The 545,155-nt window shown below is 43.4% G+C and overlaps 16 protein-coding genes across 24 annotated transcripts; 6 read left to right on the top strand and 10 right to left on the bottom strand.

The window, feature by feature from the left end:
- Positions 1–10,120: 10,120 nt before the first annotated feature.
- sema5ba (sema domain, seven thrombospondin repeats (type 1 and type 1-like), transmembrane domain (TM) and short cytoplasmic domain, (semaphorin) 5Ba) lies at positions 10,121–127,993 on the bottom strand. Of its 2 annotated transcripts, XM_071538838.1 has the most exons (24): positions 127,833–127,993; positions 103,508–103,586; positions 80,533–80,763; positions 69,719–69,818; positions 69,125–69,170; positions 51,755–51,817; positions 50,745–50,843; positions 50,243–50,456; positions 45,495–45,780; positions 38,509–38,644; positions 37,433–37,640; positions 36,650–36,857; positions 28,820–28,937; positions 27,876–28,060; positions 26,755–26,898; positions 24,801–24,948; positions 23,977–24,202; positions 22,848–23,060; positions 19,734–19,904; positions 18,008–18,082; positions 17,356–17,493; positions 16,334–16,378; positions 15,325–15,530; positions 10,121–13,198 (listed from the first exon to the last, which is right to left on the bottom strand). In XM_071538838.1, exons 3-24 carry the CDS (start codon positions 80,714–80,716, stop codon positions 13,022–13,024), a joined length of 3,390 nt encoding a protein of 1,129 aa, XP_071394939.1. In that variant the 5' UTR covers positions 80,717–80,763; positions 103,508–103,586; positions 127,833–127,993; the 3' UTR covers positions 10,121–13,021. The 2 variants fall into 2 exon arrangements, with proteins under 2 accessions (XP_071394939.1, XP_071394940.1); XM_071538839.1 differs by lacking the exon at positions 18,008–18,082.
- A 1,244-nt stretch (positions 127,994–129,237) lies between these two features.
- On the top strand, positions 129,238–177,621 carry pdia5 (protein disulfide isomerase family A, member 5). Its single transcript, XM_071538853.1, has 17 exons — positions 129,238–129,304; positions 143,872–143,998; positions 146,511–146,598; positions 150,636–150,719; positions 150,864–150,909; positions 152,064–152,156; positions 153,240–153,300; positions 153,970–154,037; positions 157,974–158,065; positions 160,191–160,262; positions 161,797–161,933; positions 166,234–166,304; positions 167,191–167,354; positions 168,002–168,132; positions 170,850–170,920; positions 176,717–176,851; positions 177,541–177,621. The coding sequence occupies exons 1-17, from the start codon at positions 129,239–129,241 to the stop codon at positions 177,619–177,621; spliced, it is 1,587 nt and encodes a 528-aa protein (XP_071394954.1). The 5' UTR covers position 129,238.
- A 7,001-nt stretch (positions 177,622–184,622) lies between these two features.
- Positions 184,623–192,024, top strand: sec22a (SEC22 homolog A, vesicle trafficking protein). Its single transcript, XM_071538851.1, has 7 exons — positions 184,623–184,723; positions 185,541–185,751; positions 187,811–187,974; positions 188,832–189,011; positions 190,140–190,258; positions 190,621–190,686; positions 191,055–192,024. Exons 2-7 carry the CDS (start codon positions 185,570–185,572, stop codon positions 191,253–191,255), a joined length of 912 nt encoding a protein of 303 aa, XP_071394952.1. The 5' UTR covers positions 184,623–184,723; positions 185,541–185,569; the 3' UTR covers positions 191,256–192,024.
- A 5,875-nt stretch (positions 192,025–197,899) lies between these two features.
- On the bottom strand, positions 197,900–270,318 carry adcy5 (adenylate cyclase 5). The gene is made up of 21 exons (XM_071538832.1): positions 269,389–270,318; positions 231,298–231,447; positions 230,207–230,328; positions 219,116–219,227; positions 217,636–217,763; positions 215,999–216,157; positions 215,683–215,824; positions 214,161–214,298; positions 210,397–210,419; positions 207,770–207,914; positions 206,728–206,825; positions 205,186–205,273; positions 203,349–203,465; positions 203,001–203,159; positions 201,679–201,854; positions 201,558–201,578; positions 201,091–201,223; positions 200,236–200,499; positions 199,725–199,929; positions 199,149–199,273; positions 197,900–198,028 (listed from the first exon to the last, which is right to left on the bottom strand). The coding sequence occupies exons 1-21, from the start codon at positions 270,316–270,318 to the stop codon at positions 197,900–197,902; spliced, it is 3,564 nt and encodes a 1,187-aa protein (XP_071394933.1).
- Positions 270,319–279,407: 9,089 nt separating this feature from the next.
- On the bottom strand, positions 279,408–280,403 carry LOC139660649 (kelch-like protein 10). Its single transcript, XM_071538844.1, has 2 exons — positions 280,258–280,403; positions 279,408–279,951 (listed from the first exon to the last, which is right to left on the bottom strand). The coding sequence occupies exons 1-2, from the start codon at positions 280,401–280,403 to the stop codon at positions 279,408–279,410; spliced, it is 690 nt and encodes a 229-aa protein (XP_071394945.1).
- A 3,612-nt stretch (positions 280,404–284,015) lies between these two features.
- On the bottom strand, positions 284,016–290,301 carry hacd2 (3-hydroxyacyl-CoA dehydratase 2). Its single transcript, XM_071538841.1, has 7 exons — positions 290,106–290,301; positions 288,759–288,876; positions 287,504–287,522; positions 286,796–286,884; positions 285,968–286,089; positions 284,965–285,143; positions 284,016–284,854 (listed from the first exon to the last, which is right to left on the bottom strand). The coding sequence occupies exons 1-7, from the start codon at positions 290,228–290,230 to the stop codon at positions 284,772–284,774; spliced, it is 735 nt and encodes a 244-aa protein (XP_071394942.1). The 5' UTR covers positions 290,231–290,301; the 3' UTR covers positions 284,016–284,771.
- Positions 290,302–291,651: 1,350 nt separating this feature from the next.
- Positions 291,652–309,360, top strand: stam2 (signal transducing adaptor molecule (SH3 domain and ITAM motif) 2). Of its 2 annotated transcripts, none has more exons than XM_071538836.1 (14): positions 291,652–291,793; positions 293,842–293,926; positions 294,562–294,637; positions 298,953–299,048; positions 299,391–299,537; positions 302,259–302,325; positions 302,611–302,806; positions 303,282–303,376; positions 303,569–303,651; positions 304,027–304,114; positions 304,242–304,296; positions 304,545–304,698; positions 306,593–306,739; positions 307,090–309,360. In XM_071538836.1, the coding sequence occupies exons 1-14, from the start codon at positions 291,754–291,756 to the stop codon at positions 307,258–307,260; spliced, it is 1,500 nt and encodes a 499-aa protein (XP_071394937.1). In that variant the 5' UTR covers positions 291,652–291,753; the 3' UTR covers positions 307,261–309,360. The 2 variants fall into 2 exon arrangements, with proteins under 2 accessions (XP_071394937.1, XP_071394936.1); XM_071538835.1 differs by having other exon boundaries at positions 306,593–306,753; positions 307,071–309,360.
- A 2,090-nt stretch (positions 309,361–311,450) lies between these two features.
- cacnb4a (calcium channel, voltage-dependent, beta 4a subunit) lies at positions 311,451–337,822 on the top strand. Of its 7 annotated transcripts, none has more exons than XM_071538857.1 (14): positions 311,451–311,513; positions 312,925–313,008; positions 329,595–329,714; positions 330,312–330,434; positions 331,126–331,253; positions 332,085–332,131; positions 332,319–332,338; positions 333,428–333,508; positions 335,609–335,667; positions 335,778–335,887; positions 336,043–336,194; positions 336,406–336,501; positions 336,707–336,883; positions 337,559–337,822. In XM_071538857.1, exons 1-14 carry the CDS (start codon positions 311,451–311,453, stop codon positions 337,820–337,822), a joined length of 1,524 nt encoding a protein of 507 aa, XP_071394958.1. The 7 variants fall into 7 exon arrangements, with proteins under 7 accessions (XP_071394958.1, XP_071394957.1, XP_071394956.1 ...); XM_071538856.1 differs by having other exon boundaries at positions 332,085–332,161; XM_071538855.1 differs by having other exon boundaries at positions 332,082–332,161.
- A 2,781-nt stretch (positions 337,823–340,603) lies between these two features.
- On the top strand, positions 340,604–349,440 carry arl5a (ADP-ribosylation factor-like 5A). The gene is made up of 6 exons (XM_071538843.1): positions 340,604–340,955; positions 344,527–344,587; positions 344,742–344,889; positions 345,128–345,211; positions 348,010–348,161; positions 348,801–349,440. Exons 1-6 carry the CDS (start codon positions 340,826–340,828, stop codon positions 348,847–348,849), a joined length of 624 nt encoding a protein of 207 aa, XP_071394944.1. The 5' UTR covers positions 340,604–340,825; the 3' UTR covers positions 348,850–349,440.
- A 4,600-nt stretch (positions 349,441–354,040) lies between these two features.
- neb (nebulin) lies at positions 354,041–415,958 on the top strand. The gene is made up of 138 exons (XM_071538831.1): positions 354,041–354,100; positions 357,319–357,363; positions 358,350–358,457; positions 358,695–358,802; positions 359,143–359,247; positions 359,361–359,465; positions 359,640–359,744; positions 360,469–360,573; positions 361,260–361,364; positions 361,468–361,575; positions 362,116–362,232; positions 362,911–363,012; positions 363,148–363,255; positions 363,361–363,465; positions 363,586–363,684; positions 364,400–364,504; positions 364,597–364,704; positions 364,836–364,949; positions 365,081–365,278; positions 365,490–365,597; positions 365,726–365,824; positions 365,970–366,074; positions 366,188–366,295; positions 366,477–366,788; positions 367,026–367,232; positions 367,355–367,459; positions 367,587–367,694; positions 367,781–368,092; positions 368,253–368,459; positions 368,609–368,713; positions 368,808–368,915; positions 369,037–369,348; positions 369,580–369,786; positions 369,900–370,004; positions 370,144–370,251; positions 370,367–370,678; positions 370,873–371,079; positions 371,182–371,286; positions 371,448–371,555; positions 371,671–371,982; positions 372,129–372,335; positions 372,429–372,533; positions 372,721–372,828; positions 372,926–373,237; positions 373,342–373,545; positions 373,641–373,745; positions 373,898–374,005; positions 374,334–374,645; positions 374,755–374,958; positions 375,283–375,387; positions 376,005–376,112; positions 376,197–376,508; positions 376,613–376,816; positions 376,977–377,081; positions 377,258–377,365; positions 377,654–377,965; positions 378,068–378,271; positions 378,447–378,551; positions 378,772–378,879; positions 379,083–379,394; positions 379,480–379,683; positions 379,806–379,910; positions 380,008–380,115; positions 380,211–380,522; positions 380,624–380,827; positions 381,081–381,185; positions 381,450–381,557; positions 381,711–382,022; positions 382,978–383,181; positions 383,340–383,444; positions 383,643–383,750; positions 383,851–384,162; positions 384,329–384,433; positions 384,658–384,756; positions 384,862–384,963; positions 385,114–385,221; positions 385,336–385,647; positions 385,767–385,871; positions 386,018–386,122; positions 386,284–386,388; positions 386,509–386,616; positions 386,804–386,914; positions 387,245–387,442; positions 387,649–387,753; positions 387,886–387,990; positions 388,106–388,210; positions 388,307–388,414; positions 388,548–388,661; positions 388,859–389,056; positions 389,213–389,317; positions 389,523–389,627; positions 389,746–389,853; positions 390,189–390,296; positions 390,416–390,523; positions 390,713–390,817; positions 390,947–391,051; positions 391,147–391,245; positions 391,374–391,478; positions 391,699–391,803; positions 391,927–392,031; positions 392,242–392,346; positions 392,835–392,939; positions 393,124–393,228; positions 393,338–393,442; positions 393,633–393,737; positions 394,810–394,914; positions 396,062–396,163; positions 396,300–396,407; positions 396,639–396,743; positions 396,931–397,035; positions 397,140–397,244; positions 397,467–397,571; positions 397,787–397,897; positions 398,014–398,124; positions 398,369–398,470; positions 399,120–399,224; positions 399,771–399,860; positions 401,070–401,183; positions 401,382–401,486; positions 402,171–402,275; positions 403,086–403,190; positions 404,027–404,137; positions 405,023–405,133; positions 406,966–407,079; positions 407,293–407,397; positions 407,599–407,703; positions 408,215–408,319; positions 408,932–409,024; positions 409,515–409,607; positions 409,949–410,041; positions 410,593–410,685; positions 411,455–411,547; positions 412,075–412,182; positions 412,872–413,058; positions 413,446–413,538; positions 414,017–414,157; positions 414,308–414,411; positions 415,004–415,958. Exons 1-138 carry the CDS (start codon positions 354,041–354,043, stop codon positions 415,175–415,177), a joined length of 18,987 nt encoding a protein of 6,328 aa, XP_071394932.1. The 3' UTR covers positions 415,178–415,958.
- A 907-nt stretch (positions 415,959–416,865) lies between these two features.
- rif1 (replication timing regulatory factor 1) lies at positions 416,866–439,389 on the bottom strand. The gene is made up of 35 exons (XM_071538850.1): positions 439,279–439,389; positions 437,921–438,057; positions 437,696–437,774; positions 437,469–437,565; positions 437,217–437,347; positions 435,790–435,884; positions 435,245–435,434; positions 434,950–435,042; positions 432,619–432,757; positions 432,343–432,494; positions 431,833–431,947; positions 431,512–431,688; positions 430,741–430,851; positions 430,242–430,304; positions 429,151–429,254; positions 428,467–428,553; positions 428,272–428,345; positions 427,861–428,041; positions 427,461–427,568; positions 427,144–427,293; positions 426,646–426,745; positions 426,095–426,390; positions 425,615–425,817; positions 425,291–425,384; positions 425,012–425,143; positions 424,239–424,381; positions 424,038–424,127; positions 423,871–423,925; positions 419,918–423,418; positions 419,662–419,793; positions 419,387–419,473; positions 419,118–419,233; positions 418,778–418,931; positions 418,527–418,653; positions 416,866–417,908 (listed from the first exon to the last, which is right to left on the bottom strand). Exons 2-35 carry the CDS (start codon positions 438,034–438,036, stop codon positions 417,634–417,636), a joined length of 7,767 nt encoding a protein of 2,588 aa, XP_071394951.1. The 5' UTR covers positions 438,037–438,057; positions 439,279–439,389; the 3' UTR covers positions 416,866–417,633.
- Positions 439,390–441,282: 1,893 nt separating this feature from the next.
- tnfaip6 (tumor necrosis factor, alpha-induced protein 6) lies at positions 441,283–447,569 on the bottom strand. The gene is made up of 6 exons (XM_071538854.1): positions 447,378–447,569; positions 445,396–445,533; positions 444,145–444,306; positions 442,113–442,341; positions 441,819–441,859; positions 441,283–441,517 (listed from the first exon to the last, which is right to left on the bottom strand). Exons 1-6 carry the CDS (start codon positions 447,475–447,477, stop codon positions 441,396–441,398), a joined length of 792 nt encoding a protein of 263 aa, XP_071394955.1. The 5' UTR covers positions 447,478–447,569; the 3' UTR covers positions 441,283–441,395.
- An 8,703-nt stretch (positions 447,570–456,272) lies between these two features.
- Positions 456,273–500,471, bottom strand: itgb5 (integrin, beta 5). The gene is made up of 16 exons (XM_071538830.1): positions 499,877–500,471; positions 499,200–499,285; positions 498,679–498,886; positions 498,320–498,569; positions 496,937–497,105; positions 494,693–494,854; positions 493,032–493,127; positions 492,847–492,936; positions 489,603–489,737; positions 483,873–484,047; positions 483,077–483,331; positions 462,814–463,036; positions 461,515–461,615; positions 459,461–459,580; positions 458,752–458,918; positions 456,273–458,182 (listed from the first exon to the last, which is right to left on the bottom strand). The coding sequence occupies exons 1-16, from the start codon at positions 499,938–499,940 to the stop codon at positions 458,087–458,089; spliced, it is 2,397 nt and encodes a 798-aa protein (XP_071394931.1). The 5' UTR covers positions 499,941–500,471; the 3' UTR covers positions 456,273–458,086.
- A 1,530-nt stretch (positions 500,472–502,001) lies between these two features.
- Positions 502,002–510,888, bottom strand: rbm44 (RNA binding motif protein 44). Its single transcript, XM_071538834.1, is given in 20 exon segments — positions 502,002–502,295; positions 502,837–503,062; positions 503,529–503,620; positions 503,860–503,933; positions 504,026–504,157; positions 504,280–504,370; positions 504,855–504,930; positions 505,077–505,111; positions 505,216–505,381; positions 506,115–506,282; positions 506,374–506,435; positions 506,511–507,108; positions 507,532–507,755; positions 507,870–508,087; positions 508,281–508,405; positions 508,554–508,634; positions 508,693–508,765; positions 509,422–509,528; positions 509,617–509,647; positions 510,816–510,888. Coding segments are annotated over 20 exon segments (2,946 nt in total).
- A 5,401-nt stretch (positions 510,889–516,289) lies between these two features.
- On the bottom strand, positions 516,290–530,248 carry etv5a (ETS variant transcription factor 5a). Its single transcript, XM_071538837.1, has 13 exons — positions 530,120–530,248; positions 528,047–528,188; positions 527,668–527,761; positions 527,338–527,385; positions 526,543–526,593; positions 524,343–524,466; positions 523,855–524,157; positions 522,533–522,849; positions 520,588–520,650; positions 520,069–520,137; positions 519,483–519,652; positions 519,186–519,287; positions 516,290–518,413 (listed from the first exon to the last, which is right to left on the bottom strand). Exons 2-13 carry the CDS (start codon positions 528,092–528,094, stop codon positions 518,183–518,185), a joined length of 1,620 nt encoding a protein of 539 aa, XP_071394938.1. The 5' UTR covers positions 528,095–528,188; positions 530,120–530,248; the 3' UTR covers positions 516,290–518,182.
- Positions 530,249–539,361: 9,113 nt separating this feature from the next.
- On the bottom strand, positions 539,362–541,618 carry LOC139660638 (diacylglycerol kinase gamma). Its single transcript, XM_071538833.1, has 3 exons — positions 541,522–541,618; positions 540,390–540,450; positions 539,362–539,481 (listed from the first exon to the last, which is right to left on the bottom strand). The coding sequence occupies exons 1-3, from the start codon at positions 541,590–541,592 to the stop codon at positions 539,383–539,385; spliced, it is 231 nt and encodes a 76-aa protein (XP_071394934.1). The 5' UTR covers positions 541,593–541,618; the 3' UTR covers positions 539,362–539,382.
- Positions 541,619–545,155: the final 3,537 nt, after the last annotated feature.

Below are 545,155 nucleotides of genomic sequence, written 5' to 3'. Positions count from 1 at the left end.
TGTGTGTCTGTGTGTGAGATTAAACAGATGCTGTGATTCATTTCACCTCTTCTCAACAAAAAAAAAAACACTCCCTATGATCCTTTGAACTTATGCCATTCAGGCTGGCAGGCACCCTGACCCGACCCGGGCCTTTTGTCAAGAGTGGGAGGAGTAGCTCATGATGTTAGAGGAAAACAGCTACTTGAAATGAGTCTGGCCCCTTGCACGATCAGACTGGATAGGTTTTAGGTTGGGTGTGCCTGGATCATTGCACGGCATATACAAATCAGGCCCGTGGGTCTGCTGGAATGTAAGATGACTCCACTGTTAGTTTATGGTGCTCTGTTGGGTTTCAGAGGAGCCGTCATACACATTCATCACAACTCCTGCAGAGAGAAAAGAGCGTCTTGTGTGTTGTGTGTGTATTGAGTCCAGATTTTCTTCACTTGTCAGTATACTGACATTGTTACATCTCCCTCCCATGTTTCCGGCCTCTGTCCACTGTGTTCCCTGTACACTGCAATGAAGAAATCTCACAAATTTAATATACAAAAAATACAGAACATAAAATATGCCAAGAATAGTCTGATAAGTCTGTATATAATTACTGCAAAGCATAAAGCTGCCAAGAGAGTAAACAGAGTATATTTGATGGTTAATTGATAAATTCATATTCATCATGGGTGTATTTGTTTGTTTGTTTGTTTGCAAAATCTCCTTCCAGTCGTGTTGGAAATGTCTTCCAAGAAGAGGTCCCAAGGAAAGGTTGTCAAGTTGCTGCAAGTAGGTAGTCAGCCAAGCACTGCGAGCTGTTTTTTTTTTTTTTAAATAATGGACTGGAAAGTGTTTTGTTTTTCAGTAAAACTTTTTAATGAATTTGGAACGGTTGCATTAACCCAACAAGTACTGCTGAGGTGATATTTTGTTTTTGTCCTCAGATTTAAATTCATATTTATGAACAAAATAGATTTCATAAATCAACATGGTGTTGTTCTGTTACAAAAAAACAAAAACCTATATGTTCCAGCTCTGATTTATTCTCATTTGCAACTGAACTGGATGCAACTGTGAGATGCAGAAACATAAACATACAAATCAAATAAAACTGCAGTTGTATACTTGAAGGATCAACCAATCAGATCTCCCAGTGGAGCAAAGCAAATCTGGGCTTGTTGAATTTGACCACCCCAGACATTAAATTCATGTTATGGTTTGTGTTTGAGTGTATGTGCCTGTGTGTGTGTATGTGTGTGTGTGTGTGTGTGCAGGAGGCACTGACCCATAGCACAGAGTCTGATTGAATCCTGTTTTTTCTGATGTGGAAATTGCTTTATGTGGAGAAAAAGGAGCTGTTTTATTCACAAAGCGAGAGGTTATTAAGGAAAAGCTCTTCTTACAGCGAGGCCTGTGTGTAAGCAAATTCTCCTTTTTCCACGACGAGCACGGGACAAAAGAGGGAGCAGTGTTTTTTTTGTCGGGGAAAGATAAGGTAATGATGCATGCATTTTCAACTGTTCGGAGATACACACACAACAGCAGCACCTGTTTAACAGCCTCTCGACAAGAGTTCAATTTCAGAAACAATTTCTTTCTCTGACTCATTGTCAATGCAAGACAATGCAAGACATGGCATCGTAGCTCTTCGGGTCTCGTGGGACCGGATGGAGCCAAACAAAATAAAACAATAGTTTTCATTCGCTGACAAGCAATTTGGGTGTTTTGGCTTTTGTTCTCTGGCGTGTCACTCGACCGATGCTGTTCCTGTCACAGGCTACGAGAGCAGCTGGCTGGCTGGTGAAAATTAGTCTCGTTGTCACCGTGTCTGACATTTTTATACCCCATCATTTGTTTTCTCATTTTAGATGCTGCTTCTTACATTTCCCTGTTGTGTTTCTGCTGAGATTTTGCTTGTTTTTCATCCTCCCGTGACTAAATCTCACTTGCGTCTCTTCCCTGGCATTGCAACTCAATGTCTCCTTGGGGCTCCCATAGCTATAGAAGTCCCTTAATTGACTTCTCTAGGATTATGAAAAATGAGCTGCGCTTTCAAATGGCTCATTTAGCAGAACTGCTATCACAGTGACTGTTACTTTATCTTCAACATATTAAAAGGCCTAGGTGCTCTTGATTAGGAGCGATGGGCTGCAAAGCCCAAGCTACCAGCATATGACAGCTGGCTGCTAATTCGCCGATCCATCACTGGCGACTTTGAGGTGTTTGGCCATTCCTGTGGGAACATACAACATATATTAAGCTCCACTAGCATTTATAATAAGATTTCACCATGAGACAAATTAAAAGGAGAGGTAAAGGAGACATGCACATGTATGCAGGCACACAGCAGGGTGATGTAGTGGTTAGAGGCCATCCTGTAACAGAAAGGTCACTGGTTTAATCCTTGTAACAGCCATGTGTCCCAACATGTTCACCAAGTCGCTCTGTATAAAACCATCAGCCAAGTGCATGCACGCAACTCACATACAAGCAAACAAAAGTTTGCATACAAACAGTCTTGCACACACACACCCACACACACTCTCTCTATTTCTCTCTCATACATCACATTGCAGAATTGAAGGGGCAGTAATGCTTAAGCAGTAAGGCTTGGTCTTGTCCTGTCAAGAACCAAAGCAACACATGACTGTATTCGGCCTAAAGAAGTGAAAGCAAAACATGCGAGTTCAAAGGTCAACAGAGAACATGTCACAAGGTCAACCTTCAGGTCGGAGTTGGCAGCGTGAAGCTGATAGACCATGATGCTGTCAATGATGAAGTACCTCTTTTTATTCTTTCCTCACCTAAAAGCAAGCTGCGTCAAAACTTGGCAGGATGTTCTGGGGAGAAAAAAGGGGCTACCTGCACAGCCAGGTTCTGCTTGGCTGAGGCTCTAATGCAGGAGGACATGGCCCCGACGGAAGCAGCATGTCCTCTGAGCAAGAGCAATTATGATAACCATGCAAGCGGAAAGGCTATAGCCAGGAGAACAGGGAGAGAGCCTTTGATCCGGCAGGCTGCCTATTTAAATCACAGCTCACCTTCGCTACTGACGCCATCCTCGGCTAATGTAGACGGGCTCTTAAAGGAGTCCGAGCGCCGGCTCTGCAGACTCCTGTGGACTCTGTGATGATGTGCGTCTGTTTTGCCCTGTAAAAACACCGCTTGTTTTCCCCTTCCTTCCTCCTCATCAAAGACGAATAAAGGTGCTTTTAAGGACAACTGATGGACCGGTGAGTGACGTTTCCTTTGACCGCCATTTAGACGGTATGCGTTGCCTGTGGGGACACATTGAATTGGGAGCATCATGAAGGCTCTGAGGGAACAGTAAGCTCAATTAACTTTCTATCAGAACAGGGTCCAAGTCTTTGTGGAGCTCTTTGAGCATTTGGACCAGTCTGTCCTGATAGCTCTAGACAAGCTAAATCAAACCCCCAAAAAGTTTTTGAAAGCACCGAAAAAAGGATCACACTCTGTTTGACCCAAGTCTCTGGATGCCAAGGTGGCGCACTGAGGGGAGGAATTAATGAACTGCGGTGGAGAAACTTTTCAGATGGTAGTTAAAAGCACTGACGCTCTATCCCCACGCTGGTTACAGGAAGTGTCATTCCCACAATTTATTTTACCACAGAGACTTCATAAAAGCTGTTTCCGAGTGATTCCACACATTCAATTAATTTAAAAATCTACCCGTAATCTCATACATTTTAAAAGTCTGGGAAAATGTGGACTTTTTCAGTTAATTAAAGTTTTGTTGCTGCAGTCAGCTTTATGGCATGTCGGATGTGCTGCTTGGCTTTTAGACCAGTTGAACATGTAGAACCAGCATTTATTATTCTTACATTATTATGATTATCCATCTCTATGCCAAAAACAAAATAGAATCCAAAAAATCACAATGACGGCGCACTCTCTGTGGTCCAATTCAGGAAAAAAAGACACATTAGTGAGTGAAACCTGTGAGTTTTTCCTGTGTGACCCCCATCGGGCAGAAAATTAGAGGTGCAACATGTCAGCGAGTGTCCAGGCCGGGTCGGCGGTTTCATTAACCCGCCCTGGTCCCCGCGGTGCAGCGGAGCAGCGCCCGCTGTTACCGGCGGCTGTCATGACAGCTGCCGCCGACCATCAGCGGCCTGCCGGTGACGTCAAAGAGCTGCGGTACAACGCCAAATAGCCGCCACACCCACCTGAGAGATGGCAGGGAGGTGTGGTGTGTGTGTGTGAAACAGAGAGAGAGAGTGGGAATGTGTGTGGCTGTGTGTGTGTGTGTGTGTGTGTGTGTGATGAATATTGAGGGAAAAAACTGGAGGATTGAGCTTCAGTTTAGAGCCAAGTGACCCACCCTAAAAACACTCCGCTGGGTCTTAAATCCTCTACCGGAGAGAGGAAAATGGCTGATGAAATGGCCTTTCTCCTGTATTGTTTGCTTTGGTGCCAACACTGGCTGAAATAGACTGTATTGCCTACTGTATATGGTTTCAAGCACAAATGCCTGTAAAGGAAAATATAAGGGTGATATATTTTGCTCATTCACAGTGTTTGAGTTTTCTGGGCTTTCAATCAGGTCATGCTTTTCACACACGCACGCACACACACACACACGCACACGCACACACACACACACAACAGGAGGTATACATCCATCCATTTCAATGGTGTTGTCCAGTGCTTCATTCTCCCTCAGTACACTCAGTTGACCAGGCCATTCAATCAGCTCAGTGGAGGTGCACTAAATCATGGTGGGGCTCGACTCGGCGCTCTTAGCACCTCTTAGCGGCTCCTGATCCCTTTAGCGAGGAGAGCAGAGGATAACAGAGAGGAATTGGAGAGATCTGGTAACAATGAACCCTCGCTGCCCGGGCCCCCACCGTGCGCGCCAGAGGCTTAGGGGGGGGGCTTACCTGGGATGGAAGAGGGGGAAAAACAGATGACTGCTTTTGCCAAATCTTCCTGTGAGCTCTCACCTCCGGATGCTAGCTAGGTTGTGGGAGGGCTACGCGGGAGGTAAAATCCCAAAAGGTTGTGGTTGTTTTCCGGATTGACTTATTTCACAACTGGGATGCAGAGCAAGACTGTAATAGACCCTTTTCACAAACATGGCTGGCTGACGTACTTCGGCTTCATCTTAGCAGGTTATAGATCGTTTCCCACCATTGGCAGCAATGTTTAAGCCAACTTTCTGTCGCCTCTGACTCTATCTGTGCTCACTTATTCTGTGTTTCAACATAGCGTATAACACAATACAGGTGTTGTCACTGACATATCCTTCTGTTTCTGTTGTCAGACGACTACACAACCATAAAAAAAAGTGATTTGACCGAGGATCACAAAATCCTAACAGCCCAGAAATTACGGTTAGCCTTGGTTAGCCAGTTAGCATTTTGTGACCGTTAGAGTCGTCTGACGGCAGAAACGGAAGATATGTTAATGACAGCACCTGTATTGTGTTATATGCTATGCTGAAACACAGAATAAGTGATTACAGACAGAGTTGGAGGTGACAGAAAGTTGGCTTCATTGTGAGAACCAATCTATACCCTGCTAAGACGGAGTGAAATTACGTCAGCCATGTTGGCGAAAAGTTTCTACTCTAAACTTATATCACTCATCATGTTCCTGCCTTTTTTATGGACATTTCTCCACCAAACAAAACACACAGCTTAACGAACACAAAGCAGGCCCAGTAACTCTGCAGCAGGTACAGACATACATTATGACTCATTTCGACTGATTACTATACAGCTATATGCTCTGAGAAGTAGCGGCAAAGCACGGCTAATTGGCTCTGGAAGCAATAATTCCCTCCAGCTGAAAGAAAATAGACGCTTTCCTTGGAGAGAGAGGTAGAAAAAGCACCACGCAATCAATTCATTACCTCTTCAGTCTATGCAGCGGTGTGTAGCATTAAGCTAACCTGTCGACTAGCAGCTAAGTGGGTGAGCGCTTCTGTTAAGGTCAACACACGCATTCGAGGACGTGCTGTCAGTCTGCGTAAGGCCAGGCCATAAAACATGTAAACATACTATTGTGAATAAAACTCAACTTTTGTCCTTCTACAGTATAGGTTCCTGCAAAATATGATGATTCAAATGTAGTAAGTTTTAAGGGCAGAGAAGGTACAAACTTTTCCAACCATGTTACACTTTTTATTTTAATTTTTTTTTAAAACAAATTGTCAGTTAACGGAAGACATTTGTTTCTATGCACGTGTATATGTGTGCATGCTTGTGTGTGTGGGTGTGTGTGCATGTGTGTGTGTGTGTGTTCCAATGACATTGCAAGAAAAGGCATCAAACAATCACAAGGACAGGGAAATTGCTTAAAATCCTGTCGGAGCGTGCACCGAATGCACGGCCTGAAACCGATTTTCCATTACTTTGTCACTTTCTGGTTTTTGAAACTTTAATACACCATGTCCCATTTTTGTTGTTTAAGCACTTTCAAATTTCCATGCTTCAGGTGGATATACAGTAAGGGGGCATTAAAAAGTCTGCTAAAACTGTATTGTAAAAACGAAGCCCTAGGCAGTATAAATGATTCACGCTGAACAACTTGTTACCACCTAGGATCTGCAGAGCTAATGCGACTGCTAATGGCTTCTCTAGGTAGTGTTGGGTGCATTAAGCCTCCCATAGCGAGAGGGGGGCTGGAAGGCTATATTCCAACACAAACCTGCCATGGCTTGAAAATAAATCAAGGTGTGTTTAGTGAAGAAAAGTCACTACAGTATGCTTTCGTAGAAAAATCCCAGATGGCCCAAAAGGAGTTTATGCCTTATGGGCATTTATGAGTCCGGGTACATAAACTTAACCTTGGCTGCGACAATGACAAGGCAGGGGAATATTCCTCATGCCATTTTACAATCCTTTATAGTTTATGACTGTTATTCCCCTCAATTTATGGCATAGAAAAGATAGTTTTTATTGTTTTGTTTTTTTAAGAAATTGCAATTTTCATGTATTGAGCGAATGTTTAAGTATGACTGACTACACCTTAAGATGCAGGGGAGCAGTGAGGCTGTTACCTCTCACTCTCAGAGGTACGCATGTCCCCCATCAACATTTCTGTACCATCAGCGTTTTTATTTACGACCCCGTCATCAATATCGCTCCCGCTCAGTGCGGCTGCCAGCCTTTACAACCTTCGTCAGCTGGTTAAGTAGATTAAATAAAACAGAAATGGCTCACTCAAGCTCTGCCTCGTGCAGCTACCATAAACCCAACTGTTCAGCAAACGAGCCTCTTGGAAAAAGTCCCCGTTTTGCAGCGGCTACTTTAACGGCCGAACTCGGAGGCTTGGCTCTGGAGTACGAGAGGGAGGCGCTGGAGGTGATTTAACATCGTTTGGCCTCCCCTCTCTGCTTTATTAGGAGGAGGGCTGTGAAGGAGAGGACCCTTCATCACTGCCTGCTGCATCTCTCACACTCATCCCTCTCTGTCAGCCTGGGTTAACTAGTGGCACCATTAACCCATCCTATCCTATTAGAAGGAGAACGCAAGGAGAGCCTCCCAACTTCTCCTTCAACTACATGACCTTTTGATCCCAAGGCTTCTACAGCTGAAGTTACTGCATGAAGTTACCTGCAGTAACTTCAGTGTGAGGCTGCTTGTTTTGCCGGGTATTGAATGAAATATCAACAGGGTGAGATTAAGGGGAGAGACCTGAAAAGACAGCTTGATGTTGTTATACAACAGATTGCACTTCGGTGGCTTCTTGACTCCTTTGATTAAATTTTCCAATACTGCCAATTCCCACTGAGTTCCTCCGAGGCAGGCTTTGCCATACCACACAGACACACACAGAGGAATTGGCTAGTGGATTAATGCTAAGCTGGTGAATCATATCAAACAATTACCCTGTTTTCCCACAGAAGAGGATTGAGGACTGTGATGACGGAGGCGACGAAGTCTCACCCCCCCCACCCCTCCATCCCCCCCGCACCAGACGATGACAGCAATTTCTGGCTGCGACTTCAGACACCGTGTGATCTGCCCGTCCTGTCCTGTCGTGCGAAAACACAGACACGTCTGTCTGCAGGCGGCCTCCCGGGACGCCACAGAGCACACATCAAAAACAAGCGACGACCGCCTCCTCTGTAAACACTACAACACAGAATAAACATCAGATGGTCACATTATACAACTGTGATCTATGCTGGGTGCTGGTGGTGTTTGAGGTTTCTCAGACCTATGCTGTGCTGTTGTGTTTGGCCACCAAAGACTGTCGATATACCAAGGATTTCATTTGAAAATGCACTATAGCCACTTTGGATTTTTTTAAAAATCTGACATCACTTTATATGATAAGAGGTGATTGGTTGCGTCCTCTAAAATGTTACCAATTTGTAAGCAAATGTGTTCAGGTAGCTAATAACATCTAAGATTAGCCATGATGAATTTTGCTTTCATGCTTGCGCTCCTTTTGTCAGAGTAGCTGCCACATTTTTCGCACGGTTGCTATCTCATTTCGGAACCAAACTCCTCATTAATATCAGTGATCATCACAAAGCGGAGCTAGTGTTTTCCTCCATTCCTCTCTGGGACTTATTCTCATTCTTCACTGTCACAAAGAGTGGTGGATTATAAAGCTGGTCGCGGAGAGGCTCACTGCCCTCGTGTCCTTTCCACTTCTTCATCACCGTCTCCTCCCTGACTCCTCGCATCTTATCGGAGCGGCTCCCGGGCCTTCTCCATCCCGTAGCCAGTGACCTCCCCCTGGCCGGGTGCCAGGGTGCCGATCACCGCATCTGTCTGTCAGCAGAATAGCCGGCTGATTAATGCTTTCACTGTGATCATTAATAAAGACCGCCTGGAGGCTGCTCACTCTAATTGAGAGGTACAGCCAGGGAAGCACTTGAACCAAATGAAAAGCAGGTTTAGGCCTATGTGACCACTTGGGTGTATGTTTAAAGGGGGGGGGGGGGGGGGGGGGTGCTTCTGACAGCCAATGATATAGTCCAAACAGTGCTCTCTATTGTTTATGCGATGGGGGAAAGACAGAGTGTATATAGACTGTATCAGATTTTATTTAGTCTCTTTTACAGTGCTGCATGACAGCAGCTGTTCTTGGGGGTCTGGTGTGTGCATGACTTCTGCATAGCGGTATCATCGCAGTACGATGATAAAGTGCCGGTGTCTGGGCCACTGGCACCACCGGTGATCCATGGGCACTCCGCTGGGCATAGCCTGACTACTTGGCCGGCTCATCCCATCTATCTCCCCTCTCCTCATATTGGCAGAGTGAGGGATTCTAGCGCTGCGCTCGTCTGTTCTTCAGACGACGGGGGGCGCGGATACACTTTTGTCGTACATGGGAGTTTGAAAGCATGGACATACAGTACAGGCATGTATGCTGACACACACACACAGCTGCTGTCCTCACCAGAGGAGGGCCTGCGATCATAGGGGAGGTAGAGAGATGCTTTGTCAGCTGTATTGTATCGAATCAGCTGAACACAGAAAGCTACAGACTGGAGACACGGAGCAAATGTCTACCATGCAGCACCTGCACTGGAAGAAGATAAATGGATAACCTAAAACAAAACCAGTCACCATCTAGAGGGTCTTTCCATTAACAATTAGTTTTCAGTTTGGAATGAAATTTAGTGTTACACACAGTCAAACTCAGTTCAGGATGATATTGGCCATTTATTAAAAACCAGATATCTACCATTCAGTGTCGTCCACCTCTGATATGATGGAGTTTCCTCCTTGACCACAGCTAGGAGAACATGATTTTATTATTGTTATTTTTATATCCGATATCTGACCAGAGAAATCATGCCAGTGTGGTGTGGGAGGATTTTACTTCACAGCTTCAGTCTGTAAAACCTGCAGTGAAACCTGCCTCACGTTGCCTTAAGGAGCTGCTAACCCGCCTACAAGAATTTCAATAGGGTTTTAGTGTCTCACAATGGTCTAAATGCTGTTTCTGAGGCTTTTCCACCCTGACAAGAATAACATTCTGGGGAGAAAACACTGAATCCTTGTAATTTTTGCCATGAGAATGGTCAGACTTAAAGATATTGTATACTGGCACAAAATATCAGTGACTCTGATCCAAAAATATCAGTATAAGTAAGCAAAAACCCATATCCCAACCCCAAAAGCCGTAAGTCAGACAATGCAAACTGCCAATACTGTTGTGTTGGCATCAAGGTTTATTATCCTTTATAATGTACAATATACAAAAATATAGAGTACCAAAAAATTCACAGTGTCTAAAAGGCAGTGATTACAGTCTACATGACAGGTCTAACAGTACACCTGGTAAGTTGCATAGAAGGGCACCGAGCCTCACATCGCAGGGGACAGAGCTCAAAACAGACCAATCGCAGAAGACTTGACTTGTTTGTGTCGTCCAATGAGACGCATCGAGACTTCTCCAGCCATGGCTAGACAGTTGGGGAAATCACAAAACGGTCTATATAATAGATTAGACATATATAACTTCATTAACTTGTGTAACTCCATTGCAGGTGATATTTTGAATGGTAGAGTATACAATAATGAATACTCTGTTTTATTATGAGTGCTAGGCTGTGTTATTTTCATTTCGAGGTACTGTGTTTGTGAATGGGAATTTGATATCGCACTGTGTTTTAATTGGACCTTATGTGTGTTTGATCAGCTGGGGAAGGTTACAAGCCACGGCCAGTTGGTCACATTGTGGAGCTCTGTCCCCAAACAAACCTCATGGTTGGTGTGTACTTAGCTGCTGCACTTTTTTAAACAACTATAAGGCTTTTAAAACAAACAGTGTTAGCTATACAATATACAGGTACATTTACATGATCCTAACCTCTTCAGGGTCATTAAATGGGCTGCAGAAGGCTGTCTCTCCTATATACAGATAGAGCTCTCGTCTCGTGCGTGTACAGTAGCCGAACTGAAAAGCATCGCTGGGTTAGCATTCATTGAACAGGCATAATAATAAAATATAGCTCAGCTGTGAAATGCCCTTTATAAACCAAGCTTTGACTATAAATAGTGTCTTTTCCCCCCCCCTGAGGGCCAGTGGCTCTCCTTAACTTACATTGATTAACATCTCATACACGAAACATAGAAAAACCAGTAGAATGCCAGGAGTGTCATTGACAGAATGTGGAAAAAATGCACATACCCCTTTACAGATCTCCTCATATATAGTAATATGTATGAAAGCATTTACATTGTACAAAATACAGAGTTACCCCCTTGCTCATTCAAGCGTACAGGCACACAGACAAAGAGATATACATGCGTGTGCAAGTGTACACCCCCCCCCCCCCCACACACACACACACAGTCACACACACACACACACACACACACACAGAGAGTCATGCGCACACGCATACACACGCACACACACATGCACACCATTCTTTTATCCTCACACAAGCATGCTTATAAGCAAGCATGATTTAGTATTGTTACGAGAGGGACCCAATGGATTTTTTGTTACAGTCAGATTTTGTAAAAACCGTATCAACAGTGAATATTTTGCCTCGATGTGTATATTTTTTTCCCTATTTGTTAACATTTCATGTATTGAAGATGCAATGGTTACCAAACTGCTTCAAATCAAGAAAAAAAGGAAAGAATGTGTCCATTCAGTGAAGTGAAAGATGAGAAACAAGAATTAATCAGCTATCCCTTATTTGTTTTAACAAAATATTTCCTCCTATGCTACTGCTCGTCTGAGCATAAAACAAATACTTCTTACCTTATATAAAAAAAACAAACATTAAAAAAAGAACAAGTGCCACTCTACTAGCTTATTCTACCTTGTATCATCATAGAAAACCCAATCCAGTTGTTCAGCACACTGGCCATATCTGATATGACCACCGAGCCATTTAGCACTCAGTAGAATCGATGCATCATTGGGAGAATCAAGGAAATTCCCTTCCAGAAGTCCTCATCATTCCCAAAAACAAATAAGAAAAAAAAAAAAATAGAAGAAATAGAAAGAAAAATCTCACCCCTGCCCTCTATTGCATACAGGCACCCAAGGCATTCCCAAAGCTTTATGTACAGTGCGCCGTCGATATAGACTTTCCCACAAACCCCCTTTGCTCTGCCTCCATCAGAGTTCACGAGTTAACGTCCTTGTCCGCAAAAGCGTCAAGGCGTGAGACTCCATTCATTAGCCGGTTTAGCGGATCATTCTTCTCTCCAACTCTGTGTCTGCGAGGAGTAATGATGTATACTGTGGTGTCACACAGCCGCCACCGCCCGGTGCCCCGAGTCCTGCGGCGACTGCTCCACAGAAACTTCACCGACTCTGAAGTTCTTATCTTCTCCGACTTGTGAAACACTAACAATGGAGGGCGAGCTTCCGCCCCGAACGACGGAGCTGATATTGATCTCTAATTTAATTCAGTATCGACTTCATTGAGTTTTCTCTTTTGTTGTTGTTCTCTCGCCGCGCTGAAGCAGGGACATAATGATATGCGCCGTTTGTTCTCGGTAACTGCTTTTGTTGTTGAGGGACTCGAAGTTCATTACAGGCTGATAATGTGGTTTAAGCATGGAGAGTCATAAAAATGTGACCCAGATCCAGGGAAAAGTGTTCTATTTTTTTTTTATGTTCTGTTCAAGTATGTCTCTGGAGTGCCGGATGTTTGATATTGACACCTATGCTGAGGTGTTTTGGTGGCAATACTCAGTCTTACACCGTAACTCATCATGCTGGAGTTTTCCACTGGATCCCCACACAAAGCACTGAGTTGAAACTGCTATATCCAGCAAAGACTCTTATAAAAACACACCGCCCGGCCGGTTGCATAAGTCCCTGACTCCACCGGGACGTGGAGTACATGGGCGTTGTCGTCCGCACCCACATCCCCTGCCGAGCGCTGATGGAAAGTTCCAGGTTTTACCCTTGAACACACAAACCCTACCATGCGGAAGAGACTATGGGAGCAGGGGGAGGGGCTGATGGCGAGTAGAGGAACCTGGCCAAGATCTGAGGAACGTTTCAGTTCGGTTCATGTCAGTTCGGTCGTGTCACCGTGGCGTCTGTGTGGGGCGGTGGGCGGAGGGCCGGCGGGGGGCGTGTCTCAGCTGTTGTTGCTGTGGTTATAGGTCCTGCAGGGGGAGGGGGAGGAGTTGGGCTGGTAGTCGTATTTGCCCAGCGCTGTGGGATAGTAGGTGGTGGTGTAGACGTTTGTCTGCTGCAGCGGAGTCGGGTAAAAGTTAGACCTCTCATCCGGTAGCAGGTTGTTCTTGTTCAGCGTCTGCAAAGACAGCAGAGAAAGGAGGACAGGAGGATTTTAGACACTTCCCACTGTTAGGCGTGTAGATTCAGTTATTCAATATTTTATGGCATATTACCAAACATTTTCAGAGAATCAGTGCACCGCTGCAAACAGCACACCTTTGCACACCATGTTCTACATTTTATGTAAGCGGTCACATAATGCTACAGTAATTCCTGCCCCCAAGTGTATGAAATACCTCCACTAGCCTTGAGGATACAGCTAGCGCATTGCAAGTGTATTTATAACCATGGCAGACCACTTTGACAAATTTAATTTAGTACATGTCAAGCATAATCAATACGCACATTTATGAGATGGCACAAATTTACTGCAGCTCCCTTTAATAACAACAAGGCTAAAAACACATTTTATTCTAATGCAATTGCTGAGTCTCTGGTAAAAGCCAAACATAAGGTGAAACACTTTCCAGGGGAAGCATTAGACTAATGTAATCCATCTGAACAGATCTGGGGCCCAAGGCAGGAAGGTAATCAGGTTAGAGTCAATGAAATACACAACGGTGGCCATCATAAATTGGCCTAGAGGAGAGGGAACTTGGTGAATAAACAGTGTTGTAATGACACAGAGTGACACCGGCAGCACTGTTGCAGATCCAGCAGAGTCTGGCCTCTCCTTCTGGTCATTAAAGCTAATGAGCTAGGGCTCTCAGCACCGCAATTGCTCTCATCACCGTGTCCAGACAGCACAACCACAACAATAACACATCAGTCAGCTTGCAGGAGGCTGACACTATCTAAAACCGAGTGGTAGGCCATTTTGGTTAGCACCGCAGGGTTTTTGGTAGGATCTCAGAAACTGTGGGGTGGCAAGGAAAGGCTAGGCTGCATGCCTTTTGGTACAGATTGATTGCTGGTAGGCAATTTCAATTAATATGTTGACATGAATGATGACTATTGATCAATAAGCACCACTGTAGCTTGTTCGATAGGCTGTGGAAAGAGGATGACTTTATTCTGTGTTCAGTCAACTACCAATTGAACTTTCCCATGCGTGCAACATACTGTATAACAATGGAAGTAAATGACTGCTGCTCAGAGTTGAGATGTTTGGCCACCAGACTTGTAGTGCTAATTTCAATTTAACTCAAAGTTGCTGTAATGATCCTCAGTTACAAATGTTTCAACCTCGTCAGTTTTTCTGTTTCTTCCATGCTTCAAACGGCACCAAATGGTAGAATGAAGTGCAATTGTGCACTCTGACTGATGGTTACAACCGGGTTCTTGTCTTAACATTGTAACCCTTTACAGTCCATGGTTGTAACGTTAGGTCTATCTTGTATGACTACCTCTAGATACACGTTCTCTCTCCCACACGACAAGACGACGGAGTGACAAGTTACTGTGCTCTCTGAGCTCTGTAATTGGGGGACTTTGATGCTGCAATTCTCTCTGGGATGAGTAGTGCTAGTTTTTTTTCGATGTAGCTGCTATTCATTTGAGCTCATGGTTAATCCTGTAGCGGTTCAGGTCATTCAACTTTTCGAACACTCAGAATGCCGTGTAACGTGACAATATGTATGTGAAAAAATGAATGGGGTTGTTCCTTCCGGGACCTGGAAATGGTCTCGCCCATGTTTTCACATCTCAACTCTATTGTCAATACCACAAAAAAAGTCATCTGTGGGCAACTTTTTCAAAAAAAGACAATGAGACGAAGGTGACCAAGGTCAACATCGGCTCCGTGTGTCAGGTAAGAGAAAGTGGATGGACTTCTGGCCACTAGTTTCTCCATCTGTTTGAGGTGTGAATGCACAGTTAGACCGATAGCAGAGGGAAGCCAAAGGCTGACTAGTGCTTTAGCAAACTAATGGAGCCCATTAATAAGGACTATGGGCAGGTAAAGAAGACTAAGGGCCTATAGGTTCCGCATAAGAACAAAGTGGAATAGAAATGAGCGGTAATTCATCTTCTGTGGTTAGCGTTCTATTGAGATAAATGCATGAATAAAGGTTTTAAATAAAACATGAATTGCATTCTTTGCCCTTGAATGCCCAACATTTATATCCCGTGTTTGTCTGTGTGAGTGTGTGTGTGTATTATAGTATGTAAATATAATAAAATAATAGAATGGCGATCCCACACCTTGAACTCCATGGGGGTGTACTTTTCGTTCTTTGGTGTGGTGTTGCCCTTGTAGTTGAGGTGGTTGGGAGTGGTGGGGTGAATGACGGCCGACTCCGGTGAGGGCTTGTGGAAGCGCTGGCAATACACATAGACCAGGAAGGACAGCAGCCCCGCCCCCAGGAAACAGGACACACCCGTGGCGATCAGGTGGATAGAGGTGAACGCTGGGAGATGAAGAAGATACATGGAGGGTTATTAAAGGCCCAGTATACACTGTATACACTGGATTTGTGTACATACTGATCTGTTGGATTGAAGACTTGTTATTCTGAGTTTTACATTGTGTATTGAGACTGGTTACATATGCAATTATTATAAAACAGACTGGAGTTAAACTTGTATATTTAGTTATGATGGGCTAAAAACGTCCATACAACTTATTTTCCATTGACAAGAATATACAGAAAGTCTTGCAGAAGCTATTACAGAATATAGGTGAATATACCCAAAATTTCAATTTTCTTTTTGTCCACAAAATCGTAATTGTGTGAACAACAAAATGTTATAACGTATAATTTTGATCCTTCCATCTCTTTGTCTTTTCAAAGAAAGTGGATATACACTTCTATTTTTGTACTTCCTCTTAGTAATTTTGAAGTGATGAAGAAGGCTGCAATTTTGATGTCAGTCAGCCATTGCTCGGCACATGAAGCACAAAGGCTATCATGAATGGGTCTCCATCTGCTATACTTCAATACTTGGACATAACCTTTGGCCTCTTCCAGGTGCATCAGTGATAGAGAAGTATACACCCACAGTGCACATCCTCGTGAATGGATGAATGCGAATTATGTAGCAGGGACAGAAACAAACACTCATATGAGAATGCACACATAACGCATGAAAACACATCTGCTGCACACACATTTGTGGAAACACAAACGGGAACAATACTGCACTTGACACACACACACACACACACACACACACAGACAGACAAAGCGTAGGCGGCCGTTAATCCACTTACCTCCACAGTGTTGGTCCTTATCAAAGCCAGATGCAGGGAGAATGACTGCAGAGAGGAGAGGAACACAGGGTCAGACACACGCATGCATGCGCACACACACGCGCACACACACACACACACTCACACACACACACACCGCCACACTCTAAGGGGTCTTATCCCCCCCTTGAGAAACAGCCTTCAGCACACAACAACAACCAGTGATTGTTAACATCAGGGGAGTTAACACATGCAGAGGTATAAACAAAAACACAGAATGGGAAATTGAAATGTGGTTTGAATGTTGTGCAACCTCTCCTGGGAGACTTTTGCATCAGTAGGTTCCAAACTTTTTTATTTGGCATCCGGAGGAAAGAAAATGCAGCGCTCAGTAAAAAAAACAGCTAAGACATCATAACCTCTGTACGGATATAGCTGCCGATAGACACATGATGCCAGGACAGCCATTTACAGCTAAAACACGTCCTGCCCTCCACAAATTCTAGGCGGAGAGAAGGGAGCAGGAAGGGGGCAATGGTTTAATTGCGGCTTCAACGCGTCCCATGATTCATTTTTTTTTGCTGGGGTTAATTTTTCCAGCTTCCTCGCAACCGCCTCCCCTCTGCGAGTGACCTTAACAGATCCATCCGTCGCCTCATCTAAATTTGCAATAAAATTAGATGTGATTTGGTGTTGTGACAACCCATTAATATTAATCGCCGTCGTCTGGACTCATTAGGTATTCTGAGCCTGGCGAGGCTGATGCCGGCAGGCCATGAAAGATCATTTCAGGAGAAACTTTTGAAAGATGTCATCAGCATAACAAGGTGCACACATGGGCCCGTCGCATGCGGGGACTTAATTATAGTTAACGAAATAGACGCGGACGGGGACACGCGCGCAACGGACGCTATGTGTGTGCTGTGTGTTTGTGTGTGAATGATAATGACCGTCAATGAAAATGATGACTGTGACGATGCTGTGATATTGAGTACACAGTTGAGGATGAGGGACGGTGTGTGTCCCGGGGCCGGCTGACTCACCGGGTATTTCGTTGCAGTCTCTGCGCTGAGTGCCGTTCCCCACACAGGGGGTGTTGCCTTGAGCCCCGCAGACCCGACTCCTCATCTGCAAGCCTGAATCATCGCAGGCCGACCACAGCGACCAGGCCATCCAGCCACCTAAACACACAGAGGAAGAAAAAAAGAGAGAGAGACACGTAGACACAGTCAGTACAAACCGAGACAACCATGAGTCCACCTCAACCCTCCGGGCCAGCCGCACCGCCGCGCGGCCCAAATACACCGAAAAGTGTTTGTGATGTAAACAGGATTGGGAGAGCAAACCGGCGGAGAGTTTGTTTAGCGCATAGCGGAGATGTTTGTCTCCTGAGCCAAGCTTTAGTGTTGTCTCCCCACAGCAGGCGTCTGAGCAGTAAACAAAAGGCTCCTACCCGAGAGCAAAAAGAAAATCTCAATTCTTTGCCCCCCCCCGCCTTGAATCGTACACTTGCTGCACTCTTTCACCCCCTATTTAAAAGTGCTGGAGTGGAGTGAGCACGGGCTAGTGCAATGAAAAGGCAGATGAAAAAGCAGGTTTGTTATTCAGGGTGCGCTCAAGTGTGCAATTTTGGCAGAGGAGGCTTGAGTAGAGGCAGAAGACAGGGTTTTTATGATGGGACCGCCTCTTTTTTACCTTTCCTATCAGTCTGGCATTCGCTGACAGGCTGCTCAGTCTCTGCCATCTGCTCTCCTCTTGCCACACGGCCATCTAAAACACACAACACACTCGGACCGTCTCCAATCCCTTCTGTGTTTAATAACCGTGCATTACCGCCGCCCGCTTTAATTGCTTCATTTATTTCCATTTATTGTTGTCACCCCGGCGACCTGCGTGATTGTACCATGAGTCAGATGGGATGGCGAGCCCCGCCGGGCCGAGCCTCCTCCTTAATATTCTGTCCTGACAGTCCTTCCTGCTGTCCTTCATTACTGGGGGACTCTTTAATCAAGCGACCTGTGACAAGGGGCATCAAATAGCTCCGTGACTGACAGCCAGCCTTTGCCTGATTATGCATCCACTGCACTGGGCAGCGGCGCAGGGAGGACCCCGATAGATGACCGATGTTGTGCCTGTCAATAAACGGAGGGATGGGGAGACGGACCGGGGCCGGCCAGGTCGTTAGCGCGGCAGACAGTCGATCCATGCGGGCCTAACGGGAAGCGTTAGCCCACGTCAAACAAGAAAACATTAACCTGATGAAGGAGGCTGATTAGCATCTGGGCAAAGGGAGAGAAAAGACAGAAAGCCATTTACCTTTCTTTGTCTGTAATTACCGGGGAGGCCGACTGTAAGCATTACTTTCATTGTGAATGACAGCTGGGCTAATTCAAAATGAAAAGCAGTTGAGGGAAAAGACAGTTAAGGGGAAACAACTATTTAATTCGGGCATCCATCGTCTGCACAACTCCAAAGCACACATGGCACACTAGTGCACGCACACACACACACACACACACACACACACACACACAGTCAGACCACACGCAGGAACACTTCCAAAGACGAATGTTTACCCAGTCCTTATTTGTGCTCCAACAAAAGGAATAAAGAAAAGATTAGAAATGGCATTATATGAAACAAAAGGAAAACAGCAGGCTCATATTAAACCCTGGCTCTAACCCTGAGTCGTGCCGAACCTTATTATCAGTTCCGATGCTGGAACTTTTCTTCCTGGATTAGCAGGCAGATCTCTCATAAATATTTCAGCATCCTTGTGGGAGCAGATTGGGAGCGGGGGGGGGAAACATGGAGGGCCTTGTTATACATCTCACATCTCATCATCAGACAGTATGGGACTATTGGGGATGCAAGGTAAAAGGTTTTTGAAAATTATTATATGAATAGGTCCAATTTTCTGTAGATACTTTGCAGGACGCAGGCAGGTTAAGACACACAGGGATACGTTTGCTTTACACTACCGATTTAATTTATGCACCCATTCTATATGAGAATCCATCATTTAAACCTTGAGATGCATTACGTATGATTTCAATATAATAAATACAACAACCAAGTGGATTTCTTTTTAAACCTTTCCAAAGAGGTTGCCATTGGCTCCCTCCCAGCTCTCACCCACAGTTCTGTTCAAAGCCCCAGCAGCACAGCAGGGAATGACATAGCAGGAGGACGGCTTGTTTTCTCAGTATGACACTATCCATTTATTTATCTATTTATATATCTAAGAACTGGTTTATTCATTAGAGGGAGATGAAAGAAGCAATTTAGCGGAGGGGACGACACGTGGGAGATGTGATTGCCTGCCTGTGGGCGTAATGAAAGGACCCCGAGCAGCAGTGTTGTGTTTATGTGTGTGTGTGTGTGTGTGTGTGTGTGTGTGTGTGTGTGTGAGTGGCCTTACCGTCGCAGGTGTGTGTGTTACACAGCGCCTCTTCGGTGTGCAGTCCTATGCAGATGTCCCCTCCGTTGGTGGGGACGGGGTTATTGCAGGAGCGCGTCCGCTGGTAGTGACCGCCGCCGCAACCCACTGAGCACTGGGACCAGGACGACCAGCAGGACCAGGCGCCGCTCACTGGGACACACACACACACACACACACATACACACACACACCACATGATCACCTATTTCTTTTACCACTCCCTAAGGCATTAGATATTACATATGTATTGGTTTTCTGTAGACCTGTTCCTGTGATAAAATGTACACATTTCTCACTTTTCTCTTTCTTTTCAAATACAAGTCACATACTTTTTCTTCATATTTAGTCTTTTATTGTATATTGCATATTGGTACCTATATCATACCTCATATCTCACATATTCATTTTAATGCATTTTCTTTGTCTCAATATGCTCTACTGTTATATTTGCACATTGCACACATGAAGGAATTCATATATTTTCCAATTTGTCATTCATATACAGTACTGTGCAAAAGTCTTAGGCACCCTAGATTGTTTATATAAATTTCTTAGAAGTCTTAGATGTTTATTTGTTTTCTGCATTAGTGTGTCAGTAGACTGCTGTTTATTGTAAATTTTTGATATTCAGAAACTTTTCATGTCATTAGTTTCGAAAGCATCTTCGCTTTATGGATTTCTTTGACAGACTTTTGCACAGTTCTGTATTTCTACTTAATACCTCCTAATAATTGTCGGCTGTGTTATGTTTGACACCCCCTCCTCCATTTTTGCTCTATTCTTGTTCATAACCTATTTTGTCTTTGCCATATCCTATCATTTGCCGTTGCGACAACCCAATTTCCCCAAGGGGACTATTAAAGTTCCATCTAATCTCATCTAAAGAGTGTGACTGTCTGATTGACCGGCTGGTTGACTGGCCGGTGTCCATCTGACTGACGGAGAGAGGGAGCGTTGCCAGGTAACGTCACACTGCTGCAGAAAAACTCCATTTGCTCAGTGGATTAGTGCGATGCTGAGAGTGAAGCAGGCTGTGACCACTTAACTCTGTCTAGCTCTCATAGCCAGCTGCCGCTCTGCCTGGCTGGCTGACTGACTCACTGACTGACTGACTGACTGTCCGTCTGCCTTCTTCACTGATTGAATGACTGATTGACTTACTGACTGTCTACCTGACTGATTGTCTGGCTTACCGACTGTCTGACCGACCGTCTGACCGTCTGACTTAATATCTGACTTCCTGACTTGCTCGATGATTGCCTGCCTGCCTGCCTGACTGACTTCTTACCTGACTGCCTGCCTCTCACACACACACACACACACACACCAACTCCCTTCCCGCACACCGACACACTATTCATTTCAATCACCTCAGCGATCTCTATTGCCTCCATCCTTCTCTCTAATCTCATCATCAATTACTATCTCACACTCATTCTCTCTATTGTCACTGGCCTTGTCCTTCCCACCTATCTACCTCAGACAGGCACAGTGAGACGAGCGGGACACGTGACACCCATGGCAAATGGCTCCCCGGCTCCCAGTGGGAGGCCCGGCCGGCTCGCCCGATCGTCCTCGGGTCGACACGTGTCAAGTTAACTCCGATTTTAGCTGAACCGCAAAGCTTTCATGTGGGTACCGATAGCTCGCATTTAAATACACTGGGGGAATCTGATCAGCTTTGCACCAAGCGATGATAAATCATTAATCTGTAAGGTACTAGTCATACATATTTATGTAGAAATTCAGGCCTCACTACTAATGTCAGCCGCTGAGTGGATGTGTGGGAGTGTGTGCATGCCTGCATACGTAAGTTCTTGTATGTGTGGATGTGCGTACCAGCTTGTGTGAATGTATGTATGCACCACTTGTGTGTACACTAGTGTGTGTGTGTGTGTGTGTGTGTGTGTGTGTGTGTGTGTGTGTGTGTGTGTGTGTGTGTGTGTGCATGTCCTGAGTCCAGCTTAATAAGCGTAGCCTGTTAGTGCAGCAGCCTGTGGTCAGTGTATTCTAGGTCAGCTGATTATTAGCTTGAAACGGCTAACTTAATCTGCCCAAGGACTCTCCCTCCACTGCTGTTGTTGCTGCTGCTGATAACCATTAGCTAATGAATCTAATGATCCACTCAGCGGTATTGAGAGAGAGAGAGAGAGAGAGAGAGAGAGAGAGAGAGAGAGAGAGAGAGAGGTATGTGTGTGGGTGTGCGTTTGTGTATTCTTTACAAGCTCATATACGGGGTTGGAAAGAGGCCAATAACGAAGTGTCTCTACCTGTATGTGGGTGTTCGTGTCATGCTGCATTCACGTCACATGGGAATAACCGTCTGAGCGACTTGACAGTTAAAAGCACCGGCTTGGAAGCGTTGATGTTTTCACACTCGTTTGAGGCTGTCAGCTGCCGTGATTGAAGTTTTCTGCAGACTTTTGTTGGTCGTGATCAGCTTCTTTCTCACACTCAGAGTGACAGAGTGTGAGGCATGCGCCGAGTGCTGCATTTGAGCTTATGTTTAGCAGCAAAACAAACACTTCAGTGTCAACCACAAACAAAACCAGCCAGCAAGTATTCTCTGTCGTGGCATTTTTAAAGTTGTGATCACAAAATGACTTAGGCCGCGTTCAACCCAGTTGAACTTTTTCTTGACGGACGGATTCGTCACCACAAATCAGAGGCGTTTTTTTTTTTAAATAGCATTGACGTTCCAAAACAGCCCAATGGACAGAAATCTATCTGTTTTTCTGTAATTCTGTCCGTTTTCTGACGGGATCAGTGTGGCCGCAGCCTTATGTGATGAATATTGATCATTTTGTGTCAGTTGTTTATTTTAATTTGAAATAAATATATCATTAGCTACACTTGACTACATGTATTTCTTTCTTGGTGATGTCAGAATTCAGGAAGACTCAGAAATCAGAATTCAAAGGAGTTCCCAAGTAGCACTTACCACCTCAAATCTGACGTAAATGGCATTTTTAAGTAGAAAACTCATATCTACCATCTTTCCCATTGGATGTGAATGCAGCATCAGTCGGTATTACGTGTTAAGTGTAGTCAGACAGTCAGGCAGACATGAATGTGTGTGTCCTCCTCCCTCACCGGGACAGGCCTGGACGTTGCAGTCCTGGTACTCGACGGGCGAGCCGCGGCAGGCGGTGGGGGTGCTCTTCCCCTCCGGGCCGGCGCAGGTTCGCCGACGGGTGCGGTAGCCCTTGGCGCAGCTCTGGGAGCAGCTGGACCAGGTCTCCCATGATGACCAGCCGGCGCCTGCCACCCTCACCACCGGCGTCTTCAGTAAGTCCTCAACAAGGGCTACAGACAGGAGGGTGGGGGGGAAAAGAAGAAAAATGTGTTTCGATACAATTTAGATAAAAAGCGACAGGAATACATTTGGTGATGTCAGATTGAAGGATTAAGGAATTGATAGAAGCTCAACAAGCATGCAGATTCACTGGCTGTATTTGTAAATCCACCCAATCCCTATGGTTTTGCCAGTGTGACCTGGTCTAAAGAGGCATATTTCTGTCTGTCCTTCTCCCAAAATCTCTCTCTCTGTCACACATTCACCCTGCAGTTCCCCCCTGTTGATGTTTCATCAGTTTGTCAGTCGATGTGGACCCCCAGCAGGCTGACAGGGGGAGACAGGCAATCAATTCAAAAGCTGGGGGGGGGGGGGCATGGAAAAGCCACTAGTGGAGAGCACTGGATCGTGACCCTGGATAGCCTCTCTCTGCCTCTGTCTCTGTCTCTATCTCTCTCTCTCTCTCTCTCTCTCTCTCTCTCACACATACACACACACACAGTGCCAGAGGGGAGTGCTGGACTGTGACCCTGTCACTAACAGCATGTAGGGGAGCTAACAGGTCTAGCAGGAGGGCGCTTTCAACATGTCACGGACCTGCTGGGAGAAATTGTAGCATGGTGCTTCCTTCTCACTATGTTTATACAGGTGTTTGTGTGTGTGTGTGTGTGTGTGTGTGTGTGTGTGTGTAAGTGCGCATGAATACAGATGAGATTTTAGTCCAGCTACCTTAATATTAATATATAACACCCACAATACAAAATCCATTCAGGGTTTGACAGTCAATTGTCTGCGCATTTATTTTCCATTCACTCTCAATAACAACTAACATTCAGCTATAGTAAATGTTGAATCAGTGTCTTCCCACGTTCAGAGATCCACAGAGAATCGGCCCATTGTATCTGTCAGCTCAGCCGGTCAACTCACTGTCGGTCTCGCAGACTGCTGTCCCATCGTTGGGGCAGAAGCGCGTCTCCACCTTCCTGCGTCCGATCTGCAGCTCGTGGGGATCGGCCAGGTGGGCGCGGCACATGTAGCGCATCCTCTGCTCCTGACGGGCGCCGCCCTGCGTCACGTTGACGGGCATCCAGGGGGTCCAAGGGGTGTTCCTCTTCACCTCTGGACACGCCTCCAGGTTACAGGCCTTGTACTCCTGCATGGGGAGATGGGAGGAGTGGAGGACTGCAGTGTGGGTATTTTCATTCAGATTCATGATTAAAACATGGGTTTTTTTGATCAGGGGTTTGCAAATGATTTCATGTCACAAAACAAAGGGAAATGTGACATTTTCCTTTGATGGGAGCAATTTCCCTGACATTTTAGCAGATTTTTTGGTAAACATCTGGCTTACAGTGGACATGCTGCCACTGGAACCACCCCAGATGAGCCATTCAGGCTCATGAGATAAAATAAAAAGCTGCTTATCTCTGGAGCCATCACCTGCTCACCTCAATATGGATGATGCTTTCAGTTTATTAGAGCTTCTCCGTTCAGCTCCACCACGCAGATGATCAACACCCGTAGATTAATAAGTACTGACAGAGCTACGGCAACAGTATGTCTCCCTTCACGGAGAGGGATGTAGCTTTAGAGGACATTAATTACAATTTGTCGTTAACCTAATTAAATGTCTCCTTTTAAGAGGGAATGGAGGCGTTTGGAGGGTCTACAAGCTCAGGGAAGTGATGAGACAAGACTCGACCATGCGTGGTGTGTGTGTGCGTGTGCGTGTGTGTGTGTGCATTTCCTACCAGTGCGCATCCTGGGCAGCTGTTGCCGTTCTCACAGGTACGGACCCTGGAGTGGACCCCTCCGCCGCACTCGGTGCTGCACTTGGTCCAGGAGCCCCATGGGGACCAGAAGATAGGCTGAGGGCAGGACACCCCTTCATTGCAGAACCTGTGGAGGGAGGCAGGGAGGGGGGGGGGGGGGGGGGGGTGTGTGTAAGAAGATTGATGATAACAAAAGAAAAACAACACATCATACTGCACAAGAGAGCTGAGCAGGACAGGATAAATGAAATCTCTACAGCATCATCTAGCATTGATGTGATGTCAGATATGAATGATTCTATTTAATGTCACATTTATCAAAAGCACCTTACAGAAACATGTTTTCATACAGTTTTAGCACCAGTGGGAGTCATTCTACCCAATGAGAGTTCATCATGTGGCTGGAAAGAGGCATTTGACTATCGCAGGCTTCAGAGTATCAAGGTTTGGATTTGTCAAGGTCAGTCGGGTTACTTTATTTATACATCTATTCACAATGGCGCCGCCAAGGGGTGGCCACAGCCACCCTGATACAATCGCGGCCCCCCCCACTGGCCGCATATGTATAATATGCTTCTGAGTATGCATAATATGATTCTATCTGATATTTTACATTAGGTACTATTCATTTAAATCAATAATGTATATTTTTCATAATAGTTAATGTGAAAGAAAATAACAAATGCATAGCCAGCCAGCCGCTTTTGACCGTCCGTCACTGCGTCACACTCCGACCCCCCCCCCCCCCCCTCCCCCGGCCTGCTGCTGCACAGTGCACTGCCAGATGACAGTCTGCCTCTTGGACAGCAGCAGCTGAGCTCAGCCCAGACCTGTCAACTCTCCCGTTTTTCCCAGGTTTCTCCTGTATTTTCACCCCATCTCCCGCCGTGCTCCCGTTTGGTAATTTTCCCCGTAAATCTCCTGTATTTTCCCTTTTTTTATTTTAACAGTTATACAGAGAGAGAGAGAGAGAGAGAGGTGGGTGAGCAAGAGAGAGTGGTGAGTGAGTGAGAGAGAGAGTGAGAGAGAGAGAGACAGGTGAGTGAGTGAGAGAGAGAGAGAGAGAGCGGTGAGTGAGCGAGAGAGAGAGCGGTGAGTGAGCGAGAGAGAGAGCGGTGAGTGAGCTATGCCTCCACCCCTCGCGAACGGAGCATCAGATGAGCCGATCAGCGCGATCAGACAGCAGTAAAACTTAACAAAATGGAAAGGAATCCTTCCAAAAAACGAAAAGGGACAAAAAATAACGGCCCGTGAAGCTCAGGCATCAAAATGTGCAAAAATTACTGACCTTTTCAGTAGTGCAAGCACCAACAACTTTTCCATCAAGAGGCTCAGTGCCTCTCTCTACATGTCCATCCCTTTACTCCACCTTTTAATTGTTTATAGTTTGTTATTAGACAATGTTATAGTTTATTAGAATTTATTGTTACCTGGTGTTGGTTAATTTAAATATTTATTGTTGAAAGTTACCAAATTAAAGTGCTAAAAATGGCAATGGCAATCCCTGACTGATTTAATCTGTATTGATATAGATTATATCACCTTTTCAAATATAGCCCTTTATCATGATGCACTAAATGCTCAATGAGGTGGTCTCCTCACAGTGGTGGTCTGCTGGCGACAAACCATATGTAGTACTAATTATTATACTAATACTAAAACTATGTACTGATGTGCATAGTATTAGTCTATGCACATCAGATAATTAGTAACATTAACTGTAAAATAAGAAACCAAAGTATATCAGTATGCGATTCTTTAACTCTCATATTGACATTGTTTTCAACTAGCCTATACACTACAACAGCATAATAGAACTCCTGAAATTCAGTTATGGCTTTTGGTTTTGGTGTGCCACCCCAAGATTTTCAGTGGCCCCATTTGGCCACCCCTATGAAAAATTTCTGGGGGTGCCACTGTCTGTTCATCCCACCTCTCATCTCTGCTTGGCCCCACACACACACGGCCGCCGTGTCGGGGCGAGGGGTTGTTGCAGGAACGCTGGCGCAGCTCGAAACCCGTCCCACAGGTCGTGCTGCACTGTCCCCACGACGACCACGGCGTCCAGCCTCCATTTCTACAGCAACAGGCGCACACAAATGTATCAGGAACCAAAACGTGCAGAATTGTTATGCAGAATTGTGCTCCGAGTATTACTCTTTCAAATATTATTCTCTCTAATGCAAAGGGACAAAAAGGAAACAGCTTATTTACTATCTCAAAATATCTGTAATCATTTATCTAATTTGATTCTGGAAACAGAAGTGCAAACACACACAGCGAGCTCAATTTGACTGGGAAACATTCTTTCAATTTGCTTAAGTGCTTTGTTCCTGGGTAGCACTCCTCATGATTTAATTGCCACTTCCTGCAAAAGCACAATTCAATTTCAACACCTAGGATTAAATCTGGCATCGCTATCCAGTGGAATAAAGGTGCCTAAGCTCTATGTACCCGCTCTGCTCTCAGTATCACTGATTGGCCAATTCCCCCGCAGACACAGGCAGTGAGAGGCTTCACAAGGAGAACCTGTGTGTCACCTACATTTTTTAATCAAATTCCTCCTGTTCATGATCCTTCTCTTGTCCTTTCAGTACGTAAATTGCACCCCGAGGTGAATGTTTCAAAGTCGATCAGGACATTGCTGCTACAATAGCAGCACTTTGGGAATAATATTTGGAGCTTGCCTGATCTGGAACCAGCTCATTTGCCATATGACAAGCTCAACATGCTCAATATTAGCTTTGTGGAACCGAGAAATTTACATAAATTCTGACATAAATTTACCATACAAATTATAAGTAGCATCAGCCTCATTTTAGTTACATGAAAATATATTTTAAACAAACATGCTTGTGTATCATTGGCATTGTCTGTAATAGTTGTTATTGTTATATATTGTTTGTCTTTATTCCTAATACTATATTACTAGTCCTGTGATTTGACAAGTGATCCAAGATAATTATTCTTTAAAGCTATAAAGTCTAGCTCATTCATTCACTATAATGTTTTATTTGATTGTTAAAGCACTATGTCAATTATTTTCTTCCCTACCTGGAGCAGTTGGAGACTTCGATGGTTGGACCCTCACAGTTCTTCCCTCCACAGCGGGGGGCGGGGCTGTCACATGACCTGGAGCGACATAAACAGGAACTGATGCCGTCGACGCCGTCGTCGTTGTTGCAGGGTTGCCATGGCGCCCAGGGTCCGAAGCCGCCGTTGGTGGTCTGGTTCCGCAGCTGGAAATCAATCACCCAATCACGACACGAGTGAGACCGGGGTGCCGGACACCAATCGAGTTATTCAGCCCCCTTCAGCCAGTGTGTTAGTATGCTCTGGACATTTGTGCATTTCAGAGCGCAGGATTTGCGTTGCTAGAAGGGACTTTTCCTTCTAAGAGGGGGAAGAGAATTTTCAGAGGATTATAGGGATGGAGATATACGCCACAGAGCCAGCAATTCACTTCAATTCAGTCCAATCCAGTCCAATTCAGCTCTTCACTTCTCTTCTCTTCTCTCATCTGTATCTTGTAAGATTGTCTGAATCCGTTACTACTTTCAAATCATGTCTCAAGACACATTTTATGGTTTGGCTTTTAACTGATTGTACTTCTGTCTTTCTGTCTGTTTCTATTTTCTCTGTAAAGCACTTTGTAAACTCTGTTTTTTGAAAAGTGCTATATAAATAAAATTATTATTATTATTATTATTATTATTATCTCATATCCTATCTTATCCCATCTTATCCTTTACTATCCTACCCTATCCTATCCTATCCTATCCTATCCTATCCTATACTATCCTACCCTAACCTATCCTACACACTGAGAGTCATTAGACAACAACCTTGTCATGGGAGAGATGACATCTGAAGAGAGCCTGAGGCTAAAGGGCCCCATGAGGAGAGGTGTCACAGTGTGTCTGCCATCCTTACTGTAGAAAACACAGGGGAGTCACAGCTGCAGGGGGTTTGTAATGAACATACATGCCGGCTCTTACCGGACACACGGTGATGTTCTGCCTCCACTGGCTCATGTTGGAGCTGTCCTCCAGCGTGGTGCAGCGGCGCTGCCTGAAGTCCCAGCCGCAGTAGGGGTCCCTCGCCTCCAAACACAGCCTACAGGGGGCAGGAGAGAGGGGGCAGGTGGGAAATTGAGATTGTTTGGTCAGTAAAGCGAGTAAAGTCCGGCGCTAAGAGCACACCGCATGATACCACACCATATCCAAACACACTCACTCACTCTCCTCTGACATATGTTCAATAAATAACGATTCTCAGTCTCTGAAAGTTCTGTTTCTCTCCCTCCCTCCCGCAGCCCCCGGACCAACAACTCCATACATGGTACAGCAACCAAACAGTGATTAAATATTTGTAAGCTCCCCCAGTAAAACAGAGGCTTAATGATGGCTAATTAAATCTAAAGCTGTTAATGATGAGGCTAAGCCGCCAGAGCTGATCTGGATGCCTCAGGAATGCAGGATAAAGACATCAACTGAATTACTCCTTTCTCTGAATGACTCCCCTTCACTTCTCCTTCTGTCTCCGCCTCCCTCCCTCCCTCCCTCCCTCCGTTCCCCTCCTTCATATCCCTCTTTTGTCCCTTCATCTATTCCTCCCCCCTCCACACCCTTTCCCCTCGTCTTCCCACCTACTCCTCTCCACTCCCTCATCGTGGCCTCCCTCCGTTCCCTTCCTCCTCTCTTTCCATTTAGCTGAAAGGAGAGAGAGAGAGCTGTTTTTTTTTTGTCTTTCTTTTTCCTGGCACAGACCTGCATGGTTTATTTGAGGAGCCCTGTAGTGTTTTAGCCAGGAGGTTGAGGAATCTCCTCGTGTTGATACAGCACTCTGTGCCAGGTCTGGGTCTCAGTGGTGAACCCGAGGTCTGCTCACATCTAATACAGACATTACTGCTTAGCCAGCACATCAGAGGTGACCCCCAGACAAAGGGAGAGAGAGGAGGGGAGGGGGGGGGCGGAGGGAGAGGCCATGTTCTCTGGTGATCTCTAGCACTGCTGGGAGAGGGGAACGCTTCCTAGAAACGCTGTGGAGCGTGACACACTCACAGCTACCCTTCTTGTGTGTCATTTTAATTAAGCGGCGGTGCTATTACAGCGATGCCGGACGCAATCCCCAATCCAGATGAAACAATAATCATAATGAGGCTGGTCACAACTTCACAGTCCAGTGAACCTAATAGCCCATTTGAAAGGGCGGAGGGAGGGGCAAGTTGCTATTTTGGCCCAAGGTCAGCCATATTGGATCTGCGATAACAGGACGCTTGCTGCGATGTGCGACTCATTCGCTCTTGGCTCAGAGACGCACGCACGCACAAACGCGCACACGCAGTATTGTTTACCGACACACTCACCATTGACACACACCATTACAGAAATCAGCTAAGCGGAACAATTAATAAGAGCATATTTCAAGGAGGGAAAATAAAATAAAATAAAAATAAATAAAGCTGTATGAAAGGGAGAGGTGGAGGCAATTTGAGGCCTAATTAGCACTGGGTAAAGTGTGCCAAGAGGCAGGCTGGGGGGCCTCTGACCTGAGGGAAAGATCCGTTTAGTCCTGGCTTTACCCTGTTTGCATTAATTATAGTTGGAGAAAAATGCTGGCTGATGAAGAGAGAAAGACCGGTGCTGGACCTAACCATCCATGCTCTAAGCTCTTAAGACCAGAAAAATGTACCGGCTTGAAGCAAATGCTGACAGATTGATTGCAGTGTGGGGCTTTACACAGTACAAACAATACACAGGGGATATATGAGATATTCGAGATATACACATATACACCTAGATACGCACATATGCATGCACAGGCACACACACCAAAAACACGCCTAAAACACAGTTCTGTCTGCTTCCATCCATCTCAGCAAATCCACACCTTCGAATCCAGTCTCGCTGTAGCAGAAGGTATTTTCTCCAGTCACTCCATGAGCAGAGGCCATTTAATAAGCGAGGATTTACTAGTGCGGGGAGAAAAGAGGGCGTGCCGAGGCGTTTAGCTACCACTCTGACCTTTCTGCAGTGGCATAAAACACCAGCCAAATCCCTGCGCCTTCCCGTTCTGACGGCTCACCGTTTTTTAAAGCAGGTCCGCTATAAAAGTCAATTAGAGAGGCTGTGTTGCAGAGAGCTGTGTGATGGGAATAGGAAAGCTACATTCTCTAATAGACGGTGCGGAGGGATGTCGGCCGAGTCTGCGGATACAGAGGAACGCTTGGCATCTAAACTGTATGAGAGCGTGAGCATCGGCGTGTGTGTCTGATAAAACCCTCTGAATGTGTACAATGTAAGGGTGTGTCTTGGTGCGTGAGAGAGAGAGAGGAGATAGTTTTGACAACTTGGCCGGGCAGTGGCTGATATTTAATTCAGCAGCCTGCGTGCCCGGTGGCACACTATATCAAAACAGAGAAGCCACCGAACATGGCCTGTTAAATTTTAAACAGAGCGAGCGGCAAAACCCACCAGCCCATAAAACAATATGTCTGGACGAGCGGCATCGGAAGATAAATCTGCCGGATCCTCTCTGTGGGGGAGTAATTGGCATTTTAAATGCATTGTGAATGCTGTAAAAACCACTGTCTGCTTTTATTACAGGCCCTTTAACAACGAGACATAAAAACAATAGTTCACCTCGCCTTTAACGGCACACCATCAGTGTATAATTGCAAATATGATCACCCGGAGTGATGAATTATGGATTGAAATCGTCAGTCGTCATTAGCTATATGGCTGACACCCGGAGAATACGTTAGCGGTGGCTGTCTGGAAGGCTTGACACAGTTAAACAGATGTCTGCATATGCCAGCCTCGCTCCGTCTCCCCACACGCTTTGTCACTTGTAGAGGCGTCCTCAGGAGACCACCGGTGACAGGCTCCCGCTTCTCATCCTCTCTCCAGGGGAGAGAGCCTTTCCCTGGGGCTTTTCTCCTGCTGCACTGGGCTGTGCTGGCCGTGTAGGAAGGCTGCTCATGATGAATCCGAGACATGGATAACTCCTGCTAGCACTCCACGCTAATACATCCAATTAGGCCCAGTTGGAGCCGAACTGATGACTGATGGTGCCGGGTCCAAAAAAACCTGAGAAGGCAGTCTGCCAAAATATGCTTCCTGCACTGCATGTATGATTCCAGCCACCAGTGTCTTATTGTAGGAGTACGGAGCTGCATCTTCACAAGGTAACAAAGGAGCGGGAGAGTTAGGGAAGGCAGAGATGGACTATAAGACAGAGAGGAAGTGAAGGAACCAGAAAACGAGACGGCAAGATGATAGATAGCAGATAGACGATGAGAAAGAGAGGCAGGGAGACATAGAACAGGAAAGAGAGATAGTGTAGAGATGGAGGGGAACAAATGGGGAGACAGATAGTGGAAGACAAGAAGACAAAAAGGAAGAGAGGCAGAGCGGAGTTGGGAACCACACAGTATGCCGTCACCTCAGGACTCATAGCCACTTGCTCTTTTTTTTTTTTTTTTCATACAACCTTCCTGAAAAGGGAGCAGAGCAGTTTGACTTTGTCAGCGTCTGGGGATTTGAAAGGTGGTGAGTTGGGTTAAAACATACTGCCTGCCCATATCAAGGCTGGGAGAGAGGGGGGGAGTGAGAGAGAGAGAGAGAGAGAGAGAGAGAGAGAGAGAGAGAGAGAGAGAGAGAGAGAGAGAGAGAGAGAGAGAGCAAAATGAGTACACTGTGCTTTGGCCAGAATAAAGCCCATAATAAAAGTAATAGCATTCTGTACTGGTAATAAATACCCCTACTCTGTGAACAACCGCTTCTCCTGCCTCTCTCTCTCTCTCTCTGTCTCTCTCCCTCTCTCTCTCTCTCTCTCAGTCCTTGGCTGGTGAAGTGTTCCTCTGATTGGTCATACAGGCTTAGCGGCAGTGTGCTCTAGAGGCCCGCTGACAGGCTGGCAGCCTCAGCAGACGGTAAATTGGGTTTGCCGGGGAAGGGCCTGTAAGCTCGCCTCACAGAGAGAGACAGGGAAATCCAGACAAGTTATCATACTGTATAGGGGTTCCTATAGGGACTGATGCTATAGTGAACGTTTTATTTATAACACATCGCATATATACTGGTGTCCACAAGCACGCACACACACACACACACACACACACAGACTGTAGAGAGATGTTAATGGTTAGTGGTTTTCCTAGACAGCCACTTAGTGGTTTCCTGATGTTGTTTTAAACTTTTAAACTCCTGCTCCAGGCAGGACTCTGCTGCCTCTGCCTCATGACCGCTGCCAGTTAATTGTTAATCACAGACACAGGCACGCACCACGCACACACACGCACACACACACACACACACACACACACACACACACACACCAGCCATTTCAGCTGAAGCCCTCAGGCCAAAATATAATTATCAGTAGCAGGACAATCTGCAGAAAACGTGATTTGTTCCATTTAATCATTTTCCTCAACAGTAGCTTCATCCTCATCCTATTTTCTTAATCTTTTCCTCCTGCATCTCCTTCTCGAAACTTCTTTGGTTCAGATTTTTCCACCTCATCCTCACCCTTCTCCTCCCCTTCCCCTTTCTTCTTCTCTTTCTCCTCATCCTCACCATCACCACAACCAGCCACCAGCCACCAAACAAGGACAGTGTTAAAAGAAACTTTGCGGCGATCACTTGAAGTTCCACGTCAAGCCACTCTTCCCTGCCTGACACCTTCCGTTTTGACAAATGAGTAAACCAATCCAGAGAAGTAGTGCACTTACTTTAGAAGTTGGCCCATGGTAGGGGGTAAGTACTGGATCCTATAGGGGCACGCTACTGTTCTGAGTGATTGCACGCTCTCCCTACAGTAGTTCCATCCTCCCCCTGGCAGCGCGGACTCCCTTCCCTCCGTAAAAAAAAAAAGCCCTGATGGATGTAACGCCGCAGCTAAGTTAGCACATTGCTGCAGCCAAAATAAATCACTTTACTTACAGTGAGAGAGAGAGGTGGGTGGAGGACGGCAATGCTGTTAGCCAGAGGTGCCAATTGGTGAGGTCAAATATAATTATCGCAAATAGAGGACAAACACACACAGGCACGCACACACTGACACGCAAGCTGCAGCATTTGTCTGCGAGCTATCACTAAAAGGCTACAAAGCACTGCCTGTTGAAAACGTTTAGCAATCTAACAAAAAAAAAAAAGCACTACAGCCAAATATGATGATGCAAATGATATTCCACTCTCGCATTTGCAAGGCTAGCCAATATGGATCAATAACAACAGAACATTGAACATTAAAAGCACTTTAACTTAATTGGGTTTTGGGACTGTACCTCTCAAGTACATACATGCCTACCAGCATATGCATGTTTTGTCTGCTGTGGGCCAAAGAGGAGCAATTCATCTCCATCTCTAAGCAATCACAAACATGCACACACACACACACACACACACACACCCTAACTTCAACCACTGACCCAAAATCAGCTTTTTACCAATTAGGGACACCGCTTTTGTCCCCAAATGCACAAGCCGTCCCCAATCAACTTCTTAAATCTGGTTTGTGTCCCTGAAAGTGACTTAAGTCATACCCACACACACACACACACACACACACACACACACACACACACACACACACACACACTGCATATATTCATATACAGTGCAGTTCTGCATTTCAAGCGCACCGTCTGTCCACTATTCTATTGCTAGCTGGATTTTCTTCCATGGAACAAAATGGATAAGTTATGACTACATAAATCATGCCTCAACTCCTCTCTGTCACTTCTCTCTGCCTGCCACACACACCTCCATTCTTCTCGTGAATGTACGCGAGTGGAAAAAGTTTGCGGTGAAAAGGAGCACGAGCGGCTGCAGATGAGCCGCTGTACCGTGAGCCATCGGAAAGAATGTTCATCTATTATCAGAGCGAGAATGGCTGTGTGAATGGGGAAGGCCACACACAACGCGGCGGAGATGAGGAGAATGGCTCGGTCAGACACCGGCACAATGAGAGGAGTGCATTCAGACACACAGCGGCACGCCAGGTGGATCTCCTTTACATGCTATGAGTGGCAGGCACACCAGAGAAAGGGAGAGATAGAGACAGAGAGAGAGAGAGAGAGAGAGAGAGAGAGAGAGAGAGAGAGAGAGAGAGAGCGAGAGAGAGAGAAACAAAAGTAGTTAAACCAATTCCAATGCTGGCTTCCGCTGCAGCCACCTCCTCCAACACAATGGCTGTCCTGCACAATACACTGGTGGTAAAGTACAATGTGTGTGTGTGTTTGTTCATTCCATTCCTTTGCTCATCTGCTTACGTCATCGCTGGGATCCGCCTGTCTTCCCCTGTTCTACCGCTTCATGCATTTTATACATTAACTTCCCTCTACTGCCTCCTTTACGCTTAATCCTCTGAATCAACGTCACCTATCTGCCCTTTCCAGCTGCCTCAGTCCCTGGAGTGGAGCTCAGATGCCACGTTGACAGACAGGTTGACATCTGTCGTATTTTGCAGCACGGCTTGCTTTTTTTTTTTTTCGGGCTGCGTGTCTGACAGACTGTAGAGCGAGCGAGCGAGCGAGCCAGAGAGGCGGGCAGATATCGCTGACTGGATTAAGGACGGTACTTCCCCCCGCCTCGTGCCCTTGGAGCCCACTCTTCTTATCGTTCCACCCCGCCGTGTCTTAAATAGGACAGACAGGCCTCCGCCGCTCGCCTGCGCTTTCCCTTTCTCTCTGCGTCTCCGTTCCTCTCGCCCTTTCTGCCTCGTCCCGTCCCTCGTTGTTTTCTCTGCCTCTCTCTCTCTCGCGCGCACATACACAAACACACGTCTCACCCACACCTTTTTATACGTACTGACTTCCCTACCTGAGCTGTCTGTTCTCTGTGTGTGCGTGTGTGTGTGTGTGTGTGTGTGCATGTGGCTGAGAACAGGAGTTAGGAGAAAAAGCAAGCTGACTCATCATGCAGTGTGCATATGAGAACTCTCCCAAGCACCAACCCACACACAAATCACACAAACAGAGTAGATTGCCCTTCGTACACACATGCGCACGTACAGACGCGCACACACACACACACATGCGGCTCGCAGAGTGAACAAAGCATCAAGCCATTTGTATGCTAAAATGCGGTTGACTTTGAAGGACTGTGGTGCCCAGCAGAGGCGGCTGATTGAGAGCACTGATGAGATGCAGAAGGTTGGACAAACAGCCAGTGAGCTTTTCTAGCCTCGCTCACCCTCCAGACGGCTATTTTCACATGAATAACACTGAAGCTGGAGATGGCAGAGCAAAAGGGCTCTCTCTACCTTCTCTCTCTCTCCCTTTGTAGCACTTTCTCTAATACACACACACACACACACACACACACACACAAACACGCCTGCAGAGAAACTTCTCTAGCACTGGACAAGATAGCCTCACACACATTTCTTGTTTATCCTCTGATTCAGTCACAAACAACAGCCAGTACAGTGCTTGTTCTGTATTATGCAGGGCTTCATTACAGAAAAAACAGCACAACAAATTAATTTCCTTCTAGCTAGCAGATACCGCCCTGGTCATTTGTCTGGTTCCATAAGGACTTTAATGATTGTAGGCGAGGTCTTCCAGACATATTAATCCTAGTCGAGGACAGATAATTACTTTCAATGGAGGACCGACCAGGTTCAAATGAATCTTCTGCCAAAAGACATAAAATTACCAATAAAATGTAGATAGTGTATACCGCATGGTTGACTCCAGAAAGTGAAGGCTGCTGTCCCGATGCGTGGCTCATCACTTTATTCGTATAGTTGGAGAACTTCATGAAGTCACGTATCAATCAGAGGAGATTTTCCAGCAGAGGGATATGCAGTATACTCACATCTCAGTTTTGTAGGTGGAGCATCTTTCCAGGGGGATCTTCAGGACTCGGTTGTTGAGCCCCACGAACAGCGACCTGTCGCTGTGCAGGATCTGCAGGCTCAGGATTGGTTCACGTACACTAGGTGGGAGGAGCTCCATCTCCTCCAGGTAGCAGCCCTGCAGGCTCTTATTGGTTGTAGCCAGCGCCTTCAGGATGGTGCCATATTCTGGACAAGAGAGCAAAAAAAAAAAAAAAGGATGAGAAAACATATCAAAGAGATTTGAGGTTTGTAAAGAGGTATGAAAAAGTGATTCATCACATCGTCACACAGACAGAAATAACTAAGTGTGATGCTCTGTAAACTGAGCTGCAGGTCTGCTCATTTTAAGCCAGTGAGCAACTGTTGTTCTGCTTGGTCTGTCTTTTTGAGTTCTATAAAGGGGAAATGAAACAAAAGGAGCATCCAGGATAAACAGCTTCTCACCCATACATTTCTACTTAATATGTTCTAGTGTGGAAATTGTTGGTTGACAGTGTTTATATAACCCCCATTTGCTTTGTTCTTATTTATGTTCTATTTTTCTTTGTTGTAACCTTTTACTATTTGGTGCTGTAACAGCCCAATTTCCATTGACGTTTCATCTTGCCGTACTGTAGGTTGGTCACTGAAGTATTGCTACAACAAGATAGTTTACAAAGTGTGGCACACCTTCAAAGGATCTCAGCAAATTCAGGACACAGAAAACAAACTAGGTTTGTGTCTTCAAGTCTCCAGTTTTTCTTCTCCCCTTTTCTACTGACCCGTGCCGATGTACATGACATGGTAGAGGGTGTCCATGCCCTGAACGATGTCCACCACCAGGTTGGAGAAGCGCACGTCGTCCTGCATGACCAGTGGGTCAACAGACACCGGCTGCACCACGTCGTTCATCAGGTAGAGGCGCTGGGCGTCCTGCAGGCTGCGCTCCGTCAAACCCTCATTGGGACCCTCGTCATCTATAGTGCCACACTGGAGGGAACAGAGGAGGGAGGGGAGAGGAGAGAAATGGTGAAAGTGTCAGTGGAAAATGTGAAAAGGAGGGAAGGAAGCAAGCAAGAAGGAAAGAAAGAAAGAAAGAAAGAAAGAGAAAGAAAAAAAGAAAAAGCCTATGAAAGAGCCTATGTGCCTTTGTGTGTGTGTGTGTGTGTGTGTGTATATGTGTGCGTGTGTGTGTGTGTGTGCCCGTTACCTGGGTGTGTATTTGGCAGGAACCAAACAATGAAAAGTACTTCACACACTTGGTCATTGTTGCACTGATTAAATCAATACACCATCTCTGGCTAGGTCATTTCAATTTTCATTCTATTCTCAATAATTGCAACTTTTTCAGGCCAACAAATCTATGAAGTGATTGCGAAGCGACCGCAGCGGTCAAGCTGCAACAATACGCTAGTTAAATGACACACTGTGGAAGAATAAATATGAAATGACAGCTCTTTGCAAAGCTCTGGTTGGGTTGCTGAGCTGAACTTTGGATTGTGGCCTCTTCATTCTTTCAGGGAGACTTCGAAATGAGAGATTGATTTGATGGTAACTTTGAGTCGTGTGTGGGGGTAGGAGTTGTAAATAGTTTTTAAGTTTTTAAGTTTTAAGCAAGGTGAAAAAAGTACACTTCTAAAGTCATTAGCTTATTATAATGTTTTATATTATACTTTTTGCTTGTGAAATAATGAATCGTTGCTTCCTCCAATCAATAATATGGCAAAAAGTAATTGTTTTTGTCACAGTTCACCATTCTGCGGGTGCGAGTCTAGGGGCTGAATGCTGTTAGACTAACCTGGATGGGGTTCAGTGGGTTTAAACTAATCTGGATGAGGCTGGCTAGGGTGAAACTGACCTGGAAGTTGTGGATGGGGTTGGGCGTGGGAAGCCAGGTGGAGCGAGGGTTCTCCTGGGAGCGGAAGGGCCCGTTGAAGGCCTGGGTGATGGCGCTCAGGTTGAAGGCACACACCGCGGACGCTGCTATACTGTTGCTTTAGAGAGAGATCGACAGGGCAGGAGAGAGAGAGACAGATAGGCAAGGGAGGGAGAGAGGGTAAAGAGGATGGTATTATTTCAACAATATTCATAACAGTTAAATGTGAAGCCGTATCAGAAATCAGCCGTGTCTGGCTGTGTAATAAAACAAATCCGTTGTGTTCCATCCTCTTTATGGGAATCCAATCATTTATACCTGCACTAAACAGCTGCTACATTGCAGGCTTGCTTTGGCTGGAGGCTAGGCTATACTATCAGCGCTGCACAGTGAATGGATGGTATTAAGCTGGGGATATGGGAGGCAGAATTGCACAGATTATGTGTGCAAACACCCAAACACACACACACACAGCTACCTCACAGGTGTCACATACGAGAGTAAACCCCAGCTAAACTGGCAGTGTGGGTAAAGTTATTATCGTGAGGCTATTCTGTGCTGCTCGGGCCTGTAATGTGCTGTAAGGTAATGAGTTTCTTAACTGCCTGCTAGGCCCCGGCTGCTTTTTGCCCTCCCGTACACCCGGCTCTGCACTCATCAGACTTTTACTGCACAATCAACTGTCTGCTGCCTCGGCATGGCTTCAGGACGCTGATAAACCAGCTAGAAGAGACTGACTGATAACACAATGGGCAGAGAGAGAGAGAGAAAGAGAGACAGAGAGAAACAGAGAGAAAGAAACAGCGAGAGACAGAGAAAGAGAGAGAGAGAAAGACAGACTATTGTGAGACATTTCAGGATCCTGGGGATGAAACCTGGAGAGTAAATCAGTGAAGGCTGGTGATTTAAAAGGTTGAGGTGGACAAGGCTCGGTAAAATGCTTGGTAAATAGAAGGATGAAGGGTTATGGCCTAAATGTATTGCTTTCTGTTAAGCCTACTGTACTCAAGACTAACCTACTTTTTTAAGGAAAAAACTGTGAAGGATGTTTCTAACACCTGCTCTAGATGTCTGTGATGAGCGCCTTTGTTGGTTTTTCCTTTGAACACTACCTTCCTGGAGATCCCGTTCAGTAATGCAAGAAAACTAATGTGCTCTGTCAGTTCTGCAGGGTGGCAGAGCACTGCGCAGCTCCAAGATGAGCTCCGGCTAAACAACGGGGGAAGCGGAACAGGTGGCTCATTGACTGACTAGCAGGCTGAGGAGGACAAGAGCCTCCAGACTTGAGCAAAAGGTTTTTTGTTTTTTTTCTTTTCAATGGTGGCAGCGAGAGCGACAGAGAGACAGAGACGGAGAGTGTGTGAGGCAGAGTGAGCGCTGTGGCGAGCCGGCGGTAACCGAACTCCAAATGGAAGGAAACCACAGGCAAATGAGCTGAAATAACCGAGCCGCAGCCACAACCACATTTTCACACACACACGTGCACACACACACAAACACATAGTTTGACATAATAGGGAGCTAAACTGGTGGTTACTGTTTGTGGTTATAGCTACAGCTACCATTGAAGCCAAACCTGGCCTCTGAAAGCCTGACACCGTCCAGATTATATCAGATCTACTTAGAGAGTTTACGCCAGCGAGTTGCCGCACATAATGCCAAGAGAACAGAGCGAAGGGGACGATTCAAAAGAATTAATTCTATCACACTAATAGATGCAACCCGTATGTTTGGAGCCTGTTTAAAAGCCGGGGAAAGTGATTGAAAAGCTGTTTGACATCTGGTATGCTGTTTGCTGCGGCTGCTCTGCCACTCTCTGCGGCCCAGCACCATGATGATCACTTTCATTATGAGTGAAAGGTTAGCCAGCTACTTCAAGTGATTCATCTCATCCCAACAGCCTATTCCTGTCATCCCCCTCTTGCCCTGGAATGCTTCTCAATTTCATGTTTCATTTTAGAGACTCCATTCCTGTCCCCTTTATCTCCATCTCTTAATCTCTCCCTCCCTCTCTCTTTTGCTGTAATATGAGCTAATTTCTTCACACCTTTTTATCAGGCCTTCATATCCCATAAGGCTTTCTCAGCGAGACACGTCTTTAGCGCTGCATGCGCTCAGCGGGTCCCTCCGGTCAGGCGACGGGGTCTTATAATCTTATCCAGCGTGTCGCTGTGTGTCTTTTATGTTAAGGATGAGTGATGAGAAGAGCGAGAGCAAGGGAATGAGGGTCGATAGAGAGAGAGAAAAGACAGCGGGACCTTGGGAGGAGGCTCGCTCTCCCTCTTTCCTGTCTTCCTCTTTTCTCCCTCTCTCTAATAGATACTCTCTCTTTTTCTATTGCTTTCTCTTGCGCCAGAGGCTATGTGCAGAGATCAGGGAATAGAGACGGGCCGCTAATCATCAGTCACACTGCCCTTCATGTTCTCCACACAGCCTGCCAATCAGCCTGCCAATCAGCCAGCCAATCAGCCAGCCAGCCAGTGCTGCAGATGACAGGGCAGTTTCCCCATAAGTGGGTCAGATGCCCGGCTCAGCTCAGGCCCAGGGAGTGGTATTGAGGCAGTGAACTCCTCACCCCTCCTGGGTGAGAGCCTGGTTGCATCACTCTGCAAGGCACAATCTGTACAGATCATTGCACCAGTGAGTGTATCTGATAAATGCAAGAGGATGTTATGTCTCTCACTAGATGTCCTATCTTGTAGGCTGGATGCTGATGCAGCTACTGGTGCATGTTTTCAAGCAGACAGGCACACATACACAGATGTATGCGCTCACAAAAGTATACATTTGCACTTACACACACACACATACATGGACACACGCACGCATGCACACACACACTCAGACAGACAAATGCACACACTCATATTCACTCACATCAGCACAGAGTGGGTGCAGTGGAGGCCACCTGAAACCCCACGTTTTTAGCTAATGCATCTAACCTCCTTTCATACGAAAAAAGAACAGCTAAAACTACATTAAGGCCAATGTTTCAACCTCAGTGAATACCTGCATCACAGCAGAAACAGAAAAGGGCCCACTCAGCAGAGCTGCATGGCTGCAGGGACCAGAAATTGAACCTAAGCTGCCAGGATTATCCATATTTTTATACTGCACAACAATACGCCAGCAAAAGCAACAGCTTTGGCCTGAAACAGTCACATTCTTGCCACAGCCAGAGTCAGCAATGCCTCCACAAAACAATAAAACAATACTGCCGGTTCAATAGGTTGCACAAAAAGCCAGGTGGTTTTCAGCTATTGTGAAGAAGTGCACAGTTCACTAATGGTTATGGCTATGTAAACCCTTTGAGGGACTGGATTTAATTGGACTCTAAGTATTGTCTGAGTCCACCGCAGATTCAAAGCTTGATTTTCACCATGTTGATTTTGTGCAAATAGGCTCTAAGTGAGTAAAATCAAAGACAATGACTTGTCCTGGTCAAGTGAAGCCAAACAAACTGCGAGTAGTGTGTTTAAAGCATAATGTGCTGTGTACAAACGTTTGGCATTTACTTCACTGTAGAGCTTTATGTACCTCCAGCTCTGCTCTCCAATACACACACACAGGGCCAACGTAATGTCCAACAGTAGAACCCAAAAAGCAACTGAACCAAGTTATTTAAATATTCACACTGCAAGGGGACCTGCCTATCCCATTTTCCCATTATCCATTGGAACTGTACTTACGAATAAGAAGTATCTACTGTAAAATCGACTATTATAACTGAAATGACATAACTGTTTAATCACAGCTATAAAGTCATGTGTAACTGCAGTGTGAGTGCTATTGTGTTGAAAGTTGTTTTAATCATTTTTTGAGCTCCACTGTTGGAGATTGTGTTTGCCCTCTGGGTGTGTATTGGACAGCAGTGCTCCCAGTATGTAAATCAGTACAGAGAAGTAAGTGACGACATTTTAATCACAATCAATCGTCATGATGGCATGGCAAGAAACTAGGAAAATAAGGCCCAAGTTTAAAATTTATCCTCTAATTTAAGTAATTTCTGTGAAATTGATAAAAAAAAACACTGGTACACTAGTAGCGTATTCTGTCACATTGTATTCAGAGCAGGCTCAGTCTACCACTGGGGGCCCGCAGTTCATTTCAAGGTGGATTTGATGTCAGAGAGTTGATATGATGTGAAGAGCAAGTTGTGTAAAATCTGAAATATTGTAGAAAGTTACGGGGCTCGCTTCACATGGCTGCCCGGCATATCATTTATCACCCATGTCAAATCTGATCCTACTTGGAGTCTATCACATATTTTCCATGAATATAAAGGGTTTCAGAATTCCTAGGTGTTTTGTGTGTGTCTTTGTTTGCTGTGCGTATGCCAAGCTGCACATAGTGTGTTTCCAGAGAGTTTGTGCATTCATGCGTGAACATGTGAACAAGTTTGAGGATAACGGCTGACAATAAGGCTCCTTATGCTGCCCTTCCCCTCCCAGATCTAACACCCTCCAAGAGCTGCTGAAGTGGAAGCGGGTTCAGTTTTGCGGTGAACTCGCCCAGAGATAGATGAGGCAAGCTCATCATTAGTGACTGATGGCAGGTTAGCCACCTCAGCGGGAGAATCTCTCCCGCTGTCGAGCCGCAGCGCTCTGAGCCCGTGACAGAAGGACCCTGCCAATAAGGGCCTGGACTTAATTAAAAGGCCTGGTCGTGCTCTGAGGTCTTAAGTGTCCCTACTCTGACGGAATGCTAAAGCTTGACATGACTGCTGGACAGGATGTGCTACCTGGGGCACGTCTCAATAAAATTACAGTAGAGTCACATCCTTCCTTCCCTCGTCTCTCGCTTCTCTCCTCAGTCGTCTGAAGACAGCAGGACGGGCGAAAGCGATACGCAGGATGCAAGCCTAGCCCTTAATGGAATATCGTACGACATAAAGGGAAGGGAACAGAGAGAGGAAGGCTCTCAACACTATTGAGACCTAGCCCAGATCGTGAACAGACAGAGGGGATAAATACTCAGTTCCAACTCTCTCCGTTCTGTTTTATGGCTCCAAACTCCTGGGAGCAGCTGTGAGCCTGTTCAATTTAGGCCAGACAGATGGAGACAGTGTTTGTGGTGATTGCATTACCATATCCAACCCCGATGGGGGGACGGGTTTGGAGGCGGGACTGGGGGTTTGGTTCAGAGAGGGGCAAGAAGGACGCATCCGAGGAATACAGACAAAAGCTTGGAGATCACTGACTTTTTCTCATTACCTCTTCCTCTAGCTCTCTCTCTCGCTCTCTCTCTCGCTCTGTCCCTGTCTCTATCTCCTGTTCGTTCTCTCTCTACCCCTGTGGCTCTTCCTTTCCTTTTCTCTCTCTCTCTACCATCCCCCCCCCCCCCCCCCTCTCTCACTCTCTCTCGCTAAAGATGGCTGCAGGCTGGTGGAAAGCAGCCATGTGGTGGCAACTGCTGGCAGCTTAACAGGTGAGAGAGCAGAAGGTGAAAGGCAGGATTCAACTTCTCCCTTGACAGAACACAGAATACATCTGAATACCAACGACCATGCTTGCCGACAGACACACACTCATACACACACACACACAAACACACACGCAAACACACAGTCAAATAGAGCATCACTCTGCCACACTAGCAGTGTTCATTGTGACAGCATCTATACAGGTTTTTACACTGACAATCTGCTTTAAATCAGAATTCATGTAGAGTCTTAATACCTGTGATCTTTGACAATCCAGACTTAATTCATAAGCTTGAACAGGTTACTCACTAAGACTGCTAAATAGCTAAACACAAGAGGTTAGGGCTGACAGCACCTGCTTTTGTAACACTGTAATTATGCAATCAAGAGACAGTGTCAGCGACTGTCAAAGGTTCAAGCCAAGGCTCTTTGGCTTTTAGTTTTTGGAGAGGATTGCTCATGTTCACAAATACTGACTGAACTGTCTAAGGTCATAGGAACAATTTGAAAACTAAACTTCTCCCTCTAAATGCTTCTCATGCTAATCTGAGCATACAGCATTCCCCCCCGGGCGCTAAACTCCAGCTCGCAATACCTCATCTCTCTCCTCTTCGGCTGTCTCGTTCTCCACTCTTTAACTTTCCCATTATATCCAGCGTACATTAGGGCGGTGCAATTACACTTTTACTGAACATAAAAAAAAACATAACAGGGTCCCCAAATGAGTCAGTCGTGTGTAGAGCCAGCCTGGCTCAGGCTGCCTGCATCCATGCTGATCATTAGTAGCAGCAGGGAGCACTAAACTCTGGAAAACTCTACTTCTGTCTCTTTGGCTCTCTGTCTCTTTCTCTCTCCACAGATAGGTAGGAAAGTGTTGGAGTAGCAAAACTTGTGTCACGATGATTTTTGAGGGCTAATGAAAAGAACTGCAAGTCGAGTTGAAGTGTTTTGGGTTGTGTGTGTGTGTGTGTGTGTGTGTGAGAGTGTGTCACTGTTTCCCCCCATAATTCATTCATGTCTGTGTTGAAAGGCATCTTCACTGCGGTTGCAGCTCTTTTTGTTGGTGTTGCTCATCCCACCTATTCAATAGTGGGGGCAATGTTGGGTGGTAACCCTTTAATTACTAATGCATTACAGTAATATTACTTTTTCCAGTAACAAATCACTATTTCAATTTCAGATAATATGAAAGTAATAAAATAAGCCAGTGCTTTTGTTATCACTCCCTCTAAATAGCAGACTGAAGATGAATTATCCCAAAACTATTTCCCACCCCCGTCACTGATTATTTTCCTTTCACACTGAGTTATTAGATGAAATGGCAGAAAAGTTTACTTTCTCTGTGTGGGAGTATTCCCTTTACTTCATTTAGCAAAAGGCTAAAAAAAAAGGCAAAAACATTGGACATGGATGCTGTATTGGGTTACCATGATCGTTGAGTTGAATGATTTTAATTTTTTTAAGGTAAGAGAAGATGCAATCACCAATTTGGGGAGTGTAAAGGAAAAATAATCTAACAAGTAGTATAATGAATTGCATCACTCACACATTAGTAGTGAATATGCCATAGATGAGGTCTTGCTCCGGCAGGTAGAAGGTGCTCTGCAGCTCGTTGTAGTAGAAGGGGATCTCCCCGGAGCGCGAGCAGTTGAGCCTCGCCTTCATGAACGTCGTCCAAGTGTCCTCCAGGAGGAATCGCCCGCCGATGTCGTTCTTGCAGACTCGCGCCACCCGGGAGTAGACCGTCTTGCCGCAGTCGTGCTCCACGGCGTTTTCCCTCAGGAAGAAGAAGGTAAACAAGCCGATGTCGTAGGCCGAGATGAAGTGGGGCTCTGCCGGGGAGAGGAGGACAGGATCATTGCACGGTCACTCTAGGGAAACAGGAATATTTGCTACATTTATCTTCTAGGTGCTGTGGCTTTGACTTTTGCACTCCGTACTATTGATTGCACTAAACAGTCGTTGCGCTCCTTGTTCTGCAAAAGAGCATTCAGCTTTGCCTGAATGTCAAATGTATAAATGAGAGGAGGAGGTAGAGTCGGAGCAGGAGAGGAGAAGATAAAAAATGGTTAGATCATAAATCCATCTGATGTTTTGATAGTAAATCCATGGAGCTATGTCTGTTTGACTGGAGTTCTGTGCCTTTTTTATTGCTATGTGTGACAGAGCACATGATTAATGGCCCTCCCTACCAGGCCGGTTATCAGGTAAAGCAGATTGAATAACAGTTTGAACGGGACGCCAATGTCACCCATTGTCAACACATGACTCATCATAGAATACTAATCTGTTGCTGTACGCGTGCAAGGGTACAGAACACATATTTCAAACACAGAACTTGTATATCCATGGTTATATCATGTTAGTCTGGCATCCAACACACATCAAGGCTGACTAAACATCTACTATATTGATCTACAACATATTTAGGAAGTTTCTTATGTGTGCAGGTTCATGTGAAAAATCTTTGTATCCATCCAGCAAGTAAACATATGTGACAATACAGATTACAGGGTGGCAGTATCATTAAGGCATCATTATGGCTACCTATACATATTTTCAAATAGCACAGTGGTTCTCATATCACTCCACACGCAACTTATCTTTACCAACATCAAGAGCTGAGTTTCAGTTTCAAATGAACATGATGCTGCTGTTTTGACACTGAGCTGACTGTGGCTTTATCAGAGTGAGGTTTTCTGCTGTTGTGTTTTCCACTTACAGGGAGGCATTACTCACATGTACAGAAACGATGAAACAGAGAAAATACACTACTGCGGCTGTCGCTTCTGTTTTCCACTGGGACCCATTTATCGTAAGTGATACCACACACACACATGCTGGAGACGCACACTCACACACTCGCACACCAAATGGAAGTGCAAACCTGAATTCGCACTAATGCGTGCACACCCGCACCCACACACATACACACAGATATTAACCTAAAAAAAAAAAATAATAATAGAAAAATAACAGGAACAGGCACTCACACACACACACACACACACACACACACACACACACACACAGTGGGGATGACCTATGAACAGCCGTGATATAAGGTGCCTCAGGGGCTAGTGGGGCCGTTTATAAAAGAATAAGATTTGGAGACGGGCCGCGCAGGGCTGGAAACGCTGTCCGCAGCTACAGCAGCCCCCTAATTCCATTTCACAGCTGTGATAAAAACTACCAGTGGTTGGACTGGCCACAGATGAAGGAACTTGTGGTGGAATAAAACCATTTCTACCCCCATAACAACAAAAACACAATCAGCCGAGCGACTGTTCCAGCCTTCTGAACCTATAACTGGCTGTCATATTATCTGGGATATTGCACACAGCTAGAGCGTTGGCTGGTAGAGGTGCAGCCAGTACAGATGTCGCCTCACCCTCATTTTTTTATCACCATTTATCCTGCATGAAACAACAGTGTTGCAGGGGAACAAGCGTGTAAAAAGTGGGACTTTATCATTTAATCCTGGATCTGCGTTTATAATCTAAGGCTTGATGAATAAGTGGCATTAAACAAAATAGAACCGCACATAAACTGAGCCGAACTGCACGGTGCAAACCCAGCGCATTCATAATTATTATTATGCATGACACCCAAAGCTATCATTTATTATTTAAATTCACCTGAGAAAAAAAATTACTTGTCAAACAAATCACTTGCTGACAAATGGTAGGTAATGCACTTTCTAATGCAGCCAGTTAATTGGTGCTAACAAGCATGCAGATGAGAGAGTGAGAGTGGTGTCATGGCCATTGGGTCATTGACAATTACTATAGCGGAGGCTGAAGAGACAGCCATCATAATGTATTAGTACTGGTTTCCCTATAGCTAAAGGGCATGTGAAGGAGCTAATGGTGTCTGTGTGTGTATGTGTATGTGTGTATGTGCGGATACATGCATATATATACAGTAGGTGCCTGAGCTACCATGTGGATGCAGGCAGGCGTCCTTGTGTGTGTGTGTGTGTGTGTGTGTGTGTGTGCATACCTGTGTTTGTGCATACGTGCGTGTCAACAAAGGGCGGGTCGAACTGACAGTTTCTGCATAATATTATTGAAGCTGCGTGGGTGCGAATGTGACAGTCTTTTTTTCCAGCACCCTGCTGACTGGTAAACAGATTGTTCAATCTAGCAGGCTGGCTGGGGGCTGGAGGGGTGACGCTGCTAACGACAAGAACGCGCCGAGCTCTGGATCAAACACTGTTATATAGAACTGGGACGGCTATTTGATGCACAGAGACTGAGACTGTGCAGGAATGAGTGCGTGTGCAAGTGGAGTGAAAAAGCACTCGCTGTGGCGATATTATTGTTACTCTGTATGCCGATGCACCCTTCTGAATTGAACTGAGAGAAGAGAGTCAGAGAGAGAGAATGACAGAAATATAAATATATTGTTACATATACTGTCATTTCTATAGGAGATAGAGAGAAGCGTGCAGAGATTGCTCTATATTATTCCACAGTCGATTTCATATCTTCCTCACTTCATTCAGATGCATGATGTGAAACAGTTGGTCAGCACTTGGCAGGCTGCCAATCCAATAAAGGAACAGATTGATTAGATCCAGGACCCCCCCCCCCTGTCTGTGGGTCCCCCTGAACTGGAGAGGCTTAGCGCTGGAAATGAGATTTTCATTCACACCCTGAATCCACTGGGAACAGTGCTCCATAACCCTGGCAGAATCAGCCATGAAGCAAAGTAGGTTTTGTCTGTGATGGCATGAGCCTGTGTGTGTGCGTGTGTGCGCGTGTGTGTGTGTGGAGGCAAGAGTGGAGTGCAACATGTGTGTTTGACTGTGTGTGTGTGTATGTGTGTGTGTGTGTGTGTGTGGACGCAAGAGTGGAGTGCAACATTTGTGTTTGACTGTGTGTGTGTGTGTGTGTGTGTCTGCAGCCAGCTGCGATTATGCTGATGAGCACACTATTGACTCTGCTACTCTTTCCCTCTCCTATCTCTCTCTCTTTCTGTGTGTGTGTGTGTGTGTCTCCCTCTCACACATACATACGCACACACACAGCTCAGCCACACTTGGAAGCACACGCTTGCATGAAATCTGCATGCAAGCACATACACACACACACACGCGCACACACTCACTCACAGACACAGGCAGGCTGGCCCTGCATGGTGTGAAGCATGCTGTGTGTTGTAATTTCACCCTCCCCCTGCCGTGAGGAATAATTACATCGCTCACTGACTCCTCAGTCTATCTACTCTGCCTCTCCCGCATCCTCATTCTCCTCCCTGCCCCTCACACTTCTCTCATCCCCCCCCCCCCCCCCCCACACACACACACACACACACACACACACACATATCCATTCCTACATTCCCTTCACCCAACTTTTCCACAAACTACTTCCAATCTTACTCTCCCTGCTTTGGGAAGCCCTGCATCCCTCTTCCTCCTCCTGGCCGGTGCCTTCATGAATCCATGAATCAAAGCATGTCTGCATATGAATTACAGTACATGACACCATTATCCTGTGAAACGTCCATCTGCATTTCTGCTGGAGTCAGGATGTTATGTGGATGGATTTCTGCTGTGGTGTGTTCAGAGCAAAGGCACAGCATCAGCAGCAGGGAGATTATTGACACCTTAAGGAACACTGACTGAGGCAGGATTGACAACGTTTCATCTCTGGCATTCCCTAAATCCCGCCAATCCCTAACCCATATAGCGGAGGTGTTCCGTACGCAACTTCAGGTCCAAACGGTCTTTGTAATCCTTTGAAAACACCCGTCTAGGATTGATCTGCTTTGGCTGTAACAAGAGAGCCAATTGTGTTGGACCCAAAAGTGCAGACTTGGCCCATCTGCTGTTCCAGCCAAGCCTAGGAAAATGTTTAGTCAGTCAAGTAATGGCAGGAATTTTCAGTGATTATTTGACACAAGTCCTTAGCTTACAATTTAGCCTCATGTGGATTACTCAGAAATCCAAAGAGAGTTCAGACGCGATCAGATTACTAATCCTATTAGATTTCTCACGCTTGATACGAGACGGTGAGCCTGTGAAACAGTCACTGCACAAAGCTGTAACTCAAACCAGTGTACTCAAGCTCATTTCATTAGTATCTCCTCCTTACCTCACAATTTTAATCTGAAGTATTCAAAAAATGTGCAGGAAAATGGAAGAACCGCAAAATGACATAAGCAAAACTAACGACAAGAAATCCACAGCCTGAGCCTGCAGAAATCTTAAAGGAATAGATTACTTTAACCATGAATAATGGACAGCGGAAAATACAACATAGTGTTATATGTATAGTGCCGCCGTACCATTGAGCCATTTGGAGTTGTACTGGGCGGTGCGAAGCGGCGGCATGCCCCCCAGGCTGCGGTAGATGACGGGGTCGCGGCCGGAGAAGTCGATGACAGTGGCGGCGTACAGCTCGCCGCTCTCCGTCACCACCGCCGTGGAGTTGTGGCGCGGATCGTACGGGCAGCGCGCCACGCCGTTCACCCGCTCCAGCACGCTGCTCATGTTGCCCACCTGGAATGGACGGATACACAGATGGAGAGACAAAGGGAGAGAGCTTTTACACAATTTTACAAAGTAATGCTCCCTCCCTCTCTCTCTCTCTCTCTGCTCAAAGAGAGAGGCGGCATTATCGTCTGTTTGATGTTACAAGAGCCCAGGCCTTATCTTAACACCCCCCTCATCCACACTCTGTTCTCCCTCAGATTCAAAGATAACAGAGTGCATGCACACACGTACACAAATGCAGAGCGCGCACACACACACACACACGCACAGATACAGACACACACTTCCCCTTACCTCGCGAGTGATACAGAGAGGCTGGAAAGCATTGGTTCCGCAGGTCATGACCTCCGTCTTGTTCACCAGTAGGACTCTGATGTAGTTCTGACATTCAACCTACAGGGAGCGGTAAAGGGGAGAGGGTTAGGGAGGAAAAAAACAGAGAAGCTTTCAAAATGTTGCAGTATAGCAAAGTCAGCAGAGCGGAGCTGAGGTGGCGGGCAGGTTTGGCTGCACACACTCAGATGCATTGCTGGGAAGAACAATGGCCAATGTCCTCTGGTATCAGGTTGGCACCGGGACTGAAAAAAAGGCAATTCAATGCCTCTACCTTTCGCTCTCATAAGGCCATTGTTCCATAATATGGATGTTGGTTTGCAGCTGAATGGAAATCTATTTGTGAAATTGGGCTGAAACTGTAAACTGTGCCTAAAAGCCCTCAATTATGTGTTTCAATGAATGGAGTCAAATCTGTTTCAACAATGGAATGAAATGGGTTTATTGGTAATGAAACATTGTTTTCCTTAAGTATTATTTTCTAGGGGATCGTGCTGCTTCGTATTATGTGAAAGAATTGAGGTCATTGCAGTCACGCAGGTTTGAGAGAGAAGTGATTGCCTGCTTTTTGTGTTTAGTTTTGCCTCCCTCTCTTTCTAGGCACAGTTGGAGATAAAGATGACACGGCAATCAATCCTCACAAAGAAATTGAAATAAAAAAAGCTGATCTCAAGGTAAGTTATCAACCTTTTTTCGAGGAGAAGTCATCTCGACTGTCTTACTATCCAGCCCTAGACTGCCTCATGTAAACGTACGTGTGTGTGTGGGAGTGTTTTCTTTTTTGCCGTGTTCCTTCATGGCGAGAAAAAACAACTCTTGATTGAAGGGTCTGAAATAGCTGTTATATACAGAGGCCCTCCCATGAGGCCCATAGGGACCCCGATAACCGCCAGCAGATAGCAAGATGGCCTCTCTGCAAGCCGGGCAGCATTGACATGAAGTGTTGTAATTGGGGGCGCGATCGAGGTTACCTCTGTTTTTCCTTTGCTCTGACAGGACCTCCTGGTTTCCTCGTCCGGTGCCCACTCCGTCGCCTAGGAAACAAAAACAAAAAAAAAAAAGCCCAAAGGATGACAAAAAGGCCCAAAAGCAGTCAGCTGAGTCCTTCAGACGCTACAAAACAGTTACGCAACACTTGACTGTTGCTAATATTGTAGGCACGCACAAAAAGATGCATGAAAAGACGTTAACCTCATTGCTGTTTGTTTATTGTGTAAACATGGCGACCGGCGCGCCGGCCAAGAGCTTTGTTGAGGGTGGCGGGCAAGGTACCCAACTAGGCAGTTGAAGAGCTGAGGACGGCATTAGCATGTAAATGGCTTTCTCTCCATCTTCTTCTTTCTTCCTCTCTCTCTCTATGTCTCTCTCTCTCTCTCTTTTTCTCCATTCCTTTCGTCAAAGCGAAAAGTTTGCAGCACTCGCCTCCGCTCCGCCGCCCCCTTTTCCTCCTACTGGCCAATTATATTCCTCTTGATCGTCGTGTCTTGGGCTTAATTATGGATGCAGGCAGCAGCACTGCGAGGCTGTGCTGCAAACACACTCATGCATATACATATGCACATACACACACACACACACACACAGACACACACACACAGATACACACACACACACACACACACACTCCTTGGCTACCAGAGCGGCACTGGCTCTTGTTTAGAGGCTAGAGAGATGTCCCTCTCTCTCTCATGGGCATCACTTTGTGTTTAAGTCTCCCTCTCTAAAAATAACCCGCCCCTGAGAGAGAGAGAGGGAGAGGGAGGCTGGAACTGACACACATTGGCATGGCTTGGCATGGCTTGGCCTGTCCGAGGGGCCAGAGACCCCCCCCCCCCCCCCGTTATGTGTCCTCCTCCTCATTCTCCCCGGTCTCCTCCTTGCCTCTGATCTCCCTGCCCAAGTGGGAAGGTTGCTCGCTCAAGTAAAAGTCTGCCATTATAACATCGCTCTGTCTGATCCTCTATCTTTCTGTCTCTCCCTCTCTCTCTCTTTTCTCCAGTCCACCACCCAGGGGGATTATTGTCATGCACAATATCACCAAGCAGACCCACAATGGGGAATTATCTAGAGACTATGAATGACTATGGGGCAGTGGGACAATGTCATAACCCCAGAGCCAGTGTAGCCGGCCAACTGAGGCCAACCAAGAGTCAACACTGAACTGGGTCAGTGTTCCTTGTAGGACCCAAGGGGCACGCGCATGGAAGAGTCAAACAAACAGTAAACTTCAGGGAAAAACAAAAGCTGATTCACTCCGTATCTCATTTTACACGTTTCCCCAAACCATAAACAGTCTCAGACAATTTCATTTGGCTGGGAGAATTATTGTGAGCGTGGCTTCGTATTTGTCCCCCAGTGATATCACTCAAGTGCTCCGGATCCTCGTTTTGCTTTAATTAAAGCTCAATGGAATGGGCTAAATGAAAAAAAAAAAAAAGCATAGCCCCAAGACTCAGTGAGGGATGCTGCTGGGAAAATATAGTTTTCGAGTTAATAAGATTTTTTAGATACTTGATGCGGTGAATGTGGCTCTTTAGGAATTTAAATGAGAATAAAATGTTATAACCACATTTAATGAGAACTTAAGAGAATTGCAAAAATCATTCTGGGGACAAAATGGAGTTTAAATACATTGAATGATCCTTTAAGCTCAAGGTTCTCTCATATTTCATGCTAATGTGTGACGTTTTAGGTCAAGGAGATGTATATCAACTGCTTGCAGGAGTGGAAGTTCACGGATTTGGATGATTACTCTCTGCATAAATTCTGGCTAATGAGGAAAAAAAACCATTGCGCAAACCCAGACTGAACAGTACTATCCATAGACTAATGAGCTAGTCACATTTCCATCACCAGCACTTTGTCCTGGGATTTCTCCTATTGTTTTTATTGTATGGTCGTGTTCATAGACTGATTTTCTTCATTTGCTGATTGGACTGTGTGATTGATCATTCTGCCAGATTCCCTTTTTGTGCTTCGTTATGCCAAAGACTTCAGGGGAAATAATTCTTCCACATTTTGGGTGTCATCCTTGATTATTTTTGATGCACTGATCCTTGTGTTTTTGAGACTGACAGTGAAAGGAAGGGAAGGGAAGGGAAAGGAAAGGAAAGGACAGGAAATGAAATGAAATGAAAAGAAAGCTAAGGAAAGGAGAGGAAAGGAAAGGACAGGTAACGAAATGAAACGAAACGAAACAAAACGAAAAGAAACGAACTGAACTGAACTGAACTGAACTGAACTAAAATGAACTAAACTAAACTAAACTAAACTAAACAAAGCATGAAAACTGAAGAACCCCCCCTCCCACACACATGCACACGCAAACGCACACACACACACACACACACACACACACACACACTCTGTAACCACATATGAGCACAGGCTAGGAAGGGAGATTGAGACAAATTCATTAGTGCAATAAAGCTATGTTTAGCTCCTGGAGCCAGTAGAGTAAGTGGGCCCTGGCCCACATTGATAGTTACAGCTTATCTCCCTGTCTCCCACAGCAGCTCCCTTCAATTAACCTGCTTCAGACTGCACTGGAGGGAGGGGGGGGGGGGCGCAGTTATATTAAGTAAACTGTGATTAAATTGAAACTCAAAACACTGAGCGTGAAAGTCGACGGAGAAATAAAAATAGGAAAAGCAGCCAGTCTGGTGTGTTGGAGCCGGTCCAGTCGTGCGGCTCACGCTGTCGCTTAACTCTGCCCCTGACAGTCAACAACAAGCTCAAATCCCCTTCCCATGGGCACAGTGAACAACATGGCACCTGCCATTCTGACTGCAACCCCGCCCCCTCCAGAGACGTCCATCACTCCGCCTGTTCAAAATGAAAACACTGCTCCTCCACAGCCCCCTGCCTGTCAGCCCCTGACAGCCTGGCTCTGGCAGTGATGGGATGACGTCATGCTAAACACACACACACACACGCGCGCACACACACGCGCACACACACACACACACACACATGCACACACACTGGGTGATGGATGCCTTTGCGATGAATCATGGCTTGGGTCATTACCATGTTTTCGGCAGGGCCCCGTCTCCAAGGATCCCATCGGCTTAACCTCCTGACCTTCACCAGAACACAGAACCCCCCAATCCCCCTGTCCTCCCTCCCTCTCCCTCTCTCTCTCTCTCTCTCCCTCCCTCTCTCACTCTCTCTCTTTCTCTGTGCCTATCTCTCCTCCTTCACACCACTTTGGAACAAAGCCATGCTCACACAGCGCCTGTGAGAATACCAATTCCGCCTCAACATCCTCTCCCTCAAAATACCCTCACACTATACCAAACCCTGAATGGCCTGCCTGCCATCAACAACATGAATAAAAGCAGTATAATGTGTGGGCAGCATGCAGGCCGTGTGTGTCAGAGCGGTAATGTTTGGGTGTTTATTTTCCCTCGACAAATGTCCTGATTACTAATAACGCAACATAACAAAGACAGCCAAGATGGAAAGAGAGAAATTAATGTTTTCTACCAAACTATGACACACATTCAGTGGATAAATAAAATACAAATTCTAAGGTTTCATGTGCACAAAACATACTTACACTGGCATGGCAGCTATATGGCAAAACAAACAAACAAAATGCTTAAAGTGTCATTTAAAACAAACCGTCCCTGATCCACAAAATGCCAGATAATGAAAGTAAAGTGTTGTCTACTTTTCTGTGACAGCAAGTTACAGCCCATATTTCATGCTGGAATATGGCCCAAGGCCCCCAGAACCTGTTTATTATTTGTGTCTGCCGCCTCAGATGCATTTCAGAGTTCATTTCCATCTATTAGCAAGGCCAACAACCATGTGCACTCCCTGCCATCAATCCCCCCTCCAAACTTAAGCCTGACACCCCATTCCTCCCAATTTTGCCACTTCTTAGACGCAATAAGAATATTGTGCCCCCGGCACCTTTCTTAAAGGAGGAGAGGAAAAAAATCATGAATTTTTCATAGCCAAATAAAATTGCAGAAAATACAATTAGCAGCAGGAAAGAGGATTCATCACTTTTACTGCAGAAAGATGGTGGTTGGGCTGGGAAATGAATTCTATTTTTACGAGAGAAAGAAAGAGGGAGAGATAGATAGCAGGAAATACTAATGAAGCGGAGGAAGGTTTTTGAGCAGTGGCGATAGGAAATGCGGCCGTTCCTTAAATGTGGCACTGTGTTGATAAGGCCGCCTCTCACTGACACATTGCTAACATCATTTGTGACAACTAATTATAACTGAATATTGTAAATAAATGTGTCAGGCAAGCAATGGCTATTTGAATAGGAGCAGCTTGAACAAGTGCCAGCTTTTGGCACTTGTTATGGTCAAGATAGATTTGTATACATACATCTTGGCACACAGCGCAACGGGTCTGGACACAAGAGGTGTGCATTCAAAGTAAGAAATGAAACCTGTCTGGATTAAAATACATTGAAACAGTCTACAGAAGTGCACATGTAAAGATGGTATTTAAAGTCTGAGATTCTGCCATAATCAATGCCTGGGTTTACATGGAGCCTAATATTTGATTAAAAATCTGAATAATAGCCCAATCAGAATAAAAATGCCTTATGTAATCACCTCAAATGGAATAGCCCATTCTAAATGAAATTTCACTGGGTATAAAAGGCTATAAACCTTATTCTGTTCCATAAGAGTGTATTAGTGGCTAATGGCTTTGTAAGCACTGACGCAAACTACTTTCTTTGGTTGGAATACTGGAGTTCATCCGGTTAGAGTAAATGGCATCAACAAGTTTCTGGGAAGCTCTAAAATGTTCTTCTCTGCAGCATGAAAATTCACACCTATGACTTTATTCAGCATTCACATAATCAGGTCATTAGGAATCGTGAATTGGAAGAAATTTATTGGGAGTGATAAAACATTCTGCATATAGCCAATGTCACAGAAACCACCTCGTCATTCTGCTATCCTTGAGTGGAGGCGTTCCTCTAAATGTCTCTCCAAACCGTGCTCTCATTGGGACAGGAGTGGGACAATTTGCATAATCTACCACCTCACTGAGAGAGAGAGAGAGAGATCATCTATCTCTGCTCTCTTCAAGGTCTCCTCACTTCAAAGCGCCCGCCGCCGCAGACCCTCCTTCTTCTTTCCATCCTTTCCCTTCCCTTCCCTTCCCGTCCCGTCGACTCTGCCTCGCTCTTGGAAATTAAACACGTGCGCTCATAAGGTTCATGTGCGCTCTCATATACACGCGCTTAGGGCTTCCACAGCCGCGCACGCAGCCACAGGTGGATGTGACAGGACTTTCAATAGCTGAGCCTCATTGTCTCTGGACACTGATCCATACACAAGAAGCCATGGACACACCCCCATCCTCTTCTCTCTCTCTCTCTCTCTCTCTCGCTCACTCTCTCTCTCTTGCTCTTTCACACACAGATGCACACACCCTCCATACACACATGCTTATGCACTGCACGCACACACACACACACACACACACACATTCCTGTCCACCGCCTGCTCCTCTCCTCATACCTTTCTCTGCCATGCACCACAATTTCTGAAAAATTGAACCAATGTAGCGTGAGGTCAGTAAACCTCCACCTCCTCTACATACTGTTGCGGGCGTGGAAAGAAGCAGCCTGAGTCTGTGTGTGTGTGTGTGTGTGTGTGTGTGTGTGTGCGCGCGCGCGCTTGCAATTCAGCACATAGCAGACCATCTTATAAGTGCACCAGCTGTTCCGACTAAATGTTGATGCTGTTGAGAAAGAGGCGGGGAGGAAAAACCCGACAGACAGAGGCAGAAAGAGAGATGAACAACAAACAACGGCGGCGAGATCCAGACAATCATCCATCCATGAACAATCCTCACCAACACTTCTGACAACTCAGCCTGCAACACCCTGCCTTGAAGCGTGAAAAGCTTTATTTAGCTGAACGGTTTCATCCTAAAACACTATATATCCATTGTAGTTTAAAATATGAAGTTCATTTCAACAAATACAGGCGATTGCATCCTTGGAAAAGTTGCAATTAAAAAAAAAAAAGAAGATAGCAATTAAAATCTTTGCCAAAAATTTAAGCAATATACCACAATGAATTTTACTTTCCTGCGGTAACTTTGTAAAAGTAGGTGTCACATTTTGAAGATGGTAAATTTAAGCGATAAACCATGACATGCCATGTCATGTGATTTAAGAATAACTAAGAGGTGCTGTAAGGTACAAGGTGACGGTTAAAAAAACAATGCAAATGTTCAATAAATCCTATCATAATAATGATTCCTTTCCCGATTTTCCCCTAGGGGATCAATAAAGTGCATCCTTATCCTTAAATAGTATTATAATATTATTCTTCTGCCATGGAAAATAGTTGTGGTGATTTTCAGTCAGCACATTACATAATATTTATGTTATGTGCGGTGACAGGAGTGCATTTATCTGGTTTATTTTATAACAAACACGATTCAGCCAATCAGAACTGGGGATTGGAACCTGTTTCATAAACTCGTCGTGGAATGAAATTCTTCAGTTGCATCTGTGGAGCGGTTGGGTATGTGGTAACAACCCGTATGTGGTAACCCACTCACCCTGCTGCTGCCTCCCACACATTGTGATTCTACATTAGAGAGCCTAGCAGGTGAAAACAGACAGTCTCTCCGTGATTAGCTCTAACACTGCGGATTATTACATCTTTTACTCACACATATATGCACACATGCACCCACGCACACACAGGCAAACAAGGACGCAGACATGGTATATAAGCACATTTACATACCCACGCATATACATGCCTACGCACACACACACACACACACACACACACACACACACCATTATGGATCATTATTCCCTCCTAGCCGGCCTGGCTACGCTGGAACACATTACAGGATGACAAGTAGCCCCTCTTGCTCTCAGCTCTGTAGCTCACAGATTATCCCTCCTTTCTGACAAAGACCACATCAATAATTAAATCTTGGCCAGATTGTAGCACGAAAATTAATGAACGGAGTGAATGAAATCAGGCATGACTCATCAAACTCGGCTCAAGAGAGCGGTGCTTGCTACCGCGAGCGAATCAAGGGTATGAATATCTAAGATCCATCCATGGCCTTTTCTTTCACTGTGATCCCTGCTTTCGCTGCTTCCTTCATGTACCCACACTGCCCTTCAGCATTGTGACGACTGTAGCTGTATGTGACAAGCATAGATGAGGAATCACATTAACCCTAACCCTAATCCTATGCGGAATGGCTTTGTAAATCTGAAAGCTAATAACACCTGCCTTATTATCCAAGATAAAAAGTCAATGCAAATGCCATCTTTGCATTTCAATGTCTCTCAGCAACTAAGAGTCCTCAACGGAGCTAAATGCCAATCCCCTCTTCCCCCGGGGAATTCTAAGCATCTCCGAAAAAACACCAACAATAACAGATGTATTTATTTTTCTTTCGGCGTATTGAGACATTCCCAACAATCTCTGTTGACGAGGGAGTTTGCACAAGGCGCTTCCTGTTTAAGGGAATGGACAGCCACAGGTCAGGAGGTTGTTGATCTTTTCACCCCCGAGGTCACCTCTGTTCTCCTGACCTTGGTCCATTCCAGGGAAACAATGCACCCTGGGACCAAACAACAGCAAACGGTCCGACAGGCTGTCCCCCCCCCAAAGACTGACAACAGATTAGCGTGGAAAGACTGGAACTGAAACCCTGCCTCAAGGATGTTTACACTCCATCTTTTCAGAATACCAGGAAAAGTAGGATAATCTGTGATGGAAGCACACAGTAGGTAACGCACACACAGTAACATATCACACCAATGGGGATGTTTTTCTTTCTGTTAATCAATTTAGAATTCATAATAATAGCGAAAACGTACTTGTGACACATTAAAATCAAACATTAAAATTAAGCAATTTTTGACATGGGGATAGCTGTGGGGAGCAGGAATCGTCCAACAACTGCCTTATCAACGTGGATTATTGTTTACTCTAAAAATACACTGTTGGTTTTGCATGCTGTATAGACTATATTGGATGTTCAAAAAACACAATATTGAAATTCATGGCATTGTTTTATCCGTGTAAACCCTGAAAATGCCCATCCTTGTTACGCCACTGCAATTCTTTTGCTATCCAACCAGCTAGCAAGGCTAGCGAACTAGCTAGCTAGTAATCGGATGCATGCCTTTTTGGCTAATGTTAACTAAGCTATTAACATGGATAAATTGGAGTATTTAGTTATTACCTCCACATGCTTACGCAGGTTTGATGCAGATACAATTTATGACTGGCCAGTTTCTGATGCAATGCTTATGGAGAGCCTACAAAATTTGTACTGTAGGCTACTCGATAACAGGTGCAATTTAAATGTAGTGAATTAGGCTACAAAACCCAAAACATACTTAAGTATAAGTTAAATTAGTGACTTCAAAAAAGAAAACAAGATTTTAGTGTAGAACCACATTGCAGTTTTGCTTGAGTGCCACTGTCAGCCTACATCCCAGCCTCCATCTGGTAAAGAGGTCTTTGGCTCTGAAGAGAGAGACCATCATGTCACACAGCAGGACGGCCACCTGGGGGCCGCTCATCATCAGCTGGCTTTGAACCAGAGAACACAACTCATCTCCAACAACCCCGAACATAAACACAGCGATAAGGACAGATCCTGGTCCCGAAGCACACAGGGGACCGCTCCTCTCTCAGAACTTCTGAAATGTTCTCAGCAAGAAAACTAAAAAAAAAAGTCCCTCACTTGGAAAATAAGGACGCAAGAAAATAAGAGAGGTGACCTCAAGAGCAAGTAAGTTTCGCTCTGGCAAAAAAAACACAAGGGCCCGCGCCGGGTCCCCCTCATATCAGGGATAATGGTTGTTGAAATTGGGCAGCTCTGCGAGGCAATAGAGGAAGACTGTATTTTCGGAAAGAAAGTGAAATCACAGAAAAACCATCAGCGTCCCTTTCCACAACCCCATTACCCCCCATGCATTTGCAAAAAGGGCAAACCAATCAGAGGGAAACGCTCGACTGTGCTCTTCCACATGGAACGCTGCAATTCAGCAGCAGCACACCTACGGGATCAAAGTACGGCTGTGTCTTTTGGAGCTTAAAGAGACAAAAGCAAAAGTCAAATGAAATACGTTTTTACTGGCCTGCACCCTTCTACATGTTTTTCCTCCTCTACCGCATCTTTATCTTATACTGTACTGCAGTGATGTGAGACCTTGGTTCTGGTGAAAGAGCAGCTTCGCCATGGCATGCACATCCATTATCGTCTGCAGTATTGAAGTGAGTACATACAGGAATGTTGGGAGTCTGCACATTGATGTAAATCTTGATTGCTCCATTCAGTGGAAAACTAGTGGAGCGACATAATGGATGGGCACAGAGACAAAGGGTCAACGGGGAAACGAACCCAACAGAAATGCAAAAACAGATCCAGATCAGGAGCAAATGTGATTTTCTCCTTGGTGGGGAGAAATGTCACACCAGAATTTTTCATCTAGGTCTTGTGATTTTACAGTAGATGCGATTAAGGGAATGGAAAGCATGCAATGGTTTGGGTGGAGATGGAGAGAGATAGAAAATACGAGGGATGGGGGATGGTAGAGTGGTGGGATAAGGCAGGTGGATGGATGGAGACAGATAGGTGGAGATCCAGACAGTAATATGATGTTTACATTCCAGCTCCATAGAGCTTATGGCTTATCTATGTTGGGATAATCAGCTGCTTTGGCGAAGGCAGACGTCTCTCCTCCCTTCCCCTCCTCCTCTCTCGGCTCTACCTCCCTCCACTTGCACATACTGCCAAGGGTGGAAGCAACAAATTACATTTATTGTTGCTACTGTGATTGAGGAGCACTTTTGTGTACTTTCTTAAGTCATTAATTTTACTTTTACTTGCGTATGATTTTACTGAGGTATTGTACTTTGCTACATTTTAAATTGCATCCATTTTGTAGGCTCTCCATGAGAATTGCATCAGAGACCGGCAAATCGTAAACTGCATCTGCATCAAAAGGTAATGTTTAGGTAAAGTTAACTAACAATAAGTTAACTCAAATGCTCAAATTTATCCATATAGTCGCTGTATTAACAGCCAAAACAGCCATCTATCCAGTATTACTGGTTTGTGTTTGTCTATTTGTTATCTAACTGGTTCGCTAACCTTGCTAGCTAGATGAATAGCTGGTAAAAGACAGTGTAGCAAGGTTATTGAATAAAAAGGATGGTATTTTCATAATTTCATCATTTTTCTTTAATCACAGATCACCAAGTTACTACAATTATATCATACAATGAATTTTTTTTTGATTGATGCTTTGCTTTGTTTATGTAGTTTATTTTGTTTAAGTTTTTTTTTTTTCAATTAAAATAACCTACTGTTCTTTTTTTAACTAACTTAGCAAGGTGCAGGATATTTTGGTATCCCCATCACACATCCTCCCCAGTTCCTGTTAAAATGCCCCCTACAGTACTGTACAGTTCACCTTCCTTCCTATCCTCACTCTTCCTCCTCTTCCTTTTCCCATCCCCTATCCTCCATCTCTGTAAGTGCTACTAGTTCAGTAACAAAGTCAGGTCAAAACATTGGTGACCCCGCGCCAACTGCCTGCCTGATGCCAGGAATTACATTCTTTACCATCTCCTGACAACAGGCTGAGGCTCATACTGAAGCCTTAGAAGCCTTGACCCTGCCAAATAACTGTGTCTGTGTCTGTGTCTGTGTGTGTGTGTGTGTGTAAGAGAGAGAGAGTGAGAGAGAGAGAGAGAGAGAGAGAGAGAGAGAGAGAGCGTGCATACATAGGTGCATGTGTGCGTGTGCGTGTGTGTGTGTGTGTGTATGTGCGTGCCCGTGTGTGGGTAGCTTGGAGCTACAGTGTGTGAAGATGCTAGACGTTTTTTGGCATGACTGACTGAAGAAAACTGTAGAGTGTCTGAAACAAACTGACAAGGTCAACACCGGCCACGCAATCCAGCCAAAGACAAAGACGTTCGGTGCAATTCTGCAGCTCCCTGGACTTGGACAAATCTGTTAGCGGGAGACAAATCAATAACCTATCTCCTGTTAGTACACTGCAACATGAGAAAGAATGAAAGAGCCATCTAAACAGAGCTCCCCTTGTGTTAGTTTCTATTACTGGGTAACTACAAAAGAAGGTGAGGAAAAACGGAAGAGGGGCGAAGGAAAGACGGATAGAAATTCGAGGCATACACTCCATTGAGCATTCATTCCAATCATGGACATGAAGTGAAGAAAAGTTTCCCATCAAAAGTTGCTGTTATGTTTTTTTTGTTTTTTTTTTTCTTGACAGCACATCTGGCAGATCTGCATCCCACTCCAAAGAAAAATAAACAGCGAGAGCAAAGAAACAGATGACAGAAACAGAATCCTCGCTTCGTCTCCTTTGCTCTGACTCGACTGTGCGTCTCTCTCTCTCTCTTTCTCTCTCTCTCTGTCCGTCTCTCTCTCTCTCTGTCTTTCAATCTTTGTCTCTCGTTTGAGATGTTTCTGTCCCTCCTCCTTCTTACCCGCTCTCCCTGCTCCTCTGTTTCATCTTTCTCCCCTTCCCCTTCTTCTTCTGGTGCTCCTCTTCTTCCCTCGATCACCCTCCGCCCCCCTTCCCCTTCTTCTTCTGGTGCTCCTCTTCTTCCCTCGATCACCCCCCCCCCCCCCCCCACACACACACACCACCCTCCGCCTGCTGTTTTGATTGTTGCGGAGAGCAGGCCGACCACATCAGAGAGAACGCTCTCTCAGTGGGGGCTGCTAGGACAGAGCATGTGGGCGGGATGCAATCAGAACCCCCCCCCCCCACCCGACACACACACACACACACACACACACACCACCATCACCACCACCACCGCATCCCACAGAAAGGGAGGGGGGAGAGCGAGAGAGAGAGCACAAGTGAGTGAGTGTGAGTGCAACTGAGAATTAAAAGTTTAAAAATGAAAGGAGGAGGAGGAGGGTGGAGGACAGAGACGCCGATTTCTAAGAATATGCAGCAGCATCAGATGTTCAGAACAGCAGCTCTGCCTGAGTAGGATGCAGCAATCCCACTGGGGGGTAGGTGGGTGGGAGGTGTGTGTGTGAGTGTTTGGGGGGGGGGGGGGGGTACCTTGTGTGTGCACGCATATATATCTTTGTTGGTGGCGACAAAAGACATCATTTATTCACACATCTGCCTCTTCCTCTCCACTTGCCAGGTTAGTGCGCGTGTATTTCTTGTGCGTGCATGTGTGCAGGATAGCCATTTTTCAACTTTACGAGATAATAGGAAAATATTCCTTTGGCCTCTGCAAAAACCCCCTGGGGAGTTTTGCCAAAAATCAGCCTCTCCTCAACAAAAGACAAGAGCGGAGAGCTGGTGTGTGTGTGTGTGTGTGTGTGTGAGGCATCCGTCTCTGGGGGCTTTGAAAGTTCCCCACGGACTCGTCCTGCGCAGGTATTTCACGCTGGGGAAACTATTTTGTTTGGCTCCACAGAGAGACGCTGAGGCTCGCCAGGGCCAGAGAGAACATGCTGAGCCGCAGCTGAAAAGCTCACCGCCTCCCTCTATACTTTCCCGGTGCTGTCCGTAAAAAGGCTGCTTTCTCCTATTTCGTTCTTCTTCTCTCATTCTCTTCTGGTTCTGCCTCTCGTCGCTTTCTCGCGCCTTTATCGTTATCATTCTGTCTCTCACTCTCCTCCTCTCCCTCTTTATCCCCGTCTCTCCCTCTCTGTCTCTGCCTCCTCTCCCTCCCTCTCTCTCTCTCTCTCTCTCCCCCCACCTCCGACGGCCTACGCATTTATTCTTCCACGCTTGCCTGCTCGCTAATGGCCATGGCAGGTGTTCTCCCAGGTGCCTGAACAGAAACCCGGGCCGAGTCTTTAAAAGCCCTGGCATCAGCACCTCGGCGGCCCTCCCTCCTGGCACGGCCCGCCTTCAAAACCCTCTCTGCCAAAAACAAAAAAAAAAAAGACTGAAAAACTGGCATATACACACCGGCCTTACCACACACACATACGCACACAGACTCCTTAGCGTGAGCAAAATAAGGCCGGCCCTTCATCTCTTCTGCTCGCACCCAGACAGCGGTTGTTTTGGCTCGGGGTGTGAGACAGCTTGGCCTGGGCCGGCTCTCTAATTTGGCTCTGTCATGGATAGCCCTTTGGATGACACACACAGACAAGTCACCACACACACACACACAAACACATACAGACTCTAATAGCTTCACACAGAAGAGGAAAGCAGAGACTAAAAGCGGGGGGGAGGGATGGTGACGGTGACAGCGGTATGTGGTTACAGGCGATGATAATGGCCTACTTGGAAAGCCCGGGCCGGCCAATCTAAAGAGATGAATGGGGAGAGCGGAGCAAAGCGGAGAATGCGGCATTGTGGCACAACTGCGAGCAGGCCACCCTCCCCGGTTTGCTTTTCAATCAATCAGCGAGTCATTTCTAAACAGCGTCGGGATGACTTTCACCCGCTCTCAATGGCTGACCTCTATTTCAATGCGAAGCCAGTCATCCTCGGAGTCCCACAGGGCCGGGTCCATTTCTGCAGGTCAGCTCGGTTCCCGTGCGCTGCGGCCGGAGAGCGAGTTTGTCTCGCTCGTCTCTGACGGTTTCAAAGTGTAGGAAGAGAGGTGCTTTGGATGTTTGAGTGACATATTGCTGGCTCAGGTATCTAAAATCAGCGCTCTGGAGAAATGCCTTTTTCTGATGTTAAGGCAGAAGGCTTGGATTGGCAAGTGGGAGATTTGGGTTTGTTTTCCATGTGGTTATACAACAAGGGGATGGAGGTATTTTGAGATGCCTCCCTCCTCCGTCTCTCTGGGCTGTTTTGGCACGCCGGCAAATAGGCACAGGGGCACAGACCCTCCTCCCTCCTCCTCCGACTCCCCATCTCTCTCTCTAACTGGGCAGTTCGTCTAATGTTCTCATTGATTTCGGCCCTGGCATCACTGGTGACACCTCCGCATTGGCCAGAATGAAGAAGGATCTGCCTCATTTATCCCTATAGCTCACAGTAAGCCAAGACTGTGTGTGTAGGTGTGTGTTAGCCAGGGAGAAAGAGACCGAAAGAAAGCAGAGACAAATTTAGAAGGAGTGTGTGTGTTTGTGTATGTTTGAGTGTTTATATGTGTGCACTTGTGTCAGCGTGTGTGTGTGTGTGTGTGTGTGTGTGTGTGTATGCATGTGTGCTTACTTGCATTGCTGTGTGGTATACAGATGTTAAAAGATGGCAGATGCTAATTTCAGGACAAAGAGAACAGCTTCGCGGAGCTGCGGAAAACAACACAACTGGGGTGGAAACAAATGACAAACCACATAAGTCGACTTCCCTATTCCAAAACAAGACAACCGGGACAAGCAGACAAAGGGAGCATTGATACTGGCACTGACACACGGGTGGCAGCTGTACACATTTTGCCATTCAGTTGTGACTGTCGTGAAAGGGGACTTTGTCAGACTAAGTTGAGTCTGGTGATGTGTTTTCATCCTGTGGGGAATGTTGTATAGAGCGATGCGGGTTGTTGTTGTTGTCGTCGTCCTTGAAATAACAGTGTAAGTGATGCTGCATAACTGATTAGACATTTGCCAAAACGTAGCAAAAAGTTAAACCCCTCAGACTGGTTTAATTTGCATCATGATTCAAGACTATTCCTAGTCACTTTGAAATGATGCAGGAAATTGGAATAAAATACACAAGCTTGTGATAAAAAGACCAAGGTTGGTGGCTTCAATCTCCGCAGTGCCTCTGAATATCTGAATAGAACAAGCAAATGAGTGTTTCTCTCCCCTCCTCAGTAAACACTGTTGATGTACCCTTGAGCAAAGTACTTAAACTCCCAATGGAGCTGATCAGCGGCTGTGTTTTTATTGGGGAGATGCCAGGGGTGAATGAGTGTATACAGCATGTTTTGTTACACTCCCTTCCCTTGCAGCTACTCCCCATGTGTTCTTGTTCAAATTTCCTGGTGTAATAGGAGTAGAAGTAAATTGCATCTATAATAGAATCAAAATAAGGTCAAATATCAAACTAACCAAACGTGCACCACAGCAATGGAAAACTTTTGCAAATTATGGCTGAAACAGAAAATCTCCTCCGATCCTTTTGAAGCACAGTAGAACTGTACTGGGTAGTCTTATATAAAAAGACTGCTTCCATTCCTCGGTGAGAGTGATGTACAGATTTAGATTAAAGAGTCCCATGGAGAGAGGGAGCTTGTCATTCCTGATGTGTGATGCAACCGTATGGCAACCCTCTGCCCCAGAGCTAGCACTCTCAGCTATACCGGCGCTACTGTACTGCACAGCTCACATCACCACAGGCCTCTCACCCACACACACATTCTGCCCAGAGGCAGAGGACACACACACACACACACACGTTTTATAAGCATGTGCACAGGTGCAGGCATTCAACCCAGTTGTACCAATCCGCTGTTATTTCTTTCCAGCAAAATGGAAAAATAATAAAAACATTTAGAATAAATAGAAGAAGAACTGGCAACTGAACTGAACAAACAAAGAAAAGAGCACCACCTACAGAAACTCAAACTTCATCAACAGAAGCTCCATGGAAAAAGACGTCACAGTACTGGACACACTGTTTGATTGACAGGTGATCTCTGGGAAGAGCAGTGCAGAAACACAACAGCAATGAGCGCTGAGCAACAAAGATGTCACCAAAATCAGACAAACAAGGAACTCAAGGATTACCATTTTAAACTGATGCAACTGCAAGTGCATTTGTTGTGTTGTGTGTCATGGAGACTAAACACACCCAAACTCAGTTTACCCACCACTTTTATTTGTGAAATGGAGTTTACCCACCTCATTAAGCTAATATAAATCATGATGTTATGTTTTCATAGTAAACAATAGTGTAAGTAGTATTGGACTCATATGACGTTTTTAAGAAAATACTATCCTGGTAAATAAAAGGTGGTAAACTATGACCTCAAGTATAAACAAAAAACTATTTTCAAAACAGTATAAATTTGTTTTCTTTAACTCTTAAAAGACCCTATCCTAATATAACATATAATTTTGATACTACTTAGTATGGTGTATAGTATGAATTTACATCACATTTATATCAGAAAGTTTTATGTCAGTCAAAGGTGGGTAAATTGAGTTTAGGTGACTTTACTCTCCTACATCCCTGGCTGTGACCCTCCAGAATGATAAGCACACACACACTGTATTACAAGCACTGGACCAGAATGACGATTGAGTCTCAGTCACCTGAAGGTTATGTGTGGAAGAAGGAGAGGAGAGAAAAAAACACTGTCTGCTCACTGTTTTGCTGCTGCCCAAAATATATTTTATTAACAAAATATAGTCTTTGTAGAGATGAAAAACAGGTTCGGTTGAACATTATATTGTGATCGGTTTATCAAAGAAAACATTTTTTGGCAGCAACACAAATGTGAACAGACATTCTTAAGTTTTTATGCGTGGAGGGAAAACAGCAGCAGAAACATCCGCCATTTTAAAAGTTAATCAAAGCCATAACACAGGGTCTGTCTTTGGAGGGGGTTGTTTTGGCCGCTGTAGCTCCCAGTCTGTGAGCTATCCATCAGATATCTGCTATGAACTGCTCCCAAAGAATCTAATCAGATGGTGTCTATGCCCACCGGAAGTCATCAAGCTGCTCTAAACCTTGTAAAGGATGACTGAGATCTGTATTTTGTGCTATTCTATACCAGGTTCAGAGATCCTGCCAGTAAACACACAGATGCTTGTACTTATCTATCATTCTGAGGACCTTCTATTTACTATATTCATTCCCTAACCCCTAACCCTAACCTTAACCTTTAACCTAATCATGATTCTAACCTTAACCCTAAACCTGAGTCTGAAGCCTAAACTCGCCCGGTCAAGAAGCAAGAACTGAACCAAAATGTCCTCACTTTGCAAAAAATGGCCTCACCCCGAAGGTCTAAAACTCAAACTGGTTCTCACAAGGATATAAGCACAACACACACACCTACATGCACATGCATATGCTTTTCCTCACTCATCAAAAAAAATAAAAATCACCCTGTCCCACACCCTCTCCACTCATTGAATCCCCTGTTAGGAGTGATCCAGCAACACGAGGAACATCAAAGGGAGAACCAGCAGAATAGGAGAGCAGCCCAACTGCCGAGTGGCGGCTGGGGAGGAGGAGGAGGAAGAGGAGGAGGAGGAGGAGGAGGAGGAGTAGGAGGAGGAGGAAGGCTAAGCTACTAAGAACCAGGGAGGACACAGCAGCACCAGCAGATGCAGGACCACACACATAAAAGCTGGGGGGAAAAGGCGGGGGAAAGTGAAAGGAAGGGTGGGAAAGAGAGAGAGGAGGAAAGACAGATATACAAGAGAGATATGCATACCTGTATCAGCGACATGTTACTGAGGTCCAGCCTGAAGAGGTAGTTTCTGCATGGAGGAGAGAGGAGGGGGAGTTATATCAGTCTGTGCACCATACGAAAAGAATAACAAAAAATATGCTTTTGATTAATAATGCAAATGAAGTATTACAAAAGAGACAGGGAAATTTTGGCCGCTGTCACCCAGAAGCAGCGCCAATGAAATGTTATATTGCGATTCGTAAAATATTGCTTCCTGTAGCTCTGAGTCATCACAGCGGCGCGTGTGCGTGCGTGTGCATATGTTTTTTTTTTTTACAGGGTCAAATCAGGCCGCAGCTGAACTCCTCCTTGGTTGATGAGAACATGCACACAATCACACACACACACACACACACACACACACACACACACTCTTGGGGCATTTTTCTTTCAAATTGATTCCTGCCAAATCGAAAAGCTTGGCTCAGTCCAACAAGGCCTCAGTAGAGTACTTAAAAAGTGATCATTACCTGAAAAACTGCATTGTATGAGTGACTCAGAGAGGGTGTCAGATTTCTCAGCATGGTGGGCTGTGGGTAAAGGGCAAAAAGGCTGAATGGATTTATGCTTTCTTACCTGGCGCCCACAATCAGCTCATTCCTAGTCAGGTCAAGGGTCAGCTGGGAGTAGTCTCTCACCCCGGGGTGGGAGAAGATGGAAATCCACGGACTGAGAGCTGAGAGAGTGAGAGAGAGAAAAAGAGAGCGAGAGGTTAGCGTTGAGCAATAACCTAACTATGTAAATCATGTCTTAAAACCGTAAATGAAAGGTACTGGCATCTACAGACAAAACAGCCATTTCATTGCGGTTATTTATGCTTCGAGTGTGGGTGTATGATGCTGCATGGGAAAGAGTCCAGCGCAGTGAGCGGTGCGGAGCATCCGGTGCTACTCTGCTGCGCTGCGCCACGCACCGCCATACACACCAGCGGGGGGTCTCCTGCAGAGAGGGACAAAGCCGTCCGGCCCGCATCAAGCCCAGTGATCCTAATGCAACCCGACGTCCAGTCAAACACAGCTCCCCGTGGCATACACGGCTCAAATCACAGCACTGTTTGACACCCGCTTTCACGAATCAAAAGAATTTCAAAGCAACGGAGCAGGGGGGCCGCCTGGCGGGGTTTTTAGCGTCACATTAAAAGCCACAGGAAAAGAGCATTTTCTCTTCGACCATTAAATGGATTTCGCCACACGGTTGAATCTACAGCAAAAGGGGATTTGCCATATTTTACCTTGTAGTACACAGTGTCACAGCAATTAGTAGGAATTCAGAAGCCTTTAACCAGTTTAAAAAGCTATGTTAAATAGGGGACATTTCCACAAGTGAAAGAAGCATGGCGCTGAATGATGATTTTAACACCTGCAGCCCTGGAAGCATATGCTTACAGCAGAAGTACTAAATGCCAACTTCATAAATATATTGAAACTGTTCACTTCTTAGTTCCAGTGAAATGTCCAAATTTCAAAAAAAGGTTATTATATGCAATTGTTTGCATATAATAACCTTGCTTGCAAGACAAGAACATGAACAAATATTCCAAAGTAGAAGCCAAGATGTATAACTTATGGTGATCATAGGCAAAACATTAGGACACACCACTGATAATCCTATTCATTAGGGAAGCAGTCATCAAACATTTAAAAGCTTAAACCTTAATCTTCTTTAAACATTAATGTAGGTGGAATAAGCTGGAGGCTGTGGCTCTGCATGTAAGTGTTGGACAAAGTCACTGAGTACAGTGAGACAGCTTTCCATCATGTGAAGGAACAGGCTTCAGGATGGATGGGTCCCATATGGGCCTGTCATCTGGAAACATAACTAGAGATATGAGTGATCAGAAGACAGAGCGGCTGCTGCTGCAAGACAGCATGGCACTCCTCATGAAAGATACAGATACAAGGATGCCATACCACACACACACACACGCACACACGCACACCCACACACCCACACACACAAACAAACTTAAAAACACAGAAACATACACATAATTAAATACTATTCACGTGTAATTAGTAATGACCAGGGATTCATTAAAATGGTTTTTTTTAGATAGTGTTTACTGAGCTGCCCTGAACCTTGAACTTAAAGCCAGATTTGGTTGTTTAACTTCTGACATATGTAATTTTTTTGGTCAAAATATACCATAAATTCAGTTTACACACACAGGATTAAAACCTGATAACCTTGGCAACTATTACAAATCACTGGACGTCCCAATGTAATGCTAATAAGGCAAAAGAAACTTCTCTCTCACACTCTCTAAATATTTATCTTACATACACACATACATTGCTTCCATTTCTCACATTTGAGCATGCATGTATGTGTTCAGCATCTTTGACATGCAGCGTGGGTGTAGAAACCATACAAGGCCGGTGCGAGGAGGCGAGGAGGACCATCTGCATGTCAGCCTCTGATTAATGGCTGCACAGGCCAAAGCCTGGAGGAGCAGAGGGGAGCAGGGAGGAATGAGGGTCATCTTTCTCACAATCTTATGTAAACACACCTTAAATTGCATGCATGAGTAAACTACATAAGCCTAACTCCCAAAATGGTACAAGAGGATCATTTAACATCCTCTCCATCTCTAAACATTGTCAAAGCAATTTGCAAGAGCCGTGACAGAGTGGAATAATTACATGAGCTTTGTGATGGGTCCTCCTCCAGTTCACGTGGTACATGTGTAAGTATACATGCTGCCTGGACTGGCTTATCATGTTACCATGTGAGGGTAGAGTAGAGGAGAGAGAAGCTAGAGGTGAAAAGAGAGGGAGGTGGAGAGATGATATGAGAGGAGCGAGGCTTTAGCCAGAACAGAGTTGGGTCTGTGGGTCATAAAAGTGTGGAAAACAACCCAACGCTAATTCCAATGTATTCCGTAGGAGTAAAATACAGCAGCTAACAAGCCAAACATACATAATATCCACTCTGGAAAACATCCAGAAATAGAAAATGATGTCATTTGACAAATGACAGACACTTTTAAAAAGTGACTTATTCTCCCCATTAAATAAGGCCATTAAAGAAGAGTATATGACATGAACCATAAAATAAGAATATGCGATGGAGAAATAGATAAGAAAATTGTTCCCACGGAAGCAGTATGCTCCTAACAGTAAAAACAGGAGCTGTTAGCATTCAGTTCAAACAGTTTAATGTGGAACATAAATCACTTGAAATTCAAACCAAGACCATTACACCCAAATAAACATTTCCCCACATCATGAATATCTCTTCACAGGCTTGTAAAAAAGACAGCACGGCTAAATTTGATTCAGTGGCATGCAGGAAAGCTTGTGAACCATGAGCTTGTTTACTCTCTTAGAAAGGCTTCCCTGACAGTGAGGGGTCTTTCATTGACTGACATTTATCCCCCTACTTACAAGTGGTTTTATATGCACAGCTCGCTCCTTCCCCTCATAACTGTCTGGCCGGGTGGCGGGGCGATGGAGGGACAATAAAGCAGGATGAATATGAAAGCCCTCCTCCCTCATGGTTGGCCCCTGGGCCCCGAGCCGGACTTGATGGACGATTATTACGTTCTTTTTTCCCTCTGCAATCGGCAGGCAGATGGATTAATGCATTAGCTAGCGGCTGCCAAAGGGCTGAGGAGAGGGATGAGGACAGTGGCGGAGACATTCGTCTCGGGGGGACATGAATCATAACCTTTCTATCTTTTCGATTCTAACAGTTTTTAAACAGGCGGCTTCTTCCCACACAACCAGCATGTGGGCAAAGTGAAGTAGCACCCCGACTGATCTGTGAGCCGCTATTAGCCGGGGTCTGGCTGAAGAGCATTCAAAGCTGGCAAATGGCAACAAATTATGGAGTTAGTAGACAGACAGCTGAGGGAATGAAAGCACAACAATGTGGATCCAAAACACCTACGTGTGCGCAAACACACACACACACACACACACACACACACAGAGCTCAAGCACAATCCAATCCAATCCGTTCATCGCTTAAAACCTGATGGAATGTGAGATTCCCTCAAGTTGGAGCACAGAGGAAAGGGCATCCGATAAAACCCAATCTTACCTCTATCTAATCCCTAAGAGTTTGGGCGGGTGGTCTGGGCCGCGAGCCCATCAAACTCCGCCTGTCTGAGAAGGGAGGATGGTGTCAGCCAGCGGGGGGCATGATGGAAATACCAATGAAAAGAGTCAAGCAGTGTCTAAGCCTTCACAATTAATGTCTTCCACCATGGCTGTGCATGTTCTCGTGACCCAAGAAAGCTTTCAGAAAGGCAGGGTGAGACGGGGGTTTCAGACATAAGTGAGAGAAAGAGAGAAAAGAGAGCGAGAGAGAACCAGACTACTGACTGTGCAATCATATAAAATGAGAGAATCAGCACCATTAAAGGCACCGATTGGGCGATTGGGGATTCAAATGACTCCAGTTTAATTAGACTGAGCGAGGGTCATCAAATGGCTCCTTTCAAATCCCTCTCTGGGCCCTGGCAGTAAATGCTGGCTGTTGACTTGATGAAATCTTCTAAGTGCATAGCAAACTACTGGCGGAGGACAAAGGGCAGATAACCTTGGAAGCCGGCGTCTATAATTTCAGTAAACGTTTTTTTTTTCTTTAATTAAAACCCTTGCTTTCGTTTTAATTCTGACAGCAAAAGTGTTCACTTAATTACATTCTGCTCAGTATAGAAAATTAAAACCAACACAGTTTTTTCTCATTAGCATTATAATTGAGCATCTTGTTGATTTCTCCCCTCAAGTGCTACATTGTTTAATGAGCTATGAATGACACATATTGTACTAAAGGTAGCTGTCTATCAGCATGGTCCCCAGGGTATACAGAGAGCAACACAACGTCTCGCGGATGGGAATTAGACTCGCTGAAAAGAGGTAAAATTGAAAATCGTTATCTTGAGGGCAAGGTGGTCGATCCAATATTGTTAACAAAATAGGTTACATGAGGACTCATTGCTATTCTATGAAGAAAAAGCCATCTGGCAGATGATTCAGTGAATAGAGGATCACTTCCTGTGTCAATTACCACACGAGATTGCATCCCAAATGGATTTGACTCAACTGACAGTAAGGAATATGAAAATAATCATTCTGGCCAAATAACAGCCCTGAAACCACATCATCCTGCAATATACAGATTTACATACAATATACAGCTAGGCATGTTGTGCTGAGGAAACTTAGGTAGCGCCATAATAGCCACATCTCCCCTCATTCCCTCAGTGGGAGCAACGGCATTATCTGGCCAAAATTCCTTGAAATATGTTTTGTTTGGTCTTCATATCTCTCTCTCCCCCTGCCCCCCCATCTCCACCCCCGCCTTGCCTACCCCCATCTCCCCACTATCTCTCCTATTCTAACTCGACTTTCGCTTTTCACTGCTCCCGAGTTGCAGAGGGCTATAGTTTGAAAAAGAGAGGCTCAGTGGAGCACAACTCTCCCTCTACCCCTCCGTCCTTTCATCCCTCCACCATCCCGCCCCCCTCCCCCAGTCCTCTTCCTCTTGACTGAACCCTGATAGCGGAGTCTGCGGGTTAGGGGCAGCGTTAGGGCCCGGAGAGAGCCAGGGGACTGAGCAGCCACAGGAGGAATGGCGCTGGGGGCCAGGAGGCTAATAGCCTCTCAGTCAGTGACCGGTAAGGATGTCCGTCTGCTTCTCACAAAACCAACGGAGAGGCAACATCCAGAAGAGCTATAGCGACAATTTGCCAGAGCGTGCTGAGCTCTACTTGGACTGGATCAAACCTGTGTTTCTTTGATAGTGATTGCGCCCGTGTATATCTGCGTGCATGCAAGTTAAGAACTCCAAAATTAGCACAACTATGATAGATTTTCACAGAAAGAGAGCGTGAAAGAGAGAGAGGAAAAAGTGCGGATGTAGGATACAAGGGGATACAGGAGAGAGCGTGGACACAACCAAGCAAAGAGAGCAATTTGCTTGCCGCCTTGCCGCTATTCAGTTAAAGTGGCAATAAAGCCCTAAACGTTTTCTATTCTCTGATCCTCTTCCCCCTCTCCTGGGCCCTGCATCTGATATCCTGACACACATCATCAGCGGGTGAGAGGTGTGCCCAGCGGCATGCTAAACTGAGTGATGGTTCACCATTCAGCCGGCTGACTGATGGCCGCAAACACACTGCAGCACTGATAGCGCGGCCCAATTAGGTTAACTGTAATCATGAATGGAGAAAGAAACAGAGAGAGAGAGAGAGGGGGAGAAAAAGAGAGAGCGAGAGAGCGAAAAACAGAAGCTAAAAATTTTCACGGCTCATACTTCTTCTTTCAACGGAACCGTTATCATCTGTCTTAGTGGAACATCGCTCTGCCGCTCCTCGAGAGCCCTTTGGACGGCGACGCGATGGCTAAGCGACAGCGCCATTACCCAGAAGATGAGAGAGATAGAGGAACCCGTTGCCCAGTGCACAATACATTTCTCGGCCTATTACAGAGCAAAGAGGAGAGAGTGAGAAAGGGAGTGACGGGAAAGGGGGGGGGGGGGTGAGAAGGAGAGGGGTATAAGAGGAGGAGCAAAGAGAAGAAAGAAAGAATGAGTGAGAGAGGAGGGGAAGATTAGATGGGTATAGAGAATTGCAGAGAGGCGGGGGGGGGAGCAGGGAAAAGGAGAGGGTGTAAATAGCAAATGGGAAAGAGAAGACTTGAGAGAAAACAAGCGAGTACACCGGTTGTCTCTGTGCTCTTTTGTCTCACTTCAGAGAGAGGCCCATTACAGTGATTTGAGCAGAGCACAAGACCCAGACCTTGAAGCCATCTAATCCAACAGGCAAGTTGCCCCCTGCTCACTGTGAAGGAGACAGTGAAACTTGAGTTAAAGTGTCTTATTGCCAACCATTGCCTTGGTACACTTACTCGGAAGGTGGCGTTTCCTTGTTTCCTTCCTTCGCTGATACAGATTCACAGATCAGACTGACCCTATCGATAAAAGACTCCATACGTTCTTATATAATCCGAAAACAGATCCCATATCTAGATTCAGAGCGTTCAAGCTGCTACTGTTGTTCCAAGCTGTTATCAGAACCGTAGCCTTGTGCTGCGAGCCAGTATCATCCGTCTAAATCATGACTTGGCGGCACTGAATGTACCTGTAGATGGAGGTTGCGTGCGTCCAAGGCCGTATTTCTCCTCTGATCTGCGGCATGCTTGACATAAAACTCTGGCACATCTTTTGGAACATCGCACACACACACACACACACACACACACAGCTATCTCCAAAGTGTGCTAGAGCAGATTGGAAGACTACTAAGTGTGATGCTGCAGAGGCCAGAGTGAGGGTGATGGAGAGGTTTGATACTCGACACCATAGAAGTTTATCTTGCTTGTCCCCCGCATCTTCGGGTGATACCTATCACTGTTGTCGACAACATCCACCCCGTGACACCTTAAGCGGTGTGTCACTGATCCATTTACAATGGTAGACATTATAGTAAGCACCCCCATGGCAAGGGAGGCCTTGCCATGCATCTATCCTGCATTAGTGCTTAACGATTTTCCAAACAAATTTTCTTAGGGGTGGATTAAAAGTGTAAACATCCAAAAATGGACATGGCCTATACATCTATACTTCATGGACTTAATGTAGATTTCAGTCAGACAACTCACGTACAGCTTATTGAGAATGAATGCAAATATAGATGTAGTGTTCATTTTGGCATCTAGACTCCTTTCACTCCCTGCGAGCGTACGCCTAAGCGAGACAAATGAGAGAGCAGGGAGTGAGCATGGCAAACCTAGAAATCAGAGCCTACAGGTGGATGCTGGGAGTGATGAAACGTTGGCATGGTGAGCGACAGCAATAACCGAGCAGCAGTGTAGCATCAGTCTGAGCAGTGTAGCAGCAGCAGCATGGCAATGCGAGAGAGAGTGAGCAGGTGTATTTGGAAGCTTAAATAGACCGCCTTATTGAGAGGGGGGCGCTTGATAAGAGTTGTGATGAGTAGTGTGTATCATGTGTCTAGCAGCGCGACTCGAGTTGTCTGCCTGAACTAGCTTTACAGGCTTCACTTCATATAGAGTACATCGCATACACATGGAAAAATAAGGTTGCTTCATGGTCTAGGGTTATGGTAGTTGTTCTATCGAGACATAATAACTGAAAGAACCATCAAAATTATTGAAATACAAAATAGAAATAAAACAAAATGGAAAATACCAAGAGTGGCACTTATTTAATCTATTCCATCCTATTTTCGGGTACTATATAGAACCCTTTTTGTTAGTGTAAAGACCCGGAAAAGAATCGGTAATAATCCACAATGCTACAGTATACCAAAAAATTATAGATGAGTTATCAATGGATCTGTCCCAAAATATTACAAATCCGGTCTGTTTAAATCATCACAATCCACAGAACCCGCCTGTCAAGGAGTCCTGGGGGCCAAACCGGAAAGGCTTAAAAGCCAGAGGATGGAGCAAGGGCCCCAAAGTCAGATAGCATGCTCCAGTGGAGGGACCGGCTCAGAGGCCCGGGACAGCCAGGAGGACCTCTGATCCCTTCACCCTGCTCACACACACACTGCCAGGATTAAAAGTCAGCCACTTACTCTCACACAAAAACACACTTAGACAGGCAGTCAAGCATACACATACATTTACTCGTGCCATACAGGCATACAGACATGCAAGCACGAACATGGGTACACACAAACACACACACAGACACATGCTCGCACATGCTCATAAATAAAACACATGCACGCACGCACACACATTCACTATCTGGTGAGCCGGCCCCCTGGCATCCTCCAGGTGACTGAGGTAGCGCTTCAACAAGCCGCTATAAAACGCTCATCAATCACGGAGGCTAATCTCAGGTTCTTGCTGACACTTTCATTGTGCTGGCCTTTCTATACGGCTGCCTCCACATAATGCCCGGCACTGCCTGCTTTGACAGGCCAGCGGCCCCGCGGCTCCCGGCCGTGAGAGCCATTCTCAAATGGCACGCCTTTGAAGTGAAGCACCGACAGAGGTCCGGCTAATCTGGACATCTGGAGGCCCGGGCTGAGAACGGTGGGTGAAAGGAGGCAAAGACCCAGCGTATAGGTGACCTCAGCCGGCTTTGTGGGCACAGAAAATAACCATTTCTCTGGTTTGTGTGCATGGAATGTCAAAATAAATGGGAAAGCCTCCAGTTTTCACAAGCAAAACTGCCACTGCAGAGTTAAAGCGCAATCAAAATGATGATGAAATGAATTATGGTGTTTGCACAACAGGTGTATGTCTTTGCAAGGTTAAAGTGGTGTTGAGCTTAGTAGTACCTTGGGTTGTGTACCTTCCTGGCCATCATATAACCCCAAAATTGACAATTCTCTGTATTTGTTACTCCAGGGCTCTCGTAGAGACGATTGGAGAATTGCATTATATGGTGAGACAGGTCTAAAAATCACACTTCAAGCACATAAACAAATACGAACAAAGCGAATATATATATAAAAAAACTAGTCATTCTGTAGAATTTATTTTAAGTGAATCACCTTCTTTATGTTATTAAACCAACAAGTGTAACACCGAAATCCATTCGCTTTTGGTTCAAACTGGAAAGTGTTATAAGCAGATAACAGATAACAGAGAATTGCCGATTTTGGGGTTATATCATGGCCAGGGAGCAACACAACCAAGGTACTACCAAAGTTCAGCATCACTTTAAAGCCATTATTGCAATTGTGTACAAAAATAGTTTCCATCAAAAGGATTCAATTGTGTCTTAAAGAGTGTAGCAGAAAACAAGACTAAATGGTACAGCGCTCTTTGTGTCCCTCTTCAGTTCCAATAGCCGGAGCCCAGACACACAACAATGGTGAATCACCCCCAGAGCACAGACGGATCCTTGGGAGGAAAACAACACTGCGTTGCAATAAAAAGCCAGGGGAGGACTTGAGGAAATGTCTGCAACATGCTCCCGAGGTGTTTGGGTATATTTTCCAATCACAAGAAAACCCTACGGCTACCACTTCAATTTTTTGTGTTTCTGCCCTTGCTCCCCACCAATAATTTTTTGGTCCTCCAATCTTGGTCACAGCCCATGGTGGAAAAGAACACAACAGCCCTATTCAGAAATAAACACAGCAATTTTGTGCGTGTTTACCCTTCATTCTACCGTATCTATCTGCGAGTCTCTGCCCCAAACTGTTCTGTTCCATTTCATGCCGTGAGGAACACCTTGTTTCTTGGCCCGCTGTATAGATGAACAGACAAGATTGTGTTGTTACTCGACAAAATGTTTTCCTCCTCTCTCTTTCTTTCTGTTATTCTTTTATAGATCCATCCTGGCCTGTCTGGATGCCAAAACTGTGGTTTTATTGAAGCTGGCACAGGGATGTGTTTACAAAAACTGTTTATCTTGCTGTGTGCGTGTATGTTTTTCCCTATATATACCGCAGGAATACGTCAGTCCCAGCAAGGATCGGTACACAGCATCTCAGGCAGTGATATGAACACTGAGGCGGCTCTAGGGCATATCTGTACAGAGAGCTATCCCCCTGAGATACATGCTAGCAATAGCTCCCTGCATTGCAACAAACCATAACCTTCAAAACCCGCAATGTCCGCACAAACCATTTTATTGCCCACATTAACAGCTAATGAGAATGACTTCAAAACATTGTGCAAATCACCATGCATGAGCAATCCTCCCTCAGATAATTTTACATTATGTACCATCAACTTATGAAGTTCAGTGCATTCCAGGAGTTATTTTGTGATGATGTTTGTGATTTTTCTTTTTCGGTGAACCCACTTTCCATCAGCCTGCCTCGTCTACTGCTACTTCAGTTAGTGATTTCCTACGTTTCCCAGAATACCTTTCGACAACCCCAAGAGAAGGTGCCTGCTGTGGGTTTTATGTGTAGGTGGAGAGAGCGATAGTGGAGCGAGAGTAAAATGAGAGTAAAATTTCTCACAACGGCTTGCAGCTGCATTGCATTCCGGCCTATTGAGGCTACTGTGGGTGGAGAAATTGGGATCTCCTCCTCTTCTATGATGGATTTCTCCCTGTGTGATTGTTGAAAATGGGAGCTCTAGAAAGAAGCCCTTGCTCTTTGATTCTGAGGAACTGACATCAAAACCTGATGTTTGTTGAGAATCTTTCTGCCAATAAACTCCATTGTAGCTGCACTGGAAATATCTCAATGTGACATCATGTTATCTAAATTTGCCCAGTTATCCATAGGAATAAGAAAAATACACCACCAAACAACAAAATGGACACAGAAATGCAAGGAACATCACCAAAAGCTGTGGGTTTTTTTTAACAGTGTTGAAGTATTTTAGGTTGGATTTTTCCTTTAAGTGTAAAATGGGCACTTCAACACTAATCATTACTTAGCATCAGTATGGCATTGTCATATGTTTATATAAACCAATTGGTCGGAGGGGATGTCAGACCTTGGATGGTGACCTTTGGGTGTTCTTTCTTGGTGCACTCCGGCCGGGACAGGGGGTCCACTGACGACGGGGCCGGGGTCACGGGAAGCAAAGGGTTCTGGGTAAAGACGGCGGGGAGGAGGAGGAGGAGCAGGAGGAGGCCGGCCACAGACGAGGGGGCGGAGTCCTGCGAGGATGCTGTCATGGTGATGACCTCTCCTCTAACTGCCAAGGTGGGCCTCTAGGATACAGCTGTGGAAGAGGAGAGACAGACAGACAGACAGACAGAGCCAGTTCAGTAACCTGATGATTCTTTCTACCTGGCTTCAAAGAAAAAAGCCCCCTCTGAGTCACTTCAAAATCATTTCTAGTTTCTACAAGCACTTCTGCAATAAATTCGTGGAGGTCTCTGGCACAGAATCCAGCAGAGAAGGTTAGGTCGATAGCGAGCGAATGAGAAAGGAATACAAAGGGATATTATGCTGAAAAACAGGACACCATAACTGTGAGGTGAAAGAGAAGATGAAAAGTTTCCGGAGGATGGCTGGAAAGGTCAGAGAGAGAGAGAGGAGCGTGAAGAAAAGTGTAGACAGAGAGAGAAAGATTGGGATTTCAATTCAATTCAGTTCCTCCAGTGTGAAACGTTCTCACAGATCAGAGAACTCTATTTCTACAAATTCACCAAGAGACTCCCTAATTTATCATCCTTAGATGAACAGAATAAATTGAGAATATTGATGGGTGAGTGTGAAGCAGGTGAGACTGCCGCCCAGGACGGCTTTATGTGCCACAGACTGACAGACAGTGAGTAAAAAAAAAGCTGTATGTATGTATCAGCATACTCCACTGCTACATTTTCTTTGATTTTATCTTTTACTGTATCTTCTCTTCCACTATACTCTGTGTGCTATACCCTTCAAAACGTAATATTTACATTAATTTATTCTCTGTTTTACATATTACATTATTTATTAATACTATTTTTATTTGTATTTTCTTTTAGTTTTTTTTTTATCATCATTATTAATGTTATCATTATTGATTACTACCAAAGATTTGGAAATATATACTGAATTGTACTTCATGCCAATAAAGCTCACTGAATTAAACTGAACAGAACTGAACTGAACTGAATTGAACTGAACTGAAAGAGAGGAAAAAGGAGAGGGAGACAGAGAGGGCGGGATGGACACAGAGTGGAAAAACTGCACAGAAAACCCATACGCCAGCAATGAGCCATCTCCAATAAGTACCTAAACTCTGACCTTAAGATAATTATTTAAAATGTGCAATTAAACCTTGGGAGTTAATTTAATGGCTGATTAAAATTGGAAAATTGAATGCAATAGTGGATTGTTCAATGGGGCACAAGTTTCCACAAGCCAATGAAGCAGAACAGTATTCACTTAAAATCTATGGCTCTAGAGATGCGCTTTGTGCTGGAAAAATGTCTACAAAGCTGTTTTCTTAGATCACTATGCATTAAGAAGACCTTTTTATTACACATACTATAATGTGTGATGCACATTAATACATAAATAAGTAACCCCCAAGGGCTTAGGTACATACATATGGAGGATAAGCAGACTAAACTCTCACACACACACAAATACCCCTACACAAAACACACACACACAGACACACATGTGCTTCCTGAGTAAATGTAATCTCCTCCAGTCATAACATATGAGTCTGTGGTGCTGAGCTGAAACCAGCAGTTCATCATCTCCCACCCTGCACACTTTACAATGTTAGCTTAGCGAGGTGTAATATCATTAAAGTAGATTAAAAACTGAGAGCATCAACTTTCCGCAGTGCTTCGGCGGGGTTAGGTCTCCATGTAGTGTTTTTCTCCCTAATGCTTCGATCAATAACAAATTATTAGCTTGGTTGAGTTGCAAATCAACCATATTGCCCCACAATCAATTATCCCTCTCACTACAGCTGGTAACTAATTAGGCAAATGCAAAGAGTGCCGATGTTTGTCATTACAATACAGTGGAGTCAACAGGCCCCCAGCTACTGCCAACAAACATACTGTTGATAAAACAGGTGGAAGCATTCAATGCACTCTGCAATTCACTCTCAATTTTAACATCGCTCACTGTTGGGCTGCTACTGGCAGACCGGGGGAGTGTTTTAGGGCCGGTATGAGCATGGCAGCAACAGCAGTAGGCAAGGCAAGTTTATAGCACATTTTGTACACAAAGGCAATTCAAAGTGCTTTATACAAGGTGCATGAGACATTAGATAAGAAATACAGAATAAGAAAAAAATAAGAAAAACAGATTAAAAAACCCCCAGCTACCATCAAGGTGCTCTTGAGCAAAGCACTCTGTTGCCCCCAGCTGCTCCAGTGGAGCTGCTCAGTAGCAGAAGATAGTGTTTGTACTGATTCATGCCTTTAGCAGGATGTTGCTGATGAACAGCATGCATGGTCACTCAGCAAACTGGCCCAAGATAAATGAAGTGTCATATACTGTATATAAGCAATGCCAAATGACAGCAAAGAGGTCAAGTCTTGACAGAGCAGGGGAACGTTGCAGTAGTGACCAGACCCAATTTACACACTACAAAACTAATTCTGCAAATTAGTGAGTGTGTCAAATGAGGTTTTTGTTTGTTTCATATAAGTTGGCAGTTGTTCCTAAAAGGGGAATAAAAGACTGTTCATTTGTTGCAGCACTCCCCGTTTTCCACGTTTCACCAGTGAAACTGCTACCATAAGTAAAGCACTCAGGTTGTAAAATTTGACTATCATGTATAAATTTGATGGTGGATTGGCGGTTAGAATACAGAAACAGTAACAAACATTGGCTTTTGGCTATGCAATGAACAACAGAGGCTGCATTTATTTCTTTATTTCTATGAGCCAGCAGGACGAGAGTTGGCAGGTCCTTAACTCACATTCAATCGCTGAATCCTGAAAGTCGAAGGCTGACTCTACAAATCCTCTTATTAGTCTAAAAGCTGGACTGAAAGCAAGCAGGGTTGGAGATCAGGACAGATGACCAGGGCACCGCTGTAGTTCAGGCAGTAAAGCTGCACTTGTTAGCTTGGCATGGACACAGAGAGAGGGAGCTGTGCTGTCAGCAGCAGGATGAGGTGTGCGTGTGTGCGTGTGTGTGTGTGTGTGTGCACGCATGTGTGTGTGTGTGTGCACGCATGTGTGTGTGTGTGTGTGTGAGAGAGAGCTGTGTGCACGCACCACAGGCTGTGCAGACAGATGTGAGTTCATTAGTCTACAGACACACGTTGAAAAATTCTATAACAAAGACATGCATGCACTCAAACACACACACACACACAGCCTTGGCCCCTAAAACTAGCAAAATCCAGCCATGAACAGCTGGTCACACTCCCTACTGGGTCACAGCAAGTGGGCAGAACTGACGCAGACCAGTGTGCCAGCTCCTGTGTGTGTGTGTGTGTGTGTGTGTGTGTGTATGTGTGTGTGTGTGTGTGTGTGTGTGTGTGAGTGTGTGTTTCTTACAAGCGTGGCTCATCGAGGCCACTCCAAAGCAGCCTGATAGAGTCCGTCCGATTTCCCCTCATGCTGTGAGCTGGATTAGCGGCTCAGTTTGTCAACAGGAAACCAGGGCGATCTATACCACTGGGGGAGCTGTCCCCATACACACTCTGATACACACACACACACACACACACACACACACACACACACACACACACACAGTGGAGACTCACTGAGCTGCTGTGTGTCAGTCAGTCAGACTCCCTGCCAGGGACAATGAGTCAATTAAAGGTGGACTATACCAAGGACTTACATGGAACTTGTGAGGATTGGATTAATAGATGCCCAGGCACGTCTCTGTGTCAATAGCTTTGTGATCAGTGAGGAGGGAGATTTACTGCCCTGCTGTAGAAATGGCGGCTAGCTGTTTGTGCTCTGATAGTTTACAGTAAGCTACATCGACATACACAATTTGACCTGAATGTTTAAAAGCGAGAGGCGGTGGATTTTCTTGTTAAGGTGTACTGCGCTGATATCTCGCTGGGACGGTTCAGCATGGCGCAGCGCGTTGTAAACAACCCAAAGCACTACAGCATTGCGATTTTTTTTTCCTCCCAGTGGCTTATAACAAAAACACTACCTTGGCTCTGAGATAATTTTGGAAAGCTCAACCTAGCTAGAGAAAGGGTGAGCATCCCTCTCCAAAATAAAATCATTTCAGCTATCTATCCAGGTGGCAGCCAGTATATTTGACCCTTTTCCGAGCACAAGCCCTTGTTTCAGCTATGCTGCTGCCGATGCCAACTTGTATCTATGGCAACAGCAAGTTGGTAGTCAAGCAGCGGGAAACAGGTTGAGTGTATATCGGCACAGACCTCAACAGTCTCCGGTGGGGGAGCTGGATGGAAGACTGCCCACTGATGCAACACGGTGTGTGGAAGCAGTAAGGGTGTTCTGGTCAGAAAGCTCCAAGCAAGGAAATGTGAGCAGGATGAGTTAAAGAGAGTTAACAACATATATGTGTGTGTATTTTGCTGCACTGGAGTGAACCCACCCACCCGCATGTCTAAAACACAATTTGCTGAAGAGTTTAACTGAACTGCTGCACTGCTAACGAGGCGGGAGCGGAGAACTGAATCAGATTTACAGGGCGCCGGGGAATAGACCCGGGCCTTAAAAAGTGACCGTTTCCATAAAAAGTCAAAAAAGTCTTTCTCTTCTCCCAGTCCCCTCCTTCATTTAACTGAAACCGTGGTCTCAGAAGCCATTTGGGCTTAACGGCCTCTCTCCAAATGTTACCTCTCCCCTTCAGCTGCAGCGGAGGCCGGGCAGGGGGCCATAAACATTTGCCTTTCGCACTGCGCCCCTCCTAATGTCAGAGAGCCCATCACATTCCTCGGGACAGCGGGGGCCTCTCAGCAGGTGCGTCGGGTCCTCCTCGTACCAGTCGTAAAGGGTGAGAGTGCAGCATGCCCCCCCCCCCCCCCCCTAAACTCCTTTTTCAACTGTCCTATCTCACTTCTAACCCTCTCTCCCCCTCATCTCTCCACTCCTTATTTTGGTTTTCTCCATCTCCACTTTGATTACCCGCTCCTCTCCTTCCCCCTACCTCTCACCTCTCCTCGTCTCTCTTCTCCACTCCATTCCAGAGACAGTTGTGGACCAGGCATTTCCAAAGTGTGCTGCGCCGTTCCTAGCTAACTTGTCTCCACTTTTCAACCGAGCTGGTGTGTGTGGGAGGGGAGGGGAGGGGGAGGGTGGGGGGTGGGGGGGTACCTCTAATTACAACTCAATACTAACTCCCTCAACCGAATCTCATCAGAATCTATTACGACACTGATTAAATTGCTTCTTGCCCATCGGGAAGCAATCACTGCTCGTATAAGAGCATGGCTATTCTACGGCATATCGGAGCAGGACGAGGAAGAAAGTGTGTGTGCGACCAGGAAAAAATAAAAATAAAAAAAAATATTCGTCATCACAGAGAGGAGATCGAAAATCTAATTGGTAATTTCTGTTGCGGAGGTCTCGGAGGGGGAATGTTTTCCTTTCTTCTTTGATTCGTTAGAAGTGATTAGATGTGATTGTTAAGAATCTTTTAGCACAGGGCGCCCTGCTGGATCACCGAGTAGAGGCTCAAATCCGGCCCGCGGTTATTTGCTGCATGTCCTCCCCTCTCTCTCTCCCATACCTTCCTGTTTCTCTCTCACACTGTCTCTATCAATAAAGCATAAAATGCCTAAAATAAATCTTTTAAAAAAAAAAGAATCTTTTAGCAGGATTTCAAATTAAGCCCCTCCAGAGCCGTAAGTGTATGAAAAATGTGTTGTACCTACAGAGCTTCTGCTATCCTCCCAACGTTCATCATTAGCTTTAATGGCACAGGAACACTAATACCTTCTCGCGCAAAAGCTCACAGAAATCTTCACGTCCATATGCAGGAGGAAATAACACCTGTTTCCTTTTTTGAACTGAGCACAGGATCAATGCCGCCAATTGCAAGTGTAAATCAAGCAGGTTTTTAACAGAACAAAATGCAGTGCAGCTCATTTCACACATTTTATCTTACTGGCATTTCTGCTCACTTGAATAAGTCATAACTCATACACTCCTTTACACAGTCACACTTTATGCATGTCTACAGTATGTGTGCATTGGCGCGTGTGTCTCTATCTAATCTGTACATATGTGTTTGTTCATCACAAATCAAGCCGACCTTCCAGCATCATGATAAACGCTGACGACCGCCCTTCAGACGCATATTGCCACCATATTCCCATCCTATTCAAGCTCTCACTCTTGCCCTTAGGGGGTAAGGTCCAGCCGCGGCTACATTGACCATGTCTAATTCAACTCAATAGCTGAACCTCACCAATCTCTTTAATGCCTACTCCGGGATGGGCCCACTGGAGCTGGGATGGATGGGGGGGGCGGGGGGGGGGGGCGCAAAGGGGCCTCATAAGAGTCCCAAGGGAATAGGGGCTGAATATGCAGACAACACACTTTGGGGGAAGAACGTAGGAATGCGGGATGAAGATGGTTACAAGGCTGAGATAGAAGATCTTTTTCTTTTTTTGGACAGAGAGGGTGACGGGAGGGTCACGGCAGGCATCTCGCGTTATTGAGTCGCTTCGCTCACGCTTGAAAAAAGGCCGGCTCAACCAGTGAAAGGGCTCTCCGTGTGGAATGTGCTTCTTCTTGGGCTGACCTCGGACGGAGAAAAGAGCAAGCGGAGCGGTTTGGTGGAGGAGGGGGGTGGAGGGAGGGAGGGAGGTGGGGGGCAGTGTTGACTGACAGGGCTGACGAGGTGGCGAGGCCTGACAGGCGCTGTCTGGATTGTGTCCGATATCAAATCGGAGGCCGTTGTGGAATCAAGGCAGTTAAGCGCCTGAGGGAAGGTGGCATCTGATACGTTCATATTGCTGCAGGACTGCCAACTTGGATGTGATGTGTGAGAGAGAGAAACAGAGACAGAGAGAGAGAGAGAGAAGGAGGAAAAAGAGACAGTGGATGTGTGCATACTTTGAATACTGCATGTACATGTATGTGGCTTTAGGCATGTGTACAGTATCCTAAGCATATATATGCATTTGCACGTGCGCATCCGGCATGGAGATGGCTCTGTGATTGAGGGAGGGACAAAGTGGCTCTCATTACCTGTCTATCTGTACGCCTCTCTCTCTGGCAGTTCTCAGCTCTAAGACTTGATGGGCCAACTTGAAAGCTTGGAAGAGTCTTTTTTTTTTTTTTTTCCAGAAACACAGCAACATTAGGAAGAACTCCTGATTGCAACTACTTTTTAAACCCATTTTAGTGGGTTGTTTGACAAACAAATGTTGGCCTAACGTGACACATGTAGAGACTGTAACAATCAAAAGAACACTATGGTTTCACCCGGAACTGGGGGGAAGAGTTTGATTGAAGGACAATAGGCTGAGGCCAGAGAGACAGTCATTAAGCCTCAGAAAATGGCAAATAAGACCGCATTGTTATTAGCTGGTTTGATTGACAGACCGTGCTGAGGGAGGGGATTCTCCAGTGTCTTGCTCTTTCTCTGTCTCACGCACACACACTCACACTCACACTCACACTGACACACACACACACACACACACACACACACACACACACACACGTCTAAGCCATACACACACACAAAGATACACACCCTGCCTATGCCAGCCTCCCACTTCAAACACACACCTGTAACAGCCAGCCATTTTATACCTCTCTACATCCCCAGTCTGTAATAACACACTCCGTCTGGCCTTCAGAAACTCTATTATGATTTCACTTGGCACTGTCGACCACAGTCTCACACCTTCATTCGCACACACAGAAACCATAATGTGATATTATCGACTGCATTTCTCCCTGTCTACCTGATACTCTTTCATTGTGTGAACTGGGAGCCCTTGGGCCCGTATTGATTTGAACTCGCCCAACTAGTACAGAGAAGCTCAGAGAGTAAGAGTCTGTTCAATCTGGCCAGAAGCTCCACATTTGAGTGCTACTGTACAAGCTGAGGTACATTATAGGAAATGGACAGAAGTGGGCCTCACAGGCAAACTGATCCCAAAGTAGTTTTGAAACACAGCAAAAACTTAAACAGCAAAGCATCAAACAATGTTGTGAAGCATCGCTGTGGTAATGGAATTTAGAAAAGCAGTTTATTAATTCATAAGTCCTTCAAATTTACCCTGATTATGTCCTACTGTAAGACAAATGCTGTGCAAATATGTGCCAATCACCTCTAGTCTCATGTTGAAAGGAGCTATGTGTAGCATTTTTTATATTATAAAAATAAAAAATATATATTACCATGTTAATTTTCAGGCATTAGTATAATTACTGTAAACAAACGAGATGCCACCTGGTTGGATTTTACTGGACATCTGCTGGAATGCTTTAGGCACCGGTTTTGCTCTGCAAGTAATATACAACTTTATTCCAGTGCACTGCAGAGTTTCAACTTCATGTTGGCTCACCTCATCAGCTCTTATCCTTCTTTGTGCTCTCCAAAACCAACACACGAGCGCATCATGCTACAGGTAGCACCTTTAAAACAAATCTATATCATACCAGTATTCTCCTGTCTGCCTCAACCCAGCTGAAATTAACAGGACCCATTGATGCATTTGACATCAAAATATCTGAATTGGTACTAATGGGCAGCCTTGGATTACAGTGAAAACATATTTAAATAATTTCTTGCACACTGTCCAGTCTTCAGTGCATTAAAAGATGAATCAGAGAGTCATGGCCTTTATTGTAGTTCAGCAAAGCCAGTGTCAGAGGAGCGAGGTCAGGGGGACAGTGCCCAGATGATGGGCTATTAGGGAACAAAAAGGCCGAGACATGGGTAACCACCCAAACAAAAGGTCTGTCCAGCAGATCTCTGGCTCGACACAACCACAAAAGAAGGGTGTCCAATCCTCTGAGCGGAGGTTGTTAATTGGAGAGCCAAAGGTCACAAAGAAGGGGCGGGTTAGGAGGAGTGGGCTGTTATTCAGTGTTCTTTGGTTACGTTCTCTGCTCAGAATCAAAAACCGCAGAGATGTGAATGAACTGCAAAGGTGAGAATAATATGTTAATATTCAACCCAGGAGACGAGGATGTGAAGTGAGTTTGCCATTTTGCTCAGCTTTTCCAGAGCTGAAAAGATCTATTCAGATATTCAGTCTAGGGAAGGAGTTCTAAGCTTTTTCATCGAAACAACCCCAAAGTAGATATGCAATAAACCACAGACACCATTTGATAATATTTTGTCTGATATGACTTACATACAAAATGAATCAACTGTCTTTACTGTAGGTGGGGAGTTACCAGTGAAACCATGAACAAAATAGTAACTCTTATACACTCTCTCATTGTCCAAACTTATATGGAGTAAAATAATAGTGAAATTATATATATCAGATTTTGCTGGAGGCCCCCTGGAACCCATTCAAGGACCCCTGGTGGTCTCCAGACCCCACTTTGGGAACCACAGTTCTTTCAGAGTGTCCTGTTTGGGCAAATCAGGGCTTTTAACATGTCTCTGTGATGAGAAGCAGACATAGCGGGGCAATGGCGGCTAGGACTGATAACTGCTGATAACGTGAGATAGTGGCATAAAACTATCTCTTCACTTCAAACATCAAGGACTTGGAACCATACAAAGCATCCAAAGAATCCTAAACCAGTTCGCACATCAAAGTAGCTGCGCTGGGAGGTGATAGCGGGGGTATCCAGACCAAAATCTACAAAAGCATCGGATTGGTTCATTTGAACGGGCTAAGAGCCTATCAGTGAAGCTGCCCTCTTGTTACACAGATGACCTCCATGAGCTCGTCCTCTCCTCTGCCACGCCTGTATATTATCCACAGCTGATAATGAATTACCCTGCTGCTTTGCATGCCGTTCCTCTCTGTGAGGAGTGCGAAGCAGACATTATGGAGCGATGATGCAGAGAGCTCGCACCTATTAGCTGCTATCTCAAGGACGACACGACACGTTCTGTTCTAATTAACTGGAGCGGACACCAAACAAAACACACACAGAAGGCCGAGTCAGACGGTGTAATTGATGAGCAAATTTATTACATCCGACTTCAAAGACAGGCCGGATCAAAACGCACCGCTAGATATGACGAACAAAGCTGCAGAGATACATGATGGCGTTTTACACTTCAATGTGTTAAAGAGCTGCAGCACATATGCAGTGCAAACACACATATACACACAGAATTCTTTTGCTGCTAATTATTAAGTTAAAGCTGGAGTGTTACAAGGTGTGTGTGCTGGCGTGTGTGCATGTTCAGTGTGTGTGTCTGCTTACTATATGTGTGATGTGTGTGTATGATTATGTGTGTGTATATGGGTATGAATGTACACATCATAGACTGTAAAAAATTATGGATGTAGTGAGTGTGACGTCACCCATTGGCTCCTGAAGGGCCTTTTTGATGGTAATTATTTTTTCCATGGAGATATTTGCACATTCAACTATCTCCGATGCGGGTGCGTTGGAAAGTATCACTTCAGCCTTGAGAAAAGAAGATCCCACACACTGCTCTTGCTCAGCATCACAATGGTAATTGTGATGGTAATTATTTTGAAATTGCCCTAAGGAGACACATTAGAAGAACTGAAAAGCTACTGAGGCCATAACCTCTTGTGGAAAAAACTGACTGACTTCATATTTTTAGCCAGGAGTTGGGTTGTGGTCCCATTGACTTGCATGGAGCTGGGCCAGGTTTGGAGTCTTTTTGGAGCAGGCCCCCAGTGGACGTTAGAGGAACTGCTGCTGCCGCCACTTCTGTATTGACTTCAAAATTCACCCGTGGTTTTGGCTGCTTGGTACACATGCATGCCTGCAAGCAATAACTCAATAGGTGTGTGTGTGTGCGTGGGGGGTGGGGGGTGGGGTGGGGGGGTATAGCAGACAATACCCTGGCCCTGGCCAATTAGTGTGAAGGGGGGGGTTCTGGGAGTGTTATTAACAGTAGTGATCCACAGCCATGATCCCATCAGCTGGAGCCAGGCTTGGGGACAGACAGGGAGGCAATGAGAAGAGCCCTCTGCCTGCCACTGACCCTGGCTGGATTCAATCCCACAGGCTGCCCTGGTCACTCACCCCGGACGGTAGGCAGGAACGCATGGATGGACACACACACACACACACACACGCATACGTACACACACACTCACTCTCGTACCCTGAAGGGCATAAGCATCACTCATTCTACCAAATCTCCTATAGGAGCCGCAGCAACTTTGTTCGCATTCATTCATTAACTTCACCATCCCTCTGGACGCTCAGTGGTGGTTGTGTCAACATCACAGTGACTGACTTTGAGATACTGCAAAGGAATAAATAAGGGCATAGACTATGAGAACGCTGCATGTAACATTCCCTGCCTCAGCCTCTTCTTGGAGGTCGGGGCAGCATGTTGTCACGTATTTAATTTTCTATCTGGATTTTGGGCATGTCACACATCCTTTAATTTCTCACTTTACGTGGCAATCTGTGAGTTCCGCGTTTTTTTGATGTTGGCGACATCTTTGTTGCTAAGTGCTCATTGCTGTGGTGTTTCTGCACTGCTCTTCCCAGAGATCACCTGTCAATCAAACAGTGTGTCCAGTATTGTGAACTCTTTTCCTTGATTTTCTGTTGATGACTGGGTATTGGTTGAATCACTATTGTTATATTGGCGATAGAGAGGAGCAAAATGGACATTTATTTACATGAAAATGTCATGGATTATTACTTTAAATTCTGTACTCCGTATGCGTTAAAGAGCATGGATCCCTCCTCCACACCGGTACCACCCCTCTTCTCTCCGCTCCTATTTCTGTGGCACCGAGCAGATAGAAGAGTTCTAATAAACCCTTCTGATCCCTGTCAGCTCCCTTCCACTCTCCGCTGATGGATCTTGACTGTAACAATGCAACACCACAGTTCTCCTCCCCTACCGAAACACACCCAAGCAGCTATAAACACTGGGAAGCCGGCTAGAGTTGGAAGTCATTGAAATTTAATGCAGCATGAGCTCTAAGTTTTATGGCCAGGCTTCGGGTTTTGTCCAAGTTTATGTCTAATGCCTTATTCCTTATAGTCCGGCGGAAAGCGAGAGAGCTTGATATGAATTCACTGTGGGTATGATGGTGATGATAACTGAGGACCCTTTCCGCATGTGCGTCTCATTATTAATTCCATTATGGACGGTCTCTAAGCATGGAGCCCCATTAGACAGAGTCAGCCCACTAGAGCACAGCAGACCTCAGGTTTAATTGACACCCCGGCACACACGGGAACGTGGGAGAAGGCATGATCTGAGTGCATAGCCGATCAGCGCAAATGCCAGGTTTCTCTCACAGGAGCCTGAAATCCAAGGAAGAATGAAGCAAATGTTTGAATTAATATTCCAATAGCAAGAATTCAAAATGAAGAAGGAATAGCAGAGGAATGTAGTGGCTCTAAACACCGCAGAGCCGCGATTCAAATAACACAAATTCCATTTCCTTTTTTAACATTGTATCTGGAACTTCAGTTGATCTATTTTACAGTATATCTTATTAGGAATGCCTCCATACTCAACTGGAGTGACAGTTCCTCTGGGAGACTCGTTTCCCAGGTCTCTCACAACAACGACACACTGTTGGATTGTGTCAAAGCGATCAATCACAGGCAGCCCGATGACAATGTTGTGGCTGGTCTTTAAAGCGCTCTTTGTGTCTGCGCTGTGTCTATGTTCTGCGAGTGACACGGCTGGGACCACGCTTCGGTCATGGCTTCGGTCATGGCTTCGGTCATACAGACACGACACAGACCACTTGTCTAGCTCTGCACATGCTGCAGCGGCGTGATTTACTTTTCTGTCTGAAGGAATATTGTGGTAAAGCGCGCAGGGGAACAAAAGAGTGTAGATTTGGCAGATAAAGTGTCAGAATCGTCTGGAGCAGCTTTGAATTTTTATGTAAAAAAAAAAAAAAAAAAAAAAAGAAGAAACAATTGAAATGGGCATTGTGTACCTAGAGTAGGCATCGCGCCTCATCTCCTGCTGGTCACGTCACACAAAATAATAGCTGAACAACACTCAACAACAAAAGAGCGGAGAAAGTAATGAAAGGCACCAATCATTCCTAACACTTGACAAGAAGGTCAACGGTGATTTATTGATTATAATTCCTCCAGCTAAACTTCTAACAGAAAAAGTGTTCAAATGTACAGTATGTCAACACAGCTCGCCCCTCACTCCCAGGCAGCGACACTGGAATCCAATACAAATCTTGTGTGGATCCAATTAAATGCGAGACTGTTTCGCTCACTCTAGTGTTTCTCAAAGCCTTCAAAGTGGTCTGGGCTGCGGTCTTCTGACGCTGAACAGGCGCGCACAATGGAGACAGCGACAGACAGCTGATGCTCCGGTCATTGTTCATCACGCTTACCGCTCCCTCGAATCCACTTCAGACGTGGGCAGACAGCCTCGGCTAGACGGGCTGCCCAGGTAGGAGGCATTCCATTAAGGACCGGCAATGTGCCTCCCCCGTTGATCACAGAGCATTGATCTGCCCCGAACAAATGACTGATTTGGACCCCCGGTGGTGGATGAGCGAATGGGCAGGTGTGATGGAGCGAGGGAGAGGGAGAATGAGAGAGAGAGAGAGAGAGAGAGAGAGAGAGAAAGAGAGAGAGAGAGAGAGAGAGAGTGAGAGAGAGAGTGAGAGCTGCTGCCCACTAAATCCGTCTTATTGGATTTTGGCTGTGGGCATTCATCACTCTCTACTATTGTGCTATTTGGGGATTGGCCACAAAACTTTAATAAAAGCCGGCCCACCAACTCCACACAGTCTGCCGGGAGAGCCTTTGTGATTCCAAAATGAGGAATTTCAGTAGAGGCATTAATTTTGTTGTTGATGGTTATATAACAATCTAGCAAACGATTTCGAGAGCCTCCAATTACATACAGATAAGAAGAAGATAAAGAAACAATGTGACATTGAGGAGGCCTCAAGGCCTGTGTGTGTGTGTATCTGCCTGTCTGAGTCTGTGTCTGTGTGTTCAGGTCCCTGTGCTGTCTGGGGCCCTGAGAAAAATCAATTGCTGATGATGCAGCGGGCTGAGTGAAGCACCTCCATGCCTCTTAACAAGTCTCCTCAGACACCGGTGGTTTCTGCTCTCCCGTCAGAATGGATGCAACAGGTCAGCGGCGTTGGCAGCGCTGCCTCGGGAAATCCAAACGCTGTCACCTCCTCGTTAATTGGTCTGATCTGTGATGTAATAGGTAGCGGTCTCATTTTCAGCGAGTCACAAACTTAGATGCGTGCAAACACCCACGCCACCACACAGATACAGAGCCTGAAAGGCACACACAACAAATGAATGTGCACAAAAACATACACATGCAAATTGGAGCAGGCAGAGAAGAGAAATAATCTCATTGGTTGAGTTTTTCTTTTTCTTTGTGATCACATATTTACTAAGTTTTCGAAGTATGTGTTAGAATAGTTTCACAGAGATTATAAAGCATACAAAGACCTAGTGGTGAAGAACCAGTTTTTCTGACTATGTTAGACTGTTATGTTAGTAATGTTAAGACTTTAGCCCAGTGGAAAAGAGGAGCTAGCTAATATTATGAAGCCTAGTGCTCTTACTAGTAACTAAAAAAAGCAATCTAGCCATACTAAGTTTACTAGGCTAGCTGGTTAACTAGCTGACCTTCCAAGTTCTGGCACTCCAAAAACAACCCCAGATCACTAAGGGGCTTTTCTGTGTATGTGTGTGTGTGGCCCCATAGACTGGGTTTTACCCAGGGGCCCCTGGGGGACATAATCCGGACTTGTTCTTTGGCTCCGCCCACTAAGGTTTAACTAATAAAACTATTTCTGCCTGCAGAGCAGAATGGCTGCATACATAAAACTCCAGTCTTCCATATATGCACTCAAGATGACTTTGTATATGGACTCTAAAGTATTCTGTTGGCACCTCTCTCTCTCTCTCTCTCTCTCTCTCTCTCTCTCTCTCTCTCTCTCTCTCTCTCCCCCTCTCTCTCTCTCTCTCTCTCTCCTCCTTCTCTTAGATGTCCACTCCCTCTGTTCTTTTGTAGCGGGAGCACAGCTCTGATCTTAGACTCTCAGCGCCACATCCAAATCTCTGTGGACACACGTGCGCACACACATACACACACACACACACACACACACACACACACACAACTTCAGGTCAGGATTTTCATGGATGGAGGATTACAGCTAAGACCTGTGTGTTGAGGAAAATCAAAGCCAAAGAATGCTTAAATGTCGCACAGACCTACTAGTCCAGGATTTGGACCGCTCTCTGTTTAGTTTTCAGATTTTAAATTGGCTTTGAATTTGCCGTCAAACTTGGAACAAACTTTGTTGCTGAAAATGGCCTCGCAGTGACGGCTCTTGTACTGTGATATGATGCTATAGTGACAGAACAATGACTAGGTTGTCACACTGGCATATGAAATACAATTATTGAGGGAAACGTTATATATTTTTAATGTCACTTTGGATCTTGCGATGTGGTCTGTCAGCCTGGCACTTGTACTGAATTTGACAAGGCCCATGACACACACACACACACACACACTCTCTCTCTCTCACACACACACACCAAAAGAGAGGAAGTGGCCAAACATTTAAGGGTACCACAAGCCATTTCCATTTGAGAAAGATCACAACGATTAGCTTTTACCTTGAGGCTGTCAAAGCGTCCGTTTTCACAAAGAGTGAAAGCAGAGGAGGAAGAGGAAGAGGAAGTGCTGCATGGGGAGAGGGATTTAAGATTGCAGGGTGTCCCATAAGCTGTCAGCAGAGTGCAATGCTTTTGAACTGTCATGAGTTCAAGTGGAAAAAATAAAACTTTTCCTTTGTGCACATGTTTTCATGCTGTTTTTTTTTAAGCATCCAAACTTGTGAAACTTGTGAAAAAGTAGGAATATTGTGAAAAACTATGAATGGACTGACTGAGCCATCAGCCCCTGTAAGATCATTATTACAGGATCATTAATGTTAATTGATCATTAAGTTATAATTTAAGAGATCATTAAATGTAAATTATTTGGATTCTTTTGAGACAGCAAAATGTTAAAACATATAGAATCAAACGCAGATAAACAAAAAAGCTGTGTCAGTTCATTTGTTCCATTTCATAAACTCCAGAGCATCTCCCAAACAGAGCCAGTGCGCAGCTCCCATACCATAATGTCTTTTCCAACACTGATTACAGTCCAGGGAGCGAGGGAGCGTCCTGTCACAAACAAAAGACAGACGATCAAGCCTGACGCCATTTGCAACATTGTTGCTCACAAAAAGCGCAACTATAATTAAATCCATTGTGATGTAATTAGAAAAAAAACAACATCTTGTATCCTCTTTTAATTGCTATGTGGTCTCACAACACAATTTCTCGTTATGGTCTTCTTGATGCGTGACCTAGGCGTTATGCCAGGAAATTTGGTGATGAAAATGAGAACAAGAAGTCTGTGATCAGTGGCGGCGTTGTTTACATCCCCAACACACAACATGCCTCCGATGCTGCGTTTACAATTCTGAAAGGGAGCCGTTGCTCTCAGTGAGCTTCTGAAATGGGGCATGTTGTATTGTAATTGTAGCATAATCGCTCGCGGCAGAAAAAGAAATTCATTTTTTTTGTTTGATGAAATACAACAACCCGAATGATTTCTTAATCTTTGTTCATTTTCTCATTAGTTCTGTAAATGAGCAGTTTGATCAAGCTGAGCAGTAAATTGGAATCTACAGCGCAGATATATTCACCAAAGGATATGCCCGGGTGGTTGTAGCAGACAGTAAGCATCCATGATATCATCTGGGGCACAACATGAGCAAATCTTCAAAGGCAGCTACTACTGTCAGTCACCTGTACAGAAAGAAAGATTTCCAAATTCTTAATTATAGGTGTAATCATGAACTAATCCACTCTGCCTATTTAGTGTGATAGCTTAAATTCACGCTGTTCAAACAGAGGCCTTGTGTTGTTTTTTTTTTCTTTTTTTCTTGACTTCGACATTCACAAAGAGCAGAACTAATAAGACCTTTTCTGTCAACCCGGCTCCCTAACGTCAGTACTGGGGGACACAAAGGACCCAGAGATTGAAAATACAAAGAAATCTCCTCAGCCCCAAACCTCAGAGTAATTAATTCTGTAAAGAAGCCAAATTCTACTAAAAGAGGAGGTCATGCTGTACAAGAACAAGGTCGGGCGGTGGGGGGAATGTGCCTTACATGTAATTCCATTTTGACATTTTAAGGTGACTGTACCTCTTCAAAGACGACATAAAGGTGAGAGAACGATATGAATCCCACACTTTGAAGCAGATACTCTTTGATTTGCAAACATTCAAGCTTTGTCAATCTCTTCCTATAGAGCAGTGTAACATGTAAATGTTGAAATCTGGTGCCTCTTAACACAATTCATGCTCTGACTAAACTATTCTGAGGTTATTTATATATAACACATGTGCACAGCGGCATCACCCATCATGCGGTTCCACATCACAGCCTCATCAAATGACTGGTGGGAAAATAGACACACTAATCTGATGTGAACCTCCCTCTTAATATGCTGTTTTGATTAAAAATGGATCGAAGCGTTTCATGCGTGTGCCTTGAAGAAGAGAAATTGATTCAGCTTAACAATGGAACCCCCAGTAGACCCTAACAAGGCCCGCTAAAATAAATACAAATATAAATATATAATTCCTGCCCCACTACTGCAACCCACTCCAACTATGAAGTGAAGAAGCCTGAATAAAACATTTCAACATCAGTGGGCAGCCACAGAGAGGGAAGAGGAGAGAGGAGACAACGGCAGAAAAGCGTTCTGATCTCACACTTCTGCATCTGTCAACTCTTCTATTTCGAGCCTCCCACTCCACAGACTGGACACAGCAAGCACAATGATCAAAAACACATTATGGACACCTGAAATGCAGGATATTCATCTGGCCCGTTGTTAATCCAGATGCCCGAGTTCGAATTGGCAGCCATCATGTTTCCATTATTGTCTTCCAGGGTTCACGTGCGTCAATATATTCCTTTGATCTAAGTTTATTTCATAGGCGCTTCAAATGAAAGTGTCTTATAAACACCTTTGTAATGGAAATGGATAATTGGTTTTCCAGAGGGGTTAATCAAACCCATTGTTCCCAGAGTGTGAAAAGACGTGAAAGGGAACTGATTGATTGGGTTCTGGAGAGTAAAAAAAAAAAAAAACGTATCTGCGTCCTTTTCTTTCAGTCAATGCCTTGCTTCCCCCCTTGATACAGGAAGTGATTTATTTTGACAGCTACCTCATTGGGTTTTATTTAAGCCAAATAAAAAGTCTTTGTTGTGAGCTCTCTGTCTGTTCAACAAGAGAGAAGAAGAGCGCTTGGGGCGATGAAACAAAAATCAAGAACAAAAAAAGATAAGAGAATGAGACAATGAAAAAAAAATGACAAGCGAATGACAGAAATGTGCGAGACGAGAAAGAGAGAATGTAGCTGTGAGCGGGCCATTGGCTTTGGGCCTGGTGGGTTAGATTTGACCCCACAGAGGAGGAGAGCGCACAGTCCAGGGCTATAATTAGAAAACACACAGTGCCACTAATCCTTACTGAATGATTAAGCAGCAAACACGGGATTACAGCCAGGAACTAACAACCGACCGGCCTTGGTGCTTCAAACTGGTTTTCCCACAAATTGGACCAGGAGCGATCACATGGGCTTGAAGGTGGGTGCGGAGACAAGTTCTGCTTTGCGATCGGGTTCGGGTGAGGTGTGTGTAGCCGATGATACACAGAGAATCTCTGGTTGAATTATGGGTGGATTCAAAGGTCACTTACATGAGCTGGGGTTGGTGCGTAAACCTCATTAGGAGCCTCAAGAAGCTGACCTCACACTCTCTCTCTCCTCAAACCAGTTATTAAAATCAAACACTGTAAGTGCGGAGACGACGATCACCCTTATTTTCGATCTTTGCTTCTGTGCCTGAGATGTATTACATTCGCAAACCTGGATAGTTTCAGGCTGAGCAAAGGTAATCAAAGTTCCCTGACAGAGAGGGAAGAGAAGGCAATCATTATCCAAAACACAGCTTCTCAGTCGCCATTTCACACAGGCCAATCATCTCCCTCTCAGCTTCATAGACCTGCAGACTGTTTAGAGACAAGGCAATCTGCTCAGCATTGGAGATAAGAGGAGGAAAATGCTGTTTGTCATATTCACAAACAAACACACAGACACACACACACACACACACACACACAGACCCCTCTACAGTCTATTGCAGAGCAATTAGGGGAGCAGCTTCACAACTTTTCAGGGCCATGTGGCTTAAAACCTACAAATCAACAGCAGTTTACACAGGCATAAACAATTTACATTCCACACAGCTCTGTCTCTCAGAGCACTGCTTTTAGCAAATAACCTTCACTGTCAGTAAGATGTATCGCACAAGACACCAAAGCCCAAACCATGGCAATCAGCCAGTATGATTGTGGACAGAAAACTCTTAATAGATCCAGAGATTGAAAAAGAGCGAGCGAGAGAGAGTATTTGAGGCCAGATTTATATGTTTTCATAGCCTCCTCCCATTCAGCTAGGCAGCAGCAGCCAGCTCCAAAGTGCGGGCTGCAGAAGACAGCTAATCATTAGCCAGTTAGCCTCCGTTATGGCCTGGGATCCAGGCCTGGTGATAAAGAACCAAAGGACCCGGGGCTCACAGCTTAATGATCCAAAGATCAGTGCAGGATTTACGGGCTCAGGGTTTCCACTATGGCCCCTGGACAAAAGCCTCCTCCCCTTTTTCATCTACTTCAGCAGAGGGATTGAGTTCATAAAAGGAGGAAACAATGTTAGAGAGTAATGAAATCTCCCACAGATCCTGGAAAGAAAAATAAAATGAAGGAGCCATCAATCGCTGAGGTAAAGCTTCCAGTTGATTAGATGATAAATAAAGGCAACGTGCCAGAGAACAAACATTTCACACACTAGGAGTTTTACTGTGCCTTGAGCAACCCTCGTATTTATTTTTTCTGTGAAGAGTTTAACATTATAGCTCGAGGTCCACTCTGAATTATGGGTGATTGGTGAAAACCTGATTCAAACATTTTATCAACACTGATCTCTCTATATTAAGTCTGACCAACCCAATGGTTTTTAAAACGAAGACTCAACTTCTACCAACACTTGCAGCGGAGGGTTATCTATAATTGACAGGAACATTTAGATGTTGCAAGCTCTCTGCAATGGTTGAAATTCTTTTGATTGAATAAAAGCCCCCCTCCTTTTCCTATCAGTTCCTACAGCTATTGACAACTCTACCTCTCAATGGTTGGAGGGTAAAAGAGGCCTGGACTTGTCCAATCATCTCAAATGACCCCTGAACTATTGGAGCAGTGGAGGTCAAACGCTGCATCCCCAGTTCTTTCTCGTCTCCCCTGAACTGTGCACCTGCTCATTACCCTACATGGATTTAACAGTTTAGGATGGGTGTTTGAATGTGATCCTAAACCATGGCTGTGCTTCCAAATCCTGGTATGAGTTGTGGATGACTGTACAGGGAACAGGGTGTGGAACTGCAACACAGCTCACTATGACTAGCATGGAAATCACCTCCGTCAGTCTCCCCATCACATCCAGGATCTCCAAGGCTGTTGATAAAACTCAGCTGGATGAAGCCAGGCGATGACGTCTTCAGCTGGCATTTGTTGTGAAAGTATGTCACATTGGCCTTGGCCGGAATGAGTTTTACTCATCTTAGGAGACCCTCTCCATCACCATCGCCACCGTCACCATCCCCCCAGTGTGGTGTGAATGCCTCCTCTGTGAGCCCGGCCAAGGATCTGCCAGCGGCCCCTCTCTTTGTCTGCTGAATGGGCATGGCTCGACCACGTTTTAAGGCACCCTAATGTACCATGGCTGGACCACAAAGGCAGCGTGGTAATTTGCCAGGGATAATGACGCTCCCTTAATTCGGCCCTAGGGGCCACAAACAGAAAGCTTTAAAGCGAATCCCCATCCAGGGATGAGTCCCTTGTCCCCCCCTTTTTTCTAGGTCTCTCTCTCCCTCTCTCTCCCACCCCTTCTCTCTCTCATTCAGACTGAAAGGGGCTTGTTTTCTTCCGGCTTATTGTCATCCTGAACTAAATATCAGCAAACAACAGCGGGGCTGGAGGAGACAACATGCCAACCACTACTGGAGCCCCTGATCTCCTCCCAGAGGAGAAGAGGGAACCAAGACAAACACAGAGGAGCCTCTTCAAAGGAGGCAGAGAAGGGCCCGCCGCAGCCCTGCTCCAATGACACATATTAGGAAGAGACATTTAGGCCACAAATTGAATCGAGCAGAGTAAGTGAGAAAGAGGCGAGCGCTGAGCAAGGGGAATTGAACAACAGAATGTAAGCAAATGCCAGGGCCGGCCTGCGGGGATATTAAATACAGACACTGAAAACAGGGCAGGATTGGAACAGAATTGGCCCGTGCCTTTCATGATAAATTGGCCTGTGCCTTTCCTGAGGGTTTGGGTCTTGGCGGTAAGAGTTTGTTAGATGAGTTAAATGTTTGCGCCCAGACTGAGCATTCCTTCAGCCAAAAATGCACCAGCTCTGTGTTTATTTCCCACCATGATCAACTGATCAACCCTGCGGACTACTTTTTAAAATTTGTAATAAAGCTGGTCCTCATCTTGTTAAATTTGGAAGCTGATTAATACTTGTTTCCAGGGTCTAAAATGAACACCCGCCAAGTGCCTTTGGTGGATAAGTCAATGAGGGCCACCCACCACACTGGCCAATAACTTTTTGACACAATAACATTTGAATGTCTCTGTCATACAGTTTTTGCCTGTTGTCAAACTTTGAAACTATGCTTCAAAACACTTGTAATTTGAATTCTGCTGCACTTCATGAATTACAAACTTGATCTATTGTATAACTGAGTAAGTTTTAAATTAACACACAATACCTGATTCTATACATGAAATAGCATTGAAAATGGCTAGGGTGACAATACAGATAACAACGTGGCATTCATGCAATGGGTTTGGTCCGCTTATGAAACTTACCCTAATGTCACTAATTTCACTACTCATCATTTTTTTGTACCTTAAGGAAGGTAGAATTAGAATCTGCTGATCTATTGATCTGCAGAGACTCTCTGTGTAACTCCCATCTGTTACGGTGGAGGCGATGCCACAAGGTAATTGTGCACTCGCATCACATCTGATCTGAGCAATGATTTCACCACACAGGACCAATTAGGCATACGGCTGTTTTCACTGAAGTGATTCAGTGATTCACATTTGAAGAGAGAGAGAGAGAGAGAGAGAGAGAGAGCAAGAGAGAGAGAGATGGAGAGGTAAAACTCTTCCATAGCCAACCCCCCCACCCATTCCTTTTCCTCTTCTGCTTGTCCTCCTCTCCTCCGCCTCCATTGCCGTGCTCACGCTGCTTTTCAAATCACTTCTCTCAGTCAGAATAAAGGGCTTTCACATAAAAGACTGCCTCACTTTTACTACAGGGGCCACGGAGATTTGGGTGGAGGGAAGGAGAGAGAGATGGAGAGAAAGTGAGATAGGGCATATATATGTATATATATCTATATCTATATATAGATATATATAGATATTATATATAGGGAGGGAGAGAAAGAGAGAGAGAGTAACAGGGATAGAGAGAGAGAAAGAATGAGGAGTAGCAATCCCCCATCCTAGAGATATACATAAGACTAGATGGAAGTTTGATGGACAACTGCAAAATAAAGAAAAAACAAGTTCTGTGTTCGACAGCACAATTGCACACACCAAAAAAAAATATTTTTGACAGTGTGCATTCAAAAGTTGAGAGTGCTAATTATGAAACAAATCACAGAAATACATTGTGGCGCAAATGAAAAGCAGAAACTCAGGTAGAGGAACAGAGGCGTGAAATAAAATAATGAAATACATGAAAGTGTCAGAGAAGTGACATGAAAAGTATGGGAGCAGGTAGGAGAAAGATGAAAGCGTACTCACCAGCTAGGCATCACTGGCCCACCATCCTCTGGGTGCAGGGATGGGGCTGAGAGGGCCGTCTGTCCTTTTCAAACTGCTTCTGGGGGAAAAAAGAGAGAGAGAGAGAGAGAGAGGAGGGGGAGGGGTGAGTCTTTCACTAGTTGCTCGCCTCCTTTCCATAAGCAGTGTGGAGTGCCACAAAGAGCTGCTCACGCTCTCGTAAACAAACCGCCAACTTTTCAATGGAGCGGGGAAGGCGGAGCAGGAGCGGCATTTAAACGAAGACTTCATGGGATTTGGGGCTGGAGGAAAAAGAGGAGACGGAACTGCAAGATGCCCACAGCAAATTTCATTACATCAACTGACTGAAGGCCTAACCACACAACAAAAACCACTAAGTTCATTACAGCTGAAACGTCCCAAAGGGCACACATAAAAAAAAAACCCTTAGCCCATACAACTGAAGCAGCAGCAGAAAACAGAGCCCAAATATATTCAGCCATAAATTATGAATATAGATGTAAATCAGATAAATGTACGCTTCGGCGAGTTAAATCAAACATGGACGCTAATATGCAGTGAGCACTTTGGGTTCCAGGCTTTTTGATCTCGACGCCACAGAGCAAATTGGAACAAATAGCCCTGGTTGGTTTCTAAGGCAACCTGCAAGAGCTGTTCAGACTTTCCATCCCTCCTGTGGCGTCAATTGCCGTGATATTTCTGCTGTTTCCTGCACGACCATACAAAATGCCGAAAATGAAAAGAGAAGCGGAGGGGATCAATTATTGCCCGCAGACTCCAGATTGCTCCGGCATAAGACTTATCAGAAGCGGAGTAGACACACAATCAACTACGCATTCATATGGAACAGGACAGTATGTCGCTATTCCTTAGCAATGATGCAGCGCTTCAGAAATGGGAACTCAGCAGAGAACTTGTCGTCTCTGCTTTGCACCACTTTGCCCTTGACAGTATCCCTGACAGGCCGGGCGGGTCCTGAACAGGACACCTGCCGGGTCCAGAGACATCCAGGTCAAAGTTCCTCTGCCTTGATGCTGGGACTGTGAACATCCTCTCTGGCCACAAAGACAGGTAGACAAATGAAGTAAAAAGGATTTTCTATGCAGCTAAGCTGAGAATTTAGGATTGAGCAGCGGGAAATGTCTCGCTCTGACAAAAAACAGCCCATAATCTCCGATGTCAGAGCGGGATCAGGCTTTGTTCACTGAAACAAGAGAGGGGGAAGAATTCTCATAAACTCTTTAGTCCATGGCCTTTGGAGTCGCTCTCTTTCTCTCTCACACACACACACACACACACACACACACACACCAACGCACACCGCTCTCCTGTGGTGAGGCTTCCATACCAGACAGTCAGACAAACAAAGCCAGGACTACTCACTACACTCACGTAAATCTTTATGAACCATATAGATCCTACATGCTACATCTGAATTCTCAGCACACTGCAATACACTGCAGAGTTGTGGTTTGACACACACAACATACTGTTAGGATCGTCTAATGCCAGGGACACACTACAAGATTTCACAGACAGTGACCGCAAGGTAAAGACTGTGATTACATGCCGCATAACCGCCCAAATCACAAACTCACTCCCTGTATTCTTTTTACTAAGCTTGTACTCAACTCTCATTGGCTATTGCCAGTCTCCATTCAGATTTGAGTCGCTGATCGGCTCACACTACAGGAGGACGTCAAGACATGTTCAGATTTGACTGGGAGACAAGAGATTAACATCACACACTACAAGATATTCTGTGCAGACTGACCGTTGCGACCGCCCCAAACTGGCGTGGACTCTGTCTGATCTTGAAAATCGGTCACAATGGTCAAATTGCGGCTATAACCTAGCTAAAAGGCATGTAGTGTGTCCTTGGAATAACCAGAAAGAAGATTGTGGTGTGTTACTGAGGAGAAAATGGTTTGTTGGGGTTCACCATCAGCTCCCTGTTATAGTAAGACCTCATCATGTATAAACTAGTGGGTGTAAACTGGAAAGCCACAGGCTGCACTTTGCTCCTAATTAGAGCTATTTCCCCGACTTCCCTGAGGGAGAAAAATATCCAGCATGTTAAGAAAACTTACTGTACAAATGTATATGTGTGTGTGTGTGTGTGTGTGTGTGTGCTTTGTCTGTAGATAAACTGAGTTTGCGAGCCCCTGCTGTTTCTTAACTTGCTCGTTCACCTATTTCCCGCTAAGTCTTGATTTAACTGTCTGATTCAGTTACGAGTAACTGGAGCTTAATTAGAAGAATTTGGTTTTCACTGCTGGATCTGATGCCGCCTGTTGATAACCACTTCACACAGGCAGAAGCGGGGAAGGTGCACTGCGGTGAGCTGTGAAAGTTTTGAAAGACCAAAACAAAGTTCCAGATTGGAGCACAAGGAAGGGATAGCAACCTCTTGACTGCTTCATCAGCCTCATACTGTTATCAGAAGGACTGCTGCCTCTGGAGCATCTGAACCTTGAACACACACACGCACACACACGCACACACACACACACACACACGCACACACACATGTACGCACAGAGAGAGAGAGACAGATAGAGGACTATGAAGGACCTAATTAAGATTAGAAGAGTGGAGAGACAGAAGGCAACTACACTGGATATACGGTATATATGTGTGTGTGTGTGTGTGTGCCTGACTACTCTGCCTTAAATTCCAGAGAAAGAGAGAGAGAGACAGAGAGAGAGAGAGAGACAGAGAGAGAGAGAGAGACAGAGACAGAGATAGAGAGAGAGAGGGGGGGGGGGGGAATCAGATAAACATCGAGAGGGAGTGAGTGAGACAGCAGTAATTACAATGGTTAAATAATAAAGCACATCCAGGAGACTGAAGGCTGTATGGCTGTTGTAGACAGTCACATGGACACACACACACACTCACACACACACACACACACACACACACACACACACACACACACGTAAACACACACACACACATAGGCTGCTTTCCAAAAGGTCAAGTCTTACAGATGAGGCGTTTTAACTTCCACAACCTGAAACCATGGCATCACATTGACAGGCACAGTCATCCATTACCCCTGTTATTCTACCCCTTCTCGCTGTCTCTGTCCCTCTCCCTCTCATCTCCCTCCCTTTCTATGGCAGTGGCCTGGGTTCTGGGTTTCCAACCGAGTTTCATATGTCCTTGGCTTTCCATCATAGCACTTGACACCTGTTTATATACGGTGTGGCCTCTGACCCCGTCCTCCCTGTTCTCTGAGCCCAGCGAACACCTTCGCCCCCTCACCGGGTTACTGAGGAGGTCACTGCTGTTATTGCAGGACTGGTAATGGATGGCTAAAAGGTTAGGGCTAAGATGTAAACAAGGCCTGCACTTAAGGACCACAGAGGGAGAGAAAGCGAGGGCTAATGGACATGCAGACATGTTGTGTACGATGGTTGGTGTCCATGCCCCCTTACATACCGTATATACTGTAAATGTTATATAAATGTGTGTGTGTGTGTACGTGAATCTGTGCATACACGCATGAGAGTGCATGTCTGCATCCACATACGTCTGTGAGCCTGCATGTCTGCGCGCGTGCGTGTGTGTGTGTATCTTATTGCTCGCTAAGCTCTAGCGGGTCTCTGCAGTAATTAAATGGCACCTCCATTAAAGCAGCCTGGGGCTGCTAATACATCAGCGTTAGCTTCAACACAAGACACTGCGCGACTGACCCGCTGGCTTAGGGAAATGATGGAGAGCTAACTATGCTATTTAAATACACCAAGCTTCAAAAATCTCTGACATCAACTATTTCTTACCAGATGTTACTGTACCAGCAGTTTATCACATACTGTAGCTCTACCTGGAATCACTGTATTTGCTTGTTATTATGAAATACTGTATTATTTGGATTTGAAGAGCAGTTTTCATAAAATGCGCTTACATTGTTATGAATGGGTCATATACAAATCAATTTACAGCCAACAGTGCAACCAAGAAAGAAATGAAAAAAAACGACTGCTGACTTGTAAAAGAATTTAAAGAAGGGATAAGGACTAAGTGAGACGGACTTCAGGATGAGGAGATACAACAGTCTCAGGCTAATAGACCCTGAGCATGGTACAGTGAAACACAATGAAAGGAACTTTCATTGTGTTTCACACCGCTCTGTGCTGCTTATGCAGTCCTAGCAGTGCAGTCCTGCTGTGTATGTGTGTGCGTGCGTGTATATTTGTGTGTGTGTGTGTGTGTGTGTGTGTGTGTATTTACTCCCCTGGACCAGGTGTTTGCTGTGGGATAAATTCTTTCCAACAGAATCCTCACATAGTCCTGAGGCTGTTGATTAGCCCAGTCTGCTACCGGAGTAAATATGGATACACTACCAACTGTCTGGGTGTGTGTGTATGCGTGCGTGTGTGTACGCACATGGTTGCATGCGTGTGCGGTCGTTTTCGTGCATGCGCGTCAGTGTGTGTTTCTGTCCATATACAGTAGGTGCATGAGTGTTTAGTTGTGGGCAAGGCTGTTGAAATGCGCGTGTGTGTACATGAACTTGGTCTGCAGCTGCTCGTCCTAATTACAGTTTGTGGTGTTGGTACAGGGGAGGTGAAGTGCACAGCGGGGGGATTGGAGTGTCTGCAGGCAGCCAGCAGCGGCTATCTCAGTTCCACTCCAACATTATAGTTATCGAGCAGAATATTGATCCTCATGTTATTACTGTGCAGCAGCCAAATGGCCGGGAGAATCTCTCCAAACCGGCAGAGTAGGACCTGAATCTATTTTGCAGCACTTGAAGCAAACATGGAGAACACGTGATTTATCATTGTGTTCGAGCGGTGTGTCCTACTTTGAGGTTGCAAAAGTGTTTTTTTGCACATCTTAACACTGAAATCGGAGGGTAGATTTCCAGCGTGTTTCAATACCTGGTGTAGCTTATTCTGCTTTTGTGTGCACTAACCCTAATTAGCAAAAAAGGCTAAACATGAGAGGTGATTCATACCTCATCGTATAACAATAGGCTGCAAAGGGGCCTATTGCAGAATTGTATTGACAAGCAGATGCAGTTATCATCTTACTGTAAACTGTAAAAACTTTTCTCATCTGACAAGAAGGTTAAAAAGATGCCCTCCCTCTGTTTTGAGTGGATGGCACAGTTTGAGTGCAGTGTGTCTGACTGAGTGCATTTACACCCACATTCTACTTTACATTCAACCTGCATATTCTTTATGCACAAATCTACATAATGGTACGCAGGCTCGGTCATGAGTTGTGGGAGGACGGGAAATGGACTAGAACTAAACATCAGTGAAACAAGAGCCTTGAACACCTTAAAAACAAGTCTGATCCTGAAAATGCATCCCTCCTGCGTATTTTTTCCCTCACTTGAACATGAACAAAGCAAAGAGGACAACACTCGTATGGGATCACAGCACAGAAAGAGTCAGTGAACATAACCAGACCCACGCATAGGTGTACACACACAAGGGTCCCAGAGTCGGCTGCTCCATGGCCTACAGCGCTAATCCTGCAACTTGAATCTTCCTCTCTACGCTCGGTGAGGATCTCACCAACAGCCCGCGTTCAAACCCTCAGTCCCTCATTATCCAAAAAACAGTTGATCTCCCTTTCCCTCTCGTTTCCCCTCCACCTCACATCTCGACGGAGAGACTCTGACAGTAGCTGCATCATTAAAACATGCACAGCAATAGGATTCAGCTAAATCCCCCGACTTTGTGGGTGGAGAGCAGCTGCACTCAAAACACAGAAAGACAGAAACTATTCTTTAATGCAGTCTTGGATTGGCTATATCTCTCTTAGGCAGCTGAACAGTATGTGGTATGGAGAGGGGAGAAGGCCAACTATACTATTTACACTTGCCATGTATTTTTATTACACACACAGGGAGATCTGAGGCATAGGGCCCTGAACGCAAGCCTTGAGGAGGAGAAGAGGAAGGAGTGGGGTAATGACGGATTCACCAAGCCAAAGAAGACAATCTTCTAAGGGGGGAGAGAGAGAGAGAGAGAGAGAGAGAGAGAGAGAGAGAGAGAGAGCAGCTGACTCCTCTCTGTCTTTTCCCCCGTCGGTCAGGTGCCATCAAGGAAAGAAGTGAGCTGAGCCGAGCGGAGCAGCAGTAATTACGACCCCGAGTGAGGGAGGAATTAGAATCCCGCGCCCAGGAGAAAGAAAGAGAGTGGGCGATGTGGAGGAGGAGGAGGAGGAAACAAGAGGGAGGAGAGGAGAGGGGAAGGGCGCACTGCAGCACCCGTTAGCCGGCTACCACACAAATCCAGAGAAAAGCTCGTCTTAGGAGAGAGCTATCCTGCAGAAGACTTGCACAGAACTGAAAGGAAAGTTCTGCTTCCTCTACATACCCAGTGGCATCGTGAGCGAATCAGCTGTGGTACAGGCAGAACCCTTTTCAATTGCTCAAGCTGCACTGCTTTTACACACTTCATTATATAAATTATGGGTAGAAAATTGAGAGAAATGTTCCCATCAGTCTAATGTATTATGTGCATTAAGTTGACGTCGCCTTCAGGCTGTAGTGCTGAAACGCAATCCCAGCTCCGAATGTGAAAAAGGAATCAAAGGGATAAAAAAAAAAGAAAAGAGAAGCAGTCTGTCTATATGGACGTGGCCACACAGATAGCCTTAACCCTGCCAGGGATTAACCAAATATGAGGTGGTCTGACCTTTAACCTTTTATGTGTTGGGAGCTAAACACAAGACACACGCTGACCCCGAGGCCAAGCGCCTAAAGCACCAGCGGTTAACTGAGCTAGCACCTTTGTCACCGAACCTGGCGAAAAGGACATAGGTACCCACACACACATGCTAGCACATGACTCACACACTCACACACTCACACACCACTCAGTATACGGAGCTCATTTCATTTCGGAGCCGACAGCCAGGAGAGTGAGGGATGGAGGTGGAGGAGAGCAGAGTGATAGAAAGGGCTGCAGGTGATTCATCTTCGCTGAGCCCGGCTTGGTCAGGTGGACAGCGCCTCAGAAGTGCAGGCCACGTCTGTTTTTAATCAAAACAAAACACTCCGGGAAAATTCCACCAGGAGGACGGACTGAGAGAGCAGAAAGCGAGAGAGTGGCTCGGTGAAAAGGCGAGGAAATTTGTACGAAAGAGACATCAAGCGAGGAATGAAAAGAGAGCCGCTAGAGAGCCCCTGGATGAAAGATGGAAGGAATTAGAGAGCCCCATCTGATGATAGGGACAGACCGTAAATAGGTGGAGAATAAAAGAGAGAGATGAATGTTGAAAGAGTGACAAAGAGGGGCAACAATCAGACCATAAGACATGAGAGAGGGAATGGGGAATCAAGCTCCCAATTCATCTTCTGAAGCGCTGGAATTCAACCCCATTCATCATCGGGGTGTGAGGATAGCGGGAATATGACCAAAGAAAAGAAAGGGCCAGCTAAGCATGGAATTTTCTTTTACTGACGTCTTCACCTGAGTGACAGCAGAGAGTTCCCGACTTTGTGAAAGGCAGCAGAAAGACAGAGAGAGGGGATCATGGAGGAGGCCTAATGCACTGTTTACTGCCACAGACTCATCCGTCATACATGCCGTTTGCTTAACAACTCTTGAAATGAAAGTGCTTCGCAATTAAGATTGAATTGCAGAACAGAGCGACAGGTTCAAATTACATGTGACGCACTAAAGGAGGCTATTAATTTGGGTTCAAAGAGAGCGTAGCCTGAGGGGGGAATAAAAGGAAACACTAAAAACGCGTTACAGTGTGTGCGTGTGTATGCATGCGTATCAGTGTGTGTGTATGCACTTGTATATATGTGTGCTTTCCAAATCTGAGAGTGTGCTTCTGCCAGATTGCTGAAGCGTGCAGCAGAAAAGTTCAAACAAGGTGTCAAACCAAAATAACGTAATTAGCTTCCTTCTGACACCACTTTAAGTAACAAACTTAAGGTGTCCTCTGCAGAATCTACACCAGACAACACGAGACAGTTTCCAGGTGATACATAATTAATTCAGGTTTCATCATCCGAGCGGAGAAAGAACATTTTCTCACATAACTCGGCAGCCCAATCAAAGTTGTGATTCAAGCATCCCACTTCTGTCAGCTTCTCATACCAGCAGATCAAAGCTCAACGGGATTCAATCCGGCGTGAACAAGCCCTCTCCAGTCCTGCTCCCAACCACAACACCTCCATTTATTCCATCTCTGCTTCATTTCACTCCGCGGAGACCAGGAGCCCACTCCAAACAATCCCGCGATCTTGAGGACACGGAGACATAAACTCAGCCAAACACTTTAAATGAAGAAATTAAATTGAAGCCATTGAATAAAGTGCCAATCCAATAAGTAATTAAGCCGCAGACAAGAGCGGCAGCGGGATGACGAGGGACGTGCTCCCCTTCCTGATAGATGCAACCGCAATTAATGCCCTGTTATGAATCATTTATAGGAAAAACAGTCAGCCTGAAATGGGCTTTGACTCAGTGGGGGGGAGAGAGAGAGCATGGAAAAGTAGAGATTTACACTGTGATTGTTCTTCATTCAAACACACAAAAAAAAAAAATCAAACAAGGGACGCTCAAACTTCACAGCAAAAGCATTTATTACAAAGAATGTGCTCCAAAGTGCGTATTTTTGCATCGATCCGCTCAGTGGTGCACACAGATACCTCAGATTGAGTGGCAAATAATGCTTTTATCGTCAGCCAAAAATTCCCTTTTCACTCCTGTCAGTTTTGCACATCTTCGATTCTTTAGTTGTAGCCTCGGGTTTACAGCAGGCTTTTGAAACTGTCCACCTGTGGTGAATCAGATGCCGAGAGAGAGAGCGAGAGAGAGAGAGAGAGAGAGAGAGAGAGAGAGAGAGAGAGAGAGGAGAGAGAGGTGGTATCTGAGGAAGAGGAGGATGACTTGGGGTTGCTGAGCTCTTTTACTCATCGTCACAGTCTCCTGCCAGCCAGCTGTCTGGGTGTCCCTGGAGGCCAGTACAACCACACTAGATCACAGGGAGTGTCAGAACACACACACACTCACACACACACACAAACACATAGACACACACACGGACACACACTGGCACAGAGGCCCTCTCCTCTCCTCGGTCCTCAGTATCAAATGGCTGTTGTCAGCAAAGACAGGGCCACTATGCTGGATCCGAGCCAGGTCATTTCATTCCAGACTATTCCATAGCAGCGAGGTCACTCTGCCTGCTCTTATCAGAAAGCTCAGCAGCCTCTGCCGTCACACACTTTTTATACTATACCTTCCACCGTATGGAAACAAGTCCGCTCACTGACTTACTTGCTTCTGCTAAAATGAAGATAGTTGTTCCTATAAACTAATATACAAGCCTGGCAACTGTTCACCAGAGAACAGGTGAGACTTGGGCCTAAAATTAAACCTTAAAATGGACTTAACCAACATGTGACTTTGTGTCTTGAGCATAAAGTCACTAGTTATAAGAGGTTGCAGCTGATGAGGCAGCGTCTGACAGTAATGAGGACCGCACAGGGGAGAACTGATTGGGACAGAGATCAAATGATCGTTTAGTCCAACCAGACGGAAAAACAGATATCCCTGTGTCACCTATCAGACTCATTAGGGTAGCCGACACAAACACATTCGCAAACACACACACATGCCAAAACACAGACAGACCAAGAAATGAGGACAGAGTGGAGCACCAGAGGACGTCTGGCGTCAGTGTCGTCCCTGGACTATTAGCTCCAAGTGCACTTAGAGTCCAATCTTATCATTAAAGCCACTCTGACTGAAGCTGGCGGGAGACCAGCTACAAGAATTTTGACTTTGATATCAATACTAAGTATAATATCTAAAAATCTGATACTACTGCACTACCAAACAAGAAAAAACATGACAATGACATTTGACTTGGATAGCTTTGTCGCAACTTCTGCACAGGAGCTTTGATGTGTCAGGTGGGTGTCTGTCCTTGTCGGCTCTGTCGGTGAAATAGTTCCATATGTCGCTCCTGGCACCAGTTTTGTCAACCAGTTTAGGTAGACTGGGATCCAGTTCAAGATGTGGTGGACTATCCGAGTCCATTGAATGTTGCTTTGTCAATTTCAATCCTTCTGCTTTTAACTGTCCCGATCAAAATTCAATGTTTTGCAGCAATATATAAGTAGTGTATAAATTTTGGTTATTGTGACAACCCAACTGGCACTTAAGCAGGCATGAATGCATTCACTGAAAATCTCCTGCATACCAACAACTACTGATAGGTGTGAGTTCGTCAGTACAAATCCTCAATATTCAACAATATGATAGGCATTACGCACCTGCAGAACGGATTGGTGGAAATTACAGACAAAATAAAAGCTTAAATCTCCTTCAGATCTTAGGCCTATAATGTGTCAGGATTCCATATGCATTGCCAGATGAATGTCATAAACATCAAGCTTAGCATTTGATGAATCTGCTGCAAGCCTTGCATACCACGAGAAGACCAAGAGAGCCAACTTAACACACGCCAACAGCTCCTGACTATCAATTCCCCACTACCATAAATCTCTCGCAGAAATGTGGGGCCATTGGAAAACACTCGTTTAGATTGCCTGCCTGCAGTTTACCTATTTGATACAAAGAAAACAGATCACTCAAAGGATTGAGAGACAAAATGAAGGAGAGAGGGAGTGAGAGAGAGAGAGAGGGAGAGAGAGAGAGAGAGAGAGAGAGAGAGACTTGAAGTTAAGCACAGTCTAACCACGGCACAAATTGGCTGTCCGTGGGTAACAGCCCCCTGTTTTATGTCTTGTTTATTCCTCGCCCCGCAGAACACAAGCGGCCCTCTGTCATTTCGCACCGCCTTAATGAATAGGAGCACGTCTTCAGCAAAGTCAAAGACGCGTGGGCATGGCCACCACCGCTACTGACTTGTAAATCGCCAAGGGCGTCTGGGCGTCGTGCCAGCGGGGGCACGCTGTCGGAGCAGCAGGGGGCATCGAGGGTGGTGAGCAGGGGGGGTGGGGGGTTGGGGTGGGGGGGGGTTTGTACTTTGGGTGGTGCCAGACAGTTTGAAGGGTATGTGACCGGAGTGTAACATTGTAAATCCTGCAAAACTAGTGCTGAGAAAGTGCTCTGCTAACACACGGTGATTGGCATATGCTTTAGAATTTTTTTCAAGGCTATAATTATAGGTATTTTAATTTAAATTGACAAAACTAGGCAACATAATACCATAAATGAGTGAAGTGGAAAAAGTATGAAAAAAGAGCTATAATTTGCAACATTTTCATATAAATAAATGTCTGTTTTGCTACTCTCTATCTCTCTAAACCCTATAATTAATATAACACAGGAATGGGCAGCTATGTGCAATGAATGGCTAAGAGTAAGCAGTTTTTCATTGCAGCAAAGTACTACACCAGTTGATTTCATTGATTAGCACACCAACTACAAGGTAGAATTTCACCATCAGGTACACAACATTGTTCTCTATGAGTCATTTTCTACAAATGACTCACATCTATACATTTCAAAAAAGATGTCTCACTTTCCTTTGATGGCAAATGCCACTTTTCCCATGGCTAGCTGTTGTTTCTGTTTTTGTTAACACAAAACTAATGCATATCCCTAGATGCCTTGTCATGATTCAGCTGGCCTTGCCATAAACCCAACATCACTTTTGACCCCTGGAGGGCCCAGGGGTCAAAAGTCAGCCTCTAAGCATATTGTTGTCTGTGTTTTAGCAAAGGCAGCATTAAGCGCTGAATCTGTTTAACCTTGCAAGATGAGCAGAGGAGTGGATGTCTTCACATACAGATGGTCCCTGTGAGCTCAGACATCTGCATGTAATAACAGCCTTAGAATTCTGCCAGCCTGCTGCCCCGGCCCCAGCCCTGCATTTAAAGTCTTCATCCTCCAAAAACCTTAAGTGGCCGTTGTGCCTGCGACCCGCAAAGTTGTTGAACAGCGTTTGGGAGAGCTGTGAGAGGTGTATTCCTCTCTTGTCGTCCCTCTCACTTGCTCCCTGAGTACATCATAACTCACCGGAGCCCAAATGAGAGAGAAGAAACCAAGAGCGCCGCAGAAAATGAGAGAGCAGAATGTGGCTGAATAATACATACACCTGTCTGTCTGACCCTGTGGTAATTGCAAGCACTGTCACAATGTTTTGATGTTACTAGTCATCTATCCATCTCCCTGTCACACAGCCATCCGTCTGCCCAGGTATTTATAAGAGGGCCAAACCGAAGCGCCAAGCTCACTGCAGTGCTGCTGGTAAATGAGTTAAGTGAGACAGTGTGGGTTAGATGTAATTTGGATTTAGTGCTGCAGTGAAGAGGCAAAGACACAAGGTTAGATCCCTGGACGCTGTTATGTAAGAGACTGCAAGGACATGTTAGAACGACAGGGACGGGCCGACCGGGCATAGCTATAGGTGGACTTCACAGGTATGCACACACACACACACACACACACACACACACACAGTGCCTGGACAAACCCGTGAACACACACATGACCAAATGATTAAAATAGAATGGAGATACAGTTCTGTTTGCTTGAGTAGATACTATGCAGCTTATAGCACACCAAGGGAGGAATGTGTACTTATGTATGTGTGGGTGGGTGTAGCACAGTTAAAATCCAACAACACCTCACAAAAAAACTAACACTCGTCATACAATTTATGTCTCGCATAACATTGCATGTTAATCTGTGAGATTCTTGTTTTTCTTGGTCTTGGCATGGCGACACCCTTACCTTAGTGATAAGCGCTCATTGCTTTGGTGTTTTGCACTGCATTTCCCAGCAGTCACTTTGTGTTGCCAGTACTTTGACATCACTGGACTGACAGCAGCTCCCACAACCCCAAACAAACAAGCATGGGCTGTTCTGCTGAGACTAATGAAGTGACTACAAATAATGGAACAACATCATTTCAGATGTTGCCCATGTGACTTACATACATACTGCATATCTACATTATATAATATATCAAACATATAAAACAATGTGATGACTGTTTAGTAACATTGTTACTGAATCTATTACAATCGACAGCTGCAAGCAAATGCTAAACAGACATTATTCAAATTAGCTGTGAATCGTTTTCCAAATTTTTAACTTCCAAAAATTGCCAGTTGTCTTTCTAGTTGGCCAACTTGCAATACTGGCCCAACATAATAATAATGACCCTCAATAGACTGCAGCTAATCAACAACAGTGAAACCTAGTCCAAAAGAAAACGAGCCACAGCTGCATCGCTCCTCATCGTCCCTTCTCAACTTGGAGTGTTTTTCACCTATGAAAGGTAATGCAGATGTTCACTCTAGTTTGGGTGGGCTCTGAGACAGGCGCTTTCCCTTTTAGCAGCTTGCCTTCCTCTGAGTGATTAATCTGTTTCTTTTTCTGTTGATCAAGTGTCTGCAGGTGGAGCTCTTTTCTTTGTTTGTTAGTTTTTCTTTGTCTATTCTTCTGTTTATTCCAAACAAACCGCTGTTGCTGTTTCCATAAATGTAAAACCCAACACTTACTGAGTATTTTTTTCTGGAGAAGTCCTACTTGGTACCGGGTGTTTAGAACAGCAAATTTTCATGAACTGAATATGAGTTGAATCACTATTGGGTTAGATATCAATCAGCGACAGAATGTATCAGACTTTAAGCTTTACACTTCTCAGGTTCTTCAAACATTTTCAGTCATTATTAAACTTGCCATGTTGGGACGAACTGTATATCCACGACCACCTTTTGGGCCCTCACCCATAGTTTAAGAAACCTTTGACTAAGGCCTCCTATCTTGCTTGGTGCTGAATGGGGCTGTTGTCCAAGGCTAACCTTAGCGATCTACTGTGAACAGGGGCAGACAGCCTGTTTACTCTCCCATCAAACATCTAACAGCTCATTTACACAGTGCTGAGAGGGCTCTGCTTCCTTCCCATGGAACTATCTGTGGCCTCTTGCACTATATATACACAAATACTCACACACACACACACACACACACACACACACACACACACACACACACACACACACACACACACAGCAAAGTAGTAGACCTGTATTCCCTAGTCAGGTCAAGGGAGAGTAGCCAGACTAGTATGGAAAAATGACAACCTAATGTTACCTCCCTGTGGAAGTATATGTGTGTGTGTGTGTGTGTGTGTGTGTGTGTGTGTGTGTGTGAGTATTTGGATGAATACATAGAGGAATGTGTGTGTGTGTGTCTGAAGCCCATTCATCATATCCAGTCTGTCTTTACATGCCACTGGTGGAAAACTAAGCGCCATATAGAAGGGAGTCAGAGAGAGCAAAAAGTGTGTGTGTGTGTGTGTGTGTGAGGTGGTGGGGGATGGGGGAGACCAGGTGTAGAGGTCACCAGAGAAGAAGGCTTTTCTCCTCAGAAGATGAGGCTTAACTACGTATGTAGCGTTCACACACACACACACACACACACAGCCTAACATACCTAACAGAGGCCCTTTTCAACCACGATAAATGGGGAGCGGCGGAGTAGAGGGGCAGGGGAGGGAAAGTGCAGCGGAGTGGGAAAAACCGAGGCAGCGACCAAGAACCTCAAAGGAGTTTTGATGGACCTTGAGATCCAGGTGGACACATGAAAGAGGAACAGGTAGCGCCGCGGAGCTTTGAGGTCGTTCCGTTTTCCTGCATACAATTAAAGTGTGTCCAAAGGTGTGTATAGGTAGAGAGAATAAGGCGCGCGCACGTTTGTCAGTCTGAGTGTGTGTGTGTGTGTGTGTGTGTGTGTGTGCGTGCATGTACCGAGGCAGAATATCTGAATAATGCAATAAGTGACATTATGACTAAGGCATATACTGGGCCCCAAAATGTATTCCACCGTCCAAACCCCGCTGGCCAAATAGCCAGATACAGTGTTTCTGGAGCGAGCGTTTTCTAGGTGTGGGGACCGGCTGCTTATCTCTATCATGCAGACGTTTGGCCTCCGGTTTTCCATCAGTTCGCTTCCTTGTTAACAGGCTGTACGCTAACTTGAGCACCATGTGACTCCCAACGGTTGACTGGCCTCACCCCGCGCCGCCCGCGCCTGCAAAGGTCGCCTCCACTTCTTTGATGTTCCGGGAGAATAGGAGGGAGACGGAGAGAGAGGGGGAACGCCGGGACAAACGTTTCTCCATCAATCAACCAGATAGCTAAGGATTGATTTTTTAGAGACACACAGGTGAATCTCATTTCCTTCTCGGCTTAATCCAACATTTCAATTTACTCCGGCTTTCATCCACCAAGTCGAAAAGTAATAGATTTTTGGATAATAAATAATTCACGTGATTATGATTAAACCCGCTCTCTGTTCTTCGTGCGAGCGCATCGGGGAGTTGGTTCGGGAACCGGCATCCTTCATCGCGCCTTGGTAGTGACAAGGGGGCCCTAAGAGTTGACCGTCCCTGTTTCTGCCAGGACATTAATCACTGTCACGCTCCTCTCTTTCTCTGTCTGCCTCTGTCTGAGACGGACCCTCCTGCCCCCGCCGAGAGCTACTTCCATCGTCATAGTAACCGTCGCCAACTGCGAACCAGACCCCGCAGGGCTGAGGAGGTAGAGAGGCACAAAAAGTGTGTTTGCTTGTCAATGAAAAGCTGAAGCTTGAAGGAGGAATATTGCTATGCATGATGCTATTTGTTCCACTCGCTGTGTTGATCTCAAGAGCAGATACTGACCTGTTTTCACCCGTCTTTGTCGGACTTGTCATTGGAGTCAGGTGACAGAGACAGAGCAACCTTTGTATGATGTAGTGTAGCTGATGATGAGTTAAAAAGTCGCATTAAGGAGTCGGGTCATTGTCTCAAGAGCCCGTACTCCAAATGTTTGCTGTTGCACTCATTTGAGAGGCAGTATGTTGTCCATGTTCAGCAGCAGATAACTAATGAGGTCTTGATTAAGGCCCTTTTGCAGCACTATCCCCCACCAGCCTCAACTCCAGAAAGGAGACTTCAGCTCACAAACGCAACATGAATCGCAAAGCAGCCACTTGGGTGGAGAAAAACTCCAGTCTCTTGGCTTAAGACCAAGGGAATCTTGGCAAGAGCGAAACAAAAGGTCAAAAGACACAATAGCATAATGCCACTACCTCTGGCTAGTTAAGCTAAAGTTGCATCAAGCTGGGGTAAAGCTAGGTGCTCATTGCTACCTAGGTCCGATATGGAAGGCTATCAGTGGCAGACACTAAATCACAGCCTGGCCTTTTTCACTGGGAGAATTCTAGGATGTTTTTGGCTTCTGTGATGTGAAATAGGCCTACACCCCTCATACAAAAGAGTGTGTAGTCTCTCGGTTATTGCTCCCCTTTGTCATTCAGGGCCACAATTCAGAACCATGCAGTGTCTATTCAAACACACACATAGAGAAAGATGATTTTGCCTTGGAAATTGACCAGAGGCATTGAAAGCAGATTGTGGGAGAAATTTTCACCGGTGATTACTTTAGAATGTGAAGAATAAAGAACATATCGTGAATGATATATGAAAGATGATATTATCAAGTCAGAGCGGTAACATTTAAAGGCACTAGATTCCAACAGGGATAGCTGAACACTTTACAAAAAAGTAAAGAGTAAAACAATAGAAGACAAACTAAATCATAGAGCAAGTTACCCATCAAAAACAATAAAAAACAACATGAAGAAAATCAAATCACACACCATCCGTCTCAGTAACAGTTTCTTTCCACAGGCAGTCAGGTTGCTGAACAGCTGACACACCCATATGCACCGCACACTGTTGTTGTATAATATGTAATGTTATTGTGTACTGTATATTGTGTATATAATGTATACATACGAGTGCATTGTGTACATAGTCTATGTAGGTCTGTAGTGTCTTTCTCTTTTTTGTTGGTTTTGTGATGGTGTGCCCTTTGTGTTAAGGCAGAGAGAGCCAGAGCACAAGTATTTCATTGTATTTTAATACACATGACAATAAAGTTGAAAGTGAAGTGAAAGTGAAGTGAAGAAAGCACCATAAGCACCAGCAATGCCCTGTATATCTGTTTGTGTACTGCAGTGTCTGTGATTTTCCAATTGCTACACCTGTCACTGGGCCACATGCTGTTGTCTTTGTCAGTGGTTCAGTGGCTATTCCTGATTCACCCTCCACTCTGCAGTGAATTCAGTCACTGCATTACATTTCCAATAAACATCTGACAGAGGACGGCTGCTCTCATCATATTTAGCACGGCAAAAGTATTAGGCTCATACTGCGAATCCCAGCCTGACATGTGGTTGTCTAATTACATGTGCTGATGAGATAGAGGGCTGCAGATAACAAGAGTGTGTGAAAGTGGAGACCAGCTGCCTGATAGCTGCTAATTGTTGATTTCCTGACCGATACTGCAAACCTAAGCAGGCGCACATATGCACAAACACAGACACGCACACACTGACACCAGACTACTGGCCAGCTGAGAGCCATGTGCTTGGCTCACTAATGAGCCTGTTACATGACCTACCAGAGGCAGTTAATCAAAGCCTGATACTGGAAACAAACCAATGCTAATAAAACCTTAGGTGAACAGACCAGAAAATATGATCTGGTTCAACTAATAGCCTCTTCTTCACCGGGTGGTAAAGTTGAGGTGGTAAACTGAATCATGACATCCACTTACAACATCAGATAATCCCAAGCACAATAGCAAAAGTGGCAAAACGGAATATATAGCCGCTCTTATTCCTGCTATAGCGAGTAAATACATGGCAAGATAAACACCCCCAGGAGTTGCCCATGTGTCCTAATCCAAGTCTTGTTTCCAGAGCTTACTGCAAAGCTATTACTTCACCGAGCACAGTCTTTAGAAAAAAGTCTTTAGCTCTCTCCCTGTGGCTCCATTTGGAAATGCTATCAACATATTAGAGTGTATGCCGGGGTTAAAAAGAACCTTATTCCATTAGGAGCCTGTCTTAAAGCACTGCACAATAATGGTTTTCAAAGTGAAATCCCCGCACCCCAGGGAGCCTTCGTAGGATTCCACAGGATTCGAAGCAAAATTAAAGGTTTCATTAAGTCACTGGTGTCACCTATTTCACAAGTATAATATATGTAGTATATAACATACTGTATATAATATACACTACCAGTCAAAAGTTTGGACATACCTGGTTGAATGTACTGTGTTTTTCATCATCTTAAAGCCATTTTGATTTAAAGGCTTGTGCTTAAATGCTTAAATTAGTTTCTTAGACAAATATAAATAGTGAAGCTGATGCCTATGTATGAATTTCTTTCCAAAGCTACTTTAGTTAATCTACTTTAAAGAATCAAAAATATAAGATAGTTTTGATTTAACACTTTTTTGGTCACTGCATAATTCCATTTGTATTATTTCATAGTTTTGATGTCTTTACTAGTATTCTAAAATGTGAAAAATAGTAAAAATAAAGAAGAATGCGTGTGTCCAAACTTTTGACTGGTAGTGTATATATATATTATATACTACATATATTCATGCAATCATTATTTGAAGTTCATCATTCAGTGAATAAATAGATAATATACAGTATATTTACATAATATAATATAGATAAAAAACAACAAAAGACTTCAGTCACCTACTATCCTTTCCCACAGTTTGTTTCAGCTTTGTGCTATCAAATAGTTTGTTGGTGTCTGGTTTGAGAGAATTCATATGCACAACTTTCACTCAACCTACTGCTACCTACTCATCTTTCTTAAATTAGTACACCGCTCTGTTCTAAACCAAACTTGAAAATCATGGGTGCCTCCAGCGAAAATGTTCTCAGATCTATTTGAAGGCCCTGCGAATTCGTGAGGCCCCTTAACAGAAGAACTCTCTGGTAGCTTGCAAGGCGATAACAGACAACCTGAGAGTCCAATCCGGCCCGCAGAGCCAGTGATGGAGAGCGGTATTAAAGCATTGGAGCGGGGACAATGTTCCCACCATCCCCACAATGGCCTCAACACCCATCTCCTAACCCAGTCCTCTGGGTCACATGAAGCCCTGAATAAGCCCCCTTCCTAAAGCTTCTGGGGGTTTCAGCCATGCGTCCACAGCATCAATGGGAATAGTGTTCCCCCCCCTACCCACACACACACACACACACACACACACACACACAATGGCCAAATCAACTGTGGGAGCACTTTCTCCTCCTCTCGCCCTCTTTTATTCTCGCCCCGCTCAGACCTTGCCGGGGCTGAACAGAGTAGGGATGGGAGAGAAAAGGCACATGCCTTCACGTCCGCTTCACATGCATACAAAGAGAAATCAAATTGCTCAGACACGCATGCATGCGCACATGCACGTATGAGCTCACAAATAGACACACACACACACACACACACACCTCCTTTGACACGAAGAGGGACAATGATGAGAATGTGGAGAAAAAAAACACAGTGCCGCAAGGAAAACATCTTCAGCTTAGAAATTGTCCTTCAAATGACCAGTAGAGGAAGAACAATGCAATGCAGTTCTGATGATTATTTTGAAGCAGTCACTGCAAGTATCACACACAATTACACTATATTAGTATATTATTATTAGTAGTATATTATATAAGTTGTATTAGACACCAATATTACAAATGATGAAAACACTTTATTAGGTGCAATATTTATTTTTCCTCTTGACAGAATATTTTTGTTTTCCAGGCTGCAAATTGCCCTTTTCATCTCCATTCCTCCCATTCACAGTTGTAATAACAATACAGGAAAAGGGGAGGGAAAGCAAACGAGGACAATGACGATAGCGTTCCAGACAAATTGAGCCTGTTGGGTTGCATCAAGCATTAATTAGCAGGGTTGCAGACAGTGTGCGCCGCTGCAGCCGTATCGGATTTCACAGGCGGCGAGGTTGTGCATCGAGGCATAGAGAGACCAGGTTACAGACAGACAGACACTCCGAAGGCCATGCCAAGTGCACTCCGCATTCAAAAACAATGAGAGTCTCCACAGGTCCTGCGAGACTGAAAGGACCCAGACAGACATCGTGGAATTATTCATTCCCATCTCCACTGGCAGGCTCAAGCAAAGCAGCCCGCCGGACGCCTCCCTCTCTCTGTCTGGTTATCACAATCACACATTATCCATCAAACCTGCCCCGTTCGAATACTCATTAACAAAGGGCTGAGCCAGAGTCAATAAAAAATCTGATCGGTGTGCCAGTGAAGTGAGGATTGTCAAGCTACAGTATGCGGCTGACAGTAAAAACGATGACAGGTCCTTCACATCACCCCACAAAACAGGCCTCAGACAAATTTGCCTGTTTTGTGCACCAGTCGTGAAATAGCTGAGGACCACTTCCATTTCTGTCAAACAAAGAAAGCAAGGTGTATTCGGATGCGGGACCTCGGTTGGACGATGGAAAATGGAAATGTCAACATTTATGTCAGCGCTGGGGGACAACATAATCAAATTCAGGTGACAAACCAGCAAACCTTTGTACTCTGGATACAAATACCATAGTGAATTCGGAGGCAAGGGGTACCACCACAAGTCACTCTGCCTCAAGCTATTATTTTAAATCTGGCATTATATTTACACAACAGAGAGCAGCAGATAAACTCCACTGTGCCTGCTGTGTTCCGAATATGAAGAACCACTTTAAGGTGGCACCTCTCTCTCTGTCTGTCTCTCTTTCTCACAGCACAACATTACACACAAAATCATGCAAACACACACACACACACACACACACACACACAAACACACACACACACACAAACACACAAACAGCAGTGTGTTTTTACGAGGTGTGTTTTCTGCTTTCCCCTGCATGTGGGCAGTTTTGTTTTTCGGCGCTGTCCTGACCTAATTACCATGTGAATCCCGCTCAAGACCGCTTTAAAAGTGTAAATCTCTCTGCCTCGCTCTCTCATGGCCCACAGCCTGAACCAAGCCTGAAGCCTGAGCTTATAGGAAGGAAGACCAACACGCCAGACATTGCCTTGCAGCAGCTCTTAGGGCTTCTTCAATGGGTTAAGAGAGTGGAGATGTGCTTTTGCAGTGGCCACCCTCAAGTCAGAATTCCAAAACATCATTAAGTATTACAGGGAATAAATAAAACTCATGTCATGCTCTCATGCTCATATGACTGGTGTCCAATGTGCTGAAGAACTTTTCAGTGAGTGGAGAGTCAAACAGCTGATTGATAGACGCACAGTAAAAATATCATCCCCTTCCAGTGTCTACATTGATTTCAGTTGGTTATAGACTGCAACTTGAAAAGATAAAACAACCCTCTGTTTGATATATAAAGAGATATATGAAGGGTTAAAGTGTGAAGAGCATCAGCAGCACTTAGTGTGACCTCACTCTGGTTCAACGCCGGAGTCTAGTACTGTTATCTGTTCCGCCTCTGTTATCTCTTCAGACACATACACACACACACACACACACACACACACATATACGAAGGCACACGCCAACACGTGCATGCATGCACTCACGCATGTACACATGTCAGAGCCATATTGAACATGGTATCTTTTTTTCCTTGAGAGGTAATATGCGAGGGAGGGCGGCTGTCTTGTAGTCAGATCAAGTTCCCCAGACATTAAACTTTCATATCCGTTGTCCCCTCTCAAATGATGCTCCGACAACAGAAATAATTCATATGGCACAGCTTAAATATGCATCATTAAAAATTTGATGAAGGGGCCGTCGGCTCATTATTCCACACCTATCATACTTGTTAATGAAATAAATTATTCATGCAGCTATCAGATGACATGAACCCTTACATATCACCACAAACATCATGCTTTTGGACACCGGGACTGAAAGGATATGAGAGACATGAGAGAGAGAGAGAGAGAGAGAGAGAGAAAGAGAGAGAGCGAGAGAGAGGAAAGTGTTGGTGGAGATAGTGGTGGTTTGGGGGAGGGGGGGGGTCCAGTTTGTGTTTTGTTTCAGAACTCTTTTTCTCTGCTGGTCTGGTTCCCCACCAGGACCTGTCAAGGACCCTCATAAGTTCATCAAAGATGAAAACCTGCTTTCCATTTGAAAGGACAGACCCAGGATACTAAAACAGCTCTTGAATTAACAAAAGCGCTAATCGTGCATAAGACAAGCATGTGAGGGTTATAAAACCTATATGAATATATGAATATCAATAAAGAGACGGGGAGATATGGGGTTTTCACACGTGTTGACAAATGAACCCCCTCCTTTGCCCAGGATAAAAACAAGAACCATGGCAACTGTTGTTTCTGATCGCAGACATATCACCCATCCAGGCAGAACTGATTCAATATGAAATATGATTGAATAAACAAATATGATATCATCTCGTTTTGGTCAGTCTTAACTACTGCAAAGAGGAATTTGAGCAATAGCAAAGTACTGTTATGAAAAATATTTTTATTCCACTCACTGATTAAAGTTATTATTGTCCTTGGCATGTTTCAAAGAGAAGAAAAGTGCTTCAAAAATAGCTCTACTGCAAAACAAAGCCATCTGACACATATCCTAAAACTCTAAACAGGCTGACACAGTTGCATTTGGTTCGAGAGCTACTGAGCGTTAATGAATTTTAATTTGTCCTCCATTGATGTTGTCGAGGACACTGAACCATTAAAGCTCAATGAAATGTTGGAGATGAAAAAGAGCACAGCTAAAAAGCCTGAGTGGTGCTGGTGGAAAATGGCTTTCAAGTAAGTTAATAAGTTGTTTGATGTATTTAGTATAACGCATATCGCATTTTAATAAGTTAAAGTTACTGTGGGCTAAATGTCCCTTTTTAAGATTTAACCTGTAACCTCCTGCAGATAAACGCCTGCCCAACAGTACTTAACATTTTGTAATCTAAAACAAGCAAAAGCACACAAGCAATAATCCAACAATCCACTGCCCCTTACATGTCTCCAGGTCCAGCAGGCTGTCAAGCTCGGATAAGTACTATATCCTTGTGCCAATTCATAAATCACTTGGTGTAAAGTGACGTGTTCATTAACGGAGTGCGTCGCTCATAGTTCGCTGGGACATTTTGCTGGCACATGATGCAGCAGAGCTCACCTGGCGAGGTGTTGCCACAGCGCTACAGAGCCGCTCAACACTGCCCTCTGTCGCCCTGCAGCGACACAGCCCGCCGCCCGGTCAACAAAGCCCTTCGCCACCATCAACTTAAATTAATGCAACTTAGAGAGACAAGGCATTATTTTCTAATATTATCCGTCTTCGTTCAATACACTCTAGTCTGGACATTTTTTGTCATATGTTAATGCCGATTTAGAATTCAACAGCATACAGAGCCGAGGTGTCTGCCATATCGGAAAGAAAATGGAAAAGCAATATCCATCCAAGTGGCAAGCTCATGAAGAATGACACTGAGCTGATTTGGTGTGTTTTCATGCAGAAATATTTCTACAAACTTTTGCCGGAATATGTAAAAAAAAAAAATGTAAAAAGGCTCAGAATGCTGTGCGCAATCACTGTGCATCCCGCGCGTAAAAGCCAAATTGTTAATTGGAATTGATATGCAATCAGGTCATTATGGGTGATCTAAAGTCTGACAACGAATTTTTCTCTCAAAGTACACAAAAGGAATACGAAATGGTGCGTTTCACATCACATTTATGAACCGCAAATTACCACGTTTCAATATTGACTAATTCCGCAAAACATTTGTCATAAAAACGTGTTTTGGGCAAACCACTGTACTATAAGAGACCTTATCAAAGAAATTTAACATGGAGATACTGTATAGACTTTGATTATTTTTTAAAGTTGACATCCCCTCCATCCTGGCTATGGGCAGCATGCAGCACAAAGTAAGTTTGAAACAGTGGTAATGTGGCAGGCTCAGGCAGCTCCTGCAGCCCACAAATGCTCCTCTGATCCTGGGATGAAACGTGAGTGGAAAGTAAAACCGGGGTGGCATAAAGGAACTGCTAACTGCTCTGAATAACACATGCAATATTACCGGGCAAATATTCATCCCATCTGAAATATTCAAAGTGGACAAGGAATAAGGGAGGAAAGCTGTGGCACATTGACAATACGACATGAAAATCGCCACATTGTTCAAACCCCGTTGTAAGAGAAAAATGGTTTGAAAAAAAAAGAAAAAAAGAAAAGAAAAACGGACGGCACAGCATGGCTGAATAAAGCTTTCGAATATCCCATATTGCTTGCAGGTGAATTGAACGAAACGAATTTAATCTATTTCAATAAGTAGCCTACTCTTTGAAGCCATTATTTTTATTTTGTAAAATATATCCTAGATTTCCAATCACAGCGCACCAATAAAAGCCACCAACATTAATTTTCCCTTAACAGTAAAATTTAGGCTAAGTAACACAGCGGATAACACTGCTTTAAACCGGTGGGCAACACATGCAAAAAGTCTTTTTTTCATCATTCAAGTCTTTTGTCAAAGAAAAAGTAAATTTCCTTTTACCTTTAAAGATGTTTCTATTCCCCAAGTTGATGAAACCGCCTGGAGGAAACGTGGAGAAAATCAGACGCGCACTCTTAGTTGCACAGATAGATAAGAGATGTGTTTTTTTTTTCTTCAACCAGCCCAAAGTGTTGTATCCTCAGCAGCCGTGTCTCTCTCTCTCTCTCGGAGCGACCTGCAGCCGACAACTGCGCTCTCTCCGTGAGCGTCGGACGATACCACCGGGATAGGAGGGGGGGGTGAGCCAACAGGATTGGGGGGGCGAGGGGGGGCGATTCGCATGCAATGGAAAGGAAGTACGCATGAACATCCAGGAGAGCTCGGCGAGTGTCGCAACAGTGTGTCCAGCGAGAGCAAAGCAGGCAGGCTTTCTGAATGAATCACACCGTGGGCCTGGGAATGATTGTTTTTTTTGTTTTGTTTTTTTGCATTGTCTTCCCAGAAGCCCCCACTCTTGTTTTGTTTTGTCTTTGTCTGAGACTCCTGGTGCGGGTGCCGTGGCAATCATTCCACTGGGGACAGAGGTGTTGTTTTGCTTCTCTGTCTGAAGTAGTAGGCTTAAAAACAAACTCTGAACGCATAGCCTACAAACAACATTTAGTACTCCACTGAAAGACTCGATTCTATTCTATTCTGTTCTATTCTATTCCTATCACTATTAGTGAACAGGTGGGTAAATGACTTCAAGTCGTTGATCATCATGAGGCAAACAACAATCAATCAATTCATAAATAACATTAATTTATCTTTTTTTTTTTTTTCGCTAAAATGCCCAATCTTCATATAACTTACATCAGTTTGACACCAATTACTGTGATGTACAGGATTATGAATTTATGTCATTAAGATATAAATTAGCCTAAATTCCATTTCGCAAATAAAAAGGAAGCCTATAAACTAAATGGGCTTACCCCACACTTCTATTCTATTCTATTTTTTCAAATATACAGCTGTCACAGGTGAATTTATTGTGACTATGTTCTATGTGTAATTCGTATTTCTATGTGTTTACTTTGTACACTGGCACAAACGCTGCATAAACCAAATGCAATGAAGCACATTTCACAACCATAATCAAACCAAACAGCCTAAAGAATGGGAGTCGCAATAAGAAGTGAGTGACACGAGGAACTAATTAAGAGCCACCCAATTACCAACCAATATACTAATTAGCCTCCCATGTAATTAATTGGCCAGAAATATGGCTGCATTGCGCAGATAATAAATCATGTACAATGCTGTTTCTATCCCAATAACATGAAAGGTATCGCTGGAGTGCAGCCGACAGGCGCTAAGATTCCTTCCAATGTCGTTTCAAAACTACATTTCCCAAGGAGCCTTGCGCCGTGGCCAAGAATCCGTGGAAAACCGATTGCGCCTGCGTATCCAGACGTGGCAACGGCATCATGGCCTCTTGGAACCGCTACGGGAGTCGGATGAGAGAGGCAAAAATGTACATATTGGTGTTGCTGGTGAGTCCTACGAACATATTTTCTGTGTCATGTAAGTAGCGACGCGGGTAGCTGTGCTGGTTTGGATTTTTTTTGGCGGTGCTGGGCTCGTGCTTTAGGAAGCTGGGAAAATTCCAAATCGGTCTTCACCGCGTCTTCAATCCGTGCAGGAGGCAAAGTTGACAGCCCTTGACTGAACTTGGTGCTCAAATTTAGCCTCCAAAACAAACGAACGGTGGTTGCTGTGGTGCGGGCAAGGTCGAGCACCCTGTTTTGCATTTATTTAAGTTGGTCTAATTGCACGCATTGAGCGGCATTCTGCTAAATGGTCGCCTGTGTGCACAAGAAACACAGGGTGCCTCCCCAGTGTTTGAGCGTATAGGTAACATCCAGGGAAACTAGAAAAGTCAGAACATCCAGGCCTAATGAGGACGCTTTCATTCTACACTTTGATGTATTTGAGGTGTGTTTTTAAAGGCCCTGTCCTTTTGGTCCCATACATGCAGTATCCACCTGTTATGAACAGTGCTGTTGTAACTGAGCTCATTACATAAACTCATTTTTTTGGCATTTATCCAATCATCTAAACTTACCCACGGAACTGGAAACTCACAGCTCTTTGAACTACACAAATGCTTTGGTAATTGGTGGGTGTGGTATGTGCAGTATGTAGTGTGTAGTAGAAATGCCCTTTGGAGGCTAGTGTACCATGTCATATGACAGTCATTCCTGAAGATTAAGCAACATGCAGTAGCCTGCAGTGTTCGCTGAATGAAAAATAATATCTATTGGCACGCTGAATGAAAGCTATTGTCTGTTTATTGGCATTTTTGCATACACTCAGTCCAATGTGGTGAAAACTGATATAGACCCTTTCCTGTTCCACATCCTGTTGTAGCAGTCTTTGCAAACAAGGGTGTTGCTCTTGTGTGTGTGTGTCCAGTGTTCCCTGTGTTCCTGTATGTGTTTGTCATGTGTCTGTGTGTGTGAGGAGAAATGGCAGTTCGACCTGGCAGGGAGGCCGGCAGTGAGTCAGGCAGCACTGTGGGGTATGGAGGTAATTCCACCGGGAAGTGACAAACCGTTGCACCCTGTGTTGGAGGGTGGCTGGCTAGGTGTGTGTGTGTGTGGGGGGGGTGCTATCCCTCTGGCGGGCCTGCCTGTCAAAGCAATTTCTCCCTTTAATCAGGACTCCCCCCACAAACACACACAGTGTCCGAAATGAACTTGGCTCCCTTGCCAAGGGCTGTAAAACTAAAAAAAACTACCTTTTTTTTTAATAGAACTGTGTCCCCCTTCCCGTTTTCAATGCTGTTTCATGTACAGAACCATTGTGGTAATTTCAACCTTGCTCACTCACTTATACAATCAAATTTGTAATTTATCAGTAGGTGGAACAGCATTCAAATTACCAGAGTGCATTTTGAAGCCAGTCAGCAGCCTGTCTGATTGTTTTGCTTTTATTTGATTGGCTCACGGTCAGAGAGAGTGTACAGTGGCCAGCAGGGACAAAGTTTGGAGTCAGGCAAAAAAACAAAGACCGTATATAACCGAGACGTTCAAATGTTATCGTCTCAAACAGTTACTGGCCAGCGTTGCGGGTGGCCCTTATTGATTTACCATCATTTGATGCTTGCTGGGTGTTAGTTTCAGACACACACACACACACACACACACACACACACACACACACACACACACACACACACACACACACACACAAAGTACCACCAATACCTAACCCCTCCCCGCTAACCACCCTTTCTCAGCTGGCCCAGTAGTCCTTTATATGAAAGGTTTAATTCCATATCACTTTATATCCATTTTGGGGGGGAAAAAAATAATGCTTAAAGTTAACATTTCCAAAATCACAGATGATTCAATCCTCAAAAACAGAACTCTGTTGCAAGCAGCGGCCTTAAGATGACTCATACCTTTAACGGCACGCCATAATGTGCTTGACTTTCATTTCCCACGATCATTTTGAAAGAGCAGGGGTTCGTTTTTTTTTTTTTCAAATGGCAGCTGTCTCACTTTGGAATGAAACTCTTCCTGTACTACAGCAGTGGTTCGGTGGTGTGTCAGTAGGCCTAGCCACTCCTCTGAAATCCAGTGCTGATAGTTGCAAATTGGAGTTGGTAATTAATTGCTGCTTTGCTCATTTGAGTGCTAAGATGCCTCCACAACAACGCTCACTGTGTGTTATCATTCAAGATGCTGTGTCGCTTCCTTTACAATCCCCCAGCCCACACACACCTCCACAGTGTCCACACACACCTGACTGACTCATTAGTCAGAGGAAAATCAAGGCAAGTGCTTGACAAACACTGGTGTGATTTGTGCTGATTCAGTACGGCCCCTAGAACTCTAAGCCTGGATGCCATTTATTAAGCAGATTTGTCACACCAGATGGAGGGTATGGGCTAGCGGGCAGGAGCTGGGCGCCCGCTGCTTAGTAAGCGCCACATTTTTTACAGCAACGTGACGGGACACACCTTTTGTGGGCAATAAGGAAGGTAGGCCCAGAATGGATTTCCTCAGTGTATTGACTCGGGAGTTCTTCCTGCACCGCGCAACGTAATTGGAAAACGCCACCTTAACTGAGTTATGGCGCACGGGGTCGGGTGTGATCGATAATAAAAGAATTTGTGCGAGATTACGATTTTGAGAGCGAATTCTGTTCATAGGTCACACTTGCCCTTTTCTATTTGCCAGTTGACATTTAAGCTGTTGTCTTAACTGTGACCTCCAGCAGAGCAGCTGGCAGCTTCTGTGGCATTTGAATGGAACCCAATTATTGGAACACCGAGCATGAGAATGCGACACTGTAGATTTGACCGGCTGATTTTCGGTTATGCCTGTTTTGTAGTCGTGTTTAGGTGAGGTTTTATTCAAGTGTATTCAAGTGTGGTTTGGCTGGTAGCCTTTTGCCTTGAGCCTTTTGCTGGTGTAGCTGGAGCAGACAATTGATTTAAGTAACAGCTTCAGAGCCATTCTAGTAGTGACTGTACATACTGCAGTAGGCTTATAGTATAGTACGCTAAGGTAAAAAGAGGCTTGTTTTCTCTCTGCTTTGTATTCCCTACTTATTTAGCATCCCCAGTGGAGCCAGATACCTGTGTAACTGTGAGACAGATTAGCAGCAGTGTGTGTGTGTGTGTGTGTGTTTGTGTGTGTGTGTGTGTGTGTATGTGTGTATGTGTGTAATACCCCACCGTGCTTCTTTCCTCGTGTCTCGTCTCCATCGATCCGCTCTGTACCAGTGAGGCTGTCCCCCTGCAGTGTGTGTTGAGTAGATGGCGATAATGGGAAAAGACAGTGTTGGAAAGGTAGTAACGCAACACCATTAGCATGCCGCTCACAGTCATGTCAGATGGAAGGAAGCCTTTGGAGCTGTTATGGTACACGGCTTGCTGATTGTTAGCCATTGATGGGGTTTCTCCGTATCGGCTGCCTGCCAGCTAAGAGAGGGGAAGAGGTCAGTGCAGCAAAGATCACAGAGTTGCACCTTATATTGACACAGTGACATGCCTACATATCTACGCAAAAGTAAACTCTGTTCCTAAATCGAATGGAATATTTATGAGCTTCTTTAGACATCTTTGTATATCATTCCAGCACGCAGTCATTTTGAATCCTCTCTTCATCTTGTCTCCTCATGAGGGGCGGATGATAAAAATAGATGTGAGGAAAATGCGTGTGAACTGAAAAATTGAGAGATGAATTGTCAAGTGATTTGATTAAAAACAGAGGTGATCTGATAAAAACGGAGTCATGTTTCATAATTCATCATCACTTGCCTTTGCATTTGCCATTTATCATTCAAACAACAAAATTGCCATTGTGCAAGACGAGCAGCCTCCGGAAAGGTGGGAGCGACGGAAACTTCACTGATAAATTTAGAAGCCCTGAAAAATCAATGTCTTACTATTTTAGTAGCCTGTGCGTATGCGCTCTGTTTGGCGGCAAACTCCTGTTTACATCGTCAACAGAGCCGCGCCGCCGCCTCTGAATGGGCCTGTCAGCTGTGATGCTCTGAAGGGAAATCGTCAGCGCCAGCCTTTCTCTAGTCACTTCTATTATTCAATGTCTGTCACTGAAAGTTCACACACGCTTCAGTTGGTGGAAGTATCGCATCATATCACAGCCGTCACCAGTGTCAGCTTGACACGAGCATCGGTGGCATACTCAGCTGTCTGGGTATGTGCAGCGATCAGTGGTACATTCCATGCTACAGAAATCTACTTAGAAAAGAGCCTTTTTATAAGTGAACATATGTAGGCCTGATTATCTACCTATTAATCACTTGTGTTTCTTTTAAGATTCATGCACAGCCAATATCATGAGCTACCGTTTAGAACTGTGAAGTTGCTGCCACTTTGGCCCATTTACATCGTTATTTGTACAAGAGGCACCAGTGCAGTAAACGTTTCACTACTTCAGAGAGAGAGAGAGAGAGAGAGAGAGGGATTCAGTAAGAATCCTGTTCAGTTTGCATCATTCTAATCATTCCAGGGGGGGGCAGCGAGCATTTCCTGTCTCACTTGAATAAATAAGACTGCCTGCCATCTCCTCTCATCTCCTTCTAATCTTGCCCCCACCCCGGCCCTCCTCACTCCCCTCACCACTCCAGGCCCACCTATGCAGAGAAGTGTCACCTAGCCAGCCTCTAATTAGCCCTGCCCCTCACAGTGCGGTTCCCATGGGTCCCCAAACCGTATACTGACACATCCTGTGTTTATCTTGTCATCGCATCAACCTAATCTGCAATCAGACACCCACTTGCAGAGACAACATAAAAACAGATAGACCCCCACCAACCCCAATTAATAATTGGAGAGTCTGTGACTTCACCTCAAACATTGGTGGAAGCTTTTATCCAAAGTATATCACAGTACCGTTGGGCTGTCTAAGTTTTTTTGTAGGCCCCTCGGTTTCACTCTCCATGTTAATTTAGAAATATACTGATGAGCAAAGTGTAGTCTCTTAAGATTCCTGCCATACTCGCCTCAGAGGAGCATCCAGTCGGGAATTAGAAATTCGAAAATGAGCCTGACAGGTGCTTGTTTTCATTCCATGTGATATCACTCATCAGCCGGGATCCGCTGAGCGAGCAGACGATGTTTGGTGTCTAATTTAGTTCTCTGTAGGGGACAGGGCGGAAAGGAGGGACTTTCTAATGAATTGTGATAGGACAGAGGCGATTAGAATGCATCATATGGTTTGAGAGGATTCAGGCTTCTTTGGTTCTAGTGTAAGCTTCTCATGGAGGGCTTTTGTTTCCCACATTGGGTGTGAGACATTCTCGTAATAACACCATTAGCTCAACTACCTGCACAGTGTTTAGTGAATCAAAGGACACATAAAGCCTAATGAGGCGCCCACCTGTTGTTGGCTTTGAAGCCGCCATTGGTACGAGTTGTTATCCGAAAGACCATCCTCTCTTGATTATGTCCCATGGTAGCTGAGAAGAAATCAATAATCATGCGAATGAAGCTGTGGAAGAAAATTCAACATATGTATTAACAGCTGAACTGGGGTCACCTCAGGAAATGTAAGGTTTCATGATGTATGGTCACCTCACTGTAACCCTTATGTCATAACTTACTATGCCAGAGGTCTTGTTGTCAGAGTGGCTCCTGGATGTCTCCGAGATGTCTATGGAAGCTCTAACTTAAGAGATAACGTGTTGCTTCTACTCTACTTTGGTGACCTGTTCTAATGTCATCACATTTTGTACGTCCTTGGAAGATACATAAAGGACTGGTTCAATCTCTTTCTATTGGAAGAAGTGTACGTAGCCTCCTTCTGTGCTCATCTTTCTCTCATGAGACTCCTTTTAATAAATATATATTCAAGTAAGACGAACCTCTGACATTTCTTCAACAAATTGGCATTGTCGGCAGGATCCCAATACAGCAAACACGGGTAAGTACGAATTTTTATTCATCTTGTCCGGGTAATGCTTGACGGGATCCAAAAGAACTAGCACTAGAGTGAGCTTTTATGTTGGGGCCGCCCCTCTGTGTGAGCTGGTATCTAGGAAACTCAATAAGGAGCTAGGGGGATGAGCTTCATCTGGGAAACTTAACAGAACTAGATGGAAAAGCTAAACCTAGGAACTCAGTGGGCTAGAATGCAGCAGGTTTATCTTATTTGATATCGGTCCATCATCGGATGGAAGAGCTTTGACCAGAAAATCTTTGACTGCACCTGCAAGTGGCAGTGAGATCTGATATAAATATCTGATCAAGAGCAATCAGAATTATAGCTGCTGCGCAGCGGTGAGTCGGGGCCAGGCATTTTGAGGAGGTAGAGGAAGAAGAAGAAGAGGAAGAAGAGGAGGAGGAAGAGGAAAAATAGGAAGAGGAGGAAGAATGAGAAATACATGAGGGTCCATCAGCAGACCTGTCCAGACTAGAGCCCTGCGCGGGACTGTTTTTTTTAATCCCGCTCCCGCTGGATTTCTGACCATTACCGCCTGCTCCCGCAATGTGTGTGTTATTGACCGCCCGCTCCCGCCCACAGCAAAGTTAACACCGCCCGCTCCCGCGAGATTTGCGTCGGGTCCCACGGGACCCGCGGGATCCCAATCCCAATGCAGTCCTCTAGTCCCACCTGTCGGTAATAACGTAGCGAAATTACGTTCTAGTGACAACTGACAACTGAGAAATTTGTCCAAATGTCCGACTTGCCTTGCTTTGCTTTGGTATTGTAATGACCTGCTTTGATTTTCTTTTCAACTGCATTTGTTGACTCCGTCTCCATCCTTCTGGTTAAATCCCGGGACCCGCAGTTTATTTTTTGACCGCCTGCTCCTGCCCGCAGCAACGTTAAAACCGCCCGCTCCCGCGGGCTCTAGTCCAGACCAAAATTATCATTAAACCTTGAAGTATCTCTGAAATCATGAGTTTCTAATCCACACAGCAGAATGTCTGAGTAGACATAGCATGTTCACTCTGTAGCACCCGGGGCTTGAACTCACAACCTTTGCCACCAATGGCAAGTTGCGATCGAGTTGAGCTACCTGACAAGTGAGATAATTAGAGGTGGCTTCACACTAGAACTTAGGCAACCACGAGGGTGCAGGATAACAGCTGTCCATACATTTACAGGCAGATTTCAAACTAGTGTCAAATATTCAGTATTCAAGACAAAATTCTGAGAATTTGCATACTTCATCTAGACAACATAGAGATGTCTGTAATTTATTTTTTTTTACAAAGATTGATTGCTCCATAAGCCAAAAACTGATGTTTAAAGATGCTCTATTTCCATTGACTGCAATAGTTCACATGAGGGCAGAATTCAAAATGCTGTCAATCAAAAAATTTTATATTGACCAGCCTCAAGAACGCAGCAGTAGAACACAGTTTAAAATCCCTTATTAAACCTTATTTTAAATCTAGTTTTAAAACTTTACGCTAAACCCCCAGCAGAAATCATAGCTTGGAACTAGGGCTGAATGATTCTGAAAAAATATCTAATTGCGATTGTTTTGACTGATACTGCAATTGCGATATGATTTGCGATATTAGAGGGAATGATCATTTTTACATCATTATTCTCATTTTCATTGAAAAACGTATTAAAATGATTATGGTGTGATTTCTGCTTGGATCTGTACTAAACAAAGATGTTTTCTTAAGTCTGCAGAATATGATGTGTAGGCCAGGACATCTCTGCAGCACGACAATATTTAATTTAAAACACATTTCGCCTTCAACAAATATTGTGGCTCCTGCGATTTGAAAATTGCAGTAGGCCATATTACGATTTCGATAAAATTTTGATTAATTGTTCAGCCCTACTTGGAACTCAGCGACATAACAGAATCACAACATTGCATTAAATCCAGCATTGACACATTACGTTTTGTAGGAAAGTGAAAACATCATTGCATCAAGACATCATTAAAACTCACTTGTCATTGCATCAAGACATCATTAAAACTCACTTGTCTGAATTATTCAACAAGATGAACACCACACAATGTATTAGGTATATTCCCACAAACAAGAACTCCTGTGCACAATGAAATGCCTTCTCAGAAAGTTTTGTCTTTATCTTTACAAATGTCAAGGTAACTCTCACTCCCTACTAGGCACCGTTCCAACCCTTCAACCAGAGCAGTGAGAGAATGGTCATATTGTTCTTATCCCAATTAAAGTAATCAAAAATGAGACTTACAATTTGCAGCTGTGGTTGTTTCACTTACTGATAACCCACTCTCCTCTTCTTTTCAATCTGAAAGGCTTAAAGGCTTATAACAGGAAATGTTAACACTACACTGTAACTTTCACATAGGAGAAGTTATATCATCTTTTCATGCAAAAAAAAGTCCATGCCTAATTCATGCATTCTTCACATGCAAAGGTAGGGTGTATACATTCAATGCGAAACCTCTTTTTGACTCTTATTTCCAATTGCACCTTGTGAGCAAACCCATATGTTTATTTCCTTAATAGTTCTGTCCTCCTGCTCATATCGACTCTTCCCTTAATCCTGAATGCTCTTGATCAGATATGCAGTCAAAGATTTTCTGGTCAAAGCTCTTCCATCCGATGATGGGCTGATATCAAATAAGATAAAGCTGCTTCATTCTAGCCCACTGAGTTCCTAGGTTTAACTTTTGGGGGGGACTGTGTTGTTTTGGTTTCCCCAATGAAGTTACAAACCCTCTCATTTTCCATAATATGCCAAAGTCATGGGCCGCTCCAAAAGCGTACCTAGTCAGTGTATATCGTTGCAGATTTACCTTTAGCCAATATACACGCCCATGTTAGAGCAAAAACCTCAGCTACCTGCGTAGATGTACCTACAGGTAACTGAGCTTCGAGAACGTTAAAATCATCAACAATGACATATCCAGCAATGTGGTTGCTATCAGAGGGTCTGGATGCAGACCCGTCAGTATAGAGAATCAAATCACAATTGTCAATTAGGGTTTGTAACAAATCAGGATGCGGTGAAGTGCATGTATCAACAACGTGAGCGCAATCATGTGTCAGCATATCATCAGAACCCTCAACCATAGGTACAAACGTGGCTGGGTTCAGAGGTGGAGCCCGTTTGACTGTGATGTTGGAGCTGGCCAGTATCGCGGTTTCATAATCTGAGCGGCGCATGGCAGACATATGTTGCATGGCAGATGTGGTGAGCAGGTGAACTACTGCGTGTGGAGCAAATGCAATGCAATCATGAGCCAAAACAATCACTGAGGACTTTTCAATCATCAAAGCTACTGCTGCAATAGACCTAAGACGAGACGGCAACCCCGCAGCCACAGGACAGAGTTTAACTGAGTAGTATGCTACCGGTCTGTAGTTTGTGCCATGTTTCTGAGTGAGAATCCTTGTAGCAAACCCATCCCGTTCATGAACATGAAGATGGAAAGGCTTTGTAAGGATCTGCACATTTTAGAGTGGCCTTTTATTGTGACCAGCCCAAGGCACACCTGTGCATTAATCATGCTGTTTAATCAGCATCTTGATATGCCACACCTGTCAGGTGGATGGATTATCTTGGCAAAGGAGAAGTGCTCACTAACACGGATTTGAACAAATTTGTGAACAAAATTTGAGAGAAATAATTTTGTGTGCATAGAAAAAGTCTGCGTTTAAATTTTTGTTCAGTATATATTGTTTCTGACATGGCATTTGAACACCGGCGCGCAACGTAACTTTATGAGGCGGCGCTGATTTCACGAAACCCACATGATTACTGTGTATGGCCCACAAATCTTCAGGGACTTTTGAAAGTGCCAATTGAGGTTTAAAACAAGGTGATGATACTGGTGACACATAAAGAAGTTCCAAATTTAAGTCTGACTGGGGAGGTAATGTAAACTTGTAACAGTGTTGACCCAATGAATAAAGCGCCCCAAACTCCAACTGCCCACATAGGGTGCCAGTGAGTGCTTGTAAACGTTTGACCATTGGTCCCAACTCCTGGGGCTCACAGTGGGGAGAAACTGCAATTGGAACACAGGGAACAGAATCAGGCATGAAACATAATGTGCGTAGCTCTGCAGACAGAGTTATACTTCCGGCACAACCTTCAGGCCCAAAATAGAAGTCTGTGGGATGCGAGATTTTTACCGTTTTGTGCAATGCTGTTTCAAATTGGGCTGCATGGTCAGCTGGTACGCAGCTTGAGCTATGCAGGGCAGTGCACTGGAAGTCAGAGAACTGCTTCATTCCTGTTACCTGCGTCCCCAATTTAGGAGAGTACTTGGAAACTGCCAGAACCTTCTTCAAATCTAGAAGGCTTTGCAACACATCTGATTTCAATGGCCAATAGTACATTTCAGATTTGTTAGTCAACATCTGCATAGCTTGTAACATTTTATCCTCTGGCAAGTCCATATACAATCCGTTGGGAGTGCAATAAATCACAGCATTGAGTTCACACAAAGCATCTCGTCCCATCAAATTGGCAGGTGAATTGGATGAAATAAAAGATTCCTGTTCAACATGATGAGTTTTTCCCACACTAGCTACAGTGGATTGCGACAAGGGTTCAACTAAAGGTACACCAGATACCCCTACAGTTGCCATCTGTCATCTCCCCGGAATACACACATTTTCTTTCTGTTTTACTGTAGAAATTGTAGCTCCACTATCTACCAGCATACTAACTCTTTTACCTGATATTTGTACTGCTAATGTAGGATCTTCTTGTGGGGAGTTTGACAATTTGATTCTGACTGCCTGATTCACACAGGTGGTGCTGATCTCTCCATGGCCCCCCCAGTACTGAGCCTGAACAGGAGTAGAGCTAGAGGAGGCAGGGGAGGTGGCAATGCTGGCAGTGACTGAAACTGCTGTTGCTGTTGCTGTCTATTTTTAGACCTACAGTCCCGCGCCCAGTGCCCAATCTTACCACACACTCTACACTTGTCTCTTTTCCTATTCTGATGGAAAGGTCTTTTCTGTGTGTATTGGGGGTACTGTGTGTTCTGATAATTCTGTGTGTTTTGATTATCAGGAGCCCATGGTTGCTGAACCATGTTTTGTAGTACCCCAGGTTTGCTTCCTCTGTCGAAAATGCCATCCCTACACATGTTGGTAATTGATGTTACTATTGTGTTGAATTCTTGTTCTTGCCACATCGAATGGGACAATTTGTAAGAGGCTGCTACTTCGGGATGCAAACAGTTCATCAGTGTTTGGATTGCTAATTGCCGATGTTCCGTTAGGCCTACACACGCACTGTTTTCCCACACCGTCCCGAATCTCTGCAGAAATTCTATGGTATCTTCCTGTTTTCCCTGCATGCATGCTGTCACCTTGCTAAAATCCCCAATATTCCTAGTACTGTTTTTTAAAGAAGCTAGGCATGGCCCTTCCATCCAGTCTGCCCTGGTGAGGTTGCCTCCATCCGACACTTGCACCCAATCCCCATCACCTGTTCCATTAAGGAAAAACAAAATTTCCCTGGACAGCTCTCCATTCTAGTTTGTAAGCCAATGACAACAGTTGACGTACATCAGGAATCAAAGCATTGTAGATAAGGTTGGGTGATGTCTACCAAATTGGCATATGACGATGTCCACAGTGAAACATTGCGATGGATGATGATATCGTTGTTGTTACTTTTCCTCCCTATAGCCTATGCTTAAGCAACCTCATTAAGCAGATCATCTGATTATAAAAAAATATTTTAAATACTAGTCATAGTCTAACTTAGCATAACTGCAGCACTTTGCTTCCCGTTTGATAGGCGTAGTAGTCCGACTCCTAGCTTTTTGAAATTTCGGTTCCTAGTAGAGAACGGGAGAGTAGTCCGTTGTGTCTGTCCGGGCAGCGTTGATGACACATCCGTCTCCGTCAGATTTCCGTCTGTTTTGAGGGACCGTCACCGCAAATCAGAGGCGTTTTTTTTAAAATAGCGTTGACGTTCCAAAACAGCCCATCAGACAGAAATCTATCCGTTAGTAATTCTGTCCGTTTTCTAACGGATCAGTGTGGCCGGAGTTCCCTCTGTAAGTTTTAAATCACGATGTTGCGATGTAGAGGGCTCAGTGGTCGACTGTCGGCCATCGGCGATGGACGCCATCGGACCAACCCTAATTGTAGAGGTGGGCTACCTGAGACAACCAACCATGAAAAGCTGTTGGCGTCAGTGGATTTGGAGCATCACTTAGCATTTGCCGTACCTCCATTGGAGTCCATGGTTTCAGAATTGGAGTTTCTACTACCATTAATTTAGGAGGTAGCACTACAGGCACTTCCTCATGTTTTTGTTGTGTGCGTGGTGATTCTGAGGTTGCTTCGGTCATTTTCTTAGAAATGTGTTGTTTGGTAACCTAACGTCTTTTGATGTCTTTGATTTTCTGGGGCTGACCTTCTGTGTCAGACTTACTCTGTCTAGATGTAGTTGCTCTTCTAAGATCGGTATCTGACCTGTATTGGAGACCTGATCTATGTGTTCGGATCTGAGCGTCTTCACATTCTTCGTCTGTCTCAGAATCAGTGTCAGTATCAAATTGTTGCTGTTGTGCACGCCAGTTAATGCATGTTGTGCGGCTAGGCCCTGCCACTCTGATGCTAGGCATGTTTAATTGACTCTGTTGCTCCGCCTGAGCTCCGCCCCCAGCAATGTCCCCAGCTGGCCTGTTTTCCCTGCTATCACTTTGACTCTGTCTGTCTGCCTGAGCTGACCTTCGCTGATTGTTCTGCCTCACAGCCTCAGTGCATGCTAGTACGTCTAAAAGATCATCAGACACTGGTGTCTCTACGCATTTCTTGGGAAACAGATTGACACTGCTTATTTCTACTGTTTTGTACTACAATTTATTCCACCATTTCTCAAGTGTCGCAAAAGGCTTTCAGGGGTTGCTTTATTCTGTTTCTGCGCCCAAATACGCAATATTACAGAAGCCTGTTTACCCGGATTTTCTGGATATTTGTCTTGTACCCTAGTAACCTCTGCATTTCTCACCTCGAGAGAGACACAAGAGGAGACAGTGCCTCTGGTGTCGTGTTGCGAACAATTTTGTCAATCATTTCAATCAATTCTGGCCCAATAGTCTTACTATCTTCCTTTTCCTTTTTTGACCTCTACTATTTGTTTCCCTTTTCCACATCAGAAACTTTCAGAGTTGTGTGAGGCTTTGAGATGGGATCTTTGCTATTTTCCTCCATCCTTCAAGACATGCTTGGACATAATCATAGTCCCAACCCAACTGTTTTGTCTGAGCTATCACAGTTGCTTCCACAAAGTCTAGCTTTTCTGGGGCAAAAGATCCTCCAATTGGCCACAAGCCTTGTGTGCATTTGGTCAAATCATTTGTGAATGGGATCACATAATTCTGTCCTAATTCTTTGCTTATAATATCTGTTGGCGACCCTGGTGGGATAACAACAATTTGTGCTTTTCTGTGGCTCCTCAGAATATCTTTTGCCCTCTGTTTCTCAGCCTATGGCAATTCCAACTGCAAATCCTGCTTTACCTTATCCCTTCCCCATTTTGAGACCAACACACCTACTACTATGTCAATTAAAAAATTTTATATCAACCAGCCTCAAGAATCTTGGAAGAAGTGTACGTAGCCTCTTGCTGTGTGCATCTCTTCCTCTCATGAGACTCCTTTTAATAAATATATATTCAAGTACGAACCTCTGACTCCAGAACATTTCTTCAACAGAAGCGTTGAAGCTCTGTTAATGAGAAGGTTCAAGGTTTGAGTTGTATGTTGTACCATGCATACCTATAGCTTTTATAATAGGCCCACAGCCTTCCACTTCATCCTAAATAACAAGCTGAGACTGTCACAGGGCTGAAAGATATTGGCAACAAATCTAATTGCGATATTTGACAGAATATTGCAATTGCGTTTTTCTTGTTTTTCTTGTCATATATTTTTTAGAACTTTAACATTGTTTAAAGATTATGATGAGAGAGACTGTATGATGAAAGATTTTCACCAATATTGTACTTGATTCATGGACAGAATATTACCTGGAGCACTAAACACCTTGTTTAGAAATCCATTTTGGACGCCCCTCTCTCTTAAACAATTAATTGCAGCTTCTGCGATTTGGATTAAATTTTTCAGCTCCAGACTGTTATATGTGTTATTTCCAATTCTGAGTGCCGGCCAAGAGATAGGGTAGGCAGCCAGTGCCCTTGGCCTCTGTTGCCACTGTAGCTTTTTGATTCATGGTGCAGTGGATTACTGTATTGTTATTGCAAGCCTGTAGCCTCACTCAGTCATATTCTGAACTATTGAACACCGCTGTATTCTGAACTTAGACCACTTAGACGTTGCCTTGTTAGATGGCCTACAATGTGAAAGCACCATTTTGATGTTTACTAATGTGAACGTTTTGAGTTGCTCTGTATATTTTCAGAGACCTGAAATGGCTCCGAAATCATTTCTGTAATTGGCGACAGATCAGCATTCCTTAGAAATAATTTTATAAAAATATGCAGTAGTGAAAAGTGTGATGGGTTGATCCCCTATGCAATGCTTTGTGCTCAGACAGCTTTCTCTGAAATCCTCAACTTGATTTCTACCTCTTGGCATTCACACACGTGAGGACTGATTTATTTGTAACTGTTGTGTCTGTGTTTTTCACCAGGTGTGGCTGCTGTCAGCGTTGGAGGCAGTGAAGGTGTCTCCTCTAATAGAGAAGGTCAGCGACCACAAAGACTTCAAGAAGCTCCTCAGGACCAGGACCAACGTTCTGGTGCTCTACACCAAGACAGGTTAGGGAAGACAGGCATCCGCCCATATCCATTATTTGCTGGATAGGGCTATAGATTGTGCCTTAATGTCACAAAATCTCTATATCATAACATACACCTATTTAACAATAACTGTCCAAAATGTGCTTTTTTTTTGTATTTTTATATCAAATTCCCATTACTTTTACTTCTTGGAAAACAAGGTATTTTTAGCGGTTACATCATTATATATCAGTAGGCGTGTAAAAAAATTACAAGCAATCTCCCCCTCTACCGTACCCATCATATAACACCTGCAGCTTCACAACTTTCAAAATGACATGAGCGGTGGTGTACCATTTTTTAAGGTTGCCTCTTGGTGGCTAAAATGTATTCATTTTGAAGAATCCAGAATTTGTCACAGTGTGAGAATATGAGTGAATATAGCATTTTAGAACATTTGGACAGTCCCTCCCCACCCTAACATCCTGTTTCAGCTGGAAATTAGTCAAATTACAGATGCAAGACACCGTTGAAATGCTGATTTCTTGTGACATGAATTGTGCTTGAATATACAGGTGGTTGCACCATAAGATCCAAGCAGTTCAAACACAGAAATGGACATTTTCACATAGCCGGGGAAAGAAAACAAAATAGGCATGCATTAGGGCTGCACAATTTATTTTGTCAGTAGTATATCACAATTTTTGCTTCCACAATTTATAATTGTACAATTCTACAATTTTAAAACTTTTCTTTTCATTCCTTTTGATCACCCACTGCAATAAGCAAGATGCAAAAAGTGCAATCAATTAGTTTTATTTTCCTAAAATTACTTAAAATAATTAAGTTTAAAAATTGGGATCACATTATCTTCCAAAATAATATGGATAATCGTTTTGTGCGGCCCTAGAGCATAGAGTTTCAAACAGACAATACACAGTAGTCTCTTTCAGTAATGAATTTGCAAGTACTAATGTTATAGAACTGTAGAATAGAGAAAAAGCTTAGTGCGGTCAAACAGAGTTGTAAACCAGCATTTCCTCACAACCAGTAGTGAAATCACCCCCCCCCCCCCCCCCCCCCCCCCCCCCCCGCATTTTAATTTCATTTTCATTTGCATATCTCCGGCGAGTAAGAGAAGGAGAAGAGTGCACTCAGCAGGCTCGTCGAAGGAGCCGCTTACTTCTTCAGTCCATCCGTGAACGGCCCCCCTGCCCCTGGATAAGCAGCAGAAGGCTCTCAAAGCCCCACAGCAACAGATTTATTTGTTTCATAATTCATGGCCCATTTCAGCCCGTGTTAGGTCATTGGATAAGGCTTCCACGTATCGAGCGCTGACTGTGATTGATTGCTTGCCGCGGCGTAGCGTAGCATTCCTTCTCCAAAGAGGCCAGAGGTTCCCCTCCTCTTCACGCAGGTTTCCCGCGACGCTGCTTCAACTTCCTCCCTACCAACCCATTATCTGACCGCAACTTGATGCATCACATTCATTCAGCCTCTGACCTATTGCAGTCAGTCACACCCCGGTTGAGTTTTGCTCTAGTCAGCACCTATCAAACATTCATAATCAGCCTATCAGAGACTCTGCTCCAGAGTACGAAACTAATATCTGCTTGCATCCTGCTCCATACATGGTAATAATCTGACGCTGAACTGCCAGATGTTTCTGTTACCAACCCAGTACAAGGCAGGACCCCTGGGAGTCATGGTAATGCCCCTAAATCTAAATATAGCCTTGGCCTAGAGCATCCAGAGGAGTTGTTCTCTCTCTGCGCTGAGTATAACAAGTGTAGCCGGGGAGGCGGACATAAAAATGATGTATTGTGTTACACAAGGACTAGAATATTACACTTTGTTTACTTTACTCGCAGGAATCCGCTTTGTTTGCCATATCTCAAGAAATTCAGTAATATTGCAGTGTGTTGTTGTAGCTGGTACAGTTTATTGTGGAATAGTTTCTCTCGTTCTTGCGCTCCTTTCTCTCAACAGAGGAGGCAATTGTACAGCTAGGCTATATTTTCCCTCTGACACGGTAGATTGTGCAACTCTTTCCAACGTTCATGAACTCTCCATGTTGTCTCTGTAAGAGTTCAGTCCAGGAGAGCTCAGAGTATGACAGTATACAGCGTGCAGCAGGTACAAACTATAGTTCAGACAAAAGTAACCACTGTGCTTCACTGTACACTAAAAGTTGGTCCGATTCAGCCATCATGGAGACTTTGTGTCAACACATAATACTCCCAGCCCTTCCTTTGCCACGCTATTGTAAGATGTTGAAAGGTGATGTAACTTTAGCCCCCTCCCTAAAACCCATCCAGTGAAAGGTATTGGAAGACACATCACTCCCACATGTCCCATCACTCCCCCCACTAACCCAGTGATCCCTCTCTCTGTCACTAGCTATTGAACACCGCTGTAACTCAACCCCTTTTCCCCATCCCCCTGTGTTTGACGTGGCAGTGCTCCCTGTGTCTCGACGTACGGGTTCGTCCCGAGCTGCTGAATGGTTTTTGTTATCAGGCTGACCACAGTATATTCTCTGTGTCCGCAGCTACATCAGGGGACTCCCAGCTGAAGCTGCTGTCAGATGTGGCTCAGACGGTGAAGGGCCAAGGGACCATCGCTTGGGTCAACTGTGGGTAAGTAATGGGATGATAAAAAATAATCATGTTCTATGACTTTTTCCCCCTCCATCATGCCCATTGACTTGCCATCTTCTTAACATTACAGCGTCCATTGTCCAAGGAATTTTTTGACAGGGGATATAAAGTCAGAGCAATTTACTCCTCCCCTGAATATCTCCGCTGCCTTCCGTCTGCACAATTTATGGCTTTTCCACCGGGGTTTAAATGGCCTTGTTCCACTGGTCCTTTTGTACGGGCGAAATTTGACAGGAGCCCCACTCAGTTATTGGAGCTATTGAAGATGTGCTTCTAATATGTCATATCTCTTTATATCATTTGAAAACCCCTTTGCTTGGTTTTCAATCGCAGTCCAGGCTGTATCTTCAAGTTACAATGAAGGCGCTCATTAAATGTTGTGTGGTGTCTCTCCGTCCTCTAAAGGGCTGAGTAGAGCAAAGAAAATGGGCGATGCTTTATGTCTTTCTTTCTGTGTGTGTCTGTGTGTGTGTGTGTGTGCGCGTGTGTCTGTTTGTTTGGTTTTGGTTGTATGACTCCTGGAGAAAGTGCAAAGTGTGTGTTGTAAGCATCACTGATTAGTATCAATTATGTGGAAAACTCTCCGTCTCCACTCTCCACCTCTGTCCCCTGAAAAGCAGTACAGCACATCTGTCACATGTCTGTCTGCAGTACATCTATCTCCAGCCCACACTTTGGAAATGTTTGCATTAAGCAGACACGAGATACTCCCAAGGGACCCACAGGAATTGTTTTCCCTAAGCACAACTTTGCTTTGCTCCCTACTGATCTGACTTTGACTTGTTCTTTCTGCCATTCCTGGTGTTCAGTCCCAGTTATTTAGTTATTTATTTATTTTATACCTGTCAACCCATCAACCACATGAACCGTCTTCTTCACCGGAGAGGAAAGAATGCATCAAAAAACAGGAAACTGTAAAGAAGTCGGTATCTCCCCTCTGACGCCTGGCGCTCATAACAGCGCTCACAATCTCTCTCAAGCTTGTCCGCGATGGAAGACCTGATGGACAAAAAGGAAAAGAATCCAAACTCAAACCAAACTCAAGGAGTTGTCAGAAGTGTTTGTCTCTTGTGAAAGACACGCCGTGATACATGTCCTTTTTTCTCTGTTTACTTTTAGACTCAGTTTCCATTTTGTCTGGTTGAATATGGTGTCATCTCTCTTTTCCTCCTCCAACGACTCCTTTATGCTACAGAGTGTGCTAGTGCTAAGTAGAGATTTATCGCGAGCTACATACAGCGCCAAATTCCCGCCAGGGGAGCTAGAGTGAGCTGGGTTCATCGCTGCAGGACACAGTGATCTGGTGCCAGCCTCTGTAGCGAAGCATTGTGCTATTTGGCATGTTCCTCCACCATCTCAAATGGACCAGCTCCAAATCAAAGCTCCAGCTGAGAGCTCATGGTGGACAGAGAGAGAGAGAGAGGAGAGCGTGAAGCACAGCGTGAGAATGGTCAGCCCTGCCAAGGAAGAGGGCCACCAAGGCCAGGATGACACACTTTGAACAGATGACAGGGACCTGAGTGCTGGCCAACTGGGATCCACCAGGGGAATGGATGATCTCATACAGGAAGGGAGTAAGGGACTGTGCTGGCCCGGCAGCCTGCTGCGATTCCTCTGGAAACATAAAGCTCATGGTTGCGCTTCAGTCTGCGAAGGGTAAAGATGACTACAACTTGCAGTCTTTTGCACAGCTATGGTAACAAGCATGATCCTGTCTAACTCAGTGGGCAGAGCATGGCACAAGCACCACAAGGATAAGGGTTTGTGTTTTGAACAGGAGTGGTATTAATAAAATGTAGGCTTCATCCTCTTTGCATTAAGAATCCGGCATTAATGCCTTAAGCAACTTGAATGACTCCAAGTATTGATGCCAACGTTTTTGATTTTGCATTCATTGGCCTGTTTTTTGTCATCTCAGTGACTGCATTGTGTTGAATATCATCATTTTTCTATCTACCCGGAACATTGTGTCTTTCTCCTATCAGTACTTGATTGGCCAATAGTTTGCCTTGGCTAGTGCTGCTGAAGAATCACCTTGCATCTGCTGTGGCAGCTTACAGATTTCTCTCCACACCTCATCTGTTTGTCAGCACCCTGTAACTTCCCATCAGACTTTTTCTCTTTCCTCCGCCTCTCCTCATACCCTCTTGCCTCACCAACCATAGACCCCCTGCAGACTACAGAGTGGGGCTGACGCATCGTTTGATGTTACCCCTGTACAGGAATGCACGCAGCACCCACTGTGATGGGGAATTGTGTGAGTTCTTCCAGTGGACAGGCCTGTGATTAGCTGCCATTCACGGCCTTTCTCTCTCCTGTGCTGAGCACATCTGATTAGCTTGTGAGTCATTCTCACTTCTCCAAGGCGGAACCTCCCATTGGTGCCATGCCTGAATACTGTTTTATACGTTGATTCATAGGAATAGCAGTTCAAAAAGATAACGTGCAGCTTATTGTGGTCTGAGTCAGTTGTACTATATTTCTGGGAGCACTGTGAGTCAGAGGCACCACATTCCATTGTGGTGCTGACCTGTGCCTATGTGTCGGCCTGTTCACATTGTCTACCATTGTCTAACCACCTGGTGGTTATCAGGACAGCACAGTGCCGCTCAGTTCAGTCCGGAACATGACCAGGAGTGTGAAAAGGCATTATTACGACTTGCCTCTCTTTACTTACACCTTAGAGTCTTTATACACATCAAAAGTTTTAATCTATTTTATATGTCCATCATCATTATGAATTGTTCTGTTGTACTGTTCATTCTGTCTAGTTTGAAAAGTTAGTGTACAAGACCAGTGATTCCCAAAGTGGGGTTCGTGGACCTCCAGGGGTCCTTGACAAGGTTCCAGGAGACCGCCAGCAAGATGAAGAATAGTTTAATTTGACTGTTATGTCACTCACTAGAGTAAAGCACAATGAGTGAATGTGTAAGGATGACTATTTTGATCAGATTTTTGATTGGATTCCTTGGAATGCAATCTTCTCGAGTGGAGATCCGTGGTCTAGAGCTTATTAATTTGGGGTTTCCTTGTCTTGATAAAGTTTGAGAACCCCTGTACTAGGCATTTTGAACACATTCTCACCTTCAGACTCTTTGTCACCTGTGGCAGTGTTTGAAGGAGTTGGAAGCCGCAAACTGGCTTTGAATCGGATGACTGCCTCTCATCTCCCAGATACGACGTGTCGGGGTCACATCTGCTCCACGAGTACCCCAACTGGTGCCATCTGCCTTCATGAGTCAGCAGAACATGGCATTAGACACACAGACATTACCTGAAATACTGTCTGTCAACACCTACGCGCATGCATTGAAGGTGCACACACACACACGCAGACTGCACGCTTTCTCAGATAATGTAGAACTATACAGGACATATATTTGGCTCATGGTGTGTCTTGGCGCTGTAATTGAATTCCATCTCTTTGAATTTCTATTAGCATCGAGGCTTAGCTCTCCAGAAAAGATCTCTCTCTATCTCTCTCTCCCTCTCTCCCTCTCTCCCTCTTTCCCCAAAGCAATGCATATTTTTCCGCTGTGATTATTATAGAAGAAGGGAAGTTAAAACCGTCGATAGAGCCTCACCGTAGGAAGTGTGAATGTGTAGGTGGCTCGATGCGTCTGTCTGTTTGTGTTACCAAACATGGCATTTTTCAATTACAGAAACAAGCCTCTTTATATGATCGAGAATCTGTGTATGCTGACGTGTTGTACAGTACAGTTTGTAATCAGCATTGCATTCCTTCTGCAGATGTGTGTGTGTATATATGAGCAACTAATCAAGAGAGTCTGGTTTATGTAATGTTGTACATCTAATTAGGATGAAATTTTAATGCAGTCATGACTTCATTTAGCCAACTCTCTCTCTCTCTCTCTCTCTCTCTCTCTCTCTCTCTCTCTCTCTCTCTCTCTCTCTCTCTCTCTCTCTCTCTCTCTCTCTCTCCCTCTCCTTCTCTCCCTCTTGCGCTCTCTCTCTCTCTCTCTCTCCCTCCCTCTCTCTCTCCCTCTCTCTCTCAGAGATACAGAGGGTCGTAAACTCTGTAAGAAAGTGAAGGTAGACCCAGGCTCCAAAAGCGGAGGAGCCGAGCTCCTGCATTACAAGTGAGTAACCAGAAACTCAGCTGTCTGTCAGACACTTTCCACACCCCAATGCTTTCTGGAAAGTAATGCGGTGTTCACAGCACAAGAACCGTGTTCGGCATTTACTTCTGGTGTTGTGAGCACTGTGCCTGGTGTGTCTTGCAGAGATGGGACATTCCACACAGACTACAACAGGCCCGCTACATTCAAGGTGAGTACTCAGCCGCGCTCTCACATTCTTTACATGAGCTCTTAGCTCAAGTGCAGCACAATCAGTCTCTTTCTGCCTATGTATGGGAACCTCTTCACATTCATGGTATTAGTCGTATTGGTAGTCATTACTCATATTAGTCCCCCCCGGAAAATGAAAGTAGTGCAGCTGTTTTCATTTGATTAATTCATTCAGTTAGATAAGAGCACAGTTTCAGTTTGCCTGCTAACTGTCTTGATTAAAATCTTCTAAAATGTCTTCTTCTGTTGGTTTATGAGTGCTTTATAATGCAAGAGCCCAGTCATGAAGGAAATCAAGGCACTTATTGCTCCTTTGTGTTTGACTGGTTGTAAAGGCCTCTGAAACAGCATTTAAATGGTAAATGGACTGCATTTATATAGCGCTTTTCTAGTCTACCGACCACTCAAAGCGCTTTACGACAATGCCTACATTCACCCATTCACACACACATTCATACACCGATGACGGCAAGCTACCACGCAGGGTGCTGGCACAACCATCGGGAGCAATTTGGGGTTCAGTATCTTGCCTAAGGACACTTTGACATGCGGACTGGAGGAGCCGGGGATCGAACCACCGACCTTCTGATTAGTGGACGACCCGCTCTACCTCCTGAGCCACAGCCGCCGCTCGCCCCTTGACATTTGGGCCATGATGTGACACTAAAAGTCTCCATTTAAGCCAGCACATAGTAATCCTAATCAAATTAACTTCATAATAATTATCTATTCGGCATGTGTCCACACTGTCATTGTGATAGCGCTGCTGAATGGTATATCTCCTGCTGTTGACTCCGCAGACATATGGTTCATTATATTTGTGTGTAAGCTTTACCAAGCCCATTACCAAACACTTCCCACAGGTAGGGAAATAGCTTTGACGCCTCTTGGATGAAGGCGCACGTTAGTCTATACGTGCTTCCATCTGTCGCAGCCCAGAGCTTCGCCTGCTCTAAATTCAGAAGAGACTTCTCTAAAGCTAGCGTAAATTGTCACCAGACATTCTATTGTTTACACGATGATCGCGAGTGGATTTCGGTGCCAGCGACGAGTTGTTACATGATATAACTGTTCCTTTTGTTTAAACGCTTGTCTGCTTTTCCCTCTCTTCTTTTCTCCTCCTCCTCTTTCCAGTCCATGGTTGCATTCTTAAAAGACCCGTCCGGACCCCCGCTATGGGAGGAGAACCCCGAGGCGAAAGACGTCGTCCATGTAGAGACAGAGAAAGTAAGTTGAGACACTGTGCCACCGCAGCACTCCCACAACCTCTTTTTGGCTTTGGCTAAATACATGTAAAGAAGCTTCCGCTGCACTTTGACTGTTCATTGGAGACATCTACATTAGAGTTGATGTCCAATCACGGTGATGACAAGACGGCGATGAAGCGCATCATGTGATGTAGGGTCCACGTCTCTCCCCTCCTGCTGAGGGGTTTGATCAGCATCTGAAGCTGACGCAGCACGTCCAGCCTCCCCAACTCAAAACCCCCAGACATAAAAGCATCAGATCAGGGCTTCATCATCAAAGAGCTGCGCGGGCACAGTTCATAAAGTCTGGTAACGCAGCACTCTCCTCATAGCCCAGAACCATTTCCAGCGCTCAGACAGCACTCCAGTGGTCAGGTCGGGTGACACTTGTATCAAAAACCCTGGCACACATGCTAACACACTAAGACACACACACAGGAGCACACCCTTTTGAAAAGGCCTCTAATTTAACGAACACCAGTACAGTCGGTTTTCCCCTGCTCGTCTACTCATGCCTGCAGGGTTTTTGGAAGGTGTCAACAAAAGATTCTGCTGAATTTGAGTTTTCCCGGAAGTAGCTGAGCTCATGAAGGTGATGATGAGGAAGAGAAACTAAGGAAGATGCGGGGGGAAGATTCTGCCACACTACAATAACAGGATGGAAATGTCTACCTGCTGTCCAAAGAAGAATGTCTCTTTTTTTTCTTTGCTGATGTGATGAGTCAGTTTATATCCTGACTATAATAAGATGCTGAAAATGCAAAGGTGATGGTAGTTACTGCCTACTTATTTTAAAGCTTCTGTGAGCTAAATAGAGAGATACCTTGGAAAACTTGCCTGGAACAAGCTCTGCATGAGGAATCGGGCCGTTGTGTGTCATCAGTAACATCAAACATCAGGCATTAGTTCCCTTTTACTCACTAATGTTATTCTAGGGGTATGTGGTTGTGCACATTGCGCATTTAGGCTTGGGGCCATTTTATGTACTGTACGTACTGTTTGTTCACAAACTGAACCTTATTATTCATCCTCTTATCCACTCTTATCTCTCATTCTCTTTAAGGACTTCAGGAAGCTGCTGAAGAGAGAGGAGAGGCCGCTCCTCATGATGTTCTATGCTCCCTGTGAGTCTTTCATTATCACTGTTGTTCAGTAGCTCTGAGGCAGCCGGGACAAGTGGTGCTCTTCCCACTAGGCGGCTGAAACAGGTTGTGAATGGATGAAAGTCAGGAGGCAAGAGGTACCAGCAGGAACTGGTATTACCCAAAAAACACAAAATCAACTCTATGTATAAGATGCCTAAATCGAAGAGAAAGCATGCCTGGAATAGACTGCCAATACTACACTACCATAACTGATACTCCAATGCTAGGATCAGATGGTTGGAATTGTTTATGTAAGCAATTTCAGCATTAGAGTATATGTTGACATTGATCTGACCAGGCAATCGTGAGACATATTCTCATCTTTGAACATACTGTGCACTTTTTTATGATGCGAGAATGTGACAGGGCTTAGCAGATGAGGGTTTAATTGTATTGGTCGGTTATTGCTTAATAGTAAAAACTGTACATGGGGTTTTATGTGTTAGAGCTTGCTCAGTTGATGGTCATTGGTTTTCAATACATCATATCTCTCACAACAGATACCACACAGCAAGCTCCTATTCATAAGAAACAATTCCCCTGACGGATGAAAATCTATTGTCGCTCTTATTGATGCAGTCAGAATGGTGGGCCCATTGAGTTCCTCTGTAATGACTTCTGTTATCCTCTTTTCTGTTTTGGGGGCAGGGTGCGGCGTGTGTAAGAGAATGCAGCCCATCTTTCAGCAAGCAGCCACAGAGACCAAGGGGAAATTCGTAAGTCGGCTAAATTCTATCTTGCACTCTTTGCCCACTGACCTGTGTCCGTCCTGCACCGATGTTCGCCCATTCGCCTTGTCTGAGATGTGGCAGGACCGAGTGTCTCAATGCTGAATGGTTGGCTATCCATATGGCAAACTTGAGTACAGTCTTTTAGTCTGGTCTAGATGATAGCTATCCATGTTTTCATTTCCTGCAAAGCTTTTCCTTAAGTATAATACGTCAGCTACTTCAGCTCGGTAGAGTTTGATTCAGCAGCGTAATAACCCATTGATGGCCTTTAAGCGCAATCCGGTAGCCCCGATTTCCTCTCTGCTCTCCTCTCTGCTGGAAGTGAATTATACTGTATCTGTGTTTTGGCTCGCATTGACCCAGCAGCACAATTACTGCAGTTCATCTAAAAGCCTACCAATCTTGCCTAGCTTTCTTTTTCAATGATTTTAGTGCATTACAGTTTTGTATATAATCAGTGGTGGTATCAGATGTTTTTTTTTTACTTGTTGCTTAGCTGTGTGATCACTTACAGGATAAGGCCGGTGTTTTTTAATGCATTGCTTACCGTCAACAAATCCTATGAAAACTAGAAGGGCACTCAGACCTCTACCAAGGTTCGTGCTATTATTGCTTGTTCGTGAGTCGGATCCGGATCCGCTCCAAAATTTAATGGGTCCCAGCAGCCACAGAACTCCATTGTATTAAAAAAACAATTAAAAACACGTCACAGAGCCATGCCGTTGCTCTGGGCAGCATATTTCATCATCGCAATGCACCGGGCCAGCCGACTTTTTCCTCAAACAACTTAATAAGCCGGCTGTAAACATTTTGCGATCTCAGAAAAGTAGTTCCGTAGCACCGAAAATAGTCCCGGCGTAATGAAGAATTTGTTCCCATTTGAATTTGATTTGGTAATAACTACAACAGTCTGAATTTTCGTGGTAACAGTTAGCGATTTTTAAAATTGAAACTATGTCTTTGTGAGCTGTATTTCAAGGTTTTTAGCTTACAATTGGAGCCAATGACTTCCAGGGTGACGGCTAAAAACGGTACGTGGGAAGCCAGAAAGTAACGGGAGTAGAGCAAACGCATTGTTGATTTTGTTATTTTCATAGGATTTGTTGACGATAAGCAATGCATTAAAAAACACCGGCCTTATCCTTTAATGCTGGCCCCTACAGACACAATTATAGGATAAAGTCCTTCCAGTTGAAGTTTACAATCTCTGTATGGATTAGATGCCACTTTAGACTGCCCATTCTTTGTGTTTCCAGTCTTGCTCTTCCGCTCACTTTGCCTTTCTCTCCTGCTTTCATCCTGTTTCCTCTCCTCCCCGCTCTCGTCAGTCCCCTAAAGACCCGTAGTGTGATTTTGCAGACAGGGAGTACAATGGAAAGCAAACTTGGAGAATAAGGAGGGTTTGGTTTCCAGCTGTTGAAATGGTTTTTCAGCCGCACCGGAGAGATGCGATTGCAGATCGATGGCCCATGGGAGACGGAGCCCCATGCGATCGGCTAGGCAAACAAAGGCCGCGTGTTCATAAACACTTGTCGTCAAGCACCGGAAGAAGAGTCTGAGGGGAGAAGGTACTGTACAGCGAGAGCCGGGAGAGGCAGCTGGCCAATGAGACAATGAAGTAGACTGGCGCGTTGTTTGCCTCACACGAAGCAGGAAATGAATTGAAAGATAATTGGATTCATTTTTGTTTGATTTTCGAGCAGGCTTATGACTAGTGAATATTTAAGCCCCCTCATTTGGAGATTAACATAACATAATGGCTACTAGCGCCCCTGCACAGAAGAGGTGTGTGTTAGTATGTGTTAGTATGTGTGTGTGTGTGTGTAAGAGAGAGACAGGTGTGTGTGTGTGAGTGTGCTGGCTATTGCAAGAGCCCGATAGCGGTGTTAAGAAGCGAATATTTGATTGCTGAAACAGCGGTCAGCCAAGTCGTCGTGCACATTTCTCACCACTCGTCACGGCTGTTGGGAGGCGTAAATGCGATGTCTGAAGTGTTGCATCTCATCAGGCTGGGGTAGCTGTAAGCCAAGAAACTCTCAGCTCTAGGGTGGGGAATTGTTTGGATTTCATCATTTCCAATTCTGCATGTCAATTTGATTCATTATTATTTCTTGATGCTATTTTTGATGAATTAATGCTAATGATAATTTTGTGAAATATGTTTATATAAAAAAAGCAACTGTATTTTAACTTTTATCAGTATTTTGTTGAATACGTTTAGGCCTGTAATGGTAGGCCTACTCTCTTTTTAGAGAAACAGCTATCAGCCAAATACTAATATGTTCATAATAATAATAATACTACTGACTTTGATTGCCTTTATTTTAATATAAAACATTCACAAATACAGTAGACAATTGGTCTACAACACATATTAAACTAATTACATGACAAAAGGATCTTGTTAATGCTCTTTGCCCACTCTAAATAGGAGACTCAACGGTGGAGGAGGCATATAAAACCCTGTACCAAAACTTGTCACCATTCCCTGACATTCCTCCACTCTCTAGCTATTTTTCCTTTTTCACTTAAAACGAACAGTTACTGTGGTCCCCGAGGGGAAGTCTGGGAAGTTGCTGCTTAATATCTGAAAGAAATCAGTATTGGTAGAATATATGCGCTCATGCTGATCATTTATTTTCTTGCAAGCAATGGCAAAAGCGTGGGTTTATTTCACTGTTAGCTGTGTCAAAGCTGTTGGGTGTAACTTTACCTGAGGATGAGTCATATCCAGGGTATAATGTTGGGACTGGGAGACCACAGCACATCGAAACCACATCCATCCTTAAGGACTTCATATTACACCACACTGGAGCCAATGCTCCATACTGAGGTGTTGCCTCCCTTGTAGGAAATCACTTTTCCACATGTCTAGCACTTAGTAATGTTATTTTTCACCATCGCTATTCACAAAGCCAAACTTGTCCGTAGCCCCACCTAGCCTTGCAGAAGCAGGGGATAAACACGACCAGAAAGAGCGGAAGGCAGACAGCACATAGGAGACTCCATATTAATGCCAATATTAAAATCCACTATTCATAACTTTTCCTGTATTCTGACAATAAATCCAACATCTTTGTCTTATTCTCTGTCACATATTTTGATGTTATTTTTGAGAAACAAATGCGTGACTGTGAAAATCCATTGGAGTGGTTGTCTTAAACCACTCCAACGCTAACAGGCTAACTACGGCTAATGAAAGCTGGTCACATATTGTGACGTTAGCATATATTTTGCCATATTTTTGCTCTATTTTTGGCGAGTTTGTGTATTTCTGATGCAGACAGAAATTCTTGACCATTTTCAAAACTGGTTAGACAAAGGAGGCAAAGACTCTGCTAATGTTAGTGTGCTAGCTATTGTTTTGTCTTTTTGACTTCACAACTCCTGGCCTGTTAGCATTTTGTGACTTTATGGTTGTGCAGTTTTCTGACAACAGAAAGGTAACAGAAGATAAGTCAATGACAACACCTGTTAGATGTTATGTAAGTTCTGTTGAAAGTCAAAATAAGTGTCACCAGACTAAGTGGGAGGTGACAGAAACTGAGCATCTTGGCATCTTACTTCCAGCAGTGAAAACCCCTTCCCCTCCCCTCATTTCCAGGTTGGAGCTCCACTCTGCTTCTATCTTTAGCCGCAGTCAACACAGAAACAACCAAACACACACGGTGGGGGAGGAGAAACTTCAAATTGTATTTTACGGTTGATTTGCTTTTTATCTGTTGGAGAGGCGAGATAGAGTTTGATATCATAAGTGATCGTGTTTCATCACAGCCCACACTTCAACATCCATTATGCCCACAACGCCTTGTTTGCTCAGTACATTCTGTTTCCTTCCTTGGGGTAATCCATCTTTATATTTTTTGGAGCTCTCTGATTAACCACCAGCCTGTTGCCATGTCCTTTCTCTTTCTCCTTTAGGTACTGGCGGGGATGAACGTGCACCCGGCTGAGTTTGACGGCCTCAAGCAGGAGTACAACGTCAAGGGCTACCCGACCTTCTGCTACTTCGAGTGAGTCGAGTCCTCTCATCCGTCTCACTTTAGGCTCAGTTCGTTGCCCTCGGTTCCACGGCGCAGAATGTCGGAGCACGCGGGGCCACTTCAGACAACTGGCTTGAAGAGCGAGCGCCGTCAAGGCTTCGCAAAACTCCAGCGCACTCGACAGCGGCAGACTTCACTCGTCACAGGTGGCAACGGTGGCCCTGGAGGTTCAGAATGCGCTTCGTCTAGGTCTTGAGGAGAAAGTTTCTGTCGAGTGTGTACGTCCTCAAGTGTTCCCTTTTGAACAAAGCAGGCCAGCAGTCTGGGGGCTGTTGCTGGGCATTGGGGGAGTCGGGGATGTTGGGTGCACCAGGATGCCAATGCCTCTTTAGGGTTCCAGTGTCTGGGAGCGAGGGCACACACAGGCTGTGATGAATGGCTGGCTGTGAAGATATGTGAAGTTAGACTGAGTTATGTTCCAAGTGTGTACACACACACACACACACACACACTCTCAGTTTGTTGACTGCCCTATAGCCACACAGCATGGGGGTGAGAGTATGACTGATTGTGGGTGTTTATTAATGCAGACCCCCCAACCAGCGCATCCATGCACCGTTGTGATATTTACAATGTTGTGAAATGCGTGCTGGTGCGCTGCGGCCCTCGCTCTATTCCCCTGTTCTTATTCCTCCTGCACCAGCTTTATCATCCCCGTTTCCACATTAAACGCTCTCTCATTCCAGTCTGGCCTTTTAATTAGACCGGGACTGATTAAGTGCCTCTGTGGTTTGTCTGTGTGTGTGTTTGCCCTCTGCCTGTTTGTGTTGCTTCGTGTGTGTGTGTGTGTGTGTGTGTGCGCATGCTTGCACGTGCAGAAGCATTCATGTGTAGCTGAGCCAGAGCCAGTCCGTTAGCAGGGAGCACATTAGTGTCAGCGCAGGGCAAGCTAACGACCATCGAAGCCCATTGGCTCCAGTAATGAGCCCCCTCACTGATAAACAGGAGCTAATCACTGCAGGGTAAATCGGCATCAACACCACTGGAGTTATCTGGCCGCTGCACCCGCTGCAAGACCTAGCAGTCAAGGTCTTTTACCTTTTAATTTCTGCAGATGAAGCCTGCTTACTATCCAACACAACAGCATAGTTCAACTTATTATCAGTTAAGCAAGCAACAAAACTGAAACTGTATGTGAGCTTGTCCTTGTAGTGTCCTTTACCCAAGAAAAGCGGCTGAGGCCATCAGGCAAATGGCATTTATTTCACGTTCCCTCAAGTGGATTTTACAAGGTTTCAGCACACTTTACAGCAGAAGAGATAAAAGAAGCGAATGTAGAGTTGATCATAAATCTTGCTGATTGAATTCCAAGCAGCCACTTTCTGCCATGGTAGCGGGTTAACTTAAAATGCAAGTTCTAAGCTCCAAATCCAGTATGTGTAATCATGTATCACCTTTAATACTTTGGGCGATGTATCTCAGGCACGGTAACCATGGTCATCACCACCCTCTGTGTTTCCAGACTCAGACTGCCCAGAGCCAGTTACTAATGACACTGATCCTCTGGCACTGCTGAGCCGCTGCATCCCCTCTCCAGTGTTCGTCTAGTCACACAGAGGAGCAGATGAACTCATTCCTATGAGGAAAATCAGCTTAGGGTTTGAATCTTTTCACACGCTGAAGTTGAAGAGATGTTTCTAGCTCATTACTGATTCATGATGATGGGTCAGTGGCACATACCCTGGCATTTTTAGATGCACTTTTAAACCAGACATAAAAAATACAAGACAGAGGAAGAAAATCAGTCAGCGTTGAACTTTTGCTCTGAGCCTTTTCTCAGCTCTCATAAAACATTTCCTTTTGGTTTTGAGCCGGATATGTTTCAAAAGCCTCGATCCCACTCTCCGGATCATAATCTTCAATATATCATCTTCGCATGGAGAGAGGGCTCTGAGAACCAGAACTGGCCTTGTGTCTGTCTTAGAAACTGGGTTATGTTTGTGGTTATGGGAATGCTGTGTTTAGGATCCTGTCTCTGGTCCATCACACATGACCTGGATTAGTGCGTTTCCTCAGTGTCAGTTCTGCAGATTGATGGTGACCGATGCTGACAGATGGTTTAGAGATCACTTTCTTGTGCTCTTTTGTCCTTCAGGAAAGGGAAGTTCCTCCACCACTATGAAAACTATGGAGCCACGGCCAAGGACATCGCCGACTGGATGAGGAAGTGAGTATGCTGAGACATGCACACGCATTTTTTTTATCCTATTCACTTTCACCTTTTTAAGATGCTTTTTTCACCTTTTTTAGACTAGTTAAAATGTAGATTTAAATTATAGATTTACATTTTTTTTAGTTTTAAAATGGCAGAATGGAGTTTCAAGACTACATTCTGCCTCATGCCTCCTCCAGTAAGTCTGCCATCTACCTCCGCTTCTCACCTTCAATATCAAATATCTCACATCACCTTTTCCTTTCTTTCCTCTTACTTTCGTCTTCCTCACTCCGTTCCTTGCCTCTCCTCACCCTCACTCAACCCCGCCGCTGCCTCATCTATCTACACCTACTCTGGCCTCATTTTTTTTTCTCACCTTGGCTCACACTCTGCCTATAACGCCCCCCCACTCCCCCCCACTCCCTTGCCCCCCGTTTGGTCCGAAGGGGGCACGGAGCGGGGCTTTCACAGCTATGACAGGAAACCGAGCAAGACAGGGAGAGGATGTATTCGAGTAACAATCTCCGTTAGGCCAGGAACTCAGACACGCAGGAGCAGCTCCGGAGGGCAGCAGCTGCAGAGGCGTGACAGCCCCCCCACCCCCCTCCTTCCCTCCCCACCCCACCCCACTCGCCACCTCCTCCCCTTTAATCACTCTCTGCCCGTTTCATGAATAGTCCCACGCTCGGTTACTCAGAACCCCATAGCATCATTTGACATCTGCTCGGTACCGATCCCGACTTAGTCTTCACTCCCCCCTCGAGTCTAGTTCAGTCCAATTTGCAAGTCTGTAAGTGAACACAGAAGCGGAGGTAACGCAGTCAGAATCCTTGCTGAGCCGTGCCTCTTTGGACAGCAGTATCTTTGGGAATAGTGTCACAGCAGTATTTTTTAGATTCCTCTGCAGCAGTATCACACTGATAATGGGGGTGCTATTATAGAGAGCACAAGTGCTCTGTCTAGCCAAATATGCATAGATGCTGGGGTTTGTAGCTAGCCAAGGAAGGACGTGCACTTGATGTTGCCTAGGAGCAACTAGAGATGGCATCTGGTATGGAATAAGTATAGTTTCAGCCCCTGATATTGCCGGGCTTTTTATATTTCAGAGAGATGTATATTGCTCAGATGACATTCTGGATAAGAGGAGTGTGTCTGGAAGAAATGCCGGACTTCTAAGAACCCCGGTTGCACAATTCTGACATTTTAAAAAGATATCCAGTCTCATGTGGCTTAAGAACATTGGCTTAGGCCAGGGTGTGTGATGATGAGAAAAGATTGCAGAAGGGGGATGCGTGTGTGTGCAGCTTATAAATGCACTTTTGTGTGTGCGTACAGAAGTGTGCACTTGTTTATGTCTGTGTCCACTCGTTCTTGGCATTACAGCACTATGCTCTGTCATTAAGGCGGGGCTGCTCCAGTCCAGATGTGTGTGTGATGTCGGGTGGAGTGTGGGCTACAGCTGTGTCTGATTTTGGTCCATGCGGATTACACACCAGCTGGAATTTGTCTGCTTTTTAAATGTCCCTCACCTCTGTTTCTCTCTCAGCCCCCAGCCCCCCCAGCCCAAGACCCCCGAGGTCCCGTGGTCGGAGACAGACTCGCCGGTCTTCCACCTGACCGACGACTCCTTCGACAGCTTCCTGGAGGAGCACCCCTCTGCCCTGGTCATGTTCTACGCCCCTTGTGAGTAAGACAGCAGTGGACAACATGGTCCAAAACAGTGCACTAACTGTGTGATGCAAGATGTACAACAGCGGTGAAACCCCCTTGACAGTTCTGGGTAGGGTCGATATTCAACAGATTAGAAACTCTCTTTCCACCCTCAGAAAATAGATATACTTAAGAAGAAGTTGTTTACATTGTAAAATATGTGTAGCAGTGTGTAACTTGAGCTTCACAGTCCTTCCTGCTACGTGAAACATGCTCATGTAGTATTCTCCTGGGTGGAAGTGGTATTTAGATATTCAAGTAACCTCAACGTTTCGCTCGCAGCGCTCAACATTAACAATCAGAGGGAGAAAGTAGACCAACAAAGACTGAAAGTGAAAAACGAACCCAAGACAAGCTGTTTGCAGTAACTGTAGGTCTTTTGTATCACACACCAGAATAGTTTCATGTCGCCATATGGTTTCCATAAGCCCGCTTGTCATTGTTGCTCACGCAACATATTGCCGTTGTTACACAGAACTTTGTAAACGTGCCAAAATGTGTCAGTGGATTAGATTTTTCTGTTCCAGATTGCCTTACTTTGGTCCAGCCCTCCTCTCAGCTCTGTGAAGTTGCTAGGGAGCTGTCCGTGGGAGATTTTGCATGGTAATAAATAGCTGCAAAATCATGCAAATAGATTCATCCCATTTAGAGAGGCATTCTGACTGCAACAGCTACACAACACAATCTGAATCTTGTCTCAATCAATTTTTTGGTATTAAGATTTTTATTTTAATTTTATTTTGTTTTGGCAACTTCTCTATTACCAACCGCCTCCTCCTCCTGTCCTCCTCCTTTATCCTTCCTCCTCTCTCTGTCCACCCTCTCCCCCTCCTCCCTGCCCGTACCCCCCCTCCCCCTGTACTCGACTGCACTCCTCTCAGTCTCTACACTGCAAAAAACCCTGTCTCTTAACTTAGTCATTTATTCTGGTATTGAATCATAAAATCTTGTGAAAAAACAAGTGAGATAATTTCACGTTACCAAATCAATTTGTTTCAATAATTTTCTTGAATCAATTGCCATTTTCTTGATACTAGTGGCATGATCACTTTCATGATACTGAAGTGAAGTGAACTTAGTGAAGTCCATTACAAATCGACACTGCAAAAACCTTCGCTGTCTGGCTAACTTCTCTCTCTTCCTGTGTAAACAAATAAGTTAATAGTCTTGTGGGAAGAGACATCTATTTTACCAACCAAGCCTGGCAGGTTCAGATGCATCATTAAAATTAACTGGCCACCCAGCTTTAGCTGCTAGAAGTTCTCATTTCTCACTTGTGCCCACGGTTAGAATGCAGACTGGACACCTGACCGGAGACACAGCAATGATTTTGGTGCCAATCCTTCAGTCCGTCAGATTTTGGGAAAGGCGACCAAGGGGCCAAACTCCCATAAAGTCTCTGTAGTTCCTTAGGGCCAAAAATAAGACTAAATAAGTTAAGGGTGGATAGTTTTCCCCTTTTTTTCTCCCTCTTTCTCTCCATGCTTAATTTCTTTGAGAGGATGGCCATTGAATAGCACAGGAAGCAGACAGGACTGGTTCTCCCTCTCTCTCTCTCTCCCTCTCTCTCTCACTCTCTCACCCTCTCTGTCTGTCTGTCTCTCTCTCTCTCTCTGCATGTTGCCCTGGCTTTACCGACACTTGCGCCGCTCTCCACTCCCCACGTGGACAGCGGCTATTCACCCACACACTCAGCTCAAGGGCAGCCAGCTGAAACAAGGCGCATCAAAGCTTTTCAGCTCACGCACACGCACACACTCTCACAAATATAAACGTCGGTACAAACGGTACACGCGTCCCACATATCATACACATATTTCACACGATGATACACACATTTATCGCACACAATTACACCTCGCGTCTCTCTCTCTCTCTCTCTCTCTCTCACACACACACGTAGATGCCCACACTTGCCTGGATGCAGTTTCTTAATGGCCCTGCTGTCAGAGTGAGATTAATGGTCTCACAGCCGCCACCATCAGCTTGTATTTCTGTCCACCTCTCAGCGCGGCCATTCTCACCGTCTGCTGCACAGCGCTCAGTGGGGGTTGTTTGCGTGCGGCTCCTACATCGGCATCGCCTCCAATTCATCGGTCTGTTTCCCAGTGAGTGAGCCTGATTGTGTCCCAGTCCTAAGTAAAAGTTACTCTCTACCAGTGCTGTTAGATTGAATACAGGATCAAGGTCCAGCAGATAGGGCCCTAAATGACCACACTTGGGATATTATGTCCCCTGAGTGTGTGTGTGTTTGTGTGTGTGTGTGTGTGTGCGGTGCTCCAGCCAGAGCGTCAAGAGGTAATTGTCAGATTTTGAGGTCTCCACTCCCGACTGGCCAGTTACCAAGTAGCCACAGGCGCATCTGACTGCTGCACCGTACCCTCAGAGGATGACCTTATATATCCTAACATCTAACCCTTATCCTCTTATGTAAAATATAGTGATCGCATCTGTCTTTTTTTCCCCTTTAGTGTTCATCAGTTTTAGTACAGCTACAGTGGTGTGTGGTGCGAATGTGTTCGTTCTCTTGACTCCATGCTCCTCTTCCCTCCAGCCTCACTCTGAATCAGCAATATTTCATTGTGTTACTGTAACCTCCCCCTACACTGCCATCCTCTCACACACACACACACACACACACACACACACACACACACACACACACACACACACACACACACACACACCCCACATGCACCAGTTGTTCTGAATGCTGAGCAAGGGTGATGGCACCAGCAGAGGTGATGCAGCGCCCAGGACAGACATTCGGTTTTCCCTCTTACTCATCACTTTGAAGGGTCAGACAAAGTTCTTTTAGTCACTCTCTCTCTTCTCTCTGTTAAGCCTCAGTACAATCTGCATGATCACACACTACAGTGACTCAATTGAAAGAGAGGCCGTTTTTTTTTTTTCCCGCGGCATATCACATTTGATTTATAGCCTGTGCCAGTGCTGCATTGTATATTGAAGAAAGGGATTTCTGAACTATTATGACAAGAGCAATTTACCAGGTTTGGCAGTATACCAGGTTTGTTTCACGCAACTATGCACAACCGTGATGTGGAAAAAGAAAATGCACGTACACACACTGCGCATCCCTCATCACCCGGTATAGTCATTACATCTAAGACAAAACATCTTGTACATTGTGTGGGACAAATATTGTTATGTTTTTGAAAGTCATTTCCAAAAATAAAATGTTTGCCAGTCGCTCACTGCTGTGCTCATGCAATATTAAACACACCTCAAATACAGCGTTTATTCATGATGCTGAGAGCTGGTGCTACAGCTCTGTTGACAAGCACGATTGTAGACACGCTTGTGCACACACACACACACACACACACACACACACACACACACACACACACACACACACACACACACACAGAAACACATACACACTCTGACTGCATTCCGTCTAGATAGTGTAGAACTATGCAGAACATAAACAACACTAATAACACTGTCCTGTTCCTTTTATTAAAGGACAGAGGCTGATGCTGGGGTTTGGTGCTGTAATGGAATTCAACCTCTTTGAATTTCTATTAGCATGGGGGCTTAGCTCTCCAGCAAGGACCCCTTTCTCACCCTCTTGTGCTCTCCCTCTCTCTCCTTTTCTACCTCCCTCCTTCCCTTTCTCCCTCTACTTTTCTCACAGTCTTACCCATCACTCACTCTCGCCCCTTCTCATTGAGTTTCTCTCTCTCACACAATTAACTCAGACACACACCCATGCCCGAGAGTGAAGCGTGTAGTGAGCGATCAGACATGACTAAAGCCTCCGGGCGAACATTAGAGATTTCTTCTGTCTTCTTGTCATCTAATTTGTAGCTTTACCCCAAGTGTAGCAGCGGTAACCCCACAACATTACGAGGTGGGAAACTGCGCTCTAATCTATTCCCGACATTCCTGTACCCTGTACTGGCTTACTTGTAAAGCGCCGGGCCTCATTAACCGTTTTGATTTCAAAGCTCCTCTTCTACAACTGGGGACACTCAGAGAGCTACAGCGGTTTATTTTGACTCCCTGATTAGACGAGACAGCTCCGAGAACGTAATGTTGTGCAAAGATGTATGTAATGTTTTGCAAAGATCAAATTGCACAATTAAGGCACTCACTGTTGGTTTTATGGAAGTCATTTCCTCTGGAATACATAGTTATTTCTTGTGGGCATGTTCTGCATGAATGAGAGCCTGAGCGCTGCATCTGTCTCATTCGTTCTCGGTGATTCATACAGTACATGCGTATGTGTTTGTGTTGAATCCTTCAGGGTGTGGCCACTGTAAGAAGATGAAGCCAGAGTATGATGAAGCAGCTGAAATACTCAACAAGGGTCCAGACGTAAGTTGCATGATCTGTGTTTACAATGCATGTATTGTGTTTGCATATGTGTTTTATGTATGTACTGCACGCATGTCTGCAAGTCTCTGTTTTGTGCATGTGCACATGCAGGCTCATCTCTGCAGTACTGCAGCATCTCTCACACACACACACACACACACACACACACACACTCATGCACACATAGACTACCTCAGGGTAAACTTCAGCTGTGATCTATGTGGTGCCTCAACACCAGATCATAATAATCCCACTACTTGGCCTTAAGGCTCTTGGCTAATGCAGCTGACATGCTGGTCAGTCTGTCCTACAGCCCAGCTCCCTATGTGTTTCTGATTAGTGGGGTGTGTTCCTCACCTCTCCTCCCCTCTCCCCCTTCCTGTCCTCTATGGTAATCTAGCACTCCCCAGCCAGGGGCAGGGCATATAAAACTCAGCCTTGTGATTGCAGCAATTATCTCATCCACGAGCGTCCCCCCCCGGCCCGAGGCTTGGACCTGCTCCTTGTGGCTCCCTGCCCGGCACTGGAGGTCAATGGGAAGAGCCTGGCCATTATCTAATATGGATGTACTGGAGCCTCTTTCACCCTGAGCCCACAAGACCCATCAAATCATTTATTTTTCTCCTCCTTGCTTCTCTGCTAGTGTTTCTAATGCAGTGCATTTATGCAGAAAAAAAGCTTTGTGGCCCTTTTGCTATGCTTGAACTTGGATCGTTTTCAAAGCTTCGCGCAAATAGGGTTTAATTGGCATTAATTGACATAATGCAGTGGGTAATTTAGAGGGATCTACAATGGCAGTCCAATTTGGCTAATCAGACTCAAATGCACTCAAATGCAACATCAAGTCCCGAGTGACTGATGGTTTGACATCCTAATTTCTCAACAGAGTCCAGGTGTGTTGGCAGCAGTGGACACCACAATACACAAGGCAGCGGGGGAACGCTTCAAGATCTCCGGCTTCCCTACCGTCAAGTATTTCGAGAAGGGCGAGGAGAAGTACACGCTGCCCCATCTCCGAAGCAAGGACAAGATCATCGAGTTTCTGCACAAGTGAGTCACACATTTGACACACTGCTCGATCCCCCCTTTACCTCTATCCGACATACCTGGACAGGATTAGTGTGTTTTAGACACAAACAGACTTAAACTCAGGTGCATTCACCCACTCCTGAGCTAAAACATATTTTAGCAGCGCCCTACTTGTACTCCATGTATCCTGTAAGCCAACCCCCTATCCTCCTCTCTTGCCCTCCATAACATAATCAGTGATGTGTAGCATCAATTTGCTGCCAAGGTGATGTTTTTAAGTACCTCCCAGTATAATAAATTGACCCTTGGAAGGGTCATTGTGAAAGGTAATGGCCCTGTGATTACATCAGTATGGCTGTGGCCATTAGAGGCTCCATAAAGTCAAAAGCAGGGACCCGAGGTTAACAGAGGTCAGTTTTTATAAGGTTGACATAAAATGACACTGACTGGGTCTTCTGATGTCTCACTACAGCATTCACATTCACGTTACCATTGTCCTTTTTCAAATTCATTCAATAAATATACACCAATTCATGATTACAGATCTTTACAGTCTATGTTACAGATATACTTTACATTGAAAGAAAAGCTTCAGTTTCTATTTTTTTGCCATGTAGTACATAATAATTATTTGGCTCTCTCGTTCATCTCTCCCGCTCTGTTTCCAGTCCCCAGGCGCCCCCTCCACCAGAGCAGTCTTGGGAGGACAAGCCTTCCAGCGTCAGCCATCTTGGGTCAGAGGACTTCCGAGAGGCGCTGAAGAAGAAGAAACACGCTCTGGTCATGTTCTACGCTCCCTGTAAGAACTATCTCAATGCCAAGTTCACTTAACGCCCATCGTGACAAAATAGGTTGGAAGTTATTCAGTTTTGCGATCTCTTCCCCACTTGGGAGACCGCTGATCCCTAGTTGTCAAACTGAGACACTTTAACCTTTCACAACCCGTTCAAATTCATATGGTTGGCTGTTTTGATCAAAATAGTAAGTGTGTGTGAAATTTTGCCGACCAAGTGCGATCACAGCCCAGCTCTGTTGCACATGGTGTGATCACATCCTGGGTTTAAACCAATGCGTATACATAACTCGGGGCTGCCTGCCAAGCTCCTCATCACACCCTATATAAACCCCACCTAAGCCATGGGGAGACTGGGGAATGATTCAAATTACTGAGAATAGAATTGTGCAAGTTATAAAAAAAACACTCAACAAATCACAGTTCTACCTCCCATTACGAAACTGTACATCCGATTTCTCACTCAAAATACACACATAGGAGAAATACAGAGTTGCATACTTGCTTAATCGCGTATTACACATATATATATATACAGATACACACACACTCCCTCCCTCCATCCCTGTCTTTCTCTTTGTGTCTGATGGGGGCTTCAAAGCCAGACGGAGCACAGCGGTCACAGTACAGCCTGCACTGGGCCCTTTGGTGCTCCCCTCTACAAAGAGATGCTCCAGATGCACACCAGGCAATAACAACCTGCTGCTCTCTGCCACCCCCACCCCACTCACTGTTGTCTGATCTGCGGGGGAGCGTGAGCCTATTAGAGAATTTGCTGAGATGAAACTGGTCGCTAATACATGGAGGCTAGAGATTCTTTTTCATTCTTTTTTATTTTTATTTTAAGGGTTTGGGGGCGTGGGTTATTAATTTTTAGCCTCACACCTGCAAAACTGAAACTGAATGCCATCCCAACTCTCTCTCTCTCTCTCTCTCTCTCTCTCTCTCTCTCTCTCTCTCTCTTCTCTCTCTCTCTCTCTCTCTCTCTCTCTCTCTCTCTCTGTCCTATTATCCCAGGAAATGCTGAGTTAATTGTCTCTTTATGTACATATTAAATTAATGCACTGCCCAATTTACTAAATACCCATTTGCAGCCATCTGTATAAATCGTGTTAAGTGATGTTCAGTTACGAATGTAATGAATCTGTGCATTTAATGTTACTGGAAGCTATGTTTGTATTGCTTGGTTTATTTCTCCAATTCAAGCTGCACATCGTTAACAGTGACCCACTGTGCTCTCCATTGTCCTCTTTGAAAAGAGAGGGACCAAGGCTGCTGCAGCTACCTGATTGAAAGCTGCAGTCTGAGCAGGCTTTCTCTTGGTAGAGGAGTGAGATGAGAGCGGCAGGTCCCATTATCGACAGCGGACCAGCGAAAGCTGTCAAAGCTGAAATATTCTTGTACTATTCTTGTACTGTAATTATACTTGTACTTTAGCACACAATCTTGCGTTACCTGCTCTTTGCACTTACCTGTTCTTCCTCAGCACTTAGACGACCCCTGAGCAATTACAAATGATCTGCTTGGTCATTTTGTTCTCTTCATGCGGGGAAAAAAAACATGACAAATGCCTCTGCTATGTTGTTTGATGTATTTTTTTGCTCAGACGGCAGAACATTTAAAGGTTGATATAAGGAATCAGAGGCCATTTAATGCCGCAAGTGAAAGGCTGCTTCAGCGTGAAATGGTTTTTTGAGCCATGGCGAATGCTTGGCTAGTGAGGCAGGTCTAAAAGGGAAGGTAAATAGGCAGTTGCACAGTTTTGTGCCCTATAGCTGAGGCAAAGGTTGTGCCATCTGTGTGTTAGTGTGTGTGTGTGTGCGCATTGGTGGGCCTACATGCAACTGCGCTTGCTCATGCAACAATAAAAATATTTAATTTTAACTGCCGGCATCATCAGTCAGTGTAATTATAACCTTTAAAATCCTAACACGCACAATGTGATCATTGTGCTAATGTTGTTAATGACTTGAATGGAAGGTAGTGCTCTACAGTATATTCCATATGGAATATATGGAATATAGAGAAAGCATCAATATATCCCTCTCTATATTTCTGGCACCAGCAACATGGCTGAACAGACAAAGAAAAGAGTGTCACCTACACAAACTCAAACTTCTTCATCAACAGAAAATATGAGGAAAAAGACAGTACAGGACACACTGTTTGATTGACAGGTGATCTGTGGGAAGTGCAGTGCAGAAACACCACAGCAATGAGCGCTTAGCACCAAAAAAACACAGCTGTCATGAATTACCACTTAAACACACCATAGTCATTGCCTCCTCCTTCCTACTAGAAGTGAACCTACTGTCTGTAAATTATGTGTGGATGTGGTTCCAGTCACCTAGTGGTAAATCCGTATGCAGTGACATATATGGATGGCTGCTAGAGGTGAGAGAGCCAGGGAGGTTTTGTTTATGACGGCAATAAAGAGATTTATCACTTCTCATAAAATCCAAGTGAGCCATCCCTAATGTGGGGTAATCCTAGAAGGAAAAGGCCGCATGTTTTATGTCCCTGCACATGTGTATTGGAGATAGAGCGAGTAAATGACGAATGGTAGTAATTGTGTCTGTATCTGTGAATGCTCGCGCGCTAGTAGTATCATGTTTACATGTCTGTAAGACGCTGTGTGGGACGTGAAGCTAGAGGTCACTCTGTAATGTATCGTGATGAGCCTGAATGAAATAATTTCCTGTCTGTGTTGTTTCCTCTTCCAGGGTGTCCTCACTGTAAAAACGCCGTCCCCCACTTCACCACCGCTGCAGAGCTCTTCAAAGAGGACCGCAAGGTAAGTGTTCCTCATACACACGTACTACACACCTGGCACCCACACTCCCTAGCATGTGATGCAGATCTGATGTTTTGTTACCAGTGTGAACAGCAAAAACCTTCAAGGATTTGCATATTTTAAAGTCCCCATGAAATGAACTCCCATTATTTTTACTTCTGGAAAGCAGAGTATCTTTCATGGTGACCTCATGCAGCACTAGTAGTCATAAATATAAATTTCTAACCAATAAAACCATCAGATTTTTGAACAGTTGCACCCCTCCTTACTCCTCCCATCAAATAAAATTGCCTTTCTCTCCCTGACTCATATTCCATTGGTTTAGACTTTGGAATGATCCCTCACTGTTATGTCCCGCCCCAACATCCTGTTTCAACAGGAGATGCATCAAATTAAGGAAGTACAGATGCCATTTCATGGGGTCTTTAAAATTCCAATCTGGACCACATCGGTATGTGGCACAAAATCAGATATCCGAGGCATGTGACCTACATGTGACTTGTCAGTGTTGCCATGACAATAAGTAAATCTTACTTCATTCACTTGGGACAGCATCATAATTTTGGCGGCACGGCAGCTTGGCTGAGCAGCGTTAACATGGAGGAATAAACAACAATGGGGGGAAAAAGCATAACAGCCGACTTGATTGGTATTTGGTGAGACACCTCAATTCAGTCAAAACTCGAAGGCACATACCATAACCGAAATGTGTTCAAAACAAGCGGGAGAAGCGTAGCTACAAAAATGGACGTGACATCATTTGTTATTGTTACTCTGCGCACGTTTTCAACATCGCTGTCACTTCATATTGTTATCAGATACGGGTTACATCCTAGAATAGATATGAACAGTCATCCAAAAAATCAGATAAGAACAGCAACTCGGAAATGAGCATGAAGGCCTGCGGTGTGATTGTAGCCAAATATTGCCTACTCAAAATGTGTGCGATTAGGTTTTGAAGCAATGGTAACCTGCAACCAGCTTCCACCTCCTTCCTAATTGTCCTGCACATGTGTCAGTTAAGGAATTTGACCACTTATCTTAAACCCTCATAATCTCGTCAGATCTACTGCACACTGGGGGCTTTTGGGGTTATTGGAGGTTCATAGACTCACAACAAGACGCTCTCATCCTCCTCTTCCATCATCCCTACTCCCTCCCATTCCTTTCCCCTCAGGACACTCACTCCCACTCCTACTTTTTCCCCGTTAAAACCCTCTGACTGTGGCCTCAGTATTTCCAAACCTCCGGACCCTCCCTTTACTGTGTGACTCACTCTTACACACACACACACACACACACACACACACACACTGAAAGAATCTGGGCGCGTGTCTGGCGACACTCAGCGCTAACATTTATCATCTCAAACAATAAAAAAAAAAAGATGTCAAGTTGTTTTGTTTTGATTACGAAGACGCATCGTATCTTAATATCAACCACACATATTTGTTCCATTGGCTCTCAGGCAATGCAGCGCTCTCATTTGTTTGGAATTTTTCAAAATCAATCTCAGATGGTGTGAAATAGTGACGTGTGCTGAACAACTTTGTTATTGATATTTGCGAGGCAACTTTTCCTGATAGCATTTGCACCGCAGCAGGAGAGCTGAAGTGTACAGGTCTGCTCCCCTTGCCTTGGATAAGTCTTAGTGGTGAATCTGCAGTGGATTTGGACACAAACAAAAAAGCACCATCTTCAGTGACTCCAACCCCAGCTCAGACAGTGCTGCGCTTCAGTTGCAGAAAAACTCAGCGCAGTTGGCCTAGGCTGCTGCTTCAGGAGCTCAGACATGCCTTAGTCTGTCCCTTCAGTCTTAGAGTAAACACTGAACTGGACCAAGACATCATCAGCAGTAAATTAATGGGTTCCACAATATAGCTTTGACCATAACTCATATCAGTCAGATAAGTTTTCTTTGATGACGGAAAGGGTCTGCTAATAATGAAACCTCCACAAGCTTATGAACCAGGGGACCATCATCTCCAGGTTAGATAAATATAGAAGTTGAAGATCTCTCCAACCTCCCCTATTTGTCTTTCCTCTCATCCTTCCTCCAGTGGCCAGTGGAGGTGTGAAGTGGTGGTTGAACAGGACTAACTTTGAGAGTAGGGCATGCAGTTTCTGGTCCATCCTCTATTTATAAAGCCTAGCCCCAGTGTATTGTGCCAGGCTGGTGTGGATCACAGTCTATTAGCTGGCTTCGCCTCGTTTACCAAAGACAAACACAACAAGCTTAGCTCCGGCTTTGAAGGCGCCCCAATTAAAACTCCAGATTCTGTGCTGTTTACAGCGGGGTCGCTGTGCACAGAGTTTGTTGTGAGCTGTGTTTGTCTTTTGCCCGATTCAACTAAATAGTAGCAAATAAAGGTGAGCATTGGCTTGAAGTGCTCATTTCAAAGAGCTGTTTGTTGTTACTATAATGAGAACACTGTATTGTATCAGGAAGTTCTTCTCTGAGGGGTTCGCCTAATAGCAAGCTAATACAGTGTTAATGTTCTTGCTTTCAGCTCTTCAGCTATATTGCCGGCTTATCTTCCCTGCAAGGCAAACACCTCCCTACTAATGCAGCTAGCTACGCATTTAATGCAGTAAACTGAACTGTACCGACCTGAGTTGAACTTTGTTCCCCTGTCCTGATAATATACACTCACCGGACACTTCATTAGTTCAACTGCTCGTTAACACAAATATCTAATCAGCCAATCACGTGGCAGCAACTCAATGCATTTAGGCTTGTAGACATGGTCAAGACGATCTGCTGAAGTTCAAACCAAGCATCAGAATGGGGAAGAAAGGTGATTTAAGTGACTTTGAACGTGGCATGGTTGTTGGTGCCAGACAGGCTGGTTTGAGTATTATATACAGAAACTGCTGATCTACTGGGATTTTCACACACAACCATCTCTAGGGTTTACAGAGAATGATCCGACAAAGAGAAAATATCCAGTGAGCGGCAGTTCTCTGGGCGAAAATGCCTTGTTGATGGCAGAGGTCAGAGGGGAATGGCCAGACTGGTTCGAGCTGATAGACAGGCAACAGTAACTCAAATAACCACTCGTTACAACCGAGGTATGCAGAGGAGCATCTCTGAATGCACAACCGGGTGCCACTCCTGTCAGCTAAGAACAGGAAACTGAGGCTACAATTCGCACGGGCTCACCAAAATTGGAAAAACGTTGCCTGATCTGATGAGTCTCGATTTCTGCTGCGACATTCAGATGGTAGGGTCAGAATTTGGCGTAAACAACATGAAAGCATGGATCCATCCTGCCTTGTATCAACGGTTCAGGCTGGTGGTGGTGGTGTAATGGTGTGGGGGATATTTGCTTGGCACACTTTGGGCCCCTTAGTACCAATTGAGCATCGTTTAAACGCCTCAGCCTACCTGAGTATTGTTGCTGACCATGTCCATCTCTTTATGACCACAGTGTACCCATCTTCTAATGGCTACTTCCAGCAGGATAACGCGCCATGTCACAAAGCTCAAATCATCTCAAACTGGTTTCTTGAACATGACAATGAGTTCACTGTACTCAAATGGCCTCCACAGTCACCAGATCCAATAGAGCACCTTTGGGATGTGGTGGAACGGGAGATTCGCATCATGGATGTGCAGCCGACAAATCTGCAGCAACTGCGTGATGCTATCATGTCAATATGGACCAAAATCTCTGAGGAATGTTTCCAGCACCTTGTTGAATCTATGCCACGAAGAATTAAGGCAGTTCTGAAGGCAAAAGGGGGTCCAACCCGGTACTAGCAAGGTGTACCTAATGAAGTGGCCGGTGAGTGTATATTCACTCTGTACTATTATGGCCAGGAACTTTGTTGTGAAGGACTTTGAGAACCCAGCTCGTACTCAGTATTCAGCACAGTATGAGTACAGCTCTGCACTTCAATGTGAAACCGGTAGCCCAGATTGGGGCCAAGCCAAGCAGTAATGTGCAGCTCCTCTAAAATTTGACTATTGGATCAATGAGATGATGCGGGGTCCTCCGTCGCTTGAAGATGGATCAATAGCGGAATTGGCTGCGGACCTTTGAAAAACAATCCCCTACAACTTCATTTTCTGCTGTCAATTCCCAGCAACTCTGATTGATTACACTCAGGGATGAGCAGTGGGATGTGGGTAGTTACAGCATGTCCCTGGTCATTGCTGGTAAAAGTACTCGCTGTATCTCAAACTTTGTCCAAACTGTTTTCACAACTCAGAAATAGTCCAAAGAAAAGGGAAAATTCACATTTAGAATGGTATTTGTTGGGGCACTGCCATAGGGTGCCAGGTACATAAAGAATAGGAATTGTTTACGCAGTCTTGTCAGCTAAATTTCTGTTGACTATTTAGCTTTTTCTTGAGGTGGAAACTTAAGTACTGCTGAATATACACCGCTGGCAGCAGGGTCCGTGAAATCATCTTGGCATGGGAGCACACTGAGGCCTACTTAAGAACACCTGATTAGCAGACCGTGGAATAGGACTATCCCTTTTGTAGGCTGTAGCTTCCCCCTCTGATCTGCAGAAGACTCTATTCTCTCCCTGTCAGAAGCCCGTGTGTTCCTGGATGCCCGGCGTGCTGACGCAGACGAAGCCGACACTTAACAACAAGCCATTCATCTCCCAGTGTGTCAGCGCTTATGCAGATGCTCAACATCTAAGTGCTTGTTTTTGAAAAAAAAAAAAAAGGTGGCGTGTGTACTGTATTTCATAATTAGGACAAGCAGCTTAATTGTTGGTTCATGGTAGGACGCACAGAGATTGCTGCTCAGAGTGTCTAATGTGTTTTGCTTCTACAGCAGATCTGTCATTTCCACATTCAACTGGAGGGGACGGATGGGCAGGGGGTGATTATTTGATGGTGACAAGTTCAGCGTGCAGCGTTCGGCACCCAGAGAGCGGGTGACATTTGAGCTGTCCAAAAGGACACGCTGAGCGAGCCATGTATCAGCCAGGCGGCATTTACGCCTCATTGGGGCCGCTTGTCACTAATCGATGCAACAGCCCCGCGACATAAATCTCCTTTGTTGTTTTTATGTAGGAGTGATTGTTGTTGTTGTTGGTGGTGTTTTTTTTTTCCACCACCCACTCCACATGGTTTAGCCGGAGAGGAATGTATCCGTGATTTTTTGTAACCCGGAGAGAGAAGCTGGCCGGCTAAATGTGGAGGAGCAGAAAGTGTTGAGCGTGAAAAACGGCTCGCTCAGTCAGTGCCAAAGCAGCTGAATGCATGTAAGCACTTACCGTAAATGTCCATTTTACAGTAGATAAATATCGAGTTCTGTATTATCCACTGTAAAATCCCTTTTTTTCTTTGTTTATACATCGTTTATAGTATTTGATCTACAGTTATAATAAACAGTGAAGCAATAATAAATAAAAGCCATTAAAATGAACAATAAAAATGCCAGATGTGAATTAAAAACGGGGTTACAGAAATATAAAACTGGAAAATAAAGTGAAAATATGAAGCCAAATCGTATATAAACTTGACTGTACAATGTTTTAGGAGGTGATTTAAAAGATGATGCTGATCTTGCCAGCCTACAATCCTCAGACTGGGTGTTCAAAAGCCCACCGGCCCAAACAGCCTTTCCTTTGGTCTGCAGCCTTGACTTTGTTATGGCCAGGAAAACCAACACTCACTTTATTTTTTATTCTATTTTCCTATTACTGCATATATGATGTGTAAACTTACATTTCTCCAGAGCAAATTCCCACTCATCTCACCCCCATACAGCTGTTATGCTATACTTTGAACAACAGTACATTGAAGATAGTTGCTTGTTTATTCCTCAGATTGCGTACGCTGCTGTGGACTGCACCAAAGGACAGAACCATGAGCTTTGCAAGCAGGAAGGAGTGGAGGGCTACCCCACCTTCAACTACTACAACTACGGCAAGTTTGCTGAAAAATACAATGGAGACCGTGGGGTAAGTTCTACTATATATCTCACCTGCTCTCGTCTTTGTTTCTTTCACTTACTGACTGACTTACATGCACACAGACTTCCATTCTTAACCCGGTTACTCATTACCTGGTTTTGTCATACTGTTATTATGAGAAACCTGGTTAAGATGCCCGGATTACTCTCATAAACTAGTTACCGTGGCATGGAAATATCTTGCTGCTTTCACTGTTGGTTTTCACTGTTTTCACAGACTCACACAGGGTTATGGGTACATTTTGATGTCAACAAAAACATCACAGTGAGCAATATTTTTACTGTTACGATTGCAGTTGGGAGCATCATTTTTTTCCCCTGACTGTATTAGACGTAATCTACTGTTGTGCAGACAAAGAGGGCAACTGGTGGCTGCACTTTTTCATAGCTTTTTGCTGGTGGACCATTTTATCTGTGGACAGGAATATTCTGTGAAATGATTTATTCATAGCAACAGGGATACTCAAGTGCATGGTGTCAAAGGTTCATGTAAACGGCTTAACCTGAACAAGACTTTAACCAGAGTATAACCAATAGGCGGTTCACTCTGTGCATGTAAATGAAGATGTCATGATTTGGTCTGTGTCCACTTATTTTAACCCCGGGTGCATCACTAAACTAGAAAGAAATGTGTTGTAATCGTTCTCTGACCCTCCCTCTCTCCTCTCTGTCTCACAGGAGGCGGGCTTTACAGGTTTCATGCGCAGCCTAAGAGGACGGGACCAGGAGAAGGTCGGCAAGAGGAAGGAGGAGCTCTGAAGGCGGCGGGCGGGGGTGGGTGGGGGGGGTGGAGCTTGTCGTTGCACTGTGACCCTTGACCCTGGCAAGGGCCCTATCAGCACTGACGTGGGAGACTTGATGACCTCAGTGAAAGGCTATTTTTTTATACCGTGGTGATCACGTTTGTAATAATACCAACAGAGTACCAACAGTCAAACCGACCACTCAAGACTTTTTTTTCATGGATATTTTGATTGGGGGGTGGGCGGGGGGGAGTACACAGAAAAAAACGGATGATTTTTTTTTTTTTTCTCGCCCAAATACTGTGACTGCATATGTGAAAAGCTACACCTTATACTGTATCTATGCAATACCGGCCCCTGCACACCCCAGTGGGAGTCCGTGTGACTGATAGAGACCCATGGTGGATGGCAACATTAGCTAGAGGCTGTTCTACCTAATCCAGGCCTATGAACCCCCCACTCTGTCTCTAGAAGAGGAATATGCTGATAATGATATCCATCTGTTGGTTCCAGTGTTTTTGTACAGAACCTCCATGTCTGAAGTCCAGAACCATCCAGAATATTGCTTTGTTATACTCACAGATCAGTAGGCAAACAGCTGTAATCAGCATTCTGACAAAGCCCAATGCCACATTTTAGAAAATGTGAACTGGTACAGTAGGTCCAAGATGATTGTTTGTTTTGTTTTTTCCTCACAGGTTTATTTTTCAGTGTGGTACCGCATTCTGGCAAAAGCTGCGTCAAGTAAGGCAGCTACCTAGACCATGTGATCTAGGTGAAATCCAGACCAAAGGGGCAATATTTTGAATGGTTCCAGGCTTTCATGCTTAGTCTTGCTTTTAGAAAGAAATTCAAATTTTTGTGTCGCTTAAAACCGTGGCCTTAAAATGTGTATCAAAAAAAAATGAATCACTGGAACTGCGGACAGATAAAGTGATACGAGGCTGTAAAGCATAATGTAAGAGGTGGGGAATCAGAGGCCTGGTGCCTTTGCACTTGTTTTAAATCATGGACCAGAGCAAAGGGAGGAAAATCAACATGAGAAGGAACATGAAATGCCAAAAATTACTGTGCATTGCCCTTTTGATATTTACACGCTTCATACATTTCCAAACATTAGCGTTCGTCCGAGGCCTCCTGTTCTTGCTGTAGTGAATATGCTTAGTATTACCTCTTTCCACTGTTCTACATTCAGAATGGGATTTCATCAATGTTTCAGCAACTGTAGGGCTCATTGACATAATCCAAATAAAGGCACGGGAGGAGGGAAAAATACGGGGGCTGAATATTGTATGTTGATAATCCAATGTCCAATACATGAATTTCCCCTCTGTCAATGTCAATAATTGTGAATTCAACACAATATACCACACTCCCCTCTACACTCATGCAGTGGCTGTGTAATTGTACATTGTTCAGGGAGATGCTGGGATAATTCAGACCTCTGGTTTACACTTAGGAGATTCAGGGTATTGGTTTAAGTCCATGTGTTTGTACCCCAGCTGAACAATACCAAGGAGCCGAGAACATAATTTGCCTCCTCTTCTGGAAGCCCAATACCTGGAGAGGCTCGCTCTTGAAGTGAAGATACTCCGGCCACTAACGGCTCAATCTGTGGCAGGAATGGATTGGCTTTGGATTAGGATGGACAGTGTGACTTCACAGTGAGTCCAAGGTGTAACAAAGTCAATGAAGTCCCCAGACCCCCCCCCCCCCCCCCCCTTCCTTCACAGAGCCCGGCACCATCATCGATACCGGGGCCGTTATCATTACCTATGTGGCGACATTAACGCTGTGTGTTTTCAACTCCCAGGCTCAAGCCGCTATAAATATTTAAAGGCTTATCTGTAGCAGAACTTGTGTTTTATTATTCAAGACTTTGGTTTCTTTCATTATGAATAAGGTTCTCAGGGATAGCGAAACACAATTAAAGGGAACTAGTTTGTTTGTAATTTGCATTCCAGCTGGATGTTTTTGAGCCCTTAGGTCGCCAAATTAAAGATTGTTTACATTTGTATCCCAAGAAAAAGAACAAAATGCATAGATTGAATCGTCCACTTTAGGGTTCCTGTGCTCTGCCATGGCAAGATGCATTGAATAAGACATGTTGGGCCAATAGACCATAATGAACCATTTCTTGATAAGCGTTAACATTGTGATTAATGGGCTAGTTCCGAGTGAAACTGTCTCAAATGTTCTGGCTGGCACCAAACACTGTTTTTGTGTTCAGTGTTCAATGTGACTATTACGTTTCATGGTATGCAAAAGCAGGACTTGCTGCAACATCAGTTGGAAGAATGCTTTACAGAGTTAGGTGTTGACGTATTGCTGTAATTAGGTGTTCGGTTTCCGCTCTTGTGGGAAAACAATTACCTTTGTTTACTCTATCCATTTGGGTTTTTTTCTTTAGGGGCCTCCACAGTGCTATTACATGTTTAATGAATATTAATATAAAGACCACCTCTGTCTTATCCCAAAGGTATCCATATTGTGTGGGAATTTGTCATACTTATGCCAAGAAGTCATTGTTGCCTTTGTTGATTTTTCTGTGCCCAGCCATATGTACAGTTTTGCCCCTTACAATAAGGACCTTGCGAGATAAAAAGAATAAAGTCTTACATTTCCAAAATGTTGTCAGTTGTTACATTGATGTGCTGTCAAGACTTCTGCTCTCTTTCTGCTATTCCGAAGAATAGTACCTGAGTTTAAAGTAGCAAAGGTCATGGCTGAAACTCCATGTAGCAATAAGATAAATTATAGCCAGATGCATAACGTGTTGACTTAGAAACTTTGCATTGTGGAATATCCAGAGCATGAGAACCTATTTTAAAGTAATCCAACAACACCAAGCTAGTCTGTCAGCACACAACAATAAATAGAGGCTGACCTTGTGGTGTCAGTGGGCTGATGGACAGGCCTGGTGAAAGCTCTTTTTGTGCTCATGTGTTTTGACGCTTTTCCCAGTTCTCCGTCTCAGAAGGAAAACAAATAGACGACTAGCAGCGCTCAGCAGAACTGACACTGATGGCTTTACTGTGAAAAATGACTGAAAAATGGCACTGGGTCCACAAGTGACCCCTCTCTGATAGTGATGTCAGTGAAACTCTTGTCATAGCTCCCTTGCAGAGCAAAGCCTGAGCCTCTGTATTTCCAGGAATGCAAGCATGTTAAACACTGCGAATCATCGCTTTTGGGAAAAGGGTCCTGGGAATCTTTCATTTAAACATTAACAGGATGCACACAGTTCGCCCCAAGGCTCGTCAAAACTGAAGAGTGACTTTGGGTCTGAAGTTTTTCTCTAGCCTATGAGTAATGCAAGGCTGCTTGGACAAACTGCTGTTGTTGGGATGCATGCAGTGTTGAGCTATAGCAGGCTGATTAATGTCCGTGAGCACAGGCAGAAATACCCACTCAATCCCAATTTCGCTCTAAAGGATTTTAGAGGGGGCAGAACACTTTTTTTCACGCCTGGTAGCATTGCTGTTGGTGGAAACAGGGTTTTCTTGGGTGGCAAGGATTTTAACCTGTGCAAAATGAACATAAGAAATGGAGGGCATAGGGTTGTTAATACAAAGTCAAAGTCTGTCTCAGATTTAAGTTGTCTTAACAAAAGCCATTTTCCCTTTATGGGTAATTATGTTTTGTGCTGTTCAGAGTCTCATCTCCTTGACCTCCTTCTGCACTCTGCATCTTATCTGCCTGCCTCTCCTCCGCCTCGCGCCGCCTGCTTCTTTGTGCTCTCTTTATGTTCATTCTGTAATGCAGGCCCACACCGTGCCCTCCCGTGTATCAGATTCAGTCTTTCAAAAAGCTGCTTTCTGTTGTTGATTTTGTTGGTTCCTTCTGTGCAGACATTGATCTCGCACCCTGTTATTTTGCTGTAGTTTGGAGATGAACTGCATCGGACGCTATTCAATATGCCGACACTGGGACAAATTGGTCCAAACACCAGAAGTCAAAGAAATAAATAGACCCCTGAGTATCTGCTTGGGAGAGATAACGATTTTCTTTTGCTTTTTTCTCAAGAGGCAGTGATCAAAATGATTTACACCGCTCGCTGAAAGATCCATATGCTCACTTTCTGTGCAGCTCAATGGAGCTGTCAGTCAACAGTGAGTAGTGCAGCATCCTTTTTTATGATATGCTGATAGAAATTGGTAAATTACAGTTTGGGGAATCCATCAGAGTCTCACCGGGAGTCCTCAACCTTGATTGCCTGGTGACACTATCAATAGAGAAGGAATTGCCCTTTGAATGGATTGCTGCCGTGCTCTCAAGACAAAAACAGGAGCTGATGCAAGACCATGCACGCTAGATTCACAGAAATCCATACATGTGTGTTGAATGGTGAGAATTGATTGTCAGTATTTCAGGTCGGATCGACCTAGGGTAAAGGCTGTCTGTACAAGCCTAAAAGGTTTCCAGATATTGAGTCTTATTTGGCAGCAACTGAGCAGCCTGCATACAGCATTGATTTACAGATGAACTGCCATTAGTAGTATAGGCGGTTAGACAAAGGCATCCATAAGGAGCAAAGTATTCCTTGTTACCTAACCCTCAACCCACTTTTCCCATGTTGAAGACGCTGTATCATGTCCCATTTTCCTATTGCATTTACCTGCTGTGTCATGTGATGGACTGACATTTCATCAGATCTGGTCATTGTATCCACTGTGGTCCAATAGAGGCAGTCTGGTATTTATCAAGTAGCTCAGAATAGGAGCAATGACCTATGAACGTTTCTTTCTATCCGATCACCCTTGAGAGCAGAGACAATGCGTATGTCAGCCAGACACTCTGTGTTGACAGGCAGTCACAGTGTTGACAAGTGCAACCACAGAGTCTTTTGTGGTTGTTTCAAAAATATTTATCATTAAAGTAAATCAATATAGAACATATGCTTTTAGTGTTTTGTGTCACCAATGTCAGATCTTTGTCACCACCATCTGATGGAATTTTTTCTTGATTTCCTCTGCAGACAAAAAGGTTTGATCTATTAAGAGACTTACTTTTCCAAATTTCAAATGTGTGTTTTTTTTTTTTATCTTAAGCAGTATTGTATTGTATCCTTTATTTAAAAGACAAAGTTGCATAGTCTTGAAATTTGAAAAGGCGGCTATTTAGGGAAGCGCAACACCTGAGCAAAAGTCAATATCAGCAGTATGGATGATTATGGGGCTTTTAACCTGTTTGACACAAAATAAATCAGATACATTTTTTTAATAAGTCTATTGATACTCAAATTAGGTAATTCTGTGACAAAAATTCATTTTGTGAAAAAAATGGTCGAACCAAAACAAAGTTTGAGACATAAGAGATTGTTTTGAAAAATGTTTTTCTATTCATCCCCATTCTCGAGAATCCCTTGAATATGTATGATGACAACATCCTCGGAAACGGAAAAAGCAGTGGACACTAATACATTTGCACCTCTATTTAGACTGTGTCACTGTGAATGACACTGCCTCCCTCTTACCTGACACTCTCTGCACTGAACAATCCCCCGGACCTGTGGCTATTCATCAAGCTGTCAGTAACAGCAGACATCCATCATCCAACTTTCACTCTGTGTGTGTGTGTGTGTGTGTGTGTGCTTCTCTCCCTCTCTCTCTCTCTCTCTCACACACACACACACACACACACACACAGACACACACAAGGGCATAAGGGTGCTGAGGAGGTCCCTTCAGGCTGATACATTGCCTGGAGATTGCATGGGTGTGTGTGAAAGATGAGAACACTAACTGTCTCTGCATTGCTGCTTCTATTTCCTCCTTTAGCCGTAGTTGTGCTTTGCCCTCTTCTAACTGGGAATGTATGAAAATAGAAAACAAAATGCTGATGCCAGTGAATGTCCTACTTCAGGTTTGAGTGGAACATTAAAGCTTGGCAGGCTCTGGGTAAACATTATTCATTTTTCATATTATTTTTTTAATTTTAACCATAAAAGATTCTGAGCACAAGATTCTCGGATTAGGGTTCATTTGTCACTGGCTGCCACTGGGAGAGCAGCAACTGGGGCAGCTAGCAGAGATCAGATTAAAAATGGGACCAAAATATAGTTAAAATCTAACATATGAAACATAGTGTCTACCACAAAATTAATGATCTCATGAATATTAAGGAATGTTTTTAGAAGAAATTTGTATTTGCAGTCCATCACCAATGTTTGAATGATGAATGATCCAATGATGAATCTTATTTAATCTCATAGCACATGAGAGGGTTACTGAGTTTACTGGGTCCCAATATAATGTTTATTGTTATTATTTGGCTCAGTGGCTGGCCGTTCCCAGACCTTCACAGGACCTGAAAGAATGTATATCAGCGAATTCTCAATTTAATGAAGAACTGAGGTTCTCTGAAAATCATTAACAACTTACTTCCTAAATGGTCTGGGGTGCTTCAGAGCTGAAAACTACTGTAGTTTGTTGTAATTGGGAGTTTAAGGCTTCTGAACCTTCTGATGTCACGGTCCCCCAAATAGATGCACATTAGACCATGGACCCCATTTGATAAGACCTTGTCCTTTGCTGTTGGATATGAATTGGTACAGAATCACTTCACTGTCTATACTGTAGGTAGCTTGATAACCACAGTGGGTACAGTGAAACCTCTCATCACAACAGTCACATACTCATACATTCTCACATTGAGCTAATCTCTAGTGAGCGAAGTAATAGTGAAATTAAACTATACATTATATGTTGGGGACCCCATGGAAGCCCCCCAGGGGCCCCTGGAGGCCCCCAAACCTTCTTTGGAATCACTGGCTGCGGGTACTATAAAGAGAGTACCACATAGCCCTCCCTCCCTTTTGCATGAATTACCACGATCATAAAAAGCTTAGCAATCTTCTAATCGATGTAATGTACTGAACAAAAGTCCAATTAGCACTTCAAAATTTCTTCAATAGCAATTTCTGGATGAGACAAGCAGCATCGTTTTATTTATTTGTGGTGCTGATGAGAGGTTGGCTTTACCCACAATCCATAGCGAAACAGCCACGTAAACGTAAGAAGTCATCGCTCCAGCTGGCTAGCTATCTGTACAGTTACACAGCTGCACACCAGACTGCCAGGAATTCACTTCCAAATGATGCTACACTCACTCACCAGGTATTAAAGGCCTATCGCAGTTCGTCAGACATATACGTTTCTTCAGCTTCGCTCATAATGTTGCCTTGACCAGTGGAAATAAAAAACTAGCTACTAGCCTGCTAACGTTAGCTAGAAAGGCAACGGTAGTAAGCTAACGTTAGCTAATTTAGCCGCTAACGTTACCTTGCTATCTAACCTAGGCTGATGCAGGTGATTATACACTAACGTTGTTACAAAGAGGACAACTTACAACATGAAGAGTTTCGACATAACCAAAATCTGTAGCTAAAGCTAAACTCAGGCTGGCGGTGAATTGACTTAGCTAGTTAACTCCTCTCCAAAGTGACTGAAGGCTGCTAAACGTTTGCGTCTTTCTCCTGGCTAAAAGTCGTTGTGGTGTGCTACTGGCCTGACGTTTGATTTTCAAACTATTGGGTTATCGAGTTTTGACATGAATGCTGTGAAGGTACTCGGGCACAGCTGTCGCCGCAATGCCTGCCAGCGTTTCCTCAAACGCCCCTCCTGTCTCTAGAGCTATCCATGGTTCTGATTGGTCTCATGGTTCTAGCCCACAGAAAGACAAACACACCGGGACTGGCAGACAAGTATTTACTACTGGCAGACAAGTATTTACTATAAATCAGAGGAATGTATTTGTTAATATGTTTCACCAGGAAGTACACATACACAATGGTGCAATTTGATCGCTGAGTTAAACTCATGGATCCTTGCTATGCCGGCTAATAAGAAAAGTAACCATGTCTGCACTCAACCATTAAGTATCAAATTTAAGCTGTCTCTCAAGAACTTTTTCCCTTTCTCCTTATGTGTGCAGGGCTTCAGTGAGAGTGCAAGAGCTGTAAGATGTCGATGGTGCTGTTTGCCTCTGTGGTGAGGGTCGGGGATGGCCTGCCCCTGTCTGCATCCACTGACTATGAACAGGACAAAGGGCTGCAGGAGACCAAGAGGCACCTCAAAGGCCTCTCCAAGAAACTCAGCCAGTTCCCTGACCGCTGCACACTCAAGACTGGCCAATACAATGTCAAGTAGGTCTTATGGGATGGTGATTTAAATTCCCATTATTTGGTTGCGCTATGTGGAATAATATACAATTCAGTCAGAAATGCTTACATCAAAGGAGTTTGGACCATTTATAGCAACAAATGGTTATACAGTTGAATTTGTCAGAAAAGGCTTTGCTCTTGAGGATGCTGCCCTAATGAATCCAAGCAGCATGCAAGAGATTCTGCGGGGAGCACAGCACAGCACAATAAAAACCCCAGATATCAGACATATCACTGAAATATGAAATCTACATAATGCACAAGGCAAGAGATGCCATCACAAGTATGATTAATAAGAACCCAGAACAGGAGGAGGCTGGGGTGGTGGAGGGAGAAAGCAGCACCACCAGTAACAGCAGTGTGTAGCAGGCAGAGACTGTAGTTAAGCAGCATAACCGGTAACAGCAGAAGTGGCATGAATGATCAGCAGAGTGAGAGTATGAGCTGTCAGATTATAAAGACCACCTCATTGACTTGTTTGAATGTGATTGGTCATTGTAAGTGTCAGCTGATGGCATGCATGACTTCAGTGTTCTGCCTGAATTCATGCAATGCTCCATTTAAATGAACTCCAGACATTTAAACTGTCCAATTAACTAAACAGGCATAATAAACCAAATATACCTGATAATGTTCTGTTAAATGGGCACAATTGTTGGATTTCCCTCAATGATAAATGTAACCATTTCAAACGCAAATACAACTGCACAGGATGTGGAACATATTTGTATGTACTTGTTACATATTTTGAAAATTATTTTTCATAGTATTTAGGATGCATAGTACTGACTGTGTTAGTCATCTAGTTCACTGGTTTGATCACCCTCTATTTCCAGCAGAACTGGATTAGTGACTGTCTACCGTATTATCATATTTTAAGCATAAAAGCATCCAAATGATGAGTCTAACTTAATGTACTTAGCACATTTTCAACTCATGGTATATAATGCTAACTATGGATGATCAAACAGTCTACAGTTGACAATTTTGCTGATCTTTTCCTGACCCCTTCCACACTTTTGGTGGTAAATATTTGGAAGTCCTTTAATATGAATGGTTTGACAGCTAGGCTGTCATCTAAGATGTCAGAGTGTTTTTAAAAGTCCCACTGGGGCTTGAGGAAACGCTTTGAAACTCTCTCAAGCACTGTTTGTTATGAGCTAATTAGTCTCATTAAGGCAGCAGACAGGATCAGGCATCTATGAGCAAACTGCACCCTCTGACGACCAGAGTCTCCTTTGATATGGGTTACTTTAATCAAGACAAGCCATCAGCAACTGAGGAAGAGAACAAAGACAGAGAAGGTCAGAATGAGCCAGGCAGTGTTTTAAGTCACTGGCTAATCTATTCTGTGATATATTGGGCCTTTTAGAGGCTGCGTGGGCTGTGATTCCAGTACCCATGCCACTCCACACACAGTATTTGCCATCATCCAAACTTGAGAGAGTGAGGTGCCTGCCCTCCTCCATTAGCTGTGTATGAGTCATCTTGACATCCGAGACACGTAAGCTACTGTACACAGAATGACAGATACTGGCAACTGATCAGCGTCACCCTTCAGATCTCTGTTGCAGTTCTGTTTTGGCTCATCAAGCCACAATCATCACTTCAATTTGCACTGTTTGTAAACCACTGTGTTGCACATCCATTTAGATGATGTTGTGATAATCTGCTTTCCCTTAAATGTTCTCCCAGCTATTCAGATAATGTGGGAGTTTTTATATATCTTTGGAATATTATTTACCTACAGCATATTAATAGACACCGCAGAGCTGAAGAGTAGACTACTGAAGTGCATTTGAATCTTGGTGTGAAATGATGTATAATTAGCCATTCAGAAGATGTGAATTATCTTTACAGGCAGAAATATGCTGGATAGTGTTTGTACTGAAATGCAGGTTTTGTCTGTGCTTGTGTTTTGTCTATAAGCTGCACTGTATTTAGCATTGGTGTCCTAATTACAATATTCCAAGGTTTCCATCGAGAGAAAAGAGCGCAGTATGTTAACACAATACTGTGTCTGTGTGTGTGTGTGTTTCAGTTTCACTAGCTCGCTGGGCGTAGGATACCTGATGGTGTGCACAGAGAACTACCCCAACGTGCTGGCCTTCTGCTTCCTGGACGAGCTACAAAGGGAGTTCATCGTCACCTATGACACCAAGCGAATCAACAGCGCCGTGCGGCCATACTCCTTCATTGAGTTTGGTGAGCTCCCATGGAGTTTAATAGCAGAAAGATTTTTAACGCTAAATGTCAGATTTTGATGTCACCTCTTGCCATTACAATCAAAGAGCAAGAGCTTGTTTAGCTAACATCAACATCATACAGGGAGAAATCCATTGTGGAAGAGGCAGAGATCCCAATTTCTCCACTGACAGTAGTTTCAATAGACCATATGCAATGCAGCCACAAGACATCGGACATGGGACAATGGGTACAGCTCTCAATTTTTGTTGACTGGAAAAACTCTGCCCTACACAGCTAAAGGGCAGTAGCTGCATAAGACCAAGACAGAGTGATACCGAGAAAATTATCTTCATTATCTTCATCTTCATTATCTCCTGCCCTGACAATATTCTTGGTACAGAAGGGGATAATATATATATATTGTTTAGTAGCACCTATGGATTTAATTTTTGTTAAAATGAAATATAAACTTGAGTTATGACGTTTGACCTTTTGAAAAACACAAAAGTCGGTACTGCTGGTTACCTTTGTAGGGCAGCTGAATGGAACAAGTTCAGGCACGTTCTCTGGGGGTTGTCGAAAGTCATTCTGGGAAATGTATGTAGTCTCTAACTGAGTTAGATGTAGGTGAGGCAGGTTGAGGGAAAGTGGGTGCACCAAAAAAGTAAATTATAACACTTCATCACAAAATACCTCCTGGAATGCAATGAACATCACAGATTGATGATATATAACAGTGCAAGAGCATCCAAGGGTGAATTTTTCCTTTAAGCCAGAAACTTTTTTATGCACGCATGCATATATTTGCTGATTTCAGTTGCACTTCAATGCTGCCTGTATTGTGACCCCATTGTTGTGCTGATTGCCACCATCAGACACCTTCATCCAGAAGACCAAGCAGCGCTACAACAGCCCCCGCTCCCTGTCCACCAAGATCAACCTGGCAGACATGCAGACAGAGATCAAGCTGCGACCGCCCTACCAGCTCTCCCCCGAGGACCTGAGCTCCATCAATGGATTCTCACTGCACACCCCCTCCAAGTATAAGGGCATAGGTAGGGCACCAGTTGGCTACTACACAGTGGCACTCCCTTCTTGATACATGCCCCATCCTAACATGAGAGAGGTTGGCTATTGTAATGGTACATGCTGCAACACATAACGTCTGAATAAAAGACCAAATAAAGGATTCTGGATGATGTAGCAATTTACAACTAGCACTCTCTACCAGCACAGGAATAGGACTATTTTGATTTGTGTGATTCATTTCATTTCACAGGCCCTCTCGCTTGTCTGTTGTGTCTCATCCCATATTTTCAGCTGTAGGGTGATAGACCAGTGCGCATCAAAGCTATGAATTGTTGAAAGTGTGCTTGACGTGATGTTTTAAGGTCCATTTAGTATATACTGCACCTCACATAAGCATTAGCAAAAGCCTCATGGAATGATAAGTCGTTCATTTCCATGCATACATTTTACTGCAGTCCTAAATCCTTCATATAGTCCCATAGTAAGCCTATGGATACCCCCTATGGTCCCATTTTTGCACTGTAATGCATTGGCATGGCGTGTTTGGATTTTGAATTACACTAGAAATGACTGGAATTGGATTGAGGTTCACTTTAATCACATGAAAGCAGGCTGCCTCTCTGTTGACGGCTGTCTGTGCCGGGCAGATAGATATCAGTGTGTAATGTGTTCCCTTCCATTCATGTGGATTTGCTCAGTCTTGCGGCTCCACTGTTGTCCTGTGGCTGAGACCCCTCGCCCCTCCGAAAACCAACCCGCTCGTACGCACCATCAGCTGCCCCAAGCTAAGTGATGCTGTCCTGGGTCACTGGTGCTGTTGTATTCCCCCTGCCGTTCACTTCAGGGCAGCTCCACGGCTTGTTCACTTTCTGTTTGTTGCCCTTGTCACCCGCCACCTTTCCGATCACATTCATCATTTTGTCCTGAAGGATGAAGAATGCTCAAAGAATCAGACAACCGTGGCGCATCATCCTGTTTACCATACCAAAATGTCTTTGGAAGGTAGACGATTTAAAAACAATGTGCTGTGCTTTTCTTCAAAATTCTACGACCTCCACTTGATATGGTGGTTTTTGTACCAAAGTGTTTCATAAAAGCATGATGAATGGTTCATTGGCAGTTTTTGCTAAGCCTATAGTACCCTCTCTCCCCAGCTCCCACTCAGATGCTGGAGCCAGTGACCCTGCCTGGTATTGTGTCCTGTGTGCTCAGTGTCCTCTGTGGCGGCCTCAACCTGCTGCGAGGAGTCCATGCTATAGAGAGCATACTACAGGTGAGGAAGTGTCTGAGCTGAGTATCTGAGATGAAACAGACTCTGTGTCTCTCAAGGGGTTTATTGGATTTGACAGAATTGATTTGGCTTTGGTAATGGATGTCAGATTCTTTGAAACTAACCAGCGCGCTTCTCTCTCCATGAGAGGGATGTAAATGAAAACTGCAATGGAGGACTCTCCAAACTCTCCTCTGCATTTTATATACAGTGTATATATATCATTATATCATTATATAAAATATATAATTTATATATATACATGTCATATTGGTTTCATGTAACCTTGTGTAGACATGGCTGGCTAGTACTGGAAAATAACCTTTTTCTCTCTTTCGTTCGTTCTTTCTTTCTTCTGTCTCCAGAATGACGATGAAGACTTTAATTACGTGATTGCCTTCTTCCTGGGCACGGCGGCCTGTCTGTATCAGGTAAGTGATAGTCTGCAGTAAGAGCAGCCCATCAGTGGCTGACTGAGTGACTAACAGCCCTGTACTTTACAGCTCAGCAGCTTGTCAGCTAGACTAACATTAGCAAAGCTCAGTGCCTTCCACCTCAGTAACTTCTTTTAACATTTTCATCAGCTCCTTTGTGCACCTCCTAATGCCAAATGGGGCCCCCACAGGTATTTAAGACCACAAATTGAAAATCGGATGAAAAAATGTTATCAGGCTGGGGGTTTTACACAGCAGATGTTATTGTCCTGTGAAGGACAAATTAATGCTGAGAACATGTCATTGGTCAATGTCAGTCACAAAGCGTGCAGCATCTTAATTCTTTTCTGACTTTCTCCTTTCAGTGTTACCTGTTTGCCTACTTCTCTGTCTGGAGGAACAGCAAGTCCTTCCTGGCGTTTGCCCTTATCTGTCTATCCAACATGTATCTGTATGAACTGAGGAACATGTGGCAGATCCTCTTCCATGTGACGGTGGGGGCGTTCATGACCCTGCAGATCAGACTCAGACAGCCGCTGGGCAAAGCCCCGGACTACAACGTCTGACCAAGGCCCTCGGCAGAAAGGACCACAAACCTTAAAATGCCCTGCCCATGTCCAGGAAGTGCAGCTGACTAGACTGCACAGGCCAGCCAGGGGACAAAGCTTCCAAGTGAAAAATAACCCACAATCCCCCCCAGTACAGGAAGAGGAGACAAAAATCTTAAAGCACCCGCTGTTGTCCCGCTCACTCCACACCACCATCAGTCCATCCCAGTTCAGGACTGTGACTGTTCACAACATGGACTGTCTAGGAGTGAACTCTGCCATAGCCTGATTCAGTCACAAATCTTATTGGAATGTGTTTTGGGGGTCCTTTCCCTGACAAAGATATTAACATTTATTCATTTCAGAGCAGCCATAGGTTTGGTCTTGGCTTGGGACTATGCAATGCAGGCTGATGTGTTTGCTCTCTCAACATGGGCATATTCTCTAGCGTTAGGACCATGCTCATTTGCTCAACTATCTTATTTTGCAGATTTTTGTCACATGCTGTAGACATTTTATTCCGCTATTTATTTGCTGACTGACTGTGCATTGACATGTTGTCGGTGAGGCTTTTTACAGATTTTATTACAGTTGTATTTGGAATTGTTTTGTGAAATTTGTGTTATGATTTCTATGCAGATTGACGTATATGCATCACAAAGTGTCTCTTGCTCTAACACACACAAACAGCCTGTTAACATTCATATCCTACTCCATCGCCCACACAGCCTCAAGCGTATGCCAGTGTCAAGTGACTATGTTAATAAACAGGTCTACGTTAGCAGCACTAACGATGCATAGTTGTGTTGTCAAAACCCGGAGGCAGTCTGTGTCATCTGAGCAGCCTCTGGCGTGGTTTTCCTCCCGCTGAGCCCGCCGTGACAGCTGCTGATGAAGAGGCAAACTCGCTATCCAATCCCCTCTCCCCTTGTTATGCACATCAGCACCATTCGCATTTAACGCAATCACCATTAGGTCGGTGCATTCACAGGTGTTAGGCAGCGCATTGTTCAAATGTAACAAGGGGAATTCTGCAGAGATTTTCAGTACTCTTGTGCCATCCCAACAAGTAATATCAAACAAATGGAGAAGGCAAGAGAGCTGGGACACGCCTTGATTTGTCATTGTCAGTGATTAGGTCAACAATCGTGCCGATGTTGTCGTAATGTTTTGTTGGGGGTTTTTTTATATTCTGCGTCTTGATGGACAGAGATAAGAGAATAGTCATCGCATGAAAAGGAAAGTACAGCCACAGCTCTGCTCCGTGTCCATCTGGCATCTACACTACATGTCTGTCTGGGGACTGCTGCAGTGCTTCAGCCTCATATGATTCATCATCCCTCTCTCTCAGACTGTTCTATGACCGCACAGCTTCACAACAGCGGTACCACACCTACAATGACCTAATGGCTCTTTTCACAATATGGCTCCGATCTGATCGGAGCTGAAATGTGCTTCGCTGGCTTCGATTATTTGTTTTCACATTCTCCTTTCCACAGCAATTACAGCTATTCCAGAGAATGTGTATCCAGGCCAGCTTAGTTTGGCTCTGAATAGTGTGGGTCTGCTGGGTGACATGAGTAAGTGAAATACAGGGCCTGTAACTGTACTCATTATACACATTATATAAGATGAGCTGAACTTTATGCCTGAGGGGAAGTTTGGTAGATGTAGTTGTAGACTCACTGTCATTTCACATATTGTAATAATGATGAGTTATTCTCCTCTATATACACATCCTTTAGTCAGATTTCCCAGTCATAATAATGTGTACATCATTTTGAAGACTGACCTTATCCAGTCTTCTAATCTAGCCAAAAAATGAAGGTCTAGAAAACGTTCCAGAATTTGGAAATGTAAAATGCATAGGAGCCCCGCAAATAGGCCCGTCTTAAATTGGTATTCTGCCACAATGCCTGTCACATGCTGGAAATATTTGCATATCAAAAACTAGAAGTGCTTCAATTTAGCCAAATTTCTGTTATGTATTGTGAAGCATTGATTCATCATGACATGATCAGGTCCTCTCCAGTCCACTTGAAATTTGTCCACTGTTGTATTAAGATTCATTGACTCATTGAGCTCAGCTCTGGAACATTACACAACATTAAAGAAATCTGAGACTGTGCCATTACAATGATATCCATTCTTCAACAAAGACATTGATTCTATTCCACTATGTCAGGGCTTAATGAGGCAGCTGATGAGATCTATCTTGCACGTGGCTGAAATCATGAAAAAGAGATTATGAGATTTTAACTGGGAGGACATACGAGAAACAAAATGTATTTAAGCCTGTCATGCTCCAGGCCCTTTCTAACTTACAATAGGAAAACATTTAGCAGAAGCCTCTAAGGTATGCACAGTAAATGAGGACTGGAGTTTCAACTGCTAAATGTAGTAAAACTGCTGAGCGTTTAGTTTTATTCCCCCCGACTCCCATTTTTCTCTTTAGAGCAACAACAAGCAACAATTGTCTCTTACAGTGCAGAGGCAGTGAACCCAGTTTCCAAGCAGCACTTGGGCTTATTTCAGAAGCAGTGGCACAATATGTATTACGATTATGATGATTATGATAATTATTGTTATTAGTGGGTGCATTATTATGAGGAACAGCCATTTCCTCCAGAGGTAGATTGAAGATTAATGAAGCAGGGGCATAATGTTCCAGGCTGGATCTTTTTTTTTTTTTGTGACACAGCCTTAGCAGGAAGTGTGTGAATTATAATGGCAAATGGTTGGTGGTGCAAGTGGAAATTACCGACTACTTAAGCGATTATTTGAACTCAAATACTGAGGGTGAATTTCAGTAATGACGTTTGTGACAATACCCATAGTCAGGACTATTATTTGCCTCTTATAACAGCAGCGTTCACAGGTTGACTGTTCAAAAGGTCTGTATTCATTGTTCAGTCTTTTCCCTGCCGTTTTATTCAGATTTTCCTAAACGTAGCCCTTAGGCTACCTACGGGCGCCCATTGTCCATCCTCACGCCAAGTGACTGCTACTGAAAGAGTTTAATGTTTAATATCAGATTGGACGTAGTAAGTCTGCATTCCCCTCTGTCATTTAAGTCCAAAGGCTAAGTGGATTTTGCTCACTCCAACACGGACTTGAATTCCACTGAGAAAAGCCAGGTAAACACTGTTACGGTCATTGCCTGGTAGTACAGTGGCCTTTTGTTCCATGTCTGTCCATTCTGCAAATCCCTAAATGAAATCTGAAAGATATGCTCCATTTACCATGAGAGAATTAAATCTGAATTACAGTCCAACACTTTGTTTGACACAAGTTACGAGTCATTTATGAAGTATTAGCCAAGAACCTGATACATTCTTATTCGATTTAATGGCCAGTGAGTTAAGTTATATATATAAATGTGGATATGGATACTGGGTAATGGATGAAATAACACTTGGGGGTGTTAATCAGCAGATTAGCATATTGCTTTCATCTCCTCTACCATGTATCATTAATAGTCATGATGAAAAGAAGACAAAGGGCCCTTCATTGGGAGAAAAAAAAATGTAGTCTCTTTTCTAAACCCAGTGATGCAGTACTGCTGCCCTCTCTTGGAGATCTCCATGAACACATCTCTAAAATCCCCACATTTCACTACAATGGCAAACAATGCTAAAGTGCTTTGAACACAATAGTGTCACTGTTTTGAATGGAGGACAGAGTCTTGCAAAAGCATCTCAGTTCCATTAGATCATCATATTTCTAAAGACTCATAATGGAAATAAGATGAGCTTTGTGCCAACTGGGGAACCCTGGTATGTTTATGGTACAAGACACAATGGCTTGCAGAAAGTAAACAGGCATTTATCTAAATCCCTCAATGAGCCGACAACATGAGCAGATTAGGCAGAAAGGAAGCCAACTGACATAGCGTTTTATGTGTGAAACATTTCAGCGGTTTATTTGAATGTAAAAAAAACCCAAAACGAAACAAAAAACAGCATAGTGTTGGACGTGACAGAAAACAAAGACAACCCAAATGTTTTTGCCTCTGAAGACACACTTGACGCCGTTTTTCTCGCACTGATGCTGCTTCATCTTGTTAGAATTGTCAGGAGGATCCTTCTGCCTCAGCTGCAGAGAGGGAGAAGAGGGGGTGTGTGTCCTCTGCTCCCTCACCTAAGAGGAGATACACCCCTCGCCTCTGATCTGTCAAGTATCATTTGAGAACATTTAAAAAGTTAAAACGGCAAAAAAAAAAAAAATTCAATGGCACTGTGTTTTCATTTTGCGAACGGCCCAGCTACCGTGCGTACCATCCCTCAAATCCCCCTTGTGTTAAAAACCTCTTGTGTCCTGATGGCACAGTAGAAAAAAGGGGTCAAAGGGCAAAGAATGGCACTGTATTCAATGAGGCAAATGGGACTAGACTGAAAAAACAAAAGTTTTAGAAGTATAGGGGTTTTGTGGTGTGTGGAGATAATGGTTGCAGCAGTACAGTACATAATAAAACCAGAGAAGACCAGAGAGCAGTGCAGTCTATAAGTAAACATTTGGACTAAGTGCCAAGTTTCTCTTTTCTCTATTTAAAGGCGATAGGATGCCAAACAGAAGACTACAAACAAACACCGCCAGGATTTACACTTGGAATTGTCACAGTCCGTCTCAAACTCTTCACTCTGCTGCTTCAGTCTACCTCGATTTACTCCAGATAAAAAACTTGGCACTTGGTGCAGACACGTACTACTTGCTCTGGCCCTCAGCCAGGACAAACAGAACCAGCTGTAGTGTTTGGTACTAACAGAACCAAAAATAAAAAAAAGGTGTATGGGTTGGCCAGGTGAAATATGTTATGTCAGATTACATGGTGATGCTGTAACACTGGAAAAAGCTGCTCTGGTAAGAAAAAAAATATATATATATTGTGGAGGAACATACAGCAGATAAATGGGCACGTTTCCACATGGGCTCGTCTATCCCTATCCACAGGAGAGCGCCATCAGTATAGACTACATATTAAAGGCCTCATCGGAGATCATTGGACATTCATTGGGTCGTACCATCTGATTGAGCAAGCGGGAGAGGGAGGTGGAGCGGAGCAGGGGAGGGCAGAATGAGTGCAAAATGGCTTTTGAGCACCAAGACTGTTAACCGATGCGTTCCCATCCTCTAAGTCCGTCTTTCAGAGTGGGCTCTCGCCGGATTGTGCGCGGCCTTCTGGTCGTGAGACGCAGACTGAAGCCGCTTCTCACCAGCACGCGGTCGACTTCCTTACAGATCAAAGTGCTCGCTTCACTGAGAGAGCGGAGGACAGAGATTCAGATGTGTTGAATCTGCCGAAGCTAAATGATATATCGACTGTGGTGCCGCACTAGACCAGGCAACACCGGTGATGACTTCTGAAAAGCAAACACGATAAAGCAGGTGTACTGCAAAAAAAAAAAAAAAAAAAGCAGATAAAGTGAAAGTCCACCCTCTTCGATAATGTCTGTGCATGAATGTGAAAGATCAGTCAGTTATGTACATCAGAATACACATTGGTGTTTATAGATAGCTCTCTCTAATATATTAATGTACAAAATATAGAATCTAAAATATCTGATAGGGTTTGGTGTTTTGAAGTCAAAATACAAAATGTTGAAGATAAAAAACAACAACAAAAAAAAAGCTTTTCATTGACATCCTTCAGTGTCTTCAGTTAAAGCGAGCGGTGTGTGTGTGTGTGTGTGTGTCTGTGTCTGTGTGTGTGTATGTGGCCGTGTTCAATGTGTGTATATTCTGCATATACTGTATGTGTGTGAGTGTGTATGTTTAGGTCTGCCGGGAAGCTTTCTGTAAACCCAAACACCGCGGAGCCTTTTTCGCTCTGTTCATTCAAGTAGCCAAGGTGGTAACACTGTCCACACTGTCCTTACCTCCTTACCCACAATGCATTACAGTAACTCCTCCACTATGGACAAGTTGGTCGTCGACAACATCGACTATCGATAAAGGGATGGATAGTGCTGCGGAGCTGGCTCCCGTGCTCGAGTGTCCACACTTGAGACACCTGCGATTATCTGTACCACTCAAGACAGTGTACAAAGACAACATGGACAAAATCTGGTTTACATACATCGTACGTTATACGTACACATAAAACAGTGTGTTTTACATGTACATATACTTCAGTGGGAGAGAGAGAAAGGCAGAGAGAGAGAGAGAGAGAGGAAGAGTTCATTGTCCTCATGCAGGTTTGTGTTGGTCAAACATCCCGATCCTTGAATGTGAATGTCAATGAAAATCCGGCAGAGGGGAGTGATTGCACTCCTCTGAGGACTTCGGCCATAGCGTTATTTCCTTAAGGACCTTGACTGACAGCTGGCAAATTCTGCCCCCGCGGTCTGATCGGACGTCTTTGGTCTCAACAGCAAACTCAGGCTCGCTAGGTTCCTCCCCGCTAATAGTTCCCTCCTCAGACTGAGCTTTGGGATGAGCTTTCCCGTCTCGCCTGGTTCGGGACAGTAGGAAGCTGGCCTCTGCAGGCAGGAGGAAGGGCTCGACGCCGTTAAATAAAAAAAAGGACATTTGAGGATCAGTCTCGGTCAACCTCAAGCCGTCACAGGTCCGTCCGCCTGCTCGTCACGTCAGAGGCTTACGGTCGACGACTCCTCGCGTCGCAATGCGCCTTCCCCCAGTGTCTGTGTGTCTCTCCGAGGGTGTTAACTGCTGGACGGTCCCCCGGTGAGGAAATAGGTCATCATCTCTCCTTTGCCCTTGACTGTGACCACGCCTCTGTACTCTAGTGTGTAGTTATACGAGCTCAGCACCTGGTACAGGTCTGTTGTTACCTGCAGGAGAGAGGGATTAAAGGGCAGGGAGGTTACAGTGAGTGGAGTTCACTAGATAAACCACATTCAGCTGCTAATGGCACTACAATGCCATTTTCAACACTGTTCCTGTATTCATGTTATTTTTGTGCGAGCAGCCTATACTGCGTTTGTATTATTGGTTTTTCAGATGCAATGAAGACAGATGAGAGAGAGGAGATAAATTGGGAGCTTGAAATTATACGGTCCCGTGTTCGGAGCGGTTTTGAGTTATTAAGCTTTAATGATTTCACATCTGATAGAGCAAAACCAATATACTCCTTTTAATTAACATTTTTTACCCACTTGCATAGACATTTTCAGAAATCTAGCATCAGCCGTGTGTGAAGTGCTGTTTTGCAGAGCTACTGCACATCATATGAAAAGCTCATTTTTGACCGAAATAGACTGAGCTGAATTCCAAGATAACAAAATGGAACAGTAGTACATAAGCCAGATTGAAACCCATGCATAGCAAAATATGTCCATTTTAATAATTCATTCAGTCTTAAAAGCTTATTTTTCTGCCAATAGAGGTGAGATAATTCTGCTTGTTTCCAATATGCATTTTGACTTGGCTGACTTGAAATGACGTGAATTTTGCAGAAATAAAGGCAGAATAAGGCATACCAATGTTCTACACAGCAAATTTTCCAGTGTTAATAAGTATTGATTTTTGACAATTATTTGAAGTTGACAGGTGTTGATTGAAGAGTTGTTTGTTCACTCATAGAGCTGATATGCCTCTGGGGCGGCTGTTCAAAACTCTCTAAAAGTGTTAAATTCTGATGGGTGTGGACTTGTATAAACACTGGCATATAATTGATTGTTAATTACTCTAATCGGTGGTGATTTTGCTGTGAAGTATCAAGAAAATGACACTTTGAGACTTGAAAGAAGTTGATTTACATTGGAAACAAGTGAAAATATCTCACCCTATCAGATTTTTTCAATTGTTTTAAAAAAAAGTATGATTTTAAGACTCTACTAGATTAAATGACATGGTGAGATGGAGATTTTTGCAGTATGGTGCCACGCTTCACAGAAGGTTTTCTCAAGCCATCACACTAGTCCAGTCAGCCACTGGGAGCTGCAGTCTTACCTGGATCCTCTCTGGTACTCCGGTGCTGTCCATGCGGCTGGCCACGTTGACCGTGTTCCCCCAGATGTCGTACTGGGGTTTCCTGGCCCCGATCACCCCAGCCACCACCGGACCTATGTTAAGACCTAGGGAGAGGTGCAAATGGATATAATGGGAAACAAAGTACTGCACCACAACTGCACCTGCTGGACACAGGAAAACAGACATGCTAACATCAACTCCAGAATAAGATATCTAGCCGTTTGAAAAAAAGTGACACCTACTCTTACAACATGATTAATAGCACAAAATGTAAACAGTTTATGGTACTTTTTGAAAGATAGTGATAACACTTATCTGGATCCGTTATATTTTAGAGATATTGAATGATGTTCTTCAGGTTAAGTTTTTTACCCCAAAATGGATAAATAACATTTTGGAAATTAACTCCTTAGTTCCACTTCTCATCTATTTCTTTCTCTATTGAGGATAACACTTGCATTAACTTGGTATCAATAGCAATCCCACAACATCTGCATCTATGTTTGCACAAATTGCTGATGATTGAATGATCAACCAAACCCCTCTATCCCTCACCTATCTTCATCTTGAAGTTGTTGAAGGAGTGCTCGTTGATGTACTTCATCTGGTCCATCAGCCTCATGGCGTAGTCGGCCAGGGCGCGGATGTGCGAGCGGCCCGCCTTGTCGTAGGTGGAGTCGTTGAGGCCGGAGGCCGCCATGTAGGTGGAGCCGATGGTCTTGATCTTCTCCAGCTGGCGGAACTGGTCCTCGCTGATGATCTGGCGGTGGCGGGGAAAAGAGAGAAAAGCTTTAATCATTGCATGACACGATAAAGTGACAGTGAAACCAGCATTAAATTCTCTCTTTGTGCTAGCTTCAAGTGAGTGAAATAATAGTGAAATGAAACTACTCCTCATTTTACTGAGGAATGCGTGGAACCTCTTTAAGGGCCCCTGGTGAGCCCCCAACCCCACTTTAGGAACCACTGATTTACATCTTCATACACACACACACACACACACACACACACACACACACACACACACACACACACACACTTGCAGACGCAATCGTTCACATCCCACCTCGTCGAAGTCGGCGATGATCTCGTTGAGCAGGCGGAGGCACTCCACTCCCTCGTTGTTGGCCTCCAGCTCCACGTAGAACTCGGAGAAGTTGCTGATGGAGGCGAACATGACGGCGACGCACTCGCACGACTGGTAGTAGAGCTCGTCGTTCCGCCGCTCGCGCTGCAGGAAGTGGGCGGCCACGTCTTTGGGCAGGATGTTGTGGAGCAGGCGCCGGTTGTAGGCCTGCAGCTCCTCCATCTCCTCCTTCTCCTCTGTGGCCTGCCGGGGGAGGAGAGGCGGGCATTACACAGCGTGTACTTAAAGGAGAAGTAAGTGAGGCTTTTACCGCCCAGGAGCACAAAATGACTATAATATATGGGGTTGCTCAATGCCAATGACTCAATGATTACTTTCTGGCTGTCAAAACTCACTTTCCTGAACAAAAACTCCCCGACCGTTGGGATTTCAAGATTTCAAGATTTTCAATTGCTCAATGATCGAGGCTACGTGCCAAAAAAAAAGCAAATGACAAAGCAATATTATTAATACAGCATTTAGCATTGTGATATATTACCTCTTCACTGGACGTTTCTGTTTTATCTCTGCTCTAATTACTCATCTGTACTGAAAAATTCTACTTTATTTTTGGTGTCACCTACTACCGTAACTCAATGGGACAACACGGGTTGGGAGGGAGTGTCTCTGCCAGAGATTGTTCAAGAGGAGATATTCTATTGGTTGCCAATAGAAGTCGATAACGGTAATAGTTTTCTTCATGCCCCTTTAAGACTAGTAATGAGTGCTATTTTAGCTGAAGGGGGATCTTAAAAGCAACACCACACACACACACACACACACACACACACATACCTGCAGCTTCCAGAGGAAGTCAAGCCTGGCGGTCGACTCCACCTGCTGCGCGTGAAGATAGAGGGCGAGGACGAAGACAGTGATGACCACCGGGGTCATGATCTTCAGAGGGACCTTGGAGTCCACCACACAGCTGAGGGGCACACACACATTCATTAGCGGGATACATTATGCTACTCCCGCCAGCGCAAACTACCAATTCATTAAAAACATACAGGGGTTATGCAGTTAGAGCTCATTAAAGGGGAAGTAAGGTGGTGCAAGATGTATGTAGGGTGCAGTGACACTGTGACACAGATACAAGCCAGCCACTAAATCTTGGCTCATCAGCTGAAGCATCTGTTGCCAGCAGGTCATTACAGTTACATTTGTGCCAGTAGAGAGATAATGACGCTGTGTTAGCTTAATCAGATAGTGGCGATGATGATTTAAGTCTCTGCGGGCATAAAAGTCACCATCGCTCTCACCTTGTTCCGTTGATGGGCTCACTGTGAGGAGAGGGACAGAGAAGAGGTTTGGGTTAGAGCATCTGCACACAATCTAAGCTTTGCCTAAATACACACACAGGCTAGTAGTTAAGTGACTCACATGGCGTTGGCCATGACCAGCAGGTCCTGGTTGTCAAAGAGGTTGACCTCGGGCACCTCCATGATGAGGAGGTAGAGCAGCTCGATGAAGAGCATGAGGAAGAGCTTGCCGATGCTGCTGACCTGCAGGAAGACGGAGCAGGCCAGCAGGCTGAGCAGCACGCAGGACGAGAAGTACTGAGGGAGAGAGGGAGGGAGGGAGATACATGGAAGGAAAGGATATTAGGAAAGTTACATTCCTTTTGTATGTGGTTGTGAAGATGTAAATTAGATAAATGATAGTTCTGGTCCTCAGTTTTGACTGGCTGAGTCACATCCAAAGGCGTTCTAAATAGCCTAATACTCGCTGAACGCACACCTTTGATCACATAACAGTTAATTTAAATATTGATGCTCTCTAACCAAAAATCACCACTCATGCCTGTGCTTATGTGTTGCTTAGCAACCACTTTGTTTAACTACTGTTCAAGGACCACATTGCTTGGCAGAAAAATTACATTTAATTAAAAGTGATTAATTATAAATATTTATTGAACATTTGTGGTCTTGTTATTGCAGTTTTATAAAAGCACTAAGCCACTAGAGGCTGTGCTTTACAGCCACTTTGCCTTGTGTCTAACCCACCACTCAGGCAGGAAGTGAAGACATTTTTTTTTTTTTTACTTTAAAATAAGCAGAGAATTTGGCGTGACGACATCCAAGCAGATTTGATGACACCACTTGACACAGCAGAAAGAAGCCAAGGCAGCAGTCGCAGCCATTATGATTAGACATCTTTTTTTAACTTCCTCTTTTTAAAGGTGAGGAATGATGACACAATGTAGATTACTTGAAACTCTGCTTCAGCATTACATTTTTTATTCTATCCTGCGTTGCGTTTTAAAGCTTCTGCACCAGGCTTGGCAGCAGCACCACCAATGTCTTCTTTGGGGAAGATAGCTTTTATAGACTTTTTGAATAGATATCTTTGGTCAGTGTTATTGGTCACAAATACACAATGAAAATTTTTTCTGCTGTAAATACGAGGTGGGGGGAGAAATTTACTGCCGCTTGGATAGAGTCCTGCTTGTAACTGATTCGCTTTACTGCGTCAGGCGAATTTCTTGCTCGAGTTGAAATATTTCAACGCCTCTTCACCTCAATTTGTGCCAACTACAGTAAAATTGCATATCTTCACCTCCTCCCATTGACTTGCATGTATTTGTGCCACCTCTAAATGTGCATATTGCTGAAATAAACCTTGTGTTGCTCCAAAATAAGGCCTGGAGGGTATTTTGAATGAGAAATCACACATGCGAATAAGCACGTACGCACAACCCCTACCTCAGGAAAGCTGCAGATGGGCGAGTTGTCTCCACAGAGGCTGTGCTGTGTGTCGAGGGTGAAGTTGAGGAGGGGGGCGTGACAGGCGCTCACACTGTCCAGGCTGATGTTGAGCTCTGAGCTGATGCAGCTGTGCAGATCGCCGGTGCTGCAGGTGAACTGAGGGGTCAAAGATTATTATTATTACCATTATTATCCCATAAAGAGGTGTACAATATCATGCTCTGTTTCATCTTGTTTGTGTTTAGTCGTTGAAGAAAAGTTTTCTCATGAGAACAAGCCATAAAAAACTAGACCTTATTCTCTGGGGACTCTTATTAGTGGCTTTATTTGACATTCAGAACTTACGATGTTGATGAAAGCGGAAAGAAAGACGATGATGATGGTGAAGACGCCCACCAGGGTGCTGTTGAGTCTGGACTGGACTATCTTCTTCGAGAGGGTCTGCAGAGGTACTGGGAAAAACTAGCAACACGGAGAAAGAAGAGGAGAGGCCAGAAGGAGGGAGGGATGGAAAGAGTAGAGAAGGGAGGTAGAGGGAGAGGAGGAGGGAGAGAGAGAGACAGCGGGAGAGAAAGAAAGAGAGAGAGAGAGAGAGAGAGAGAGAGAGAGAGAGAGAGAGAGAGAGAGGGTTTCAGTCCAACCTACCAAGTTCATAGATCTGTATGTATCTGTCCAGCAATGAATTGCATATGGAACTGTGAACAGATGGCTATATAAGATGAGACATTTGTACTCTTTTTCATGGGAACAAATTGCACTTTCAATGGCAGATGATGTCTCTTCTCGCAAGACTTTGAGCGTAACTTGTATTTGTATTTGTATTTTGTATTTACACTGGAAATGAGTGCTGATTCTTAATGGACTTAACTAATGATCAAACTCCCAAAAAGTCAGTGTAATCCTTCAACTTCACAACGTTAATACTAATTCATTTCGGAGGTCAAACCAGAGATCTAAAAAAATGAGTCAAGTCTTTTTTAACTGCGCTCCCCAAAAACACTTTCACATTTTGAAAAAAAGAAAAGAAAACATTTTCCCAAACCTGGAAATACCCTATTTTGTGATCCCAGGAGTAAGCTGGTTTTTAGAGGAACAGGCAGACACAAGCACTCTTAGATAAAATACCAGAAAGTTAAAACAAACTACAGCTTTAGAGGTTCATTCCATAACAGAACCATGACTCAACAGTAAAACACACCAATAATGGCAGCGCCGTTCTCTTTTAACCTCTCTTATTTCCCTCATGGCTTGTCATTAGCCAACAGTCAGAGCAGGAAATGAATGGAAAAAGGAATCCTGGGGGGACGAGCGCTGTGGTTTTTGACGTCATCGCTCCTGTTGACGTCTCAAATTGTCCTCACTTTGCTTAAAAAAATAGAGCGAGGCAATTACTACTGTCTGTCTATCAAAGGCTACTGACTGCAGCCCTGACTCATACCCTTAGCTACACACACATGTCGGCACGAATTGGAATATACACACACACAAGAAATCAATGGCAGTCTCCCAGGCGTACGCTACTCCTGCGTTTAGCACAGCATGTTGTCATGTTGTCAGACCAGACCCATGATGAATGCAGCATTCACAGACAGATAAACAAATCTGCGCCACAACCTGTCTGGAGGTGAGGGGCTAAAAAGTCTGACAGTGTGATTTAATATATAAACAGGATGATGGTTTGCCAATATCCAGAGGATTACAGTTTGGCAGCAAACTTCATTGCATGAGTTAAGCTTGTCATGGGAAGTTGGGATGAGTGTTCGGTACTGAAAATGTGAATGTGGCATTTGAGAGAAAAATACAATAAAACAATATTAGAACCAGCAAGCAGAGTGCAGCAAAAGGACGTTACACAATATTTTAAATCAAAGACTAAAGACGTAAAAAACCCAGGCACACAAAAATCCCTAATCCGTGATTAGCTCTGTCCTTTTGGGAGAAAGGTTTACAAGCTCCATGCTGTATTTTTCAGCGTATGATCTACACAAAAGATTTTGAAAGTGGAGTCAAAGTGGAGTTGTATGATGACATTTACACTCCCTTAAGGTCTCCGTCCCTTTCCATTCTTGATAACATTTCAGAGATATTTCAGTGACTGATGAAGTTTCTTGTCTGAGATCTGGGAGAAGGATGGAGCTTATTCAGCGAGTCCATGCATCGTGAACCGGAGGAGATCACTCACCCCAAAACAAGAGTAGACGGCTGAGACGAACATGACGGCCATCAGGATGATCAGGCAGATGATGAAGAAGCCGATCATCAGACTGGAGCTGTGGAAGACAAAGAGAGGAAGACAAATGAGTGTACTTGTGTGTGTGTGTGTGTTTTTCTTACTGCATTTTTATAGTTTACTGTCTGCTTCTCTTATATATTGCACATGTCACGGTATTTGTCATGTTGAGGAGCTCATTCTGTATACAACAGCATCTGCTTCTCTTTATTGTCTATGCTCTTGTGTCACTGTAAACTAATGTGGAAATAAATAAACATTGTGTATGTGTGTGTGTGTGTGTGTGTGTGTGTGTGTGTGTCTGTGTGTGTGTGTGTGTTGGGAAGGCGGTAAAAGCAGGAGGGGAGTAGACAGTAAACAGTGTGAAAGTGTGAAGAGTGTGAAAATGATAAAAGAAAATAGATAAAACGATAATGAGATGGAAGGGGTGGCAGGGGACGGAGTGAGGGGGGGGGGGATTTGAGGAAGATTGAGAGGTGGGCGGAAAAAGAGGAATGAAAAATGAGGGAGAGTGGTGAGATAAAAGGATCAAGGAGAAAGGTTAATAAAAAGATGGGCTAAAAAAGATCAATACAGAGAGATGGGCGGGAAAAAGGAGAGAGGAAAAAAGAGAGGTGGGGGGATGGCCTTAAGTGAAAATCTGCGAGTGCCTTTTGAATCTGGCTGGTGCTCAGCTCCAGTTACACTGATCTTGATTTGATATTCTCTTTAATAGCTGGACTATTCAGCTTCATGAAACTGGCTTGTTCATCTCTTCACCGCAATAATAATAAGTTAAAATCATCTCCACACGCAACAACGCCATCAATAAAGATGGAAGATGGTTAAAGATGGAAGGAATTACAATAGAAATCTTAAGGACTAAAGATAAGTGCATGAATTATCCCTGTCACAGAAAAGATTACAAGAATATATTGATTGTTAGAGATAAAACGTTTTAATTTAATACAGCGGATGAAGCCAGGTGTATTTGTTTTAGCTACTTCATCTGAACAACCACATATTCATCCACTGCGCCCACCACCTTCACTTCTTATGGAAACAGGGAAAATAGTCCCTGGCAGTTCAAAACAGTATGTTAATTTTGTGTCATATTTCATATTTCATTTCCAATCTCCTACATTAACTGCCAAACTTGGCTGCATATCATTTAAAATGATTTACCATTTAGGTTTAGAGCTGTCTTTCTTTGTCTCACTTTTCAAGACTCACTTAACAAAGCGTATGGAGCACTGGAGCAAATGATCTATCGGGGACACATGGATGATTTTGGTGTCCATGTCCTTGAAGCCCACTGTTAGTCAAGGGCAATATTGACAGGAGAGCCTGTGGGGAGTCAAACTGTTGTCTTCCATTCCAGTCGAGCTGGTAAGGAGGAGTACGGAGGATGCAGATGCTGTCTCTCATTGAAATGTCCTTTTTTTTTTACCCAAGGACCAGTGCTAAATTCTTGTCTGAGAAAACAGGCTGGAGTATTTTCAAGTGAGGACTCACTGCGGTACAATGACGAGCTGGATGAAGCAGATGAAGAGGAAGACGAGAGAGGCGCAGGCCACATAGGCCCCGAACCTGGAGTCCACCTGGTTGGAGTACTGCAGGAGGGAAGGAGGCCAGAACAGAACAGAATGAGCTTTGAACTAGTTTTGACAACAGATATTCCTTCCCTTCTTTCCCTCTGAGAGAGAAATGGCAACGGTACCAAAATGAATCCCAGGTACAGTAATAACAAAATCAGAATCACTTTATTTTCTATGTACAAAAATGATTTGTCTTGGTGGCATTGGCACAGAGACAAACTTTTACGTTCCACAGTAGATATTGGCACACATTGGACCTCATATACCATGCAGGGACAGCGCAAGATGTATCAGTGCTGAGACACAGTAAAGCTTAGACAGCTGGTATCTCTCTGAAAACTGTCTGTGGGTGAAGTCTGTTGCTGTGTCTGGCAGCAAAACCCAGACTCAGGATCTATAGGATGATAAGCTATGCTGGAGTCCAGGAACTGAAAGCAGAGGCAGAGATTATCTCACCCACAGCGAGCTGGAGGCTCCATGAAAGTACTTCTGATCTGCTCTAAGTAGGCACTCTGTAGCACTCTTACCATGACACAGAGAGAGAGAGAGGGAGGGAGAGAGAGAGAGAGGGAGAGAGAGAGAGAGAGATTGAAAGTTGAAAACAGGTCTCAACTCTTTCCTCTTTTCCCTGGCCGCTTTCTCTCCGACCTCCACTCTAACCTTTCCTCTCAGCCTGTCCTTTCACTGTCTGAAGCGGTTTACTTCCTCTGTCCTTTGGTAGCCATCTCTCCCTCTCTCCCTCTCTCCCTCTCTCCCTCTCTCTCTCTCTCCCTCTTTTACTCTTCTACTTGGTTTTGATTGACTTGCCCAAAGGACTGTGAAGAGAGAACAGGGGAGAGCTTTTTGCACAGGAAAGATTGCTTGTCATGGTCAATTATTTGGTCCTATATTGGCAGTGTGTGTGTGTGTGTGTGTGTGTATGTGTGTGCGCGTGTGTACGTGTGTGTGTGCACCCTCACCTTTTTCTCCAGGTCGGGCTCTCGGAAGGTGAGCAGGAATTTCTTGACGTGCTCGGAGCGCAGGCGGTCGATGCTGCGTGCGTCGATGGCCCGGCCCAGGAACTCGTCCACCTCGTCCTCTGGGTTGAGGTTTTCCTGCGTGTTTCTGAAAATGAAATGTCTAGATAACACAAGATGAGACCGGTTGTTGTTTGCCTCTCAGGGGGGTTGGAAAGTTTCCTCAGCTTCTACTGCCGCTCTACTTTAGCTATTCTTTGTTATGTTTTTTTTGTCATCTAAGAAAAGCACCCAACACCAGCAACCCAGCAGTTAATACCTTTTTCACAAGGCGGGAGCAAACTAAACAGAAATGACCTGTACTTGTTATGAAAGTAGGTGCAGTGATATAGTCCAAGGTATCTGCAGGCTTCATAAAAACAAATGTAAGACTTTTTAAAACCTTTTAATGCCACCTGGAATTTAAAAAAATTCAAAAGGACATGATGTCCAAATGTGTTTAGTAAAGCAGATACTATTACAAACTGTTTTGCATATTATAACCCTGTTCTACTTTAATCTAAGACATGCAGGACAAAGAACCTATCATTGCAAGGTGAAAAAATATAAATTCTAGTAACTGTATTTTAAGGCCTTACCTGCCAATAATTCATTTAAAAAAAAATTCTGACCTGCAGATACCCTGTGTTCAGCTAAGTATGAAGACAGGTACGCTCCGCCATGTGAAAAGGGCCAATTGAAGTCAATCACTATCCCTCACCCCCCAAAAAACACACAGATAAGCAATTTGATTGTGATGACTATCATTACTAATCACTGAATCTGCAATGTATCAAATCCACTGATTGAAGATGTTCTAGCGTTGTTGACAAGCACTAATCAAGTGATGGAGATGTCATGTTACTGTGATCATGATGATTATAGTGCTGTATGAGGCTGTGGCCCTTTTCCCTCAGAGGCATGTCGTTAATGGGAAAACCCAGTGTGAAGAGAAGCAGGAGAATAAATGGGAGAAGCACGCTGAGAAAATGTATGTGATGAATTTAAGCAAAAAACTTAATTTATGTTAGATGAGTATTAAAGATAAATAAATAAGATAATCTTTATTGTCCCTCGAGGGGAAATTTGTCTTGCTGCTGCTGTTAAAAGAAACAGGCTTCAACAGACGAATAGACAGACAGGTTACAATACAAGACAACAAACTGACAACATTAATATAAAACATCCAGACACTCCAGTACGCAGACAACCACAACTTAAGCACTACTCCGGGCGCTTAAGGCCTTAATAGTCACTGCCACAAATGAATTTCTGAGTGAGTCTGAGATGGGTCAGAGCCTGGTGATATCCTGAGCCGGTCTGACCACTGACAGCCTGTCTGCCTCCTAGAGCTTTTTGCACCCTGGCGACTTAGCTTGGATTTTAGCGGTACAGACAGATATGCGAACCGAGCTGTGATACCATATCAAATAATGTTTTCTAGTACAGCATGATAAAAAAAAAAAAAAAGCTGAATGTACTTTCCCTCTATTCAAAAAACTCTCGGTCTACGTAAGAAGTAGCCCGGAGCAGAGGCTGTCAACTTGGATGTTCCGGCTCAGTGTGTTGTCAATATGCACTTCCAAATACTTACAGGAGGAGAGCAGGAGATGGCTTCACTACAAATGACTGCAGGCCTTTGATCATTCAAACACCATCTCCTCTGTCTTTGTTACATTCAGGATTAGACTGTTGTCATCGAACATCTCTATCTGAGAGTGACAGTGATGGACTGCTATCTTTATGTAACAGTCCTCCCAGGATAGCAGAATTTATGAAAGGTGTGTACAGTATGAGTTCACAGGTTTTTGAAAAATTGGGTACCAGGCAGGAGTAAGCTGCTCAGCAAATGTCTTTAAAAATTAAAGCAGAGATGCCATCAGGGCCCAAGGACTTGTTCATACAAATACTGCTAAAGACTGATCTGATCTTGTATGGATTGATCTCCAACCTGGCACCTGATGCAGTGACAAGTAAGGTCTCTCTCTCTCTCTTTCTCTCTCTCTCTCTCTCTCTGTGTACTTTACACCCCCCTTTATCTACAGGCGACTGGCCTTTTGGGGTATCCAGATTATAAAGAATTTTCTCCAGTTTAGATGGAATTTTTCCTAAGGATTTTTCAGATATTTTGAATAATGGTTGTGAGATGTTTTTTGTGAACTGCAGCTCTATTTGCTTTATTTGCTTTATACATATTAACAGATGAGTGTCAGTGAATATCCACCCACTTTGAGCCACACCTGGTGCGAATTTGGTTATCACTAGGTAGCTCTATATAAGCAAGCCCTTCTACTTGGCTCTATATGCCCTGATGAAGACCGTATAGTTGAAACACGTTGGCGTAGCCCATACAATAAAGGCTTGTTAACTTTTTCAGAATCAGTTACAGTGCTGATACATTTCCTAACCGGGTTCATGTTTGTTACTGATTTCCAATAGTTTCTTAAAGTTCATTTCCATCAGCTCTGTTGTGTTTTAGGTCCCTACAAAGATCACAATTGTTAGTGAGAGCAGCCCACCAACTTGGCACACACACAAAAAGATGTAAGCAAGGGCAGAATAAGGAGGAGGGCACAGCAGTCGGTACTCACTTGTCCTTAGGGTCTTCGAAGCCCTAGAAGATAGAAAAGAGAATAAAAAGGGCAAAAAAGAGAGTGTTAGCTGGAAATTATAATGTCTAGGGTTCAAGTAGACTAATAGCAAGTCTTGGAGCCTACTGGTTCTCACAAAGGGAATTTTATTCCTTCCTTATTCCTGGTCCTAACCAGACTCTTAATCCCCCATCACATCTGCAGAAAGCAGAGGAAATGAAATCTGTTCAGGTAATGAAAGGCTGATGAGCATCAACTTATACAGCGATGGCCAGCATGGTGGGTAAACTAACTATATCCTGATTTCATGTAAATAACATAATGCACATTAACATATAATCATAAGGTTTAAACTAGCTTTGATGGCAAACTATAAATTCTACTGAACTTTTTTTTATAAGCCTTTTTAAACCCTTTAATATATATTTTTTTTTATTAAAAACTGAGCCATGTCCAGTCAGAGACGTCATACCTGGTTTTGATTGCATATGACCTTGTTCAGTTAAATAATTATACTCAAATTTCATGCTGGTTTTACAATTTGAATCGCAGCTCTTGGATGCCCAATGACAGATTAACTAGTTTGAACCAAAAAAATATTATGAAATAGCAGCTGTCAAGTGAAAAGTTGCCTGTGTCTGGAAGCAAGTGAGGGTAAAAAAAAACAATTGAAGCAGGTGTCTGCTAAAAATGGAAGCCATTTACGTCAAACTGGGCTGCAGACTGGCACCTCTGTATTATTCTCTTTATTCTCTTCCTATCTCATCTACTCAGGCTCTCAGCTGAGCATGGCCAGAAACAAAGACCATGGTCAAAAACAACAAACCACTATCGGGTGAAGTATGTCAAATTTTTTTCTTTTTTTTTTCAGAGAGTGGGGGAAAAGATAGGCCTAAATGGAAAGAGCATGGCTGTACAACTGACACGGCAGGAGAATGAGATGAAAAGTGGAGGTTAGAGTGTTGACAGGGGCCAACGAGAGGGCAGCCAGGGAGGACTAGTTTCACTTCTTTCTTACTTTCTCTCTCTCCCTCTCTTTCCGTGCCTCTGACGAGAGGAGAGGCTAATAGGGGTGCCTGTGAGAGTGTTCATTACGGTGTGACATAGGGTTAATTATACCGGCAAGGCTGTTTAGTGCGCCTACTGAACATCACCCACATCTAATTGTATTACGATGCATGATGTGAGCTGAGGCGTCTCACTGCATCTCACCAGCGCCCTCTTGTGGATGAACTCAGCAAGGACAATGCTGAGGAATCACAGTGTGACCTCTGAGGCCATATATGAGAGCAGTGAATAAATAGCAGGGCAGGAAAGTTCACTAGCGCACAACCGGACACCTCATAAGTCATTTACAGTCCACTGCTCCGCCCCGTCTGTCTCTGGATAGAGAGAAGAGGGCCAGAGAGAATATCCATCCGTACCTCCACCCCCCCCCCATCCTCATCCTCTCTTCATCCCTCCCTCACTTTCTCTCTGTCACATCTAAAAATTCCCCCTCATGACCTCTGTCCATCTTTGTCTTTGTCACTCTCTGTCTCTGCTGCTTACTCTATCTTTGGAGGCTGCTGGGTGATTTATGAGCAGAATAGAGAGAGAGAGAAAGAGAGACAGAGAGAGAGGGACAGAGAGAAAGAGAGAGAGAAGAAGGGATGAAGAAAAACCAAGCTAAGACAAACTCAAAAATCAAGTTAACGTCGAGACCATCAATGTCCCTTAGAAAGACTAAGAGCTTTGCGGGTCACGGTCAACAGAATACAAAGACATCTTCCTCTGGCAACACACTCATTTGATATCAAGCGAAGGAAAAGATGCCAGAGCCACCGAGAGGAGATGTCAGGCCAGTAATTGAATGTACTGATATAGAAAGACAGGAGGTGCGCCTCCCACTCCCTCTTCCCTCGTCTCAGCCGCTCAGTTCTCTGAATACTCATTAAGTCTACGCTCAACACTCTCAGCAGGAGGGGAGAGTGGCTCTGAATATATGTAATCAGCAGGCCAAACACACATCCGGTGGCACAAAGACCTGCAGGGTCAAAACCACCACAAATCTGGAACCGGATTGAAAAAACCTACTGTTCTGTCAGTTTCAACATTCCTGTAACAGTAGACGATATAAAACAATACACACACATAAAATAGCAGTAGACTGCTATTTTTCACTCTTTGGTGCTAAGCGCTCATTGTTGTGGGGTTTCTGTCCAGTACTGTGACGTCTTTTTCCTTGGATTTTCTGTTGATGAAGATTGAGTTTCTGTAGGTGGCGCTCTTTTCTTTGTCACTGCTCATGCTGACACTACTCAGGTCTTCTTCTATTTATTCCAAACAAGCCACTGTTGCTGCTGCAGGTAACATAAAACACATCACTTCCAGACAGACACTGGGGGTGTTTAGAACAGCAAATTTCTATGAAAATGTCACAGCTTATTACTTTAAGTTGCAGTGCTCACTATAGATATACATAACTTATTTGGCCTGGTCTATGCCAACTTCTCACCTATAATAGTAAACGCTAAAGTTGGGAAAATACAGAGAGAGAGAGAGAGAGAGAGAGAGAGAGAGAGAGAGAGAAATGGTGGGTGGGATAATGATACGAGGGTAAACAAAAGACAACCCTGTGTGTGTGTGTGTGTGTTTGTGTGTGTGTGTGTGTCGGGTGTGGGTGCATCCATTCACTGAGTGAGTCACTGTGTGCAAGGTTGGCTCAGCGGGGAGAAGTAAATAAAGATGAAACTCAATATAGTCCCACCACTCTGCGAGCGCCACGCTGTCGTTTCAAGCATTTCCTCATTCTGTCTAAAGAGAATGCAACCCTGGGCAGTTTTTGGAGGACGGGTGTCTTTTTTTTTTTCTTTTTTTTTTCTTCCCTGCTCAGGAGGTGGCGGAGTGACGGTTTGTTTTGGCACTCGGCTCATCACGGCTGCCCACGTTTCCCCGTTGTCTCCCCGAGTGTCTGTGAGAGCCTCTCGGAGCCGGGGTGAGGTGTGAGAGGCGGAGGTGGGGGCCGCCAGGGGCCACCGCCGCTGCCTACCAGCCCGCAACACACACTCGGGACTACAGATCAAAGGGTTATGGGTATTAACATCATCACCGGATGAGAGCGGAGAGGAGATGTGGGAAGGAGGGTGTTTTTGACAATTTGTCTTTGGATAGCTCAGTTTCCTAGCTGACTTCATGCTGAATTTTAAATGTTTAAGCATGGCACAGTCTTCACCTAAAACTGGTTTCCAAACACCTGATACAGTGGGTAACACTTTACTTTGGTTTTGGTTCATATTGCCTAAACAAGAGCTTCATACAGCTACATGGCACATTCATGAATCTTGAGTGAGCCTTCATTAGGTATTCATGTAATACCAGAGAGTAATTCAAGTACTTTGTGTAATTTCAGGGTGTCAGCATATTGAGCAAAACTTTCACAATAAAAGTCCTCAAAATGAAAGTCCTCTAAAAGTCTTTTTTTTTTTAACCATTTTTAACTGAAAAACATGCCACACACCTTGAATTTAGTCATGAGAATTGTCTCCTCTGACTCCCATTCTATGATTTATATGTTATAAACTGGAATATGAAGTGTTGTATAGACATACAAATAGATTCTGTATTGCTCTGTAAAGCTCAGCATCAGAATTGTTTAGGAAATTCTTAGCTCCTGTTGTGTCAGGGAAAATCTTGTTAAAAGCTGTTCGACAGGAAGATGCTGACAGTCTTGCAGCATCTGCCAGTCGTATGCTGAACACCAGGTTGAGCCCCTGCATCCTCACCATCCTCTTCATCTCCTTGGAGACCTGGTTGCCCCCCAGGTGGTTGTAGAAGGGCCGGTCGGTCCAGTGGCCAGTGTTGTGGGTGACAGAGTTTGTCCTCTGGCGGTTCATTTTGGCTATCATGGCCTTCTCCTCTTTCTGCAAGGGACAAAGGTAAACAAAATGCAGTTTAATATCCCTGAAACAAATTGGATAAAATATCATAACAGGCATAACGGACTGAGCTATGCTGCCACGCTTCTCTGTCCTCGGTTTGCTGTCTTTCTCTCCACTGCAACATCTAATATCCTACAAACTAAGGCAAGATTTTGTTGAATCGTTTAAGCACAGAAGCTATCATTCAGTGAAGTTGCAAGCCAATGTTTTAAGATGAGTGTGTTTTAAGAAAGCCTGTGTGTGCTATATTCAGCATCCATCAAATGACAATGCATTTTTCCTCAACAAAATAAATCCAATCTGCTTCAGGTATAGCGTATAAAGATGGTTTCCGGAGATGATCTCCCTAAGTCGTTTTTTTTTACTGATCTGGGATCAGAACCGCACGCTGACCGTGGGAGATATTCTTTTAAATAAAAAGTATAGGTGAGTGAGTAATGTAATTATCATCCCTCCTCAGTCTCTCATGCCACGCAGCAGCATGAGTTGCCAAGGGAGAATAGAATATCACTTCACATGATATGCCATCTGTAGTCGCGGCTTGTGATACCGCTGGAGGACACAGGCATCTGATAAAAGCAGAACGCTCATAAACAAACTGGAGCTCATGCAACCAAGCAGGAATGAACTCATTCCTCACTGACACACAGTTCGCACTGGAAGGATTCCCACAGTTTATAAATAATAATATATGAGTAATATGAACTGGCTGCAGCCTGTTTTTATCTTGAAATATGGCTCCATAAGTAATAGCACTGTGAGTTTTGAACTTCAGCTTACAGATAAAACAATGCTTATGATAATAGTTTGTATCTAAAATGTCACCTTCTTATCTTTGGATTAATTTAACACTTGCGCCCCTAAATCCATTTGCAAAGCGCTGACAAGAGTTTTGCAGAGTATTGCTGTCACCTTGTCCTTTAGGGGTTTATTCATAGTTTATTTTCCACATTTTAGAATAATAGTAAAGACATCAAAACTTTGAAATAACACAAATGGAATTATGCAGTGACCAAGAAAGTGTTAAACAAATCAAAACTATCTTATATTTTAGATTCTTTAAAGTAGCCGCCCTTTGCCTTGATGGAAAGGCAAAAGGCTTTGGAAAGAAATTCATACATAGGCATCGACTTCACTATTTATATTTGACTAAAAGCAAATTTCAAGCATTTAAGCCTTTAAATCAAAATAGCTTTAAGATAATGAAAAACACAATACATTCAATCAGGCGTGTCCAAACTTTTGACTGGTAGTGTATGTATCTCAAACAAAAGATGCCATAGGTGCATCTGTAGGTCTGTGTATCTGTGTATTGGTTAGAAAGGGGACTGGCTCTTTGTGTTTAGGACTAAATTGAGGGCCATACCCTTTTCTGGCTGCAGCCCACGATGAGGTAGGTTTCTATGTTGTGCTTCTTCAAGTAGACGTCTCTTTCTCCCCCTGCACCTGGCTCCACATCATAGTCTCCATTCAGATAGTTCAGAGTGGCCTTGGTGATATGGATCCGTCTGAAAATGGCAACAACACACACACACACACACACACAAAAGCAGATAACATTTACATTTTTCCATTCTCCAGTTATGTTCAATATTCTACCAAGCGATAGGTGCAATTTTGCAAAACCGAAGTTCGATTGGCTTGTTGTCAGGTTGAGGTTCATCATGATTGGACAGACGTACCCGGCTTTGCCCCCGGCCTCCATGTGATTGGCTAGCGTGACGTCATTGGACCAGACGTCAAACTGCCACTTCCTGAGTCCCAGCACCCCACAATGCACCCTGCCGCTGTGGATGCCCACTCGCATGTTCACGTTCACCCCCGTCACCTCCCGTACCAGCCTAGAAAAAACACACCAACAAAACAGTCAATCAAATATATGCAGAGATTTACTTCTTTGTCTGTTCAGCCATGGTGGCTGTCGCTGCTCACGCTAACTACCCAGCTCTTCTTCTATGTATTCCAAACAAACCGCTGTTGCTGCTGACGGACACATAAACACATCACTTCCTGTATGCTGGAGGATTTTTCCTGGGAAAGACCTCCCTGACACCGAGCGTTTAGGGCAGCAAATGTAAAAGCTTTCATGAGCTGCATCTAGGTTAGCGGAGGAATGACCTAAGTGGACGAAGGCAGGGAAAGAACACTATGTCCGCCATCGCTGAAGCCCTTCCACTATGGCCGAGTCTAAGGGAGATCATCAAACCTCTGTGCTTTTGTGTGGTCTCTCTGATTAGATAATAGCCGCATTCTTAGACAATGCTGTAATGGGACTAATCTCATTACGATGATCCAGCCAGCGTTGTGACTGAAGACCACCTCTGAGTTTATCTGTGCTCTGGGAGGCAACATCAGGCTCCTGTTTCACCAGTCAGGGACTCGCCATGGTCTTGCCATACCTTGCTTCAAATACAAGGAAAGGTTTTGATCTCAATGGGAATAACTTGTTTAAATGCAGGTATGAAAGTAATGCATCACATGTACAGGGGATGTTGCCAACAGCGGGGAAAGCACAGGGATGTAGAACAGCTGCTATGGCTTAGAGAGAGAGACACACACACACACACACACACACAGCTGACAGTGGTGTTGAGGAGCAGCCAGGCCCTAAGGGGAGTGGGAAATGGACATCTCTCATTATTCACCAACCATCAATCAACGTGTCAGCCTTGAGCCTTGAACTGTAACCTCCACACACACACACACACACACATACACACACCTTCCTTCAGCAAACACCAATCGACCAAAACCAAAGAGCCTCTATGATCACAACACGCATGCAGGACAGAGTGAAATGGGGTCAAGACTAATGAATAAAACTAATCGCCACCACTGTCTTTCACAGCCGCTTCCTCTTCAACACTATTTAATGACATAAAGAACTCATTCAGTGGCCATGGAAAGACAACCATTATTCTTAATTAACTGTGTCTCTGCTCGGGTACAGAGAGAGCCTTAGGTGAGAGTGCTAGCTGTTGAGTTTTTCCAATACCACTCACACTCTTAGTTTCGCTTCTCACTATCGGTTCTGAGTGATAACACCTTACAGTAATATTAATATTTTCCACAGTAACAAGTATTGTACTGAATAACTATTTCAATTTCAGTAATTAATTATTACAGCGCTGTATATCCAGATGTGGACTCGTACAAAGCATATTTAGAGCGATTCTTAGAAAGCGTCCGTGATCAATTTCCATCGTCAGTCATTTTTTATTACAGTCACATGCGCTTCCCGGCAGTGATCCCCTCTTATTTTTGGAGGCGTTGTTAAAATGCGGTAACGCCCGCGGGCCTTCTTGTGTCCCCGACTTACGAGATCGCCTCTATCATGTCCACCCCCATCTCCACGCAGCAGTGGGCGTGGTCGGCCCGCGCCTCCGGCAGCCCAGACACACAGTAGTAGCAGTCTCCCAGGATCTTGATGCGCAAACAGTGGTTCTCCTGTCAGGGGGAGAGGAAAGACACGGAAAGAACATTTTGTTAGCGATCCACCGATACAGCAGCATCCACCGATCCACAGTTTTACAGGAGGCTAAAAGTGAATGAAACTCGACTGCGGTGGTTTTCACAGTGAATTCAGCCTTGCATTCCCTCCCGTGAACGCAGCAAATGCAACACAGTTCAGCTTATTCAGTTCGAGCGTCACTCATCCTTTTATGCTTTGGCTGTGTAGGTTTTTATCTGTGATGAGGTGAGAGTATTTATAGCAGCTGAGGGGCACAAACAGCATAGCCTGAGTCATTCACATACTCTTGTGAATGACTCAAACTAAGCACAATTAAAACTCAGATTCATGCTATCATACAATAGCTGCAATCACAAAACTCCCCCATTATGAATCTGTCCTGCAGTCTTTTCCATTTCGCAATGTAGAAATGAATCGGCATATAGAAACACACAACTTGTAATGTAATTTTTCCAAACAGTTCTATGGTTAAAAGCAGGATTTCCGCCATGGAGTTTGCACATCAGCAGAATAACTACCAGACCTAGCAGTGGTGGCGTCTGAGCATGGGTTGATCATAATACGGTCTGTGTGTGTGAATGAGAGTGTGTGAGTGTGTGTGGGTCCCTAGGGCTGAAAAGTGTCTCATGATAGCCACCTGAGTATCTCCCTAGCACATGGCACTGGGTAAATACAATCAGACCCACTGTGAAAGGGGAAGAGAGACAGTGTGTGTGTGTGTGTGTGTGTGTGTGCCTCTCTACTGACGCTGTTGGAGTCAGGCCTGTCCTGAGAGTGTGTGTGTGTGTGTCTATACAGAGATACAGAGTGCATCTGGCATGGACATAAAAGTGTCAGTAGCACTTCTCTACATCGCCTGTTTATAATACCATAATGCCTGATCAACAGTTTCATAACAGCTACGGCGCACTCATGAATATTGATTTAGTCATTATTTCACCTTTCATAAACAAATGACATACATTGAGCATTACATGGACACACAATGAAAGCTCTAGATGAGAGCAGAATCAATATTCATGAATATGCCATGTAGCTGTAATGAAGCTGTGGTTTAGGCATTATGAATATGCTAGGAACTACAGCTCATATACCATGTTAATAAAGGGTCCAGCTGTAGGATATTGATACCACATATGAACATGATTGTGTGTGAGTGTTTTGTGAGTGTGTATGTGTGTGTATATTAACATCATCAAAATGCCAGTAAATATCATGATATTACTTTTAGACAATACAGCCCACTCCTGATGTGTGCCTGTGTGTGTGGTGTGTGTGTGTGTGTGTGTGCGTGTGTGTGAGTACATGTGTGTGATTGCATCCTCACCGCTGCCAGTTTGTCAAAGCGGGCAAAAAGTTCATTGAGTGTCATCACCAGCTCCTGAGCTGTGCACTGGGATGCCAGACTGGTGAAACCCTCGATGTCTGCAAACAGGATGCTGCACACAATGAGAGAGAGAGAGAGAGAGAGAGAGAGAGAGAGAGAGAGAGAGAGAGAGAGAGAGAGAGAGAGAGAGAGAGAGAGAGAGAGAGAGAGAGAGAGAGAGAGAGAGAGAGAGAGAGAATGAAATTAAGTGACTCTGTGATGGTCAAGATGGGCTTCTTTAGTCACAGCTCCCTCATCTATAGAGACATAGAGACCACTCTCTGTTCACTTTGTGTGACTGAATGCACATCATTGTCATTATTGCCCAAATTAAACATACCTAAAAGCTGTTGTGTGGTGGGATTCACAGCCAACAAACTTAAAAACCACGAATTACAGTTTTTGTGTTCCCGAGCAAAACAAGGAGCCGTTAAGAAGAAAAATGTGGATCCAGACTGTAAGGAGAGAGGCGCTGACAGTGGCTCATGGTAGAAGAGGGGGAAACTTTGGGACCCCGAGAGTAAATACACTTATAATGTCGCCAGTATTTTGTCACTGGTAATTAAGTTACCAGTAATTATCTAGTTATATTCTTGTAAGATAACTTGTATGTTAAAATGTAAAGCTACCATGCTGTCCTAACATTAGGTTGCTACTAAGCTAACATTACTGAGCCAGTTCCTCTCTATAAAACAGATGAGTTGTATTCATGTGTGGGTCTCAGGATAGTTTGCTCTGTATTGACTGCCAGTCCAGGGTGAAAAAGTAATGAGAAATGTCACTGACTTGTTAGCTAACGTAAGATAGTTAACTTAGCAACAATCCACTTTAACAAACAATGTCAAGTCAGCATCGCTCAAACTAATAGTCTGAAAAGCATAGCTGTATTTCAGATTTTTAAATATGAAGTGAAATTATTCAAGGTCAATTTATTATCTTACCTGGTGATTAAATTAAGTAATGGTAAATCTCTCTAAGTATTTCACTTCAGGTCACTGTGTGGGATAATTTATCCAGCTTTATTGGAGTAATGAAAAAGGACATTGATGGAGGCCAATTAAGTTCATTTTTTCAATGTACATTTCCCTCTCTGTTGGAGGCAGTGTGCCGAAATAATTCTTTGACATACTCGCCTACTTGAAAACAGGAAAAACCTTGTCAGGCTGTCTGAAATCTGAAAAGATATCTGAAAAGATTTCCTCCCCATCGCCGCTTTTGCCGGTTTGTTAGCGATATTGTTTCCCTCCACGGTGAGCGTGGCTTTCAAAGTATGACGCGCTCCGCAGTGTCTCTTTGCACCTATGTAACCACGGCAACCACTGATGCCATTGATGGGGGTGAAAGGCCTGATTGTGATTGGCCCATTGCGTGTCTCATTTGATTGGCAGGCTGTCGCATGAGCCGACTCTATACAGTGAAGTCTAAATGTAATACAATGCCTGTAATCTGGCGGCCAGTGCTGAGAAGTAATTAATCGAACTTGTGCTAATAGGGTCTGTCCTGTCAAGTGGGGGTGGAGAGAGAGAGAGTGTGTGTGACACAATACATTTGCGAGCGACTATGTGCGTGTGAAAAGTCAGCTTTCCCTCCCTGAGAACAAGGTAAACTGATACAGCAGCAGGCTTTTTGTGAGGCGGGCACATTCATTACTCTCCTAACACCAGCACAACAACGGGGCAGATGATCTCATCGCACTGAATGACTTGTCTCTGAAGGATGCAGAGACAATGGGACCAGGCTGACAGGTAGGCAGTAATGGGTTCAGTATTAGCTGTGGGAGACAGTCAGGTTGGCCTGACACTCCTGAATGGCTCAGGTTGTTTTGTCAAACATCATGACCCTCTATCGCACAAAGCCACATCTCATGCTTGCTGTTTCCTTGATCACTGGTTTACAGAGGCTGATTTCAAAGAAGCTAGCTAATTCCGGGAAGGAAACATGTGATGAACCTCATAAATCGACCTCAGAGGGCAAGACCACGCCTTGTGTTGTGCTGCCTCAGCTCCTTCCTCAATCCCAGATGATCAAATAACCTTCCAAACCAAATCAAGACTCCTTATCTTCCGTCTTCCGTCCAGAAAACTCATCTCACCTACCTTCCTCCTCTATTGGCATCTGATCCTGGACCTTTTCTTGCAAAAACAAATCTTTATCCACCTAGCACTTCTCTCCATACAGGAATATTTTTACTTCTATTGTCTGGGCACTGTTGTTCTGACCCTTGCACAGTTGGCTGCTTGCGATGTTGGTGATTCACTCATTATAAGTCACTCTCGATGAGAGCGTCTGCAAAAATGTAAACTCAATATATAGCATCAATGTCTTCGCACTGTCTAACTTATCACACGCTAAAGTGACTAGTAAACTAGAACGGAGGAAAGGGGCAGGATGAAAGGAAATAAAAACAAAAGAGGGCAGGAGGAGAGAGAGAAAACACACCATGAAGGAGAAGACAGAGTTATAAATAAACAAAGGTTTCTGATAAAACATGCTCACATGAATCTCACGGGGTGGGCGCATGTAGCGCAGCCTACAGCAGTGATTCTCAACCTTTTTCATATCAAGGACCCCTAATTTAGTCCACATTCGAGCCACAGACCCCCATTTGATGAGATTTTGTCAAATCTGAGAATATTTTTATTGTTAGATATGATTTTGGCCAGAATTCCACAACTATCTGTATTGTAGGTAGAGAGGTAGCAGTGAAACTATGATCAAAACTTTGATTATTCTTCTACATTCTCTAATTGTGTTAACTTCTTGTAAATGAAATATTGCTGAAGTTTAACAATTCATCAGTTTGCTGGGGACCCCCTGGAACCTCCTCAAGGACCCCTGGTGGTCCCCGGACTCCACGTTGAGAACCACTGGCCTACAGCATATGGTGTGTTTGTGTGTGTGTGTGTGTGTGTGTGTGTGTAGGGGGGGGGGGGTTGATGTGCATATATGTATGTGCAAATGTGCTTGTATGTGTTTGTGTTCTGGGTGTTTAATTCGTTTGGCACAGTGTCACGGCAGGGTTTTTGTTAGACTACGGGTCTTTTTTTTTTCCTTTTGGCCACCCACATGTCAAGAGCACTCACATGTTTCAATGAACCTGGGTCCCTAAATGTACTCAATTTGGGTTCCGGGCTGAAAAGGATTAAGAGTCCCTACTCTGTACACACTTCTGAGAACAACTGATTGTTTTCTGTGAACTGTCGCCTGGGAGGCAGAGTGAGACGAGCGTTTAAGATGCTTGACCGGTGCATCAGAGCTCAGAGGCATGTCTGTCTTTCTGCTTAGAGGCAGCGGTAACATCCTGGCGACAGATTGGCCATCATTAGCAGCGGAGACGTCAAGCGTTGGACAAAGAGAGGAGCGCGATTGTGTCTTACAGTGGGCAAGAGAGGGGGCGGGGGGGGGGGGGGGGGGGAAGAAAGGGCCAAGATTATAATAAGACCAAGCCAACCTACACATTTAAGACCAGCATACAGACTGCAAAACATGTCCATCTTAACAAGTCGTTTAGTCACATATACACTCTTAAAATATTATTTTTCTTTAGGGGTAAGTTTGACTTGTGTCAGGGATTTTCAAGAAGTGTGAACATTTTGGAAAAAGGCAGAACAAGGCACTAGTATCAGGAAAATGACACGATTCAAGAAACATCTTGAAACAAGTTGATTTGTATTAGAAATGAGTGAAAACATCTCACATCACTGGCAGATTTTAAACTGAAGATATAACACTCAGTACTAGATTAAATAACTAGCTAAATAACTATGATAGATATTTTTGCAGTGAGAGCTGTTCAAAACCCAGATTATGCTACTTATAGGCTATTAATAGACAATAATATAATCCTCAGATCTCCTAACACTAATGGATTACCAATTCCACCCCACACACCACCATCACCACTAGCACGATGAAGCAGAGAGCAAGGCCATTTCCCACAGCCTAATGTAACTCTGGAGGCAGGGTGGGCGGCGAGCTACAAAAGCAGGAGAGAGAGAGAGGGGGAGAGGGACAGAGAGAGAGAGAGAGAGATCTTTAAGTCCCATTTAATCGTTACCTTGGTGATGATTCACTCTTTGGTACCCAACATTCTAGGGATTTTTTCCTTTGCGAGTGACAGTGACCGCTGCAGCTACAGCATCCATACATTTTGCATCTGATGGGATACATGAAGCTGTACTGGTGAATGAACTTAATGGTTAAGAGATCTGATGTAGTGTCCTCCTTTGAACCCGCATGAAACATGGAGACAACAAGAATACTGACAGAGAACAAGAAAGAGATGAAAGGGTTCGAAATCATGTGTCTGCAAACCGCACAGCGAGTTCTGTGAAGTGATGGATGCCTGGCTTTGGAGACACATCTCTGACCCTCAGTGTCTGATTTCAAAGCAGTTCAAAGTTTGGATGTGGGGATGAATAGAGCCTTTTTTTCGGCAAACTCTTGAAGGGTTACTGAGCACAAGAGGGGAAAGACAGCGTAAGCCTTGGGATTGACACAGAGTTCCCGAATGAAAATTTAATCTAGAGCAGCGGCACAGTGTTAAACGTGTTGTTCAGGGAGCTTGCAGTATGCTTCGCCATCCCATAAAATTAGAGAAACAGGCTGCAAAGGCCTCACACACATCACCACAGAATATGTACAATGGAAGCCTGTGCTACACATTAGGGTTCACTCATGCTGATATTTTTGAATTGAAACTGACAGCCAATATCTTGGGTCAATATTCAAAGTCTTTAAAAGTGACTACTATCATGGCAAAACTTTCCAATAAATATTCCCCGTATATCTTGTGTGGAAGAGCGTTTGAAATGGGATTTAGACCATCCGATGACACTAAAACTCGCTGTCGAAACCCAGACTAATGGAATTCTTTTAGGTGGGTCGGCAGCTCCTTAAGGCAGAGTGAGGCAGTTTTCATTGCAGGTTTTACAGATTTCCAACCCTGAAGCTGCTTTAGCAAGCAAAAGGAAAGAACCTCCATCATATCGGAGGTGGACGACACTGATCAACATGCCACTTTCCGATTTCTAATAAAATAAAAGGCTCCATATTTCAGCAAACCGTTATATATCTGTGTCTGTAAAGCGTCTTTGAGCACTGAGAAAAGCGCTATATAAATGTAATGTATTATTATTATTATTATTATTATTATTATTATATTGGCCTAACCCTGCTACGGATGCATACACATCCACCCACTCCAACATTACACTGGGCAGCACAAGAGAAAGAGAGATAAATAGAGAGAGACAGAGTAGAGAGAGAGAGAAAGACAAATAGTCAGCAGGGCCAGAGTGACAGAGGCAGTACCACTTCCTGCTTACACAGCCGCCGCTCCAAAATCTGTTCTGGGTCAACTCTCGGCTGAATGAAAGCGGCGCTGTGCTGGCACGGCCCGACCCTGTGACCCCCTTTTCCTCTGCCGCCGCCACCGACCAACTGCCTTTTATCTGCCCCCTGACCGCTTAACCCCGCCGCTCTGCTGGTGGCTGGCTGAACTCAGCCGGGGAAGAAACTCCGACAAACCCCTTCAAGCCCTTTTTTTCTTCATCTGCCTCGGGCTTTTTCTGCTTCTCTTTCTCCCTCTCTCGCTCCGTCATTTCTTTCACCCTCAGCTCCTATCCTTCTACCCCATTTCTGTCTTCATTCCCTTCCCTCATCTGTTCCTTCCTTCCTTTCTTTCCCTCTGTCTCGCTCTCCCATCCTCTCCTGTCATCCAAGAGTGCAGTTCAGACTGAACAGTTTTTTTCAACTAGATGCTACTCGACTTTAAGTTGAATTTGATCTCATCTGGTTGGAATGCATTCAAAGTACATGTTCTTTTCTTCAACATAACAATGGCAGAAGTGTGTGTTTTTGTCACCCCAGTTGGACAAACTCACATTCTTCGCTTGTGTTTGAAGGTAGTGCACACCAACTGATTAGGCGCTTTGGCTATGCTGGACATGCTGAAAGATCTGCAGCGTTGAAATTTTGTTCAAATATCCTAAGCCTGTTTGTGTTGAATCATGTGTAGAGGTGTGTGTGTGCAGTCTGTGTGTGTGTGTGTGTGTGTGTGTGTGTGTGTGTGTGTGTGTGTTGTCTTTTTTGCTGCAGTGCTGCCTGCTGACCAAGGAGAGATTCTCAGGACAGGCCTGGCTCCAACAGCGTCAGTAGAGAGGCCTTATGTAACACCCACACACACACACACACACACACACACGGACACAAGCAATATGGTAAGAGGTGGAGCAATATGACATTAACTTTAGCACACGCTCTAAAAACAAACCCACGTGTGGTGGCTGCAAAGTGTCATTTTAGGACAGAAAATTAGAACATGCAGAACAAAAGGTAAGGTCAGTGCCTCTCATTTATGCAATGTTCTTTCCATGTCATGATGTTAAGGGGGATGCTGGCCCAGATATTAGCAACAGCAGCCGCATTAGCCACCCCAGTGTTTTGTTTCAGAACATTTTTGTAACACTCAGAGGGCGAGCCGGCAGCATCAAAACATCCGCCCCAAGGCCCTCTTGCATAATACCGTAGTTAGCGCACATTTTGACCTCATTGCTGAGAGCCACGGGACATCGTTTTCCTCCAGAGGACAAACACAAGCGGGACGGCAGGGCTCCTGAACCAGGGACAGAGGGTCCTGCATGAGGGCAGATGAGCAGAGATATGTGTGCTGCATATACTGTATATCACAGCAGCACGCTCCAGACACCAAGCTGCACCCCTCTCTCCTCTCTCCTCTCTCCCTCTCGTCCTCCCACTCTCTCCCCTCTCTCCCTCTCTCTGCAGTCGTAGCAGTGGGAGCTGTCATTCCTCTTCCTGTTGTGAGTCGGCCTCTCAGCGGAGCCCCAATTACCCAAAGCCACCGCTCGCTCCCCGACAGGCCCGGTCACCCCCGGTTAGCTCGCCATTAACCACACAGTCACGGCCAGAGACAGAACTCAGCCAAGCTTAGCGGACGCTGCCAATCGGCCACCTAGTCCCCAATGAGTCAGCTAAAAACCTGCGACGCTTTAACGAGCGCCACTTCCACTTTGCCTTCTTTTTCCTCCTTTCTTTCTCTATTCGCTGGAGTCGCGGGTCAGCTGAAACTGCTGGTTGCTGTTGGGTCATCTCTTCCAGTTATGTAAACTTCTTCATGGGAATATACGACTTTATTGAGTTTATTGAATCTTGAGTAAGTTTTAGATGTACATACATGTAGTAAAGAACACATATTCACACATAAAACATAACTCAAGAGGAATTTGCCGTTTATTGCAGACATCACAACTGAATGGCTGAAAGTTTAGTATCCACTCATAGCCGGCGCTCCCTATAGGCTGAATAGGCAAATGCCTAGGGCCTCACGCATCCTTTAATTTAATTTTTCTATTTTCAAAATAAATAAATAAATAAATGAACAAATAAATGACTTTATTGCTTGATGGTGGGTAGGATTTGTCTCAAAATGGGGCCTCCACAGAAAATTTTGCCTAGGGCCTCCAGCAGTTTAGAGCCGGCCCTGGGGTTACTTTATGATGGCTAAATGTGTAAGTGTGTGTGTGTGTGTGTGTGTGTGTGTGTGTGTGTGTGTGCTCATGCTGGTCGGTGCGTGGATGATAAGTGGCGATACAGTAAAAGCATCTGCTATCACATGCCCAAGAACTTTCTAAATTAACCCCCCTCCCAAGTCTTCGCTTTAACTTTGAAATTGAACTCTTAAACTTTGGCAACAAAAAAAAGCCCAAACCCTGATTAGAATCGTAAAATGGTGATAAAAAGACGTTTGTTGTCTAGGAAGTGCGTGACCTGACACTCCAACGCACGGGGTTTTCAGAGAGACACTTCAAAGCGGAGGAGAGGGCCACAATAGCGCCTCTTTCCATCATCTGTCACCATCTGTCGGGGTGTGAGCGTCCACCTGACCATGCCAGCTACAGGCCATGAAATCCAAGCTCCGCCGCTTCGTATTCATGCTGCTGCCGCTCCACACACACACACACACACACACACACACACTCACACACACACACTAAAGCCAGCATCCAGTGTTCGACCGTCTCTTCCTCTGCATATTCTTGATGTAGGGTTTTCATGCTCCACAAGATGGTGCCAAACCTAATCAGAGCTGTTCAACTACATCTGACCTGTGTAATCATATATAATAATCTCCACTATAATCAGCTGACTAAAATCATCAGCTTCAACAGTGACTAGAGGAACGACATACTTCATACATGCCTGAATAAAATGAAGCAATCATTCAAAGCATATTTAGATATTTGGATGTACTGAAACTCAGTTTACTCACCTATATATTTACAAAACTGAGCTTTCCCACCATTTCTGGCTGCTGTAAATCTTTATGATAAATTCATAGTTTACATAATTGGAAGTAGTATCAAACTGATTTAAGTTATATGAGGATAGGGTCTTTAAAAGCTTAAATTAAATATTTTATGAAACTGTAATTGATTTTTGTTTATATTGATGGTTGTTTGCCTTATAATGATCAACAACTGCTGGTCATAGTTTACCCACATTTTTACAGTATCACTGCTTGCATTATGTGATATGGTTATGGTCTTGAATTGATCTTTCACTTTGGATGGTTTGGGACATTTTGAACTCACATACATCAATATGCACAACTTCAGCTGCCAGCATTCAAAAATACTTCTAGAAAAATACCATGCAGAATACAAAAATATATATTTTCTGGGTTGCACTGCCATAGTTGGTTAAGTGTTATATATGTGAGGTGTTGGACTAAGTTTCCAAAATGAGAACAAGCGTGTGACATTGCCACAGACACCCAGGGCATTCATGCTTGAAATTTAAAATGTTCTGCTGAAGTGAGATACCACTCTAGGTGAGTGAGATTGTCTCTTCTGACAGCATGTATAGCTCACACCGCCCTGCTGCAATCTTGACTCATACTGTAAATAAAGTCTTTCAAGGACGTCAAGACTACGTGCAAGAAGCCATAACTTGAAATGTGTCGTAGAGAGAGAATGAGGTATGGAGTGGAATAAGGTAGTGAGTGAGAATCCCTGTTGAGTTTTGCACTCCATACAGTCCAATAAACCCAATTAGCCTTCCAGGCTGCTATGGACGGCATTCCACACATTCTGCAGGATAATGTGCTGTGGGAAAGCACATATTCACATCGACCACAATGCTCTCTGGAGGTCCTCTCCTGTTCACTCATAATAAAGACATCAGGACAGTGTTTAATTTGCGCCGGATCCGGCACCTCGCGGTTTTGGACTACCTGCTTTCCGGTACCTATTTGCGTGGACCCGGCACCTGGTGGCATGAAAGGGTTTTTTTTTTTTATGTCTGCCCTGTAATACTCACAATAGTTGACTCTTCTTTCCTTTCCCCTCCCTTCCAAAAACCTAACTGTCTCATTTCCATATGAAGACAGGTGATTACCCTATTAGAAAGTAACAACAAGCACATAGTAATCACATCACACATGAGTGGGCTGCTCTGCAGAGTGTGCTATGGTAAGCTTCAGACAGCGTCATGACTAAAAGTTGAATTTGCTGTCCATATGTCCGCTGTGTGGACTATTTTGGAAAGTTAGACAAGGTAAGCATGATTTTTTTGTTTGTAAACGTGTTAGCATATTCTGTAATCTATTAGGTTTCTGCTGCGACAATCAAAATTCATATTTGCATAGATGACTGCGAAACAGAAATTATTTGGAGTGCAGACCTGTAAGTCCCACAGTTAAATATGCGGGCAATTGTGCACGTTATGTTGCCTGTCCAGAAATAATTGGTAATAACATGAGAATTGGTTGAGGTGAAGGGCTGTAAGCCACATCACTGTGGGCATTTCAAAACCAGAGCGGTCCAGCTGAGTGTCACAGTCAGGTCGACTTCTAGCTGCACCACGACATGTTTTATTGCATTATTCGCTGACATTGTTTCCTACATTCAAAATCGATATCCTATGAAAGTATATTGTTGAATAGTGATGCGTAACTACTCAAACCAGAATTTCTCTGGTAAATGTTTGAAGCCATTGCAGTTTCCTTTATGTATGATTAGGATGTCTCATAGTAGCATGTGGGCATTTTTATGTTGTGCACAGTGCAGTTATATCTTTAGTCTACTACTTGAAGGGCAGGTTTGTAAAATGGAGCATTATGTAGCCTATACAATTGACTGCATTTATATAGCGCTTTTATCCAAAGCGCTTTACAATGCCTACATTCACCCATTCACACACACATTCATACACCGATGGCGGCAAGCTACCACGCAGGGTGCTGGCGCAACCATCGGGAGCAATTTGGGGTTCAGTATCTTGCCCAAGGACACTTCGACATGCGGACTGGAGGAGCCGGGGATCGAACCATCAACCTTCTGATTAGTGGACGACCCGCTCTACCTCCTGAGCCACAGCCGCCACAATAATCAAATATTGTTATAGGTCCCCAGTAGTCGGAGCTCTAAGGTCATATAGTCGGTCATTTAGTAATGTTTAGGCTGTTAGGTCAACAGTAAGCTGTATGGCTGTACTGAGCACCACCGTGCCTCCAATGTGCTTGTTGTCTTGATATGTTCCGGAACCTTTTCCCTCCAGACCGACTCGCGGGAACACACCGACCACTTGGTGTTCTGGGACCTCATCATTTACAAATTAAGCACTGCGTCAGGATAGTGTAGACGAATAGATGGGGTCATTATTACTGTATGTAGGAGAAAAGAGACGGAGAGAGGCAAAAGACAGATGACTACACAACTTGCTTGCTAACTGAGCCTGACACATAATTTTGACTTCTCACCTGTCACGTATTAAAATGTCCTTAAACGAAAATGTTTACAGGAGCAGGGGGTTTTTCTCTCATGAGGAAAGTGTGCAATGGTGCGTTTCTGGATATGTGTGAGTGTGTGTGTGTGTATTATTGCCCTTTTTGAGAGGCAACACATAGCTCAAAATGATTCATAAACAGCGGGGACGTTCAGGCAGTTTCTTATCCCTTGCAGCTTCAATCTGCCTCCACCTTTCCCTTCCTCCTCCCACTCCTCCTCCAGTGGGGCAGCCCCCTGACATTACCTGACATTGTCGTGCTTCTGGATGTAGATCTTGTGAAACATCATGTCCTCCTGCTTGGCGTTAATGTCAGCTTTCATCTCCATGGCAACGTGGCGGGGAAGCACTGAGAGCAGGAGACGTTCCTGCAGGGCGGGGTGGGGGGGTGGGGTGAAAGATGGATGGAGAGATGTGAGTTAAACGGACAAGGAAAAGTGAGAGGTGTGGGCTTCGGCCACCTCTCCGTGGAGGCAGTGTGACGGAGAATGCTTAATTAAGTTCACAGCCATGGCAGCCACCCCCCCCCCCCCACACACACACACACACCCCCACCACCACCATCAATCCCTCCCTCTGCAGCGTTCGCCCACACCAAAATAGTGATTCAACCCGTATCCAGTAAATGAAAGCTTTTAAATTTGCTGTTCTAAACATCTATCTCTGGTACGTCTCTGGTATACAGGAAGTGATACATTTTATGTTTCTGTCAGCAGCAACAGTTTGTTCAGAATAAATAGAAGAACTGGGTAGTTAGTTTGAGCAGTGATAGCCACCATGGCTGTACAGACAAAGAAAAGAGCGCCACCTACAGAAACTCAAAATAACTTAGCACCAAAGATGTTGCCAAAAATAAAAAAAGAGAATCTCATGATTACCATTTTTTTCTTTTTGATGGCCTCACACCTGCTATGTGTCGCCACAGGGGAATATTGTAAAGTTTGAGCTAGGCATCCAGGCAGTGGAGAAACAGGAGGGACAGTTGGCAGAAGTTTAGTATAAAGGGCATAGAGTTTAATATAGAGGCAGCATCACAGGCAGCCAATCAAGAGCCAAGCCTGTTTGAAATTTGTTGTGCTTTGACTTGATCAGCTCACGGTCAGAGAGTGTAAAGTGATCAGCAGGGACGAAGTTTGCAACAGACAAAGAGCTAAATATAATGTACACATTCAGATGTTATTGTTTCAAAAAGTTACTGGTCAGTGTGGCGGGTGGCCCTTATTGATTTATCCGCCAAAGACAATTCTTACTGGAATTTGGCACTTGGCAGGTGTAATTTCAAACCCTCCGCCCCTAGCATCCGCCCCCTGATGCCGGGAACCTTCACTCTCTCTCACCTGCTGCTGGTTTTCCCTCTGCGAGTGGAGGCGAGCCTGGATGCATTCCCTGGTCTCCTGGAAGGCCTGCCTCTGGGAGCCCTCGGCCGGGTAGTGGGTGCAGACGCCCACGATGTTGGTGCAGGAGAAGATGAGCACGTTGGACACTATCTGTGGAACGGGGGAGGGGGGGGGGGGGAGAAGAGAGTGAGGCGGAGAGGGGAGAAGAGGTAGAGGTCAGGAGGGGTGAGTAAAGAGGCAGAGGGGTTGAAAGGAAAGAGGAGGGGAGAAGAAGGAGAGGACGCAAATTGAATATTCAGTCCACTCCACAATTTCTTTTACTTATTAATAATAATCAATCCTTTTGAATCACACAGAACACTGCACCCTGCTGAGAGATTTCATGTCCTTCTGAATATTAAGCCTTCTTATGCAGTTCAACCAAGTGATTGGTTTAGTGGCTCTACTCTCTCTGTCCAACAATAACCTCTGTTTTGTATTTTTTTTTTTCATATAAGTAAATGTCCGTTTAGCTACCCTCTATCATTGATGGATATAACACAATAGTGATTTGACCTACAGTATATCCAGTTGATAAAAGCTTTTACATCTACTGTTCTAAACACCCGGTGTCTGGTAGGTCTTTCCCGGGAAAATCCTCTGGTGGAAGGAAGTGATGCGTTACATTTCCAGCAGCAGCAGTTTGTTTGAGATAAATAGGAAGAACTGGGTAGTTAGCATGAGCAGCAATAGCCACCATGACTGAACAGACAAAGAAAAGAGCGCCACCTGCAGAAACTCAAACTGCATCAACAGAAAATCCAAGAAAAAAGACATCACAGTCAGTTTTAGAAGGATACTATACAAAAAATATCATAGCAAATCTGCAGGAATATTATAGTGATACCATAGGAGATAAAAATAAACTAAAATTACACTAAGGTCACTATAAACTCACAACACACTATAAGTCGTTATAGGAATTTTATAGTAATACGTATAGAGGAGACAAAAAAAATACCATCAAGTACGCTAAGGTTACAAACTCATGATTGAGTACCAGAGACACCCTGTAAGTTGCTGTAGGAGTATTAAAGGAATATTATAGCGATTCCTCATTTGCCTCTGAAGGAGCCATAGATGGGAAGTCTGGGTCTGAAAACTTTAAATCAAGAGAACAAAGACAGAGGAGCTGCATGACACAGACATAGAGAGATAAAGAGTTTGATGTTTTTCAGGCCTGCAGCCTTTTTCTCTCTCGCTGAAAGTACAGGGACCTTTGTTTCCATCAACTCCAGTCCTGTGCCTCCCCCCTCTGGGGTGGGAACAGGGCATCTCAACTCGCTCCTTGGTTTTTGACACAACATCCATGTCTGGCTTGAACAGTAGTGTACCGCTGTGGATATGAAATTCTCATGTGAAACTCCTCTGTGTGTGTGTGTGTATGTGAGTGAGAGAGAGAGAGAGAGTGAGAGAGAGAGAGAGAGAGAGAGAGAGAGAGAGAGAGAGAGAGAGAGAGAGAGAGAGAGAGACAGAGTGCTTATCATTGAGATTGCTCATTTGACCTTAATACGGAACAAACTGACCAAGTATTTGCCCTCAGCGGCTCCTATCAGAGGTCTTGGACATGTTTGTTAGCTGATGGATCAGTCTTGTTGTGAGATGCTTACAAATTACAAGCCTATCTAAAATAGGCCCAATCAGCAAGACTAGGCATTCAGTTTCTGCTGTGCTAGGCGGCCAGGTCGTGTGGCAGAGGCGATACTTTTTATACCCTTACATGTCTATAAATGAGGGATCCCACCGTGGCCCTGAGGTAAAATTCCATTCCATGGCTTTTCCATAATTTCCATAACTAAGTCGGAGCGCTTCCATGACCTAAAAATGTTATCCCCTCCTGGTTTGTTCATGTTTTTCAGTTCAAAAACGGTAGCCAGTCTAGTCTGGTTTCCACTACAGCTGAGCTTGCTGTGGAGGAGCTGATAATGAATGTGTAAAAACATGTCATAAAATACATTCTGATATATTCCTGTAGTGACCCATTTGTAAAATTCCTTGATATTCCCTGACTTTCCCTGTCTGGAATGTAATATAATTGTATTTAGTGGATGCAAATAAAGCATTACTGTGTGTGTGCGTGTGTGTGTGTGTGTGTGTGTGTGTGTGTGTGCGCGCCATGAACACTTGAATGGGTAAGTTGCACCAAACCAGTGTGTTTAGGTTCCACATATCCAGGGCCGAGGTGCTACTGCTCGCCACGGCCAAGTTTCCACCTATCAAACAGCTTGCAAGCTGTCATGTGTCCAAGGCCCCGATGCTAGAGACATTGTTCCCGACCGGTTCCAGACATACAGCGGGTCCTGAGACCGGCAGCCAGGAGCGAGCCAATGCCAGCGGCCCATTATTTTCACAGAACCATACAATGGGCTGAATCAGCCAGCTGAGTCACATTCACACCACAGGCCTCTCCGTTGCCGGAACCAAATGAACAAACACAACACGTCTTTATCAAGTCAAAAGCCCCTCAGCTGGTCTCCGAGCAGAATGAAGCATGCTCAGGAGAGGGAGCAGTGACTGGCGGAAGACTCGCCTGGAAGTGAGGCACGACCAAGAAAAATAAAGAAAGGAGGTGTGAGACAGGGAGAAGGTGATATATAGAGAAAAGGTTACTCTTTGGTATTTTTGCCTCTGACTGAAACGCTGTTAAGCTGAAGTGAATTGGCCCACACATGACAAATGGCATCAGAAAAATACAGTCCAGCCAAGCTAGCCTCAACTGCGGTAATTCATGTCCCCAGAAATTAAAATTCAATTTCCCACATAGTTCTTTATGTCGGCTGCTGGGATATTCGGATATTATCATTTGGCTTTAAAGCCTCATAGAGTCTAGAAATGTTACTTGACCTGTTGACATGTATGCAAACATTACATTCAACTGTAATCCTGCCTAACTTTGCTGAGAAAAGATTTTACAATTTAAATGAAATTCAAAATATTCTGCGACACACAGTGGACATAAAGGTCTTAAAGGCTGAAACTCTGAGAAAGGAATACAGGGAAACGCTCTCTCTCTGCACCAAACCCATTAGGGGCTTATTAGCATTACAAATGTGTTTGAGGCATGTAATCAATAGAGAAGGTTGTACTATTTTGCTCTGTGGAGGATGGTTGCCTGGCACAAAGCCCTTCAGGGGGAGGAGCCTGCCTGCTGTAGTGTTACGGTCTGTTCAGTAAGGACACTGGAAATGGCAGTGGAAAATACATCGCCCCTGTTCCTCTCACTCCTGCTTTAATAAGTCAATTTGAAACCATCAAGACTTGCCCGGCTAACGCACTACGGTGGGTCTCTGCTACCTAGCCAGCCGGCTACAGCTGCGCATGGAGCTGCACTCAGCCCTCGTAGCATCCCGCCCCCTCACTGCCATGGAAACAGCATGCATCAGATAAAGTCTTTCAACGGGTCAATACAAATATTCCCCAGCAGCAGTCTTATTCTATTAATACTCCCTGTGCTCACCCAGGCCTTATTTGGAAACCTATGGGCTTTTCCCTGCCACAGAGGGGAAGTGAGAGCAGAAAAACACTACTCCCATATTTGAATCGGGGATCAGCCGGTTCCTCCTGTGTGGGCAGACAGAATTCTACCATCAAATGAATGTTGGGGGAAAAACTGACAGGGTCTCTGCTGATGCATCGTCTGCCGTTGATATTGACGTTAGCGAATCGATGCCTTCTCAAATTTTACAAAAGGGGAAGAGTATTTTCAGCGTTTTCCCTCGGTGACGCATGCATATTGTTTTGCTCACCGCCGCTGAATCACTTCGATTCTGTTCAAAACCCGCTAAACCGAAGACACTCGAGACCACTTAGGTAAGTCATGTTCATGTAATATGGTGAAACGTAATTCAGCGTTCAGAGTCCCAAACCCATCGACTACCTGTGGCAGCAGCAGAGCCATGAGCGGGCCGTGCACAACTCGGCCTGCTGCGTGATACACAAACACACAGCTTTTCCAAATGAGGACAGAAAAGGTGCCCCCGCTCCCCAGGCAAAAACAAAATGCCTAATGTTTGCCTAATGGCTATTCCACAGGTACATTACTCATCTGTGTGTCCTTGTGTGTATCGTTGTCTGCTTAATGGAGGGCCACCGCAGCACTCAGCACCAGCAAATAAACATCTGCTGGTAGGTAGTACTCAGCGACACCAACCTGAACAGATCTGTCTCATTTTGTGGCTCTGTCCGGTGAAGCAGAGCTCTGTGGCCTCGTTTATAAAAGGCTCTTAAGCGCGCGACCAAATCAACGCCAATGTTGTGATTTATGGAGATTCAAGATTAAAGTTTTTACAACAGGACAACTTTTAGATAGTTTTATAAATGACACTTACTTGTTTTCTCAAGGGCCAAAAGTGACATGACATGACAAAGTAAGATAGTGCACAGGTATAGATGAGCCAACTGTCTCACTGCTGACTAGCTGACCTTGTAATAACCACAACACAGCGGGGAAAATGGGCTCCATCCCAAAATCAGCATGTTTTCTATCATCATCAAAGGTATTTCTGCTATAGACATCATCCTCTGAACTGGTGGTCGCATAGTGAAACCTACAAAAAGGTCAAACAGCATCAGAGTGCAGGGTCAGCCACTTTGCAAGTAGGTTTTCAGTGTCTTGCTCATGGGCACTTCTACAAGGATGGACTTCACTATCTCAACAACTTTCACATCGCAACACCGCAAAAGCAAAGCAAAGATATCATCCCTTTCCTCTGTAACGCCTGTGAAATATTTGTTTTATATACATATATAGTAGTTCATCCCAAAATGAAAATTCAGTCATCAACTCCCCATGCCCCCATGTCAGCCAAAACTCAATTGAGCCCCCGTAGTTCTATCTCAGCCAAGTTAGCGGAGGCATCTTTTTTACAGCTAAAAAAAAAAAAAAAAAGCATAAAATATCCATCAAATTTCTCCAAAGAGCTCTTGCAGCATAATCCAAGTGTATCATAGCCAAACGATTGCACTGTGGGTCCAAAAGTTCCAACATTTACCTCATTATCTTGTGTAAAAAGTTGGCTCCATTAACTTCAGTAGTTTGGCTGAGATGGAACGAGGGGGCTACATACTCTGTGTTTGGTTTTCATACTTCAAACTTTAATGGATTTCAACTGACTGACTGGGCTTAAGTAGTTAATGATTTAATTTTGGGGTGAATTCTTTTGGAGTGAACTATTCCTTTAACTAATTCATTTGCTTATTCACTGCACATGACAAGTTGAAAAAAAGTCAACAAGAATGCCAGAGTTGTTGAGTACCTACTCCTCCAGAATAAAACAGTTTTGTTAGTAACCACGGAACGTGCCAGCACCACTCACCTGTGTGTTTGTGTGTGTGTGTGTGTGTGTGTGTGTGTGTGTGTGTGTGCAACATTATTTTAGTGGGTGATTAATAATTGCCAGCAGGGGCCATAAAAACCCCACAGAGGGAGACGGCCTAGGTGTCAATATTTACCCAGCAGTCCGAGCACTGACGGCCTGCAGCCCACACTGAACCACAGTCTCCACTGCTTCCCAGTCAGAACAAATTTCAATATTCAAATTTCAGTTGAATGTCACAAAATCATAATGAATTCCATTCCCAACTTGCCAGTCAAATGCATCAAAAAAAAAATTTTTGGGGGGGGAAGCACTGTTGAATCCTGATGCTTCAACTCCATAGATTCATTCTCTGTCGGTCACAGTGCTCTTCTACCAGCCTGCTGGTTTGCTGGTAGATATTTGGGTTCCCCTCAGTAAAAGACAAGACTCACCCATTGATTTATTCTTATCTTCTTCTCTCTTCTCTCAAAATTAAAACAAAACATCAACCCAAATCTTTCAAGAAATTGAACAACGGAAAAACTGCATGTTGTAAATCGACCCTGGGTTGAATCTCTATCCGTTTACATTGTCCATTCACTGTACCCTGCTTTCACAGTCAGTGGTTGAACATTAATATTCCAATTTCAGTCATTTGACTCATTTCAGGCAATTCATAGAAAAATGTAACCATATGACATGAACTGTATTTTCAGGGAAAGTGAGTGACAGAAATAAACCTCTGCTAACCCTGGTTTGGCCCTGTGGTGGCTACTGCAGCAGGGTGTCGGTCCACTTTTTCATTTTAATTCGATGAGTTGCATTGAACATGAGATCTCCAAGTGTACACCCCCCCTTAGTTAGCACACTAAGGCACATTGTGTTGCTCTAAGGATAAATGCAAGTCATGTGCTGCATGCTGATTACTGTGAGCAGCCCACTGCCAGCCTGATGCTGCATGGCACTGTACACAGTGCTGAACACCTCTCACGTGACGGCAGGAAGTTATTTGTTGCTGGATTTTCCCTCGAAAGCTGTCATCTCCTGTAAGAAGGCCGAATATTTGTGAGGAACACTACTGAGGATCACATTTTTGGAACCAATGAGAGGTTTTATTGTGCGAGCTCTGTGTATTTAATATGTTGGATACGCTTATATCAATCCTATAAGACTCTAGTTTTTACTGGTTTTATTACTGCTTTGGGCTAACAGTAAGTGCACTCTGGTATTGTACATGACATGAAAGAAGAAAAATGCTGATTTAACGAAAATGGAACCCTTTTATCAGAATATAATATTATGAAAGCTGCCATGTTTTACGTAAGTGGTCCTATAGATTAAATAGGAGAGTATACAGCTGCAAATTTGGACTAATTTGTTCATCCATTAGCCATCCATTAGCAATGAACTGGGCAACAGGCAAAGGTGAAAGTGAATGTTTCATTTGTTAAAAGCACACAGACGGCTGTGTACTGATGAGCAGATAGACACATGCTTGAACAATACCCACAGGCAAACACACACGCCCACACACACATCGTGCACACACATTTGCATGCATGCACACACGCATACATGCACACTTATATATACAGTGTGCGCTGTATATATGACAAAGGCCTTCTGTTCTTAGTTATATCTGTAATCTCCTCCAGAAACTCTCTAAGCCTTGCCTCTGCATGTCTTCTCATTTCCAATAACACAGCTTCCTGGGATCTGTAGCAATTCAAGAATGCAATAACAGCAAACAAAATACATTGGTAAGAAACCGTAAGAGGTGAGGGAGAAGCTGTTTAACAGACTTTGGCTTTTTCTTGAGTCGCCTTCAACATAGGAACATATCTGGAGTCAGCGTGGACACGGGGGTACCAGCAAATGCTTTCAAATGGGCCTGATGCCACACGGGAGATGCTGAACTCATGGGAACTAAAAGGTCAACGCGTGAGTCATGCCTTTGAAGAAGAAAGACAAGCCCACCACCGAACGGAAGAAAAAGCATGTTCAATTTTTCATCTCGTGCTTCAAAAAGGGAGAGAGAGAGGGACACTGACTAACTGAAGATACTTCCAAATATAGAGCCTGCATTTGAACAGCAGCCACATGGGAGACAAGGCTGTGGGGCTCTTTGATGTCAACAGCTAGCACTCAAATCAAATTTCCTCCCATGTGTTGAAAACTTTGACAGGAAACAAAAGCATTTTTGAATAGCCAGGTAGGCCTATGCACCCCACGTACCCCTATCCGCCTTGACAAAAGGAAGAAATAACTTCTTGTTGGACTTCTCACTGTGCCCAGACAAATTCATTCAAAGCAGGGGGGGTGAAAGGATTCAGTCTCCATCTTACCTCTAAGACCCTAGAACCAGCATAGCCTTCCGAAACGGTACAAAACAATACTACAAATATCCTCTAACACGTTCGCCGTGTCACTGGAGAAGCCCAGAGCTTATGGAGAGAAAAGCAGTGGACTGAGAAGGCGTCCCGTAGTCTGCCTGAATTATGAAACACAAAGAGAAACACAAACGTGTCTCCTGGGACGACCCATCCTGCAATACAGTTCATCATGTGTTCCCTTGGAGGGTGCAAGCTGATTCCATTTACACCTCTTGAGAGAGGCAAGCAGAAAGCATATTTTGAACTAGGAGGGAATGAGATGAAGCAAACAATATGAGGAGGAGAAGCTAGACATTCAATTAGCCCTCTTTTCTGTCCATCCCATTCCCTTATGATGAGTACACTATGCATATTATAACTGTTTTGAAACAGATCCACTACTGAATTACTGGTGGCAGTTTTCAAGTGTCAACAATATAAGAAGAGTTGAAAATCTCACTCCCATCTTAATCCCAATCACTGGCATGATTCACACACACACGCACACACACGTCTCATTACCTCCGTCCCCACTGAACTTTTCCCACCCCTCCCTCCTTCCTCTCTCTCTGTCAGATGTCAGTGGGGCAGAGAGGCCAGCATCACATGTAGAGTCCCCTCCTCTTTCTATGGGTTGCTAAGGAGTTGACTTCTCTAACCCAATTACTGACTGTGGGTCCTGATGACTGTCACTGTGCTTGGAGAGAGTAGTAGAGTATAGGGTTAGACATCAGTTTACCAACATATCAAGCTGATATTAGCCTTTTATTGAAAATAGGCCAGGCAGCGTTGTCCACCTATGATGCAGTTTGATTGATCACATACTGTATGTATTGTATAATTGATCAATACTGGTCAATATGATTTCAATTGACAATAGAGAGTAGCAAAAGGATACTACCGTAATTTAAGGATACTGAGTATTGGTTATTGGCTGCTTCAATCCAAAAATATCAGCATCAGCGTTAAAAACAAACAATCAGACCCCACAATGTGAAAGTCAGTGCTTAAGTCGTGTGACTCTGTGTCTGGAGCATCATGTCATCTGCCATGCTGAACACAGAACACATCTGCTTTTAATGACACGATAAAGTGACAGCCAATAGGACTTTCCCATGTACGAGGCTCAGTGTGACATGCCTCCGACACAAGATCAACCCGGAACAACATATTATAATATTCCCATGTATTTGAAAGGGGTATTAAAGACCTGGCTGAACACATTTTTCTACCATTTATATTATGATGGAGCATATTCCAGCAGGTTCTGCATCTCTCCAGCACATTTTGGCCTTTGGTCACACAACACAACTGTGTAAGGTAGTTGAAACACTACAGAGAGCATGAATTGAAAAAGCGAACACACTACTTGAATAAGTCCCTCAGAAAGAAGAGCTATGTCAGGACAGGGCAGTCAAAACAACTAACTATAATTCAGGCTAAACTAAAGACTGCAAGATAATCATTAGAGGTCAAGCAGCATTTGACCTTACAGAGCATAAGAGAAACAAGAGAGAAAATCCATGATTTGTCCTGAAGCTAAACTAATGTGCTGTGAAAGCGGTGTGTGTGTGTGTGTGTGTGTGTGTGTGTGTGGGGCACGCGCACACCTGTGTATGTTTTATGCAAGCGTGCACAGTGAAGGGGAGATGACATGTGACGATGCTCAGCCTAAACAGTTTTTCATCCCCGGTTGAGGGTCTGGTCAATAGAGGCCTCTGTGCTCTGTGTAACTGTTGTCATTAGGCTAAGTTGGGCTGTGTGCTTGACGGCACATGATATAAGGAATAAGAATAAGTACATTTTTAACATGCAGACATTGTCAAGCCTCCTGACATCCATAATAATCCATTTCTCCCATGACAACAGAACTCTTAAGAGAGAAGGCTGCATACACATGAACCCATGAATGAAGCAATTAAGGCCTTCCTCAACAGAAATCAATATCGGTAATAAACTAAACAAAGTGCTCCTTTTTGGCTCACAGGTTGCTGGATGAGGTCAAGGAATTATTTAGTCACACATACAATATTACAGCTTCTTTTTTTTCTTTTACCATCCCTTCATCCTGCATCAAGCACATACAGGTTCAACACTGCTGCCCTCCTCTAATGATGCTACAATTGGTGGCTTTCAGCTGAGTTACCAACCAAAATAAAAGGCATATGTGGAAGAAAAAAAATATCAGTATTAGGGATGAAAGACTCAAGGCCCTGGAGTCTCTAAGGCAACAGACTGGTGAATTTTCTCAAACAAGGGCCGGTGAGTTGCACCGGGTACTCTACTGTGTCGAAGGTGCTTCTTGACCTGGAGCGTGAGAGAGCGAGAGAGCGAAAGAGCGAGAGAGAGCGAGAGAGAGCGAGAGAGAGACAGAGAGAGAGAGACCAACCTTGTGAGCTCTCTGGTCAGCTTTCATCAGCAATCCAGATCAAAGCTCAGCTGAGCAATATTATTATTACTATTATTATTATCTAAATTACTTTAAGCAATCACTGTTCATGTCAACAAATCAAATGCTGCATCTTTTTAACGTCATTTTGTTCCATGTGTGTAGAACATTCCAATGGGCAATGTTTTTAATGTAGATAGATAGATGATAAAATAATAGCAGTGAAACCACTTGAGATACTAAGCTATGATGGCCATATTGGAGCCACTAGGGCAATGGAGGGCCATTTTGGCTGTTCTCCCAGGTATGAGACTGCTGTTGGTAAGAGATGGTAAGAATTGAATCATAGCACAGGCCCTGTGGCACACTGGCACTTGGCAACTCCTTAGCAGCTTACAGTCCCAAGATACGACAGGCCAGAGGCAAGCCCGCTCCCTCTGCAGTAAAGATAACAGCAACAAGTGAGCACATTATTCAAAATAAATTCAAAACACGCTGTCAAGTGTCCACTTAAAGCAGTGATAGTGCAGCGTGTGGAGTCTCTGCATTCAGGTGGTACAACTACACACTCAGGACCATGTCCAGCTACTCCTGTGCTTACTCTGAGCGTTCATTCTTACATTGTCTCTCTCTCTTGTCTCTCTCTTCATATATCAAATTGATATAGTGTATACTGTGTGCACTTCAGTTTTGCTGTTACTGTTTGCTGTTACTATTTGCCCTTCAGTCAAGACTAAACTGTGGACACTGTTTCACAGTGGATCCCCACATTGTGTAAGGGAGAGATAAAGAAAGCTACAGAACAATCAGTCTTGTATGGGAAATCATTGGGCTCACAAACATGACAAATAGTGGATCAATCTTGTGGGAGAGGATCTTTGATTTACTAGAAAACAATACGCTTGGTCAGCAAATCCTGTTGTTTTTCAGTATTACTTGGGGTGTATTCATATTATGTTTTGAGTGTATCACAATAATAAACACCTAGTTTATGATTCTCTGAGTTTGTGCATACACTTATGGCTGAGTAACTCCAGCTCACCTTAGGCAGAGGCACAGGTCCATTCAGAAGCTGTCCAATAAGACAGACATAAACTTGGCCGCACGTAGGGAATGGATGTTTTATATCTTCTTCAGATGCCTACTTTTAGTACTTCCAGGGAGTAAGTATTATTTCCTTCTTCATGCCAATTGGCAGTCTACAATCTCACTCTGCAATATCTTTTCCAAAGAGAGAGCCAATTGCAAATTCCCAATTCAAAGGAATAAGCAATAGACCCAAGCAGGAAACAATCAAAATCACCCTTCTCTTATTTTTCTCAGAGAAAAATTACTTTCTCAAAAAAAGCCATTGGCATGAGGCAACAAAACACAAAGCTTGAATTGGATCAGTGGGACCTGGGGGCTTCCTAGCATCATGAAATAGGTAGCAGTAAAAGAGACCATGACAACAGGAGCGCTGTTACTTTATGCATACAGCAGACGACAACAAACACACTGGATTGCCATGTAGGCAAAACTGACTCAACGTATTGACCGTGAGCAGAAAAACGAGCGCTGTCCAGTTAAACCTTGTTCTAATTAAAGCTGTATGTTCTACACGGGTGAAGGATGTGTGAAGTGCTTGAGATTGCTACAACCTTAACACATTTATAACATTATGTGAGTGAATCATGGGCCTCTAAGGAGTAGCAACAGCTGACTAAACCAGCAATCCCTGCTTAGGGAAAGTAGTTGGTGTATGTGTGTGGGAGTTGGAGAGAGAGAGAAGGAGAGAGGGAAAGAGAGAGAGCTTAGTGAGAGAAACCACCTAGCCTCCAACATACCAAGCATACCATCCCTAACCCAGCAGGGGATAAATATTAATGCTGAGTCCCAGTATATGTGCAACTCTGCCCTGCACTGTGTGTTTACTTGACACCGTTTGGAACACTGCGCCATAAAAACAAAGCCAATTACTCTCCAGCCGGGGCCTGAACTCCCTCAGCAGGGGGCGTAAAGCTGTAACTCAGATATCCCATGCTTCTCCGCAGCACCTCAACACGCTAGATCCATAATGTTATCCACGTGGCCCATATGATGTTCCGTGGCTGCCTCGTCTGTTGTGTTTGGGTGTCTTGGAGCTGTCCGGCAGCCAGTGGCCATGACAGTTCTGTCTGAGTGATCAAACACACCCACGCCGCGCTTCTCTTAGCGCCCAGCCAAAACAGAGCAGAGGCTCTCTGAAGCTGTTGGACCGAGTCTCAGTTACAACTCGCCTGTTCAGTGACGGTTTACACTACAGCACCTTTATAAGTATGTCAAGTCCGTGGCTGAGGCCTTCAGAGTGTTGTTTTGCAGATGCATTAACATTCCCCAATGACAAATCACTAGAAAAGACCTAGAATATTCCTAAAGGAACTTGGAAAGTGATTTTATCATACTTTATGGTATTTTTATCCTCTCTGGTATCATAGAAAACAGTTAAATAGTTAAATTGCAATTGTTGTATTATTGTAGCAGGAGCACCAGAATAACTGTATTGACTATCATTTCAAATAGCCTAGGCTACATCCCTAACGAAAACTCACCAATATTCCTATAGGGTCTGTGGTACTCAATAACCCACTGACCTTACTGCAGGCTATTTATCATATTCTTTATGATTTATCCCTATAATATTCCTATAATGATGCTGTGATATTTGCCCTTCTAAAATGTACTATAGGAAGAGTATGGTTCTTTTTTGTAAGGGTTCATACCTTCTTGAGAACACATTAGCATGGATATGAAGAATATCTCGCTTTGAAGCACACAGGTGTACAGCCTATAAATCACTGTGCACATACTGTCTGTGTGCACACTGCACACAGACAAGTAAACTCAGGCAGGTTTTAAAGGAGTGACATACATCCCTTATATGTTCATGTTGGAAGCTTGCTACCACTCCAAAGCAACGCCAAAGAAAGGCAAAAAATAGGACAGGATCTGGTTCACAGTAACACAACAGGCCCTTGATCAACCATACATATCCGATTAGTCAGAATAAAGTATTCCTTTCACGGGCTGTGCTGCTCTCTCTTCAACCACCCACAAACAGCAAGAGTTTCTGATCTTTCTCTGGGCAAGAATAATGTCCAGCAACCAGTCACAACAGCTGCAGTGGTTCTTAGTCCTGGTGCTTAGAATCAGGACTACTGCTGGTTTTCTATCATACCAGGTATTTAATTGCATTAACTGCATGCACCTGGCATCTCAGGTGTAAATCAGCTCCTGATTAGATGGCTGGACTGAAAACCATCAGGGCTCTGGGCCTCGAGAACCAGGATTGAGAACCACTGAGTTAGAGTATCTTGATCTCTTCTTCTCACTGGTTATTTCTTGTGAAGTTGCTTTTTTTCCTTCCAAAGATTTTCTTCAATTATGTCATGTTGTGAATCCACCAGCTGTCATATGCTTCAAACAATTCTTTTATCATATAAATGTATAATATTCAGAAATGTAATTAATTTATGCTAACAACAAAGCAGGTTATTTAGCAATGATTCTGTTTTTTCACTTATTAAAGGAATACACAAAGATTTTGGTAAATTGGTTTGTTGGTCAACTTCTCGGGATCCGGACTACTGCTGGTTTTCTATCATACCAGGTAGTTAATTGCAGTTAATTGCATGCACCTGGCATCCCAGGTGTAAACCAGTCACCGATTAGATGGCTAGAATGAAAACCAGCAGGGGTCTGAGTCCTGAGGACTAGGACTGAAAACTGCTGTATTTAAGTGATGAGAACATAGACACCAAAATCACACGTGTCCCTGATAGACCATTTTCTCCGTTGCTCCATGCTAACACTTTAGCATATGCTATGATTAGTGATAGTAAATGACTAGAATTATCGAAAGTAAGAAGTCAGTTGATGCAGCCAGGTTTATTTTTGGAACTATTTCAGGTGAGCAACCACGTATTCATCCACTGTGCAGATATTTTTAGCTGTACACAGTCTCCCGTCACCCACCACCCTCCCTTCCTTCAGCTATTATCACATATTGTAGTGTATGTGTATAACGAAAGATGCCATTCTGAGATAGACTGGAAGTGCTTGTGTCGAAAAACATTGCCTATCTGGCAGTTTTTTGGTTTTGCCCCAGATGCAAAGGGAAACCCTAAAGACCCAACCCAAGCAACTTTAAGTACACCACAGACGTTCTATTGATGTTTTATCTGAGTTAGCATATTTTTGTGACCCATGGCGTGATTAGGATACTGATTCGTACTGTCTGTGGGCTTTTAGAAGCTGTTGAAGGTAAGGAGTCACCATTTTGAGTGCACCCCTGTTACAAAAGCGGGGATTGTTGTTGCTATAACATTGGGATCGTAAAATGATTTATACAAATAGCATCATGAGATTTCACACTTCAAAACGATATATTGCATGGCCACATTCATTGAAAATTTCATCCTGGAAAAAACACTTGAGCAAGGCAATTGGCAAAACAAATCCACCAGCGATGGATTCAGGCCATCGCCGATCCCGGATGTATTCGTCCAATCGCCCGACCCCAATGCACACACACTATGGATATAATGTATGTATTGTTTAGTGTTTTCTAATAGTATATAGGTCCATTCAAACACTCATACAAAACAACTAACAATGGTGCTTCTGTTGCAACGTGAATGCCAAGGTTCCTCATCTAGCCATCAGGCATTGTTCTGCTGTGTTATTTCTGACAAGTTAAGCTGAGAATGCCATTAGCAAGGCATGGGGCCATGGAGGAGAGCAGCATAATAACAAAACACAGCTTGGTGTTTTCATGGAAACAGCTTCAGCTGCCTGCTGAGGAAAGGATAGCTGGATGGATGGCTGGATGAGGGAGAGGAGGTGTGCTCTATTTTTAGAGGCATTAATTGCTTAAAGGGAAACTTCGTCGATTTTCAACCAGCATTGTATCATTACAATATGGGTAGTATATGCAAATGAACAATGTTTAACTTCCCTCCATGTTGCCTGCACCCAAAGCTCCCCACTCATTTGCCAACCTTAGACTACAAACTACGTTTCCGAATTTTCTGTAGTGGTGCCTTCAAGGACGGTAAAATGTGGGTCTCCCAAAACACTCCCGTCCCATGCTACGCTAGCGATAGGGAAAAGCAGACACTAAAATATCATACTACTAAATACTTTAAAATATCAGTATATTTGGAAGAAAACTAGTTTCATGATATGAGGCCGAATATCACGCTGTTGAATCAAACACAACAGAGTCTGGAAGAGGAAGCGACCACCGGACCGGAGCGACGTTTCAGCCGCAGCTAAGCTAAGCTAAGCCAAGCTGCTAAGTTTCTCCGTGATTCATCCAGAAGAGCTGAATCTAACACAAAAAAACAACAGAGCAGAGATGTGGCACCACTATTACAACTTATGAGGGCGAATATAGAGCTGTGGAATCAGACAAAACAGAGTGTGGAGGAGAGGGCGACCACGGGAGCTGTGACAGCGTCAGCCGAGAGAGACGCTCTGCACCGGGGGCTGAACACCTGTGAACGCCCGGTGATAATCGTCAGGGGGACAGACAGAAAACTCCACGCTGCAACAAACTTCACGGTGCTTTGGCGAACCTGACTTTGTTTTCTGACAGAATATTATATCGGACTTTGCCGACTCTGAATACAGAACAACAGCGAACAGCGACTGTGTTCACTTTACCTGTAACTTGCGGCTACATCCAGCGGCACCGCTCAGCACTCGGTGAGTTGATCCACAGAACGTAACTGAGGAAAAACATTTTGTAAATGAAAATAAGCCTCAGTAAAGAGATATAATGCTACTTTGTCTCTGCTAACTTTGTCTTTGGTGCTACTCTGACCGTGAACACACCGTCAGAGTCAGTGACGCGCGCAATGCATTCTGGTTGTTGTAGGATTCCCCCTTAAGAGCGATATGGGGAATCTACAGCCGTTTTCTCAGTTTTCTCTGGTCATAGGGCTCCAATTTCAAAAATAATTGTGCATTTCTACTACATGGGTGACCTAGTTTTAATAAATCATCATATTCACAGCAGTGAAATAGGCCTTTAATGTCTTCTCATAATACACGTGCTGCACCTTTTGATGGTGAATGGATTAGTCTTGCAGTGTGGACGAGTGCAGGGACACTGGGCTGCATTGTTCAAACCCCCCTGAGCCCCCATTACTGAGCCCAAGCAAATCTGTTAATGTTGACCCCTGCTAACAAAGCAAGCTGCCAGCGTGAGCCCAAACACTACAGAGATTTCTCTCTGGAACTCAGGGAATACATTCTTAAGTTTTTCTTTGTAGCATTATGTAACTATGATATAAATTCTCATGTATCCATTAATGTCTTTATGCCAAATCACATTGCATTGCACATATTTATTGCACATAAGGACCCAGTGGCCAGAGTGGAAATTTGGCACAGGGAAACCATAAACATATGCTTCATATATCAATAAAGCAGACTTTACAACACTGAGCCACCCAACTTTGCATTAGTGTACATTTGTTGAAACACATCTCATGTGGTTGTTGCATATTAACCATGCAACTGACATACAATCCAAAACTCTCTCTGGTTGTTTTTTCTGAATATGACATTAAGTGAAAAGGGAAGGAGTGGGAGAAGGTTTCTGGCTGCCAGGACCATCCCACTGAGACAAAGCCTCATTCCCATCACCAAATCACCGGGACTCTACCCTGCTGTGGTTCTCATATCAAACTAAGCAAGAGTGTGGGTGTGTGTATATACTATATCACACAAATTCAGAAGCACATGATACTTCAAAACTTGGTTGTAGTCAAGACCATCGTAGCGGAGCCTCAGTCAATTCCAATACCACGTCCAGTGGAGTTTGAGTCAAGACCAGGTCCAAAGGGGGTTAAGTCCAAGTCAAGGCCGAGCCCAGAACAAATAAAGTCTTGTTCTAGATCAAGACCAAAACAGGCAATAAACCGAGTATATTTCTTTCCAAATGCAAAACGAATAATAAAGGAGTTTCTTAAGGATAAACAGAGATTTAGATCTTTCTGCAAATATGCTCTGTACTACACCCTTCAACACCCACTTAATCAATTTATTGACTAATCAATGCATAGAAGTATGAGGACCATTACATACAAAGGCTGAAATCCCTTAAATTGTTTGTAGTCCTGGGGGAAAAATGAACCACCCAATAGTAGGAGGAATAGGAATAGAAATATGAATAGGAAGGAGACCAAGACAAGTCCAACACGTCAAAAAAGTGCCAAGACTGGACTGGAGTACCAGAGCCCTACTTCAAACCTCAGTGTTGTAGATTCCCAACAGATCCACCTACTGTCTGCAGCTATGCTACTGTGGATGGCTGCACCAGAAACTCACTAAGTGTGCTTGTGTTTGCAGGCAGAAGCGTAGATCAGGGAAGCTCCACGAGGGAGACGGCTCTAACTCGCCCCTGACCTGCAGCTTGTGTGCAGTTGTGTCCCGCTCAGCTACTAAGCAGCCAAGGTTCAAACCCCGTTTAGTAGCACTGGACGTCCATATAAGGACGGGCGGGGAGACTCTGGGCCTTATCACACCCTGTGTTTCTTTAATGCTCCAGTTCACAGTCATAACACATGTGGAAAGCATAGCTGGAGAGGGATCTGAGGAGCGAGGCTCTCCTTGACAGCTCGCCACAGAATAATGATAACCTCAGCGTTGCACTTCACCGAAGGCAGCTCTTCCCTCTCAATTTGGAGCATCTGTAATTTCAGAGCCGGTTTTAACTCAATCTAACCAGTCTTTCTAAATATAGAGAGAATAAACAGATGTGCGGACATACTTCTCTCTCTAGTGAGAATGAATACACTCGGCCAACAGTTTTGTTTCTCAGAGGGAAGCGGTTCCCATCGTACAACACGGGCACGCTACAGTTTGAGTCACAGCAAAACACATTGTGTAAAGAAGCTTAATGAGTCACAGTAAAACAGCATGACCCCGACAAGCGAATGAAGGAATCAGAAAAGTACGTAAGCCATGAGCATGTGAACAACCTTGTGCTGATGGCCGCAGAGTGGATGCACACACAAGAAAACCCAGCCATATGTCCTCCAGCCTGCAGGACATCCACACACTGCGAGTAACACATCACAGCAGCCTCATCACACAATTCATCTTCATAAATTGTGCATTATATAAACGGTGCGAGTGAAACTAATATAAACTGACATTATTTTTAGCTGTAATAACTTCTCTGATAGCATCTCTAGACAACCGTGCTGAGAAATGTCCTGCCGCGCCGTCTCTTAAAAAAAGAAATAGATTATATCTAAATGAGACAAACATGGAAAAACAGTTTTTAAACACAGCGATAGGAAGTGACAAATGCTTTTAATCCAGAATGTGGTTTATTCCGCTCTGTCCGTGATAAAGCTGTAATGTAAATAATGGGATGGACAAACTGTGTGCTCCAGTCAGTGATCACCATAAAGTGTACAACAAAAATAACATATTTTTAGAATGCCATTACATTATGTTTAACTTTCATGAAGACCCCATTTTCATGTCATTTACACCAGTCTGCTTTGACAACCTATAATGTATATTCTAACATATTTCCATTGGTTTTTAATAAGCAAAGGGGAACTCTGTTTCACAACTAAAAAGTTAGTTCACATGGGTTCATTCCCCAGCTACACGCCTGCTCTCCACATGGGCCGGTTGTGCCCCAAATGGCCATGTTCGGCGTGCAGGAGGGGTAATTGGCAGTGGGCATGCTGCCCCAAATCCAGCCTCTGTCATGCACTCTCCCTCCAGAGCAGCCTGCTTTTATGTCCCTCTCACAATGGCGCCTCTATAAAATGATGACGGGGAGCTATGGCGAGATTTGACGCTAAATAAACTAATTCTGTCTGTGCCGCGGGCCCTGCACGGTGAAGAAATTGTGATTACATGTTTGTCTTTATGTAACAGCTATTTTTAGGGTTTGCGGAGAAATAACTCAATAGATCTTTGTCTATACATAAACTTTCACAGTGCGGATCCTTGTTTGTAAGTAGGCTACATGCTCAATAGCATAATCATCACAGCAGTGACTATTACTCACGCCATTATTTCATTTGACTCACAACACGGTGATTGAGTCTCCTGTACGAGCGCCGTCCTTTGAACATGACACACAAAAACACCAAATCATCAGTTTTTTCCCCCCTCTATCCACCCAGCAACCTGGAGATACGAGGAGAGGTTTGCATAATTTCCCTTCATTACTCATGATAATGCAATTCCTTTTCCACAATTAGCATAATGGCACATAATGGGCATAATGGACTCTTCATGCCACCTTGACAATAGCAGCCTGTGAGGCACGCTATGGCATCATGCACACACGTAAGTAAGTGCATTACATAATTCAACCATTTCAGAGCACTGCACCAACACTCTCCGAAGAGACAAATGTCAAAGAGTTAAGTCACAGAAACTGTCATGTAAGGGGATGCTTTAACTTCTTTTTGGTTTATTTTAATTTAAAGCTACACTAGGCGAGTTTTTTATGTAAAAATACACCCATCTTTTGAGCCTAAATCACAAAGTGTGGCTGCAACAGAGAAGAGTGTTGCCTCCCCCACAGATTCAACGTATTTGCCCAAATGAAATTCAGAAGTCAGGTATGGACATGGGTGGGAAATCTTCTCCGCCCACAGGGAGTGACGAATCTAAACTCAAGAGTGAAATACAAGTCTTCCCTATGAACAGAGGCTTCATCCAGAGAAAGCTGGACTCACCAACATTAAATCTTTTACCATCTCTCTCTCTTTTTCAAACAGTTACCCCTCGCTACCATTTGGATATGTTAAGTATATAAGTAAATTGAGTAGAGGATGTTGTTTCTATAGTTAAGTATTTTCCATGCTATACATGATCCATAAACTACAAGTATGAGTCCTGAACCTCACAAATGACCAAAAGAAATTGCCTACATCTCCATGGACTGTTGCCAAAGCTGGCTCCATTATCATCAACAGGACCAATAATGCATGCGATACTGGCAAGGACGCACTGTGTCCAATCTGAGGCTCTGGTTACATTAGAAGTCATATGGCCTTGTGGATGGAGATCAGCACAGCACACAGCCAGGCAGCCAGGCGGGCAGCTGGTCCTAATCGTTTCCCTGGATATCATGGCCCCGCTTGTTTAAAGCATGCGGGCAGAGACACACGGCAGAAGACGTGTTCTTCTATTCATGAGATTCAGCCTGGGGTCTGATGTCTGTTCCAGCTGCAGCTACAGAGGAGGCAGAGAGGGAGAGAGAGAGAGAGAGAGAGAGAGAGAGAGAGAGAGAGAGAGAGAGAGAGAGAGAGAGAGTGTGTTCCTGTCTCTGGTTTCCTCTTGTTCATTGATTATGGAGTAAGCCTACAAGACGGGAGAGGAAAAACATTCCCTATGCAGGCAGCGGAGAGGGGGGCTCATCTAATCAAAATGGATGTGTCACAACACACTAGACACACAGGAAAAACAACACATCATGTCCCGGTTTCAAGGTGAGTTACGTCAAAGCACATAACTTGGTCCGAGTTATTTTTAAACCCGCCGCTCTATTTCTGTGCCTAAAACAAACTTCTCTCCCGCTAAACGCTAGAGGTCAAGAATTTTACTCTGGACCGCAGTCGTGGTCCATGAGGTCACTCCAGCTGTGGACAGAAATGGATTTTAAGTCCCAGTTCCCCAGGCTCTGCTCTGGAACAAGCACTTACTCATTTTCCCCACATGGGCATAAAACATTGGTGTAGGAGTACCTGCTTAAACACAATACAGCCATGTAGGAGACTCTTCAGTGGAAAGGGCACAGCAGACCGGGGCACAGTTGTCCTTGTCCTGATCAAATAGTTCATATAATACCTCCTCCCTTCCTCTTTTGCCTGATTCACTGTGTCAACTGGATTGGCAGAGGTAAATTTACACCACATGGAACACAAACAGCAACGTCACATCAGCACTCAATTTCACTACTTATACTACTTATAACAATTCAATTTATGTTAGTGAACATTCATATCTCCCAAAGCCTGAGAAACCAGACCAGCAGGTCAGTCTCAAATTAATTGTCAAATGAAAAGTTCCAGCCTCATGAATATTGATGATGTGTTGTACTGCATTGTCATTATATATGGGGACACTTAAGTGGTCGTCCGGGTACAGGGGGCAAATACCCTGCCCTTTTGTCCTAGGTGCCCTTTTCAGATCAGATTTAAACACAGAGACTGAGTTTCTAAGCAGGTGCCAGTAACACTGATCATCTGAGGAGCTACAAGCTAAAAGGGGCAGATAACCAGTCTGAAGGGCTTTTATACCACAGTATTTCCATTATATGTTATAGGCTATTCAAACCTAGTGCACATGCCATACCTCGCCTCAATAGCTTACACTAGTCAGCAGTGAGCATTTGAGGACACGTGATTGTCCATAAAATCATAAGACACTTGCCTCCTCCTCTTATCCAATCTGTGCAGAAAAAATCTCTGGAGCTCCTTTGGATGAAAAAACTGCCAAAATTCTCAGATGCCAAACTGCATTGAGAAGCAACTATTAGGGCCTGGAAACAATTTTAAACCTCGGCGTACATCTATTTCACTCCTTTTTTTTAACACCATTAACTGCATGATTACTCTTGGCCTGAATATGAGGCAGATTTTTAAAATAGATTGCCAAACTATTAATAAAGTGATTCTCAAAATGCATCTTCACTCTCAGCAACTTAGTGCAGTTTCAACTGGGATTGTTAAGGGCCTGCAGACTCCAAAAAGAGTTGAGCATTGACTCTTACTGATAGAACAGTACAACTTGTGGTTGAAAGTGGAAATTTCAGTTACTGAATACAAACACTATTTTGTATTAATTCAGAGACATAATCAAGAAATATTAATACTGGTTGAGTGCTTTCTTATCTTGTATGAAAACCTATTTTGTCATAGTTATGGAAAATGTTAATGGAAACTTCGTAGTAAACAAAGAAACTACTTTGGTAGGGTCCTATTTGATATTTCAAACATTCAAATTTTAAACCTATAATTTTCTCCCATGAAAACCCTCACCAGAAATTAGTTTTAAAAGCACATTTTCAAAAATGTCTTCCCTGGGGAGCATCATGCTCCCAGACCCCCCTAGCATTTCTAGGGAAGTTCCCTTTTATATTTCTTCTTTATTAGACAGTCGAAACAAGGCACAGTGAAACAAGACAGTGAAACAAGGCAGTAAAGAAGTGAGAGAGCAGATGTAACAAAGCAACAAAGGCCAATTTCAAACCCAAGATGTTGTGTTTACATGGTAGGTGCTTTAGCCAACTGAGCCACCAGGACAGAGCAGAAGTTGCCCTTTTAGATAATTTTGCTTCTGCCCCTTTCAGAGTCTGTACGCCATTGGCTTATCACCAGCCTGGGCATCCATCTGCATGGATAGGAGCTGTTCTAACACTTTAACTGTAGCTACAGCTGCTCAAAGGAAGCATACAGGAAGGACAACACATGGTGCGTATCTCTGGTTTGGCATAAATCAATGTGCCTTTTCAAGTCGAATACAACGCTAAGTTTAATATAGCTTTGACATAATGTCTGAACTGACCAGAGCATTCTGTTTTGCAACTTGTGAAAAAGACAGATGAGGAAACATACACAAATAGACAGGCAGAGCGAGTACACATGCACTAGAGTTATGGCAATCTGCGGCTCTGCTGTCTGTCCACATCCACAGTGGGGGATTCCCTCATCACTCTCAGCCCACACTGATACATCACACCAGGCCGCACTCTCCCTGCACTGTTAACGCCAGCCTGCCAATTTACTCCCCAGCCCAAGAGGTGAGAGGAACAAGATGGAGAAGCAGCTCCAGCACTGGGGTGTATTTTTTCACACGGCTCTGTCATCTGCGAGGGGACACACTAATGCTGGGGTGAGGGTGGACAGGCAGAGTCACAAAACTTTTGCCTGAACTGTAATGAAGAGGAATGCCAGACTACCTAAGAGGCTGCAGCGGCTTCCAAGGGGAGTTTAGTGCAGAATGGGAGCCTGAAGTCTGCAGTATGAGCTTGTACATCCAAGACCCAACAACTTGCTTCACTACTAGAATCCCTCCATGTTAGAAACTTATTTTCTCTAGAAACTAGTCATACAAATGAGGTCCAGGTTAATAGCAATGATACATTTAATTGAATCTAATGTAGGACCTAGAAACAGAATTATTTATGGAATACTAATAACAGAATCAATCACAGAACCAGCATTTTCTCTGTATGCATTCAATGAAATGTTTAACAGCTCCGAGTCTGTAGATATCTTTAAACTCTCTAAACATAGATTGTAACTACTCCAGGACAACTGCCCCTTCACTCACTTTTGCCTTTGTTCGGAACAAAAAGTTCCCTTTAAGCACTGACAAAAAGTCTTTCACTCGGATCAGATCATTCAGTCACATCCGGCTCTCATTCAAAACAAATACATTGACGAGAGGTCACCTTCGCCTCCCTAATTCCCGGCGTGTCATCAAGAAGAAATAATCTGTGTTCCTGTGTGCTTGCATGTCTGTGTGTGTGTTCGTTTGTGTGTTACACAAATGTGTTTCAGATGTCAGATAGGAGCACATTTTTAGAGGACACTGTTCTCATTAAGGCAATGACTCATTTATGAGCGAAAAACCTAGGGAGAACCACAGGGAGACGTCTGTGTGTCCTCCCCCAGCGGATATGAAGGACTGAGCTGTCAACAGCCTGCAATACAACAACTGCAGAGGGCTGACCACGGGGGCGACCATTAGGTTCCTAACAGTCACTCACTACAGCAGAATAACCTCAGTCAGTAACCAGCTCATAATATGGCAACACACAGTAAGCTTCAATGTGCCATGTGTAGCATTTTAACATTAATAAATCATTACCACATTCATTTTGAGACATTAGTATAATTACACCACTGTTACTGAACAATGTACACTGCATTGTACATTGTGTGTCACCAGGTCGGACTTCATGGGAAATCTGCTGGATTGCTTTATGGCACAAAGGGAGATTTCTTTATGGCACAAAACAGGAATAGGGTGCTGTCACTTTCAACAATCAATCAATCTGTTTTTGGCCCTTTTTCTTGATCTTCAACACAAACACACGTGGAGCAACACCAGCAAGGAGGAGGGGGGAGAGTAGCAATATCCTCTTTGTCAACAGCAAGCAACAAAGTTTATGGTAAATTGTTTACAGTAATTCTACCAAGGCATCACTATTAATTAAACAATGATATATAAAAAAAATGCTACATGTAGCACCAAATGGCTACGCAAGCAAGGCCAAAAAACTTTATGGATTGCAACTCTATATAGGCAACTAAATTCATATGGTGTACTAGTAGAGCTTGAAAAATTATGATCCATCAATGATTATTTCAATTTGATTAATCGTGGTGAATTTTGTTTCTTTGCAGGCAAATAAATCCCAGCATTGTTTGACTAGTGTCAGAGATATCTATTTTGATCCAGTATCCCCCCCCCAGTTCTTACTATTTACTGTTGTATTTATCACCATGGAAACACAGAGGATTGTTTGCTAACTGGTTCACCTCTAACAACCAACTATCTCCCAGTGTTTGGGGAGCAGAGAGTTAAAGTGGTCTATTCAAATAGGACTCACACCCAAAACACCAGCAGACCACAGTATCCTGCAAAACTGTGGTGCGCTACATGACAAAAAGAAAAACAAGACAGATCAAAAGATAAAATAGAAACAGTGAAAATAGCACTGCAGAAATCGCAAATAATAAAATAGATTTGATTTGAAATTTGCAACATTTGTTCTGCCATCACTTGCCATGGTTTCAGTAGCATTACAAAACCCTAGCATCTGGTCTTTGGGAGGACATTTGTGGAGGTGGTGTTATACTATTTTGTAAGTTCAATGCATAGCCAAGAGGAAGTGAGCCAATCACACAAATGAGTAAATCCCAGCCGCTCTGCTGTTCACACTAGTAGCAGTTGTTATTTTAAATTTCAAACATGCTTCTGGAAACACATGATATCACCAAGCGTGTTTTCAAAGAGCAGTCCCACTTCACTCAACTAGTTCTGCAGCTCCTACCATGCAAGTGTTATTGAGGTAGACTAAGGTCAGGTGAACTTGATGCTTACCAAACCATGCAAACATGTGTGGAGAGACACATGGTCAGCTGAGCCAAGGGTGCTGCTGGGAGTTGAAAACATGGATCCAATTGCATTTGAACACTTAATTAACACTGGTCAGGATTTATGGATTCTTCTGCTGCCTTACACACGAGCACAACTTTTAGATGGGAGCTATAGCTCAGGATCAGTGGGACTGAATTAAAGGATAGACATAACATACAGTTATAAAAATCTATTATAAGAATCATAAGAATCATATTGTTGCCGTCTGGTGAAAGTGTCTGTATATAATGTACTGTACATAATGTATATCTCCAAAATGTCAACTTTTCAGGAACTAAAAAAAACATTTTTGACATCATCCAATGGGTTTTGACAGGGTTTCATAAGACGTCATAAGAGGTCAGAGAATTTTCTCAACCCATAGAAGAGCATGTAAGCCTTCAACTGAAGTGAAAACATGAGTTATGAGGTTTCCACACGCCAACATCAGTAAGCAACAGAGACATTTCCAATGTACTTTGCATAGGCGCCAGCAATAAGAACATTCAACACACGAGAGCAAAAAGCGAGATGCAATCGTTAGACGCTACCTAACCTAATGTGCCTGGAAATGAATTTGACTATCAGACAGCGCTGCAGCATGATTCATTTGCCAGGCACTTCATAAAGGATAATGGGTTTCTTCTCCGAGAGAGAGAGAGAGAGAGAGAGAGAGAGAGAGAGAGAGAGAGAGAGAGAGAGAGAGAGAGAGAGAGAGAGAGAGAGAGAATGCAAAAGAACTTAATTGCGGTAGGGCTTTGTTGCGCTCGCACAATGAACCAACTTCAATGTCAAGAAGCCTGTGTTTCGTCCTGTCAGCGGCTCACCCTGGAGGTCACCCAGGGGTCACTGCTGGGCCGAGGCACATGACCAGGCAGAGGAGAATGCCGTTATTAAGGTGGTGAACGAATGAGCCTTACAGAGCCAAACAGTACAGTACAGCCATATGCACGCCAGACTTAAAAATGCACGGGCTGGGCTATTTGTGGTCACTATTGTTACTCAGGCAAAGTAGCTGGTTAATTTGAATGACCTGATGGCCTCTATGCAGTCTTTATATTTGTGTATCAAGCATTGCAGGATATTTAGTCTACATGATAGTTGGAGGAAGCGGCAAGTTTTACATTATGTCCATGGATCCTGCAGCAGGTTGAGGTTGGATCTCCTTTCTTCTCCTTTCTCCCTTCTTCACTGGCCTCATCGAGCCCCGCAGTGACAACACTCATTCTAATGTAAAAAAGTGATGCCAGTCATTTGCACTGATATTTTAAGTAAATATAATAAATGTGATGAATTGTGTTTTGTCTGGTAATCAACAAAACATGTTTAGACTTAGATCAAATTGAACTTAAATGATCCCTGATGGGTCGTTGCACGCACAATATATCATGTAGGATTTGAGTCAATTTTTAAATTGCTGCATTTTTGCTGCATTTACTTACTTTGGAGTAAATTTAGTATTTATCTAGCATACCCTTTCTAACTAAATACAGAGTTTGTCTAATGGGACTGTTTGTGTGTGTGTGTCTGTGTGTGGTGGTGGTGGTGGTGGATGGGTGTCAAAGTTTAATTCCTTCCTGGGTAAGATACAGGTGAATATACTGTATCTTGTGACTGGGCAGGCTCTCAGATGGCTTATTGAGGATTAAGTTATTCTGACAGTCAAATGCACCACAGGGTCATATTATAGCCTAAAGCATTATCATCCAGCACTGTTAAACCATGCAAATGAGAAGGCTTGGCCATGGTCCACAGACTTTACAACGCTGAGGCATAAAGCCAAGCGGGTTAAAAACATCTGACATTTCCATGTCTGATAGTGTCAGACCAACACTAATCAATGACAAAAACCAGGGTAGCCCAGAAGAAATGGAATAGATTTAGATATGATCAGAATTCCCCAGTGTGACCACAAACTGACCATGAAAATACTTTCAACTCTATGATCTATGGACCTTATGACACTATTGCTCAACAGAGGGGCACCAGATCACTTCTTTCCAGAGCCTAAACTAACTGGGAAATGTTTAGAATGTAAAAGAGTAATCATGAGTCGCTGTAACTCCTTCATGTTGTGGAAGGTTGGAATACCCCTAGTATGATGTTGCTAATCCCACGTATTGGCGGTTTTGTCAAGACTGAAACACCCCATCATATTAGGTCTACTGAAAGACTTTACCAAGATGATTCTCTCTCTCACACTCCCTCTCACACACACATACAGGACATTACAACATGCTTGTAGCATTGTATTAGCAAACAAACTAATTACAGCTAATGAATGTCAGATGAGCTGAATGAAGCAACGAAGCCTCACAGCCAGGCCTTGCCCACCACACCACAATGGAAGCGGAACAATGAAAGTGGAAACTATCCATCAGCTTCAGATTTCATTGTCAAAGAATCTGAGTCTGCTCACAATTACAACAGCATGCCGTCTTCAAAGCAACTAGGGATTTTCTCCCCATGAATCATGCAACAAGTTGCATGTCAGCAAGAAGATCTAAACTGTATGATGCAACTCTAATGCAAGCTATCAAGATCAGTGGAAGTTGGAAGAACTTTAAGTTAGATGTTTTGAAGTAGATCAACAACCACTTGTTACATGTTAAATGAATATGTACAGTTACATATACATTTACATATAGTGTACAGTCATACTGTCCATCTTACAGTACAAAGAGACAGGTCATGTGAGGTCCTGTTGTCTTTGTACCATTTCAGTCAGTATGTAGTCTGTTGTCATTGGCTCTGCAGTAATATCACCAAGACAAATTCTTGTGCACTTACTGAAATTGACGATTAAAGTAAGAATCGATGACATTTTCATATAAATAAATGTGTTTGGAGACTGTCTTTCGCCGATTGATATAACACAATAGTATCCAGTTCACCCAGTGTCTGGTAGGTGTTTCCCGGGAAAAATCCTCTGGCACACAGGATGCATTTTATGGATTACTACTACCGATTCTGTTTCTTACCACTGTCAAATAAGACTAACCTCATCATAGCGCTGTCTTCGCTCCTCACTAGCCATCAGCCCACACATCTTAACAATTAACTCTAACACCAGCTTCACTTACAACCCGTGTTTGACTGGTTCCTTGAAAGGCTGTTTAATACACTAATCCATTTCCACACTGTGAAGATGCAGTGTGCAGGCCATAAAGAGCACTAGCCCACTCCCTGAGCAATATCAAAAAAGCGGGGAAAGCTGCGGGGGAGAGGAGAAAGACTGAGAGTGGCAGAACTCTTGACATCAAGAGGTGAGGAAGGAAAGCAGTGAGGTAGGTGGAACAGCAAGAGAGACCCGAGTCGCCACAGTAAAGCCACACAAGTTCATAGTTGCAAGATGCAGAATAAAACATCACCATGCCATAACTTAAAATCTTAAGGGAACAGATTAGTTGTACTGTCTATCAGTGGCATGAGATTTATAAGAACAACGCTGGGAATCACAACTGTGGAAAAAAACCCAATACTCCCCTATATAGATAAACACACATACATGTTTTCTTTGTATTCAAGATGCAACCCTCAGATGACAGATTGAAGCAGGTAGTGGAAGCTGTAATCAAATCAACACTGATCTCAGCCGGGGCTTGGGGACCAGATCAAAATGGCACCTTAATGATCACATGTCACTCTAGAGAATGAGTGTGAGGTATTAGAAAGACAATGGATTGGCAGAGGGGGGTGATGGGAATTATGAAAATATTCCTGGATGAGGCTGACGTTCTGTCGCCACCATCTTTATTTAAAGTGGTAATCCACGAGATTCACATTTCTTTGTACTTTGGTGACATCGTTGGTGCCAAGCGCTCAATGCTGTGATGTTTCTGCACTGCTCTTCCCAGAGATCACCTGTCAATCAAATAGTGTGACAACATTTTCCTTGGATTTTCTGTTGATGCAGTTTGAGTTTCTGTAGGTGGCGTTCTTCTTCTTCTTCTTCTTCTTCTGTTTATTCCAAACTCGATTTTTCCTGGGAAAGACCTACCAGACAACAGCAAACGTAAAAACTTTCATGAACTGGCAATAGGTGGAATCACTGTTCTAAGATCTTACTCGCCACTGTACTGAAATGCCTTCCAAGTTTTTTGTCAGCATCTCTGGATATAAAAAAAAGATCTGTCATCAACAGGAGGTCTTGTTCACATCGCAATATGTTGTGTGCGGCTGCCTTTGTTAACGGGACAACAACACAGTGGGAAGGGGTGAGGACAGAGGCATCAGAGTATTCTAAAGAACTTTTGACCCAGTATGCAAAAGGCTGTGGAGGCAGGCCAGGGGTTGGGGGGTAAAAAACACACAGGTGCTCCCGGGGAAGCTCCATGAGGCCGCCGCTGGTGTTTGTGAAATAGGAAATCTGTTGCTAAGATACGGAGTACTGTGCACGATCTTCTGCACTCACAAGGGAACGCGACAGAAGTGGTTTCTGAAAGGTTCTGTGCATCCACACGTTCGGTCCAAAATACGGTCTCCAAAATGGCAGTGTCCCCTTTCACGCACCCTCGATCTCTGGGTGCTCAGAGTCAAACAAACCAAATGGCGGCTGAAACTATATATGTCGATGCTGCCATGGGGGACGTGGACAAAGCAGTGAACCCTCCACTGTGAGATCCGATGTTTACATTCTGATTTAGACAGTTTTCCCCGAGGGGCGCTTCCATCTCGTCACTCTGCAGCGCATGTAGCCCGTCCTGTGGGGGGGGGGGGGGGGGGGTGTTTTAAAGACCGTCCGTAGGGCTTGAGTCGCAAAGGAAAATTAAAAGCAGGTCTGTGTCAGGAGGGACGAGTGTAAGAGGGCAGGAGGGCGGAGGGGAGGGGAGATGAGGAGGACATCTGTTTTGAATTCTGGCAAGTCTGCACGTTACAGCGCTGGGCAATTCAATTAGAGAGGCAGCAAACCCTGTTACCACTGGAGGCCTGCCAACTGGGACTGGTCAGCTAACCTGCCCTCCTCTGAGATTTAGGAGGGGGGGTACAGAAGAATAGAGACAGGCAGTCCTGCATCTTCTCTGTCGGCCCAATTTGCTTTAGACAGCAGAGATAACAGTGTGTGAATACTTTACGGGTGTGATCACGCCGACAGTTCTTTTTTTTGGTCTGAATCATAGTTGAAAAGTTTGTGGCCTTTTTGTACTTGGTTTGTTTAGGTTCACACTGCCCACTTACAAGTGAACCAGGGCGTGTAAACAAAAGTCACATGGACCCACAAATCAATCGATCAATCAATCAATCAATCAAACTTTATTTATATAGCACCTTTCAAACAAATCAAATGCAATTCAAAGTTCTTTACAAGCGATTGACAAAACGTAGGATGTAAAAAAATGGATTTACAGACTAATGCACACCAAAACAACCAAAAACCCCCAAAAATTAATTGAATACGACAACAATAAAAGATGGGTAGTTAAGATAATAAAAGATAAATAATAAAAAATAATACAAGCAATAAAAATAACAATAAAAATAAAATGATGAAATACTACACAAAATAAATTGATTATAGTAAAAAATGTTAATAAAATAAAATAGAATAAAATAAATAATAATGATCAACAGTAAAATAAAGTAGTAAAAGTATAAATACTAAAACCATAAAATTATAAAACACTACATAAAAGCCAGACTGAATAGATGGGCTTTTAGTTTACGTTTAAAAATATCACTATTTTCAGCTCCTCTCAGATCCTCTGGAAGGCTATTCCAGGCTTGGAGCATAATGGCTGAAAGCAGCATCACCAAATGTTTTTGTTCTGCTTTGTGGAACAGCTAAAAGAGAAGAACCGGAGGATCTGAGGGGCCTTCCTGGTTCATAAAGAGAGGTAGTCTGGTGCAAGGCCATGTAATGCCTTATAAGCTAATAAAAGATTTTTTTTTAACAATACGAAAACTAACAGGTAACCAGTGTAAAGACTTTAAAATAGGCATAATGTGTGCTCTCCTTTTGGTCTTAGTCAGCAGTCGTGCAGCAGAATTTTGAATCGTAGCGGATTTATTGTATTCTTCAGTAGACCAGAAAGGAGAGTGTTACAATAGTCTAACCTGCTAGTTATAAAAGCGTGCATCAGTCTCTCTGTGTTGCTCAGAGATAGAAATGGCCTCACTTTGGAGATGTTCTTCAAATGATAAAATGCTGTTTTTGTGACACCTCGCACATGAGCCTTGAAATTAAAATCAGAGTCAAAAACCACTCCTAGATTTCTTGCTTCTTGGCTTGGGTTGAGTCCTAGTATATTTAGTTTGGGGGTTTCTCTCTCTGAGCCTTTGAACCAATGATCAGTATTTCTGTTTTATCCTGGTTGAGCTGTAAAAAATTCTGTGACATCCAGGCCTTTATAACTAAAATATAGTTAACAAGTGAGTCAATCGGCCCGGTGTCATCAGGAGACACGGCCACATGGAGCTGAGTGTCATCAGCATAGCTGTGGAAAGAGATGCCGTGCCTCCTGATGACACTGCCCAGGGGTAGCATGTACAAATTAAAAAGTAACGGTCCTAAAATTGATCCTTGTGGTACCCCGCAGGTAACCTCATAGTGTTTGGAGGAGTAGTCATCGATAGATACAAAAAAATTTCTTCCGCAAAGATATGAGGTAAACCATTTAAAAACAATTCCTCACTTAATGCTCACTTAATCTATCTAAAAGAATCTGGTGGTCCACAGTATCAAAGGTAGCACTCAGGTCAAGTAGCACCAGAACTGAAGGCTTGTTGCTGTCAAGATTTGTTCTGATATCGTTCACTACTTTTAGCAGGGCTGTCTCTGTGCTGTAATGTGTCCTAAAACCTGATTAAAACATTTCTAATTTAGTGTTTGAGTTTAAAAAGGTACTTAGCTCATTAAAAACTAGTTTCTCTTCTCTTTCTTTAAAAGAGGTTTTACTAAAGTAGTTTTAAAATCAGTGGGGAAGACACCAAGCTGTAGGGAGTGATTTACTATGACAAGGATGTCTTCAGATACAGAATTTAGAATAGTTTTAAAAAGGGAGGTTGGAATTAGGTCAAGGGAACACCAATTAAAATGCAGGTATCATAGCTCGTGTGAATGACAGATAGTAGGTCTGAGAATTCCGTTAAAAAAGAGGGGACAGATAATTTAGGAGATATACTGTCACTGCAAGGAAACGAGGATGAGAAATTAAAAAAGAAGCGTTATATTCAAAAGCATGAAATGTGCCTAGGTCCACATCCCTGCCCTTCAGTGTCTCTCTGTAGATTGCAGCTGTCTCTCCACCCTTCTTTCCCTCTCTGGACGAATAGGAAAAGGTGTAGCTGGGTCACATGCAGTTTTTAGCCACAAATTTATGGAGAACAGACGACTGAATTTTTCTATGCCCCTTTTGTAAGTCGGTAGGGGTCCTGAAATTGCAATGTTTTTTCCAGTTGCTTTAAGGGTGGTGAGAAAAGTTTTAAAATATTCCTTTAAAGTTTCGGACTCACGGTGAGAAGTGTCGTTGCTGCCAATGTGTGCCACCACAGTACTCACGTTAACGTGTTTTCCAAGCACGGCTGGAAGCTGTGTGTTGAGGTCCAACACACGGGCTCCGGGGAAACAGTGAACCGCTGCAGCGGTTCCGTGGGAAGGGAGCGAGAGCCCCCGAATGATGGAATCACCGATCACCACGGTGGAAGCAAGCGATGGTGGAGGGGTGGGTGCAGCGGAGGGATGGCGGTCAGGGGACAAGTCCAGGCTCAGCAATCAGCTTCTCCTGCAGTTCTTTTATTTTATCGCATTTGGTACAGATAAAATTTTCCGTAAAATCCTCCACGCTGATGATTAAAAACATGTCACAAAGTTTGCATTTTTGGGCCCTCTTGCTCTCGGCCATAGTTGGACCCTCTATTTCTTAAGAAAAGGTCCAGAGGAGCAGCAACAAGTTTTCCTCCCGCCTGGTGGACGGAGATATGTCCACAGAAAAGCTCAATTCGCACAGAGCTTAAATGTTTTGGTCTTCTTCAGTTTCAAATAATATTAAAACTAGTTAAAATAAGTATAGTAAAAGCTTACTGAAACGATAAAAACAATGAAAAAACCAGGAAAAACGGAGGCAGCCATCTTGGATCTCCCACAATGCATAGGTTGATTGATTGATTGACTGATTGATTGATTGATTGATTTCAATCTATCAATCAACAAATAGCTCATGTATTGGACATGATGGACTTTTCTGCACTCTTTGCTATAACTGACCTTCTCTGGTGTTTATGCCTGGTAAAAACAAATGACGAAATAGCTATGAGCATCAGTCCAGGCTGCGGTTTGCCCTCGGTCCATTTGCCTTTCTAAGCATGATGAACTGCTGGCTATCAGATTACATCCGCCTCCTTATACCCATAATCTCTTGTGTTTTGGGGTTGTTTCCTGTTGGTTGGGGTTACATTCTCCTAATGAACCAGTTCTCTTGGACGAGGACAGAGACTTAAGCACCACCTAAGTTTGAATGGCATTGTTCTCACCTGGCCAAACGAACCAAACTAAAAGAGTAAACGCTCCAGAGTTCGATTACACTGCTCCAAACATGCTTGGCGTGAACACACCCTAAAAGTGGATCTTTGCTTACTGTCTCCCCTGTAAGGAACCAGCGATCTGACAGGACTGGATCAATGCTAGATGTGTAATGGGTGTAATGGGTGTAATGGGTGTAATGGGGCATCAGCTTTCACCTTCAGGAGAGAAAGGAGGAAGGAGGGAATGAAGGGCTGAACAAACAAGTATACGAAGAGTCCACTTCTTATACTGACGCTGAAATGACATTGCAGCGTATTTGGTGCTGTGTGTCACTTGGACATCGTCATCTGTAGGGATTTGCCTTTAAATCAGCTGTAGCTGGTAGATGAGAAAGTTGAAGACACTGCAGGTCAAAGCTTCTCTCACAATTTCAGGGTAAAATGCCTAAATCCTCCACTACGACACCCTCTCCATGAAGACCTGTCATCTGAGTAGGTGTGATGGTAAAAGTTGAAAATCCGCAAAGCCAATCGTACGTCTGTCACTCTAATCGCGCTTGTACCTATCCAAGCCTTTGAGCTCTGAAGAGAAGTGAGAAGAGCCTGTGAATGTGGCTATGAACGGAGAGAGAGTTGGGTGTTGTCAGCATAGCAGCTCAGAAATATATCTAGCGAAAGAACTGTTGGAAGACATGAATGTTGAAAATATCTAAGAATGAAAACCTTATTCTAAGTTGTGCATTAATGTGATTTACAACTCTCCTGGTGGTGTTATGGAATGGAATGTTAAGAAAATAGAGGTGGACTGATGCTATATTTCTACAGATTTGGGGCAGCTCAGTGTATTCCTGGGAGTCCTTGTGCAAAAAAAAAAAAAAGCGTTGTCCTGGGATCTCATATAAACACAGTGGTCTAACCCGGAGACTAGCTGGGACCTCTGTAAACAGGGGAGATCAAATATGCTAAAAACAACAGCATGGTGAGGAAAGAGCAACAAATACAGCAGCCTGTTCCCACACACTGACATCAACACATCAAATGACAACGCGGCTTTCACAGAAAATACAATTAGGCGCAGGGTCACATGCCGTTATCACAAAAACTTCAACTCACAGGCTGCTTGTATAATCAAACTTCTGATTATAAATAGAAACAAAGACATGAAAAAAATGTTTGGTAAAGCCGTACATCCTTTCCGGTGTATAACACATTCTTAGGAACATTTTCATCGCTAGCCATAATGCTTTTTTTTCAGTTAAAAAAAAAGAAGAGAACTTAAATTGACTTAAACTGTCCCACGGCTATGCCACAAATAACCTAAGGAAGCATGACTTATCTTTTGAAAGCTGAGATGAGACTTGAATCAGTAGTCGTGACTGTGCCATGTACCTGTTAGGAGGCCGCTCAGGCATTTTGTAAGGGTTATAAACTGGAGTTCATGTAAAGGGGAAGCAAATGTTCTCTCTCTAGAGTTGGACACACTAATGATGCCCCAGACATACTGTGGGAGCTTTGTATTGTATAGTTTCTTTTTTTCATTTCTGGAGTTCATTGTCTGCTGTTAAATAGCTCATACAAGCCTCTTTAAAGCTTCAACAGGGGACTGATGTACTATTTCCATTCTCTGGGTTCTTTTTTAAAGTGCTACTCTGGAAGAGCTGCATTGTTAGAGCACATGTTTATGAGTGGTATAAGGAGTAGAGCAAGACAAACTAGGAAGGGGGGTGGGGGTAGAGAGAGAGAGAGAGAGAGAGAGAGAGAGAGAGAGAGAGAGAGAGAGAGAGAGAGAGAGGGGTAAAGGGCAAAGCATCAGAGTCAGAGAGCAGCCCAAACTCACACACACACACACACACACACACACAGACACACACACACACACACAAGCATAGGTTGGGGTTACAAAACTACAATATATCCTAGAGGTCCTAGAGGAAATTCAACCAAATGTACTTTTAAATAATGGTGGAAAATTAAACCCATTTGTATATGGGCCTGGAGAAAAGTTTTGAAAGTGAGATTTAAGTTGTAAAAATACAACCCGAGGCATTCAAACTTTATTAGGAACATGTTGGCCCAGCACATAAAAACCAATATCCCCTGGAACTATACTGCTGTAAGCTTAATAAAAAATCCTATAAAATAAAACCAACAACCTAAACCCATTATTTCCAAAACTGAGTGTGAGCCACAATAACAGTTTAAAGAGCAAAATATGTGTCAGCATACAGATTTTGGGGTAAGGCCAAGATTAGTGAAATTTACGCTCAATGTATGCACAGATTTTAGAGACTTTGTTCCAAGTTGAGGTTAATGTTGCGCCCCAAGCTCCATATGATGACTGGCTCTCATATACTATAACCAAATCATTAGTGTAGCATAAATCCTAAATATGATGAGTATCTGGGCTTAGAAATGTACTTAACCAGTAGAGATAACATTGGTTAAGAGCAGGATTTATTGTGTCTAGGCTGTTGCCTAAACATTCAATAAATAAACCCTGTAAAAATTAAACATGGAATAAATAAACTATCGGTATAAGCACTGAATGTCAGAGAAGATCCATATGGACACCCTTTTATATCAACGCTGTGCTCTCAAGAGGGTATGAACCCTTATGAAAAAGAACTATAGTAATCCTATATTGCATTTTAGAAAGATACTGGACAAATATCACAGCATTCCTATAGGAATATTATGGGAACATACTGTAACAGGAGATTTTAAAAAAAAACACAAAGCACAATAAGGTCACTAAAAACTCACTATTGAATACCAAGGACACATAATGTATATTCCTTATATGAATACTATAGGAATATTACTGATTTTTCTTTGGGTATATATTTGAGATGCTTTTCAGTCCAATCTGTAATGTAACAATTACTATTCAACCACAATGAACTAAGAGCTAAAACTGAAGAGCTATATTGAACTAATCGCTGTCGGGATGGTGCGTCATAGCGCCTAATGACGCGCAATAACTGCTGCAGTGGGATTGAAAGAGGATTGTGGCAACTTTCTGGCTCCTGGTGATGATGATGGGCAGCCTTCAGACATTACTGTCACCATTAGCTCTTACTATCTGACATTTTTAATTCGTAATGACAATAAATGCCTCCAACTAATAGCCTCTTTATAGGAAGCCACTCTTCAGCCTCAATGCAGCTTCACAGTCAGCGAAGCTTTGAGTGTTTAGCAATGCTGATATGTTTTTATCCCCTTCATTTGGCTAAACTGAATGAGAAACAAGCCTAACATGCTATACCAGCGAGCATGGGACTTAGGCCTACAAATAATGACTGATTGCTTATTGATGGAATTGACAGGTTGTACTCAGCGAAAATGTCCATCCTAACAAGTCTTTCTCATGGTCATTTTAGCCCAATGTAGGCCTATTAGAAAATGCAGTGTGCCATCAGTTTTCTAGACACAAGTGTCACTATCTTGAAACTAGAAGGGCACTCGGAGAGCGCAGACCTCCGCCAAGGTTCGTGCTATTATTGCTTGTTCGTGAGTCGGATCAAAATTTCTTCTAAAATTTCTGTTCTTCCTTGGCCCATGCTACACCCTTCCACTAAGTTTCATGAAAATCGGGCCAGTAGTTTTTCCGTAATCCTGCTAACAGACAAACAAACAAACGGCACCGAAAACATAACCTAATATGGCAGATCACTCCACTATCAAGAAAATGGCACTTCATCCAATAAAGTTCTTCACGCCTTGCTACATAAACACAGTGTTGAAGCCTTATGAGGCCCCTGGTCATAGACTGTCTTTGCGCACAGCAGCTCATCTTTGAACTATTGGACCAGGATTTGTTTAAACAAATTGCCATGCTAAGAAATCCCATCCAACTTAACGAACCAGGACAGTCTGAGTGCGTTAGACGCACTTGCACTAGACCTAATTGCTCTGCATGTCAGAGGAGAGACAGCCAACAGTTTCCGTGGCAACCGGCATCTCATATAAGTGCTTGTCTACCAGGAATTAGCTCAGTTATTTAACTAAGTGAAGTTAACATGTCTCTCCGATAGCCTAAGTAAGTAGGAGTTGCTCATTTCGGTTGATTCCTGGGATTGTTTTCATAATTGCAAATTAATAACAGCCACAATATTGTCCACTAAATCCACTACTACAGTACACTTGATATCATAATACTTATCACAGCTGCCTGTTCACCTACCTGATTGTATGTGAGTGTGTGAGAGAGAGAGAGAGAGAGAGCGCAACACCACGAGCAACTTTAAAGAAAATATCTTAACTTTTTTTATGTTTAATTGCGCATGGCCTTAACACTGCATGCGCGACATCCCAGTTCTCTTTCTCAGCCTGTCAGGATGGATAAAAACGTTTTAACAAAGTACACTGTCACACATACCTGCTTCCATAGAAAGCTGTCCATGTCATTTAACTTCCAAGAAATAGCCACGTGGATGGCGGACAGTATAACTCCAGTGATAACGGCGGCTCGCATCCTGACGGGCAGCAGCGTGTAGATGACATGGATGAAGAACACGGTCCACCAAATCCCCTCTGAGGCACTTCTCGGCTGTACAAGCAACACCCCGATCACCTGGACCACCAGCACCAGCAGTATGACCACATAGCACACAATCCACATATGGTCCTGGTGAAACCCGTTTCTGTTGCAAACCACCATAAGGATGAGGATGAGGAGGATGGCCGTGGAAAATACCACCACGTAAGTTGCACGAGGCGACCCGCCGGCGCAGTGGAACCCCAGCATGACCGTGCAGACCAGCACCAGCACTGCCATGAGCATGGTCAAGCTGCTCTGGTTGAGACGGAAAAAGTAGCGCTGGTAGAGCCTCTCCAACTTCTCCGACTGGAATTTCTTGGATTTGAAAATGTGCATGACGCTGTTGCAGCAGGCCACCATGGAAAAGTGAACTTCGGGCATGACCTCCTCCTCCTCCGTCCTGAGCTTGGCTCTCCGCTCCTCCAGACCCAGCTCCACCGACTTGGGTCTCACCTCCCCGTCTGGGCGTTTAGGGGATGAGCGGTTATTGTCTCGACTTTCCTCTCCATGCTCTTGCCAAGCTGACCTGGACCTGAAGCTGACCCTGCTGACCGTCGTGGAGGCTCGTGCGGGCGGTCGGTGGTCCAGATCATCCTCTTCCCTCCATCGGCTGTTGGAGCGGGAGAGCTTTTTGCGCGGAGATCTGGCCGAGTATGGGCACCCGTTGGCGACGGACTCAGACTCGCCCCAAGCTGATCTGTGCTCAGTCCCTCCCCTCAGCCCAGGCGCACCGACTCCGGGTGGGCTGACACTATTTGATCTGGACATGATGGAGAATGGAAAGCGACCAGATCGGACTACAACAGAGAGTTGTACCGAAATAGGAAAAAAAAAAACTTAGGAACAAGTTTTATTCCAGTGAAAAAGAATGATAGGCAATTACTCAGTCCCAAAGATATGGCCTATCAAACCTCGATATGTTGAATTTGACCCCGTAGTCTTTATTTCCCATGGCTGATTATTGTTGAAGTACACAGTGCGTTTTCAATCTAAAAAGTCAATATACTGTGTTGAGTAAAGTCAGTATGAACTGTGGTGTCACCAGCTTTGTCACACTCCTTTAGAGGTAGGCTAAACATTCATTCTCTGATGTTTAAACAATGAGATAGTAGCCTATTAAAACTTCTGTAATGACAACCAAAGCTATACCCAGGAGTGGTGAACTGCTCTGGGAATAAAAACAATTGAACATGCGCAAAAGTCACAGGGGAACCAGAATCACCGTGAGAGGAGGGAACATTAGATCCAGGTGGATTTGGCTCTGCATCATTGGGCCCAATTACCATCCGAAGAGAGGTTGCAGAGCAGCGCGCGCGCTGTAAATAAACCATTACGCAACTCAGATGGTCCATAGCGATCATAGCGCACCATCATCAATTACGTTGTGAATTCGTTAGCCTATATCTGCATACATGTTTCCTATTTCCTTGCGAACGGAACGCTGTTTCTGAGCAGCGAAAGCGGAGGGAAACGGAAAATGCGAGGAGCAGTCCCATGTTGGCGGCTCTACGGTGCCCGTTTTGGTGCCTTCAAGTCTTGATGCACCTGTATTGACCACACATTGCAGCCTCTTCGGTAGTTACATGCTCACGTTTGGCCAAAGCATCATCACGACCCTCACACACTTGCGCTGACCGGTGGAGGGGGAGAACTCAGCAGCCGCTACTCCTCAACCAGCAGCGACAGAAAAAGACACCTTCTCGCTCAATAGTGTGTTATTGCATGATCAGGTCAGCGTGTACCTCTGCGCCGAATCAATGTCCAACAGCTGTCCATCACTGCCCAAATCCCAAAAGAACGACTCCGGGTTTTATGTGCAGCGGGGGTCCATGCGCAACAAATCCACGGCGATATAGCAGTCAGCATTTCATAAGTCTCTATCCGATGCCAAACTGTACTCCCGCAGCCGCGGAGTATCCGCTCAGCGCTTGTTTTGAGCGTGGCATCACAAGCTATTTACCGCTGATTGCTGCTTTAATGGCCATTCAACCAAGTCTGATTCCTGCGGTCCGCCTCTCCCCCCGGTTTCCATTGGGAAAGGAAGAGGGTGAGTCACGCTTTGGCGAGTTTTCATTGGCCGCCAGCGCTGTCGATCTAAATTGGACGCTGCGCGCTCCCCGCACGGTTTGGATGAATGGGCGGGTCTGTGTTCACACAGCTGGACCCCCCCCCCCCCCACACACACACACACACACACACACACACACACATACATACATACATACACATACATCAAACCTGTGGATTTAACCCCTTATGTTTAGATGTTTAGATTTGTCTGGATTGTCTATGTAGGCTACAATGGCTCCTAAAGTGGGGTCTCATTGGTCCTCCAGTAAAATGAGGAATTTATTTTCACTATTTCACACATTTGAAGTTAGGTCAGTGAGAGAATGTGATAGTTCTGGTCAGGTTTCACTTTCCCCACAGTGATTCCTAACAAAAATCTTTATCAGATGGTGATCCCTCTGAGACAATATTATCAAATGAGGGTCCAGGGCCTAACATGTATCTATTTGGTGGAGCATTAACATAGAAAAATGTTTGGGAACTCGTGGTGTATCACTGTTTTTATAAAAAGGTGATCCATTGTTTCAGTTCCACCACCATGACAATTGGCCCGGGTGGCAGTCAGTGAACATTTACATACGGGAATAGACCATTTCACCCATTCATGTTAACAGCCCTATTGTCTGCAAATGAATGAAAACGGTAGGCAGTGGCAAGAAGTCATGGTATGCTTGTTATGCAGTAGACTTAGGGTATATTGGGCAGGTCTTATCTTTATCTGAGTTCCCTTTGCCCTTTTGGATTTCAGCAAGAGGGAAACTATGTGCTGTTACCAAAAGAACAGGACATTCAATTCAGCGCTGTCCCCATTCAAGACAAACCAAGTCTACAGATACAAATTTATCTTGATTGAAATTGTGTAACTTATTTTCTCTGCTTGTCTTATGACTGCCTGCTTGTTCTCTCTCCCTCTCTCTCTATCTCTCTCTCTCACACACACACACACACACACACATAATCACACAGATATACACACACAAGACTATCTATTGTTGGAAAATAAGGGCATAAAGATATCTAAACTTCATCAAGGCACTCCCCTTCCTCTCCCTCCCTCTCCTTCTCTCTCTCTCTTTCTTTCCCAATACATGAATGCAGTTCATAAATCATTAGAATGGAGAATTGAGCTACTGTCTCACACACAGTATATCAGTGCAATGCTTTATTTTCACACACCATAACGCTTCTAAATAAGGGATCACTGACTTCCTATTCCCTTTAGAGTGTCTTCCTTGCTTGTCTTTCTTGCCAGATCAGAGCATTCTGAAAGCAAATACACATACATCAATGGGTTAACACAAGGGGAGAATTGAGATTACTAATCAGTTTGATTTTACTATTTGATACTGTATACCCTCCATCTACAGCATCTATGCAGTTGAATGAAACTGCTGTCCCATGCCCAACACATCACTTTTCACACCATTATCCCCTCCAGAAAGACCTTTTTGGTGAGGAGGAAAGACTTGTGACACTAAAACTCTCCATTACCTGCACACGTGACCAGTGACTCCTTCACACTCAAATTGAATGTAGAATGTGCGTGTGTGTGTGTGTGTGCTTTTTCCTGGAAGAAGAGGCATTGTTTTCTAGTTTTTTGAAAAGCTAAAAAACCTTTGATTATTCATACCGCATACATTTGTCTGGATCGCGAGAGTGTCAAGGGCAAGTGTGCTTTCACCTATAATGTGAAAGCTTCTAAAACAAATTGTGTATAAATGTAATTTAGGAAGCTCAAAGCAAAAGCCTCCCATTGGTTTGGCACAGAACGCTACTGCCATCATCTGAGTGGTAAATGAACTTGCTCAGCAACAGTTTGCAGTTTGCACCAGACACACACACACACACACACACACACACACACACACACACACACACATACATACAGACCAATAATCGCTGGAAACATCATCTTGAAACAATGCATATGTCACAGGATTTAATTCTGAGGAGTCAAACACTCCTAGAACATTATTCTAACACAACATCCTTGACCCAGATATTATATTTTTGCTCACTAATTACTAAAGTCCCTCCAAATTTGAGGCTATCCTCATTTAACACAATTTCCAATGTGCTATTTTCCTCTGAAAATAATAGGTTATTCATTAGAATTATTATTTCAGTAGTATACTTTTTTTCATGTGACATACAGAGGAAAATGTCCTTGGTCCTCTGCTCCCATGCAGATTGAATTTAAAATATAGCAATTTGTTTTCCACTCCTCACGGATCCTTACACTGCAGAGTGCGGTGATACTATTCCTCAGAGTATGGAAAACAGATTCAGGACAAAGGTAACAACATTCAGTTTACTGAATAAACATGACATTGCCTTCACTGAGGTTATACTGTCCCTCTCTGCAGAAACAACATGTAAAGAAATTCTCGGCTCTGAAGGGTGACCTTCTACCTCATCAAAAAATCAAAAAGATGGCTCAGGGCAGAGAGAGTCTTTGTCAATGTAAAAACAAATAGTAACCTTTATTGAAGATACAGTTGGAAGAGACTGCAGGTTCTATAGGCCCACTCTACTCATTCACACTTGATATGGTAAGCATAGGAAATAAACTAAAACCAGTATACTAATATACTGTACATTACATTACATACTGCAGCATATTAATGAAAAGACTCTGTTTTCTACGCGGGAATGGTGCAAAAAAGGCTTTTGCAGCTCAAAAAATATCATTGGAACTTCTTTTGGATTTCAGAAAGGAACACTTCAAACTACTCTTTGACAAAAAAAGGTGTAACTAAAGTAATTTCAGACAGCAGATATTACAACATTTGTAACTTGTTAGTCCTGTGCTTCTTTATGTAAACACAACCACAAACACTCTGCAGTCCAAGCATGCAGAGAATTTTGTTCCCCAGGGAGTCAATGATATAGAAAACCAGTATCATGATGATATGTCCCCAGACGTCACGTTTAATCACCCTCTGATATAAAGAAAATGGGACCTAGTCAGACATTTGATGCTGAAGCTGTTGACCCATAAAAAATGTTCATGTGAGCCTAAGGAACAACAGATCATAGGAACACTGACAGCTGAATGTATTGAGAAACATCTTGGTAACACTTTACAATAAGGGTACACTAAGTTAAGGGTTAGTTAATGCTTAATAAGGGTTAGTTAATGCTTAATAAGCATTAACTAACCCTTAATTAACAGTTAACTAATGTGTAATTTACTAATGGTGTTCATGTTACCTAAGGTATTAATTTAGACATTATTTAATAGTTTATAAAGATGACTATTAAATAATGCATAAATGAATACCTTAGTTAACATGAACACCATTAGTAAATGATTACCTGACACATTAGTTAACTGTTAATTACATTAGTTAACTCTTAATTAATGTACTCTTATTGTAAAGTGTTACCAACGTCTTTGAAGAGATAGCCATAAAAAAAATTCTGGATATTTTCAAGATAATCCCTTAAACAAGCAAAACCAGGTGCAGAAAAAACAAAGATTACAGAAAGTTACTGGAGGGAAAGAACAGTCACAATCCTCAGTTGTCGGCGGTTCTCCTCCAAATCTCCCTGAGTAGCATCAGTCCCCTAAGAGAAAGGAAATGAAATCTTCAGCTGACCAAGATACTTCGAGTAAGATGGCCACAGACGTTGTCACCAAGGGATGTCCCTTATCAAATCCTATTTCCATGACATCTACATTCACCTGCAAATTGAGAAAGAAAACTCATGTTGCATTAATTTGGAGAAACATCAACAACAATATCTACTGTTTAGAAAGGAAAACATGGAGAGTGATTTCCATCTTGGTATTTTTCATTTTATTGTTTAACATAAAAAGATTAGCAGAGGATTTTGCTGAAGAGGTAAACAATAGACAGCCCAGGATAATTGTTTGAGTTGAAGGATTTACATTTGTGTTTGCTTGGTGTCCAGCCCCCATGAATTGCATTCTTTAGCACTTTTTGAATTTGCATGGCGTTATGAATCGTCATGCAAATTCAAAAAGTGCTAAAGACTGCGATTCATGGGGGCTGGACACCAGGCAACATTTGTCCAGTTCTTCCGTAGTTGTATTTACATTGTAAATTCACAGCTAGTTTGGCTGTTGAACTATGAAGCTGAAACTATGCTGAAAACGATGATGAAAGACATAAGATGAAGCTATGATGAAGTATGTTGACCTTGAATGAAGCTACATCAGGTGGCCTTATCGTGATTTGTTTCATTAATATGTTGCCATTGCATTTCTTTCAGCATCCATGCAAATGGTCGCTCGAGCCAATGCCCTTAATGACAGTCGCCATGAAAACATCAACTACATGGTTGCAAAAGTCCTGAACAAGGAGCAGTACCTTTATGCTGAAGCCTCTAGTTTCTCTGGAGGTCCTGCTGAGCTCGACTATGACCTTTCACCTCAGTCTGCTGTTGGTCTCGGCTCCAAACCTGCTTTTTGAGATTTGAGAGCCTCAATATATGGGAACCAATAGCCAGGACAGCTTCATCAGCATGCAAACTTCTCTTGGATATGAACAAAGGAGACCTTCCTCCCACAGAGGAAGAGTCTCCTCTCATGATCAAGGACACAGCTATAGGAAATGCTGGAGCATCCATCCAGCCAGCTCAGCATGTTGAGGCTCAGTCCAACCTGCTCCGCCTTGTTGAGGCTCCATCCCATAAAATCATTGGAGACTGAGGCTGCTTCAGCACTCCCCCATTGGTTTTGAGGATGACTACCACCTGGAGGCAGTTGGAAAGAGATACCTCTATGCTCCCCCAGGTGACATATCTGTATTTGTGGCTGACTGCTGCTCCCCCTGTGGATCTACTCTGGGCTGCCTGGATGAGTGAGAGCCACTGGTCAAATCCCACTTTGACTTCGAGATTTGGTGAGGAGCCCCTCTACGCTTTATCACATCTCTCTAGATTTGTAGTTGACTGCTCCCCACAGCATGGGCCGACTCTGGACCAGCTTGACAAACGGGAACCACTAGCCAGCACTGATTCTCATCTGATGCAGTTCCTCTCAGTCCTCCTGGAGGAAGAGGAAATTGATCAAAAGCACATGTATACTTCCTCAACATTGAGTTCTACATTTATGGCTGCCTGCGCTGCACACCTTGCCCCTACTCAAGATCGTCTTGATGGGTGGGAGCCAATCCTGCACAGCATAAAGGTTAAATGAGCAGAGTCTCAAGGATCAGATCTTCTCTGTGCTCGCCATTGACAAAAATGCATTCTAGCCATCCACAACATGTGTAATCCAGTGGGTGAAGTGAATGAGGGTGCAGAACGAGGTGTAGGAGATGAATGTCAAGATATCATGAAGTCAGGTAAAACTGAGTTGACATGCAGTGTGACACAGAGTGAAACTCCAGGGAAGCTCAGTCCAGAACAGCATTGTTTTTTTCTGTCTGTTTCATAAGGAGATGTTGTGTGTTGTAGTGTGTTGTGATGCGCCATAGTTGAGACTGGGGATCTGTGACCACACACACACACATTGTCATATATGCTGTGTGCATATATGAAACAAGTACAGTTTGTAGGACCCACTCACAGTTGGTCACATGCATATTTTAAATGTTTTGTTTGAATCTGCCAATTCAGCTAGAGTTCATAGGATTCAGATAGTTACAGCTGTTTCTACTGTTTGGGTACATATGGTTACATGTAGCACTTTCTTCACCGTATGACCAGGATAGCAACAACAGCTGAGTTGTAGTAGTATCTTGCCAGCTGTCTGGCTCTTGTATTTGGAAGACTGCTACCTTCAAGCTGCTCACAGGCAGTTTCTGAATTTGCCCAAATCCTGCCAATATGAGCCTCTGCATGCTGTATATCAAAGGCTGCTGATGTGGGATTAGCAGTGGCACATAGGTCAACAACAGGTTGAGAGGTTTTCAGCCTGTTGAACACATTAAATCCATTTTCAATATGTTCAGTGACTGCATTCAGGGGACTTTGGTGTTAGATTGGTTGGCAAAACCTTCCAGCCTGGCTTGACAGCACAACAGGGAATGTCCCCACCTACGGCAGCATTTTGGTGCATAGGAGTGAGTGAGTCATCAGTGAAATTAAGGCACACACACACACATACACACTCACACAGAGCAACAAGCCAGTTGTTTTTCCTAGAATTATCAGAAGTGCACTAAAAATCACAGGCACCTACCATCAATCTACTATAAAGTGTGAACACTTAAACCAGCTGCTGTCACAGCAAGGCCCTCAGCATCGTCATGGAGGTATGTTATTATATCCCCGAAATGAGTTTCGGGGATATTATGGATTCACCCCACCCGCCACTGCGTCCGCCACCACGTCCGCTACTGCGTCCGCCGCCGATCTTTTGTGTGAACGCGATAACTTGAACAGTTTTTATAAGAATCTTTTCAAATTTGGTATGGACATTGATGACCCCTAGAGGAACAACTCTATTGATTTTGATGTGTTTATGATTATTATAACTATTATTAACTGATTAAATTAATGTCCATGCTATTTGGACCCATATCTCACCAATGGTGCATTATATTGTATTGAAATTTGTCAAGAGAATTGTTCAGGCAATTATGGAGATTTGTATGAAGTTTGCACTTTCTGCGATTATTATTAATAAATTAATTAATTAATTTTTGTACAGGTACTTTTTTATTATTATTTACAATTTCCTGTGAGATGGTACATGCTAGAGCCATGAAACTTTGCACCATGGTCTAGTATGGCTTCAATTAAACCCACAAGAAATATGACCCCCATTGGCCTGTTGGTGGTGCTATAATTAAAGGTAAAAAATAAAGTTTAAAGGGCTGTATCTCCCACACCGATTTACATGAAACTTGGTACACATGTGCACCTAACCGTACTCTAGAAATTTGCCAAGCATCCTAGTTAACCTCTGGTGTCAATGGGAAATTTGATTCTGCCATTAAGGCTCTCTATCGAGCACCTTCTGCATGTGTTCAGGTCAATGAATTCAGAACAGGTTGGTTCTCCATTCCTTTTGGTGTGAAGCAGGGAGATGTTCTCTCTCCAACATTGTTCTCAATCTATGTAAATGATTTAGCTCTTCAAATGAAACCTGCAATAAGCGATTTTAGACCCTGTAAACAATCCTGAAAGCTAACATGTACTATGTGGAGATTTCCATGAGACGTAATGATATAAACAAATAGCCACACATGCGGGCCAGCTGTGTTGTTGTTTTCACCTCTTTTCTAAAGCTTGTTGTCAAATTCAAACTCAGACATGAGACTTGACTTGAGACTTGTGCCTCAAGACTTGGGACTGGAGGAAACTGACTCGGTCACGCCTCTGGCTGAGAGGAAAGGAGAATGAGTAACCGCCATTTAATCCACAGACTCATTTTATTTTTTGTGATACTCTATGGATCCAACCCAATGAGAACTTTGTCTTTTTCTCTTTCCCCCCTCCATAGGGAGGTCAGAGGTCAGAGGACAAAGGTCAGAGGTCAGAGGTCAGGCTCAGCTACAGAGCAACACACTGCAGCTGGTAGAGATTCAGTGTCTTGCTCAAGGACACTTCAGCAGGGTGGATGCTCACTGTTACGGGGGCTTGATCTCTTGTTTTATAACACAAAGCTAACAAAGAGTCACACAACCTGAAAAAACCTTAGAAATTATTAGAATAACAACAGTACCACTCCTGTTAGATGCAAAGAGAAATTTGTTTCATTCATTAATGTTACAAATGCCAGTCTATGCCAAGGTGGACGAGGGGGGGGGCTGGGCTAAAAATAGGCCTATCCAGACCGTTAGACGGATCCCCCGGTCCCGCCGGCGGGCTCATCGGTGCCGGGGATGGCGTCGCAAGGCGCGGCGTACTCGGCCACGTTGGGCAGTCCGTGCACCACGGAGGTTGAGACGCCGTTGAAGCTTCAGACCACGACCAGCTGCAGCATGGTGGGCACGGGGTGCCACGTGATGCTGGCTCACGTTGAGATCGTCCTGCAGGAGGATATCCGCCATGTCCGACAGCTGCTGCGGAGGGAGCGCCAGGAGCTCTTCAGAGACTTCCTCAAAGTGGTCCAGGATGTACAGGAAGGCCTTGCGCCTCATGTCGGGGCAGTAGTAGGCGTCCACGAACTTCCAGATGCCGATGCAGTTCTGCGGGCAGAGCTGCTCCCCTAGGAACTGGCAGCAGGTGCGTACGACGCCCATGAAGAAGAGCTGGTCCGCTGCCACCAACAGCTCCTCTACGTTCTCCGCGGTCACGGGAACAGAGCCGGTGTAGGCAAACTCGATGAGGAGGCGCATCATGTTGGCCGACACACCAGGGATGTCGTACAACAGCTGCTGTGGGGACGACCAGCCGTGGGTGAAGAGAACGCTGTGGGATCAGGATGGAGAGGAAATGAGGATTATTTTGGGGATGATATAATCTGGCTTTGTATCTTAAAATTGTATTCTAACAAAGACCTCCAAAATTAAAAGACATGGATGTGACAGTAAAGTGTTTTGGAGGGATTATTTCCTGGAGGAGACTTCCATTTCCTCCTGTGGGTGTCACTTGATTGACAGGAAGCAGAGCATAACGTAACTGTTCTTGTATCATTTTGGAAGCATGCTTTTGTTTTCCTCCTAATTTATAGAGTAGAACTTCACTGACATCTCCTCACAGAGATAACCAACTCACCGGAAGTATGGACTGCAGCCGCAGAGGATGATCTTGTGGATGTTGAATGCGACGTCATCGACTCTGATCACCGCGTCACACAGTTTCCCCTCCACACGCAGCTCATTAAACACCGGGTTGTTTGGCACTTCGTCTTGTTCGTTCATTTTGTTTTAGGGATCAACACAATATCATTTACTCTACTCTAACTTTAGGTTGATTTTGTCCTTCTCTACAGGTTTCACCAACTTGTCTGCATGTGACAATCATGAAGCATCACTTGGTCAGATTCTAGAATGGCTCTTTATTGCATCACAAAGCCTCAAAATAAACAGAAGTTAAAGCAGTGGATATTATAGTAACACAGAAATCCAACTAAAAACGCAATTTCATTATTTTCATTATTTATTTTATAGTGTGACACCTTTTTTACTCCAACAACACCTTACTATAATGTAATTAAGGCCATGAAAATAGAATAAAATTGTCGTGTGGAGATTTTTTCTTGCATTTTTGCTCCAAAGTGCGTTTTTGACTGCAGTTATAGTAATATATGCCAAAATGCAATAAAATAGTTTATATATGACATTGCCATGCATCATTACTATATCTTATTTTGTTAATTATGCAAACATAGTGGGCCACTAGACATGTGTTAGGCTATTTTGATAAGTGTATGTGGCAAATTTCTTTGTTATATCAGTTTAAGATACATTTTGATGGTAATTGTCATGTCTTATGGGAAAGACGGACAGTTTATAATGATTATGGTGGCCCAAGTCACAGGCTCTAATGACATTGGGGGCCCTAAACACAATTTCAATTGATACGGAGGCCCCAACCACAATTATTAAACTGCCACCTATTGATTGTATGTTTATGAGCAATGCATTTAGTGAATATCGTCCAACTAAGATACAGAGACTGATTAATTATATACTGGTGGAGCAAGGGGGTCTTGGTACAGACATAGTCAAACCTTTTCAATAAATTTCAACATTTAACTTTATTTTTTTGGTGCTTCATTCTCGCCACCTGTTACCTCGCCTCCTTAAAGCCACAACCTGCAATGCAAATATAATCAAAGGGAAGCTCCACCAACTAAAACTAAAGCTTGCCTTGGGGTTGGACAAATGTCATCACTCTCAAATTGAATGAGTGATCTCTAGATAGAAATAATGGCAGTTTGTAATAGCAAAAACTGAGTTTCAGATTACTTTGAACCTGTTAAAGGTTTACGTTTGTATTGTTTGTGAACAGGCTAGTATCTTGAGTTACGGTGTGTGGGTGCGTACCGAGGGGAGGGGGGCCCAATAGGACATGTGTGCCCAGGGGCCCTGTGGTTACTTAATCCGGCCCTGATCAGAGATGTTATTCAAACGAAATAATAGAATAATCTCCACACGTCAGATCATATGAAATGTTTTAAGTTACTGACTGGAAGATACCCTATAATTATTTCAGGGATATAATTATAGGGTATCTTCCAGTAACGGATGGATGGATTCACCCCGACCGCCGCCGCGTCCACCGCATCCACCACGAAAAAGAAGAGAATCTTCTCAAATTTGGTATGGACCTTGATGACCCCTAGAGGAAGAACTCTATTGATTTTGATGTGTTTAACCCTGGAGTCTTGTTGTGTGATTATTGAATGGTTTTTTATTATCTTTGACTTAATGGGGCCTTCAAGGATTGGGGAATTTCGGGGATATACCCTTGCTGTCGCCCCCGACAGCATCCTTGTTTTAAGTATGGTTTTGACTGTTGTATAATGTTATGCAGATTGTCTGTGAAAGATGATGCCATTGTTGGTGCTTCCAAGCATACGACAAATAACTTGCACTTGGTATGATCTGTGGTGCATTAATGCTTTGTTAATACAAATGACAATAAAAAAAACATATTTTGCTTCCCATATTATAAGTTTATTGTAAATATATAGTCATATAACTATTCATACTTGTACAAAGTCTGCTGGTCCCATGCAAAACATTTGTATCAAAAAGCTCAACTTTGTTCAGTAGAACCAGTTCTGGATAACATACTGTATGGCATGCTGTTTTCTTTAGGTCGTAACAAAGGATCATCATTCTAGGCAACCAGATTATTTCCTCTTTCATGCAGTTTTACAATGAGCTGCACTCCTGCCCCTGCAAGACAGTTCCAACAACTATCCCGATCATGCTAAAACAATGTCCTCGTATATGGGGAGGAGAAACAGAGCAGAAAGGCTAGATTTGGCATTACGTCACAGGTTTACAGCCATTGTCCGCTCACCTCAATAGGCTACCACAGAAGAGAGGAGTGCAAGACCGAGTTTAAGGACATAACAGAAAGCAGGAAATTCGCGACATAAGACAGATGTTTTCAAGTTAGGATGAACAGTCGTGTTGAATTTGCTGAAACACATATTTTCTGACAATACCATGTTAATAACACTTTATTGGGGCATTGACTGCGCTCAGGACCAATAAAGCCTTAACACAGCAGGCTGAGATTGAGCCAAACATGGAAGCAAAACTTGGGGTTACTACTCCAACATGTCACAACTAGAACCTTATCCATTTGGCTAATGTAAGCCAAAACTTTATTGAATGTACATCAACTGTATGTATGGAACCATTAGTAAACTAAATGTAGTTTCTTTCAACAGGGAAAAAAAAGGGGGAAGAACCATAAGTCCAACAAACAACACCTCACTCTTAGCTCTCTTAGTGCATTATAAGATTCAAGTGATTGAAAATGCATGAAAACAAGCTCACTAATCCACTTCACTGTAATATCTATCTTAGCTTCTTTTTAAAGTATATTTTCACACTTGAAAGTGATATTTCACTTCAGAACAGCATTTTAGCTTTTCAGCACAGACCTCCATATGAACTTATGAACCACCATTTTATCTGCCCCATTTTAAAATGTAAGTCCATAAAGTTAGGCATCCAACACATATATGAGCTACAATGCAAGATTTGCTTGTGTTCTGTATCAAAGCTTTCAGGAAGCAATTTTGTTTGTTTGCAATCACTGCACTTTAAACACTGCTACTGCTGTATGTTGTGCTGCTCCTTTTTGCTGTAGGCTCCTATGACTTTAGTTGTGGTGACATTGTTCTGATGTGATGGAGACATATCGCTGCTTGTGAGTTAAGATTTCAATGCTTTTAACATCCCATTTTTAAGCGCTTGAAACCTTATTAATAATGAGAGTTGGGCCCAAAGCCTGAAGGGCAGTTGTGACTACAGATAACTGAGGCAGCTAAAGCTGGAGGGTGACACTTCATATGAATGAGGTGTGCCTGTTCAAAATGTAAATATTCTACAAAGTGAAGTATCACTTTCAGAGAGCTAAAACAATAGAAAGCGTTTGATCATGAATAAATACAAGACAGACAAAGTCTCTGCCAAAGTCAACACATTTTAAATACTATATGCACCACGTTGGCCCTTTGTCAAAACTTAAGATATTTTAAGAGAAGCTGTGTGCATGATCAATGCTTAATTAAAAATTAAATGTCATTTCTGAGAGAACTAGTCTCTCTTTTCACCTACTAGCTACATCAGGCCATACAATGTGTAAACCACCTAAACATCAAATAACAATGACAAAACCAACAGAAACAACTCACAATCGACATTGGTTAAAAAACCCAAGATTTCAAACAGTCAGCTGTGATCAGTCGGAATGCGACTAAGAGATGTGAAAGCCAAATCCCACCACCGACTTACAACAGCTAACTCTTGTGCAGTAAGAGAAAAACAGAAAGAAAACCATGCAAGCACGGAATGAAAAAAACTTTATTGAACTAAACAGGGAATGTAGTCAAACCTTTCGCAGGCGATAAATTAAAAAAAAGGTTAGCGAAAAACTTCTGAATGACTTAACAGGCTCTCGAACCACTGTTTGTACTAACATAGATCCAAACCCTACAGATCTATAGGTTCTACAGGAGTCTACGCGTTACTCTTCCTACACTGTAGTAATGGGGCAACTACTGCTTCATAGAGAATAAAAGACGGGGCCGCGGGGACGTGAGAAATCTATTATCTGTCTACAGTGCCGTTTGAGAAGAGGCGATCAATTGTATCAGTGCATTCAATTGGAACGTTGCGTCGTCGCGGCCGGTTCCTCCTCACCGCTCACACAGAGGGCCGGTCACTGTGTCCCAGACAAGACACAGGAAGCGAGAATAACTGCAGTTTGTTCATAAATAAAGACAACAACAAAAAACACCAGTCCGTTCATTAGTGTGCAGTACACCTATATAACCCAGGCAACTTCCGAAAAAACAAAACAATTAAGTAAGAAACAAACAAACAAACAAGAAAACCATTGTTAGATCATTGGATCGTCTGCCAGGTTAAACTCTGGCAATTTGAAAACTGGTCGGGCTTCGTTTTTTCAACAAGCGGACATGGTTTCGTTGGCCAGGCGGGTACGGGTTTGTTTTTTCGGGAAAGTCCTCCTCTGTTGGTCGTTTGGTTTTCTTTTTCACTTTTTTTCCCTTGATCGCATCAGTCTGGCTGCTGTCCAGCTTACTCCACTTTGCTGTAGTCCTCCACGTGGCCCAGCACCTTCTTCCTCTGCCGCATCATGTGGAAGTAAAGCTGGGGGAAGACTGGAGAGGGGGATACATATGTTACTGATAGATTTTTACATCAAACTAAAACAACAGTATCATCACGGATGCTTGAAATGCAAAGCGACGGGGGCTGCCGAGCCACTTACGGGGGATGTAGGAGATCATGGTGAGGATGAGGAAGGTGTGGTAGTCGAAGGAGAAGTTGTACTTGTTGGGCAGAGTGACAGAGTACAGGCCCGTCTTCTGCACATACGGCAGCGCTGCATAGATAGTCAGCAGCTCCCCGGTCACACCCATCGGATACAGCACAATGAAGAAGGTGTACCTACAGCGTGATGAGGAGCGAGAGAGAGAGTGCGAGAGAGAGAGAGAAAGAGAGGGAGAAATAACATCAAACAACTTCATTATTTCTGCTACATCTTCACCTTGCAGCAGCTGAAGACTATCAGTCTTTGATGCAAGTGTACATTTCTTAGCCATTATAAACCAGTATGATCCCAAAATGTGATGCAAAAAAAAGACTATCATTCTATATTTTAAATCATGCAACTGTTCAAGGATCAGGGCTTTTGAAGCAAATGAACATGCAAGAAAGAACACGAAACAGTGTCTGAGTTTTCTCCCTTAACTGGCACTCCAAACCCAGCGGCTGGCACTTAGTCATCATTGCGACGCTGCTAACTCTGGCAGCCTTCATTGAATTTACTCCCTCTGAGCTACCAATATATCTGCCTCTTAGGGCGCAAAGCAAATTGAAAATGAAGGAATGCAGATATTGGAGCAACAGTCATTTGCTACCTAGCAACAACGCAAACCCCCCGTCCATAGAGAGGGAGGCACTGAACTACTGCTGCCTTGGTTGTAGGTGTAGATGATGAGTGCTGTAGGTTTTCATACTGGAAATGGCACAAATTACTCTATGGTCATCAATTTTTAAAATAACTACACTATAATACGGTGTTATTCACCATCTCACTGAAATCACACTGTATTATTACATACAGTATCCTATAATTTTCAACATTATGTTTACGCTCAGCTAGTCCGCTGCTCCAGTCGAATTATTTGTTAATCCCTGTTTCTCTGAGGCAGTTTACTAGTCCTCCAGGAGACCAATCAGCTGTCTGTGTTATAGTTGTGTTTGCCTACCTTGCCCATTTGATGAGGTAGGGCAGATGGTTGAGCAGGCTGAAGGTATAGAAAGAGTAGCGGATGATCTCTGTGATGGTCCAGGCCGTTACGAACAGCAGCACGCTGTCCTCACTCTGCACCTGGACCAACAGACGCAAAGGATGATGGGAGGCGGACAGAGAAAAAGGATGGGCTCGCGTCATCATCATGCCACGACAGCTCATCTGCTCTAGGCTAGATCTAGGCACTTCATAGCAGAACCATGCTGTTTGTTTCAGACGATCATGTTTCAGATGATCAGCTCACACTCTAGGCCAAAGAAACAACACCGTCATTGTCCTGAGATATTAGGTTAATTACAAAGCGAATACAATGACAGAGGGAGCCACGCCCCTTATCACATACACTCAAACACATGCTTGTCCACACACACACATACACGCGTTCACTCACACATATGGGGGCACACACAAACACACCAAAACAGCCTGAGAAACACGTCAGCACAGGATCATACATTAAGCACACACAACATAGAACATGTAAAACCTAAAATGCATGTTATTCACTACATTGATTTGAAGCGTATTCATTCCTGCAACCTTACAGCAAGGCTACCTTACTTTACTTACACTTTTACTCCTCTTCAATCTATTAACAAGGCAAATAGTACATCACTTGGTAACTTTTGAACATGAGGCCATGGTAACTATTTACAGTGCTTTATCATTCACAACAGCATAGCTAAGAAAAAGGCTAAGAATGCCTTGGAAAGTGCATGACACAGACAGGTGGAAAACAGATGTGTCTGTGTAATATAGGGAAGGAAAGCGAAAGTGATCTTACCTCTCTGACACTGTGTGTGACGGCCCAGGTGAGAAAGACCCGGGACATGACCTGGAATCCAGTCAGGACCACAGAGGAAGGTACAATTCCTGGGACACAAGACACAAGACCAGAGCTTACAGAGGGACGAGGCTACTGGCAGACAGCTACACAAGTTAAACACACATCTGAATTAGGGTGTGTGTGTGTGTGTGTCGGCACTGCTGAAATGCTTGTCCAGGGAAAGAATTTCAGAAAGCAAAACATGTCCGAGAATAGGACATAATTCCAATGATACTAGAAAATGGTAAAAAGGGTAAAACTGGGCTTCTGTTAACTAGTAAACAAACTAGACAGCATGTAACCAGCAAATAGTTTGATGGGTATTGTGTGCCCCAAATACATGCTAAAACTGCATAGGCATGTAATGTGGGTGTAGTGTCTTGGACTGGCCAGTAGAGAGTAGCCCAGAGCTGTGTGTGTGTGTGTGTGTGTGTGTGTGTACTGAGTGGACGCCAACTGCAGGGAGCCTGTTTGCTGAGGAAAGGTCAGAGAGAATGGACTGTGGACCGCGGCGAGCCGGCAGCACAGTGAGCTGCAGTCTCTCCTCATCACATTAAAAACCATCTGGGCCAACATCTTCTCACCACTCCCTCCAAAGTGACGACATGGAGGGTCTGCATGGCAATAAAAGAGCGGTGGAGGTGCGGGTGGAGGGGAGAGACTTACCTACAGCACAGTGCAATATCTGTGACGGGGAAAGAGAAGGGAAAGCATTGATTACGCAACTGAAAGAGAAGAAGTGAGAGAAGCATGTAACAGTCTATTTTAACCCATTTTCTCTTGAATACATTTCCTATTTATATCTCCTACGTGTGTAGTTTACAATTTACATTTTTGAAGTATTCAAGTTAATTATTAATATTTTTATTATAATGTAGTTCCAATATAGCTATAGGGTATTTATAACAGATTTATCCATTAACATTTTGACACCTGAAGAGGGATTTTTTGCATGTACAAAATTCTTATACATTTTATGATGACAAAAACCCAGATTTAGTATCTCTGTGTATGTTGTGTGCATCAATAAAGTTGAAATCATTGACAATATTTAGTGACACTGGCAAATGCTAAATAACAGGATGCCCATAGTGTGCAGAGATGGTTTCATGAATGGAAGCATGCCATGCTGAGGTTAAACAAAACCCAATCTCTTATCACTACAGTGCTACAGTGCGTCTGGACAAGATCACTGGAACACCTCCTGTAGCTTAACCTTTGCACTGTGTGTGTGTGTGTGTGTGTGTGCATGTATGTGTGTGGGAACTAGAGGAGGGAACTAGGGAGCTCTCTATTTCTAAACTCCCCAGTTCTGAAATAGAGTGGGAGACTTTCTTAATTGGTCTCTTTTATTTTTAGCATTATAAAATGCCTGTGCAGACCAATAATTTGGTTCTGTGCCGTCGACACAGTGTAGTCAGACATGCTGGTTCACTGGGTTGATATGTTATAGAGGGCATACCAAACCCAGTACAGATAAGGGGTCTTTGACACTCAGTGCCTCTCCACATCCAGTCCTAAGACTCAACCTGTTTATTGGCGTCATGATTTTCCTAATAGTTGAAATAGGCTAGTGTTGAGAAATACACCAAGTTTTTTTTTCTTTCTTACCCATTAAGTAATAAGAACAGACACCAAAATCATCCATGTGTCCCTGGTGGATCATTTGCTGTGGTGCTCCATGCTCACACTTTGTTTTGCCTACACTATGTTTCACCTACTATCGCTCAACATAGTGTAGCTAAAGTGTTAACATGGAGCACCAGAGCTAATGATCTACCAGGGACACACGGATGGGTGTGCTGTCTATGTTCTCATCACTTAATGTTCCCAAAAACTAAAAGCTTGGTGTATTTGTTAAAGTGTTGGTATGATTAGACGTGTTTGTAGAGACTACAGCAGAGAATTGTCCTTGCCCCACCTCCAGAATAGCTCCGGTCTGAAAGAACTTGAGTGGCTTCTCTATAGAGTAGTAAAGCCCATGGTAGCTGCCTCTGGCCAGGTAGGCTCTGACCAGGCCCACGGCGATCACCAGCCACCTAGAGGAAGACACACACAACATTTATGGCAAAAATGGAATAAGAAGATCAGATTCATCAGATGATTCGAATATTTTTTATCAAAACTCTATTTGATCACTATATACATTCTGATATGGATAAAAACAAGGTGCAATATGACAATCTGACACATAGGGGTAAAGTGACTCCGCCAGATGGTGCCTCCACCCTGAATTACTGTGTCCTGTCAGAGCCAAAGGTGAATATCAGGGCTTGTTAGGCATTACCAGCTAATCCATTTGAACAGAAACTGAACATGTCTGCTTAGCTGTTGCTGGAGTTTCTGCAAGGGAGGGGACGATACCCTAACTTGTGTCCAATACAAAGCAAGCAGTGTATGGCCCAGCAAGAGGGAGCGAGATACAATGTGACCTGACTGGTTGGAACAGTCACAAAACAACACCCACCATTCAGTTGTGCAACAGTCTACAGATGAGGGCAATAAAGAGACACACAGATTTCTCAGTCTATGGTTCAAGCTCAATGAGTCTTAAATTTAACCCATGAATCTGGACTATGCATATTACAAATAGACCTACAGTGCAAACCCAGCCATCTAATAATCCAGAGACAGCCCGTTTATAACACTACTCAGCATTTTCTCTGTTAATACACACGCAATGTTCATCACAATGCAATAAGAAATGCAATAAAAGCGACCAGATAACTTAGTTTTATTTGCAGACAACCATTGATGGTGTAGATCATCTCCCTAGATTATAGGCCAGCTATAAAAAACAAAAAAACAAAAAAAAAAAACATGCTGAACATTTTATAATTGAGTCAACAGCGTCTTTAGATACCATTATGGTAAATGTAAGGATCTGTAGAATGGCTGATATGCAAGCAATGCCAAAACATGAAGGAAAACCATAGCCGGTAGAAAATAAACCATTTGAGACTTGATAGACGGTGACTACCAGTCTGTCACAACATTGAATTATGTGCACGGTAGCTGTCTATTGCCTAACTTAATCTGTCTATCCGGTGTAGGCCGTCGGACCTTTGGCCAAAAAAAAAATCAAAGTTATTTCACTATGCAACATGCTACCGGTATTTCCAATAATAACTACATCAACAGATGCAAAATTCAAAAAAATAATGCGGTGCAAATACACGAGAGCAAAATCCTGCTCCGATTATCAGTCCTGCTCCACAGCACACACGCTCCAGTCAGCAGCATTAGCAGGAGGAAACAGGCTACATACCCAGCTGTCATAACAACGTTGTAAATAACCAGATAGGCCGTCGCCAGGGCACCCGGTCCCCTCTTTTTCTTCAGGGCCACATCGCCGTGGGCCGCTTTGCTGGTCCCCATAGCAGGTGCCGACATGACTGCAACCCTGAACGGTCTTTGGTCCTGGATGACGGTTGCTATCCGGGCTTCACCGAGCCAGGAAATGAAAGGCTCCAGGCCAGAAAGTAGCCTTCGAAGCGAGAGGGTTCACTCCTGCCTACTTCCGTATTCGTCTAAATACCGGTGCTTTTTCCACAGGGAAGCAATGAGTGTCGAGTGTCTCACATTCAGCACAATATTATTTGTCCTGCTAGAGGCTTACTCGGTTTAGCCGACTAGCTTAATGAAGCTGCGGGTAGCGCTGTGAGACCTAAAACACGATTAGCAGGTGTTCTTCGCGCATGCGTAGTATGGTGACTGATGCCAGGCATGAGCATTCATTAAGTTGTTTTTTTTTTTTCGTAGATTAGCTGCTTTATGCATTAGTTAGTTATTCTGCCAGCTGACTATTCATTTGTACGTGGGTTGTTTCAGCCTAGAGAATAAGGGTGTCCATCAGGTGTCCATAGGCTGGAATAGGATGTGACTTATCTTGCTAGGTGGGTCATGGTCTTTGTCAAGGCCTCTGAGATAATGGGACGCTCTCTGAGAGGCGCGCCCCCTACTGCGCGCCCCCGAGCTTGCACCCTCCTGAAGCCCAGGGTTGACTTCTTCATGTCATGGACTTCCCAAATAGACGCATCAGACCACCCCGATTAATAAAGTTTATGTCCTAAGGAACCATATCTGAGAAGATTTGTGTTTGTTTGTTATAATCTAGTGTAAAACTGTGTAACTATACTGTAGGTTGTGAGGATCATCGTGGGGAGGATCATAGTGAAGCCTATGATCAAAGTATTCAGTCTGATACATTCTCTCGCGCTTATGTCTAATGAATTAAGTAAAAGTGAGATTAAATGATTTCTCATTTTGTTGGGGAACCCTGGATTCCCCTCTGGGACCCCTGGACTTCCCCAGATAGCCCAGTGACATCACACAGGAACGCAGTAGTAAATAAAACTAGAGTTGGTGATCATCATAAGGCAAGAAGCCACCAATCTAAACAAAAAGTCAATTATACTTTCAGAAAAGGTTTATGATGCAAAGTGAATGCAGTTAACTACCTGGTAGGATAGAAAACGGTGGTACTCAAGGACCAAGATTGAGAACTAATTACATTCAATTGATTTACTTTTTTAAGTGGCCGTATTATTTTTCCCCACTAGATGTCAATGTTTTACTAGTCTTTGTGGTTCGTGCACAAAGGTCCTTAATTTATTGCCAAATATTGAACGGAATATCAGTATAAAAATAAGTAAATGTATTGTTCATTAAATAATAAAGCCGTAACATAGTGCCAGTCAAAATAAGAAATTTGTTGTTGTTGTTTTTTTTGCCCAGTCACTCCAGTTCAATTTTTTTTTTTAAATACTGTTCAGGCATTATTGAAGACAGCTACGTTTCCGGAAGAGCAACTGGTGAGAGTTTGATGGATAAGGAAGAGATATTTGTTTAGTCTTGAGAACATTCACTGACTTTTCTTTACTCTAAAAGCGTCCGGTTGTTTTTAAACCGTCAACATGCCTTTATTTGCCCAAAATCCATTTGACCAAGATGTTGGTAAGTGAACTGTTTCTCTGAAAGACACGACGTAGTAGCCAGCTAGACTTCGAGTTAGCTTAGCTTAGTCCGCTAGCGATGTCTTAGCACTGTCGTTTTTGACAACAGCATCAACAACCTGGCTGCTATGACTGAGCTGTGTCGTAGTTTCTGGGACCTTGCTAGCTTGCTCGGTAGCTAGCTGGTTGCTTGTCAACAACTTCCAATGAATATATCTAATGCCGTGTGGTTGCTTGTTAACTAACCTAAATTAACTTTGTGTCATATCAGTGTAACGTACGCTAACCCCTGTTTGATTTAAACCAGGCATAGCTGGCTAGTTGGGCTGTCCTGCTATGGTGAGAATCACATGAGAGTGAGGTCACTTCATCAGAAATATGTTGCTTCGTGGGCCTTACAACATTTGATATTGCCAAGTAAGACAAGACGAGTCATAGGCAAACAGTCATCATATTCTGTTAGCTTAGGTAATTATGTTGTAGATGTGCAGCCTATTTTCCTACAAACATTACTGAATGTGTCATCATTTAAATTTCCATGCAAATTCCCCCGTCACTGCACTTAACAGTCCCTGGAACACCATGATCTTTGTATCGGAACAGTATGTAGGCCAGTTATGGCCAGACAATAGTGCACTGTTTTGTGCTGGCTCTCTGGGTGTTATAGTCAGTGGTGTGTCCAGGCCATTTTGACGGGGGTGGCCGAGGAGGGGCACAGGTGGCACTGAACGCGGCATTTAGGAAGGATGTAGGCAGGTCCCAGGTCAGAATTCCGACTTTAAACTCAGAATTCTGACTTTATTCTCAGAAATCTGAGATTAATCTCAGAATTTAAATGGACATTTTTCACATGTGTCCCTAATCCTCTTCCATACAAGGCCCAGGTTGAAAACAACCAGAATTATCAGCCATCACTGTCAACTGTATGCACATATAAAAAAAATGTAAGCTACTAACATTACTTCTTGGTCTTTATCTTCAGGTGCATGCTGCATTGCGTTTGGTCAGACAGTCTTTTTTTCACATTGATCCCTAATTTGGTCTTCTCTTGGCTCCCCTTGGTGTTCCTTGGAACTCAAGGAGAGTAGTTTTGGAAAAAGAAATGAACTGGCTTGATGGTCCCGCCTCTAACATGGCCATCAGCCAGTCATAATTTAGGATTTTGGGGTGGCACCTGGGGTGGCCAATCAGATTTCAGTGGTGGCCAGTGCCACCACTGGCCACGCCCTAGACACGCCCCTGGTTATAGTCGGGATGATATGAAGTCTCATGGCAGGGTTTATTATGAGGCAGAATTGTTTCACCATTTTACAAAACTGCCACAGTAGATGGGCATCATTTGTGAAATTCCGGTAACTCAGAAGCACCTTTTGAAATGAGCTGAAGTATTCTAGAGACGATCTTATCATCCATTTCTGAGAAAGTGACCATATAGGCTATATATATTAATCCTGTGTTGTTTTTAGTCTTCCCTCCTCTTAGAGTGAAGGCTATGATTTTACACCACCAGTCAAATGTTTGGACACACCTGATTGAATGTACAATGTTTTCTGTTATCTTCAAGCCATTTTGATCTAAAACTTGATCCTAAATGCTTGAAATTTGTTTTTTAGACAAATATAAAAGTTGATGCCTATGTATGAATTTCTTTCCAAAATCTTTGCCTTTCCATCAAGGCAAAGAGTGGCTACTTTAAATAATCTAAAATATAAGATGGTTTTAATTTAACACTTTTTTGGTCACAGCATAATTCCATTTGTGTTATTTCAGTGTCTTTACTATTATTCTAAAATGTGGAAAATAGTATAAATAAAGAAAAATGCGTGTGTCCAAACTTTTGACTGGTAGTGTCTATTAGGTTGTCAGGCCCTGGTGTACTGTTTACTGATTCAAAGCCATTGTTTATCGGTTGCTATTATTGTTATTATTAAACTCGCCCACTGGTATTGACATTTCTTCTTACTGATATGTTCAGAGACAAGCAGCAGTGACACCAAAGAAAATGTTTTCTCATTGGACCATATGTATCCCTGTTTGACATATTTGCAGAGAAGGCGACCAATGAAAACAACACAACAGATGACTGGGGCCTCATTATGGACATCTGTGATAGGATTGGAACGACACCCAATGGGTAAGCTGGAACAAGGCATTCTGTTTCAATAATAACAGCCTATCAGCTTATTTACTCACACCAACACATCATCCTCTCCTGCCAAAAGCATATTGGCCATGTCCGGCTTGTATTTTTCATTTGAGCAGTGTTGAGGTTCATGAGAGCTGCTTATTATTCCAGTACAGTACATTTGTTGACAATTTGCACTTGAAAATAGTCTACAGTTGGTTCATTAGCTGCTTGGGAGTAATGTGTGGTGGTTAAGGAAATTACGGTAGGCACTGTTTAGGCAGTGCAGAGCTCCAGAGCCGTGCATAAGGGAAATCCAGTGTGCTCTCATACACCAGACAGTTTGGTAGAAGTCAAACAAGCATCAGCCAACCTGAGGTTTGTGCGCTGTACATCCACATACCAGGAAGTAGCTCGGTCATTTTCTAACTGTCAACACATTACTTAAATATTTTGTTCAGTGATTCTCTTAGTTGCAACAACACTGTGCCACCACAGCACTATGGTGTTAACAGGTGGAATTGTTAAAGTAGTTTCACTCACTCCAGTCAGGCATACCTCCCACCCCCCACCCCTCCACCCGAGCACTTAGACAGCACTTATTCCTAATCAACTCTATTCTATTCTGTTCTCTTCTATTACAGAGCGAAGGACTCCCTGAGATCCATCATGAAGAGAGTCAACCACAAGGTGCCTCACGTTGCCATGCAGGCCCTCACTGTGAGTTCTCTCCTTTCTATGCTACCATCACACAAAATGTAACACACCTTCTTCCACCAACTTCTGGAATAGCTGTACCATTCATTTTTACCTATACACCCATCATCAGTGAATGCATCCAATCCATTACAACCCTTTTGTGACTTTTCTTGTAGTTTAGATGTTGCTTATTGGTGTATTTATAGCTTGTTAATTCCCTCGTCATTTTTCAAGAGTACAGTCATTCTCTACTGTACAGGTGAAAGGTATGGAGTGTTCCTATGCAAATCCAATGTTTTACATCACTTGTCAAATTTTAAAAGGAAATGGCACTCATTTAAGAAGAAGTCTCTCCCAAAGCTAGAAACTGTGGAACCAAGACAATCCAATCTATATTAGGGCTGCAACTTTTATTTACATTTAGTATACGATTACTTTCATTGTCGATTAATCTGTCAATTATTTTCTCAATTAATCGATTAGTTGTTTGGTCTATAAAATGTCAGAAAATGGTGAAAAATGTCGATCAGTGTTTCCCAAAGCCCAAGATGACGTCCTCAAATGTCTTGTTTTGTCCACAACCCAAAGATATTCAGTTTACTGTCATAGAGGAGTAAAGAAACCAGAAAATATTCACATTTAAGAAGCTGGAATCAGAGAATTTTGACTTATTTTTCTTAAAAAATTACTCAAACCGATTAATCGATTATCAAAATAGTTGCCGATTAATTTAATAGTTGACCACTAATCGATTAATCGATTAATCGTTGCAGCTCTAATCAATTCAATTCAATTCAATTCAATGTGCTTTATTGGCATGAAAGTTCACAGACAATATTGCCAAAGCATCAAGATGAATATCAGTCTAGGTGTGTGTGTGTGTGTGTGTGTGTGTGTGTGTGTGTGTGTGTGTGTGTGTGTGTGTGTGTGTGTGTGTGTGTGTGTGTCAGTGCCTGGACAGAGGAACTGGGTTGCTGCGTGTTCAGCTCCCGTACCCAGAGCCTCCATCACAGAGTGAGGATCAGTAAACTATGTGAAGGAATTAATGTTTGTTGGTAACAAGGTTTACACACATTTTATATGCAGTACACAATAACATTCAAAGAGAAAAATAAATAAAATAAAATAAAAGTGTAACATTCTAGTCTACTTTGGCTTTTAGTTTCTTTTTTCCAATGTTCCAAATAGGTTTCTTTGCATTGTTTAATAATTTGGTTTACTCTGATTGGTGTTGGTAAAGCAGTGTTGGTGTGAGCCTGGTCCGGGTGTGGCTGAGGGGGGGCAGTTAGTCTCAGCACCAGCTGACACAGCGGACTCTTTTCTGGGTTCAGCTCTTGGGTTCAGAGGGCTTTAGAGTGGAGGCTGTCTGGGGAACTGAATTTGAGGTGATTTAAAAAATTTAGCGCTCGCTTTTGAATGTTGATTGTTAATGGATAACGGCCTAACTCTGATCTGCATGCGTTTGTTGGTGTTTTTCTCTGTGTGTGTAGGATGTGTCTGCAAAATTCAGCATGTAGGGATTCTGTTGGATGTTTCTCCCAGCTGGTGAAACTATTGTGACTGAGTGGACCCCAGACTTCACTACCATACAGCGCAATGGGCTGGATCACTCTATCAAATATTTGAAGCCAGATTTTAATTGGAATTTGGATATTATAAAATTTCATTTTGATTGCATGTAGAGCTCTTCAAGCTTTTTCTTTTAGTGCGTTCACTGCCAGGCCGAAGCTGCCTGAGGCTGTTATTGTAAGGCCGAGGTAGGTGTAGCTCATGGTGTGTGGTATGATGGTGTTTCCTAAGGTGAACTGGTGTCTGTTTTCCTGACATCTGGCCTTTTTTTGGAACACCATGATATTGGTCTTTTTCAGATTGACTGCCAGGGCCCAGCTCTGGCAGTAGCGGTCCAGCAGGTCCAGTTGCTGCTGTAGTCCCTGTTTTGTGGGAGACAGCAGAACTAGATCATCTGCATAGAGCAGGAATTTGATTTCTTTGTCCAGAAGAGAGAGGCCCGGGGCGGCGCCTAGGTCCAGCTGCTCTGCAAGTTCATTTATGTAGATGTTGAACAGCGTTGGACTCAGGTTGCAGCTAGGGTTGCAAAGGGGTGGAAAATTTCCGGTAAATTTCCGGAAAGTTTCCGGTAAATTTCCATGGGAAGTTAAGCTGGGGAATTTTGGAAATATTCCAAATTGGAAACTTTCCATGGGAATTTATGGGAATTAATGGGAATTTATGGGAATTAACTGGGAATTGAGGGTAATTTAATGGAAAGGTATCATATCCAAGCATAAATATTTGTTTTGTTATAAGCAGACATCCATCCAAAATAATACAATTAAAACAGATTTATTTGTAAGTAGAACTTTATCAAGTGTTAAATATTTTATTGAACAATCAATTCTTTCATTGAAGAACAAAAACATGAATGTTGAGTTGCATGTAGGGGGCGTGGTCTCAATAGCCCTGCAGTAAGCAGTGTGCTATGTGTGCATGTGATTGAGGAATAGCATAGATATTCAACTGTACTTGCATGATATCTGGTTGTTTTAGTCAGGATTATGCTAAAATATATTTTCCCCAACTATATTTAAGTTCCCTATTAAGAGCATACCTTCAATTTAGTAAATTCCTGGTTTATTCCCATAAATTCCCGTTAATTCCCGTTAATTCCCATAAATTCCCGTTAATTCCCATGGAAAGTTTCCAACTTTGAAAATTCCCGGAATTTTGCAACCCTAGTTGCAGCCCCGGCGGACTCCTCTCCCCTGGGCAAAGGACTCAGTGTGTTTGTCTCCAATCTTCACACTGTATCTACTTGTCATATACATACATTTAATAAGGTCGTATACTTTTCCACCTATACCGCATTGAAGAAGTCGGTAATATAGGCCTTCATGCCAAATCGAATCGAAGGCTTTTTTTAAATCAATAAAGCAAGCAAATATTTTACCATTTTTTGTTTGGTGTACATGTTTCTCAATGAGTGTGTGAAGTGTGTAAATATGGTCGGTGGTGCGATGTTTGGGGAGAAAGCCAATTTGGTTTTTACTAATGATGCTGTGATTTTCAAGGAGATTTGAGATTCTACTATTTATAATGCTGCAGAATAGTTTTCCCAGACAACTGCTGACACAGATTCCCCGGTAGTTGTTGGGGTCCAGTTTGTCCCCACTCTTAAAGATGGGGGAGATGAGGCCCTGGCACCAGATGTCAGGAAAACATCCTGAACATTTTTTATGTTGTCTGGACCACAAGCTTTTTTTGGTTGGAGACATTTTGTCTTTCTTGACAATTCTTCCCAAGTGATTGGAAAGTCGAGGGGGTTTTGGTTGTTTTTTATGGTTGATTCTAATTTTTTGAGTTTTTCTTTTACAAGATGGTGACTTGAATTCGATTTGTTTATTGGAATGTCTTTATAGAGATTTTCAAAATGGGTTCTCCAAATATCACCATTTTGAATGGGTAATGCTTGTGTTTCTTTTGTGCTCAAGGTGTTCCACATTTCCCAAAAATTGATTTTGGTTTATGGACTGTTCAATTTCATCTAATCGTCTGCTAGTATAATTTTGTTTTTTGTTCCTAATGTGTATTTATATCTTTTGAGGGTGTTACTATAAGCTGTTCGTAATTCTGAGTCGTTTGGTTGGTGATGTTTTAAGTTAGAAATTTTCCTAATCTATATCATCGAGTTCTTTAACTGGACCTCCTCAATAGATTGGGACGCTGTCAATATTGAGTCAGTTTACAGAGCAACAAATACAGATAAAAACAAAAACAAAGACCTTGAAATTTCATGATAGGAGGCCACAGCCTTTATTTGAATTTGTGTGCATATGGACAAAAGAAGAACTTAGACAGCCATGGTCCTCTTCTCTCTCATTTAAGGGATAGAAGTAAATGTCCACTATTGCACTAAAGCCGTCATTGAGCTGATATCCTTCTATAAAGCCATACAGGGAAGTAGAAGAGTTAACTATGCGGGTCAATAACTAAGAGACAAGGAATATGGCGACTCTTTCTCTGACTGAGTCACCATGAGCAAGTACTGTCAAATGGCCTGCTCTATTTTTAGACCTCTCTGCCCTCTCATTCAGAGAATTCAAACCCAATTGTCATAAAACCATTCATAACTATAAAAGCCTCGCCTCATATTAATATGTGCATCAATAATTCAGTGATGGCAGCAGTTCATTGAAAAATCCTCTTCCTTGGTTGAGATGCATTCTATCCAAGATATTTACTGCATCTGGTGGCCAGTAGTTTTTGAGTGGATGTTTTACTGTAATACATGCCAGGTGTTATATCTCAATCTTAACTATTTGCACCTCTCCTTTTACAGTTGCTGGGTGCCTGTGTGTCAAACGGTGGCAAAATATTCCATTTAGAAATCTGCTCGCGGGAGTTTGCCAGTGAAGTACGGACTGTGCTGAGCCGGGTAGGTGAACTTTTCCGGTTTATTTGCTCATAAATCCTATTTTTATGACCGCTTTTATTACAATATCTCTCTCTTGTCGGCTCTTTGTAGGCACTTGACCACTGCCATTCCCACACAAGCACTCCCTCACACTCTCATACACGAGTTATGTCATCTTTCGCAGATGGAACCCTGCATACTCTTGGCACTTCATGGCACTTGGTTGCCTACACCTGAACTATCCAGTCCTTTAAGATCTACATACTGTGTTAGGAGCCTGTTAATTGGCAGCCATTAGGGTCTGTTTCTGACACAACAGACACAGGAGAGAGTAACATATGGCTATCTGCATGTCTTCTACAGGCCCACCCTAAAGTGTGTGAGAAGCTGAAGGCTCTGATGGTGGAGTGGGCGGAGGACTTCCAGAAGGATCCACAGCTCAGTCTCATCAGCGCCACCATCAAGTCTCTGAAAGACGATGGCATCAGCTTCCCCTCCACAGGCTCTCAGGTACATTAACAGAAGCAAGCTGACTTTTCTGTCTACAAGCAGTAGTGTCTGGTAAATCTCAGACTTCAACAGCCCCTTTCATCATTCAGCCAACCAACTTTTATAATGGAACAGGAACTCCAAATGATGGTTGGTTGCCTGCCAAAGTGGCTGGTAGCACAGATGAACTTGCCAGCCACAACCGGATTTAGCAGCATTTTGTTGGTGTTAATCCCAGCCACAGCCTAACACTTTCTGTCAAATGTGAGCAAATGCATACTCTGACTTAATGTGTGGTAATATCATTCAACAAATCTAATCTGTTAGGATGTCTGCTATCAGCAGCTCCGCCATCTCTTTCCTCACAGTTCTCTTTCACACTCCCTTTTCATGATGTTTGCTTTGCTCTAGTCACAGCTCCAGCCCACAGACCACAATAACCAAATAAGCATGTGTTGTATGCTCTGGCCTAGCCCCAGGCTAGCATTACGGCTGTGGTTTCACTGCACACCAGCCATGTGTTGCCAACATAAAGGTCAAGGCTGGGTGGAGCTCGTCTGTGTTTGTAAGGAGAGAGCTTACAATGGAATTTCCTCTCGCATATTTCTTGCAATTCTCTGGATATGTGTGTATATACAAGGATCCAAATTGCTACTGTGATTGTATTGAACAGAGCCATTTCTGGTCGCTCTCTATTCTCAATTTGATAACACTCTAATGTGTTATTTAACAGTGACTGTCTTATGTGTGTCAAGTGCTGGAGTGGACTTTGCTCAGGCTCTCTTAAATACAGTAACTGACCTACATCTGTTGTCACAGCTTCTCTGTGCTCATTGTTTTTTGAGGGCTTCGCTTTGTCAGATGTTGAATGATGTGAAGTTGTGACTAAATTTTTTAATAAACTTTAATATCACACAATTTCCTACATAGCCACAAATTATGTCCAGTGGCCATAACAAAACATTTATATATTTTTTCTCAGCATATGTGGCAAATAGTGACAGTACAATCAAGTTAATACATGGACTGTGAATTCGCAACACAATTTTACTAGTATGCAGAACCATTATTATTCATCACCTTGATTGGGCAACGATAATGTCAGGATAGTGGGTTGTTTCAGAAAACCAATAGGTGCCAAGGGAGACTAACTCCAGAGCATTTATCAACAGATCTGCAATGATTTGCCTAAACACACTCTCACTTGGCACTTATGCATTCTTAATCAATGGTATACATCTTGTTTTCCAGATATTATTCACTATAGACACTACTAACCAGTAGGAATGCCCCGATAACGTTTTTTGCCGCCGATCGTCTATGAGGAATATCTGCTGATACCGATCGGCCATACCGAGCAGCTGGTATATCAGTATTATAGGTCTAACAGTTTCCTTTTTACATACATTGTAAAAATGTTAGGGTCTGGACCGTCGTCCAGTTCAGCACCGCGGACAGCAGTGCAGAGTGCAGACCATTATGTAAACAAACGCACATGGCGTGCGATGAATTGATGCATTGAATAAGTAGAGAATTAAATGAGGGGAAGTAGCGGGCGTGACGGACTGTGACGTTACTGGTTGTCCATGAAGATTTGTGTTTTTAATTAACATCCACACCGCCGACATGTTTTGAGGTGAGTTAGCATGTGACAATGACACCAACTCCGCTGAGAAATGGCTCACGTGTTTTGCGTCATCGATCGGTTTTTGCAATCGGCGAGTATAAAGCATTATCGGAATTCTCCAATCTCATATTTATACTGAATATCGGCCGATTCCGATTGCTGGCCGATCGATCGCGGCATCCCTACTAACCAGAATAATTCCCTTTTTTCCTTTGGTAATTTTTCTTAAAAAATACGGTTTGCACTAACATTGATTTCTATATCATATTGTTACTTCAGGAGGTCATAGGTCTACAGGAACTAAATTCTCTATCAGTGAGTGACAACTGACATCCAGGCCCTTCACCCTTTAAATCTGCGAATGTCAGTGTTTCCCTATATGTAGAAAAGGGATGTCAGAGCATTTTCCCAGCCTCCTTATACTTTCACCCACTGGGAATTTGTAGGTGTGAAGAGTAGTTAAGCACTGGGAACAATGTCCAGTTGACCTTTTGACTTCTTTGACCTCATTACCATTTCGTAGAGCTGCCTAAAATGACCTTAAACAAAAGATAATGATGCAGCTCTGCATTGAGGGTTTCTCTCTGACGGGTAGCACCATATTATTGGCAAGTGGTGTGGAAGGCTTATTTTTTGGTTCTTGGATACCGGCAACCTTGGAAATTACTAAACAGCATTTCTAAATTACAAACATTCATTGTGTAATTCTAAAAGCTTGATAGGCCAACTCATGGAACCTCAACTAATCAAAAATGCAATGAGTAACTGATTACTAACAGTTTTCAGTAACATTTAGCTTATTACTTTTCTAATAATAATGATGTAGGCAGCATGTGCTCATACATAGATACCCTGTGGCCCTCTCATAGAAGCTACATTGTGTTTTTTGGCTCCCAACACCATTTCCCATTACTGCGGCACTGTATACTGTATTACCACAAAGGTGTAATACCTGATATGAACTACAGGTGGCATTGCAGTCACTGGGATCACATTTTCACTTCCAGTCTTATCTGCTTCTCTCTCACTCACTCACTCTCTCTCTCACTCCTTTACGTACACACACACCCACACACACACACAGAATTAACCTTATCTTTCTGTGTTGACCTCAGGTGTCCAGCGCAAAGGTCAGCGCTCCTGCTGTGAGCAAAACAGCCGATGATGACGACCTGGCCAAAGGTAGGGCACAGCACAACATGCCACACGCTGCCACACTGAAAACTGCATCATCATTGATCTAACTCATCTGTTGCTCTAAAGATCATTCTCTACTGCACCTGTGTATTTGCCAGCGATGCACTAAGCCTATACATGTTTGACGTCTGAAAAACATCTTCCTCTCCTATTTCAACCTCCTTTCTCCTCTCCTCTGCCGTCACTCTCCTCTCTCTGTTTCCTTTATCCCTTCCCTCTCTTCTCCCTCCTCCACCTCTTCCTAACCCCCCCACCCCCCACCCAACACAGCCATCGAGCTCTCCTTGCAGGAGCAGAAGCAGCAGGCGGATACCCGGCCCCTGACCGCGACCTCCGACCCCCCCCACTACACCAACGGAGGGGGGCGGGAGGTCCAGAAAGTGCGTGCGCTCTATGACTTTGAAGCGGCCGAGGATAACGAGCTGACCTTCAAAGCCGGCGAACTTATTCTGGTTTTGGACGACAGGTAACGTGTCACAACACACACAATAGAGAATCAGACCTGCTATTGCCTCAGTGTGCCGATTTTAGAGGAACACTCCAGCGCTGAAATACAGTGAAGCATCAGAGCAAATTTTTATTCACTCTCCCATTCCCTTATACACACACACATCCACACGCACATAAAACACACATGCATGCACATGTTTCAAACTGCGTGATATAGCCTACTACTAGCAGTCGAAAGGCTTCCAAATGTGTGCATCAAAAAAGAAATGGCAATAATCTCCAGTATGTCAGCTGGGTGGTTCAGAGATGTAGTTAAATGAAGCTCAAGAGTATAATGTTTTTTGTAATGATATAACCAGTGATGTAGTGATAAAAAGTAAACTACTCCAGTTGGTGATCATCATAAGTCAAGTAACCACCAATTAATTATTATTCACTTAAAGACCCTGTCATCATATTTATTTATTCCCATTCCATGTTGTTGTTTACAGCGACCCAAACTGGTGGAAAGGAGAGAACCATAAAGGAGTAGGACTCTTCCCCTCCAACTTTGTTACAACCAACCTGAATGCTGAGCCAGAGGCTGGTAGGTTTATTTATTAAATGTCAGAGTGAACATAGCTGCTTTTAGATGCTTATGCTGTGGCTTTCCTAGCTGTTTTAGTCCCTGCTGACTTAAGAAAGCATGCCAGTTCTGTGTGTTCTCTCTGTCCATAGACTTAAACTAGGGCAAATTAGTTTCAGAGCTGCTGATTTAAATCATCCTTTCCTTCCACAGCAGCTTATGTTGAAAAGACAGCCAGCCCTGAAGAGACGAGCCTTGAAACCAAAGTGGAGCCCGAGCCTGTCTTCATTGATGAGGTACTGCATGCGCATAGCCCCGAGTGCAAAACCTAGGATCACTGTGTGCTAAAATTGTACATTACTGCGCATTGGCCTCAACATCAGACCAGTATCCATATTTGACCATAATGAGTTTTTGCTAAGTGTTTTGTATTTGCTGCTACACTAAGAGGTCTAGTCACACTCCAGTAGTCACACCTTGTGGTTGCTGCATAACTGTCCTCATTATCCTGAACTATATGTGAATTTTAGTGCCATCTGTATAATAAAGCCTGCTCTTCTCATTTGATATGGCACTCCACCATTTCCTTTACTAAATACCCCCCATGCACACACACGTACAAACCCAAATCCCTGTTCCATCCAAACCCCCCTTCCTCTTTCTTTCTGCAGGGGAAGATGGACAAAACGCTGGCACTGCTGCAGAACACAGACCCTGCCGATGCAGCTCCTGACTCCCCAGAGCTTGTCCAACTGGAGGGTATAAACTTTAATGCTGGTGTAAATCTAGTAGAACTGCCGCTGGCAACTGCAGTTAGTCTGAGCAACACCGTTCTATTCTAACTTGTGTTTCTGTGTTCCTCACCAACTGTAAACATCTCTGACAGGTGCGTGTGAGCAGATGAACCCGATGATTGATGAGAAGCTACAAGAGATTGATAGGTAAATGTGTTTACAGATGAAGAAATCGAGGAGTGGTTAATCAGAATAATAATTAGTGCTTATTTTTAAGGCCTGGCCACGTCTGGCTCACAGTTACATCAGATTGGTTAACACCTTATGAATCAGAGTGCAGCCTGAGATCGTCAGCCAAGGCCGTCCTGGACACTCTGAAGTTTAGCATGGAGGACAGACCCTTCTACATATCAAAAAGGTCTTTATCCAACAAGCATTATGTCTCTGTCTGGCAGGAAGCACTCGGAGTTGTCAGAGTTGAATGTGAAGGTGCTGGAGGCCCTGGAGCTTTATAACAAGCTGATGAACGAGGCTCCATTCTACTCGGCCTACTCCAAGATGCAGCCCCAGGCGCACTACGCACCGTCCGGCTCAGCTGTAGCCATGCAGGTCAGACACATGCACCCACATTGTCCTCTACACTGCCCAAAATCTCCATCTTAACAAGTGATTTAATCTTGTGTCTAGGGATGTGGTTAACCGTTAATCGGTTAACCACAGAGAATATTTTTGACCGGTTACGCATGTCGGTCTACAGGTTAATTTGTATACACACTCCGCTCAACTAGCAGTCTGAGCAGGACTGCCAACTCTCACGCATTGATCGAGAGACTCACGCAGTTGACACTTTTCACACGTTCTCACGCCACAAGTCCATTTTCTCATGCAGTGAGGGTTAACGTAACGTTGTGGCGCGAAAAGAGACACTGACAGCGCACAGACAGACAAGACAGAGCAGCACAGCGCAACAGCAGCACTGTGCAGCAGAGAGTTATTCAGACCATCGGGGGAAAGCGAGAAATATACACAAATCTATTGTAATTTATTCCCATGCATGCTGCTCAGAGTAATCTCAGTCAGCGGCTCTTCTGCGTCTCTCCCTCTCCTCTCGCACCGTGCGCACGCAGGCAGGAGTGAGTGAGTGAGAGTGAGTTACTATGGTTACGGGGACGCTCTGTGTCTCTGTCGCTCTGAAACTTTCTCGCGGTTCCCAATAATAGGTTTTTTAGGTTAGTATGCCTATGCAAAATCATGAATGTAAGTACCTCAATGCTGAAATCTAGTAATATAACATAATATAAAAAGCTCATTGAGTCAATGGAGCGCCGGACTAAAAGGAAAGCGCCACTTTCTTGTATTTCACGTCATTAAGCGTTTTTTCTTAAAAATTAGCCGGTTAGTTACTGGTTAATGGGTGTCGGCCTATCGAAAGCAAAATTAACCGAAACTGACATCCCTACTTGTGTCAAGTCTTCTTAAAACAAGTGAACAAATCTGACTATTGGAGTAAGATAATGTCACATTTTCAGTGATTTTACTTGTTTCAAGAATTTCCTTGGATATACTGAAATAAGGCAGATCACTCCATCAGACTCAAGATCACTTGATTCTAGAACATTTTTCAAACAAATTGAGCTGCATGGAAAGCAGGTGAAATTATATCACCGACTGGTAGATGCTTTGCTTTCTGGAGTTGTCCTGTGTTAAGGAGGAGGTGCATGTTTGACAAGCTGTGTGTTAATTACTAGTGCGCCCACCCACCAACCTTGTTCCCTGGACAAGTGAGTGTCGGCACTGGGTACACACTCACTCTCATCTACTGATCCATTGACCTTTCTATTGATTGAATGTTTTTTGTCCATGTTACATGATGTTTTCATTTAGACAATAGAGGACTAATGGAGGAGAAAATCAGTCAGAGCAAGACTTGACATTTTCTTTATGAGGTGTAGCACGCTTCTACTTCACCAAAACATTGTCTTGATAGGTTGACATTCAGTCAGGTTCCCCTTGTACTGTGTTTTTCATTATATATTTTTTTCCAGGCGAGTCGTGGATGCCTGGGTTTTGTTGGCAGAGCTGTTTTCTCTATAATGATTGATGTCACTGTCCCTCCCCAGAGATTTAGAAAAATGCCCGCCTCACTGGGCAGGCCTGCACCGGAGCGCTGCTCCAATTTATTTGCCCTTCACACTACTTTGCTGGGTTTTGTTTTTTTGCACAGCACTGCAAAATGTACACTATCACAGAAACACACACCTTGTTTGTTCTTGCACCTGCAGTGACAAGGCTTTTTATAAGTACATGAGTACTTGACATTCAAAAGGTACAATTCTAATAGTATTCATATGTTTTTTATGATCTTCTGTAGCAGCTGCTATATACAGTATCTTCCTTACTTATGCTCTTTCCCCTCTTTTGAATGGGAGAGAAATTGTGAGACATCTGGTCATCACTTATTAACAAGACCTGCCCCCTCCCCCCCCTCCCTCCGTCCTATCAGGGCTACCCAGGCCAGCCTGGTGGTTCCTACCTGCCTCCAGCGATGCCCCAGGTCCCCCCCGCCCAGGCCTACAGCATGCCCAGCGACCAGCCTGCACCGCTGCACTCACTGCCCCCCAATGCCTCAGCCCCACCCAACAACCAAGCTGCTCCTTACATGAGGTAAGAAAACATTGTCCTCTCCATTATATGCAAGGTTGTCCCAGTAGAGTCTCGCAGCATCCTTAAGCTTCATTTAGCTTAGATGCTTGTTGGAGATCTTATATTCTCAGATGGCGTTATGTGGTTCATTGTCCGCCTTATGTTTGATTTCTGATCTGCCAACTTGCTGTCAGTGTCAAAGATGCAGGGATCGATTCAAGATTCAGTCGCTAAATACAAACAACAGATAATATAATTTGCTGATTTGCTGGTGTTGAGACTAGGTTTCCATACTTGTATTTGCCGGTAAGAGACGAGCCTCTTTATTTTCTTCACAGCAGTGGCATGAACCCTCAGTATATGGGCCAAGCTGCTGGAGCCCCTTACCCACCCCAGATGGGAGTGGCCATGGACATGTCGGCCTATCAGAACTCCAACATGCCTCCCGTCTCCTATCCAATGGCTGCTCCCCCTCACCCAGCACCGCAGCAGCAGCAGGCAGCATATTATCAGCAGCCTCTCTTGTAAAACTCCGATCGACAGCAGACCTAAGATGAATACTTAACTCAAACATTTCAGTTTCTAGCGGTGTGTTCAATCCGGCTTATCTTGTGTGTGGGGTTATTGCTTTAGGACCGTTCCTTTTGGTCATTTTTTTTTGTGCCTGATGAGCTGAATCGAGCGCACCCCGGCAAGGTGAAATGGTTTGAGGCGTGTGTGTGTAGCACAGGTCTGCTGTGCGTCCCGAGTCAGGACTGTGTCTATGTGCATATCCCCGGCCGTCTGAGGCGAAAACATAGCCGCATCTGTGTGTGAGCTTGCTCCCGCCCTCCTCTTCTTTTTCCTGGCTGACAACGAAGGTCTTCACAAAGGTCACAGGCCACCGCAGAGGAAGCGCCGGGGTCGAACACTGGCAGAAGAACGCGCAAAGAGCGACTGTTGCCCGATTCTAAAGAGATGAACATTTTACGATTCAAAGTACAATACCGTACTACTCGCATATTTCTGACTTTACCCTTTTCAAAGAATTTCAGCGACATGTCATTTTCAACAGGGGGAACAGAGGGTTAATGTCCCTCATCCTCGATTATGCGTTTTGTTCTTTTTGTTTGTTTTTAACGACCCTCTTGTTTTTAAATTTGTCTTTAAGTGAATTTCATCTCAAGGAGGCCACAGTTGATCCCGATTGTTTCTTCTTCCTTTAATGCAATTTGCCAGTCTTTTCTCTTTGCTCATCTGCCTTTAGGCAAATGGATTTAAACGCAGTGGACTGGTGTAAGAACTCGTGTTTTTTCCAATCCAGTGCTTTTTTAAATCTGTTGGAGAGGGAACAAGTGATTCGCTACAGGAGAAAGTGTAGATATTTGAAAGGCAGGAGCTCCATTTTCTTCACCAGCATCCATCACTTTAGCTGATTTTCAATTCTGAACTTTCAAATATGTATATTGATTAACATTTATATTTGTGTAAATGGTTAAAAAATTACTTTCCCATCCACTCACTGCCTTGTAATACATTCTGTGGTTGCTTTAGAGATATTTAAGACAAGTCAATTTTATGTGTGTGCATGTGTTTGTGTCTTTTATGTGTATGTATGTGTGTGTATGTTTTGAGTGCTTGCTTAACCATATGTCTTCTTAATCATTGTGATGTGACATTTTCACAAGGCCCATGGCAACATAATGGGAGGCTATTCATCAGATTTTATGGGTTAATTGGGAACTGGTTTGTGTTTTCTGGCTTGAGCCAGATCTCATCTTCCCATTGTCCTTCTTCATTGACTCATCTGATGGAAATGCTACATCTATTTATAATGACTACATCAGTACCGTTCTGCTTGTCATCTTTATGGAGTGTGGGGCGTTATTCAGTGAAACCTGAATGTTTCTTAAATTCAGTTTAAGATTCCACAATTTGATATTTTATTATGCAAATGCAAGATATTGAGATGCTTCATGTCTATCCATTTATTTTTCAAAATTGTAAATGACATCATCTGTACCTTGATTTGTATATTATTTGGGACATTATAAATCTGTTATTGTCATGCTTTGAGAATGTATAATAATTATTCTCCCCTTTCTTTTGTTTTTACTATAAATGTCCAGGCAAAATGCAAACAGAACAAAATTTCCAAATGTTTCCCAATGTTCAGAAATCAGAACTTGTTAAGACAAAGACAGAGAAGCTAGAGATCATATGGTTCAAACCAAATAGTTCTCTTCAATCTGGGGGTTAAAATTAAGGAGCAGATTTATTTGAATCTACAGTCTTGTTGTTACAGTAGCTTGATAGATTAAGATATGATTCTAGCAGGAACTGTCTACACTTTATTTTCTTTACTTGCCTCATATTAAAGGCATTGTATATTAGATGTAAGATATCTGGTTTTGTCAATGTTGGCATTGCACCTTAACTTTGTAAACATTTATGTACCACTGGATGCCTTGTTTTCTGTAGAAATCAAAATATGACATGGAAACAACTTTGGAAAAGGACTTCTGTCTCAGAAGCTGCTGTATATCTAGAATTCTGTATATTTAAAATATTCCAGGGAAAGTTCCTTGTATCCAGCATTTTAAAAATCCTTTTGTAACACAGCAAACTCATAATATTCTTTGAAATAAAAATACCTGTGTTCAAAATGGTCTCTTGTGTCATGTTTTTTTTTTTTTGTCTAAATTACCCTTCGAAGCCTGCACAGTAATTATCTGTATATAATTACTTGACAGATGGTTAAGAAAGGTGTTGTCAAGCAGAAAACATCAGACAGAATTGGATCTGTGTGTGTGTGTGTGTGTGTGTGCACATATTCACGTTCATGTGTGTACAGATTTCTAATGTTACTGCTCAATATTCCCACAAGAAATAGATGTTTATTGGGTTGTTGGTATAATAATATAAAAACCAAGAACAAAAGACTTGATATCACATCATGTCTCTGCATTTGTGTTAAGCACAAGGAGACTTACTCAGCCCATTTGAATAAAGCATCTTGTTAACACCTTTTGATATGGCTGTTCACCTGACAAGCCTCTCCTCCCCCCTGCTGACCAGTTGTCACCAGCTACACATGGTTAGCCAGCCACCTTAATATGATCATTACCCAGGAGACACTCCAATGATTTATTCATCGAGCCTGGCCTTTTTATAGCTCCTGCTCCTGACTTCTTGAGAAGCTGCACTGGGGATCTTGGAAATGCCACTGTTACTCCAATGGAAAAGCACAGGTATTACTGTACAGTTTCTCTATTAAACATTAATTAAACTCTCAAGGCAGGAAACCACAAAGATGACGCTGCAGTCCAGGATACACAGCTTAAAGGCTTTCCCACCGGCCATCAGTGGGATTCCCTGAAAACACAAAGCAGTTAGTAGCTCCTATCACCAGGTCAGACCAGATATGGTAATAATGAGGGAGGAGATTTTATTATCCTTTGTTTACCTTGGTAAATCTGCTTAGATAAAGCTGGCCTATTTCATTTTTAAGTGAGGAATACAGGGACAATTAATTAGCCAAAGTTGATAAGCATTGGGCTTAATAACTTTAGTTACTGGTCATTTTATGGTCATGAAATTTCATCCCTCCTCTTCGACCGCAAAAAGCCTCATAATAAAAGCTGGAAACTAACTCTAAAAAAATCACTTCAGTCATTTCATACTATTCCCATAGGGATGTACAGTGTGCCTGTGGAATACAAAGTTTATAGTGACCTTATCATAGGCCTACCTTATGGCATTACCTATGATATTACTTTTTTCTGTGGAATAGTTCTTTGACCTATGGTAGCTGCATGCTTTTTTCTATTCAATTTCTTTTATAGGCCTATTCTTCTTAAATATCTGATTACTAAGGTTCTTTTATGTAAGGGAGAATAGCATAAGAGTGCGATGAATTGGCTCTAAACTCCCAAGCAAGTGCCAAGAAAGGTCTAACAGCACATCAGAGAGGGATGCTGGCGCAGTGAGGGAGAAAGAGCTCCGTCAATAAACCTGAGCAGTGGGGGAGAGAGGAGAGCTTATGCTGCCTTCATGGGAAAGCTCCGATTTCTGATATTTGCAAGTGAGCAAATACGACTAATCAGTGCATTCAAGTGCGTTTTAATCGTAGATAATAGTAAAATGATCGTTGTAACAAAGTATAGTTAATGTACTACAAACAAAAAATGTGTGACACTGAAAAGTCAAACAAAGAGTTGTAATAGAAACATACAATATTAAGTCCTAAACTATTCACACCCGGTTTGGCGTCACACATGTAAACATCACAACTGTATTAGAGTAACCCCCGGTTAAGCTCATACTCTCATTATGAGGAACGAAGCCACTGAACGTCTCATTCATTCCAAGTCCGACGTGTTTTCCATTTTGTTGTGTCGTTCATGTGCAGCTCGCGTTGCAGTTTCGAGATTTCCGTCAGCACCTGAAGGCGGCACAACACAACTGGACAGGGGGATGAGAGGGGGGAGGGGGAGCGCATCAGTACCGCGGCAGCCGCACTGACTACACACAGGTTTCGGTGTGCAGCCTCAGTGAGCAGGACAGCATCCACACCGCGGTCAAAGCTGCATTTTAGAGCGGTTTTCTTCTGAAGTTGGCGTGAAGCGACCGGAGCAAAGCTGGAGCCGGCAGTCCACTGTCCGCCACCGGAGCAGCAGCAGTTCCAGTGGAGCGGGACGGAGCGGCAGCCTCCCCCCTGGACCGATGAACTGGCGGAGATGTCCCGCCACATCTACACCCGACACGGGATAGGCGACGGGCCGCAGAAGCCTGTCTTCCAGGTAATAACCGAGGCTCCTCTTCTCTTCTCTTCTCTTCTCTTCTCTTCTCTTCTCTTCTCTTCTCTTCTCTTCTCTTCTCTTCTCTTCTACTATAGGCTACAAATATCACAGGAAAACTGCAAGTCCTATAGTTCCCTTATTGGAATATTATAGGAACGCCATAAAAATGCCATATCAGGTACGATAAGGTCACTATAAACTGACTATTGAGCACCATAGATACACTTTCCCTATATATTTCCATATTGTAGGAATATTATAGTGATTTTGTTTGTCAAGGTCTCTTCTCTTCTCTTCTCTTCTCTTCTCAGTCAAAAAAAGTCAAAATTGTGTTTGTCCGCCCTTGTGTCTGACGTACTTCAAATAGAAATTGAATAGAAATTGCCTTTTTTTATGAGAAATCACCCAGTATGCACTTCTCTATTTAGCTGAAGCATTCTCTGCATTTTTCATCACTCCTAATGGCCCCATAAGGTGTCATTAATCAAAAAAGGGGCACAGGTCTGCAGCACGGTGAGAATTTGATTTATTTAAATAGAAATGAAATGGGGTGCTTAATTATTTATCATTTTTAGATGGAACTTCCATTTAAATGGAGCCTGTATGACGCAGCCCAAGTCACTTTTCTGGACAAGAAACTGATTTCAGCATTTGCTACTGGGCCTTCATTATAGTTTTTCTGCAGCAGATTTAGATATCATTGTCCATAGATGCATACAAACTCTCTCTCTCTCTTTAGGGAGTAGGGATTGCATTACCTCATGTCCTTTTGCAATTCTTTCCACATTCTAAAAGTTTTTAGTTGTATCTTTCCTGGAAAAGAAGCATTATCCCCAGCCGGCTGCCTCAGATCTAAGATGCAGATTGGAAGGCAGATTATTGCAGGATAGAAAACACTCTTACTGCCCCCAGACGCCCTTTCCAATGTCACAGGATGCCACATTATAGTGCGGGGTTAGAAAGGCCTAATTATTCCCTATACCCATCCACTCCTCAGGCATCGGAACACATAGGCTAAGTGTAAATATGAGTCAGAGAAGGTGAATCTATAAGTGGTCATGCAAAAGCACTTCACCACAGTCTGATGATGCAGTTGGAGATTGACTTCATATAATAAGGTCATCTCTGAGGATGAGAGGCAGCAAGACGAGAGGTTGCTGGAGGGGAAGGTGCCCTTGTTGCACTGCAATTGTGTGTGTGTGTGTGTGTGTGTGTGTGTGTGTGTATGTGTGTGTTTGAAAGGTAGTGTGAAAGAGTGTCAAACTTAGAGAGTGATAAATAGAGAGAAGGTGAAACAGAGACGGAGACAGTGGCAAAGACAGAACGCGAAAGAGAGAATTTCATCCCTGTTGTGTGTGTGTGTGTGTGTGTCTGTGTGTGTGTGTGTGTGTGTGTGCTTTGCCCTCACCAGGCCAACAGAGGGACCTACTCCAGACGCAGCCGGCTGAAGCGGTCCGACGGCAGCACCACCTCCACCAGCTTCATCCTCAGACAGGTAGGACCTTCCCATTCCATCAGTCTCACAAAACACTCAGTCAAGTCCATGTATTAGTCTGGCCCAGTCCCAATATTGACAGGTAGACCAGGAGGATTGTGAGCAGAGGTGGGTTTTGTAACTCCTAATTAAGGATGGGACGATATTCTTATCTCACAATACGATTCAATACACACGATACAGGGTTCATGATTCAATATAACTACGATATGATGTAATACATAAAAGTTCAATGACAAAGTATGACTGGGCAGATTTATGTTTATTTCTGAGACACAAATCTTTTTGTAGCGATGGCATTGTCTTGCTCGAATGTAAACAACAATTTAAAAATGTCATTACAAAATGCAAATAATAGAATTTGGATGGCGAGCTTGTGAAATTGTGGTGGTCAAGCCGTCTCATTTGTGATTACTACAGAAGAATAAAATGTAGCTATTATCAAGATTCATTTTTCTGCCCCACGATGTATTGTCACATTTTTGTATTGTGATATATTGAATTTCGATATATTGTCCCATCGCCTCTCCTAATTTACTTGTTGAGAACTGTAAAACACAGGCTTGAGAAGTTTACTGGTCTTCTGCACTACTAAACCACCGGCAGTTTCTGAACCCATGTATATAGCTACGCTCTGTGGTGGAGTTTGACACAGTTTGTGACACCGGAGTTTGACAGTAGAGTTAGGCTCTAATGTCAAGTGAAAAATGAACTAGAGCACAGTGACAACAGACGCTGCCAAGACAGGAGCTCTTGGCCGCTGCTGTTGTTTGGGGAATCAATGGCCTTGATTTGTATCAACTGGGGAATCGAGGCTGCTCGGCCGCTCCTGAGGCCCCTGCCAGCCATGTTTAATTCATATGGACGGGGTGAGGCAGGGCTGCATGAACACATGTTCGCCACTGTAAAACAAATTCAAATGGGCTTCCTGTGTTAAGTGAGTGTCCCGTAACACAGAAACGGGGAAGTTAACGCCGGACTATGACATCCCAGCTAACAAGTCACCGAGGAAGCTGAGGCCGCACAAGGACACTTTGTCATTGGCTGCCTTTTGTTCCACACTCTCTTCCTCTCTCTATCTTCCTCTCTCTCTCTCTCTCTCCATCACGTGCCGGCCCACTAACACCACGTGCCCGCTGTAGGTGAGCACATCAAAACAAATCAGAGCGGAGGGCTTTTTTGATGTGAACATACTAAGAAAACACGTGTGCAGCCTTTCAAAATCTATTAGCCAATTCATTTGCATAAGAGAGGTTTATTCTACAGATATGATTGATGATATTATCAAGAGCTGCGATCTTTGACCGCGATATTTTGCTGCAAAGGCATTCTGCTTTCCATAACATGTAGGTCAGTCTATACATGGGGAATTTCTTGTGTGAGTACTTGGAGTGTTGTGGTGTTTTAGACCGGATTCAGACAAGTTTTGCATTCAACTTCACCCACATGATAAACCCAACTTGACACCAGACGAGGACGTTCTGTACAACCATTTAGAGTTGATGGCTTTACTCTGAAATCGCCAACACGCTGTATCACAGCACCGCAGTTTATGCTCAGCCTGTTGACATCGCTCGTTAATTATGTAGCACCCACTGCAGGGAATCAGAATGGAAATTATGTGGCTCACCGTGTTGCGAGGAGGAAATATACATCAGGGAGCGCTCATTAAGATATACTCCAAAGAGAGAAAAAGAAAGAGCCGTACACACACACACACACACTCCTGCACACTCTCTTTCTCCGTCTCTCACACACACACACACACAGATTTCTTACTCTCTCTCTCTCTAACAAACACACTGTGTTTTGTGTCGTTGCCAGTTGCCAGCAGTGGGCTCTCTCTGATTCCCTTGCGTATCCATAGTAACAGCCATCCTTCAACCAACAGGGGTCAAGCCCAGCAGGTTGATTGGCAGGCAATCGCTCCTCCTGCTCAGCTGAAAGTATGATTTCCACTGTATGCCCTCTCAGGAAGGAACAATAGAGAAAGCTGAGAAGAAACCCACGCCTTTTCCTCTTCCCCAGCCAATTTACCTGAATTGTTCAGCCTCCTCCGCTAGCAAGGACTTTGAAAACACTTGAGTTATGTTAGCAGTCATTTACATCTCTATTATAGATTCTTATATCAATTCTGTACTTTGAAATCATTTGTAGTCGTTGCTTATGTGACAAATGACACAAGCCTGGATGGAAGGGCCGTTGTCACTTTACACTAGGGAGTGTAAAGTGAATGTTTCCAGTGGGTGGACTTTCTGCAGATTGACTCTGAGTATTAAGGTTATGGGAGGATGAGCATGGCAAATAGTGAGAGTCTCTTGGATGACCTCACACGGATCTGTCTTTTCAAAAGAAAAGGAAGCAGAAGGGGCCGCGTGCGAGGAGACAAGAGGCAGGAGTCTGTGTTCACCTCCTCCTGTCTGGATGTGCAGTGAGAAGAGGTTTGAAGTGGAGCAGAGTTAACTGACCTCAAGCAGCATGTCACTTAAAGCAGAGGAAGGTGGGTGGTGAGCATGAGAAAACAGCAGGTTTTTAAGGAAAGAGAGGAAAGATTAAAGAGAGAATTACATACAGTGATCAGTTTGAAGTAACACACTATTCCGCATGTTAGGCAGTGAAATAATAAGAAAGAGACAGAATAGATTAGAGCAGATATGGCTGAAATGCTGAGTCACAAGAGAGGCTCAACTGCAAAAAAATCTTCCTCTTAAGTCCTGAAATCGTAATTTTCTTCTTCTTTTCTTAAAATCTGCCAATGGTGTTATAACTTCACTTGTTTCCAATGCAAATTAACTTGTTTCAAGGATTTTGTAGACTCAAGTGTCGTTTTGTTGATTGCAGTGCAGTGATTTTGCCTTATTCTGATTGTTTCAAGATACTGACACTCAGTGTGAGCAGATAGAATGATTCTGTCAAAGAGAGGTACTGGTAGAAAGCTGATTTTGATGGTGATGGTGTGTTGTTGACCGTCCATGTCAGCCTCCTTCTGGGACAGCTGTTTCGCTGCTCGCATGGTGATTGGATGGCTGAACGTGCGTGAACGCCCTCTGACTCAACCTCATGATAAGAGGATGTTGGAACCTGCCAGATGTTTGCTGCCAGGAGGAATAATCCACCGCTAACAACCGCGAAGTAGCACGGGCAAATCATCCCGTAACAATCCAACTCATCTGTGGTGGATTTTATTAAGCTGTGATCCAGGTGCATCAGAAATCAATAAGAAATTCAGCCAATCATTATGAATCTTGCACAGTATAATAGTGGTGTAATGGGATGCAGAGGCTATTCAGTCTTTTCCATGGTCCTGTCTGCTAAGAAAAAGCCTGACCAGAAAATGAATTGAACAGAATTGAATGCCTCTTTTCAAAATTGTTATCCCATATTCACTTCCTGGGTCACCAAGGTTAAATTCCCCTCCTGTCCTGAAATGCAAATCTGACTGTAAGTATAATTGTAAGGCCGACAGACTTTTCTATAATCTCATTTTGGGATGGCAGGGGCTTTAAGATGCCACTGCTTCCTTCCGGAAAATTTAATAGCGTTTCTGCATCACAATGCGTTAAACAAAGACATCCGTTTAACCTAATTTTTTCAGTCTGCAGCCAGCGAAGTGATAAGGAAGGGGGCTGCTTCACACTGCTAATCCCTCTTATGTAGGTCGCATGGCTCGACTCAGCAGCCTTTCATTCGTGAATCGCTTGGTGGGGCCTGACCGCTGCTCTCCGACCCCCTCCCCGACCCCCCCCCTCCTCATACCTCACCAGTCCCTCATGAGTCTATCATTAGCCTCTGGAGACCTCACTCACAATAGCCTTTTTCCCTCATGAACAGTGTAATTCTTCTGGAAACATCACAAATCTGAATTGAGACCAACCGAATGAGAAGGGATGGAATAAGCTACTCCAAATGCATAAATGAATCAGCATTCAAATCCCTTGATTGTTCCGATGATATGCCTCATTAAAGTAGTAATATGCAAGATTTTTGGTGATCTTTGGTGCTCAGCGCTCATTGCTGTGGTGTTTCTGCACTGCTCTTCCCAGAGATCACCTGTCAATCAAACAGTGTGTCCAGTACTGTGACGTCTGTTTCCTTGGAGTTTCTGTTGATGCAGTTTGAGTTTCTGTAGGTGGCGCTCTTTTCTTTGTCTGTTCAACCATGGTGGCTATTGCTGCTCATGATAACTACCCAGTTCTTCTTCTGTTTATTCCAAACAAACCGCTGTTGCTGCTGCTAAAACGCATCACTTCCTGTGCACCAGGGGGGTTTTAGCAGGAAAAACCCAACACCAGGTGTTTAGAACAGCAAATGTAAAAGCTTTCATGAACTGGCTATAGGTTGAATCACCGTTGTGTTAAATCATTCAGCAACAGAGAGTAGCAAAAAGGACATTTGTTAATATGAAAATGTTGCAGATTATTACTTTAAATTAGATTAAAGTACAGACAGAGAGGCATCTAATGACATCATGTCTGGATTTTGTCTGTCTTCAGAGTCACTTTCCTGTAACTGGATGAGTGACAGTGCAGCAGAGTGTGGTTCTGTCGCTCAGCAGGTAGAGTATGGCAGTAACAGCTTCCACCAGATGGCATATTGTACTGAATGTCATGAGTTTCAGTTAGTGCAACCTCAAATAAGGCTGAGTTCCTCACCTGTTCAAAGCTTCACAAAACCATACAGCCGTATCCACTGTGGTGTGGGAAGACCCTCAGACCTCTGCTGCCCTCTGCTGCCTGCTCCAGATATGACTGGAAAGCACCCAACTTCTATCTTTCTTTCTTTCTTTCTTTCTTTCTTTCTTAATTTCTTTCTTTCTTATTATTTGTCCTTTTACATCTCTAAATATATGTTTGAGGTCTGAGCTGAATTAGGTGCAGGGCTTTTTGCATACTCATATGATTTAAAGCTGTAAGAATCTCTTGGTTAGTTTAAAATCACACACACACACACACACACACACACACACACACACACACTTACTTATGTCACTTTTGGGGTATTTACATAGACTTACATTCATTTCCTGGAGACTTACCCTAACCATAACCATAACCACTACTTGCCTAAACCTAACCCTTACCAAACCTTAACCTAACCCTAACCTTAACCACTGACCCAAAAATCAACTAACGATAATTAAACCATAAGGTTTCCTGAGTGGTGCCTGTTAAAAGGAAGAAAAAAGAAAACTGTGTCAGGACTAATGAAGATGCCTATCTGTTAAGAGCAGGTGTATCTGCTGTAATACAGCCAGTCAGAAGAGGGTGGTGTTGCACTGTTGCAAAAAAAGGAGACTTGGAGACTAGATTCTCTGATTCTCTTCCAATATCACTTGATTGGATACTATTAGGGATGAAATGGACATCTAATTGTTTTCACATATTTTACTATATTTACTTAATAAATTAATTTGCTTTTGTTTGACCATTTTCCTCCTTGTTGAGTCCTGTCATTTTGCTTCTGTTACCTAATTCAGTTGCCTTTTTGTCCGTGAGCTCAAATTTATCTTTGTTTATTTCTTTTGAGGTAACCGTTTAAAGTCCATTGGATTTTTTTTAGAAATCTCACCTACCCAATCTGTGACTTTCTATTCTATCATTCTTTTATCATTTGCAGCTGTGTTAATGAATGAAGTCTGAACTCTAATGTCTTGTAAGAATTTAAGGCAAATCCTCAGAACTATCAAATTAAATTGGATTGCTATAATTTGAGGGGAAATCACTTAGTTCTCATGAGATTTTAAGGGGCTTTGGCACATGTTGTCTAGGATGCAACTGTGTGTTTGACATTGATTTGGTTAAACAGATTTTTCATACTGATTGGAACAATATAAAATGCAATAGCTTCATAATTTCTCCATTCCTCTGTGCATGCATCCAACACTGCTCATAAATGGTGTTGTGATGAAATCCTTCGATGAATCAACTCAAAGACCTGATCTACAGTTTCTCTTCTTGACCCGGCTGGGCACTCCCTTTATTTACGACCAATCCCCCGTGGAGCAGACATGTGTAGACTGACGGTTATTTTATGGCCCCAGTGCGTTCATGAAGCTGTAATGACACAAACCCTCTGTGTTGTAACAGCGGCCCGGCTCGATAACACCGAGTCAAGCTCCCATTTTATGTATCATCGCTCAGCCCTTCACCTTTCCTGGGATGCTGCGTGTGTGAATTATGTGTTGAAACTGGGTGTTTAGGTCAGGAGATCATCTTACACACACACACACACACGGCTGCAGACACTCACACACACACACACACACAAACCGGTAACACTGAGGGCCATAGAGAAGAGAGTGCTGGTTAACACCGCTCTCAATCTGCAGACCCCCCTCTCTCTCTCTCTCCCTCCGCTGCCTCTGTTTCCTCTCCTCTTCCTTATTCACAGCCAGCCGAGCTGACTGGAGCGTCCGCCGGCCAATCAGCAGGCTGCATCCCACCTCTGTCATCAGTCAGTGCTGGAGGAAGGGATTGGCTCCTGCGCTCTGGTGCTTGGAAGGCAGATAAAATGCCAGGTCTGCTCTGCCTCTGGGGACAACCAGGCTGCCCTATAATGGGAATCAACACTCGCTAGGCTCGGGGGCAATAATATCCAATTTACCGTCAGGAAAACAGAGGGCTCCACCTTCTTTTTTTTTCTTCCCCACCCATCCGCTGCTCCGGTGTGGTGTGGTTGCTCTGTCTACCTTCATGTGGAGAAGGGGACTGGGCTGTCACTCCCCCTCCTCACCATCCATCCTCTCTGGAGCTGCTTGATCGCCGATCCTTTCTGTTTTTACCCCGTTTTTGCGCTTCTTGGAATTCCACTCCTCCATGTACGATAATTTGTACCTACATGGATTCGAAGACTCGGAGGTGGTGAGTGGAGGGCGGAGGGGTGTGAAACACTTTTTAGCCATGCTTTTCTATTGTGTCATGTGTGTGAGGCGCCTAACATACATCAGGGTTGAGTGTGTGTGCATGCTCACACTCTCAGACCCTTACACAAATACCCACAGAAGGCATTGAGACTAGGTTGCATGTCTTTTCCGGGGAGTTAGAAGAGGCTGGGGGAAGGGTGTGTGTGTGTGTGTGTTGGAGAAAGAGAGACAGAAACAGAGAGAGAGCCTCAAATCTCTGGTGTGTCTCAGTACATTGTCAACTGCTCCTCTATCATCCAGACTGTACAGTTTCCTTATTGACACCACTGAGGGGAAACAAGCCAGAGGAAGCTCTTCTCCTTCCATCTCACTGAGCATCCGTCGATCTGGGCAGGGTTGCTCTGCCATCTCGCCGTTGATTAGCCAATATGCATGCTGTAACACTGTGTGTGTGTGTGTGTGTGTGTGTGTGTGTGTATTTATGTATTTATGTGTGTGTGTTTAGCAGCCGGAGCGATTCTCAGCACTATCTTTGATGTATTCTCACTTATTCCATGCCAATAGCAGAGAGGACCATTTGTCTCTGTGGCTTCATTTGTGTTTTTCTCACTTCTTTTTTTTCTCTCCCTTCATCAATGACATTGTATATTGTTAAGGTCCATTGGTAAGACCAACAGTGTCAGCTGATGCATATACAGTATGGCCAGCTGTACTACGTACACTCTGTTGCTCCATTGCATCCAAGTGTGACTTTCACACAAGACTAGAACGTGTGCCTCAGAGAGATATAATTTGCCTGTTATTCTGTGTGAATTCTCACCCTCGAACAAGTGCTTGCACACACGCGCACACACACACACACACACACACACACACACACACACACACAGACACACACACGCTACTATTGCTACAGAGAGGCCTAGATTTATATTGATGTGCAATGGGCATCAGCGGGAGAAATCTGTGTTGGAGCAGCAGAAAAATGCTTACAAAGGCAATAAAAGGTAAGAGCTGCTGGGTGGAGGAGAGGAGAGGGAAGAGAGGAGGAGGAGGAGGAGGAGGGATGGTGAGGTGAGGAGTCCTACTGAGCCAGGATCTGTCAAGACCTCTCTGCCTGACTCCATCTGACTTCCTGGCTCACTTTTGAAGATCAGGGCTTTGGGGGAATGTTTCACACATCCTGTCATACGCATAATATTTAGTGAGCATAGGTTCTGTTGTAATACTAACAAAGCAAGAGTCTTTAATCCTCTTGCTTTGAGATTCTCTAATTCTCTCATCTCTGTAATCTAGTTAAATCAGAGATCTGGTATTTTTTAGGCTGGTTTGTCTCAATGAATATCAGCAATAAACTGAAATATGCTTCTCATATTTCATAGACTACAGCTACAGCACGGTCTAAAACCAGCATCTGCTTTCTTTTTGTCTCAGCTATTGTAGTCATCATGTGGTATTATTCCATGATTATGGGTTTGAATAATTGATAAGGCTGGGTACTGTTCACTTTCATGTCAGTCTATTCAGGAAGTGGATTTTCCTTAAAAGTCTATTATTGAAACTTTTTTTTTAGGTATTTTCCAGCCTATTAAGAAATAACAGTGCATTCACTCTCTCTCTTTCATTGCCAAACAGACTGCAGGTTTCCATTTCAATTTAAAATTTCAGAGTCAGTAAATACAAGCTTACAAAATCTGTACGTGCCTAGTGTCAACGTTGCGCTGTCCCACAATGTTCCACCTCTGCTGCTGTATTGGCAGCACTACACAGAACATCTTTAGAGCTCTTTAGTGGCCTTGCGGTTTACTATCAGCACTTGTCATTAGCCTGCGAGTGTCCGGCTTTTTAGGAAGTGAGACTTAGTCCAGGGACTTCTAAGGTAAGGGGCGGGGGGGGGACGAATGGAGCGAGCCTCCTGAAATCTGCAGCTTGTGGCTACTGGATGACCTGCATGCTATCTTAGACGCTTGTGTGACTCATTTCTAGTTGATTTCCTGTGAAGGTGCTACAGGCTACACACAGGGTTTGATGGCACTGTGTCCATGGATGTGTATTTTTGCCTCCCACCTGCTTAGTGAAAAGTGTAAAACAGAGAAATTGGAGGTAAAGTGCCTTGCTAGTCTATAGGGGTTCAAACCAGTGACCTTCCAGTCACAAACCCGCTCCTCTAACCTCTATGCTACTGCCACCCCCGATGGTGTGACCGGTGCACATAATGGAGTGTGAATGCTTTTAGCCTCAGCAGGATCAGATAGGGCCGGAGGTCAGGGGAGGCAGGAGAGGGATGAAGATGGGGGAACAGAGCGAGCGCTGGCGTCTGGAGAGATAAGGCTTGAGTGTGGCGCGATGGACTCAAGTCTGGCCACTTGACACTCCGAGATAATAACCTCATTCGCATCCCAGTCGTTGTGTGTGTGTGTGTGTGTGTGTGTGTGTGTGTGCATAATTGTGCGTGCGTGCGTGAAAGAGAGAGAGAGAGAAGAGGGGAAGAGGTCGGGTGGCGGGGTTGTTGCTTGTGTGTTTGTGTGTTTTAAAGTGCCTCATGCTCTGAATTCTTCTCTCGCCCCTCCTGTAAAACAAGAGGTGTTAAATGATGTCATCCTTGTTGCTCGCATCTCAAGCAGCAAATGTAGCGGCAGAGATCAAATTTGTAATGTACGTTTGCCTTTTGTCTGCTTGTTTCTAAGTAGAATCCAAGTCTCTCAGCACAAGAAAGCACAGCGGTACAATGCAGAAAACCAGATAAATCACGAAAGAAGCTTCTATTTCCAGAAAGGTTCTTCGTTATTTTGAATAATGAAACATAAAGCGAGAGCTAGTCTGCGAAGGCCTAAGGTGTGGTGTCCTCATGTGGCTTCCTCCCCAGTCCCCTAGTTATAGATTTAATTTGTAATGAGGCAGTAAATAACAGTTATTTGTATCAAAGGAAAAGACTCCCATGGCTCTGAATGGATCGTTAGCACAGGCGCCTGGAAACCCTGGACAAAGGCATTAATCCTCACCTTACAGCTTGGCAGGTTGATTTCAAAGACTTACTGCTGTTCACATCTTCTGATGCACGTTTTGCCATTCATTTTAATGAAATTATTGATATGCGTTTGTAGTGGTTTTTCATTCAAGCCATGTAGTAGGGTTTCCACAATATTTCCATACTCCACATTCAGTCTTCTTGTTGCCCTGTTCTATTCAGTTGTTCAGGCGTTCATAGCATGCTGGAATTCACAGTGGTTTTATAGCATAAATGCAGCAATTTGGTCGCTGGTGTCCCCATCTATGGAGAAACAATAGTCTATATTTTCTTTCTCTGTGTTTTTCATGATATAAATTGACAGTTCACTATGTCCCTGCCTTCAGTCAAGCATGTCATTTACTCAGTGTTGACTGGCCTGCAGGATACATCTAAATAGTCATCTGGGTTGCATATAGAGGCGATGGCAAAGCCTGCTACTGACCATGTCACAGAGATAACACTGACTCTATCAGACACACACCTCTCTCTCTCTGTATGAGCGTTCCTTGTGGCATGTATAGGGCCGTTCACGAGAGAGAGAACGCAACAATGCAAAATACCCGTTCTTCTGTGAAAGTGGCTCAGGATGGTAATTGGAGGAGATGGTTGTGCAAAGGGAAGCGCTATTCCAGGAGAAGAAAATGGTGAATAGGGCAGAATTTAAAGCAATACATCATGCCTTAGTCCACATATCAAGCAGCCCTTTGTAAGCATGTTTCCTGGTCCCATGAGCTTTACCCCATTTGTCCATGTGTGTGTGCATGTGTGTGTGTGTGAGTGCATAATGTCGGCTATAACGCAAGGTATAAGCACAACAGATTTTGTGTGTGTGTCTGCGTGTGTGTGTACATTATGTACATACATCATCATCATCATCATCATCATTGTTATCATCACTCTTCTTTTTCTTTCCCATGGAAGATTTGAATTCATTTAAACCTGCTTCAGTAATATTTATGCGAGCAATGGTCATCATCTGTTAAATCACATTTCCTATGAAGGATTCTCAATTTAAATACGAATTTCTATTTAAGAAGATCTGACTTCTTCAACTGTTATGAAACATACAGATGGATTCTCTTCAGAAAGCTAACAAGGTCCAACCTCTAGCACGGCTATAACGTATCACCCTGCCCCGTGTGGATGGATGGTGTTAATGGTGTGTGTTGAGTGGAGTATCTGGCAGCGTCCATGGGGGCAACAGACTGTGCCATCATCTGTTAGGTAAACATTTGTGCTGAGGCCCAGTTTTTCACCCCGTATGGCTGAGTCTGCAGGAAGGGCAACGTAAACCAGCTGGCTGCCGATCCACCCGGCCTGACGAGCTGGATATGAGCTGGTGGAGCTGCACAAAGCATCTCCCCCCTTCTCTCTCTGATGGAACACTACAGGCTGAAACTCAAGCCACCAAACATGTGAATTTGAATTGCTGTGTTATTTAAGGTGAAGAATACATAGCAGGTGCACCTCTTTGTATACACAAATATCTGTCTTAAACAGTTGTTTATTCTAGTAGTGTTGTAAAATATATTTTTTCTTAAAACAAGTGAAAAATTCTGTCGATGGATTGAGAAAATTTCACTTGTTTCCAATGCAAATGAACTTGTTTCAATCTTATCTTGATGCTAGTGGATCTGCCTTATTTCAAGATATTGTAAGGTTTTTTTTCAGTTATTATGAGGCAAACAACATTTTGATCAATACTATCAATGCTCAATACTACACCAAATGACTTGTTCAGATGGATATGTTTTTGCAGTGTAAGATGCAAGGTTTTCACGAGACAATGACGATACGCGTTATAGCAACAGCTAAAACACAAAATCAAGATCAAGATTAAGAACCGAGAGAAGCAGTCATGAACCCAGTCTTTATTGCTATCAGTGCGATGGCTTCACAAATGTCGCTTGGCAGCCCGTATTCATCCCCATGTGTCTAGTCAGTGATGGAACGCTTCCATGATCTTCACGCTTCAACAGCTGAGCGGAGACATACTGGATCCACAGTGGCCACTTGGACAGAGAGAGAGAGAGAGAGAGAGAGAGAGAGAGAGAGAGAGAGAGAGAGAGAGAGAGAGAGAGAGAGGGGGAGAGAGAGAGAGAGAGAGAGAGAGAGATGTCCCTTTTCCAGCCCAAATCATGATTCTGTGTATGCTGTGATGGTGTGTAAAGATGACAGTCATACATGATACAGATGAGATGCTGAATTTAAGCATCAAGAATTGAAAGTGACTAAATTGAAATTCATGACCAGGCAGATATATATAATTTTGATGTATATATTTTAGTGTTGTTCCAACCCATATTAGTTGCACACTATTTCAAATGTCTCTCTTCTCTTTGTATTTCTTTTTCAGGGCAAATGATGAAATGGTTTGTCTCAAAGAACTGCTGCACCAGTTTCATCACAGCACACTGCACATCGCAGCAACAGCTGTCAGTTGAGAGTAGTCAGCTGCAAAGTGCCCTATTGATTTTACTTTATAATGTCAAAACGGAGCTTATAGGGAGAGAAAAGCTGAAAGGAAGCAGTGGGAATATATTACTTTGTCTGCTGGTCTGCTGTGGGAGACCGATATCAGAGCCTGTGAGTGTTTACATAGAAGTGAATGGCTGGTACACACAGCAACATGATACCTCCCAGTTCTCTGCACTGTTGCATCACATGCCCTAGTGTCAATAATTATGACATTATTATGTTATGGAATACATCATGGCCATTGTATTATGCTGTCCTCAGCATTATTACATGATAACATATCAAAGTACACTTTACAAGTTACATAATCATCATGCACTGCTTGTTATATGGACAACAATTATTGGGCCATTTTAAACAAGTAGAAGGAAAGTAATTGTTGGCAAAATTTTCCCTTCTATCTTTCTTCAAAATATTGAGTGTTTATCATCGCCTTAACATATCACAATCTTGCTTGTACATGAAGAATTGAAGAAAAAGCAGAAAGATAGAGAGACAGAGATACAAAGACATGTTTAAATCAAATGACAGATAAAAGCAGACAGGCCGACAGATAAATAGAGGATTATAGATGACTGGAGACAGGTGGGTAATAGGCAACGCGAGGAATCGGATAGGATATTGATGTCAGTAGTGGTAACAGTAGTAGCAGCGGCCATAGTGGCTCTCATCATTCAGCCTCGCCCCTTATGTAACACACTGGCACGTGATAAAGCCTGGTCAGAGAGCAGAGGGGGACAGTTGGCTCCTGATCCTGGAGGGGCCAGTAGGTCCAGCAGCCTGCGGGCTACTGTGTGCTCTGTACACACACTTGGCTATACATCTGCACCTGTATTACAGAGCGATGGTGAGCATTAGAGGCCCCAGAGGCTCTGTCCCCTGGGCTACTTGTTCCCCTGTCTAGGGGCCAAGCCATCCAATGTTAATGCTAATGTAGTGTAGTTGTTACTCTGCTGTAAAGCAGTGAGAGTATAAGAGGCTTTGCAATTGCATCGCAATTCTCCTAGCAACCACATCTGGCACCATCATGGAGGTCGACTGAAGAATTGGCTGTATGTAAATAATGGCTAAATATATAACAATCGGGCAATAAAAAGAGAGGTACTAGACTAGCCACTACTAACACTAGCATCTTTTAGACAGATTACTGCGCAAATCAGATGTGTTTACAAGAAGATTGTGACTATGATCAGCTACCCAACAAGCTGACTGATTATCTAAACACAAAATGGCGAAATCAGTTCCCAGTCAAAAACAGCACAGAAATGAACCATGTGTATTCAATTCTGTTGAGAGAACGCATTGCCCAAAGGCTGACCTCTGCTGTGGCCTCCAGAGGATGCATTACATCACCTGAAACCCTTTTATTATGGTTATGGGTTTTCATTTCCATGTCCTCTAGATAAAATCATCTACCAAATGGCATCTTTATTGCATTATGCTGAGCATTTTGGTAAATCAAGGAAGCTTCGAATAACCAGCCCACTAAATAGTTTTTCACACACAGTGCTGATGCTGCACGGTGTTCTAAGAGATTGGAGCCGAGGCCAGATCTCCCACATGGGAAACCAAGCAGCTACAATACCGGTCAGCCAAAGGTGAATCCCTCAGAGCCAAAACAACGCTGCAGCCTGGTCACACATGCATCATAGTTGCATGTGGACAGTGTGAGCATGCTGACGGTCAACATTATCGGAGAAGGGTAGCATATCGCTATTGGCGTTTTCACATCAATTGAAGGATTACATGGTCCTCTATGGGTTGAGAAAATTCTCTGACCTCATGGGCTTATGAAACCCTTTCAAACCGCTTTGGATAAACTCAAAAATGCTTTGCCATAAAGCTAACTCTAAGCTGTATTTCTTAGCTCCTCAGAAGTTGACATTTTGGAGATTTTGGAAACTGAGATTTTAAGGTACATCATCTCCAAAAGTGTTTACAGTACAGGAATCCACTCGAAGGGGCTGACACAAGACCAGTGTGTAACTTGCTTGTCATCTCATTCTCGAGAGTAGGTTGCATCACGCTGACACATTCACCATGCTACCAGTGGCTGGTACAAGAAGCTATATCTTATGGCCTTGTGGAGCTTGCTTAAGCCCCTGCTGCATGCTGTGGATGGGGTGTGATCGTCACCGCTGTCTTGCAGCCACCTTCGTCAGGAGGCCTGAAATAGCGTCCCTTCAGCATCCGCCCCCTCACAGCAGGCTGGCTGGCTGGCTGGCTGCATGTGATGCTGGAGCTTGAGGAGCACACTGCTGCTGTATTGACTCCCTTGCAAAGCTATGCGGTGGGGAGACTGGCTGTGTCTCCAGCTGTGTCCGTTCTGGATCCACTGTTGCTATTGATTACGTTGGCGCTGTCTTGACGCTCTCCTCTCTTGCTCTTCTCAGCAAGTCAGTCACACGCTTGCTATCTTTCTGTCTCTCTCTCTGCCTCTCTCTTTCTCTGCCTCGACTAAATGGGTGGGCGTTTTTACTGCTCCTCACACCCAGCAGCCACTGACTCGTTGCTAATAAGGATGAGGGGTGAGGGAGGGAAGGAGGGAGGGAGGGAGGGAGGAGGGAGACAGCTCCTTAGATAGTGATGGTATGAGACTGATTCAGCCTGAGGCCAACTGCAGGGGCAGAGTCACCCACTGAGTCCCAGGAGACTCGGGGCACACACACACACACACACACACACACACACACACACACACACACACACACACACACACACACACACACACACACACACACACACAAACACACACACACACAAACATGTTCACTGTGGCTTTGCTCAAGATTAACATTCATTTAAGTTGAATTTGTTTGTTGTCATTTTACTGTTTAATCCCTATCTGATGGCAAAGTAATAGATAAAAACCTGTTCTATCAGTTGCAGTCGAAGCTATTACTCAAAAACACTTCAAACCTACTGTTATTTATAACTCTCCAAGTATTACTGTGGCATTATATGATAAGGTATAGCAGTGGCACTGTATAATGTTGAGTTGTCATCATCATAAATATAGATTTCCATTGTTTTCTCACCTAAGTGTATAATGTCTACTACTTCCAGGATCTGACCTCACATTGAAGATAATGGCTGCGGCTTATTCAGCAACGCTACACAGGAGCGTACAATACTCAAGCATCTGTCTCCATCTGAAAATGTCTAACCAGTCTAATCAGAGAGATGATTTCCCTGCCTTGTGCTGCCCACTCTGAGCTAATAGCTCTTTTATCGACACTAGGGCTGATCTCCATTATCACCCAGGTCTTATTTCACACAGCCCTTTCTAGGGAGAAATGTCATGCTTTCAAGGAGGAAGAGCGATCTAGCACAAGCCTGGGGTAATGGCTGTTAGCTTGCATTCAGTTTTTATATATTGTATATTATGAAGTTATAATATTGTCAGTTCCTTGAAAAAACTCTAATCTCCAGTTTTTCTTGCTGTAATTGGAATGTGAAGAAAATATTCACATCTCTTGGTCGAAAGAAAAATGTCTTAATTGCGATGTGTGCCAATATGAAATTTTCAGGTTTTTTGAAGTCCTGAAGTGGACTTTTTGGGGACAAGATTTTACAGAACATTGACAATATGTGTGATGATTGGTCACTCTTGTTGCTTTGTTCTTTACAGTCACTGAATGCAATGCTGGGATTTATTAATCCAAAACATACAGAGTCCCTGTTGTCATCCCCACAGCCCAGTACTCTCTCTGCCTTTGGCGTTTCTAATGTGATCACAATGACAGGCTTTCCCTTTTCACAGAGAAAAAAACAATAAAACACCGTCTTTCTGAGCACGGCCACCCAGCCGGCTGGTCAACTTTAATCAGGCTGTCTTTGATCCTGTATGGAGAGGAATACAACCGGTCATGTGACAGCAGCCCCTTGGATACACACACACACACACACCTGGATCTTTGCAACCTCCCACTCAGTATGCTCAGCCTCTGCTTTTAAGAAACACAGCCTCACATAATGTCCTGCATCTATTAGCACTATTTTGTATTTAAATGCATTTAGTTTTGAATAGGATGTATCAGATTACAGCGTGACAGGAGCACTAGAATCACTCTAGTGCCAGGGTAATTGATATTTTCACATATTACAATGGTTTATCATTTCTCTGAAGATTAAGCCCGTTGATGTCAGGTTTAATCAGTGTCACTTAGAGAGAGTTGTTGTTGCCCTGCAGTTGTATCAGCAGTACCGGACGTGTTGTGTCCTGTTGCTCTCTAGGGTTCAGCTGATTCCTACACAAGCCGACCGTCGGACTCGGATGTGTCCCTGGAGGAGGAAAAGGAGGGCGGCCGGCAGGAGAGGGAGCAGCAGGCCACTGTCCAGCTGGAGAGGGCTAAGGTCGGTCAAGTGTCCAGTGGCTCCTAGTGTCACTGGGAGCAACAGTACAATAGAGTGACATTCAGCATATTGCATCTCACACATATTCATATTCAAACACATGATAGAGTTCTACTGACTACACTTTACCGCTGGATTGTATAAACCTTCCTAATGCAGAGATTTACACTGGTCACATTTATAGTATAAGTAAGTCAGGCTGAAACCTCTCTTCAAGGAAAAATCCACCCTAAAACACTTACTGGTGTACCTTGGATTTCTGGGTCCATTTTGTCGTTTGGTGGTGTATTTTGGTGGTGTACATCGAGTTTAATAGCAGAATTTTTTTTAGTTATTTTGATGTCAATCCCTCAGAATCAAAGATCAGAATCAAATCATTATTTTGCACTGACAACATTCAACAATCATACAGGGAGAAATCCATCGTAGAAGAGGCAGTGAGGCCAATATCTCCACTGACAGTAGCCTCAATAGACCAGAATGCAATGCAGCTACAAGACATGTTGCGTTTTGAGTTATATTTTAATTCAGTGACTCAGAATTTGACGCAAAACTTGAACACTGTATTGCTTTTGCAATGCATTTCCCATCTCACAGACTAAAGCGGTGGCCTTTGCGGTGAAGACCAATGTGAGCTACTGCGGCGCCCTGGATGAGGACGTCCCTGTGGCAAGCACTGCCATCTCTTTTGATGCCAAGGACTTCCTCCACATCAAAGAGGTACAATTCAAGCACCGCTCAGCACCGCTAAACCTCAGTACAGTATGGTTGGTTTTTAATCACCAGGGCAGGGGTGTTCTTTTTGCTGTAGAAGATCAGAGTGGATATTTTAGCATTTGTATAGGATTTACCAATATATATCTAATAGACTGTAGCAGTAGCTTGGACCATGTGAACAGTCAATCCTTTTTAATCCTTATAATGACATAAGATGGGTGTATTAATTTTGCATTAAAATAAAAAAAAAACCTATATATTGTTTTATGTGTTATAGTAATTGGGGAATGATTGGTGAATGAGAGTCGACTGGGTATCTTGACTGTTGATTATAATTGTGACAGAATATTACTTTTATACATTATTTTAGTTACACCAAATTAGCTTGAAAAAAAAACAAAAAAACACATGTTCATATTTGTATAAAGCTTGAATGCCTATGTATTCCCCTGTATGTGTGTGTGTGTGTGTGTGTGTGTGTGTGTATGTGTGTGTGTATGCTGGACAAAAAAATTGCCTCATTGAGAACATTAAAGGGTTTCTAACCTAATTCTAATCAATGAAATCTAATATTTTTCATAATATGGAGTATAATCTCTAAGGTTTATTTGGGGGTCTCTACCTTCATTCATAGACTGTCCCCATGTAAAACTCTTCAAAACTGTGATGTGTTTTTTTTCTCATCGGCCCGCAGAAGTACAACAACGACTGGTGGATCGGCCGTCTGGTGAAGGAAGGCTGCGACATCGGCTTCATCCCCAGCCCGCTGAAGCTGGAGAACATCCGACTCCAGCAGGAACAGAAGAAAGGACGCTTCCATGGGTAAGGAGAGGGGGAACAGGACAGGAGCCGGGGTGAGGGAGTGATGGGAGGGAGGGAGTGTTGGAGGGATTATAGGTGTTGAAGACAGAACCGTTTGAGGGGTGAGTGGAGATTGGCAGCTGACGGACAGATATACTGTAACTGAATGGGGCCAGGAGGAGCTGGTGGACGGGGGAGGAGATTAGATGGATGAAAGCCAAGTCGGGTCTGGTGGTCCAACCTCTCCCTATAGGTGTGCCTGGATCCTGGCCACTGCAGAATTTTCCATCAGATGGGGCGATGCGTTTTCAGCCAGTAATACATTTGAGTTGCCATGTGTCATCATTTTTCTTCATTGACAATGGTGACAGAAACAAGGCGGTCTTTTTCTATCTATTGATTTGCTGCCTTGAGTCACTCAGCTCTACTCTTTGCTGTCTATTCTAAAGGGCATTTTCATCAGCAGCCTTGGCCTCAATAATATTAGAGTGAAATAACACTGCTGATGTTGTTTCAGGTGATGGCATATGGAGGATAGTTACAGTACAATGAACATGACAAAATATTCACCTTGAAGCAGTCAATGCATCTTGATTAAATCCTATATTAATCCTATATACTTTAAGATACTGGTTCTGTGGTACTGTGATACAATATGTGTTCCTTTTACACCCAAGAAATACCATATACTGCTGCTTATTATTTTCTATTGTAAGCTAAATATATCACAATTAGCATGAAGACAGAGGCAGTAGTGACCCGTTTCCCCAGGAGGATGGGTGTTTGATTGATGATGTCTGCCCGTGTTCCACATTAACACTGTTCTCTCTTCTTGGTGTTTCATTGTAGCAGTAAGTCCAGCGGGAATTCCTCTTCCAGTCTCGGAGAAATGGTCTCAGGCACGTTCAAGCCAAACCCCAATTCTGCAGGTTAGTCCCGCAGAGAGGAGGCTATGTAGGTCAGGGAGGAAACATCTCCTTCTTCAGGTTCAGAGTGTGCCATGAGAGATCGCCATATAATGTCTGATGTGATTTGACACTGTCCCCATCCAGTATGTACTCATCTGGTCTTTCCTTCCTTCTACAGGGAAGCAGAAACAGAAAGTGGTGAGTATAACCATTTATACACTACTACTACTACTGCTACTACTACTACTACTACTACTAACAATAATGATAATAATAATAATAATGACGATGATGATGATGATTATAGAGAAAAGTTCATAAAAGCTTCATTCTTGGAGCAGTTATACTAAATTGAAATGGAATTTATCAATGAACTAAAGGAGACTGTTTATTGCAACCACTGGTACCAATAACACTACAATAAACACTCATCCTTTTTGTAATAAAGGTTATCACTCATTAGAAATAAGCAGTTTTTACTCTCAATAAAACTATACAACTTCCTATATTTTTGGAGCATTTTTTTTAGCCTTTTCAAAAACACACACATAGCTGATCCATGTCTTTATTTTCTCATCATCTCATGCTATCTGTTGTAGCAGGGAATGTGTCAGGACAATTGGAATATTTATACAGTAATAACAATAACACATATTCTACCTAATAGATAGATAAAATACACATGAACCACAAAAGCACAAAACAGGCAACACAGCATCAAACAGCACAGTCTCCAGACAGAGATCTAGAAACAATATTGCCATTTGTTTCAGTACTATTCACATCCATATTTACTGTGAATCTCAGTTGAGGTACACAGGACTCGAGCATATTCAGTTGGATCCTGGATTGAACCTCATTAATTTCATGGGTATGTCCTGCAGACATGACTGAACACACCGTTAAACCATTTAGACCTGTCCACTCTGATTTCAGTCCAGCCCTGCCAGCGTTCACTTAGAGGCTTAATGCTGCTGTTAAACTGATCCAGCCTATCTTAACCTGAGCATGCTTAACTATAATAGGTTACATTAAATTAATTGGTTGGTGCATCCGAGTCAGTGAGCTACAGCTACAGTGTTTTTTTTCTCAAAAGTGTATGAAGTGATGAATTTCAATGCCCTTGTGTTTTCTCACTTGGTCAAAAGACAGTATTAAAGTGGTAATAAGCAAAATCCTGTTTTTTGTTTTGTTTTGGTGACATCTTTGTGGATGCTCATTGCTGTGGTGTTTCTGTGTGTGTGTGTGTGTGTGTGTGTGTGTGTGTGTGTGTGTCCACCACGTCAGGCCGAGCACATCCCTCCGTATGACGTGGTACCCTCCATGAGGCCAGTTGTCCTGGTGGGACCGTCCCTGAAAGGCTATGAGGTAGGACACCCTGCTGCTCCTCCAGCCGTCTGACTCAGCCGCTCTTTCACATACAACTTGAACCCTCATCTCCGCGTCCTTTGGCATTACTTAACTGACTGCTTTCTATAACCAATTTGATACTTGTATATATTTTTAAATCCATTTTCTTTATTACGGTGTGAGGCAGAGAAGTGCATTTCCACAGTAGAATCCTTGTTTGTGGAGCGCTGAGCCGAAAAATAAAATCCATTATGACTACTCAAAAAAGATTGAGGTACCACATTCAAAATTTGGGAAAAAATAACTGGATACAAAACTCACATTTCACTTACTGATTTAGACACACACAACAATACACATATTTTGTCAAGAGAAGCTTTCATCAGAGCATTCAGAATTCAAACTGACTCTTTTTTTGAGTAGTCGTATTGCATTTTCTTTGTGTGCTATCTTTCTATGGTTGATAATAGTTGATATGGTTGACGACTGTTGTGACCCTCTCTGATACTCTAAATAGTGTGGATTTGCTTCAGCATGTACAATTATAGACTATCATCCTATGATGTTGAGCCCTCATTTGATTGAAATAGAATTAGAGTCTATACTTATATACTTTTACTGGCAGTCTCATTCTTTTACATCATTTTCCGTGGGTGAGGATGCATCCATTATGGGCCAGGCTGACTAATGCCCAATGTCGCGTGTCATAGGCTCTCTCTCTCCGCCTGCGCCGTTTCTCACTAAAGTTGAAATGCTCAGAAACCTTAAAAATGAAACCGCTCATTGATAATCAATTACCATTGGAACCACAGGGCAAACGATAAAGGAGGCCAAGGGGGTGGTGGGAGGTGGGAGCTCGGAGTCGGTCGTCATGGAATCGCAGTCTTCATCTCCTGTTCTGGTGTTGCCGTGGCAACAACCTTCTGGGTAAACCACGTCAGTCTGAAAAAGTGGAACATGGTTTGAAATTAGAAATAGAAAATAATGTATACTGCACTAGAAGGTTTTGGAAGGAGAGGAAGGGCGAGATGGCACTTCGTGTTTCCATAGTCGACACGGATGCCCAGGAGGAACTGAGATTTTGGCTATGAATCACATCTACCAGCCTTCACTGTTTTATTATTCTCTTTGGGCACCGTAGAGGTGAATCAGTAACAGAAGGCAGTATAGTTCTATGCGTTATAAAACTTATGAATGACCAGATTGTGCGTTGTTTCGTGCTATTCCTTGTACCAACAGCACAGAGTGAGGATGCAGTCGCTCTGACTCTGTGCAGGATAATTAATAAGACTTACGTTCCATTGTGTGTGAAGGGTGCTACAACTAGAAATCATCTGACAATTATTCTGCGTTTCATCTGACAACTATTCTGCATTTCATCTGGAAGGACATGAAGCCCCTGTCATTCCACTGTCACTGCCAATCTAGCTCCTTCTAACATAATCAGAGTGACACTCGGTACTTTGCCTTATGCATGTACGTAGATATTCACTGCCTAGAGTGAAACACCTCAGACCAATGGAAAAACTATCCACTTTTTCAACAGAACCGGCTACTTTGACACACAGCTCTCCTCCATCACTGCTTCCAGGCTTCCGACAGGCATTCATATTCATCAGCAAAGCCTGTACAGGAGACTGGACTGTGTGAGATTGCTCCAATTCATCACCTGTCCATTGGTCTTTATGACACTTCTCATTGTAGCTCTTAATCACTTTATTTAATGTAACTGGTGTTTCGTTCTGGGGAGAGCCAAGAGGAAAGAAGCCATGCCCGCTGTAGACAAATGGCTCGGTCAAGTGTGTAATTCACAGACCCGGCTCAGCGGCAGCCTGAATGGACTGTGTCAGGGTGAAGAATAAGAGTGATCATTCTGCAGCCTTTTCAGTGAGATTTCAACTTGTTCACTGCCCTGTAGCATATGGATCTGTAAGGATGGCAATGTTGTACAATGCTCTACAAACACCATCTGTTTGCTTATATCCTGTCTGTAACTATGTCCTCTCCTTTACCTGCTTCCCTACTCTATTTCTTTCACTGATCGATCTTCTTCTCCCTCCTTCTCTTCCTCTTCTGTTCATCTCATCTCCTGTTCCTTGCCCCCATTCATTGATGTAGGTGACAGATATGATGCAGAAGGCGCTGTTTGACTTCCTGAAACACAGGTTTGATGGGAGGTGAGCAGTCAAAGCAAGGCAGCATCCATGGCTTGACAGAGAACTGTACTGTACCTTTATCATACAGTTTTCATTCTCTGTATGACTCTGACTCTATTGTTTTGTTTCAGGATATCCATCACAAGGGTAACAGCTGACATATCTCTGGCCAAGAGGTCAGTACTTAACAACCCCAGTAAGAGGGCCATCATTGAGAGATCCAACACCCGCTCCAGCCTTGGTAAAGCTACAGGAATCGTCTTACTCAATGATGTGCATGTCTTGTAGATGTGGAGAATACAGCTGTTTGGTTAAATCTGGCAGATATATACAGTATGTATATATTGCCAGTCAAACAATGCTTCCCTTTACAATGTCTGTGCTGTCTTCTTGTAGCGGAGGTCCAGAGCGAGATAGAAAGGATCTTTGAGCTGGCCAGGTCTCTACAGCTGGTGGTGCTGGATGCTGACACCATCAACCACCCAGCACAGCTCATCAAGACCTCATTAGCACCCATCATCGTCCATGTTAAAGTGTCCTCACCTAAGGTAACACTGAGGGCCTGTAACACTGGGAGGTGGTCTTTCAATTGCTGCCCTCTATTGGCAGGATATATACTCTTGAGTCTTAAAGTTCAGAGTGCAATAATTCACCCACACCCACATTATGGCTTGTATTTGAAGTTGTGCATCTTTGATGTTGGTGTTTAATCATCATTGGAGACATAATCCTATGTTTTTGTATGCATGGTCCTCACAGGTCCTCCAGCGGCTGATCAAATCGAGAGGGAAATCTCAAAGCAAGCACTTGAATGTTCAGCTTGTGGCAGCGGACAAACTAGCACAGTGTCCTCCTGTGAGTAAACTTTATTTTTCTGTATGATTCATCTTAGTGATTACTCTCTTTAAACCTTGTAAAACGCTGCGCCCTCATCAAGATAAGCAACCAGCATTCAGTTGTTAAGTTTCCTCCTGCAGCAGCCATGGGTGTAAATTGGAGAAGATATCCATGTGCAGCGGTAGCAGCAGCTTCACTTTTCTCTCTCTCTTCCCCACCTCAGGAGATGTTTGATATTATCCTGGATGAGAACCAGCTGGAAGATGCATGTGAACACTTGGCGGAGTACCTGGAGGCGTACTGGCGCGCCACACACACCTCGCTCAGTACGCCGCTCAACCCCCTGCTGGGACGCAACCTGGGCTCCACCGCTCTATCCCCATATCCAGCTGCTATACAGGTGAATTTATCAGACTGGCTTCAAATGGAAACAAGTTGTGTTTTATTAAACGCCCCAATCTTTTTGCCTTACCTCAGGTAGTTACATTCACAACCAGTCTCATTTATCACGATGTTCATATGTTTGTTGTTTATCTGTATATGAAATTCAACCATTCTAAAATACATACTCCTCATTTATGAACCTTGTGGACAAGGAGGAATTCACAAATATGTGAAGTGAAAGCTGGGTTCCTCATAACTGATTTAAAATGACATTAGAAGCATGAATTATTTCCTGTCAGACTTGCTGTGCAACAGTTTCAGTAAAAACATGACGTTCAGCTGTGTGACATAAAACTACCTAGTTTCATTTTAATTTCCACATCAGTAATTAACTGTAATCAGATGTGATCAAGACCATAATTAAACTGTTCAGTCCTGGTTTTGGAGTTGATTATCTGAAGCCTAAATCACACTGATCTAATCCTCAGGGCTTTACCATTATACCAATAACATTGCCCTTCCCATCTATTTAATGCTTAAATATATTGCTTGAGAATATCAATAAATGTTTACATTAGATCACATTTCCTCATAAATCTCATTTGAAACTTCCCAATGCTTGTGCAAACCATTTCCCAATTTGTTTGCTTGTCTTGCGTGACATATTAAATGGGATTATATTTTCGGATAGGCCCAAAGAAACCGAAACAGCAACCACACAACAGCAGACCTTTCACCTGTCGAGCGCCGCAGCCTGATGCCGGCCGATGAGAACTACCACAACGAACGGGCACGGAAGAACCGCAACCGCCTCTCCTCCGGCTCGCAGCACAGCCGGGACCACTACCCCCTGGTGGAGGAGGACTACCAGGACCCCTACCAGGACTCTTACAAGCCTCACCGTAACCGAGGCTCCCCGGGAGGCTATAGCCAGGAATCCAGGCACAGGCTTTGAGCTGTGGCCCGCTGTAAACCAAGTGCAGGCCTCTCTTTCTCTAACCAACCACCTGTGGAGCTAAGAGTTGAGGCAGCTTTGCTGTAACACGATGAAACTACTACACTCATTTGGCTCCAGTTGATTTGGATTGTAACCACCTCTTATCTGACGTGTAGTACCTCACTTTCCCTTTGCCGTCAAATTCAGAATACGATTCCTGCTCTTGTATCAATATGAACAAGAGAAGGGGTTGCATCTGAAAATAGTGCAAGAGCAGGCTGGTGGTGTTTTAAAGGGTAAAGCTAAAGCTGGACCTCATTTGAATTTGCCCCAGATGTGGCTTCTGACCGAAGCGAAGTGCACTAGCAGATGATAGTGTACGACTTAGGCCCTTCTGGACTCTTCCTGCCATCTCAGCTGTTACTGTAGCATGCAGGTGGGACTGTCACTACAGTTCACTACCTGCCTCAAGCCAGTGCCAGAAAGCACCAAGCATCCAATGGTGATGATCAGCACAGAACCTGTTTGCACGTATCCGAGAGCTGGTAGAAGCAGAGCGCAATGCATCTTTATTGATAATGCTCTTTAAGTTTGTTTGCCATTGTCTTGGAAGTGTGTTTATTCAAACCTGTGGAAACCTGTTCCCAAAACCAGAGTTGAACAGATATGTTTTTGTATGTCCCCGGGCCTCTCTTCTTTCTCAGAAATCACACTTAATGCCACTTTTGCCATTAATCACATCAGGACAGAAAGTCATGCAGAACTGCCACAGACTAATAGATTACAAGGTTTCCATCCACAGGAATGGGTTTGACCATTTGAGATTATTTAGACTATGAATTAGACTGACAGATGTAGCATTGTACTGTTACCCATGTAAGGGGGGTTTCTTCAAATGATCAGGGTTGATGACTTGAGATGGATATAGCCTAGTACACCAAGTGATATTTACCAGTTTTAAGTCACTAGAATGGTCATGCCAGCATGTTTTTTCATATGCCATGCATTTATCAAGTGCTGTTATCTGTTATGTGTTTGGCAGGACATACGTTGGAGGTGTAGTATAGTATTTTAGTGAGTGACTTGTCTTTAAGGCATCCATATTTAGATAAAGTCAACGTAATGCATAGAGAAATGGATGCCTTATTTATTTGAAGATTCACTTCTGGTACATCAAATGACATTCCATTCATCTCGCCTTTCAAAGCCCTGCATACGTCTTCCAATGGCTGCTCTAAAAAGATAACTCTGCTCCATTTCACTTTATTTTATAATGATTTTTAATGATCAAGCCTCATCATCACAACTTTTTATATTCCTTGAGTAGCTATTGAACATTTCTGCCTCTTTCATATCTTCAGATATAGCATTTTCATTATATTTCTTTTGAAATTCAGTAGAGGCTTGTGATGAATGAGAAACTATCTGAAAGCACTTGGGCCAGATTGTGCACTGCATTTTGTCTGCATTCATGGAAATTGAGCAGTTCCCTGCATTTTGGATCAGGTGAATTTACTTGTATGCTCACAACTGATACAGGATAAATATACCATTATCTTTTAATGACATATCTGGTATCTTGTAATTTAATATTTGTTGAGGAATTCATGTTCAGTTTGAGTTTTTTCAGTTTATACACCAGAGGTCTCTTTGTGCTTCAGTGACTCTGGGAAAAAAAAATATCGACATGGAGACTTCTGTTCTTATCTACCGTACTTACAGTAGCTATTATTGTTGTTTCAAGAAAACTGGAGCGTAAGCAACAATTCCAAAATATTTGAATACTGCCTGTGAGAGAATGATGCATTGATTAGAAGTAAGTTTGTGTGTACTGTCATTTTACAATTGTAATGGAATAAACTGCCCTTATGCTGTTGTATGGATAGCGTTGTTTTTTGTTCAGTGCTGTCAACTTTCTTGCTTTATTAGTGTGAATTAGTCTGTCACTCTGTCTTTCTCTCTCCCTCTCTCTCACTTTGTACGTGGATGTGTGTGTGTGTGTGTGTGTGTGTGTGTGTGTGTGTGTGTGTGAGAGAGCGAGAGAGAGAGAGAGAGAGAGAGAGAGAGAGAGAGAGTCTTTCTGAACAATTGACTGAATAAAAATATACAATTTCCTAACTTTTTGGAGCACAGAATTATAGGTCATCACTTATTTCAGCCTTTTCAAAAAACTTTATTTTCTCATACAGCTCATCTCTTGTAGCAGGGAAAGCTTCAGGCCAATTGCAGTGTTCCATCTTAAAAACAAGGCAAGCAGGGGGGGAAATCTGCTATGAAATTGCATCATAGACCTAGGCGACCAGAATTAAATGAAAAACATAAAAGCAATTCTAGTGGGCTACATTCTATCAAAAGGGAGGATAATACATCTAAAGAAATAATGGCCTAAAGAAACACCATTTTTGAGTTAAAATAATAAAAACACTACAATATTCCAATAGGGACTCAGTGTGTCTGTTCTACTCAATAATGACTTTAGATAATAAGGATAATAAAACACTTTCAGAAAAGCTTTATAGTGACCTTATTGTACTTAATCGTTATTACTTTATCGTTCTATAGATCTTTATCATAAGGGCCATTTTATTATAAATCAGAGCTCTGTATGCATATAATTATTTTAATAAGCTTTACATAATTCTTCGTGTTTGAGTTCTTTAATATGGTTTGTACATAAATTGTATTCTTTATTATATAACTATATAACTTTATTATACTGTAATTACTTTTTCATTATGTCCAGTAATTGTTTTTGACACCACCCAGCTGGAAATACGCATGCGCAGGTTTGACAGCTAACTAGCGCAGCGCATTTCAGCAGCCAGCTGATACTAGTCAGCTAATATCAACCAGCTAGCTACAGTAACGTTGTAGTTACGTTCGATACTAAATTCAGCGTTATACTTATATTGACACTCCATGAGAAAAATATAATTCACACAAATATGGCGGGTTTACCTTCAGGCTTTGACAGCTCTTCACCCTGTTTCACAGCGGTGTAGTTGGCTAGCTAGCTAGCTAATGTTGATAGCATTGGATAGCATCAACGCTAGCTGGCTACAACGGATTCTCACAAGCTGGCATCATAAAATCTCACCACCAGCCATGGGAATACTTTTTACTAAATTATGGAGGCTTTTTAACCATCAAGGTAAGTATGGGGCCGTGACATTTCTTATGAAATTGCCGAAGACAAGGTAGCTAACGTTAGCCCAGCTGGCTGTTAGAAAAGGCCCGCTATATAAAACAGGTCAGCTGTGTCTGCTCTGCTCATATTAGACTATCTAGCTTGCGAGTCCCCTCCAAGTTTTCTACAAAATCCTAGCCACTGTAAATGCATGTTTATTAGTGGTTATTTCATCATGCCTTACTCTTTATTTTTTGTTTATTTTAACATTGCGTGTGTCCATTATCGCCTTCTAGTTTGTAAAGGTCTGTACAAACTCTGTTTACTGAGTCTGTAACGTACTCAACGTTACGTACTGCAATAGCTGAAAGGACTAGGATCCTAGCTAACCTGGCTGAAATCATTGCGAGTCCCATTAGGCGACAGTAACGAGCTCTAGCCGGGTTGTATTATTTATGCGCTCGGAATTTGCAGCTAACGTTAAGTGAAACGAAATCAATCCCTGGCCACTGATCCTCAACCAGTAAACAGATAGCTCATTGTGAACCCATTGAAATATGAGTCCATACAGACCAGAGTTTGTGAAGTTCATTCTCTCACAGTTACACAACCCAGCCTGACTGCCTGGCTTCATCCATGATTTTAGGAGATGGCTACTCCACATGAACGGGCAGTCACCCATATCAGCAGAACGCTTAGGCCAATAAATACAAAGGATGATTGAATGACTTCAGAGTGAATCATACTGAATTTACTGCCAGTATACTCATGGCATCATTGTCAGCCTAGTCATGCCATCAACCAGTAGCCTATTCTATTGGACCTCTGCTGTGTTCAGCTCCAATCTACCTGTTCATAGTGTCTCTAAGGCTTTTATTGGTAGCCCTGGTTTTGTCCCAGCTGTGCTTCCACGTCTCAGGAAATCTTGTTCGACTGGAGGCGTTTCTTGGGTGTCTGTCTAATAGAAATGCAAGAACAAACCTTTCTCAAGGCTGTTCCGTGTTGTTGGACTGGTTCAGCCAAATGGAATAGTTCATTCACTATGAGGAGGACATGTATTAAGGCATCACAAACTCAGTAGCCCATTCATTCTTAGCTTTTGACATTGCCTTTAGTTATACAGTCTGCCTATATAATACTAGACTTAAAGGGTTAGGTAGTGGTATCTTATTTAAAGACTTATTTACACATCTACATTATGGTGAAGGCATAATTGTTTGGCAAAGATGGAATAATAAATTATATAATAAAATAATAAATAGCTTTCATATGGTCCTAGGTTTGCCTCCAAGCAATTTAAATTTGTTCACAGTTAATATGCTCCTTCAATGTATAATAGACAAGGAGCTAGGCTATAGACCTGCTGCACCTGGGTGACCTTTGCATCTGAAGCAAGATCTTAACGTCAGCCAATTTTGGTTGCACAAGACTAACTTGTGACCTCCAGACAATGGCGACAGAGTAGTAAGCCAGATGCTTTACCTTTGTGACTGCTTGCAATGTGTTTTGGTTGCACACATAGCCTACTTCCTATCTTCAGGGCTGTTTTGCACTGTGTACAACATGGTAGAGCTGCCGAGATAAGGCACACAACTTGCTCCTGTGAAGCTCTGGTTGCAAGCAGCTGCTTTCACTTCCTCAGCTTTAGTGAAGTTTTAGTTTGCCATCTAACAGCTGTAACCTAAATGATATGGCAGTGCACAGAAGTTTAGTTTTATATAGGCAAGTAGGTGCCCACTGATCATGGAATTCCTGGGATATCATGGAATTTAAAGAGGTGTATTCCAGACAGGTAAACTCAGGGAATTTGATACATTTTCTAAGGAAGACAGAGAACATCATTGAATTTCACAAATATGTCACTTTACAGGAATATTCCAGAATGTATTCCAGAATTGTTTCACACATTCATTACATTGCTGGTGGTTTTCAGCAGTTTTTCTCCACAACAAGCCCAACTGTAGTGGAAACCAGACTGTTTCTCCCTTTTTCTGAGATGGAAAAACAAAAATTACAAACCAGGAAGGAATAAACTTATGTCATGGAAAGTCACACGAAAAGTCATTGAATTTTACATAATGGCCACAGTGGGAACCCTGATTTGGTCTTTCCTGGTTGAAAATTAAACCTTGGCATTGTGTAATGTTTTTTTCCTATTGCTTTATGAAGTTCAAGCATGAGTTGACAGATCAAGGAAAATGCAATCCTATGACATAATGAAATTGCATAGCCAGATACTGAAATAAAATTTAACATGGGATCATGTTCCTGATCCCATAATAAACATCTACATTTTTTTCAGAATTCTAGATACTTATTATAGGTACCGGTGACATTTGATGACATCAGACAATTGCATTGTCATTATTGTTGCAAACTTATGACTCAAAGTCCACAAACCAGTCGAATAAAGAATTTACTTCCCAATTCTTTATTCTACTGGTTTGTGGGCTTTGATGACATCAGACAATTGCATTGTCATTATTTTTGTAAACTTGTAACTCAAATTGGAAAGTCTTAGGACAATACCTGCTTTAACGCAATAACAACCTGAAAGTCAGTTCTGGTGCAATTGTCCTCTATCCTGGTATCATCAGGGGAGTACAAATGCAGCTAGTGTGTGTGCCTACACATGTCTGTTGTCTGATGCTAGGCTTAGCTATAGACTAAACATGGAGATTAGTCTGATAAGACATGTTTTAAAACATGTAGAGACAAAATCTCTTTCTATTTCATCTCCTTAATTCTTAGACCTTAGGTTACCTACTTGGCCACAGCTAATAGCAACAATCAATATTAGTTCGTCTTCTGTCATTTCTGTGCTGTCACTTGACCTGTAACATGGGGTCATAAATGTAGTTCCAGATTTGAAAAGAGCATTTAGTGCTGCTGATCTTGGTGGCTGGATGGAACGTCACAAATGATGTCAGCCAGCACTGAGTTCCCCAACGTCTTGTAATCTTTTGCCCTTTAGCCTCCTATCTTTGTGATTTGAAGGATCTCAGTCTATTATGCTGTCGTATTGCTGTGTGTCAACAGTAAGACAGCGATTCACCCAAGTTGTCACGTCTTGTTTGTACCTTTTCATAGGTAGAGCCTTCTTGTGTCTCCATCAGTTTGCATGATGTTGCGCTAGGTCTGTGCTTTGATGCCATTGGCCTGCTCAGTGGAGCCAGCCAAGTGAGTGAGTGTGCTAGAGGGAGAGAGAGAGAGAGTTTGCTTGAGTGAGAGAGAAAGACAAAGAATATGCATGAAATTTCAGCAGTTGCTGTTGGGTTCAGCCTGAGTGAGCAAGCTTGCCTACCCACCCACTAACTCATCTGTAACTGTGAGGCAGTGTACTGTTTCCAGCACCACAATGTCTCAGTGACGCTAGATGTGTGAAATGACTCAATTTGTCACTGAGAAATAGTGTTGAGCATAAAGAAGGGCTGTTGTTTGAGGCGCTCAAGGCGGTTCCACGTTCCACATCTTGATACCCATTTTAAACAAAGTTTAGACATTGACAGAGATTGTGTGGGACTCATAGATCAGTCAGTCACTGTTTCACTGTTTGGTTTTGAATTCTTTGTAAGTGTCTTCTTTTACCTTTCAGAGCACAAGGTTATTATTGTGGGCCTGGACAATGCTGGGAAGACCACAATTCTTTATCAGTTGTGAGTATCCATATTGACCACTTTCAGCAGGCTATATGTTATTGCAGTTCTATTATGTAATGTTATAAATGGAAACTGACATTTTATGATTGATACTTTACGTTGCTTGCTTCATTCAGAAACTAAAAGTGTTTTGCCTCTTTTTATGACGTAGTTCTATGAATGAGGTGGTTCACACCTCTCCTACGATAGGAAGCAATGTGGAGGAGATTGTGGTCAACAACACCCACTTCCTGATGTGGGACATTGGGGGTCAGGAGTCCCTGAGGTCATCCTGGAACACATACTACACAAACACAGAGGTAAAAACACTTTGGGTGGGCTGACTGCTGTGGCTATCAGTACTTTGCAGGAATGCACATTTCAAAGTGTTACACTGGCAATATGTTAACTAAATAGAAGTACAAGTATAGGTGCTTGTATAAACTGTAGGCACAGTATAAGTACTGTGCCCACGGCCCAGCGCAAAACTGGTGAAGTTAAAGTTTGGTTGTCTTTTGTTAAATTTCCTTCATTATTTCTCCCCTCTTTTCTGATCAGTTTGTGATTGTGGTGGTCGACAGCACAGACAGAGAGAGGATCTCAGTGACCAAAGAGGAACTGTACAGAATGCTTGCACATGAAGTGAGTATCATGAAATGAATAATGAAACATAAAAGACAAAAGACAAATTATTATATGTATAAACCATAGACTGTAAAAATAAGATGGACGTAGGTTTCTGAAGGGTTGTTTTGAAGCCAATATATATAAATATATATATATACAGCTCTGGAAAAAATTAAGAGACCACTGCAAAATTATCAGTTTCTCTGGTTTTACTATTTATAGGTATGTGTATGAGTAAAATTAACATTTTTGTTTTATTCTATAAACTACTGACAACATTTCTCCCAAATTCCAAAAGAAATATTGTCATTTAGAACATTTATTTGCAGAAAATGACAACTGGTCAGAATAACAAAAAAGATGCAGTGTTTTCAGACCTTGAATAATGAAAAGAATACAAGTTCATATTAATTTTTAAACAACACAATACTAATGCTTTAACTTAGGAAGAGTTCAGAAGCAAAGAACAACCAGGCTGAGGTTTGCAAAAGACCAGGATTGGACCGTAGAGGCCTGGAGTAAGGTCATCTTCTCTGATGAGTCCAATTTTCAGCTTTGCCCAACACCTGGTCATCTAATGGTTAGACGGAGACCAGGGGTCTCATTTATAAAACAGTGCGTAGGATCCATACCAAAAGTGTACGTGCACACAAAAGCCGAAAATGGCGTGCACCCAAAAAAAATCTGACTTATAAATCCGTGCGTACGCACACCTGCAGGCAATTTTCCCTTTATAAATCACAATCCAAATTGAAATGTTGTGCACGTGCACGAGCCTCATACTCCGCCCCTTAACTCAATAACACAATTAACCATAGATGGTCAATGAAACGCACTGAATGAATACTGATGTGTATGTAAATATGTTTGTCATTCCATTCTCCCGTGTGAGAAAATGGCAAAGCCGGAGCCAGGCGGAAAAGATACATTTCCCCGATGGCCTCAGTTCGGGCGTCACCAACCAGAAACAGTTTGTTGAGAAGCAAAATGTCACAGCAGCAGTTAATGCTGCCAGCTCCGAGAGCCAGAACCTTTATAAAACTAAAACTAAAAAATTAATTGTCCAGTATAAAGGTTGACGCCAAAAAGCGCATTGGACAGTTGTGTCAGCACCACCGGCGGGGCGAGGAGATACCGGAGCTCTCTCCTCTTGAACGTTACACCTCGATGACGGGGGCATTGTGCCAGAAACACAGCGTGACACTGACTTAACGTTAGAGAGGAAGATGAGATGCTGCGACTGACCCAGGTATCGTAAATGTGCCTTTTGATTTTGGAAAGAGTGAACGTAACCACGCACTCAGCATTTCACATTCATTTGATTTGAATAAAAAAAGCATAGACAAGTTCTGTATTCTCGTTTTCTGACTCGGGGAACAGACAGTGTGACACCGCAGTGAACAAGAGGAGGGCTGCGCCTGGCACCGGCGTCTCCAATGCGCCCTGTGCGTCATAACGCATCATTATTTATTACATTGAGACATCCAGTCCAATTGCCTAACACCTTGAATTTGTCGGATTTAATTGTGACAAACTGGGTCTCTGCTAAAAGACTGTAATGTACATACTTGAGACTAATTCACACCATGTCAGCCTTTAATGACATATAGATGCTTTTTGGACAAATGATCGGGTTTGGAACTAAAGCAACAAAGACGCTATTTAGTTAGTAACTGAATGTAAAGGCCATTTTTTGCTTTATTTTACTACTTTGCCATCTCAGTCACCGTTTCCCACTGTCTCCAAAATGTTCATACACATGGGTCAGAGTTAACGTACAGGTGCGCACATTCTCCCGTCAAGTTTGTTTTTTATAGATCACAACTTTTGCGTGGGAAGTGGCGTACGCCTCTTTCAGGCCCCGTTTTGTGCGTACGCAACGCTTATAAATGAGACCCCTGGAGAGGCCTACAAGCCACAGTGTCTCGCACCCATTGTGAAATTTGGTGGAGGATCGGTGATGATCTGGGGGTGCTTCAGCAAGGCTGGAATCGGCAGATTTGTCTTTGTGAAGGACGCATGACTCAAGCCACGTACAAGGTTGTCCTGGAAGAAAACTTGCTTCCTTCTGCTCTGACAATGTTCCCCAACTCTGAGGATTGGTTGTTCCAGCAGGACAATGCTCCATGCCACACAGCCAGGTCAATCAAGGTGTGGATGTTGGACCACCAGATCAAGACCTTGTCATGGCCAGCCCAATCTCCAGACCTGAACCCCATTGAAAACCTCTGGAATGTGATCAAGAGGAAGATGGATGGTCACAAGCCATCAAACAAAGCCGAGCTGCTTGAATTTTTGCGTCAGGAGTGGCATAAAGTCACCCAACAGCAATGCCAAGATGCATGAAAGCTGTGGTTGAAAATCAGGGTTATTCCACCAAATATTGATTTCTGAACTCTTCCTAAGTTAAAACATTAGTATTGTGTTGTTTGAAAATGAATATGAACTTGTTTTCTTTGCATTATTCAAGGTCTGAAAACACTGCATCTTTTTTGTTATTTTGACCAGTTGTCATTTTCTGCAAATAAATGCTCTAAATGGCAATATTTTTATTTGGAATTTGGGAGAAATGTTGTCAGTAGTTTATAGAATAAAACAAAAATGTTAATTTTACTCAAACACATACCTATAAATAGTAAAACCAGAGAAACTGATAATTTTGCAGTAGTCTCTTAATTTTTTCCAGTGCTGTATATATATACATACCTATGTAGTGTTTGGTTTTACGACAGAGGCTTTGTAAGAATCCATGTACTGTATCTCTCACATTTCCTTACCCTCTCCTCTTTCCATCTCTCTTATCTCCACTCCAGGATCTGAAAAAGGCAGGGCTGCTGATCTTTGCCAACAAGCAGGATGTAAAAGGCTGCATGTCTGTGGCTGAGATCTCCCAGAGCCTCCAGCTTACCTCTGTCAAAGACCACCAGTGGCACATCCAGGCCTGCTGTGCCCTCACCGGGGAGGGGTGGGAACGGCATTCACATGCATTCTTCTCTTGTTGCATCAGATGGGAAAAATTGAACTAATGTAGTCTTAGGGTGCGCTCACGCTATTCCACTTTTATGTAGGAGAAGCGCTCCCTCAATCGCATTTTGTGGTGATAATTTGAAAAAGCAGGTTGTGCACTGCAGGCTTTTTTCCAATAAAAACCTGCTGCAGTAGCTGCCAATATTAGCAAACAGAACGTATGTCTAACTATCAAACTCTTACCAGAAACTCCCAGAACACAATGTGCTCCATACTGACTCTTTATGATCAGAGTAACAATAACTACCAACTTTTGTACCGCTGCTAACTTTCATTTTCATTCTGGTTGTTGTTGTTAGCTGCCTATAAACCCTGCTTCTTCTCACTGATAACTCACAAAAAGTGGTTCATGTCATGTGAGCTCCTCTAAAAAAAAGTTTTAGAAAGCACCCTGCTCTGCCCAAAAAGATGCCATGCACTAACTTTAATGTAAAAACAGTTTGAAAAAAGTGGAACAGTGTTAACGTGCCTTTACTGAGTTATAAAATACACTCATACATGCAGGGGTATAATCTTAATGTCTGTCTCTGTCCCTCTCTCCTCCTCCTCCACATCCCCATCCCTCTGTGACACTCAGGTTGTGCCAGGGTCTTGAGTGGATGATGTCACGGCTGCGTGTGAGATGATGACCTACGACCTTGGATCAGTAGTGTGCCCTTGTGCTCTGTTCTCTCCACCTCCAGGCATGAGGTTGGGGGTGGGTTCAGTTGATGGATGGCCCTCTCCTCCTCCCCATGAAGCCGACTTGGCCAGACTGCTGCCAGGACATTATATTCTTTCGTGTTAATTTATTTTACAAAACATTTCTGAACTCAAAACACTCAGAACAAACAAACTTTACCTTTTCAGGAGGACATTGGACAAAAAAAGAGACTGAAAATATTTAAATTTCTGCACGGTTTTCTTTACAATGAAACACAGAGGTCAGCAAAGCGGCTGACTTGGGACTGTACATGGACTTTGTCTTTAGCTGTGTGTGAGTCTAGCCCAGTGTGGCCTTGCAGTATTGCCGGACTGGCTGTGGTGGTTTTTATTGCCCCCCTGTGTGTACAGTCTAGTATTCACATTAACCTTGTGCCTGCGTCAGAATCTTCAAGCGATGATGGCTGATGATGACTGAAACATGCAGAATTGAGGGTGAAATTACAGTATGCCTTCATCCTTTCAGCCCATATGAAAAACAGTGAAATAAAGTGTTTTTATCTGTTTCAGGTGAATTGCAGTGTGTCGTCAGTGAGTATTTCTTTCAGGCGCTCAATTGTTCTTTTCTTCTGTAGCATTTGGTTTTCCTTAGTGGGGATTGTAATCTGTTTTGAGAATTATAGTTTCACATTTTATTGTTATTCCTGTATAGTCCTTTAGGGGGAAGAGTATGTGTTATAAGAGCTCATAGTCTCTCATAGTGCTTTTCAGGGAGCATAATGAGCAGCTACAGTAGAGAGGAGAGAGCCAGAGAGAGAGAAAGGAGAGGGATTCAGGGAGAGAAGACAAGAGGCCACAGGTCCACAATGTGAACAGCAGACAGTGAGAGGTGAACAGAGGAAGCAAACCCACAGCAGGATAACAAGCTCTGACTGTTACCACTATACCACCAAATGTGAAATCTGTTAGCCAGCCACATATTTAGAAATACTGTTGCATACAATACAATTGCCATTATCATTAAGAGAAATGAGAATAAATAGCCAAATGTTTGTTAAGTTCCTTCTACTGTGTCAATATACTGTACATTACAAGCTATATAGCTGAGAAGATATGCATTTATTCAAGGTCAATTCCACATAGATTGATATGCATGTTGGAACAATGATTTGTTTTACTTTTAGTAATGAGTAGAGCCCACACAATAGGGAACTCTATTCATAAACATTTATTGACAATGGTCAAATTTTGAAATGATGAAGATGCACATTGGATTGAAACATTGTCAATAAACAGTCTATGAATGAATGAGTTCTTAGTGTGCAGGTTTTAATCTTTAGCTGTGATTGGCCCGGCACCTTGATCTGATCTGCATATAGCTGTCAGTCAAACAGGTTTTTCACAGTTTGAACAAACAGGTGTGGTAGCAGGTAAGTTACACAAAGTACAGTGGTAATCCTATGTTGTCAAAAGGTAAATCACTGACACAAAATACCAGTTTTAGTGTGACAAGTTAATTTTTTGCTCCTTTGACTTCATATTATCTATTCATTTGATAACTTGAAAGGTTGTATCCATTTGCCACCTATCCGCAGTGCAGTGCAGGAGACTTGAGTGTCTTCAGTCAGTGTGTTTTGAGTCACAGTGTCAACGATTGAGAGCTGTTTAATGTCTAATTTGTGATAAGAACAAGGAAACCACCAAGGAGATAGCACAGTGATGATAGAAATTTGATTACTCAGTCAGCCCAATTCTTATCTATCCGTGTTAACTGCATTGTCAACCCAATATATCACTTGCTCATTATAGAGCTGGAAAGGTCGGGGCAGATGTACGTGTTGATCTGTTAGCATGGCTGGTTGGGAACAACAACCCATCCTGTTCTTGCAGAGTCATGCCATGACTGACTAGTCACCTCCATTTAGTCTCTTACCTAAGTGGCAATGGAATCAATTGTTTCGTGAAGTGTTAGTGTGCTAAGATCGACAACAGTTGTCAGTGTTTATTTTGTGGCTGTCTTTCTGCAGCTGTTGTGTTCTAGTCTCCCTGTCGATCAGTCAGTTTTTCCAGTGACTAAGCATCATCTAGCCCCCACCCCAGATGTCCTTGGCATTGGGAAGTCCTTCTCTCTACTGCTAGAATCATTAAAATTCTGTGATATCCCGTAACAACTGAACTTGAAGTGTAATGCACTGGATGTTTCCATAGTTCGAAAAATGTCAACATGTTATCCTCCTAGCTAATTTATTTTATCATGATCGCAACAAAAGTTCATTATCTTGCACAGTTTTAAATCACAGCTTTTCTTCTTCAGTCTTGCAGATTAAATCAAAACTTTAGTCACCTTGCAAATGAGGAACAAGAAGCAGCAATCCAGTCCATCACAGAATGGAGGGCCATTACGACTTTCTAGAGGGAGAGAGAAAGGGAGAGAGACATTCAGCTGCTGCTGTCGATCTGGGTCCTGTAGCTTCCTGCTCTTGGCATGAAGAGTAAGAGTAGAGACATGGCATACCAGAGAGAGAGAGAGGGACACATCGTTTAAAAAGAGGACATTTAAAAAAGGTGCATTTCTCGTTCTATGAACATAACTGAGCTTAGTGTTGTCAAATCTACTGGAATTGCCATTCCAATTTATCACGGTGGCCATTGGACCTTAACTGTACAGTATGGGACGGGTTATCTTGAAATAGTTCTTGATGTATTTTTAAATCACTGAGTACTTTTTATACCCACGGATCAGACAGGTTGTGGTATTGGAGATGGCAGCAGTCTACTGTAGTGCTTTGAAAATCTGGAGACAGTGTAGATTTACGCTTTTGTTATTTCTTGTTATTGTTAACCCCCTACCTGGTCCCCCAAGTTGTTAAATTGAACTCCTCCATTTAATAGCAGGAAGCAAATATATATCGGACTCAACTGCATCCAGAGCTGACATATTAGTGTCACTCATACTATGTTTAAAGATCCAGTTAGCATGCAAGGGAACATAGGACAGGCCCAACGCGCAACACAAATCATTACATAGTTCATGACTGTGATGTTAAAAGCTTTAAAAGTGTAGTTAACGGTCTAAAACACATAGTGTGTCAAATGTTGTCAATCCTCATTCGTGATAAAATGTCAAGAGTAGCCCAAGGTGACTCATTATTCATTTACAGGCTTAACCCAAACTAGTGGTAGGGCATTTGTGATTTATCAGACGGTGCATCTGGTCTGGTGCATAAATGTATGTTACAATTCTAATGCTACTGTGATGTCCATGTCAAATAAAATAAACGTAACTTTATTTTTTCAGGATACAGTCACCTCTGGATTACCCTGAGCAGCTGTTTATTTGTGGCTCATATTTCTGGGGTCAACTGTTTAGTTCTTCCATGAATCCCACAGTGGCTCATTTGTTGACCTGATTTCGGGCAGCACTGAGCACGACCGGGGTCAGCTAACAGATGACCTCAACAGATCTGGCATACAGCGCTGCCAGGCGATCAGCTAGCCTTCTCACAGATACATTCTCAGATCCCCTCCCATGGCCCTCTCCCAGTCATTTTCCTAAAACCAAACCAGCATTTGTTATCGTCATAACCATCACAAACCCATCCACGCTGGGTGGTACTGTCTGGAGAGTTGGGTGTACTCTTGTTTTCTCGAGACCCCCACTACCCTCGCCCCACTGCCTTCCTTATAACTGTACCGCTGATGCATTCGCTTCAACAGGTGCTCTTTTCTGAAGGGATCACTTAGGTATATTTAGAGTTTGAAACCTGAGAACACTGGCCTCTGATTGGCTGTGCGGGCCACATGATAACCCGGGTAGAAACCGCAGCTGTGTGCTGTAGCCCCGGCGTTTCTCAGGAGGGAAGTTGGGGAGGCTTTGGCGGCTTGGGAGATCATTAAACTCTAAAGAAACTGGTAAGCAAAGAAAAGGAAAAAACACACAAATCTTCATGTTTTCTCTACTCTGCATGGCCTTCCATTTGCCTGGACTTCTATCTTTTCCATCCTTTGCTGCCATCGGGATGCTGGGGACAGCTGATTGAGGAATAAGGAGTATAAAGCTTCTGCTGAACATGTTAAAAGGAGTACGCAAACAACCCAGAACTGCAAGCTTCCAGCAAGATCACACCAGGCCTACCATTGGATGCTTCTGAAATCTCTGCACCAGTCTGGCCATTTTGTCTACCATCCAAAACCTCAGCACCAGTCTGGCCATTTTGTCCATCTTCCTAAACTCTTCCACCTATCTCTTTCTGTATAACATTTTATTGGGAAAAAGCATCTTTTTCATGTGAAGAGAGGGGAATCAAGTGCTAAAAAAGGGTAGTTAGTATGTCATCCTATATTTAACCTGCAGCCTCAGAAGGCATTGCATCTCCGTTAGCTAAACAAAGCCAACCAATCAGGCCGTGGCATTAGCTTACATGACAAATAGCTGGAGCGCTGTGGGGCAGCTGTCGCCAAGCTTCAGCCAGGAGGAGCAGTTCTTTGAGTGGCGTTGGGGCAAGGGGGGTAGGGGTGGCTGTCAAACATTGAAAGCCAGAGGCCTGCTATTAGGTACTTGGTGTCACACCTACCTAATCTGCCCCTCCTCTACCTGAGACATTTTAACTTAAATCTGTAACGCAGTTTGACACATTTCTGTTATTTTGTCTAGGATTGAGACAAATCACAAACTTGGAATATCTGTTTGGGACCCTAGTGGATGGCTACCTTACTGTAAGGCGGCTGAAAATACTACGGGAATCTTTCTTTTCTCTGGTATGGCATGCACATTGGTTGGACATCTGTATGTTGATGTTTTATATTTGTAATATGTGTTTACTGTTTATAAAGTCTATTGATTTAGTAAGGTAACTTGGGTTGAATAGGGGATGGTTGGCAGCATCCTAAAATATCTCTGGTGCAGTTGTCCTGCAGTCTCTAGTCCAAACCCCACTATGTGCTCTTTGGAAAGCTGATTCGATGTCATTGACAGGAAATTTAAGATAACACATTAACCAATAATACATATGTAATGAATAATATATATGTTGTCCCATTGATGGAAACATGCTTTTCAGTTTAGCTCATGAAGTGAAAACACATTCATTGGAAGTATCACATGTGTGAATGCCAATAATGAATGCCTGATACTGTCATCTGTGTTTTGTGCAGAACCTCTGAAACTGTCCCAAAATGACGGAGGTTGTGGAGTATGAGGAATATGAGGAGTTTGAGGAGGAGGGGGAGGAGATTGTGGATGAGGTAAGTAAATATCTTCTCACTGGGTGAAAAACACATTGTTTTCATTCAGGCTCTAGCAGGTTTAGAAGCTGACAAATAGGCTGCAAACAGTATGAATGGATTAGGCCCACCTTCTTGAACACATTGTTGATATTGTCATCTACATTCCTATAATAATCCAATATTTTTTCCTCAGTTTAGGACTATGCTTTATTAATTTTGTGGATTGCAACCATAAATATGATTGAAAACCCAGATATTATTCCAAATTTGATTCTGTGGGCTGCGGTTATCCTCTGCAGGTTCAGTGGCAGGCCCTATGAATAGTCAAGTTAGTCACGATACCTCCCCAGTCAGCAGTTCAGGGAACCAGGCATCCATGTGTGTTGGATCCTGTTTCAGAGGGACACCTCCCAATGTGTTTTAAAGCCTGGATTGCCCTTAACAGCCAACTGTTACAGTATATTTTACTGGGATATTTAGGGTGTCCTTCAAAAGTAGAGATACCTTTACCTGAGGCCTTGCATTTTGACTGGCAGCCACACAACTTGATTCTGAATCTAGTGATGTAATCATCACACAACTGCCAAAAGTGCAAGATAGAGTCCAAGTCATTTATTGCCACAGATCCCTGCAGATAACATATGATATCCCACTATTAATCTTCCACAATATAACTGTCATTTCCTGTTATCGCTAGCATATTTGCCATTGATGAACATACTTTGTAATGGTGGAATGGTATTCAAATTAGGATGATATGGCACAGATAGCGCAAATAGATTACATGAAAGCTTGGGGAGCTGCAAGTTTCTGGAAATCACCATTTAGATTTTTGCCTCAAATGAGATGCCCTGTTGTAATGAGATGCTTAGCACTGAAATTTGTTGTAATTGTTTTCCATATAATCATCATGAATTTCACACCAATTCTATTATTTAGCTGTCCAAATTATTTGATAAACTCCTAATTGTGGTGTATTATTGCTGGTGTGTTGTATTGTCAACAAATCCAGAACCCTCGGCTCCCCAAGGTTCAAGAATATTTTTATGTTAGATTTAGAGTCCATTTTGTCTGAGTGATTCTGTTGTTAAAGGTCTCCGTCTTAGTGTCCAATGGAAGAGTGAAAGCAGAAGGCTAACAGCTTAATCCCTTATTTCCTGGTGAAATAGGATTAAAGTTAGCCTTGTATTTGTCCATACTTAATATATATTTAATATATATTATATATATATTGCTGATATCTTATAGGGGAGCCTGAATGATTGTTTTAGACTGGAGGAATTGAAAAGTTCCAAACAATCAGCTGTTATCATTTGGCTCCCATATAACATATCAACTGATTTACCATCTTTAATGCAAAGGTGTAAATCATTTGTGAGGGAGGACAAAACAATACCCACAAGTACATTCTGATTTCACTACTACTTTCATCTACACTCTGGAGAACATTTGCATTGTTTTTGTCTAAACAGTAAGATGGCTTCTTATTTGATCTAGAGAATGGGGAGAAACATATAGCTGTTCATGTTATTGACAGAAATACATACAGTATATTGCCCGCACAAGCATTCAGAAAGCTCATTTAAATTCTTCTCTGTTTTCAAGATTGGTTTTCAGTTATTTAGTAGGTTGAACAAATAGAGCCTTTTATCAAACATTTTTTAATTTGATATTTCTTATTGATATTCTTATTCTATTCTTATTGAAATTAACATCATGATTATATATATTTCCTTAATATCAACCTAAAAAATGACAAACTCCTCACCCCATTAAGGGAAGGAGTGCAGAGCACTCTGGCCAGCATTCAGACAAATTTAGAAGTGGACATCTACGGCAGACTGGCAGAGCGATAGAGAGAGAGAGAGAGGTAGAGAGGGAGAGAGAGAGGGAAGTGAGACGAGCCGTGGTGCTGTAAATCACACTCCCATAGCCCGAACTCTGTTAACGTCACAGTGGTAGAATGTGCTTAGGAGAGGTGGATGCATGGAAAAACTACCTGCTAGGAGGGGAGAGAGAGAGAGAGGGCAGCCTATGCTGGAGCCATTATAGATAAAGTTGTGTGGTATTTTGTACTACTGTAAACTCTGTAGAATCCCACTAACTTCCTCTCTGCATCTGGTTCTTCATTGTTTTTTAGTGATATGTAATATATGGGTAGGGTGGAGGGATTCATGTACACGTATGGTTCTCTCCTGTCTGATAGAATCAAATAGAGAAGCCTCTTACAAATGTTGATTAAACTGATTGAGATGTTTTTTCTCTCAGCTCTGGTTATTACTACATTGCAGGTCTTTGCTCTGTGAGCAATTTGCAGGACTATAGGTTTTTTTTGTAGAATGATCCAAGCCACCTAGTTCATGGTGTTGAACATTGCTCAGTTAATTTTGCTGTTTCCAATTTTATGTGGCCGAGAATGTCCCGCTGTGATGTTTTCTCAGTGGAGGTCACTGTAATTCCGGCACAAGTTAGATACGTGCTATTTGTGGAATAGTTCACTATGGGTGTGAATGCTATTGGTTACTGTATTCTGTGTTGCTTGGTTGGAAAAGAAAGATTCACCCATTTAGAGGTGTGTGAACAGACATGGCTTGATTCTACAGCTGTTTCAACTGATTTTACAACTGATTTGTTGATCTGTGTACTGCCATGTGTTATAGCAAGTGATTGCAAGGACAATGGGCTCTATAACAACTAATAAGAATAGCAATGAAGTCATGTGAGTGCTTGGTGTTCAGAAGCAGGGTCAGAGGATCAGAGGGTTCGGGCAGTCAGGCTCACACATATAGCCTGGGCTATTATAGGCTCCTCTTTCCCCTGTAGAATACAGGCTTAATTAGACTGCAGCCATAATTACAGCTTATTCACCTCAGAGGACTTTCCTTGTCACTTAGAAATACTATGTGAGTGGAAATGAAAATGTTTTATTACAGATTAAGATAGGAGTCCCTCATGATGACGCTCTCTGCTGTATGCTGTTGTTGAATTGTTTCAAGGAATGCATTTGACAGAACAGCTATTAATGTCATAGAGTACAATAATGTCAAACGTGTTATACAGGTTCAGGTGTTAGGCATACAGAAGAATCAGTGGTTGTAATTGTACTTGAGTACCAGAGCTGGAGAAAAATCAACCTCAATCGAATACAATGTGCTGTTTCTCCCATAACTTGTTCTGGCAATTTTGAAACCCCAGAGTGTGTCCTATATTTGTAATATGTTGAGCAGATAACAACGACGACTGTCACTGAGCACAGCACTCAGTTCATGCAGGTAAAACACCACCTCCCGAGGGACAGTAATTCAAAAAGTATAGGCTCCTCCAATGTCTAGCCAATGGTGCATCCCCCACCTTGTCTGCATGCATTTGTGGATACTCCACTGTCTGGCTATTTCACTGTAAGCCATAATGTATGTGGTCTAGGCAGGTATTTATGTTAAAGCTTTGAAGTCAGCAATTCTCAAAGAATTTATTGGAAACTGTGCTTGTGCATGAACACATGGGTTATTTATCAAGTCTTTTTCAACAATTCACAACTGAAATGCAATCAATCCTGCCTTTTTAATGTGACCTCCCAAACAAAATGCCTGCTATTTGGACAATGAATGACTTGTAAATTAGTTCTGGGTGGATTTACTACCCAACAGATGAAATAGCCTCATTTGTAAGTGTTGCTGAGGCTGATTGCGCATGCAGCACAATGCACTCATGGCTACTGTAGGTGTTATGCTCAGCTCTGTCCCTTTCCTTGCCTTGCTTTTATCTGTCCTAAAATTCTGCCTCAATAAAACAAGTTCCCTGCCATCAGCCCGACTTAATCTTAGTACATAATAATGCTACAATTCACACCCTTTCCATGTAGAATTAGTGCTTTATTCGTACCCACATAACACATAGAAACCTTAACCCATATTTTGACTGGCCATTGCCATGAGTTATTGAAGGTGAGTAATATAGTTGTACTGCAGATGCACACAAATTCAGATTGGTTTGTTTAGATTCCACTGTAACATATGAGTATTCGTATCCCTTTGAAAATATCAGAGCTAGATTTAATCAACAAACTAGCATGTATTACGGCCACAGTATACCTTAAATAATCTGTTTGTCAAGTGTCTCTGATCCCTTCTCCGTCTGTTCCATGGTGATATCTCTGTTGTAATTGGATGTATTTCCTGGCTAAGTTTCCTGTAATCAAGGAACCCGGGCCATTGTGTTACTAGGATAGTTAACTGCATTTCCCTCTGTCCATCTCCAGTCTGGCTTGCCCACCAGGAAAGTCAGGAAGAAGGTCAAGGTGGATACCTCCAAGTTCATGACTCCGTACCTGGCCCACAGCCAGAAGATGCTGGAGCAGTTCAGCCACGTAAGCAACAATCTCAAGCTTTGTGTCAAAGTCAATACTTGACTCTTGTCCCTGTTTCTTCTGCTTTAAACCTGAATGGTTGTGGCAATTTACTATTAAAAACAGCACTATTACAGATCACCCCCTTTCATTTGAATACTTTTGTTTTATATGTTCAGTCACTAAGGTTTTGCAGTGTCCTGTATGTCATATCATGGCTATTTTATAACTCTTTCCCCTGATTGTTCTACCTGACAGAATAAGTACCGTCATGCCTATGACACGTCCAGGGGCAAGCCCCCTGCCATCATCACTGATAGCCCTGAGATGATCCGCATCAGGAAGGCTCAGGAGCAGCTCAGTGAGGTACTGCTGAGGAGGACTGTGGTGTTATTGATCCCATTAGGTTAGGGATGAGGACTTGTGAGCGGAAGGTCGCTGGTTTGAATCCAAGACCAGCTGAAGAACACTTGAAATCTTAGTGGGGAAAGTGAATAGTTAACGCTTTTCCCTTACCCACTCTTACTTCAGTGAAGCTACTCAATAGAATGTGTGTGACTATCAATGTGAAGCAGGGAGATGCTGAACAACGTCATCCACGTCAAATCCAAATGAGATCAAATCTGATTAAAAAAAAATCCCAAAAGTCATTTGATCATGCTTTAGTCAAGAACATTGAGAAATGACTCTTACTATCACCCAATAGGTGAAATACCGCATGGAGGGCAATAAGGCCCGGACGACCAGCTTGTACGACGGTGAGGCCAAAGAGATCGCCCACGTCAAGCGTGTCTCTGAGTTGATGAGCAAGGTGAGTTCTCTGACATTTTAGCATAGTAGCTTTCAATCATAGTCATTTCTCCAAAGAAAATCATTGAAGAGCTCAGTAATGCACTACTACACACTACTCCTCATCTCCTCTAGGTTCTGTACAGACAGAAGTGGGATGAGACTAAGGACAGGTACCTGCTGCCTCCGGATGCTCCTGAGCTCGTCCTGGCTGTGAAGAACGCTGCTAACTACAGCAAGGTAAACCCAATCTGCCATTCAGACAGCTCTGCTTTTTAGATCCGAAGAGAATTACTGCTGATTATGTGAGAATAACTGATCTGATTCCATGACTTGCCATGAGGAATAATGCTTCAACGAACATATGAAGATTTGAATCTCAGTGAATTATGCATGACTTTACTCTGTGTTCAGAAACTGTATGCGGAGGCCTGGGAGGAAGAGAAGACCATGTTCTACCCGTACAGCGACAGCCCCGAGCTGCGCAGGGTGGCCAAGGCTCAGGAGGTCCTCAGTGATGTAAGTAGACCAACAACATCCCCCTAATTACAGTAAATGAAACTACATGCAATCTCAGCACTCAGATTTTGGAACTGTGTATGATTAAAATACTTATGAGATGGAAACATACAATATATTGACATTGATTTTCTATAAAGATGATCTTTGTTATATATCAGCGAGTGACATTTCTTGGAGCGTAGTGAGATGGAACAATTTAATTTGATCTGACTTATGATTTATCCTTTATAAATGAGGTTAGCTGAAAAACTTGACCATTTTTGTGGCTTCAAGCCATATGGCAAGTTTCCTAGAGGGCTGGGAGTCAGTGTGCCGTTTCACTTTTTAATTCACTTGAGCAGTTCATTTCTCACATTGACTTTGCTGGCAGATTGCCGTTCAGCATCAATCACACGGGTGAGCACATTTTCTCCTCCCTCTATTTTTTGCTTTCAGAGCCCTTTTCTTTGTGCTGAGTCAGATGTATCATATGTAACCATTTCCACACACTTTGCTATTTTTAGCAGGCAATTAAAATTGTCACTGGTGGTCCCTCTTTCTTTTCGAACACAAATGCATTAAACATTTTCTGCTGATGTAGGGAATTTACCAATCCAATTAGATACGATCAGGGTGAAGCATGACAATGTTTCTGTGTCACAGACTGTGCACTAAGGTCAGGTATTGATCTTGAAGAATTAACCATCTCAGTAAATTTCGCCCCCCTGCTGTGCCCCTGCAGATTCAGTACAAGAAGGGTCATGATCAGCGCAAGGCCAAGTACACCTCTCTGGCTGATCCTCCTGAGGTGGAGCTGGCCAAGAAAGTGTTCACTCAGCGCAGCGATGTAAGTGGAAGAGTCTCACACTGATTCTCACATGCATACTGTCTATACGCGTAACACAAGTATACTATAATATATACTGTAGTACATATAGCACACTGTAGGCATAATGGAGAGACAGACTGACAGACACAAGACGGAAGAGGTAGAAAGTGAAGAAATTCTGTGATAGTGGCTCATGAGAGAGAGAACATGTCTGTCGGTGGCCTCTATGGTGATGTCCCCTCCTCAGAGTCCCTGCTGAACAAAGGAAAAACAAATCCCGCCCTTCCTGAATCTTGCTTCCAGGGTTGACATAATGTTTACTGGGAGCAAAATTCAGTGCATGGGTTTTCGTATTTCCTTTGTTTTCCCCTCGACCTGATATAAAGTTCTAGTTTTGAATATGTATACATTGTTTTCTATGTCTACTTAGCACCCACCAACCCAGGGAGACTGCTAGGCATAACTGGCCACCTGCTCTCTGGTGTTACTGTTGAAAGCCACTCTGGGCTGGTAGGGAGAGGCCATGGCCAACAATAGCAGGAAATTACAGAGATTCCAGTCATTCGCAAATGTGTTTCACTAAGCAGAGGAAGATAACTAATATTAGCATCGTCCATCTATGCTCTACATGTTACTCTACAGTAAGATAATCTTTCTTCTGTAATGTGCTTGTTATGATGTTGATTGTTATTTGTACCCCACAGCTTAAGTACAAGGAGGACTACAATGCAAATGTGAAGGGCCAATGGTGCGAGACCCCCTACTTTGACGTGGCCGTCGCCAGGGTGGCAATGGACAACCTCAGTACTGTAAGAACTTACAGCTAAATAAGGGACAGGATTTACAGAATAGTATTATTTTGTCATCTTTTTTCTGCGTCTGTGTTCAACTATTGCTCTCTTTCCTTTTCAGAGAAAATACACCCAAGAGTATGAGGATACGAAAGACCAAATTTATTTCATGCAAACAGACACTCCCGTTTATGACACAAACAAGAAGGCTAGGAATGCTGTTAGCTCGGTGAGTGCAATGAAGAGATCCCTTCCCAGCCCCCACCAACACACACACACACACACATACACACACACACACACACACACAAAGGTATCACAGTGTTTTTATAGGTCCTATCTCATGCGGAAGACATGATCGAGAGTTGACCGTCTCAGAACAGAGTGTGAGTCAAACACATTCAGTCCAGTGTGACGCAGAGGCTTACTATATTGTGCCCACACATTCACTACATGGCTCAGAGATCTACATTTGGTTCAGTCTCACTGCACATATTCAGTGTGCTTTGCGACAACTGGATTCAACACGTATCAGAATGCGTGCGTGGGCTTTTCAGCTTTAGCTCATGGCCACCCACGCATCCACACACAACGCAGACATGCGTCATTCTAGAAAACGTCTATGCTATAGGTAAACTTGTTGTTCCATCATGACTAACCATATCAATATTATGGTATATGAGTCAATGTAGCCCACTCTATCAAAACACTTCATCAACACACTGTCTCCTCGTCATACTCACTGTATTCTCCATGTTTCTATCTTTAGGTCCAATACAAGAAGCAATACGAGAAGACGAAAGCGCAGTCTGACTACAACACTCTCCCTGCCACAGAGAATCCTCTGCTCAGACAGCTCAGATACGCTGGCACCATCCTCAGTGATGTAGGTGTCTGAAGAACACTATGTGGAAAGGAGCTATTGGCCAGTACAGGCATATCACTGCAGTACAGTACTGGTTTATAAATAACTAATAAACAACCCATATTGTAGAGAAAATGAACTGTTACTAGAGATGCACTCAGAAGTAGTAGTGTTGATTGTGAGACTGAAAGTACTATAATATATGGCATTATCTCCATCTACATGCTTCCTGTGTAGACGACAGATTTAGCTCGCATGATTTTGACAATTTCTCTTGCTAGAGTGTTAAGTGAAAATGAGCTGGCTGCAAAATGGATTGGTGTAGTTGTGGGCATACAGAGTGTCTGTCAAGAAGCCCTTCTAACTGGATCTTCCTATTAGTGGTGCTAATTAAACCAACTGGGAGTCCCTCGCAGTGTCTGTATAACCCTGCGTACAGTGAGTTGATGCCCAAGGAAGACTGCAATGAACCTAGTTACCTGCCTCACTGGCATGTTGTCAACAATTAGCCAGTCAGTTTTCAGGTTTAAGCCACTTAATGTACCATACTGGTCAGAGTCTGTATTTAGTTTCTAAAAATCCTTGCTAATTTATACTTGAGTATTAAATTCCCGATTTGTTTGCTTTTTTCAGCTTCTTTTCATGATTTATATGTGATTTTTCTATCCATTCATTATTTGTCTTTGCTCTCCTTTGCAGAAAGTGTACAAGGCCAACTATGAGAAATCCAGGGGATTCAGCATCAACTACTGTGATACGCCCAAGTTTCAGATGGACTCAGTCCTTAAACAGTTCACTGATGTGAGTATACTCTGAGATTTTATTTTTCATTATGATGAGCTTAAACACTATTTTTTTTTAAATATTTGTTTTAATATTTTTAAGTACTTTTTAAAAACATATATACATTTTGAACATAGTTTTCTTTTTTCCCAGACACATTACAAAGATAAGTATGACAGAGAGGTGAAGGGCCACTATATTGGCAGCTATGAGGATATCTATATGCTTCACTGCCAGAAAATTGAGGAAATGAAGAATGAGGTAAGTCACTTTTTTCTTTGCTTTCCTTTTTTTTGTTACATTGTGCGAATTCATTGATAATCCAGTCATTCCTTCACACTTTGTATCCTCTACTTTGTCTTGCAGCAAAATTATAAAGCTGAGTATGAAGACATTAAAACAAGATGCTTCTTCCCTCAAACAATGACGCCTGAGTATGAAGCCGATAAGAAGCTTCATCAGTGTAAAGATGTGAGTAGTCTTGGTTAATAGGATTTGCATGGCTACTTCTTTGCAGTAAATTAGATTCATAATAGTTATTCTATTTTGGTACAAATACGTCACAGATTTTTTCCATGCTATGTTTTGCAGAAAGTATACCGGCAACATCCGGACAAAGTGAAATTTACGCAAGTCACAGATTCGCCAGTTCTGGTTCAAGCCGCCATCAACGCCCAGCAGCTAAGTGATGTATGTACAGTGTCTAAATGCGTGGACCAGCTCCTTGTACTAATGATAACAAATGCTTTAGAATTGAAAGAGGTGTATGTCATAAGCCCACATGGGATGGGCACTGAAAGATGGTGCAATATAATCAAAGCAATACAATAAAAATGTCTTCAATTTCTTCTTATATTATGTTCATAGAACTCATACAGGTGTTAAGTTAAAATTTAAAAGGTTGCTGTGAACACAATTATTTTTATACAGTGTCCATTTACTGACTCGAATAGCTGTAACGGTCAGCTAATGCCCTGGATCAGATTGTTTTGGAGACATGCTAGCCACAGACTTCCTTAAAATGTGCCCATTCATCCACATAGCCCAGCTGTCTTTCTGTGGACACCATGGAAACTGGAGAGCCGTCTCTCTGTAGTATAAATAGCAGCAAGCGTTCAGTTGGCCCAAAATAAACCCTGTGATCAGAGAGGGGTTGGGTGGGCAGGGAAAGTGACAGTTATGAGACATAACTCTTAGATAAAGAGCCCACTTAATCCTCCACTGCCCTCCAGTGACAGAAAATGAAATAACTATTTATCTAAACCTTCTCATTTCTCGAAACTACAGTAGTTCTACAATTGAGACCTACGACCAATACTCTATGAATTGATCATATTGAGGTATTAAAAGGATCTTAAGAGTATTATTGATACATTCTAATTTGATCATCTTGTCCTTTTTGCAGCTGAACTACAAGGCAAAGTACGAGGAGACAAAGACCAAGTCTCACCTGCCCCCAGACTACCCCTTCTTTATCCAGTCCAGAGTTAACGCTTATAACCTTAGTGACGTAAGTAATTCATTTAAATTGAAATGCTTTACTATCAGCTTCAATTTGCCATCATTTTTCAAGTCCTAAATGGGATGATTCTCTGGTTGCAGAACTGTTACAAGTACGACTGGGAGAAACTTAAAGCCAAGCAGTTTGAGGTCAAGGGCGATGCCATATCGATCCTTGCTGCCCGTGCTCACACCAACATTGCCAGTGATGTAAGTATGCTATAATATCAGTATTTATGGAAATGAGAATTTCTCACTTTCATTTTATTCTCTATCGAGGAAGTGTATTTGGGTGTGTCTTTATTAATTTAATACTTGACATCCTTTTGCTCTCCTTACAGGTTAAATATAAGAAGGAGTACGAGAAGAACAAGGGACAGATGGTTGGAGCCCTCAGCATTAATGACGACCCCAAGATTTTGCACTCGGTTCACGTGGCCAAAATCCAGAGTGATGTAAGACATTAGCTTGCCTTAGGTTAAATTACTGACTGAAACAGAAAAGACATTTCCCCTCTTAATATTCATTTATTTAGAGCTGAGTTAATAGGACACAGTTCAGCAGCCTCATAATGCTATCTCCACAGCGCGAATATAAAAAGGACTATGAGAAGATTAAGACGAAGTACCACACCCCGCTGGACATGATGTCAGTCACCCTGGCCAAGAAGTCCCAGGCGATTAGCAGCATGACTGGGTACAGGAGCATCAGCAACCGCTACCTCCTTCCCTACGACAGCGTGCTGCTGGACCTGGCCAAGAAAGCCAACATCATCCAGAGTGATGTAAGTATAGACATCTTATACGGGCATACCAACGTCTTATTGCTGTTAATCTGGTTTTTGGTGTTGGGCAATTCTGAAACTAGAAGTAGGAAAGAAGTGGAGAAAAGAAAGCAATGTACCACCACAATATGAAAAATAAACCCTTATTATGAGATGGGATGTACATAGTGACACCACTTGATTTTTTTCTTTGTTTTTTTTTGCATCACAGAATGAGTACAAGTCTGACTACAACACCTACACCAAGGGTACCCCGTGGGTCACCTTCGGCTCCATGGAAGTGGAAAAAGCCAAGAAAGCTGCCGAGATCCTCAATGAAGTATGTACTCAGCAGCATCCCTTCAGTTTTCTTACGCACGCGTTCCTCCTCCCAACATTAGATATATTTGAGAGTCAACAGAATAATTCTCATAATGGGTCTCATGTCTATTTCCTTGTTTCCTACAGAAAAAATACAGACAACACCCAGACACCATCCCCTTCACATCTATTGACGACCACCCCATCATGATGCAAGCTAAAGTCAACCAGCTTCAGAGGAGTGATGTGAGTCTACTGTTGCTCTGCTTTTACTATTAATTATTCAGACTTTTAACAGAGAATGATAACATTATGCTTGCTTTTGTTAGATCTCTGTTGAGGTGACTGGATTTGATTAAAAATGTTCCATCTCTGTCTTCTTCCGTTGTAGCGGTTCTACAAGAGAGGTCTGGAGGAGGTCCATCAGAAGTACTCTCTGCCTCCTGATGTCCCCGAGTTCCTCCAGGCCAAGTGCAATGCCTACAACATCAGTAAGGTAGGTTAAGTAGATATACTGGGAGATGAGTTGAATTGTGTTGTGGGAAATGATGAGTTAACTTGAGTTGTCGATGAATTTTATGTTAATATTACTACAATTCTTAATTTCAGAACTACTACAAGCTTGCCTGGGAGGAGATGATTGCTAAAGGTTATGACTTGAAGCCTGATGCGATCCCCATTATCGCTGCAAAGGCTGCCAGACATGCCGCCAGTGATGTAAGTATTCTTTGACAGATTAAACACACATCTCTAAGAATCATGCTCTATCTCCATTTTAACATATTTTCTTTGACAAAATATTGACATGCCCAGTACAGTATGCACTTCTTGTTCCATCATATAATCATTAAAATTCTTTGAATGCTAGAGAATTAGTTATTTGTACTTTGACTTCTAGGTCCAGTACAAGAAAGCGTATGAGAAGGCCAGAGGCCACCATATTGGAATCCGCAACATCAAGGACGATCCCCTGCTGGTTCACTACATGGAAGTGGCCAAGATGCAGAGTGACAAGAACTACAAGAAGGACTACCACAAGGTCAAGCTGAAGTATCACTCCCCAGTGGACATGATGAGCTTGGCTCACGCTAAGCACGCCTCATCTGTGCAGACCTTCGCTGGCTACAAGCAGCACCACCATCAGTACAACCTCCTGCCCGACGCTATGAACCTGCAACTTGCTCGCAACATGAACTTTAATTCCAGTGATGTAAGTCAGAATTTGTACTTTTAGGGACTTTTTTTAATGTGTATTTTATTATTTTATCTGGATTTTTAACTGTTATTTTAGTGGCGCATTGCATTGCATTTGTTTGCACAAAATATGCTATATAAATAAAGCTTAATTGATTGATTGATAATGTAGGCAAATATGTCTTAGGTTTTATTGTTGGTCTGATACTTTGCATTTCTTAACTGGTGTGTCTTTTCCCAACTCTGTTTGCAGTACAACTATAAACTGGATTATGAGAGCTCAGTCAAGGGAATTGGCTGGGTCCCCATTGGCTCCCTGGAGGTGGAGAAAGCCAAGGCGGCAGCAGCAGCTCTGGATGAGAGAAAGTACAGGCAGCACCCTGGCACCATTAAATTCACCAGTGTCACTGACTCCATGAACATGGAGCTGGCCAAGGCCAACGCCAAGATCCTCAATGCGGTGAGAAGTGGAAAACACAATATCTTTTTTGTTTTCTGTGATATAGGTCTCTTGATTTCAGCCTCTGAATTCCATTTCTGAATGGCAATGAACCAAGGCTTGTTTTGATGGTGGTTTTGCAGAAAGAGTACAAGGCCAGCGGAGAGAAGTTTGTGCATACTTACCATCTCCCTCCTGATGTACCTGAACTGATGCAAGCCAAATACAATGCTGCCAACATCAGCCAGGTTAGTAGTGGATTCCTGTACAATACTTTCCAGCCAACACTTTTTATGCAGATAAAGCTCTATATAGAAATCTCCTTGTTACTGTATTTGTAACATAACTTTGATTATCTTTTTTTTTATTATTTAGAATTACTATACCTATTCTCATCGTCAAGATCTGCTCAAAGGACATCATATGAAGGAAGATGCCATTCCCATTGTTGCAGCAAAATCTTCCAGAGACATTGCCAGTAACGTAAGTTGGAATGCTATTAATGAGGCTATTAAAATGTCACTTCATCAGAAAACATGAAATAATACATCCTTTACGTTTTCATACAGTACAAGTACAAGCTGGCGTTTGAGAAGGCAAAGGGCCGCCACGTCGGCTTCCGCAGCCTCAAGGACGATCCCCTGCTGGTTCACTACATGGAAGTGGCCAAGATGCAGAGTGACAAGAACTACAAGAAGGACTACCACAAGGCCAAGCTGAAGTATCACTCCCCAGTGGACATGATGAGTCTGGTCCATGCCAAGCAGGCCTCTGCTGCTCAGACCTTTACTGGCTACAGAAAGATCCCTCACAACTACTTCCTTCTCCCTGACAACATGCGCGTGCAGCTGTGTCGCAACATGATGGAGATTCAGAGTGATGTATGTTTTCAGTCTTCAGTTGTATGTGTTGTTATTATTTAATCCTGTTATCCTCGGTCATGTGCAAGTATAAGTAATTGCATTATACAAATATGCACATTGATAACTGAAAACTTACAAAAGTTGAGGCAAGCACCTGTTTCTCTCCGCATATCTACAGAATGCCTACAAGTCAGAATACACCAACATTTATAGGGGTTCAGGGTGGGTCCCGATTGGTTCCCTGGAGGTTGAGAAGGCCAAAGCTGCCAAAGCAGCCCTAGATGACAAGGGCTACCGCCAGCACCCCAGCACCCTCAAGTTCACCAGCAAGACTGACTCCATGAACATGGTTCTGGCTATGGCCAACACCAAGCAGCTGGACAATGTAAGAATTTCCTGTTTATAGAAGATGCATTGCCTCTCAGTCTTTTGGTTAAGATGAGGTGCAATATTTATGCTTGTCAAGCCAAAACTTCACATACAAGAAACCTACAAAATCCATTGTGTTTACTGTGTTTTTTTTTCTCTCTCTAGGCTGCATATAAATCCTCTGGTGAGAAGTTTGTGCATACCTACAATCTGCCAGCGGACAGTCCTGAGTTCCTCCAGGCTAAATTCAATGCCCAGACCATGAGCGCGGTTAGAGGACAATACATTTATTGAGAGTTACAATTGCATCTAAACATCTATTGTATGCAAAACAATGTCTTAACCCTTCATTTTTTGTCCTCAGAGTCACTACAAGCACAAGTGGCTGGAAGATATTGCCAAGGGATACGACATGAAGCCTGATGCTATTTCTATCTTACATGCCAAGCAAGGCAGACATATTGCCAGCGACGTAAGTACACCATGAATCCAGTCAACATAGAGAGACTGAGGATGTAATCGGCACTACTGTTTTCTGCGTGGTTTGAAACATACAGCAAGGTCTAAATATTGCCTTTATCTTTTTCTTTCAGGTCCAGTACAAGAAAGCGTATGAGAAGGCCAGAGGCCACCATGTTGGATTCCGCAACATCAAGGACGATCCCTTGCTGGTTCACTACATGGAAGTGGCCAAGATGCAGAGTGACAAGAACTACACGAAGGACTACCACAAGGTCAAGCTGAAGTATCACTCCCCAGTGGACATGATGAGTCTGGTCCATGCCAAGCAGGCCTCTGCTGCTCAGACCTTTGCTGGCTACAGAAAGATACCTCACAACTACTTCCTTTTGCCTGACAACATGCAACTGCAGCTGTGTCGCAACATGAACATCAACGCTAGTGATGTGAGTGACACACATGTTTATTTTGATCTATTTTATCAATCAGTGATCTTTTAGGATCAAACCAATGTTTGAAATATAACAAAACTGAATGTAGAGGTTGTACTGCATCTATGCATTCATGTGAGTGCAAAAATATACTGCACATCTACAGGAGTAAAAGGTTTACCATTGATCTGGACTTCAAACTTATTATGCATCATAACCTGATTGCCTGACTTAATATTTTCTCAGTGTGACTACAAGTCTGAATGGAACACCTGCATTAAAGGAATTGGATGGGTCCCCATTGGCTCAATTGGAGTTGAGACAGCTAAGGTTGGCGGAGAGATTCAGAGTGAACAGAAGTACCGCACTCATCCATCCAACTTCAAGTTCAGCAAGCTGATGGACTCCATGGACCTGACTCTGGCCACTGCCAACAACCAGATCATGAACAAGGTGCAGCATATTTAAATATACTGTACAGTGCAGGGACAAAAAAAAGTTTGTTCTTAGTGACCTTGTTCTTAGGCATCATCGTTCATTTGTTTTTCTTGTATCTTTATTTGCAGAAAGCATACACTGCAGCTTGGGAAAAGGACAAACTGACTGTCCATGTCATGCCAGATTCTCCTGAAGTCATCTTGGCCAAGGCAAATGCCATCACCATGAGCAATGTAAGGCAGTGATTATAGTGTCAATAATGGAAAGTATGTGGTATGTGCATGACTGTTGTCTATTATGGCCGTGCTATCTCTGTATAGGGAATATAAAGACATTCTCATCATTCTCATCTCTCTTCTGTATCTTTCACAGAAACTTTACAAAGCTGGTGTTGTGGAGATGGCTAATAAGGGCTATAACCTCAAAGCAGATGCCATCTCAATTTTGGCTGCCAAGTCTGGCACCACTATTGCCAGTAATGTAAGTTGGGAGTAACTTGCTCTACCAAATCAGTAACTACTGTTTATCAACTATATCCCATGATATACAACAATGGTGTGTCTGTGAGTGACAAAGTATTTCTTTACTGTTACAGTACAAGTACAAATTGGCTTACGAGAAGGCCAGAGGCCACCATGTTGGATTCCGCAACATCAAGGACGATCCCCTGCTGGTTCACTACATGGAAGTGGCCAAGATGCAGAGTGACAAGAACTACAAGAAGGACTACCACAAGGCCAAGCTGAAGTATCACTCCCCAGTGGACATGATGAGTCTGGTCCATGCCAAGCAGGCCTCTGCTGCTCAGACCTTTGCTGGCTACAGAAAGATCCAGCACCATTATGCTCTCCTCCCTGATGCCATGAACCTGGTGCTGGCTCGCACCATGAATACCCAGGCTAGTGATGTAAGTTATAAGTGTTGAAAAAACCTGCTGTACTATGACCATAATATCTGTATTAGAAGTGTAAACGGTAAATATAACAAATTTAACAACTGGAAAACATATTGAATTCTATAAACATAATTGTCATCTTTAGAGCGGCCATTGGATAAGTGTTCCCATTGCCATCCCTTGATTCATAATATCTTTTTTTTCAGTGTGACTACAAGTCTGAATGGAACAGCTTTATTAAAGGAATTGGATGGGTCCCCATTGGCTCAATTGGAGTTGAGACAGCTAAGGTTGGTGGTGAGATTCAGAGTGAAAAGAAGTACCGCACTCATCCATCCAACTTCAAGTTCAGCAAGCTGATGGACTCCATGGACCTGACTCTGGCCACTGCCAACAACCAGATCATGAACAAGGTGCAGCATGCTCATACCAGTTGTATAACAATTTTCTAAGGTAACCTTGCTCTTTTGAATGATTTATTTATTTATTTTTTTCTTGTTTCATTGTATTTGCAGAAAGCATACACTGCAGCTTGGGAAAAGGACAAACTGACTGTCCATGTCATGCCAGATGCTCCTGAGATTGTCCTGGCCAAGGCCAATGCCATCAACATGAGCAGTGTGAGGCTTTATTACATTAATAAACCAACTGTAGTAAAGTAATGGTTAATATGTGGTTTGCATGACCATAAACTATAATGGTTTTGCTATTTCTGTCATTTCAGGAATGCAAACACATTGCATTTTATTTCACTCTCATCTCTCTTCTGTATCTTTCACAGAAACTTTACAAAGCCGGTGTTGTGGAGATGGCTAATAAGGGCTATAACCTCAAAGCAGATGCCATCTCAATTTTGGCTGCCAAGTCTGGCACCACTATTGCCAGTAATGTAAGTTGGGAGTAACTTGCTCTACCAAATCAGTAATTACTGTTTATCAACTATATCCCATGATATACAACAATGGTGTGTCTGTGAGTGACAAAGTATTTCTTTACTGTTACAGTACAAGTACAAATTGGCTTACGAGAAGGCCAGAGGCCACCATGTTGGATTCCGCAACATCAAGGACGATCCCCTGCTGGTTCACTACATGGAAGTGGCCAAGATGCAGAGTGACAAGAACTACAAGAAGGACTACCACAAGGCCAAGCTGAAGTATCACTCCCCAGTGGACATGATGAGTCTGGTCCATGCCAAGCAGGCCTCTGCTGCTCAGACTAACGCTGGTTACAAGCAGCTCAACCCCCACTACACTGTGCTGCCTGATGCCATGAACCTGCAACTGGCTCGGAACATGCAGTTCATCGCCAGTGATGTAAGTATGAAGCATTATTGTGGTTGACTTAATCATCTTTAAATTCAGTAGGTTTTGTATCTCAAATGCTGATGACAAAATTTCACAGTTTACTACTAGTATTTACATTGTAAAGGAATACCTTTTCTGTTGATGTTCTCCTTCAGAACCAGTACAAGAGTGAATATGAAACCTATATAAAAGGAATAGGATGGGTTCCCATTGGATCACTGGATGTTGAGAAAGCGAAAACAGCTGGCCAGGTCTACAGTGAGAAACTGTACCGCCAGCACCCTAGCAACTTCAAGTTCACCAAGGACATGCACTCCATGGACCTGACACTGGCCACTGCAAACAACCAAATCATGGATAAGGTGCTGGATATGATTCACTATGGGAATAATAGAAATATCTGTACTGTGTATGGCTGATAAATCAAAGCACCAACAAGTACATTTTGTTTCCAGAAATCCTATCTGAAAGCCTGGGAGAACGACAAGACCTCGATCCACATCATGCCTGATGCCATGGATATTGTTCTGGCCAGAGGAAACAAGAGAAATTACAGTGAGGTACAGTTCCGTACCTTAATTTTTCAATACAAACCTGAAAGATCAAACAAATCTGGAAGATATCACCTCAATAATTATTTGACAAACAGGAGATGGCTATATTAGTTTCAGTTGATATACTAGTATGCTTGTCAGAGAGCAGACATGCTTTCCTTTATAAAAATGTGTATTACTCTCTCCTCCTCAGAAACTGTACAAGCTGGACAATGAGCTGTCCAAGAAGAAGGGCCATAATGTTCGCTCTGATGCCATTGCAATCAAGGCTGCCAAAGCCTCCACTGTCATTGCTAGTGATGTAAGTTTTTCCTTGGTTGTTGTCATACTGTACTATTTAAATTTTTCTTGCTTACCACAGAGGTTGATCATCAAAAACATCTCACTTGCTTTTTCAGTACAAGTACAAGACAGGATACCGTAAGCAAGTCGGCCACCACATCGGTGCCCGTAGCGTCCAGGACGACCCTCTGCTCATGCTGGCTCTGAACTCAGCCAAGATTGCCAGTGATGCCCTGTATAAGAAGGACTTCAACCAGTCCAAGACCAAGTTCAATCTGCCAGTGGACATGATGGCCTTTGAACTGGCCAAGAAGAACCAGATCCAGGTCAACCACGCCAACTACATCACCCGCCTGCACAACTGGACCTGCCTGCCAGACTCCAATGATGTCGTCCAGGCCAGACACGTGTATGACATACAGAGTGATGTGAGTGTGGCTTCCTTGAATTTATATTGTAGAGATTTATCATGTTTATGTATGCATATTTTTAACTGTGAAATAACTTTGTAAACCCTATTTGTTTTGTCCAGGCTGTTTACAAGGCTGATCTCAAGATGATGCAGGGCATTGGATGGGTGCCTATTGGTTCATTGGATGTTGAGAAGGTGAAGAAAGCTGGAGAGATCCTGACTGACCATCTGTATCGTCACCATCCAAGCAACTACAAGTTCACCAGCACAACTCAAGACATGCCCATGGTGCTGGCTAAAGCAAACGCTGACATTGCAAACAAGGTATTTCTTTGGCACATATTGTTCCAATGTTTTATTCAGTTTTTTATTGTGGTCTTAAAAATGTTTCATGTTGATAATGTTTTTCAAATTTACAGAAAGCATACATGCAAGCCTGGGAGAAAGACAAGACCACAATCCACATCATGCCTGATGCCATGGATGTTGTTCTGGCCAGAGCCAACAAGGTCAACTACAGTGTGGTGAGTGTTTCTCACACATTAAAAGCATGTGATCATACCTCTTGTAACTTAACTCTTATCATTGCTTTTTAAACAATATACTTTGTGTCATATTACGCCACTGTTTTTCAGCAGTTACCTGAATGTGTTCTCTATTTTTTTTTTAAACACAGAAAAAGTACAAGCAGGCAAATGAAGAGTCCAAGAAGAAGGGCTACGATCTGCGCAATGATGCCATTTCTATCATCGCAGCCAGGGCTTCCAGGGACATTGCCAGCGATGTAAAAAAAATAATTTTCACTTATTAAAATTAACTCAAATTGTACTATTTCGTGTTGAATTGTTAAAAAAAAAAGTGTTATAGTTATGAAATATATTTTTAAATTTGTATTTGCAATTTGTCTTAGTCAAATAATTGAACTATGTTATTTATGCTGTAGTGCACTATTACACTATAATAACAAAAACTGCCTAATCTAACTACATAATTACATATTTATATTAAAATTATTATGCAAAATTTGAATACAATATTGCTAGTGCTGTCATCACATGTATAATAACCATAACATTCTGATCGTTCTTCAATTTTTTGTTCCTCCTTTTCAGTACAAGTACAAGACAGGATACCGTAAGCAAGTCGGCCACCACATCGGTGCCCGTAGCGTCCAGGACGACCCTCTGCTCATGCTGGCTCTGAACTCAGCCAAGATTGCCAGTGATGCCCTGTACAAGAAGGACTTCAACCAGTCCAAGACCAAGTTCAATCTGCCAGTGGACATGATGGCCTTTGAACTGGCCAAGAAGAACCAGATCCAGGTCAACCACGCCAACTACATCACCCGCCTGCACAACTGGACCTGCCTGCCAGACTCCAATGATGTCGTCCAGGCCAGACACGTGTATGACATACAGAGTGATGTGAGTGTGGCTTCCTTGAATTTAATTTGTACAGATATATGGTATTTGTTTCTATATGTTTCTTCAATATGTTTTAAACCATTCAAATTTGTTTGACTCTTCTATCCAGGCTGTTTACAAGGCTGATCTCAAGATGATGCAGGGCATTGGATGGGTGCCTATTGGTTCATTGGATGTTGAGAAGGTGAAGAAAGCTGGAGAGATCCTGACTGACCATCTGTATCGTCACCATCCAAGCAACTACAAGTTCACCAGCACAACTCAAGACATGCCCATGGTGCTGGCTAAAGCAAACGCTGGTATTGCAAACAAGGTATTTCTTTGGCATTTATTGTTCCAATGTTTTATAATTTTTTTTAATGTGGCCTCAAAAATGTTTCATTTTGTTACTGTTTTTGGATGGCCAATGCTGAGATTGGTAACAAGGTAATAGCCGATCTCTTCTATATTCATCCATTTCTTGCATAGAAAGTTACCTCTTTCTTAGTTATATGAAGATTAGAATTGTATTGTTTAAGGCACTGAGAAAAATTGACTTAAGGCTCCATTATTTGCCCTATATTGGATGGATATGAAAAAGGTGATTTGTTTTCTTGTGCTAATGTATATGAATGACTGAAATGACCTGACATTGCAGAAAGCATATAATGAAGCCTGGGAGAAAGACAAGACTTCAATCCACATCATGCCTGATGCCATGGATGTTGTTCTGGCCAGAGCCAACAGGGCCAACTACAGTGTGGTAAGTAAACCACTATGTTCATAATCCTGTTCAAATTTACATTTATATTTTAGTCATTTAGCTCACACTCTTATGCAGAACAACTTACAATGAGTGCAACAGTAGCATCAGCTTAAATTCCTAGATTTTTAACAGTACAAGCAACCAATAGAAAGGACTGCAAAGGGTCAAAGTGTCAGTGCTCAAGAAATAGATGTAACAAACGTGTATATGCCCCTCGAATGATCATTTATGATAGAGAAGTGCCAGGTAAAGAAAGAGCCAGGGAGGAAAGGTAGAAAAGTAAAAAACAACAACAACACAGGAGTGTGATCAGATACAAATAAAGGAGGAAGATGGGGAAGTAGGGGATGTGATTTGGAGGCTGTTTTAGTAGTGGAGAGGGTATTATGAGGTGTTTTTTGAAGTGATGGCTTTTTAGTCTACAATGCAATATAGAATATAGAGAACTCTTCTGTCCTCACTGGGGTGGGACGGTCATTCCACCATTCTGTAGGAAGGAGGGAGAATATCGGAAGGGTTGAGTGATATTTAGATCACCACAGGGAACATAGCTAAACTGAAGCTCTTCCTGTTTGCAAGCTGAGTAAAGTTTTTGTCCTTTGTCTTTCATACAGAAAAAGTACAAACAGGCAAATGAAGATTCCAAGAAGAAGGGCTACGATCTGCGTAACGATGCCATTTCCATCATCGCAGCCAGGGCTTCAAGGGACATTGCTAGTGATGTAAGTTGTTGGACTTCACCAGTTTTGCAAATTTATCATGTTGCTGTTTACATTACCATGGAGTTTCTTTAATTTTTCCTTCAGTACAAGTACAAGACAGGATACCGTAAGCAAGTCGGCCACCACATCGGTGCCCGTAGCGTCCAGGACGACCCTCTGCTCATGCTGGCTCTGAACTCAGCCAAGATTGCCAGTGATGCCCTGTATAAGAAGGACTTCAACCAGTCCAAGACCAAGTTCAATCTGCCAGTGGACATGATGGCCTTTGAACTGGCCAAGAAGAACCAGATCCAGGTCAACCACGCCAACTACATCACCCGCCTGCACAACTGGACCTGCCTGCCAGACTCCAATGATGTCGTCCAGGCCAGACACGTGTATGACATACAGAGTGATGTGAGTGTGGCTTCCATGAATTTATATTGTAGAGATTTATCATGTTTATGTATGCATAATTTTAACCGTGAAATAACTTTGTAAACCCTATTTGTTTTGTCCAGGCTGTTTACAAGGCTGATCTCAAGATGATGCAGGGCATTGGATGGGTGCCTATTGGTTCATTGGATGTTGAGAAGGTGAAGAAAGCTGGAGAGATCCTGACTGACCATCTGTATCGTCACCATCCAAGCAACTACAAGTTCACCAGCACAACTCAAGACATGCCCATGGTGCTGGCTAAGGCCAATGCTCAGATTGCAAACAAGGTATTGAATTATGATTCCTCAAAATACTGTGAAGTGTGATGCCATATTAGTCTGTTGAATTGAGAATGCTGATATGATCATGAGATTCTTCTCTTAAAACTGCATACTTGCAGGGTTCACATTATGAATAAACTCATGTTGTTGGTTCCTATGACTGCAGAAAGCATACATTGAAGCCTGGGAGAAGCAGAAATCCAACATCCACATCATGCCTGATGCTATGGATATTCTTCTAGCCAAAGCAAACAGGGTCAACTACAGCGTGGTAAGTGAATAATTATACAGTTATGGTGGTCCAGCAAATTACATATATGGATTACTAACAATGGGGAATATCGGAAGGGTTGAGTGATATTTAGATCACCACAGGGAACATAGCTAAACTGAAGCTCTTCCTGTTTGCAAGCTGAGTAAAGTTTTTGTCCTTTGTCTTTCATACAGAAAAAGTACAAACAGGCAAATGAAGATTCCAAGAAGAAGGGCTACGATCTGCGTAATGATGCCATTTCCATCATTGCAGCCAGGGCTACCAGGGACATTGCCAGTGATGTAAGTTTCTATTAGATTTTAGTCATTTAAATGAAATGTGAAAAGTGAGAGCTACATGCATTGTATATACATTGTATTTTCATTCTACATTGTATATTCTACTGCACATAGTGGCCTTTTTATGTACTACATATACACAATAAAAAGTTTCCTATTTCCCTTTTAGTACAAATACCATGCATGTTACTGTAAGGAAGTTGGCTATTACAGTACATAAGTTCCTTTACTTCACCCCTTTTTTGTGTAACTGTACACATTCCCATGAATCATATTTCATTTTTCTTTCAGTACAAGTATAAGACAGGATACCGTAAACAAGTTGGCCACCACATCGGTGCCCGTAGCGTCCAGGACGACCCTCTGCTCATGCTGGCTCTGAACTCAGCCAAGATTGCCAGTGATGCCCTGTACAAGAAGGACTTCAACAAGTCCAAAACCAAGTTCCATCTGCCAGTGGACATGCTGACTATTGAACTGGCCAAGAAATGCCAGATCCAAGTCAATGACTTCAACTACAGAACCCATCTGCACAACTGGACCTGCCTGCCAGACTCCAACGATGTTGTCCAGGCCAGACAAGTGTATGACATACAGAGTGATGTGAGTTTACATCCTTGTTTATTTTTTTCACTCAGTCTTCCATTTTATGTTCATGATACAGAGTATGTCAGGAAATTAATTTGGTATTATTATTCCACATAGGCTGTGTACAAAGCTGACCTGAAGTGGCTCAAAGGCCTGGGCTGGGTCCCCATTGGCTCGCTGGATGTAGAGAAAGCCAAGAAGTCTGCAGAGATCTTGAGTGAAAGGAAGTACCGCCAGCACCCCAGCACTGTTCCCTTCACCAGCCCCACAGACGCCATGAACATTGTCCTGGCACAAAATAACGCCCTGACCATGAACAAGGTAGACCTCATCACTTAACATGGAATGGTTTTGTTGTGCGAAAATGCAAAGTTGCTGTGTGTAAGTGATAACTTTGATTTCCACTGTTTGTAAAGATATTCAGTGTGATAAGTCCTGGAGATGTCTTTAATCAATACTATCATTAAATGCTGGGGTTATGTGTGGTGTCTTCCAGCGTCTCTATACCGAGGCATGGGAGAAGGACAAGACAAAGCTGCATATCAAACCTGACACCCCTGAGATCCTCCTCTCTCAGCAGAATGCTATCAACATGAGCAAGGTGAGTATGCTTCTTATCACACACCACCCATCTATAATTAGCATTATGTTTAAGCCAGTTTTATATCCCCTCTTAGGTAGATTTTATTCACAGGTAGATAGTTACAGTATTGCAGAGTCCATATGTATGATGCACAGGAATGGATCACAGGAAAATAACAAGTAACACTTTCCTCAACTTCATACAATAAATGTATTCAAACCTTTATGCTTCCTTGCAGAAACTATACAAACAAGGCTTCGAGGCCACCATATTGAAGGGCTATAACCTTCCTGTGGATGCTATCTCTGTCAAGAGTGCTAAGGCCTCCAGGGACATCATCAGTGATGTGAGTGACTCTTACTGTATCATATATTTGTTCATATGTAAAATGGAATATTTTATGAGAAAATAATATCTTTTAACAGTATCCCATGTCGTTTCTGTTTAATGCTGGTTAATTAATTCATGAACACATATTTACAACTGCTTGCCCTTCATGTAAGGGATTTACTAGATGTAACGTAGAGCATTTTCTGCTGATTTCATCAGTACAAGTACAAGACAGGATACCGTAAACAAGTCGGCCACCACATCGGTGCCCGTAGCGTCCAGGATGACCCTCTGCTCATGCTGGCTCTGAACTCAGCCAAGATTGCCAGTGATGCCCTGTATAAGAAGGACTTCAACCAGTCCAAGACCAAGTTCAATCTGCCAGTGGACATGATGGCCTTTGAACTGGCCAAGAAGAACCAGATCCAGGTCAACCACGCCAACTACATCACCCGCCTGCATAACTGGACCTGCCTGCCAGACTCCAATGATGTCGTCCAGGCCAGGAAGGCCTATGATCTGCAGAGTGATGTGAGCTCCTCTAACATTCAAAGCGTTGTGCCATGTCCATTGTACTTGTGCTTTGATGTTGATATTTTTGCTCTTCTCCCATCAGGCTGTATACAAGGCTGACATGGAGTTCATCAGAGGCATAGGATGGGTCCCCATTGGCTCACTGGACGTGTTGAAGGCCAAGAATGCTGCAAAGATCCTTAGCGACCGCCTGTATAAGCAGAAACCAGACTCACTGAAATATACCACTGACATGACCTCCATGCCCATGGTCTTGGCCAAAACAAATGCCGATATCATGAACAAGGTATTCAAGGATATATCCCCCTTGTACTGTTTTAGGCTTAAACCCAGAACTTTTTTTTTTGCAATAAACTTGTATAACTGGATTGCCCCCATGATTACAATTTATGTCCTTTCTCATTACAGAAAGATTACGTGGCTGCTTGGGAGGCTGACAAGATTAAAACTCATGTGACCCCTGACCTGCCTGAGCTGTTACTTTCTAAAGCTAATGCTTACAACATTAGCAAGGTGGGTTTAATCAGTTTTGACATAACTAATAACATTGACTAGTGGATCTCAGTCAATTTTTTGTGTTCTGATCCAACAATTTTCATTTCACTTTCAGAAAATATACAGGGAAGGTGTGGAGAAGGCCTTCAGAAAGGGCTATAACCTCAAGCCTGATGCCGTGGCTATTATTGCTGCCAAGCATGGAAGAGAGATCATCAGTGATGTATGTAGTGTACAATTAATTTCTTTCCCCCCATATTTTGACCTCTGTATATATTTATTCTGTTAATTGCTGCTGCATGTCTTTTGTTTACACAGTACAAATACAAGACAGGATACCGTAAGCAGGTGGGACACCACATCGGTGCCCGTAGCATCCATGACGACCCCCTGATCATGCTGGCTCTGAACTCAGCCAAGATTGCCAGTGATGCCCTGTACAAGAAGGACTTCAACAAGTCCAAGACCAAGTTCAACCTGCCAGTGGACATGCTGACTATTGAACTGGCCAAGAAATGCCAGGTCCAAGTCAATGACTTCAACTACAGAACTCATCTGCACAACTGGACCTGCCTGCCAGACTCCAACGATGTGGTCCAGGCCAGGAAGGTCTACGACCTGCAGAGTGATGTGAGTTTTGAGAACTTCTCATTGTGTTTTCTGAAAACTGCAACCATAGATTTTTTCAAAACACTCATTGTAATCCCTCTCATTTCCCCACTGTAACTTAGGCTGTGTACAAGGCTGACATGGAATGGATCAAGGGAACAGGCTGGGTGCCTATTGGTTCGCTTGATGTGGAGAAAGCTAAAAAGGCAGCAGAGATCCTGAGTGAGAGGAAATACCGTCAGCACCCCAGCAACTTCAAGTTCACTGCCCAGACAGTCGACATGCCATATGCCCTTGCTCAGGCCAATGCCCAGAACATGGACAAGGTATAGATAGCATATCTGATCTTGTTTCATTTTACTGTATTTTATTGTAGTTTTATGCCTTCTTAATTTTTGTTTTCCTTTGGGTTAGAGGGTCCTGACGACATTTGACAAAATCATTAGCAAAATATATTTCTGTAACTGTATCTGCTTTTTTCTACTTTACCTTGCTTTTAAGTGTGTTTGCTTCAAAATATTGTTCTGTTGCTCAGATAAAGTAACATCTCACTGAACCGTGTTCATCCTCCATTTACAGAAAGCATATATTGCTGCCTGGGAGAAGGATAAGATCAACCTTCACATCATGCCCGACACTCCAGAGATCCTCCTGGCCCAGCAGAACAAACTCAACACCAGTCTGGTAACACATTACCTCTCTAAATATTGTCATGTAAACCATTAGTATATTACAATATCATGTCATATATTATGGTCTCAGGGAGCAGGAGTCTGAAGACATAAGGGTTGTGGGTTCAAGTCTGATAGGAATGAAATTGTTATTTTTTTGTTCATTTTTTAATAGCATCTAGTATGAATGAAATTGTATGCTGAATAGTTTGTACTGTATTATACAGCCACAATGTATCCATTAGATGCCCAAACATCATCCTTCTTGTTCCCCCAGAAACATTACCGTGAAGGCTTTGAGGACACCATCAGGAAGGGCTACTATCTTCCAAAGGATGCAATTTCTGTTGTGGCAGCCAAGGCCTCTCGCGACATTGTTAGCAGTGTAAGTCTGTACCTCTGTCTTAAACCTTTTCATACTCCTTTCACTTTGCCATTTTCTATATTGTGCTATTGTGTAGCATTTTGTCATTGAATCACAACAAATGAGATTAATAAAATTAATAAAAATATTTCTGTATGTATGTAAATATTTCAGTACAAGTACAAGGCTGGCTTCCGCAAGCAGTGTGGCCACCATATTGGAGCCCTCAGTGTTCAGGATGACCCACTGATTATGCTGGCTGCCAATGCAGCCAGGATCTCCAGCGATAATGTTTATAAGAAGGACTTCAACAAGACCAAGACTAAATTCAATCTGCCAGTGGACATGCTGACTATTGAACTGGCCAAGAAATGCCAGATCCAAGTGAATGACTTCAACTACAGAACTCACTTACACCAGTGGACCTGTCTGCCAGACTCCACTGATGTGGTTCAGGCCAGAAAGGCCTATGACCTGAAGAGTGATGTAAGTACACAAGAACTTGATGAGAGGAGGGGAAGATAGGGAGGATTGTTTGGAGTTTGTTGTCAGTCCTTAAATGTGCTATGGAAAACCACTATGGTCAATATCTTGACTCCAACTAGAAGGCACTCAGAGAGCATAAACCTCCACCAACGCTGAACAATTCTCCAACTTGCTGTTACACCCACAGAACTTGAATGGATAGAGCAGTCCTTCCACTGTTTGTCATAGTAATTTGGCTAGCACACCATTACGTGCACCTCTTCAAAAATGGAACTACGTGTAGGGCGATGCAAGACCGCAAGAACGGTGATTGGCCTGCTTCGTATTTTCTCCTACCTGTATCCGGGTTGAAGTCCGCCGATAGCAAAGAGAATGGAGCTGATCAGAGAGAGATGAACTGAGGAGGGCTGCAACTATATTGATTTGTAGGACACTTCATCCCCAAATTTATACAGACTACCACATGTCACTAAATTCATGGTGAGAAATATCCAGAACACAAGCTTCAGAGAATGTAAACACTACCACTTGTTATTACTTCCGTGTTAACAAAGCACGATACTGCCATCTCGTGTTTTGGTGGCGTATGCACAATAACCCACACAGAACCATAAACCGTACAGCGGTACATACAAAAATGGCTGCCACTCCAACCATCCAGGAATGTTGATTTGAATAGGACAGACCGCTCTAGCCGTGCAAGTTCTGTGGTTACACCCAAAGACATCATTCCTATCACTTAAATTTGAAGATAAATTGATTTCTTGACCCTGCAAACATACCCAGATCCAGATCACCGCCAAAATCTAATAAATTTTTCCTTGGCCCAAGGCTTATCTGTACACCAATTTTCATGGATATTTTGGTACCTGCTGACAGACAGACACACAAATAAACTAACAGGGGTGAAAACATAACCTCCTTGGCAGAGGTAAAGATTGGTCCTGTCTTTTAGGCTGTATACAAAGCTGATCTGGAGTGGCTGAGAGGATGCGGCTGGACACCTCAGGACTCTGTGGATGTCATCAAAGTCAGGAATGCCCAGGCTGTCCTCAACGAAAGGCTCTACCGCCAGCACCCCAGCACCGTCAAGTTCACTAGTGTCGTTGACCTCCCTGCTATTGTCTTGTCCAAACAAAACGCTGAAAACCTCAGTGAGGTGAGTAATACCTCTCTTTCTGCTTGCTAAGTGCCCTTTCCAGTAAGCAAATGAACCCAAAACTTAATACTTAAAAAAATCGCTATGTGAATGAGTGAAAATGAAGAAGTACTGTGAAGTGAAAATGAAGAAATGTTTTTGTTGTTCATTTTTGACAGAGAAAATACAAGGAAGTCTGGGAAAAAGACAAGCTCTCCATTCACCTCACGCCCAACATCCCCTCCATTGAGCTGTCCAAGGTTAATGCTGTCAACATCAGCAATGTAAGTTTGCATTATTAGAAGCTCTGTTCCAGATCTGCTTGTGTTGCAGGATTTTTCATGCTGACTTTTATATCTATGTAAATTCATCATTCCTTGAAATGCATTATTTTGTCAGTCTGACATGGTGACAATGATTTTTAATGCAGCATCACTATTTGTGTTGCAATCTATTTCATCATATGTCTTTGCTCTATGCAGAAACTGTACACCAAGGCATGGGATGACCAGAAGGCCAAGGGTTACCACATCAAGGAGGATGCTATCTCTGTGCTGAAGGCTAGAGCTTCGAGAGATATCATTAGCGATGTAAGAGAAAGATTCATTGGTGGATATGGTTCACTTGGTACTAATTTATAAATGAGCCACTTGCTGACTTTTCAACTATCTCTCTTCTCTTCTGTGTTAGTACAAATACAAAGATGGATACCGTAAGCAGGTGGGACACCACATCGGTGCCCGTAGCATCCACGACGACCCCCTGATCATGCTGGCTCTGAACTCAGGCAAGATTGCCAGTGATGCCCTGTACAAGAAGGACTTCAATAAGTCCAAGACCAAGTTCAATCTGCCAGTGGACATGCTGACTATTGAACTGGCCAAGAAATGCCAGGTCCAAGTCAATGACTTCAACTACAGAACTCATCTGCACAACTGGACCTGCCTGCCAGACTCCAACGATGTTGTCCAGGCCAGGAAGGTCTACGACCTGCAGAGTGATGTAGGTCCATGAATAGTCCATCCATGAAGTACTATTGTAACAATGATCATTTTTTTTGTATTTTTTGATCATACATATTCCTGTATTAACTCAAGGGTTTTTCCTTCCATAAGAGCTATCACATCTCACACTGTCTACATAAACTCCAACTGCTTTGTTTTCTCAGGCTGTCTACAGAGCTGATCTGGAGTGGATACGTGGATGTGGATGGATTCCTCATGAGTGTGTGGATGTTGTAAAGGTGAAGCATGCACAGAAGATCCTGGCTGATGTAAGTCTGTCTCTTTACTCACCTCACACTGACTTTGTAATCACCTGTAAGATATATTAATATACATTTGTAAGATACTTTTAAGAAATGTTTTAAGTTTATTATTGTGCATTTGATAAGTTTATTAACAAAATTATTTGGTACAAACCAAGAAAAGGGAGCATGTGTATCTACAGTAAATGTGCTGAAATATTTTGTTAAATATTGTTAATGCTATTTTACAGAGAGGCTACCGTGTCAAGTTGGATGAGCAGAAATTCACAGCTCCAGTTGACAGAATGGACTTTGTCTGTGCCAAGAATGCTGCTGAAGTCCTCAATGAGGTGAGGAAGACACTGATTCTGGAGATATTTTGTGTTCTTTCATCAGTTTCAGCTCCAAGTATGATAGTGGTTGGTAACTGAATTTCCATTTCTCACTCTGTGCAGGCCAAGTATCGTGAGGCTTGGCACCAGGACAAGACTAAGTACTCACTGGTGGACACTCCAACTCTTGCCACAGCCAGAGAAGTGGCTAAAAATGTTCATCCGGTAAGATGTCTCCTCATGGGAGATATTTGACACTTTTTTCAGTGCAATAATGATTTTTTTTCTCTTGTAACAAATTTTTCCTGACTGCATTTCCAACTGAATAAGTGCTTGATCATGCAAAGGTACAATTGCTATTTCTGCCTCTTACAGAAACTGTACACCAAGGAGTGGGATAAGACCAAAGCCACTGGCTACTTCATGCCTGGAGACGCTGTACCAATCAAGCAGTGCATCAATACTACTAAAGTACAGAGTCATGTGAGTATCAGGACAAAGTAACATTCACTCCTTTCTTAACTAGAGCATTTATGAAAGCTGTTCTACATTCACCTGAGAATATGGAGAACATCCCTTTTTGTTTCTCTCACATAGCACAAGTACATGGAGGGGTACCGTAAGCAGGTGGGACACCACATCGGTGCCCTCAGCGTCCAGGACGACCCTCTGCTCATGCTGGCTCTGAACTCAGCCAAGATTGCCAGTGATGCCCTGTACAAGAAGGACTTCAACAAGTCTAAGACCAAGTTCAATCTGCCAGTAGACATGCTGCAGTTCGAACTGGCCAAGAAATGCCAGATGCAAGTCAATGATGACAACTACAGGACCCGCCTGCACCAGTGGACCTGCCTGCCAGACCAGAACGACGTCATCCAGGCCCGCAAAGTCTATGACCTTCAGAGTGACGTGAGTGCCGTCACATAGCAGACCGAACTGTTCAATTATCATATTCATGCGCTAGATTGCCCCAATTTCGAAAATTCTCTCTCTAACCTCCTGATATGTATCTTTGTTTCTATCTTCAGTTTATCTATAAGGCTGATATGGAATGGATTCGTGGCTGTGGCTGGGTGGCAGCTGACTCTGTTCACCACGTCAAGGTCAAGAAGGCCCAGGAGATTCTCAACGATGTATGTTCACTATATTTTATTCAGTATTCAGTATCAGTATTCAGGGTTTTGTTATGTTTCATTTGTTATGTTTCATTTGGCACATTTTGCTTCTCTTTTGTATCAATGCATTGTGTCTCACCTTGTTGCTCTAATTTCTCTTGCAGAGGCTCTACACGAAGCATGCCAAAGAATGCTTCGGCAAATTCTCTCTGATCGTGGACCGCCCTGAGATCGTCCTGGCTAAGATAAATGCTGCCAACCTCAGTGATGTATGTAAAATCTTACATTCAAAATCCTAAATTACATAAAGCATTATACTAAAAAATAATCAATCTAAAGTCAAGTGCAATGGTTGTTGAAAGCTTCATGATATGTTGGTGTTTGTTTTTGTATGAATCCTAATCTGTGACCTAATTCCTCATTACTATAGCTGAAGTACAAAGAGACCTTTAATGCCGAAAAGGGCCATTACATCGGCTCAGAGGACACTCCCCAACTGGCCCATAGCAGGGAGGTGGCCAAGAACATCAGTGAGGTAATGAAAAAACATTATCACTCATTCATTCAGTCATTCATTCATGATTTCTCCACATCTGTTTTAATCACATATTTTGTCACTCCTGTTTTTAACTTTATGGCTATGATGTGATTTCAGAAATACTACAAACAACATTGGGACGAGACCAAAGCTACGGGCTACCAGCTGAACCATGAATACATCCCTCTACTCTCTGGCAAGAAGGGCAGAGAGATCATTAGCGATGTGAGCCTCCCCCTTATTTGTTTAGTCATGCTGAACAAATCATATGTCATTATAAGCATTTACAGCTGTGTTAGGCTGACACTTCTTTGTAATCGTCAATGCTGATAAACCAAAAGCATGTGGAGTGTTTTTTTCTTATCTCCACAATATTGAGAGTTATTTCCCCTTTTAACCTGGATCCTGATAGGCCAAGTACAAGGACTCCCATGAGAAGGCCAAGGGTCACTACATGGCTGGAACCCTGGTGGACTTCCCTGAGGTTATGCGCTGTGGAGACCAAGAGAGGAACAAGGGGCTGGTAAGATATTGTAAAAGTTTCTCTAATTATTACTCTTTATTACCCCCAAATCATATTTTCCTGTCCACTTTTTGATATAGCTTTAGGCCAGACCTAACTGTGCTTTTAAAGATACCATACTACTTATTGACACAATGAATTTGTCTTGCAAATCTTCCTGATGTGGTATTTTGCAAGCATTTAGTTGCTGCTTTGACAGAGAGTAGGATATACAGTAGGTTTTTTTGTTATAAACCACTTAGGTTTCTTTTTTTTTTTTTAGATCACTTTGTGTCACATTGTAAACAACATTGGCAATAACTTTCCATGGTATGCACATTCTTTTTTCAGAGGCTCTACCAGAAGGATTATCATCAGACTAAGACCAAGACCCACCTCCCATCAGACATCATTGCCAACAAGGTCGCTAAGAGGTGCCAGGACATGCTGAGTGATGTTCTCTACCGCACCTACCTGCACCAGTGGACGTGCCATCCCGAACAGGAGGATGCCATCCGCGCCCGCAAGACCAACGAGATTCTCAGTGATGTAGGTTCTTCTCCAGTGCACAGCTCACCTCTGCTGCTATATATATATATACACATACATATATGTACTATATTACATATTTGAAGATTGGCGACCACATTACTAGAAGATATAGGGGAAAAAAGCAAGAGATGGTTAGAAAAATCCAGATGTTTATCCCATTATTAAACATCCAATGTGTTTGTTTCGCTGTTGCCATTTAATAGGTCTTCTACAAGGATGACCTTAACTGGATGAAGGGTATTGGCTGCTACGTCTGGGACACACCTGAGATTGTTCGTGCCAAGAAAGCCTATGAGCTGCAGAGTGATGTAAGTAACAGCATGGACGATCATAGAAAACTTGCTATTCATCATGTATGATTTACATGTTTTTTTTTGTAGAACCATCCTGGTATAATGAAATAGGGTTGAATGAATCTCTCTTCATATGTTCCCTTACAGCTGAAATACAAAGAGGAGGGTAAGAAGGAATTCAACAACTACTCCATCGTGACAGACACCCCAGTCTATGTGACTGCTATCCTGGGTCACACCTGGGCCAGTGATGTGAGTGTGTGCTATGCCTTTTAGTGTACAATCACTTTAGCTGCCCATCTGATATATATAAAATAAGTTTTTATCCAATGCCTTGGTGAATTAATAAAATTATTTCTTTCCACAGCTGAACTACAGGGAGGCTTACCACAAGGAGAAGCACTTGTATACTACCATTCTAGATACCCATGACTATGCCAGATGCCACAACTTCAAACACTTCTTCAGCAATGTAAGTGTGGATATTTCTCTTTGTATCATTGACAAGTCCTGAGATATCAGCTCTGGAAGGATGATGTTGATAATGTTCTGGCTTTTCTGTCAACAGAAAAATTACACAGCTGCTTGGGACAAAATAAAGGCCAAGAGCTACCACATCCCACATGACGCACATGCTCTGCAACACGCCAAACACCAGAAGGTCATTCTCAGCAATGTAAGTTCAACTTTGAGTTCTATGAATTTCATCCTATGTTATTAATATGCAGTGGTTGGGGCTACACTTTTGCTTACATTTGGATTTGACCTTTGACCTTGAAGAGACAATGTGATTCCTCCCACCCCTCCAGGTGAAGTACAAGGAGGATTATGAGAAATTCAAATCCCTCTACAGTCTGCCCAAGTCTCTGGAGGACGATCCCGCCACCGCTCGCTGCGTCAAAGCCGGAAAGCTCAACCTAGATGTAAGTCAAGCTTGTTGAGCCATTTCCTCTTCTCTCAGTGATATAATTTCTCTGACTTTACATTTTGTCTAGACTTTCTTGAATACAGAATTCAGGAGCTGCACTGCAAGAGTAGCGGCATTTTTACAAACAGCTAAAGTACATCCAATCTACGTAATGCGAGAACTAAAACCTGCTTGTTGTTGCATCTCTTGTAGCGCCTGTACAGGGAGAACTATGAGAAAACCAAAGCCAAGAACCATATCCCGCCAGACATGCTGGAGATCCTGTCGGCCCGTAACACCCAGTCCACAGTTAGTGGCATCAACTACCGCAAGTACCTGCACCAGTGGATCTGCCTGCCCGACATGCAGGTGTACGTCCAGGCACGCAAAGTCAACGAGCAGCTCAGTGACGTGAGTGACCGCCCTTGTCTTGATATCATGTATTCATTACTGCTTAGCTGCAGATTGGTCTGCTGGTCAAGAAAGTAACCGATTAACATGACCATACATTTGTATAATTATTCTCATTCATTTTTTAATGTGTTTTGTGATGTGTGCCCTCCCCAGATCTTCTACAAGGATGACCTGAACTGGCTGAAGGGTATCGGTTGCTATGCCTGGGACACACCAGAGATCATCCGTGTCAAGCATGCTGGTGAACTGCAGAGCGAGGTTAGGTTTCCTTTTCTGTTGCCCTTCTTCAAATCCTATTTTGTTCCTCTTCCTCTCCTGTCTGGCACTCAAGCCCCTTTCCTTTTCTCACTCCCCACTCCTCCAATAACTCTTCCATACGCATAAAATTTTCATTCACAGTATCCAGTGTGTGATTAGAAGTGATGTTGATAGCTATGTGGTTGTGTTTTCCCCTGTTTTCCAGCATAAGTATAGAGCCAAGGGTGTCGAGGCCTTCAAGGAGTATTCGGTTGTGACGGAGACCCCAGTATACGAGACGGCCAAGCAGAACGCCCAAAACCTGAGCGATGTGAGTGCCTCTTTATACTTAACCATGGCAGCTCTTCATTATACTGCGCTTTACATATCAAACAAAAAATAATCACTTCTTCCCCCTCTTCTGATGTTTTTTTTTTCGTCTTTTCCAGCTTCACTACCGCTACGATTACAACACCAATGTCAAGGGCACCAACACTGCTCCTGCTGTCACCATTGAGTCAGAGCGGGCTCGTCTGGCCAACTATATCCAGAGCGATGTAAGATAATCTTCCTCAATACACAGTTTGAGTACCTTCTTCATACTTATGTTTGTGCTGAAAAGACACAGTTAATTTCTATCACTTAAGTAAACTCAAACAATTCACTATACAGTAAGTGTATATGCAAAGTATTCAAGTAAGTATTCAAAGTAATCTACTTGTCATCAATTGTTACAGTAATTCCACAAATGCTAGCCTTTATCTCTACTAATGTTTAGAGTGTACCTTTCAGAATTAGGGCCGTATTTTTTCCACACTGTATATGTGTTTCTATATATCTTTTTCATGTTGAAATGTGCCTGGTCTCATCCTATTGTCTTGCCTCTTCCCAGAACTGGTACAAGGAGGCCAACAAGAACTTCATGCCAACCGGATACTCCCTGCCCCACGACACCCCTCTCTTCAAGCAGGCTAAGAGCAACAGCGTTGTCACCAGCAATGTAATTCTTTCACTGTCTTATCTTTTAATATTTCCAATTTTTTTGCACAATTGAAGCCTGTTCATGGACCAAGTTGTGATGTCACTGAATCACATACTTTTTTCTTTTTATATTTGTAGGTGAAGTACAAGGAGGCCTATGAGATGATGAAGGCTAAGGGCTACACCCTTCACCCAGAGGGTGTCAACTTTGTCAACACCAGGAAAGCCAACCTCATCACCAACCACGTAAGATTAAAAACCGCTGCTATTGTCGTCCCAGTATCCCATAGTCACAGACATTAAAGGGATAAATGGTTATGTTATTTATTTCAAGCTATCTCCATGCCTAGTCAAGTAACCCAGCAGTAAGTAGTTACATTGTGATACTTTTACTGGATAAAGTGATTTCATATGTCTCCAACCTGCCTTCCCCAGCGTCTGTATCGTGAGCTGTATGAGAAGCAAAAGGACAAGATCCACACAACCTACGACACCCCTGACATCAAACAAGTCAAGATGAACCAGGAGCACCTCAGTGACGTATGCAACCATTTTTCGTACAATTCTGTCTTTTACATCTCTTTTTGTTATTCATGTGAATTGATTTAGTTGATTGATATTTTCATTCATGCAATTTCTTTATGCAATTTTTATCCACTCTCATCCTAGTTGTGGTACAAAGAGAAATACAACAACACCAAAGGCCAGCTGATCTCTATGCCCATCACGCCCGAGCTGATGCACTGCAGCCACGTCAATGAGATCACCAGCGATGTATGTCTGAAAGTGACATCATTTTCACATACAAATTGTTTCACAAAATGTACTTTGACACTGCTGTATTTTAAAACATCATGTTGTGTCTTTAGCTCCGATACAAAGAGGATCTGATGTGGCTGAGAGGCGTTGGCTGCTTCTTGTACAACACACCTGAGATGGTCCATGTCCGCAACATCACCAAGTTCAGGGTATGTGCTTCCCTTTTGCTCCAACATCCCCTGATATCACTATCCTTCATTTCAATGCATATTCAACTGCTGTGTCTCAATACAACGGCTTCGTGATCATTTGTATTGCCTCTTTTTTACTTTTATAGGTCAACTATCCAATTGACGCGAAGAAGAACCATGCCAACTTCTCCGTGGTCCTGGACACTCCAGAGTACAAGCGCGTGACTGAGCTCAAGACCCACATGAGCAACGTGAGTCATTTCTCCTAACACTATTTGGTTACTTCATCACATCATATCAACAATCTGCATCATCAGGTCTCCAAATAACAGTAAAGTTCCAGGCTTTTGCCAGACAGGTTTGTGCCCTTAGAAAAAAGTAGATATTCTGTCTGAAAATAAAGATATTGTGACTTGTGGTTTGATTCAGCTTTTGACATGACCTTTGCTGTCCCGACATCTCTCACTTCAGACGATCTACAAAGCCCACAGCAAAGAAGAAATGGCTAAGGTCACCACCACTCTGGACTCCGTGGACATGAAGAGAGTCAAATGGGCCCAGCAGCTGACCAATAAGGCAAGTTCAGATTAGCCATCACAACTCTTATTTGCTCCTGTTATAAAGCCATTCTAACTGATCTATTTTTATACTGTTACCTGGTAATCTATCATAATTTTGTATGTTCTCTTTTCTGTACAGTACCAGTACACAGACCTGGCCTCTAAGGAGAGATGCCACTTCACCCCAGAAATTGAGACTCCCTCCATGGGCCATGCTAGGACGATGAAGGTGGTCCTCAGCGATGTAAGTCTTCCTCTTGTTTTCTCCTTCATCTTTCCACTGTTAGGGTATCCACACTGTTTATCAGGTGGCTATCTTTCCCTCATAACCCCTTAATTCTGCGAAACTTTATTTCTCATAACACCATAACTGTATATTTTTGTTCATTCACAGCAATGTCGATGCAGAAGGAAACAATTTCTAATATATTGCATTAATGGTCTCTTCCCCTAGACCAAATACAAAGAACAGTATGAGAAGATGAAGCACAGGTACACTGCCATCGCCGATACACCCATCCTGATCCGTGCCAAGAAAGCCTACCTCCAGTCCAGCGATGTGAGTATGCTCATTGGCTAACTTCCATAAGGAGCAATAATATTGATATCAGGGTCATGGACCAGGGATAACCTGCCTTAGTGAGTTGCTAATAAACGCAAGAATTTCATTAGCATGGGTTTTGATGGAGAGTTTTAGTGTTCCATGAAGACCTCTGTTTCAGAGGTTTTTCTATCTGCAAAGAATACAATTCAGTGGGGAACACTGAATCCTTGTATTTTGGGTGGAATTTTTTAACACAAAAACTGTCAAATTTGAATACACAGAATATCGGCACAAAATATTGACTGTTTCAGGACAAAAATATTAGCTTTGGACTTCAAAAACCCATATCGGTTGAACCCCACTACCTTTCTCTAACTGTAATAGTTATGATACTAGTGAATAATGATGATTGATAGTTGAAAGATATTACAGATACTATAATACGACTTTGTGTATTTTGTGGTTGGTATCCATCTGACATGTGTTGTTGTTTATGTCTTCAGCTGCGCTACAAAGAGACCTTCGAGCTTTCCAAGGGACACTACCGCACAGTCAAGGACGCTCTGGACATCATCTGCCACCGCAAAGTCACTGATGACATCAGCGAGGTCAGCATTTGAAATGACCCTGTTGATTATTTGTAATAGCCTCCTTTGTTCCTCTCTATCAAGACGATGTTAACAATAAAACAACACTCAATGTAGTGGTGATTAGAACTCTTCAAACTATTCTCTTCTCTCTCTCTCTCTCTCTCTCTCTCTCTCTCTCTCTCTCTCTCTCTCTCTCTCTCAGGTCAAGTACAGGGAGAAGTACATTAACTCCCTGGGTACATGGAAGTCCATCCCTGACCGTCCCGAGTTCTTCTTTAGCAAGATTGTCAGCGATAACGTCAGCAATGTGAGCACTGACAACTTGATATTTTGTTTTTGAATGGCACTTTAGAATGCCCTGAAGAAAATTTTCAATAGGCTGAAGCTTCACTTTTATAAAACCCTTTTTTTTTTAGGTCAAGTACAAGGAGGACCTGGAGTGGCTGAAGGGTATTGGCTGCTTCGTCTGGGACACACCTGAGCTGGTGCAGGCTGAGAGGAACAAGAGTCTGTACAGTGAGGTAAAACATCTGTTTAGTACATAATTTACCATCTGAAACGTCAATACATACACATATAGCATAGAAAGTACCATATACCTCCTATGATATATCAGTTCATATAATAAGTATGCTCATAGACATATATAATAAGTCTCTAATGGAGTGATGTATATATTTTCTTAATAACTGTTTGTTTTCTTGTTAACAGAGACTGTACAAAGCCTCCTTCGAGAAGAACAGAAGCAACTTCAAGTATACCTGCGATACTCCATTCTTCCAGGCTGCCAAGTTTGCCTCAACCCTCATCAACGAAGTAAGTCACTTCATTTTTTCAACGTATATAAATTGATGTTTGTAATTCAAATATATCTGTTGAACTGTGGAATCACTTTTGTAAGCTAGACACCTTAATCGGCTTGCTTTCTTTGTCTCTGTGCATCTCAATTGGATTCTCAGCTATGGAGGTAAAAGATAATGAATTAGTATTATTTAATTGTTAATTTAATTGATAGCGTTTAATATTTGTGACGTCCTCTTTTTTATGTATAATCATAATACTGACTGTGATTGAATTTCTTGTTTGATTTCTGTTTTCGCTGTTCTTTTTATCACATGCTTTTAACCTTAATTTGTCCCCTGGAAAAGTTGATCACATCACAGCGCCCACCCCTTTCTGGACATTTGTCTTTAACTACCTTTTGACATTCTGAGCAGAGGACCTATAAAGCTGGCTATGAGAAGAACAAGGATAAGTTCACCATTACTACAGATGATCCTAGATACCAATTGGCCAGGGAGAACCGCAAGATGAGCCAGGTAAAAGCGTTGGTCGGGTCGTACGACCGGCCCGCCTCCTCCGCTGCTTCCTCCGGTCCAATCGTCCAGGCCTCTGACCCTGGTGCATGAGGTCATCAACAGACCTGCCGGAGGCCGTCGTCGCATGGCTATGACGTTACTTGTCCAAAACAACCAATCTCTCTCTCTCTCTGTCTCGCTCTCTCTATTCTTTCTCTCTCTCTTTTTGCCCCACGCAGGTATCCCAAACAGTGCCACTCAAATGGAACTCTATCTTGAGTGAGCGGGACTCTCCTTCATCTGTGCCATCAGAGCTGATCTAATTATTATTTTTCCTTGTGATTAATTTCATAAACTTCAAATTTGTCCAAACAAGCTGCTAAACCAATCCTCTAATATCATTCAAATTTACCATCATTGAAGGTGATGGGTTTTTTTGCACTGAAGGCACAGATTAGGACACAACTCCATCTTCACACTTGGATCTCCGGAGCCCATCTCCAGTCCAGTGTTATCGCTATTTTTCATATGTGTGCCCTCAACTACGGCATGTTGTGTGTGTATGTTGGTGCGTGTGTACTCATGAACAGGCAAAGTATAAATCCAGAGCGAAGGATCTGCTAAAGAGTGGCTGCAATGAGCTGCTCCGCCCTGACATCCTCACAGCCCTTTACCAGTCCACTATGAGCAGTAAGGTAAACAACCAGAGAGCAGCTGACTTATTGTATCTCTGGGCCCTGTCCACAAACAGACTGATAGCATTTCAACCCTCTGTATCCTAGAGGTTGAGAGTTATTTTAGCAAAATGAATAATGAATGAATAATCGGCAGGTTACCCAGTTCCCTGCTGCTGTTTCTGGACAGGGCCTGAGGACATAGTACACTCTACGTGTAGGAACTCCTCTCCTCCATTCAACCCCACTTTAACTCAAGTTGCGGACACTCCCAACTGACAGCAACTACCACACATCCCACCCCTCTCTTTCACGCTCTAATCTGGGTCTTACCTTCACCCATCCCCTGCCTCTTCAACTCTTACAGCCCACTGAATCCCATCCATCTTGATGAATAACCCATCCTTAATGCAGACATGCAGTACAGTAACTGCCCAGCATTCAGAGAGACATATCTAGAGTCATACAGAAATATATAGTGCAGCTTTATAGTCTAAAACCTCTGGTCAGCAATACATGCAGATATAGTTTAGCTATCTCTTATACTGGTATAAATACAGACACATGTCAAAACCACTGTTATACACTACATTAGTCTTGGTGCAGCCTTTTTGTACTTAGTCAACTAGTTGGCCATTGTAGCTGTAGTGAGTTACACATTGTAATGGCTAGCAGAACACAGAGACAGGTTACTTGTCTTTCAATTTATCTTCTAATGAGTAAACCTTATCTTTACTGAAACTATGTATCAGGCTCACAGATTCAATAGCATAAGATGGACTGCTGGTCAACGTGAGCTTCGTGGACACTACAGACTTTCATGACTTAATTCTGGTAACATGTGTCTCCGTCTTCATTCTCACACTCAAAATAACCCTCAATGTTGATGCATGTTTTCTAAAGCATGTTTTCTAAACCTGTGCATGACACCACTTCACTTCACTCGTTAGTCCTTTTATTTATATTTGCAATCTGTGAACTTGTAGCACTAAATCATCATGATACACTGTTAGTTAAATGTTAAAAGTTCTTTCATATGAGACCATTTCAGTTCCATAGTTTATAAGCAAGATCAGTTGTGAGAATACACATTAATAAAGTGAAGTGTAATGAGAGGCTATGAGTGATACTAACTTTTGTGTCCTCACACATCACCTTCGTCCCTCAGTGGAAGTACAAGGAGCAGTATGAGCGTGCCAAGGACAAGTTCACCTCTGTCTTGGAGACTCCTGAGTATGAGGCCCACAAACGCAGCAAGAAGATCAGTGATGTAAGTTTTCTTTTCTTTTTTTTTTGCAGTGGGTAAAAGTTACATAATCTTTCTTACAGTCAAAAACTACTACTTATTTTTCTGATTCTTTTAATTGAACAGTGCACCTGACTATGTTATAATAATTGTTCTTTAGATTATCTACAAGATGGAGTACAACAAGAACAAGGCTAAGGGATACACCTTGCCTTACGACACTCCATACCAGCAGCACATGAAGAAAGTCAAGGAGATCACCAGCACTGTAAGTCCCTCTCACAATCGCTGCCACTTTCAACAACAGTTTTTTATACGGCTGCATTTCAAGCCAAGATATGAACTACATTCATCTTTCAATAGAAACTGCAACCACAGCCTTTTGCTTAAACTAGGCTGAGGAAGAGGTTATTTGCTGTAGTTTCCAGCCATGTATGCCTGCCTGACCTTTGGTTGGGGTGGATTGTGTTTGATGGTGTTTTCATCATGTGTCTTTCAGCTGAAGTACAGGGAGGTGTATGAGAAGAGCAAGGCTCAGATCAACATGGACCCTGAGGCTCATGAGATTCGCGCTGCCAAGGAGGCTTACAAGAACATCAGCAACGTAAGAGTCTACTAGTGATGCATAAGGGAATAAATTAATTGATAATTAAATAAACAAATAGTGAAGCTAATAAACTCAATTAAAAGATTTGAATAAGTAAGTGAACAGAGGAAAAGGGTACACCACATTACTCAATACAATACAATTTCTAGCTTTCCGTAACCATCTAAATTGTTTCCATTTTCAGCTTGACTACAAGAAGAAGTATGAAGCCACCAAGAACAAGTGGATCTGGACGGCAGACAGACCTGACTTTGTCAATGCTGCCAAGAACACCCTCCAGCAGAGTGATGTGAGTTGAAGCTTGTGCTTTATGCACCTGGTTTAATTTTTGCTAACAACAACATGCTGATTCCCAATGTTGGTCTAACACTTATCCTATTGCTTTGCCCACAGGTTGAGTACAAGTATGACAAGGAGATGCTGAAGGGCTGTGTGATACCTGTAGTTGATGACAAGCTCACCCTCCTGGCTATGAAGAATGCTGAGATGGCCAGTGATGTAAGTTTCTCCACTTAGCTTTATTGCCAACTATAACTCACAATATCAATAATCAGAAACCCAAGCCCTAGAGGACTGTGTGATCTAATAAAATTAGACTACTGAAGGGCAGAAATGACAATTAATCCCATTGATCCACTCAGCTTGTCAAACTATTAGACAACTGAAAAACGTAATGTTTAATATTTAACTACCAATTCTTTGTTCCTTTCTCCCCTCCAGGTGAAGTACAGAGAGAAGTATGAGAAGGCTAAGGGCCACTACATGCCCGTCCTGGACACTCCTCAGATCCTCCATGCCAAGTCAGTCCGCACCCTGGTGTCTGAGGTAAGAGTCATCCAACGGAAAATCTATTACTATTTTTTCTACTGGTACTTTACAGTGGATCCTTTTTTCAGTATCTTTCTCTCTCTTTCTCTCACTCACTCTCTGAAAATGACCAATATAGCAGCCTACAGTACTACACCCTGCATGTGAATCAAGGAAGATACTTCAAACATCTCTTTTATGACTATAACTTTATCTTTCTTATTCATCCTCAGAGCAAATACAAGGAGGCCAGTAAGAAGGACATGCAGTCTGGCTCATTCACCACCCTGCCCCAGACCCGTGACACTGTCCACAGCAAGGAGATCAACAAGCTTATCAGCGGGGTACAAGCCTCTAATATTTAACATGACTTTGAAAAACAGAGCTAGGACTAAGCCATCTCACAATACGTGGCCATTTTTTTGTAATTGTCTTTAACATTCCTTTCCCCCTGTCACAGAAACTGTACAAAGAGAAGTTTGAGAAGGACAAGGGCAAGTCCAAGTATAACAAGATGATTACTCCACCTGATGTTAAGCATGCCATGGATGTGGCCAAGTGTCAGAGCAACGTAAGGCACTTCAACACTTGTGGCTAAAATAACATTTTATTCACAATATTGTCAAGTTTAGTCAGCATGCAATCTCTTGGATGCCACTTGGATGGTGCATATAATTGTCACTTGCGACTTTGTGTGTATCGCCACACAAAGTGGTGGCTTGTACAGTATATTCCCAGCCTCTTTCATTTCTTTCATCATGTGCTTGTCTCTTTTTTCCTACATATTCTGCCTGCCCTCCTTCCCGACCCTGTAGTTTGCCTACAAGCAGGAAGCCAAGGCCAACCTGCACTACACTTCTGTGGCCGACCGCCCTGACATCAAGAAGGCCACCCAGGCTGCCAAACTGATCAGTGAGGTAACCAGATAAGTATTATTTCTGTCGCTCAGTCAGTTTGGGTGTAGTGATTGTAACATCAGGTTCAGGCCTCAGAGGAGACACTTTGTCATTGTTTCTCAACAATGCATTCCAACAAGCATTATAGTAATCTGCAACATTTTCATCTAAATAAATGTCAGTTTTGCTACTCTCTATCACTGAATGATATAACACAATGTCCAGTTCATGAAAATTTTAAAATTTGCTGTTCTAAACACCCGGTGTCTAGTAGGCCTTTCTGGGGAAAAATCTTGTGGCACACAGGAAGCGATGCATTTTACATTTACAGCAGCAGCAACAGCAGTTTGTTAGGAATAAATAGAAGAAGAACATAGTAATTAGCATGAGCAGCAATAGCCACCATGGCTGAACAGACAAAGAAAAGTGTGCCACCTACAGAAACTCAAACTTCATCAACAGAAAATCCAAGGAACAAGACGCCACAGTGCTGGACACACTGTTTGATTGACAAGTGATCTCTGGGAAGTGTAGTGCAGAAACACCACAGCAATGCTTAGCACCAGAGATGTCACCAAAATTAAAATAAAAAAGGGATTATCACTTTAAACCATATAATCGCTACTATAATTTGTACATGGTCCACTGATGTGTGTCTTGTCTCTGTCAGGTTGGATACCGTGAGAAGGCCCGCCAGGAGGCCAGCCGTGGAGGCTCTCTGGCCTACCGCCCAGACATCGCTCTGGCCACCGAGGTGTCCAAGCTGACCAGCCAGGTACACCCAACCATGTCCATCTGTCTCATGAAGCCCTGCTTTCCCACTGGTTCTTTGTATTTGTACCCCTTGCACTGTGCATTTATCTTGTACTCTTAGAAAGTTTTACCCTTGTTTATTTTGCAGCCAAGATGATATGCGTACAGAGAAAGCAGCATTACTCCGGTTAAGATCAGCTCTCTTGGGGTCATCATCAGATCAGCTTTCTAGAGCTCACATTTGCACCCTAGTACTGCTGTAGTAGATGCTTAGTAACAATCCTATAAGCCTAACTATAGAACTAGCGCTTCCCCTGCCATCCTGCATTACTATAAATGTCTTATTCTGTCACTGTGAGTCCATGAAAGTAGATTTACATGTTCAACTGCCCATATCACCACATTGTACATCTCCCCTCTCCATCCCATCCTTAACCTGTCTTCCTACACTGTTCCCCTCCCTCATTCCACCCCTAACCCTCCTCTCCTCAACCCTCTCCCCTCCTCTCTACTTACATATTGTCCTAGTCTGTGTGTTCTCATCCCTCCATTTCACTGCGCTTTGTAGGTGGAGGCCAAGCCCTCCCTCCATGGAGCAGCCTCCTATGATACCCCCCAGATGCGCCACATTAAGAAAATGAGTGCCCTGACTAGTAATGTAAGGAGCTTAATGCCCTGACGCCCTGTGGGACCAATGGGCTGCTACTACATGTCTGTCTCCTCTGTCTTTATGTCTCCTTTTTTCCTATCTATTGATTGACTGATTGATTGATTGATTTCTGATAGTACAGTGGGGTTCACCACAGAACACAAGGATTTTTTTTTTTTTTTTTTTGATCTCATTCAAATCTAATCCAAATCCAATCTAATCCAAATATTTGGATTTTTACTTCGAAACCTTTTTGTGCACCGTAGCACTGTATGCATGTCTGCAGCTTTTTTGCTCCCCTGACAAGCTCTGCCTCATTGCCAAGCATAGACAGGCATCGCATTACTGCATTAGTTGCATTAGTGCCTTACATGTTAATGGAAAATATTTTTTACCTGTTTTCTTTTACTATTTTTTATATTTTCCCCGCCTTTCTCCTGAATCACTCAGTCATTGTCTCTGTCTCTGAATGCTTTAAATGGAATGATCTCCCTCTGATTATACGGTGCCATGAAATAAATAAGATGTTGCATCTGAATTTGTTCCTAAAAGGTCTGTGTACATCCAGTAGTCACCAACATGAGCTCTGAGCACTAGGAGGCAGAGTAGGCCTTTTGAAGAGGGTACACATTTACCAAAGCCTCTACATTGTAAAGTTAACAATGTGAACAATTAATTCATAGTTACTGCTGGATTTACAAGTGCCTAGAAAAACAAAACTTTCTCTAAGATATTGTTTGAAGATATTGCCTTGTCTCACCTTCTCCCTAAAGCTGGTTGGTCTGCAGCTCGTCTGTATAGCCCAGGCCTCCTCTGGAAGGGGATCACACTCTTCTTCTAGCTCTACCATATATATTGTATTATATATGAAGTGCTTGGGTAGACCATAGAATTAGATCGCTCCATTCTAATTCTATGGTAGAGACTCGGTTACCTTCTGGGACTAATTGGCACTATGAATGCTTAATGAAAATAAGGAACAAATGGACGCATGGACAAATTAATAACTTCCAGAGGATAACCCATGGTTTGACTACAGTTGTTCTGCCTGTATAACAAGGGATGCAAAGTTGAATTTTAATGTTGAGGCACATACAGTACCCATCATGTCCAAAGCTATGATTGTATCCGAGTTATTCATCCCTTTTTATACAACTAAGCATTATGTTGTCCTTTAAATGTGTTTCGCTAACTCTCATATATATCCGGCCCTAATAGGTGAAGTACAAGGAAAAGTTTGACAAGGAGATGAAAGGAAAGAAGCCACAGTATGACCTGAAAGAGAGTAAGATTTACCAGACTTTGAAGGATGCCAATACACTGGCTAGTGAGGTAAGTGCCCACATAAGTTGCAACATAATTTCTTTGAGCATTATGACTAAGACTAAGACTAACTAAATAGCCTTTTTTTCAGGTAGAGAGAATTTATCTCCAACTCTAGCATAAGTCTTCATTAAGATCTGAGGAAATCGCCTCCCACTGTAAGATATGTTACTATTCAATGGTGTTTTCATCCCCTAATATCCACAGGTGAAATACAAGGGTGACCTGAAGAAGATCCACAAGCCTGTGACAGACATGGCTGAGTCTCTGTCCATGCAGCACAACCTGAGCACCAGCAAGCTGTCCAGTGATGTAAGCCCATCATCGGCCTTTAACCCCTCACACCCCCACCCGGGATGCTGCTGGGAGTCGGTTGCGTTTCAATGAGCCTTCTGTGCTTAATTGAAACGTTCCTGACCTCAGTGTTTGGCTCCCATCACTCCACATGCCACAGTAACAATCATCTGTGCCTCAACATGCCGTAGACCCTTGACCATCTCATTTGCGCACTAAGATTTGTAGTGTCCGAGCCCTCATTCATACATTAGTTATTCTGTGACCTCATCTGGTAGTGATCCTTACCCTTCTCACCTTTGACCTTCCCATACTACCACCCTCTATAACCTTTTTCTCTTTCATGTCTTTTTTTCCACCCATGGATTATTTTTTGTCCTGTAGTTCTCATACTAGTCTTGTTTTTTTTTTGTTTTTTTTCATGAACACTTAACACAAAACTCCCTGCCTCTCCATTGATTTTATATCATTTTGATCATTGATTGTTTTTGCCACCATGTCATATTCTTTGACATTGCGCAACAACAACTGTTTTCACAGCTCTGGAGGCTTTGTATAACTCTTGTTTTTATTTCTTTCAAAGCATATTTTATAAGACTCTTTTTTGTGCTATGAAATGGATGGCAGTAAGCTCAAGACAGAGGCTCTTTTTGCTTCTTTGCTGTACTGAGCTGTCTTACTTGACTGAGAATTCCCCCTCAGTACCGGTACAAGAAGAAATTTGAGGAGAGTAAGGGTCACTACCACATGATTCCTGACACACCAGAGCAGCTCCATCTCAAGGAGGCCTCTGAACTTCAGAGCAACGTAAGTGGCACAGAGTGTGGGGCACCAGGTATCATGTCCTCACAACATAACCTGCTGTGGGTTTCACTTTGTACCACTTTCTACTTAAACACACCTATACACAATATCTGCATCTCAATTTGTTTTCTGAACTGTGCACCTATAAGAGGATAGGGTTACAATAATACTGAATCAGTTGTTTAAAATCAGTATAGGTTGGGGAGTATACAGTACACTTCCGAGAAATAAAAGGATTTAATTTTCCCAGACTGCTGAAACCTATAAACTAGAGGAATTTAATAAAATGAAATTAGAGTTTGTATTACATAAGTAGGCTTTGGCTGACCTGTAAAATAATTTTACTGGAGGGTGTTGTTTGCCATTGTTGTGTTTAATTTAATGAGAAAACTATTTTTGCGCCTCTCCTTTAACTGAGTGTAGCTGGTTAAATAACATTAAGTTGTCTCAATATATATATTGAAGTCTGTGGAGAGAGTTCTCATATGAGAGGGAATAAACACTGAAGATCCTGTGTAATGAAAATACCTGGGCCAGCCTTAAACTATTGGTAAAACTGGTATTGTATTTACAATGATTCTACTGAATACAACACTATCAGCACGATTTGAGTTATAATAATTGTAAATAATTTATATTTATTTAGTCATTTAGTTATTGATGTGTCCATTACCTTATTTGTATGTGCACCTGTGTATGTGCATATTTGTCTTTTCAGGTATTAGCTATGTATACATATACTGTACATACATAGTGTTTTCAAACATCGAAAGCAGTGGACATTATATTTGGTGTGTGTGTGGGCTCTTACAGGTGAGGTACAAGGAGAAGTATGAGAGAGAGAAGGGCAAGGCTATGCTGGACTTTGAGACTCCCACATATGTGACTGCTAAGGAGGCCCAGCACATGCAGAGCCAGGTAAATACTCTGTCTGACACATGCTACCACTGCATTAACCTTTGCTTTATAGGCCTCTCTCTGAATCTCCAGAGACTCCTGCCTGCATATATCTATTCCCCTGTATTGTCTCTTGTTATATTTGGGTATGCTTCAGCCTCTTGGATGTCCAGCTATCATTTTATATTACACTTATGTCTACGAAGTTAGGGAAAAACCTAGTTTTACGGTGCCTTCAATACCAGTTTGTTACAGTGAAATTTTAGTGTATTTTAGTGTATTTAATTTAATTCAGACTATTTAAAGCACTATAAGTGGTCACTCCCTTGAAAATATTCAATTATGTTAGTCCTCCACGTTATTCTTCTCTTCACCCCTGTCTGGAAAAATAATTCTACGATCTCCACACTGGGAAAAGCAGTGTAAAATGAGGTGTAACCTGTATATTAAACCTACCCACAGCCTTTCATATTGTTGTTTGCTAATGCAATATATACTGTAAGTACAGACAGGCTAATCTTCCTCTGATGATCCAGGGATGGAGGTACAGTATATTTGTCACAGTCTGTTCAATAACATTAAGGCTAGGAAATTTGCTAAGGAAATTTGCTTTGCTTCACAACAAAACGACTCACACACACACACACACACACACACACACACACACACACACACACACACACACACATTCACACATGCACCCACAGATGCATTTAGATACTGTAGATACAGAGGTGGTTATCATTGTAAGGAGAATGCTGCATATAAGGGTGAGGTAGCTGCATTGTGAACCAGGACTGCTTGCATGTGGTTATCTGAGCCGTGTCTGTCCCTTGTCTTGTCTTTGCGGCCAATAGAAAGACTATAAGAAGGACTTTGAGGAGCACATGAGGGGCAAGAACCTCTCAGGCTTGGAGGTCACCCCCGCCATGATACATGTCAGACATGCCACCAAAATAGCCAGTGAGGTAACTAAAGGACCATTTACTGCCCACAACCTCCCCCCTCTCACCCATTCTTTATAATCATACTAAGACCACACCACATCCACAGTCCCTCTCTCCTTCCACTCCCTTTTGTTTAATCCCACGAGTGTTTCCTTCTCTCTTGACCTCTTGCAGGTCCACCCACCCAGTTTAGTTTCAGTTAGATTGCATGGTTCACTCCACAACCATAATAAACTATTAATGATATACAACACTCACCCATCTCCCTTCTCTCATAGAACCTCTCCATTGCGTGACTGATAATAGCGTAGTTTACTGTATTGTACGTCTGTCTGTATATCTGTATCCATTGACATCTTGGACTCTCCAGTTCACAACCAACCCTCCATCCAGTACGACGTTACAAACAGCTTTGTATGTAAAACAGCTGGCATGCAATTGTTTTCTGTCTATTTTTGCTGTGTAGGCTTTTGAATAACTCTGTCTGCTATCTCTCATCAAATAGGCCTAACAATCATTTGAACGAGGTAGCAAAGTTTCCCTGATGAAATGAAATTTCCTGATGAAAACGCTGTCTTGAATTGTTTTGTTTTCTTTGTCTCCATGCCATATCTGATAAAATGTGGTTCACCTTGTCTTTTATCAGCATTCTTGCCAAAGTCACCAATGTCTCCACTCCTTCTATGAACATGTGATTGATTGCCTAATGATATGATAGGCCTAAACCTGATTTTTTTTAAATGTCTCACTGCTTGAATGAGCTTCCGGGAGGCTTGGTGACTTTGAGCTCAGAGGGCAAGCTGCACAGCTCGCCATCTGACCATTGTACTCACTGTCTGTATGCCTTGGCCTGGCCTGCCTGTGTGCCTGTCTCTGCAGTCTCTCTGTTCTTCTTCCGCCCTGTAGAAAGAGTACAGGAGGGATCTAGAGGAGGGGGTGAAGGGTAAAGGGCTAACTGCACTGGAGGAAACTCCGGAGCTTTTGAGAGCAAGGAATGCTACTCAAATCCTGTGTGAGGTATGACTGATTGCGAGGAGATGGAAGTGGCTTCACCGTCTCACCGAAGTGGCTTCCCACCATCCTGCTCTTAGTGCATCTTAAGCTGAGATCCCCTTAGCTAAACTCCACCATCATACTAACAGGGTGACTGCTGAGTTTGACACTTCCTCTTGTCCCTGCTTGATGACATCACTAATGTTCCATAGCTGTTCTTTTAACTGTATCTTTCTCTGAAGTCTATACATTCTAGCTTAAAGCATAACACTGACCATTTACGACCTGGACCCTATTTTCCCATCATTTTCCATCATATCGATCGATTCTGTCATTTGCTTCACTAGAGCTATCTCTAATACATGCTATAGGGCCAATGGACACTCCAAAAACCAACCCCAAAAGCACCCAAAGCATGTCTTTTTCAACATATTGGCGCTCACACTGTAATGAGATGTGTATATATTGGTTAGTTAATGTATGACCTAACAACTTTTACTATTTATTTTGCATTACATTACACAGCAGCACACATAGACAGGCAGGAGTGAGCAATCAATTCGTTGAAAAAGGCATGCTTTTGGTACTTTGAGGTTGATTTTTGGAGTGTCCATTGGCCCAGTAGGACTGTATTGGAGAGCCACAGACACATGCAAGCAAGATTTAAGCAGCTCTATAGTGAAGCAATTGACTTTATTTTGTTACAAATCGATCGGTATGACAGAAAAAGATGGAAAAATGAAGGTTCACATCAAAAATGTCCGGAGTTCTAGGCTGCGTTCACACAGCGTTTTTTCCCCAACCACCAGCGCGAATTTCCGTTACCGCAACAGCGATCTTAAAGGCAGTATGGATTATATGTATTGGGAATATCTGGTAAACCTTTGCTTGTTGCACAACACTGTTTTGCAGTGGTGGAAGAAGTACTCAGATCTTTTACTTAAGTAAAAATAGAAATACCACAGTATGAAAATACTCTGTTACAAGTAAAAGATTAGCATCAAAATGTACTTAAAGCAACAAAAGTAAAAGTACTCATTATGCAGAATGGCCCATTTCAGAATAATACAATATATATTATATTATTGAATTATAATTATTGATGCATTAATGTGTAAGCATCACTTTAATGTTGCATCTGGAAAAGGTGGGGCTGATTTCCACTACTTTATATACTGTTGGGTAGTTTACAGTAATCTATAATAATACATCACAATTTATTAGTTGATTATATTTTGTATTAATAATCTGAATCTGCAAAGTAACTAGTAACTTAAGTTATCAAATAAAGGTAGTGGAGTAAAAAGTACAATATTTCCCTCTGAAATGTAGTGGAGTAGAAGTATACAGTAGCATAAAATGGTAATACTCAAGTAAAGTACAAGTACCTCAAAATTGTACTTAAGTACAGTATTCGAGTAAATGTACTTAGTTACTTTCCACCTCTGCTGTTTTGTCTGCTAGAAGAGCTAACCAGCTGGTTAGTGAGCTAGCAGCTGCTCAGCTAACGCCAGGTGACGTTGCCGTGATCCGCTTTTTATTTCTCCTCACAAAAAGCGCTCCAGGCAGCACTTTTTCCACATCAACAAACGAACGCAGCCTGACACACCGTAGTTAATAACTAATGCTGTTTTGTCTTTCAGTTTTAAATGGAGCCTCACGCACAATCTGCTGCCCAATCACTATGTTTTTTTTATCCTTAATTCTTGCTAACCTTGTTTATTTACCATTCCCTTAGGAGTTTTGGTTTTGCAGCCCTGTAGAAATCCCCTTCCTTATAGTAATCCACCAGTCATTTCTGGTTTTATTAATACCATGCTTTTATGTAACATTTTACAACCCGTTAACACTTGCAGAGAGAGTACAAGAAGGCGTTGGAGCAGGAGATCAAGGGCAAGGGAATGTTGGCTTTGGCTACAGATACCCCAGACTTCATGAGGGCCAGGAACGCTACTGACATCCTGAGTCAGGTCTGTCTGCATATTGTGCTTTCTTATTGGTTGTTTGGGGCTGTCTGTCAGGAGAAGGGGGTTATATAAATTATCCATAGGACATGAGTGTGTAGAACGACACATGCAATCAGGAGCAGTTGGATTCTGAAAGATTCCCTTATATGCATCTTATTGAAATTACAGTAACTCCAGAATTTGTGCTGACTGACAGTTTTCTGTTTCTGTCTACAGGCTAAGTACAAGCACACTGCTGAGATGGACAGGGCCAGCTACACATCTGTCATCGACACCCCGGACATCATCCATGCCCAGCAGATGAGGAACATCGTCAGCCAGGTAGATTACTGAACTGAACCGCTCTCCACACTCTGAGTCTGGCCTGATACCGACATTTACTACATCCCCCTCCACTTGTCTCTATTTTGTACAATGTGAATCAGGACACATTTCAAATGCCAGAGGAGTAATAATATCTTTAGTTTAATTGAAATAACAGTTAATTGATATTTTTCTCTGTTTTATGTTTTTGTCCAACAGAAAAAGTACAGGGAGGAGGCTGAGAAGACCATGTCTCACTATGTGCCGGTCCTGGACACCCCAGAGATGCAGAGAGTCCGTGAGAACCAGAAGAACTTCAGCACTGTAAGTAGTAGATGGGAGTGACTGGTTGTGCTGGTTAGTACCACAGCAACATGTATTTAGCCATGACCTAGGCATTAGGGCCGCTGTAGGACCCAGTGCATCGTGGGTTCATAGGGTCAAAGGTTACGTCTCATGCCAGTGTCTGGTGGCTCTGTGTGTGTCTCCATGTCTGCTGTTCAAAGTATTATCTTCAATACTTTATACTTTTGTACTGTTCATGGAATGTCTTTTGTGTGGTGTCCTCTGAACTAATTGAAACCAGCAGTAAATGAAGTGTTTGATGTTAATTTTTGTACTCATAAGAGACAAAATTAAGGCAATATAGTACGTATTATTCAAGGATGTAAATTAAAATAGATTATTTTACAGTAATCCCAAGCAGAAACCAGGGTAAACCTTTTTTTGTTCTGTTGAGCAAGTATTTTCTCTTGTGACTTTTTTTGTTTTCTTCTCCTCTTTTTTTGACCTCTTGTTAAACATTTTAACTGCATTTGTGCTTTTCTCCCTGTAGCTTCAGTACCAGACAGACCTTAGAAACATAAAGGGCAAAGTGTCTGCTGTAAAGGACACTCCTGAAATGCTTCGTGTTAAAGAGAATACAAAGAATTTCAGCTTGGTATCTACTCCGTAATCAGTTACCTTTTTCTTTAACATTTTTCTTAACCTTTTTCTAATAACACATTTTTTGACTTTTTTTTTTTTCTTATTTGAATTTTTTCTATTTTTCTTTACTTTCTTTTCTCTCTTGAAATGAAAGTTAACAAGCCCTGACATGCAGCCCTTTTTTTCTTTTGACCAAACAGACATTTTCTTGATGTGGTAGATATTAACCTGGATAGATAGCATTTTAATTCACGCAACTAACTCTAGCCAATTTGTTCCTCTAAGATAACATTTTAACTTGTTGTTTAAAAGTGCAGCGCTTGTGTGCTGTTACATATTTTGTTCACTGTACCATGGTGTTGTGTATGTATGGTGCATAATGTACAGAAAAAATATGTTATTTTATGTTTGTTTTATATGTTAATTTATGTTTGTCTCAATGTGTTTTTATTGAGCTTTGCCTGATTTAGGTTACAAGGTGCAACAGAGCCACTAACTCTATGTCACCTCAAAAAAGCAAAATCAGGCACATCTCAAGCAGATGTGGATCCAGTATACCTAATTATCCAAGAGGTAAAATCAGGCTAACCATTGGTTGCTGCTTTCACTCCTCATCCATGTAAAGATTCAGTACAAAGAGGAGTTGGGAGGAGGAACAGCTGTGCCCGAAACCCCAGAGATGGAGAGAGTTAAACGCAACCAGCGCAACATTAGCACGGTACTCCATAGAGTCACCCTGCCTTCCTTCGTCTCCTGCACTCCTCCTCTCATCCTCAATCTGTCCTCCCTCCATATTCCTTACTTATCTAGTGTCCAACCATAAAACCGGACCTGACCTTGACATGTAATCCCTGTTCAAATCACAGCCACTCAATCCAGCATTTTAAAGGATTTCCCATGTTTTGTTTTAACTAATTTGAGGAATTTCTGTTCTCTCATGATAATTAATTTCATCTAAGCCCTAAAGTAATGTACTAAATGAATAATCCATTTTGATAACATAAAGTGGATGCATTTCATGGCATTACCTAATGCCATCACACTCAACTACCACTGAAAAACAATATAAGTCTTTATTGACAATTATTCCAATGTTTATGCTGTTGTTGTGTGTGACTGGATGGACATGTCTGTGTGCATAGCACATACCTGTGCTTTCTGTTTGTCCCTGTCTCACTCTGTACCTGTGTAACTTATGGAACGGGCAGATACAGTACAAGGACTCTCTGGGTCAAGGCACAGCCATACCAGATCTCCCCGAGGTGAAGCGGGTCCGAGAAACCCAGAAGAATATCAGCTCGGTAGTGAAACAGAACCACGAGTGACCCTACCACTCCCTGTCATCCTCCTATAGCCAGTCCCCCTCTACCCTCTGACCTGTCATATGTGCCCTAATTCATAATATATTCAAAAGTGTTTTCTTTCAGTACTTTTTTGTACTGATTGTCTCTCCTCCATCCTAACTAAAATCCATAAATCACTCCTTTCCACCAGCCTTGGTTGATGATTTGATTTTGAATTTGAATTTCCCTTTCTTTTTTTTTTTTTCAGCATTTCCTTCCCTCCCAAATGAAAACTAATCTGCATCTGAGTGGAATGTTTTACCACCTTCTTTGACTGTTTTGTGCTGTCTCATTCAAAGCTTCTGTACAAAGAGGGATTGGGACAAGGCACTTCAATATCAGAGACCCCAGAGATGGAGAGAGTTAGACGCAATCAGCACAACATTAGCATGGTACTCCACAGTGTGACCCTGTGTCCCCCCCTGTACCGTACATCTCGCATTCATTTGCCCCTGTCCACCCCCATCTACCCCACTCCCATCTTCCACAAACATTCTTTGAGGACACACACCCCTCCTAAGTCTTTAGAAGTCCAAATGGTCTCTATCATAGTAATTGTACCTATTAAACAACCCTTTATCTTCATCACATCAAACCCACCATGCAGCAGATATAACACTAATGGGTTCCATGGTCAAGTAAACCCCACTGCTCTTCTAATAGAACGAGTTATTCAAATAACACCATGACATCTAGATCGTAAATGTGTAGAACTGGTAATATGGCGCAATCCATGTTAATCCATGTTTGTCTATGTTGCCTCTACATTTCTCAGACCGGCTTTATTCTATGTTCCATGTCACTTGTGCCGTTCAGTGCAGTGCCGTGTGTGTGTGTGTGTGCGTGTTCTCTTTCTGTCTCCTCTCCACTGTCTCTGACTGATGCCAGCTCTGTATTTTCCCTCCATTTTCTCTGCACGGAACCCAAACCATCCATTGGGTAGATAAAGTACAAGGACTCTCTGGGTCAAGGCACAGCCATACCGGATCTCCCCGAGGTGAAGCGGGTCAGGCAAACCCAGAGGAACATCAGCTCGGTAGTGGAACAGAGCCGAACCGCGCGTGTTCCTAACCGTAGAGAGTGGCCGACGCCCCTCAAAAGCCCCTGATTTGCTGCCCCCATGCTCCCCATCATCTCCCGCTCATCTCATCCAGCCTCATCAAAGGCGCAGACTGCAGTTTCCCGAGCTCCAGCCCTGCCATCATCACCACTTTGACCCTAATCCATCCATGCATTCCTCTTTTTCTTCCTTCCCTTACGCTTTCAAATCATTTTTAAACTTCAAACCATCTACCCCTCAAGCCGAGTCAAACCCTCCTCTTTGGCCTGTGATGCTGCCCAAAGGCCCCCCCTCCCCCACCTTATATTTCTTAACCCACAGCCCAGCTTTCTTCCCATAAAGCTGCTGTGTGCCGCTCTGTTAATTCTCCCTTCACAGCGTTCAGCGACAAGCTATATCTCCTGCTGAAGTGTGAAAAGTGTGTGGGTTCATTGTTTGTTTCTTACAACAGAGATCCTGGCTGTTCTACAGGTTTTACCAGGATTAATCACTCTATAGGACCAATTTCTCAGACACTGATTAAACTTATTTCCAAGACTGAAAACCACCAAATATCTCTGGAATCAATTCCTAGTCTGAGACTAAGGGGTAATGATGTTTTCTGGGAAATTTCCTGTGAAGACTGCATTGCCGGCATTCTGTGTCTGAGAGTTTGAGGTCTATGAAAGCGGTCCTATAGGTGTGAGATCTGTGTACCGTTCCGTGTCTGATTGTCCCCTTGGGGTGCTGTGCTTCTGTCCTGTAGGTGTTGTATAAGGACAGTTCAGCCAAGGGAACCCCCGTGGTGTTTACTCCAGAGATGGAGCGAGTCAAAAGGAACCAAGAACACATTAGCTCGGTATTTTCAGAACCGCCCAAGAACGTGTTCTTCCCACCTCAAGAACATGTTCTACTTTAGAACAGTAGTGCCCCACGTTAACCCCTTCCTTACTCACTTGTCCTCTGGCTCTAGTTAATCATATTAACTCTTAAAATATTCCCCAGTGCGCTCTCTTTTAAATGTGTTAATACCAGCAGCTGTGATGTGTTTGTGTACATCATCACTGCTAACCTCTTGTGTTGTTGAGACTACTCCTCATCTTGTTCCCCTGCCCTCCTCCTACTGTGGATTGGAATACACATCTTGTTTCGTATAATATTTCACCCTCTTAATACAAATCTCCCTGCTAATTCATTCGTCTGAGATCCCAATAATGCCCCGGCTCCTTCTGTCAGCCCCCCTGTGTGTTGCTGTCACCATTCAGTCTCTCTGCCACATCCTTTGTGCTTTGTTGTTACTGTAATGTTGGCTGGAGAGTTGAAAGGTGCTTTTCATGAAAGATGCTGACCATGTGTCCCTGCCCTCCTGTCCCGTCTGTGCACCAGGTGCTGTACTCCGACAGCTTCCGTAAGCAGGTGCAGGGCAAGGCCGCCTTCGTTCTGGACACACCTGAGATGAGACGCGTCAGGGAGACCCAGCGCATCATCTCTGGAGTGAGCTTCTGCTTTTTTACTGTGGTTATACACCTTGAGTTCTGTTTCTACTTTAGCTAGTTTAGTCTATTCAACACTAAGTACAATACAATAAGTACAATGCATCCTAAAATGCTCAATGAATCCACTTTAAATGAAAATGCCACCCATTTTAAGAATTCAGTTATTTCTGTGCCCCAGGACAGTTCAGTCAGTGTTTGTGAACTTCTACTTCTCTTTCATAAAGCTAAAAATCTGAGAGAAAACCCTTGAATCTGTGATGTCACTGGGATGTAAAATAAGGGGCTGCTCCCCAGACAGTGAATGGGGCAGTGAGGTTGTGGAGCCATAAGATGCTAAGTTGAGTTGTCACACCGAAATGAGTTTATATTCTAGCATTGCTAACAGGTATGAACCACAATTAAACCTCATTTGGGTGCAAGAAGTCACACAAAAAACTTAGGGATCAAAAAAGCCAGTGCCACATTCATTATCTATGGGGTAGTGCCAGATTTGTCCAGTTTCTAGCTTTAGGAGAGAGTGTTGCATGTTCACAAGTATTCACTAAACTGTCTTAGAAGCACAGGAATAACATGTGAATTCTTAAACTGGGTGACATTCCCCTTTAAAGTCACAGATCTATCTCTATTTCCAGAGTGGTCTTTGAATGTAAAAACTGTGGTTATACTCCCATGTGCCGTGTTCACCAGGTGAGATACCACCAGGACTTTGAGAAGAGCAAAGGCAGCTTCACCCCCACCACCTCCGACCCCATCATAGAGCGCGTGAAGAAGAACACCCAGGAGTTCAGCGACATCACCTACCGCGGCATCCAGAGACGCGTGGTGGAGATGGAGAGGAGACGCGCTATCGAGCACGATCAGGAGACCATCACCGGTACAGTCACACACACACACACATACTGTATATCCATCCATGTATATTCAAACAATCTAATGTAAAATGACATGACATTCCTTGTCAAGAAACCACATAACTTGAAATGAATCCTATACTTGCTAGCAAAATGATTTAACAAGCAATTTGAGTTGTAGAGAAATGGAAAATGTTCCAATCTTCCAACGCGACTGCACTGAGTTACCACAGGCATTTCAGACGTGTACTTCTAAAGTGACCTAATGAAAATACTACAGTATGTTAGAGAAATCAGCAAATGTATAAAAAAACACACACATAATACATATACACTGACTCGGACTCTGTAATATTTTGATGGTGGTAGTAATTATTTGACTGCTCCTGTCGCTCACTCCATGCCCTCAGATCTGCGTGTGTGGCGCACCAACCCCGGCTCTGTGTTTGACTACGACCCTGCTGAGGACAACATCCAGTCCAGGAGTCTGCACATGATGTCAGGTGAGTTCAACTACCACACCCTGAGGAACTCAGAAGGATTACCTCATAGGCTTAATGAAATGTCCATTAGTTTAGTTTGGTTCAGTTGACTTATGTTCAGCTGCACAGTGATAAAACAGAAGTGAAGTGATAAAAACACAGATGAGATACACCAATAAAAACACAGAAAGAAGAGAGAAACTTACAGTTTTGTGGCCGAATACACCTTATTAATGAGAGAGGTCAGAGGAGAACGGGCAGACTGGTTCAAGCTAACAGAAAGGCCACAAATTCTCCAATAACAGCTTTTTACAACAGTTTTAGCCTTTATGATAAATGGGCTATAGCAACAGATGACCAACCAGTACTAGATGGGTGTACCAAATAAAGTGGCCGGTGAGCGTATATCGCAAATGTTACAACATCTAATAGTATTACTGTTTTTCAAATGAATCCTGATGGAAACACTGATGTCTAAACTTTGGCCTTGTTCTGTCAGTCCAAGCCCAGCGTCGCAGTAAGGAGCATTCCCGCTCCACCAGCGCCATGAGCGGTCTGGCTGATGAGAAGTCTGAGGTGTCCCAGGACGTCGACCACCACTTGTCCCTCTACAGCAATGGCTTCGGAGCCACATCTGTTGGTAAGGCTTCAACATCATCGTCTACACATTGTGATAAGGGTATCAGTGAACCCTGAACATAGAAGCAGTGAATTAACTGTTGTTGGTATGTCAGCATATCACACAGTCTGTGCCTTAACTGTGGTTTTGTGTATTTTTTCCCATCTGCAGGCTACCAGCATGCTAAGACTGTGGAGCTGCAGCAGAGGTCATCATCAGTGGCCACCCAGCAGACCACCGTCTCCTCCATCCCATCACACCCCTCTACCACTGGAGTTAGTACCACACGCACAGACATTACACACACTACAGACTAAAGACTCACAGCCACTGCACAAAGCTTAAACTCACATTTAAAAAGGAGTCTTTTGCTAACATACAAATGGACTGAAGAGTTTTCCAACAAAGCAAACATGGCAGTGGTCATTGTCATGGAAACCAGGCCTGAGTTGTGAAAGTATCTTTTTGTGTCTTTAGTGTCTGATGCCATGTGGTTGTGTGTGAGCTCAATTAGTTCTTTTATGGCCTAGCCACAGAAAATGAAGAAGCCAGATGCAGACAGAAGATTTGCGCTAGCATCCTAAGTATTACAGTTTTGCAAGTCTCCTCTCTGGCTATTTAACATGGCAGGCTTGTCAGATTCCTTCAAGGAAGATTACTGTGCACTGTTTCAGAAAATAAAGACCACACCACGATTTTTTCCACATTTTGGAATCAGCCATGCTCTGGTTAAATATTCTCCTTCACCCAGACTTAGGATTTGTACAAGCATCAGTTCAGAACTCGGCTTAACCTCTACCCGTTACACACCTGTCATACACACATGTACCTCTGACTGACTTAACTCACTCCCGTTTCTCCCCCCAGAAAACTGTGCGTGCCATGTATGACTACGGCGCAGCCGACAGTGATGAGGTGTCCTTTAAGGATGGTGATGTCATCGTGAACGTGCAGTCCATCGACGAGGGATGGATGTACGGTACCGTGCAGCGCACCGGCAAGACCGGCATGCTGCCAGCCAACTACGTTGAGGCAATTTAAAGACAAAGCCCGCCCATCCTCCCTCAACCTCCCTCAGGAGTGGGCGAGACGCATCCACAGGGCAAGCTGATTGGTCTTCCCCCTGTGGTCGGATCTGTGGCTTACTGCAATGTGTAGTTTTTAGATTCTTGTAGCTCTGTAATTGTGTTTTCATTGTATTGTGAGTCTACTTAGTGGGTCTGCTATCCTTCGTATGGCTGTTTCCTCTGTTGCCTGTGGATGTGACGTAAGCACCTGAAAGACATATGAGATACATATAAATACTTCTGAATATACATACCATACCTATTATGAATGATAGGCTATTGTAGAGTGTTGAAGCTGCTCCAAGGCCCTACCTAGGAAGAATAATATCACTTAGTTACCAGCCCATTATTTTGTAAATTGCAAATCCACCTTATTTAATATATATATGAAACATATTTTTGTCAAAGTTGTATCAAGAGAGAGAAGTTCCTCAGAAAAAGATGGGCTCATGCAGTTCAAACTATGTCTGTAATGGAAATGTGAAACGTATGAAGTGAAAAGGTTGTCACCTAAGACAAGAGCATAGAAATTATAAAAAAAAAAAAAGAAACCCCGAAGGAGGTATCTATCCACCATCTATCTCCTCCATGATCAAACCAGTCCTAAAGAGTTGTATGAGACAAGCCCCGGTCTTCCCTCCTTTACTGAAGGCTGGCCACTAGTAGAATGTGTGTTTTGTTTCTTCCAATTACCTAGGTTTTGGGGTAAGGGAAGTCATATACCTTTAATCAGTAGCTAATAAAGCACACCAAGCTCCTGCAATACTCTGCCTCCTCTTCATTCTACCATTTTGACTCTGAATAGCCACAGTAGCATTTACAGACTAATAATCAGGACAGGTTCCCCAAGATTTCATTTTGGCATTTTATTCAGTTTAATTTCAAATTAAGGGTGTAAGTGCAAAATGCGGCATATTATCTATACATGTACAAAAATGTGAAGTTCACGACTCAATACCTGAAAAGACTCAATGTTTACAATTTCATTGGAAAAAGGTGAAAATCTGCAAAACTTCTTGTAGGCATGTTTCTTCAACAAATTGAAGAAACAACTTGTCAAGCTGAAATGTTTAAATGGAAATTTTTCATTTTTATTCTACATCTGACCAATGAACTGAAAAAGTATAAAAAAAGATTTTGAGCTACCCCATCATCACTGCAAAAGATCCGTTGAAGACTTGCACCTGCATGTAGAGTACAGAGATGACAGGGCCACAACAGCTGCAGATGATCACTACAGAGAATGGAAGACAGGAATCATCAAAAGACCATGCATGAGTGATCAGATCAGATGAGTAATGTATACCATAAAAGACATACAGTATACTAGTATATGCAAAGAAAAATGTGCATAACAAAAAAGGGGAAAATAAAATGCTTACCTAAACATGCATATATACATGCATGCATATACAAATTCTACAGTGATGGATACTGTAAAGACAAACACCTATATCAAAAATATCTGCATAAACACCATCTGGATCAGAAGTGCTACTCCTGGCATGTGGGGCTGGACGAAAACTATAAGAAAGCATGTGAGGCCATCTCCTTCAATCCTTTGGTAGTCAAGCATGCATAATAAAACCCTTCCAAATAATTCATTAGGCCGTAGCAATCCATATCATTTCATTCTTTTATTAATGTATTCAAAATCATGAACAGACAGTGTGGAGACTGTCCACTACCATCTATGTTTTGTGACATTTAAAAAAAAAAAAATAAGACATAAAAATGAGATGATGGAAAAGGACTACAGACCAACAACAGAAAAATAAATCCTACAAAAATATACAAGAGCATTGATAAAGTGTTGTATTGTAAACATGACAGCCTAGAAATAGCCACAATACTGGTAGCAATGAAGTGACATTAGAGGTTGTGTATGTACAAAAAGAAAAGAATGCAAGGATCAAAGAGCATGGGCAAAAAATTGAGTTACATTTCTCCTTTAGATACATTCGTAGTCTTGCATCGCTCCTTTATTCCAAAGACTGTAAAAAAGTGCCATCCATCTCCTGGCTATCACTGTTAAGTCTTTTTCTTCTCCTGACACAGCTGAAAAAGTGAGACTGTGCTTCCCTTTCACTGTTACTGAAAAACAGCTAAATCACCCACCAGCTCAGGCTAAAAATTAAAAAAAAGCAGCTAGCATGTAATAAAAAAATACTTTACCTGGAGTGGATAATCAGAGGGGAGAAAAGGCCAAAGATTAAGCAGTTAAAACCTTAAAATTCTCATTTTTAAAAGCTGACGATTAGAACAGTCTTTTTATCTACACAAGGTCTGGGTGGATATAAGCAATTTGGCAACAGTTCTTTCTCGCTAATTCCTCTCAAATGGATCCAACAGTCTAGTCGTTTTATGTGCCTGTTAACACCTCTGTAACAGTCTGATCCAGCAGAGGCGGTGCTGAAGCAGCGGTCTCCATCAGGGTTTGCCCTCTGTGTGGCAGAGGCGCGTCTGCAGCTCCACCACCACGCTCCTCATCATGCCTCCCAGCCGATCGTGCAGCTGAAGCAGCTGCTGCGGCGAGCAGCGGTTCAGTTCTAGCGGCGTCATCCTGGAGGTCAGCGCCTCCGCCTCCGACAGCAGCCCCTGGGGGTTCGGCTGTCCCTCAGGTCTCCGCTCCCCGGGCTGCGCGTCGGAGCCGTCCTGTTCTGGCCTCCCGTCTACCAGCACAGGGTCGTCCACCAGCTCTGTGGCTGCGCAGAAGAAAACAGCAAAGACAGCGTGGTTTACATTTGAAACCGCATTAGAGAATTCTTGCTGTGGATACAGTCACAGAATATGGTGGGATTTTTGTAAACACAAAGTGGTAGTATTAAAAAAAATCTATTTCATGGTTGATTTCAAATTTGGAGACAAAGCTTATAACCTCGGTGACATATACAAGAGGCAGATGGCAAGTTAATCAAATACCAATATCTGTGACTGTGACCATCACTTGTAGTCTCTATGCATTACCCTCTGGCCATTGGTTCGGTCTTACTCCTGCCAAGAAAAACAGGTTCAAGGACCCAATTCTTACAGGCTAAATGGTGGTAAAGGGAGGAGGGAGGCCATGATTTTTTGTTGACCATTATGTCACAATGGTGATGATGATTTATTGTGCTTGAATCTCTGCATAGAGACCTTACATTGGAAACTGATGGTTATTTGATATGCAGTCAGTCTTAAGATTTTACATGTTTTTTTGTACTGGCTGCAAAACCAATTAAGGAACAAGTAAAGTTGAAACTTGAACTTTAGTAATGAATCCCGAGTCGAACTAGCCTACTGGGCCTTAACAGACAGCAGTTTACTACCATGAAGAAACCCACCGAGAGGCTCGCCCGGGGACTTGTCCTCCTCGTCATGGTTTTGAGGAGCGTTGCTTTCCAGTTCAGAAGTCATCTTCTCCATCTCATCAAAACTCTTCAACTCATCACCACCGCCTCGTCCTTTACGCTACAGATCAACGGTTCAGAGGTCAAATACAAAGTAAAATCAGTGGTCATTATAGTAAACCCTAGGCTTACTTAAATGCTTGTAACATAAGTATGTAGAATGGTGTGCATTTCCAGTGTCATACCTGTTGTTCATGATATGTTTTAAGTGCCTTCTTGACGTTGGAGATCTTTGGGGAGCGAATTGGCAGAGTCTTGATGTCACTGGGAGTAAGAGCGCTGAGGTCACCAACTGTTTTGATGTTCCTGGCTCGCACCAGCTGCCCAAAACCACGAGGCCTACAAAGAAAATTGATAAGGAGAAATGGATGCACATAGTGAGACAATGAGTACCTATCTTTCTGATTTAGGCTTTGTGAATTTTAAAAAATATAAATGTCTGACACTACACAAAATGCGACACTTCTTATTGTAGAACGTGTGTATTAGAAAGATTTCCCTTCATCAACCCTGCGCTGTGCTTACCACATGTTGGAGGTGATCTGAGGCAGCACAGCCTCCACAGGTGTAGAGCAGCCAACCAGAGCGGGGTAGACGCAGTCTTTGGGGATCGGCCTCGGCTCTTGGCTCATTTCTGATATCTGGAAGACAGGGGTATGGACTGCATTTAGGATTGCATCTACCATTAGGCCTTGAAAAATAAGCCATGTAACAGTGAACCAAAACTGCAAAATGATGTATGTATCACCAAGTGATAGCAATACTCAAAGTTGCTTCCTCATTGGGGTGCATACCAGGCATTTCTTGGAGCTCTTGTAGCCAGGGCTGTGGAGATTTCTTGGACTTAGGATCAGCAGGCCCTTTGTTGGAGTAGTAACATACTACAATACAGAGCAGAAGGTAGTCAAGTTAAACCAAAGCAGACAATATGCTAGAAAAATCTGACAGTTCATCTGGACCTGGAAAATATGGCAACTATCAACATTTGACAAAACAGCATTGTGTCCTGCTTAAATGCATAGAATAAATACAGTTAAGCTTCAGTATCAACATCAGGCCTCACTTCTACCTTAGGCTGTGGGATGCCGCTTGAGATTTTGGACCTTTTTGGGGAGCTTGTTCTGATGACGGGGCTGCGACGGTCAATGTCATCTGCCAGCTCCTGGTGTTGGATTGGGACAGCAAAAGACACGCGCCTGGACTGCAAAATGAAAGGAGCAAGTAAGGTTACTCTCAACAACTTTCTCCCGGTTCACATTTGTATCATGGAACTTATGTATTTGAAATGCATTTCAGATGAGCAGATTTTGTGCATCATCATTTACCTTGACAAGAGGGGAGGGAGTCTCCTCCTCGAGTGGTCTCTTCTGGCCCTTCTTAAGAATACTGGTAGAGGGGGAGGCTGAAGGAGACCAAGTCCCTCTGGTCCTGCCACTACTGGGGCTATGACCAACATCTGGCCCCATCACAGCCTCCAGGTCCTTCTGTTTGACTGGAGAAACCTGACAAACATCTTTACTGGTGGTCTCTGAAGACACTGGGGCATCACAAACACCAGTCTGTGGAACATCTGCATCTGTATCAACTGGATCTGTCTCAGTGTTGACTATTTGAGTTTCTTCTTCATCTTCACACTCCTTATCTTGGGCACTGTCTTTTTCTTCGGCCTCTTGGAGAGGCGCAATGTCTTTACCATCTCCCTGAACTTCGCACTTCTGCACACTGGCTTTGGTGTCCTGACTTTCTGATTTGCCCATTTTGATAGTGGTAAAGTGCTCCTCGTCTTCCTCTGGAAGTTCATCTAAGGCACTTGGACACTCTAGCTGGTTTTGTCCAGCAGAGGTAACACAACTATCTTCAACTCTGTCCTCCATTAGAACATTGGAAGGCTCTGGATGGTCTGAATCTGCATCCACCTTGGAAGGCTCTAGATGGTCTGAATCTGCATCCAACTTGGAAAGCTCTGGATGGTCTGAATCTGCATCCACCTTGGAAGGCTCTAGATGGTCTGAATCTGCATCCATCTTGGAAGGCTCTGGATGGTCTGAATCTGCCTCCATCTTGGAGGGCGCTGGATCGTCTGAATCTGCATCCACCATTTGTTTTTCAGTAACAACAGGCTGAGCCACTTCTACAGCTTTCTCCTCTGAAGACTCAGAGACCTGCAGACTCAGTCTCTCTGTTGTTTCACCTGAGGGTGTCAGTGTGTCTGCAGAGGAGCCACTGGCCACAGGAGGGGAGGATGCATTAACTGGTTCAATGGGCACATCGTTATCTGAGATGGAGTTACCCACAGCAGACAACACAGGCAGCTCACAGGGAAGCTTTTCCTCAAGCTGTTCAGTACTAATCACATCCAAATCAAGGCTTTCAGGAGCCTGCAAGTCTCCAATGTCACTTTCTTGCGAAGCAGTATGATCAATGTTTGACTTTGCTTCAGAGTCCCTCTGTCCTTGCTCCCTCTTGCGAGGTGACACACTGAACAGTTTGATCTTCAGCTCCTGGTCAAGTTTGGATGTAGAAGGCTTTGTATTTTCAGTCTCAACTTTGCCCAGACCAACGGGCTCCAAGGCTATAATAGAATCAACCTCTACCTCCATATCGGTTTCTTCCTCACTTTGCTCCTTGATGTTTATTGTAACAAGGGGTGATCTTGAAACCTGCATATCTTGACTTTTCAGTGAATCCTCTTTTAGATTTTTGGTTTCTAAGGGTCTGCTGGTAGGTGTACTTTGTAGGTCTGCCTTTTGAGAAGATTTAGAATCATCCTTGGCAGTGTCCTCATCAACTTTGCATTCTCCTGATCCAAGAGTGAGCGGACTTGGAAGAGACTGCACACTTTTCCTCCCTCTCCTTTTGGGCACAGGGGCATCCTCTCTGTTCTCTGAGCAATCAGACTCTGAGGTCTCCATGTTGGCCAATAAGGCCTGAGATGATCTCCGTCTTGAATACCTGCTCCTGCCTTGGGAGGATTCTGTTGATCCTGCTATATCTAATGACTGGGAGCTCTCAGGGGTTAAGCTAGGACTGTTACTGGACTGTGACTGCTCATCTTCTACCTTGCTCTTTCTAGCCCTGCTCCCAAGTCTGCCCTTTGTTTGACTGACAGCTGGCGGCGTTGCCCGAGAATTAGTCCTATTCTGCCTTTCTGTTGAATCATTACTTTCAGTTTTGTCTTCAGACTCTACTGCCTCAGAGGACGCCTTGCTTCTCCTCCTTAATCTACCCTGTGATTGGCTGTCAGAAGCTGAAGGTGTGATCACTTGAGAGTCATCTTGACTAAGCTTGTCATCTGTACCACCTCTTCTCTTGCGTTTGTCTTTGATCAGCTCCTCTGATTCACTTACTAATTTGCTCCTCCTGCTTGCTCTACCTTGGGATTGGCTATTAGTTTGAGAAGGAGTGCCTATCTCAGAATCGATCTGGCTTGGCTCAACCTCATCCTTTTTGGTCTGGTCCTCGAGCTCAAACTCCTCTGAATTACTAAGTACCTTGCTCCTCCTGCCTGTCTTACCCTGTGACTGGTTTTGTGACTGAGACTCTGTGGTCCCCTGTAAGGCAGTTTGGCTAGACTCTTCCTTCTGAGGCTGAATCTTTTGCTTGGGTCTGCTTTCCTCGTCAGTCTCCGCTGCTGATTTGCTCCGTCGATTGCGTCTACTCTGGGACTGGCTATCATTATCAGATTGTGTGTCCGTTTGTGAGTCATTTTGGCTGATCTCATCTTCCCTGGTGCTTCGCCTCTTGCGTTCATCTTTGCCAAGCAGTTCCTCTGAGTTGCTGTACAGTTTGATCTTCCTGTGTACTCTACCCTGGGAACTGGTTTGACTTGACTCACTCTTGTCCCTCTGAGACCTTGTCCTTAACCTGCCACTTTCTTCCTCAGCAGCCTGCTTACTTCTGGTATTTGGTCTGCCTTGCGTGTGCCTGTCCGTTGGGCTTGCCTTTGGTGTATCACTTTTACGCTCCTCTCCAGTACGTCTCCTTTTAGACTGGCCGTATTTGTCTTCCCATTCCTTAGGGTCTTCTCCAGGGAGCAGAGGTCTGACCCTTTGGCGTCCAGAACGTCTTGGTTCACCTGGAGAGCTCTCGGAGCACTGAGAATCTTCCAGGGTGCCTTCAGATTCCTCTCCCTGGCTGTAGGATTTCATTTCTTCTGATGTGGAAGCTTTGTTTGTCCTCTTCTTTCCTTCCACATCAGTCTGGGTGTCTGGGATAACATCATCCTCATCCTCTATCCCGTCTCTAGGCAGTCCCTCAGTGAGCTTAACCTCAGGCTCACTTTTTTCCTCAGAGTCCACCTTAGCCAGCTGAGAGGACTCTGGGGCAATATTCACAGAGCACTGTGATTTAATTTGCTCTGTCTCATAGGATTGGGAAACCTGTGGGTTTGTACCAGTGGTTGTCTGTGAGGCCTGAGGGGAGGAGGTCTTGGTGGTGTCTTGGCTATTGGAAGTCTTTGTGAGGGGACCTGTGAACTTAGACATATTGCTGGGACTGGCAGGCTTGCCCTCAGCATACTTCTCCAGAGTAATAAAGGACTGGCGACGGCTGTTGGGTTTCTGAGGAGTGCCAGACACCAAATCTGAAGAGCCAGAGATGTTGGGGCTGGTGCTTTCTTTAGGTTCCATGTCCAAGTCCTCTGCTCCAACATCACTATTGACATCATCCTCCATAGAGGCATCTGCTGACTCAGGGATTATCTCTTCCTGCTTGTCATTTCCTAGATCTTTGGCCATGTTCTCTGCTGCTTTTGGGCTGGCATAGTCTTGAGTCTCCTTTGTTAGAATTTCATGTTCTTGCTCAATTTCCATGTCTTCCTGAGGCACCTGAAGGAAAAAAAATATGCATATAACTGATTCCGACTAGAGATATGAACAGAAATAATTTAGAAAGCTTTGACGTTTGCCATATATGTTGAAGCACACAAAATCTGTGGCATCTTGCAATTTGAATTCAGTAGTTAACAGATAAAAGCCATGCTTTCATTATAAGACAACCACATACATTTATTTATTTATATATTTATATGCACATTTATGACACAGGTGGACATAATACCTTTTAAAGTCATGCAATAACTCCTTTAACATATTGGTTTTATAATATAGGTTTCATCATTCATTTGTACACAAAGTCGCGCTGAATTATGCTTGACATAAAATAAAACAATCCTTGTTCAAACAGTTTGAGGGCAAATGGGACAAAGCCAGTTCTGGTGGGGTCCTGAGTAATAATAATAATGTTGCTTTTGTTGCTTGCGATGGGGGGTGATCATTACCTTGCCAGAAGCCTCCGTTGCAACACTGTCAGCTTGTTCTGTTGGCAATTTGTCCCTGGGAAAAGAAACCAAAAAACGAAACACATTTGTAGCCTTAATCTATCAAAGCTGCTTCATGGGAGAGCAGTGATTTATCTTCATTCTGGTAGCAGTTGCCCAGTACTTACATAGAATCTTCTTGGCTCTGTGTGTACTGGGAGAAAACAGTGGTATCTAGAGAAGCATCCAGGTTGTTGTACATGGCAGGGATGTCAACCCTGTGCCAAACAAACAAAACATTAGTTCCGCATGACACTGACTATGTGAACATTCCAAAAGTACAATTTGCATTTCAATAAAATCAACAAACAGAAAAGGACAAATCTGACCTTTTAGTCCTCTTGACCTCCTTCTGGTGCTCTGTCAGAACTCTCTCCTTGGTCTCAGGAGGAATGAAGACAAAGTCTATGGAGGCTTCTTCCTCCAAAACCTCTCTGCGGGGAGGCTTAGGAGAGCTAAAGTCCAGCTTTGTCTGTTGAGGGAAACAAGGGATACCAGTTGTGCAATTGCAGGATGATGCTGGATTAACAAAAAAGCAACCAGGACTGGGTAGAATATATACTTGCTGTAAAACTCCCCATACATGGTTAGTCGCAAATGAGCTCTCTCTTTTAGGAGCCTGTGAGATTTTCCTATTCTAATTTAACGCTTGTCTCTAATAAAACACATCCTGCACTGTGCTCTAGTTTCCAAAATAAAATATAAAAAAATTAGATGTTGCCGGTAATAACACAGCTGGTACAGCTACTAAGACTAAAATATTACCGTATACTCTATATGTGTTAATACAGAAATTCAATTCAATTCAATTCAATTCAATAGATGACTGTGTGCAGATGCAAGTAGTATATATTATCATAACCATATATCTTTCCCTTCTGGCATCTCCATTTAATGTGCAGGTAAAATAAAGGCCTGCCTCTAATATATGCCTTATCATGGTCTTGAAAGCAAATATTCACGCAGGGCTATTATTAAAGGTTTTATGGTAGAACATTTAGAATAATAACTAAAGAAATAGATTTAGGTGAGCAGTTTGGTTGCATCTCGAACTGGAACACAGGCCTGGCAGCATGATGGGTGAGCTGACAGAAACCCTTACAGAGACTGGCTTGGAGGTGCTCTTGGAGCTCTTGTCCTTCAGCTCAGCAGCCCTGCCCAGCAGCGAGTCCCTCTTCCCCACAGATGAAACCAGCACTCCGCTCAGCTTGGTCTCTAGCTGGGAACTCTCACTCTACCGAAACAAACAAGATCAACCACAGCTAAGAACAATGAGCATGGAGAAGAAGAACTGGTGAAACAGTGAACACACTTTCAGCTTGAACACAGTTATTAAGTTGAAATCACAAAACCAAGTTACAGGGAGTTCAGAGCAACTCACTGAATACTGTCCACTGAGCTCATCAGGAACACTGACTGCCTCAAAGCCAGGTAGGATGATGGGGGTCTTCTGCTTCACCTGGGTCAGTATTGGTCTGTGTGAAGAAAATGACAACATTGTGAGATAGAACATGTTATAATAATTAAATTGGGTTATAAATTTCAATTTGTTTAATGTTATTATCAAAAATGCATCTACTGCTGCATTCCCATTGCAGCAGTACGCAGTCATCGGCAAACTGGATATTCATTGTTTTCAATAGTAAAATGACGGTAAACTGCGGCATTAAAAATGACCAACCTTCCAAAAAGAAAAAATTCTCACCTGAGCTCCTCTGGGTACGTGAGGCCGACTGAGTTGGCGAATGTGGAGTTCCAGAACTGAGTGACTGAAGTCCGGAGCTGCTTGTTCTTGTGAGGAAACAAGACGCAAAGCAGAGGGGAAAGCAGAGCCAGGAGTTCGTCGTCGTAGGCCAAAGTAGAACGGGTCTGTAGGCAGCCTAGCACCTCGCCTAGGAGCTTCTCCAGCTAAAGGGGACACAAGGAAAACACATCTGTTGCTTGTGAAATATTAACTTCTAAAATGGATAATTCTGTGATTGTTTATTTAAATGTTCATGCCCTGACTGAAAATCACCACTCATACTGCTACTTATAGGTCACTCAGCAAAAGATAAACATTTAATTATTATTATTATCAGTTAAATATAAGATTTATTCAACATTTGCCAAGAATTGTCAGGCACACTTACTGCACTGAAACACTGAAAAAATCTGCAGCAATGCTATAAAAAGGTCAACACACCTTTGCCACAAGCTGCGAGGAGAATTTGGGCACCTCACTGGTGGCTTGTTTGTAGAAGAGGGTGAGAGGTTGAGTCAGAGAAGCCAGGGCCTCCTGGACAGCGGTAGCGAGGACCAGGTTGGTGAACAGAGCAGACAGGATGGAGACTAGGGCCAGTCCTGTGGCCTCAGAGGAAGCCTCAGGGCCCTCCGCAGCTAGAAAAACCTCTAAGCACTGCAACAATAGGGACTGGTAGGTGGACAGGTTCCCCAGGGCCTTGTTCTTCTTACGCATCCAGTTTACTGGGGTGTGAGGGGCTGGAGGAAACAAGAGTAACTACAGTCATTCTCTAATTCGTGCTCCAAGTGGTTATTTGCAAAGTATTTCCATCTACACAAAAATGTATAAAAAGGCATTTAAATGAACAATTATTACAGCCACAAGCAGCCATTCTAGGTTTCAAGCTAACTGAAGACTCAATACTGAGAGAAGTTAAGAGATATAAAATACGGAGCATATCGGGATTATGTGCATTATATGCACACTGAACTAATGAGCTAAAACCTCCTTACACTTCATCTTTTGCTGAAACTGTGGTGTGTAGGGAGAGAAGTCCACACACTCCACCATCACTTGGAGGATACTGGCAACGGCATCCAACGTTGAAGGAATCTGGAGGATAACAATCAATCAGTACGTCTAACCAAGCTCGTCTTCAGTAGGCAACAAATGCATACGTTTATAATGTATAGGTTTTAGACATAAGATGGACCCCAACAACACTTTGATCTTTGATGTTCAGCTTGAAAAACAGCTGTGGACTGTTCTGGGACTGAGAACCCTTATGTTGTGAACTATAAATCTTGTATGGTGACCATTGTGTTTAAAAAAAAAATTATAATTCTTAATTTTTTTTTCTTATTGCCTAATTTGTATTGACTATAATTAGTTTTGTTGTGTTATCATTTTATGTGTAAAGCGCTTAGTAAGCTCTGTTTTTGAAAAGTTGCTATACAAAAAAAGATTATTATTATTGGTGTGTTGGCAGCTCCTCCCTCTCCTCTCCTCACCATTAGGGCCTCTCTGTCCAGGGCGGCGGCCATCTTTGCGCACAGCTCCTCGCAGCAGACGTTCTCCTCGGCTGTGACCACCAGGGCCGAGCAGCGGGCAAATACCTTGTACAGCTTGGACCATGTAGTCAGCATCGACTTCTGGGTCGTCTGTTGAAGACAGAGGATTCAGAGTAAGGCAATCCACATCCACATCGGCAAGAGGAAACAGGGGTTAGGAGCTGCGGGGTTGGCTCACGGCCTTAGCAGGAGAAATTGCAACATGGGGTCTGTTAACAATACGATTTTTATGTAGGAGAAATAAAAACAGAAAATACCTGCTGCAGCGGTGTGCCAGGTAGGAGGTGTGTGACTGGGAACATCAGGGCAGAGTGCACAGCGCTGAAGTTGTGCTCCAGGGCGTCGCCTTGGTTCACTTCATTAGACTGCAAGAAAAAGGATTCCAGAATTTACCATATGTGGGTCTGACCTTGCATTTAGTTCTCTGTTGGAGCCATAGCTGGGTAAGTCACGCTCTGGGCATACTCAATCATGGATTTCTTTTTCTTTGAGTTACCCCAATTTTTAAAAAGGCAAGAGAAGTTGTAATCTCTAATTTTGGAGATATAATGGAAAAGCAATATTAGCAGTAGTATTACTGCTCCCAGGGAATGAGTAAGAAGCCCAACGTTGACCGGCACCATGAGTCAGACTGCTGCCACCTCTCCAGCTGCCTACCTGTGTGATGGTTTCAGTGAGCGGGTTGACCATCACACTCCACATCCTCCACAGCTGCTCCTTGTTCCCCAGGGAGCCGGCACTGCGTCTGACAGCACCCAGTACCGCCTCCCCGAACGCCAGGGGGGACGTGGGGCCGGACAGGCCGCAGCCCACCAGGGTGTGCAGGCACTGGAAGAACCTGGAGACAGATACACAAGGCAATATATCATTAAAAGCATACAACGTTATGACAGTTAGTTCCGATAAAATAGGGATAATCCATTCAGCCACCATGCAAGAAAATATACTTTTGCATTTCTTAAAATGGGCTTTGGGGGAATACAAGTTTTGGGGTATACTGACCAACAAGCCAATCTCCCAAAACCTGGTGTATTCTTTTAAACTGACAGAAAAGTTATTCAGACCCACCTCTCATCCTCCACATAGGCAGCGAGCATGCTGCTCTTGTAGAAGAGAAGGATGAGGAACAGAGCCGGTGTTCCCTGGGGAAGGGAGGAGAAAGATTTATAAACCCTCTGAGAGCATTTACACGCATATGTGATAAACAGCAGAACAAGAGGCACACACGCATATGTGATAAACAGCAGAACAAGAGGCACTCACATTTAGCACATCCATCTTGCCCACTTGGTAGGAGGCAGAGCCAAGAACCCTCTGGGGAATGCCTGTCACTGTGGTCTCAAACAGAACCTGAGGTAAGAGAGACAAACAGTACAGAGACATTTACAGTTTAGGCATTTAGCTGATGCTCTTATCCAGAACAACTTACAAAAACTGCAGCAGAGGAATACGCTTAAATTAATCAATCACCACAACCAATAGTAAAGAGGTCAAGGGCCCTGACCAAGGTTATTCATAAACTACAACCAACAACTACTAAACTAACAAAAACTAGGTGTTAAAATACATTGTAAACTGAAATAAAAATCACTCTGACAAAACTAAACTACAACCCTCTTATCTACATGTAAAACTAACTAAAATAACTCCAAATAAACTGAAATTAAAATAGAAAACTATATTTAAAAAAAAATGAAAATTTTAAGACTATAATAACCTTCCTGTGACCACAGAATAATGATGTAAGAGACAGTTACTAGGAAAACAAAAAAATACTCGCTGAGGAGAGAGATAAGAGGAATTTATTGAGAGTAATTCAAGTGGGTAGGGGAGGTGGGGTTTGATTCAGTGGAAACAGGGTGACATGAGGGAGGCTTCTTGGAAAGGTGAGGCCACAAAGAGGCCTGTATCAGATCAGATGTACAGCTTTTTAGACTCGGGTCTTACCAGGACTCTGTCTGCAGGCAGCGCTTCTGAGGAGACGATGCTCTGCAGAGCCTGGAGCATCAGGGTCAGCACTTCACAGCCCTGACGATCCTTCTTACTGCCAGCTGTCGGCCACAGAAGGGAACAGAAATACAAGTCAAACAGTTGTGAGTAGAACATTCAAACCAATTCTTGAAGGGGTTCAATCAATCAATAGCTGGGTTTCCAGTCAAGTATTTTTTTTGTCAATTCTGAGGTTTAGAATTAGAAGGCTGATTGGAAAGGTCAAATTTGTATAAAATTTCCCCAATACGTCAAACATACATTCGCTTATGGAAAAGGCTTTCGTCAATAAAGACGTTTTGCATTTTTCTGGTGGATGCGTTATCTGACCTTTGCTCTGTTCAACATTCAGTAAGTCCATTTATTCACATGCAACATTTCAAACTTAAAATTGTCTTGACAGTAGTATGGAAACATGGCTGATGATGGTTAGAGGGTCATCATCGGGGACGAGCCCCTCAGAGTTTCTCCTCGTCACGGCAGTCCAGACCGCTGAGGCTCTGGACGCTCCGACTTAAACTGACGACACTGACAGTGGGCCGGGCGTGGAGAAGGCAGGAGTCTCACTGGCCCTCCTCCAGACTGACAGGACCCAGACCCAATCACGGTGCTCTATGTGGAGCTGCTGGGTGGGACCCACAACTTTAAGAGCCCACCCTGATGAGCAGCAGCCACAATACATTTAAAAAGGGAATCTATAAACACCCATTAACATAAAGCTCTCAAAGGTCATTGCCGGGGGTTCCAGATAAGTGAGGAGTAATTTAATTTTAGTGTAATTTAATTCAGCAAAAATGATCCCAATTAGTATAAGAATGACTATTCTTACCATAGGTTTCACTCTCATGTACATGTAAATCTTCCCATATGGTCTGTGGGACTGTTAATAAAAATGTTGGAGAACCCCTGAAATGGCGGACCACCTTTTATTTATCCTTTAGCACAAATCTGGAACAAATGAGCATGACATGGGGTAGTGGGTTTCCAAATGAAGTAAGCCTTTCAGTGTGTTACCGCCGGCCATGACGAAATCACACCCCAGCACTTACCAGACTCGATTGTTGAGTTGACAAAGCTGACGAGGCTCTTCCATATAAGAGCCAGGAGGGAATCTGTAGGGGGTCGAGGAGAGGGAATCATGAGTCACTTCAGGGAAAACTTAACACTCTCGCTACCAACACACTTACTGTGCAGTGGTTTCTGACCTTAATTAACTGCTTTACTCCCATCAAGGAACTCCCAGAACCTGTTTTTAATTAATACACACCACCCATTTCCAAGGAAAAAAGTGGTTTCCATTTCTGAGGTGAACCTTGAGCACTTACGCAAACAGCTTGGCCTCCTGCAGTGTATGTTTGACAATAGCGCAGTCTTACTCAACATGGATAACAATCATCTACATTCTGCCAGATGCTGACTGGTGGGAGAGGATATTCTATTTAACTGTTTGGAAACTACAAAGCTTAGACTGCCCAGAGGAAAGAAATCCGATTTCCACTACTGTCACTGCTGAATTTCCATCAAATGAAGACAAGCTGTGAAATTTACCTGGGGCCTCTTTGCCGATGGTGATGAAGCCGTCTCTGACAGTGGAGATGAGCAGAGCTGCGTGTTTGGTGAATGAGGAGGTACCAGACAGGAAGGGGTGGGTCAGGGGCTCTGGGAAGAAAAGCAAATCACAATCATACAGGATATCTAGCCTTCTTACGCCTTGCATGAAAGACGTGAGGCTGGAATTAGGGCTTTACAATTAAATGTGTGATATTTAAACCGCAGAAAACAGTTGTTGCTTTTTTAAAACTACCTTTAGCACACAATTACCAATAAACAATCTTGCTAGATATGTGGAGACCACATATCTTGTACCATACATATGCACTATGCATGTCCAGAGGTTGAGCCCTCCCTGACCAGTTGTGTACCAATCAGAAGCCAAACATCAGAATCAGTGTTAACAGAGGCAGAAAGGAAACTGTGTGGCCGGCTGGGCAGAAAGAGGAAGTGGAGGGGAAGTAAGTCAATTGGAAAAAGTAAGAGCCTAATTGTTCAGTGGATGTACTGACTGCCTCAGCCGGGGAAAACGGTTCACATATTAAGTTCAAAAAATGGCCTTTAATGATTTTCAGGTATTAGGTAAATTCATTCTGTCACAGTTGATGATTGAACATTTCTTGTTCGCCTTATTGCAAGAAAATTAGGTGTTTACTTTTATTTTTGGCATATGGCAATAATCACAGTTGAAGTACAGAACAGCACCAAATAAACCAATAAGAAGTATCAAGTTCAAGATCAGCCTGTGCCAAAGAAGCTCTGACTCACCGAGACTCAGGAGGATTTTGTTCCTGGCTGCCATGGCAACAACCTCTGGCCCTACAAAGTAGTGTAGCAACATCTCCAGGCCCAGCAGCTGGATGGAGGGGAAAGTCTGGGCGACCTGGACGCTGCTGTTCAGGTTCATACGGGGCGTACTGACTGGGCTGCTGAAGGCTGCGGGACCTGGAGGAGGACGAAGAAAACACACTTTCCATTTTCCGTTCATTCTAGGCTTACTCTAATCCAACTTCAGGCCGTTTTAACTGGTAGTGCGTCAGATAACAATTGATAAGTTTAGATGGTGACAGGTGGATGTGTATGAAGTACCAGTCTTCGGGGTGCCGGGCGCAACAGCACCGTTTTGACTGGCGCCTCTAGCAGGCGTGCCTGGGATGGTGGAGGAGTCGGAGCCAATCGTGCACTGGAGCAGAGGAACAGAAACCTGCAGAGAGAGACGAATAGTGTTCACTCACACCACACCGCTTTAAAAACTGAAATAATGTAGGTTATCAAATACATAATAACTGTGTAAAAGACTTTAAGACACATTTAACATTACCTGGGATTGAATTTAAGATCAATTTAACAACCAAAATAAAGAAACAAAAAGCTGGCAAAACAACTTACTTCCAATTGAACATAGCTTATGGACACTTGGAAATTACATTTTAGGGGTATGATGTGCCATTGTGTTTATTAAAGCAGATGTGATAAAAATTGCATTAAACCTGTCCTATATTAATCTAAGAGTGGATATGCGCATAAATCTTGAATCTAGATAATTTAAGTTTGTGTCAGTGTCTCACATGTATGTACATACAGAGAGGCATGTCTAACCTGTTCAAAATTGGGTGCCAGATTGGGCCCCAGCCGGACCACCAGGTACCACCAGACCTCCAGCTTGGTGAGCAGCAGGGCCTCCGTCCGCACGTGGATGGAGCTGAGCGGCTGCATCAGCAACTTCATACGCTTGGCACTGGACAGGATGTCTACAGGAGCGATGGTGAGACACATGAGAAAATATTACATGGAAGTAAATTGCCAGCCAAGCTGACTGTAAGACACTAGATATATAAGTATGGGAGAAACTGGGCCAGTCAGTCAATTACTCACCTGGATTGAGGGCAAAGTTGTCGATGAGGCTCTTCCAGGCAATGAAGGCGATCTTCTTGATGTTAGGAGAGGAGCTGCGGAAGCCAAGTTCCTCTAGATGCAGCAGGGAGTTGATGAAGGGACCTCCTCTATGGAGCAGCTGTGTAGGAAGTACAGAGGTTTTTAGGGCATGTTCACACCAAGCATGTTTGGAATGGTTTAATTTAGAGATGTTCCGATACCATTTTTTCCTTCCCGATTCGGATACCTGAACTTGAGTATCGGCCGATACCGAGTACCAATCCGATACCAGTGCGTTAAAATTTTTTTTTTTTTTTTTTTATTATTTTTTAACAGCTGTATACTACTAACCCTGTATGGATGTGATATGATTACTATCATTGTTGTATGGCCTGGCTCTTTGTAAAACATGAACAAATACATACAGAGAATGAATGCCATAGAACTTTATTATCTAGTTTGACAGTCAGTCATAACTGAAAAAGAACATAAATAAATAAATCTAGGAATAAATAACAATTCCTTTAAAAATGTGTTAAAGTGCAGCCACAATTTAGTAAAATAAAAGACATTTAAAATTTTAAAATAGTACAGTAACAGTATGAATTTAGTATATAAGTATAGATTTCCGGAAAACGGCCGTTTTTTCGGGGATAATAAATTACGTGATATCTAGGGCTGCCCCCTAATAGTCCTCCTGAGAAGAGTCTTAGTCGCCAAGTTTTCACTGGTCAGTTAGTGCAGGAAAAAAAAAAAGAAGGATTGATAGAGTAAATATCCTCCGACCGCCAGACAAATTAGGTTAACTATAACTTAAACACACGTTCCAAATAATAATTATAATGAAATGAATCTACTCTGAGGCAAATGTATCTTTCTTTATCTGTCCATTGTTCACACTAAATCTTCCATCATTTGTCAAACAAACAGAAGCACATGGCTAATTATTATGCAGAATGATGTCATCTGCATAATAATTAGCCATGTGCTTCTCGTGCAATGGAGGAATCTGGCTGTCAGACCTCATGGTCAGATATTTCCTCTAACAATCATCCTCCCCTGGTTGGAATTCTGCAGCGTTCCATGCAGCAGTGATATTACGATGGTAGTGAGGGCTTAATCCCCTAAGCAGAACAAGCTGCTCACGTTTTCTTCATGGACGCGCATGGTCTGATGTTTGAAGCAGTCCAGTGGTGTAGTTGGTAAGTTACCGGACTCAGTTACGACAGCCATATAGGCTACAGCATATATACACAGATGCTCCCAATCAATTGGGGAAAAGAGGGTGTGAAACATTAGGAGGCAGGGCCACTGATTGCAGGCCATGAATCTTTCTAACTGCAGGGAGAGTGTGTATTTTTGGAGCAATGGCCGTTTGTTTTCGGGGTAACGGGCTCTCGAAAATGGGCTTTCAGTCCAATGGGACATTTTTCGGACTATTGGGGTTTCGGAAAATCTTTGGTCGGGGGCAGCCCTAGTGATATCAGATCGGTGCATAGACTCGCGTACTCGCCAATACCCGATCCAGCATTTTAGGCTGTATCGGAGGCATTTCCGATACTGGTATCGGTATCGGAAGAACTCTAGTGTAATTGAACTCTGAAGCGCTTGCCCCTTTAATTCGGTTCATTTGGGCAGGTGAGAACAATAACATTTGACCTCTGGTAGCATCAAATAACCGCACCAAGATGCCTGAAAATGCTTGTCTCAGTCCTCTAACAAGAGAACTGTGGTGTGGTTCATTAGGATTGAGAAGATAATCATACCAACTACAGGAAACGACCCCAAAAACGCAAGGGTTTATGGGTATAAGGAGATGGATGTTGGCATCTGATAACCAGCAGTTCCTCATGCTTGGAAAGCCTAGCATAACAAACTGCAGTCTGGACTGATGCTCATATTCAGCTATTTCTTCATGTGTTCTTAACTGGCATAAACACCAGAGAAGGTAAATTACAGCAAAGAGTGCAAAGTCCATCAGCTTAAATTACAAGGACTGGAATCAGATTAGTGTTGACTCCCCACCACTGCCAAAAGCTCTAACCTCACAGGACGACAGGTTACCAAAACCCTGTCTAATAATGAGCCATTTGTGAGTCCATGTGACTTTTGTTTACAAGCTCTGGTAAGTAAACATTTCCACTATGCTTCAGACCAAAGGAAACAAACTGTAGGCATGATCGCGCCCTCAAGATTCTTCATGGATATGTTCATGATTTCAATTGGTGAAATCTCATCAAAAGCCATGTAAAGCCTACTCTTTTCCAAGGGACACATTCAGTCATGTGCATCATATTTCAGAGCTGAGACGCGCAGACAGGTATGACATACCTTCCCCAGCAGTCTAACGAATAAGGGCCAGAGCTTCAGGACATTGGCTTCGTTCTTAGACATGAAAAGCTTCTGCAGCTCGGGGATCAGTTTCTGTAGAGACAAACACAAAGGCATGTCAGCAGGGTTTCTGCACATTTTACATTCTAAAATTCCTTTTCCAGATGGTAATTTGATTGGATGTCAAGATTTTGGTCAGTGTTCAATATGACATATACTGATAATGGGTGGATCATTTCATTTTTGTACATTGTTACCAACACACATACACATATACAAAACACAAGGTACTCACTGAGGACATCATGGGTTCGATGATGGCCGCTACATCCGTCTGCTTCTCCAGGAGGAGAGGCATGCCCATCTCCATGGCTGCTGCAGCCCGTAGGCGCACTTTCGAGGCGGAGTGGACCACCAGGGGAATGACCAGCTTGGCCCACCGTACTGCCCCGTCACCCATCTGGGTCGGCACCTGCTCCAGCAGCCTGAAAAGATCAGGAAAAGAGAGCGTTTAGATCAGGACAGAGCACTGCTAATAGCTGCTATTGTACACTAAATAAAGCACTGACGTGGCTTGAGTGTTCTCCATTAACTGAACATTAAAAATCAAAGATTAAAGCAATATTTGATACACGATTTCGTACCTTTTAGCACTTTAGACTTAACTATGGGGACCATAAAAATCATATTTTTAACATATATGCAAACTGCTAACCAGATTCAAGTAGGTTTTGATTCCATGTCCTGTTTGTAATTATCAATATTGACATCTGAAGTGAAAATTATTACCCCAGGTGAAATACAGCACTGACATGTCATATTGTAGTCAAGTCTGCTTACCTCATGATAACATTCAAGGCCTCGTGCTCCATGACAACGGACTGGATGTCCTCTCTGGTCCACACATTCTCCAGAGTGCTCAGTATAGACAACGTCTGGGTGGGGGGAAGCAACATGGATTAATACAACTGCAATATCTTGCAGTTAATCTATGCACACAGGAAAGACATTGAACAAGTTGCTGCCAAACTGTCATTAACAATGGAAAAAGTTGCAAAGTGGCTCAGTTACTCATGTCTCACTCTGAATATTGAGAAAACAGTGACCATGTATTTTTTGAATAAACAAAAACAAAGGGTTTTTCCAAATATTTATATAGATGGACAAAAGATAAAAAATGTTGATGAGTTTAAATACTTAGGTGTTACTCTAGATTCCACTCTTACATTCAAAAGGGATATTAAAAAGATGTGCCATGTATTGAAATATAACATAGTTAACTTTAGACATATTAGGAATTCGTTAACAGTTGAAGCCTCTAAGACATATTTGAATGCAAAGATTTTTTCTTATTTTCATTACTGCATATCATGTTGGTCTCAGGCAAACAAGACTGTCTTAAAACCAATTAGGTCACTTCATAAACAAGCCCTGAAAGTCCTGGACAGGAAATCACGACAGTATCATCATTGTGATATACTTGTTAAATATAAAATGTTAAGCTTTGACAACTCAATTTTGTATTCAGATGTCCGTTTGGTGCATAAAATAATCCATAATGCTGCTCCTCCACCGTTGAAGAATTTTGTTCAGCTCCGCTCTGAGCAAATGATCAGAGCTTCGAGGTCTGTTTCAAGGGGAGACTGTAGCGTCCCTAAACGAGGCTCTGCTTTTGCACAATCTGCTTTTTCTTTTAAAGCTATTAGAGAATGGAATAAGCTCCCTGTCAACCTGAAAACCTACACAGATTTCCATATTTTCTCCTGTGAAGTCAAAAAGTGGATTTTAAGTAACCAGTCTTGTCAGCATTAACTTGACATTTGACGACTTGTTTTTATATCTTTGGATATATGTATGTAGTGCTTTGATGTTTGTATTCTGCTTTATGTTTTTTCCCATGAAATGCGCTATTTTGTGTGTGTGTGTGTGTGTGTGTGTGTGTGTATGTGTGTGTCTGCCCATGCCTGCGTGGATGTCAATAGGTTGTTGGTCCATTTGTAGTACAGACGATAGGTTTTTGCTGTGTTTTATTGTTTCTGTTCACCTGCCCAGGGACTACAGATGGAAATTAGCTAGCAGCTAAATCTGGTACAAAGCATCTTCTCTCTTTGTTTGAGATTAATGTATTTTGTACATGGTCCCTGATATAAATAAACCCAATAAACTGAACTCAAATATGACATCCCTCACCCCCACCTCCCTTCATGCATACTGCCCCAGCTTTACATAAATTAGATTTAGGGCCCCTTTCACGTCCTGACACTTACTTTTTTGGCAATCATCTCTGGAGGGAAGCTCTGTTTGGAGATGACCCATAATGCTCTGGTGCACGTGTTCTTATCTGTCGACTTCACCACCAAGGAGCAAAGTGCTGATAATATATCTGCTGCAAAGTTTTCTGAAAACATAAAAGAGACAGAGAGAGACCAAGGCAAATAAGTGGCCAAAGTGTCATTAAAATTTAATCCCACCGAGTCATATCTGAAATAATGTTGCATAAAACATGTGAATGCCTGTACCGGGGACTCCAGAGACAACGTGGCTGTGGTACACACAAAACCCTAAAGCTTGTAGGGCGGCTTGACTCAGCTCAGCATTTGAACTGATGATGTGGGTCTGGAGACAAAATGAGACAAAAAACAGTTTCAAAATGATACTGTGAGATGAGTGAGCCTGAATTAGCACCATCAGTTTGGGAGATTTAGAGGTTCCCCCAACTTTACATTTATTCATGATGACCACTCACCAAGATGGTTTTACCCAGGCGGGAAAAGTGCTTTTCAACTGCAGGGAGGAACTGGCGCCCTTCCTCTCCGCTGAGCCGACTGCAAAGGCAAAAACAAAGAATTTCTCTCTCACTCATATTCATGCTGTGTTTAAATGCCTTAAAAAAAAAGAGACCAAACTCTGTCAGTAGCTCATCCTCTGACATGTCCAGAGGATGACGGAGGGCCCAGCGCTGGTGACCTACTTGGCGATGGTGAGGTAGGCGTCTGTCTGCTCCGACTGTCCGGCTGCACTGTCCTCCAGAGACTCCAGCAGAGGGAGGAGGCTGGAGCTGCTCAGAGGCCCCGCCGTCGCCATCATTCTTACTCACCTCCTCACGGCCTTGAAAATAAGAGGCGCAGAGAAAGAGGGAGATGGTTAGGGGAAGGGAGTGAGACATGCCAGAAACTAGAGATAAAGACTAGGATGAAGGGAGGAGGAGGTCGGATCAGGTCGTCCTCAAGCGCCACAGAGGGGATGGACAAATGGCTGGGGAAAGAAATGGTGGTAAAAAAAAAAAAGGACAGCAGGTGCAGGATTGCACTTATGAGCTGGTGACATGCAACATGCCTGATAGTGACTCCCAAATATGTGTGGAAGAGGTGGAAGAGATGGAATAGGCTGCTTCATAGCTTTGTGTCACCACAACAGCATTGTGGTCAAGTGCAGTATGTATACACTGATCGTCAAAAGGCAAACAACCACCAATATAAACAAAAAACAATTGCATTTTCAGAAAAGTATTAGTTTTTTCATAAAATAACCTATCCTGATATAGTTTACATCCGTTTTATACTACTTACTAAGATGTACACTGTGAATTTAGCTCAGAGACGTATGTCAAGCTAAAAAAGGTGGGCAGTTTAGGTGGATTTACCCTCCACTGAATTTCTGGTTATATATTTGCATGCAAAATGGGATAAGAAAGACAGAGGTTGTGGCTGAGTCAAACAACCCTGCATAACCCCACTGCTGTGACTTGAGTCTGCCAATGTGTGTGAAGGAATGTTAGGATTGTCTGTTAATGTAAACAACTACAGCAGGGTGAAACCAGCAGGCTGATGAAGAGGTGAATGCTACCCGAGGTGATCAGTCTTCTTCAGCAACTTGATCTCCGACACCCATAACAACCAAAACAAGTCTCAACAGTGAGTGTGCGGTCGTGAATAGTGCTGGCTAACTAAGTTTGCGCCATTTGGCAGGTTAATTTTCGGCACACGAGACAACTTGGGAAGTGTATCGTTTTCCTTTTAGGGGCAAAACATAAAACGCACATATGGCTCGCTTTGACCCATGCGGGGAGAAGCAGGACGCCCTTTTAAGTCCCTAGCTTCAGCATGTTAGCTAGCACTAGCAGGCTGCGCGGCCGGTCTCTGCATCCACCCGGATGGACAACACGTCTGCTAACACCGCGGTGGCACTGGCTCATTTCTCAACTCGTCCCTCTGTGGCAGTGTGTTTATTTAGACTAACCTAGATAACTAGCAAACATTTACACTCGCCTGACGCTCATTCCCGCAACTTGGGACAAAAAAAAGCATCCGCCGCTGACCCCCTCCTCACCTCGGTGTTCTGGACGAAAAGCAGGAAGCAGAAGTTTCTCAGCAACACCATCAACTCCAGCAAATATACCGGCCGTATAGTTTAGCTTGGCGATGTTTGCAATTCTTTTATTTCGGTCTTTATTTATAAATTTTCGCTGTTGCTCCTGTGATGTTGCCCCGCGAAATTGCTGGCGCCAAACTACCACGCCGACGTACAAAATCACCTCTGACCTTGCATACGTCACACTAAGGACCGCCCATTTAGCCGTATAAGGGGGAGAAATGTTGACAGTACTTGGTATAATATAATAATAATAATAATAATAATAATAATAATAATAATAATAATAATAATAATAATGTATGGTTAGCACTAATCGTTCCATCCACTGCAGCATCAACCTCTCTTGCCATCTGTTATGTGCTACACTGTTGTGAACTGTACTGTGATTATTATGCCTGTTTCTGTGTTCCTGTCAATGGTTTGTGTATCTGAAGGACACAATGAAAGATGTACAGACAAGGCAGACAAGACAGAGAACCATATGAAACATATGTAGGACAGACAGAGAAGCGTATGCAGACACAGAAAAGCAATGGATGGTGGGGTAAACAAAAAAAAAACAAAAAAACAGTGAAAAAAGAAATGTACAAGAGAAGGGATTGGACACACAGCCTAGAGGAAATGGGGATCTGTCAATGCCACAGCAGTTTCTTGGCTCATGAACCTGCAGCAGCTTTAGTCTGCTTTCACTTTTGAGGTCTATACAGTTGGAAGTGGTGGCCGACATTCATTCAGAAGGAAAGGAGGGTGAGCCAGATGAGACCGAACACCTACTGTCAGTGCTGCTGGGTGTCTTGCAATGGCTACAACATGTGAAGTTCAACAGTTCCTCTATAGAGAGGCAAAGGGAGTTAAGGACTAGGACACAGACCAGACTGAGGTCCTCCAGAAACTGGACCTGAAATGATCCCGAAGTGATGAAGGAGGTGTGCAGAGCAAGAGGAGGGAAATAAAAGCAGGACAAGATGCTTGGTGTGGTGCATCAGCCTCTTTTCTGGAGACGATGTGATTGACAACCTCCAGAGAGAAGGGAGGACTCAGACACCTGAAGGATGCAGGACAGAGGAGACACAGTTCTATGTCCTGGGATGTTCTTCCATAAAGCTGAATTTGTCCAGCCGTGGAAAGAGTTCCAGGTTATCCTACTCAAGTAGAAGTACTGTTACTTTGCTGACATTTCACTTGAGTAGAAGTAAAATTACTGATGTAAAAATCTTTTCCATGCAATGTAAAACGGCAGAGGACAGATCTTTCAGTCTAGGTTATTTTAATTTAAAACTTGATAAAACAAAGTGCATAAACAAAGAAAAGTATTGCATGAATCATGAAAGGATATGCTGGTGGTGGTGTCTACTAACCATGGTCACACTTTATTTTGAAAGTCCAATGTTGATACTCAACTTCCTATCAAGTGACTTTAATGTGTCTACTGAGTTAGGTTTAGGCTAAGGTTACAGTTACACTTTGTTCATCAAATACTTGTCACCTGATAGTTAATTGAGTATCAACATTGGACTATCCAAATAAAGTGTTACCCTACCATCTCTATTTTCCTCACCAATATACTGAGTGCTTTCTGAACTGTACATCTAAACAGGCCTGTTGTGGATGTGATTTTAAAATTTAGAGAAGTACAATACAGTTAAAACACACTTAAGTAAAAGTAAAATGATTGACGTATAAAAATACTACCAGTCCACAAACAAGCTAATGACTGTTATTCATTACTTCCATCCTAGTCTATGCCCTTAACTTTTGTAGATATTGTACATAATTGAATAGAAAGTCAACATAGTTCATTTTTCCATGTATTCTAATTTGTTAAATGTAGAGCATATGACTAATGGCCATAATAATGATCATCATTTTAAAATCTTTCTGTAAATTCGCAAGTGGTCAACAAAGTACTACGTACAGCAAACTACGTAAAAAAAAAGTGCAACACAACTTAATAACCGTTGTTTATTTTAACACAATTCGTTTATCAGCTATTAAGATTCATTCATTACACAAGGTAACCAATAACATCATAAATACAGCAACAGGAATACATCAGTGTGTTAAATGATTGGTCAGTCACAATGGTCGGTGTCATTCTGTGAGCAGAGCGATGCGTTAAAGGCGATGTATTGTAACTGGAAGCCTCCCGCTGTCACCGAGGCATCAGAGAGGAACTTCAGTGTCATCACGTTTCCTGCAGGGGGAAACAATGGTGGGTTAACCTTTTTCCATACAGTACATTTATTTTCAGATTTATTGTTATGCATTTCTCTAATCCACTGATCCATTAGTGTGCCGTAATAATGTTTCCTCATTTTAAAATTCCCAAATGAACCCTATACTGATTTGGTTACAATCCTAATTTACATCATTAGGTGTGGATCTGAAATACAAAAAAAAATTGGGTTCTTTTAACAGACACAGATTCAGATGATTCTTCCAGATTGATGGCAGCTTAATCACAAAAAACTACTAAGAATATGAGGACATCTCACCTGTGCTGATGATATCGTCCGGTAAATAATCACCACAGAACCTGCAAACAAACAGACTCACAGTGATCACAGGATAACAGTGAGGATAAGATTATTCAGACAAAATAATGTTATTATTCTATTCTGACCTCAGCTGGCACCATCATGGAGGTCCAGTGGAGAATCGGAGAACAAATCAATCATTTCACACTCCTATTCATTCATTAGACCTAAAGGAGGTGGGACCCAGAATCCCTCACTTGGGCCAAAAACATTAGGTCACTCTAGAGCGAACAAACGAGCAGCGACCCTCACCTGCCAGCGAAGCCGGAGATGTCGTCGTAGCTGTCGTACACCTCCAGGTAGTCCGCCAGACAGCCCGTGTCGTCCTCCACGTCAAACTCCAGGAAGTGGAGGCGCACCCTCTGGCCGTAGCGCACGCGGATGTGCCAGTAGCAGATCTGCTCGTCCTGGTACTCCTCGGGGAAGCCGGGAGACTGGATGATCCTCTGCTGGTCGGTCAGCACCCCGCCGCACTCCTTGGCTGTGGGACACATGAGCGACATCCAATGATGAGAGAATAGCCATTTCGTAACTCTTTTAAAGATCACCGTTTGATCATTATATAAGCATTTATTACCCCAATATGATCATTTGCTCCCTCACTTTTAATCACAATCTATATAACTGTCTTTCATGATAATTTATTGACTTTAGTCTTATCTTTGTTGCAGTACTGACTGACCAGAACTAGCCAATTAGAGACTTGTATATCTTTTCTTTGTTCTACTTTGTACTGGTTCACATTTCATTCCCTGCTGCAAGTTATCCCTGTTGCTTTTGGGGCTGTCTCTTGCATGAAAACTCAGAATGAAATTAGAATGGTAGAAAGAAAATCCTTTTGTTGAGTGGAGGAAATCAACAACACATGTTGAGACCGGTGACAATGACAACAAAAGCCTTTTCCTCTAGATTTGCTGGGGGGCGATATGTAATTAGAAGTTGCTACATTACTTCTCATGTGTTTCTTATATTCAAACCATATGATAGTTTTACATCAACATCAGCCCAATTTTCTCATTTAGATAATAAGATACCCTGCAGAGCTGTATGAATGAGTGAATTACACAAGGAATCAATGACCAAACTGTAAGGAGCAGAAGAACAAACAAATAGATTCATGAAATTGATGTGATAATGAATAACGTCTTTCACCTGTAAAAACATTTGGTCTAATCTTTTCAGGAGTCAAGAAAAATAATGTTCCCTTTGATTCCTATGTATGTTTGGCATTTTATTTTATGTTTTATCAGTAGTTTGGCTTGGCTCAAGGGTGATTAAACATTTTCTAGACATGGAAGACAATGTCACCTGTAAAAAACAGTATAGTAAAAAAGGCTAAATGAAAAAATACAATACGAGATTTCTGCAAAATAGTGATCATATGTGAAGATATTGTACACTGTCAGTGTGAGCATGTGAAATTTACATTGTGTTTTGTCATGGTCAAGTGAACTAGTGTCTAAAGTGTTAATATTTTCCAAAAAGAAGCGTATTGTTTTAAGTTGGACTGCAACCTTAAAGTGTTTTTATTCAGCACTGCTGTCATTGGCTCATCATGGTGCGTTGTGGGTCAGAGACACTTTGCCTTTCCAGTGGCACACTAGCAAGAACAGATACATTCAGAGCCACTCCTGAACCTTTACCAAACCTCTTAAAAGTTTCATAGGTGGTTTAGTTGGAATTGCAAAATGTTGCTTTGGAATGAATCTGGTTTTATGGGGGGCAGACAGCGAAATCTAAGAGGCATTAAGGTTCCACTCCAGCCACAAGACTTTGGTGAATCATTCAGTGGCGGGGTTACAACAGCACATCACCCCTCACTCATAGGTCAGCCCATGACTTAGTTATCAGTTGCTCCCTGGCGCTCTTACTCACTCATGTCTTATCTGGACCAATGCTTTCACTTCCTCCAGTTTATTCTTAGTCTGTCATTGATCACTCACAGGGTGGGACTGAGATTGTGGTTTTGAATCTAGACACAAAAATGCCCCGTCTCCTAGTGTGGTCCCATCCTGTACTGGTCACATCAGATAACTTTCCTATGTCACCCCTCACCTTTAACTTCAAGCAGCAGTGATGAAAACATCCTTAGAGGGTCTGTGGAACCACATACTTTTTTATTATCCTGACCCTGTGCCCTAACCCCACCCTCTGGGACCGGACGAACATCTCTGTGATGCAACCACAGCCACGTAGTCATCACATACACTCATGGACCATTTAAAACCACCACCCAAATTTGCTCAAGCTGGCATTCATCATTATGTGTAATGCATATACTCACAGTTTGGGTTGTAGCAGTACACATCCCATCTCTCACTTTTGTTCATCCTGTACCCATAGTTGACGATGCCAACTTTACCAAAACCACAGTTGGCGCCGGCTTTGACGATGGGGTAGCCGACTCGCCCTTTGTCAAACCATCCGGCTGCGCACACATGGAAACCTGAACGAGAGCAGCAAAATATTGAATAGAAGCAATGAAAGCAAAATTTGGTCAATTTTGCGCAACAGTAACGGTTACAGTCATTGATAATGCTCTCATGAGCAAACGACTGTATTCTGCAAACCGCAGAAAACCTTTCCAACTCTGTCAGCAGGGAAGCCACAAATTTAAATGGCAGGATAAGGGCCTTCTGGTGACCATCACAAGAACTTTGTTGCATGGACAGGATGGGGATACGGGTCGGGGGGTCGGGGGATGGGGGTGGGGGGGGGTACAGGCTGCATAATGAACTTCTGTGTTGGAGAGCCTAGAGTTACAATCAGCAGACCACAGCTAGGAGAGTGGAGATAAAAGCGGGGACCTCCTAGGAAGACTGCCATGGGGAAACTCAGCTGGAACCACTGACAGGGGGGGGGGGGCGGGTCCCGGTGCCAGAGCCAGTGGCTGGATTCAATCTCTGTGCCATGGGAACAGTAACACTACACACCCAAGGAGGTGTTAACAGGCTTTTACTATACTGGTGGGATCGCTTAACATTTGACACGGAGTCATGCAACAGCAAAGGGCTGGGCATTTGCGGGAATAAGTGCTTCACTCAGCTCTTCCCCAATAACCTTTGCCCTCGATTTTCCACACTTTAAAAGCATTCTGCTGGATTAAAAGATGAAGTGGTAATTATGCTATCTTAGAGACCCGTGTTTTTGAATCCATGAGGGGCAAGGACACACACGTAGGAAAGAATGACGGGGAAATGGGACCCCATGTTTGATTCATTTCATGTGAGATAGGGCAAGGTAAACAAAGCCCTTCCTGACTCCTTGACCAAATGGCTGGATCATGTAAACTGTTTGTTATATATGTGCTTAGATAAACTGTGAAACAGCATCAGTCAATGGGTTAAACAGCACTTCTAGACCGTTGGGAACTATGGGAGTTGGTACTGAGTCAGAATCCCATTAGAGGCTCTATGTGAGTTATGGTGAATTATGGTCCGTGTGCTTTTCCTAGAGTAAATTTTCCTTGACATGAGCTCCACATGTGTATGTGCATTGTGCATGTGAGTGTGTGAATGTGTGTGTTGCTGCAGACCTATTTGACGGGCGGCCTCCAGTTGTTCGTAAGTGGCCAGCTTTCCCCCCTCGTACTTGCAGACAGCCTTGGCCTCTTTATAAGTCAGCTGGTATCTCCCTTTGCGCGATTCCCTGTGGTAAACTCCAGCTGCTTGCTCTGTCAGAGGGAGACGACAAAAAAAAAAGCACTTTTCAGTCAACACTGCTATCCGCATCTAAAACCAGGAGAAAGCTGATAGTCTGCCAGTGCCTGTGTGGTGCAGCAACCACAGCGATTTGTATCTGAGCAACCTGATACACATTTAAAGGCTGCATTTCAGATGGTTCGGGAAAATATCCAAGGGACCAAAGGCAAGCAAGTGAGAATGCATTCGGGCAGGAATTCAAGGTTGAATGGGATCAAACATAAAGCGCAGGAGAGACGTCTGTCAACTAGTGTGCTGTGCTTGGAAGGGGAAGGCCAGCTCACTGTTTGACACTGCTCTGCATTTGGAGCTTTGGCAGCACTCGGTCACATCCCTGGCCCTCTCCGTGGGGAGTCCTCTGCTGATCCTGTTTTGGTATTACGCATGCATGACTCTGCAAGACCAGGCTGAGAACACTCTGAATTAGCCTGGAGTAAATATTTTGATCTTTTTAACCTCTTCCTTTGAAGTGTTTTTCCACTCAGTAAACCCCTCATTCTGTTGTGTGCCTCACCACTACAAGAGCCAACCTTCTCACCCTATCATTTCTGACCGGTATGCATTCTGCACCGCTCCATATCATTACTGTTCACACCAATTAGTTCCTGAAACAATGGTCGGTGTGTATTTTTATTCAGAAGCGTAGGAACAAACTCGCTGAATCAGAACAACACACAGTCTGCCATACCTCAGATTTGGCCAACCTTAAAGAGAAAAGATTTAGTAGAGGAAAAAAGTTGCATGATACAGTATTAGAAACATGTTGTTTATGTGTTCCAGGTGCGTTAACAGGCAAGCCAAACCCATTAACAATATGAAATACTACTCTATTACTGAAATAGGCTATAGCATATTTGGCTTTCACTCTCACCTCATAAAAATACTGAGCATGGGGTTTATGAAGTGAATGTCAAAGGCGCATGTTATGGGAAAATGAAAGACAAATGGCAATTAGGCTAGATTTGAAGATTTGAAAAATTGAAAGAAGAGTTGTTGTTTCCACAGGAACAGCTAGGAAATAGAAATGGGGTGAACTGTCTTTTCTTTTCATTCTATTCTGTTCTGTCTGTTCTGCTGTTTAGACGATGCATTTTGGAAAGGCCAAAGATGAAGTCATTTCCCCATGTTTACATGCTGGCCTCAGTCAGATCATAAACATGCTCTCCTGCTGCTGGGCAGAGCTGCAATATGCTACTGCTGGACTGATCCATACTAGCCTAATTCATGCCATTCCTCACAGTGTGCCTCTATTCTGCAAAAGCAAACAACACAAAGTTATATGTACAACCACAGTCAAGGAGTAACTGATGACATGTAACGAGATTGCAGTAATCAGATTACAGATGAATACAAACATAGATGAGGTGTCACTCAAAACCTGTTGGAAGGGAAAAGGGCATTTAAATAGTGAGATTACAAGATACAGACACTAACATCATTTAAATAGTGCTTGATGATGGCAATAAGTGAGAGTTATAGAACAAACTTGATTTAACTGCAGATTATATTTATTTCTTAGAAAAGTAAAACCAAAATAATTTAAAGTAATCAGATTACGTTGGTGTCTGAGTAGCCTACTCGACTGGTTAAATTTAACAGTAATCCGTAATCTGTACCGGATTGCATTTGAAAAGAGTAGTATTTCTTTACAGCCTCATCACATTCAGTATCAAGACGTTATTGACACATGTCCTAACATCAAAACCCTGCAACACTAAAGTTCACAACTACAGAAGGTGAAACTGCATGGTGCAGATTAAGAAAGACAACAACTTGTCTGAGCGTCAGCGACATTATACATTAAAGCGTTTCTTACCCAGCCAGATTGAATTATGAAATATTCCATTTTTGAACCCCCACGCTTGCGCCTCTTTCAACAGGAACCCAATTGCGTATAGGACAGCGAAGACGCGCATGCTGCAGCCCTCAGTGCGCAGCTCCTCTCCAAACCAGATGTTACCAGGCGCTTCGTCCACAGTGCAGCCCTCTCATCTGCTTATGGCTTTATATACCGAGTGACTGCTGCCCTACACACTGCCGCTTCCCAGCAGAGTCCAGCGAGCGGCGTTGCTCAACACAGGGAATTACCGCCGGGGGGACCCGTCATTCCTAGAAAAGGGCATCGTGCCAAACACCATGCGTGAGGTGTTTCCAGATGTGAAGTGTCTCCCACCGCTTGAATTATGTGGTGCCACGGCGTCAACACATTGTGAGCTGAAATGATCTGCAGTGACCAAGCCATATATCAAGGGAAGAGTTGCAGTTCCCCGAGGGCGTCCCAGCAAAATGACTTCGATTTCACAATTATTTCACTCACTACATGTTAGGACAGTGACAGAATTATGAGGATGACTGCTGACTGTGTTGAGCATAGGTTTCACTCTCCTCGCCTACAAAGACAATTGTATAATTCTGTAGGCCTACCAAGTCATATCTAACAGCAAAAATCTGCTCAGACTGGATTGAGCCTTATCAAATGGGATCCATGGTCTAATATGGATCAAATTGGGGGTTGTTGCCATGTTAAAGTATGGAAATCCATGGCTTAAGAGACAGTATATAGGCTATATTGTGACTTTTTGTGTCAGATAATGAGGTAATGTATATTCACAAAGACAGAAAAACATATATATATTATCGACTATCAGATTCCATGGCCTGCAATTTGGTATTTCCTTCTCTCAAAATCACAGGTTAAAGTGAGAGTGCACACATATCAAGGAGTTTGGGTAAAATTGTCCTGAATTGGTTCCAGATCTGGGAGGAAATGAGCTGTACCGTCTTAATTCTCAGTGCGCCTCTCCCATTTAAACCCACATATGGAAACTCTGCCTCAGACACAGTAATTGTCATATATATGTTACAGTTGCATTTTAATAGGAAATGCATCATCATTTCCATGTGCTCAACAGCTACAGTAGAGCTAATTGCTCACAGCTTTGAGTGAGTATATGATAATGAATCAATAAAACTACGCTATATTATTTATCCCGCTGACAGTGTGAGAATAAAAACCATGTTAAATGTGAAAACAAACATGGAAATACAGAGTAAAATTGACAGAACTCATACCAGAGCAGTTGTTTCTTGGATTTAACATTGATTCAACCCAAATCCAACAGCTGTATTGTTGCTTATTGTACCTCTGGGTGCTTTTTTTCAACCTTTCAGATTTAAAAGTGGGGCAGCTGATGTTGAACTTGAAGTTGCTTCCTGTTTTAATGTGTTTCACAGGGCAAAAAGAAATCAGCGCAACATGATATTAGGGTAAAAAAAAAAAAAAAAAGTACAGCAAAGGTATTGGGATTGTGAGATTAGAGTTACAAACAGAATTTTCAGATATTGAAACAATAGTTTTAGACCTAGATGATGACTGTAACACTATTTATTACATCATATAAGATTTTGGATGTGAAGTAATGCAACTTAAAGTAACTATGCAACATTTCTTCATGCGTGATTCAGTAAATTACATTACTGATTATAGTTCTAAGCAGATAAGTAATAGTAGTGGATTGTATTTCAAAAGTAACCCCTCTAACCCTGAATGTTATTCTGCCTGGGCTAAACTGGACCTCAGGTTAGTTTCATTCAGTTTGGTTGTGGAAGACCTATTTGTTTGAACTATTTGATATTCATCTACAGTACTGACCTCTGGAGAGTTTCCCTGAGCGATGAGGTAGCATGTGGTCAGTAATTACCGCACTGCAATTACATCCTCCCCACACATGTCAAACACGTTTCTGGAGCTGCTCTCCTTTTACTGTCCAGACTCTCTCAGGCCGTGTGTGGCCGCTGTGAAGTAACTCAAACTCCACATGGACATCAAACACAACAGGCACAGATGGAGAGGGGAAGGAGGGATGGATGGAAGGAGGGAGGAGCGAGGAGGGAGGAGGGACGGAGGCAGGGATGCAGAGGGATGAAGAGGGATAATGGTGTCTTTGTTCCTGGGCGGTTTTTACTGTATTGCCTACTGGCTGCCACTTCCATGACTTAACATCCTGCCACTGGCACGTGCCAAGCTACAACACACACACACACACACACACACACACACACACACACACACACACTGAGAAACTGTCTCATCAAAGGGCTCTTTGCAGTCGAACACTCCTAGAACAACATCCACGACCCAGAGCTTGTATTGTTGCTCCTTAGTTACTTCAGTTTCCCTCTAGAATACTCAACAAGGTTCAGTATGTAGACTATCCTGATTTAACATAATTTCCAATGTGATATTTTCCTCTCAAAATAATAGGTTATTCAATATGTAGAATATAAGGAATTGTTTCTTGTGTCAAGAGTGTGTGTTAAGAGAAAAATGACAAACCCCACACTATAATTACCCCTATATTATGATAGTAGTTGTTGAAGGAAATGATGTTATCCTCACCTTTAAAGGAAAGTATGTTATTTTCATAATCAATGCATAATCTATACTTAACCAATATGATCAAAGAGAAATATATATACAGTATATATTTGCACATTCCTTTGATCAGACAGCACACATACATGTATTCAGGCACTAAGCACATTGAATAGAGAATAGAGAGATCAGTGTCACTAAGTTCATGCTGAAGTTTCACACTATAGGTAAGACTGATGGAACTGCTATTGCCAGAGAAGAGAGAGGTTATTAAAACACGGTAGGATGAAAGCACTCTTAGCAGGAACTGTATGGTACAGGAATTAGGGAGGAATACTCCTAGTTTCAGCCGAAAGTACAGAACATCAGGTGTTTTCCTTTAATTAGTAGCTGGAATGACGTATTGACCATATTCAAAGGGTAAGACCAATTAGTGAATCATATGAGGTAATGTTTGGAAGCAGATCATCTTTCTAGGTGGAGCATGATGTGAAGGGGGGGGGTCAGTAGGTAGAAAAAGAACCTGAAGATGTGAATCCTTTGTCAGGCCCTCCACATATCAGTTGTATGATGTACTCTGTTATATGAAGAATAAAGCAAAGAGAAAATTGTCAGAGTTTGTCTCATTCGTTCTCTGTTCAGCTCCTTGAACCTCAGGTGGAAGTTGAAGAGAGAAGAAAATCCATTACAACATAATGTTTCTTGTAAAAAACTGAGTAACATCCACATCTAATGGTTTGATTTTGTTATAGTAGAGTCACAAAACTGCAGGCTAATTAACATCAGAAGGCAGCATCGTCATCATCAGCAGCAGCATCAATAATAGAAATCCCAACAAATAATTTTCAGTGCTTAAACATCTTTTGACAACTTATGTAGTACTATGATGTGGAACATGAAGTACTTCACAGTTACAGTAGGGAACGTCTCGTTTGAATAAAAGAAACGACCCTTCATGGTGTTTCATGGTGATCTGCTGTGGGAGATCTACGATGGCTGTCAATGTAAAGTCAGAGTAGCTAGTCAGCTTTCAAAAGCAGAAATTCATTGTTGTGGTGTCTACTCAGCTAATATGCTAATATATTAAGATCAGCAAATAAAACTTCCATAATTTGCCAAATTGCACAGACAAAACGGAAATAGGCTGATATTATTATATATAGAAAACTAATATTAAATTTGTTGTCAAATGATTTGGGGAACATAGGTATTCATGAACAGAGAAAATAATTGTCTTTATCCCTTACATCCTATAAACCTTGTGGCCACATCATAGACTGTAAATATGGAAGACTAAAAAAAGAAAATAATTCAAGACTAAGACCAGAAAAGACAATACACCATGTACATGTCTTTCCAATTCTTAAGGATGGACATAGATTTGATTTAGATCTTTACTGTACCTTCAACATCCAACTAACCAATGCATAGAAATTGACTAATCCATGCACAGAAGTTTGAGGACCATGACATACACAGGTTTCTCTGAAGGTGAAATCCCTTGAATTATTTGTGATGCCAGGGAGAAAATCAACCAAACATCAATAAAATTACCAATTTTCTATATTTTAAGAGGCAGGAAAGCTGCTAGCAGCTGTTACCTACCTGACCGACGCCTCTTCCCACCTGCAGGATGAGGACCAGAGAGCAGCAGACATCCAGCCAAGTCGGTCTTGTTTGAAGTGTTGGAGCCTCCTTGTGTTCATAGTTTTAACCTGAAATATATTTGGTTGGTTTGATTTTCACAGGTCGTTTCTAAGACCAAGCAGGGCAGTGTCACGTGTTTCTGAGCTGCTGTTTCTCCAGTAATGGAGACATGGCATGAAGGAGCAGCTCTGGTGATCATTACAAAACAAATCCATCTGCTTTAGTCAGATATACTTGATTTTTTATTTCTGTCACTTTAGCCTTCTTCAAAGCTTCATGTCCATGCAAGCTTGTCATGCTATATGTAAGATAGATAGAAGATATATACTAGAAATTAAACTAAAATCTAAGAAACTAAAATCTAAGAGCACATTTAGTATATCGTGTATACTGTTGTTTAGAATATGTGAGGTATGGGATGTTTTTATTTATTTTACATTTTATGCATTTGTTTAATTGTTGAATGGTCTTTGTGTTTATCTTGTTTCCTTTCATCTTGTCTATGCGTGCAAAGCTAACCACTTGAATCTGTCTGTAATACAAAACAAAACAATACACATAATTACAATGGATGAGAGACTAGCTGCTGTATTGGGCTCTCTCTGAAGCATCCAGCTGTGTCCATACACACACACGTGTGCACACACACACACACATACGCGTGCACACACACACACACACACACACACACACACACACACACACACACACACACACACACACACACACACACACACACACACACACACACACACACACACACACACACACACACACACACACAGTGTGTTTGTTTAAAGTTGTTTGTCAAGTTTCTCAGAGTTGAAGTACATTTCTGCTGATCGGTGCCAGACCTGTTTATATATCTCTAGTCATTCAGCAGCTCACTGTTTCACACTAAATAGACATCAACGGGTCCAATGGATGCTTTCCATTGAAATAAGAAATGAAAAAGCATTCGGGTCAAAGTCAGTCCACAGGTTTTACTGACAAGTTTCCCTCCAGCAGATGGCAGCATAAGACAGGATTCTGAAGAGCAATCCTTTTCTTCACATAACCACAAGTCAGCATCCAAGGTATTGTTGTGATTATAGTGTTTGATTTGGACAGGTGCGTATCAACCACGTTATCTAACCCTAAAAGAAGAAAATACCTTAACAATGTGCTTCCAAATGGGTCAATAAAAGGCGCTACGCCCCAAATGTCCTACAGGGGGAGCAACATTTCAGCAACCAAATCTGTGCTCGCTATGCAAATACAGTAAATGTGGAATTTCATACTGCCTACATCTTGAGTATATGCTCAACTAGTGACAAATTTGCTTATTGAGGGCCTTGGCATGAACCTAAACTCATCATGCTGGTCAACCAATTGCCCGCCCACTCAGGTCCTGTAGGGCACTGATAGGGATACAATGCCCTATCCTCATGGACACAGTTTCCATCAAGAAAGCAATGGATCATGAGGTGATGGCTCAAAATATGCCTAATTCTCTGAGGGACATTTGGACCTAAACGATGCCAGGAAATTCTCCTGACACAAATACAGAAAGTTCAGATCCTTCACTTTGGGGGCAGAGACTGGGTGTTTCCAGACTTTTGTCAGTTTCCTGTTATTCACCATTTACTTTTATATCACATTGTAGATATGGTGCTATCTTGTGGTCCAAGAGGTCATCTGAACCCAAGAGTTAGGTCAGATACTTTGACTAAGTTATCCATCTTGGTATGGTCTAAAGGTATATTAGCAGTATAAACATGGCAAATGAAGGAAGGGGGATAGATGCAGCAGTGTTTTCTATGCAATTTTACAGCATTTCACACCTAACTCAGTGCAGCTTGACAATAACAGCATTCAACCACAGGAGGTCAAAGGTCAAACAGCGTGACTTCCTGACAATGTCAATTTCTATGGCTCACAGAGCTTTTGTGATGCATATGGCCCAGAGCAGTTGGCATATTGAGTGCAGGCATGTGAGGGCAGCGCACCACACGGTCATATGCATGGAAGTGTGTGGATGCCAACAGAGGGGACCGTTGATGGGTGAGCTGCTGACACACACATGGACTCGCATGAAAACCTCCCATTCCCCGTATTGTCTCAGCATCCGGACTTGGGAACTAGGCCGTAGTTTACACACAACATTTACATCACAAAAAGAGGTTAATCCCCCATAGAAAACCAGTTGCAGCTTCTCTCCTCCTCCTCCTCCAGTGTGGTGTGAAACAGGCGTCTGTGTAACGCAGTCAGCACTTAATTAGCAAAGACCGAGCCATAAATTGGCTTGATAACATTTCTGACAGAAGCACTGACATGCTGTGGGGTCTGACACTGTTTATAATACGCATCTTAATTGTTGGACACTGTCTGATATGGCTCTGCAGAAGTGCACCATAGATTTTGGGGTGTGGTGAAGCACTCAGCTCGGGCTTTACGTTTTTATTTTTTACTTAAAAGCTTTTACTTTTTCTGTTGAATGCACTAATGCAGTGTGGCTAGGTCCGGAGTGAGCTGGTGATAAGTGGGAGTGGAGAGCGCTGTCAAGTGGAATTTCCCACTCTGGAGCAAAAAGGCTGCTGAAGCACAGTTAGCATTCCACTAATTCCAAATGTGTCAGTGTTGATTGCCAGTTATTGAATTTCCTCCCCAAGCAAGTCGCTAATGAGAGTAGATGCATCCAGATGGCAAATTGCACAAGGTGTATCCTCAGCTCGCACTCTTTCAATTCCTCTAAGTAGTAGAGCTGTCATGCTGAGACAGCAGAGAACTGAAAAGGAGAAACGACACGGTGAGCGGAGGGCTGAATGGAACGGGTGGATGTTGTGCTGAGAAAAAGGGGGAAGGATTGTAGAAAGGAACATTTTTGCATAAGAAGGAAATCAAAAAGTAGGAATTGAAAAATTGAAGCAGGCAGAAGTCAGAAATAGCTTCCCAGTGGAAAAGGAGTTGTCATCGGGGTGTGAGGAGAGCAGGAGCAGAGAGGAAGCATGATCTCACCAGCCTGCCATTCAATTACAGCATGCACAGAAACACGTTTGCAGGCACAAAAACACATACAAACAGTTCTTATTAGGCCTCATAAAAGCAAAACATGAACTTAATTTTGGGACATTTTCCCCAACAGTGAAGCACTCTGCAAAAGTCCAAAACTAGTTATCATATACATATGAAGAGTTTAATTCTAAAATGAATATCCATCATTTGAAAAATATGACTCCTACTCCATTAAAACTGGGTTTTTTTTTGGATTGATGGTTAACTTAACTATGGATCAGGTTTAAGTTGACTCAAGACCTCCACTTACCAAATAGCATTTTAGAGAATATGACCTGTTGTATTTTCAAATACTTATCATTAAACGTCAAAGAACATTTCCAGTACAGTTAAGATCTTGGAACTGAACCACTCATATGCATTTGTGGAAACTAGAGAACTAGTCAAAACAACCTGCTAAGTGATTCATGGCTTGACGAACACCCACACAGGATGAAAAAGTTGCCTCTGTAAATGGTAGAAATGGACACTTTAGTGAACTCTTGGTCCTTGTGAAAAGCTCAAAGAAACTCCTGCACCTTTATGGACATGTCTCCATAAAAGAGGAATGTATATAGTATGTATATCTTAGAATATAAAGTGTGTTTACAAAAATGCAATAAATTTACTCTAAATCACTTTGAACAGAAGGCTTCCCTAACAGACCTAGAAGGGACAAGCATGTGCGTCACTTTTCTCCATTATCCCACTGACCCACTTCAGTGTGTGCTGGGCCGGTCAATGACAACTAATTAATTGATTGTGTTAATGAGGGCCAGGCCTCCGCTCAGTACACCGGTGATTCGTCTTGATCATCAGCATTAAGCCCCTCGGGGGTTTTATTTTCCTTGATGTTCAATACTGTGGATTCTCTTTTTGAACGCTAGTGAGCTGGCCCAAACTATCCAAACCTGGTGACATATCAAAAGACAGACGCTGTATGTAGCCTAATTACAGCTAGGTTTGGTCAGACAGAAAAGCTGGGAGAGGAACAGAGAGTGAGAGAGAGACAGAGAGAGTGAGAGAGATACTAGACATTTAACATGCCACCCCCCCTTCCCTCAGATGAAACCTGCGCTCCGCCCTGAAGAAAAAAAAAATGACTTCACATGTGTGTAACTGCGCTGGCAGCAGTCTCTTTGCAGACTCTCTCCCAGGCAGGAGGGGGACAGAGAGGGAGGGAGATTTATGAGCTCACCCCAGGCAGGAATAACAGTCCATACAGTCTCATAGACTTGTTCCACATCACAGCATCAGTTTCCCCCGTCAGAGGATGGGTCTTACCTGCCAAACATTAGCCAGAGACCACATGCTAATAGCCAAAGGAGCAGTAGTTGCTTGTTTGTAATGTTTTTAGACACAAAGATTGTCAGGAGGATCTCTAATGGGCTTGTTCTGTAGAAATGTCTCTTGGATATTACATATGTTGATTTCATGCAAGTCCTGACGAAATACATAATTAAAAGGGCAGTTCCAGATGCATGCGAATGGGTTCATCATGGCTGACACAGTGGCGTAAATTACAGCATCAGACCACCCCTTCCTGTCTGTGTGATCACACATCTTCAGAGGATCAAACATAGTGTGTGTGTGTGTGTGGGGCCGAGGGTCACACAGTTGTTGGTGGAGAAAGCCAACGCTCACAGATGTTTCACTATGCTTTTTAGACTGCGTACGTACACACACACACACACACACACACACACACAGACACACAGACCTCCAATTCATGCCACTTGCCTCTTTTCAACAGTGTGGCCTTTGTAAAGATATAGTCTATGACTGGTTCAAACACGTCAGACTCATTTGCTTTGACATAAATCAGTTTATTGTTCGTTTACATATCTGCTCTGTGTGCAGTATTACATAAACATGGAGTAATGTGAGTCCATTGGCGGACAACGTGTGAAATCCGTGTGAAAACGGTCGGTACTGTACAGGAAGAATGCTGCACTGCTGCTGTGTGGTTGAACTGAAATCGGTGCGTGCCGGTGCATTTTACCACACCGTGCCAAGACAGGCCAAGTGAACACTCACTGGCTGTGTTTTCATATTGCATTTGGCACCGTATGTACATAAAGTCCGCAGTATGTACTTACGTTTACACACACTCTTATCACACGCACATACACTCACTCTCACTCGCTCACGCGCACAAACTGCAAGTCTCCACCAATTTTTAAGACCGTTGCAAAAAAAGGCCACAGAGCGCCTCCCCTCCCCCCAGGCTGACCGCTCCCAGCTCCCAGCTTATCCTCTATCCCTGTCAGATCTCCCAGTGCCAATTTTCGGACCCCGCCTCTTCCTGTGGGAATGGTGTGTTAGATTTATGACCCCGGTCGCCACCCTCTCAATCTCTCCGCCCTCTTCACAGCAGGCAGGGTGGACACCATCACACAGGGAGTTTATACTGTGGCAGACATATGCCCAGTTCCAGATTAACCCAAGGCCAGTACATACTTGTGTAGATCTCAAAGTACTGCATATGTGTATAATCCGAGTTAGATGATCTATTGTATATCCCTGTGGATACTGAATGTTACAAATCTTATACCTTGTCATCTGAGAACGCAAGGCAAAGTAGTTCCCACATTATGGCTTATACAGTATTTAACCTGTGAGTTCATTTCAGATTGGGTGTAGAGGCCGTTGAAGTTGATATCTTGCAAAACAGATCAAGAGATGGGAGTGCAATCGGAGCGTACAACAACACACAAACACAATACAAAAGAGTGAAAATCTTTAAGAGACCGACTCCTAATATTCTCTGTGCAAAACGAAGGAAAGAAGTAAGTCTATTGCTCATTAAATGTTAGTAGTACCGCAATGCCATCATAGCCACCTTCAAAAATATGTGCTTCTTTTTTTTTTATAATCTTGTGAACTTGAAATCCTCTGACGTTGAAGTCAGATGAAGTTCCACTTGCTGAGAGGGAAGTACTGTTGGATGCATAGTTGGTAGTGAAGGAAGGCATTTTCAGAGTTTAAAAAAATATACATACAAATATAAGCCGATGCCTTGCCTTTGCTGTACAATGAATGTATACTGCTTTTTTAGGTGGTAGGAGCTATTGGTTTTGTGTGAGTTTGTTTCTCTTATATAACATCCAAGCGGTTCATTACTGTGGACAAACTCACTGCTAACTCTGCCCTCTCTCTTCAAACAAGTCCACGCTTCATTTCTCCTCCGCCGACTTCCACTGCCATCAGCAAACCACGCAGACTAAAACAAAAGTCGCATCACATCTCCGTGGTCGGCTGGCTTCTCCTCCAGAAAGAAAAAAAAGAAAAAAAAAAAAAAAAGGCCACAAAATTTCCCCTCGGATATACAGTCTGGTTCATTTCGCCTCCGTTATCAGTTGTGGACTGTGCAGAGGCACGGGTGTGTTTAGTCCGCTTTCCACCTCGGCCTCGCTCTCCGTCGTTCCGTGGGTTGGACCGGTCCTGCCGTGTCCTGTGCTGGCGAGGGATCAGTGGACCCCTCCGTTGTAGGACTTTCCGTACATGCTGAAATCTGTCTCCACCGCGTGGGTAGAGATGGGCTGCTTGTACAGAGGGTTGGAGGCCTGGGAGGAGGGAGAGAGGGAGACACAAAGACAGAAAGTTAACGTAGTGATCATCATTTTCGGGTCCGTCACAGGATGACGGGCGCTTAATGAAAGTTTTTTTTAACAATTTGCTGAGACACACTGCGCTCGTCTTTCAGTTGACTGAACTCTGCTCGAGGGAGGAAGGACAACCCAGTAGGCTTCATACTGGTACAATAGTGTGTAAATGGGTAAAATAGGTCAGGCTGCAGGCTGCACATTAAAATGCAGAAGAAGAAGGATCGAGGGCTGAACTCTCACTGACCGCTCTAGCGATCCAAGGGGCCTCAAGGTTTGGCCCTTCGGTCTAAATGGGCATGTGATGTCTGTGCTCCAACGGATGTGTCTAGTTAGGACTGTTCACACTGATCATATTTACAGTCACACACATCACATCAAATTCTACTGCAGCCTGACCTCAGGTTACCGCAGCAGCAGTGGATAAGGTGAATTATGGTCCAAATGTGTGTCAGCTGTACAGCACAATGTAATGTATTCCCCCGAGCCTGAAGTCCACCGCTCTGTATTATACACGTTTGTATCCTCACCATCTCGTATCGCGCACGGGAGCGCGCACTCTGGAAGCGTGCAAACTCCCGCCGGTCATGAATGGTGATGACCAGCTTCCAAACAGCCAGCAGCACGATGCCCACCAGCAAGATGCTGCCCACCACCGCCAGCAGCACCGTCAGGGCGTCCGGCCCCCCACCACACTCTGAGAGGGCAAAGGGCATATTAGAAAGGAGAGCAAGTCAGCACAAAATAGCCAACAACAATAGCCTGGATGTTTCAAACTCCTGAAAGTGTCTTTCTGACTCACCTGCCAAGGGCTCGTAAAATACAAAATATTAAAAAGCCAAGAATAATGTTTACTGGCCAAAATATTTAATATACATTTTTCATAGAAATATGTCACCCTACCCTGTTTTCAATGCTATTTTGTGTATAGAATCAAGTACTGTGTCTAAAACTTGCTCACTCAGTTATATAATGTACTAAGTTTGTAATTCATCATCAAGTGCAACAGAATACAAATTACAAGACGCACACATAGAACGAATGCTCCACATTCCACATAAATCCTCAACGAATGGCATTCTGCGCTTGGCAGGTATTAATTTCAGACCAACAATGTTACACAAACACTCAGCCACTTAGTGCAGTGACAGAAAGGCATAAACAAGGGAGAAATACATTTTTTCTTGATCCATAGCTGTGAGTACGAGCAGCTGGTGATAAAGTGTCTGCAGGACTGACCTGGCTCTTTGAGAGCTGTGAGGACAGACTGTCCATTGGCGTGTTCAGAGTATGTGAACTTCATGACACAGTCGTTGTCCGTCTTGTACAGACAAAGCACAGCGCCGGGTTCCTCTGTGTCTGGAAGAAAAAGAGAGAGGGAGACACACAGAGTTTCAATCGATGCAACAAAAGGCGATAAAGCTTTTGCTATCAGGGCTCTTATACTTTGGAACGACCTCAGTATCATCTTTTAAAGCACTTCAAACTTAAAAATCACTTTTATTAACTTGCTTTTGTGTATTGAATTTTTAGTAAACATCTTAGCTTTCATATTTCTTACTTTGTTTTTAATAATTTTTCTGTCAATTTTATTTGTTTGATTTTTTATGCCTTTGTAAAGTGCTTTAACTGTGTTTTGAGAAGTATTATTATTATCATCATGATAATTATCACCATTATGTATATTATTATTGATATTAATATTATCAACAGGTGCTTTGGATCTGGCTTCAGGGAAGGGGAGAGAGAGAGAGAGAGAGAGAGAGAGAGAGAGAGAGAGAGAGAGAGAGAGAGATAGAGAGAGAGAGAGAGAGAGATAGAGAGAGAGAGAGAGAGAGAGATAGAGAGAGAGAGAGAGAGAGATAGAGAGAGATAGAGAGAGAGAGAGAGAGAGAAAATTGGGGAGCCAGCCAGCTCTGAGGGAAAAACAGAAAACATTTGTGAATCGCCGGTAGATCGCTCACATTTCTTTGCTGTGAAATCACGACTGGGTGAGACAATGCATTCCCAGATAGAGGCACTGAGATTTGAGATGCCCTTGTTTTCACTCAATCTTCATCATCCAAACAGTCTAAGCCCATGGGGGAGTGTGAGGTCAGGCTGCCCCTGTCCACCCCTCCCCTCCCTCTGCTCATCTTCCACCAGCCCCTCCTCTATTTCATGCACAAAGTATCCGGAATGTACATGTGGAGTCCATTAGGGCCAGTCAGATGGCTGAACTAGTGGGGAATGCTATGAAACACTTCGGATCTGGGCCAGGGCCATGCTGGGCCAATATGGAATGGTCTTAAAATAGCCTAACTAGCCTCGCAACCACCATCCCCACTGTCTCAGGCAGCATCACAATGCCCTGCAACGCCATAAATCAGCATGCACTTATTAATACATTCCCTAGACATTGGTTAACTATCTCCCACCAGGCTGGGAGGGAAGGAAAAAAGCTTTTAGGAGATACAAGGACTCATAGTAAACACACTGGGACACAGTCTGGACTGCTGGGCTTAGGATTCCAGGTCCCTGGCTTTTTAAACGGCAACTCCTTATAGGAGCAGATAGAATTAAATGTTTGTTTAGCAGGTGGGGCACGCCACCTATCGAGAGGGCAGGAGAGAGGAGGGCTTACGGAGGACTTCATACTTTAATGGACTGAGTTCTTTGAACCAAATTAGGGGTTTGGCTGGCGCCGCCTGTTATTGCATGCTATCTAGGGGAGCGAAGGTGTCCGCGGTGCCATGAGAGGCCCAGACGGACACCCGCCACATAATAACATAAACATCAAGACATGGCCGCCCACTGTGCACAGGGTGTGCTTTCATAACCAATTCTAGATGTGTGTGAGACATTGTGATATCTTAACATACACAAAACTGGAAAGCTGGAAACAGATTTGAGAGGTTGGATCAAGTCGACACTCCCACTGAGCCACACCTTACCAATTGGTAGGCAACATGCAAATTATGCCAACTTCCACTTGTTTACACATTAAAACATGTGTCAACAAAATAGTGCTGCAAACATACTGTTAGGTCATTGTGTGAGTGTGTGTACTTCATCACATCAAAGGCGTTGAATGTGTCACATTAGCTGAAATCACTGGGCAACATACTGTATTTTGGCAGGGCCCAACAATAACAATGGTGAAATGTCTAATAAAAAGTGACAGTGGAGGAGGTATGTAATGCTTAAAGTGAAACTGTTACAGATGCCACAGATGTGAATACTTTTCTCTGCCAGCCAGCTGCTCTGTGTGGGTGGGTGTGTGTGTTTATGAATAAGAACTTGTGTCTACTCACTGAGGGTCTCCACGGTGATGATTTCATCCTTGCACAGGCGCTGGCAGGTCTGGTTGTCAGCAAGCCGCCCTGAGTTGAAAAGCCGGCATTCGATACACTCCCTGGAGCGGAGGAGTACAAGTTCAACAGAAAAACAAGTACAACTTCCACTCAAATGTTTAAAAAAGTCTTAACATTTCATTCATGCGTGAGCTTTAAAGAAAAAAGCAAATTGGTCCTCTCCAACAGGTTGGACAAATGCAGTGCCCACAGCTGACAGAGCAGTGGTGACCTGTCTCTAAAGTCAAGTCTGGTCAAGGGTCAAAGGTCGTGCCGCAAAGTTCGCCATTTACCTTGGAAAACCAGAGCCATGTGTGTCTACAGGAGCCTGTTGAGAGGACAGACCGGTTGTCCCGTCCTGCTGACAGAAGCCCATTCTCTAACTAGACTCCACATAGACTCTGAGCCCCAACCTCAAAGAGAGTCTGGGTGACTGATGCAAGTTAAACCAGCAGGGCAACCGTTTCATTTCTTCGGGTCACAAATGGCATGAGAGTTATCTGAACATCTCTCTTCTGACTTTGTCATCAAAGCTAAGATCGTTCCATAAGTGAGTGAGTTATATGAGGGGCTTGACTCCGTCTCTGACTCGGACTGTGTGGGATGGCCTGACCGTTGCCCTGCCTGGCTTACTGCGTCTCATCACTGGGGCAAATCTTGACTCCAATTTTCTACCTCTCTTCTCATACGATGAACCCATTAACCCCTCCACCATCAACTGCTACAAGCACGGCAAAAACCCTAACTTTATAAGACTTTTTAGTGGTGATGTGCGATATTGTGTTCTTTGCTGTGGTGTTTCTGCACTGCACTTCCCAGAGATCACCTGTCAATCAAACAGTGTGTCCAGTAATGTGACTTTGTCTTTTTCCTTGGATTTTCTGTTGATGCAGTTTGACTTTCTGTAGGTGGCGCTCTTTTCTTTTTCTGTTCAGCCATGGTAGCTATTGCTTCTTCTATTGATTCCAAACAAACCGCTGTTGCTGCTGCCATAAAATGCATTACTTCCTGTGTGCCAGAGAATTTTCCCACAGGAAAGACATTCCAGACAACGGGTGTTTAGAAAGGCAAACATGACAGCTTTCACAAACTGGCTATAAGCTGAATCACTGTTGTTACTGCATTACAGAGAGCAAAACATCTTTATTCACATGAAAATACTGTGGATCATTACTTTATTATTATTTAAGTTTTCGGTGTAAGATGAGAACATATTCCTATACTAGCCAAAGAAGAAGAAATTCAGCTGCAGCTCCATACCTCTTAGTGCCACAGGCATCGGGGCAGGTGGGGCATTTCTCACAGGTGTCTCCGAAGGCCCCCGGCTCAGTACACTGGCAGCGGCCGCACACACAGCTGCCTCGCCCGCTGCAGATCTGCCCGTCATCCGAAATGCAGGAGGACGTCTCCGTGGAGCAGTTACAGTTGTCGCCGATATAACCGGCATGGCACTTGCACTCCCCGCAGTGGCACTCTCCATGACCTGGGCAAGAGAGGAGCAAAGAGGAAGTCAGTAAAGGTCATACGACGAAACAGCCAGTGACTACTGGATTGACACAACTGCCTTGGAAGTGTTTTTTTTTTCTTAATACAATGCCTCAGTGTTTAGACAAAATTCATCCTAGGTGTATTCATGGAGACAAAAATCATTAGTCCCATGTAGCTTGATGAGTACAGCATAACACTTGGATAAAAGCATATGTTCCAAGGCATATGCCATTGTAATCAGGTGGGCACACACACGCACATAAAGAGTCCACTTCAGTTTCCTCTTCCTAAGAGAGACAGGCTGACCTTCCTCTCCAATAGTAAACAAGTGGAGCAGCTGGGAAGAGCTCATCAACAACAGCGGTGATCTAATCCACATCTATGACCAGCACTGAGCCTCAAAGTACTCATTCTTCTGCACCGCGCTCATTAACACATTATCTACAGTCCAAGAAGAGCCAAGCCTCAGATAACGAGTCTTGCTGAAACACCGATTTGTCTCGGTGGTCTGTGCGGCCGCTCTCCCCGCGGCACAGACTGACAGCAGCTGTAATCGGGGTAACACTGCCGGACAAGCCTGTTTCACGCCAGCTGTTCCGAGACCCTCCACAAGGAATACATTCATTAAGGATCGCTCTGTTATCACAGCTGGAAAAGGAGAGGACGGAAGGGAGGTGGGCACACTTGGTCAAGGCAAACACTTGTTTTATAGCGAGAACAAAAAAAGGTCACAATGCCACATCTAAGAAGTCTAGGTCTTTATCAGGGGAAATGTGATTCGGCCCAACTTCCACATTGAGAGGAAGCATGGAAAAAGCACTGATACTATAATGTGTCAGACATACAAGAGCAGCTGCTGAGCTTGAGACCCTCCAAAGCTGGCTGGTAGTAAAAGGCCTAGTGATGATCCTGCAACGGCTAACTGTTCCGACGGTATTCCCAACTGGATCTAAGCCGTTGTAAAAAAGGCAGCATGTGGCTTCATTATGGAGGATGGGATCTCCAATCCCTCTACACATGCAATGGTCATCTCAGTAAAGGCGCTTTAATCTGGAAAGTGGCCCTTGCATGGTCTTGTGTGGGAACTTTCCTAGTGCTACTCTAAGAACCTGAAGATCGGTCTAATCTTCAGGGAGGACAGTAATGTATTCCAGGTGTTGGACCTGACTGTAGCGGAAGGAAACCTGTTGGTTATGGAAGAGCCTTACGTCATTTGGTTTATCATAAAGCTAATGGAATAAGCAATTGGGGGTGCACTAATGAACACCATAGTTATGCTCCTATAAGCGCTGTTTCATATACGTCCTTTCCTCTGCAGTAGGAATGGGGAAAATAGTGAAGACAGAATTGTTGAGGACAAAAGGAAGGATTGGTGAATATTCCAAATCGTCAATCATATGTAATGTGGGTAATATATAAATTAGATCTAAGACTGGGGTTAAAGAGGAGATTTAACTGGGGACTGAGGAGAAAATAGGTCACTTAAAAATTAAATCACTGCTGTCTGTCAAAGAGTGGATGTTCTTTTTTGTTCCACAGACATGCATGTCAGTCAGGGAACAGTCAGATTATGGTGCCACTTAACCTCAGATAGACACAGTGGAGAAGAAAAACAGAGCCTCGATCCTCAAAGAGGTCACAGAAACTTTTGCGAATAGGAAGCACTCAGATTAATCAAAACAAAATGGCCAGGGTTGTGCAACACCCTGTCTGGACTCCCAGACGTGCAACACATTCTTTCAAGTATCCCTCTGCATTTCGACAGAGGTATTGTGTTAATAAGTCTCACTTCTCGTTTATTCAGAGCAGACTGCGGAACCGTGTACTCAAGAGGTGGAAAGATTGAGACTGGTCAAATTAATCTTTTTTTTTTTGGTTAATGGTCTGAAGAGCCACTCCCAAACCTTGGGTCAGTGGAGGCTGCTGTGACGAGTGTCATGAGTCACAGCGCCCGGCCCTGGGAACATGTCCTTAAAAAGAGGGCACTGCTGCCGGGGCATTCAGAGGCCGAGGTGGAGCCAGGTTTGATCTTTACAGTTTGGCAGGATAAAAGATGGGGAAGTGCTGCTTCTTTGTCATGGGCTTATTGTCCAACAAGTCCCAACGAGCCGCTGGCACATCTGCTGCCAGCACACTCCTCTGCTCATTGTTTGTGTGACTGGGAAATGTGTGTGTGTGTATTAAGTTTGCCATCTCGTCAGGTTAGGCTGGAATTGCCTGGAGTCCTCCTATGATATATACCAGTGAATGTGATAGCACACAGAAATAAATACTGTAGCTTGATCTTATAGCGGCGAGTTGTCTTGAGTGTGAGAAAAGGAGAGAGAATCTTTGCGCAACATCAGTTGAAACTGTTTTATTAAAATTTCTGCATTAATAGGTCTCCATACCCAGAAGGAAAACAGTGAAAGTATTTCCTCTGATGCAATCTATGCAACAGTATTTTCCTTCCCATCTCAGCTCAGCGGGATTTCTGAATCATATGACAGCCAGAATCCCACAGTCCCTTCAACTGTAGGGCCTGCCTGTAGCAGCCATCTCATTCCACCATTATAATGCAATAAAATGCTCTAAACAAAGACCCAGACGCGGTCATTTTAATGCTATAAAAGCTGCTACAGTGCATTATCTTATGTCTTATCACACAATGAGTTAGGAATGTCCTCATGGTATCAAATTATGGTAAATAGCATCCCACAGTGCTGCTCCTTCATCTAAATACTGAGAACAGATGCCTCCTCCGCCCCATTCTTAGGAGGAGCTGGCATCTTGCCAGGAGCGAACACATTCACTGTGCACTGAAGAATACCAACACTCAACACTCTCTAAGCCCACATTCGACAGTCATCGCCGTGCCTTGAAACAGATGTTCGGAGCAAGTGCACAGGCTCTATTCCCCGTTCCTTTTTGTTATTGAGCTGCTACGTCATCTGATTTCTTTTGGCTTATTGTCTGGCCGTCGTGACTTGCCGCCCGATAGTGAGATTAAACCCGACTAAATGATAAACACAGCTGTGGCGGAGGAGGAGATATGGAATGTGTTCAGATTCTCCAGAAACTGTGACCCGACTGCTTTCCTTGTAACTTTTCCATGACGTTGCTTGTAGACATTCAGTCAGCCTGGTCAAGGAGCCAAGTCGAGTCAAAGCGACACAGAAGGGACCGTTCTAGACAACCATGACTGCAACCTTGACTTCATAGGCTGTGTTCCCTCTCCCATGAATGTCTGCAAACTATCCTTTCCCATATCTCGGGTGTATATGCGAGACTACAGCTGATGGTTTTACGGGCTTGCTGTTAACATGCAGTTATCAAATCAGTGAAGGACAAAAGGAAATGAGCAACTGGACCCAAGCTGTCAAAGCACTTGGCCTGGTGCAGTTGTGCATCTCCCATGTTGCTCTAACCGTAGGCTCTCTGCTTCTGCTGAGCGGATATAGGTCACCGAGTTAATTCACATCTCGCATCGCTGCTGCCGTGCCGGATAAATCTCAGCCATGAAAAAAAAAAAACAACACAAAACAAACAGAGAGAAGAGACTGAAGAGGACTGGCGGCTATCACCACTCACAGCCACAGCTTTAGATTACATCCCAATCTAACCCATCCAATCACATATAGAAAGAGGGATCCAGCCTTCCAGTTCTCCATGATTTACCCTTAACTATACAGCATTTGGGGCACCATTCAATCACTCCCACACAGATATAAATAAAGCATTGTTCTCAAGTGAAATGGAAGTTTCTTATACCAGTTTGATGCCAATAAATGTAGTCTAGTCTAGTCTAGTCTTGTTTATTTATATAGCCCTTAATCACAGTCGAGTCTCAAAGGCCTTTACAATACTATACTACATCATACATATACATACTACATATATATACTGTACCTAAGCCATATACAGTACTGTGCAAAAGTCTTAGGCACCCTAGATTTTTTATATAAATTTCTTAGAAGTCTTAGATGTTTATTTATTTTCTGCATTACTGTGTCAGTAGACTGCTGTTTATTGTAAATTTTTGATATTCAGAAACTTTTCATTTCATTAGTTTTGAAAGCATCTTCGCTTTATGTATATCTTTGGCATATGCCTAAGACTTTTGCACAGCACTGTACATACTTCATATACATTGTTTACTACATCATATAGATACTAACATCATATACTAGGCCTATATCATATACATCATTAGCAGTAGGGAATAGCTTCAAAAGAAATGTGAGGTGAACAATAAGAGTCAGGCATTAGATGAGTTTGAGAGAGTTACCTTCAAGCTAGTGGTTGGCACCCCAGATAGTGAAGCACTAGCCCCATGAAAATGTACAGCAGCTGAATTATAGGCTCTCTATGTGTTGAGTATGATTGACTTGTCAGACTGGCTGACTTTGTAGGGATAATTATGGGATCGAGAATACATTTTGCACTACCGAGCCAAACCGAGCCGGTACTAGGTTCATGCCTGCTGTTTATACAAAACCATATTTGCTGTCCGGAGGAATGTTGGACTGCAACATTAAATACATATAGGGTAAAGTCAATGTTAGGAGATACATAAGAGGGAAATGAGCTACACACCGCAGCATGTAAATGTGCCAGACAATGAGAGAGTGGGCTTTAAAACAAACAGGAGGTGAAAGTAAACTCATGCCGCCTGTGTCATGAAGGCGTCCAACATAAACAGAATGTTTCCAGGGTTATTTCTGATGTCTGGACCCAATCGACCGCTGCCTGCATTTCCAAATATTTCCTGTCCGCCGCATTAGAGCGTCCAAAGTGGTACTTGACTCATCATCCTCTCCTCTGTGCTTCTCACGAGAGAAAGAAAGAGATAATCTGTCAAATTCCCCGAACACAGCTCCAGTTGCTTTAGAGCGGCTGTGTCTAGTTGAAAGCATCATGTCTGCCCTTCTGAGTTTGAGCTATTCAACGCTCTGCTTTCACTGCTTGTTTGTGGAAAGCTTTAAAAATAGGGCCATGGCTCTAAAAGTTTAATCTCTAAATCATAAAAGAAGCTTGGTCGAATGAAAGCAAACTGACTAACTGATAGCAGGGCGCCCACTCTCACTTGAACAATTCAATGACTGTTCAATGACTGTAAAGGTCTTTTTTAGAGATATTCAAGCACTCAAAATTGGCAGGTTTTCCGTTAAGCCATGACTGGTAAAATTAGACTCATTTGACTTTGTTGTCAAGAAATCCTGGTGAAACCCTTTGAGAGGTGAGGCATATTGATGAATTTGGGTGATATATAGTATTTTAATAAAAGTCAAGTAGTTTCAAAGCCATCCATTCATTTTAAAGACTTTCAAGGCCTTGTTTTATTTTTCTGAAATCCAGAAACATTCAAGGACTTTTGGAAGTGTGCCCATGATATTTAACACACTTCCAAAACCGATCATCATATCAACAGTGTTTACACACAACATACTAGCCTCTTCCACATTCCAAGAGGCCATATGGTCCGTTTTACATCAAGTCAGCATTCTTTATCTGGCCTGGATAATTCGCCCCTGCAAAGCTAAAAGGTCAGTGTATTGACCCAAGGAACTCGATAACCCTCATTAGGAATCCTCTGCCTGAGATGCTGCAGCTGCATGCAGGGGGAGCGGTATGTTAGGGCTGCAGTACGGAGGGGAGTAACACAGGGGAGGCTGTGAGCTCCCTTCTCCTTCCCAATGTTGACAGAGAGAGAGAGAGAGAGAGAGAGAGAGAGAGAGAGAGAGAGAGAGAGAGAGAGAGAGAGAGAGAGAGAGAGAGAGAGAGAGAGAGAGAGAGAGAGAGAGAGAGAGAGAGAGAGAGAGAGAGAGAGAGAGAGAGAGAGAGAGAGAGAGAGAGAGAGAGAGAGACACTTCCTGCAGTGGCGGTCAAAGAGCTGCCTGTATCCCAGAGGTTGTGTGTGTGTGTGTGTGTGTGTGTGGGGAAAGAAAACATGCCCTCTGACCTCCCACGTCCCCAGTCACCGTCTGAAGCGTAGCCCTGCTTCCTGCTCTCAGCTGAGCCTGATGAAAAGCTACATTGAATATTTGACATACTTGTGGTGCGCTTGATTTAGGCTGCTTCACATGAATATGGGAAAAAAACAAGATCCACTATGCAAGACAAGAGGTAACGAGCATGTCCCCACTAGACCATTCACTCCAGTGCTCCATGCCAACACTTTAGCATACACTATGCTGAGTCAGCAACAAATATCGAAAGTGGAAAAAAAAGAGAACTTGTAGCACGTCTAAAAGGGAAAAGGTAAGTAATCTTAAATTATATGCGTCTAAGACAGTTTGTATTAAATATGATACAAAAATATTGTACTGTTTTGAAGAATCAGGGACTATTTTCCCTGTTTCCATAGGAACTGAAGGTGGTTAGGGGGCAAGACTGTGTACAGCTAAAAATCACTGCACAGGATGGATGAATACATGGTTGCTCACCTGAAATAGTTCTAAAAATAAACTTGGTTACAACAGTGTTATTGAGTCATTTTTTCAATCTAGTTTAACCTAGAGGCCATATGATAAAAACAACTTTATATTACTAAGAGGTCAGTTTTCTTACTTTGGATAATGCTAATGGCCCTACTATCACCCAGCATAGTGTAGCTAAAGAGTTAGCATGAAGCAGTGGAGCAAATGATCTCCCGAGGACACATGGATGATTTTGGTGTCTGTGTTCTCATGGGTAAATTCCTTGCTAGATATGGAACATGCATTTTTGGATTAGACGCATTATGTCTGAGCCTCATACAGTAAAATGAAGGCTTTACTGTACTACTGCTCTACTGCACAAAACTCCTAGAAAGCATTCCAAGCTGCTTATACTGAAATGTATTTACAGTTTGGGTGGAGTTGCTTCTGTTCTCAAATTTGATAAAAAAAATAAAAAAAAAACGAACAAAAATGACAACTGACGCAGAGCTTTGAACATTAATTTCAGAGGGGTTAGCCTAGATATATCTATCATAGCATGCAGCCCCTCCCTGACCCTGGGAAGGAGGGCAGCATACTGACTTTTAAGGAGAGCTTTGACGGCAGAACAATATCACCAAAACCACACAGCTTAATTACACAGTCGGCTATGGGATTAGATTATATATGTTGCTTGTTTGGCCATAGCCTCAGGGAACCGGCTTGGGAGTTGATCTCTTTTTTGTGTGTTGGAACAAGAAACAAAAGAAATAAACAAGAGTTCCCATCATGCTTTGCGTTCAAATTGAGTACAGGGTCAGTCTGTGCTAAAATGGCTAGTGGTTTGTTTTGGCTGTACTTCCTCTTTGAGGGGAACTTTAATGATATTGTAGTGTCCATTATGGACACAAACACACACTTATTTGTATCTTCAGGCGATGGATTACTACACAAACAAACAGACCAGATGGAGACAGCAGAGAGGATCCGGCACAGTGGTGGTCAACTGTTGAAACCGTTCCAGTCTCCCCAAAACTTAAACTGCACATCTAGCAAAGCGCTGCACTCCTGACCAGATAAAGAGACTGCCAAAACAGAGATGGAAACAGAAGTGACGCTTTCATGACAGTGAGAAAACCACAAAAATGAGCAGAGAAACTGTGAGCCCTGCGAAATCTCTAGAGTGACAGTGGCTTCTGTAAACAAGGGGAGTAAGCACTCATCAGCCTCCTCTCCCTTCAGCCCACCACCAAACTGCAGACGAGGCACTAAACTAGAGTTTTTTTGACTGAAACCTGACAGACTGGAGAATGATCGGCTCTGTCCAACATGAAAAATCACTCTAAAATAAGTTCTCAACAGTCAACATTTCAGTCCTTTTTTGGGCCTACTAGAGGACATTCTTCAGTCTTAAGTTCAATTGCTATATCTCGCTCTTTTCCACTGTCACTCACATTCTCCGTCAGGCTCATGAAGAGTGGGTACTAATCCTCTTTTAGGGCCAAAGGCTGGAATGCATACTGTCCTGTAGATAAGGAAGAGTCACAACACAGAGGCTCTTCTGTCTGCCTCTCCAAGGTCACTGCTACTGTGGTCTAGCTTCTCTACGCTGCAAGGAAAATAAGCAAACATGACGGAGGGGGGGAACGGCAATAAATGTCATCCAGTTTAAGGGCCTAAATGCTGCACAAGATTAATTGTGTTTTGGGGATAATGCCTAAAAATTATAGTCAGATATAGCTGATGGATTATGAAGGCTCAAGTTGTATGTTTTGAGATTAAAGTAGATAGAATAATGTGGAATCAATGATAGGCTTATGATTCATCTTTTAGATCCAGATAGCAGTGTCTGATTTAGAGCCCCAGAGCGCACAGCGACAGCATCCGCTCATATCGGCTTCCAATAGTTCACAGGAAAACACAAGAGGAGTGGGAGGAACTGAAACATTAGCTGCCAGAAGAAGCATTTTCCAGCCACAGACCGTGGTCCTGTTCGCAAAACAACACACTGACAGATTGTCCTGGACACTTCTTTATTGGATAGGAACTTTATGATGCCGTCTCATAGGCCAGAGGGGACTTTCTCCATGTAAGCTACACAAGTCTATGGTTGATGGGAGAAGCGCTCCTCGGCTGCAAGTCATCAAAATGAGCTTTGTAAGTTAAAAAGGCCGTTGTAAACACAGTTGTGGCACAGCGTTGTGGTCGAATACAGTACTATCCTCTACCACACACGCACATACTGTTCAACTCATCCATTTTATACATCTCTTCTAAGCAATTCCATGTGCTATGCTTCAGCTTCACTTCTATTTCAGCTCCCTCTGATGTGTGTATAGTTTGTGTGTGTGTGTGTGTTTTCTGTATAATGGCATTAGTTCTGGCTGGTGTGTTCCCCTTTGAAAGTCTCGTTAACAACAATATTACTACCCCATCTTTCTGTGTGTGTCTCTGTCAGGGCAAAACAGACCCAAAAAATGTGGGTTGTTAAAATATGCAGGCCAAGACAAGCTCCCTCTTGTGAGCCGAGCCAAGCTGTTCGTCATCAGAAACAAATAAGACGGCCAATATCTAGTCTATACGATATGTGGGGGGTAAAGCCTTGAAATAGCGATAACCACTATGGTTAGGTTGTATCTGTGTGCCAGTAAAAGAATATTATGTCAGCCTCTGATAGTAGACCACAGCGAACCTTCAAAATAACCAGCCTGGAGAGCTCACTAAAGCTAAAAGAGCACACAGTGGGGTCAGATTCGGTGTAATTACGGGTATCAACCGCTCTGACGTGTGATTTTTACGTGGCTAACATCACATGCTCGACAGACAACAGTCATTACCGACCGTGAAAATAATGTTTACTTGTATATTCTCCTCAAGGCTGCCTCAACCTTCAGCATGACTTACAGTGAAGCAGAGGACAAAAGCCTATAAAAATAATCTGAGCAGAGGGGGCGACTACACCCTGGAGACAGTGATTACCTCTGTGACCCGAAGCAACCTGCTGTTTGTCTGAAGTTGACATTTAGCTTACTTTGCTGAGTAGGCATATTGTCTGTTGACATGCCGTGTGAGCGTTGCTGATTGGAGTGTGTGTGCGTGTGTGTGTGTGGGAGCTGGCGGTGTGGAAGTGGCGTGCTGTAGCAGCTTCAGTCACTCACTTCCCCAAACGGCGCGTGTGACCTGAGCTCACTGCTGCCTCTGTGCGGGTGCACATGAGGCCAATGCGATCATTACCGCCGCACAATAAACGCCCTGTTGTCCAATCACAAGCTCGAGTGCCAAACCTAAAAAGGTCAAGAGATAGCCGGCGTGATAAAACGTGCGAGTCCAACAAAAAGGCTATTTAGCAGGAAAGAAAAGCAAGCGGTGACTCAGCTTCCAAGTAACTAACCTTTAAAGATTCACCTGAACAAGCGCTTCTCAGGTCTCAACAACAGTCTACTTAGTGAGGATTGATCCCCACTTGTCTACCTTGACAGTCATGAACAGGCATGTAGGACTGATCCCAGTGCAGCCATAACACTGGCTAAACACTGGCAGGAGTGTTTGGCAGAGACCTGCACCCTTAAAGAGAGGACAGTGAGCGAGTATCATCAACATAAGGAGACATGTCTCCCCTCTCCGGAGCCCACTCCACACACAGCTAAAGCCAGAAGCTCTCCTTCATTTATTTTCTCAGCAGCACCCTGCTTCCAAGAGCCTGGGGTCGGCACACCATGCATCCGACAGTAAGCAAGCAACACGCATACAGCTGTGGATTTTTTGTTTTGTTTTTTTTCATCCCGTTGAAACAATTACTGTCAGCTGTTTTGTTTTAAGGATCCAAATCCAGTAACCTCTAGAGACCGCTAATGCTGAGGAACCACCCCGAAGACTGAGCTGGCCATAAGCCTGTCAGACTTCACTGTAAGCCCTCAAAACAGACACTGAGCCCACAAAATGAAACCCAAACACTTCTCACTTGATAGTGTAAGCAGCTCACTTTTCTCAGGCACAAATACATGGGGACTCTCGCTGTGCGGCTGAGATCGGACTTGGCATGCACACTCCCACTTTAGCAGAAATCTCTGAGGCGCTTGATGCATAATTTGGTTACAAGTAATTACTCTGGTTAGGTTTCATCTTAAACTTGCCCATAGAGCTTGAAAATGTAAATCAGTGTGAGAAATTTGCTTTTTTTTCTTTTTCAGAGGGGATTTCTTTTTTTTATTTTAGTGGCTTTTTCGTTTCCTCTTCAGAGGCAAATCTATTTAACTATGAAATGCATGGCATATTGGCAAATAAACACTCAATTTGTACCACTAAGGTTAGCTTTTTTTCAATCATAACATACCAGATGTCTCCCACTTCTTTCCAACTGCTGGAAACTCGCAGCAGGCGTTACAGAAGAGGATGGTGTCGTTTTCCCCACTCTCTGTCCCCAACCAGTCTGTCTTGCACCCCTCCATTGTTGAGTCTTTTACGATAGTGGCGGCTTTAGTTTTTGTTGACACAGTGGTTTGAATGGGGTCTGCATTTTCCACAGCTTCAGGCTGCATGCACAGTTGTTTTCTGATCAAAAACCACTAAATTTTATTTTGCCCAGAACGTACTGGAAATCCCACAAATCACCCACCATGTCCCACAATGGACAGAAGTTGCATTCACACATTAATAACTGTGAAAAAAAAGGCTACTCTTAATTACTAGAGGCCATTTTTAATAAGCATTTCTGAACTTTCAAGGGTATTTCTGATGGGGCTAATGCCCCATAATCCATGAAAAAACCCAGTCCAGACCAAGCAGAGAGAGAGCATATATTCCTATAACTCTATACACAGCTCCTGCCCCGGGGCCAGTGACCGCAGATCATTTGCGTGACATGGAAGAGGTGCGTGCCTGTGGCCCTAATGTGTTTGAAGTGTACAGAGGTGCCCTGCAGCTGTAATGTGCTCCATTAAAATCCCTTCTTTACTACAATGGCTTGCAGAGTCGGCTCTGCTGACCCTCCTTTCCGTGTCACATTTCACTAAATATTTCAGATTTCAAGCTCTTTTGTAGCTCAACCTAACACATGACTTCTGGAAAGCCACTTACACTAAAATGCACCCAGATGAAGTCAGACGGAGAGAGAGAGGGAGAGATCTCAACACACACCACCACTGCAATGCCAAGAAGCACCTGCACATTTGTAAGGAACTTCATTAGCCTGTACAAGGAATAGTAGGATTGGGGTGGGGCCTTGTATCTGCAGTATTTCCTCAGGGAGAGAGCTGAGAAAATAATACCATCCTGAGAAGGCTCTATAGGCCTTTGTCTGTCTGTGACAGTCAAGTTCAGTCAAGTCTAAAAGACAGAGAGGGAGGGGGTGTCACCCAGTGTTTACTTTACCTCAGGGTCTGAGGACTGAGCATTAGGTGCCCAGGTGCTGCTCAGGTAGCTTCTGCTTAGTCAGACATAAAAACTTCACATAAACTTCACCCAAACGCCAATCACCCAATGGAGTTGTAACTGAGTATATGCTGTGTTTCAGAAAAATGTAGAATTCACAGCATGGACAAGCCTTCAACGGGTTGAAAGCATTTTTGGTTGAAAACTGATCTCTGCTTCAGCCAACCGTATCTTGCCGAATGACAGTTGAGTGGAATACAGCGATACCGATTACACCCTCAATCTGACACCAAAAATGTAGAGCACTACATTGTCATTTGCAAGTAACAAATTACTGTTTGCTTCCTCTTAAGTATTAGAATTTGATTGATCCAAAAACTTGGCAATTTGCTCTCCCTCTCCATCCCTCTAAGTTTTTCCATCATACTGGTACGCCAATTATTCTCAACGTACCGTATATTGTTCGACCTTTTGAATAAACTGCTTACGTCGAGGCTGTTGAAACTAGGTCATGTCTTGTTAACACCGTATTTATCTGCCAAAGTGACAAATACACAAAACACAAAACAGTAGTATTAAGTATGTCAAGTGAAGTATGTCATTTAGCATTTCTGAAAGAACAACTATTGAGCTCTCAGCAACACATGGTCTCATTAGCATTATTCAGGAATGGAGTGTATGAAGGTGTGATGGTCTAAGAGGCCAGACCTGGTAGGTTTCTCTGTCTTTCTTTAGTGAACATTTCCACTTGATAAAGAACCCAAAAAACATTCTACATCCATCAGAAATTATGGAGTAACAATTATGTTGTTGATTAAGGCCACTGGTTGCCACATTTTTTGTTTTTTGTAATTTCCTCAGACTTTACATGCCTGCCATATCCACTTACAGATGAAGAACAGCCCTAGATTCCTAAATTACCCTGGATACCCAGAATAAATTAAATTTACATGATTTATGCAATGTCTTCTAAATTTATATGTTTTTCAAGGTTCATAGTCACATGTCTTAACATATTTCCAACTTAACTACATAGGTTAGGTCAGAGAGAGAAAATGTGGGAAGGGCAAGTAAAAGGCAAAGCAACATTATTAGGCCACAATATGTTTTTAAATAGGAGTGTTCAGTGGAAAAAACTCCACAACAGTAACATAACAAAATACTTACCATGCTGTCACAAGTAAAGCAGTATTACTTCTGAAATGTACTGCATTTCTGTAGTATGTGACTTTTCAGTAGTAATGAGTCTAACATTGCTAGTGATCCCCTGAGTGCCTGGGTGGCTGCCAGCCAAGCATTAACCCAGACCAGACTCACTAATTGCTGCATGTTCAACTAACAACACATAAAACACTAATCTACACCACAGCCACCGAGACAAACACACTTTATGGACTATATTAAAGCAGAAGATCGTTCCCAACCTGTTCCAATTGAAAACAGCAGCTGATTTATGGCCAGGCTTGACTATCTGAAGATTTGTACTTTTGGGTAAGTCGTTGGGTAAAATGTTCCATGATAGAATTCAAAAGTCATTTCAAATAGTATTTTAACCGAGATCTACTAGACAAATACAGGAAGGAAACAGAGGCTACACATATTTTCATGATGGTGACATTCAAGAGTATTACCTGTGTTTCGACACGTCCATGCTGTAGCTACGATAACAACTTGAACTTCTCTATCCCGTCTGCACTATCTGTCACTGCCAGGCTGGATTTTTTGGGATTTTTAAACATAGAGCGAAGAACTAAATGCTCATCTTCTTGTTGTCAGCTGAGGCTTCATTTACAAAACAAATAGAACAATCAAGGCAAAAGACACTTGGGGCCTGAGGAGAGCTCTTACTTCAATGAAGCACAGTCCCCGTCACACGAGGCATAAACATTAATAAACACATATGTTCCCATTTACCCTCTAAAGACACACACACATACACACACTCACAGGCCTGAGCTTTGAGACAGCAGATTTATTTATGGGGTAGAAGAGGGTTTGCCGGGATATGCGCAAGTCTGGAAAATAAAGCCACGCTATTTCTGGCAATTGGAGACTGCTGAGTGCTTAGATCATTATTTAGAACCAGCTGCAGAGTCGGCTGTGGAGATGTGTGTCAGGGGGGCAGGAGTACTACAAAGTCAAGATTTACTGAAGCCTTGTAAAAAACAGGCAAGGGAACACGCGACTTACCCTCGCATGCCTTGACTGGGTTATGCTCTCTAAAAAAAAGACACATATTAGACACAAACAAACACGGGCATGCGGATAAGCACGCACGCACAGTTGGGGTTGGAAACAGGCAGCTCCGAGCTACATTATACAAAGCCTCACTGCGCTCATACAGCACTCGTCTGTCTACACGTCATTCACCTTGTAGATATTCCTGAGAGAGCCTCAGCACATGCGAGCCTCAGGGCTACACAGACAGACACAGACAGACACAGACAGACACAAACAGAGAAGGATGGCCTTGTAGATACTGAGGATAAGCTTACTAGAACATTCAGGAGAACACAGGTCATCTGACCCTGGCTGCCTGCTCTTCCAAGCTTCCCGCTTCCTTTAGTAATAATATGCAACATTTTAAATAAATGTCCGTTTACACAATAGTGATTTAGTCTATAGTCAGTTCATGAAAGCTTTAACATTTGCTGCCCGAAACACCCGGTGTCTGGTATCTCTTTCCCAGCAAAAATCCAAGGAAAAAGACGTCACAGTACTGGACACACTGTTTGATTGACAAGATGATTGGGGAAGTGCAGTGCAGAAACACCACAGCAATGACCGCTTGGGACCAAAGATACTTCCAGAATAAAAATAAAAAAGAGGATCTTGCGGCTTACCACTTTAACCTCTCCCTCTCCCTCAGCCCTACTCAGTGGGCACTGACAGCACCCTCCCACTGTCTCTGCAGCCTGTCGGGGCTGCTAACTTTAGAGACTGATTAATGTTTCTGAGGGGGGTGGACACACACACACACGGGCTACATGCCAGAGCACAAGGAAACCGGACCTGTCCACTTTCTCTCTCACTTCCTCACCCTTTGGTGGCGTTCCAGGGCGTCAACAATACTGAAATCAGCACAGCATAGATTCAAACAGGGGCGTTGTTAAGATTTCAGAACATCTGGGGCTCAGCCCAGAGGAAGTCACAGAACCATACTAGGGGGGTCCGGGGGCATCCTCCCCCGGGAGAAATTTTTTAAAATTTCAACAGCAAAATGCATCAGTCTGGTGTAATTTGACATGAACATACATGGGTGTAAATTAAGCAGCATAGTAAACAGCTTGAGCAGCAGTCTGTACAGGCCAACAGTGTACAGTACACTGTAGTCTGTCTGTCTCTCTCCTCAGGCCTGCCTCCTGAATTCTTCTCTTGACACTTATTTGTCTCCTCCCCTCATCTCTCTTTGTGTCCGTCTCCTCCTCTCTCTTGTTCATTTCAGGTTTTGCAAAAATTGAACAGAGACACAGTTATCAATTAATATATAAAACATCTATCATCTGTCTCTTTACTGTAAAAAAAAGATCCAATCCAATCGTAATCCAGTGAGTTATATGTAATCAAAAGTTATATTTCCATATATTTCACTACCTATATCACTATATTACTACAACCTAATAGTGAGCTACTTTGGTTTGTTTGTTACGTATGGAAACTTAACTTTAAGCATAACTCATTTTAAGAAGTAAGTTATTTAACCTGTGATGTCCTTCTGTTAGGAAGCTGATATTTTCAATGCAACATCAAAGATCACCATGAAAAGCCTAATCCATTCTGAATGGCTGGAGGAGTCTACCAGCATAGTAAAATATACAGAGGTACAAATTGAAAATTACATTTTTAAACATTTTCTCACGTATAATGGAAACAATGTCTTAAGTTGAAAATAATATAGATGTTTAATGTGAAGAGAATTAGTTTTTGCATTTAATGTTCAGCAGCCCACATAAGTAGACCTGAATGGGAGGATTCAGTAACTAACTGACTAACCAGCTGACTGGAGAGAAATAGTAACAGTTTACAGTGATCCAATGTTATATTGAAGATGTTGAGCTAAAAAAAAAACTGCTGTAGCTTGCAGGCATCTAACCATGAAGCTATCAAGTGTCAGTCCAAGCTAACGCTCCAGTGTCCATCTGGCCGCCTGTTAGTCAACTCTCCACCACACAGCTGCCTGATTTTTGCTGTCTTTCCAGATATGGATAATCAATCACTTGATTAAACTAACCTATAAAATATCTTACCTTTCTTCCTCTTTTGAAAACGTGAAGAAGATCCATAACCTGTCTTGTCTTTTCCTGACATTGTGTTTCCTGGCTGTAGCCCACCTTGCCTTCTCTGACCTAGACTAGGACCAACCGATTAAAACCATCCATAACCATAATGTAACAGTTAGCCTATTCCTTTAGTTCGACTCAAACTACACGATGACAGGTTGGCTGAGCCCCCTACCAAACAGACACACATAGCAAGCGGCGACAGGTGAGTTTGTGTCCCGGCATGTACCTCGATGCACCCAAAGCCGGGCTTCAAAGCTGGCTCACATAAAATAACCGGCCCGCTCTGACTACTAACTCGAATTTACCCCGCACTCTGTGGGGACAGATCTCTGTAGACAGGCTCACAATGGAGCGTGGATGGTGAGAGGCAACAGAAATCTTGAACAGTGTAAAACTTCACTTAGGACTACATATTAACTGATCAAAAATATTCAGGGCTAATTCCAAAATATTCAGGCTTAAGCCCCGAAAGAAAGACCCTGGCGACACCACTGGATTCATACAGCAATCCTAGTCATGTTAACACTGATTGATCTGATATGCAGAGTAGTTTCACCAGAACAGGTGAACTGGAACTCAACCTCAGTTAACCACTGCACAATGCAATGTAAACTGCATACAGATCTACAAACACACACCTCGATGATCCCTACTAGACCATTCTAATAAAAGCCAGCTGCCCTGTCCATTCATTGGCCTGTATACACATTACAGACAGCTGTGAGAGATAGGAACTGTGTGTTTACCTGAGCCGCCACAGAGATAGCTTATCAATGTTGATCATCAGAAAAACAAATTTGATAAAGTTGGATGAGGAGAAAAAAACAAAACACTCTCTCAATCCTGGCAAGTGACTGTTGTAACAAGGTTTAAGTAATGTCACATTCAAAAAAAGGAGTAAGAAGAGAGAAAAAAGGGAGCAGAAGTCTACCATCAATGAATAGTTTTGAGCCTGTTTTACACCACAAAATGAGTTCCATCTGATAAGCTTTTGCTGAGTCTCGTAGTGTCTCAGACAGCAGTGCTGCTGGTAGCCCAGCCCCAAACCCAAAAAGGCACTCTGGGGGCAGCTGCGTGTTCCAGTGGTTTTGGCTGGCCACTGCCTCATGTCACCACAGCGCACACACACACCCTTACATCGCACGCATGCACGCACACACACACACGCACACACACACACTCACACACACACACACCATTACAGCTCACTCATTCCAGCAGCCAGTCGGCGTGAGCCACAACTGGGTGTGGAGCGTGGCCTACTTCCTTTACTGTGTCCTCATATTCAACTCTGACTGGGCCTGGACAACCTGGAGACTGCCAGGAGTGGCAGTTTAATAATCTACTTATGTAAAAGTGAAAAGTAGCTCATTTACTCAGTGTCTGTTTTTTTATTTTTAAATAACTCGAATAACTAAACTTGAAAAAGCATGAAACAATACGATTCATTCAACAGGATTACGTTTGGCCAGTTTCTGATGCAATGTTTATGGTCAGCCTACAAAAATCTGTACTGTATTTAAAATGTAGCAAAGTACAATACTACTAAAACCCCCCAAAAAATACAAGTACACAAACAAGCTACTTGATTATATAAACAACAGTAAATGTAATTTGTTACTTCCACCCTTGGAGTTTGTACAGCTGCTGAAGGCATTGAAGAGTGTGGCCTGCCGAGGGAGATGGAGGGAAGAGACTAATCCAGAAAGACAAAATCAGACAACACTACAAGGTAAAGACAGGCGGACATATGACAGCAAAGCTAAAAGGACTGTCCCAATATGGCGCAACTATGTCTTACACTGCAATATCTCTCAATATAAATGGCAATATACTGTATGTGACAAAACAAAAGAACGATGCAGTGTTTCACTCAAACGCTTTAAACACTTTCAGAGGCTAACAAAGTGTTGTGAAGCACCAAGCATCAGCACATAAGTGCTGCAGTAAAGAGAGGGTTTAGTCAACTCTAACCACCATGGAGTAGGTCACAGTGGGGTCTGAGCATGCTCATGCCCAGCTGTGTTTATTTCTTAACCAGGAGCCAATCACCTTGCAGTAGTGCATGCTGTCTGCCTTTTGGCCCACTGACATACTGTGGTAATCTAAACAGACAGGCTGACCTAGAGGAGTGAATGGAAGACCCTGGAGAGGAGGATTTGCATTCTCCAACTACACTGCATTTGTACAGTGTCCCACATTGCTGAGAGGGGAACAAGCTGGACCTCAGAGAATAAAGTTAAACAACTAACGCCAATCGGCCGATAGCTACACAACAGCAAGCTCCATGGGAAAACTACTGACTCTAAGGGTGATTTAAAAAAAAAAACATTGAGGATGCTATGCCAGCTGATTTCCGCTTTAATAAAACCCACTGCGCCTTTAAGCAGTTTATCAGTCTGAACACCCTACCGACTACAGCTTTTCCCAGACACGGACTACAAATGAGCTGCTCTCAGTGGAGTGTGACCAATCCAGGTGGTGCACAATGCTATTTACAAGACATTTTGGCAGGGCTAAGGGCCTCAAAACAGACCTTCACATTAAACCCTGTGGGTTTTTTAGAGACGTGCGCACACAGAATTGATTTTACAACACCGCTTATACAGGCCGCTCCACGACAATTAACTAACCGATTCAGGGGAGGAAAGTGGTGGAGGCGTACCGTTTGGTATCATACTAGGAACTCATTATGGCTTTACACTGGGCCAACCATGCTGAGAGATGCTGAGAAGGGCTGCAGAAGGTACTGGACTGTTAACATTTAATGACTGCTTATGGATGATCAGCTGACAAACAAATAGGCGCTCTGTATTGGTGCATTCGGTGTGTCCAGCATTGCTGCTGACCAAAGGAAAGGCAGTACCTCTACTGGGTATAGATAAATAGACCCAGGCATTGTGTTAGGGGAGTGCGCCAAAGCCGGCCCCACTGTCACAAAGCGCTCTCTGTGGTTTCAGAGGAACAGCCGTTGGCTTGGGGGTGAGCCAGTGGGCCCCCCTCCAGCCAGTAGGTCTGGCCCCAGAACGCACAGAGGCTTGGACCCGATGTTCTGGGAACGCAATAGGCTCGACCTGTTTGGTATGGCTGAGCAGAAGCGCCGAGCCAAACCTCTTCATACCAAGAGCTATGTGGGGCAGTGGACTAAAGCAGGGACATCTAGATGGGAGAAAATGGTAATTTGTAGTTGACCTCAGCACACGCATCTTTGATTAACAGAGCATATTATTGCCTCAGGATGAAAGTACGGAGATAATCAGGGGTCGCAGTACTTAAGCTCTAAGCTCTGAGAAAGCACTGTGGTCTCTGTGCTGCTGGTTTTCATCTTTCACACGTCTCTGTGCAAAACACTTCATGCTACATTTGTCTCATCCATCCTGAACATTCACTTCAATTTTCATTCCTGCACACCAGTCACTCCAACCCTCTCCAGTCCTAAACCGTTCCAAGACAAGCATCATACCGAGACAAGCCCTCCAAGGAAGACGCATAATAAAACTTGAGCTGAACATTTGAACAACTCCTCTGCAGCTGCTCTCCTAAGCTTCTTTATGGGAGTTTGTCCGGCAGCCTTGCAGGTGAGCATTTCAGCTTACTCAGAAGATCAAAAACTGTTTAAGGGAGTGCCAAACTACCAAGACACACCCAGAACAGGTATGGGGAAAAGTGTGCCAACAATGTTTGGTGTTACTTTGAATTATAACCCACAACATGCAGCATACCTGAAGGATTTACAGGCTGTTTAATGCAACATCCCAAACACGTTGTATTCTCGTTCACTTAAATGCTCAGGGGGATGTGGCGACCCAGTAGCTACAGATCAGGCCTCACTGATTACAAGCACATATTTAATAAATCAACCTATGCAATCAAAGACTCGGATGCCATCAAGGATTACCTCTTGCTCTCAACAGCTGAAATCAAAGACATAGCTCATATCAAGACAAACATTGCTTCAGTTAGACAATCTGTTGGCATTTCTACCTGAGCAGAGGATGCCCTTGTGTCGGGCGCAGGAGAAGTCGTCGCACTCGCAGAAGCTGCCGTAGATCTTGCCGAACTCCGACTCGTAGCACAGACACTGGTTGCAGCTGCACTCCCCTCGCCCGCTGCACACCTGCTTGCCCTCGGCTTCCCGGCAGGCGCTGAGGTACATGCTGCCCGCCTCGCCCTCCTGGCACTCGCAGCGGGCGCCCAGGTAGCCCGGCTCACAGTGACAGGTCCCGCAGTTATAGGTACCTGCGAGGGGGAAGTCCAATTCATTCAATTCGAGAAGTGATTATTGATTTAAATGCATACATGGCTTACTCTGCCCGCAAACTACTCATGTCCAAAAAGTATGTATCTATTGTTTTGAGCCTTCTGGCCATTGTAGTGTTCAACAATTCTTAAAACTTTCAAAGTATTTCTAATAAGAAAGTTGTATCAGCCGTAGACCAGTTCTGTTTTACACTTGCCATGTTTTAGACTTTCCCAGAAACTCATTTAAATCACTTACTAAGTGGATAACAATACAAAGAAAGAATTTGATGTATTCCAACCAAAGAAAGTAGTCGGTTTAAGTGTTTACAAGGCTATTAGCTGCAAATATTCTCCAACTGAATGGATTCTCAAAGGTTATATCACCCACTGAGCAAAATGTAATTTGGAAAGGGGTAGTCTATTCTGACTGGGCTATTATTGTCATTATTAATGGAATATTAGGCTCTATGTGAATCCAGCTAAAATGTCTGGAAATGAATGGAAAAACTGAATCCAAGTTGAGCTCCAACCCTGTTACCTATGGAGCTGCAGATGCTGCTGTTGGCCTGTGCTGTCCGGCTGCAGCCGCAGTCACACTGGTAATCCACAGCCACCTCCAGACGGTCCTTGAAGCCCACCGGCTTAATGGTGAAGCTCTGGTCTGTGCCGTGGGGGGGGCAGCTCCTCGCCTCCACACTCACGTTGAACGACACCTATAGGAAGACAACAGGTGGACAGCGGGTTTTAGATACACCACTCAGCTATGGAGTTACAAATGGTACTGATGGAAAAAGGATAGACAGAGATCAGAGTTTTAAACAGACAGTAGCAGTATCTATACAGCCTCAGAACCAGTGAATCATCTTTTGGTTCCATATTTCTCAACGAACTGATCCCACCCAGTCATCTTCATCATATTTTTTTTTATTTCATTTTTGATTATTGGATATAATTTCAGATAAACTTGGTGATTATATTCAATTTTTTATATTAGCTTGGGTTTAGCTTGGGTCTCCTTTCATTCCCCCTTATTTTTTTCCTTCAGTATTTTTGTTATTTAGTTTCTTCATCATTAATTCAATTTTCAATTCAATGTGCTTTATTGCCATTAAAGGATTAACAATTAAGAAACAATACTGCCAAAGCAATACGGTATAATACAATTTAATAATTCAAAACAGCATTTAAATCATAAATAATGTTACATTACAACAGGTCACTGATATAAAGTGACAATAGTTTATATACTATATATGGACTATATAGAGTGACAATATTATCTTTATTATTCTTCATTATTCTATGCATATGTGCTGCTAATTATATTATTCTTTGTTTTCCATTGTAATTGCTTCATTGTATGAATTAATCCTTGAGGACCAGGAAGACTAGCTGTTACTGTTACTAAGGTGGCTGCTAATGGGGATCCTGATAAGTCTTTACATTTAGCCTAACACACACACCACTCCCACAAAAGTTTGGCAGCAAGACTGCGGATGTGAACTGTGCATGACCCATTGTTATGTTTACACATTCGGCCTTAACTCACCCAAGGAAACGTTTACAGCGCATAGTTGATGTGGATTTGACTCGCAACCAATTGAGGGAGATGACACGAAACCAACACCCATTTGGTTGCTGTGAGGAAGGAAGTCTTAAGAAGAAGAGAAACCCAATCCTCTCTGTTCTGGCCTGTTCCAACATGAGCAGGGCCCGACTGGTATTTTCCTCACTCCTCTGAACTAAGTCACAGCAACCATCCTCAATGCTGCCTGTCCACAGTAGAGCTCAGGGTTTTTTCTTGGTTTGTTGTTGCGACAGATAAAATGATGCTGCTATAAATCTGACTAATGCATATGTCAGTTTCACTTCAATGGCTCCTGTGTAAACCTATTCCAAAGTCCCAAAAGCAAAAACACAAGATTTACAACTTTGAAACTAGGGTATCTGGTCTTAATGACTGCCCACAAAACAACAACATTCACATAACAATATACAAATCTAAAACAAGTAGCATGAACACTGAGGGAAGAAACAGCTGTAGAAATAATTCTGGAGGTCAAGGAGTCTTGTAAGTTTGACTATTCTCATCCATCTTGGCTATGTGTCCCCTCGGACAGTCAGAAATCCACAGGGTTGCAGGGGAAGCAACATTCTGTGCTTTGAAGCTCCCACTAGAAGCTCTTGGCCCTAAGCAAGACAAACTTAAGGCTCAGACCCAAAGCAAATATTACACCCTTGCAGCCACTGTCAGACCTGCTGATCTTGGCCACAACAGCTGTGTGTATTGATCTGGATCTTCTAAGGAGAGAGCATCCCCTTGTCACAAGAGCTCTCTATTTCTAGGCTTATCAAATGTTATTTCCCATCTCATCTCCCTTTGCTTTCTCTTTGGGAAAAGCAGTTGAGATAGAGAGTTGAGGGGAGAGGGGAGCAGAGGTCAGCGACTCTTGCTGGGTGAATCTCTGTTTTCTGCTGTGTGAAAGTTGACAACAATCACATTCTCCTCTTCAAAGAAAGATATCACTGATTATTTACAGTGCAAGAAGGTAGCACAAAATAAGTATAATATAATAAAATCGATGAACTTGTATGAATCCAACATGCTGTAATGTCCGTACCGGGACATTACAGCAGAGTGATGCTGTTGGGAGTTTCCTCGGACCAACACACAACAAAAGCTCATTCACGATACAGGAAGAGTCTGCGTAACATGCTAGTGAAGGAGGGTCCATGCTTTCCTTTCTGCCTGCAAACCTCCTCCACTACAACGTGGGCAACTTAACGAGTTAACAAGGGACACAATTGGATTTACTGTAAATGTGAGTCATGAGGAGGCCAGTCCACCCAATCATGTGGCTCGTTAGGACAACTATGAAGTTGTGGATTAACAGAGGGGGGAAAAACTAGCGGGAATTGGAATGGGAGGGAGTAGGAGTGGAGAACGTGGTGGAAGAAGGGAGAGACGATGCATTTCAGCTCAACCTAATGAGAGAATTCCTCACTGCTTACCTGGGTCAATGAGTAATGTAATTCAAGTCCAGAGACCGAGAGAGTGGGAATGTGGGAAATCAGATCAGGGAGGGAAAAGAGGCAGACAGCTACTAGGCTGTGTTATGGTATGATGTAAGAGGTGGTAGACAGCTGACAACATAACATTCACAAATCTTCATAGCACATGTACATACAAACACAAAGTATTCAAGCAGGCAACAACTCTGATAACAAACATTTTCTGTCTCCCAAAGACAAATTCTAAAATCTTAGGAGATTCTCGTGACCCAGTGGGGGGTTTCCTAATGACAGAATGATTGTTACCATGGAGAAATAATTTGGATGATGGAATTCTTATGACTGCCTGAAATTCAAGTAACGAGGACGCAGCCCATGGAGAATGTCAAACAACTCATAATCTAATTCAAATGCTTCAGTTTCTTCAAAAAGACGTGGCATGTTCGCGCAGACTTGGCTTCATTCATATGCATGAGCCTATTCAGTAGTCATGCCGTTCTGAGAGCGCTGCAGTGAAAAGGATACTGGCTCAACTTTATACACTCCAGCTAGCAGCTCTCCTCTCGCTCTTTTATTTCTTTCATGGCTTGTGGTTTCACAAACCTCCTTCTGCCTACTTTGTGTGCGAGGTCATTGAGATGCAGCATCAGGCTCCATGGCAAGCCCACAGAGACACAGTGACTGACACCTGGGCTTCGGCCTGTGCCATGTCCTCAGTACAGAGTGGGAAGCTTGGCACCCAGTGGACAGTGCCACAAATGCGCCTCTACCCCCCTCCCTTTCCCTGCTGAGGACAAAAACAAGAGCCCATCACCCAAGCTCTCGAGATGGTCCATTCACTGCCTCCGTCACCTCCCTCCTCCACCACCCATTCCCATCCTAACATTGTCCCACACAAATAAAGATGCTGGGAGGGAGGCACGGGGGGGGGTTTGGGAGAAGAATTCCACAGGGTTGGGGCTCACTGCGTGGTGGCATGTACAAAGTAGCCCCTCGCTAGCATTTTCAATGGATCCCAAACTCAATACAAACCTTCTTTGAGACCGGTATAGAATATAAGGGCACCGCTGGAGGGGTTCGGACCGTGCAAAATTCAAAGCAATTAAGACGTGCACTCATCCCGCATCACCTGACCTTTGTTTTTGTTCAGTGAGACAAAAGGGGAGAATGCCATTCCAATGGGGTAAATGCCGCTAACATGTTGGACACAGGCCCAAGTAACAGCCGTGGAGAAAACACTAGTCTTCTACCATTCAATTTATCATTCCCGTCCACGACACATACTCTCACTGAAAGCACTCTTCTAAGAGAGAGACAGAGACAGAGACAGAGACACAGAGAGAGAGAGAGAGAGAGAGAGAGAGAGAGAGAGAGAGAGAGAGAGAGAGAGAGAGAGAGAGAGAGAGAGAAAAAGAGAGCAGTGAGAACTCCAAAGAGCACCAGGCAAAGGACAAAACCCTGAGATATCTCTGGGGACAATGAGAGAGACTTGAAGCATTTCTCATCGCTGTATATTCCCTGTTGATTGAATCCAGCCGAGAAGCGCCAGAGCAAATATTCCTTTAGGAATGAACAGTCTCTGCCAAGAAACTTGTTTGATGGTGACCTTTCCTGCTTAGAGAAAAAGTATCATCTGCCTAAAAATGTACCAAAAATAAATCTATCTGAGGCAAATAAAATACAAATAACACAGGCAACACAAACAAGCAGAGATTTACCACCTACAGAAAAAAGAAGGGAAATTGGTACAGTTAGGATCAGTATGTGGGTTGCACAAGACTTGTGTCCTGGAGTAAACTGTCTATCCATGATGACTTAGCACTCTCAGAAACTCAGTCAGTCTGGGTGATTTTCATTACACTGTAGCTAAAGTTCTTCACAGGTGCCAAAACTGTCTCTTTGGTAACAGTGGAGGACGATATAAACCTCCCCTCCCCCTCTCTTACACAGTGCAGTTTGATTTCATCCAACAGGACCTCCACTCTAAGAGGATTCAAAGGTCACACGGCGTTCGTCCCAGGCTGCCAAGTCACAACTTGCTTTCTTTAGTCATTGGCTATCATTTAATGAATAGCAGAACAGAAGGAGCACAGCCTGCTAAAGCTTATTGCAAATATACACCCGATAGTGAATCTGTCCACAGTCTAAGATTACATCCTTACAGCCCCCTTGGGTTGCATCATGAGACCTGGGGAACATCCGCTGCCTTCAGGTGGCAGAAAGAAGCTGTGAAGCCTGAGAGGCCCTGGCTAGGTAATATAGGGCTGGGCGATATGGACAAAATCAAATATCACAATATTTTTGACCTAATACCTCGATATCGATATTGCGACAATATTGTAGGGATGACTATTGGTGCTTTCACAAAATAATTACACAATGAGATTTTTGATAGATAATCAACAGTAATGTGGATATAATGACTAAGTGGGTAAAGGCAAATAATAGAACAGCTAGAACAGTCTGGTAAGTTCAGAAAATGACATCACTTTACTGTAATGCAGCCTTTAAAACCAGGAAAAGACAACACTTATGCCATATCACGATATTACAATATCCAAAATCTAAGACGATATCTAGTATCACAATATCGATATAATATTGATATATTGCCCAGCCCTAGGTAATAACCTCTTATTCTTGTCCAGCAGTAGAGGTAAGATCATTTTGTGTCCTGTCCTGAGCAGTGGTCTGTCTTGTGTAATGTCTGTCTTGTCTTGTACTAGGAGGGTCATGTACCAGAGGGTCATGTACCAGAAGGTGACTAGTCAAGTCACGCTATATCTTTGTATGCATTTACCACAAGCATAATACCAGCACCATTTATTTTCATGTTTGGGGAAAATAGTTTGTGTCAAAATTGCAAACTGCATGTGTTCTGACTGAACAATCCACCATTAAACAGTCTGAATTTTATTAATTTCAGTGCCTTTGGATCTCGATTCAGAATACCATTTAGCAAAATGTGTTCATGGAACAACTGATTTATTCAAAAACCGGCATCTTGAAAACAACATAATAATCCAATCATCTCTCCTATTGAGCAGAGATTTGTGGAGATCCAAAAGCCACTGGATAGTTAAAATAAAAATCGAGTAAATTCCTCTTAACCTAACAGAATGAATATGTGTATAGCTGAACGCAAGCATGTTGCTAAAATATTCAAGATTTTCCAGGGCCTATGAGATGAGTAAAATATTCAGAATTTGACTGAAGGAGCGAAGGGAGAAGAGCAGAAGAGGCCTGAGGGACTCACAGTGTCTCCTATCTTCAGATCGGCACACTTCCTGAGGCCCGGCAGCGGCTGTCCGTCCTGGCAGGTGGCGGTGAAGGAAAGACTGATGTCTTCCGGTTGGTCCCACACCGTCATCTCCACTTGGGAACGGATGTTCTGAGAGAGATAAAGGGGAAGTCAGACACAGAGTTTGTTGGTGTATTATTAGAGAGTTAGGGATCACTTTTTTGCATTGCTCAAACAAAAATTGGCCAGTTTTCTATGACATAAAAAATGCATCAAATCCATCCAATCCTCAACGATTTCCAGTGGTTGCCAATCTGCATGTAAAATCCTTCCAAAGTCCTGAAACTAGAGCCACGTTAACATGCTACCCACTCAGCAATCTATTTTAAAACCACCTCTGACTGCCTTTGAATGGCTGTTACTCAATCTATTTGAGTATATTCAGAATCTATTTGAGTAACAGAGTGGAATAGAGTAAAACATGAGGGAATGTATTGCATTTCTTAGGCAGATTTCTACAATTAATCTCGCCTTTTCTAATCTTTACCCAAAACCACAGGGCCTGGGCATGGATGCAGATTGTATGTGTGTGTGTGTGTGTGTGTGTGAAAGAGAGATGTGCTGCAAGCCAGCTGCATCTGGGTCTGTGCAGCATGTGCAGACCTAAATGTGTAGTCATTTGTGCATATTCACTGCTACACGACAGTGACAAGGATACATCAGAATCGTACTTGGTGCACACAGATAAGCATGCCCTCACTCTCACACTCACTCACTCTCTGTCTCTCTCTCACACACACACACACACACACACACACACACACACACACACACACACACACACACACACACACACACACACACACACACACACACACACACTTACCCTTCACTGACCCATAATACAATCACAGCAAGCTGACAGTGTTTCTGCTACAATCAAAATTTATGAAAAAGAGATGGTTATGCAACGTAACCTCACGGTGTTTGGCGAAGCCTATATAGCCAGTGTGGTGAATCTAATGTGGCAGCTGGAATGTTAATAAGGTCATGAGTCACAACACTTCATTCTAGCTCCGTCCCACACACACTGAACATGTCAAGTCTTTGTTTGACACAAGCTACAGAGGATACGGTGTCCTTATGCCATGGGCAAAAACAAGTTGTTGTTCTTCATAACTGAGTTAAGGAAAAAGCTAGACAGGCAAAACCCACACAGTTAGGGAAACATTTAGGGAAAAGTTGACTAAATGCAGAAAATTCTTTGGTTTCAAAGAGCACAGAAAAACAAATTCTTTCTTCCTCGCCTCCTGAGAAAAATGCTCTGGCAATGGTAATCATATGAATGTCAGCCTTCAGTTTAGGGGCCAGAGAAAGGCGAGTGTGAGTAGCAAATAATGTGATAGTTTACATAGAGACTTATTAGTGTGTCTGTGTCAATTACCAACACCCAACTTTATTTTGGAGTCCAAACTTAGATTTTATGGCTTTACTGATTACTTTTAAGGCTCAGCTAGGTTGGACATTTTTACAAACAGGCTTTTTATTGTTTATATTATCATATTAAAACACTTTGTGGCAACTGTTTTGGAAAGAAATATATACTTTATACATATATTTATGTGGTAATTGTTTATTCATGATTAACACTATTATATTTTAGTAGACATGAATTGAAGAATAGCTGTATTGTAGACTTCAGAAAGCTCAGGGGCAACAAAAATATCTCAATCCCCAAAATAAATTTCCCAAGTCAACAAATCTGCCAGAATAAATACAAGAAACTAAAACCTGTTGCACAATGTGTGTTTGGTTTGTACCTCCATGCCTGACTTTTGGATTAGATTATATCACGTTTGCAATACGGAAGAAGAATGTAGGACACCCCCCTGCACCCCCAACCCATCCCACCAGAACAGCCACATCTCTTCCCTGACCCTGCTGGAATCCATTTCCTGTATGATCTGGAGCAGCAGGGGACTGAATTGGGCCCATAAACCTGGACCGTTATCAAAGTGCTGCAGTGGTGTTGGTGCAGTATGACTCCTTCTGGCAAGAAAAGGATGACCTTTCTCATCCTTAGGCAATGCTAAATAGCTGAACCTCAACATCCCTTCTCAGTTCTCGTTTTTTAGATATATTCCGTGACAAATGTATTTCTGTCGCGGTGTGATGTGGCCTCCTCCTCCCCGCAAAAAAAACATATCACAGATTGGAGTTTTAGTTCTACAAACATTTGTTGGAGGCAGAGCTGCGCTGCAGGCAGAAAATCTCATTGTTTGAGTTAAACCTCAGTGGGCGAACATGCCAAAGAATCAGTTTTTTGCTTAGTACAAATTAGCTAACTGGCAAACTTGAATGGCAAAGAAGTATCTTTAGTCAAAACATAAATAAAAAATATAAATGTCAATGACTTTTTTCTTCATTCAGTCATGATTATGGCATGATATTGGAAGGTCAGCAGGCTAGTTAACTAGCTTGAACTTGGAAGGTCAGCTAGGCTAACTAGCTAACCTTGTTAACTTAGTATGGTTAAATTGCTTTTTTCCCAGCAAGAGCGCAAGGCTAGGGCTGAACGATTTTGAAAAAATATCTAATTGCGATTATTTTGACTGATATTGCAATTGCGATATGATTTGCGATATTAGAGGGAATGATAATTTTTACATCATTATTCTCATTTTCATTGAAAAACGTATTCAAAATGATTATGGTGTGATTTTTGCGGGGATCTGTACCAAACAAAGATGTTTTCTTAAGTCTGTAGAATATGCTGTGTAGGCCAGGACATCTCTGCAGCACGACAATATTTCATTTAAAATGGTATTTTGACACACATTTCGCCTTTAACAAATATTGCTCCTCCTGCGATTTGGAAATTGCAGTAGGCCATATTGCTATTTCGATAAAATTTTGACTAATTGTTCAGCCCTACACTAGGCTTCATAATATTAGCTAGCTCCTCTCTTACTCCTTGCCTTTATCACTGGGCTTTAGTCTAACATTACTTGGACAGAAAAACTGTATTTCTTTGGCTTCGTCACCTGCTCAAATTGTGTCACAGCAGAAAGGCTTAAAGGCTTAGGCTCTCTTTTTACTACGGTCCCCGTTTATAGCTTTCTTTCTCAATATCTCTCTCTCGCACCTTGACTCACACACATAGACACACACACACACACACACAGATAAACTCTCCTGCTCTCACACACAGACACTCACCCTCCCTCCTTACACTCAAGCACAGATTTCCTTTACTTACATTGTAGGCATTGATGATAAGCTGAATAATATTCTTAGAGTCCTGGTCCAGGATTTCTACTGTAGTTCCAGGTATCAGTGCAGTAAAATTCTTCATACAGACATAAAATAACAAGAGATATCATTAGTTCATATTTAAATGTATCGGAAGAGGAAAGCCAGGATAAAAAAGCAAAATGAAATTACCTTATAAATGACGTACAGCCGCTTGGTTACCGCAAAGATAAGATAGATGTTATTTTCTGCCAGTTTCTCTCCCAGGAGGGCCAGAGAGGGATAGTCCTATAGAGAGAGAGAGACATGGTGGGGGGCATATGGGTATTTTATCACATGAACAAAGATCCCACCCATATGCTCCCACCTCCCTGTCAGGAAGTTTGTGAAAGGAAGTCATTGCTCTTCTGATCACAGTGTTGTGTTCACATTACACTCCCTGCTCATGCCTTTTTTCTTACGCCAAGAATGAAGTCTTGGCCTGAAAACAACCTCAGAATTTCAGATTGCTGTGTGTTGGTGTAGTTACTGAGATTTCCTTTTCAAAATGGACCCTGAGAAATACTAAATTGAAGTACCAGTCCAACTGTCTCACAACAAGCAGAAACAAGGCAGTGTGGTCCACACACAGCAAGGGAAACCAGCTCAACTTGTTTAGGCATTACAGTTCACAAGTTCAATCCAAGCATGTATTCAAATTCACTTGCTGTATAGTATAATTTATCTACTGTAGCATGATGCAACATGGTCATACTATTGCAGGTAAAGCAACTCAAACAGATTAGTCTTTGGAAATGATGTAGTGGTTTTAGAGGAAAATACCAGATAAACAAATAGAATATTTTTAATGCAATTCATTTTGACATTACTTTGTGCTCTACATAGTGCAGTGCAATCCACATGATGCTGATCAGGTTTTTACAGCATTAGCCCTTTGTCTTCTTCAAACACTGTAGGTATTATTATGCGTGAAAGGCTCTCTTTGATTCAGTTCTGTCTCCTTAGTAGCTATGTAGTAGCTGGCAGCTTAATGATTAGAGAGGCAAGATTTAGACCATGAGGTCACTGGTTTGAAAATGCATGCTGAGGATATTCCCCTCCTTACCACAGACCTGCTCTTGAGCAATGTACTCACAAGCCCACAGTGCTATAATCTGGTTTTACTGGGCAGCTCCCAGGTGTGGAAGTGTGGATTTGTGCAATCCTCCCTCTGCAACTGCTGCTAATAAGAGCATGCTTCTCCTCAACTTGTCTGGCTAAATAAGGATTTAAAAAATTGCCTCACTTCACTTCAGCTTAAGTCTCTTCAGTCTTTCTTTGGTCCAAAGACTGAAATAGCTAACCTAAGCAAATTGGGCATGAGGAAAGTTCTCAAATCATGTTATTTAGGCTTGGATAAGAGCCAAGTGGAGGCAGAAACCCTCAAAAGCTCCGCATACCATCTTATGAAACTTATGAAACTTAATCCACGTCATCCAAGGAGGCGACAGGCTCAACATATCAGCTATGTTTTTAAGTCATCCCTCTAAAGCAAACATCTCTAATTCCAAAGTCCAGTCCTGAGTGGATTCAATAAGGAACAGTACCTCAACCTTATTGAACAATGCCAACATGGCAAGGCAAGCATGAGAACACGTAATGAGAAAAAGTCACGCAGTCAAATACAGGTTTCAGGTTTCTTGGGGGAGCGTGTGGCTGCAGGGTGAATTTGCTGCTAGAAGATCTGCGATAATTCCCCTTTAGGTTCAAATTTCAAAAATGAGTAGCTAGTATAAAATTCACCCAAAACTGCTGACTTTTGCTTTGTATCAGAGCCAAACAACAGGAACGGCAGCTCACATCTCCCTTCTTACCATCTTAGTGGAAGCGCTGTATTCGTTCTTGTCGTTGAGGTGGCACTGCCCGTCGTGGGGCTGGACCAGGCCTCCCAGCTTGCCGTCCAGAGCGAGGTGAGGCACATCGTCTGTGGTGAAGACCAGCAGGTGGTAGGCCTCCTTCCTCCAGCCTATCCTCTCCTGTTTAGAGGGTACAGTGGGTTAGGACACAGAGGAGATGGCTTTTGGGGTTGGTGTAACTTCAAAGTACAATCGTGTTACTATTATTTTGGTGTGGTTATTTACAGTATGTGGAAGAAGTACATGGAATATCATCTTAAAAGTCAGCATAGTCAATATCTGTGACACAAGTAATACTGCAAGACTATGAAAGAAAAAGAGCTCTCATAAAGACATCCCTATGACAGATAAAAATGATACATCAACACATTAAACTGATAGATGGATTTATATTCTGGGCTCCGTAGCCAATCATCACTTCATTCAAAATCCATTCCGGAAACGTTATCGCTTTCCACAAGCTTGAGCACCACTGATGCAAACAAGCAGACAAAAACTACAGAGAGAGTGTAAGAGCAGCCAGAGCTTTCTCCAGCAGGCCCGGGCCAGGCCATTATCAATGGGGAAACAGAGGGGGACAATAGGCGGTGGCAGAGTGAGCATTAGAGAGTGCTGACTAATGCATGACCCTAAACAAACATAACCTTTCAACCAGTGACAGAGGCATGAAGGCAGCCATTTGTAATTCCTTTGTCCATTATATGCCACTTACAGTATACAATAGAGCTGTGGGACTTGCCTATCATACAGAGGCCTCTGAAGAAGAACCATAGCAGTGATTGTGTCATTCAGCCGTGGCAGTACAGAAAATAGGTTGTGTGAGAAGGTTTAATTTCACATCTAGGCCTGCCAAGGAACAATCACTATTTCCTGTTGTTGAGGGCATTGGAGGGAAACAACTTTCTCTCAAGGAAACAAACTCATGGAGGAATTATGAGCATTAAAAAGTCAGCGTTAACGATGCCACCCAACATCACATCCGGAATGATACCCACATTCTATGCTATGATGATGATGTTTTACTAAGTTTCAAGATCAACCAACATGGTCAGATTAGAAATCTAACGGAGCCTGATGGTTTTGAATCTAGAATATTATTAATCACATTGTCGGCATATAGCATTCTCCTCAATGCAATGTCTATGTGGATCTGTGCTAGCATGGCTCTTGTTAATAAAAAGCAGAAGAAGCTATGAACTAGCCTTCTGCAGAGCAGCAACGATTAAACGATTAATCGATTAGTTGTCAACTATTAAATTAATCGCCAACTATTTTGATAATCGATTAATCGGTTTGAGTAATTTTTTAAGAACAATAAGTCAAAATTCTCTGATTCCAGCTTCTTAAATGTGAATATTTTCTGGTTTCTTTACTCCTCTATGACAGTAAACTGAATATCTTTGGGTTGTGGACAAAACAAGACATTTGAGGACGTCATCTTGGGCTTTGGGAAACACTGATCAACATTTTTCACCATTTTCTGACATTTTATAGAACAAACAACTAATCGATTAATCGAGAAAATAATCGACAGATTAATCGACAGCTGCAGCTCTAGCCTTCTGTTTTACCTCCCAACAAGCAAATTATTATACGTATTAAACAGGATGGTGACTATTTTAAGTTATATCCATGCTGAAATAACCTTCACATCTAACGGCTGATTAGGATTTACTCTGAATGAAATAAGAATAGCCAACATCAATCAAGCCTTGGGCCCGCCCCAGCCCAGCCTCCTAACCAGTGAGCGTTTGAAACGGTGCAGTTACAGTAAATTACAAGGCAGGAGCTAGTTGGAAGGAGTCATTCTCTTCCTGCAGAAAACAATTAAACTGGGAGAGGAAAGCAGGGATAGGACTGGGCCTGCCGGTGACTCGTCCTCATGTTTAACCAGCTGCACCAGACTGCACTTCCTGTCTATCCCCCCTGGTGCTTTTAATTAACAAGCAAATAGGCCAGCCGCTCATCAGGGGTAGATCCCAGTAGTCCAACAGTGGCTTTCCTCTCTGTCTAACCCTAAACATGGGGCGGTCACTAGCTACAGTCAAGTCAAAGTTCATTTAAAGTGCACATTCAAAGAATCTCAATAGGTTGCTCAATAGTAGAAGGATGTAACTCAGTATTAGGACAAACAGGAGATTAAGAAACAAGAAGAAACTCAGTCAGATTAATGGGATGCACTTTTCCTGACCGACAGCTCACCTTACAGACGGCGGCCTGCAGGATGGCGTCGAACCCGCCCTCTGGTGCGTCCCGGTTGCGAGACACCATCTGCTTCTGCACCTCCTCGTTGAAACGGTCCACCTTGTCCGTCAGCGAGAGGAGGTGCCGGAAACCGAACGAGGGGACACAGTTGGGGAACAGCTTGTATCTGTGGAGGGTGACACATGCAGAGATCCAGACAGTCACCTCAAGGCAGCAAAAAGCTTGTTTGTTTTCTATTGTTTTGGTCTGAATTTATGTCATTTGTTGCTCTGTAAAGCACAATGTGACAAACCCTTTTTGAATAAAAAACATTATAAATAAAGTTGACTTGGCTTGATATGTACAAGATTTGTGGTGATAATAAATTGTAAAACATCTGAAACATCTGCAACAATTTTAGAAGTTGCATTCTTTTAAGGGTCACTGAGTGTTAACTTTGCTTTGATAATGGCTCATTCTTTCAAATAATAAGACCTAATGCTAATTATGATGAATGAAGGCTAAATCGTTTCTCCAAAAAATACTGACATGCCATTTTCAGGCATACTAACCTGCTGCGTACCCTGGCTGAATATAAATGTAATCACATCTAAATAGAGTAGTAAATAGTAGACCATTCTCTCTTCTTGAATAAATGGGATGAGCATTGGCAGAGGTGAACTGGGGAGCGTAGGGGTCAACATATTGTTATCTGTCCCTTTAATATTTCCCTGCCATGTATGTTTGACTAACACACACACACACACACACACACACACACACACACAAACACACACAAACACGTGCATGCACATAACCCAAGCCATAACCTAGTTGGGAAGTGATGCGCGATAGCGGGCAGTAAGTTGGTGCAGAGTAATCTCACCTCCAGGGCAAATATGGTGTGCGGCTGCTTTTCACCCTCTATCTATTCTGTTTCCTTTCAGCTTGCCCTCATCAGCAACCCTGAGCATCAACAACACACACACACACACACACTCACACACACAGCGTGGGTGGAGAGTGGCCATTTTGAAGAACTGCTTCTTCTCTGTGCTTTATCAAATATGAAAAACAATGAACCACGCATTCTTGCAGCTGGAGAATATCTTGCTGTACATCAATTCATGAATGGTCAAAAATAGAACTTGTGGGCTTGGAGTAAATTATTGATTTCCCTTTCACATACTGTTGGCTCATTTAAGTTTCAACAGCAAACACATTCAGTCTCACATAAATCTGCTTTTTGGTAGCAGTACTACAACACTTATTATTTCCATTAATCCTATACCACACTTACATAACCACAATATCAATCCACCAATGTGAATTTTAATCCAAAAGCCATCAAAGCACACTCCCGATCCAAACATGCTGTAAATTCCTGCTCCTCCTACACACCCATTGCACGGATTCTCCTGGTACTTGGGTGCTGTGTAGGAGAAGGGGGACATGTTCTTGTCCACAAAGGAACCGAAGCCCAGCCGGAAGTTGCTGGTGAGCTTGCCCATCTCCTGGGCCAGCTTGGTGCCCAGGTTGCGGATGGTGTCCAGGTCGTCCTTCATGGAAAGAGAGAGGTCCATCAGGTAGTAGAGGTCCACTGGGTAGTCCTCCACCAGCCGCACCTGCAGCTCGAACGACGTCTGGTCACCTGGACGGGTGGGGGGGGGGGAGAAATGGAGTAGCTGCTTTATACAGTCAACACAAGGGTGGTTGACCATGAGTCTATGGGTTTACATTATAGCAGAATCATTATATACCTGGCCGCAGGCTGAGAGAGATCTTCTGAGGCATGATCTGGTTGACGCCGTACTGGGTCGGCCCGGACCCTTTAGAACTCAGCGGTTTGTTCTTCAGGACTGAGATGCTGCTGCTGGGGAACTCGATGAACCGCGCCTCGCAGCCCCTCTTCTGCAGGTTTTGGCTGAAATCACAGCGCGACGTCAGCGTCCGCCCCCTCCCGAAGTCCTGTAGGATTGAAACCCAAGAAATGATGAAGGGTCAAGCTGCAATCGTGCACGTTGGCTACAATCGTCTGTGAAAATCTTTGGGGTTTGTCACTAGACTGTTAGGAGGTCCTACTAGGATCCATCAGTGCTGAGGCTCTGCAGAAAGATAAAACTCTTACATCCCTCTCATTTGAACTGAAAAGGTGACCCAGGGCTGAGGATACACTCCAGCATGCAGTGTAACTGGAGTTCACCCCTTCCCTTCCACCATGCAACATTGCACCTATCGCTCTTAGCAGTAATGTGTCAGGTGAGCTATGGTGAGCAGCTACCTCTTGTGCGCACCAGGCGCAACTGGGGTGGATGAGGAGGCATTCTTCACAGGATGTAGCACTGCCACTCATACACACGTTGAGACCTGGGAAGAGCATGGGACAGATCACAGGCAGCAGTGAGAACAGCACTGACAGGACCCCAATGAAAATTCACTATAGTATTCCTATTGGGACGTATAGTGTGTCTGTAACACTCAATAGTACCTTTTTCATATTTTCATCTCCTAACATCACTATAATATTCCTATAATATAGGGACTATAGGACTTTTAGTTGTTTTACTGTGGTATGTGTATAATTGAAAATGTATCATAGGATTACCAGGTCTATTGCAGGGAGAGGGGATTTGACTGTGTGACACGTTTCATAAATAAAACTATGCTTCCTACTTCACATGGTCAGCTCTACAATGCAATAAAACGTTATTAAACACAAAGAAACAACCAAGTGCTGTCCTGTGTTGTTCCTCTCGTCTCCATGTGGCTCCATGGTTTATGGCTGCTGTAACAACAGCTGAACCAATGCTGACACACAGCAGCCTGGAGCGTGTGTGCACAATCAAAATACTGGGTCACTGGGGTGAATTGATGTTGCAAAGCCAGGCTGATAGCAGATTCTAGAAAACACATTGCAGAACAGTCTTGCTTTTATTCCAACCTCTGGCTTTATCCTACCTCGAACACTGTGCATGAATATTTCCAGAAGCATGCAGCACATCCAAATCCCCGGGGTCCACATGACGGGACGGCACGGCACTTGGCGCGTTTAGGAGTCTAAATAGTGGATTTGTCTTTATCTCTCTTTGAAGATGACACCGATTTGTTACTTTCCAGTCCGACTTCTTACTGGATTCAGTCCTCTTGGCCGGTGCAAACCACAGGAGTGAAGCGCAGTTTGACCATCTCAACTCCACTCCAAAGCGCTTATTCCGGCCTCATCATAAAGGCTCCATGTAAACCAAAAAGACAACTTTCCATTCTTTTAAAGTGCTATCCCGCAAGTGAGCGCTCCTCCACACACACACACACACACACACGGTCCTGTTTATTGCCTTGTTGAAGTGAAGTCCCAGTGTTTGGACGCCTCTGCAGCCTTCCACGTCCCTACTCGTTCACCCATAGCTGACATTAATCCCGACTCCACAACTTCTCCGTCGACTTTATATCACTTTTCGGTCCGATACGTCCAGATTCCCCTGTACACATGAACGTGAAGAGTACAAATACACAAACGCACACAACTCCACGCCAGAGAGTCTTATTGATTTTCCCCCACCAAGTTTGTGTTGCGCTCGGTCGGGCTCTCCGGTTTGCGACCCAGTTGGAGTCTCCGCCTATTCCCAACTAGGGGGAGGAAAGGATTACCATTAACCCTTTCATTACTAGTTGACTAACACTGTTGACACCCATGCAGCGGACACATACAGCAGTGGTTCCCAATGTGGGGTCCAGGAACCAGCAGGGGTCCCTGGGTTTGGTCCTGTGGGTCCAAGGCAAAATGAGGAATAATTTAATTTCCGTTTTTTATGACAGTCAATGGAGGTTGGCACACTGAGGGAATAGGCAAGGGTAACTGTTTTGATAACAGGTGTCTCTCTTCCAATTGTGGTTATCATCCCAACTACAGAATGGACAGCTACTATATGCTAAGTATTCAATACTTAAGCATAGTATAAAAACTAGTCTGTTCCTCAGGAGAAAATCTCATCAAATGAGGGTTAATGGGATACTGTGCATCTACTTGGGGGTCCTTGACATGAAAAGGTCTGGGAACCCCTGACCTAAACAACAGTGCCTATGCTTCCACATCAGTAAAATGAAATTTACAAACTATAGTGAAAACTGTGACTCAGGCCCTGGTGAACATGTGCTTTTGAGCAATAAATACTGGTGTAAATATCCTTGATCATCAAAAAACATCATTATGCTGTGTGGTTGCATTTTGATCATATTTAATTATATCTGGTGTGAGTTATTTACTGTGTGGTTGGTGACCCAGCTTATCCCAGCTTTGTGGTTCAGAGGGAGTCATCACCACCTAGTGGAGATCACACATGACAATCAGGATAGCAGCTGTTCACACAGGAGCTATGCTTCTCTGCCGATTCTTCAGCAAATACTGTGATTTAACAGTCTAAAGCTCCCTCTGCCTTGCCTGGTGGCTGGTCTATTTATAGTAACATACCCTGACCAGAGTTGCCAATCCCATTAGGACTTTGTTGTTCAGTCAAAAAGACTTCTGTTGGCTCATACACACTGAGAACGCCTGCAAAAGCATGACAAAGCTGGAAATATTTCAACCAATAAAGTCCTTTTTTATTTACAGAAGACATAGAAGCAAATCAAACTGCTGCATATACAGTGTTTGTCAGTTGGATAGATTTAAGTATAGATTTAACAAATGCAACCTAAAGAATACAATTTTAGACATCAGCATTGTTTAATTATTTACTTAAAAATAATTTAACTGACAGTTACATTAGTAACTGGTACAAGAGGCACTAAATGAAAACCTCAATTTTCAAACATAAAATGTACCTTTGAAGATACAAAAAAAGAATTGCTCTCAACTAGCAATCAGAGGCAAACTGGAACAAACACAGGCACTATGTAAGGTGCAACATTGAACACATTTTTCAGAACAACTTAAAAACAACTTTTTTCTGGGTACAAAGCTAAATAAAGTACATCTCAGCCAAAGTTTACAAATTAATTTGAAATTAACTGTTTTCTCTTAGGAACATTTAAGTAACACAAAACTTGAAGGGCTTTGATGCTACTCTGACATCTAACCGCCTGCTCAGGACAGTGCGGCACTCGTGGGCCTGGTCAGGAGCTCAGACGTCATCTCTGTGATGATCCTGAGGGGCAGGCCGCTCAGGACGCCCCGGTGCTTGGCCCTCAGCTCCAGCAGAGCGTCCACGATCCTCTGCCTCCCGACCTCCGGGTGGCGCCGCGTCAGATCTGCCATCAGAGTGTCGAAGCTGCCCATGGTGCCGTAGTGTTGGGGCACGCAGGTTCCCTTCGCCGTGGGCAAGACGCACACCACCGTCCGCTTCTCCAGGCTGGAGCGGAGCAGCTGCTGGGGCACCAGCTGGAGAGCGGACAGTACAGATAGAACATGAGATTAATCCACACCAAGCCATGAAGAAAAAAAACTAGCCAACACATAATGGCTATAAATCAGCAGCTCCAAAGTTGGTCTCTGGGAACAAACATTTTCACAACAATATCTACTCGGCTACTGTATTTTATTTAGCCCACTTCACACAGCAGGAAATGGGAAGGCTTTGCAATGTCTATACCCATTTTCTCTCAATTTCTCCACAAATTTCTCAACAAAAAAAAAACAAAAACAAAACATTGCTGAGAATATACCATGTATTGTAGATGATCTTAAGAGTTCTATTCCAAAATGCTATATATCCGTTTTGTAAACAGAAATGCATGTGGTCATCATTCAATATTTCTATAATTCTGTGAGTCGAGTTGTGGATAAAAGTGTTATTTTGTCAGCGGAGGACGTAAAGTTACCCACAATCCATTTAAAAAGTACCAGAATTGATTTTAACTTCTTCCTATCAGTCCCATCACTTTTATAACTGGAGGATATCATGTTGGAACTAATCTCTCACCTTGACTGCAGTGTTGGAGTGGGTCTTGGGGGTTTGGGGTTTCGAGGACCCGGGCCTGTTGGTGGAGGAAGAGGCTGGTGGCTGCTGGTCTCGGCTCTGACTCCCAGCAGCCCCGGCTCCGCTGATGTGCTCCACATGCAGAGCGTGGCCCCGCATGCTGCAGCCATTCAGCTCTCGCACTGCGGCCTCGGCAGATCGGGGGCCACTTATCCTCACTATGGCAACTCTGTGGAACACGACCAGAGAGACGGATGACTGTAATGCTGACGTTTATGTGCTGAGCTTGAGAAGGGAATTGCTGTTGTGACGTTACAGCCTTTTAATTGCAGAGTACAATGGGTGCACAAGGAATTTTACTTGGTTAGTTGGTGCTAACACATAAAGACAGTTACACAATACAGGAGTCAAGGCCAAAGAACTGTTCCAGCGTAGCAGTATTGGCATAGCTGGTAGAAGTAGCGAGAGAGAGTTAATAAACTGTTGCTGTGACACATGAAACACAGACTGATTGAGAGAGAGAGAGACACTGGTGTAGTAACAAATGAAGTGTGTTAGAATGAATATCTCAATGCTGACTGGATATTGCATGGTAAGCTCAATGTAAACAAACATCCATACTATCCATTCTTCTATCCTTGATGAGTGTATATCAGTAAACGTGGCTGCATGCAGACAGTGGAGCGGTGGCTCACCTCAGATCGTTACTGAAAGTAGAGATGCTGACTTCAGAGGAGATGCTGACTTCAGAGGCATGGTACTTCTCAAACCACTGCATCACGTCACTCTGGAAAGACAGGATTTTACTTAATGTCTGTACTGCCCTCTGGTGGCTAGAAAGCGTTACACACATAAAGGTTGAACATTCAACGTTTCAAGGCAAGATTTTGTTTATGCATTTCCTGCATTCAGTATATATCCGAATATTAAATGATACGTAATGTATCAAGATATAGTATCCGTATGAGCAAGAACACTGCTTGAAATGTGAATGAAATAAAGTGGAGATGTAGGGTTCAGACTCACCTCTGTCACATTACTGGGCAGGTCAGAAACATAGAGGAATGAGCTCTTGGCATTCTTCACCTCCCTGGATGATTCTGTGGCTAAATCAAGTTCACCAGGATTCGTCAGGATCTGATCCAAAATGACTTCAAACTACGTATTGCAGCTACAATTCTGACTTGGCTACCGTCTTTCTCCTCTTTGGCCATCACTGCTGAGGCCCGTCCCGTCCCGGCAGCGGCTGCAGCTCCTGCAGGCTCCAGATCCTCCTCAGCGTCGTACCACGCCTCGCTTGGGTTCAGCTCGTTGCATGCAGCTGCTGCCAAACACAGAATGGGCACAGTTTCAATCAAACACTTCCAGGTTAATGATTTAAAAGGCTGAATGGGGTGCTTTTGCATCACACTTGTCTGCTTTTCTGCTGGTCTGCATAGCTATTACCACTCTGCTGGGGGAGAAGAGAGACAGCTTTGCCTGGTTTGCTGCCCCCCACTTTGGGCTGGGGAGCCGGATCATTCCTTCTCTGACCCTCCTGGAAAAGAAATTAACCAATTAACATTGGACCTGTTCAAACTGATGACGACTACAAGGCAAACTATGTTCAATTAGCAGCAGCATCAACAAAGCAACAATAAGCTCAAAGATTCTGTTTTAACAGTACTCATTAGATGTTTCAATACAACTCAATATATAAAAAGAAACAATTAATTGAGTAGTCAATCAACAGAAATTTTATTATAATTTTGATAATCAATTATAATTTTGATAGTTGATTAATCATTTTAGTCATTTATCAAGTAAAAATATCAAACATATGCTGGTTACAACTTAACAAATGCAAAGATTTTCTTGCTTTTCTCTGTTTATTATCATTATTAAATGAATACTTGTATTGTTTGTTGTTTTGTTTTGGCTGCTGGTCAGACTAAGTAAGAAATTTAAGACATCACTATAATGAAAATAATTGTTAGTTACAGCCCTAAAAAAGATAATTATGCGTACATTGTAAAACTTACCTTGCTGTTTTGACCATGGAGGGCTCCATTTCCTCCACCTACTCCATTATCTTGTCTGTGTGGCTGCTGAGAGCTCCTATCAGACACACATGTGATTGGACAGCACAAGGTCACAGTAGCCTGAGTTAGTAGCCAAGTTGATATGAGACAGGTGTAGAAGTTGCATTAAATCAGACACACGGGCATGTTTTAACTGACGTTACACTGGGTGTGCAAACATACCTAGCTGGAACATTTCCCAAAGCATCACCAATGATCTAGACAAGGACAACAGAAGATTAAGCTGCTACAATTAAATGTGCTTTTAAAAATACCTGAAATCATCGCCAGATTTAGGTACTTTGACTGGGCTGAGTCTGACCTGTGCAGGGATGTAGCAGGTCCCTGTGGGTATCTTTTGGGAGTCGACAGACAGAGGTTTGAGCTGGTCCAGAGGCGCCCCCGCCAGGATCTTCTCCCTCATCTCATTATAGCCAGACTCCAGTCTCTGCAGGACGCTCACAAGGTTTGCAGGAGGGCCCTCTGGCCTGCAGAGAGAAGGAAGTAATAAAAGTAAACAGGATAGTGGTACAGCTGTTGTCCCAGCTATTAGGACTCAACACCCACTGACTTTCACAGTGAAAGAATACACTCACCGAGCACTTTATTAGGAACACCTTACTAATACTGGGTAGGTATCAGTGTCAAGTCTCAATGTCAACCGGCTACCAAAGTCTGCCACAAGGTTCGACGTGTTGCATTCTGAGATGCTTTTCTGCTCACCACCGTTGTAAAGAGGTTATCTGAGTTACTGAAGCCTTTCTGTCAGCTCCAACCAGTCTGGTCATTCTCCTCTGACCTCTCTCATCAACAAGTCGTTTCCGTCCGCAGAACCGCCGCTCACTGGATGTTTTTTGTTTTTCGCACCATTCTGTGCAACCTCTAGAGACTGTTGTGCGTGAAAATCCCAGGAGATCAGCAGTTTCAGAAATACTCAAACCAGCCCGTCTGGCACCAACAACCATGCCACGGTCAAAGTCACTGAGATCACATTTTTTCCCCATTCTGATGTTTGATGTGAACATTAACTGAAGCTGCTGACCTGTATCTGCATGATCTTATGCATTGCACTGCTGCCACATGGTTGTCTGAATGGATAATTGCATGAATAAGCAGGTGTACAGGTGTTCCTAATAAAGTGCTCGGTGAGTGTAACTTTGATATTGAAAGGACAGCAACAGAGAGCCAGAATTTGACCAATATTGATCCATGTCTCCTTGCATTAGGGTGAGCTGCTGTTCATCAGCGAAGGTGTAGTAGATTCTCCAGCAGTGCTGCCTGCACATGCTGTACTGCAGGGCCAGCAGGCACAGCTCCGCTCGCTGGGCCCGCTGGACACAGCCACAGCCCCCTACAGCACTGCAGTCTGTTTTCACTGTGTTGTCAGAACTGGAAGAAAAGCAAGCGTACATCTTTGAGAAAACAGCAAATTTACAAATAGACAAATTTACTATAGAAGTGTCTTGATTTGATACAGCACCTTGTCATTTTCTCTTTTAGCTGTTTCAGTTCCTCTTGAGCCGCGTTGAGTTTGATAAACTCCTAAAATGTTAAACAGAGGAAGTTAACACACTGCTGGGGCTAGTATTAACGACAGCTCTTTTGTTTCTAGCGTACCTCAGCCAGATAGTCCAGGTCTGCCATGTGGACCTCAGTAACGACGTGCTTGTCAGCTGTGGACGCACCCTCGGTTTGGGTGACAGCCGGGGTGCAAAGTGCCACACTTGGCTCAGTGGCGACCGAAACGTCGCAGGTCGTAGCGCGGGGCATAGGGGACGTGGACTTCTCCGCAGTGCTCACCATGCCGGGAAGCGGTGTTCCGCTTCTAGGCGTGACCGGAGCTGAACAAACCCCACTGACGCGCAGTCTCAGCCTCTCGCTGACCTTACACATGAGGATGCTCTCATCGTCCTCCATGATGCTGTGGAAGTTCGCGTCCTGCCCCTCGCCCCCGGAGCTGGCCTCATCCCCGCTGGCCGTGTTGGCGGAGGAGTCGTGCACGCTGTAGGTCAAGTCGCCGCGGTGGAACAGGTAGTCGTGACAGCTGTCCTCTGTGGCCTCAGCCGCGCCGGGGGGAGCCTCCTCAGTGCCGCCGCCCTGTGCTGGCTCCGCTGACTGGCTCATGCTGGTGTCGCTGCACTCTGCACAGTCCATTTCGGTACTGTCAAAGCTGTAGTACTGGGGAGTCTCCTGTTCAATAGTGGGCCACTCTGAACTGTAACATAACAATATATAAGAAATCATCTCACACACACAAACAAGATGAAACTCGACAGAGCACACTTAATACATTTCATTTTGTTCAAACATTTACATTATAGCACACAGATCTAATTGAACAGTTAACCTGTGATGTCAGCAGCTTCAGAGACCTGTAGTCACCAAGTATACCCAGATTAAGAGCTTTATTAACTAGAAGACATTGTGTGTCCGATTGAATCAAACCTAAAAATGGCCATAAGAGCTGTGACATCGAGTGAAAGCAACTGATACCTACAATAAATCTTTGTACTAGGATGTGGGTCGCCCTAGTTCTTTTACACTAGGTTTTCAAAGCCAATGAAGGACAGCGGTGGTGGGCGTGTAAGAATTAAACAAATTACATATTGCATATGTCAATGACAAGATACACACTCACTGTAACTGACTGGTTTTGTCATATTCATTGTAACCACTCTGGCCTTGTATCACTGAAGAACGGCTCCCCAAGTCCTGCTTCTCCGTCTGTCTGTGTCTCTCCAGCTCCACATCCAGAGAGAAGCTAGCCCGGTCTGTTGGAACTTCGCACACAGACACACTGCTGCCACTGTTGTCCTTCTGCCATGACGCTCCTTCTTCCCACAGCTGGGACAGCAGCGGGCCCTTCAAATAAATCCTGCATTATTCATCTTTTTGCAGATTTTCAACTTGGAGCCATTGAAGCACTGTAACATTCACTGCTTAGTATAAATAGTTGCTAAGTTAGATTTAGCGTACCTTCTGATGGCATGGTTCCTGTGCGACGGGGCTGCGGTTGTAGGCCGTCTGGAAGCTGTCCTGCAGGTTGACTAGCTGGTTGGTGGGGCGCTGGTCTTCTTCTGGCTGTTTCTGCACTCCCTGACACTTTGCTCCATCCTTGCTGTTGCTGCCCCCACAGCAGCGCAGCAGGGTTAAATTCTCCCTCACATCGTTGGGAAGCAAATCAAACTCTCGATCTGTAAGGGCAACGGGTAAAGAAACACAGCTATTATGCTACAGCTATTCTAGTATGAAAGATAGGTGTGAACATTTAAAAAAGAATCCAAGATTAGCAATAAAAAAATAAGTGAAATGTAATTTGACTACTGCAGATCCTTCAGGGTCTTTCACATGGTCCTTTTTTCATTTTTTCATAATAATGACATTCACCTGCAGGGCATAAGGTCTCGTGTTCAATAGGCGTGTTACACCGTCTGCACTGCTTTGCTCCTGATGGACAACTGGTTCCACAGGTAATACACAAAGTCACTCCATAAAATGTTGGCCTTCTAGATCTGAGGACAAAACAAAAATTTTAATTTCAAAAGTAGCTCAGTGTCAAACTAAAATCTTAAAGAATTTAAGTCTTAAATCATTTTAGCTCATGCGTTATTTCAGTCGACAGCAATCAATAGTATCAATTTTAAGTATCAATTTACATACTTGTTTAAGTTGGATGACATTATTGGTCGGTTGTCTTCAATGTTGTCTGCATTGGTTGGAAAACAAAATGTTACTCATTTACTCTAAATTATGCACACAATTATTAATAAAAAGTTGTAGCAGTTTAACAGACTCACACTTGACATAAACATGATGCTTGGCCAATTTTAGGGCAGGATGTCTTCGCAGAAATTGTTGAAACCCTCCTTCATCTAAGAGACAAGAAATCACTGAAATTGCATTTAATTGCATTTAAAATTTCAACGTTTAGAATTGGTTCGCCTGTTATTCCCACTGTCTTCCTCCCCCAAAATACACCATGGTGGGTGCTAGCAGTGAGAACCGATTCTCACTGCTAAAGAGTTGAGATTTTATGGATATAATGAGCTGCTTGTTGAATCACATGCATGTCACATTTTCCAGTGGTTCTTGGCGATTTGTAAAACTGTAGTTCTCAACCATGTGCCATCAAGTCCAAAGAGTCTGCAGGACTATAGCAGGTGATTTCACTGATTAGTTCTCCCTTCCTGGTCAAGATGTGCCAATCAGTGAAATCACCATAAACCTGCAGACTTCTTGGGATTGAGAACCAGTTGTACAAGGTCTTAAGCCATTTTCTACAAGGCTGCGTAATCCGATAAGCAAGGCAACAGATTACATCTTTTAAATGCTGTTTGGCGTGACGTTCTCTCCATACAGGAGACAATGGATCATAATGGCATGGCTCTTACTAATACTAGGTTTGAGCTTGCATTTTTGTGACTTTTTTGGTCTGCAGTGTGACCTAGATTCTCATCATTTTAATGAGATGCGAGATGCAGATAGGATTATGGTCTGCTGTGACTCCTGCAGCCCCACTGTAAGCTACCTTGTATGATCTTCCTGTCCTCTGAAGGCAAAGAGAGGTACCAGCCCAGCAGCTTTGGGTCAGTTAACTCAAGGACCTGGGAAGCGTTCACCAAATCAAACACGGACCTGTAAAGTGCAGAATAGTACCTCTACTTTTCTTGGCAAACATCAGTTCTGGTTATGAATGAGAACAGCAGTGTGGATACAGCTATACCTGTCCAGAAGGAATTTCCTGCCGTCTTCTGCTGATGGGAGAGACTGCAGTGAGATGAATTACAACACAACATCCTTGCAAACATTTGTTCCAGGGCCATCAGACCACAAACATGTTAAGACATTACTGCTCTATAGGACATTAGTGAATACATTTTATTTTATATTACTGTACGTTGAGAAATCAAAGTACAACCCATCCAGGAACACTTTACACTCCCAGTCCCCAGCTGCACCAATGTGATGAGCAAATCAGAGACTGACTCTGCAGTCCTATCCTTGACCTACATAAAGCTTTAAGTCTTGGACCAGAGGTATTCCGATGGGTTACAGTTTTTTACGATTGCTAGCAACCTTTTATCAGTTCTGTAGTCACATTTTCATAACTCTTAACACAGTTAGCACAACATCGGTCTGTTGCGGGCCATACCATTAACACATTTCTTGTTCCTTTGACACAAAATGCATTCAGTGAACACATCTTAAAAACTCTTGAATTTCTTTTACACACAAGGTCAACCAACCAGCAGCTATATTGCAGATTTTTGTTGATCTCTTGCAGTAATTTCCTATTGCAAACAAAGTCTTTACTGCAGCAATTCTGTTCTATTCCTTTTTCATATACTGTACATTCTATAAAGTAAAGATGAGAAGGGATGGGAAGAAAGAAGATCATTCACTTTTGATATAGAATGTTTGCAGAAAAGAAGAAAAAAAATGCATACATTTACTACACTCAACAAAAGAAAAATGTAGAGTGACTTCAAAAGAAACTGCTGTGCGAAAAACAATTGACTATCAATATACTGTCTATTGTATAATAGTAGAACTGACACATGTAAAGTAATGCATTTTCTGTAATACCATCTGCTGTTAGTATTTTGTATGTCATTGTGCTATGATTGACTAAATGTTCCTGTTGGAAGAAAACATGTGCTAGTGTTTTGAAAGAATTATTTGATTTTGAGACGTTTGCAGTGTTTTGTATTTTGACAAAGTATTTTTGCATTTTGAAAATTAGTGTTGCTGTTTAGTTTACAATATGTGATTTTGAGCATAAAATTAACTGTTTTGCCAACTGTGTGTGTGGAGTTTAGAAAAAGTATTATAAAGTATTGAAAAACGCTTGCTAGCGATCGTAAAAAAAAAACTGTAAAAGACGTGTTGTTTTTGAATGGCACAATTTCATTGGGGACTTACGTGGATATGGCTTTTCGATCACTGTACTGTAAAACAAACAGGGCATCATCTGCGGCGGAAACACCATGGCCATATAGTCATTATAAGGCCTATTTGCAGGCCTGGCTAAGACCGGCTGCAGCACATGGTGGGGGGACAGAACTGGAAAGGGAGACGACATGTTCTGGAAAACAGTCATGAGTTGAGTATCCGAAATAGTTGTCAAAATTTCAAACAGATGAATTAGTTAAGCCTTTCATAACCATTACCAAATACGACTCCATTGTGGGTCAGAGGTATTTCAATGCACGAGGGGCAACGTTGCTTTAAAAAAAAAAAAAACTGACCAAATTAAGTAGCAAAAGTTAATATAAAGACCTCAGTTTATTTGCAACCTGTGTTGCCATATTCACTGTCTTTACAAAAACCGGACAACAGATCAGATAATTTAAATCATCATTAACGTACCATTTGGAGGTGCTGCAGCTAGCTAGCTGCATGTTTCCCGGTCAATCGGCTAGTGCTAGTCACTGTAATAATAATTGGTATCATGTGGTGGTCATTCCCATGCCAGCCAGGTTGTTTAAAAGTAACTTACACTGTCTGCCAGGGGGAGGCGCTACAGGTAGAAGGTCAGCTCTCGTTGGTAGGAAGTTTGAAGCCACAGGTGTGAGGGTAAAGCCACAGAGAAGCAAGAGGAGAAGCGAGAGGCACTAGCTTGCTAATGCCATGGCAACTGCAAGAGGGGAAACGTTAGAAAATAGACTGTAGCAATTCTTTAATGAAAGCCGCCTTTACATAACAATTTTAAATACAACACATGGGAGAAAATTAAAGAGTGTAGGTAGGCTAAAGGATAAATGCACAAGTGCACCATTTGAAACTATAGTTTCAAAACTACTCAAATTCCTTAAATTCAAAAAGATGGTTGTGAAGGAGAAAGTAATCTTTTAACATTTTAGTGTAATAATGTAATTAATGCAAGTGATTCATTTAAATATTTATCCTTGCAAGGAGAAGCCATCAACTCATCACCCATGATGAAGTCAAATACAAGCAACTTTGGTGAAAATGACAGTACTTCATCTTTCTCTGATCGTGGTGGAAACATGCTGTCCCGTAACATAATCTCAGTAATAAGGAAAATCCTCTAAGGTCTTACTGCTGCCATCGCAGCACACAATAAGTAAGCAGTAAGCAGGAAACCTACTAAATCCATTCAAGAGTGGCAACATTATTGAACACTTATGCTTTTCCTCTCCGTTCTTGATCTCTGTGGTATTGATCACCCCCATACAACAAAGCTTATTTCCATTGGCTGCAGGCATTGTATTTATAATCACTAAGTTTTTTTTTAAACTTCTGAAAGCCTCTGTGTGGAAATGTGAGGACAGGGAGATGAATTGACTTCAGGTTTGTATGTTTATAAATTACATATAATATTATAACAAATTTAAAAAGTCAAAGATGAATTTGCAGCATTTTGAAAAAAAAAAGATTTATTTTTTTTATTAAATACATTTTTCCCAAATATTTTTAAGTTAATTTTGATACATTTCAGCAGATTGCAGGAGACAGGCAACCTATTTCTTTCATTGAGTAATGCTTGCTAATGAGACATTTTTAGGGTAGCTGTCACTTCCCTCACACCAGGCATGAAAAGTGCCTGTTAAAGAGAAATCAAAGATCAAAATGAGTGTGTTTACATAATCTGTCCATCCATCTGTCCATAATATCCAAATGGTTCTTTGGCCTGAGAGTAGTCTCATAGCCAGGTCAAACTGGAATGCATGGTTTGGTCCTCTGGTAGTAGCCACACAAACATCCGCAAAAATGATCCATCACCAATGCTAACTGAATGGGGTGTAAGTGCCCCAACATCCTGTTTCAACATTAAGAAAGCAAGATGCTCTCAAAATGCAGTTTCATCGTGAGTGTAACAGCACATAGATATACATCATAACTTGAAACTTCACATTGACTATATAGCATAATATTATTATTTAAGAACAATTACTGGCTACACAAAAAAAGTCATTTTCCACCTCATAGGTTCTTTAAGTAATAGTAAAAAAGTTTTTTTGTTTTTTTTTTGACTGATCCTCTGTGATGTTGAAGTAGGAAAAGGACTGATCCACTGGAGGGCAGCCATGGTTCATGTAAAATAAATATGAGATCTCTTGAAGATCTCAAGAACTCACAAAATGAAAAATGACTCTTGTGTGGTGTGCATGTGTGTGTGAATACGCAAGTGTGCCTGTATGTGCGTGCTTGTGTGTGTGTGAATTCAGTTGTGTAATACAGAGTATTAGGACCAGTGTCACAGCATGGTAATTAGGATTATGCGTACACTGTGTGTTGGCCAAATAAGTGAATGTGAAAGACTTGTGCTGTTCTCTTCCCAACAGCATGACACATATCACTCAGTAGTATCCAGAACAGAGTAGCACCTTCTCTCAAACAGCAGCAGATAGAGGCTTTCTCTGTATCGGCAGACTCAAGGCTGAAACCACAGTACACATGAGCTGCCATGTCTCGTATCTGAGTCGATAATCTGCTTTGGATGCAGCTAGCGGTCATGTGGTGTAATGTATGTTGATGGACTATCCATTTGGTTTGTGCACTCTTCCCCTTGCACAAGCCAGGGCGATATATCAAGCACTCTGTAATTGTGTGTGCATCGATGTATCATGACGTTTACAATATGATCTTTTTTCATTTCACTTGTTTGAAACCTTGTATTGTTTGTAACCTTGTTTGTAAACTTGTATTCGCCTGATTATTCTAAGCCAGAAATGTAGTTGTACACTAAATACTACCCACACTTTACTCCGCTGTTAGCTTCAGCAGGTTAGTGAGTGGGGCTGGTGAATTGGTGATGGACCGTTTCCAAGGTGACGCGATATCTTTGAAGCCTCAATCTTATCACTTGTTCTTGTTAAGTGGCTCAGGACCATTAAATTGGGATCATGGCTTAAGCCTGTGGATAGAAGGCTCCTCGTGGAGGAAAGTTTGACGGTATAGAGAGCGAGAGAGGAAGGAGGGAGGGGGAGGGCAATTTTTCCAACCGCGATTATACCGAAACCTGTCAGTCAGTCAAGGCTTTGGGATGTAACGAATACAGATTAGGGACAGTCCAAAGTTGCTTTGACATATCGCTCTTTCTGAATATGAGAAGAGGATTGTGGGAGTTCTATGAAAATCCACAGCTAAGGTGTGAACATTCATAGTCAACTTAGATTTTCATAATTATAACATTTTTTACTTAATTTTATTTATTAGATACTGCTCAATAAATAACAGGCAGAAGTAGAAAATCATTTCCTAAAGTGTTAGGAAGTGTTAGGATATGTATATATATATATATATATATGTATATATATATATATATGTATACCTGAGTAAGATGACTTTCTCTTCCTTTGTAGTTATTGAAGAGGTTGCTATCTATCATACTGGAGCCTCTCTGCCATATACATTTTACATGGCTACAGCGTTTCACTCCTGTTTTGCTCTACCTAACACAATAGGGAATTGTCCTACAAAGGCATTTTTTACACTTCATCTGAACTTCACGTTTCCTTTAGTCAGACCTTTGTAATCATGTACCATATTCCAGGCCACCCATACTCTACCAACAACTGTGAACATGAATCTTTAAGGCTCAAACATTTCTCCACACGGCCTGCATCTGAAATGTGTTTAGGCCTCGAATTTCAGCCCCTCTCTCAGAAACAGGAGGAATACAAAGAGCATCTAGGAGTAGAGTTTATCAAATAAACATCAGTTATGAGTGATGACAGCAACTATACACACACTCACACACGCACACACAATATCAGGGCAGGGCACCTCCCCTGGGTACAGTAAAAGGCCTTTCATAGCATTCAAAGGCACTCTTCTCTGCTCTCTCAATCAATGGGAAGCTGCCTGCCAGGCTGTGTTACTGGAGACCAGAGCTGGGCTTTTACACTCTGGGCTTTGATAAGACTCTGACTCAACACTGGGGAGTGTGCTGGGCATCAAAACAATGCCTGGTTCAAGAGCCTCCCGGTTTTGTTACATATCAGATGCCGTGCATTTGTGCTAAATTAAAATACAGTATTTCAAGTCTTATTATGCTAATAAACGTACTAAATAACTGTACTGTAAATGTTTAAGGGAAGCAGTGGGGAATAATATCAGAGGATGGGAAATCTTCAATAAACTGTTAAAATGAAACAACATAAGACAGTCAGAGAACTGCAGTTCATAATGTTTTTTAGTGCTTAGCCAGTGAATTGTATTAGGTATAGATTCATTTTTTGTCACACTTTGTGGCTCTCTCTTGACAGATACATGGACACACACACAAGCAAAAAGAATACCTCAAAAAACACAATATGCAAATATCATGGATAAGGAAAACACTTTGCTGGTAGACTGTCTTCAGCAGAAATCTTTGGATTTGAAAATAATTGTTTTATCCATCAATTTACTGCACTCAAAAAATGCTGCTGCAAGTAATAGCCATTGTGCTAGATGCAAATAATAAACAATACCTTGATTTATTTAGCCTGAAGTTACACATATTGTACTTTAACCTCATAGTCAATTTTACAATAGAACATTTATTGAATATGTTAATATTTATGGGTTAGATGCTATGCTGTCACGGTCAAGTGTGATTCATCACCCATACATAATAAGGCTCAGTTTTAAGGCTTTAGACCTACAGCTCCCAAAATATTTGGGACAGCAACACATTTTTGATGCTGTTGTTTGGTACTTATTAACTTTGAGTGAGTTAGTGGAATTATTCATGGGTGAAGTATTACCCTCGACTGTGAGAGCATAGAGGAACTAATCCATAAAATATTAAAACATTCAATACATGTTTTCTTGTTCTATCCTCGGTGACGTGTTTTCAACAACAGCATTGTGAGCAGTTTATTCCCCTGTAAGACTCAAAACCAGTAGCCCAATTGTATTTTTTATTTACTATTCATCTAATTGATTCCAAAAGTCAAATTAATCTTTATTGCCTGCATTACATAAATAGGCATATGGTGAGGAACTTTTACATTTTTAAATGTTTTCACCTCTGGGAAGATTTCCAGTAGAAGCTCAATAGCAATGGGAATGTCCAACTGCAACATAGAATTAAACTCTGTCATCATGTGGATGAATCCAGAAACAGCTTCTCAGAATGCTTTTTTCAAAATGCCAAACTGAAAAAGATTAAGTAAAAAAAAAACAGGAAAATCATGTGGGGAAAATGTGCTTTTTCTTTGTCCGGCTATCTAGACATGGGCCAAACCCACCGTTTCCCGTGGGTTGAGAGGGTAATCATTTACACAGAAATTTATCAGAAAGATTCAGGAAAAGCATGTGACTCGGTAATAAGCCAGGTCAACCACAGTGACCGCCAGGCCACAGCAGCCCATCAGCTGACTGGCTGCGTGTAAGGGGTGGTGGGAGAGAAAATGATGAAGCACACCAGGACCGCAGGCAGTGAAGCATAGAGGACAGTTTATTGTACCCAGTACAGATGATCATAAACTCAGCAGTGTAAGATACACATTGTGAGGGGAGGAGATTGAAGCCTATACAAGTGCAGACAATCCCTGTGCACGGGCGGAGCGGATGATATATTTCCTCGCTGTGGCCTTTGCTGGAACCCAGGCCCTTACACACAAGCTTTACAGCCAAGATAATAACATCCTCTCATCCATTCTCCAACCCAATACAGTGGCCTCTTAAAGAAACAGTCTGCAGTAATACCATCACAGGGATCCAGATTGGTTTTTAAAAAGGTACATGTCTGTTATAGGCAGAACTATACAGCTTATACATTAAAATCAAAACAGATGCAGCCTTATAGCAAAAATATATACTTTATATAAGTCTGTCTTTTTTCCCCATTTAGAAACAACGTAGACCATGAACAAAAACAAAAACAAAACAAAAAATAATGCAGAGAACGTCACAAATGTCTTCTTTGTCCAAAGAGAATAAAGCGATATGTTAGTGGACACACAGTCTCGTTTGAGTACACCATGCAAACAGAAGCAGAGGTCTCTTGTTGACAACTTGTGATTGGCAGAAAGGAGTCCAAGGAAAAGGTGTCAAATTTCACCCCTTTCCTTTTTGCATGCAAGGTCCCGATGCTCCTGCCATACTGGTGCATCAGAGAAACTAGTACACTGCCAAGGAAACATTAAGCACCCAGATAGAAATAAAAAAAAATGTGACCATATATCATACATTGTAACGCCTTCGGCATGTATAAATCGTCAAAGCCTCTGGGAAAATATGTACTTATGTATCCCTTTTGAAATGGAGGGGATGGAGCACTAAATCAGTTTTAAACTTCAGCAATAAAAGGACCCAACAGTGATGAACAGAGGATGTGTGGAGTGTAATCTATGGGAGTGTGGGCTCCTACAGTGGGGTGCAGTCTGTAAAGCGAAGCAGATACAATGGCTCGATCTCTTCCTCCACCCCTCACGGGTTACAGTTAGCCAAGCGGAGGCATAAAAGAACACAACATTTACGTGGGAGAGCAGCCCTTCCGACTGGCCTGAAACACAGCGACGTCCCAGTTGAGGGCCAGGAGTTCTAGGTCTCTAAATTCTCAACCAAATTATAGAAAAGCTGGCATACTAAAAATTCTTGTCTTATCTACAGAAAACAAACTGTTTGTGGGTTTAGAATATGTTATGTGTTTTTTTAAATCCTTTTTTTTGCAAATTAAAGCCCTTTCATGGATCTTATAGTTCAGATGTGGTGACAGGAGAATGGGGGGAATCAAAAAAGGCAACTACAGAATAGTGCTGGATTTAGATTATCTTATCAGAATTAAAACTTTTTTTTACTCTATAGGTTATTCAATTGTTTTTAAGAAAAGCAGATTGTCACAAAATCAGAATTGCAACAACTCTTGCAGTCTTGCACAAAGGGGGTCTTTCAAAGGGTTCTTTCAAAGTTGCAGGCCAGTGGCCTAGCTTCCGTTTGGTCTCCATAGCAACAGCAGCCCCTCCCCTTACCTAACCTAAGGAGCGAGTAAGGTGGGCAGAGCTGCTGGAGTCCAATCCACCCTCACTTCTTTCACCACCCTCTCCCTTTCTCTCTCTCTCTCTCTCTCATATGACGACGCAGTAGAGGAGCTGTTGGTTGTTTGCAGGTTTTTCCCTCGTTCATTCTTAGCTGGGGAGTTAGGAGAGTTTTAATCTGTACGCGGGCAGTCCGGGGAGGAGGAGGAGGAGAAACGACGAAAAGGGAGAGGGCAAGGTTTTTGTTCCAGGCTGCTCAGCAGTTCCAGCTCTGGATTTTTAAGAGTGGGTTTCTCAAGACTTCGGGGTTGTTTGCGTGTACATGTGTGTATGTGTCGGGACCCCGCTGCGCAGTTAGTAGCTGTAGCCGTCCGGAAAGGGCAAGCCTGCCACACACTGCTCCCCGGCGTCCAGCAGATAGGGAGCGGTCTCGTCGTAGTGGGTGAGGGGCAGCGTGTCGTCATCCGCTCCTGGCAGGCTGTCTGGGTCGGCCTTCAGGTTGGGCCTCTGGTTGTCTGGGAAGGCCATGGAGAACAGAGCCTCGGGGTCACACACAAACTTGTACACGTACCTCTCACCAGCCACCTGGGAAGCAGACAAAAGAGACATTAGCCTTTAGTATTTGTGACTGACATTTTATGATAATGCGCTTCAATACAACTGACATTACCATGTGAAACCTCTGAACTTTGATTCATACTACATAACACCATTGTGTGAGTCAGAGGTGTAATTTCTATCATTGGCTCTTGAGTAACACTTGACTTTACAATATCCTTATTCCAGTGTATTACCCTGCGTGTTAACCTGTGGAAAAGTATTACATGTTCATAATAATACTGTCCAAGTACTTAATGACATTTGATAAAATTGCAATAACATTTTGGGCAGTAAGCAACTGGCAGTACTACCATAGTATTGCTTGGTTCACACAATACTGTGTTAAATGTCAACTGTAAATTAGAATACTCTCAGGGCCAAATTGATCTACCCATACTCTCATTAGCAGATCAGGGCTAAGAGTTGTGTCAATGGTCTTGACTTTGATGAAGTGGTTGAAACCTGAGGCAGCCATGAGTGCTTAAAGTACCTGACCAATTACAGACACGTGCACTAATATATTCAGCAGCAGGGGGATATGAGGACTAACTGCACCGCTCTGTGCCTGCGGGGCAGGATTCAGTGAAACTGCTTAGCCGCTGGCTGTGTTAAGACCTTGCAGCAGAGGCCCCCAAGGTTGTATTCAAATATCTCTATCTACACCATTTTAGCTCCATACAGCGCGCTGTTGCTGGGGAAAAAATAAGGGATGAGGGTAGGGGGAGAGAGTAGAAGAAAAGGGTGAACCTGCCTTTACCTTCTGCATGATGCCCTTCTCGTAGTAGTAGCGCAGCGAGCGGCTCAGCTTGTCGTAGTTCATGGCCGGCCTGTTCTTCTGGATGCCCCAGCGACGAGCCACCTGACACACAAGAGGAGTTGCAGTCAGCAATAGTTCATGGACATATAGATTATTGCTGCTCAATGAAAACATGAGCTTGAACCTATAGTTGCAGGTGTTGCATAAACATGACACCCTCTCAATCATGATTAAGTGTTCAAAGTGCATAATACTGAAAAGAAGACATGAGTACAGCTATACACTGTGGGGACTGACCTCTTCAGGCTCAATGAGTTTGAACTCCATGCCGCGGCCAGTCCAGGCGATGAAGTGGCCGTTGGCCGGGTCGTCCAGCAAAGTGACCAGGAACTGCCAGAGCTGCAGGGAGCCGCGACGCTGGTAGGGAGGACCGTCACGATAGACAGACGGTTCCTGCTTTACTTTACCTTTGGATGGAAGCAGAGGGAAAGAGAGGGAGGAGAAAGTATAGAAAGAGACAAAGGGAGAGAAGTGAAATGGGGAGGAGAGAGAAAACCAGAGGGAGAAAGAGAAATAAGTGTCAGTCAGCACTGTACTTTCACCATGGCCACAGTGTGGTGAGACATTCCTGGCAGCTGGTGACTGTGAAATGGACTAGCTGTTCATTCTGCGCCATCTTGCCATCACCAGGCAAGACACAAATCCTCACAGTAGACTTTCCCGCTAACTGTTTGCATGCAATACATATGATAAATGCCACTGTATGGGCATACAGTATCTAGTGCTTTTGCTCTGCCCAAATCAATGTCCCCCTTGCAAACAGCAAATTAACTTAACTTCCCACTACATTTTTTTTTTTAAAGTTTGTTTAATCCAGTCTCACCTTCCAGTCTCTCAGGGACGACACAGGTATCGTCATAGTACAGGTGAGTATCTCTGTCGAAGGAGAAGCCTGTTATTGGAAAAAAGAAAAGAAAATGCAAAGTTGATCAGATAAAGCAGAACAGCATGAGAGGGCGTGGGAAACAGGCCTTCATTTTGACATGACGGCCAGCGACCACGCTCTACCCAGGGATCCAAACTGCACACAAAGCAATATAGCTGGGCAGCTTCCCAAGAGTGGAAAATTCTATTGTGCTAAGCCTATGCAGGCTGCTGCTCTGTGAAATGTACTGTACTGTGGAACAGCTAAACAGGATTCATTGATGCTGCTGACCTCTATTCTTTTACCCAACAAACACCCATGCTGAGCTTTCAGTGGCTCAATAAGTCACAAGGCTAGGGTCACAGCAAAGGACTATGAGAAAAGTCACTAGGCGTTAAGCTCATGGAACTAATGAAATTATGCAAACATGCACAGGACATAAAAGAGACACACAAGTCCACACGTTCAGATACTTACTTTCATGGTTATTTTGGTAGAAGCTCCCTGCTCTCCCAAATGATGACTGACAGTTAGGCACTTCTGCAACACAGAGAAGATGGGTATATGTTTAGACCAGAAACATACCAACCTCAATGTCATATCACATGTCCAATACATCAACATCCATATTTGGACCACTGCCACTGGGAAGATACACAGCTTTGACATCCATGAACTTTAGATGGTTTGCTCTATGTTTGAGGTGGAGACATTTGGTCCAAGCTATACTGGTGCGTGAAGTTACATTGATAAATGTAGCTGTACAAACAGCCAAGTCACATTGTGCTAGGATGGAAGCACTGGTGCTTTTCTGCCCCACCTTTGGCCATCTCCATTTGCAGCTCCTTACACAACTGGCATTGACGCAACAGCTGGGCTGAAAAATGCCTATCCCACTCCCACACACCCACCCACACACACACACATCTGGGAGTGGACTAAGCCCAGATCACAGTGCACTGCACAGCATACAACATCACTTGCATGTCCACCGAGTCTCTAAATAGGATTAGCACCAGGGTCGCTGTATTAAATCTCAATGACAATCAAGTTACGCCAGTCCCCCCAAGGGGTCAAGGCCTGTCTTCCGTTTGCTGTGTCCCTGCAGTGTATTCTGTCCCCTCCACCACTCCCACATTATTCTGTTTCCTGTCTACTGATAAGAAAACCAGAGATCAATCTTGAGCAAGTGTTTCCTTGAGTCCCTGTGCCCTCTTGTCCTCACCCCCTCTCAATGCGCTACTTTAGGAAAGAGTCTTTAGGAAGTAATCATGGACATTGACTGCATGCAGGCTGAGCAGAAGACAAGAAAGGGGGAATCAAAGAAACACTTTTGCGACTGCACTTATATTTCAATCATGTGAGTGCATGAATTTGGCATGCTTGTAACTTGATATATACATAATAAATCAATGGTTTCGGCACTGCCAGAGCGCGATCACTCAGGGGAAATGAAATGCCCCATGATATGCCAAACATGTACATCTACCATCCATCCAGAGACCCTAGGCCTCTGTGACGTAGGTATTTAAAGGCCATAAGAAGCTAAGAGGATTTGTCATTACATCACTGTCCTGTCTGCCTGTCCCACACCGAGCTGAAAGGGAACGCGAGTACGAGAGTGAACAAGAGAGAAAAAGAGAGACAAAGAGTGGCAGAGTTAGAGGAAAAGGCGAGGTTGATGCAGCAGAAGAGGGACAGCAGCTGGGTGTGTGGGTGTCCGCATCAAACAAAGTACCGGCAGTTGCTGTTGCTTGTTTGAATTATACATTATGAGTAAAGAGCATTTCTGTTCTGATTGTGTGACAAGACTTCTTGGGGAGGAGTGGCAGTACTCGGCCTCTTGTGTATTCAATGCGATCGAGTCTTTGCATTCAGAATCTCCTAGTCTCTTCCAGACAACGTGCTCTAGTGCAGGTTGCTAAGCCCTCTGTGGGCAGTGGCCTAGATCTATTCCAGGTAGGCCCAGTGAAGACATTTTCTCTGAACCTGGCTGGATGACCCATTTACTTTTTGCCCTTGGAGGCTTAGGCAGAGCTAAGAGACCCACTTTTACTTTACTGGCGTGACTAGGGAGGAATGATGCAGATGAGGATTTTGGGTCTGTGTGTGTGCGAGCGTGCGCACATGTGCGCGCCTGGAGCTCTTCTGCACGATAAAACTTACAGTCATGTGTCAGTGCCCAGAACAAACAGGGCCAGGCACATTCCTCACCCTCTGCCCATTCTACTCGCACGCAGTCCTGGACAATTACTCTCACAGCTAGCCTTCCTAGAACTTCCTTACTCAATGAGAAAATATAGGGAAACAGTTGGATGCGCAGAAAGATCTAAAGAAGTCTTGAAAGGTAGTGGACTGGTCTCAACTCAGACTATGAACTGGACGCCAAACAACTACCCTTCTCACCCACCCTGCCACTCACCAGAATCGAAGCAGAAGTCATGGGGCTCCTGCTTGATGGCCATGGGGTGGAAAGCAGCCTGACGTTGGCCCGGTTGTGGTCCTGGGGGGCCCATGGTGGGAACGCCTTGCTCGGCGTATCGTGGGTCAAGCAGCTCTTGCTTGAAAGCCTGGGGAGGCACGGCGACCAGGGGCTCTGACATCTGCCGGTGGTAAGGTGGCCGGCTGTCACGTGGCAGACTGTTGTTGCCGCTGGGGGGCTGGGGCAGGAACTGGGGGCGCCCTTGACTCTCTGATGGGGGAAAGGGTAAACATGGCTCTGACATCTGCCTCTGGAACCTAAAGATGGTAGGGCAAAGGACGAGGTGATGAAGTCAGTTTTCAGAAACAGCATGTGAAGACACGATATATTGACAGTATTAGGGTGAAACAGAAAAATATTAAAATTAAATCAAATTAAATAAATTAAAATTTGTTGAGTTTCTGAACTTCCCTAGTCTATCCATGATGGAAGCCAAACCAATCAAAGGGCAGCGAGCTTGTCAACACAAGCTGTAAATGAGTCACTAAGGGCAAGTGTTCCACGACCATAAAAAGAGTGTCAACTCTGTTCTGAAGAGAGGGCTCCTTGGACAGTGTGCCAATGGCTGCACATAGCCATATTAGTTCCTGTGCAAGCTGATGAAATGCCCTGTGATGCAGAGCATCCAGCAGGGGATATGATCACAGGTCAGGGAGAGAGCTGTGTGGGGGGGGGGGTGCAGAGGGAGAATGTGTTTGGCTTGGTGGAAGGCATTCTCACAGGGATCAGATACTGAACAGCATCCAAAAGAGGAGCTGTCACACTGCTGGCACACGCCACCGCCAGCCTTTGTGGTCTATACATCCCATAAGCATAGATGCACCTCTTCACCCCTCAAGTCAGCACTAGTGAAAGGTCATCTGGCTGATATAGGAACACCCCCCAGACCCTGGCTCCAGGCTTGTCATTAAGATGGCATGTGGGTAGGCCGTGTGCATGTCCCCATGTCCAACGGAAAAATGAATGGATATGGAGGAGTACATTTACAGTCAAGTGCAGGGTCAGGAGTTTAATATACAGGGTCTTTAGTTTACATGTTGGTAAACACATTGGTTATTAAGCAGTTAGCCATCTGTAGATAGTGTTTCCACTCAAGAGTTGTGCAACACTGCCAACACATCCCTACTGTGCTTGCATACATTGTCTCCAGATCTACCTAGCTGGCCATCAATATATTGGCCTAGACTCTAGTGGTTATCTAATCATAGGGATCATGTAAAACAGAGTGAAGCGGTTGGAATAAACCAAGTGTGGCCATTTACCTGTGCTCAGGGCTGAAGTTGTTGGCATCCTGGCTGAGCGGTGGGCAGGGCACAGCGAAGGGGGGGCTCTGGCTGTGGAGTTGGAGCGGTCGCTGGTTGGAAGGGCCGGCGCTCGCTGTTAGAGGCTGTTGTACATGCAGTGGACGCGGCCCTGGAGTCTGATTGGCTACGCGGGGGTGAGGGGGAGGGCTCTGCTCACCGAGTGGGTGTGTCCCTGCAGTACTGGTGGGGCCACATGGAGAGACCGGTGTGGAGGGAGGGGTTAATGGCTTGAACCCAGGAGTGGACTTCCTATCGTAGGCACTGTGGGGGAAGCAATGGGGCAAAGGTCAATATAAGGACGTAATAGCATTATTAATCAGAATGGCATAATCAATATGCTATTGAGTGGGTGCTTTTATTCTGAGTGCAAATTGTACAGTATAGGCTGATAAAATGGCATTAGCCATAGTGCCATAATAAGCCAACACAGTAAGCAGAAGTAATACCTGTAGCTGTAAAGGCACTTCTCTCCGTAGGGCATGGGACTCCTGTCCTGGTGACAAGGAGAAAGCTCTTTGGAGGGAGTCAGCTCTCGTTTGATCTTGGCTGGTGGTGGGCCATGAAACATCACTGGATGGAAGAGACAGATACAGAGAGACAACATAAAACACATTAGATATACTGCAGATATCACCTAATTGAAGCCATAAACAGAAGTGCAGTCGTTATCTTATTTTGAATTGATAGATGGATAAATGGATGCATGGACAGTGTCTGTATTCCCCCGACTGACAAAGCCACTTAGCAGCCATTTATCATGGGCCTTAATGACGGTCGACAGCAGGGCCTGAAAACAGCGATCCATCCACCATCACTAGGTAGCATGAACTAACTGCACTGTACACACACAAGCTATCAAAGTTCTCTCGTCTCTGATTCCCATTATGGCAGGCCAGTCAATATCCATGAATCAGTGTGGCTGTAATTCAATGATTGTGAATGATTTTCTTCTCTCGCGCTGTAACCATTAGACACTGGTAGAGCTCTCTGTGTATCGGCTGCAGTTTCCAGGGCGCCACATAATGGCCAGGCAGAAACTGGATCCCTGGGCACAGAGGAACAGGAGCCAAATAAATCACCCTGGGTGCTGATGGACCTGAGGAGAGCTAACAATGGGCACGTGAGCTCCCCTGTGTGTGCTGTAAAACCCAATGGCTGGGGTGAGACTCCTCACAGAGAGAAAGTAAATAATGGGGAGATTAGGCATCTTTTCTTACTCTGAACTGGTTGGCGGGGGGTTGGTTAATGGACAGGCGCCCTACATGCATACTCCTCTCCCTGGTATCAGCTTAGCTGAAACAGACGTGCGCACACATAATCCCCTCTTCTGGCAGTGAGGGGCTCTAAATTGGAAGTGCCCCCTCCATTCCTCACTCAGACCTAGTTAGAGGGTCCAGGCCTGGGTACAGTGTAAGAGCAGGCATGGGCTGCCATGTGGTGTCCCGCTGACTGCATAGGCTATACAGGCAGGACTGGGAGCTGAGGCTGGTGAATAGGCAGCTTGTGAGAGAGGCTGGCCCCCTGCCTGGCCACAGCAGTCTCTGCCAATCTCACATCTCCCTCTCTCTCTCACACACACACACACACACAGAGTACTGCATGTACAAGGTCAAGAACTATACAGCACCGACACTTTATAGTCAACCCACTATAGCAACCTTACATACACACACAACCTTGCACAGGCCCCGCTATACAAACATGCATGTCAAGGCATCAACCTCAATAATATATTACAGCACTCCGGGCTAGCGGTCAATTTGCAGCTCACTGCGCCACATGGACCAAGACCCAAACAGCAGCCCTGACAAAGACAGGCAGGGACCACACCCTGTCTCTACCTCCTCCGCATCAGACGAAAACATAAACAAACCCAGAGAAAGACAGAGGGGAGGGGAAGATCATAAAATGCTCCATTGAACATAATTCAAATATTTCCCTTGGCTGCTGCCTAAAGGCTATGTGCAGAGACAAATGGGGAGGTGCAGGGAGGGGTAGGGGGCTGGGTTGGGGACGGGGTTCAGAGAGCTTTGGGGATGTGGGCTCTGGGGAGAAGGGCTCTGAGGCAGGCAGTCAACAGGGCGAGCAGCTCTAAAGCCGCCCCATCCACTGGAATCTAGCCCGCTCCAGCAGCAGGGTCTGAGTGCGGGAAAGTGTGAAATCAGATTAGGAGCTTGGCTCATGTGATGCCCTATGCCAATCGGCTGATTAAACTCAAAATGGAGGAGAGGAGAGGAGAGGAGGGAGGGGGGGGAAGGACGGAGAGCGTCCCTTCCAAGAGAAATCTGCTGGAAGAAGAGAGCCATGTTTTGAAGATGAAGAATGGCGTTAGGGCTTGGCAAGACGGACACCTTTTAATAAAACAGGAGTGATCTGGAGAGCTGGTCAAGGCTGGTAACTCAAAAAGTACAAGGACCCTTTCTGCTGAGTAAAACTTTGAAGCAAAAGAAACCAATACAGTTCTTGATGCGGAGAGCAAATCTGTATAAAATCTGAGCATCCACAGATGACGTCTAAACGTCCTAACCATCAACACGAGGATCACAAAGACACACTCACAAAATTTGTTCAGAGCACACGTAAACACACACACACACACACAGACTCACAATCGCTAGACATGGATAATAGAAGTCAGATACTCACAGCTATCCGACTGGAAATCTGGGACAAACTGCTCGTCATCAGGTACCTGGGCTGTGGAGACACAGGAGAATGTCACACACTCGAGAAAAATAAACCCAGGACCCCTGCTGGCTCTCTATAGCTGTCAATCCAACATTGACATTATTATGTGAAAAAGTCAGTGTGGAAAACAACCCACAAGGGAAAAATAATCTGTTGGAATCACAGGTTTCTGTAGCTTCCGTCATATATTGCATGAGAGATCCCTTTGTTTCAACATCAGAATTAAAAAATAAAAAGAGAACTAACGATGACATTTAACAGAACATTCAGAAAGTGAGCACTAACTGTTAAAAAAAATGCTGCTAAAAGTTGTGAGGCAAGACAAAAAGGGTCTTGGTCAGCAGTTTCTCATTCATAGGACTTTGTTCTACTCGCTCTAATTGCTCACACAGAAAACATGAATATTTCACATTCTTATCAAGTTAATCTTTAATCTCACCACTTGCCCAATTTCATCCTATTCACCATTTAGAAACAAAGGACAAGTGGTTAAGAGATTTTTCCTCGATTTTAAATACCATGCTCTCTAAACATTTATTTGTTGCTACTGTGCCTTTTTGTAGCAAAAATATATCTCAGGTGAAACTGTGTGACTTTCCCAAAGACAAAATAAATCCAAGGCTGACAAGTGAAATAGCTTTGCAGTGTCTAATAGAGGGCAAACGCAGTCTTGCTATGCCAAGAGGCAGAGCAACAGAAAACAATCGCACAAAATCCAAGGGATTCCTACAGTAAAATAAAAGTACAACCCACCTTCTGCGATCCAGATCTCTTGCAGCTGACAGAGGTCTTGGAAGAGTTCTGGAAAAATATCAAAAAGTAAAAAAGGAACATGTAAATATATCTATTATAGTCACATAATTGTAATTCTACGCTAATATCATATATGCTAACATAGCTGGGCTATATTGACTATTGGTACACCCCAATCTAGTCGAAGAGATCTAATTACAATTTACTGCATAGTAATTACAGTGTGAACCATTGCCGATGCTGTAATGGAAACAGACACTGTACACATGTGCTCATTGGAACAATGCACTTTTATGGGAGAATGGAGGAGACTTTGCATCTGTGACGTACCTTCTGTGTCCTGGGCGAGCTCTGTGTCAACAAATTTCCTTTTCCTGTCGTTGAGAGGCCTGCTGTAAGACGGTTCCTCCACATGAGACTTGTGCTGTAGGGAAGGAGAAGAAGAAGACAGGTTAGGACAACCCAGTCCGATATTTAAGGTCAACTGAAGATGCCGCTTCAATTCCAGTAGAAAATGTTGTTGGGGTTATCTACAAGTCTAAACAGGACTGTCATATATCCAGTGAGGATTCTGTTGCAAACACATACATTTAAGAAAAATCGTCTACGACAATTACGATGTGGTTCATCCATAATGCAGAGCCATATGTAGCCAGTGTCTGGGTGTGATGTGTGTATAGGAGATGAGAGGCTGCATGTGTCCACTTACACTGGGTGGGACCATAAATGGGACTTGCTGGTCATAGAATCCGTCCATGTTATCTCGGTCTTTGGGGGTTCCCAGCTGGGGGGAGGGGGAGGGTTTTCGCTTTAAAGCGAGGGCGTCTGGGTCACTTTCTGGATCAGTTCAACTTTGGGAAAAAAAACAAGATGGAAGAGGAAACATAGGTGTTACAACTCTACTCAGTTATCCATTCGATATTCTACTGCAAGATGTACCCTCTATTGCTCCGGGAAATTTCTGTCATTGGCTAAAGAGCAGCGCAGCTGGCACTTTAAAGACCATGTGTGATGTTCTGCTGCTGCAAAAAGGCCCTTGTCTTTTTCTCTGCCTCTTATTGCAACAATAAACACCGCTTTCAACTGAAACATGCTGGTTTAGAGGAAGCTGCACAATGTAAATACACTTTGTCATTGTGTGACATGAGTAACTGTTATATAAGCAAACCCAGCAATCTGTGGGCACTATTAGGACTTCAACCATAACCAGCTTGGAGAACTTTATAAGATGAGTCTCATTATTCAGAGACTTGCAGGTCTGACTTGGCTCTGTTCAAGTCCAGAACAAGAAAAAATAGACCAGACCAGTCAAGTCTGTAACGGAAACATAGAGAGCTGATCAATTTCTTTAAAGCTGGAGTTTACTGTAATCTATAATAATGCTCTTAAAATTTGATAGGATCCACACTCCCCTTTCCTGTGAGCAAGATGACATAAAGGTTAACTACATTCAAGAAACAGTTAGGAATAAAAAAGAGTTAATTTATATAATACTGCAACAATAATAAGCCACTAACAGCGCCTTCTAAACTCACATAGCCTTCACCAGAGTAATACTCTCACTCCTCTCTCTCTCCTCTTAATGGATGACGAATAAGAGGATAGCTGCTGGACAATAATTACAGGCGCCGAGCATTGTAACCACAAATGGAAAATATGTCTCTTCATACTGGTGGTGCGTGAAATGAGCATGTGCGTCTAATGGGCACGGCGTGCATGTCCGTGGAGCAGGTCAGAAAATGTAAATCAATCGCATAAAATTAAATTATGACTGACGGTCTCATCGGCTGGACTCAGAACTGCCAACTTGCAAACATTCAAGACTATCGGTCAAAAGTACTTGCCATAAGGCACACATTTAATAAGCGGGTCATTTTAATTGCAGGCTGAAGATGGATGCAAATCTACCATAAGATTTGTTGTGAAAAATAGAAATGTTCTTACGAAAAAGAAAAAAAAACTAGAGTAAAAAACAGTACAGTAGCCCTCAAATAATTTTTAAAAGGATGCTATACAAATACGACAGCAAAAACATAAGTCATAAGAATATTATAGTTATACCTCAAGAGACAAAATACCATGAAGCAAGATAAGGTCACAACACTATTCAGTACCTCAGACGCACTGTAAGTCCCTATAGGAATATCACAGGGACATTACAGTGACTTTTCTTTACTTCGCTTGGAACTACAGCTTCGTATCCAGCGCGTGAAAAAAATAGTCTATCCCGGGCACATGAAACCCCCCGTAGTTCAGCCCAACTTTTAACATTGCACATTAACGTCAGGAAAGTTTCACTCGAAGCCAAAGCAAGATGCTGGGGGCCGCCGCTGGGGGATGAAAATCATCCGACACCCCCTCCCTCCCTCCCTCCCTCCCTCCTCCAATCCACCCCTCCCCCCATCCCTCCTCCCTTGTTTTTCTCAATGAAGTGAAACTCGATCCGTGTGGAAACACAGAGAGAAAAAAAAAATGACCCCTCCATTCATGAAATCACAAACAGTCGCCTGACCGCGGCGATAACCAAAAGCCAATATCCACACAGATAAACGGAGGACCTACAGCGACCAAATACTACGCGCTGGGTTTAAAATACGAGTTCGGGCACGCTTAGTCTTACTTAGATAAAGGCCAGTGGAAAATGGTTGCCAAAGTAAATATTTCTTGGAGAAGATGGCGTTGGGTTCGTTTGTCGTCTAAATTCAGTTCAGAAATATATGGCTATCGTTATAATAGGCATACACAAAAGCAATGGCTGGCCGACATAAACTCTGCAGCTTACCTTGTGTGTGCGTGTGTATCCTATCCCGTATCAAAAGAATGCGGTAGAAATATCCCCCCCAAAAAATGTGCCGATATTCGCGTAGTCGTCTGTGCACTGACAAACTGATGTGCTCCCTTCGACTCACAAAACTTGACTGAGCTTTTCGTTAATGGCCCGGTCGGTTTTCCCCTGGGCTCGAGCGGTACGCAGAAACACACGCCCATTGGTGAGACGGCAGTGTCGGTCAAGTGAGTAGCCAATGGCTTGTCCGAAGGTGATGAATTATGCATCAGGTCTCCTGTAGCCAATCACAGAGCAGCCCTGGCCTATTTTTATGAATGGCTGGATTTCATTCACATTTTTTTCAGCCGTCGCTGCCGAGCTCTTTTAAAGGGCCAGCCACAGTGGAAAAATAAACGCCACATGCTACAGAAAGGCTGACGCGTATGTTCCCTATAAAAATGTCACATATCACATTGGCTTACCCTGGAGTCTAATGATAGATTATTGTATTATAAAAACTGATTGGATTTTCACTGTGCTCTAAGCCTACTAAAGTAGACACACTGTATCTCATATCACGAGTAGCATGTCTAACTTTAAAATTAAAAAAGATTAATTTTACATTAAAAAAACTTTGAGCAGATATGTGTTTCAGAAAAGTGAAGCAAACGAGTGAGGATGAATAATAACAATAATAATAATAATAATAACAACAATAACAATAACAATAATAAATAAAAATGTAATTTAAACAAGGGTTGAAAAGTGGGTAATGTCATACCAGGCGAAGATAAGGTTGAAAACCCCAAAACCGTTTTGGTTTTTTTATTAGATTTTTCTTTATTTATTGATTATTATTATTTGGATTTTTTATACTTTTGATTGACTGACTTTTGTCATGAAAACATATATTTGTTTTAATTTTTTTTATATCTGACAACCGATGAGTTGTACGTGCATTTTGAGGGTGAAAAGTTTTCCTTACATCTGTAATGTTTGTAAACACTGGAGCAAGTGTTTTTAACATTTAGATTTTTCCATCTGCAAGTCACATTTTACTTTTACAAAATTCACTTGGTCACATAAATCCTGTAACTTTACCCATGAACCATGTGAAAAACTTGCATCAGCAATTATCGTTATACAAAAACAGATGATTTTAAAACATGCCCCCTTTTTTTAAATGCTAAAAGGCAGTTCATGCTATGACTATGACTTGACTATGACTAAAATTACATCTCAAATCAGAAAGCTCAAATAGATCTACTATCCAAAACAGTAGCCTAATTTTCTTAAAACTCAGTGTGTTCAAAAAAAATACCTTCATTCTTTACAATAAAATCACAAATGTAAAACCTTCCCAAGTCCTGACCATCATAAACCACATGCTGTAAGAGAAAATAAGTCCTCGCTGTACGTGAGTGTGTGCTCACAAATGTACCACCAAAAGTAAATGTACTACCAAAAGGTTAGAGGTCTTTAGGACATAACCCTAGTCATTATCACCACAGTCTCTAAATTAGGAGTCCAGCATATAGACCCTCCCTCGCTGCAAACGTCACTGAGAGTTTAAAACAAACCTGGGGTTTCCAGCAGCTGGTATGAAAACTATAATCCCCATCAAATCCCTGCAGCCGCGGTGCAGAGCTTATGAGCTTGCTGTAGGGCAATAATAGTAGGAATAGACAAATACGCGTAGAATATAGTTGTCACATAGGATACAGTGCTCTTTGCTGGCTGACCCTGAGGTCAAAGGTCAAAGGCAAACAGCTTGTCTTTCAGGATATGTGCTGCACTCAGAGATGTAGCTCTGAGTGCAATGTGGAAGTGAGAGGGGGCGGCCGGAGTTAGACTGGATAAAAATATTGACAATCGTATTCAGCGGTGCATGTGTGTGTGTGGGTGGGAGAGGTGGGGGGGGCCTTTAAAAAGCAGGGACATATCTATTTAAAAGCAGCAGCCCAGATTCATTGTATGGTGCACCTCTTGCTTGATGCGGATGTGGTGGGTGGTCACTCAAGGTTGGAGGCGTGTGAAGAGTGAACACATTGTGTTGCCATTTTCATTCTTTCCTGAAATAACTGTGTCACATGCATGGGTGACACGCTGCTTGTGTACATACCTTTTCTTTTCTATTTCTCCGGAGGGCCGGAGAGGAGGTGGGTGGAGGCCACATTTAAAGCGGCTGTTTCCTGTTCCTTTGACCAGGCTTATGCTCAGGGACTGGGTCAGTGTGACACTGACACAACAACCAGATCAGTGCTGCCCAGTGCAATGTGGGCTAATCCTGATCTTTAACAAGCAAGGTGAGGACTCTGGGGTGCGGGGCAGCTACTCCTCAAAAACACCTTGCCTGTATAACAACTATTATTATAACAGTTAATGGATATCCAAAGGAATCATAAGGTAAACTGTTCGACCCAGTACCACAAACCCCTGGACCGTGATCCCTGGCCTATGTAGGACCAAGATGCCCACCTTGCTGGTTGGAGTCATCCAAGTTTTCCAAATCTACAACACATAATCAGTAACGGTATGAATAGGGGCAATTTGTCAGAAATTCAAATCATGGATATTCTTAGACCGTCCATGAACCCCCGTCTTCAAAGCCTTACAACCAAACAACAGCCACTGTGATGAAGCACACTAAATAAGTGGATCAGAGCATTATAACAGAGTGTGTCGGCAGTCTGTCCTAGCTTGCAAATGTCTGTCAATTTGCACATTTCAAAAAGGGTTAAAATGGGAAAGTAGTGCCTCGGGGCGCAGGATGCTCTCCCAGAGAGGGACGAGATGTGACTTGCCTGCTATTAATAGCGCATTGGGAGATAATTCTTGCCTTGTTATCTTAGCAGCCGCACTCAAGACGCCTCGCCAAAGGCAGACTCTTCTGTGAGGCTCCCAGTTGTATAACCATGCTTTCCTTTATTCTCTCTCTCTCTCCCTCTCTTCTAATTTTATGCCTCCTTTATGCCTCCACATTTTCTCTCCTCTTCCTAATTCTCTCTCTCTCTCTCTCTGCTCTCGCTGGCCCTGCAGGAGGCTACAGGCCACAGATTAAGGCCAGGAGGGTGTGTGAGGCATGAGCAGGAGCACATGCGGACGCAGCGAATCGCTCACACGGTCGAAAAAATGACCAAGAGCTACAAACACTTTCCCCCCTGTTACAATATAGCACACATCATGTGTTTTCAGCGCTTGTTTGCTCTTGTGCCTCCGATGAGATTTCAGGTGAGATTTCGGATGAGATCATTTTAACTCCATGAGTCAATGAAAAGAAAAAAAAAAAGATTCCTGTTTAAGGTTTTAATTACCCTGTGCTGGGAGTAAGACACTGACAAAACATTTCTGAGAAGCTCTTTCATATTTAGACATAAATCTTGCAGTATCAGATTTTGAGATGGCTGCATAAGGAGAATTTTATACCAGGCTGGGACAGAGTGTCAGCTAAATGCCTAGAAGGTAAAATGTAAATGTGTGTGTGTGTGTGTGTGTGTACACTGGAGCCAAGTCCCTCAGGGCTGGGTGAGGTGAGTAGTGAACTATGGGTGCAGGGAAATGTGGCTTTCTTCTCATTGCCATTGTCTCCTCGTTTGTTCACTTAATCAATCTCCTCACAAATTTCCTCCCTCTTGTCTGAATCTGAGACTTTAACATCATCAGTGTTGATATGTGTGTTTACGTTCAATTGATACAATAAAGATAAAAAAAAAAAAACAGGTTTCTATGGCTTTATCAGGCCCTGATAACAGACTGAATATTATGTCAAGGCTCGCTCCATGTAACATACTCTGACCATATCAGGAGTGAGGATACTGTTTTAAAAGAACAGGAGTATATAGTTTAATAGTCCACTGTTTATCATCAACATAAAAGCTCTGAACTGTTGCATCTAATTCAAATCCAATCAGTTTAAGTACAAAGCCAAGAGTGCCAGCGTGGCTAGAATCTGTGGCCATTAGTTTGCGTGATTAAAGAAAAAGGGACAAAATGCATATTCAACCTCTTTTGTTTATTTGATAAATCTTTTTGTCCATCAAAATGCCAACAGCTAACAAACAGTGAGGATGACATACAGACAGAACCGGGGCAGACTGCAGAGGCTGGAGATATTGATTCTTCACCTCTTTCATCCAATCACATCCCAGACGCGGGCAACTCTGTCTGCCCTTGACCCTCTGTGGGCTGAAAGTCCCATACCATACTGACCCTGAGGGGGAATAGGGGCATCATACCACAGAAGTAGAACTGATAGATAAGACACATCCCCACAGATAATTTGATTAGCTGTGCTCATGGTTACATACAATGATTATCTGTTTCCCACTCAGTAATCCTCCTGAAGCCATGCCTCGGTTAGTGAACCTCTTCAAAGTCTACGCTTACACACTGCTGTGATATGTATCCGATTTTGGGGACTCCCTGCCCCCCGGTGACTCGGGCAGGAACGTCCACTCTGTGAGTTCTGTGTCTATGATTTGATAACGTACACATAGAACGACAACGCATTCGGGGCTCTGCTGCATCTGTGCCTCTGATGTCACTCAATACTGCTAATCTGTCCCAGGATAAGAATAGGATCACACTGTCAGGACGGTAGGCAATGATAAACCACCTCTGCCTCTTTAGAAGGGATGAGCAAAGCCCCCCCCCCCCTCCCTCTCCACCCCACGAAGGTCAGGGATTTTTTTTGGGGGGGGAGGGGTAGTTACACGTGGGGGCGAGCAGATGGAAACTGATGACCATCTCTTTATGTGATTATGCTGATTAATGTGGGTGTAGATAATTACTGAGGAAGGAGCTGAAGTGGAGCTGTGTGGTGATATGAAACGGGACCTTGAATACTAAAAATTGCACAGTAATATGTAACAATTAAAGGAAAAATCCACCTTAAAACACTTCAACACTGTTACATAAAACAGCTATTGGTGATGTACCTCGCATTCCTGGGTCCATTTTGTTGTTTGGTGCTGACTTTTTCTTATTCCTGTACAAACGTAGACAACCTGACGTCACATTGAGATATTTCCAGTGCAGATACAATGGGGTTTAATTGCAGAATTTGTTCAGCTATCTACAAGATGAAGAGTAAATGTCAGATTTTGCTGTCAGTCCCTCAGAATCAATAGACCAGAATGCAATGCAGCCACAAGACATCGTTGCGTTTTGAGTAAGGGGCGTGGACTGTCGCTTTTCTTGACTGGAAAAAAAACCACTACAGCGATCACTCTCCACCTGCATGGTTGGGGGTGGAGAGGGCATGGGAGCCTTTGTATATGTATTTGTACGTGTCTATGTGTACCTGTAATTTTCTTTCGGTTTGTTGTATTGTAGATGTATTTGTGTTTTTTAAGGACCCCCTTGAAAACGAGATGATTCATCTCAAGGGGTTTATCCTACAATAAAGTTCAATATGTATAACCCACAGCTGAATGCAACAAGTTCACGCCCTTTCTCTGGGGGTTGTCACAAGGCATTCTGGGAAATGTAGACGAGGCAGGTTGAGGGAAAGTGGGCACACTAAAAAAGTAAATTCCAACACTTCATCACAAAATAACTCCTGGAATGCATTGGTTGATGATATATAACCGTGTAAGAGTATCCGAGGGTGGATTTTTCCATTAATTAGAGTTAAGCCAGAGAAGTAAAGTTGCTCTGAATGCTTTGAAACCCAGTAAATCCAGTCAATTATCAGAAGGATAATACGTGGCAGATATAGATCAAAGATGACATGCTTTGGGAAATCCGACCCGTAGATATAGATAGACACAGGTATCACCTCCCTTGCTTGCTAATACAGGTCAGCTCCGAGGCAGCGTGGTTTCAGCTTGTCACATCACATCATTATCATCACGGTAACAAGAGGTGGGCCATCCTCTGCCGCTCACTCACTTACATAACATTATACATGAACAAACCCTGCCACACAAACAACTACACTGGTTTACAAGGTATCGACGGCCTCAAGTCTTCTTGGTTCGTCTCTTATGGTTGATTATAGTTCTCTGTGTCTATCTACTGGTTCAAAGCTGTGAGTAGAGAGCGCTTCCATTAGTTAAGGCAATCGATCACTCCGAAGGACAGGACTAGGCATGAGTCGTGACACACACGTTGGGGATTGAGTCTGACAGGCTCTGTGTGGGTGTGTATGTTGGCGCCCCTTGATCCAATGGTAAATCACGAGTAGATATTATGACGGTGGACTCTTCATCTGGGAATTTCTACCTTTCTTTCTGTTTTTTTTGTTTTTAATGTACCAGGACAGTTCCTCTGCTGCCTCTCCTTGCACAGCATCATAAACATGCTACCAAAAATGAAAATCACAACAAATAAATATATCAGATAAATGGAATTTTAAGCAAAGAATAAGTTTGAATAGTCTGATCCACAGGTGAGAGTTTGAGGGAAAAGGAGTTGCAATAGTGAGCGCGGTCTTTCCTCAACTGCAGTCGTTTTCACTCTCCTTTTGTTTCAGCAGGCATGCGGTGGTGTAAGTTAACTTCAGATAAAATATTATAAACAAATATGTACACTTGATAATATAACTGTCTAAAATCATTCATTCAATAAATGTAAAGTAACTGTAAACATGCACTCTTTTCCCACTGAGTTGTCTTGCCGCCCAGGCTCCATTGGGACAACTACGAATTAAAGGGGGATGTATGAGATCATGATGTATTGGTTGTCTTGTGACATTCCTCCCATGTTGGAGGACTATCAGGGTTATACCTTATGTTATGAATTTACAGCAGTGTATATTTAAATATAAACCATTCAAATGGATGAAACTGGCATATAGCTAACCTGAAGAACTTCATCCCAATCTCTGGAATGATATTGATCCTGTTTGCAGGAACCCAGAATCGTATCTGGTAAATAGCTATATGCGTATGCCCTGGACGTCCTGTGTCTTTTCATGGGGCCTGGGTGCGAGAGTGGTGACTCAGCCTGTTTTAAAGGGAACCAGGGTATAAAGGCATCAAAGCCTCACCCTATCGTGGAGCTCAGTTTGTACCACTAGAACCTCTCACCCATCTTGCTCCGCCCTGCGCTGCAGACAGATACATTTCAGCAGGGCTCAAGACAGTTTTCCCAAGCGTCTCACTCACATCAGATAGATCCTGTGCTGCTTTAACACTGACCCATTTACATTCTTTTTGATCTCTTCAGTCTGATTAGAAGACACCGGCGTGCATATGTCAGCTTCGATCAAGATCAAAGATTCTGTATGATTTTGTGGCATTTGATGTTTTGGCCAGATTTAGCTCACGCTTGGATTCCCTCCACAGGCAAGGAAAGAGCCAAGTTGAGGAGAGACGGTCAGAAGTTGATACAGCACCCGATTTAGATCTAAGCTCATGTGAATCAGGCAATGTGGAAAACTGCCTTGAAAGAGCGTATGAGAGCGATTGTACCAGCTCCAACGTGAGCCACTGCATGGCAACCCGCTGAAGAATACTGATCCATACTAGTCTAAGCTAAGAATTCCACATTAATAACAATGATATAATATTAAAAACACATTCGCGTGTATATGTGCACTACACCTACTTTCCAGAAATATACATATACTGTGTCTGCACATATAGTATATTTTGCCATATTGTTGGGACAGTAATATGTTCATGTTGGGTACATTCTCTATGAACACTGAACTATGATTGTATGATTCTCTAGTATTTATTATTTTCCGCTATTTATATCTCCTCCACCTTGTCTGGTGATAACACAATTCCTCTTATTTTCTCTTAGTTCCATTATCGACACATCTACAGTACATTCGGTGAAGTTAAGCAAAAACATGAATGAAATGAAGACGCCCGGCACTCTGCAGTGGGGCGAGGCCCTGGGTTTTGCACTCCCTGACAGCACACTTGACATTGTGAGTTGATGTTTTGACACTGTAATTAGGCATAGAGTTTCAGAGGAGGATAGATAGATCCTCCCCGAAATAGAGCGGTAAATTTAGTTTCACCGTCGGTGCGCTGGTAAATAAAACCCCCGGGGCCCCCGCTGTTATACCCTGGAGGGGATTTATTTCAATCCTTGACCCGCTGGAAGTGTCCTCTGCCAGGGGTTTGGATGTCTGGTGCGCGGCGGCTCGGTGACAGGAGTTGTTGTTGATTCAATCCGGATGGTTGCCTTTCAAATCCAATATGTTCCCGCAGAATGCAAGACACACCAGAAACACAGCGTCTCCAATCCCTACTTTCAATCTGGTCTCTGGTCAGTTTACAGCTGATTTTAGATAGCCATAACTACAGGCAGCTGGAAAGCGACATCCTTTGCCTTAGGTCTATTGCCAGATCATCTACAGAGTCTGTAAATACAGTTTACAAGATCCTTGTTTGTAGGCTACTGATGCTAGGGGCCTAAAATCCCTGCATGTTTCCCCCCGTCCCAGGCCAGTGTTACGCCCTGCTGCCATCAACCCATAAACGAAACGGGTCAATAATGGATGAGCCTTTTCCTGCTCCTCTCCTCGCCCGTGCCGTGTTGCTGGTCTGCGGGGAGGCCCGGGAGTGAGCGCTCTTACAAGCAATCACTGTTTCATTATTCATACGGGTTCCACGAAGAGGTGGATCTTACTCCACTTTCTCACCGGCCTTGTAAACAGCCGAGTGCTACTACCGCACCGCTTTCACTTCCAGGCACTCCGCCTCTCGCTCCTTCTCCTCTTTCTCCCTCCAGTCCGTTCGATCTCTCCTTCGCCGTCTCATCTTGTAACCTACTTCTTTTCCCTGACTTGTTTTCTCTTTAAACAACCCCCCCACCCATTTTCCATCTCGCTATCCATCCCCTTTCTTTACGCTCTCTCCATTTAAAGACTGTGAGGGTACCCCAGGGACCAAAAAGCTGGCAATGTGTTTAGCAGGCAGTGTGGTACTGGTATACGGCTGAAGGACGAGAGGGGCGGGGGGCTTGGACTGAGAGGACCAAGGTTTGGCTGTTGCAAAGGGGCTGGGACTGAGGTGTGGAGAAACTAGAAGATGATGGTTACACAGGAATTGGTCAATATACTGAGAGTCGTTTCATTTCGGGTGCCATCATTGTTGGTCCCACTGGGAGTGAACTGTCTGTGGGCGAAATGACTTCAGCGACGTTCCTCTTCTCAATGTGATGCTGTTTATGAGCACCCAGTTCCAAACTCCACCCTGGGAACAGTGTACCAGTCATCTGGTGGAGCTGCTGATGGGTGACAGGTGTGTGTGTGTGTGTGTGTGTGTGTGTGTGTGTGTGTGTGTGTGTGTGTGTGTGTGTGTGTATGTGTGTGTCTCCTAGTCGCGGCTCCGGTTGCGTTTCTTGAAGAAAAAGAATGGTGTCTTCTGAGGCGGGCCCAGTAAAATGGGGACCTGGTTCTTGTGTGTGATCCTGACCTGTAAGAATCAGACAGAAAGGACGTAAGACAAGAAGGAACGATTTGTCCATCTGGCTTGAAAATCATCTTATTTGTAAGATTCAAGGCATTGGGATTCTAAAACGAACTGTTCTCAGTATTACAGCTGAATTTCTTGACACATTTGCCAGGCCAACAGTTCTCCTCACCATCATTTCCTGGCTTTTCACATTGCTGCAAAACCGCCTATCCTGACCTTGCAAGCAAAATAGCCCACACAGTACGCCAAAGAACATCGCATCTAACGCCCCCATAAAAGTCTAAAATGACGAGATGAAATATTTGAAATGCTATGAAGAGATAGATAGTTATAGATAGATAGATAGATAGATATATAGACAGATAGATAGATAGATAGATAGATAGATAGATAGATAGATAGATAGATAGATAGATAGATAGATAGATATTCTGTCCCTGCATGTGAATGGATTCAAGAGATTCATTTCCTCTTTTTTATGGAAAGGATATAGCCGGTCTGTGATATGAGGTGGCATGACAGTGTTTGAGGGAAGGTTGGAGGTGTGAGGAGGAGGTGGAAGATTAAAAAGGCACAGGGAACCGAGGCAGGAAAGGAGGAAAGAATATAAAAAAAACAGTTGCAACAATCAGTGCCGACTCTCCTCAAGCAGACATTATCGGGCTCTTAGGACAGTGGTTCTCAACGTGGGGTCCTTGAGGGGGCACCAGGAGGAGGAGTAAAATAAGGAATAGTTTAAACCTATGTCCTTGATTAAACAACTCAATAATAAATCTTATAATTTGGGGGTCTGCGGGGCCCAAAGTGTGTCACTTTGGGGGTCCTTCACATGAAAATGTTTGAGAAACCCTGTGTTGATGAATCAGTGACTGATTGTAAATACTGCAGGGTAATATGTTCAGTCTCACCGCGCAGGGGGGCTGCATCCAGGGCTCGCCATCGATCTGCATGGGCAGCAGTCGGGACGTCCTGTGAAGAGAAAGCAGAGGGACGGGGGGTGGAAGGGGTGGGGTTGGCAGAGATAGAGAGAGTGAGAGAGAGAGTGAGAGAGGGAGGGAGAGAGAGAGAGAGAGAGAGAGAGAGAGGGTAGGGTGGGGTGGGGTGGGGTGGGGTGGGGGTAGCGGGGGTCAGATCACACGCACCTCCGAGGCACGGGAGGCCTGTTCACACTGTCCCAGGACAGGGTCAAACACTGCACCCTTTGTTCCCATGAGACCCATTCCCAGACAGGCCCCCACTCCTTAAACTCACAGACCCACTGTACACACACACACACACACACACACACACACACACACACAAGCGTTCAGGCGCGCACATACACACACACAAAGTTAGTTTAAGCCTTTCATGCGTGTCTCTCCAGCAAGGGAAACACAGTATGGGAGAATGACTGTGATGAATGCTCTTTTAATTCTGCTCTAGGAAAATATTAAGGGCAGTTTGCTGAACAGGTGAGAGAACAACTTGTAAATGTTGCCTCTTTAAATCGGTACAGTAACTGGCTCACTGTGGATGTTAAATGGCCCGAGCCTCACAAGAGCAACAAAAACATCTGAACTAAAACCACTTTCTTTGGACAAAAATGGTGTCGGAACCAAAAAGTGGACACAGTGCCCTTGGACCTGTCAGACAGATCATTTGTCATTCTGTGATTGCCAGTCTGTGCCTGGCTCCAACGGCTGAGTTAGTTTGCAGTTGGAATATGTCATTCATTAGGTGCAGGCATGATAGCCCTTGGATACTGTAGGGGTTTTAGGCGTCAAAGGCACAACACACTCAGAAGGAATACATTTTTGATCACACACGTAGAGAATGGTGCAGCGAGTACACTTCCCAGTTGGCTGAGCAGGAGAACAGAGAGGGAGGGAGGAGAGTGACAGGAGACAGATGAAGCGAAGGATGGAGAACAGAGATCAGAAGTTGAAAAGAGGGAGGGGTGGTGGGGGCAGCAGATGATAAAAGATAGATGTGATAGAGGAGATGGATGGAAGTGGGAGGGGATGGAGGGAGCAGCCTGAGAGTCGGGAGCTCTCTGACCTGATGGTGACGCTGGCACACTGGGCCAGTCTGCGGCCCGCGCTCTTCAGCCCCGTGTAGATCTGTCCCATCTCTATGGCCCCTTCCAGACCAACCACCTCCAACAGCTGGTCACTCAGGTCTGGATGGAGAGGGATGGAGAGATAGAGAGAGAGAACAGAGTTGCACATGGGTCAGAGCAGTGCATTAGATGAGGTGAAAACTAGACCGACTGTGGTGCTTTATTTATTCTCTTAACCATGACCTGCACAACTGGCACAAACATATTCCTTTGTGCATGTCTTATTCATACATGTTTCACTGGCCCATATGTCTGCACGCACTCTAATTTATATGAAAATGCATGCTTGCATGAGCCGACACACATGCATGCGCTCTCTCCTCCGTTCCCTGTCTCTCCCCGATAAACAACACAAAGCAGAGGAGAGGATCGCTCACTGTAATTGCAAGAGACTGTCAACTCTTTCTACAGATCAGCCTTCCTTGCTACCTTCTAATCTACAAATTGTCCTTTTTGTTCTCTCTCTGTTTGCTAAATTCAGCGTTTCCATCAATATTTCCAGACATCATCGGAAAGGTCATAGACAGTATCGCTTGACATATCAGTTTTGACACAGCTCATAAGTGACCTAATATTATTGAAGAAATGATAGATGTGCGCTTATGTCCTCATAACAACTTCACAGCTTTTACAAATGATCAGTGAACATGAATTATTGAGCTATTTAGTGGGACTTCTGAGAAATGCATCCTCTTCACTGCCAATGTGATAATTTGTGAGCTGCTACAACAGTAGCCAAGCCCCCGCCAGCTCATACTACTGTCTCGGTGTCAACCCTTTCAAACTACCGCACTGTGGTCCTGCACAGATCTCATCCTGACCAAACATGGTCACAGCAACAAAGATGTGCGGCTCACTTTCGGTGTAGTTTAACAGCGGTTTTTATTATTGGATCCTATGATTACACGTTGGACAATGTCGGACTAGTTGCACACACTAAATTAGACCTGGAATGACTGGGGTTAATTCTCTGCCTCTGTAATCCATATTCCAGGGCTAATCATGCAGGTTAGTGTGGGGCTCTGAGAGTTGATTAACACAGACAGGCAGGCAGGCTGGTGCCAGCTGAACACCTAAACATATCCCAGCCCCATTTCATGCACACAAAAAGCCCTGGCTCTCCCCTGACTGCCTGTTTGTCTGACTTGGGTGAAGAATCACAGAGCTGTGTGGCTACATCTGACTTGCCAAAGAGAGTCTGAGAGAATGGCTCCTCTCAAGGTTTCCATCCATCCAGACAGATAAGCTGATGAATGAATCCTTCCAGTCCCTAAATTAATAGCACACTGGAGGTGCCACTCTCCAAATTGTGAATCAGTTTTCTTGTAATTAACCTTGTCTATCTCTCTCAATCTGCACGTTCCACATGGGTAAAAGAAATATGAATACCCAATAGACCTAATGGCTGATGCTGCCCATACCAGAGTTTGCGTCAGTACAGGAGGAAACAAAGACGGGGTGAGAGGCACCCAGGGAACCGGTCGAGCCATTCCCCAAGGGTCTCGTTGCCATAGCTCTTCCTAGCCCAGACAAGCTAGGACTGGCAGCGTTGGCTGTTTTGACTGGAGCTATAGGCTGCAGGCCCGTCTGTCTGTTGCAGTGTAAACAGTGTTAATAATTTCCCAACGTTGCCTGACCTCACGTAGCCTGTTGGCTTTGTTTCAAACTACAAACAGGAAACTGTCGCGTGTTCTCGCTTTACTCCAGGGACGAGATGTCTTTTGCAAGGGCCTGATGCAACACAGGGCTCATGACTAGGCTTTCCTGTCTGTGTGGTGATTTCTCACACTTGCATGCGAGGATTATAGGCAAGAGACAGTGACATGAGATTATCAATTAAATTCTGGGTTTATCTTATCCTGTGGTTGTTCCTTTCCCTGTTGTAAACTTTCTTGCACAAGAGTTTCGCAACACATTCATTGACGTTGTAGCCTGTCAAATAGAGTAAAGCATACCAAGTAGTTCAATTGCCTATCATCCTTTGGGATACAAGATTAATTTAGGAAATAAGGTCTTTTCTCTCCTATATCTGTCCACACTAAACATGTACAGCAGCTGAGCAACATTCCAGTCAGTTATCACATAAATTGGATATGTTGTGTGTGTTTGTGTGCAAGCATGCGTGTGTGTGTGTGTGTGTGTGTGTGTGTGTGTGAGTGTGTGCCTGTGTGTGTGGCGTTTAAAGACTGTTGCCATTTCGTGCCTAGCTTTGAAGATGATCAAGGTTTATATGGGGATAAGTTTGCTAGTGAGTCACTGGCACTCTTTAATATTTCAGATGACAATTCAACAGAAAATGTCAGAGCAGAATGGGGAACAAACATTTTAAATCGCTAAATGTAGTGTTGTGTACTTAAGTTTGTACGTCCACTTAAGAATAAAATGCGTGGGGCGCATGCATTAGTGCGCAAGTCCTCATGAGGGTAAGCAATAAAATGCACTGACTATCCCAGTAAACTATGACATACTGAATTAAACATTATTATTGTACAATGTATAGTGCTAGCTTAAAACATTATGTGGAGCTTTGCAAAGGGAATGTACAGTAGGTTTTACTTTGCAGTTTTCTCCACTACTGCACTATTGCATAAATAATAATGTGTCAACATGTAAGTGCACATTTGTGACAATGCTAAACAAAATACAAGTTTGACAAGGTAGCAAGAACAAACTGAATGTGGCTTGTTTTGTGATTTGTTGGGCTTGTAATACCCTTCCCAGCGGGACAAACACCACCAATGTTGACCCCAACCCCATCTCACTCTGATACACCGGATGCCCTCTCATCAGCAAGGGAGGAAATGCAAGGGAGGAAATGCAGAGAGTGGGTGTCATCCTCGTTACACAGACAGACACACGCACAGTGGGGAAGGATATTTCTCTCCTCTGTAAATATTTCTCTTGTTTGTGTCTGTTTTGCCAGGGCAACAGGGACGATTCTGCCCCAGAGTAACCTAAACATGGCCGATCAGTTTTGGGACTTTGAGTTCCCCGTCACTCCAATCTCTGCTCCATCCCCCCCTTGGGCCTGCGGACCGCATGCTACTGCACAGGCGCATGGACGCATATTCCCAATCCGCATCTCTCCGCCTCTGCAGGGCTTTCCAAGAAATAATAATAGGATTGGGCATCCATTAAGAACAAACTGGACATTTGGAGACTAAGGGATTAAGAAGGGGGACTAGTGACACAATGGATGTACGTGACAGATGGGAATTAAAAGGAATATGTAAGGATGGAGGCGGTCTGTTGTTTTCCTGCAGCTAAAAACTCTGGGGAGATTTTAAGTCTATGAAAACCTGTAGCGGCAGAATGAAACACATTCTCCTTTTGCTTAGAAAATGTAAAAATTTCCAGTGAGTGTTGACATATCCTATTTTAGGATTTTGTAACAGTATTGTTCAGACAGCCTTTTCCTGTTGCACTAATGAATCTATAAATCCCCCTCCCTTGCACGGCCACTCATACACCTCTACTTCCTCCTCATACCAAACATGGGCATGCCGTTCTGCCCGTGTCCCAGTGAGAGAGCCTGATGGCAGAGTAGCCCACCATGCTGATTCTCACCTCACT

The sequence above is a fragment of the Centroberyx affinis genome, unplaced genomic scaffold (assembly GCF_046629955.1).
Source record: "Centroberyx affinis isolate AG114_WGS23_722 - 3 ecotype Tasmania unplaced genomic scaffold, CSIRO-AGI_Caff_v1 ptg003356l_1, whole genome shotgun sequence".
Lineage (NCBI taxonomy): Eukaryota > Metazoa > Chordata > Actinopteri > Beryciformes > Berycidae > Centroberyx > Centroberyx affinis.
The sequence above is the reverse complement of the archived record's forward strand: the minus strand, read 5'-3'. Positions and strand labels throughout refer to the sequence as shown.

Bases quoted from the DNA above. Each gene is read 5' to 3' on its own strand.
- pdia5 (XM_071538853.1), top strand. From the start codon at position 129,239: ATGGCCTCTTGGAACCGCTACGGGAGTCGGATGAGAGAGGCAAAAATG. The intron at 150,910-152,063 runs GTGAGTACTCAG...TCCTCTTTCCAG, and splicing joins ACAGGCCCGCTACATTCAAG to TCCATGGTTGCATTCTTAAA. The intron at 161,934-166,233 runs GTGAGTAAGACA...TGAATCCTTCAG, and splicing joins GGTCATGTTCTACGCCCCTT to GGTGTGGCCACTGTAAGAAG.
- LOC139660638 (XM_071538833.1), bottom strand. From the start codon at position 541,592: ATGGGACAGATCTACACGGGGCTGAAGAGCGCGGGCCGCAGACTGGCC. The intron at 540,451-541,521 runs GTCAGAGAGCTC...TTCTCTTCACAG, and splicing joins TGTGCCAGCGTCACCATCAG to GACGTCCCGACTGCTGCCCA. The intron at 539,482-540,389 runs GTGAGACTGAAC...TGATTCTTACAG, and splicing joins GGATGCAGCCCCCCTGCGCG to GTCAGGATCACACACAAGAA.
- adcy5 (XM_071538832.1), bottom strand. From the start codon at position 270,318: ATGTCCAGATCAAATAGTGTCAGCCCACCCGGAGTCGGTGCGCCTGGG. The intron at 231,448-269,388 runs GTATGTGTGACA...CCCGTTCCACAG, and splicing joins ACAGCTTTCTATGGAAGCAG to ATAGTGTCCAACGTGCTCAT. The intron at 199,930-200,235 runs GTGGGATGTGAA...CGCCACCGCCAG, and splicing joins TCATCGCCGACTTCGACGAG to ATCATCAGCGAGGACCAGTT.
- LOC139660649 (XM_071538844.1), bottom strand. From the start codon at position 280,403: ATGAACGAACAAGACGAAGTGCCAAACAACCCGGTGTTTAATGAGCTG. The intron at 279,952-280,257 runs GTGAGTTGGTTA...CTGATCCCACAG, and splicing joins GGCTGCAGTCCATACTTCCG to CGTTCTCTTCACCCACGGCT.
- stam2 (XM_071538835.1), top strand. From the start codon at position 291,754: ATGCCTTTATTTGCCCAAAATCCATTTGACCAAGATGTTG. The intron at 293,927-294,561 runs GTAAGCTGGAAC...CTTCTATTACAG, and splicing joins ATTGGAACGACACCCAATGG to AGCGAAGGACTCCCTGAGAT. The intron at 302,326-302,610 runs GTAGGGCACAGC...CACCCAACACAG, and splicing joins TGATGACGACCTGGCCAAAG to CCATCGAGCTCTCCTTGCAG.
- hacd2 (XM_071538841.1), bottom strand. From the start codon at position 290,230: ATGTCGGCACCTGCTATGGGGACCAGCAAAGCGGCCCACGGCGATGTG. The intron at 288,877-290,105 runs GTATGTAGCCTG...GTCTTCCTCTAG, and splicing joins AACGTTGTTATGACAGCTGG to GTGGCTGGTGATCGCCGTGG. The intron at 284,855-284,964 runs GTAAGTGGCTCG...CCCCCTCTCCAG, and splicing joins CATGATCTCCTACATCCCCC to TCTTCCCCCAGCTTTACTTC.
- tnfaip6 (XM_071538854.1), bottom strand. From the start codon at position 447,477: ATGCGCGTCTTCGCTGTCCTATACGCAATTGGGTTCCTGTTGAAAGAG. The intron at 445,534-447,377 runs GTAAGAAACGCT...TCCCTCTGACAG, and splicing joins TCATAATTCAATCTGGCTGG to AGCAAGCAGCTGGAGTTTAC. The intron at 442,342-444,144 runs GTGAGTATATGC...TGTGTCCCACAG, and splicing joins GTACTGCTACAACCCAAACT to CCAAGGAGTGCGGCGGGGTG.
- etv5a (XM_071538837.1), bottom strand. From the start codon at position 528,094: ATGGACGGATTCTATGACCAGCAAGTCCCATTTATGGTCCCACCCAGT. The intron at 522,850-523,854 runs GTAAATGGCCAC...TACCATCTTTAG, and splicing joins AACTTCAGCCCTGAGCACAG to GTTCCAGAGGCAGATGTCAG. The intron at 519,288-519,482 runs GTCAGTCCCCAC...CTTGTGTGTCAG, and splicing joins AACTCATTGAGCCTGAAGAG to GTGGCTCGTCGCTGGGGCAT.
- arl5a (XM_071538843.1), top strand. From the start codon at position 340,826: ATGTTGATAGCATTGGATAGCATCAACGCTAGCTGGCTACAACGGATT. The intron at 344,890-345,127 runs GTAAAAACACTT...TTTTCTGATCAG, and splicing joins CATACTACACAAACACAGAG to TTTGTGATTGTGGTGGTCGA. The intron at 345,212-348,009 runs GTGAGTATCATG...TCTCCACTCCAG, and splicing joins ACAGAATGCTTGCACATGAA to GATCTGAAAAAGGCAGGGCT.
- neb (XM_071538831.1), top strand. From the start codon at position 354,041: ATGACGGAGGTTGTGGAGTATGAGGAATATGAGGAGTTTGAGGAGGAG. The intron at 389,318-389,522 runs GTTAGGTTTCCT...CCTGTTTTCCAG, and splicing joins CTGGTGAACTGCAGAGCGAG to CATAAGTATAGAGCCAAGGG. The intron at 410,042-410,592 runs GTACTCCACAGT...TCCATTGGGTAG, and splicing joins ATCAGCACAACATTAGCATG to ATAAAGTACAAGGACTCTCT.
- itgb5 (XM_071538830.1), bottom strand. From the start codon at position 499,940: ATGTGGACCCCGGGGATTTGGATGTGCTGCATGCTTCTGGAAATATTC. The intron at 483,332-483,872 runs GTAACAGGGTTG...TCCCCCTCGCAG, and splicing joins CAGCATCTGCAGCTCCATAG to GTACCTATAACTGCGGGACC. The intron at 459,581-461,514 runs GTGAGTAGACAC...TTTTTCTTCCAG, and splicing joins CATCACCGTGGAGACCCTCA to ACACAGAGGAACCCGGCGCT.
- sec22a (XM_071538851.1), top strand. From the start codon at position 185,570: ATGTCGATGGTGCTGTTTGCCTCTGTGGTGAGGGTCGGGGATGGCCTG. The intron at 185,752-187,810 runs GTAGGTCTTATG...TGTGTGTTTCAG, and splicing joins ACTGGCCAATACAATGTCAA to TTTCACTAGCTCGCTGGGCG. The intron at 187,975-188,831 runs GTGAGCTCCCAT...TGCCACCATCAG, and splicing joins ATACTCCTTCATTGAGTTTG to ACACCTTCATCCAGAAGACC.
- rif1 (XM_071538850.1), bottom strand. From the start codon at position 438,036: ATGATGGCGACGGCGGGGCCTCTGAGCAGCTCCAGCCTCCTCCCTCTG. The intron at 431,948-432,342 runs GTTAGACATGCC...CTCTCTCTGCAG, and splicing joins TGGCACCCAATTTTGAACAG to GTTTCTGTTCCTCTGCTCCA. The intron at 424,128-424,238 runs GTCAGATTTGTC...TGTTTGGCACAG, and splicing joins GAGGTCAAGAGGACTAAAAG to GGTTGACATCCCTGCCATGT.
- cacnb4a (XM_071538855.1), top strand. From the start codon at position 311,451: ATGTCCCGCCACATCTACACCCGACACGGGATAGGCGACGGGCCGCAG. The intron at 313,009-329,594 runs GTAGGACCTTCC...GTTGCTCTCTAG, and splicing joins CCAGCTTCATCCTCAGACAG to GGTTCAGCTGATTCCTACAC. The intron at 336,195-336,405 runs GTAACACTGAGG...TGGTCCTCACAG, and splicing joins TTAAAGTGTCCTCACCTAAG to GTCCTCCAGCGGCTGATCAA.
- sema5ba (XM_071538838.1), bottom strand. From the start codon at position 80,716: ATGACAGCATCCTCGCAGGACTCCGCCCCCTCGTCTGTGGCCGGCCTC. The intron at 51,818-69,124 runs GTATGCATATCT...TTTGTTTCCTAG, and splicing joins GTAACATGTCGCTGATACAG to GCGACGGAGTGGGCACCGGA. The intron at 28,061-28,819 runs GTAAGAGCCGGC...ATTGATTTCCAG, and splicing joins AGAACATCACCGTGTGTCCG to CTGCGGAACCAGACCACCAA.